Here is a 418,588-nt window from a genome sequence, read left to right as displayed (position 1 = left end):
AAGACTACCAAAGAGGCTGAATCAGTGGCTCCAGCAGGAAGGGCATTTATCATCTGGGATCATTCTCAGCAACCAAAGTATCATTGGCTTTTAGGAAAATTAGCAATATGAGGTGCAAGCAAACCTGAAGCTTCTGCTAAATGGCAATAAGAGTCTCAATTGTCCATTACAGTCACCATTTCCCTGTTTTAAGACACTCTTTTTGTGACAGCTCAAGAGAGTTACAACAACAGTAGAACAAATGACATATTTGTATTCAAGAAAAAATTACTGTCAACTAGAAATTCTGCACGACTGTTTAAACAGAATAATGAATGTTAAGAGAGGCCTTTAATGTTAATTTACAATTTATACACTGGAGATTTAAACTACTCAATATCACACAGTGTTTGACTGAATGTGCAAGTCACTCATGATAAATGTGAAGCTCTTCCTTCTATCTGACTTAATCTAATAGAACGCTGCTTGGAAAATGAAATGTAATATATATTGTAAAAAGTGCAGTGACTACACATTCAGAATGTAGGCAAAAATGTGGGGCAAGGTGGAAATCTGGAATACTGCTAAACCTTTCAGGTTTCAAAAATAATAACTGACATTTTTTACACAACTATGAAGAGCATTTTGCTAAGTTTGAAAGCAGTGAAACAAATCCTATACAGCAGAGCCAGTCCAAAAAGACTCTACTGAAAATATCAGCTCACTATGATAATTTCAGCAAGTGCAATATTTAGTAACCTCACTGAAAACAGGGGCCATTGGAAGCAAACACTTATGTTGCTGTGTTAAAAGTTTAAACTTTTCAATAGTAACAACATAAGGGCTATCTCCAAACTGATGAACCCTGTGTACAACTTCAGCCAAGAAACTAATTGCCTTGAAGCCCTGAGAGCAGTTCACACCCTTTTCACCTAGCAGCTTATTCAAGTGCCTTGCTGGGCTGGTCTCTTTCCTTTTTTCCTCTGCATTTTGCTATCAACCATCAAGGAATGTGAGCCCTGTAACACCCTGAGTGCTGTGTACATTTGGGTACAACATAAATGCAGCAATATTCAGATATGCATTTTAGATGCACATGAGCATTACACATCTGCTTTTGAAATTCTTTGTTTTCACAGAGATTGAGAATTCTTAGGATACAAATATTCATTATAAACTTCAGAGAACCAAGACAACATCCTGAAAGCCACTGCAGAGATTGGAAAATACTACTTCCAACTCAGCATATTTTGTGATTCTAAACCTCTAAAGACAAAATTGGTTTTTACTCCTACTTCCTTCTAGCAAAGGGGAAAATAGCCTTTATTGACATCTTAAAGCAAACCAGGTCTGAGCATATTAAATAACCTAATACAAGGAAGCTCATCTCTGGCAATATAATCCCAAAAGGCATGAGTTCTGCTTAGTGAACTGCAAAGGACTCATCAAAATTTTATTTTAGAAACTGTCTTTCAGAACTTAAATTCTTGAGTAGACCAAAATTTTCTAAGCAAATATTAATTTATCCCACAGCCTTGGTGCCAATATCTATCTGTTTTCAGATCATGAAACTCCATCCTTCCTTGGGCTCAGCAATCAGTTTTTGTGGTAGAGAGGAGAGCTAGACACAACATATTTCCTTGAATACTGGTTTATTGGTGTTCTGGAGTTTTACTCTTGGTAAATGATGATTTTTTTACATCATGATCACATCGTAGAATGCAGGTTTCTGACCACTACAAAAGAAAACTTTGCAAATATAGTAATTATCTCTCTTTATTCATGCATTTCAAATGATTAAAAGAATAAGACAGCCTGGTGCAGTGATGGGCATCAGCCAGGTGAATATCTCCTCCAACAGCCTTGTGGTGCAAGCCACACTTCCAATCTTAAAACTACCTGCTGAACATCCTGGCACATGTTTAAAACTGCAGACTAATTCTTCAAAATCCAAAACAATGTCAGCCCCACAGTGCCCATCTCTGGCCCAGGTTTGTCTTTCCTCTGCAAAAAAGGGATTTTCCTGTAGTTACCCCAAGGTGGGTCAAGTGTCCATCTCCAGCCTTGGCTCTGCTCCTTGGCACCACCAGCATGGGTCCACTACAGCTGCAGTGCTAGAAAAGCCACCAGCCAAGACCATCTCATACTTCCATGGAACTCCACAGAAAACCTCACTGGCTTCGTGTTTCCAATTAGGAAACTGGAATTCCAACTCTTCCAGCTTTCCCACTGTAAACAACCACACTGGTTTCCTCCCACACCAGCCCACCCTGGTCCTGGGCAGCCTTCCCTCCACACCAGGGAGGCAGTGAGGGCTGCACAACCTGCCACAGGAATGATTCTGCTTACAAATAAACCTTTATTTTCCCACCAGTGTCAGAGCAGAAGCTACATTTTCCCCAACTAATTCAGTGTAACTGGTCAACATTATTATCCTCCAAAAATCATATCTGAGGTGTGGAAGAACAAATATTGTTTCAGGCCTCAGAGGCTCCCAAATCTGAGCACATCAAATTAACATCATCCTTCTGAGGACCCAGCAGAGCTTGAAATTCTGGTGCAGGAAGCAGTAGAGAATATCCAGGAGTGTTTTCCAGATACTGTTCTACATCATTGTTTACCACAAGGCTGTCTGCTTCTGGTGTGCTACAGCAAAAGCAGATGGGCATTAAAGAAGTATGGGTACTTTATTGAATAAAGACTTGAGACTAGATGGAGCCTTACACCCAACAAGCTAAACACTGAAAGAAATTATATTTTGCATGATATCAGACATCATGCAAGTCTGGGACAAGTTATATATAAGTGAATTGAAACAGGAAGCATAATGAGATTTCTTATTCCAGAGGTAAAGTAACTGTAGAATGCATCCCTGACTAGAAATGAAAATATAAAAGAGAAAATGACACAAATAAATGAATGATGAAGGAAGGAAAGGGGAAAGCAAGGGTGAAAAGAATAAGTGTCAAGGAGATTCAAATTGAAAAAGATCAGAAAGATATTCATAGCAACTGCAGGCTAAAACCCAAATTAAGCAGTATGAGAAACTAAGGATTATCTCAAAGAACACTCCTAAAAACTTTAGTGAGCCATAGATAGCCCGATACAACTATATTGCAAACCTTAGGCATTCCACAGACTTAAAGACAGGAACAGCTACCAGCTGAAAATAGACGAAATTTAGAGAAAATTAAGAAAAAGGATCAAAGCTGAAAGGCTAATCTTCCAACAGCACTGTTGGAAAGCAATAAAAGCAACACAAGCCTTGTATTTGCAGAAGGGTGAAAAAATGACTGAAGATACAAATTATTCAGTCTTATTTCATCTCTTCCCTCCTTCACCAGCTGCTCATTTTCTTCACCCAGTTGTCCCTTACACCTTCTTTGGTTTACCTTTAAGATGAAAACTACTTTTCCCATCCCCTGAGCTAACAAAATTATCAAGTCCTATTCCCCCTCTGCATGATATCCACACCCAGCACAATTTTAAATAGCTCTTCAAAAAAAAATTAATATGAGGCAAGATTGCATGCACTACATAACTTCTACCCCAAGTGGTGATGGTGCTCAAAATCAGGGGGTCAAACACTTGGCAATATCCTTTAGCACTTCCCTATCACTACAGATCCTAAGAGCAAGAGCTCACATATTCTTAACTACAGGAACCAAGAGGAAGAAAAACCCTTAAGAAAAGCTGCAGAACCATTCTCAGCGAGGCTGCCAGGAAGTTTTCAGTGCCAGGCAGTAACATCACACGAGCCCTCTGTCTGCATGGTTGAATCTCACAGTGAGGATGGGAATGTCCCCTCCAAAGCTGGGGCACAAAGGATGGCACTGCTCCGGGGAGGGGCTGGCGCACAGGCAGGAGCACCGACACACCCTAAATCCAAACCCAAACGCAAACCCTCTCTGTTCACCCTTGGCACACATTCCCACAGCTTGGGGCAGCTCCAGGAGGGACAGCTCCCTGACCATGGGAGGGCTCACGTTTAACTGCAGCAAACCAAGCAGATGTTTCCAGCTGGCAGAGCAGGGAATGTGGTGCTGCTCTCCTGCTCTTTCGTGGTCCAGGCACGTTTTTCTGCTGGTACTCAGAAAGTACTGCTGCCACTGCTGATTAGAGAAGTGACTGGAGCACCTTTTCTGATGAAAGCTAATGTGAAGTGGACACTTGAGACAAGTACTCCAGTTTCTGCTGAATGAGCCATCAGGCCCACGCAAAAAAAAAAAAAAAAAAAAAAGAAAGAAAATGCTGCTCTATTTCTTAACTGGTTTATTTACTGCAAGAATCTGTCTACAACCACCAAGCCTATATTTGCAGGCCTAAACACCAGTAATGGAGATCTGTTAGGAACCCTCAAACTCCCTATATTTGGCTCAGAACAGCATCCTACCCCTCTGCATGAGCTCACTCATATGCCATCATCTGACAGGGTTTCACACTGACCTGGCTCACAGGAAAATTGAAATGGTCTATCCCTGAACTGAAATTTTCAAACACTGGAAGAAAATTTCTATAAAAAGTCAGGTGTATGGATGCAGATTCTCCAATTCTTAGTGTAGTTCAGGTGTTCTGGGAAGGTAACTGTAAACCACAATTGCCAAAAATTAAATTTCAACTAATAAACCCAAACATACCTGAGGAGCACTACTGGCACATGTTTGTAACCAAAGGCAGGCATTCCAGCTGAACTTGACAAGGAATAGAACTCTTATGACTATTTTATAGAAATCTCCACCTTCTGTACATACAACTATAAAAGTAATTTGTAATATTCCTTTCTGCTCATGCAATACCCTCAGTGAACAAGTAGTGACACACTTAGTGTGTACTATAAATATACAGTCAAAAACAAAGTTCGAATGCATTTGCATGAAGTAATAATAATAATGAAAAACTTATAAGCTTGGTTTATCTCCCAGCTTAATCAGGTCTGAGGAAATCTGGTTTATTCCACAGAGAGCTGAAACTATTCAGAGCCTGGTTAATGAGGTTTATTAGAGAAAAACAAAGATAGATTGCTACCCTTAAAAATAGCCAGAGCTCATCCTTTATTTAATGTGGCTCCTCAAAAGATTTAGAAGTGGTTGTATGATGAGTATTATCTGAATCACCTCTAGACTTCCACTAGGTGCTTTTGTTATTAAAAAGTGCTCAACACAGCATGCAATGGAAGTAAGGAAAACCACTATAGAAAAAAATTCTGCCTTTAGGACTTTCCAGATTATTTCTAGACCAGTCAGTGTCTTCTGATTACTTAAGAAGTTATTTCAATATCCCTGAATCTGCCTAACTAACCTGAGTGACCTGAGCCCTCAAAGAGCCCATGAAATCACACTTCTCCAGCCTTGAGGACTGGAGCAGGGAAGACACAGATGCTGTTTACAGAGTACAGCCTCCCCTTTGCCACTTCCCCCTTTATTTCTTCCAGAAACATGATCAAGGAAAGGTTGGAGCAGCATATAATAACCCCCCATCCATCTTCACTACTAATTCATTTTTACAAGCCCAAGGCTGTCCAAAGATTTGCTTCCTGTTAAACTGAGACACAATTGAAAGAGAGTCTAAACTTAAGCTCCTAAAATTCATGGGCTTCTTATTAAATAATCCAATTTTTGCAAGTGATGAACTCAAGAACTCACACTGAAGCCTATTACAGCCCTAAAGTCACACTGAAGTTAGCCCAAAGAAGTGCTAAAACAGACACTGCTCCCAGCAGAGCCTCCAAGACAAAAAATACAGCATAAAACACACATTATTTCAATTGGCACAATAAGCTCTCTATTCCAGGAATGAAACTGATTTTATCACAGGGTGACTCAGCTTCTGTGTAAGGAATAAATTAGCAACTGAAACAGGACTGACCCCCTTCAGGCCATTGGATTTGGTTTGGGGTTTTTTTATTTCCTTTTTCTTCTCTGAAGGCTACCTGGGGTGGACCAGGCTAAGCCTGAGGAGTGATGACCTCATCTTTTGTTCAGCCTCCCAGCCAAGGTGGTGTGGAACAGCCTGAGTTCTCAGCAGAGCCCAATCTGTGTGACAGCCCAGCGTGTTGCAGCTCATTTTCCCTTGGCTGTTCCTGCATGTGCCTCCTGTATGATTTGGCCTCGTGCTCGGGACAGCCTTATTGATGGGGATTTTTTCTGAAATTTCTATACAAAGAGGTATCACTTCAGGACACAACAGTGCAAGGCTGGAGAAGAGGTTGTTAATATTAACCAGTGTCTGAAGTTCCTGCGTTCTTTGTGGTTTTAACATCCAGGATTTACACATGGAGAGAGCTCTGGTTGGGACTCAGTTTATTTAGAAGAGCTTTCACCATCTGTTCTTCCAAATCCTGAAAACATTAAGAAAATACACTTCACAAGCAGCTACAAACACACATGAGCTCTGCAGTTTATACAGAAATATACTGCATTCAGGGAAAATAATTCATAACATCTCCGAGGTTTCTCCTTCTGGCATAAATTGAGGATTAAAGCTCTAATGTTTTCACTTCTTGCCACACTGAAAGAATTCTTTTGTTTACATGAATTCATCATCATACATCTTCATACTATGAAGTAGAGACCCAAACTCTTTGAAACTACGATGACTTAAAGGATTTTCTAATTAAACTGGTCAACTTCACTAATACATCACCTGTCATCACACAGTACTTACAGACATTTTTCTATTACCTAGAAATTAAAATCACTGCATAATTAACAAGCTAAGTTACAGCTACAACATTTTTGAACACCTTCAAACCACAGTCTGATGAAGAAAATCCATTAATATCTACTTTCCTTAAAGTACAGCTTCTAGCTCTCATCCCTGACTTTTCAACCTATTTCCACCTACTTGACAAATGATGCCTCAGCAAACTCTGTTCCACTTTTGCAGACATTATAGGTATCAGTTGCCTAACTGCTGGGGATAAGGCACTGGAGCTTCCCCAAGCAGATTTCTGTGAAGGACCCCTCCAAGGATGACCTGCTCCACAAGGAAGCAGGAGCCTGCCCACACCTGCATGGACAGCAGCCATTCCAGGCAGACCAGAAATACACCATTCCCACTCTCCTCCTGCAAGGACTCACATTCCCACACTTTACTCCCAGGTAAACTGGTTTGACAAGAAGCCACCACCCCTGAAGGCTGGAGAAGCAAATCCCTCATTCCCAGCACCTATCCCCAGCGACTGCTGTCAGTGTTCTGCTGATGCTTCCCTGAGGATGGCAAACTGTCCTTCACAGCCTGCTTCTCCTGCCTGCCACCTTTAGAAGTCACAGGTCTGCCTCAAGACCTGTGCAGAATGCAGTGCGTGTACCAAGGGGTATGAAGCCATAAACCCTCCTGCCCTCAGAATCTGTCGTGTCCTTTTTTATCCCCTTCTATAGAGAATATTCTTTCTTGTCTCAACAGTGCACAAAACTGGCAAAGTCAGTGCAAGAGGCAACAGGACGAAGTCAGAGAACCCTGGTCTTGGCATTCATTGATGGTTCATTTTCTGTAGTTACTTCTTGGACAATCACACCTTTGTTATTCCACCACAGTGCTGTCCATAGGTTATGGAATTCAGACTGACTCAGGCATAGTTAAATTATCTCTTGTTTTTGCAGGGCAGGTACTGTAGAAATGGCCAAAAATACCACTCAGATGTTTTGCCACAAAAAAACCCCTTTACATCAAAATCAAAGTCTGTACAGTACTGTGCTGATTTCATTAAAGGTTCCATGGAACAGAAGTTGAACATTAATAATTTTGATTGTTTTGGTTAAAATTAATAATAAAACTTATTATTAATTTTACGCATTACAATTTAATATAGGGTGATGTTATTTGCCCATATACTATATCCAAATTCACAAGCAAATCTTAAAATAATTCAGTTATGAAACAATAATGGTTAATGTCCTCGTAAGAAATTTCAGGCTTTTATTCTAGTACAGAAGGAGAGGAAATATTTCATACAGAAGAAATTTCTATCCCCCCTAGGATTAACCATCATAAAAACACCAACATGTCTCTTTGAACCTTAGCTAACAGTGTTTTTAGGCTGCTTCCAGCCCAACTACTGCAGCCCACAGCCCCCCTGGGGATGCAGGACATGCTCAGGGCCCCCCAGATAAGAAAGGAGAAGTATCTCTCTGCTCCAGCCAGTGACAGGGTAGTAAAGAATGTCATTTATCACATGAACTCCAGCACTCTCAAACCAGCTCACTTCCTCTCTTTCCTGGCTCCCTGTCGCTTTCACCCAAACAAGCTCCATCCCACAGCAATAATCTTTTTCCATGACAAGTCCTCAAAACCCCCAGAGGTTTAAATGGGAACATGATGACAAAGCCAGGAAACTCACACTAGTTAAAGGAAGGACAACTGTCTATTAATATGATCACAAGCAAAAGCATCTGTCAAATTCTTTTTTTAACATAATCTTAATTTCAGGCTTAACTCCCGTTTATGAATACATAAAGGAGAAATTTCTTGCATAAATTATTCACTACGAATTAAACACTCAACTGCACATAGCTGACAGATTTCTATTAAAAAATAAAATGATAAGTCATTTATATAAGCTATCCATTTGGCAAACATTCGTTTTATCCTCTTACAGGGAAAAAAGATATTTTCAAGTGTCACATCTCTTTATGTCAAAAGGAAACCTACAATAGGAATCATATATGTGGAAGAACTTGGCACGTTCCCTGGGTTTGCAAAGTTGAGGTTTAAGAGTTATTTTGGTTTGTTGTTTCATTTAAGAAGGGTTCTGTGGAAAAAAGAAAAACTTTTTTGAAGAGACAAAGTATATGAATCCTTTCCCCAGTAAAATCACTTCTGCAAGTATAAAATCAAGACTTCTATGTTTAGAATAAAACACTATAATTTTCTCCAAAATTTCTCTTGGACAAACTAAAAAAATCTTTTTCAAACCAAATAGCAGAAAAGTGTCTTTTTTTCCCTCCACCAAAACTAATTTGCTATTGCTCAAAAGAAAGCTGAGTGCACAAACGTAACTGAGAAGCATCAGTTTTCTTTTTGTTGCCTTGTTTTTTTCCCTATCTTTTTAAATGATTTAGTGCAATTAGGACAATTGGAGGGATTCAGAGGAGGTCACACTGACAATGCTGAGGCTCAGAGGAGAGCAAGCCCTGGGCACAGGGCTCCCACCAGCCCTGGCTGCTGGAGCACGAGCAGCAGCACCCACAGCCCTGCCCAGCACTGGGAGCCCTCCCAGCCCCCGAGCTGGCTCACCAGGCAGCTTCACATCTCCCACCTGCACTTCCAGTGCTGCTGGCACCCTGCACAGCAGCCCTGCCATACCTCAGCTCTGATCATCCTGCTCCTCACATGTAAGAGGCAGGTGTGGCTCACCTTAACAGAGGAGAAGGTTATGGGGATCCAGCGTGATCTTAATTTCAGATCTGCCTGCTGAAATATTAGTCTGTGCATTAGCCCAGCTTCAGGTTTATCAGTATGTGTAAAACACTTTATCCTGAGCAGGTAGAATTCTTGTGTGTTCTTGTGTTAACAAAGGGCCTGCCATACACAGTGGCCATTGCCATGTAAATGTTTCCCTTTCTGTGGTGCTGCTTTTTCCCATCTTGCATTCTAATACCTAAAGTAGGTTTTACAGCAGTCTGAAGAATGGAACGGTGCATACATCTGAACCGTGCAGCCAATTTCTCTAATGCACTGCCAATTGGTTTTTCTGAGAGAATATATCCTCCTGACTAGGAACCTGGTTTGCATTTTTATATTTCACAGGGTATTTTTTGAAGGAAGGGGATCAGTTCGACTTCAGAAATTTAAAAAACTCAGAAAGTAAACATCAAATAATTTCACTGAATTTTGAACTTAGAGGGGATAACACCAAAAATATCCTGTCTGCCTTTCACCCTAAAGCACCACCTTTCTTTGCACCTGGGGATCAGATGCATAAATGGAGCCTCCTCTTCAGTGTATTTTGGGGAATGTGGCTTAGAAAGTTCACCAGGACAGGCATGGCAGGCACGTGTCACTGTCACTGTGCATGTGTGTGGCCTCCTCTGCCAAGCGAGGCAGTCAGGGGGAAGGCAGTGCCTGCCCTCAGCTGAACTCAGACCTGCTGCAGTGCACGGAGGCAAAGCTGTGCAGGAGCATTTGGAATCATCTTGGCTGCTGAAGCAGAAGATGAACTCGAGGTCAGTGCTCCAAGGAGTAGGAGGGCAGGGGACTTGGGCACTGCTGTTACACAGCTGGGATGTTAGTGAGAGCAGTTAAAGGAGAACATTGCTGAGACTGGGTTTATTCACTGACGTTTTCTTGCTGGCTGAACCATTATTACAGAGGACATGCCATATAATGCATTCCTGCTCTGTTTCCAGGCCTTCAGAGGGGAGAGTGGTGGTTTTGGTTTTATGGGGCTTTTTAAATTTCCTCCCATCTCCATCCCACTCAAAATATTGAGGAAACTGACAATTGAAGTCCCCTAGTCTTCCTCAGCAAAGCAACAAATTGTGTTTGCTGGAAGCAATTCTGTGCAAATCAGCAACCATTAGATAACTGAGGGCTCCCATTTACTCCAACAAAAATCTGTTGCCTTGCCCCTGTTGTATGACAAGCTGCAGATGGGCTGGGGAATGTGTGTTGGGATGGATAGAATTATGGTGGGTTTACATTCAGAGCAGCAGAGAGCTGAGGCAGAACACCACAACTAAAAACTGACCCATCTGGTGGGAGCAGATTGCATCAGAGGCTGCTTCTTATTCCTCTTGTGAAAACTCTACACACTAGACAACAGTCACACTTAGAGAGGATCAAGCTTTGTGCCACCAGTTCTGGGAGTGGACAGACTCTAGCCAGAAACCAAGGCCTAAAAGATCTCTACCTCAAGTCTGAAAAGGCTGGAAATTACAGTTTGAGTCTCCTATTGCAACTCTGGTTTTGACTCTTTCCTTCTCCTCTGTCACCTTGTTTTTGCCAAAAGCCTGTGCTCGTGGTCACCAGTGCAAGCCTCCTGATCCCTAGGTACTTCAGTTTTCCAGTGCTAAAGGGGAATATAAAATGTATTTAATACATACTCATGTATTTAATGTATACCATATTGAAAATAAATTATTTCACAACTAGCTTTTCAGGCTGTTCCTTAGATCTGAAGCCATAGAAGCCTACACATGCCCACAGCTTGGAAAGCACTGCATCACTCCTGCCAGGGAGCATGGCAGTGACCCAAATCTCTGCCACACATGCCAGCACTCAGCACGAGGCACAAACAAAATTACAACCTCAGTCTCACTGAACATGCTGGTCTCAGACCATCATACCATCACCAGCTACTGCCAGGACCAGGGGATCAGTGTTTCACCTTTCCCAGTTTTAAAAGAACCAGTTGCTGGCATGGGCTGTCTCTTCCTCAGAATGTGCCAATGGCACATAGATTCCATTGAAAGACAATATTTCATTATATAAAGCCTAAATTTTTCTTCCCTTAATTTCAATCTGTTGCTCCCAGCATGTTTCTCATCATTATGGAAATGAAGTCTCTTTCTTGGCATTTACACCCTTCAGTAATTTGAAGACTTTAATGTTCTCACAGAAAATGAGTTTACTTTTTCTGTGTTTTTAAATGGCCAAAGTCAAGATCACCTCAGCTGGGAAAGAGCCTGGAGCATGAGCCAAGGAAAGCCTCTCTTCACTTCCACCTTTTAAACAGAAAATTTAAGCAGAGAAATGGTACTTTCAGCCCTTACATCTTTACAGGCTTGTGTAAAGCAATGGACAAAAATTTCATTTAGAACAACCTAATTTTTCTTGCTGAAGCAGCTGACTCTCCACATGAATACATCTCTTACATTTTCTCAGAAAGATGGACAGGCACTGTCTCTGTCAGAACTTACCAAGAGCTCATTATTAGTGCTGAGCTAAATGACAGATAGCAGTGTCCCCTGGCCTCCCGGTGCTATAGGACTGAGTCAGGAAAAATATTACCACTCCCTGAATCAACAGAATCATTTTACAGTCATTTTTTGGAAGGCTGTTTGTCTGGGGATGTCTAGCAGTGCTTCACTTTAGCTGTCGACAAAGAAGCCAGAGTTGAAAGCACTGTGAACCATAAATAAAACAGAGAATAGCAGTACCATGTGAGCTTTGCACTTGCTTTGCAGCAGCTTCCTTTTCCTGCCCCAGCAGAGATGTGCATAACCTGACTGAACAGATTCGTTTGTTCAGCAAGGCTGCTGGCTGTTCCCACCTCTCCAGACAAAGGGCTGATTATTTCCTCTCATGTTAATGACTACTCCTATAGGCAGGTAGGCTGCCATCTCTTTCTCATCACCACCTTTCCCTTTCACAAAAAGAAAGATCCCTCCCTATGGCACTGAGGAGAACACAGAGCCCTTTGCACTGTTTGCAGTACTTGCCTGGCAAAAAAAGGCCAAGGCTTTTACTGCTCTGAATACCCCCTCCTGAGACCCACTATATTGTCAATCCTTTTAACCAGCCTCAATAGCATCCCCTTTGTGAGGGCCTAAAAGACAAATCCAGCCTTGGTGTAACACTACTGCCCTCAGTAGAGTATAGTAGAGTTGAATTTGGACCAAGCTTCACTTTGATTTGCCTTAAAAGCTTCTTTGCCCATGTGTATAATTATTACAGGCAGATGCCTTATTTCCCCACACTAAACCTCGTCTCTCTATCTGCTATTTCATTTTAACACAGCCATCTGAGTTATAGACGTGCCTACATGAAGCAAATCAATAGATGCTCTCCCATCCCTGCCAGTAATAATTCTTTATCAGGTATGTCTTTGCCACTTGCCTTTTTAATGTTTTTGTGTAGGAGGTAAGGGGACTGGCAAGTATCTTTGTTAGTTGGGTGTCTTTGTTTACGATAGATGGAAAGCTTGCCAACAACACACCAAATGCTCTCTAATTAAAGTCACTTCAGTGGCTGTGATTAGATGAATTGTGACTGACTTCTAAACCCTTCACTTCTCAGCCATAAATCCCTCCTGCTCCCCAGTCACCTGCAGTGATGACTAATGCCAGGTTCCCCTGGATACACTGGAAAAGGGGGAGGTGTGTGGGGATTAGACGAAGTCTGCTGCATCCATCTTCTTTTCAGGCTTTCAGACACATGAAAAAAAAATTAAATATGTTGAAAAAAAGCCCTATTGACCATATTGCTCCTGTCTTTTTCATTCCTGGCTGTGTTAAGTGCTGTACACAGCTCATTTTATTTTCAGTTGATATTAACTGCCATTTTCTGACATGCTCCCCTCCATTCATTTCCTGATTCATTTGTCATTATCATTCACACATGCAGACTTCCAGTGCAGTAGCCAATATATCTATTTTTTTTAAAAATTAAAACTCCACAACAACAACACAACTTACATATCCATTCTTCTCTTTGTCACCCTAACCCTGTCAGCACAACTGTGGATTTTTACTCCTGACTTACATCAGCAAAAACCAACCAAAAGTTTCCCTCCTGTCCAATGCTGGGTATCCCCAGCTCTAAGGCATGAAAGTCAATAGCTCCCAAACACAGATCCTTGTTAGAGATAAAATTAGGTGGGCATGACAGACAGCTTCAGCCTTCCCCACATCTTCAAGTGCAGTTTACAAATAAGTAGCTGCAATACTAACAAGCTTATCTTTCATTCTAAACACAAAGCCCATTTCCATTATGAAGTAAAGGAATAATCATGCATCTTCATTTTACTTCCAGATCTAGGGGGAATTTCCACCTCATCCCCACATTTCCTCTGTAAATGGCTCCATGGCACAGGTAACTCATCATACACAACTGCTTTTCCTGAAGCTGGTGGCTTGAAAGAGCAAGTCTACAAAAATTAAGAAACTGCTCATGGAATTTACACAGCACATTTTTAATAGCAGTTTTCTCAGGGAATTCCCATTCCTATGATCCACCTCTCTGCTCTACTACCAGCACCTACAAGCAATTGCAGTCTTTCACCACGGCAGAGATAACAGCAAATTGTTTGCCTATGAAATATGTCAACAGTACTCAGTCTCAGCCAGAGAAATTCTCAGAAGCTAAGAACTCATTAAGCACTGAATATAATTAAGTCTTTGCACATTCTAAAGAGGGGCCCTTAACAGAAAATGTTCCTTAAGAAAGCACCAGGAGTAATCTCTTACCTAGAGAGGTTATTCTGAAAGAGTTGGGCTACTGACAGCCTTAAGTGTCTGATCACCACTAATGACAAAAGGCTTATTAGATTTCTCTGTTTTAATTAATCTGTATTCATTGTGAAAACAGGGTTAAGGACAATTTGCTCCTTACAGTTTTCTTTAAAGTTAAAATGGTCTTTCATACCAGACCTCAGAAGTTGGTTTGTCTTTTTGCATCTGGTCTATGACAGATTATTCTAATCATAAACTCCTCTCCATAAAGAAAAAGGAAAGACATCTCTGCAGTCTATATTTCAATTTTGTCCCCAGTACCAAGAATAGTGTCTCCTATAGGAGCCTCTAGCCAATATGATCTATTCTGGACATAAGCCACCATCCACACTGGCTCATCTGTGTCTCCATGTATTTCATCCTGGAGTGCTGTGATTCCCAGGCACACACAGCAGCTCTGCAGTGTGCCTGCCACGGACAGGACAGCTGTCCTGCAGTGGTTCAGGTGCCCAGGGCAGGCTGGGCTGGGGCCATTCCTGCCCAGCCCCAGCCCTGGCAGCACATCTGCCCCAGCTGTGCTGCTGGCGAATTTTGTCATGGCAAGAGTGTCAAACGCAGCTGCTGGCACCAAGCTGCTGTTGCTTTTGTTCCAACCCAAAAGCCAAACCACTGCCCATCCACACTGCTTAAAAATCCCCACCAGTTTTGGCAACCCTCAAACTACAGCAGGACCTCTCTATCCCCTATGAAGAAAGACATGCTGTGTAATGAGACAGATTATGTCAAATCAATAGCTAACATCACAATAGACATTTTTGCCATAAATAGTTTGTTCAGTGTTAGTTTGTGGTGCACTCCTGTTTTCTAAAATAAATTCAAAATTGTGTCTTCAGACAACAGTCCAATCACACTTTTTCATCATTTAAAAGCTGTAATGTTCAACAGGAGCCTTATAAAGGATTAAAAATAAAAAATAATCAAGAATAACCATACACACACCCCAAATGTTGAATTACACTTTTTGATAACACCACATAACATGGATTTGCTGCTCTCTTAGTGAGAGGAAAGGGAGGGAGAGTGTGGATAAGTGCAGAAGAATCCTATTCTGTCTTCAACACCTGCTGAAGAAAACTATTGGATCCAGCTGAGCACTTGATCAAGCTGAAATTTGTGGACAGATTGACAATCTGATTATTAATCTTCCTTGAAAATGCAGCAAGTAATCATTTGGGGGAGGGGAGAAAAGCAGGAGGAAGAAGTAAAACAAACACTGCAACCGTTTTAGTTCCTCACCCATGGTTTTCATCCTTTTAACTGCAAATTGTACCAAATGCCAAATCAATTGTTCCATGACCTTGCACTAAGTGAAAGGGCAAAACAAGAATCTCTTAAAATGATAAAGGTAGGCTATCACAGCTTGCAAAAATAGTAATCAATAAACCACTTCCCATTTAACAACCCTCCCTCTAACCAGATTGGGATTGAATGCACTGTGCCTACACTATTCATTTGGAAAAAGAAACAAAAAGAAAAAAAAAAGAAAAAAAAAAGAACAGAACAACCACACCACATCTGGGTGAAAAAAACAGACATCACATTTGGGCCAGATAACACATAAAGGACACCAAATAATTCTTTTATGATTCCAAATCATATAATTAACAATATACACCTTCTTAAACCACAAAAGTTACAGACTAAGAATACCTTTAAGATCACCTTTATTCTCACAGCAGGAGCAGCATAATCCAGTCTAATTCTGTGCCCCTTTCTCCTAAGGATCCCAAGTCTTATTTGCTTTTAATCTTCATCTGCACTGAAAGGTCAGGAAAGATCGTTCTCAGTTCTGCCTATATGCCTTTATTTCCTGTCTGTAACTAAGAACTAAAACTCTGTGAGCTTCATATATTTGATTTTTGCCATTTCACAGTTATTCTTCACTTCCCACCTATCTCCTCTTTTTTTAAGCTGTAATATATTGCTGTGACTCTCCTAACAGCTTTCTTACCGTGGTACATAAATACACTTAAACTGCACATGACTTATTTTAAAAGCTGTCTGGGCATTTCTGGTGTTTACAATATTTGGTATAACAAGATTCAGCCCCTGACTGGGGTATCTGGGCCTTCCTACACACAAATGATGGGCACATACCCACAACATTAGATTGACAATTGTTAGTGTCTTTATTTTACAAAGGGTAGAAACTTATGGCACAGAGGAACAGGATCATTTGTAGTAGAAGCAGCTCCCAGAAATGTACTTTTTGGTCCCAAGACATTTTCAGCCTCCAAATCCCTCTTGCCCACTATGTTTCACCATTCCAGTTTCCCCCTTTCCCTCTCCATGCTCCATTCCTCCCCTTTCAATCTAGAGTACATCAGAGTGGACATGAGCAGCCTTGCTGACTTTTCTCCCCTTTTTGGCTTGTGGGCACGTTTCCCATGGCACTCATCCAGAGTGCCTGTGATCCCTCATGTGCTGCCCTGCCTGCACATAGCCCAGGGCAGCTCCTCTGCCTACTGCCCAGAGCTCCTCTCTGCATCCAGGAGGGCACCAATGCAGCCACAGTCCCACGGGGTCTGTGATCCAGCCTCAAACCTCTCCCCAGCCTGCTCCATTTTGCTTCCTCAGTTGCTGACCTCCAGCTGCCCTGGTGCTTCAGGCAGGTCTCTCACAGTGCCAGTGCTACATGCTGAAGTTGTTCAGCCAGGCTGTTATTTGAATCAGCTCAGGATTTCTAAAATAACATTTTCTGTTACAGCTGTAGGCTTGGCCTTATGCACCACTGCACCCGATGCTTTGCTCCTCTTCCCCGAGCAGCTGCCATTCCCTCTGGAGTACTGGCAACTGCTTTCCTTAGAAAAACCATCAAATCTCCTGCTGCACTCACTGCCTCTCATCATCAGGAATGGGAAGCAGGACTTAATTCCCAACCAGTTTCCCTCAGTTGCTGCTCTCCTGGAGCAAACCACAGCAGTTTGTCCTCCCTGGGTGTTGGCCAGCCAGACAAAAAGCTTGAAGAGACAAGCAGGGCAGCACAAAATTCCCTGGTGCGTTATCCTTGCTTTAGTCCAGTATGCCGTTTGTTATCCAGAGTATTAAACTCATGTCCTGCTTCTCTGAAATCAAGAGAAATTTAGACTGTCAAGGTGGATCTTTTTTGGGGAGGAGTGCCAGGTCACTTGTTCTCCTGCTCTAATTTGTTAACACATATGTGCACACGTGGAGAAGACCAGGCTTGGCAGTAGCACTTTGCAGCTTATGACTTAGAGATGCAGAAGTGCTCTGAATAACAGCTCTGTTTGCAATATCAGCCAGGCTGCTTCTCCAGCTCTGGTGCTTCCAAACACCAGGAGCAGCTCCATGAAGCCCCACAGACCTCATGGACAAGGTCTGTTTAGTCCAAGGCCTGAGCTTGTCTTGTAACATGAAATAACAGAATACGCAAGCCTCTGCAACGTCCCCTCATAAACACTGGGCACGTGGAGAGCACCATTTGCTTCCAAAGCAAGTCATGAGAGAGCCTTTTCTCTCCATCCATTTCCAAACTCAAAGAAATGGAGTTCCAAGAGAACAAAAACTTTCACAACTCCATGTCAAATTCAGCACACGTTTAGAAAAAGTGTAGATGAGGATTCCTGAAGATGTTTAAATGTATCTATAATTTATATGTATATATAATTTTCAGGTGAGGTTCTCTTGAAAAATACAAATATATGTTCAAAATGAGTGTTCAACTAGATTGAAATTATATTTCTAAGAATTTTGTCAGAGAACGGGGGTTATGGTGGTGAAATAATCCAAAACCCTACTTTTTTCTAGGGGAAAAAAAGAATCAATTGACACCAAGGTATTTACTTTTTTCCCCGTTTTTTTTGAAAAGTACATACACAAAGTTTGATTATAAAAAGTGAATTGAAAGGCAAACCCAAAACTGTTTAAACAAACTCCAGCTTTTGATCAGCTTTTTCTAGCATCATTCTATAGGCTACTCTGCTCTCTTTGAATCCTACAAACTCTTCAATAACCACCAAACTCCTAGACAGGCAAGCATATTTTTGCAAAACCTGTGCCCCAAAAGAGCAGCAGATTAAACCTCTTCATGCTTGAATCATCTCAAAAATGTACAGATGTATCTGAGAAAACTATATTCACTGCTGGAATAGTGGGACAAAGTTGCATAGGACAGCTTGGGAGGCTACATAAAAATCTCACCACCTCCTGTGGACAAGCATTACCTCTCCAGTCTCTATTCCATGTAACCCAGCTTGGATAAAAATGTGATTGTTCCTCTGTCTTCAAATGCATACAGCAGTCAACTATTTCTTCCAGACTGATGAGGCCACTAGAGCATTTAAAAATGCAGTTCCATACCCAAGAAAATACTGTATATTTGAGTTTGGATAATGCCTCAGCAAACACAAAGGGCAGCAGGTGTGTTTCCAGAGGAAGAAGCCTTACATCTACACAGCTGGATGTGCCTATGGCACATCCCTTATAACAGCCAGCCCTGCTGCTCCTAGAGCTGCTTTTCACATACACTACAGCGTTAGATATATAGGATTTTGGGGGGGGTTTGTACTGTTTTGACAGTAGAATGCTTCATTCTGAAGCATTCTGTAAGTTTAAAGGGCTGTTTTGCAAATCAGTCAATTTGAAATCAGATCCAAGATCAACAAAGCCAAGTCCTTGAAGGCACATTTGTCCAGCTGACACACAAATACATCTCCTTTCCTTGGTCACTAATTACAGCCATGTTGAACTTTAAGTCTGGCTCTGCCATATGCTCACAGAAATTTCAAAAAAGCAGGTAAAGACACAAAATTATTCTCTCTGAACCTTTGGCTAAATTGCTCTTCCTCTCCCCCTTCCCCTTGGTTGTTGGGAGTGCACTTAGATCTTTTTGCTACAGATTACTGCATTTTTTGTGGCACTTTACATATCACTACTTTCACATACTTGAACACTTCATTGAAAATAAATAGAAATTGCAGTCATACGCTCAAGTAGTTAAAGAAGGCCACAGTAAAGGAATCCTGGTTTTAAATCTTAGAGTCAGTGACAGTTTGGGCATACACCACACTCTCCAATTTCCCCATGTTACCCGAGGTGACTGCAGTTCACCAGATGTTAACCACTGTGAGCATCACACACAAGGCATTGGTATCACAGGACACACACAAGGACAAGTCACAGACAGCTTCCTCAACTATTTTTGCTGTGCATCAGCACGTACCCATCTTTAAGATGGTGCAAGCTGATGTCAAAACTCTAAGATACCCTACTAAGCAGTTGGAAAACATTGTTGGTTTGTGTCAAATAAGGCACAGCTTTTCCCTGGAAATCAGCTTATTGCCATTGGAAGACTCCACACAGCAAGGATAATGCTGCACACAGTCTTTGCGTTTCTGTTTCAGGGTGAATAAATATGTACATACATAAATCAAGTTATATATACAGTTTATCTGCAATGCAGTCAAGAACTGTATCTGCAGTACATAAGAAAACACTCAAACTAGCTTTGGGCTAGACAGCTCTTATCCAGATCAGTAAGACTGCAGATCCCTGGGATCCACCAGGCCTGAACAAGCCCGTTCAGGATCCCAAGTTTGCTCTCAATAACTCAGACCATGCTTCAAAAGCACGGCTGCTTTCAGAGAGGAGCTTTACCAGAGCTGCTATCTGTGAGTCCTCACAAGGATCAGTTCTACCCTGGACTGAAGTAAAGGTATGCTCCTACTAACCCCTTAAAATCTGCACCTTGCTTTTCCTCAGACAAACTGACCCTGGACACGTTATCACAACTCCCAAATGATGCTAATGCCACAGCTGATCACTTGGACTGAAGAAACAGGAAACAGTTTAATAATTGTGCCTGAAAAATACTGGAAGACTTCTACATTCCTGTCCCTTATGAACATGTGCTCTAGCAAGATGATGTATATTGCTGCAGAACTGCTCCAAAAGCTCCCATACGTGCTGGTATTAGGGACAACACTACTGAAGAACCTCCCTGAAAGCACACTGCCTCATATGACTGGCTACTCACTGGGCAGAAATTCTTGAATAGTATGCATAATTGAAAGCTAGGCTTTGCAATTAAAAAGCAAAGAAAACAGGAGAATTTCTTTTGCCTAACTACTTTTTCTGAGACAACCTTAAGCAATTTCTGTATCGATGAATTTATCACAAAATACATTTACAAGCAGGCAGAAGAATTAACATACAGAAGTATTGTGAGACAGATTTTATTCAAGGAATCAGTGTAATAGATGGAAAATAAATTCTTTGCCATATTATACAGGAGGGAGACTATCTGCAGGATGGATAAGATATTCAGTGTATGGTCAACAGCCTTTTCATCAGATCATAATTCCAGAATCCTACACACTGCCCTACTGAGCAAGTAGCATCACTGCACAGACCAGAGATGACACTGCTCCTGTTTCCCAGGTCCTGGCACCAGGACTAAGATTTCAAGTCTAATAGCTTCAACATGATCCCTAAAGTGTTCCAGCTTCTCAGAGGATGCAGCAATTTACATTCAACCTTCTCAGAGACCATATAGCAAGCTCCATATAGAAAAGGTTATGATTTTAAAGAACACCATCAAAGCAATATACACCTTCTATAATTCTTTAGAAGCAAACCTCTCATTTCAATACTAGTTTCTACCAGTGATAGGAGTGTCACACTCTCAGTCACTCTCACTGTTCACTCCTTAATTCCCTGATTATTTTGACCTCCTAACTGTTTCTGATAATTCTCCTATCAAGATCAAAAACTTGAAACAGTCAAGCACATTTTGACAGAGCCTTTGAGCTGTGCTGAAGAAAGTGATTTGCAAAAACAAACCCAAAACTGCTTTCAGGGAAGTATTTTGTAAAGTAGCTTCATCATCATCTTTTGTTGTGTTCAGCTATTTCAGTAAATTTTTTTTTCATAAGTGTCTTTAAAAAGCTCTCAGTAAATCATACTAAATTGAACTTATAGCTAAGTTAATAAAGCTTTGAAATATTGGAAAGAGAAGATGATAATTGTGCATGTGACAACTTTAACTATGCTAAGACTTGGACAGTAACAGAAGTCTTGTCCATCAATGCTCTAATTAAAAATATTAAGACCACAACCAACAAGAAAACACTTGTAAGCAACATGTTCAGTTTCACCCAATTTGATGATGTCTTCTATGGGATGCAGAATTCATTTCTCTATTTAACCAACATATTTCACAAATAATGAAATTCCAGAGATCCATGAACACAGCCAAGGACCAGTTATGAGAAGTTCAATAACAGCAGGAGTTTCTACTCAGATTTACTGCTATAACCATTTCATTATCCTCAGTAATACTAAAAGTTGGAACTTTTAATAAAGGAAGAAAATGAGACTTCTCATTTTTCTGGCAAACCCAACAGCTACCTTACAGAATTATTCTGGCCTGAGATGGTGGTCAGACTTGCCATGAATAAAAGGATGCAGCTTACAACAGAGCACAATGCCCAGTGACAAAAAGCAATATGTGAAGAATAAGGTATCAAAAATTAGGGCCAAGCATCTTTAGGTGATTTCAAAACAAGAAGTATTTTTAATTTGAATTGGAATTATTTTAATATCACTGAATACAAAATCAGCCCTAGAAGATAAAAGGGCTTTGTTCAGGGCAACATTAATGCAGAGTATCTCCCTTCAAGGAAAGAAAACCTATATAGCTTTTTATAAATTATGCTGTCTGCTTCAGTTCTTGTGGATTTTCACAGCATACTTTAGTTTTTATGGGTTTTGGGCTTGTTGTCATTTCCCCCTTAACCATTTTCTCTTCCCTGGTGCATAATTAAGCATTTCCCTCAGACTATGTTGTAAATTAGGTTTTTTACTTGAGCCATTCTTAGCTATAAAACAGGAACGAATCTGGGATTGTACAAACAGCTTATTTACATTTTGCCATCTTCAGAAGAGACACAGCCTGGAGGAGGCCACTGCATTGCTCATAATGCTTTTCTCAGAGCTCATCTAAAGGGCTCAGAAAGCTGTGGCCTCCACAAAAGAATTCACAGGGATGCTGTGGTGTGGGTGGAGAAAAGCAGAAAATAAATCAGACAAACTTTTGATGATAAAGTAACAAATGGTGGGTGTGATAGAGCATGGGCTTGTGAACTACTTGTTTTACAGTAGAACTATAATAAGGACATTGAATTTTGTAAAAAACAGGGGACAAAAAGGCAAATTCTGAGAAACAAAGTCAGTTTTCCATGGCATATTTGATGTTTGGCAAGCAAACAGTTCCAAGACAGCCTCTACAAAACAATATCTGCTGCTGCATGTTTACTATAAGAAAAACATTTTTGTGGCCTGTTCTTCCCATAGTCCCAAAAGTTATCTGTTAGCAGGTCCAATTATTCTTTCAGGGAGAGGACAAGAAACAAAGCCACTTCCTCTGTTATGCATTACTAATTAGCTCCAACTCGGGGGGTGGGGGTTAGCATGGTTTGGCAATGCAGAAACCGTTCTGACAAAATATTCATTGAGGCAAGCTGTGCAAATGCTGCTGCCAGCCCACAGACAATGGCCCCATTGTTCTGCAGAGTGTTGATTTGGGAGCAATCTCAGAGGATCCAGCAAGGAATAAAAGGTAACATTTTTGCAAATTCAGCTCACTTTCTCTGCTTTAAGGGTGGCTTTTCTTTTTAGGAAAAGATGTTGAGCTGTGCTTAGTGCCCAGGCTCTGTTATTGTAGGCAATTGCTGCTTTGCCAATTTACTGTATGCTAATTTCAATCTAACGACCTAATTCAATTAGGTAAAGCAAAGAAACATGCCCTTGATCGTGTTTTAAAAGACTTGAATGAAGAATGAAGGTGAGGAACACGTGATGCTGAGTTGTGGCACTGAGTACTCAGACACGCCTTGTGAAAGCTCTGCCCCCTCCCCACTGCTGCCTTGAGCCCAGGGCTTCAACGCTGACCATGAGAGGCCAGGTCTGCTTGGAGGCACTGAAGAGTTCCTGCAGCACTGCAGTGAGGTAAGACAGGTAATGCAGGACTGACAGAGACCCCCCACTGCAGCACAGCACCAAGAGCCTGCTAGCAACCCAGAGGATGGGAATATTTCACAGCCATAGTCTTTGTTCTGACAAACCTGGAAGAACCGTGCCTTTTGGTATCATAAAGAAATAGTATTTGCAATTTCTGCCTTTCAGGTCCCAACTGGCAGAGAAAAATCCACATTATTTCTTTAGTTGCCTCTCATCAATAATTTATTGGTATAGTAAATCACACTATCCTTATTCTACTGAAAGGGAACAGTGTAGACTTAGAGTCTCAAAAATAGTAAAGTTAGACTTACAAATTCATCCAGAATAATGCAGGTTCATCTGCTCAACCCAGCAGCACAATAGCTACTTTTATGCAGGACCTTAAAGAGATCCACAAAGCCAACAATCAAACCTCAGCAAGGCCAGGAGCAGCATTCACTGGAGAGAAGGAAGAGAAAGGAAGGATATGGATGCACTGCAAACTACAGCAGTGTACATGCAGTCTGTACTTGTTCACAAGACTTTATGGTCAATCAACAAATTCCCTTCCAGCAAGACTGCAGCCCTCAGCCTCTCCCTTTGCTTCCAGTTTCATTCACTTAGACATCTTTTCTCCCCCTGCTCTTCCAGGCTGCCTCTCTCTTCTTTTACGCATTTGAACAAAGTAAAACACACAGATGCTAAACAGTTCAAATACATAGATTCCCCCAAGACACTTCACACTGGGTGAGTGACTTCTTGATAATTTTATGGCCTGGATCCCAGACCAGATGTATTGCCTGTCAGCTTCATGTTCCCAGGAGTTTCCAGCCACAGGGCTGCAGGAACAGGGAACCCTACCCAGGAGAATGTGCATTGTCTGACACAGCTACCAGAGGGAATTGTCCCGCACAGCTCCTGCAGGGGCTGCATCATCCTCCTGAAGTTTCTCAGGGGGGACTTCTCTGCTGTGATTCCTTGTGAGCACAGAACCACCTTCAGTCAGCTGAGCAATTTACACAATGTACAACAGGGTAGAAAATTATGTAAGGACAAAATCAGTTCCATGCACAGACACATCCCATGGGGTTAGGTTTGGACCAAAGAGTATTCTTCTGAAAGTGTCCTATCTATTGCATCCAGCATGAATCAGTGGTTTGCATTAATAATCATCACTCTAACTGGTGTCAAGCTGCTGAGTCTTATTGTTGTTATTTTTTAATCTGGGAACAGTATTCTAAAGTTTGAAAATAATGTATAGATGACACTGTTTAAATACTTTAACACATTTCTTCTCATGCTTTTATGTGGACTCACAGAGGAAACAGAACCTGGTACTGTTCTGACTTCAGTATTTGTCTTGCATAAATACATACGTAAAAGTGAGATTTTTTTTTTTTAATTTACTCCTAGCTCTAGTGCTACCAGTCTCCATGTTAGACTGCATTTAATTGCATTAAACATTTTTCCCTTCAGTGGTGGGGAAATAACTACAAAGGCAAAAGCCCCCAGTAATGAGTAGGTCCCCCAAGCACATGCTGAAACAAGTGATTTCTATCTCCAAATTCTCCTCTTGTGAGTGGGATTAAGAGCTCAGACCCCAAGTCTTATACTCACCATACATCCTATTTTACAACTAAATGCTTCCCCCTTTGGAATCAGCCCCATGTTCCAACAACTCCACAGTGTAGTTAATTGGAAAAAAAAAAATAGAAGAAAGTAACATTGACTATGACTGACAATTTAATGTGGGATTACAACTTGCAGTGCTTATTCTGCTGTTATTCACAGGCTCAGATTTGGCTGAAAAGCAATTTTCCCAGAAGGTCCAAACATAAGAGGTCTCTTGAAGGGTCCTTTGAGCCATGATAAATGAAACATGGACTATTTCAGCCAATCCTACTTTTGGCCAAAAAATTATTTTTGTTGAATCATCCCTAGAAGAAGTCTATCGTCCTGAAAAAAAAAAGCTGGAAATCCTTTGATATGAAGGGTTTTTTTCCCCAGCAATTATGCCTGCTTCTAAAATACATTCAGCCCTTCAAAGCAGTCACGTGAATTGTCTTCCAGAAAACAGCACTTTTACACACCTACAATTGCCTGTACATTTCCTTGAAATTATTCAGCTGATTAATACAGGGAGGTTACAGCAAGTGCAGCAGCTCTTCAGCTAATGTCCTTAGCTTGAAGTCTACACCAATTTTGTGAAGCCTAATGTGGAGACCTTGTGCCCAAATGCTTTCCAACTTTCTTCCAGCTGGATCAGATGTTCCAATAAATACATTATTTCAACCTATAAATTTTGTCCTTTATACCTAAATAAGTGCAGGATGCCAGACCTACCAGTATAAGGATTACCCAATCTATATTTTTAAATATGAAAACCAATACATTAAGGATGCCAGATCTGCAAGCCAGAAGCATCATTATTTCAAACTGGGAAAAGAAATAGTTTCTAAGATTGTGTTACCAGCCTTTTGACACCTTTGTGGCAAAGCGGCAGCTTGAAAATATTTAGCCTTAACAAACTATGAGGTACAGTTTATAAAAAAAAACCTGTGCTCCCATTTATATCTCAGGGGTTTGGTGTGGTTTTTTCTACCCTCAAACTCCTCTTTTGTTGCTCCACAAATCTGTCCCTCCAGAAGCAGAAATGCAAATGGATGCGAGATGTAGCAGGCACACTGTTTCAAGTGCCAGAAGAAAACTTTGGTGTGAATCATGTTGAGGGCATCTGGGTTATAACATAGTCTGGTAAGGTGTATTAAAGACATGGAAGAACTAACAGCTGCAAATCTCAAAATAGACCTGAACAGCCTATGGTACAAAAAAGCCCAGTCCTTGGGATCTGCTTGTCATCATAACTCCCATTATCCTTATCAGTAATTCACCAGTACAGCAACCTTAAAGATAAAAATTCCCCATCAAGCAATATTAAACACACTGTTCATTTTGTGGTATCTGCAGTGTCACTACACAAGTTGGTTTTAGTGTCCCCCTGTGAACTGAGCCAGCCTCAAGTCTGAGGTAACAGTTTTACCTACAGGTTACCAGTGTTCTAAAATTACCCCTCCAGCTTTCTGTCCTGCAACCAGATCAAAGAGGACTGAACTTTCACTGGAGACTGCCCTTACCTAAACACATGTCTCAAGACACAGGCAACAGCCTGACACGAGGTTGTTAATACAGTGTATGGTGCAATAATCCCATCATCTTCCCACTCCTCCACTGCCATGAAGCCTCTCAGTACAGAGGTAAGAAGATTCAAGTGGTGTAATATTGATAGGCCAAACTGGCAACATGGAAAAAATTATAATCCCTAATATCTAATAATAGTTTCCAAAAAGCACTCTGCAGCTTTTGGGATGAGAATGAAGAGAGAGAATAAACTAATGAAAAACAATTCGTTTTCATGACTAGAAGGCAGCCATTAGAACTCGAGACACTGAATGGGAGAAAACAATTGTTTTGCACTTTGCTAGGTTTAAGGTGAGGGTTAGGATTACTGTTAGGGTTGAGAGTGTCAAATATACTAAATCTCCAAGAACATCAGGTCTAGAAAAGGCATGCCAAAACAATCCCAACCAAGCATCAACATTGCTGCTCCTACAGATTTCTGATCTGGATCAGCCACGGTATTGGGTTTGGGGTAGGGCTGGGTTCAGGGTGAAGGCTGAGATTAGGGTTAGGATTTAGAGAGCTCAGTATCCTACAGGTCAGGGAGCACTGGTGCAGGAACTGGAACTCAGTGTTGCAGGTTGGAACCCACAAGCTCCAGAAACAGCCTCCTTTGATGGGCCTCCTGCAAGCTATCAGCACAATCTACAAAACTTTTGCATTTATGTTATCACTTTATTTTGCTTTCCCAACACCTTGCCATTTCACAAGAGCCTATTGGCTTCTCTCCCTTGGGCAGAGGGTGTGAACTCCAGCATATTAGGTGCAGTACTACTATTGTAAAAAACCCGTGAAGCCTTATTCAAGATGGTAAAAACCCACACAAAGAATGACCTTGGGGCAATGACCTAGGCATGCCTATTTCAGCACCAGTGTTCTTGGACATGCAGGCTCTTTGAATCTCTCAACCCTAACCATAACACTAACCCTGGCCCAGCCCCATACCCAAAGCCAACACCTTGGTTCAGATCAGAAAGAAGCAGGAGCAGCAACTTTGATGTCCTGCCAGAATCACCTTGGTGTGCCCTTTCCTGCCTCAGTGTTCTTGGAGCTGTGGAATATTTGACTCTCTCAATCCCAGCCCTAAGCCTGCCCTCACCATTACACCAGCCCTACCCCTAAACCCAAAATCGTGGCTGGTTCAGATCAGAAAGTTGTAGGAGCAGCAGTGTTGGGACCCTGCTGGGATCATTTTGACATGCCTGTTCTTGCCCCACCAATGAATTGCTGCAGGCACTGGGTGCCTTGGAAATGCCACTCCTTTTTGTGTAAGAAGTGTGTGTAAAAACTTTGAAGAGAAGCAGCAGGCAAAGCTGTTACCATACACACTTAATTCACAACAGTGACTGCACTACAACACCACAAACTAAGAGAAGCCAGCAGGAGAAACCCTAACACTGACATTTCCAGAAATGTTTTGAAAATTTTGGTTCTATATATTGCTTTGGACAATGTAGAGATGCTTAATTTTAATTACCATCAGGGCTCTGAGAGCACAGATGGATGCCTGTTAATTAAAGCTAGCAGAGTTCTGTGTAAATTCAAATAAAGCAAATAAAATATTAGCCTCACAAGAACATTCAAAGTAAAAGATGTTAATGAGTTTTGGAAGCAAGGAAGGAAACTGTTGTCAGTGGAAAACAGCCAACAAAGATAATAGACCCCTACCAGCAGCCGACCATCACTAACAACTCTGTCTTATCAGGAAGCAACTTGTCAGCCAAGTCTGCAGATCAGAGGGACACCCAAAAGCCAGGCAGATATAATACAGGTATAGATCAATTTAGTCAGATGTTGTCCAAAATCCAGTGGCAACAGAAGTAGTAGTGCAAGTTACCTCTTCTGAGGCAAGAACAAAAAATAAAAATACATTTTTAAAAATCTATTCAACAAGCATGAAACCAGAAAAAGTAACTGAAGATTCCCAAGAAAGATCACTGCTATTTTTTTCAGTAAAAGGCATAAAATGGGAAAGCAAGGACAATGAAACATGGACAGTTAGATCAGTCCCCACTACCAATAGTCTCTGCTAAATTTCAAAAACTGAGAGATCTGTATCCTTTTAAAGTTAGTTTAGGACTCTGGAAGTGAAAGGTTCATAGCCCCAAATACTTCAGCGTTTCAAAAATATGAAACAGGGAATATTAAAGTGAGACAACTTTTACAGACACTGCTGCATGATTTCTTTTTGACAGTGAAAACAAGGACATCAGTTCTAAGGATGGATTCTTGCTAGAGTCAGTATCTGCAGTCATCAGCACATCTCCTAAAAAAGGTCAGCAAATAGCCTGAGCCTGTAGTTATTTTCAATAAACACAAGCCTAAGATGAACCAAAATCATCACAACACCACACCTCCAACTTGGCAACAGACTCAAGATGTCACTCCACAAGCTGCTCAGGGACACAGTGTGACATCAGAGTCCCACAGCAGCCCCTCGGTTTTGCATCTTTTGGTAGATTTAGCAAGAAAGGATGGTGCTGTTCACAGTACAACCCAAAGCAAAACTCCCCCTTCAACACTGTCTTTTTCTGAGCACAGGTGTGACAACTGCAACTGAGCTGTGTTAGAGGATCTGCTTCTGAAGAGAAATAAGCCAAGGAAGACAAACTTAATATACAGAAATAGATGCATGAATGAAGCAAGCTTCCATAAAAAGCCAACAGCAACAGACCAGTCTTGACAGGAAGCATTAATCACTTCCTTAAAATACAAAACCTGGGTAAGTGGCAATACTTTGTATGGTATAGACAAGTGATTTTCCAGGTGAGCAATCCTAGTTGCAGGCGGCACAAGAAAAACAAGTAGAGTCACAAATAATACAGGAGATAATATGCATTACTCATAAAAATTAACTGTATATTTATATTATATACAATATATCTTTATATTATTTATAATATAAATGAATGTATAAATAATATTCATTAGTGTACAGATTCTAGCAAACTATTTAACAAGAAGGAAATGCCTTATCCTCTTCTAAAACATTTGTATGATTTTCTTCTCTACAAGAAGCCAGCTATGGTAGGACTGAAATGTAATATCCTGCCAGTGTCCTCAGAAGCATTAAAAAAAAAAACAAAATCTCAACTGCAGCATCTTGAAATCTTACCACGGAACAACTATGCAAAACCAAGCTCAAGTATGGCTATTTTAAGTACAGAAACTCTCGAGGTACAGAAGCAAGGCTGAGTAATCACATATAGAAATACCCTTAAGAAAAAAAAAATTGATACACAATGCAGTAATTTATTCCAGTAGCTCAAATATTATAGAGAGACTTTCAAGACCAGCATTCTTCGTACTGATATTACCCACAAGCATCCTTTTCAGCTTGTGTTAAAACTTGTCTACTGGAGAAAGAGAGGAAGATACCAGTAAAAGAAAGCATGAGACACTACAGATGGCAAAATTAATTTTAAAAAGAAATCAGACTACTCCAGTTCTGGAAAGAGCATAAACACATGACTGCAGCCTTCCCTTTATGCTAATAAACTCTGCTGAGAAGGAGGGCAGCTTGCAGAGCAGGGTGTGATGCAGTTCTGCTGTCCCTGGGCCCCTCCATGCTAAATGCTTCTGCACAACAGCCTTTACTGCTCTTACATGTCTCTCAACAGAGCTGAACTTCTCCTTTGCATTTTGACATCATATTTTTGAAATGTGAATGTAGGAAAGCAGCCACATAACTCACAAAAAGTCAAAAGCCAGGAAGATTGAAATCTACTACTTTCTCCAGCATTAAAGCACAATGTAAGAAATTTCTATAAGCAGAATTTGTAGATTGTTTTTTCTCAGCAGTTTTTAATGCATATACTGCTGTTATACAGTAAAGATTACTACCTCCATACATTATTTGCCAAATATGAATTATTCTCTTTTAAATGTGGTTCTTACAGAAATTATTTATAACTGCTTCATCCTGTGGCACTGCAGAGCTGTACAAGTCATCAGTTTCAGCTGCATCTTTGTCAAGTGATTTTGATTGTGATCACAAATCTCAGGACTAAATGCTCCAAATAAATGGTACTTAATGGTTCTCACCTTTAACTCAATCTGAAGCCCTGTTGAGGTTGACTTCCAAATTTCGATCATTAACACAGATAAAGTGTTTCATTAGCCTGCCTTGTCATTCTCCCGGCGACCTGTTAACCACTAACAAGTGGCAGAGCCCTGACAAACTCAGGGAGATGTTACAGATGCTGGGATAAGAACACCTTCAGGAAGTGCAACCTGCAAGATGTGGCTGCTTCACTCCTGGGGAGAGGATTACATTTTACTGAGTGCCTAACACACTCCTTGAAGCAGGAGCTAATGACCACTGCAATCTGAATGCTCTTATTAGGAGGCTATAAAGCCAAGGTCTTTCTTGCCCACCCTTTTCTGAGCCTCATCCCAGCAGTAAGAGCTGGAGATAGGCCATGACTTTACCCCTCCAAAGCCCACTTGCAATGACAGCAAGGAATATCTAGAGCCAAGAAAGGAATCAACCTGCATCTCCTCCATGGGCACTCCAACATCCTGGCCATCTCACTAAGTGCAGCCTGGGAACATCCCCAGCATCCCTGCCAGTAGAAATTGCCTCTGCACGATGTGCACCCCTGATGTGGCTCCCAGGAGAGGCAGGAGGCAAAGGCTCAGCTCTGCCCCACCATTTCCAGAGTGAGCAGTGGCACCTCCCTGTTGAGAATGCTGGAGCACCCTGTGTCCTGCCCTTCATGCCCATGGTGGAGCAGTTGGATATTTTCACATAGAACCTACATTTCAGGCCAGCCACCCTCACCTTCAGCTCTGCATCACATTCTTGGCCAGGGACCCAAACACAGCACTGTAGCAGCCCACACTTGAACGTGCAGCACCCTAACATGTCATTTTACAGTACACAGCTTCAGTATCAAGCTGGCTTGACAGGCTGCCAGCCCTGCCTGTGTGTCCCAGGCACTCAGCCCCCACACCTCTGAGGTGCACACCCCTGCCTGACAGCCAGCATGTGACCAGTGCTCACAAGACTGGTGACATAATCCAGGTTCAAAGCAGATTATTTTTAACTCAGCCCCCCACTCACTGATCTGATTTATAGCAGAATATTACAACAGTTGTATCAACACAGTTTGTGGGGCAGGGAGCCACAGCCAGGCACAGCACAGAAGAGCTGGAGGTGCAGGGAACAAGGTTACTGCAGAGGCCAAGAGCTGTGGCCTCAGAGGTGGCCAAAGGCCACGTCCTGTCCTTTTTCTCCCCGAGATACAGGACATTTTCTCATAATTAACCAGCAACCGGAAATTAAATTTACATATCTCTGCCTGTTTCTACTGAGTTCTTGTGCAAGTCAGCAATCCTCCTGAGTTAAAGTAATCCATTAATTCTAAGCTACTGCCTTTGAGTTTTTTGCCTTCTGATTGTTGACACATTCTTGCTACATTTTCTCACACTCTTTTCTGATAAACACAGAGTTGTTTGCATTCCTCTTCGGAGGAAGAAAGAATGAAGGGACATTGGAATTCCCCAATGGAGTCAGAGAAGTGTCTTTAGCATTGTCCAATCCATGATCACTGTAAGATGTCTTTATATGGACAAATCATGTAAATAAAGTAGTCTTTTCCTGCTCACCTAACCTGGTGTGAGGAGCCTCTCCTTTTCCCCTCTCATGTGGGTGTGACACAGTGCCTACACTAAGCCATGAATCCTCAAGGTCCAGAAACTGCTTCTAAGGACTTTAAAGGAAGAAACTAAGATCATGCATTTTTAGGTTTAGGAAAGAACTATAAATTCACTGGCCACAGGTCCCTATCTCCACTGAAATAAGGTTTGGGATCCACAAAGAGACAGGGTTTAGACCCACTATTTTAAAGTAAAAATACCCAAGATCTGTGCTAGCAATAAAAATAAGATGGATTGCAGATTTCCCTTATCTGCTGACATCTCTAGCTTTCTAACATCAATCTCTCTATTGCTTAAATGTTTAAGTAATTTTTCTCTCTACTATTCACACTACAGTTTCATTTTCTTCACACAGTTCTTATCCTAACTCTCTTGCTGATTCAGGGCTGCAGAGCTCAGTGTCCATGCTGCTCACAAACTGGATGGACATAAATACTGGGGATCACATCAGGGCTCCTGGCATCACTTGCAATTTAGCCATTTGATACATTTGACCAACCAAGCTAAAAGCAATGATTCAAAGAATTTGAGCTCCCCTGCACAACGCTGTCACAGAAGAGCAGTTTGGATTCTGGTCATTCATTGCTCTAAACCAAGCAGAGGTACCAATCTCCCTGCTGGCTAGAGACATTAATCAGGTTACCCAGCAGTCCCACACCTAACAGCATCTTCCTAAACTCCTTGAACACAGTAACACCACACCAAGGAAGATAGTGGCTTGAACTCTGCGACTTAGATCCCAAATGAGCCACAACAAAAGCTGATGGCCAATAGCTAACCTGCTTATTTCCCAGCTTCGTTCTCCTCCAGACCTTCAGTTCACGGCTACACCAAGCACTTGTCCACGCACACATTTTGAGAAGGAAGAAAAGACTACAGCCATTACATATTGCCAGAGCAGTGCTTGAGATGACATTAAGTGAGGTCAAGTTCAGATCAACTTCTTAAATAGCTCATCCCTAACCCATGGGGGCAATCCCTCTGCACAGCACATGAGCCAGGAGCACAGGTAGCTCTGCTGCTCTGCAGCTCTCCTCTCGCCAAGGACAAGTGAATCCAGAAGGCAGAACATCTGACAGAGTTTTCCCAAGAAAAGAAATGCTGCTTCAGTGAAAGAAAGGATCAAAAAAGGTAGATAACAGGCCAGAGGAAGGATAGTACCCAACCCTAATATGGATCAGCTGAAACCAGGTGCTGCAAGCTAGTACTCAATACTCAGAATTTCTGCCAAAATTTCTAATCTAGTGCTAATGATTTGAAAAAGGAGAGATGCTCATTGCTGTGTATCAGCCTGAGGACGCTGTTTGTACAAGCAGAAGTTTAGTCTCAAAAAATAAATATGAACAAAGAAATATTCCTGTCTAGCAATTAAAGGATGATTTATGTAACCACCACCTGTAGTCACTCCCCCCAACTAAAATGAATGAAGACACCTTTCCCTCTGTCCCTCTGTGCACAGTGAATGTGCCTTTAGTAGCTGTTGCCTTTATCTTGTTTTGAGTCTGATACGAATGATCTTTACTAAATTAGCCCTGAATATACCCTTAGATAAGACTTTTTTTTCCCAATTACATTCATTACTGTTAGTCAGCTGCTTCTTTCACTTTTTCTGGATCTTGTCATGTGCTCTTAACGTAAGTGGAGCTTTGCCATTGATTTCAGCAACAATAAAGTGGGAAAAAGCATTAGTCACAACACAGCATGACAGCAAAGAATCATAAGCCCAACACAAATGCTCCTTGCATCTAATTTATTTCTCATTACAGTGATGGCACCAGAAACTAAGGCCCTTCCTTCCTCCTCCCCAGTAGCTCTGTGCAATGAGAAACTAAACTCTGCATAAGGTCCATCACAAAAGTGCTAAAGGATTGTTCTGGGGGATATTGCAGAGGAGGCATTTCCTTTCAGAAAGCAGAACCACTCTCCAATACACCAGTGGCAGGCACTGGCAAAGCTTCCTGCTCCAGCTCTACTTGAACACTCTCATTTGCATTTCCCTCCTAAAGGGATTAATTCTTCTAAATTTTAGATTTTCAAATACCTAAAGTCAAAGTTCATATTTGCTGACTTCAGACCTCTTTTTTGAAATTGTAGCCAAAGGAGAGATTTGGCAAGGTACACACAAATTAAACAGTACTTAAACTACTGCTATATAATGCATAAGTTCATACATTGCACAGTACTTTTTGTGGGATTAACTGTTGCAAAAGGCATTGCCAAAAGTCAAGCCAGCTATGTAGTCAGTATTCTAAACTTCTAGACCAAAATTCAGTTGCACAAGTCCTATACAAATACCTACATATATATTGTTCTGTCCCAATCAAATGTAGATGACTACATGATTTCAGCAACTAAAAATACTTGGAACTTCTCAAGATACGAGTTCAACCCAGAAATTCTTTTCCTTCTGCAGATTTAAGAGTATTTCAGAATAAAAGACTTCACTATAGATCTGCTCGGAACAGATGTCAAGCATTTCATGGGCCCATTTGAAAGAAGTCAGATTGAGAGAGTAGTTGACAGAGTACCTAGTCCATTGCAAGTCAAATATCAATGAAACCTTTCCTTGAAGATTAAGTTTCACACTTGGCACATCAGATTTTTATCCAGATATCAGTGTTGAAAAAAGTTTCCTTGTTAAGGCAATTATTGATGAGTTCTGCAAAAATAACTCCAGTGTTGCCCCACTGAAATACCTTGGTAGTTCCAGATATTCTTGGAATGAAAAGTATTTCAATAATCATTATTCACATTGCTTTTTATCTACAAATATATATGTCATTAATAAGAGAAACAATATTCACAAAATACGTACAGACTCCTATTGAACAATCCCAATAAGAGTACAAAGAAGTCTTATTTCGTTGGGTTTTAAAAATGAAGTTCAAGTGACTTCATGCAAAAATACTGTGGTACAAAAAAGCAGCAGAATCAATCTCAAACCTCATACATAGAAAAAAAGATTAAATCTAGCGACAAAAACTTAATATTAGATTACTTGAAATACTGTTATACTAAACACTAAATTTAGAAAATAAAAACATATAAAATTTAAAGCATCCCTGCCCATGGCGGGGGGATTGGAACTAAGCGATCTCTAAGGTGTCTTACAACCCAACCCATTCTATGATAATTATATAATGAACTTAACATTGTTTCTCATGTTTTTCAGTATGCAAAAGAATTGTGATGTTCAGTATGTGTGCTATAAACTGTCTAAAAAATGCATTCCAATTTGATCTGCAGCCCAGATCAGAAATACATGTAAGATTTGCTATAGTGCACATTGACTGGATTACTGATGTGGTTTAATTCGTGTCATTTAAGAGTGGGAGAGCTTGCCAATAAGTAGAAAACAAATTGCACAAGTTTATTACACCCACCCTCCCACTTACACCAACAAGTGATTAGAATGAGAGTTATAATCATGGCAGATTTAAAGAGATGGACACACAAGGGCACTGCTGGTTCAGCATCCAGACCCACAACACACAGCCCACACAGCCATGAGGGTACAGGATGTGCAGACACAGCTGCATGTCAGCAGAGCATGGCACACAGCACACACAGCCCTGCCTGTGCACGTGGATACGTGGAATCATGCACATTCAAATCAATTTGGAAGATGTACTGCCCTTTCTGGGAAACATTCATGCCAGAAATCCAGAAGAATCCATAGGAGTCTGGTAATTATAAGAATCTGAAAATTATCCACAGAACCCATAACTTAGTCCTCCTCTAAGAAGGGAAATGATTAGGCAATATTTCAACTTCATTATCCACAGGAAAATTCTTGATTTAAAGATTTGCATGTGAGCACAACCTGGTTACATGACTTCTAAAAGGAGAGGAAACCAATGAAGACACATTAATGTAGCCTATTGATAGGTATCTATACCCTAAAGCATTCACTATTCTAAAGCTGCAACTTGAAGAACCTTGTATTGAAAAACTTCGGTATAGTATCTCTGAAATAGATTCCAGAGAGCAGAGATTTTGGAAATTGGCTAATCCCAAGACGTTTTTAAATTAGCTATTTAATTCATGTATTTTCCAAATGCACTCCAGTAACATATCTGATCCTCACTTTTGTACTAAAACAAAGTACCACACCTTAGGCTCCCAGCCAGCACATTGGGAGTTTTCTAGAAAATAAGGTTAATGCTTTTCAGAGAAAGAGTTCCAGCCAGCTAGTCTTGGATTTGGCATGGTTATGAATCTGACGAGCTTCATTCAGAAATATTCATCCTTCACTGAACAGGCTATTCATTTTTCAGCCCATCAAATAACCAGCTGATTTTGTTATATTACCTACTGAACATTTCTGCTTCCCATCAGAAGAGCTAAACTTGCCATTGAAATAGAGGTACTCAGTAAAAATCAGACACATTGTCTAATGAGTCTGTGCACAGCCCATTTCAGCTCATGCCCTGCCTACCATTTCACACACTGAAATGCAAGGCATTTTGTGCTGAATATATTTAAGAATATAATGCACAATCAAATCTCAATCCTGATCCAGGGCAATAATGACAGCATCCTTTTTAGTCATTTCATCCAATCAATCTGCATATTAAAGAATCATTTCAACATTTTAACAGTGAAAAAACCCAGGGTGAAGAGTCATGGCCTCTCGGGGTAGCACTTCAGAACACATATTCCAATACTGAAGCCCAAGCCTCTCTGTTCACATGTCAAAAATCAGGTATGTGCAGAGAAAAAAGGAGGATGGGGGGGTGAAAGAGTTGGGCTGCATCTGCCCTGTCTGAGATTGACTCCCTGGTTTTCCCTCAGGGACTCCAGAAGGAGTACTGCCTCTGTTGTATGAAGAGATTTTTCTATCACCAGAGCGAGCCTGAGCTGGTGCTGAGGTGACTGCCAAGGCCATCACTTAACTGGATGGGGCTGCAATGCATTACTGACACAAATATTGCAAGTGAACTTGATAGATCAGCTGTTTAGCTTGTTGCTTCCACTCCCCAAGCAGCTGCAGCTCTTCCCAAACTCACTGTATTGATCTTCTGACAACAAATGTCACTACAGTGAAATCACAATGAAACAGGAGATAAGAAAGCAAGAGTGCCAGATCAGCAACTCCAGTTTCCACAACACCTCAGAAATAATAGGAGTGCTCAGGAAGCCAACTGCTCTTATTATTAAAAAAAACCCAAACATTTTCTTTTTGGAAAATCTTGCCTTCCCTTTTATGTGAAGGACCCTAGTTTTAGTGCATGAGGTCATACCAAATTCCTGCTAGGACCAGAAATGTTCCTGTGACCCTAAAAGCTCCATAGCAGGAAGTTTGTAAACATTACCCTTGCTGCCAGAGCATGGATTGCTGTAAAACTGTATGTGAGAACAACTGTGAAACAATTGCCTGCCAGAAATGTTGCTAGGACGTGGCACAGCTCCAGCCTGGTGCAGGTCCTGGGGCACGTACTGCTCTGTGCTGGGCTGCAGAGCAAAGCCTGCAACTTACAGGGGCATCCAGGGCAAGATGAGGTGTCAGTGACTGGAGCAAGCCAAACCCCAGAACAAGGCAAGGCTAAAGCAAAATGCAACACACCTGGAAGCAATTATTAGATATTTCAATTCCATTTTGGAGTGGGGGAGAATTCACTTCAAACATTGCTCAGCTTAACAGAAGGGAAGGAACGTTGTTATAGTGCAATATGCTTTATTAAAACAAGATGATACATCTGTATAAAAAGTATATTTGCACCTCTTTTCCTAGCCTCTCCTGTAAATCCAAACTCTGTCATGCCATACCTCAGTTACCAGTCCTATTTTTCAGAAATTCATTTTGAGTCTTCTGCCTGATAAGCCCTTGCCATTAGGTGTAAAAATCAAACTTATCTCCATTTTCATTTTTCAGATGCTATGTCTTCAGCACCCTGCTCGTGCACCACTTGTTCCCTAAATTACACATTAGCATAGAAATGCTTCCTCTAAATTACCTTAGTTCCCTTTTTACTTAAGAGGAGTTTATGTGAAAATTAAATGTCTATGAGTTAAGACCATATTCCAGTCCTAATGCAATAACACTTTTTACTGAGCATAGGTTTTTAAATTAAGTCTATATTAATTCAATGAACTAAATTTACCTCTGTGTCTAACCATGTCCCCCAGCCACTGAGCAACCTCTTGTACCACTGGCCCTGCCCCTGCATGTGTTCATCACACAGACCAGGCCTGGAGAGTTAGAATGCAAATATATGTACAATTAGCAGCATTGCTGGACTATTTTAAAAACCTTCTGAAAACACATTCTTAAGTGATTCACTGTATTTTTATGGCTTTTTTCTCACAGCCATTGGCTCAAAAATCTTGCTTATTCTCAGGGGATCAGAGAAACCAAGAGCTCTTGGACACAGGCTCCCTATCAGGCACAGAGCTGTAGGCTGCTCATGGCTGTTTTGAGTCCCAATTGCCCTAATCTAGCATTGTCAGAAACCCCTACAACGGTCCAGGAGTAACATGACCTGTTCCACCCATCCTCACCACAACCTCTCTCTGCAGAGAAGCTTTACTTAGAAAGAAATGTCACACACGAGCTCTGAGCTGCCTCTCCCAGGCCACATTGCCACCAGAAGTGCTCAGATTTTAAGGCTAAGTACATGAACACTGAAGGAGAATAGATCTGCATCTGTGATGTATCCAGTGGTCTGAAAAAATAGAGTTCTGTACATACATAATGATGCCAGTGTGCTGCATTTTTGTCACTGGATTAGTAAATCCAGTAAATGCCAGAGATACATTGCTTTCACTGAAGTACCAGAAAGCCAAGTTAGAAACAGTAATAGCTTTGTATAATGAGGTATTTACTATTTGTATTGGAACAATCATATGTCAAACAAACTTTTTAGACAATAACACAATCTACTGTGCCAAACATGTTATCATCTCCTCACTGCCACACTTGTTCATCAATCCCCAGAGCACCCAGCACAGCCTTGTACCAAAGGATGCTCTCGCATTCTCTAATACCCAGTGTGGGTAGGGGAAGTTTATTCACCATCTGGATATCATGGGATACCCCCCTTCTCCCTCCAAGGCCACTCATGTAACACAGAAGCAGAATGCCCATCAGCAGCCTGCAAAGTGAGCCCTTTACACAAGTCAGAGAAGAAATAAGAAAAGTGGGCATCTTGATTAGCTTCAGTAACCTAATGCAGAAGAACTGCTGGGAGCACTTGAAATAATTGTCTTAATTATAGCACAGAAGTACTAACTAAATAGTTATGAAGGATTTTTAAAAACACAAACCATTTTAAATGCATCATCTGCCTGTGCATTCAGCTACCCTTTCTCTAAAATTATGTTTAGAGTTTTCATTTCTTCCATTTCACCTTCCCACAGGGATAAACTCAGCAGCTACCCGGAAGGCTGCTATATGATGCCTACATATCTAAGGCAAGAAAATCCAAGGCTTACATGTGAGAATGATTTATGTCTATTGTTTTAACCAGGGGTTACAGCATATAGGGACACACATTCATGGTGCTCAGAGCAGTGAGCAGGACCCCAGCTGTAAACCCACACACTTGCATCTTCTCAGCATCTCCTATACAGAGACTGAGAAGTGAAAATGAGGAGCCATTATGAGTTGCTGTACCAATAACTGAAGCCTGCAGTGAGGAAAAGTCCATTGATTTCTTGATATGATTTAAGGAATCTAAGTACAGTTTACAGGCTGTGCCACAGTCAAAGCCGCCAATTGTGAAATGTTAAACTTGCAAATAATTCTTCATTCAGATAGACATGACAAAGATAAATGGCTGGTTACCACTCAGAGCAAAGCAAATTATTACTACCCGAATTATTAATTATGAAAAGAGTAATTAAGCAACAGGGAGCCTGATCACTGTTCTGAATGAGACAGGAGCAAGACAAAAGCTCACCTGTGCAGGAAGGATGAGAGGTCGGGAGAGCCATGTCCATTTCAGAAAGCAGACAGACACATTCTGTAATTCAACTGCGACTGCAGACATGGGCAGGACCAGTAGATACACTAAAGAACTCCACACTGAAACCCAACAAGACAGAAAAATGGCGAGGAAATGCCATAAAAATTTTCTGTCAGCACATGTGTGCAAGAAACCATCAACTCTGAAGCCTCCCCTTATGTGTAGGAGATTTTCCCGAGCATTGCACATCCCTGAAGAGGTGGACACAGCAGGAGATGGGGTCCAGCAGTACCACACAGTGATGTGCCAGCACCCCACGGCACAGACAGGAGCCCAAAGCCCTTAGAGCAGCAGAGCACCCCCAGAGCCTGAGCCCCACACCCCAACAGCCCAGACAAACAACAGGCTCGCTTACAGCACCTCCCCAGACGAGTTTTCTGCAAGCTTCAGCCTCCCTCATCCCCAGCCCAGAAAAACGCTCCCATGACCCTGTTGGCACCAACAATGGATGCTGGTGCTCGTCCCCAGCACAGCTCAGCTCCCAGAACAGCCCCACCCTCACAGCCAAGCCTCGCTGAAGGGATGTCCCGGCATCACCGCCACCCTACAACCCAGCCCAGCCCAGCCCAGCACAGCACAGCTCAGCACAGCCTCCCGCCTGGGCTCACCTTCATCACCTCCATCGGCTCCCGCACGCTGCACAGCCTCCTGCGCCTCTCCTGAGTGGTATTCCTTGCTCCAGCGTTCTCCAGAGCCTCCTTAGTCCCAGCTGACACTCTTGCATATGTTTCACCAACTCTTTACACTGAAATGTACCTGAGCACACAGCCCCACCACCTCTCCCTGTTGGAAAATATTCCGATTTCCCTGCAGTTTCACCCGGGGCACAGCAGGGCTCAGCTCGGGCATCTTCCAGCAGGCTCCTAGGGGACCACAGGCACTCGGAGCCGGCAGCAGCCCTTCCTATCAAAGATGCTCCTGGCAAAGCCACACCGTCCCCAAGAGCAGCTCCCCTCCTGCATTGATCCTCCCTGGAGCAGGAGAGCTCCCCCTCAGCCAGCTGCCCCGGGAGGGCACAGCAGAGAGAACACTGCACACGGCAGAGCTCGACTTCCATCGCCTTCTGCCGACAAGCAGTGACCTGTGTGTGACGGGAAAGGCTGAGCAGCACAAGCCCCTGACAACTTTCAGGTGTTCCTTGTCTGTATCGGGCTCATTAACATTACTCATTAGCACCTGTGGGCACCGCCTCCCGAAAGGCAGCGGCTGCTTCAGGTGCAGCACCAGATACAGCAGTTCCTATTTTAAAGTAAAATAAAAGGAGCGAGGCTCGTGTGTGTGTGTTGTGTCCTGGGATGAGGGCTCCTGGGTTAAAAAAAAAAACAGGTATTCTCTGGGAAGTAGCCACAACACTTCACTTTTATACTGTATTTTTATAGTGTACACTTTTATAGTGTATTTTTTACCTCTGCTCAGAATGAAAGAACGTGTAATTAGGGACCAGATGTCAAACTCTTACAAAACCAGATTGTTATGGTCAGCACGGGCTGCTGTGTGCTCATTCCTGCAGAGAAGCACAAAGAACAGTGTTCCACCATACTCATAGCACTGCACCTCTTTGACCAGGTGTCCTTCAGCACCGACAGCCCTGGCGGCCCGTGTGGGGCTGCAGCTGAGAAACACACGAGCCCGAGGAGGTGAGCACAGCTCAGCCCAGATCTGCTCAGGCAGTCGGACCTGTCTCACTGCTCCATGAGCTGAGAGACCACCCCCATGTGGCACCGGCAGGGTCTGATGTACCCATCACATCAGAGAACCGTTCAGGTTCTAAACACCTTTGTGATGTCAAGTCCAACCATTAACCCAGCTCTAAGCCTGTCCCTAAGCACCACATCCACATAACTTTTCAATACCCCTGGAGCTGGGGAGTGGACCACTTCCCTGAGGAGCTGTTCCATTGCTTGACAAGCCTTTCAAAGTGATGACATTTTTCCAAAGATCCAATCTAAATCTTCATTGATGCAACTGGAGTTCATTTCCTATCACTTGTTACTTGGGAAAAGAGAGGTCAAGCAGATATAAGGGTGTTCTGAACAACAAAACAGGTCACCACTCGACCAACTAAGTTAGTACACCTAAAAAAAAACCCTGGCTGAGTGTGCAAGGTGTCTGATTCTAGTAAATTGACCAAATAATTGAGGTCTGAAGGGCTGATCCCAGACCAATACAGCAAGCATACATAGGAACCACCAGTGGCAAATAAGCAAGTAATGAAAGCTGCCAAGAGTGATTCTCAAAGTTGCATAAACACTAAATATGTCGCTTTTCCATTTTATGTCTCCCATGATAAACTGTTATGAGACATGCACATGGCTTGAAACAGATAATTGTTGATAACCCTGACTGGTGGGAGAAGGAACCATCTGGCAGATGGAAAACAAGAAGGTGCCAAGAATTTAGCAGACTAGGGGCCCTGCGAATTTATGCATAGAGGTCTGCAGAGAGGAATATTTAGACAAAAGTTCAGCAACTCTGTTTCTATCTATACACAAAGCAAATGAAACATCAAAACTATTCAAATAATTACGAAAAATAATCCTGTTTGAAATTCATCTTGAAACTGTGAGGAAAATCAGTGAATCTAAAACTGTGAATTTAGAAGTGAGGAATTCTTTCTGCATATCATGATTAATCACAAATGGTTACAGCACATAGCATCCCATTTCATCTTCTGTCCTTCAGGTTTCCATCCTCACCACTTTTAACATGCAAATGCCTTTATTCATCCTCTCCTGACCTTGCTGCATGGTATCATTTGTTTCTTTCTATTTTCCTTAACAGTATTTCTTTCTTCCTATAGCAGAGAAAGAGCAACTTCTGATAAGCCCTGCTTTGTATTCTTTTCCTTTCTTCTAAGTGAATTTCTTTTGCCTTTGCTCTCCTCTTTATCCCTCCTGGGTAGAACAAGGGATATTGCTGGATGAAGCGCTCTAATTGTGAATCCACATTTTTCCACTGAGATCACTACTCATTAGCCACTTTGCTGCTGTGACCCTTTGCAGCAGCTGAGCTGCAGCCAACATCTCTTGCAGTTAAAGGGAAGTGAGGACATGACCCATGTCAGTAGTCACAGGCAAAACACAATATTTAATAAATTTATTTAATATATTTAGTGATTTTTGGGGCTGGTTTTGCTGAAGCATCATGGATCACCACGAGGACCACAGAGCACTGAGGTTGCCCAGGGAGATTGTGCAGTCTCTGTCCTTACAAGAGCTCCTTAAAGAGCCACCAAGATAAAACCTGGAGCAACCTAGTTTGATCTCATAAGCTGACCCTGCTTTGAGCAATAGTTTGGACCAGAAACCCCCATAGACCCCCTCCAATACAAATTTATGAGGCCATGATTTCCAGAGGCCTCATGGCCTATTTCCTGAAATATAACTCCCATTGACTCCTGCATAATATTCAAATTCCAGTGAAAATGGCACATACAGATATTCTTGAAAAATCACACTTAAAGCTTACTAGAATCTTCAGATTTCTTAATATTGTATCTATAGAGCCCCTTCCAGTGAGCAACTTCCACTGATCCTTCCTCACTCAGGCTACTTCTCTAATAATACTTAATATGGGGAGTTCCTGCAACCACATTTTCATCTTGTTTTTCAGCATGAAAGCCCTCTTCCCATTCAATTCCCATCAGAATAATATTATATCCAGCCAGAAGTTTGCAATACCTCATACTAAAAGCCCTGCAGGCTGTGCTGGCTACTCACCGATTTTTCTGAGAGGAACAGAAAGATGGTAACCCACCACTCCACCTCAATTCCCTTCCCATCACCATGTTTATAACAAGCATATTCCTGGCTCAGAACTGCACACCAGAGAGCTCACCCACATCAACTGGTGTACATGTGTCTCTCATATACAGAATTTCCTTCTGTGAAGAAATACGCCACATATTTTTACACACATTTTAATGCTTTGTGTTTCACTGCAGAAGCAGATGATTCTTTAATCCCAGTTCTCCCATTCTCAAGGCCATTATATTATTTCTTTTTTCATAGCTTTCATGGTGTTGATCTGTGTGTTGAATTCCAGCTCTTCATGGATCAAGGGAAGACTTGACACCTTACCTTTTGCACTGATTCTCACTGAATTTGCATTGACCCAGACTCTGCACAGTCAGTAATGCAGACCCATTCTTGTGTTCCATTCATAATCTCATGATGCAGGAGCCCCAAGCTGCAATTTAACATGTCTAAATAACAGCTCTTTGCTGTCGTGATATCCATGATTTTTCATGTAAATTATCATTTCTGCAAAGAAAATGCATAGAATTGGTACAACACAGACTTTTTTATATTTGCAAATTGGAAAATTTGCTTGTATTTACTTCAACAGAACTCATTTGTTGCCAGGGAATCCGAATAAACCAGATAAACCTTATTTTTTACTTTAAATGTACGCAATATGAGTATTGTTGAAATGTTGTTCTGTGCATTCTTTAATTATAAAACATGCACATTTTTGTAAGATCTTGCTCAGGATTTCTGATACAAAATACAAACCCTATGAACTGTCTGCCAGGATAACTAGCAGAAAGCACTGACAGTGAAGTCAGATACATCAGTGGCAAGCAGTCTCACATTCACTTGGAGCCTCCAAACTGAATCAGCTTACCTTATTCATATGCATAATTCCAGCAGAGTAATATTTATACAACACCCTTACCTGAAATGGCAGTAGAAGAAGAAAATTTTTGATCCATTTGATGAAACAGCATAACAGGCAGCATTGCCCCATGTTCAGCCTGCTCAGGTAAAGCAGCCCCACACAACTGGGCACAGCTGGCATTCACTGCTCCAAAGGGACCCATGCCTGCATTTCTGGGATGCACAGGAGCAAAGCTGGAACACCAGCTCTTCGACCACCTGGGCAGTGTGCAAGGGCTCACATTAAACACCCTTCATTTTCAACACACTGCTAGCAATTAGAAATGAAGGGGGAAATAATCTCATTACTCTTCTCATGGCCCACAGGATGAGAAACACTTGTTTCAGGATTGCTTATAACCATCTGTATTTCACCTCTAAAATCCAAGTTCTAATCATAATGGAAATACAAGGTTTGGGGATTTAAATTATGTTCCTCTTCCCAGTCACAGCATGAAATTTAAGGTTTGACAAATTACAAAGTGATTGGAAAAATAAGGGACTTCCTCCTTTTGGTAAGAAGAAATGAAAGATACTTGATCTAACACTTTTTTCATTGTCAGCTCCGAGGCTGACAGCAGCAACTTGCACATTTTTACACTTCTTGTGGTTTAGTTGATTCAGTGGAAGACAGAGGGTTTTCCTGTTGACATGCACTGAATGATCATAGCAATTTACCACACCTGTTTGACGTTCTGGCTTTGTTCATGGCAGAAAGCAACACGTAGCTGCCCATTGGCCTTTCTCTTCCATCAAACCAACATGCCAAGCCTTCAGAACCATCTCCCTCCCCTGCAACTGAGTGCACCTTGTACCTTCTTTATGCTATTGATCATCAACACAAGCGTTAGCTTCAGCTGAAGAAGCACACTATAATTATTAAATCAGACAGAAAGCAAACCCAGGACTATTTTCAAGCTTAAAAGTCAAGTTTATTGGACCACAGCTAGCTGTTCCTCCTCACAAAACGAAAGCTGCTTTTGTAACCAGGTCCTTCATCTTTCTGATACCCTATTTCTTCCTGTAATTTTCCACATTTAGAACTTTTTTCAGCTCTATTTGGCTTGTTAAAGCTCCTCTAATTCTACTTCCTGAATATAAAAAAGGGCCAAAAATAATCTTTTAATTGCCAGTTGTTTGCATACATATTTAATAGAGCAGCATCAAACATAGGGCTTAGCCCACCAGCATTTTACACAAGCAGGATGCCATTCAGTTCTCCTGAAGCTTTACCTGAACAAACATGCAGTCCTTTATTTTTACAAAATGAACTATACATTATTTCTTCTGTTCACCAAAGCACACCAGGGTACAATTGTACAGTATGCTGGGTTATTCCTTGCTGCAATGTAGTAGGTGGAGCTCAAATTATGGACCAGATTCAGATGCTGTAACTCTACTGGCAGCATTTGTATCAAGAAAGTGAAGCAGATGCTTGCAATGCACCACTACTAGAAGAGCAGCAAGTGCTCTCTCAGAACGACAGGATGAGCTTTTTAACATAATTAGGAGCCAAAGGACATTTTTGGAAGCTAAGTCAATTGTTCTCATCTGTTTCACACTCCCAGAAGCAATCAATTCCTCCTCACTTTACTCATCCTGAAAACTTTTCCAAAAAAAAAGACCAAGGAATTCTGCATGCAGAAATGACCGTGCTTCAGCTCCCAGAATCAAAAGAGCTTTTTCTGTACCATGCTGCTATGAAAAGCCCCCAGGAGAGACCTAAGCCGAGCTCCTGCTGGCACAGCGGGACCGAGGCGGTGGCAGTGTCCCCGTCTGGGCTGGTGTCCCAGGGAGCTCCAGAGGGGCTCCCAGCTCCAGCCACCCACCCTGCCCACAGCAGGAGCACGGGCAGGCCAGGGGGAGCAGGCACCTTCAGAAAGCAGGCATGGAGAAAAAGCAAGCAACATGCTCTACAAGCAGGTCAGATTTTCAAGCACTGCCCCTGGACACAACCAAAGAAAATAAAAAAACCCCACTGGGTACAGCCCAAAGTCAAACACCCAAAATCCTCTCAGCACTGCACTGAACATGCACAGTGGTAACACAAAACACATCGTTCCACAACAACACAAGTACCTTAATCTGTATTTTAAATACCAAATTAACTATCCTTCCCATTTCTAGGACTGCTGTCTGGAATCTGGGAATACATCCTAACAGGCCAATTAAAAGATCTCCCATTGCTAGATTTTATGTTATTTCACTGATGGTGAAAATGTGCTGAGGGAACCAACATGTAATGCAGTCATTCAGCAAGTGTACAGGCAACCTTATGCAATAATCTTTTAACTAGTTTATTAAATGTTTTTCCTTTTCAGAATAAATTCAACATCTAATGCCAAAATTTCATCAAGAACTCAAAAATCTTAGTAGCCAGTTATCAGTTGTTTAACTTGAGTTACAAGAAATAGACATATTACACATCACTAAAATTTTCACACATACACCCACACATACACACACACTTATCAGCATCCTGTTTATATTAATTTATTTTCACGAATCAATCTCCTTTTTCCTACTCATACTCTTCACATTTTCTGAAGGCACAACACCCAAATAGGCAATGTAAAATGTACTTCCTGTAGAAAAGTCTGTAGTCTCCTAAGAGAATAGTTTGGCAAAATTACGTTTAAAAACTCAAGTTCCAAAATGAGCCTTCAAAGAGCAGCAGAGAACACCAAGATTAAAAACTACTTAGGGTGTCTGCACTTTTCATATGCAACATACCACTTAACCTTTAATAAATCAGGACTTTTTCCAAGAAATTACAAAAGCAAAAGTAGTAAAATCTTTTTTTTTTTTTTTTTTAATCATCAAGTTTTAACGATGGGACAGACTCTCGGCAGAGCTCCCAGAAAGAGCCAGACCACCATCTGGCTCCATCACAGAGCAATGACAATTCACAGGCAATGAGTCTCCAACCAGCGCTCTGAAATCAAATGCTGGGCTGGCTCCATAAAAGCTCTATTACAGCCATGAACACACAGCTGTACATTTCCTCCCTCTTCCTACATAAATATACCCTCGGACACAGACAAACAGGAAAAAATAAATCACTTTATGCATTTTTTTATGCTTCCCTGCTATGCCTGTTACCAATGAATGTCAAGAAATATCTTACAAATCTTGTGTTTTGTTAGCACTACAGAATATATATAATATATATAATTTTATTTTTGTTTTCACACATGCTAATGTTTCCAGTATGATAAATGTCTTTAAATCCTGCATTTCTGGTCACGCTGTAGATCCACTTCTACTTGACAGTGATTCCTGGACATACATGTCAAGACAAAAATAAATACTGCTGTGATAGCAAACGTTTTAAAACTCTTAGGACACTAATACAGTGGCACTTGAAAGACTTTTTAAATACAACGGAAAAGACAATAGTTAAATAGCAACCTGCTTTGACACAGCCATTAAACCTGCACTACACTTGCGAGATCTGTATTTGCTTCTGCAAGAGCAGCTCCTGATCTTTGAACACGTCAAATGTTGCGCTCCAGCCTCCACCCACACCCTTTAAGAAGTCCACGTTGTTATTTTTAAGCAAGCATCCCCCTCCAGCTGTACATAAGCAACACTGTATTTCCCAAACAATTGAGGTAATTATAAAATGAATATCATTTATTATTTTCTTTTATTACTATCATGTCTGAACATTTGCTTTCATACAAAAGTCTGATTTTCAGCACTATGTTTTCCAAGGGCATCCCCTCTGCACCAAGGGAAATAAAGATGTGTTAGGAATTGCGCAAGAGTTTTTGTTACCATCTTCAAACCTACAAGAACTTCATGAACACGATTTTGGTACAGAATAACTGCCTGGCGTTTTAGAGAAGGAGGAAAGGGCTTTACATATATTTTTAGTTCCACTTGATTTTTTTTTTTTTTTTATCGCGTCTAACCCAATTCAAGGGTGAGTAATAAAAAAAAATTTTAAAAAGGAAGAATGAAATCATCACATTACTCTGTTACCCTTCAGCAGTCTTTGGAGGAAATCGGAGACCAGGTTGCTTTTCCCGGCTCCCTCCCTCCCTCCCTCAAAGGCAGCCGGAGCGGCTCCTGTGCCGGGCTCCGCCAGCCCCGGGCGCCGCTGCCCCGTCACAGCCGCGGCTTCCTGAGCAACGTTCTGCTGAGGTCCTTCACCTCCTCGGGGCTGCCGACCCGCTCGTAGCCCAGCAGGGCCATGGGCTGCTGGCAGTACTCCTCCACCTGCTTGATCTGCTGGTAGCTGAGCGCAGTCCTCCAGGCACTCAGCGCCTGGGTGGCGTTCCTGGCCGACACCACGAACGGCTTGGAGGAGTAGCCGGGGCCACTGGTCATGTTGAGGGCGAACTTCTCCATGTCCGGGCTGACCGCCAGGTTCACAAAGCCGTACACCTGCCGCAGGGTCTTGATGGGCTCCACCACCAGGTCCTCGTAGCGCACGGCCATGTAGTTGCCCTGGAGCCAGTCGGGGGGGTGCAGAGCAGTCTGCAGGGTCTTGGCCATGCTGCTGCAGATGACCTCCATGGCACCCAGGGCATGGTAGTCCGAGCCGCCCCCCCCGTCCTTCTTCCCGCCCAGCTTGTGGCCAGCATCAAGGAAGGGCATGCGGTGGATGTGGGGGTCCCGGCTCCTCACCACCTGCAGGCTCTCCCGGATGAGGCCGTGCCGGGACTTGATGCGGGAGCTGGCCACGGCGCGGGGGTCCCGCACCAGATGGATGACTTTGAGGTCCAGGGTCGGGTCCCGCATGAGCGGGGCGAGAACCGCCAGGTCAAAGACACGTACGCCCTTGATGACCAGCGTGTGGTACTTGTAGCATTCCTCCTGGAAGCGGCTGAGGCGCTGCGGGGGACACTTTTTGCACACCCGGTCGTCCACCATGCCCACCACCTCCTTGCGATAGGCCGGGCAGAGGGGCGAGGAGCAGATGACCTTGTTGGTGGCCGCCCCGAAGATGCCGAGCGTGGTGAGGTTCTTGCCGGAGCCCGCCGTGCTGTAGAGCTGGAAGACGGAGAGGTCGCATCGGTACAGGGAGCTCAGCATGTCGCGGGCCGCCCCTTGCAGCGAGACGGCGTCACCGGGGTACAGCTTCTGCCAGACGTGCCACACCGGCTCGTACAGGAAAAACACCTCGGGGTTCTGGTTGAAGAGCTCCCCGAAGAAGGACGAGCCCGAGCGCCAGGTGGTGAAGACATAGACCAGCTGCCTGCGGGCGCCCGCCGGGCCACGGCTCCCGGCCGGCGGCGGCGGCGGCGGGGGATGGTGGCGGGGGGCGGCCGGGGGCTCCCCGCAGCGCCGCGGCTCCCGCCGCCACTTGTACTCCAGCAGGTTGAGCGCGGCGAGCAGCAGCAGCAGCGCGTAGCCCAGGCACAGCGCCAGCGCCTTCCGCCGGCACACTTTCATGCTGGGCGGCGGCGGGGCCAACTGTTGCTCAGCGCCCCGGCGCCCCGGGGCCCGCGGCGGGCAGCAGGGCGCGCCGCCCCCGGCGCCGTCTCCCGGCCGGCCCCCCGCGCCCGGCCCGCATAGCGCAGCCGCCGCGACGGCCCCGCCGCCGCCGCCCCCGCCCCTGCCCTACTTAGCAGCGGCACGGCCGCCCGCCCGCCCCGCGCTTCTCCCGCGCCGCCATCGCCGAGCGGCCGCGGGCGCCGCCGCAGCGCAGCTCACGGCGGCCGCCGGGCGAGGCGGAACCGCGCCGCGCTCCGCCCCGCCCCACAGCGAGGGGCGGCAGCGAGCGGCGGGCGGGGGTATCGCTTCCCCGCCCCGCCAGAGCGCATCCCGCCCCGCCCCGCCCAGCCGCGCCGGGAGAGCTCCGGTGCCGCCGCCGCCGCCACCGAGGGGCGGCCCCGGCTGGCGGTGCCCGCCCCGCGTTCGCCATTGGCGGCCCCGCCGCCCGGCCTCGGGCTGCAGCGCTCCTCTCGGAGAGCCCGGAGCGATCGGCACCGAGCCCGGCCGCGGCCCCGCACCGCCCGAGTGCAGCGGGCGCTTCCAGGAGCCCCTCTCTGCCGGGGCGCTTCCGTCTGCCCTGCCCGGCGGAGGCTCCGCACCGGGAACCCCTCGCACAGCGGAGCTGCGCCTGTAACGGGAGAAACATCAGAGGGGGGAAAAAAAACCGAAAGGCCTGAGAGGATTCCGGGCCCAGCCCCGCCGCCTTTATCTCGGTCTGTGCAGAAACTCGGAGTGCTCAAAGGTTCTCCAAAACATTCAAAAATAACCTTCACACTGGATCTTGCTGACAGAACTCAGGACAAACCCATCCGCCCGCAGTTCTTCACAGTGTTTTAGAGCCGGTGTCCGGTCACCGGGCGGCTCCTTCGGTCGTGGAGTGGCCGGAGCGCGGTGCTGCCCCCAGCACCCAGCCGGCAGCTGGCCGGCGGTGGGGCCCGAAACTCCCTCCCCCAGGTGGGAATCAAAACGGGCCCTGGAGACACAGCGCTGTGTGAAGGGCAGTACAAGCAGTGGTGCAGCTCCAGGCAGCACCGGTGCTTTAAAGACGAGCACATCCCAAAACGCGTCTGGAAAGGGCACGGAGCGGCGGGTCCCGCGGGGAGAGCGCACTTGTGGGACACGGGCTTCCGATGGGCTCCCGGCAATGCCCGGTGACTCTTCTGGAATTTCCTCAGCGGTTTCCTCCGCCCCCGACCGAGCTCGGAGCGCTCCGGGGCTGCTCACGAGTTTCAGAAGCATTTGGCGGCTCTCCCCTGTGCTTTCTCTCACTGGTGCAGCCTTTCCCACCAAGCACAGACATACACGGGCCCCCCGGGCAGCCGGCAGCCTGGAGCGGCTGGGCGGCTGCCCCTGGCTCGGACAAATCCCTCCACAACAGATGACACTGGTGAGATTTTGCTGGAATGTTTATTAACAGCACGGATCTGACACTGCAGCAAAAGCTTTTACACTCAGAAAGTAGATAAAGCACAAATTCACCCGGTGTGTGTCTTGCCTGGTAGGACACTGTTTAATAGAGGCAAGAAAACAGTACAAGAGGGTGAAGGAGCTAAATGTGTAAGTAATCTACATATCCCTTATTAAAAAAACTTAAATACTCCCCCCACATTTTTTGCAGGGATATTAACAGCCAAGCTCCCTTCCTGGAAAAGCTACTAAGCCCCTTCCAGCCTCAAAGTGAAGGGTAAGAGCTGTAGCAGGAGGGCTCCTCTCTTCCCTGCTGGCTCCTCCGAGCTTTGTCAGGGCAGGGCGGCAGCGGGATGGGAGCAGGGAGCTCCTCTGGTGTGCGACACCAGTGCCACCCTCGGCCGCTGTCCCGGCTGCGACACGGCCATCAAACTACACAGAACGACTCAGAACCGTCCACAGGCTGCCAGTGAGGCTGGTGGCAGTGTTTAAACGTCACTGTGACTTTTCATACAGAAGTAATTTGCTAATAGCCGACTTTAAATAACTATTAGATATTCAAGAAAAATTCTATTTCATCAAAAGTGAGGGGGAAGAGGAAGCTGCTTTTTTACCCTACAGTGCTTCAGAGGAAGTCTTTAAAGCCACATTCTGTACAAATTATTTTTATCTAGTTGGCAAAAGAAATGTGTAGTTTTAACCTGATGAGCTTAAAACGACTGACTTGTAACTCTTGAAAGACAGTAGATCATGAAAAATAATAAACCTCTGGAGCATCTTGTAGCATAAAATTCTTGCAGTTATTTTATTCTTTAGTTCTAATCCATGAGTTCTTCACATAAAAAAAAAGACTTCTGCTTTTTATTATATTTTTCTAAATGTTCACATCAAATATTTATTTGGCTTTCCATGCTCACTACAGATGAAGTGACCATCACCTAGCTAAACCAGAAATGTTCCTTTTTCATTCTGGAATGGTCTGTAGTAGCATCAATTAGCCTATATTAGATGATGAATGACAACAGCAATACTGAGACACTGGAGTTCATAAAGCAATATCTCCCACCACTATTGTTCTGCAGCACTAATGCAATAAGGACAGAGACTACAGGGAGCAAAACCAATTCATAGCAGTGAAAAATCATTACAATACCATGAAGTCCAAATTAATCCTTTCTTTCCATTTCACTCGGCTGAAGAGAGATACAAAATTTTCTGAAAAAACCTACAATGCCACCTCCAGTTCTTACAGCATTTAAAATTTAGCAAGTAACAAATAAAGATAAGCAAATATGAACTATGGGTATAACATTTGAAATGGTAAAACTAATCAGTAAACCCAAACATGCAAAGCTGTAATTGGATTCTGCACCTTCCCTGCTGTTACACAGTGGTTACATCTCTCTGAATCAGCCAGTGCAGAAGTACTGACAGCAGCTCTGCCTTCATCAAACTGCTCCAACTCATGGAGGACAACACGAGGCCCAGCAGCTCTTTAATCGACCCAGGTGCTGCTAAACACAATCTCACTTTTCAGAACTGGAGCCACGTAGGTATTTATGCTGTGCAGGTGGATCCAAGTACCCATGCACAACACAACTGCAATCAGTCAGGTTCAGTGCAGCTGCTTTATCTGATCTTCCCAGAAGTTTCAGGCCTGGTAGTCAAGTTAGCACTTTGAATAACTCAATATCAATGAATATTGAAGAAGTTTATATGGAAGAGATTTATACAGCCAACTTTCAATTCACAAGTTTGGAGCTTTGGTTGGTAGGTTTTTTTAAATGATTTATACATCTGTTGTAAAGCATTAGAAACATATATAGAAAAGAAACAAAAGTATAAAAATGGTAAGAAGCACAGAAAGTGTGTGAAAGAGGAACATTCTGCAGCTGAACAAATACAGCTCTTCACAAATATATTCAGGATGCAATGGGCACAAGCAGAAGTTTTTCCTGAAGTCAAACTTAAGCAAGGTTTTATCTTTTAAAAGAAATTGAAAGATGGAGAGTTATGCTGTTATATACCTAGTGTGAGACAAGTTCTGGGTGCTAATTAAATAGTCCTGTATCTAGCCTAATCTTTTCAGGATAAATAGAGATCTTGAATTCCTCAAACATTTCCCAAAAGTGAGATTCTTAAATCTAAAGCACAAATTATAGACCACAAAATGCAAACAAAATTTATCTAAAATTGGGTAGCTCTCAAAACTTGGGAAACCTATGAATTTATTTTAGACTGTATTTTAGTCTCACCACTGGAGATGGATGAGAAGAATCTGTAAAGTAGCATTTAGAATTGCAGGTGTTTATATTTTGCACCCTTCCTTTTAGTATTGTGCATGATGTCTTAACAGCATATTCAACATCTCATGCAGCAGTGGCAGCTGATTTCCCTCAAAAAACTTTTTTCCAGTGATGTTGACTCCTTCAGCAGTCATTCCATTAAGTGATGGCTGCCATGATCTGCCTCCTAAAGTATCCATTTTCTCTTGGATGTTCCTTCTGAACTGTGTGTGCAGAAGCAGCTGGCAGGGACTGAAATTAAAGCAGCCACTCCTAAACCAGAAATATAAAGCCAAGTGGACAAACTGTCTGTAACAAGCTGTTCCCTTCCACCCATGAAAGTTTCTCTTTCATGTTCACTTTCAGTTGCACAGGTGACACTTTCAAAAAACTTAATTTCAATAAATATTTATAATTTTTTGTTTTTGTAGCTGAAGGAATTCCAGTACTTTGCAAATGTCCTGGGGACACTGCAGTGTAGATTATTTGACTTTTATTAAAATTAGAATTTTTTTTTGGCTGTTGTGTAACTGGTTCAAGTTCTAAAGGAAATTAAGAAATTCTACTTTTATAACCACGTACATTTAAAACAATGGGCAATGCACTGTTTCACATGAAAAGCTTCTCAAACCTTCAGCAGGTCACACCTAAGAGCTACCTCAGCCCCACACATTCGGGCATCTCTAAACTCCCTCCAACTAAGTCCATGATTCTGGGTTAATGACTGTGCTGGCACCCTCCATCCCCGGGCTTGGGGTGCCCAGGAGCCCTCCAGCTGCTCAGGGCAGCCCTTTCCTGGATAACATCCCTGTGCCAGGGGCTGGGTAACATCCCTGTGCCAGGGGCTCTCCTGCAGCAGTGCCAGGCAGGCTCACCCCACAGCTCCTGCTGCACAGCCCCGGGGCCTCCCCCGCCTCTCCTCTCCCCAAGGGCAGCAGGCACACAACAATGTTCCCTTGGATCTAAGCTCTCAGGTGATAGAGCAAAATAACCAGTCTTCATTTGACATGAATTGGACAAATTTAATATCCCAAGGAAGAGAGCTGCCAATCCCTTTCTAAAAGTTCAAACGCAGAGCTTTGGGCAAAGGAGTGAGAATTCAGTTTCTCTTATAAGTGACATACAATGTGCTATAAATGACTGTCAAGGAAGGTTCTTGAAATTAATCCATTGCATCTCTTCAAAACTCAGAGTAACATAAATCATTCACTAATTACTCTTGAAAATCCCAAGGATTGGAGAAAAAGGGAGTGTCTATCTGTAGCATTTTCATATTTCTACTCCGTAGCACAGTGAAGACTTCATGCCGGCTGGCATGAAAGATGAGTTTTCCCCTGGTGAAATCAGGCTTTATTACAAACTTATCTTCTTTCTTTTTTTTTTTTCTTTTTTTTTTTTTTTAATTTATTTAGTATAATTAGTTAATTTATTTAGTACAAAAATAGAGGATGAGAATCTCCAGCCCCTTAGTTCACACAATGGTCAGAATTCAATCCCAGTCTCATGTCTAAAAGTTTATAGCCAATTCTTTTCCAGAATATGCCCAAGGCAAAACTCTCCATTGAGTTAATCAGCAGACTGTTCTTTTTCCTAGCACAGAGAAGATAACCTGAAATGCCAGGAAAGAAAATAAATTACCAGCAATCCAAGAGATGCAGATTTCCTGGTGAAAATGCCCAGTATAAGATGCAGTGCAAACCTCTATACCATAAGTTCAGAAGATTCATCTCTACCCTCCTGAGTTTCTGTTTGCAACAATGTGGTCAGTGATTGCTCCAGCAGGATCTAGCAGGTAAAAACATTTGGCCAAATCACTCCTGAAACACCAGAGCTGTACCTCTTCAGCATGGCTCAAAAAAGATGAAAACTGGCTTCTATTCCCAGTGATGGCTTTGGTGATGATTCTGACTGCTGGTAATGATCCTGGAAGTTCAATCCTGGGCCCAGGCTGCTCCATCTTCCACAAATCCAAATTGTCTGCATCAATGCCACCCTCCTCTTCCCACACCAGCTAAATTTTAAAACAAGAACAGTTTGTCATACAGAATTAAGAAATTCTGCCCGGTAAAACTTTTATGTGAGAGATTTCCGAGAGCTTTACACAGACCTTATGCTTACCTCTTCTCCTTGCTCATGTCTCTACAGGCAGAGTTACCATACAGAAACTCTAATCTCAGACCTAGGTCCAGCCTCAGGAGACCAAGAAAAATTCAGGAAACACATTCCACACTTGCTTGCAGGCAGCCTCTTAACAAGGTCTTGAAGAGTCGAACTGATGGTCTGTATTTAAGGCAAACAGCTACACCAAGTTCTCCAGTCCACACAAGAGTAAAAATAGAGTAAGGTCCGGGATATCAAAACATCTTGTGTTTAGGAACTCTGAGCTCTAAGTGAAGATTCTCAGTAACTGGGATTTGTAATCTATCCCAAAGGAATACTCTGGGCTCTAACATCAAGAGTTCATATCCCAGCCTTTCCTATCTTGTGGGGGCATCTGAGGTCTCTTTCCTCTTTTTCATCTTTCTCAGATCTTAGAGAACCTAAATTATCTTGGAGGCATTTACTCCTCTCAGGTTTGAGTGCTGTGTTCAAGTGTTCCTGGAGCAAAGGAGGGAAGGAGAGAGGCACAGCCTGTAACAGCTCATGACTGCTAAGGGATGGCCCCGGTTCTGCACATCCTTCCTGTCCTGCACCTCATCCCATGGGCCTGCCCACCCCGTGCCCACTCACCTTTCCACAAGGAAAGCTGTCAAACAAGGCAGCAGAAAGGACAGGAGAACAAGAGGCACAGGGAAGGCTGGAACAGGAGCAGCCCCCAAAGCAGCACCGAGCTGTGACACTGGCCCAGCCACTCAAGGTCCCACTACAGCACCACCCACCCTCCCTTGCCCTCCTGCAAACTGCTGCTGCTCTAACGAGCTGCTCGTCATCTCCCTGTCCCAGCAGCAGTCCCAAGGGGGAGTTTCCTTTGTTCAAGAGAGATTTATACAGACAGCTACGGAGTGAGCAGCCCATGGATCATTAAAGAGTTAGAGGAGCACAGAGGTGGCTGTTGACAGGAACAGCAGCAGCCATTAGGGTTGGACAACACAGGCAGAACAGCATCGAGCAGCAGAAGAGCTGGTGAGGCCAAGGAACTATTCATGCATAACAAACAAAAACATTGCTCTCTTCCAGATTAAAAATAAAACCATTTCTGGATATCAGCAAACTGACAATTTTATTGTTGCCATGTCAATTGGAAAATTTTCTGTATAAAATACAAACCAGAAGCACGTAAGACAAAAAAGTCCATGTGAAACTACCATTTCCTCTTTAAATAACCACAAACAGAAAACTTTCCAGCTTATAACAGAGTTACACTGTAGAACATCCCAGCACAAGATCAGACATCAGAAGTAACAAACGGCACAGGTTCACCCATGAAAGCCAACAGTGTACAGACAGAAGCAGGTGGAGGAAAAGACAGTATGCAATTGTTTAAGACTTTTGTGTCCTACAGGGGAAAGAGATTTGGACAAAATTAAATTAGCATTTTAGTTGTGATCCTTACAAGGTTGGCTTAAAAACTGAGGAGCAGCAGCTCCAGCAGCAGCAAGAACCACCAAAGAACTGGAAGTCTTGCAACAGCACAGGCAGCAATGAGAAAAAGAAATTTCAAAATACTACTATGAGCTGTTTTAATAAAATTACCTCAGCAACCTTATTCAGAAAACTGATAAAATTTTCAGACTGACAATATCAACTTGGTAATTTGATAAATATCAGTATACTGAGTAGCTTAATTGATGCTGAATAGTGCTTGATTTTAAGACAACTAAAATTCTAATCTAGGTTTTGCCACTGTTGCTGTCTTCTCCTCTAGAATATTCACCTTAAGTATTCAGGGTAGACCGAGAATAGCTGAGAACCCTCCCACCCTAAACTCCTCACACAGCTGTACAAGGTGTAGCAAGCTACTGATCCAAAACCCACCAAGTTCACACCTTAGTCCATCTGCAGCAATACAGCAATGCTTTCCATTTTTATTTATTCAAAGCATTAATTCCACTGAAGCACTGCAAGTGCCTGTGGAGGAAAGCCCCACAAGCAAGCTGCCTCAAGTGATTAGGGAGTCAGAACAGATTTGCCATTTGTGGCTGATCTTGCTTTTGTCATCCCAAGATTCTGGTTTTTTAGGTGTTACATGAACTCTTGGCTCTCGTGCCACCAGGACAGATGAACTCACATCAGTGATAGCTGTGGTTCACTTTGGGCAACATGTTTTTGTTACCCTTGTTCCTAAATAGTTGTTGAGCTTCACACTTCAAAATCTGCAAAGGGAGCTGGGGGGAGACCACATGCATGTGTACAGTGTCTGAATAATAACCTGACTCAGACATTCAGAAACCAACTCTTCCTCAAACAGTATTACAAAAAATACAGGCAGCTGCTGTGCAGGGAAGTCAAAGTTTAAAAAAGGCATTTCAGATACCAACACCTCTGTAACCCTGGAAGTTACAGAAGCCTCCTGTTGCAAGGAGGCTCGATGCACTATGGAGCTTTCTGCAGCGGCACTGGGCCCACAGGCCAGCAAGGAGCCTGACCAAGCCTTGTGGAGACACTGGCGGGGCCAGGACTGGCTCAGAGCAGAGGCACCTGCAGCTGTGTCCCTGAAGGCCTTGCCCAAGCATCGGGAGTGCAGGGTAGGCTGAACCACAGCTCATCAGAACAGCAGTGTCAGCACGGACTGGGAACACACCAGGGACATTCCCTTCCCAAGGTCACCCCGCTCTGTTCCAAGCTGCATGGGGGTTTCTCAGCCAGCCTAGAACCAGGCTGTACAAGCTACACTCTGTTTCTCTGCTGTGGACAAGCCTAAACCCTGAAGCATGAACACTTCCCTCTGGTTTCCCTAAGGCAGGGCAGGAGAGGAGCCCGTTACCCACTCGTGTCCCTACACGCTCCCAAAGTGAAGAGCTGGGTGCTCGCACACTGAGGGGTCTCAGAGGATAATGGGCTCCCTCTTCAACTACAGAAACCATTGGGAGCCACAGGACCACACCTCCTCAGCACTTTATTGCACAAGGATTCATCTGAATGTTCCTTCCTGAGTCCCAGATCAGTTATTTACATTATCCATTCAGCACTTCACCTCAAAAGGCTGCAGAAACACAAGTCACATAGTAATGGCACACAGCAACTGTGCCTTGCCACTGCAACGTGACCTAAAGAAAAATGAATTTCATAAGCACCCTAATTTTAAGTCTTCAATAATACTTTGCATCTTTTACAAAATATTTGTTACCAGATGCCACCCCCTTCCTGCTTTTCTTTGTGGGAAAGCCAAGCTATAAACAAAAGTACCAAGGCAGGAGGAAATTAAGACTAAGCACGATCAAAAGATACTCTTTTCTAAAGGGCAAAAAAGCCCAGGCAATCCAGTATAGGTTACAGATTCTTAATTGCTCTTAAGAGACTACTGGGTAAGAACCGCTGTTTTAGAGCCCAGGACACAAAGCAAAGAACAAGAGGTATGACAATTGTATTTAGAGAACAGACACTGAAAAAGGTATTGCATAACAGAGGAGTTACAAAATAAACCCTAATGGATGTGCTCCTTTAGCTCTCTTGCTGCTTGGCTTAAGCTTTCTATAATCACTGATGAGAATTTTATAAAAGCTGAAATGAAAATTAATTACTGAAAAGCACCTGAAATGCTAAGTGATTTTCTACCCTGAGGGTTTTTAGCTATTAAATGAAATATACAATTGATTCTGCAGATAAAATATTCCTGTGGCAAAGCTTCTTAGTCCCACTTGACCCAGAACACTGACATTTATCACTCCTCCATTTATAAACAGCTACAAGATAAAAGTAATGAAGAAGTTAATTAGATCTGAAGTGATCATCTTCCCACTGCACAGTTAGCATTCTCCCTATCCTCGATTGATTTTAGTACCTACTTTTCTCTCTAGAAAGCCTCATCTGGTCTGTGCCAGGTAAGAAAAAAAATAAATTGGCTTGTCATAGTTTAGCAACCAAAATCTCTGCTGAATCCAATCCTGAAACACCTTATGTTACAGGGAGGAAAAAAAACCAAAAAATAAACTGCATATTTCTAAAACAGATTCTTTATAATGTATTACAAACAGATAAAAGGTGTATTCTTTTTGCATTATCAATGCATCTATTGAATACTCATTCTAAGAAAGTCTTTACAGTATGCATGCATTCTTCATATTTTCAGTGTTCCAGATCATTTCAGAGTTCTCATTACCAAAGAGAATTCTCCCCTTAGTTCTCACATATGCAACAATTTACATAATCTTATAATAATGTCTCTCAGGAAAAAAAAAAAGATAAAATATGTATTTTTTTGGACCTTTTAGATCCTACTTCTGGAAGTGCACCCAGCGAGGCTATTTACATGTCCAACAGGTTTTTCCCAACACTTCCACAAAACTCTAACTGTGTGAAGCCTGTGGATACACCACTGCACCAGCAGTGTAACAGCAGGCCATCATCCAGCACTCTGTGCCTGCAGCTAAGCACAGCTTTGGCTTTTACAAACAGTTCACAAGAGGCCAGATCCCTTTTGATTTTATATTTTTATTACAATCTCCCCACACCTCCACGTATAAACACCGAACCCTCCCCCCCTCCCACTCACAGAAAGGTTGCATGGTAAGGTGATGCAATTCAAAGCCACATCAATGCCTAACACAGAACAGGTTTGGAGAAGTGAAAGCCTAACACGAAAATAAAAAGTTAAACAGCCTCTTGAATCAAAAATATTAATAAATATGTAATAAAATTTAATTTTTCTCATCTTGAAGAATTTTCACAACAGATGAATACATTCAATAAAATAATGTAAAAGCTGTCCTTTTGCAGTAAAAATCAGTTTTAGAAAACAAGAGTGTACTGAAGGCTGTAATTATTGTATCTATATGTAAGAAACCACAGAGCCTCAGGCTTGCTGTCCTTTAGTGTTCCCCATGTGTGCCACAAAGGTGGCTTGTTACTGAGAGACATCCCACATGTGCTCCACACAAACCCCCAGAGGATGTGTCTTTGCAGAGGCCCTTTTTTAAAAATGAACAAAAACATTACTGTGGTGTTACAAATATTCCCTGCGATTCAAATGGAGATATAGGAAGCAAAGATTTACCTGTAAAGCTTATCAGGGTAGGTACCAGACTGTTCAACTCTTCTCACAGTAAAATCTCACAGCAGGAAAGAAACCCCATCCACTGGATTCAGAAGGTGCCTTTATCTGGACAGTCAAAGCAGTGAACAGGAACAGAGCCACACTGCACTGAACCATCCAGCAGCACAGTCTGTCTGAAATACACAGTACTTCCAAACAAACTGCACTCCCTTAGGGATCTGATCACCAGTGCGGCAAGAAAACAACATCTTCATTTTCTGTTCAGATTTTATTTGAAATCTAATTCAAATTGTCAAAGCTACAAAAAGGGGAACATTTGGGTTATTTCTGCTATGTCACAACATTCTAAAAACAAAATATCACTACTGCCAGCAGATCAGTTACACACATTTCTGATGAAACTTCTAAACACAAAAATGTTTCTTTTGGGAAATAGTCACAATGAAGATATTTTGTACAATATAAAACAATGACAGGTCTACAGATGCTGATACTCATGAGAATACACGTGCATTCACAAAAAAAAAAATCAGGAATGCTTTTTTGTTTTTAAACAGACTGTTCAGGCACAAAAACAAAACTGCATTTCCAGTAAGTGACAGCATCATAAAAAATATTAACAATGTCAGTGTTTGCTTTTCTTTGATTTCTTGTGAGATCTGTGAGGAGAACGGGACTGAGACCTGGATTTTTTCCCTGACTTTTTAGGGGATCTGGATCGTGATCTTCTTGATCTTTTGGGTGTCCTGGAGCCAGATGGCGACCTGCAATAAAGAAAAAAAGGAAAAAAGGTTTTATGTGAAATACTAATAGATAAAAGCACCTTTTCCTGAAGCTACTTGTATTCATTTATTGAGACAAACGAGGTAGAAAGTATTTTTCCCTAATAAGGAAAGTAACAGGATGATATCTTGCTTTTGAGAACAAGGCCATTTTTGCATTACAAGGTTTTGAGAGTATTTTGGGCTTAGCTTCAGTACTTAGAACCCACATGAAAAATAACACACACTCATCAAATCCACATCAGGAATTCATAGGTCTTCACACAAGCCTCAACCAGCTTGGCTTTTGTATGAATTGCAGCCTATGTCCATTCAGAAATGAAAAACTTTGTTCAATTGTGTTACAGTGAAATATTTTACATACTCAAGCACATTCAGATTGTGATGCAACCCCATACAAAAAGAAGGGACACTGAATAAATTCACTGTCATCTAACCCACACCTAATATATTGATCTAATATAATGAAAACTGAATGAGCATCATACAACTCTAAAAAAAATAATTTCAACTACTTTTCTACTTTTATTTCTTATTCATATAAGCACAAGAATACTGTAGTTTTGTGCTATGATTTTTTTCAACACCATCCATGGAATCTTCCTCAGCCTGACAGAGGCATTTTATATCAGTAAGATATTCTATACCTCTAAAAGTGGAAGGTGAACTTTCAAGTTTCAAGTTACAGCAGCATTAGCAGAATAATAAAATTTCACTTCAAGTTTAACATTAACTAAAGGCAAATATTTGTGCCAGAGTGTAGGAAATACCTAGTTCAGAAACAAAACTCCATAAGCAGTATCTGGGTTTTTTTTCCCCTTTAAAAACAAACTATGAGAGTGAGGAGCTTCATGTAAGCTAATAATCAGTGAAAGGCTGCATGGTCACTGTAATTTGAGAGGTTCTATAGAAGGGCTACAGCAATTTCAGGAATACAGAAGACTTATCCTTTGAAAACAAAAAGCTAAGAAAGCAGCAAGTTGCTCTAGTTTAAAGCAGCATTTCTTAAAATCACCAGTAAACAGGTAAACCAAACCACAGCAGAGCAGTCTGGAGCTATCAGGGCAGGAGGCTGTGTGCACTTCCAACTTCAGTGCCCAAACATGTGCACTAGAGAGCATTGTGAAAGTATCAGAGTACCGGATGTGCTCTGCTGAAAACACTCCCCTCCAAACCCCAGCCAAACACAACCATCAGCTTCCTAAACCAGAGAAGATACCAGCTCACCTTTTGCCTTTTTTACTGACATCTCTGGGAGAATCTTTGTGTGAGGAGCGGGAGCGGGAGCTCTCCTTGTGGGAGCGCTCGGAGCGCTCGGATCGTTCCGATTTGGGCGAGGGCGACTTGGCTCGGCGGCTGCCGCTGCTGCGGGACGGGCTGGGGGAAGCGCTGTGCCGCCTTTTCCTGGCCACGGCAGCACACGGGAAGGGAAAACACACGGTCAGAACATCTGTGCCTGCTAGAGCACGCATTTGAACTAGCCAATGCCATGTCAGTTGCTTGTAAGTAATTAGGATATTGTAGGCTTTTTATTATTAAAACAAAAAATCAAGTTTAACGCGTGCAACAGATTTTCTCTGCTTGAAAAAAAATTATGGCCTGTGAGTCATTTTGTAGTGTAAAAACATTCTGTCACAGCTCCCTGAAAAGCAAGGCCTTTTACCACAGCTACACTTAGAACCATAGCAGAGTTTGGCTATGCAAGCATTAGAAGATCAGTGTCCAAGCAGTTAGCCCAAGCCCAGCTGTTGAAGGATCAGCACTATGAGATGAGTAACACTGAAACCACTGCGGATCATTTGTGGTCTGTCCTCAGGACAGTTTTCTGACTGAGGCACTGCAGGCAAGTCACTGCTACAAGACCGTTAACCCCGTTTGCAATTGAATCCCTTTACCATGTTTTCCCAGGGCATAAATGAGCCAAAGGGCAACTCTGCTCAAAGGGAAGTGGTACCTCACTTGAGGCAGGGTAAAAAAGAAAATTCCTTTAAAATTTGGAGCATGTGTTACTAGCCAAAGCATTGGTTTTGTTTGGCTTTTTCTTTTGTTGGGTGGTTTTGTGTTTATCTTTTAAAATCAGATGTATGATACAAGGTAATTTCAAGGCCGACATTGCCTGCAGAGACACTTGAGGGCTTTCCTCCCATCCGGTTTAGTCCAAGGAGGGCCATACCTCTCTTTTCGTGTTGGTGTACATTCCTCTTTTTCCTTCTTATCTTTGGACCGAGTCTCAGACTTTTCCTTGTCCTTTTTGTCTCTGTCCCGTTCTCTTTCCATTTCTTTTTCTTTTTCCTAGATTATTAGAAGCATCATGATTTCAGATAAGGTGTGAATAATTATTAGAGAAAATCAAGCTAATGACAAACAGCATAAAAGCAGTGAGCAGTGACAGAACACAGCACATGATCTGAATTAAAGCCCACACCCTCCCAGCTCTTCAGCCATTTGCTCCTGCTTGGGACACAGCATGAACACTTACTGTAACACAAACTAACAAAAACATGAGGGATAGTGAGAAAATCTGAGTATCTAACTGGAAATTAACAATCTTCAATGTTACAAATTTTAGGGAAATATTACAGCTGTAAATAGATTTTCTAAACTAAATTAAACATGGAAGAATACCAGGAACTTCTTTCTACTTTAAACATGTGTATTCATCCTCATTAATCCAGGCTGAAAATTTATACACTATCATAACTAGAAGCTATCGAAAGACAAAACAAAAATACAAACAAGATTCTGCAGTAACACTCTGTCAAAGACAAACAACTACAGTCCATTTCTAGGTATCAACAGGACCATTTTGAAAGAAAATATATACCCTGAGCACACTGAATCTGTTAAATAGAAAATTAACTATATAAGAATAAAACTCATCAGCAAGTCTGAACCCAGAGATACTGTGATCAAATACTGTGGTTTTTAGTACTGATCATTCATAAAAAAATAATTCAATTCCATGGCAAAAAATTAATAGATATTCCCTGCATACCCCATAAAGTAGATCAAGAAGGGGTGATTTAGCTAAACAGAAGAAAGGGGAGACGGTAGAAATAAAAAAAAAGAAGAAGAAAAAAAAAAAACAGTAGAGGAGGTAACATAAGTGCAGGAAATACCAGGACATTTATGCTCATCTAGTCTCATGTTCTTTTTACAGGGAAGACTTAGAATTAAAACCTGCAAGTGTCCCTTATCCTTACACTTATTCTAACAAACTGCTGGTAGGTATCTCTGAAATCATTGTACTCTCAACATCTGCCAGGTTTATTTGACAGCATAACTACATATTCCATCCTGATAAATAAAAATAATATATTTTATATAATATTTTAAAAGGCTCTAGAGTTCTAGTCTCTAAACAATATACAATGCTGTTGAGAAATTATTCTTGGAAAACTTACTTTAAGTTTGATTAAAAAAAACGACCAGCCACCAAGTTCATGGGAAATACAATGAGGATCAGTATTACATTATTGTTTCAAAAACTAATTTTATTATGGCATTAAAGCAAAAGATGAAGTTATTCCCTTAACAACAGAATTACTATTGTTTAAAAGAATGGTTATAAATATAATTAAATATTTCTTTCTTTCTTGAAAGAGAAAAAGACAATTTCTAAAATTCCAAAATATTGTGAGCTGGTCGAACTAATTCAACACAAGGCATCTAAAATTTTATCAAGACTGTTATTATCAATTTCTGTTTATTTAAGCTACTGCCTCTCTAAGTATTCTGTGCTTACTGTACAAATAATTTCTTTCACAGAAAACACCAAGAAAGCGGAAGGTTTTACAATACAACTACACTTAGAAAGAAAATTATAAACGCCTTATAAAGTCTTAACTGCAAACATCAACCTCCAATGTGTACATCTCCTTCAGGGATGTCTTCTAAAAATGGTCATGGTACAGAATTAGTCACGTTTGGGTGAATGGATGAGCTGGAATGATTCAGGAAACTTAAGACACTGGAGAATCAGAAACAGACACGCTGCTTAAAACTATTTCCTCCCTTCCTTGGGAAGCCTTTAGCACAACAGATCAATTACTAAAAGCAAAATGAGAAGTCTGATGAACATCTTCAACTGAGAGCTGTCCCTTTCCTGACCCACACCTAACAGTTTGCTTCATTCAGTAGATCCAAGAGTGGTCTCTAAGGTTTCTATACATGCTATGATACCCAGCTGCACAGTGGAAACATCACAGGATTTGGATTTTAAAAAGAAGTTGTATGTATTCTGCAGAAGGCAGACTTAAACAGGACTTGGACTTAGGCAGTTTGACATTACAGTAGTATTTTAACATGAACCATGTGATGCTATGCTAAAGCCACTTTACATTCAATAAACTCAATAAAAGCCTATCACAGAATCAGAGGCAAACATAAAGAGCAGTTCTTACCCTCTGGAGCAGCTTGTCTCTATAGTGTTCAACCTGTTCCTGAAAACTCTGGCCTGGCTTCTTGGGTCTTTTCCCAGACTCTAACTCATCCTGAAACTTCATCACCTTAAGCTGTGAAAATAATACTGACCATTAGATTATTTGATTTATTATTATTATCCAGTTAGGCAGGTGGCTGAAAATGAAATTTCCATTATATATAATGTGTTCTTCATTCCTTCTATACAAGCTTGTTCATAGAGATACTAAATTTTTTTTTAAACTGGATCAAAGTAACAAAACCACAAACTCATCTGCAGGCACCTGCAGTTGTTTACAGGTATGGTGAGAACTAAAAATAGAGGGAATTTTTTTCTGTTATTCTACTAAATACTGTTCCAATCATTAGTACACTTCAACCTTGTATTTCTTGGGTCATTATCTATTTTTTGACTTTCACAATGAAATAGTTTACTGCAGGTGTCAATATATTCTTTCAACTTCTCTTGTCGACTTCAAAGTTTCCTCTGGAAACAGTTGTGTTTTTTTCCATTTATCTCTGAGTGTTAAAATCAAATGACTGACATAATTAGGACATAAAACAATGCACCTCCTCTTCAGGGTTGTTTGCATAGAGTGGCTGATTTGAAAGAACTGATTTTTACTAACATAATACTTTTTCATGTGCTAACAAGCTTAGCAACCAATTTCAGTTCCCAAGTGCTGCTAAATGTAACACTAAATTTGCTGCAGTATCCCCGACAGAGTAACAAGTTAAGCAAATGCCAGAATTTCTCCATGTTTTCTTTTTTTTGTGGGGTTTATTTGGGGTTGTTTTTTATTTCGTTTTTTTTTGTCTAGATGAACTAAAACCTTCTCCAAGTTGATTCACATCATGAAACTTCACACTTATATCTCTTACCATTAGTCAATTCTTTATTACTAGTCACATGTCCTTGTAAAAACAACTGTTCAATTTTTTTTTTGAGAAGGTGTCTCTTTTTTGGGGAAGGAGAGAAGAGCCTGGTAATACTTCAGATTGTATTTATCAGCCCTCTTCCAAATGTTCATGTTCTGACCCTTCTGCACATCCTGTTCCAACACCAACATTCTATATATGAGTAGATTTTTTCAGTGTTCAAGCTTTTATTTTTAGCAAACTCAAAAAGTTGTTTTCTCTTTAAAATTATTTAATTCTTCCGCACTGAAAACACACAAAGGAAAAGACTTTGCAACTGTGTCCATTTTATCTGAAAGGATTCTTATTCTCCAGGTTCTCAATTCCCTAATATGAAGCAGTCACAAAACCAAACTCTACAGGTTTTTTCTTCCCTCTCAAAAATCCAGCAGACTGAATCTAATCAGCCCTTCCAATTACTGACAGAAAGGAAAGGTACCACAAAAATAAACTAATCACAAGTACGTTAAGAAACATAAAACACAAGCAAGAATAACACTATTTTGAACAAGATTCCCTTTCCTTTAGTTACAGAGCTTATACCAACACTGTATTTTTCATTTTAGTCTGAAATATAAGGGAACAACTTGGTTTTGGGGAAAAAGAAATAAAATTGTTTAAAAGCACTGTTATACCACAGTAAATTTCTGTCAGCTCTTCTGCTTTCCTCCCTCACTTACAGAGCCTGCTCTATGTGCAGTTGAGCATTTTTTCTGACAATTCAGCCAATGGAAAACTGTCATCCTCATTTGTCACATACCACCTTCTACAAACACGTTTTTCTTCCGCCACTTTAAAAGCAGAGTTTCAAAGGCAGAAATCCCTTTTGGAACCATATACTCAGTGTCATTGTGTACCACCTGTTCTGCTAAGAAGTCAGGATAGCATTCCCTACCATCACATAAATTCCAAGGTCAGCAGCTGCTCAGCACCTTCAGTACCAAAGAGAAGGAATACAGAGGAGGCTTAGCTGATCCAGGAAGTCTCTTGGGCTGTCATGGCATAAATATGCCCATAAGACTCTGTTTTCCCAACTAAGTAGCCCATATAATTTAAAAAACAAAACAAAAACAAAATGAAAGTCCACAAAAACCCTTTATCCTCATGTGTTCCTTTACATTTTTAGCCAACAAAGCTGTGACAGTCTATGGTCAAGCATACTTCGAAAGCAAGGAAGCCTAAATCCATAATCCAAAGTAACCCGAAATGAAAATAAACTAGGAATCCAAACAACAGGCTTCACCTGATTCTAAATGGATGCAAAAAAATGCTGACATGCATGGGATACAACCCACTGTTGGCATGAAGTTTAAAATGTCAAGAGGAATTATTTGCATGTAGCTTCTCCAGAAACTGTGGGTGGAGTGGGGGGCTGAAGGTGGTCATTAGCAGGTGCCTTAAGAGAGAAAAAGGAAAGGCTACATTATGGTAACATCTCACTCCCCAGACTCCAGGATCGTGGGGTATCCTGAGACAGCCGTGCTCTTTCACAGACCACCCATAGATGGATTTCTCCTCCACACAATTGCTGCATCTCCCTTTGAACCCATGCAAACTGACTCCTTTTAAAAGATGCTGTGGGCAGAGGAAATGAGTACACCCCCAGGAAAGGGGACTACATTTTACAAAGTGCTGAGATGGTATCTACTGAAAGATCAGGCTCTTCCATCCATCCACTCCTTCACTCCAAGCACAGGCTCACAGGATCAGGAAGTTTGAGCAGTTAATCAGGTCAGTTCATCCTACACCTTCATCTATAGAGGCTTTTGCTATTTGCTCTCATCTATCACCACTGTAATTGCGTTTTATAAGAAAGTTCCAAAGGTCATAAAAGAATTCTTTAAAAAATTTGACTACTCAGAATTACTATTTGAACTTAGATGCTTGGTTATGTCCCTTCACCATATGACTGCTCATTGTACACTGGCCATAGTGAACACTCTTCTCATGATCCCTCCACGCAGAGTATGGGATGCTCATATTCCTGTCACACAGTTCAAGATACTCCCAGGAGAAAAAGATCCTTAATACTTAGGTTTACATCTGCTTAAGCATCTAATTGATGAATTTTGTAAGCATATAATTTTGTAAACCTGCATTGAGAATGAACTAATATATCCTCATTGCATGGGTTATTCTTTACCCTTTCTTGTTACAAACAAGAACTAGTAACCCTGTATTTTATGGAACAAATACTTCAGTGTAAAAACACTTTTTCACAACAGGCTACTCCACAGTTACACAGCCTCTGAATTTAAAGTGGCCATGTTCAAACATAACTAATTTGAGATTAATTAACTGCATGCTACATAGAAGGATGAACTAAGAAGCAAATCACCACGGACTCAATGAAAGATAGGAATTTCTGCTTAGTAAGTAATGTAAGCACTCCAATGTAGACTGATTAGAGGACAGACATCCAAACAAATCAAAGTGTTTTGGTTTTCTTTGGAAGAGTCTTGGCCCAACAATGTCACAAGTCCTAGATTTTGCCAGAAGCAGAGCAAAATATTTCTTTGAAAGCTTGATTTTTCCAGCAAGTCTATGAGTAGTGGAATTTCTGCATCTACAACACTATCAACAACAGATGACAGAAACAATGATGTACACATGTGAAATATCTCTTCTGCCATGGCATGCTCCATCACACTCACAGGTTGCCAAGTGTCTTGGAGGTCAGCAATTCCTCGATTTTGGCTTTGTGTAAAACAGAAATAGAGTCAAAGATTTAAAATAGATCAGAATCTTCTGATTAGTCATCACCTTCAAAGAAACACCTGCTATAAATAGCGAAACTATTGGTTAAGCAAAAGCCATTGTGTCTCATCTGTTGTTATTATTAAGCCACAATCAGTAGGACATTTAATATCTTTATGCCATTTTGCAGAAGCCTCAAATGAACCAGCTACAGAAACCTCCACAGACTGCAAAAACCAAAGGGTTATATTTTGTTGTAGTGATGATTACAGACAGCTCATGTGACCTGACACACAAATACTCCAAAGCTGAGTATTCGGCACGCTAAGCACTGTAATCCAGAGTAAGAAGTAATGAAAACTGTATGGAACTTCTTGCCAAAGGTAACCTCTTGTCCTTTGTGAGATTCAGGGAAATCTCTTTGGCTCTTGGTAGAAAAATAAATTGGACTTTTAATACCATGAGGGGGCAGGGGGTGTTTGGTGGGGAGTATCTGTGCAGGGGGCAGGGAGGTACTGACAGAGCACAGCCACAGGATGGTGTAACAGGATCCAGCCCCGCTCCTCCTCCAGCTGCAGGTGTCAGCAGAAAGGCTCAGCAGGAACCCTCCACACCACTGGTCTCCCACCTCAGTCAAACTCTGCTTCGAGGTCTCAGGTGGCCAATACAAAGGTGAGTAAAAGCCAGCTACTAGAAAGGACTGAAATCATGTTTGACCCTTTTGGAAGCACCAATATGTCTGCATTTGTGATGAGCCTGCCTCCTGCTGCAGATGAAGCCTGTGCTGTGCTTTTTTGTTTGGAGTAGGATTATCAAAATTTGTGCAGCAAGGTGGAGGCAGAAGAAAGATACCCTAGAGAAAGGTCCAAAGAGGACTATGCTGCTTCATTTTGTCTGAGTTTAACTACACTCTAAGGGAACACACTTAATGAACAATTTAAATAATAAAATTCTCACCTTTCTACCACTTCATAGCATTAAGGTCTCTTACAAAGAGGAATATATGTGTTTTTTAGATGTCCCAGAGGGGAAGAAAGACACACAAAGCAACATAAAGACCACTCTGAAATTTGAAGTACAATATAAAGCAAAGTACCAGTCTTTCCACACTTAAAAAAACAGTTAAAAAATCACTGTTATTCAGTGTTATAGAAAAGGCTCTGCTCCTGCTAAGTTCTGGAAAGAATTCACACTTCAGAAGGATTAAGAGGGGCATGAGGGAAGCAAACAAAAGGTTACTAACTTGCCTCCTCTGATGGCATCAGTCTGATGGCTGAGGCCAAAGCTTGTTTCTTACTTCACTTTCTCCTTCCAGCTAACAGGCTTAATTTACTAACTGTGCCAAGAGAAAGAATTGTTGCTCCATTAATGAATTTCCAAAAAATGCATGAAAAAGTGTTTTTCAGCTTCCCTGGCAGCCACTGTGTAGACTATGTAGCCAGAGAATTAGACTTCACCAATTTTTTTGCCAACTATTTTACACAACATTTTTAACAGTGCATATTAGACAGCATAATTGTTAAAGCTGGTAATTGGTTGTTTTTTCCTTAGCTCCTTTCCTCAAATTTAATAATGGATGTGGGTTTTGGCAGGGATTGGGTACATACTAAGAAGAAACCACGAGTGTGAATGCTTTGAAATAGTACAAGGAGTACTTTCTTGTCAATGACAAACTTGAGGAAAATTTTAAGTACTCCTACATAATGTCTGAAATGTTCTCAAAAGAAAAAGTTTTTTCCCTCTTCTGACAATTCTGAAAGTCTGAAACCAAAATGGGAATTTACTTACCAAAAAGAATAAAATGCAAGCATGCATTTGAAAAATTCAAATATTTGCTACCTAAAACTTTTACTGACAGAATACATTGATTAAAGAACTTAAAACACTTGTGCAGTGTAAAACTGACAATGGGTAAAGCAAATCACTGCCTAATCTGCCTCCATAACTGCCAAGATAACGTCTGTGAAACAGATACTCAGTCTGAAAGAAGCTCTTTCCATAAGACCTACAATCAATATTAGAGCAATATGAAAATTAGTTTCACTTGTACTTTCATGAGTCTAACATCATATTTTCCACAAAAATACTGCCACCATGAGTCAGGTCAGACATAAATCCCATTTAGCTTCTCACATGCAGAATTTATTCACTTAATATGGCTGTATATCATGAACTTTCAAACTGCTGTGCAAAGCAAGAGATTTCTAAGTCCTTAGTGAGAGTCTATTAATTTCAATAAAATCTGAATAGTTAAAAGGAGGCAGATTTAAGAGAAACAACATGTGTGACATTTTAAAATCTACTGGCTGAACATCTTAGAAGAATATTACCAGGCTTTGCTAATGTCTGATTTTAGCTAACTAGCACAGTATAGCATGACCAGGTAAGCAGTCACACCTTCAAAACATTATCCACGTTATAACCTGTCATTTGGAGATGCTACAAGTGCAATAAGCATTTAGCAACTTCTTAATATCATTTTAATGCACTGAACAGAAACTACAAGAATTCTGATATTCAATGTCTCCCAGGTTTGAATACTGAATACAAGCCAGAAAGTCGTAATTTTAAATCTGATTTTACATGGCAGTGTATGTCAGAAAGGCTTTACTGCTACATAAAGTTCATGCTAAATTCCAGTTCTACTTACCTTCTCAGTCAAGCACAAGCTCAGAAGCCAGAACAAATCTCTAACAATCTCTGCTGATCAAGCTTAACAGCTACACTAACACCTGAGCTTGGAGAAAGGAGAGAAGAACCAGGGAACACTATGAACTGCACGTAGGGACTCAATTAAAATACCTCCAATTCCACGACTACATTGGTTAGCTGTATCTACTACTTTGTTTGATGGCTGAGACAGTGAAAAGAGACACTGTTAAATGCAATAAAATACAGACACTTCAAGGCAAGGAACAGAGAACACAAGATAGGTAGAGGACTAAGACCATGTCCAAAAGTTAATCTCGTACGTTAAGCTGCCAAGGGGAGAAAAGTGTAAGGGCACCTAAAGCTACAGTGGCACTGAACACTGAAAAGCAAGAGTCATTCTCAACATGCAATATGCCCTGACTTCATTTTTCATTTTTTTCCTCCAGTATTTTAAATGTCAAAACCAGGCAAAGAAAGGATGTGAACAAATAAACCTTTACAAAAATACACCAGTCTATAACAAAAACCCACTATGTAATAGGACTATATTTATTTCAGTAAAAATAAATCCCAATCAGAGCTCCCTGTAAAGCTCAGGGTGGGCTGAGGACTGGAAAGGTACAGAAGGGTGGCACAAAACACCCTGTGCTTACCTCTATCTCTCGGAGTTTGGCACGCTTTTCTTCACTCATTTCTGAATATTTGACTGATGACTTGGATTCAGGCATTTCCTCTTTAATAGGATTGGAATACATGTGTTGTTCTTCTGACTTAGAACTCTGTGTGTCTTCTTCATCTTCACTTTCTTCTTCTTGACTTTACAGAAAACATACAGAATTAACTAAGATGCCACCAATATCTTAAGTATATATGAAATGTACTATTTCTTTTCGTTTCTATAATTAGTTACTAGTTTTGAAATCTGTTAAGTCTGCAGCTGCAAGTTAGTCTCCACCTGTGAGACAGATCTTTCTCATTTAATTGTACTTAGTTTTTACTACTCACACAATTTACACTTTTTATAGAAACAGAGTGCAGAAGAATTAATGAAATTTACAGTCATCAGATACATATCTAGCTCAGCTACCAAAGGAAACCCACTCCCTCAGCACAACCACAAAGTGCTGTAGTGGTGCTTTTCAGGGATATTAGGTTTCACAGAAGAACAATATTCACTAATTTTGCTTTTGGGAGATAAACCTGAGAGATAGCAGATACCCAAAATTATATTCCCAGGCTGTCCACTAGAGCGCTGCAGGACTCCATGCAATGAAGGAAGTATTTACAGCATTAACTAACAGATGCTTTCAGCTGCCTGAAGAACAAAGTAAAAGACAACTCAAAACCAACATCTGCTGGCATGGAGCCTATCATCATCCAATGAAATACCTCAGAACATGACTCCCCGTGCTTGTCTCAGCAGCAGAAGGCTGCTTTACATTCATTCAGATATACCTGATAGCAAGGTTTCCATACTAGTACCTAAACACTTACTCTATTTGATGCTGAATTCTCAAATCAGCACAAATTCAAACATTATAGTTAACAACTCTACCAAAAGACGTAATTTATCATGCTAGAAAAAAAAATGGGGACTGAAAGCATGCTGCACTAAAATCCTGAGTTCTCTTCATTTTCCTACTTCCAAAATTTCTATTTTGTTCTACTCATGTAATAACATATCTATCTTATAAGGAGTTCCAAAGACACTCGACCTTAGATACATAAAAGAAGTATGTTTTCATTAGAATGAAAAAGTATTTACTTTTGAATTTCCTCTTCCTCAGATTCTTCATGTTGGTCAAAAAGCTCCCACTTAGAAGTAGTAACAGCTAGAAGAGACAGCAGGGTAATTTTAACAACAAAAAAAATTACCACTTAATCTGAAAATAAGCATTTGCAATATAATTATAGTAAGATATAGATAGTACATAGTAAGAATTACAATGTGGTAAAATTTACCAGCATCTAGCATTTAACACAGACCTTCTGTTTCACAGAAATATTCAAACCAGCCCATTATCAAATTATTTATTATTCTCAAAGCTATTTACTCATACCACACCACATTATGCATACCACATTGCAGTAAATCCTTCAAAAGCAGACAAGTATTTGTCAGTTTGTAAAATATTATCTTTCAAACCAAGATTTAAAAAGACTGCCAGCCACATATCCAGATTTTTTTTTTTTTTTTGTTTCAGTATTTATTCTTAATAAACTGGAAATTACTTTTAAAGGTTGATAGATTATTGAAGTAGAATAACCACAATGGAATAGACTCTTTTCCTTTTTGGTTAAAAATTCAGTGAACAAGTTACAACAGAAAATCCTACTATGTTTCAGTATGAATCCTACTAGCATTTTAGCACAGATCAGGTGAAAATAATAATTACATAAATGACAGTATGCTTTCAGTTTACTTTAGAAAAGATACTTTCAGAACTAACCTTGAGCTTCCAGTTCTGATTCATCCACTGCTTCCCACTTTGAAGGGGCAACTTTAAATATAGGCTCATTTTTTTTTGAGTCTTCAGCTGTATCCACTGGTGAAGAAAGAGACACAGAAAAATAACTTACAAAGCTCTTCAGAAGTTGAAACCAAAAAGTACTAAGATAAGAGTCAGAATTAAATAATGGAACAAATTATACAATCTTAGTATTTGCAAAGTAAAGAAACCAGGGTATAAATCCTGACGTGTAACATTAGAAGACACCTCCTGTGTTTCTAAAGCAATTAATATCTAAAGACAGTAGAGCATAAGGAAATTAATCAACATTTTACAAAGCTACATGCCAGATCAATTCTAGGCTGTATTTCTAAAAACTACACAGGAAGAAAAGATAAAAGACTGAAGATTCAATTTAAAAGTTGAAACATTTCGTACAAGGAACTCCATCAAGATCATCATCCAGAGATTTAATTGGGACTCCATCCAGATCATCAATAGGAGCAGCATCAATAGGAATTCCATCCACATCTTCTAGTGGAGCACCATCGAGCTCTTCCTCAATGGGAGCACCATCAAGATCATCCGGTACTTCCTGAAAGCAAATAATATGTCATTACTTCAAGCACAAATCTACATTGCTTTTCTTTACTTTTGATTATCAAATAATTTCTTTCTAAATAAGCACTTTTATAAATACCAAAACCTCCAAAAAATCTACTCCAACAATTTTTGCTAACAAGTATAGTTGCTTACTGTAGAGGAAATAACACAACAGTATCTTCCTATAAAAACCTATAGGGAAGAACTTGGAGTTTGTCCACAATGTGCTGGAAGCTTTCCAATACCTATATTCATAAGAAGACTATTAAGCTGAGGTTTAGCTCCAAATCAGTCAATTAGAGTCAAATAAATTATACTTCCTTGATATGAAAGTTTCCCCAAGACCATTAAAATGAACAACTGACAAAAATGGACTATTTAGCAGGAACACCGATTAAAGGAACACATAAATTATAAATACAGTTGCATAATCTAACTTGTTGGTACACACACTGTCCTTTATACATGTGTGTTAACCCTGCTCTTCCACCCCGAGAAATCAGCTTTAGATAAATTATACTGCACGTCTCCCTCCCACTGCTCTGAAAGGCATCTTTCCACACAGTTACAATGCCTGAAACTCCACTCAGAATTCAGAGACAGGTATTACAGAGTATTTCCAGCACAAAGGAAATGCCTATCATTCTGTACTAGTCTCTGCTCTAAAACACATTCACAATATAACTCCACCACAGCACCTAATCTACAAGCAAGAAACACATGAACAGAATAAACAGTATTTGCTTTTGAAAATGCATTACACCTCTATTTAGCAGCAAGGACTTGGAAGAAAGAAAGTTTATTCACCCTAAAAGAGAGAGCAAAATAATCTTTGCCAAACTTATTTTATATTAACACAGTTTTTCCCTGCCATCTGTGAGCATCATTCCTGAGGTCACTTACCTCTGTTTCCTTATCTTCCATGATATTTACAAGCCCCAAGAAAATATTCTGTAGTTTGATCAGAAATGGTTCTGGATAGATTGCCCAGTCTTCCCATGCTCGGAAGCATGTCATCACCCGTTGCTAGAAGCAAGAGAAAAAAATAAATGCTAAAATAGTTGTATTGAAAAATTTTATATGATGGGAAATAGACCACAGAGAACTACTATTGTAGACAACTATTCTTAAGTAGTTGCATACTGAAGTATATTACAATGATAGCAAGCTGGGCAAGACTATTAATTTTACAAAAATACAAACACAGGAACTACATTTTAAGATGTAGTTTGGGTCACTTGGGTAGTTTGTCACTTGGGTTTCATTTTCCCTTTGAATTCTTGTTACATTATACATTCTGGCTGTTGCCAGTTCTATCCTGATAGTAAATTTCATTCTGCCCCAACGCTTGAAGCAGGTGCCTTTACCAAATCTAAGAGAAAATATCTGTTTGCAAAATAAAATAACTAAAACTAACATGGGCTTATACATATTATTGAACTGAAATTGCATTCCTACTTTCCTTTTGTTCAGCCTGGAAAAGAGAAGGTTCTGAGACCTTAGAGCCTCTTCCAGCACCCAAAGAGGCTAAAAAAAAGCTGGAGAAGAAGTTCTTACAAGGGCAGGTAGTGACAGGACAAGAGTGGAATGGCTTTAAATAGAAAAAGGATTGGTTTAGATTAGAATTATCACGAAATTCTTCAGCGTGAAGGTGCTGAGGCAATGGCACAGGTTGCCCAGAGAAGCTGTGGCTGCCCCACCCCTGGAAGTGCTCAAGAGAAGGCTGGATGGAGTTCTGAGCAACCCAGTTTAGTGAAAGGGGTCTCTGCCCATGGCAGGGGGTTGGAACTGATGATCTTCCTTGTCCCTCCCAAACCAAATAATTTTATAATTTTTCTTTTTAAAAAGCATATTTGAAAAGGTGTGTTTCAGTTCAAGTTTGACACACTAAATGTAACTGAAGATGTAGATATATTTTAAAAATCTGCCTCTCTGTACCATATAATTTTTAAAAGTTTTAAAATAGCAGATAGCCAAAATTGATTCTCAATCTAGAGCAATTGAGAGCAGAAGGAGGACAGCCAGGATGAAGATCTTAATACAGACAGACAAACTATTCTGTAAGTTTTGTATTTAAAGCTTCTGACTGCAAAATAAAAAGAAAAAAGTGCAGAGGCATCACAGAAACAGAAGGAAAGGGGTCAAGCATGAGAAGCACAGAGCATTTGACCTCAAAAATCACCCTCAAGTACCCATGGTCAGACTGCTAATGAGAACTCTAAAATAAAGCCTGACATAAGGAAACATTTAGAAGCAACTTTTTGCTGTTCTGCCCAGGAGCTTCTTTCCCACATTGATCACTTCCACATAAGTTCACTTCTGAAACTGAAATACAGGTGGCCCAAGAACAGTAAGACAGCTAGAAGGCCTTGTTTGCAATTCAAGTAATAGATAGATATCCTCTCAACTCCAAAACTGCACAGCTGCTGGTACACTTTTGCTGGCAGATGCTCATTTCCTTCCTTATTTTCAAGGTTATCCTTGCAAAAGAGAAAACTTTAAAAAAGTTATTCTTTTTAAAGCCTAAATAGGGACCTTGATGTCTAAGCCACCTATCATAGTATGCAATCTTTTGTGCAGGAACATCTATTTATGTGACTTCTATGTCATGTAAATAACAACGAAATACATACCTTGAAATTTTCAGACTGTAAATGGCCTTGTATTGTACGGTAAGTAGCATTGAGATCAGAGAATATCTGACATAATTTTGTTTCAAAACTAGAATTAAACATATACATTTCTTTAGTTAAACTTTGTAATATATGTTTTCTGGACATACAAAATTCATGAAAATACCTGGGACACAGGACTCAAAAGCACAAGGTTCTGATCCTTACAGTAGCCATGAACTGAACTATAAAGCAAATATGATTACTATATATTAAATCACCTTGGACAACAACAGAACTGTGAAGGGACATCTTCACATCTGCTGCAGTCTCTTTATACACCCTGGAAAGATTGGAGGACGATAAAAGGAGTTTTACAACCTTAAACAGAATGAAAGAATTGTCTCAAAATTCCATCTGTATTTTAAAAAAATTCTTGGTTATACTCGTATTCTAATTTATTCAGTGAAGCCCTCAATGAAAGCACAGTGAGCAACAGCTGCCCAGCTTCCCTTGAGCTTCTCACAATGTGCAAAAAATAAACCAGCACAACACAGACACATTGCAACAAGAAACATCAATTGCAATCACTAGCTTTGTAACATGCTGAGTATTTCCCACCATGCTGCCCTAACATTAGAGAGACTCCAGGAACCAGACACAAACATTTAACATGACAAAGATACTGTCCCTTGGACATTTTTCCTAAATTCTGCTCAACATCTTAGAAATAAAGAATGTAATATCCCCTTATACCTTATCCAAAGTTTATGGAAAGTTACACCCCTCCATATTTAAAAAAAATAAAATTGTTTCAAAAATTTATTTCTTTGCTTGAACTATCTGCTATACTATATCTAGAATATTACCTACAGACTCTTTTTGTCAAGAGGCACATGAGTGCCTTTATGAAGTCCCATGCAAGTTCTTTGCATAGAGCATATACATTTTTTTGCATTACCAACATGCTACATCTTATACATTTTCATGCAAACAGCTACAAATACCATGAGTCTGGAATAGCAGTAGCACAGAAAAATCCGAATTTTCTACAACCACATTTATCCAGAAATGTACATACAGAGATGAATAAAAGAGGGTTTTTTTTAACTGCCAATCACCTAAAATATTATACTTACAATTTTCTATAGTAGGAAGCATTGGCAACTTTAGCTGAAGAGTTGTATAACACATCCGACACTAGATACAATCTCGCAATCTACAATAAAAACCAGCCAAATTAACATAACTCCAATTTAAATTCTCCTGAAAATAAAAGCATTTTCACAGAAAGAATACTAGACAGTTTAAACTATCTGGAAGTACCTAATTAGAATTAAGTGTAGCACAGCTATATTATTAATAAACATGTTAAGAGGCAATTAGTCCCGTTACACTGTAGGGTATTAACTACTGTAAGACATTACCACAGCATTACAAAGGAGAATCATGGCATTTTCATTTTACTTGCCTCATTTGAACAGATCATTTCATTGCTTTTAATTTCACAATAAGGCAGAATATTTACTTACAAGCAACTTCAGAAAGAATAAAAAATATGTAACAAAATTCCACAGGAAGAGATAATACTTAAATTCAAGTCCACATTTTAGCACAAAACTTCATCACTACCTGAAACTTATGAAATAATTTTTGTAAATTACATGCACGTGCTGCTAAATGAGCTCTTCCCCCAAAATACAAGATTATAGAAAATCTCCAAACCTTCTTAGGAAGAGGAGTCTTGAGGATGGACAGTGACTCTGTAATGCAGTCCACAATTTCCTCAGCAGCTTCTGCATTATTCAGACAGAAAACCATTGCATCACCAATGTCGTTCTTCCGAGGTGTTAATCCACGTAGAATTTCCTCTAGCTTGTCCCTCTGTCTGAAATACCAGGAACCGGGAATTTTAATACTTTCAACATGAAATGAAAAGTACTTTTGCAAATTTCCATTTAACAATGTTTTTTTGTTTTTCCATCTTCAGGAGAAAAGCAATTTTCAATATTTTTATATTCTTTTGCCTGAGTTCTTTCAGTGGTTCATGAATTTATGTCTCCATATTACCTAAAGTGCAAAAAATTCTCACTCAAGTCTCAATTACGTAGAAAAATCAAGGAAAAACAGCTGAGAAATACCTAAGTACAACAGTATCTCTAATAAAGTAATTATTCTGGATTTAGTTTAGGCCTAAACCAAATGATTTCGCATGCAAGTAATTTCTGCTACAGAATAAGAAACAGTAATAAATAGCTAGTAAAATAAACAAATAAATAATAAAGCTAGTAAACAAACAATTACTTCACATCTTCCCTGACCTCCATACACACAGAACTTTTTTAAAATAATCTCTTTTTGAGCCTTTCCAAAAGAAGGTATGAGAAACAAACTGTGTATTAAAACCTACAGAAGCATGACTGGTGTGGTAACTATGATGAGAAGAATAAAATAAGCAAAAAAATTCCACATGTTAGTAACACATTTGTAACAGTAGCAAAATTAGGAAAAGCAGGTCTCTATTTCCACTACGACAGCCATCCCCAGTACACTGACACTTCACAGCAAAGAACTCTGATCTCTCTCTTTCTGTTTATTAACAACTGCTCCCAATTTTAATTTCTGATGAACAGCATCAGTAAGTTAAGATTAAGCAGTGGTTAGTTCGTGAGGTCATAATGATGAGAGAGTTGCTACATATTCTCAGCTACAGACAGCAGCAGAAAAAAAAATGGGGAAAAACTTTCATCTTCCTAATCCTTTTCAAATTAAGGCTAATAACGATTGGAATGAAAGGTTCAGTGATGACAAATCTGACCAAATCATGATGACAAATCTAACCAAATCAAGAATGTATTTAGCAACAAGTATGATCAGAAGCACCGAGGTGAAGAGACCCTTACTCAGACACGTACATAATACTAAGACAAGTATGACAACTTAGGGGATGACACATTACAAGTACAAAAACACAACGGGCAAACCCAGGCAGAGCAGCTGCCAAGGCAGCACCCTCAATCAGTGGTGGTACATACTCTTCCTTGAGTGCACCCTTCTTGTTTGGTTCCTCCACAAACGCTTCTGTTTCTTGCTCTTCTGACATCCCATGCAAGTATGGATTCAATGGTGGTGGCCTCCAGAAGGATCCATTTTTGAACATACGGAAATCTTCTGTCCTCCACTTGGTTGGAGCATCCCCCTACGAGAAAAAACAGAAGTATTTTTACTTTGGTGTTATTTTACTTCACTATGCTTGAAGCTATAAATTATCACTAAAATTCTACTTGCCTGAAGAATTGAATAAAGCTTCCATCTATAATATACATGGGCTGGAGTCTGGTTTTCAAATAAAAACCTAAACCAAAGAACAAAGAAAAGACACAAAGCATATTACAAATCTTGAACTGACACAAATTTAAAGGAATCAATAAAAAAAGAACAATCAAACCCTGTTCAGAATCCCACCTCAGCTGCAGAGTGAACACAAGAAGCTAAAATCACGTACACCCACAGCATAGCCAGGCAGAACGTGTGTAACTGCTCCACACACTCATACACACACACATATGCAATCTGCAGAGAGGAGTTCCCCAAAGGCACAGCACTGCTCAAAACTCAAGAGCAGAACAAACAGGGTCAGAAAGAACAACTGTGCAACCTCACAGCAAAGCAGAAGAATCATCAGTGCAAAGAGTCATTACAGGAGCAACTGCCCAGCACAAATGATGCAGGAGTTTGCAGTTGCACAGCAAGGTGACTCATCAAATACTGAATGACTGGTTTTCCACCAGTAAATTTTCTGGCAGAACACTGGCATTTGAGGGAGCATGTGGGGGACAAGCAGCCCATTTTTAAAGGCCTGGATATTTTGACCTGCATATTTTCTCACTTTGCATCTAAAAATCATAATGAAGCACTTCAAACTTACTGCAAATAAAACAGTCAGAAGGTCATTTAGCACTTCCCTGAAAACCTTGTTTCAGAGACTGCATTTCACAAGAAATTTGGAAATTGGTCTTTTTATACTATTAATGACAAATGCTGGAAATTCTCAAAACTTCCCCTATGTCAGCTGGAGTTTAATTCTATTTTAATTGACATAGAAGTGAAAATTACTCCCAGCTCTTGCTAAAGGCTAGAAACTAGGCTCCAGGATGACTGCACTTCATACTGAGTTTTTTCTGTTTGGGGGAAGAGGGGGATTTTTTCTGTTTTTAAAATGTATGCTACTGCTTCCACTGATTGTGAATCTCTCAGAAGAGTATGTGTTAAATGGTATTTATTTAAATATATAGAAATGCATTACATTGTGTGGGTGTGTACTGTTTTATTACTTATATGTACACATTAGTAACAACTGGAGTAAGTGTGTGCTCTTCCTTACAAAAGGATAGTACAGTCATAGGTGCAATTTGTAAAGTTTACATCTGCACATAAAGGTATCTAGAGCAAAAGCCAGTCTTATTAGTATTTCAAGAATGCAGAATATTAACAACAATGAAAATAGTTTGTGTTATTTGCAAGTGAAGCAATGGAATAAGCACCTGAACATTGGGTTGTTGATTTCTCGGTTCATGATCATGGCTTCGAACATGGGCCCTTCCCGAACCACAAACTCTATCATTCGATGTATCAAAGCGAGCAAATTCCTACAACAACAACACAGTTAAAGAAAAATTGATTCAGACCTAACACTATATAAAACTACACTCCACCTAAGATACTACAACTGTGCAGGAGATTATTTTGCTGTATTGTTAAGAAATCTGCATAAAAGATAAGGCAACATGGAACATATTATAGCTTTGCATCACAGACACGGGCATTCTAAAAAAATCGAACCATGCCTAGCAGTGGTGGAGTTACGTGTTTAAGAGACCTCCTTCCTGAATTTCCATGGTGTAATCTACCACCATGCCTTGCCTAGCAGAAGCCTGATACACAAATATGGGCACCTGAACACCCAAGTACAATTAGCTATCAAAAACTAAAGCCCTCATCTACGTTATCTAGAAGTAAGAATGAAGTGTTAGCTGAAGCTCTACAGGGGAATAAGTGGCTGAATATTTTGCTCAAAATAAAACACACATATTTCTGAAAATTTAATAGAATATGACTTCAGCTTTCAAACTATTCAAGTATGAAAGGAAAAGCAAATAGCCTTCTTGAAGCCAAATAGGGCAATGTATTTATTAAATTTAGATCACGTCTTTTTGGTCCCGACTCAACTGCTGGCACAGATCAAAACTGTCCATCCTTTTGTGTCATATCATCCCAAGTTCCCTCCCTCATACACCCGAGAGAACTAAATCAAAATTTAAAAAAAATAAAAATCTGTATCACTTCATTAAGCACTACATCCTGAGACAGGCAAGAAGTGCATGTGAAGTGCACATTTTTCAATGCAGAGTTACTTCTAAGCATGCTAACAGCAGACAGTCATAAAAGCTTTATCAAAAATAGTGATAGCCAGTTTCCATCCCTGTGGGGTTTTATGGAAACAGAGTCCTGAATCTTTAAAATAGATTACCTACATATAGCAAAAGCTTCACAGCACGTGTCCTTTGAATGTGATGCAAGCCAAAAAAATACAGATTTTTACATTTTTTATTTATTTTCTTAGATGCAACATATGGATATTAGTTCTTTACATGTAATTCATTAGATTTCCGTATAGCACTTTTTTAATGACTGAAATTCCACAATTGCTACATTGTAAAGTTGCAGAATTTTCTATTACTTCTTAGCAATGAGGTGACTATTTTCTACCATGAGTATTCCAGGTTCTGCCACAGATATAATGCACTAGATCAAAAAAAAAACCAACTTAAAAACGTAGCAATAGAAACCTCTCCCTGCCATCTGCAAGTGTTCTTTTAAACCATCTAGCACTGAATCTACATTTGCCTCAAATGTTACACAAATAAAATCAAATCGTTATCAGTTCAATTTTCCTGTCCGCTTTTTATAATCCCAGAAACATTGCAAAGAGGACATAGTTTCAACAATTCTGCAGCCATTTTATTTACAGCAGTGTTCTGAAAGTTTAAACAGCCAGACTCTTCTTGTTATATGAACTGTATTTGAAAACATCAGCAAGAAAGAAAGCTACAATTAGCTTTCAAGCCTCTGAGCTATTACAGCATTCGTTTATTTTAAAGCAAACCCAGTGTGATCACTTCTGGCTTCCTGCAAATCATCATTGGTTTTCATCTAATTTTTCTTTCATCAAGTAAAATCAAGTTGTGTAAGAGCAGCCTATGCTTGAACATCTGCTCCATGAAGATCTCTGATGTATGAAAATAGATTCAGCTCATCCCACATCTGAAAAAGGTTGGTACAGGCATTTTGCTATGTAAGATGTGACTACTTGGAAATGAATTTCTCAGAAAAAAACGATTGTACATGCTCAAGGTCTGCTGTCTACTAAGAAGTAAGAGATGGCAAAAAAAGTATTGAAGATTTTTAATTAAAGAAGAATAATTAAATGTATTATCCCACTGAAGTAAGTCAAAATTTTTGCATGATGGAATGCACTGAATAATAAGTGGTCTTAGCAACTGTCATTGGCAACTTCCAAAATCATCAGGAAAATAATTATTAGAAGTGTTTTCAAATACAATTCATTTAACTCGAGTTCTTATTATCCAGGTTTTTAAAATGCTACAATAAATAAAATGGACATGAAAAAATATTTTTTTTCTGACAGCTACTCTGTGAGCACTGTACAGTTTTACAAGTACTTGTTCTATTACTCAATATGTTTCTCAAATCAAGACTCCTCCCAGTCGCCCCAATTATTCAAGTCTCTACCCAACAAAAATTGTACTGTCCTAAAATTCCATCAAAAATACAGTACATTAGAGCATGTACTGACAAGTTTGTTAATGCACTATAACCAGCTTCACAAATCTCCTTCTGCCCCCTCCCCCCATCCGAAAAAAAGAAAAAAGGGACTTTGTGACAATTAAGACAGTGTAGTAAAAAAACGATAGTGCATTATTTTAAAATGTCATTTAGCTTAAGTTGGCCAACAAAAAAAAGGTTTTTCAGTTATAATAAAACCACATTTATTGGAGCCGATCGTACCAATGTCTGGTCAAAAACTGTATACTTTCCCAATCCATCCCATGATGTTTTCCTGGTCCCCCGCTGCCGCAGACAGTTCAGCTGGTGTTGCTCACCAAGGCCAATGTCAAAGAGAATTTGGTAATCTTTTGTGCTTCTTTACTTTTAAAACAGTGTTGTGTTCCTAAGTTTGGGAAAAGGCTTTAGCTTAACTGAGCAAGAGTACACCTAGACTAGCGTGAAGGTAGGAATAGTGATGGGGACCAAAATGGAAAAATATCCTTGCAATAATACAAAAGTATCTTTTTCAGTGACAAAAATTATTAACTGCTGCATTAAAAAAAATAGCAGAAATCAAAAGTGATTTTCAACTGAACTGGTTATAAAATGTACAAGTCAAAAAAAAAAAAAAAAAAAAAAAAAAAAAAAAAAAAAAAAAAAAACCCAAAACAACAACAACAAAAAATAAAAACAAAACCCACAGCTGCACCCCAATACACAGAGGTTTATGTCAGGACTTAAACTGAATCTGTAAAACAGTATTTCACCCTAGTGTTCACTCACAAAATTACTCTGCCTCTATCTATAGTGCTCAAACTAAATGCAAAAGGTAATTACTTAAGCCTACCCTCACTTAAAAAAAAGAATTAATAAGACAAGAATAGTTAGACGGTAAACCACACACATTTCTTTTAAGTGTCATAAAATAACCATTGCTCAGTCAAGCTATTACCTTTTCCACAACATCACCATTTTTCTTTAAAATTCCGAAGGGGAAATTTTCTATATTTAGATCAGTAATAATAAAGAAAAACATGTACCTTTCTGTTGGGATAACCACTTTGACTATGGCTTGCGACAGAGTCTGTATATGAAGTCACATCAGATAATAAACATAGAATATGTGAGTATTGTTAACAAGTAACAAGCAAAAATATACATATGCAATGAAAATACTACACATCTATCACAAACTTTGCAGGCAATCACTGCTGTGAAGTTATAACTAAGCAATTACACAAAATTCAAATGGTTGTGTCAGTGAACCATGAAGGTTCACTAATTGCAAAGTATCAGAACATTCCTGTCAGAATGTACATTGAGGCACTGAATAGGAACTATGCTGAATATATAAGAAAGGAGTTCTTACGTTTATGAAAAGATTCTAAACTATTTGACTTGGATCATGTTGGTATTACTTTATCCCAAGTCTTACAAAAAACAGCCCTGATATTTAAGTGTCATAAAGAATCAATAAATTCTTACAAAAGTAAATCAAGCTGGTTTGTGATTTCAAGATACTTACCCTTTTATCAGCTAATATTCCACAAAAAGAAAAGTTTGCAAACTGACTCCATAAGTAGCATAAAATACTTACTCAATGTCCAGATTAATTACCTTCTACACAAAATACATCAACTCTTCTAGGGTAAAAATAATGCTACCCAAATTAAAATGTAGGATTTTCTATACGGAAAACAATTTAGATACTGCAATTTGGCAGCCAAGAAAAGGGGGGGACGTAGGAGAAAAAAATCCAGGGAGCCTGGAGGGGGAAAATGATAGCCAGATTTTAAGCAGCATTAAATTAACCAAGAGCCAATATACTGTACCCTAACACAGACATGAAAGGTCTTCAGGAATTAAGTAGGTTCCCTTGGGCTACAGCAGGGAGCCAGAGAATTTGCAGACTAAGGGCTGCCAAAGTCAGCCTGAACAATGCAAATCTATGAAGCCATTGAAATACTGTCATAGATGTAGTATTTAACAATGAGATACGGCCCAGGGTACTGTAAGTTACCTTCTCAAAATCTTCCTTGTTTTTTGGTGGTGGTAACATTGGAGCATTAGGATTCTTCAATCTCTCCCTAGGCTGGGCATTGAAAGGCAGTCCTGATGGGGGAGGTGGCAGGGTGTGTTCCATCATGGAAGGCGGAATGTAGATTGGATGTGGTGGTATAGGTACAGCTTTGCCCCAGCCCAGCTTCATTTCAAACGACATAATCATCTTGCCTGAAAAAGAAAAATAATAAAAACCTCCATTACCTGATGTTGCAAATTGGCTCTGCATCACTTGAGATTTCTCCCTGTTAAGTGCAATATTTAGGTTTGCCTGCCACCGTTTACCTTTTGCTTACATTGCTGATTACTGTTATTATATCTATCAGACTACTACATAGGCAAATGAAGGCCTTCTACACAAATTGTTTTACTAGTCTTCCCCCAATGTCCGTCTACAGGACGCTACAGTACACAATTACTATTGTTTAACAACATTCAGTTGCCAGCATAGTCAAGTAAACTAAAATCAATGCCAGCCTGGTGTCTACTAGAGTTACAGAATACATCTCACTTGTCAAATAAAACAACCTGAAAATGTGCTTACAGTCTGCAAAGATAATTACAGCCCTGAACTGAGAAATCCGTTTACCATTTAAATTCTTCAATGCTCTTTCAGCATCTCTCCTGTTCATAAAGGCAACAAAGCCACAGTTTCTTTCTCTTGCTCTTTCTTCATCAGTTCTTGGCCACATAATTTTAACACTCGCTAATGGTCCGAAGCGGCCAAATTCTTGACATAACATCTCTTCATTCATCTACATGAAAAAGAGGTAAATATTAACATTTTGCCACTGTATATCTGTGACAGTTGTTCATATCATTGTCCAAATGTCAAAATTTTGATTTTTTTAGTTTCTTGAAAAACACCACTTCATTGAGAGCCCCCCAATGCAACCTACTGCAGAAACAAGAATCTAAAAAACTGCACTTTTAACTGAGCACATCAAATTTTTAAAATATGATCCACCTTGCTTAGGGATATCAATGGAAAAAGAATTTTAACTGACTTAGAGATTGGTAGGCTAAACCTTAACTTTTCAGCATTATATACAGAGCATTTATCCCAATGAATATTGCAAAAAAATTCACCTGGGCCCAAACATGCCAACACTGCACTCCCCGTCTCCAAACTTACCTGAGGATTGATGTTTCCCAAATACAAATTTGTTGTGCTTGGATCTCCAACATCATGTGACCCTGGTGCATAATCATCCAGTACTAAAATAAAGGAAAAAAAACAAACAAAAAAAGAAGTCATAATCTCTGCTATGCATTTAAATGACAACATTAAATTGAGTAAGAAAAGAATCAGTATTACCACCAGACGATCTGTTTCTTCTTGAAGGAGCATCCACTGAATATAGAAAAGAAAAATATGTACAGTTTAGTCTACAAATCTTGTAGCCCAGACTAACATAAAAAATAACATCTACTTACTTGAACGCCGCTGCCCATCTGAATCAGACTGGGGTGGTTCAAAACGACTCAATCTACCTTTTGTTTTGTGCCTTTCATCACGCTCCTCTTGGATTCTACAAAGCAAGTTTAAAGTAAGCAACAACTTACAACCATTCTGAAGTTTTTATTCTAAAATTTTGAATTAACTTTAAAATTAGGAGAACTTTTAATATGAAACAATGTGTTTGTTAGAACTTCCAAACTGCCAGTATGTCTGAACTTCTGTATCTACCAGAATTATTCCAGCTGCAGGCTTCCTCATTCATACTATCAGGGTATTTCATTCTCAAATAAAACTAGAGATAAGAACTGTGCTATGAAAAAGTGACTCCAATTCCAATCCAACTGCCAGAGATCTGCAGACCACTCAGATGACTTTTCAAGTTGCACATAACTCCTTAGTGTCTATTTATCCTCCTAGCTTTTCTAAGCCTTACTCGCAGGCATACCCACATGACTATTACCAGAATAAACTAGATTTCATCTCCGTTTCTAACTCTGAGGATAGTACTCACAAGTAACTATTTGTTTCTCTGCAGTCTAAATTTAAATCCTGATATGAAGATACTGATTCCCAGGAATACAATGCTGTCAGTTCAACTCATTTACACTAACTAAAGAACATGCAGCAGTGAGGCTCAAGCACTCCTCACAGAAGCCACATATGGATTTAGACTGTTGTACCTACCGCTTTCTAATGCACAGAAATTCATCTGTTTTCCATCTCTAGCATCAGGATAAATATATGGAACTCAGCTGCACTTAAGATAAGTGCTGCTCTTTGCTGTATTACAACACATATGGAAGTGAAACAATCTGCTTTTTCAAGCATTATCTAGTTTGCTTTTAATAGTACATAAGTTGAAGTCTCTAGACTTGAATTACAACTCTTATTTCTGCATTATACAAAAGCTCAACCTCCTGCTACAAATTCTTCTGGATACAGGTTAGAAAAGCTGACAAAGCTCACTCTTTCCAAGAGTGACAGACATTTCATATTGTCACCTATCTCTCTGCTACACCCCTGCACTGGGTTTGCTGGGCAGGTTTTGGTAGTGGGGGGCTACAGGGGTGGCCCGTGCAAGAAGCTGCCAGAAGTTTCCCCCATGGCTGATGAAGCCAACACCAGCCAGCTCCAAGATGGACCCAACAATGGCCAAGGTCCAGCCCATGAGCAATGGCAGTAATTAAGCCTAACTAAGTTATTTTAAGCTAATTAGTTATATCATTTCACAAGCATCTGAGGGAGGAAAAGAAACTAAAAACCTCTGGGAAACAGCTTAGCAAGAATGACCTTAAATATACTGTCTGTAAAACAAGGCAAAAATCTTGGACTTTGTTTGTTTATAGTAAAAACTAGCAAACTTACTGTTTTAACTCTTCTTTAAAAAGTTCCAAATTACTCTTTTTCTTTTCCTTCTCTCCTTTCTTCAAAGGCTAAAATAAAGATATATAAAACAACATTTCAGAAGACAAAACGAACAGAATTAAAAATCATATAACAAAACTTTAGGTAATTTCCATGCATATTTTACCCACAGCTTTCAAGCCAAGTAACTACAGGAGGAAAAAACAACAACAAAAAAAAACCAAAAACAAAACAACAACCAAACAGACTTGAAACATTCAGACTGAGCGCTATCAAACACAAAGCTAGAAAATAAAAAATTAAGGATAGTTGAAAAACTTTGTAACTTCTCATTCTCACAATGCAGCACATGTGATCAAACACTCTTTACTACATACACGTTTAAAATAACTGTGAGGTATTTTGTCACTTTGTTGCATTTAGAAACTAGGATGCTGACTACACCCCTAGCAAACCATCATGCTTTAATGAATTTGATAGATGTGTGTACATATATATGTAAATTATTTTACATATATATATTCAACTATTTTATCCACAAACATTCTACTTGAAAAGAATTTCCTTCTCTTGCTTCCTTTTAAATGCAAATACAGTCTGAAAAAACATTTACTTTAAATAGTACAAGATCCTCAGGAAAAACTTGAATGATAAAGAATATGGATACTGCAATACTACTTTTTTTTTTTAACAGTAATATAAGTTCCTTAACTAACTCACGTGAAATATTATCTTCAACAACATTGTTTTTATATAATCAAATTTAAATGAAAACGTTTCCAATAGGCAGACATACAAAATATTTGTGTTACACACTACAGCTTCGGAAAAACTGGACTTCCTACTCACCCCAGGCAAAGTTGTTTGTTTGTTTTTGTTTTTGGGGAGGGTCTGCCAAATAAATAAAATCATTTTTACCTCATTATCTTCAATCACCATTGGGCATGGCAAGTGAGTAAACTGATGGCATTACTTCACAAGTATATATGAAAAATTTGAAAAGCAGTAATAGTCTTACAGTACAAACACTTGCATATGACAGAACAGAGCTCAGAAAAATAAAAAAATGCTACAATTCATTTCTGTATCTCTAGAGCTTTACATACAATGAAAATCAAAACTGCTATCCAGTAGTACCCCATCGGTCTAACACTGACATTTGTTGGAGGGAGGTTATGATGGAACTGCCCACAATTATCACATTACATTCATTTTCCACTTTAACAGGCAGCATCATACATGGTTCACTTAAGCTTTAAAACTGCAGTAAGCTCTGTTTAAAAGACTTCGAAGACATCCAAGACATTCATTACACATACACAATAGTAACAGTAATCATATGCAATTATCACTAGACTTGAAAACTGCTTGTTCATATTTCTAGTATTTTCATTACTTTTTACAATGCACCTTGGTTAAAAAAAAAAAACTAAAACAAAACAAAAAGCTCTCCATCAAACCATGCAGAAGTCAAAATAAATTAAATAAAAGGTGCTCAGCTTCAAAACTGTTCAAGTTCTGGAACTCAGGGACTTCTCAAATTTCACCCCCCCCCAAAAAAAAACCAAACCAAAACAAACAAACAAACAAACTCAAAGAACCCTACCAAGAAAAACTTGGATCAACACAAAGGTCAATTTACTTTTTTGTTTTAACAGAAAACCAAAAACAGATGGTAGCAATATGCATTGAGAAGAATTGCTTCTAAAACCAGAAATTCTCAGGACTGAAGAAGCTGTTACTTTGCAACAATCACTAAATCCATATCCATGAGAAGTCTGTCTACATTAGCAGGAACACAGTAAAAGGGCAGTGCAGCACCATCAAATGTATTGTGCCACATACAGGGCTCCTGGGCCCCTGCATTTCATCACCTTCACATGTGCTATGGGTTCAGGCAACTCCAAATGTCCATCTTCTCTCGTGCAGATAAAACTACTCGCAAGATCACATGGCCCTTTTTCTAAGCACTTCTAAATACATCAGGCTGCAGTTAAGATTCAAGCGAGAAACTTACAGGCTTTTTGGTTTCTATCATTAGGAGGGATGGAGGTTTCTCATTGGATGGCTGACTTGGTTGATTTTTTTGATCTGAGAATCGTGATGAAGGTTTATAGATTTTACCCCGTTTTTCATCTGTTTCATGCTCCTCTGAAATTAAAGACAAGTTGAAAGCAAATTTTATTAACTAATGCTGCACAACACTGTTCATTAGAAAGAATGTCGTTCTTTAGTCCTGATCATCCAATTCAACGTATTATTTCATTTTTAAAAAGTTGTTAATACGAATTTTACATAATTTAACATCTTGTAATATGAAGAAAAGGAACATAGATTAGGTAGTCTAAACAAAATCATTTTTTCTTCTTATGATTAAATACAAATCACACCACTGCCTACCTCAGTCAAAGCATAAAGCAGATTTTAGCATCCAGTTTTCTTTTCTGCTTCTAACGCAACATTTTAAAATGCAATTCAAAGCCAATCTTCATCTTTACTCAAAGCCAAATGACCCACCACCTCCAAAAAAAGATTAGTTATACCTTTAGATGCATTAACGATTCCTCCTCTTACAAATGTTTTCACTTTATTACCATCACCTCCTTCAAAGGCAGCAAGGAATTCTTCATAAATTTCTGCAGCAGCCTTCTCATCCTCCTACAGAGCAAATGTTAATCTATTTACTATCATAACAGAACAACCTTCACTAGACAGTTACTCTTAAATTAGCTATGTGACATTCCTTTTTATTTTCTAGAGTTCAAGCTACAAACTGCATCAAAGGAGTTTTAATTTTAGACAATTCAAATTTCTGAGAAATGTGGGCAGAACACAGCATAAAACACACAAAGCCAGTAAGGTTGTGTGATCCAATATGCTCCTTTCCAGGAGTTTACATGGCAATTTAACATTCAAAAGATGCCAAACAGAAAAGCTCGAATCAAAGGCTTATGAGCCTGGAGCTTTGTTGGCCTCAGCATGAGAGAACAGTTCCTATTCCATCTTAGCCTTTACCACCAACCCATGTGCCTGAAGGAGACCAACAAAAACCAGGACCACCTTCCTGTACTTCTCAGAGAACAAGCTAATTCAATGGATGAAGCTGAGACACTAGATCTAGCACTACCATGATCTTTAGGCCAGTATTTCCAATAACCAGCAGGAGATAAGCCACTGGAATACAGTATGAGTTGTGCGTATGAAGTTCAAACCCCAAAATTTTCAAAATTTCCAACTACCAGATACAGATATTTCCTAAAATTTGGACACTCCTGAGTAATCTAAAATGCAGTATCAAATTTTAAGGTTTGTATTAGTTTCCAATACAGTCATTAGACAAAAAAAAAGTTTTACAGAACTAGTAAGGATGCGTACTGAAACAGTTTCAAAAATGGCAGGCACTCTGTAATTACTGAAATCCAATGATAGAGAGCAATGGAAGAACAGAAAATTACATAAAGTGATGGCTGTCTCCATCCTGAGCAATACATCAATGGATTACTTTAATTCCCTATTTCAGGAAGCCAGAGAACTTGATTTCTCACAGAGAAGGAAAGAGTAGGCCTCTCTATATCATTAATGCCATGGATGCCAAAAATACATTATATATGTAAAATACAATAGAGAACTAAAACTATCAAAATTAAGATATTCAGTCTAAAAGCTGGCTGCAATCTAAAAGCAAACTTACTTGAGCTCTGCATACAAAGCAAAATTTTCATGGTATACCATTACCTTCTTTTTTAATTCCTCTTGCTCCTTCTTGCTCAGAGTCCGTTTGGCAGCACTCATTTTGCCAATACTGAATGCTTTAAGTTTACTTTCCATTAGAGGCTGCAAAAGGAGTAAGAAAACAGACATCAAACTGTTTGCAGAACAACTAAAATATTTATGTTACTTTTAACCTTGGTCTAGACCAGTAACTCAAATAAAACAAAGAAAAGCCTTCCTGTACTTAGCTCTAAAGTTGTCATTATCTAATACAACTAAACAAAAATTTTAATCTATGTGGGTTTTTTTAAACAAATCATCTTTGAAACCAAATGAGAAAGCTTTTAATACACCTTTCAAACACGGATGAAATCTGAAGGACACTTGCTGTAAGAACCTGTGCAGTGCTGAAGTTTCTAAACCTTCAGAAATACACTCTTGGCACTACAGTTGTTCCCCCTTCCCTCCCCATCCCCTCAAAAAAAGCTTTTCTGACTATTTTGGCCAGAATAATGTTTGTGCAAGGTTAAACAGGTAATGGAACAACCATACGGATGCTAAATTTCAGTTGTATTTCAAGGTAAAAATTAACAGCTTTGCTGGAACAACAAAATGCATTCTAGAGGTTTTCAGCTATCGGTTCAATGAAACAAAAAACCTCACTCAGCTCCTAGATTGTTTCAAATTTCTTTCCAAAACCCCGATGAAGGAAGCACTCCACATAACAGTAATTTCTGGAGAAATTTAATTCTTAAGGCTCTATTCTGGTAGTCAACAGGTAGTAAAGAACCAAAAGAAGAAAGACAACAGGATGGAGAGCATGTTCCAAAGACACGGGCAGTGGGAAGTTAAATGAGAGAAAAGATACTTCTCTGGAAACTCCTACCTTAACACAGTAATTTATGAAGAATCAGCACAACAAAAAAACCCCAGAAGCTGTAAGTCTTGTTTTTTAAATATTTGTGATGCTCTTACACAGAGCACACAGTGATGCTTACAACTATGATTTTTGCAATGACAGTTCTTAAAAAAAACTCAATAAAACACTAAGACAAATAAGGTGAACAACTTAAATGCCATGTTATGAAAAATACTCTGATACCAATTGGAAAGGGCGTCCTCTAGGAATAATCTTCTTTGTAAAGATTTTTATTTTTAGTATCAGCTTCCTATTAAAAAAAATTTCACAAAAAAAGCACCACAAAAAACAAAATGTTTGAAATATCTTCAATTTATAATCCTTGCTTAGCATCACAAACATCTCTCAGATCTGTGCCAAGCATAGTAGTTCATTCTTCTTTAAAAACGTTCCCTCTTCATCACTGAAAGTAAAGCTATCAGTGACAAACTTATGCAGTGCTGTCTGTGAAGTTATCTGGTTTATGACACCGTGTTTGTCAACGTGAGCTGCTGTGACAGGCTTATCAGGAGCTTTTAATTCATCTGTTTGTTTTTAAATTTAATAAAATCCCGTCTTCCAGTTGTCTGAAAAACAACTTCTATTTCAGTACGACAAACAATATATAACCCTGGCAAAACATGAGCACACAGCTACGGCACAGCAATGCAGGCACAACAAATACCACACTCCTACCCAAGGCTTATCCTTTCATCAGAAAATAATCTCTCACTGTAATATCACAGGATACCTGCAGATCAGCCACATGAATATTTGTTCCAGTGACATAAAGGAAGCAGCTGCAAGATAAACAGTTCTGGCACTAAGATGTACTCAGTTTAGAAAGGGTCTCAGGGAAAAAAACACCATCCAAATGGCAGGAGCAATATAAAGTTAAGAAGATTTAACTAATTTATGCCTGCTAGTTAGATTCCAGTGGGCAATTATAACATTATCATTAACCACATGCAGCTTCACAGAATTCCTAACAATAGAACTATACAAAACTTGAAGGTCTTCCTCCTTCAAAAAATGCAAAATACTGTGAAAAGGGTAAAGCAAATGATGGAAGCAAACAGAAAATTGCAGCTGAGTAATCAAATCTCTGTATGAAAGCAAGCTTCTGTTTAAACAGAACACTGCATTGACTGTAAGGTGGCACAAAGCACTCAAGTTCCAGTTCCATCAGCACAATATACTCAGAGGAGATTTAAGAGTAATTGTCCAAATTGTAACAAGAAATCAGTAAACAGGCTACTTCTTTATGAAAACTTTCAGCTATCACAACTTGAATAATGCTCTTACAAGCAATTTAACAGCTGGTAAATGACTTTTGCATGTACAAAATCAAATTGAAGTCCTGAAGAAAATCCAAGCCACAGAATGAATTGTCTGGTATTAAGTCCCTGTTCAGCTCTTGCTTCCTGTTTTCATTTGAGCTCAGAAACAGGTAGGTCTTCATGCAACACACCAACCACACAACCAGGCAAAGGTCTCCTCACTGAGGGGTTAAGGGATGGGGTGGCCAGCAGGACCAGGTTATTACTCCTACCTTTTCCTTTACCACATTCTATTAGAAAGAAAAAGAAAGGATGGAATTAGGGCCACACTGTCTCAGCTTTGAGAAGCCAACTGTATATGAAAAGGTAATTCAATATTCCATGACTCCTAGGATTGATCACCTTGTATTCTCAAGCATTCCTCAGAAGACACAAACCCATACAAGAGTCCTTGCAGCTTCTTTTTGTTCTAGTACCTATTATGGATGCAGTACCATGCAGCACAGCTTCCTACACTGGTGCTTGTTTTCAAAGTTCCAAGGAGTATTTTTAAACATGAAATAAATGGTTCATTTGCAAACACCTACAGGTTACATACCCAATGCACCAGACTCTGCCTGCAGCAAGTAGTTTTCTTTAAAAACAGGCCTATTTTGAGTCTGTGGGTTTGGTTGCAATTTTTTTGGTTTCTTAAGTGTTTTTGACTTACATGTGAATCAGCAGATCCAGTGGTATGTACTGCATCTGGACCTCTGACCTAAGGAGAGAATGATGAGGAGGTGAGGCAAACAACAAGAAACAGACAAACAACCTCTGGGGACTTTTTCCCAGTTCTTGGAATGTGATTTTTCACTTCAATTTTAACATCCAAATACACGAGAACAAAGATACATGTAATGTATTTTAATGATGTATCTGACCTAGGTCACCTCAGGAACAATGCCAATATAAGGCAAATAAGGAACAGATCTAAAGATAGACCATTAAAATAACTGAATTTCCACAGCTGGATTTTATAAATACATCACTAATGGCACCACTGGGAAAAAAAGTAAATTAGTAACATTGCATCTCCAAGAGTTGTCATTAAAGACTCTTAAAGATTACATTTGGCTTCCTATAAAATAATTTCCAAAACTGCTTTTACTATATTGTATATAGATGGAACCTGGCCACCCCAAAAACCTCAACTTGTGACTAGGTACTAATTGACATTGTTACTTTAAACCCTCACTGAGCTTTAACACCTAAACCAGCATATATACAAAATGAGGTTTTAAATGAACTTAAGTTATGGAGAACACACTTTTAAATTACGTAATGCCCAAATTCCAAAAAAACCTGACATAACATCTACTATTAAGATATTATAGCCTGATGCACAATTCATACCTTAATTGAAATTTAAGTCAAAGTAACACGTTCCTATTAGCTGAAATCTGCTCATTAGTTGCAGAACGTATTTCTCCTTATTACATGGAGTTTATAGTTTATAGCAGAAATAGTAATAGATGATGCTCATTTCCAGTCCTTCAATACCAACAAGCACCAAATGCTACTCTAGAAGATAATTTACTAGGCCTTGTTTTAATTGTGCATCCTGCTTTTTCATCAACTATGACAGAGACATTTTTCTTTCAACAAGTATATTCCTATGTTATAGTGTAAAATCAGTTTAGAAAAAAAATGGTCTTCAACAGAAAGCACTTCAGCAACCAGAATTAAGATGCACAAATGTAAAGAGCAACACAAAGATACAGCCCTTCCAAGGGGGAAGCAAAAGGCTCCTAGGAATACGTTCAGAGGTGTTTTTAAGAAAGAGAAATGGGGCAGGGAAAAATCAGGAAAAAAAATCATGTCTTACTCTCAAAGATCTCCCAAATCCCCTTCCTTGCAGCACTGTATATGACTCACAAGCACATCTCTGCACAGAAGCTAGTTACAAGTTGAGTTCACATCCAGCAGTAGCAATTCATTAGAATACACATGGAAGCAAATATTTCAAGCATCTTTTACTAATGCCATTTCCTGGAATCTTCTTCTCCTGCGTACTTGGTGCTGAATTTTTTTGTGATCCACAACTGCCTGTGGCACTCAGATCAGTAATCTGTTATGCACAGGTCGACATACTGCACAAATGTAGCCTAAGGAAAGCTGTCTTCCCCCCAAGAGTTTATGAATGTGTAGCCCAACACCACACAGATACAAGCTGTACACTGTGCAGAAGAATTCCAGAGCATGGAAACAGCATTCTTCCTGCTGCCAGCTGCCACCCTGCGGCAACCAACACAGCAGCTGCAATTCCAGCCTCCCAAAAAACAACTTGAGACCTGCAGTTAAAAAAAATCAGTCTCAAAGGTGGAGTGATACAGTGCTGTCTGCCTTAGTGTACTGACAGATCGAGCACTGCTCCAGGAAAGGAGCTTGTCTGGCAACAGCAGAAAGGAACGTCTACTTCCTGATTCTCCACATCTGTTTCATTTATGGAAGTTTTAGATAACAACACCTCTCAACAGGGTGGTGCTGAAGCTGCTTATAGGGAGGACAAAAACAAGGCATTACACTGTAACAAACAGTGGGAATGCTCAGTAAAATGACAGATTATCCCGAAAAAGAATATTAAAAAAAGACACTCAATCTGCTTCTCCATCAGCAGCGACACTCAATCTGCTTCTCCATCAGCAGCAAGAAGATGATACTGCTCAGAAAGGCGTCAGTGAGTGGCAGCACCCAGAAATTCTGTGGGATCCCAGTGGCACTCCTCAAAACACCAACAGGGACCATGGCACTCAACATTAGCTGAGCAGCAGAATTTCTATTAAGGTGCACTCAGAAAACGTCTAAAATAAATTTTAGCTTTCAGACCAACTTTACCCCATAGTAACTAACAGTTTGGAGAGCCACAAATTCAACAATTCTTATTTTTCAAGTCTTCTCTTCCTACGTATAAATTTAGTTCTACCTTTGATACTACTCCTGACCAACCAAGCAACTGTTCTGACCAAGTACAAGATGAAAAGGTCCTTGACAAAATTACACATTGCTATCTGCCAGTTTCTAAATGCTAGTTTTTAAAAAATCACAAATTCTCACAACACTGCACTTTGCATCCATCTGCACAGCTTTGACAAAAGGGGCCATTTTGTTTCCTTAAGAGTCAGACCAGCTGCACTGACTCAGCAGAATTGGTGTCTTTCCAACAGAGGGAAACATTTTAGAAGATGTTGCCCACCTGTGTTGAAATCTGGAGCAGGATTATTTTTTCTGTTCTCATCATGTCAGGTAGCTCAACTGAACTTAACTGCTGAAAGAAAGACACACAAAGCTCTCCCCTACACGTGATGAGATGTGAGGACAGCTCTCTCCTGTCCAAAATGCCTACAGAAAAAATGCAGTGAATCCAACTTTCAGTCACTGCCAGCATAAACAATTGACAAATGCTTTCTTATCCCCAATTCATTGCATCGCTGTCTGAAAACTATCTTTATTTATTATTTTTCCTCAACCAGACTATTTTACAGCTGGATCACTTTTTCCATCACTTTCACGCTGCACATTTCTCAAAGCTTGTGCCAGCACAGCTGAAGTGCCATTTCAGCAGCCTGCAATTGCTCCTGTAGTAAAATACAGCCCTGTCAAACCCCAGTCCTGGAGGTCAGGTCACCCAAAGCTTCACTAAGTCCAGCCAACTTCACTCAACCTCCAAGAGAAAAGCCAAAAACTTCAAAGGACCATACAAATGAGATTTATTACAAACTTCCATGAAAATGCCAAAGCAGAGTCATCTCTGAGATTCTGATCTTTACATTTTCTTCCAGTTTCATGGAAGCTTCCAAGGAAAACAGAGAAGAGAACAGCCCTTCAAAATCTTCCTTCCTGCTTACAGTTCACATGGCCACAAATTCAGCTCTTTACAGTTTCTCCAGACTTAAAAATCTCTAGGTAAAACTGGCATGATTTTGTTATTTCGCAAGTATTTAAAATATACTGTATACAGTAAGTATTTTTTAAAATTAATACTAATGTCATTTAGTGAAACAACAAAGAGCAACAAAAGCACAAAAGCTGCCAATAGAATCCAGGAGACCATCTGTGATCTTCTAAATGCTGAATGGTATTTTTACAACCGTAATGGCTACAACTTAAAACATAAATGAAAGCTCTGTACTTGAAAGAACCAATAGCTTCAGGGTGAAATGTTTAAAAGAAACTCTGATGAAAGCCACTCCTGCCCTGTTTCAACATCTTCAATTGATCCTGCCCCCATACTGGTCACACTGAACTACAGCACTGTTCCTGGTCTAGCTGATGACCCGTGAAAGGGAGAGATGAGGAGGTTCAGCCAAACCATTTCCCAAGTCACAGCAGCACCCCGCTGCCTAAAGCATTCCAAATCGACCAAAGAGAACGCTTGCTAGGGAAGTAGCTAAGGCTGGGACTCTGTGTCAGCACTGACAGCAAGGAAAAACAAATGGGAACACATCATAAATTAAGATGCCAAAAGTCAGCAAAAGGAGGTTTCCAGCTTTTCTTGCCTTATGTTTGTTATTCTTCCTTTCTCTTTAGAAAGTAAGTGCTTGAAAACACCTGCAAATTATTTTACGGCTAATGTACTTAGTCTTTACAATGACTGGAATAACACAGATTTGTATTGGCCCCTATCTGAGTCGCCATAACTCGCAGACACAAAAGCAAACGGACAGTGGCTTTCTCCAGAAGTATCTGTACAGAACGGTATTCCCTAAGAACCTTCAACTCAGGTAACAGGTCTGGCTTTGGGGATGAAAAAGGGGAAAGTACAGCTTGCTCCAAGTGAAGTATTTCTTCTGCATACGGTACCCAATAATAACAGCAGTCCATGTAAGAGCAGTGGCCATGCCAGTTACTATTCTCAGAAGATACAATAACAAAATGGAAGAGTCACTGAGCAGCTAAAATTTCATTACATAAAGATAATAACTGAACATCTGTACCTGTCATTTCAGAACCACGTCCTACACTGATGTCCTATGGAGTCCTTGGCAATCTCTATTTTCTATTCTTTAATTATCCTTCTTTCCTACTTGGATTTCTGGAAATCTCAAGCATGAATCTTGCTACACCAATCTCAAAGTGCAAAGGAATAGTTAATGCTTTTGCAACACATTTCACATGGGAGACTTTCAAAGTTATTTAGCAGCTGCCAGTATCACACAAAGCAGCTGCCACCACAGTGAGGCAGGCACTGGGGGCTGCCTGAACCTACACCACCTCCAGCAATGCTTTCCAATCAGTAAATGAAACAAATAATGCCTGGCTGAAAAGATGTGATTTTACACTATAAATATATATAACCAAAATAACTGGGTCAAATTCAGTACTTGGACACCAAGACTGAAGAACAAATACCAACCATTCTGAACAGAAGAAGTTATTTTATTTCAGGCACTAGGTCATAGCTCCTCACAGAGCACAGAAAATAAAAGGTCAGTGTCTTTCTAGCAGGTATATAGAAGCCAGAAAAGGCACACCTTGGAATTGCCACTGAAACATATCCTATGGAGTCTATGAGATACATAATTGTATTTGCAAAAGAAATATAACTTGCAAAAGAAGCCTACAACTTCGGTTTTAATCATGTAAGTAAATGAATCCTAAAATGATTAAAAATAATCAAAGTGTCTGATAAATAATTACTTCATAAAATTTAGCAAAATGGTTATTTGCTCAATTGTTAAACCATAAACATTTTTATATAGGCTCAACTAAAAATACACATTTTAATCCCTGTGTGAATAAACTAATTAAAACAAAAATAATATTACTAATTTCAACACCATTTCTTTCTGCAGACATTTGAAAAGTATCACAATGTATGTCATAAGCATTTATGGAATAATAAAACAAAGGTACTGAAGGGAACACACACTGTTCAGCCCCCCAAGATTTCCTTTTTGGGAAATAAATCCCAAGAGACAGGCATATCTTGTTTTATTTCACTTTTCAACAGAAACATTCTCATGGATCCAAATACGTACTATCCCTATTTTCTCTGAAAAGAAGAAACAAGCAAGATCTAGAACGTAAAGTATGGGGAAAATACTAGTGGAACATGGCATGGATGTCTGGAGGAATGGGGAACTGAGGAGGAAGTGCACAAAGGTGGCAAGACAGGTACAAGATGTCCTCAGCAGGCCCTGACAGATGAACAAACGTCTGACCTTACACTCCCTAGGCATCCTACTGACTTCCATGGGATGGAAGAGTTAACTCCCTGAACGTACCTCTGCATAACAGACATCTTGGATAGAAAACAATTCCTATAAATTAATTGTTACTGTATATTGAAAAATGAGTATCATCAGTACAGAAATAGCAACTGACAAAACAAAAATAGTCTATGATGTAACTGCGAAAAGAAAGGAATCACATCTGGGTTGGTTTTCTGTACCATGTTATCAGCTGCATTAATCAATAATTAATTATTCTATTTCCAATTATACTTGAAATCCCAAAATATCCTATTCCCTAAAAGCCACTGTCCACAAATTAAGACCTATTTTACTACTCAACTGTTCTGTCCAGCTCTTATTTGCTATTCCAAGCCAAAAGCAAGATAAAAAAATGTTTCTCGGCAATATTTGGAGCACATAATAAAAGGGAAACAAAAATAAAACTCCCCTAGTCTAATAACAACAGTCTAAACATGCAAAGACATTAAGTAACTACATTTCATCACCAACTGCATTAATTACTACAGTTTCCTAGGAGCAAAATAAAAGAAAAAAATTAAATCATCCTGGTTTTGCTTAATAAAAAGACGGACAAAAATTATACATTCATAGCACTGGAAATTCCTGAGCCATAACACGGCTTCCTCTTTGAATGATTTACACACTCACACACCAAAACCTGGAAAATTTATGTAGTTCTGACCTAAAGCCTAAAACGAAAGTGAATGAAAGGGAGTAATCCTCAAACCATCAGTCGCCAGTGCATGCCCCAAAATATCTTGCCCTCTACCCTCCCAGCAGGAGCGATGCTGCAAGCGCAGGCAGCTCTAGGCTGTGAGCACCCACTGGTTTCAGAGCACAGCTCTGGGCCAAGTTTTCGAGAACTGCGGCACTACCTGTGCTCCTGGGCTGGAAATCCACCCAGCAGGAACTACAGGAAGTAGAGCGGGCACAGTGAAAAGCGCGGGGAATGCCGCGGCAATTCTACGAAACTTCATCGCGCTTCAAAAGAACCGACTCCATTTCTATTCGTCGTTTTCGTTCACGCTCGCGAGTTGGAAACTAACCCTGCCCGGGCCTCAGCCCACGGAGGGAGAGCAATGAAATGAAACCCGTCGGTGGGCACGGCTGGGGCTCGGGCATTACGAACAGCCCGCACCCCCAACCCGGGGACGCGCGGGCCGGCACAGCGCCTCCACCGAGCCCCGCGTCTTCCTCCGCCTGAGCACGGGGACGCCACGGGGACAGAGACGTGCCCGGAGCGGTCTCGGGGAGCGGGGGTGCCCCGCAAGAGACCCGGGGCCCCGAGCCCCCTTCCCGCCTCCCACCCCGTCCCAGGGCCCGCGGTCACCCCGGGCTCAGAGCAGGCCGCGCCGCCCGCGCCTCGCCGCCCTGCCGCTACCGGGCCCCACCGCCCGGCCGTGGGCCGCGAGCCCTGCTCCCCGAGCGCAACGGAGAGTGCCACGCGCTGTGCCTCCCGAGCCGAACGGAGCGGGAGCGGGCGCGGGCCGTGCCCCGGGGCGGAGCGGCCTCACCTTCCCGGCGGGTTTCTGCGAGCCGCCGGGCGCCTTGTCCGCCATCTTGCCTCTCCCCTCGCCCAGCCCTGGCGGCGGCCGAGCGAGCGCCGATCCCACCGAGCCCGCGAGCGGAGGGCGCGAAGCCGATGGCCGAGCCGCCGATGGCCCCCACCCCCTGCGCGGCAGGGCCGCACCATCCGCAGGCAGCGCTCGCCCTGTACGTTTAACGATGGGAAATGGAACGGATACCGCTTGGAACAACCTGGAATGTTACATCTCACTGAGAAAAGCCCTTGAGTACTGAAAAGGCTAACACAGAAAATTCTTCGTTACTGAGTTTCATATCACACTGCAATTGCAACTTTATTGAGCTCTGTTTAACTGGGGATTATAACCAGCAGTCACATTTATCATGAGTCTTGAATCCCCGTGCTTTGATGGATTTTCAGAGTGGAATATGCAGGGGCTGAGATAATATTTAAGGAAAAGACAAGAAAATACACAGAAATTACCGGAAGCTTTAATCCACCACCTACCAGGAGGGAGCAGGGCCTGTGCTAACAATCACCTGGGGCAGCGGGGAATGAAGATTCCAGAAGGGAGAAAATAAAAAGCAAAAGGAGAGATTGAAGAGGGCAGAGGCAACTGCAGAAGGCTGGAAGTTTATAGAGGAGGGCAAAACTCTCAGGAAACCTCACCGGCTGCAGATGTGCGTCCAGCTGTGCAGGGACATGGTCTGGTGAGCGCTGCTGCTCTGCCCGCAGCTGTATCAGGGTGAGGGCTCAGCTGCGAGCTCTTCCATGGAAGCTGTCCCCGCGTGTCACCAGCACTGAGCAGGCCGGTCAGGGCGAGAACGGCACAGCGGCGCGGCAGCGAGCGCTCACGGCGGGCTGGAGAACAGCAGGGAAGTCTCCCCAAAAGGCGGAGGACGCGGGTCAATGTTCAAGAAGAGCAGGCCGGGCAGCAGGAAGAGCTACCAGGATTTCCTATTCCTGCAGCAGCGCGGGGCACGGCGGGACGCGCAGGCGCCGCCAGGGGGCAGGCACGGCCTGCGCCGCGCGCCCGCCTGAGGCGGCCCGTGCCACGTAACGTGACTCCGCCCGAAGTTACACAAAAAATGGCAAAATAAAAAATGAGGATCCCCATCGTTCCTTAGGTTCGAGCCGCTTTACGCCGCGGTTCAGTCTGCAGCGGGCCAGGCGGTGCTGCTGCGGCAAAGGCGAGGCAGGGAGAAAGGCCACGCAGCAACACGCGTTTCTGGGCTGTCGGAGCCTCCTGCTGCCCTCCGCAGCACACCGGAATGTTCTGGTAACGGCGTGGCAGCCGAGGCTCCGGAGAGACAGGATGCGTGTCTAACACACCTGGGCAATTCCTGCGATAAGCGCGGGCTGCTCCCACGGCTGGCACGGTGCTGGGCCGCACCTCCACTCCGGAGGAGCCTGCACGGCTCTCTTGGACACATTTGACGTGGAGTCACTGAGGCTTGGAAGGAAGGAGCGTGAAATAAAACCCCCACATTGACAGGCACAATTCCACCAGTCTTTCTAGGATTTTTTGCGCCCCAAACTTTCCCATAGAGGAGCCCTTCCTGGTCAAGAAGCATTACGGATGGATTAGGCAGGATTTACTGCTTCAGAATCCAAGTCAAGCCTTTCTCTTCCCTCATCTTTCTCCCTGTTTACTTGAGAACCATTTCACTGGCTTGCAGAGACACAGGATTAGTATCATTTGTGACCTGCTTTTCGGGTGGTTTTTAACATAGTAGTGCAAACAGGTGCAGCAATGAGTGGAAAGCAGACCAGCTGGAGAACTTGTACTGGCTAGAAAGAGCATTTAGAGCTATAGGAGAAGACACTAGATGATGCTCAACTCTCCTGGGACCGTATTAATAAACAGGGCATGAAAGATGACTTACGCTTCTAAGTACAAAACAGACATCTAATTGGAAAGAGGAACGTGCCTTGGATGATAGAGTTTTGGGGCCAATAATGTTTAGAAAATTCGTGCTCCATTTGGCCTCGATCTCTTTATTTTATCCACCTCATTAATCCATTTTAATTATCCACCTCATTGTTCAAATCCTCTGCTTACTGCTTAGCCTCGACACTCTTTTGTAATTAATAAACTGCCCCAAATTAAAAGCATCACAATCCAGTGCATGCTGTGAAAAACAGGAAGGACAGAGTTTCAAAGGTCATCTCTAAAGATAATTTTTCAGAATGAACCATAATTCTCAATCTATGTTATTCCTAACACATTGCAATAGTACAGTAGCACTTGTGTACAGTTAGTGAATGAGAACACATGTCACTGGTTTGGGCTTAATGGGAGAGCAAGGGCAGGAAGGAGAGCGGGAAGGAAAGGAAGCAGTGAGGTGCAGAAATCCATGGAGAATTAATGCAGGAAAGGGTAGGCTAATAATAATAACAACAATATTTAAAAGTAAATTGTAGGCATTTTTCATTATAATGCAGTAGGTCTGTTTGCTGCAGACCTGGGAATTGCTTATTAACTGTTGTTACAATGACAAGTATCATTAGGCAATATACTCGGGAAAATCATGAATTATCATAAATAATTAACACTAAGCTACATTAAGTAAACCACACTCTGCAGTGTGTTACATTTGTCTTTCTGTCTGCTTTATCCCCAACTTCCCATTGCTCTCGCTTCAGGCCAGGGCACAGAACTGCTGCAATTCTTTAGCAAATGTGGATGCGAGGGAATGGGAGAGGAAGGATTTAGGGTGCTGTGGAAATTCCCTGCCCTGTGGCAAAGGAAGCATGTTTGAGGACATAGGGCAGGCAGATTATGAGTAGGACGGAAGTGTAGCCGCTGGGTGTACAGGTTTGTAACTGTAACAGTTTCACACTTTCCTGTGTAGTTTTACAGAGTGGCTCACGGATCACCAAAGCCACCGGCTGCGTGTTCCCCAGCGCTTAGGCTGCAGTCTTCCAGCTTTTTCCCTCATTCGGCCCTCCACCTCCTCCCACCCCAGAGACTGAAAACCGCCAGCGAGGATTCTCAAAATCGGCAGCTGCAGCTCCCCCGTGCACTCGCGGGTTGCTAGGGAGCTCTGCGTGCGCAGCGCCGAGCCCAGAGGGAGAGGCGGGCGGCGCTCACAGCCGGAGCACACAGAGCCTGGGCTCAATTCAGATGCTTTAGCAGGGACCACCGGAATAATGAAAAAGAGCCAGAGGGGCTGCTGGGAGACGGCAATTTGCCTCTCAGGTTCCTAGCAGTCTGGACATGCTGCACTGCTCTATCTGCTCTCTGTCCCCCGGCTGGAGCCACCTCTGTGTTGCTCCATCTCTCAGTGCTGCTGCTTTATCTCCCCTCAGCTGTGAGTCCTGCTCTACTCCTGCCATTCAGCAGCTGTTTTCCCTTCCAGGACCCCACTGCTCTCTCCTGGGACATGTCTTATCAGGGAACCGAAGCTCTTTCTCCCCCTGGGATTCCTCAAGCAGTAAGGCAAATTACGCAAACCAGCGACAGGGACAACATCTGACTTGCGCTGTCTGGCTGAGAAGGGTCAGTCATTTGCAATGTAGTTTGCAGGCATTCGTGCAAATATCAAATGAAGGCTTAATTTCAAAAGTTCTCCTGCAGCTTCTTGCCAGAGAGAATTAGCCTACGTGGCTAGAATCCAGATGTGCACATCTATCAGTTGTTTGAAAGCACGGAAGTTCAAGATGAGTGCAATGCCAGTCATTCCTTTGCCATACTGCGAGTCCCTCCTGTCAGGTTACTGAGTAGCAATTTGTGCTCTGCAAAACACTCCCACTCAGCACATACAAACAAAACAATTTCTTAGTTATGCACTTTGTAAGTGAGGGTTCAGTCCTGCAACCCTTGCAAAGGACAAGTTGTACTTTGCTTTTACCATGAGTCCCTGGAATCTAGGACAGTGGTGGATTTTGACCATGGAAAACATGAAATATGCACCCGCCCAATATGTTATTCTTCATCACAGTGAAACTAATTTCACAGCAATACTTATGTACAGATTTGCTGCTGTGAAGAAAACGGCAAGTTTTACCTCAAATATTTCAAAACCAGGAACCCTAAGAAGACAACAGCCAAACTTCCAGAGAAATTTTCTTAAAATGTGAGGTATTTTACCCAGTTTGTTGTGTTTACTGTTTTTTCAGATGGGTTTCACTGCCGGTTTTTAAAGCATAAAGGATACAAACCTGAAGATATTCAAATGCAAGGTAAAAAGGGCAGAAAATTAGATACTCCTGATCACTGAGACATTAAAATTAACATTGCTGTATAACTATGATGATGTTAGCAGCTGTTATTCCCTTTTACATCTACCTTTTCTCCCTTCTAGATGAGGCTTTAAAATATAGGCATCACTCCCACTTTTCTTTATCTATCAAGGTATTGGCTTTATAAAGTATAATTGACCCTAATTAGTTACTCAAGAAGGAGAAAGTGATGCAAGGTTTCCTGTTTATCCAGTCTTATAGCGGAGTAGAAATTGCAAAGGCAAGTTAATTGCTTCAGTATTAGATCAAAGCACAGTGTCTACTCAATTATTACAAAGTATAGTAATCACTGCAGTAAAAAGTTACCCATCAAGCCATTATTTGCAAGAGATTGATACACATTCAAGAAAGGATTAAAAAAACCCCACAGAACAAAAGGACCATTTTTTTATGTGTGTGTATCTCTTCGGATGTTCTCCCAGAGAAACTGCAACCATGAGGTACAGCAAACAAAGTTAGATGAGGCTAAAGTCTTCCCTTTCTTTAATAGCTACAAATTCTACCCTCTCTCTTGTTCAGTGGAGTTCCATGGAAGATGTCACAACAGTGTCAGATTTACTAAAGAGATCTCAGTGCAGGAGAAAAATCCACAGGAAACAAAGAGGGTAAATGTTTTTTCTCAGACAAAATTTCTTACTGAGAAAGAAACCATCAAAATCTGTCTTAGAAGTGAAGATATAAAAATTAAAAAAAAAAATTATACAGGTGGAATTGTATGGTAGAGGACTAAGTCAAGCAAGTGCTACTAAGACTGCTATTTCCCAGTGTGAGTTGAATTGGGTGAGGCTAAAGGTTTATCTTCAAAAGCATCTTAAATCTTCCAAACACCATCACTACATATTCACATTAGGACTTTCTCTCTTTTTAAGTTTTTTTTTAATCAGTTTCTTTATTTATTCTAAAAAGTTATGTGTAATAGGACGGCTAAGTACCACCTCTTCCCTAGTGTGCTGAGTATGTTTGAGTGCAAAACATGCATTTAGCTTTTTTTTTTTTTTTTCATTTCCTAACCAAAAGGCATAATTTCACTGGGTAGGGTTGAAGTAATTTAGAATATTTTTTAGGGCTTTTGATATTTCAGACAAAATAACAACTCAGAAATTACTTCAACACCGAATAAAACAAAGGTATAATGCAGAAACAAATTCACACTCGATATTGTAGCACATCTTTTCCTTTGAGTCTTCCTACAGCACTGATTAACATTAGCTTCCATTACTTACCTCATTAGGCAGTACCTTCATCAGTGTTTTAAGAGTCTTCTAAAAGGTTATTTGGAGAGGAAAGCCTGCAGAAAATTCTACACATGCTAGGAGAAACTGTGGTATATGCTGACCATGCCCTTCTAAATATAAACCCTGGTTAGAGAAATGCAGAGCCTCTTCATGCACTAAATTACGTGGACTCAGCTCTGTGACCTCCAGATGTCCTGATTCTCCCTGGCTTGCCACATAATAGTCATGTAATACTAACCTTGATGGACTACATATGAATAAGAGGCTATTTTGAGGTTGTAAGTGCTTCAAATTGTAAGGTTCCCTGCACACTATCCCACAGCTGGCTTGGGAGGAGAATACTCAACTCAATGTAATATGTATGCAGTAGTCTTTATAAAAGCCCAGGCTGTCCTCAGAGATCATTCCCCCTGTGAGGAGTCTGCCTTGGAAATAAGCAAAAGACTTAGATCATTAGCAATGAGTTCCATAAATGTGGCTGCTAAAGCATTCGTGTGTACCTCCACCAACACCCAGACAGTCCAGTGTCCACCAGAACTGTCACTCTTGAATCACAAGCAAACCCCACCTGCTCTTCCCAGCCTGGGCTGCCCCAATGGGCCATAAACCCAGTGAGTGTGTCTCTCAGGCAGCCAGGCCATGCCCCAGAACTCCCTGAGGCACAAGGGCTGAAAGCCTCCCACATCCCTGAACGTCAGGAGGCTGCAGAAAAGTCAAAACGTGTCAAACGAGCCCTGCTGCCACTGCAAGGCCAGCAGTTCCCATTCAGCAGTGGATGCTGTCGTTCTTTAGACACCATCTGTTGCAACAGCTGCTGGTGACTTTCCAACAGCCTGTTTAGTGCAGGTCTAAAACCTGATTGCTCTCAGGCAACCACCCCTTCTTATCTAACCTTCATGAGAGAGACTGAAGATCATGGTCACTTTGGCCCTCTACCGTAGGGCATGCAGTGGCATTGACCACCACAAATGGCAGTGTCACCACCATAGGGGACTGGGAGACAGGATCACCAGAGCCCTACTGGGAATGCCTCCATGTGTGATGTGATGGGAGCAGGGCAGGGGCAGGTATTCTTAAGTGAACAGACTCCTCCCCACTGCCTGTATCTGCAGGGATGCAGCACCCAGTCCAACATCTGGCCTGTCTCTTCTTCACTGTGGCATTTCTAGTGAAGAGCAGCACCATGAGAAGCCTGACCTCTACCAGAGGCTGAGCAATTTCCAGTCATCCCCAAGAGCCTTTCCTCTCCCTAAATTCCACACTGCAGAGTCCATGAGGAGCAGAGCCCTGCTCACTCCTGAGGCTCCTTGCAGGCAGAGCCCTGTCATTTACTCCCCGAGGAGTGTCCACTTTCTGTGTCCCTGCACTCCAGCAGGCACCCCCTCTAAAACACATGGATATTGGACCATATTAGGCCTATCTGAAAAATGTCTTTTGTTTAATATTTTGCTCCTCATGTTGGCTCTTCAGCACTGTTCAGTTATGTTTATTTTCTTAGCAGGTCTCCTGTGTAATTTTTATAAAGATTATAAGCAGTGTCACCAGTCTGCCCTACTTCTGAAAGAAAAACGCATTGAAAATCACTTTCAGCAGCACACTTTTAAGACTTTTTTTCTGCTAAGGCAAAAAAACCCCTTATTTCTTATTTTTCATTGTCGTGATTCACTATCAATTGTTTTTATGAAAGTCTTCGGACAGAATGTCCTAATTACACTTGACCTCAGTTTATACCACGTGACCACGCACGTATCTGAATCTCACCATGTAAAACGCACTTTTGGCAACGGAGAGCTATTGGATGTTTAAGACCATCTGAAAACAAACAAAAAGGAAACAGGTTCAAGCAGCGGAGAACAATCCCTTAGTCTGGCTCCTACCTGCACCTGCATTAGTGACTTACCCTCTATTTCCTTCAGATGCCTTAAGGAACGGTAACACCCATACAGTGATTTCCCCCGTATTTTTATGTTCTGATTATGTAAGTGTGCTGCTTGCATAACCGCAACGACAATAAGTGTAGGATTTGTCTAAGGATCAACACGGAGCAGCTCCTGCCAGCCGTTCCCGAGTGTCCCTGCCAGCCGCCCCGCTCGGAGCGCGCCGATAAGGTGGGTGCCGTGTGTGTCAGTGACGCTCACCCCGTGCAGCCCGGCCGGGAATGTTTAGCCTGAAATAACGTTTGCATTCACTGCATGAGATAATGTCACCAAAGAAATCACGTCTCAGCGGCCTTATCAAAGCACACAGGACAGACCGCCAGCCAGCTGCCACCCGCCCCCTATCTGGGGGTACTTCCCCGGTCTATCTCGCCGCCGGGGATCCCCCAGCCCTGCGGGGCCATCTCCCTTTTCCCGGGGCTCCCGCCCGGCTCCTGCCGCACGCGCGGGCGCAGCCGCGCTCGGGGCCGGGCGGGCGCCCCGGTGTCCCCTTTGTGCTTTTTACACCACAACAGCCCCGCGGGCAAGGCCCCCTCCCCGAGCGGTGCCGGTGCCAGCTGACCCCGCGCCCGGGAAGGGGTGCCGCGGGTCGGGCCCGGCCGCACGCCTCGCTGCAGGGGCTCTCACGGACCCGCCCCCCCGCTGCGGCCGCATCAATCATTAACGGCGGCTCGGGTGTCCAGCGCCTCCCACCCTGGGAAACCCTACCCGGGGCGGCGGGGGCGTCTCTTCCCGCTCCTCGGGAGCGCTGGATGCGCCGCCGGTTTCCAGTTACCGCGATGCCGGGCGGCGGGGCGGGAGGAGCCGCGGCGGTGCTGCCACTGCCCCCGCTGCAATGAGTGATGCTGCCGGGGGCGGCGGCGGGGGCGGAGAGGCGCAGAGCTACCGCGGATCCTCCGCCGGCGGCTGCGGGCGCAGCGGCTCTGCCTCGCCCGGTCGGCGGCGAGGCGGCGGGCCCGGGGCCGGCCGGGGCAGCAGCAGCATGCCGGCGGGCGAGGGGGACAAGAAGGAGGCGGCGCCGCCGCCGCCTCGCCCTGCCGCCTTGCTGCGGTGGGACGAGGTGCCCGAGGACTTCGTGGAGTGCTTCATCCTCTCGGGCTACCGGCGGTTGCACTGCTCGGCGCAGGAGTGCCTGGCCTCGGTGCTGCAGCCCACCAACGAGACCCTCAACTTCTGGACCCACTTCATCCCACTGCTGCTCTTCCTCAGCCGCTTCGGGCGGTTGCTGCTGCTGCGGGGTGCCGGGGACGTGCCCTTCCATCACCCGGCCCTGCTGCCCCTCTGGTGCTACGCCTCGGGGGTGCTGCTCACCTTCGCCATGAGCTGCACGGCCCACCTCTTCAGCTGCCTCTCCCCGCGCCTCCGCGCCACCTTCTTCTACCTGGACTACGCCTCCATCAGCTACTATGGCTTCGCCAGCACCGTGGCCTACTCCTACTACCTGCTGCCAGGGCTGAGCCTGCTGGACGCCGGCGCCATGAGCCGCTACGTGCAGCAGCGGCTGGGCTGGCAGCTGGACTGCAGCCTGCCCATCGCGGCCTACCGCGTGCTCGTGCTGCCCGTGGCGCTGGCGCTGGCCGTGGGCTGCACGGCCGCCTGCTGCCGCAGCCGCGCCGCGTGCTGCGCCTACCCCTTCGCCGTGCGCACCTTCGTGTTCGCCATGCCGCTCAGCATGGCCTGCCCCATCATGCTGGAGAGCCTCCTCTTCGACCTCCGCGCACGCAACCCCACGCTCTTCGTCTACTTCTACCGCCGCTACTTCTGGCTGCTGGTGGCCGCCTTCTTCAACGTCAGCAAAATCCCCGAGCGGATCCAGCCGGGGCTCTTCGACATCGTGGGGCATAGCCATCAGCTTTTCCACATCTTTACCTTCCTCAGCATCTACGACCAGGTGCACTACGTGGAGGATGGGCTGGCGGAGTTTCTCAAGGCACCCCTGGCTGTCCCCACCTACCTAGGCACCGTGGGATATATGCTGCTCCTGACCGTCTGCCTTGCCGTGGTCGTCAGGAGGTTCCTCAATGTTGCAGAGCTCTGTAAGCAGGACTGACCAGGCTGGCGACCCTTGAGACAGCGACCACCATGCCAGTGACCCTTGGGCTGGAGACCCTTGGGCCGATGACCTTCGGACTGGTGACCCTCAGACCAGACCCACCATGTCTTGCAGAAGCTGTGAAACCTGGGGGAACCACACCTGTGGAAGAGCCAGGTCCCTTTCATGGAGGTTTGCTGGAGAAAATGACCATGGCAGAACTGCTCGTGCTCTTTAAACTACTAGGTTACCAGGGGAAGCAAGCAAATGCTTACTGGTATGTTGCTGCTTAGAGTATAAGCTGAAATAATTTAGCTCTGCTACTAGGAAGAATGCATGAATGATGAATGCCACTTACTAATTTAATAACAATTAGGTCTAAACTAGCTCTGTATATACATATATATTTATATATCTAGCTATATATTTATTAGCTACATATATGTGTATATATATGTATAGACCTGAAGACATTTGTGCAATGATTTCTCATAGACTTTTAATCAACTCCTATGTGAAATTTCCTAGCAGATAATGCACTGACATGTATCTTCCTCTCCGATATTGTAACAGGCCTTTGCAGCCACATACTGGATTTTAAATGCAAACAAATCGATAGCTATCTATAGTTTCTAAGGTCTTACAGCCTTTTCAGCCAGGGAACAATAGATTTAAGAGAGAAGAAAAACAGCTGTGAATTATTACAGAATTACCAGTTGATGGAGAGACTTTAATTAGACAGACAGTGAGTGGTTGGTGTAGCCGCTCGGAAACTAAAATAAAACAGAAGGATATGTAAAATAACCAAACAAGAAAGGGGTCAAACTGGTTTGGAACGGGGGCAGAGGAAGAAGGACACTGCATAATGGAATGGCTCTTCCCTTAGCATGTCAGGAACATCTGTTGTGCTAAGGGGCCCCTTTATCTTCCTGGGTAAATCACCTCCAAATCAGTCCTCTAGAGTCAAAGTCAGATGCCAGACTTTCTATAAACCCCTGCCAAGCTCGGTGGGAGTTCTGTGGATGTAAAGAGAGTAACTGATGCATGAGATCTCATTCTGGATCTTTAAAAAAACTACATGGAACTAGTTTTTACTGCTCTTTAATTAGAGCACTGTCAGATTTACCATCCTAAAATTAGCTGCAGAATAAGATACTGCTGAATCTGAGTTCAGCACCTAAAATCTGGTTCTACAAGTAGTGGATACTGGCACTTTTTCATCATTCCCCATTTTTTCCTATTCTCATTAGTTGTGGCTGCAGCTGGATGTGTTGAAGTCCTTTTTCAGAAGCGTGGGGGAGTTAAAGAATTAGGAGGTATTTTCCAAAGCAGTATCTTTTCAGAGCAACCCAGGTATTATGTCACACGACAAAGAGCTAAGTAGACATTGAATTTACTCTCTAGATACATTTTTGTAAACCATGTGCAGATTTTAAGCAAATGCATTTTGCTTTCATCAGACAGAACAAGTGCAATAATATTACACAAGGAGCATTTACAAATAGAAGTTCAGGTGAGAAGCTGCTTGTGTAACTCATTGTCAAAAGAAGGGTGGTACTTCCTTAGGAAACCCTTGTGTCAGACTTCATAATTGTGTACTAGCTGTTTTACTCAGCTCCTGTTGTAAAAGTGTATTCCTGCTTGGATCTTTCCCATTTTCATGGGCATGGCTTCTGAATCCCAAGACAATGTTTTGAGTCCAGTCCTAAGCTTCTGTGAGACAAAGTCCCCTTTGTTTAAAATCGGAATATAGGAAGGACTGTAGCCAGGGATTATGAAGTCAGATCCTTAACATGGGTTAGAGTCATCACAGACCCAATAGCTGATATGCCCTCTACCAATGTAGCAGTTTTATGAAAATTTCTCAATGGAAGTGCATAAGCTAAAAGAAAATTACACTCACTCAATTTAGCTTTTATCTCAATCCATTTTAAGTATAATGGTTTGAATATTTTAGATTCTTAGTGAAGGATGAAAATGGCCTAACAAAAATATATGTTCTTTGCCAGCTACAATTCTGCTGGTATGTCGTCTTTGGAAGGGTCAGATGTGGTCTTTTAAGGAGATTGACTAGAATTATATGAAGTAGCAGTTCCCAAACTGTGGCCTCTTGAATTATCATTGTTGGGCCATAAAAAACTGCATGGCACTGTGTGGGTGGCTGTGTTCAGTCTTCATTTGCCAACCTGCATTAAAAGAAAATAGAAACTACATGAAGTATTGTAAATGTTACCTATTTTCACTAATTTTTGTCATAAACGTAGCACTGCTTTCTTCAGCTGCAAACAAAGCAGAAAATTATCTGCACCACTGGGAGAGGAGGCTGGTTGACAACACTGTTATTCCTTGAAAAGTGCTTTAATATTAGTGAAAACCCTGAAAACTCACAATAGAAAGCCAGTGGATCAAGAACTGCAACGATATTATGCTGTGAATTTCCACAACTGCAAAAAGAGGCCAAAAATCTTTGAGATGAGCTGTATTCAAGTTAAAATAATAGAGGCATAGTAGGTAGAGCCCAATGACTCATCCAAACTAATTATGTAGAAAGGGTTTGCCTAGGAGATGCCACTAACACATCCAACCAGCAATTAAAAACTGAGAAATAAATAAAAAAATCCAGGGACAGCAAACCTCAGCACTGGAAGGCAGCTCAGAAACAAATAGTAAAAGCCAAATGTAAAAGACTGGGCTTTTAAAGCATGCTGTATAATGAATTATATTTGTGCTTGTCAGTCACAATGCAGAGGACATATCAAGAGGCAATGTCAAAAATGGCTGTTGCTAACTTGTAAAAATACATTTGATATTTGGAGTTAGGCCACACAGGGTCATCTATATATATCTCAACGACAGATAACAGTAAAAAGTTTGGATTGCAACCACCTGCAATTTTACTGGAATCTCACTGCTGTTACAAGAGTTGCCTGTGAGCCCCAGTCACACTGGAGATTGGGTACCTGGCTCTGATATTAAGAATATTGCTTCATTCAGAAGTTTCTGTTGGCAAATTGTTTAGGCACGTGTATGGGCCTGAGCACCTCATGGAATTACCTGTAAAAGCTGGTTGCAAGCACTGCTGTCTGAGCCACTGTAAGCAGGCCACTGAATCCAGAGTGAATGGCTACAGGGAGATGTGATTAGAATTTAAGAGCTCTAATTAATGGATTTTTGTTTGTCTGGTTTGTGTTTAAAAAAATGCGACTACAGATTAAAACGGTACAGTAAGTGTGGAAAATATCTAGGGAAATGTGACCTGAGTGTCTGTGTCTATTCAGTGGAGGACATGTATGTAGATAATTGTTCCGTTTGCTGTGTCCAATGGACAGAACAAATCTGAGATAAAAAGATTAAAATTGGAACAAGATACCTATAATTATAGTGCTTGAATTTGCTCACATAAAGTGAGTCAGCATTTGTGTGACTTGTAAGGTGCAGGATAACTTTCTGGTGTGAAAGCACATGATTGAAGAACATGTGTAAGCATGTCCAGAGCTCAGATAAGATGTCTAACCTGCAGACTAGATGCATAAGGAAATCCTAGAAAACTAACTTGCTTGCAGAAGTACTTGTCATAATGTTTTTATAACCTGCCATAAGGTCTACAATGTGGATTCCACAACTCATGTTTAAAACCAAAAAGGCTTTTCAGGCCTTTTGCAGTAGAATCTGTATGGGGATGGGAGCCAAGGTGGGGCCTGGAGCACAAGGCCTGTGGCCTGTAAATGCCTGGGTGTTTTTCAGTATTTGGCCAGCACTGACCTCCAGACTGACACACCTGTGCTGATGTGAAGTGACTGTTGCTGGGGCCACTTTCCAGGGTGTTGGTGGCATAGACTCCCCCCCTCTGCATTCAGCACGTGCCTAGAACTGCAATCTAGACTGGCACATATACAGTAAGCCTGGCTTCTGGGCACTTCTGGGTAGCCTGTGAGCTTCAAGCTCATTTTCATGTAAGATCAATAAGCCTGACCTATAATCATTACCCTGTTTTCTGTAGTGATACAGTATTTCTTCTGCAGTATATTAATTTGAATGTCACTATCCAGGATATCTGTGAAGTTCTGAGCAGCTTCATTAGCAAGACTGGAATCTACAGGCTGGAAACAAAGGGAAAGGTTTCATCCGCATGCTGCACTTGTAGAAATGTAGCAGTTAAAAGTAGAAGTATGTTAATTTTTTTTGTTAAAATGATAGTTCTGCTTAGTTGTCCAAGTGTTATGCTTATTATTTATTTGCTGAATCCAGCTACTTTGTCAGGTTTTTGACAACAGTGCACCTGCAGAAAATGACAGTATGGAAGTTCTTCTTCATGTTTAAGTAAACTCTCTGAGGCTGCACATTCATAGAGCATTATTGCACTAAACTCAGTTGATTACCATCCACATGCCTTACAGAAGCAAGTCATACCTGTAGTATTGCCCAGATCAAAATGTTTTTCATTGCCTATGAGAGTAAAAATGACCAAGTGGCCAGTAACAAGCTGAGGAGTCAGGCACTCCTGGGTTCTTATCCTTGCTTTGCCACTACCTGTTCTGTAATCTAGGGCAAGCTGTTTAAACTGTGTTAATTTTGAATGAATTTTAATTCATGTGAAACACTGGAATTGTACCAGGGTTGAATTTGACCCTTTGTGTCTCAGTTTCCACATCTGTAAGATGGGGAGAATATACCTTACCTACCTCGCAGGGCTGCTCTGAAGACTAGCAAATGTTTGTAAAGCACTTAAAAATGCAAAGACCCTCCCAGGTGCTAAGAAGAAATATTACTGAACTCCAGCAGAGAGAATGTTATATTTTTCCTCATGTCACAGGGAGAGGAACAGGAATGTTTCCAGATCGTGAACTCTTGGGACAAACCCATGTCAATGCCATACTCCTAGGATGTTCACATCCTGTGTCTTTTGGAGCTGATGGCAAAATTTCCACTGGCTTCAAGTGGGGGGCAATCAAGACCCAGGCAGTATTAAACAGGCTGACTAAATGCTTAAGGGTCAGGAGTAAAGAGAAAACATACGTGACTTACATACGCTTTTCTTCAGAAATTCTCCCTGGTAACTTGTACTGAGGAGCATTGTAACACCCACGAGGCCTCCTTGTTCATACAGCCATGGATTGTATTCCAGTTACTATGAAACAATGGAGCACGATTTCCCATCAGTGTCTGTAAGACTATGATTATGTCTCAGTTGCCATTGGGAATTTTGAACTACGTCAAACTGCTTCTTACTAGAGTAAAAAACCTGAAATAAATGAAGCTTTTAAGAAAAAAATGTAATCATTTGAGAATATAAAATTATATTGATCAAACAACTTTCTCTTTTTCCCTCCCGTTCTGCAAAACTATCAACATGGAGTTAATTCTATGGCTGAGTGAAATCTGAGTTTGCATCTTTTGACCACATATATGTATTCTGTCAAAGAGCCCTGAATAATCATCCTACTAACCCACTCTGCCCATCAACTGGAAGGGCTTATATAAAAAGCACCACTGAGAAGAGGACTATGTTTTTAAGAGCTTTTCTAACTGGCAGCAGTAGCTGAGGGGGAAAAAAAAAGAAGACATCAAAGGATTTGAGTGCTTTGTTAGTCAAGGCCTGTACCTTTAGAAATTGTCCCAATATACAAGTATATTCCTAGCTTCTGTTAGACACCTCTGACCAACACCCAAGTTACAGCTGAGACTTTACTCACTTCTCAGATGAGATGCAAGACTATAATGTCACATGCACTGAAAGACACAGGCCTCCATTCAAGACACTTGGTCTCTTGGAACTGGGTGTGGAATAAAGTGAAATCATTTTCACATCTTGCTTAGATAGATGCTGCTTCATTCCACTGAATTCAGTAATAAATTATTGACCAAGACAAAGGAAGCAGGCTTTTGCTTAAAGTTGCCTGGAAGGAAACACCACCAGCAGACTTCTGCTTTCAGGGCAATTGGTTCCTGGGCCATACTCAGAACATGGAGAATTCTGAAGTAGGGCTTTGCTATTTCATGGGAATGCCTTAGGATTTGTGTTTGTAGCTGGGGGTTAATAGTACAGAGAAACAGTTTATAGCAAGTCAATTCTGTCTGCTAGAGGTTCAAGCACGCTTTAGTAGGAGGTATCATGTTTAAGGGGCTGTGCATGCAATGAACAAAAAGTGTGAATTTTGTGTGGTTCTGTTGGGAGGGTTTGAAAATTTACTCTTTGTACACTTTTGGATGCTGACTACTGTATATGTAATAACTATGCATTTTTAGCAAAAAAAATGGGTGTGATCTATAAATAAAGTTGATTCTGAGTTCATTTTTGCAGAAATGCATTTATAAAGGTTTTTCTCATTTCTTCGTACAACTTAGTGTGACACCTGTACGGTCAGAAATGTGTTGAATGTAGTTATCTTCAAACACAGGTGATGTTAGCATCAGCATAAGAACATTCAGTTCTTGTATAGGGGTGTTGGTATTCCTGAAAACACTATACTAGCAGAAGTATCATGGCCATTTTGTTGTCTTTATATTTTAAAGCAATAAAGTAGCATTCTTTGCCAATTTAGTTCTCTGCTAACTAATTAATGACATCCCTGTTCCACTAAGATCATTCATATATATTAGAAGATTAGTGTTCAGCCTACAGTGCTCCCTGAAAAATCATGAAATTGGTAGCAATAACAGTGTCAAGAATCGCAGCAAAATATTGACTGCAAAATGAAGAGGTCTATTTGGCATCAAGTTTCCCATTTGGCAGAGTAGGATGGCAAAATACTGTTTTCAGTCCAAGTCAGGCACCAAAAAGCACGCAGTGAACTGCAATTACATAAAGTATCTGCCTTAAGGCTTTTCTGTCAAAATTCGGCAGGACAGGATGTATCCCAGCATAATTGCAGGCTCCCCCTGATACTGTGAAAAGACTGAACACAATGGAAAATTGTAGGATCTTCTAGTTGAGATCTGTAGAATTCCTTCAAAAGTTAAAAAAATCTTCAGATTCTTATTTGCAGACTTTGCACATCCTATTTCAAATGTGACAATCACTTTAAGGATTTGATCTTCTCAGCAAAAACATCCACTGCCCTCTTGGAAGCAGATGCTTCAAGAGACTACATCCTGCAAATAAACAAATGCTTCACAAGACTGCATCCTCCTGTTAGCACTTAAGGGTTTCCATAATGGTATCAGTGAGCTCTGGATCTGACTGCTGGACATGAACATGCTGGAGGAAAACCTCACAAAACCTATGAAGCCAGTGAAGATGGCAAAACACTGAGCAGAATGGTAGGTAACAAAAATTACTGCCTTCTAGGACAGGTAATTTATTGAGGTCAGTACCTCAGCCTTCAGCTGTGGTGGATCTATAGTTACTCTGATAATCTACTGGAAATCTGAAGGCAATCTATATTTTGTTACCATGACATCACTTCTCTGAAAAATAACCCTAAAAGTCAGGACTGTATTTGAGGAGGAACAAAGGAATATCTGACACATAGCAATTACCTTCAGATTTTATTCTCTCATCATGGGATCATGTGTGGTTAACAGGATCTGTGAGTGGAGATGAAACGCATTAAAAATTAAAAGCTGGTAAAAACGTAGAGCAAATCAGTATTAATGCTATGGTTAAATCTTAGCTACAGTTACAAGAGCCTTTGGGGCAGACACTACAGATGCACTTTCTGCATCAGAAACCCTCCACTACAAGGCAGATTTTTTTATCAGGAGTGGCAGTACACTTCTGTTAGTGGGGAGCTGGAAATATTTCTCTTGCCAGGGAGCACAGCCTTTGGGTACATGATGCATGCTTTACAGAAGCAAAACAACCATGTCACACCATCTTTTTGGAGAGTAAGCAATTTTATAGAGTTTTCAAATTTGAGTCTCTCCTGCCTCCAAGGTCTAATCCTTTCCTGTCCCTCCTGACTGATGAAATATGAAAATATAGTTTCCATTTTTGGTGTTAAGCATACTTTTCAATATTATACTCTGTTTGCTAGAAAATGTCTATTCTCTATTCTCTCTGACTCCCCTCTGCTGTCCTGAGAAACTGGGCAATGCCACATGTACAAGAAAAAAAATCCTTTTTTTTCCCCCCTTCTTTATATGCAGGGCTCTCCACATCAAGATTCCTGAGGCAATGGAATTCAATCACTGGCACTCACTAGTGTTCCAAAATCTCAGCTTTTCTTTTTTGCAGCACTTGGAAAGACAACTAGGAAATGTCAGTGGGATGGATAACAAGCAGCAGTACCTGTAGCCCTCAGAAATTATACAAATAATGAGCAAAAGGTAAACAGGTCCCTGGGGCAGCTTCTCTGATACCTTTGTGTGCACAGGCAGCATCTCTCATTATCCAAAATTTAGTGAAGCTCATAAGCACATGCTTTAATAGGACTGTATGTTTATCTTTGTTCTTTGGCAGGGTGAACTTTTCCTTGTGTTTAAGTGTGCTATAGAAGCAGAGCCCTAATGAGCAGATAGTGCCAGGGAAATGCTGCCAGCAAGAGTCTGGCACAGCAGATCCTGCCATCCAGCCCTAAGGCATCCTACACTTCAACACCCGAGACTCACATTCCCTCCTCAGCTCTAGCACTTTAAAGCACTCTCAGGTCATTGTCTGAAAAATTCTGTTACAAAACAAAGAGCAAAATATAAATGTATAGCTAGAAATGGACTAACTTAGTCATGAAATAAAGCTGCAGACTTTCAATTTGCCCCAGTTACATCAAAACTTTGTTTCTTGTAGTGTAGTAGAAAATCATAGCTTGAAGAGAAACAGTTTGGAACAGTAAGTAACCAGAATCAATTAGCACTAAAAAATATATTCATTAGCCAACATAGTTAAAAAGAATATTTATTTCTGTAGAATATAGACTCAAAACTTAGAAGCCAAATATTCTATAAAGAACACCTTTGTCTGTAGCAATAGAGCACATTCCTTCAAGCCATAACTATTCTGCCCCAAGAGAAGCATGCCATCTCTTTTATTCTAAATTTCAGATGTTCTGAACTGTATTCAGTAAAACACAGAGAACTGAGACTGTACAAGAGTGGGAAACCTGCTCAAAATACAATATTCAGGTTGTTAAATGAATATTATTTAAAGTCACAGCTATCTTAGCATTTGGCAGGCCTATCACCTCAGAGGGAATATACAGCCAGTGTTATCTTCAGATCTGCTTCTACTGAGATGACCATTATTCCAAAGAATATAGTGAATTGATATAATGAATGGCAAATAGTAGATACCTCCATTATAGTTAATCTGTGATGAGTATGTTCTTGTATTCAGACATAAGGCTGAGAATTGATTACAGGAAAAAGTTGGTGGTGTCCTACATACTTTAGCTGAGGTCTCTAGCTGTTACCAAAAAGACATTTTAGAAGTCTTCCTTATTAAAGGGAAAAAAAAAAAAAAGGTAAAATTAACCGCACAGAGTTTAAAAGATGTATTGATTTTGACTTTGCTGGCAGATTCTTACATAAGTTTGCACAAAACAAATGAACTGGTGGACTTACAAATATTACCAAGTGAAGTAATCACTGTGTTCTCTTCTGAAAGTCACAGTGACTTTCTCCAAGCAGGGTTACCGAAGACCCACATGAATCTGATCCTCTTCTCTTTACAGCAGCTGTGGCTTGGAGTGCAAGTCCTCTGTGGAAAGTATTAAATATTCCCCTAGAAATTTCCGACACACTTCATTGCTGCTTTTAAATAGGAATGTTATTCATTAGCCAAATATGCACATAGAGCTAACAAATTATTATGATTTTCAGACTCTAGAATTGTCATGATTTCTAGTTTAGTGTCAGGGCAACACTGTATCTCCTAGACATGAGTGACTTCCAATTTATTACTCAACACTCTTTGTTTCAAAAGCCATTTCAGTCCCCCACTAGCTCATGAATGAAACAATCTGCTACAAACAGGCTGGTAAATGAAGGCTCTAAGGTGACAACTTCCCTTGTGCACTATAATAGGTCAGCAGTTCCCTTCACAAGTGATTCCTGGGCTACATTCACAAACAAGCACCAGACTCAGTTCTCTTCCCTTGGCATTTTGCCCAGAAGGCTCAAACAGGCTGGAGAACAATTCTGACTTGTGAAAAGCTCTTTTCCCCTCCTATTCCCTAATCACATCCCTGTGTGCTGTACTGGCACAGAGGTTGCAGCAGGAGTGCAGTGTGGCACAGCACATCTCTGTGCTGCACCGGTCCATCCGTGGCACGGAGCCACATGATCCCACCAGGGCAGCTCCCACACACGAGTCAAAGCAGCCTGAGAACCAGGCAGTGACAGCCCTGCCTGCCTGCTGTGCCAAGTGAACCTCAGAGTAAAGAGATTCAGGCCTGCTGTTCAGAAGAAACTTTTGCAACATTAGTCTGTGCCCAACAGACCCGTGGAGGACACTGAGGTCAACCAGCAGGAGCTTCCTAGAAAAGATTTGGTCTTACTCAGTTTTAAGAAAACAAACCTTCCTTTTCTAACTCAGCCATCAATGATAAATGATATAGAAAATAGAAAATTTCCATTTCTCTGAAGTTGCTGGATAGAGCTTAAAGACTAAATGACCATAAAAAGGATAAATGGATGTAAAAATATGACCACTGGAGGATAAACGTGGCTGAAACCAGTGGACAAATAGATAAAAAGGACCACAGTGGTTTTTTGCAACTCATGTAACAAAGAAGTAACAGCACATGCCCCCCCCCCAAAGTTCAAAGGAAGGTCTCCTTTTATATCAGAGAATTCAGTGAATATAACCACCAGAGACCCCTTTTATGACTGTCTAGGACCAAAAAAGGACTTCCAGTGGGAGGTGGATACATATAAATTAGTTCTAGGAAAGGAATGTTTATGTATAGAATAAGAACCACATTTAATGAATATGTATGATTACGATGGATAAATACCTTGTTGTAAAGCCTCACAACACATACAGAATAAAAAAAAATCCTCTGTGTATCCTGCACAGATAAAGAAAGCCTGCTTTCTAATGCTTCAAATGTGTTAGAAAGTTTATTCCAGCTGATTTCAGTGTCTTCAGCGCTCTGCGGTCTGAGTTGGATCGAATCCTCTTTCACCAGCCTGAAATGAACAAGGCAAAACAAATTGTTCACATATATTGAAAAATATGGGGTAATTCAGATTGTTTTAATCTGCCCCAGCACATGCACACAGATGAACAGCAGCAGAGTGGTGTGTGCGGGGATGAAGTGCGGGGGTGAAGTTGCTGCAGGGGAGCTGTGGTGGCTCTGGGAACCACCGGCCAGCGGCGGGGCCGGGGCCGTGTGGCGGGGCCGGGGCCGTGTGGCGGGGCCGGGGCAGTGTGGCGGGGCCATGGCTGTGTGGCGGGGCCGGGGCCGTGTGGCGGGGCCGGGGCCGTGTGGCGGGGCCGGGGCCGTGTGGCGGGGCAGGGGCCGTGTGGCGGAGCCGGGGCCGTGTGGCGGGGCCGTGGCCGTGTGGCGGGGCCGGGGCCGTGTGGCGGGGCCGGGGCCGTGTGGCGGGGCCGGGGCCGTGTGGCGGAGCCGGGGCAGTGTGGCGGAGCCGGGGCAGTGTGGCGGGGCCATGGCTGTGTGGCGGGGCCGGGGCCGTGTGGCGGGGCCGGGGCAGTGTGGCGGGGCCATGGCTGTGTGGCGGGGCCGGGGCAGTGTGGCGGGGCCGGAGTCAAGCTCCGGGCCGCCAGGAGGAGCCGCAGGAGCGCTGCCAGCGCGGGCACGGCCGGGGCCAAGGCCGGAGAGCGGCTGGACGGCTCTCCAGCACGGACACGTTTTCTCCATGGGAGCTGGCGCTGCATTTCTCATTTGTAGAGTACAGGAGGGAGACCAGGAGACCCCGGCAGGTGCCTCCGCCCAGCCCTGGCACAGCTGGTGGAAGCGCTGCCCTTTGTGGCACCTCGGCTGGGCGCCGCTACTGTTCCCTGGGCTGATTTGGGAGCGATGCCCCATCCATTGAACACTCAGGCAGAAGCTAGCACAGAGAGCCTGGCCGTCTGGCAAAAATAATGCCTTAGAGGCAGCTGTTTGCTGATATAATCCAATAGGGGAAAAAAACCCCTGTTTTAAGGGGATGACGCCACCCTCTTAGACATTCCTGGAACTCAAACTGAACATAAGTCAGTCAAAGTGAGAATATGCATCTTGCCATGTTGACTTTTTATTTAAGCATATTGACTACAATAAGTTCATTTGATCTGTTTCCTTTATCACATGCATACCACAGCAGATGCAGATTAACATACCTATTAGATTTACATATTAGTTTAAAACCAGTGTGACAAGCAAACAAATAAACAAAACAGGCAAGAAGTAAAAAAAAAAAAATAAAAAATCTGAAAGTATCTTCCTATGCAGGATTTCACCTTTCAAAGCTGAGCAGTTGAAAATCATCTGTTCAGAAATGGCTCCTTCCTGGCCCAGAACAAGAGAGATGGACGAGCCCGGGTAAAGCCCAAGTTAGCCATGAGGCACACACCCGGCTGGCACAATGCCATGACCACCCTGCTACAGACACCATGTTACCTACTGGATGGGAACAATTCTTTCACTCTGTTGCTCAGGTTTCAGACTGACCTGTGTTCATAGAACCTGCCTACCACATTCCCAGCTGATGTCAAACAATGCACATATATTTCATATTACAGTTTTCAACACCTTAGGAATTAAAATGTACTTTCTGAAATACTGCAGTCTCCTTCTTGGCTCTAACATTGCAATGTTAACTGGTATATTGTAACAGTGTTAGGATTCAATCCCTGTGTGTTAGTTTACTGCAGGAGCTGTTGGACTGGCTGTGCTGTTTGTAGGGCAGAGCTGACACTCATCCTCTCAGTCACAGACACCAGCTCTTGGCTTGCCATGACCTTCAAGCTCTCCTGGGGAACTCCCATTCATTTTGGCCAGTGACACTTCACTCACAACGTATTTCCAAAGATCATATAGCACCCTCGAGACAGCTGTGCTTTCCTGTCCACTGTTCATCTTTCAAATAAGTCTCTTCTGGGTACAGCCACAATCCAGAGCTGCCCTGAGACTGTCAGATGATTTCCCCTTGTCAAAGTTCAGATACAAGGAAGCCCGGTCCACTCCTTTCTTATTTAACATCAACACATGGAAAAATTTTTCACAGTATTATGATTTCTTGTGCAAGGTACCCAGCGATCCCTACATCTTGTGTTGGCACAAGCTGTGAAAGTCAGCAGTCTCATTGAATGGATGCAGATGTAGCATCTCATCAAAGTGTTTCCAACGCTCTTTACTACTTTCTTCCTTTCATTTATTTCTTCCCACTTTCTGACCCAACTTCACTATCTGATCCATTTCCCTTTACAAATTTCAAGCCTGAAGCCAAATTTCTTCAGATCTGACTCCTCTTATGCAACCTGAGCACTGACAACTGCCTTGAATGTGGGTGGAAGCTCTCTGAGAGGAACCAAGGTGGAGCAGCCAGTAAGGCTGTCCATGCTCCCTGTGTCAGTGCCACAGTGCCCCGAATGAGGCTCGTGTAGCTTTGTGTAGCTGCATGTGCTGCTGTCACACAGGCAAGATGTACAAGTGACCTCCCTACCGCTCGTGGCCTTTCTGCAGTCTTCTCTTCCTGTCTTATACAGTTGGTTTTATTAGCACTAAAGAGTAAATAACTTTACATCCCAATTGAAATATGGTTGAAATGTGGCAATATGCAATTATTCTTGTATATTCAGTTAAACCCAGTAATAACATATTTTATTCTGACATGCCATTGAAAACTGAATGCATTTATTTCCTCACACAGCCCAGTTACAGGTAAAGCTTTTCTGGATATTTCAGACACATTATATAAACTAAGTCAACACACAACCTGTCTAGATACAAAATACTCTTTGAGAGTGAAATTCTGGTCTCTGAGGAATTTGCTCAGTCAATAGCAAGACTTATTGTTTTTGCCATTAGATTTTGTTCTTAGGATATCAGTCATCATTTCTTTGTCAAGAGATTTTGCATAATTCAACAAGACTGATTGACTTGCAAGTCCAGTCAATGAGAACTCAGAGGTTTCAGCATCTTTTCTGGTAACAGCTGCTGGGATTTACTCTCAGGAGTATAAGAAATGTTCTGCAGTATGAGCCCCATCTTTTTTGCTCAATGTCAAATGTAACGGGTTTCTAATAATAGAACCACCACAACCTGTCCAACAGTTCCAGTCCTGGATTTGCCACGGGACACATCTCATTAGGTTATAGCTAATACAGTAAACAGTGACCCTTCCAAGTGACATGGTAAAAATAGAAAGGCTTCACATGACAAGGAGTTTTTTCATCTACAACACTCTTTAGAAGGTTTTTGCAGGGCAAGTTTCAGTGATATGTTTACAATTTCTCTTACATAAATTACAACAGAACTCTGGGGGTTTCGTATGGCTTTTTATAGGTAGGAAGGACAACCATCTCCAGGGTACACAGATGCTAGATCTTTTGTTTCAGAGCTCACTTATAATTGTATATTCAAAGATTTTTATTTTATGATAAGAACATAATAGAAGAAATAGGAATGTAATGGAGGAAATAAAACTTTCCACATTATCCCTTAACTGAAAGAATTTTCTTGAAAATTCTCACATTCCCATAAATTACTTCCATGAAGAGATCAAGTTGCAAAAGTATCAGTTGCTTTGGGGCTAGCTGTCAACAAAACAAAATAACATAGTTGCAAGCTGTTCTCAGGTTTGACTACTGGGGGCAGTAATTCTCTGGTCCAGCTGGTGTTGCAGTGCAGTGTTCTCACCAATGCCCATTTAAGAGTTATCTTAAGCTTACAGAAAATTCATGTGACACCCACAGACAGGGAAGGACAAAAATGATGCAGAGGTGCCAGGCTTCAGGGGTCTCTAAGGTACGATGCAAAACCTTCATCAACCCATATCCTGCAGCTGCAGAGCCACAGCTCCCCAGGGATGTCAGCCTCATGCTTCCTGCTGTGCACTGCCACCATCCCAGCCTTACACCCTCGACCACCACCACAGCATGCCACAGCCACAGCCCACAGGCAGGAGCAGGGCAGGACAGACTTATGAAGTCACGACTGAAAACCCAGATCAGACATCCAAGGACAGGCAGCTATAAACTAAACTTGCAGAGAGCTTTACATCTGGTACTGCCTGCACATTGTGGGCCAGGAGAGCAGCTTGTTTCCTGTGAGCAGGTGGCCAGGGACAGCCTGCAGGACACCCCAGTCTGAAGGACACCTCAGCCTCAGTTAGACAGTGGCTCACTGCACTCATTTCCCAGGGCCAGGAGCACTCATGCCATTAACCCAAAGTCTGGTTCCTGGGATGGGCTGGGTTTTGTGGATGGTGCTGTGGTGAACACAGCAGAGCAGTGAGTGGAACAGAGAAATGCTGCTTCCTCCAAAAAACCACAAGTGCATCCATGGCACTTGCTCACAGTGTTTCTGTACATGTTGTAATGTCTGCATTTAGTTTTGTCCACATGCCAAATGCACACTATATTCAGAATATATATACACAATTGTGCCTCCCTTTCTTCCCTGTAACACTGGGTAAATTGTGTGTTCCTGCCTCAAGGAATTGAGTGGAGAGGCATTGGAGCATATTTGAAAGACACCAGTTAGAGTTGTATACCAGTTGCACACTGAATTTCAATAGGAATGTGGTGTTAGCATCCAGCTTTATTACCACTGCCACTGCCTCAGTGTCTCTTTGACAGAATTTTATTTCTTCCCAAAGAAAAAGGCCTGAAATGCTGACCTGCACCACATGGGAAAAATGCCAGCAGATTCAAAAACTCCTCATTTCCCTGCTATGGCTTTAGAAGTACTAAAACTTTTTAATTTGTTGTAATAATCTAAATTTTGTTAATCTTTGACTCTAAATCTGGATGGACATATTGCTGTTCTTTACAAGCATCAACTACTTAGATTTGATGCAACACTTGCTGCTTGGTCATTCTCTTTTCATCTGCCAGAGCCTGTGTAATATTTAACTCCTTAACTTTTGAGTACTCATCCCGATATCACTTGGTGGATTCTTACCTCTTGGTGACAGCTGCCTGTTCTTTACAGCTTTTACATAAGACGTGTAGATGCAGAAATCTGCTGTGTCCTATCCCTTTCTGAGTTTCAAGACTTCTCTGCTTTTGCAGCAGCTTTCATTCAAAATTTTCTTTAAAAATCATTCATCTGAAAATATGTTTCAAAGGTCATTTCTTGCTCTGCAGTCAATAATTTCTTTCCAGATATCAGAAATTATTGTGTTTTGATTATATACACTCTGATTTTTTTTTTTGTTTGTTTTATGAAAGTCATTTTATTGGCAAAATATATGACTAACAAAAGGGATATGACTCTATGCTTACCATAATATGAATTACTACAACACTGTTTACAGCTGAGCTCTAAAAACAATTTTCAGGCAGCTCTGGTTTTGATGACTAAAGCTTAAACCTCTTAGGGTTTCTGTACTAATATTTTAAAGCCAGAAGTGGTGAATTTCTAATTTCTGATGCCATTTTTGTCAAGCTGGGTGTCTGTAGGTCAGGCATATGCACTAGAACTATCTATGCTTTCTTGAGATCTCTAATGGAAACTCATACAAACTGTAAGATGTTAGAAAATTGTGACACACTGTCTAATTCACAAATTGAGATAAAGTGAGACCAGTTCTCCTCAGCCTGCACATAGCTTAATTCTTGTTTCTTCTGCCTTAGCCCTGAATGAGAATTTGTTGCCTGAAATATTGTGTCTTTTAGCTGGTCCAATGAAAACTCATTTGTGCTGAAGAACCGTGCCTCACATGATGCTTTCGGCAAGACTCTGCACAAACATTACTGCAGGAGCTCCATACAGCCGTGGCTATTCAACTGGCAGGCAGATCTCAAGAGTTCTTTATTCCTGTCATCCACAAACCATTATAGAGCAGCATTCTCCAAGAGACAGATCTGCTTGTGGGACATATAAATACTGGTTTTTCTTCCATTGATGTCAATAGGAGCAAGGATGGAGGTATGATGTTATGAGATGCTCAGTTCTTAAAATATGTTCTGAATGATTCCTATTTTTAAGAACTGTTTTGCTTTGCAGGATGAAAGGTCTGTTCACTTAATATGAGGAACAAGGTCTGTCTCAGAGATGTGGAAGAACATCCATTCATCCAAAAGCTTAGCTATTTCAGGAATAATCTGTAAATTATTTTTAGAGTTTGTTTAAACCGTTGTTAACTATACCTGGCAGATTTCTGGCAAATGCATTATTGTTTCTTTAGACTTCTTGATTCCTGCAAGGAAACTTTTTGGGAGACAGGACTTGTCACTTCTCCTGTTGACACTGTTCTACTTTGTATAAATAATTACACATTCACTGGGACTGGGACTAACACCTCCACCCTCCCCAGGAGGGTTACTGAACCATCAGACTGGAGCATTGTTTTTCTCTCACCAGCTGTCTCCATGAATATTTAAGTATTTTTTACAAAGTGGGACTGTTCCAGTGAAAGGGACTGATGGTCAGGTCACTGCTGTGAGGCAGAAACCTGAATTTGCAGAGGAGAGGAGAATTCCTCTCAAACACAGGTAGGAGTTAGACTCTGTGAGGCATGCACTGACTTCTTCAAGAGCATTAATGCTATCCTCACTTTCTCTGTGAGATTTACACATCAATTTGTGTCATTATTTTGACAACCACTTGTATTAAAAATACTTCTTTAGCATTAAGTAGAATAGTTTGCACCAAATTATATTGAATTTGGAAACTTAATTTTATTTAGAAATATGAAAAATCATACTCAGTTCCTGAGTACTGAGATTTTCTTTCTTGTTCAAGCATTCAGCCAAATATTCGCTCATACTAAATTAGAAAGTCCTCTAATAATATCTTGTTTACCAGGATAGGCTCCACAAATTCTATGCCTTTTATCCTAGTCTAATCAAAGGTCAGGTAGATAATTTCTGCTTTCTGCTTTAAAAACTGTTATTTTATGAAGCATACCTTGTTGTCATAGAGTGAAGGGTTTCTATGAAAGGCAAGGTAACTTGGAAATCGACAGCCTGGGAAAACTTCATTTTCCTTAACTGAAAAACATTCAGTTTAACAAATAGACTTATATTTTAAGGGTAGTTCAAATACCAAACTAAACCAAAATGGATAAATTGGGATTAGGAGTGGAATAGACTTCTAAACTACCCAAAACTGAATGACAGATTTAAGCCCCGATTCTTGTATTAATACAAAGTAGCTGAAGAATTTGGAAATTGAGTCAAAACTGTCACAATAATCTTTGAACACAAGGATGCAATAAAATCAAAAGTCCTGTTGTGTTTGGATCAGACCTCTGACCACTTTCTTACAGTTTACATTTGACTGGAAGGAAATGGATGCTGGAGTCTTCTGCATTACAGAAAATGTAAAAATGACACAACAGGTATAAATTCAGAAAACAACAATCCAAGGCAGATCAGAGACACAATGCACAGTACATTGAGTTCAGAATCTACTTCGTTGAATTAGATGTACTGGATTTTCACTTACATTAAAAGGAGATAATTGAATAAGGGTACTTAAGAGGTGGCTCTGATGTTAATAATGACAGAAAATTACTAAGGAATCCACAGAGTCACACTTTAACTGGGTAAAACCTGTAACCATGGGATGGATGATAACCAAGAGAGGCCAGCAAACATTTTAGGGTGGTGTCAAGGCAGAGAGAAGTGTCAGCAGTGTTAAAGTTCCTAAGAGCCCAGAGATTTGAACACTAAGCTGGAAAGCTGAATACAGAGATGTTGTACTAGATAGACAGTATAATAATCATGATCTATTGGTTGCACTTCGAACTCAGGCTCCATATGAACCAGTTCTTCTCATACCCTTTCAAGAATCTATATATCTCACATCACATATCTACATCTGCACCTATTTACAGCAGGAATTCCTTGCTATTTGACACTGCACAGGATAATTATTATCAGTGCACTGCAGTACATCTGGAAAGATGAAGGAATGCTGGCTCAGCATACTTCAGGCAAAGCACTGCACCTCTTAAAGAAGGATGGATTACATAAAACAGGAGCACAAGAGCTGCATCAGCCCTTCATACACACCAAAAACCAGGCATAATTGCTTTGAAGTGGAAGAGTTATAGCAGTACAGCTCTCCAACTGCAAAACAGGTAATAGAAATTTAAATACTCACCAATCCTTGAAAATTCTCTGATTCCCTATTCAAAGATGCTTCCTATCCACCAGAAAATATTATGTGGTAGAGGCAGGCATTCTTCATTCCTTTCCTGCTGGGATTAAAATGAAATTCGGCTGTTATCTCAAGAATGAGCCCAAAGACCAAGCTTAGATTCTGGAAAGATTTTTCTCATCTTGAAGTACCCTTTCAGAAAGTGAGTAGAAGGATTTAAACATAAAGGCTCTTTCAAAACAGTTACCTGTGCTCAAGTGTCCATGTCCAAACTGAACACTGAAATTAAATTACAATATTACTTATTCAGTCTGGCCTTTATTTTGTTTGGTGGATATGAGAAATTTCCTCAGAGACTCTTAAAAGAAAAATAGTCTGAGGCTCTTGAAAGGATTAAAACAAGTAACTCTTGGAATACAAAAAGCATCAACTACTTAATTCTGGCACTGCACTTTTGATTCCTAATGTACTAAAGGACTGTTGTTGAGTTAGAACTGAATACAAGTTTTAAGCATTTTTATACCAAGTATATATCTAATTTAGGCATATAATGCTGTTTCTATAATACTTTTCCAGTGTTTAGCTTACTTTTCTGATACATTTTGTAACTAAAATTACCACTATCTAGAAGTCTCATCCCAGCTCCTAAAATTTCCATTATGTTCCTTCAATTCTTTTATAACTTTTCCCCTTAATACTTTAACATTTTAATGACCTGTAATATTTTGCCCATAGGAAGAAGCACTTATCCTTGCAAAACCATGCTGAGACTGATATTGACAGTGACATTTCTTTACATATTAAATAACAATGATTCTGTGAAAATCATTACCCAGCAACATAATAGATCACAGATGTGTTTAAAAAACATAATATTAGGCTAAACTCTGAATTCTGGTCTGGAACGCATGTGTGCATCTCCCAGGACAGTAATTCAGCACTTAGAAAAAGTAAACTCACTATTGTAATGCACATGGCAAATAGCTGAGTTCCAGCCACCAGTGAAATAATTTGGCCCCAATTTTGCATTCCATGACCCCTGTACTCTGATGGGAAGTAGGCCATAGGGACTGACTGTAATTCCTGTAGTCAGAACTGCCCAGCCCTGGTACAATTTATTGTTGCACAGGAACATCAATGATGCAACACCCACGTTCTTGCCAGGGACTCTGCACTGAATAAAGACAACTGAGGATTTAGCACAAACAGCAGGAGGAACCCAGGAAGTCTTTCTGTACCATCAATATGATGCTGTGCCTGGCACAGAATGACTGTATCAAGATATTCCCCCGCAGTTACTTTGGCCTTCTTAGCTTGGCCTAATCTGCCTACTAAAGCAGGGGAATTCTCCCTGTTCTGAATTTTCATCTTTGAGGAAAGAAGTCCTTCCGATGTAGGCTCCCCCAGTTCATCATTCAGATGTAGCTGTTGAGCTGCTCAGTTAAGTTAGGGACTCCTTTTCAAGCCAAGAAAACAGGTGCAAGAGTTATTACAGCTGATGGAAATTTGATTGTATTCTCCCATCTCTTGTTGCACAGGCTGTCATATCATTTGCACATTTAGTAAAGTGCTTTTTCCTCATTGTCTCCTTTTTGGTAATTTGGAAGCAGATAGTGAATTTTCTTATCAGTAAAAGTAGGAAAATATCATTTTAGTTGGCTGAACAACACTTTTCTTCCTAAGCATTTGCAGTAAATAAATTAGATCCAACTGTTCTCCCTTTTATGTCTAACCCTAAAAAGAATAGTAGAGAGAAAATCAGGAAAAGAAACGAGAGCATTGGCAGGAAACAGTTTCTCGCAGGGCTTAGTTCTGATTTCAAATCTGTCTTGCCAGTAACAGCAAACTAATTACCTGTGAAACTGCACTGTGAGACTCAGGTCCCAGGTATCACCTGTGCAATAGAGGATGACAGCATAACACATTTGATTCTCCTTAGAAATATCTCTACCCTGCAACTACAGAATTCAGAAGATAGGAAAGAATAAAAATGGGGGGGAGGGAACTGAAGCTAGATGCCTTGATACATACCTACTTTTTTATAGACAATATAAAAGTCTTTCTTGAACACTAGAGAATTAAAGCTCCCACACAATAAATAGTTACCTCCTTTGCTGGAAGTTCCAGTTTTATTTTTGACAACATTCTTGCCGAAAGCACACTCTCATCCTGAAAGAGACTTCTCTGGAACACCCTTGATGCCTTTTGTAACATTTCTTTCCCTATTTCTGCACGAAGAGTACCTGACAGCCTCTCCCTGCACACACTCCTGAGTGCATTCCCGTGTGCCTTTACCCTGTGCCTCCTGTGTCACTGCAGCCAGCTCGAAGGGAAGGTGGCTGTGACCATCACCAGTTTCTTAGACCAGTTGTGTCAGTAACAGCACTGGCTCCACACCCTCTTCATTCAGATCAGGGCTGAGTTTAACAGTGTCTACTGGAGGTGTTGATTTTGGAGGAGAAAAGATGCCATTGTACAGTAGATTGTTCAAAGTATCAGCGCTTTTCATTACACAGTCTATAAACCAGACTCTGATCTAAGTCTCCAGAAATTTATTCATATGCAGACTTAAGTGAGTCTTATTATTAAATGAGAACAATGGCTCCAAGGATAATTTATATATATATATATATATATATATATATATATCCCTAATTAAATTAATTCTGTTTTGTACCAAGAAACAGAAAGTCTATTTTTTCCATTTTAGTGACACGGTTTTCTGGCGGCTCACCTATTTCCTTCCCAAGCACAACACAATTAATGGTATCAGGTTTCTTTCCCACATCCACCAAAGCTAAGGGAATCTGTTTTGTAATTTTGTTTCATAATATTATTCACTTGGAGATCTGCTGATTTAGATTAAATCAAGACTGGCTGGCTGATCTGTCTTAGCTTTTACAGCTCTCTAGATAAGAATAGCACCCTGTGACCCTTGATGGTGCTCTGCCCCGTGCTGGAGCATGGAAGTTGACCTGCAGAGACTGCGGTGCCTTGCTCCTCTCCTCTCTCTCTGTCTGCTGCTGGAAGATTTGGCCATGGAAGTGCCTGATTCACAGCTACCTGTTGGCAGTTCAGAGGCTCTGCCTTTTGTTATTTTGGGGCCTTCTACTCCATACTTCTACTCCATACTTTATGCTTTTACATATTGAATGTTTTCCTCTGACTATTGTATTTAAAATGCACTGTTAGGGACATAGCACTTGCTTAAAATGTTTTTTTTAGAATCCATTCTTCTGACTGGTACTTTAGCCATTTCTACACCTGCTGTGTGATATGGTCATTGTAAGTGTCTGCTCTTGGTCAATGGACTCTGGGATGCTTCATTGGAAATGTTAAAACAATCCTTTAGGAGGCTTGTACTAGGAAGGAGTATCTGTTCACAATATTATCAATGTTTCAAGCATTCTGCTTGATAGTGGGCCCTCTGGTTAATCATTATTAGATCTCTTTGATTACAGGAATGTTTGCAATTATAATTTTCATATTATGATGCAAAACTGTTCAAGTAATGATAAATCAGCACCGTTCTCCTTAATATTTTCTTATGCTGGCAAATAAGCAATTGACTTTGAACAATAGAAGGTAACATTTTTTAAAAATAATTATTGGATACCAGTTTGTATTCCTATAAAGAGAAGAGGCAAGTAGAAATTGATATTAGAATTATCCAAAGTGACAAATGGAAACACCAGAAGGTAATTTAGAAAAGCCGTACTGAAAAACTGTACTGCTTTTATGATTAATGCATCATGTCCATTCTCTGCTAAATGCTAAAATGAAATATGAAGTTTTGCAACTGTATTAAATATGACATTACTTGAAGTAAAACTAGCAAAGAGACCAAAAAACCCATAATTAAAGAATGTAAGCTTAATTCCTAATAAGTTCCTAAATTCCTAAGGCGTGGGAATACTGTCAATATTACATTTACATTTGGTATCTCAGTATCAGAAGAACCAGGGGAAGGAGGGTCTATGGATCATCACAGACACTTTTTATATAAAGCCAGAAACCATACTGTCATTTGATAAATGAGCCAAGAGCAAAGCTTGACAGACAAAAAGAGAGAAGAGTGAAAATTCCAGCCTGGGGAAGGGTGGAGGCTCTGCATGTTTTTCAGTGCCAATTCTTGTGTGGGTTTTTATTTCTATAAAGTAGCAGATTCAGTTGAAGGCATAACATGGATAGCTCTTTGTCTTACTGGTCTCAGCAAATCTGTGAATCCTAGGAACTGGCTGGGCATATCAGTTTGCAAGAGTCACTTTAAGTGCTTGGATTATCAAAAAAATAGGGATAAATCCTCTCTACTGCATGTTTTCCAACGCTATTATGAAAAGGGACAACTTGCAATTTCAGGAAATACCAAAGTTCTTTTGGAAGTGAAAATATCAAGATCTTGGCACTTAAGACTGCACTGAAAGACTTAAGAGTTGTTTAGCCTGGAGAACGCTCAAGAGCAGCCTTTATTGCAGCCTTTCAATAAGTGAAAGGGATTTACAAGAAAGATGGAGGGGAATCTTTTTTATAGTGCTTGTAGCAATAGGACAAGGAGTAATGGTTTTAAACTAAGAGAGTGTGAACTCAGATAAGATATGAGGAAGGAATTTCTTATTATGAGGGTGGCATCACCAAGAGAGGTGGTGGATGCCCTGTCCCTGGAAACATTCAAGGTCAGATTGGATGGGGCTCTGAACAACCTGATCTAGTCCCTGCTCATTTGCAGGGGATTAGATGACCTTTAAAGGTCCCTGCTAACTCAAACCATTCTATGATTAAAATGAAATATAGAGTGGTTGTTGATAGTATTTATGTAAATTTAAATTAATTTCACACTGTCAGCTGAACAGGACCTGTACAGAAACACCAAGAGAGTACTGAAAGCTTTTTTGCCATGGCACAAAACGCCAAGGTATTTTGTGCAGGTGACTCTGTACAGAGAAAAGAAGACTTGGTGAGAAGCCTGAAAGCTGGAGCATAAACTAAGCTTCATTTTCAGTCAGGTCATCAGGCCACTTTGGCCACTGCACAGCCACATCATGATTAACTTTGTCATTGGAAAGATGTCAGGGATACATGGAAGTTTGAACCAACATTTACAGAGTGTTTTCAAATAATATCTCAGGGACAGTCTGTCACACAAGGTTACATTTCAGGAAGAGGTTTCCACTTTCCACTTCAGTAGTTGCCTCATTTTCAGGCAGACAAGGTCCACTTGCCAGACATTCATTAGGAAATTTGTCTCTTGTCAGCTTTGTGTTCAAAATACCTTTCTTCAGTGACTGATAGGGAGAAGCCCTCACCCCTGGATCACCAGCATCACTAAGTGAGCCCAGGATTGCTGGCAGCAGCTGCTGGGTGAAGAGGGGTCACTCAGGCTGGCATTTCTGCCTGACTGCTGCAGGAGGCAATGACACCCTGGGACAGCAGGCATTTTTTATAATTACTATGGCACTAGCACTGTAGTTCATACGTTAAATGTCTGTCACTAAAGATTCATCATTCCAAGCCTGAAGATCTGTCACCTCAGGGACACATGACAGAAAATAGTTTTTGTTCTATCTTCAAAAAGAAACTACTGTAGAAAACTTTTCCTGCAATGTCAATTGTCAAAAGTTAGACATCTTTTGTCCAAATTAATAAAGACACTTTGCTTATGAAACTCCATACTATTTTTGTCACATAACCTATGCATCATTTATGCAAAGAATACATACACAAGGCAGCATAATTAAGATTGCATGAGACTGTAAATTTGACATCTCTTGGGTTTGAGCTTAAAACCCTTCTAGCTGAATTTATATCCACTACCTACAAACAATTCCTAACTGCATTCCATGGTTTTATCCCAAAAAGACAGGGACTCTACAGATGCTGATTGAGCAGCTTCCTGACTTCAAAAATGAACTACCATCAGTATATTAAAGGGTTTATTTTATTTTTTTCCCTGCAAGAGTAGAGGACTGGGCTTTGTGAAGAAAGGTCACTCCTGTTTCTGTGTTTCTAACACATCATAATTTAGCTGAAGATTAATGTCAATGCTAACACATTTATTTATGGCTAACTACTTACTGGCCTTTTATTTTCTGTTCCTTCTTCAGCCATTGATGGAAACCAGTCAGATCTCTGTGTTAGTTCGTGGGTGAATTGTCTCTAGCAACATAATTTACATTTGGTAAATGCAGTTTAATTTGAGAGCCTTGTTTCTAGTGTATCATTTACTACTTGTGGTATTCATAATCTATTTAACAGTGGGGCACTAAAGAAGTACTTGAGCACACGAGATTCAGGATGTTTAGGGAACACACATTGAGGGTGTGTTCCTGGATAGGCAGTGCCAGGGAGGGATGCTGCTATTTTCCTGATTGGCAAAGGTGCAGGAGCTTGGCTGCATGGGCTGTGCAGAGGCTGGGGGCTTTCCCAGTAGCCTGTTCATCACCTCGATTTGCTCAACAGGCCTGAATTGCCCTGTTGCTGCACAGATCTGTAGATAACGTTTGGGTGGCAATGCAGAACCTGTTAAGGTGTTAACTATTCACAAGTTTAAAACTACCTTTAGATGAGGCAAAATCTGCAGCGACCACGTGTAAAAGGAGTCCTTGAATATGCACTCCATGGGAACCAACAGCCTTTGTTAGTGGTTTGGCATGGAGCACAGCTCTTGGGTGGAGAGAAGGCCTGAAATATTCTTCTTATAGAATAGAGGGTCTTCTCTAGACTGGAAAATGTTGACACAAAGGAGCAGCAAGGAACTCATGTGTCTGTGCTGTGAGGATTACACAACATTCTGTCATACACATTGACTTCCAGATACAGCAACTTTTGTTATCATTATAATATACCTAACATAATATATGTATTATATAATACATATATAATAAGGTATAATATATATACCTTCATACTATAATAAGGTATAATATATAAGGTATAATATATACACCTTATATATATAAGGTATAATAAATATACCTTCATGACTACACCCAATATGCCAAGTGGTAGCAGTTAAAATTCGAGCTGCTAACCAGCATCTTATTGGTCATGGTGTATGCAAAACTTTCTTACTTCCCGTTTCTATCACTTAAAATCAGTTCAAAACTCAGCTGCAAACACAATCTCTGCTCTCACAATGTCATGATCTCTGTTTCCACAGCCCCCTTCTTGTGAGCTCCCTGCCCCAACCCTCCACCAAATCTCGCCTAGATGTGTCTTGCTCTTTCCTCCTGCTCCACCGGGGGGGATGTGGGGCACACTCTCCTCAGGGCTGCAGGCCAGGCCCTCTCACTTGGCTCTCAGTAAACCTGCACTCCTAAAAACCTGGGCCTTGCAAAACCCACACACCCTCCATCCTCTGCTGATTCCTGTCTTCCAGTGCCTCTGTGCCCAGGGGAACACTGTTGGCACCTCTTACTTGCCAGCCGTCTTGCAGGCTGCCTCCAAAGATCTGGGACATTCCAATAGCAGCTGCACCTCCTCTCCCACAAAATCCCTCTTGGAAACGTAGCAAGCATGGATCCAGGTTAGTCTACTGCCTCCTTCACCCAGCACTGCAGAAAGCAGAGTACCGGTATCATGACTGCAAAACTGCAGCATCCACTTTCTATTTAATCTTCAGAACATCCTCTCTAATCAACAGCACTTCTTTAAAGTTTTGGTAGTGGGACCACTCTTTGTATTTTGCAGCAATGGGAATGTTAAATGCTCAATATATGAGCTAAAAATAAGAGAATAGGCTTATATTGTGCCCTATATGCAGGAGAATTTCTGTTTAGTTCCTCTAGTCTTTGTTCAGTTGGCAGTGCCTGAACACTTGTACAGACTTACCTCCTTCTGCAAGAGGCACATATAGGAAGAAGTACTTAAAAACAGTAAGAGGAACAGGTCCTCTTTACAGCAGTACTCAGAACAGAAATTATCGCTTATCAATGTGATAATCTGTATGTCATTGTTCAATAGCACTAATAATGCTGGGTTTTTCAAATGCCACATTCAATAAGAATAATGACTTAATTTTTCATTTATTTTTTCAGTTAAACAGCTTTGGCCCAAATCCTGTAAAACATGCAAGTATTGAGTTCATCACTGTATGCTTTGTCACAGCCTTTTAAAGAGTATCCTTCACATCCAGAGCGAAAAGGCTACTAAATGGGTCAGGATTACCCACTGGTAAACAAAACGAAGCATTTCAAGTTTACTTTAGAATTTAAATAAAGAAGAAATTTCAAAGCAGCATTACTATTTTTCAAGCTTTGGCAGAGCTGCAGGCGATTGCACAGCCGGTAACACTGAGTTCATTCATGCTCGGGACAAACACCCGCACTGTGCCACCTGAGGACGGCAGCGCGGCGTCGCGGGGGGCTGCGGGCTCGGGGCGGGGCCGCGGACGGGGAGGGCGCAAAGTGCGCGGGGACGGGGATGTCCCGGGCCGAGCCCGCAGCCCCCGGGAGGCACCGGGGCGGGGCCGGGCACACCCGGGCCAGCGCCCGCGCCCTGCGTGGGGAGAGAGGGCGGCCCTGCCAGGGCCCCTGCCCTGCCCTGGGGGCGGAGGGCCGCGGGAGCCTTTGCCTCCTCCCCCGGCCCCGGCAGCCACAGGAGGAGCAGGCGGCAGTCGGAGTAGCGGCTCCGCGGCCTCAGCCCTGCCCCAGTCGTCGCTGCCGCCCTGAGATGCCGCCCGCCGTCCCGCTGCTGCTGCTGCTGCTGCTGCTACCGCCTCTGCTGCTGGCGGCGGCGCGTCCCGCCGCACCCCCGCACAGGTACCGCGCTCCCCTTTCCCCCCGCGCAGGTACCGTGCTCCCTGCACACGTCCCGCCCTCCAGCTGTCCTCGTACAGGTCCCGCTGTCCCCGCACCAGTCCCGCGCCCCCTCCCCTCGCGTTCCCACCGTGCTTCCGTGGGATGCCTGGGTGTGATTCAGTGCCCGTGACTGCATCAAGACAGGAGCGTTTCCCACGGAGCCCGGGGCCCTGCGAGAGCAGCCCGGTGCCGGGTCATCTCTAACCTCTCTAACATAACGGTGTAATACGGTGGGGCATCTCGAGCCTAAAGCTCGGCAGGGCATTCGCTCACCCTCGTGTGCTCAGCAGTAGCAGTGGTTCCACACAGGTTTTCCTCGCGTGTCCATGCGGCCTGTCCAAAGCCGGCATCAGCACCTGAGCTCACCTGAGCTCACCTGAGCTGAGCTCTGAGCACAGCAAAGCCACAGGGCTCAGCACCAGGAGCGGCCCTCAGCACAGGCTGGGTTGTGCTAGTGAGGTACAAAAAAGTACCAGACTCTTCCTTGGTTAAAATCTATAAACTCAAAGCATAGAAAGGAATGAGAAATAATTTTTATAACAGTCCTATTTTAATTATTATTATATGTACTATAAAAAGTCATTGCTAATGACTTTTAATAATTATTTTTTCCATTATGGTAGCAATTTGCAATGATGTATCACACTGGCACACCACACACTCTTAGGAAGTAAAAAAGGAGGGAGCGATAACAGTCTGTACCTACCCAGAATTAAGGCCCAAGTAGTTAATTTTTTCTACACCTAAGTTCACACATTAAATTGCACATTCTATGTCAATAGCGATTTTATGTAAATAACTAAATATGTTTCATGTTAGCAATGGTTTTAAGTACTAAAGCTGTTCAGACAGTTCTTTTCTTTTATACAAAGAATAAATAAAATACATGTATATTTTTTCTATTATTCTCAGGCCTACATTTACATGTGGAGGAGTTGTATCTGGAGAATCAGGGTTTATTGGGAGTGAAGGATTTCCTGGCGTCTATCCACCAAACAGCAAATGTACTTGGAAAATCACAGTAAGAATTTTTAATACCACAAAATCGGTGCCGAAGACAATTAACAGCTATTTGTTGTTAAACTGTATTTTACATGGGGTAACATGTGCAATAATGAACTCAGTAACTGAAAGTAGCCCAACTATCTGGAGCTTTTTAGGATTGATGTAATATGATAACAGCAGCTGAAACAGAACTGGCCTTGCCGCAGAAGCAAATTTTCATTGACTTCCCTGATGCACCTCTAATTGTTTTAAATTAACGCATTTACAAGCAAACATCTCCCCTTTTGTCGCTGTGGAAAGCAATAATGAGTTCTATGAATGAAAAGATTCAAGGTGGCGATTATGAAAAGCAAAATTTCTTGGCAAGAAGATATATAAAAGGTTTCAATCAAACCCAAAAAATTCAGGCAGGTTTGCTTGAAGTGTGCTGCTAACAGTATTCTGCCAGCCAGGACATCTGCAGTCTGTCATACAGCAGGCTGACAGCAGTAGGGAAGTGTTGTTACCTGTATAAATGATTATGTGAAATAGAACCATGTGGTACAATTGATATTTTAATGCTGAAATGAGACTGCAGGGCAGAGATATCATATTAATGAACAACAGATTCCATGAAACAACTAGGACTAAATATTCCTATTCTGGATGTCCTTATCCACAGACTCAGAGAGAGGGATGTGAGTACATGATCACTTTTCCTCACATCTGCAAAATTAAACCCTATCAAATTGCCCACCAAATTTCCTCTCTTTTTTAGGCACGGTTCACCAAGAACCCTTCTGACATTTGGGCCTACAGAAAAAATAAGAAGGCATAAAAAAATAACTTAGTCTGTGTGTTGACAGGACCACTAGAGACAACTTCAGCTGAAAGACTGTATCACAGGCGAGGTGTTGGCAGGAGAATAGGATGTCACAGTATAATTGTTTCCTGCTACTATAGAGATGCTGACGCAAAGGAGGAGACATTGATCTGTTTACAATGTTCAGTTTAAAACAACTCTCGTACTAAATTAGTGATGTGATTTGAATCGTTGTATCTGAAAGATCCCAGTGAAGCTGCAGAGTTGCTTTCTGCACCTTTCTTTTGTGTTATTATTGGGGCCTGGTTAGAGCTTACCTTTGATCCATGTCTGACCTCATCCAGAAGAGGATGTGAAACATGGTGTATGCCCAGAAACTTGCTTCCTTGCTGTCGAGGGGCTTAGGTGACAGCAATCAGCATGGCCCACCTTACAATCTGAAGAGCAGATGAAAATTGCATTTGGAATCATATGCACATGCCTTAAATAAAAGGGAAAAACATATGAAGTTAGTTTAACAGTATAACTCAGTCTTAGATGTTCAAAAGTTCAAAATTAAATCTGGAGGGAAATAATAATTTTGCTTGTAACAGCATGAAATGTTTACCTTTTAAAAACTTAGATAATAAATAGGGGCATCACTAAAGAAGTAATTACTGAATGATGCCATATATCTGCCCTTCATATATGGGGGGGTAGAGTGAGAAGAGAACAAATTATTGTACTTAGAAAGTCCATACAGAGTGGTTTCATTGCAGACTTTATGTGGCTGTTGCTAACAGGGTGGCAGCATCCAGGTGAGTCTGGGAATGGTAAGAAGCATTACTACAAAGCTGAAGCAGAGCTGTGTCTGCACTCGAGCTTTCTGACAATGGGCTTCTGTCATTTCATGATCACCCTGACTCCCAGTTTTCTGCTGTGCTGCCATTTGACTGCCTCCTGCTTGTCCTCTGTAGTTTGCTCAAAGCCAGAGAAGGGCTGCACAATGGGAGTAGTCCAGGCTTGCTTGTGCCCTCACCCCATTTAACCCCTGTTTTACTAAACAATAATGTTCACTAAGCCAAGCTGATTTCTTTTACCCCATCAATGGTCTACATCTTTTGGGTGTGCAGGAAGGATGTAGGGAAGGCAAGGACTAATAAAATTGCAAGACTAAGCCTGTACTCTTTAAAAAGACCATGGTTTACCGAACTGTGGCAAAGTCGTACACTTAAGGGTCTGGTTGGCCTGAATTTAAACAACAAAATCCTTTCACCAAATACTGCTGAGGCTCAGAATAGCTTGCAATAGCACCCAAGTAAGAAAGCCAGTTACACTGCCATGAAGAAATACTCTGTAGTTACCGTTAGTCTTCCTCATTTAGCATCTGGCCATAGAGTGACTAAGACATTTGCCTGTCTGTTTTAGCCAAGGGCTGTGAACACCTTCCTGAAAACACTGCTAATGCAGGATCTGACAAGTCTGCAAGACTGAAAGAGACATTGATTCGCTTTGTGTCTGGGTCACGAGAAGCATGAAGCTCTTGTTTTCTCAACTACAGGATCTCATCATCTGCACAAGAAATGCAAAGAGAGGCAGAATGAGAGCTAATTTGTTCTTTAGAGGAAAATAGGTTTAGTAAACATTACAGGTGATACAGATAAAGCAGTGTAGCGTTCAGATATCATCTAGAATCTTTCCAACTAGTTTGCTAAAGCTGGAAGAGTCTCTCTAATTCAATTATGGTTCTGTTATTTCAAGAGACTGGGACTTTTTCAGACAGCTAAAGAAAACAGCTTCTCTATTCTAAGAGCTCTAAGAAGTGTTCAGCACATGCTTGTGGTTCTATTACAACCTTGGCAGACTACCCAGCAGCTTTTCGCTGGCTTTGCTAAGAAGTAATTTGTACAGCTACTTCCTTTCCTATAGTAATGTATATAACTTTATCTAAAATGTCATTTACACTTACTTTTAATACTCTGTAATCCTTCTTGGCCATCACCTCACATAAATGTGTCACATAGTCCGAGCATCTGGACTGCTGTCCTGTGTTTTTCTGGCAGACTGCTTAGTTCCCATAAAACTCCAACAACTTTATGTGCAACAATAATACTGAAAACTGTCAGAGTTACGTAAGGTTATGTTTTTATAGGTTCAGGAGCTGCATTGCAGCAGGTTTGCTGACAATAAGAAAAGTTTGAAAAATTTTACTTATCAGGGCAGTTGGGAATCTGCCCTGAGGGAGCAGAATATTTGAAATTATTTTTTTTCTATGTTTTAAACGTTCATTTTCCTCTGTCCTTGTAAAACTGCCATTCCAGTAGAAAACAGGTCTATACACATTGGTTGTATTGCCAGAAAATAAAGAGATGAACAGCATCGAGTACGCTTGTCAGAAGAGCAAGCTAATACAAATTTTTAAAATTGGAGGCAGAGATAGAGAACAAGCAACTAGGCAGAAATCATGGATTCTTCCCAGGATGTAACTCCAAATAGCTTCCACGTTCATTCTCAGTAGAGAGAAATAATACATTTGGTTTGCAGGTAGCTAATATATTTTTCAACTCTACCTGGGACTGCTATAGCAAAACATACAATCAGCATTTTTGTATTAAACATATATCAAAACATATACAACCCAATACAGGTTTAAAAGTTAGGCAAAATATATTTATGGAAGTTGGCAATTAAGGGTTTCCTCCCCCAGAAAGATTAATTTCAAAGTAAATAGTCTAAACCTCATAATTTTGATGGAGAGGGCTTTGTATTCAGTCAGAACAACTACAGAAAAGCAGCTTCTAATTTAAAGATAACTGAACTTTGATTAACATTATATGAAATATCTGCAGTGAATGATAACCAAAAACAATCTCAGGACGTTATTTCAATACCTCATTTTGAGATGTGTTGTATATATGGAATAACCATGCCCTTTTGAAGAGGTTAGTAATCTACACAGATGATTTTAGAAAATTATGCTCTACAAAAATTCCCTCTAAAAATTTCATTAGCCTTCCATAGGAGTAAGGCATCCTGTGCATTAGTTTAGCATCATAATTTTTGAAACTAAAGATGTTCATAGGGTTAAAATGAAGGGAAGCTGAGAATGAGTATGGGTCAGTTGCCCTCTTTGTGACAAGAGAGGCAGAGGATGAAGTGACTCTGTTGTTGAAAGATACCAGCTGGACGGATAAAACAAAAATAAGGCACACCCTGCAGAGGAAGCATCACATCATTCTTCCTTTGACTCCTCCCTCTTTTTTTTTCTTTTCTTTTAAGAGCTGAATAATTCCTTCCAGTTCTTCCTCTGAGGTATCCCATTTTCTTACTGCATCAGGCTCAAATGTGGCTCAAAGTAAACAATACTGAGTCATGCTAGCCTTTGCTTGCTCCCCCGTGTTTCTCATGGAACAAAATTTTAAATGTCCTGGGATAATCATTGGCAGATTTTAGCACATTAGATCTCAACATTTAAAGAAGTGAAATGGTAGAAATCAAAGAAAAGTAGAGTTTTGCAAAGATGCCTGTTTTTAGCATGAGATTTCTTGGGAGTAGCTGCAAACTAGAATGTGGAAACTGTGCAAACTGCCAGAATGTGGAACCACCATCTTCTGCACTTCTGATTGTCATCTACTCAGACCACAAAATTTTAACTGATTTAACATACTGGAACAAATGTGTTATTTTTGTGAATTACAAATATTTTAATAAGCAAGTATATTTTTAAAATAAAAGTAATAGCAGTAAGTAGTGACTGTAATTAGGGGCCTGCCACATTTCTGTAAATGACTTATCTCCCCATATTCAGCTAAACATGAGCAAGAATTATTCAGACAACTAAAACCTGCAGCAGGCTCCTCGTTAAACGTTCATGCCCATGTGACTGAGTTTTTCCTACACCTTTTTTACAGACTGTCATGAAACAGAAGTCAGTACATCTATGGGGAACAGTCTTGACCAAGTTCAAATAGATTAAACTGACAAGCAGAGATTAAAGCTACAGTGAAATATAATTAGAAAGTGTAATTCTGTATAGTATAGTATAGTATAGTATAGTATAGTATAGTATAGTATAGTATAGCCAGTGGTGAAGAGATAAGAAGGAAACACAACACTGCACAGAATTACTGATACCACGAACCAGAAAATCTAAGACTTGAGTGAATGGCTGGCTGCAGTTTGGGGTTGGGCAGCTTTGCCAGTGTCTTCTCCCTCCTGAGCAGGGGTCTGTCCCACGCCCTGTTTCCCTCTGTCCCCATGGGGTGGCACAAGAGAGTGGAATGTCCAGGGACATAGCAAAAAGACCTTTTCTTACCCCAAAACCAGCCACGTCTGACATTTCCACTTCCTTTTTCAAACTCTGGGAGAGAGCAGCTATATTCAAAGAAGCAATTCAGGCTGAGAAAGCAGGGAAAAATCTAGTAAGGATTGATAAAATTGTTTAATCTAATATCCTACAGCAACTTCGGCTCAGCTTTCAAAAACAGGGGAAGGAAAAGGGGAAATGTCTTAAAGACAGGCAAGTTTTAGCCAAAGCTGCAAGATGCTGTTGTGGAATATGTTGGACAAACTTAACTGTAGGCATGGTAGTTTATTTAAAAACATGATAACCTTTAAAAGTCACCCCATTGGCTTCCTGTTGTACCAGTTGTACAGACTTGTGAAAATGACTGTTCCACCCCAAAAGAGCATATGCTATTTTACATACCTACTTCTGTCATCTAACTGCCTAAATTTGACTATATCGAGCTAATTTTACTGTCAGCATTTCTGAACTGACTTGTCCAGTCACACAGAGTTTGTAGTATAACTAAATAATATTCAGGTCTTCTGGCACGAATACCAAATTTGTTTTAGCTTATTTTCTGTTAAAATGACCAAGCCTTAATGCTCCTTAGTGATTCAGACCAGAAGACAAGTGAATGCAATAAGAGATTTAGATATGAGAGCAGTGATTCAAGGAACAAATTCAAGATTAGGTGAGTTGTGGTTTTGTAGTAATAGCAGTGATTTGTATCAGCACAGGGGCCCTGAATGCATTTTTGAGAGAACTTTGAACTTAAAAGGAAAATTCTCTGAAACCAGCAGCAGGAAGTGCAGTGGAGCTGGTCAGGCAGTGTGCACATGGGCCCTGGGCAGCTGGGAACAGCTCAAGCAGAATCAGTTGCTGCAGGATCAGTGTCAGCACTGGACATAAAAGCAGCCACACGAGTCAGTAACCTGAACACACCTACAACACATTTTTTGGTACATCCAGAGCTGCTGCCTCTATCAGTATCTTCTGTGGGTTAAAGCAATCACTTCCATTTCTAGCATTTCCATCTATACTTGACAAGCAATTTTTAACTGTTGAGACTCAATGTTAAAACAGTTTGACAATTTCATATAGGAACAGTTTAATTTTAGTTTATTTCAAACCAGTGTTTTAAAATGAGTCACTGTTAAGGAATGAAAGAAATTCATGAACTCTTAAATAACGTGGCTTAAATATGAACTTAATGCAGATATATTAAGTGTGTGTTTAAAGCAGAAAATTATAGTAGTGTCTCAGTAAAGCAGAACAGCTGCAATTATTTTAATAGCTAACCACTCTACCATGATATGGATTGAATGCAGATAATTACACTTGCCTGTCAAGGATCTCTCTATACTTTAAAATATTTCCTTCTTCAGTTCTGTTACACAGCACTAAGTGCTTTATTAGAATAGTTTTCAATTCTCAATATGCTGCTTTTTATCTTAAAAGCTTGTAACTGTATTCTAGGAAATGTTCTCCTCCTTGTCAACTATTATGTTGTCTTAATTTACATCCTTCTCTGTATTCTTGTCTCTTTTGCAATGTCCACAGATGCAGAGATGTAAGAAGATTTGCCTGTATGTTTCTTCAGATGTTTCAGAAAACAAAACTCTCTTTTATATTGAGGACACCCACTAGTGGTTCTTTTGAATTCTCTGTTTATAGTTTTACATTGTCTTTCTAAATATAATTCTTTCATTGCAGCCACTCCAGTAACTAAATATTCGGGTTGTACGGTGTTAGCTGTAAAGTTTCCAATTTTATTTATAAATGTAAGATAAAAAATAAGCTTCAAGCTATGAAACTTGGTAACACAAATAAGAAAGAGAGGCCATTTCCTTTGTTTAAAATGGTAAATTGCTTGTTCCATATTTTTTTCATATTAATCTCATCTTCCTCACCTTACTTGGTGACATGGAGATGCATGGCTGATTCTATACTTTCAGCAAAAAATAAAAGAAACATACCAAGCTCAACTGGTTTATAATTAACTGCATGAGCCTGACTAGAGGATACTCTGGATCAGAAATTAGATAATGGCAAGAGAACTTCGTGTTTAGGATTGGTCCAGGTTACTTTAAAAACTGCTTTTCCTGGAATATAGTTGACAAAAAGAGCTCATCTGACTGGAAGTGAAGGGTATGAAAACAGTCACACAAACAGTGAGATCCAGTAGATATGTGGTCACACTCCAGATGCATCTCTCCCTCCCTCCCTCCCTCTCTCTGCAGGTCCCAGAGGGAAAAGTAGTGGTTCTTTCTTTTCGACATTTAGACCTGGAAAGTGACAATCTGTGCCGGTATGATTTTGTGGACATTTACAGCGGCCACGCCAATGGACAGCGCATCGGCAGGTTCTGTGGTACTGTGAAACCAGGAGCCCTTGTGTCCAGCAGCAATAAAATGTTAGTGCAGATGACTTCAGATGCTAATACTGCTGGGAGTGGATTCATTGCAAAGTTTTCTGCAGCAGAGCCACATGAAAGAGGTAATTAACCATTTTATATGTGCTGAAGACAGATATAACTCAGCTCTATGCAGAGCCGCATTAATGCCTAAAAAGATGTGGTGCCAGAGATATTAAGGATTGTGCTATTCAATATATTTATTAATTACCTTGCTAAGCAAATAGTAAAATGTAACTGTTTAGCCATCTTACTTCATCAGGTTGTAAAGAGAAAGGCTGACATGTCTAAGAGTAGTGGAAGAACTGTACCTCGTAGTAAACTGGTAATAGCTAGTCATCACAAGGGCAGATGAAATTCAGTATAGGTAAATGTTGCAAATAAGGGGAAAATACCCTAACTTTGTGTACAGTACAGCAGGTTCTGAATTGACTGTTACTGTTTTGGAACAACATGTTAGGTTTAAAATAGATAATTTATGAAAATTAGTTGAGCATCAATCCAGTGCTTAATAGGTATCAGAAAAGAAACGGAAACGTAACGATTTTTAGAAAAGAAAATAAAGACCAAACAATAACAACAAAAAACTACACCCTTATAAATCCATAATGCATGTACATCTCAAATAAAGTGTCTCTTTCTGATGTTCCAATCTCAGAACTGAATATGATAAAATTATCAGAAGGAATCAGAGACAAGTATGATGGAGTTAGAAGAACATCACATACAGAGATCAACTGCACAGCATTAATTTCTTTATGCTAGAAAAGAGAAAGTCAAAGGGACTGTAGGAGAGGGCATTAAAGTCATGACTGGTGTGGAGAAAGTGACTGGGGACCACAGTCCTTCTCTTTCAATATAATAACCAGATGAGCAAGTGGCTGCAAAGGAAGGGAGAGGATGATTTTTCTCTGTGACCTGTGAAGCAGTAGAACACTATGCCAGAGGATACTGTACATTGTTTCTACCCTGGTTTAAAAACACTTACAAAAACATATCAAAGCAAAATTCATCAGGTGTTATTGAACATAAAAGCATTGCCTGGTTCTTGGGAGGAGTATGACCAGTGAGAGGCTGAGAGGTCACAGGGGTGGTATTGCCCTACTTAGTGACTCCTTTTCAAGGCTCTTGCTATTGGTGTGATACCAGAGACAGTGCAGGTGATGAGTAATTTATCAGGCCTTCCAGTTGTAACCTGTATCAATAACTTCTTGAAATATATATTACAATACTGTGACCAAGAACTGAAAAACTGAGAATTCTTATTAATTTATAATTAATTTAATAATTTAATAATATTGTAAATAAGGTTTACTTATCTGATGGAGTTTTTAATCTGGAACTGAAGGCAGGAGATACAGAAGAAAAAGACCTATGTCCATCAGGAACACTCCACAGGCTGCAGTTCCTCTGGCAATGTCCGACCCGGGGATGGCTCTGGCTCATCCAGTACCTGCGGCCTCCTCCCACTCTAGCCCCAGTGTTCGCAGGAATGCCTCTCTCTGTTGTGATGCTGTTTATTAGCTGTGTTTTACCAGAGGCGCCCCCAGCTGAGGGAGGGCTGGGCCATGGCTGTGGTGGGGCCGTGGCAGAGGTGGCCGGGCCCCTCAGCGTGGGCCTGCAGCGCCTTGGGGACAGCCTGCCGTGCCCAGGGCCCCGCTGTGCCCAGAGCCTCGCTGTGCCCAGGACCTCGCTGTACCCAGAGCCTCACTGTGCTGCCTTGCAGGGGATCAGTACTGCGGGGGACGGCTGGAGAAGCCATTGGGGTCCTTCCACACGCCCAACTGGCCAGAGCGGGACTACCCCGCGGGAGTCACCTGTTCCTGGCACATCGTGGCTCCGAAGAACCAGGTAAGGCGCTGCCATGACCCTGCTGGCACAGCTCAGCTTGCAGTGCCTGCGGGGGACTGGCACCTCAGAGCAGCCGGCTGCCCACGCTGCCCCAGCACCCTGCAATGGCCCCGGGCTGGCACAAGGCACTGGGCAGGGCAGCCAGCACAGGCACAGCCCCGCTCCGGCCAGCCCGCCTGCCGCTCCTGCATCACCCTGCTCACTCCTGTGCTCCCTGCACTGGTGCACTGCCCTAAACAAAACCCATTAAAGCATCCGTGACTGCTGAGGCTTTTATGCCAGAGAGGGTTTAAAAATTATTTTCTAAATCCAAAAAAGACCGTGCAAATTAAGTTAGGGCAGGTGATCATCTTATGACCAAACATGATGATGACCAATGCTGCATTTTTGGTGTTGCTGCAGTTTATTATTGAGGTACCCAGGTAGAGCTGATTGAATTTAATAAAAGCAGTTTGTTTTATTTCATATTTTGAGGGCTCCATCGCATAACATGCTTGCCTGATTAGCCAGATGCCATGAGAGCATATGTTATCACTTCTTTAAGAGCTGAGAAGATGTGACAGCAGACTGAGAGGGCTCTTGTGCCATGGCAAACACGAGGGTGTTCCCTTCACAGGGCAAATCTCAATCCTAGCTGCACATTTTCTGGTTGCTGCTGAGCCATCTGCTCTATATCTTAGCAGGAGGTCTACAGTGATTGAATGTTTTGGTTGACAAGCATGTTGGGTAGGTTGCTTTTCTTGCCACATCCAGCTTTTACAATTAATTTACATATGAAGATGACTTTCCTCTTCATCTTCCGCTTATGACTAATCCTTGAAATAAAAAAAGCTGCCCCAGATAAATGTATTCTTCTGATCTTTCCTACTTTTCCATTTACCAAGACAGTTCCTCCCTTGAACTGAAGCAGTATGTCAGCTTAGTCTTTCCTGTAGTCCTTTTTAATTCACATTCGTTGTTTGCTAGATACAGGTCATTTAATAATTCTATAGATAGGCAGTGATTTTTAAACCCTTATCTGTAAACTGCAGATTACTTTGGTTCTTTCCAAATGTCTCTAGATAAGCCTAAGAACTTTTCCTAAGCTCATAGAGAAGATTTGAGAAAGGCTATATCAGCATAAAAATAAGGGCATTATATCCTGTGTCTTTTGATGATTCTATTCCATAAATCTACCTGTTTCCAAATATGTATTATTCATGTACCACAACAGTGGTTGTTTGCATAGAAAAAAGTCAGAATTTTTACAGTGATGAAAGGCATTTTCCATGAAGTAGTGAATAGGCATCTCTGAGTACACAGAAAAACCTTCCCAGTCTTCATTTGCCAGAATTTAGGTGTCATTGTCCCTATTTCTCTTACATAAGAATGTGAGCAATAAAACAAAGCACTCTTGTTTTGTTGCTTCAAATACAAACCAGTAATTACTTAATTTATTACATTTATTATTTATGAAGGAGCTTCTGGTCATGAAGAGCTTCTATTCTATCATGAAATACTTACTAGTGCAAAGTGCACTTACTGAACAATAGTAAAGTAGATATTATGGCCTGCTATGGAAAAAATTAGCATTTCTGTTCCCAGTTGCATTACTTCTTTCTAGACCATCTTTTTTGATCACAAGCATGTTATTCAGATGGGTATTCCATTTAAAGTGCCCTTTTTCATCATGATACTGAGGGTTTTGGAACAAGCCTGTTAGTCATCTCTGAAATCAAGTCCCCCAAGATTACTCATACTCCATGGGAAACAAAATTATGTCTTAAAAATCTCAATAGTGCAAAACTATATCCAAGCAAAACTAAGACATCAGGTGATAACAGGCTATCATTACTATGAATGTAGAACAAGATAACTTTTACTGTGTCAGTAGTCAAATAAAGTACCTGCCATGTACAAATTACTTCTTTGTGTAGTTGTAGAGGATTTAATACCATCTTTGAGTCAGATCTCTATAAAGGTCGATCTACAATCAGCACAAATCAATCTTGTCATTCAAATCTTATTTGTGCTATTTATGGGACGGTGATTTAAATACTGTTGTGCTTTATGTAAAGAAGAAATGTAAATGCATATATTACTTCTGTTTCCATTCAGCAGTCAGGTTGTGTTTTCCTTCCTTGCCACACATGACCGACAGAGTCATTCTGCAGGACTTCATCTAAGAGTACTGGATTCCATTTCTGTTTTCTTGTACATTGGGTTTTTTTTTCCTTAAGTAGAAAATTCTATAAATAGAAGTTAGTGACAGTAGCATAAGTACTGGACATACCAGAATTATACTACTTCATATTTATAACTTGTAAAGCCTCAACAATTATGGAAATCTGACACGGAAACACTATTCTTTTAAGTACTTACTTTCTCTTGGGTTTAGTCTTACTATTTGCTAATTTTCTTTTTATCACCATTTGAATTTCTAATGTTTTTAATTCTGCATCAAGTATACACAGCATTGGCAACAACAGTGATTTTGGCCCTGCTGTTAATGAAGTCAGTGAAACACTTCGTATCAACTTTGCTTTTTCTTTAGAGTATCTTGAATGATGCAATGGCATTAAAAGCTCCTTTTCTGTTGCTGACACTTGCTGTAGTTATTTTAAGAGCATTGTAACACCTAACACCTACTAACATTCACTCATAAAAATAATTTTTCAGAAGTTACTTGCCTACATTGGAGAAGAAAATATTTCACAGACTATTAGTCATATGCTGAACTATTAGTTGGAGAGGTCATGTGGATTAAAATACTTTACAATTGAGTGGATTAAGGAATTTTCCTTTATCAAAAGAAAAAATAAATAGTACTTAATATGAAGATGTCACTTACTGCAAGAAGTATTAATAAATTCTGAATGTCAAAACCTTAATGAGTTCTTTCCATTTTCCCTTTAGCTAATAGAGTTAAAGTTTGAGAAGTTTGATGTGGAGAGAGACAACTACTGCAGATATGACTACGTTGCAGTGTTTAATGGTGGGGAAATCAATGATGCAAAAAGAATTGGGAAATACTGTGGAGACAGTCCCCCAGCGTAAGTAACCTCCTTTGGCTGTGAACTTCACATGTGTGTCATTTTGCTAAGTTCTGTCCAAGGCTTCTAAAAGATTTTAATTTTTAAACTAAACATGGTGTTTTCTACCTCCACCTAAACATGTAGAAATTGCTTAGTGCCTTGTCTCTAGGTTTTCTTTTTTTTCTCTCTCTCCATGACTAACTCTGGCTCCAACCTGTGTTCTCTCCTGTCCCACAAGCCTCATGAGACCACTGTGTAACACCAGTAGTGCCAATCCCAGTGCTACTGATACTGGTGTAGCACCAATAGTAATGGTAGCTGAACATTAAAGTAATATGGATGTTTTGATTATAGATACAAGTACAAGGATCCAAATGAGCTCTCTAGCCCCTTGGCTCATTCTTCACTTCATCTGACTCATTTTCCTCTGGGCTCTTTTTAAAAAGACAAGATACACAGCCTGGGTCAGATTTTTCACATTTGGCCTTGTAGTCCTGGTGTTCAGGAAGCAGAACAAAGCTCTTGGCAGCTGATAATCAGTGCCCTCCTATGTCCACAGGCTATATCAATACTGCAGCAAGGAAAGTCTAATCTGGGCAAACCCCCATGGCAGCTGTAAATCCAGAGAATTCCAGTTAACCAGCCCCTTACTTGTGATTATGTCAGACCTGGCCATCAGAGTAAACTGATTTCTGATTCTGCCAAAAAAATGAGAAGCAATGACAAGTTTTTACTTCAAAGACCTCATTAAGTATTCTGAAGAAGTCCTGGGTAATCAATATCCAATCATTGACAAAAAGTGAGTTCACAGAAATAACAACCCAAAACATTGTATTTTTGGTGGGTTTGTTGAAGAGCTGCAGAATCCAATACTTCATGAATTTTCATAGCCCTTCCAATTGTGCAATATTTTTTTCATTAAACAATACCAACATTTTAAAACTCCCATTTATTTACTTCCCTTATGTACTGAGGATTTATTCAATGTATTTTCCCACTTTGCTAATCAGACTCCTTCCATTTCATGGAAGTGAAGTCTGCAATGAAGTCACACAGAAGAATTTAACAATACTCATATTGACATAAACTTCAGGAATCAGAGTTTTAGGTGATTAATGGAAATGAGTTTCACCCTCAAAACACCAGTGTGTGACATGCCAGACAAAAACCATGTATTTTTCAGGATTAGTCTGGAGTTTTGGGTTTGTTTTTTTAAAGAATGTTATTAATGCTTTTTGGCTTTGACATGCAAAATAATGGAAATATTTTATTTTGGTTTTATATTTTAGGCCTATTCTGTCTGAGAAAAATGAGTTGCTCGTTCAGTTTTTATCTGATTTAAGCTTAACAGCTGATGGTTTTATTGGCCATTATAAATTTAGACCAAAAAAGTTACCCACAACTACAGCTCTGCCTGCAACCACAACAGTCCCTGCTACCTCAAGTAAGTCTTACTGGCTTTATTTCATTTCCTATAAAAATTATTCCAGGACAAGGAAAGAGTTACAGAAATACAAAATAGAAATATTAAAAATTCAAGTTTTATGGTTTGTTAGTATTTTAAGTGTTGAAGGAATTAATTAATATACTCAGGGGAGTACCAGAATATACTCAAAGGAGAATCCACTTAACATTATCAAAGGAAATCTCTCCAGGCAAGAGTTTAGTGTAAAAGTAACTTATTCCACCTGAGAGAATTTTCCTGTCTCTTTTCAATTTTAGACAGTTAAATAGCACATTCCGTAGAAGAATGGATTAAGTTACTTTCTTTTCAATAAAAAGTTCTGAATATTTCAGGAAGTAGTTTTATTTAAAGGAACTCTTTCTTCTATACAAGTTGCTATGTAAAAATCTTACTGTATTTTTCTTCATGTAGTTATTAAGATCAAGCAAAATTGGTATGGAAGCCACCTGAGCCTTCTTCAGGTGCTATCAACACCCTGTCAATATGACACTCTCCTAGAATAATTTTTATTTGAAAATATTCAGGGATTGGAACTTATAGAGAAATACATCTCACTAAAAATAAGTCTCCTTTTATATTTGAGACTAGACAGCATTTATGAAAGATCAGAGCTGGATTTCTCTGAAGGTGTTGCCAAAAATTCCTCATTACTGAGATCTTGAAGGGATAAATTCTTAGAATTGCTATAACCTGAATGTGAGGCATTTCAGATACAATTATAGCAGAAAACCAAATTATTTATGATGTTTTTGCAAGACATACCCTGATTTGTACTTTAAAACACATCAAAAATCGGGACAGCAGTCTGCAGGAAACCAAGAAGCTGTGGTGGTTTAGTACTGCTAATGAAGGTATTTAAAAGAGATGAAAATAAACATTAAAAAAATGAAATCATAGTGACCTGTAAATCATTCTGATATGACTCTAACAATAAATAATTCAGCTCTTCTTCACTGTAAAGCACTTGTTAATGACATTGTTGGTTCAAACACTTGGTCTCAAGTAACCCAGGCTGCCAATAACCCTGTTCAGGGTTTTACACAGGCAAGAAAGGTGAACTTTACCAATTAACTCTAAATCAATTTTCATGACAGCATCAGTGCTAGAAAATAAAAACATGCAGATTGATCTGAGAGAGGACAACAGAGGCAAAGTGTTCAAAAGGACTTGTCAAGCAGACAGAAATAAAAAGGTGTGATCAGTTTTGCACAGTGTAGGCATTTCTGATCTTCAAAACAAACCAAAACAAACCAAACCTCTACAGTTCAGTTACATTTCTGAGCATTCATTTGCATTCAGAAGTGTCCAGTTCAAAGAGACTCATCTTATTATCTTGCAAATCAGATCTGTTTAAACTTGCACAGAACTCCAGGCGTGAATAAAATATTAAACTTTAGTAGGCTCTTTCAAGAATTAACGTCAGTTTTTATGTAACATAAAAATATTAGTACCTGTAGAAATAAATAAATGTTACAAATACATTTGTAAAAGTAATGAAGATTAATCCAATACCTGTAGTGAGGTATTTGGCTTCCTTATATCATTGGATAAAGTCATGCATTTATCTGTCAGTGTGCCTACATGTAAAGTGGTAGGCAACTAAACTTTTCTTTCAGTTCTTCTCCAGTTCATGTTTTGCTAAAGTACCTTACAAACAATAGACAGCCTCTGCTCACAATTCATAGCAAAGTTGGTCACCAACCAAAATTTATTAAACTAAAAAAAAAAAAAAAAAAAAAAGAAGAAAGTGCCCTAAAAGAACCAGACAAGACTATTTTGTAACACATAATCCCAGTTTTAAATTCAGAAAAATCAGAGCTCCTCAGTAAATTTTTGGCAGCTCCCATGCTGGCATGCACCTGGGACTCATCTGTGTGCTGCATTTCCTAACCTCCTACTATGGGCACTAGCTTGAAACGCTCAAAGAACATTAAATTCTTAACTTTTGGTGTGCTGTGTGTAGCATTGAGATAGGAAGCACTCGCCAGACTTGTACCATTGACATAGTAACTTGTTCTTTAAAACACTTTTCCTTGTGAGAGGCATTTAACTTTCTGAAGACTCAAATACCAAGAGGACTGGAGGCAAAAAAGGGAACAAACCAGCCCAAATTAAATAAAAAACTGTGAAGCCTAACGTTTAAACTTTGGATTTGAAAGGCAAAACAATGAGCAGTGCAGATCTAACAGTCATGGCCATTGCACTAAAGACAAAGTATTTTAATATCATTTAGTTCATTCTTAGAAAATTAGGAAATTATTCAGTTAAAAAGAATGACAAGTATAAAAGCATAAATTACTGACTGAAAGTTAGTCAGAAGTTATTTTCAAAAAAATATAGGCCGAATAAAACTTTTGCAAAATGCTCCATTCTAAAGTAAAAACTGCAAAGATACTTGTCATAACTAAGATAGTTTTTCTTGGAAATTAATGCTATGTAGGGATCTGTAGGGTTTTTTAAAATCAGTCAGTGTCACCTCCATGTTTTCAATACCTATGTCACTGACTAATTCCAAACAAATCTGAAAGTGACATAAAAACCTTAAAGTACTGCATCCCAATATGTTACATGGAATGATGTACAGAGACTATGAACATCCACCCAAGTAGGAAAAAATGCCAAGTATATGCAGTTGTTCATAAACAAAACATTCAATTTCAGAAAAGAAATGTCAATCCCCAATGTTAAATACATACCTCAAACATTGTATTTCAAAATGTCATGAAGAAAAACTGCAACACTGCCTGATATGAAGGTATGTGAAAAATTTGGGAAAAAACGGTCAGGAGTCTGAACTCTGATCCCTTTCATCACAGTGCAGTAACTTCCAATAAAAGGGCACCCCCTCCCTCGGAAGTGTTACTGTAATATCATACTGTGGTACTTTAGGTGTTCTCCTAGGGCTGTATGGCAACAGCAGTCACAGATTTATGATGCCACACAAATCTTGAGTAACATCCCATTCTCTCAGGCCACTAGAACAGACACAGTTGAGACACCTGAAAAGACAATGACTGGAGGTGAGAGAGAAGGAATATTGTTACTGTGGTGCTCATCCCCTAAAATGCCAGGTCTAGTTCATGCATACATCAGGATTATTCATCTTTCTTGTCTTTTTTTGAGCATAGTGCTTTTAATTTGTATCAAATGCTTCATTTCAATTTCAATTTCCTTTTTGGTCTTCAAATAGTTGTGAAACCTACAGTTGCCCTGTGCCAGCAGAAGTGTAAAAGGAGTGGGACTCTGGAAAGCAATTATTGTTCAAGCAACTTCGGTAAGGAAGCAAAGTTTCTTTTTAATTATTCATTCTCTACTGTGTTTTTAGACTCAAGGAAATTTTCCCAGATATGGTTCTGAGTTACCATTAGGCTAAAATTTTATACCACCTTATGTATGTATCTGACATTAGTATCTGTGATTCACTCTGTACATTCTTGGAGATATTCTGAAATAGACACAGCACAGATATCTGAGACAAACATACCTTCTCAATCTGAGAAGCAAATGACAATGTAAAACAACTCCAGGATTCATCAGTTCAGTTACTGTATTGTCACCTCTGTATTCTGAAACCAGCCAATACATGTCACGCTGCACTTGCTGACTATTCCACAATACAGTGTACAGACTTCCAAAATGCTTTGGAAAGAAATTAGAAGGGATGGAAGCTTCCAAGCACTGCTATCTGTACACAGACATAAATGAATCAGGAAAAAGTGTCTGCTGTGTATTAGCATGGCATTGTCACTGCTGATCTATTCAGTTATGTGTCAGGATATTTTCCCATATTAATACTGCAATCTTTTTTTAATCCTCTATAACATGCCTGGCAATTTGATGGGAAAACTCTCTGCCACCACCCTTTTTTCATTTTAAGCTGACTTTCTCTTCCTGCATTGCTAATCCCATGATATTTGGGTAAATCTGAGGGATCTGAAGGCAGCTTTGCCTGATGGTGCCCATGGAGGGCTGTGGCTGTACCCTGAGGCAGGGTGGACACAGGGCAGCCCCTCCCACCCCTGACTTCTTTCAATGTGCTGCCACCACAGGCTGGTCCAACACAAAACACCAGGGAAAACTCCCAAACCATAAATGGTCTTCTCTTACTGACCACACCTCAGCTTTTGAGCCTCATGGTAAATGATACTATATAAAGCTTGTTTCTTTATCTCTAGCAGCACAGTAATAAATCACATACTTCTCTCCAATCTTCTGTAAAATACCTGACATTTTTCAGTCTTTTCCATCACAGGAGTGAGAGTAAAAATAGTTTATATGCTACTGTGAATGCAAGCATATAAGGTAAGGTAAGAATAGGAAGTCTGTTGTTAATAGAATATGATTTATTCTAATTTTATTTGCAGACTTTATAATTTTAGAAAACAACAACTATTTCTCTTTCATCATGCATTTTATTTTATTGTTTCTAGAAATATAGCTCCAATACCCAGACCTTTAACATCCACAGTTCTCTCTTGATTGAACTGGAACATTCCATTTAATTAAAATCTTAAAGGAAGATAATGTAAAAATTAACAAACTCCCAAAACGTGGATTATGCAGTTTTGTAAAATAAATCTGTCTGTACATACTTGATAATTGAAGATCGAATTTATCCTAGGGTAGAATATCTGATTTTAAAAGATGACCTGAGAAGAAACCAAATTGTTAATACCAATTACCATTTCTTTTTGATAAATAAAGATTAGTTTAGTTATTTTAGTCATCCTAGGGAAAAAATCTTGGTTTTCATACTGAGAGGTCTTTGGGAGATCCAATGGTCAAATCTGTAACTACATTCAGCTGAAATAAACAAGTTTGTATCAGGCCTCAGATCAAAATCTAGTTCTTAGGGCATTAACTATTCCCTGCTACTCACCTGGGAATGTCAGAGAGCTGGGAATTCAGATTTTGGCTAGAAAAATGGCTTTTCTCCATTATTTGAAAATGACTCATTAAATGTAATATCAAATTGTACTGTTTAATTGAAATCAGAGAACTGGGCTTGCACAAGACTGACACTTTGTAGAACAATTTCATATTTGGTGCCACCAAAATTTGACAGTAGCAAGTTAGTTACTAGCAGTGATACTCATATTTTTAGTAAGTGTTCCCAGAACTGCTTGTTTCTTTATTAGGAAACAATATACTTACTAAGTTTTTATGATGCCTCAAAATTTATGTCTTATAATAATAAAAATGTAACAAATATATCAAATGTCTTTTCTTCTAGTAATAACTGGAACTGTAATCACAGCAGTAACACGGGCTGGCAGTCTGCATGCAACAATATCCATCATTAATGTATATAAGGAGGGAAATTTAGCAATCCAACAAGCTGGCAAGAATATGAGTGCCAAGATTCTTGTTGTGTGTAAGCAGTGTCCTCTCATCAGGAGAGGTAAGTACACAGTAATAACTGCTTTATGTGTTTATAAAAGATAACCATTATAAAAACTACTATTTGAAATATGGACACAAAAATCAATAAAATTACCATGTTTTTTTCTATAATCAGCAGTTAGTATTGCAATCAGTTTAAAATAACCAGTAATCCAAAGTTTATTGCATTTTTCTGTTTTAATGGAAAAGGAATAGGCTCACGTCGATCACAGGAGTTTGAAAAACTTTTTTCTTTAGAAGTCACGTGATGCAAGATAAAATCTGATCTGAGTCTCTCAGATGAAGCTGAGATAGATTTTGTGTTGACATATATGTATTTTGGAGCTAGTTTTTGTACACAGTTGTTTAGAAGGGAAAGACAACAGCCTGCTAAACCTAGAAGAGGAGTATCTCACAGGAAATGGCAGAAATCAACACTTTCCACTGTTGTGTATCTCCTGAATGTATTTGCAGCTTTACAAAAATACAGTATTAGGCCCACTTTATATCTGCAAACAGCCAGTACTGCTAAAAGCTACCTTAAATAGTATTATACAGAGAACAACTAACATAAATTCCAATTAATTGGGTAAAGGTGTTAAAAGAAGTACTGGGAGTATTTTTAATTGAAGTAACTAAGTAAAAAATGAAATTGTTTTTAGTTCTGCTTCATCAGTAAACAAGGTAGAACATGAGAACATAAACAGAGCCATATCAGGAAACAGTCAAAATAATTTAATAAACATTAAAAAACCCCATGATATCATTGCAGATACTACCAGTGCTTAAGCATATTAACTCAAAGTGGGCAGTAACAAAGTGAAAAATCAGGATGGGAAATTAGCTTTTGCCTTTAGTCATCTGAAAACTACACAGTGAGAGACGTAATCATGTCCCTGGTGGAACAAACTGTCTCCTTGTAGGCAGACTTCTGGCTCCAAACCACACACTTCTGTTTCTCATCCTAAATCTCAATTAATTATTTAAAAGCCATTATTTAATATCTGAACTTTTCTGTTCATATCCCTGTGATACCATTCCTTCCAGCCCAAGACGTTGCAAGTCTCCAACCCTTCTAGGGCATAAAAATACACAGATCCAATTGAATTGTCCAAAGCCAGGTCTTACCTCTCATTAAGTCCACCTTGCCTGAATGCTTCTGTACATATCTAGAAAATATTTACATCTCTGGGGAGGGAAAGGGAATGAAAAGATTTAAGTGCATTACCACTTAAGGGCATTAATCTACTAGCTGAACAAATGTGAAAATATTCAAAAATAATGAGACATATTCCACTCTGGGTGACAGTGGTTAGGCTATCCAGCGTTGACAGGCACTTCTAGTGCCTCTCAGATTCACTTGACAGTCTACATTTAAAGACTATCCCCTATATATTCAATTATGTGGTAGACACTTAGCTGTGTATCTACTTGATTTTTACATAACTGTAGTTTTTTGTGTAACATGCATGGCAAAGCTGGGTAAGGGAGTAAATGTTGCAGGCAGGAAGGAAAAAATGTTGCAAGGCATTGGTAACAAACAATGAAATTAACGGAAACCACTGGTAAAGAACTGTACTTAACCAAATGATGTCCCAGATTTCTGTCTTGTAATCTCATTCTTTCCTTTCTAGGTTTAAACTACATCATCATGGGCCAGGTAGAAGAAGATGGTAGAGGCAAAATCTTTCCCAACAGCTTTGTCATGAGCTTTAAGACTAAGAACTCAAAGATCCTAAATGCCTTGAAAAACAAAACATGTCAAAATTGAACTCTGCAGCTGCATTCTATCATCTGTCTTGAGAAACCATTTTAACTTAGCATAAGTCATGGAAATGTAACTGACTGCCAGCAGCACGACCACGCTGACCCTTCCTTCCCTCCTGTCCACATCAGCACACTGGCACAAAGTGAAATCCTTTACTTGTACAAGATGAGAACAGATCCTCCTAAGGCTGAAAGCTGAAGATTTGCAGCACAGCTATCTGATCTCAAACATAGAAATTCCAATTACCTGGAAGATGTTAATTTATAACTGTCCAATTTTTAAAGGAGTTTTGTACGTAAAATAAGAATTCTAAGTGCAATATTTATAGCAACTCAGTTTAACTTAGCTTTTTCTCTAAAGTTGTTTTATTACATGGATTTCTGCATTATTATCAGTGCTTAATAAAATATTTTAAGATTAAATCATACACCAACTAGTTATTAATTATTTATAAAGTGAGACAGCTGAATATAGAAACTATTTTTTGATCATTTCATGCTTTTGATGGTTTGGGCAGTGCACATTGTAACTGACACTACACTTCCTTGCTGATTAAGGGTCTGATTTTCCTTGCATGGAAGTCAGTGAATCATTGATCTGAACAGCAACTCTTCAAAGAATTAAACTGCTGTAAAACAGCACCACACTTTTCTCCACTGATGGCTACCTACTTAGTACATGTCACTAATAAGTTCTGTAAGGTAATAAGGCAGAGGAAGGTAGGAATTAATTTAGTGGTGTTAAGTGTAAGGTGCATATAGAATCTATGATCACTTTAAGTATTTGTTTTCCTTGTATATAAATACCTGACTAGAGTTCATTGGATAATCTGTGACCATGGCAGGAAACCAATGAAATACACAGTCCCTGCTGGAAGTACCCATTGCTTATTCCAGCAGGGGAATGCAGATTGCCATTCTCTTCATTGATGAATTCTCACATGTAATGCCCAGAGGCACTGCCACAGTGCAGCTCAGCAGCACAGCAGCCTCTCTTCCAAAGACTTCATGGGCAGCTGGGCTGGGGACAAAAGGATCAAAGGGGGGCACAGAGATACAAAGAGGCTGTGATGGCAGCTCACATCCAACAGCTCCGTGCTGCAGCCACACTTCAAAGATTGCATTGCCTGACTGACCAAACATCATTTCTTTGTGGAACGAACAGCAACATTTGTTTGCAAAGCAGATGTAGTTTTGTAATTTTAAAACTTTTAAATCAGAATTTTAATTTTCCAGCATTAATTCCTATGCAGACTAAGGGATTTTATGTACAGTGCTCTCTGCATTTCTTGGCAGCAGCCTGGGGAAAAGCAATATGGAAATCATGCTCGGGGCTGTCTTGAACTACAACAATCTATTTTTATTTATGATGACATGCCCATCTGTCATGCAGCTTTTTTCAGTGAGGCAAGAAAGGTCTGGCAGCTTACTCATAGTCTGCCAAATGGAAGGTAGGGAGAGCTCCTGCCTGCTCTTCTCAACATTCCCTTTTACACCAGTTCCTTTCCCAAATGAATGCACTTGTAGCAGTAGGCCTGAAACAGGGAACAGGAACACGGAGCAGTGCTAGTTTTCTCAAGTAAGCGTTGATTACAAAACACAGGTAACAACTGTGACAAGTTTTAAAACTCAGTTCATAGTGACTGTAAACTCCAAATATTTGAAGTCCAACTTGCAACCAAACAACCAAAATTATCTAATCATGATTTCTGACATAATTTCTACGTAAATAACAAGACCATAGTTCAACAAGAACATAAAGTAAGCTGACTTTCAGTTATCAGTGATTTTTAACCTTCCTGTTCCAAATGCAGCTGTGAAAATTTTCATCTCCATTTTTCATTTATCAAGGCAAAGGTATAGCTCTAACAAAGCCAACATCAATATGAAATGGAAGAAAAATCTTTTCCAGTTATCTCAAAAACTCTACTTAGTCCTTTCATGACTAGCAGAACAATTTGTAAAAGGAAACTCTGGATTCTCTAGCCTAGTAAACTCCAGGTTCTCCAAAATATTTTTAATAAGTAAAATTTTATTTCTCTCTCTGCCTAGAACTACTCTGGGAGTGTGCAAAAGGGAAATCTTGGAACAGCCAGTATTAAACTGCTAAATGAGAAAGCAATAGCATGTTTAACACATGTGAACTAGAAAAATCTAAATGATGAGACAAAATTGAGTACAGAGCACTTAGTACTGATTAGTAGCCACATAGATCAGAAGAGCACAGCAGCTTTCAAATAAAACAAAGACGTATAGTGTCATAAAACTGAGGTGTGTCAGAGAAACTTGCTCTCTCATTCTGCAGGTTTGTATTTCAGTGACAAGTAAAAACTCTGGAACTCCCAATCCAAAACCCCCAAAGCCTTGAAGTGCAATAATTCTTCCTAAGGCCATCTAACTGTAGTAGAACACAGTGCCACAGGACACTGACCAAGGTAGCTCTGATGGACTCTGCTCAGAGTATGAAAAGCATTCAGAAATAGCTCCATTAGCTCCTTCATTCATACTGTCAACACCCCCAGGTTCCCAGAACTAACCACCCCAGTGCCAAACAACTGATGGTGCATCTAGGATCCAACCCAGCTGGGAACCAGCATCACTTCATGGCACTGCATGAAGCCATTTCAATGAACCCAACAGGCTGGGTGCAGAAAGAAAAAGGCAGGAACACATTGACACCAGCTACCTTCCTTAAACCTATTACCTCAACATGACAATGAAAGTACTTTCAGTATAACTGATCTACTGATAACTGTTCAGATAACTGATATAATGTGTTTGCAATATGACAAATATTAATACAACCATATTTTTCAAAGAGCTTTTATTTGCTTCCTTTCTGGAATATACACAACATATACAGCACATAGTTTCTATGTTGGTGCATTATTCAAACATGAGATCTCAGTCCAAATACAAAACTCAGTGATTCAATTTGCTTTGAACCAGGAGGTTAACTTCTATTCCCATGAAAGCCAACACTTACCAGAATCCCTCTATGCTCTAACATGTCTGGAAGCAGAGTATTAAAACCTAGTTCAGAAATACATAATTTCACAGTATGGAAAATATATTACCTTTACAACAAAGTGTTTTATAAGAATTCCTTCAAAAAATTAAACATTCATGTAAGCCCTCACTCTGTCAATCTCCCAAAATCAAGTGTAGTCCAAGACCACAATGGCTACCTGCGCCTTCCAGACACACAACCATTTCAGAAGAGCACCATCCTAACAGTCAAACTGTCAATCAATCCTTCAGCTGTCATAAATATACTTACTTTGTAATTAAAAATACAGGAATCTCACATTTCTCAGTTACAGTTTGTCAGCTTGAATTATATATAAGCATATAAAGCCATATAGGACCCTCTAGCACAGAAAATCCACAAAGCCCTTACTGTCCATTGTAAGCAAAGTCAGATAAACTATTTTCACAAAACACAGTATACCTGACGTTAAAAAAAAGTCTAGCTTGGAAACAACTCTGGTAAAAAACATGAGAAAAGAAAACCAAATTTAAAAGTAGGATTTGTAAAACCTGTGTCAAGCAGACCCTGCCAAGGTACATCTCTGCAATGACTAGACTCAATGACCTCACAGAAAGAAGAGTATAATGATGCACAGGAATTGTTCAGCACTGCAAACAATAGCACTCATGTGCTCCACCTCATTTTCATGAAATCACAGGTTTTAATAATCCAAATAATTTATCCAGATTTTTAAAACCCAAGATAATAAACATTAAATGTTCACAGATTAATTTTTAAATTCTGTTCCCAACCCTAACATGTATATTAAAATGTACTACTGAGGCACTGCTGAAAAATCCAAGCAGAGTTTGATTGTCTTACACATAACCATAAACATTCAGGAAATGGTTGGTCTATTTTGTGTTCAAAATGTCAATGTTACCACAAAAGTGAAAAGTCTTGATGATTTAAGTTGCTATATCCTATAAATGTTAGTTTACAGTCAGTGCTAACATACAAAACTAGAACTGCCTCTTTCAGAGCCATACAGTCTTCACATGCACTGTAACCTACAGTCATACATAATTTCCATCTGTGCTGGAAATTTTCTATTTATCTGACTCTTCTATTAAAAATAAACAGGCTGGATTTTCATTTTAAAAAGCCTATCTTCTCCCACAACTTGAAAAACAAGTATCAAAAAAGAACAAACAGCAAAAATAGAAGAAAGAAACACGTTGTGCTAGTTATGAAGCTCTGATACCTGACAGCCACAAACAGTCTGAGGAACATTTAAAAAACTCCTATATACAAATTTTATACACACACCAAGATTAAGAGGTTAAGAAAATTAGTGTATCTGTTTTTGCATTCATTTTGACCACTTGGGCACCAAGCTGCAACTCATGCAAACGTATTTTCAAATGTATTTTTGTGCAATAATTTTGTCTATATGATCTGGCAACAGAATTAGGTCAACACTTTCACCTATGGGTATCTAAAAGCACACACCTTTTGTTTAGAGGTTAGGCCTTAGTTTCTTGGATAAAACATAGCATATTTCGAAGTTCGAAAGCCAAGCAGGTCTCTCATTTCGTTGCGGAATTTTGACAAATCCTGCCGCAGTTCATTGAGGTTTTCCACAGTGGCCTGATCTGTACTTTGCATCTTCTGTCTCATGGAAGTCAAGTACCGGTGGACTAAACAACACATCACCTTTTGGTAATTCTCATCTCTCTTCTGCTTCAGATTTCTCCATTCCTTTAAACAAACATAACATATTTACCATGGAAGTGATTTTTGAGCCCTAAAGCCTGTATACAATTCTACAGAGAAGAAATGTGAACAAAATAACAAAGCTATTTTTAAATGCATCCTGATGTACACAAATATACAATGCATATAAATTGTTCACAAAATCCAAATTAAATTATCAGCTACTGTACCAGCAAAACAAAAAATTTTTATGTACCTGACTTGGTAATTGTTCTGTGAGCAATCAAGAGTTCCATAATCCTGAATGTCTCTCAGTGCAAATTCCATAAAGTGCTTAAATTTGTTTATTTAATGCTATTTTCGTCAGCAAGAAGATGCAAAAATAGTATGTCAAATTGAAGGGTAAAAAAATGTTTATAAAATAAACAAACAAAAAATCTCTTCCCTAACAATGAGAGGCTTCAGTGATCTTTTTTGGTTATTTATTCTGACACTTCTGTAATATGTTTAAAATCAATTACTTTCTCCAAAGAATATTCTAACCTCACCATTTCTGAGATTAGCACATACTTCCTTGAGGTTTCTGTGTGTTTTCATTCAATCAAAGCTTTTTTTTACAGACTATTTCTGGTGGAATTGGGGGTTGGAGGGAAGTGGGTTTAAATTCCCAAACCAGAAAGTTAATAAAACCTTACTTAAGTACAAATAAGTAACACTTATTTATCTTGGATGCAAGATAATTATTCACATTATTCTGTAGTTCCTATTTATCTTAGTAGCATTCACCTTCTGACAGGCAGCTTCATGCAGCAATCTGCATTTTCATTTCAGCAAGCAGCACCTTCCAGCTGCAGAGCCCAGAGCTTGCCCAACCATTCCTCACCTTGAGGCTGTTCTGACGTTTCACTTTGCCACTTGATGTATGAGAGCAGATCCATTTACTGAGACTGTTGAAAAGGTAACAAATAGTCTTGGGAGAGGGTATAACATTAAAAGGTGGAGGCAGCGTGCATTTATCATCAAAGTAGCTAAGCCAAAGCTTGGCACGAGCAAACTTCCACTCCTTATCTTCATGATTCTAAAACATCAGAAACATTAGCAGAGAAAAGAAGCAGAAATATTAATATGTCATTTTGTAAGTTTCATTTTCTCATACCTGAAAAACTGACCATTATTTAATTTTGGTTATATAGCATTTTAATAGGTTTGCTTGAATATTCTAATATTGAATACTTAAAACAAGTACATCTTTCTTCAATTCCCTACATACTCTAGGATAAAATTCAGAAGGGATAACGCCAGTTCAAATGCCAAAATGCCACACATATCAAAACCAGTATTTGAACAGCCATTGTATCAAGAAAGTCATCAGCTCCCAGTGGCTAAAGCCCTGCACATATTCAACATGGAAATTATATATATTTTTTAAATCAAAGTAAATAAGAAGTTCTTATTTGAAGGAAAAATATGAGCTCACAGACAGTGCTCCTTCATGAGGTCTAAGACCATGAGTTTACACATCATAGGAAGAAATTTGTGTAAAATCCAAAGGCACAGGTAATTGCTAATTAATCAGACACCACTTACTGCTATCAGCTGAAAACTTTTGTGAAGCATTGCCACAAGGAGTTTAGTTAATACTATCACAACCACCACGTTGTAGGTCCCAACAATAACTGCACCCACGAAAGACTGTAATTCTTCACCATAACTAAAACGTGTCACAAAGATTGCAACATGTGCCAGGGAGAATATGTACCAGAAGAGAGCAAAACATGTCCCAATAAACCTACAGAAACAAGGAAAAAATCTGGTTAGGTAAACCTAACACCACAAGTGTTTAACGTAAATTCCAAATCAGTGAAAAAATCTAGTTTTGTTTAATTACTAGGGATTCAAGGCTAAAACAATACAAGTTATTTTATAAATCTCAGACTCACGAATGGAATGTGTCATTGCTCTGTTGTTCACAGAAAATGCCTGCACAGTCCTTTTCTTCATTTTCAGAAAACCCTTTATCATAAAGTTGGGTCAATCCAATTGTGAATGAGAACAAGACAAGAAGAAACATTCCCAGAAATTTTCCGAAGTCTTGTAGCATCTGCCCCATTGAAATCTGTGAAATAGATTTATTTCTAATTTTAGTAAAACATGTAGTTGTTTTTGTTTTCATTATCTCCTTCAACCTTTGATCAACAAAACAATCTATTTACATTTTAAATATTTAAGTTAAACTTTGATATACTAAACAGATTTTAAGGTCAGGAGATAACCTTGTACCGTTTTTCAGAGAAAAATTCTGGATATTAAAAGGAATATGTAAGTAATTTTAACATCGCCTGGAAAACTAATATCCTCCAAATAACCATAAGCAATAGTATGCACACCTTGTTATTTATTTGTAATACCAATGGTAATAAGGAACTGACAGGTGAAGAGACAAAAGCAGTAAATGAAATGCATTTGAACATAAATGCCATCAGGAAAACACTTAGAAGAACACTGAATTAATCAAAACATTTGGAATCATTTATCACTAATTAAAAAAAAAGTAATATACAAAAGCCCATCTGCAGAATACAAAATTGGTTCATTGTAGATTTTATGTGTGATTTTAAATAAACACCTGTGTAGGCACATAGAAATTGAAGGATAAAGCATACAAGGTATGACAGTAAATTAGGACCATTAGTTTCCAATTCAAAATATCCTACAGAGAACTTTGCAATATTAGAAATACAGCATCTTTAAAAAAACCTAATAATATGCTTGTGATTTTTTTCAGCACAAAAAAGACCTTAATTTGCTTTTGACATAAGCATAAATTTTTACAAACTCGGCATAAACTGTTTCTATAATTTAATTAGTCTTCCTACAAACTTCTTCAGAATAGTGTACCATTATAAAGAACATAAATATATGTAATGTGGGATTGGGTGAATCTAATCTATATAAATCAGTGTGTGGAAAGCCCAGTCCTATATGAATCCAAATCTGTACCAAATCATAGTCCAGAATTGTAACACAATTGCCAGGTTTTGCAAGTCCAGCTTTACTGGGAGATAATTCCTGCTCTCTCCTTGGCTGCTGGAAACTCACCAAGTGCCTCCTGCAGCACAGAACACTGGGAGTCTGCACAGTTTGGTCATGGAGATTCTGTAGCAGTGACCAGAGCTCTGCACCAGCTCTGTGCACTTTTGGTCAGAGGATGACTGTACTCCCCATCAAACTGTTTCATCACATCCAACCCTTTAATGAAAAAAACCCAACCCAAATCCCAGTGACAAAACACTTTCCCTTTAACACACAGTTCCAGCCAAGAGAGAGACAGTAGATGAAGCAGGAACCCACAAAAAGTGCAAACTGCCCAAAACTATTTTGTTTGGAAGAAGAGTGTAATAACTCATCTTAAATACCAGTTGCTTTCTTCAGAGGTTCATGCTTTCCCCTCCCTAAGTATGTACAATTTCTAAGCCCTTGAAATCTAATTATCTCATCTAGGGAAGAACTGTTCTACCTTCTGTTAATAATAAAATCCACCACGCATAGCCAATCTACATTATAACAGGTTTTACTAGCCAATGAGTCAAGTAACTGAAGGCTTAAAAAGAACTCTAAGAGCCAAGAGAACATGGTAGCTGCCACCCCCCAACCCCCACTGCTGGGTTTCCATGCCATATTTGATTACCACCATCTGAACTTTGTGACCTACTTTCAGAAAATACTGTAAGAGTTGTTGCAGCAGCCCCACTGGCCAGCAGTAATAACGTAAGCTCCTGTGTGCCTCTGAATGGGGTGACTGTTGACTGTTTTTATTTACTTGGAAAATTTCATAACACAGCCTCCTAATAAAAAACTTGTGAAAGTTCTAGTACTTAAATAAATATGCACATTAAACAGTGAATCTCTTTAAAATGTGGAGAGACTTCAGTGTTCAATCAATTTGTACAACCCTAATGCTTAATGCAACATCAAAACTTTAGAATTTTTTTCAAAGTGTGCAAGTACATTTCCATTTAAAATGTGCAATAGAAAATTAGATCATTAAATTGTGGGAGGTTTTACTGTCATCATTACTGGAAGGCTCCAATAAATACCAAGTAAGAAGAAACCCATTCTCCCTTCTTATAAGTGCCAATAAATAGGTGAGTATTTCAATACTCTTGAGAGATTTCTAATTTCAAACAAAAGCAATTTGCACAACTCAAGGTGCAGCTTCAGTGAGATCACAGACATAAACAGAAAGGCTTTTGATTGCTCTTCCTTGCTACACACTTATTCATCTATCTCTTTAGAAATAAGAAGCTAAGGCAATTATTTGCATAAAACTCTACAGGAAGATCCTGATCCTTGTACTTCCCAAACTGTGAAAACTTAGGCAGTATGTTAAGCTTAAAACAGATGAAAACAAAAACACAGTATAGGAACAGCTATCATGGAAAAATACATTAACTGAACTACACAAGGTCTTTCACTCTTTTTCTTACCATTTCTCATCTGAATCAGTATGTTCTACACAAAATATTAATTTTAAAATATCAAACTTCAGTGCAGTATGACTTCTTTTTACTTTTCACTTTCTTAACATTTTTTTCAATTTTCATTAAGATTCTTGATAGTAAATTAGGTTTAATATTTTTTCAAACAGTAATGATACTCACCTGGAGTGGTCCCAGAATGGAGCTGGTGGTGTACATGAAGAAGAGTCGCAGGTAACTGAGAACATTGGCAAAGGCAAAAAGACCTTCTGCCACCAGGGTAGGATGGAATGCATCCCAGTCCTTCCTTTCAGCATAATCATGAAACTGCAACATAAAAAAGGACAAGATGAGATCACTAACATTATAAATACAGAAATGTACCCATACACTTCTCCATACTTCTATTTCCAAAACAGGCAAGAACATAAAAGAAATTAAGATATATCACTCCTAAGTGTCCTACCTCTTTCAGACAAAGGCATTTTAAAAGTCATTCCAGAGGGAGCCAGAAATCAGACAATTTAAATTAAACCCCTAACTCTGCCACTCACTTATTCCTCTGTTCTGCTTTCACTTCTCCTCTGTTTTGCACAGTCTATTGACACAGGGACCAGGGCACTTTATAAACGTGGGTATTGCCTTGTGTAATAGGCATTAGTCAAAAATAACACTGAGATGCTACAAAGAAAACCAACATACACGTGCAACTGCAATGTGGTGACAGCTGATCTCAACCAGTTTTGGAAAGACTTATGAGTTGGGGTTCCTTCAACAGATTTTATGAATGGCTACAGAGAATGAGAGTCACAAGTAAACTGTTGCTTGACATATTATCCTCTAAGTACTACTATTCAACTTATTCTGGGAATATCCACGGATTCCTACATTTGGTTTGGCTGAAAACATTCAGCATTTTTATTACCAGCTTCTGCTGTCTCAAAATGGACAATCAAAAAACAAGGAATTCCCAGCTGCTTTATAAGAACATCCAGAAGTCTGCTGCACAAAGATGGCAAGAAATAGGGGTAAGTATTTTGTTACACACTGCAATTGCACATGAAGAAATCCTTCTGCTACAGAGACTCTTCCTTTATTTCTTACAGCTTTGGGGCCTATAATGGACCTATGATGAAAACTGAACATTTTAATTTGGTTTTCTATGTGATTTATAAACTATAAATTTGGCCATATAAAAGGGGCAAACCCCCCATTATAGGCCTATTGTACAGGACAGGAGTCCTGCATCTTCAAAAAGGATACAATTTAAATTGGCAACAATAGGTCTTATCTCAGCAAAGGAGCTGGTACTAGAGCCATGCTGGTTGCAAAGCAAATGGCTGGGAAAGCAGCCCAATGTGGCATTCTCCCTCTAGTTTTTTTTTCAAGAAATGGAGCCTTCCTTTCCAAATGATTACCAGCCTCTGAATCAATGCTAGGATAGTGAATGAGCCAAACACCAAGCTGGGGAGAACTGAACCAGTTTATTTCCCTCCCAACTGCCAGACAGCTGTTAACTTGCAGTTTTCAAGACACAATTATGGTGCTACTACACTGGCTTGGATTTTGCTGTAATATTCACATTCAATTGGTCTGGAAGTTTGCCATGTGTTGTGTGGTTAACAACACATGCAACAGAATGGCAATTATAATTTTCAAAACTTGTATTTTCAATCAAATCCAGATGGCTTTTCATAGAGAAAAGACAAGGCTCCTCTATGGTCTCAGGGCTTTTATCCTTACTACCAAAGAAAACCCAAGCAAAAAAATCCCACCAAGCAAAAAACAATTAAAAATCTACCACTTAGGACATTCAAGTATATGTAATCAAAAGCTAAATAAAACTTTCTGTAACAAAAACGCATTAGGCAATCCAAACACAGAGAATACTATCAGCTTTCTACATAGTACTGAATGGAATCAGGCAAGCTCAAACGTCCAATCTGATGAGATGCAGTTCCCTAAAGAAAATTCAAGTCATTTGGAAGACCAGGTAGTCCGTACAAGGAAGACAGGAGCTCTGTTATGGTTTCCAAGTACTTGGACATGTCCTGATGTGTTTTCTAACTCCAATTTGCCTGATCAACTATGCTTTGAATACCAAGGTGCAACAAGACCTGAGGTCTTGACAACTCCACGGCCCATACCACACAGACTTTTAAGCCCAAAGTCTACACTGCACCACACAGGCAACATTACTGATGTTATACACTTAACCACAACACCCTGCTTCTAACACATCACGTGTAAAACATCTTCAGGTATTTTGCAGCAATGCACTAAAATCATACCTGCTCAGTCAGCCCCAGAGGAGCTTTGGATCTATGGAGATTAGTGCTCACCTTGTTATGGGCAACAACTTTGAGGGCAAAAGTTGCCAAATACAGGGAATTCATGACAAAACTGAGCTGATTGCGGGATTCTTCTAAAAAATCTTCTAAACCATCATACCACAGCCTCTTAACATCTGACCACACCATTCCTGCAGGAAAAAAATAAAACCCAGGGAAGTGAAGCCATTGCACTGAACAGGTATTATATGATCACTATGTATCTTACACTGAATTTGTTACAGAATCAGTAAAAAGAAATTGAGAAGATGATATTTACACACACAAGAACTGGAGTTCTGTTGCTTTAGCTTCCCATGGAAGACATTTCTATTCACGATTTTTAAAGTTTATCCAGAAAAACACAAAACTTGCTACTAACTGAAGTGTTAGAAATTCTGCTGTGGCCATTTTGAAAATGATTTTTAGGGAATATTTTAATGGTACTGCGGAATACAATAATGTGAATCCTTGTTACTTGATTCATTTCATTCCAGTTGATTTTGCAGAATATTTTCTAAATATGTTCTTTATCAACTTAGAATATTTTCATAAGTCATTACAAAATAAATATTTAAGCTATAAATGAAATTACTATTTAAAAACTTGAGATTCAATGATGTGAAAAATAACCCTATTTTAATGATTATGTTGCTTAGATATAATTTTTAAATCTTACCTGAAATCCACGTTAGAATATTACATGCAGAAAAAAATATATTTCTATAGCCTTTAATTAAAATTACCAAGACCACCTAATGACACACTTTGTCTACAGCAGACTTGATGGAACAAAATAATTTATAAAATTATAATACTTCATCTCAAAGCAAAGGAGGAATCTGACTTGTACTCAAAATTTGAAGTTTTCAAGTTTCTTTTAAGACCTGCCTGTGTTTGTGTGGGGGATACTACATATTTCCAAAATCTGCAAGAACTGCTCAACAGTTTTAATACAGTTCAACTGTGAAAGGAATCACCATTACACAAAAATTCCCCCACCTTAAAATATCAAATAAACCACCCTCAGAACTACTTAGATAAAAACTGTGTTGTTTTTTACTATATCACTGCTTTTTACAAGTCCAATGAAAAAAATTATACATATCTAATTACCTTACATTAAGAACGGTAAATTTTAATGTAAAACAATTGCACGCCAGACAACCAAAAACAAGGTAAAAGTTATGAACTTTGAACCAAAAGTTCTTGAGAGCTCAACAAAAATTAAACCTGTGCTCCCTCTGCTGCATCAACCAGAAGTGACATGCAGCCTTTCTGGTACAGTTATCATAATTGGTGACAATGACGTACAGAAATAGAAAACCATAACATGGGAAAATAATACCTGTGTTTTGAAACAAGCATGAGGTAAATGCACACCCCCAATCTCTTAGTCTAAGATGGAGCATGCATACAGAAACATATACAACATATACTTTTATCTTTAAACCACATACCAACTGTGCAGCAAGTCCAAATTTTGCTATTAACTACTTTTCCAATCAAGCATTACAGAACTGGTCATGAAAGACTGAGTTATTACTTATTGCTAATGTACCATTAAACTGGAAATTTTTAATATAAATTCACCAATCCACTCAAATCATACCTACCAATAAGCCATATTATCAGAAGATAATCTATTCTCTCAAGGGCTGGTCCCATTGTATTCTTCTTATTCTCATTGTAGACAAGGGAGTACAAATTAAGTAATAACAAAAATGTGAAATATGAAGCTCCATGAATTATAAACTTCATAAAAGGGGTGTGAATTATTCGACCTACTCGAGATTTAGGAGCTAACAAGTAACACAAGGACAGAACTGGCCAGAAAATGCCAACCATCAGAACAGTCAGGATCTTCTTGCAGGTGTGCTTGCGCCGATAGCCGGCCATCTGCCCGAACCACACCGTGTTCAGAAACTGCTGGCAGTTAGACTGGGCAACAAACTGGGGGCGAAGGAGAGGGACAAACAAACAAGGAATCACTCTCAGGTTTCTTAACACACATTATTAAGTTGCATCATTAAAATTAATTTTCGAACTATGTGTATACCACACAAAAAACTTGTTATTTTCCAGCCCTGTAGTAAAAGCAAGCTATGCTCAAACCCAGAGGAACACTGAAATACTTGAGTGTGCTTGATGAATGCAGGCCAGAAATGTGTAATGCTGGTTCTAGGGCATTCCAGAACTACAGCTTACAACTTTTAAATGCTATGTATTTCAACAGTTTCACAAACAGTTTAAGCCTAGACATGTAGAACAGACAGAATTATAGAATTCCTTTTGCAAATGCTAACTAAAAATCGATTTTGCATGAAAAGGAAATTCGCACTCTGTCCTTGGTCCTTGTACTAGAATCCCACAAATACCCATTTACCTTCCAGCACAGAAAACTAGTTATAATTTATGAAGGATTGAAAATGACAATAACGTACTGCATGGACGAAGTTTCTATTGATGACATAAAAAGTGCTGCTATTCTGGAACAGAAGGGCTATTCACTTATAACAGCACAGGTCCAACCTAATTACTGAACAGCACAGGCAAGGCCTGAGACAAAGCTGAACAGTTAATGACCAGTGAGAAGATGATAAATCATGTTTGACACCTAAGGATCCATGCCTCTCTAGGCAAGGATTTAATGAGGAACTGAATAAATAATTACCATTACCAGGGCTGTTCATAAAAAAGCAGTAGCCTGTACTCCAATACAGAAAATACTACATTCATCTCCATAGTAAACACTAAAGAATCACTCAGCATCTTGCAGCATCCCTGTTTCACACACTGACACCTGTGTATTACCATCTCTTCTGTAACTCCTGCAAATTTATTTCCACTTGTGTGTCCAGAGGCAGAACAACAAAGTAATTCATTACTAGCAAAATATGATATGGAAGGTTTATCAAGTTACTGCACAGACAAACCTCTTTTTGATTATACTTGATTGCAAGTTTTAAGCGGCTTAAGTTCATCCTCTCTTCCAACAATCCTCGCTTGTCCACGTGTTCATCACTGGAGGTGTGATTCAGAATCACTTCCAGCTCCCGGGAATTGCGTGCTTGTGCAAGTAAATCTTTAGCAAAGGTTTTGCACTGTTGAGCGAGCTCCTCATAATCATTTCTGAAACACACAGTAGCAATATGTACTATCACACTGGTCCTGTATTTCCCATTAAATCATGAACTAGCCATTTTTGGCTGGGATTGTATACTATGTTAAGACAAATTAAAAGAAACCACCCCAGAAGTTCCATATCAAGGTCCAAGCACTCGTAAGACAACTCTGTGTAGTTTTCACCATTTAACATTTCAATTCCTACCTGAACTCAACCTCAACAAGGCTTAATTCTTTCAAGTCTGCACTAAGTTCAAAAGCTCTTAGGATTGGATCCTCCTCTGTCAACATTATTAAGGCAGGACTGGCCAAACACCGATAAATGTCAAGACGAAATCTGTGACAAAAGAACAGCAAACAAAATGGAGATGTTTTATTTCATTAGCAGCTTCAAACCAGAACCTGTTCCAAAGGTTTGCCTGAAATGGCCAGCTGAAAGACAAAACAATTTAGTTTGTTAAAATCAGCTACTACACTTCCAGTATGTCCTGGAAGACACCTGACATATTTAGAACCCCTAAGTATCCAAAATCGGCCAAACTGGTTCCCTCTTCTTTTCCTCACTACTTCCACTGTTATCAGCACATCAGCAGAAGTTGTAGATTCAATGAAGAGCTGCTATTTCAAGTATTTCTACTGTTTGTCTGCTCTGGATACCTGACGTCTTTCCTCATACTGAAGTTAATGATATAGGGAATAGCATGGATACCAGAATGTGGTCTGTGGCAGCTCAATACCAAAAACTTAAATTCTCTTACTTCCCTTATTTTTTAATATTTATTGTGTATTGTAATTGCAGTACGTTTATGATCTTTGAACTCTGTGACTCTTCATCCAAATTCTCTCATATTAAATTTTATTCAACCCTCAAATATGTTCTCAGACTTAACCACATAAAATATTTACCAGATTGCTACGTCCTTCTCCTCATTTGAATCTTTATTAAAAAGCTTTCTACTTTCAAAAATACTGAAGAAGAAAAAAAGAAAAAAAAATTAAAAATTATCTTTAGCTTGCATTCATCAAGCCATGCCACATAAACAGTTTTAGAAACAGGATTCAAAATTACCCATTTCCTCATTTTGGCTCACAAACGCCCAAGTATTAACTAACTTGAGAAAAATTTTATTTGCATAGTCCCTATGGCCCCAAGATGGCTAGAATATTTGAGACATACCTGGTAAGAAGGGACATAGTGACTATGCACAGTGACTAAGACACAATCCATCCCCAAGAACTACCATCTCTCACAATAAGAAATACAATATATTAAAGGAATCCACTCACAAACTTCACCTTAAAAACAAAATAAAATATACTGAATCTGATCCAGGCAGAGAATTAAGAATATTTTATTTTGGCTTATGACTGCTAAGTCTTACCTGGAATGTCGCAGACTATCTTTTTTGTTCTTGGCAGTGCACAGTGTGCACTCACAGCCCACAGCATGAGGTTTGGGTAATGATATGTCTTGCTTCAACAGCATGGTGAGAATTTCATAGTTGTTACGATGAGCAGCTAAAATTACTGGTGCCACATCCATGGTCGTTGAGTATTCCGGGTTCTGAATGCGTTCCATTAATTTCTGGAATAAAATGTATGAAGTATCTAAATTTATTACCTACAGTTCTACTACATGTAAGAGGGTTTTTGACTGTTCAACCAAGAATTTCTCCTTCAAAATACTTTCCAATGTTTCATAACATGAACAGAAAGAAAAATATGAAACAACATTCAAACACTTGTCAGATAGATACTAAAAAAGAGTAACAGAAACAGATACTTTTCTGGTTAATTTACATAGAAATACTGCCTATTTTTCCAATACACACGAGATATTGGAAATTTTTATTTTGCTCTAGTTTATGAAAAAATTATTGTATTTACTACTGAAGTGCAGAAAAAATATCCTGAATGTGCTATACTCTGTCACACAACACCTTATTCCTTCTCCATCTCCACTTCCACTTTGAGCTTTCAAAAGTTCTTTGGTACTTAAGCATTGACAAGGTTAGTCTCAACTGCTTAATTTCAAGGTGAAGGTCTGATGTTTATAGATTTGCTCTGAAAATCTGTGAAGCTTCAATGCATGAATAAACACTTTATAAGTCAAGGCTGCTAACGACCTTGCGAAGAGATTACTAGAAAAGATTTATAACCACTAGGTTTTTTCTCTTCTAAACTAGGCATGTGTTTGGCAGGTATAAAGCCACTGGACTCCAAGGTGATAAAGTAAAAGAATGTATTTCATCTTTCAAGACAAAAAAAGGTTACAAAAATAATCCCTGGTGTCCAGATTCTATCACCTTACAGATGCAGAATTTAAAAACGTTGTTTCAATACTACAGATACCCAAAAATATCAATAGCCTTCACAGCCCCAACCAAAAAATCAAGCAGTAACAACACTTAACCACAATGGTTGGTCTGGAGGACCGTTTTGGTCGGTGATTAAGTAGAATGTCAACAGCTCCCACCACTTCTGAGTCAATAGCCACCAAAAGTGCATCTGAGGACTAAGTAAAGAAAACAAATCATATGTGAAAACAGCAGTAACTTAAACAGCACAAAGAGACAAACTCAAGCCAAACTGCATTTTTGATATATTTTAAAAAAATTAAGTTTTAAAGTACTAAAATGATGTGTATTATCACCAGGCATATGATCAGGATACAAATTCAGGTTGCCATTGCAGGAGTCCACATAGCATTAGTGACAATTTGCATCACTGCACCAACAGCAGAAGAATCAATTAAATAAATTACTTTCCAGCAAAGATGATGCAAAGACTTGGAAAAATCAAGTTTCAAGACCCAGTTTATCAGGTTATTAGTCAGACTAAAAGCAAGTGTTAGTGCAACACAGCTCAGGCACATGGAATACTTCAGCCCTGCATTTGTAATTCTGGGGTATGGCTAGGAAAATAAGCTTTTTCCTTCTCGGCCAGTAACCAACCACTTCTGCACCTCCTATTACACTGAGATAAGTAGCTTTTAATTTTTCCTACAGATGATATTATTCTTCTTGATTAATTTCCAGAAAATTCAGATTTTTACTTAAAAAAATAAAAGAAAATGACACAGCTTTTATTACTGCCACTAATTCAGACAGGGAAAAGCTTGTGGTTTTATTCATGCCCAATATCAAACAATGTAACAAAAGATGCTAATTTTCCCTGTCTTACATATTTCATCCATCATAGCTTCACCTCTCCCACCAGTAGCAGAGATGTTGCATACATTTAAGGAAGTGTTTTTGGCCATCAAGCACAGATGAAGTTTAACAAGAAAGCACCACAGAAATGCATGTTTGCCTTAACTTAAAATCAACTAATATAATGAGAATTTTTCAGTGTTACCATTTAAAAAATTAATATACTATACAGCCAAAGGGATTTTTGCAGTTTAATGAGATATTCATACCATGTACTTTTTTTCTTGAGGATAATGTATGCATTATACCAGCAGCAGGAGTAACATTTAAAATAAAACTCAAACTCGTTAATATCATAGAAAATGTTACTTATACATTAGTCATGCCAATAAAATTCCACTAGAAAAGTCAACTTGTGCAAAGAAAGCACTTTCACAATTACTTTTTGCAATTTACTGGAAAAAGAATTGAACTGTCTAAAAAGGCAGAATGCATTTATGTCCAAATTCTGAAAGATTAACAAAGATATATGACCACACTGAACATCTCTAAAAACGTGTGTTGGATACCTGGCAGCCATAATCCAAAAGCAGCTGTAGTATGTCCAAGTTTTCATTTTCAATGGTTATGGTAACAGCATTTCGTCCAAGCACATCCACACAATTTATGTTCATTTCACCAGAACTGTTTTCCTCTAAGAGTTTCTTAACCATGTAATAGTCACCTGCAGAAGTAAGGTAGGAATATCACTTCATATTATAAAACAATAAAACCATGTGATCATTTTAAGTACCAGCTGCCATCAAACAAGACACTATTCCATAGCTGACAACAGTAACAGTGTATCACACAAGTAAGAAGTCAAGGTAGATAAACACTCTCTCATCAGGGAGAAAACTAAAGATATTTCAGATCTCTCTTCAGGAAAGCACTAGACATGTACTTTAATCCATCCCTTTAGTTCCAGTCCTAAAAACAAACATACACAAAAGCACGGGGTGCTTTTCAAAACTGTCTCTAGGGTAACAAATTACTTTGCAACACAGAAGACAATTCTCAGTGCAGAACATTTACAGAAGTATATGTAGAATACAGTAAAATACATACCAAGAGTAGTGAACCAGCTGTTATACAGACAATCGGGTTTTGTTACTTTTTTTGTTATGCAGCCTTTTAGCTCTCTGAATCTCTGTTTATAGTTAAAGATAGAAAGCCATGGCTTCCTCTGATGTTCAGGACAGACTGCACCGGCTGCGCAGATGCAAGGCACCCCACCACCGAGAGTCCCAGAGCAAAACTGCAAAGCTCGCTGGCGAAAGCCACTGCAGCAATACCCCAGTGAGCTGACCCGAGCCTCTGCGTGCCAACACCTCAGCTCCTGCAGCCCTGCTCAGGCCCCAGTGCAGCACATCATTAAAAGCACACCTTGGAGTCCAACGTTTCAGACCTTTTAAGATCAGTTTGATATAAGGCCACGTTTCGACTCAAAAGTAACCAAATATAGGCTTAAAGCAAGCAGCATATTTTAGAAAGACATATCTCTTCCCATCCGCCACCAGTGGTGCAAATTGCAGGATACTGGTCTCGCTTATCCTGGGGATGTCTCGATAAGCCCCAATTTTACAGCAGCTCTCTACTCAGAGACTCTTTTAACAGCGAACACGTCCCAGGCTCCTCGGACACGAATCGAACGCGGGAGGAGCCGGCCCCGCGCTCAGGGGCCCGCGGGAGGCGGCGGGCCCGGACCCCGCGGTGCCGCAGGGACCCGCGGCCCGGGCGAGGGGCGGGCAGCGTAGGGCTGACCCCGGCCACGGCTCGGGCCCTCGGAGCGAGCGGCCGAGACCTCGAGGGAGGCCGGGCCGGGCCGGTACCTTTGTCGCAGGCCAGCAGGAAAAGCTTCTCGTCCAGCGTGGTCTCCTCCTTCACCTGCCGCACATCCTTCAGCGCCAGCAGCTTGTTGGGCGAGGCCGAAGCGGACGGGTCCGCGCTCTGGTACAGGGCGGCCATGGCTCCGCCAGGCCCATGCGGACCCGGGCGGGGCGGTACCGGCACCGCTGGCGAGCGGGACAGCGGCCCCGGCCGGGTAACCCCTGCCGGGCGGGTGGGCAGGGCAGGGCGGGGCCGGCAGGGCAGGGCAAGGCAGGGCCGGGCCGGGCCGGCGGCCGCTCCCCGCCGCAGTGCGCAGGCTCCGGCCCCGCCGCCGGGACAGCGCAGGCAGGCGGGCGGGCGGAGCGCCGGGGCCGCGGCCCGCAGGCTGCGAGCGCTCCGCACAGCCGGGCAGGGGCCCCAAGCTGCCGGGGAGGGAAGGGAGAGAGGGCGCTGGGGGACACGGAGCTGCTGGGCTTCCCCAGGGCTGCGTTTGCCCTTCAATCTGTTTCTCCCGGCTGCTACAGTAACTGCGGCCCTGCTCATCACAGCATCAGAGTGGTGCCCGTAAAAACTAATTTCAGTTTCCTCAAACCAACTTTGAAGTAATTCTGTACACTTACAGCAATAGTTTATAAAATAGGAAATACTGGCCTTTATGGAGTAAGGTACCAAGTGCCTAACAGGTAAATACTATTATATAATTTAATAAGAGATCATTTATTTTTACAGTGTAGATACTAAGTAAGCCACCATTTAGCCCCTCCTGAATGAGGACTTAGAATTCGAGTTCTGGAGAAAACTCAGTCCGTCTCAGACTCTGTCATCATCTTGGCCTGAGAATAGAAACCAAGTAAATCGAGTCTTGTCCTAGCACTGCAAACCAGTAATAGACAGAGCCAAATGGATTGAAATCCAAGCACTTACTTCCCTCCAGTCCCCATTATCCCATTATATAATGGAAACTGGAAGGATGCATCCCTTACTGTTGCTATATTGTGTGCAAGATAGTGAGGATGTAAAACTTAGTCCAGCTGCTCACTCATCAGGATTCTCAGGTTCTGCCACACTAGGACTGGCTTCAGGACCTGAGAGAAAGTAGAAGCTTACTACTTAAAACAAAATCATCTCTTTAATTTTGATTTAATCTTCTTAGTGATTGGCTTTTGTTAACAACTTTATTAAAAGTCCAGCTCCAGCATAAGTGAAAATTTACAGCTGATGAAAAAGGAATACAAATAGTTACTTTAAAATTACTAAGAAAAATACAGATTTCCTCTCATTCAGACAATGCACCGGTCTTTCTAGACAAAACCTCTGCACGCATAATACACACTTTAGAAAAATCAAAGGAATGATAGATAAGGAAATGCAGTACAGTAATGAGAAATTTCATAGTGGACTAGCCAGTTCTTTATTGTTTTCTTAATACAATATTTTATGAAAAGGTTAAAAAAACTCAACCAACAGCTTTTAGTCCAACTGCAAAACAGCATATATGCAGACCTAATAATGATAGGACATTTCTGCTTTCTATTGCTGGTTTGTTCATACAAAACTACTACATATATTTAAAGATGATTCCCACAAAAAAGTTCATCAGTTTAATCAATATTCATTAGCTACCAGACATTATCACAGGCCTTTACTTGCTCTCAAGTCAATGACAAGACTCTCATTGGCTCCAACAAGAGTTAGGCTCTCCAAGAATAAGGCAAGGATGATAATTTCTGTGCAGTTTGGAGTCCAATCTAGCAGGATTGGAATGCACCTTGATACTTGTATGACTACATGTAAATAACACCCACAAAAATCAAACAGTGTTTCATAATTGGTCGTGAAACAAGAGATGCAAAACAATGCAAGATCTTACAGTGCTATGGAAACTAATACAAATGAAGCTTGATTCATATGGGTTTTTCGAAGCAATACAAATCTATGATGTTAATTTGTTAATGAACATGTTCTGAAAACGTTATTAGCAATAAATAATTCATGTGTTCTGAAACTGAAGAAAATCAACTAATATAACCACATTATTAAAAGATAACTGATGAGTATATTTGTGCATACAATTTTTCTCATTCTGAGTTTCAGAACTGTAAACTGCGAGGCATTCATTGTGCTTAACATGGCAGAAAGTTAGATTACATGTCTGCATTATTTTATTCTGTTCAGTCCTCTTCCCATCAAACACGCAAACACTGTCATCACCATTTTTGGCTTCACTTCGACCAGATCATCTGGGAGAGCATAAATACGAGCACCGATTTTTCGAGCAACTGAAATGGCATACCTTGGAAAACAAGAGAAAACAAACACTATTATTTTTCTGATATCTACTAATATGTCAAAATTCACAACAACAAAACCAGATTTCAATAGCAGGATATGCTGGTTTAACAGTACTTAGGGTCTATTAGAAAGTGGACATTACTGTAAAGAAAGCATGTACTGGCAATTGTATTGACAGATGTTTTGCTACTGGTTATCAAAGCATTTATTTTGGTCAAAAACAGTATGAGGTATGGCAGACTATTAAGAAACCAATTACAGTGCAGTGGTGGTAGGCCATATCAGCTGTGAATTTGAGTTCATAGATACACTAAAAAAAAGTAATATTAGAATTGATACTCTATTCAAAAATCAATTAATATTAGTGTTATCTTTCTCTTAACAAATCAGTAAATCACGCATTACACCATGAATTCCTACATTTCCTACATTTTGGGAATGTATGAAGCATTCATTTAAAACTTACTTGGCATTATTCAATTTGTCTTGATAAGAAAGGTCTTCTCTCTTGACCATTTCTGGACGAACTGCTTTTGGTGCAATGGCATCTATTAAATCTAGGACAGGTAAGCTAGTGCTAATTGATTTGTCCTGAAAGAAAAAGATGCATAAGATTAGTTTAAGGAATCTGCTTTGATTACTCCATCTTCAAAATGCAAAAAACCCTACAGCACATCTTCCATGCATACTGAAAGACAGAAGCCTGTTTTCTTATTTCATAGTATGAAAGTTTTCCTCACCCTTTATGAGTTGTAATGTTCTTTTCTGCAATCAGTATTATAAAGTTCATTGTGCTGGTATCATTATTGCACAAATGGTTTAAATTATTTCATCAAACTTCCCTCCTTAAGCCCAAAGAAAGAGAAAGGAATTTTGATAGAAGTTCAAGGACCAGATTCTCAAGACAACAAAGAGATCCTTACAGGCCCCCATACATATATTTTCCTTGTTTCCTTGCCATGGAACTATTTTCTCCAATGGTTTGTGGCTCACTCTTTTTATAAGTTTTGGACTCAGATGGTATTCTGAGCTAGTGTGAGCAGTCTGTCTTACATATTTAATACACAGAGATTCTTAAAAGAGCAAGTCCTGTTGCTGCAGTCCTTCCATCCCAACTGTCTGGGCACAGAAGGAGCTGCTGATGCCAAAGCAAGCACAGCCAGTGCCAGTGAGGCTGGCTCAGGCCCTGCAGTGGCTGAGCACGAGCCACAGGGCACAGCTGCCTTTGTCACCAGGTCACAACTGTGCCTGCCAATTCAGGGAAGTCCCACAGAGCCATCATATTGATTATATGTCTAAAAATACTAATGTAGTTCTGCTTCAAGGCATTAAATGCATGGAGTATATCCCCAAGACCATAAGACACAGCTTTATCATTTTCACTGTTTGAACTAATGGCAATACAATAGAACTTGGCTTTCATAGCCCACAGTGAAATATAAGGCACTTCTGCATTGTCTATGGCCTGCTTGCCATAGTAATCCCCAAACCCAAACAGTCAAAGGCAATATTTATGTGAATGTTGTAAAAAAATCAGTAGTAAGAAAATGAATACTTTACATCAGTACCTCCTTATCTGTATTGGTGATCCGTCAGTTGAATTATCTTAAAAACGCATTTTGAATGACCTTAAAAACACAATCAATATCCCCCCAAAAACACAGGCATACCAAAGGCAAGATATTAGGACAGATTCTTGTCTTACTTTTAACTTATTTAATGCTTCCATTATAACAATTTACGTAGAAATAAAGAGAAGCGACAACATCTCATAAGAAAATTAAGAGGCCTGAGTTAACTTCGAGTGAAAATGAAATATTTTTACTCAATTTTTTGATTAATAACGCTTGCCTAATTAAAGTACATAACATAGTGAACTCTCAAATACTTAACTTGTTAGGTTCTCCTGTTTTGAACCACAGACATAACTGCTTCAGGTTATAAAATAAACCTGATCAAGAATGTTACATTTGTGTGCAATTTTTAATCAGCCATTTCTAGAGCAAGCGATTCACACAAAATAACACACCTGCCATACGCACGGCTTCTTTTGTTTTGAATACTTCTGTGGAAGGGAAGTTTCCTGTATCAATGTGCTCTTATTTGCTGAATGGGAACAGCTCCTGTTTTTGCTGTGATGCTGCACATCAGCAGTGCCAAGCACGACACAAGGTGTCGCTGGTCACCGCGGGCTCCCTGTCCCGGCTCTGTCACACGTGAGAACATCTTTTTAACCAGCTCCTAGAAGTGCTCATCTGCCCCCGCTTTCCAAAATCGTTTTTCTTGTACATCTTGTACAAGCATGAGAGTGCCTATATCCGAAAACTTGGAAAATATACGACATGCCAGGCCCAAACACTGGTAACTTCCGACAGAAGCCCCTTTGAAGGTCTAAACTTCTCTTTCTTTTCTTTGTGGTTGGGATTTGTGTTTAGTATCTTACTGCAGCTACTATCATTTATTTTATTATAGATTTGTAAAATACTTTTGAAGATTCAAAGACTGTCAGAAATATTTCCATAAACAATTTTGCTAGCTGATGGGAGAGTGGCTGTTAAAACCAAATTGTTAACAGATCAGGTTAAAAATCCCAGGTCTTATTATATGTGGAAAGAAAAGTAGATATAATTTATTACCTTGAAACTTGTAATTGAAGTTTTCTTATTTGCTTTTACAAGTGTCTGATTCACCCACTTAATAATAATTTCATCATTTACTTTTTCACCCTCTCCTAGGTCGGATAATACATTCAAAGTATACCTTCAATGAAGAGAACAAGAAACCAAGTTAAAATGAGTGGTAGTACTCAACATACAAAGCTATAAGCAAAGGTAAAATATTACTTCATCACAGTAACAATGCTAAGTACTCCTCTTCGTAAGGTACCCTTTGAGTTTTACAAATAATTAAATTATTCTCTACTTAGAAAGATACATGGAATCAACATGAGTTGAGCTCTTTTTTAACTGTTGCAGGATTTATAATTTTAGTCACAGTTTCTAGTTTATAAGGTTTTAATTGTCACTATAATGTGTGGTTTCAATCACTGCAGAGTATGTAAAATTACACAACACATATACAATTTTATCTTTGAGAACAGGGATATTTAGAAATTGCTCTCTACAATACCAGTTGGGTTATCTGAACACTCCCCTTAATTTGCCTTGATTTACAGACACACATGCACAGACACATGTACACACATCTATCACACACTGCTCCTAACTTACCTTCTCATCAGCTGCCATACCAAAGCCAAAGTCAGAGTTGGATTACCCTCATTTAGATCATGTCCAGCAATACCAACCAGTGAGAATTTGGCTTTTGTCTTCCCAAGTTCTACTGCATAATTGCAATTCTCAATCTGAAAATAAATTTTGTGTGCAAATAATGAAAACACCTTACTATTTCTGCAATACAGACCTATAATCTGTGTATTTTAAATTATTTTGACTTACTGTTACCTACAGTGTGATCTGAAGCTAGAAAAGATTTCCAGTCTACCTACACTGTGATTAAAATAACACAATTTTTACTACAAATGCAATTATGCAAGATTCCAATGATAATTTTTTTCCATATTTGAGAAAACCAAGTTTCCACTCAGGCAATGAATAAAATATATTTATATCAAAACAATACTTTGAGAGATATTGAAATGTGTTCTTCTTAAACAGGCAGTAATTTTAATCCTCTACATTTCAGGCTTCATAACAATCACAAAACTAAGTGAAAGCTTGGATTCTGCAAGTCTTGCCCAAATCCTCTGGGCAGCATATGAAAGTGCTCTGGGAAGAAATGTCTCAGTATAGGAACATCCAGCAACAACAGCCATGTCAGGCCTGAAGCTTTCACTTAGAGATCCAAATCGGCCATGAATTAAATATTGCCAAAAGGTGTCCACATTTAGAAACTAAAGTGATAAGTGCTATATCTGCTATTTGTTCTTTGGGATAATATCTGAAAAACAGATTTTCCTTTTTTATTTTTCCCCAGGACTGTCTCAGTAGCACAGAAATCTCGACAACACAGACTGGCATTAGCACAAGGGAGGCCGTGAAGCTGGGCTGCCTCCCAGAGCATCCACCCACCTTTTTCATGTTGCCACCCAGTAACGAGTACGGAGGTTTGTTCACGTGGCTCCAGTCAACCGGGACACGCGTCATGTCATACAGTTGGAAAATTATTAAAGCATCAGAGAGGTCACTAAACCAGAGGAAAACAATGGTTTTAAGCACAAAAGCACAGGTTGACATTGAAAGTAAGTACTTGAGACTTGTCACAGTGTAATTAAGTTGCTGAAAAATTCCAGTTTAAATAAATACTGGTGCCGTTCTCTAAAGAAACTGGCCTATATTCTATTGCTGCAATTGATATATATTGGTATATATTGATTCCTGCAATTATATACACTAAACTCTGCATTTAATTTCATTATTTTCACAAATCTTAGTGAAGCAAGCTCAGCCACTAGCTTCAATTAAGTAATTACTTTCATAGGGCAGGCATAGACAAAACAGCTGCTGAAAAGAGTTCTAATTTATTGATGTAATTTTAGTTCTCTGAGGACTTTCCCAAATGTTAAATACTCATGCTTTATCTGCAGATGCCTACAGATGTATTTTGCTAAAGAATAATCAAAACCAACAAACTTATCTTGCAAAGGAAGAATAGTAGGAAAACTATTATTTTCCCATTATATGTTGCATTACTGATAATACTCATCAGCTACTTCATAATTAAATTCTCCACGTTCAGCTACCTACAGATCACTTTACAGAGTTCAGAAAACAGAAATAATGAAACCAATTAGGAATGATACATACAAGCAGGTGTTCTCATTTGCTCCCTCAATCTCATCTTTTATTGACAGATTTCAATCAACTTCTAGCATAATTTGAAAGTGACCAGAAGCATCTAAAAAGCTTTTTATAAAGCCCTTAATCTGAGGAAATACTATGCTGCAGAGCTTCTTACAGTCTACTGAAAAAATAAAAATTATGCATCATAAAACACAGTTATCTCAACTTTTTAAAAGATGTAATTCAAACATACAACTGAGAGAGAGAGGAAGATTTAAACTTCCTTAGGTTTTCTAGTTTATCTAGATTGTGACTAGAATATTCAAGTCAGATACTGCTTAATGTGGTCCTACAGACCAGTTTTGAAGTGGAAACCTGGAAATCATTATTCTAGTAGAAATATAGCTTCCCTTCTTCTTTCCTTCTTTCTTCTCCTGTCACCCAAGGGAATTCAAATAATTCTTAAAAAAAAAAAAAAATCTTACCTGTATAAATGATTAACATATGGGCTTACACCCAGTGAATTCATCCAGTTTCTGAAAGTCCTTTCTTCCTTACTTTCTCCTATGGTGACAAATATAATTCTATATAAGTTATTGGAGTAAATACTTTATTAAGCAATGTTTAAATACTTCTCATATCCCTCATATCCCACCTCCCTCCCACCCCAAAATGAGTTTGTAATTTCCCAAACAGTAGTCTATACTACAATGCAGTCCTATCCAATTCAGACTGCCTCAGTTCTGGGCACAGGACAGGGACACTACAGGGAATAGTACTGTTATACTACATTTATCTGAGTAAATACAATTTGATAAAATACAGAAATAAATTTTATTATATTTCACATAATTAATATATCATGGAGATAATTTATAATAATTTCCTGAAACTAAAATGAGCAGAAACTGCATTCAACCATTAGGTCTGTTTGAAATGACATCTTTTTAATAAAAGTCAGTACTAACATATGAGGCACTACAACTCCACTCTCCCCTCACAGAAGTTGACACCATTAATTTGCAAAGGGGCTCCTCGAAGAAACAGATTTCATTTTTTTAGTTATTTGCACTGAAAATATGGAAAGGCAGTGTTGCATTGGTTAAATTTGTGAAGCTATTTATACTGCCAAGGGGGGCAGTTATCCTCACAATTTTAACCAGCAATTCTACTTACAAGAACTGCAGAAAATTCATGAGAAAGTAAATCCCAACCTTCACTTTCCTGACTTAGATTGCTTTTGTTATTGCAATCATGAGTCCTAACCTAGCTCTCTCTCTTTATAAAGTTACAGCTTGCAATAATTCATTAATTTTCTACATACAACACTACCTAAATTTCAACAATGTCACTGTGGCCATCTAATGTGAATCAGTGCTGCATAGGCTGTTTTCTCTTGCATCAAAGAGGAGCATTTGAGAAAATATTTAGCCTGAATATGTGAGCTTGGAATAACCTCATCACTTTGTTCCCCTGGGTTGACAGTCCACAGTTAAGAAAACAGGGATGACACTGAGGTGGGAGAAAACCTCTCCAGACTGAAGCACAAATATCTAAGCAAGATTTTTCTTTGCTGTTTTCGTTTGCTCCTTGGAGGGTAACAATACCACATTTGTCTGATGAGGTTTATATAGCATGAAAACTGTCTCATTTAGTACTGCAGTTCTAGGCTGACTACAGAATAATGAATGTTTTTGTAAAATGAAGCTACTGTGTAAACATCTAATCATGAGACTAGAAAGAAAATCTGTTTAACATTATTTTTCCATGCCTAGACCTATGCCATAACATTGATTTTTAGATAGATGTTACCATTTTAATCTAAGTCTCTTACCCTTTTATATAAAAAGCTCACGACTTCAGAAATTTCAGCTGTAGTTTACATTTTCTAACAGAATAAGTTTTACTTTAAAAGTTTCAGCCACCTTACCAGATTATTTCCTTTCTAATTATCATTAAATAGTTGATATTCATCTTACCGATACATTTCTAAATTATAATTTTTTTCATATGCAATTCAAATTAGTGTTTGTTTCAAATATTTACTTGTAAAAATAACCAAAGAGCCACTGATGGAAGAGAAGAAACAAAGAAAAATACTATTCTGCCAGGTCATCAGAGAGCTTTCCTGCCATATTAAAATTTAAAAGAAGAATCACACTTCGTTCCAGTAATTAAAAATATCAGTTTTTCTATTTAAAACTCAAGAATTATTTATAATTTAAGTTTATAAAGAGTATCTTTGAGATTACAGTGTTTTGAAGAAAGTGCCTTGTGCTTTTTTTTAAACGATTTTATGGTTACTGAGCTTTGAGTTGATTTGCAGTACCTAAAATACTGACAGCAAAGTGCTCTTAGGAACATTTGTCCATTACAAAGACAGTACCAATATTATTTAGTGAATTCTTACTAAACAGCATAGCCACAAAAACAGATACTCAACAACTGCACTCAGACTGAAGATTTTAAAATGCTTGCTTAACATTGTCAGGAGAATCCAAAGTAGCCAAGCAGGAGCAAGAGCATGCAAGCTGGGCAGGACCCTTTTGGAAAGTGGGAGTCCAGGAACTAAACCCAGCATAATATATTTAATATGCCACTCTAAATAAATCCCTTCATCATGCAATACATGAGTGTTAATAAGTTTTCCAGATGGCTGAGAACTGACCAATTTTTTCTCTCTATTCTTTTATTCAAAATATACCTTGTGATCCTATCAGGAGCATATCTTCTGCTGAGTGGTGCAGCAGATAGCCAAAATCATTGGAAAACTGCAGAAAGGGGGCAGAGCTACACAAAAGAGAGAGGAGCAAATTTGGTAGTATCCTTTATATTTATTGCCATCTCTTTCTTGAGATCATTACACTGTGGAACTGAGTGGAGAATAGCCATAGGGAAGGGATCAAGAATCCAAAGAGCTCCAAATATATCTAAGATCATCTCTGGAACACAACTGAGCTCACGATACAGTTGCACCCGAAGTTCAGCCAGCCTCAGTGGGAGTACTTAACCCTCTCATGGTGACAGCCATGAAGGCTGCCAGTAACCTAAGCGACAGCACAGGACATCTACACGGCAGGAAAAGTGGGTGGACATGAGTCCCTCCTCTTCCTCCCCACAAGAACTCAGCTTTCTGCATGATTTTGACTCCAAACTGCTGCTTTGCCCACAAGCCAGAGGCTCCTTGGATCAGCAGCAACAGGCAAAGGTGATGCAGTAACTGAGCTCAGGACTGCCCTCTCCACCCCCACACAATATCAAATGCTCATTTTGCTAGGTCAGCATTCCTGAGAGATATGCTCTCCATATTTCAGTGCACATTACCAGACGTATTACCAGGGCAGGTGTCAGTTTATGCACAGCATTAACTGTCTTAAACTGAAGAGGACAGCCACACCATACTGATCAGGTGGGACAGTCCCTGAAAATATGGAATTTATGCAGGAAAATGAAGACTTTCAGGAAGCTCTGCTCACCCACACATGCCTACAGCTTGACATCTTGGTTCATGGAAAGCCTTTACTTGCTAAACCCCCCCAAGATACCTGTATGGCATTTGACTTACTGTAACTCTTGCCCTCATTTTATATGCTGTGGGGTGTTTTTCCTTTTCTTTTACTTATGATGGCATATTAAAACAATAGAAAAATGTAAGAACAATGCAAAAAAAATCAACCAGAGAAGGACAGGGATGATTAAACAATAGGGAAAAAAAGAACGAAAAATTGCAGAATAAACACTTTTATGGAGTACAGAAAAGTACTAAATACAGTACCTACATTAGGAGGGGTCAAATCTGCATTTCATGAAGCAAAACAGGAAAGCATTATAAATTATGAGTCAGATTTCAACAGACAATCTATGATGAAACTATAAAGAAGTCAATGTCATATTTTAAATCACTACCTTGAGAAAACATCAGTATAAACACAGGACTTAATGGAAAACAAATAATACATTAACAGGAAAAAAAAACATTAACAACATTGTCTTTGGGGTGAAATAACTATTTTATGGTTTAGATCTACTTGACACCATGGGAGTTATTATTTGAGGGCAAAAAGGAGTCATCTACTTTTCTTTGAACAGATAAGATTGCCATGATTATCTATCTCTAAAATATATATATTGTAAATAGTAAGTTAAATTTGGCCGGTATTTATAACTACAAAATCATAGTCTAGCATTCAGCTGATTGTAACTTTTTTAACTGGTTTGGCTGATACTTTGAGCTCATCTAAATGTTTCAGGAAAGTCCAGAAACTAATTCAACTGTTTTTTCCCATGCCATTGAAAACTCTTCCAAATTTAACCAAGTTTTCAGTATTTCAAATCACACTAGCAATTTTATCTTCAAAGCAGAGAAGCTGAACTGAACGTATTCCACCTCCACACAACTCCTGTATGCATTTCCAAGAGCTGACATTTCTAACAAAACTGAAGCAGAGGAAGAGCAGACCTTTCCTTCAGTCATTTGTCCTGGCCAGCAGGGACTGCAGTGACTGGGGATATCCCAGCTGGAAAGGGAAGACAATGTCCTGTGCTCTATCATATCACAGCTGGCACCCAGCTGAAGCTAGAAGAGCAAGAAGCCTGAAACAGGAATGCTCTGAGGGGTACAAGATTTGTGACACAGGGATGCAGCAGCACAGACAAATTATGAAAAAACAGGCAAAGGAAGATGGACTCACCTAGATGGAAAGGAAATCTGATAGGAACAGTAAGAGGAAGGCACGAGAAGGCAGTGCAGAGGACTATGTGAACATTGCTGATGATTCTCCCGAGTGCAGCACCCCTGATTCTCACATTCCTTTGAGATCAGTGAACAACTGTGAAATACACTGGCAGGAGCCATTCCATTATCCTAGATTAGCTGGTCCACAGCAAGGGCAACAGCCAAAGATTGTTACCAATTATCCCTTTATCTCTGGCATTAGAGATCTGAACTGTGCAGTTGAAGGCCAAATTCCCTGATACGATAGCATCTATACAGGCTGTTGATGCAATAGATTAATACAGGCTGCTGATACAGAAGCCTTTTTTTTTTTCTAAATGTTTCCTACTTTAAAAGGCAACAAACTAATACACAGACATATATAAATGCACTATGTGAAAAATGCTTTTAAATACTATTACAGTTGCATAATATAGCACTGCAAAGAAAAGCTAGAATTTGTACATCAGCTAAAATATAAATAGCATGGAAGAAGCACGGGAAATTGAAAGGAAAGTAGGAGGACAGTTTTTGCTCCTGCAAATGAATGACAGAAGGTTATTCAGGAATAACCATTTGGTCAGGCTAACACAAATGAACAATATATACACTACTGGGGTTTTCTACTAAGGCTTATATTGGCTGCTAGTAAGTAAAAACAGCATACAGGGATCCTATATCACAACCTAGAAAGAGAAATCACTAATATTCTTATCTTCTGTATGGTTAGAAAGTTGAATACCTTCTAATAAATTGAGATCATAAGATGAATTGTCAGGCTTGTGCAGGGCTGGATATGTGTTAAAGAGATTTGCAACAAAAGCCAAATTGAGCTTAGGGTTGCCTGCAACAACATCAGCTGGAGTTACAAACTGTCTGCAGCCCAATTTATCTGCCTGTTGGAGCATGTATTCAGCCCTCCTCAAGTCATTTTTATCCTAAAAAGAAAAACAAACAAAAGTTAATTTACAGTTAAGTCTAGTACTAGATTTTACCGAATAGTCAGGTAGGGAAATCTTTAAACTACTCATGTCAGTTCCTCCTGCATTCTGCCAATGCCTGAGCTCACTCTTACAGCTCATGACAATTCCCCTCTGCATTCTACTGTCCTTCACTTCTGTGGCTGTCAGCACAGCATTCCTCATGAATCACAGCAACTGCAGCCAGGAGTGTAAGGATTACATTTCCTTTTCCAGGCTGTTGATTCCCATATTGCATATCCTGCTACATGTACCAAAGGCTGACCATCACTACTTTAAACCGATGTTCTCAAGCACAGTAATTCCAGATGATGCCCAAAACCATCAGCAAGAGTTTGAATCTTTCAAACTTGATGTCCTTTTAATATTTTTCTCTTCATCATCATAAGTTGGTAGCTTATGTGTTAATTGGCCTTTATTAGTAATATACTGGTTCATTACAAGACGTGATCATATGAACTGCAGGAAATTACATGGAAAAAATTAACCTCTACCCTTTCTCACTCTCAAAAAATCCAAAACAAGAGCAAACAAAGCAAACAAGGAATTTAAGAGAACTAAAGCATGTAAGCAAACTATCTTGCACATGGGTTTAATGATTATAATGAATAACGAGATTCTACTTTAGATTCTGATTGATTATAGGTATCTCAGGCATACAGTTCAACTTTGTATCAAAAGCACTCTCAGAATAATCCTTCCAACAGGTATTATGAAGCAGCTTACAGAAGTATTTTCACATCAATGTAGGCTGGTTTTAGACCCTCTGTCCCTTTACAACTTCAAGCTTGATGGATGCCATACTTTCCTGCTGGTTATTGGAAAGGCTCACATGTTATTTCTAAATGCTGTTTGGTTGGAGGAAGGAACAATGGTTCATTAAATCAATTCTTTTTCCATGTCTGAATTCCAGAAGAGAACTGAGTGGGATGTTCTAATATTCATGTTGGATGGCCCAAGTGAAAATCAATATACACTACTCCAAGTAAAACATAGCTCCAAACTTTAGACTGCAGGATGCATTATTCTGTTTCAGCAGCACTGTAGAACCTACTCAAGTTTCTGCTCGTTTAAGCTTTTGTAACACTGAGCAATCTGGCTGATTTTTTGCACGCATCAGGAAATAAAACAGGATTCAGGGACAAGCTGGTAACCCGGATGTTGGGTACATACACAGAGGTCTCAGATATTTCCAGTCTGAGATTACATTTCTGGATACTTACATGAAATCCTGTAAAGTCAATTTTAATGGGCAATTGTTCAAGGTCGTCTCCTTTGGGTGCAATCTGATTTAACAGATGGTAGTACGCTCTTGAATCCTAAATCAAACAGTGTAATATTAAAAAAAAAAAGATTAAAAAAAGTCAGCAAGTATGTAGCCTTTCCTACTAGTCCAATCCAAAAGCCATGAGTAAAAAATACAGCACCCTAATTTCAGTGATTCTGGATGAGGTCACACAGCTATTTTACTATCCTGTTTCACATGGAACTTACTTAGCCAGATGACAGAGAGAAGAAATATCTGCTAATTATTCTGGAAAATGCTAGGTAAATCTATTTTGCTGATAGCCAGACTGTGGTAATTAAGATATTCAAGGCAAATTTATGTGGTCACCCACAAAAAGAATCAATTTTGCAGTAACAAACTAGAAGAATAAATAAATCCCTACTAGTTCTAAAATATTTACTACTTCTCTTAAATACCATATAATGTTTTTACCATAGTAGCAGTTTTCATATAAAACCCTAGTCACAGTCTGCTTTAATAACAGCCTTCTTGGTAGCATTTGAAAATATGTAAACTGCAATTAAGGACATGGTTTTCTCCAATGAAAGGAGGTCCAACCACCTTAGGAAATCTTCCTCCTTTGCATTCAGTTTTAAAAAGTTGCTGTGTTCTCTTGTCAGCTGGGCTACTACAGTGCTCTGCATGCCTTTGCAGAATGACTGAACAGAGAATTATGCAGCCCTGCCACCTGCCCCAAGAAACCTTTCAGCCCCAGAGTCAGTCAGCTGACACACCAGCAAAGCAGTGACTAGCAGTTATTAGGCACCTAATAGAATGGTGCAAATTATCCTAAATAACTGTAATAGCCATCTTAAAACATTAAACCTTCCCTGACTATCAGCTTGTTGGAAATACTCACTTCACACTGTGATATGATAATACCGAGGATGAGCAACTAAATAGGAAAGAAGAGATCAAAAGAATGCTCTTTCAATTTTGAAAAATGCAGGATAAACCTACAGCCGAGAAGGCAGATTACTATTCTATTTAAATTCTTCTGATCTGACAATTTTTATCTATGCATTGTGTGTTTTAATACCACTGTGTTTGATTATGAGAGTAAATAACTACATACCTTAATGTCTTGGCTGAAGTTACTGATTTTCTGCCACCCTGCGTTGGCCAGATGGTAATTCACCCAGCGCAGCAAGAGGTCTTCTGGGGAAAGCTTCATTAACTGATCCAGCTCTTCCCCTTCATTTAGCAAGGCAATAAGAGCTAAAAGCAAGTTTGAAAGAGAGCTGAAATCACTGCTATTGTGGGCTGAGCTAATTCCAAGTGGCTGACATTGCTATACCTGGCATTACTCTTACCTTCATTTCTGGAGATCTCAATATCAGCAAAAAGGCCAACTTTAATGATCTGCCACAAGAGTCCTAACACCAAGTGTGGTTTTCCTTCTTGCAAATCTTGTGATCCAATATTGACAACTGTGCAGCCAATGGCAGATGCTGAGTTCAGAGCCAGGTTTAGGTTTTCCTATTTGGAATATCATCATTTAACAAACGTGTGAGATTGTTCATATTGAACTTTGGAAGAAATAATTCATTAGTTCAATGGTGTCCAATGGAAAACTGCACTCTGGAAGTTTTTTGTGAACTACCTTGTATCTTATCAAAATTTAATGAAACAATGATGGTGTTTGATATGGACCCACCAAAACAAATTGTGGACCACCTTCTGCAGCTGGGATTACTGAGGAATACTTGAATCAAAATACTTTTTGCAATTCCTAGGTATCAGCTACACAAATTAAACAATACTGCTCAAGATATCAGAGGCTTGATCCTGAAAAAGATGTTCATATGGAATTCCTGCATGCAGTCCTGTGCAGGATACTACTGACACCACTGTCATCCCGTTTTAAATCTTGCACATTTATTCAAGCAATTATTAAACCGTAATTGAATAAAGAGCATAAGAAAATCACAGCAATTCAAAACCCTGACACTCAAAGTAAAGCTAGTGATTATCAAAGATACTGACAAAGATTCCAAGAAAAAATAGCTGGCAGCTCTCATCAATGTTACTATTTTCTTGTGTCATATTTCACTATCTACAGAGGCAACATAAACACATGCAGTATCATCTTTGCTGGCAAATCTTAAATAATAGTACTTTAAATAAATAGCAATTACAAAACCCACTTGGAGGATTTAGAACATAGTGCAGTTTAACTTTAACACTGCCTAAAATGAAAAGTCTGCCTTTTAACTGAGGTTTTTCATCAGCAGTTTTTTCTCATTGGGCCTGTAACTTATGGATCTACTTCCCTTTCCAGATCTGTTTTCTTAAACCCAAACTAAGTTCTTAAAAATGGTTTCTCTCAAACTTTTCCATTATTTCTTAGACAACCAAAAAATAGAGCTCCTCATCTTCTGTCCAAGTTGCTCTCCCGGATTGAAAGTACATCATCCTATCATAAAGTATACAGCCATGCAGATACTTTCTGTATGGCTAAAAACAACCTGGCCATCCATTCAAACTCTACAATTATTTTCTTCAGGTACTCAGTAAGGCAAAACAAATTAGCTAATAGGGAAAGAATTAGGGAAAACAAGAAAAAAATAGTTTTTCTGTAAACCATCTAAGAAATAGGAGAATGCAGTAGAGTTTGCTAGAAAATATAATCTCATCCTTCAGGATTTTTTTATTACATATAATTTTTAATTTCTTTTCTCCACCAGGAGAACTGTCATTAAAACAAAAAAAAAATTTCTTTTTCATTTTGACAAGTTCCTATCCATGCAGTACTTACAGAAATAGTGAAAGGAGTGAGCTTTTTCTTATTAATAGCCCTTTCATCAATTGTATCTGGTTGTGAAAAGTTGATCATTTTGCTAAGGAAGAAAAGCCAAGAGTTTATTAAAATTTCCATTTCTCAGAAAATATATTATTTGATTATAAACTACTAACACTAAACTAGCTGCAAATATTTCTGACATTAAAAAGAAGAACATCCTCTAAATCTCCTCTCCCTCATTAAATAATTGCACATTCATTCAGAATGCCCCAGATATGTTGCATTTTCCTTTTACATATAACTGGCAAAGAAAGTTCTTGAGAAGATTAAATCTGTATACCAAAGTAACTTAAATGGTCTCTACCAAAAGACTGTAGCATAATCACTGGATTTCTGCACTGCATTTCTGTAGTACCTTGTATCTACACGGATCTCAAAGACTAATTCACATCCATACTAATAAGCTAATCCCTTGTTACCATGGTGTGTGATTAAGTACTAGTAATCCACTTTAACTAGAAAGTTACAGCAGACTAAAGTTAAGAGACCTACTATATGCTCTCTGTTTTGCCATGGATTTAATTCAGATTTGTGTTCCTGCTGTCTCATGGTTTAATGACTATAATTAGTAACTTTTAAAAATATTTAAAATAGTCAAGTTTTCTAATTATTTCAAGTAATGAATTTATGAACTCTTTAATTATCTCCTCTATAAACAGTCTGCAAATATTTGGCATACATAATTATGAGTCTGAAATGGAAAACCACTTCTATAACATATACAATAAGCTAAAAAACACATTTCTGTGGGCAAACACATTTTCCCCACCTTGCACCCGGATTGAAATATTTAAGAGTGGAGTCTTGATGTTAAAGTCTGTCTAAAATTTTCTAATTCATGTCACTGTGATCAGCATTTAACCTTTGAGATTAATTTCTTTTCTTTCTCATAGCCTTGGACTCACCAAAGAAGGATGCCATCTGCAAGGGATTTAAACAGACTGGCATCTGATGGGTTCATGGGTAGGAGGTGCTTACAGTCTGGGTCATCTTGTAGAGCTTTATTTATCCAATTAACAAAAGCAACTTTTTCTTCCTCTGAAAAGAAAGACAGCATTAAAATAAAAGATTAACATTTTTATGAACACACAATAGTAACAGCATATTTGGGTCAAATAGGTTCATCTGCAGTAAAACCCCTTAGTTTCACAGAGGTCAGTTATTAAAAAAATCAGACCAATGAGAAAGAACACAAAAAATAATACAGATTGACCTTTCTTGCACTGCACCCACTAAGTATCTGGTGATTTTGTGAAGGATAACATAAAAATCATAGGGACATCATAGGGAAAGTATCCTCATGGCTGACTTTAAACTCAGTTTCTCAGCAATTACAAACAAAGAAGAAGGGAAAATGTCTCATCTGAAATATGCAACATCTCACTCCATGCACTGTTTGTTTAAAACACAGTGCTTCATTCAGCCTTCTGCTGGTCTTCACAGACTGGCAGCTTTTTGGGACTGATCTGAACTGCTGAGCTGTCTTTAGCTTTGAGAAACTTCAAAAGTTTAATATCTCAGTTTTAAATCCTCTTTCCTATTCAGTGCATAATTTATTACTATATATCGAAGAAATATTATTTGGATAACAGTCAATCAAGTCTCAGTATCCAAATTCCCAAACAGTACAGGTGGTATTCACCTCACCTCAAGAAACACTTGACTCATTACACTTTCATTGTCAGTGGGAAACAATGTGAAATTCTAGAGCACATTTCACCTCATCATAAATGAGATGGCTGGTGAGGCCAGGCCAGGTAAATCATGCTCTAGTGGAGTTTCTTTCTCTCCACCAAAAAGAAAACTGCATCTAAAGAATCACCTCTGATGCCCTGCAGACACCCTTTGGGATGGAGCATATCCCCTGCTTTGAGGATGTACCAGGTATACCTGGTGCTGGAATCCTGCTGAAAGAGAGGATATTGCCACCTTTGGCTAATCAAAATAAATCTTCCTCATATATAGAACCTTATCACAATCTGGAACCATACAAATTCCAGACTTAAGTCAATCAGAAATTTGCAATATCAATGATTGCAATATGATCCTAGAAAGTGGTTCACACTCTGGCCAGGAACTGCAATGCAATTAGGCACAATTACCAACTTAAATTACATGCAGCAGGGGGAGGTAGAAAGAAACAGATCAAATATTAAAAGCAGCTTCTGCAGTGTGAGACAGTCTATGCAAAAACCATGTAGGAGTAAACAATTCTGTAATGGAGAAGACAGCTGAGGAGGCCAGTCCATCCAGAAAGGATATGTGGTTGTTCATTAGTAGGGTTTTAGTTCATGTTAGTTAACACTGTGGAAATTAAAATGAGGATTCATTTTTTATCTGAATATAGGAACAAGAGCCCATTAGCATATAATGAAGGCAAAAACTTGACTAGTTTTACCACAAGTATGCCAAAGGAGTAATTTCCCTCACTACAAGATGTCACTGCTTGCTTTTGTCTTTTGCTCTCACACAAAAACTCAACTTTCCTCTGAGTGCAACTAAGAGTGAAACTAAGCAACAACTGAGCAGAGTTAATAAACTTTCACCCACACTTACCTTGTCTGTCTCCACATACTTTTACTGTGCTAATTTGCTTTCATGGCCAAGTTTCCAGTTAGGCTCTGTTTTATCTGCAGTGCAAATTTAAAGAGTTTTCCTCCATGGAAAATTTGCCCATGTTTAATTACTTCTTACCTGAATAGGAGTGCTGTGTTCCCTCACTAGATATTGCTGATGTTCCTCCAATTGCTGTAATACCTTGCTTTTTGTTTATTGATTTTCGAAAAGATTTGCTAACATCTTTGCTTTTCAATTCCTGAATTATCTGAAATTTCAAAAATAGAAAGCACTTTGTGATTGACTGTACCTTCAAATAACTGTTAATTCATGTAAGTAGTCTAGAGTCAGTAACCTCACTTTCTTTGATATTTATATTGACTTCTTTCTAAAAAGAAATAAATCCTGTTTGGATATTTACATCTATACTGAATATCTAACATATTATTTCACAGTGAATACCTCTATTAAGCCATGCTATCTAAAAAAATAGACATACAAATATCTACACAATTTTTCACAGATATTTTGGTAAACTGAAGAACACAACTAAAGATACACACATTTTTGATGATGATAGTATATTTTTCCCACTTATTTCCCCACATGCTTTGCATGTAAAGGGTTATGACATGACAGTTAAACATGCCCTTCCTTTATTAAGCTAATACTATTTTCCACCTGTCTGCAATGTAAACCACATTGGATATATTAATATGGCCTAGGTTTGCCCAAATACTGCAGAGGTCTCAGGCTGACAATAAAGTATAAGATATAGTTAATATCTGGAAGCAAATATTTGCATGTTTAGAATCTCAGAAAAACTAATTCAACAAGCAACCTTCTGCAATTAGCAACAGTACTCTGACTTCAAAGCAAAACATGATCACCCCCAAACACCCACAAACCAGCAGCCTGGTAAGTTCTTGTTTCTTTTAAAACACACCACTGAGTGATTCTCATTTAGAAAAGCCTAAAGCTTTGAAATCTGCTCAGTGAAAGGGAAAACTTGTACCTCACTCCCAGTAATAAATAGCCTTTAGGATAGAGATTAAGCATAGTGAAGCACCACTAGAGCATTCAGAGGCTGGTACCTAATTGTCTGCTCTTTTGTCAGAGTGAGGGCTGACCCAACAATATGTAGTCCTTCCCCTTGCCTTGGAGGAAACAGAAAACATGACTGATTGCAACTACTGTTATTTCACATGCTGCTGAAATAAGAACTATCAAATTAAACAGGAGTGTGAAAGACAAAAATTAGAAAATAACTATATAGGATATTCTAGGTTGTCACAGAAAATTCAAAATAAGAGTTACATATAAAAATAGTTAGCTGTACTATTTAATTCTCAATAGATATCAGACAGTAGAGAAACATCCAAAGGGAAGCTCTTACAGAGACAAATTCTTCAAAGTTGATTTTCCCATCCTTGTTGCTATCTGTCACTAAAACGATTTTTTCTATGATCTCCCGGACTTTGTAACCAGGCAAGGGCAGGCTTGCTTCTTTAAACAGGTCTTGAAGCTCGTAATCACTGACATACCCACTGTTGTCAATATCTGCAGAATGAAAGCACAAGTTGTTATACTTAGGTAAACTTATTCATGTACTAAGGTATGGTAACTGTTAAGAATCAATGAAGTGTGATAAACACAGTTCTAGGAGATGTATTTCTGTCTCTGATACAGATAAGTATGAAGGAATGTTTCTGGATTAGAGGCACAACTGTCTAGGACTTGTGCCATCTTGTTACATGCTTTCTTAGGAACTATCTTATGATCCTAGAGCACAGATATAACTAGATAGCAAATTTGCAAATAGTCAAGTTCAAGATTTTCTCATTTTTTTAAGACTCCCAACAAAATTACCTATAAACCTTCAAGTCAAAGAGACATCAATTAATATATGCTTACTGCAATAGGAAACTATTTGCAATCAGTAAGATCAAATCTGATGCATGTTGTTATTAGAAGAGCACACTTCCACAAGAAAAAATACTTACAGAAGAACTCTGCCTAACTGCATTTTATTTCTTATCCTAGTATCTGATAAATATTTTCTGTTCTTTGAAACTTTTTATGTGGTTTGGCTTACCTGTGAAGAATAAGTCTGGGATGATCTGTATCTGTTTATTAAAGGTGACCTTCCTTAATCTAATAACTGGTTCTGTTGGGAGCAATCTGAGCTGCCACCTTCACTTACACTTGGCTCCCAAAACCACATGGCAGGAATGTTCATGTACAGCAAAGTGCCAGAATGCCTTTTTTTCAACAAGAGATTTGAAATTGTGGAAAGAAATTAATGGCTGTATCATATAAAAATAAATTGAGTATCATTTGTGTTATTCATGATGAATAATGCAGCAGCACAGAAACAATCAAAAAATACCCTTTGTACTTTCACCTTTGGCCAATCTCTTTGCAGAAAGCTGTCTTGAATTCATCCCAGTGCAATCAAGAATCATTTTACACACCCATGTTTTTATCCAAAGTAACACATAAATGAATCAACTGCATTACCTGTTCCTATTTTTTAAAACTATGCATATTTCCATATATATATATGTGTATATTCATATTTATACAAGCAGAATTTGATCACATCCAGTAAAATAGCCTTACCTATGTCTGGGCTACACAATGAAGAGAAGTACTTTTAAAAGCAAAAAATCTATAATTCATACACAGTATAAATGAAGTCAAATCAAATTCAAGTCCAAAAGAAATCATATCCTACCTAAGTAAGGCTGGATATAACGTCCATAGTTTGTATGTATTTAATGTTAATATTTTCCATGTTTGACAACAATTTTCAGTGACTTTCATGATCGTATTAAAGCTCCTGAAAAATGCTAGTTAATAGTATTTTCTCAGCTCAATGAATGATACATTTTTAAGAAATTTAAGAGAACATCACAATGAATCACAAATAGAAGCAGATGATATGGCCACTTTTCTGACTTGTCAAGGTGCTCCCACTGTTGGATTTTTTTTTCATTTACTACTTAAAAACATCTCTTCCTATTGTGTCTAGTATCAGAACTCAGCCAACAATACCAGAGGGGATGAGTGCCTCTCATTACAGAAGGGCAAGCAGAGAAATATGCTTTCATCCCCAGCCATAATTAATTGCTATACAGGATTTTTTTGTAATCTTATACTATGTATACACTATTTTTTTGTAATCCTACACTATGTAGCTTCTGTACAGCTTCATAAGGCAGCCACCTCTCACTGCAGACAAAAGGCTAAAACCACAGGGTAAAAAATAATTTTGTGGGTTTGATACTATCAAAAGTTCACAAATCAATACACAAACTTGATGTCTCCATATGCATTAATTCATCCACTGGCTTGCAGGCATGTAAGACCACACAGAATAACAGGGATGCTCGAACCAGCAGAGGACATGCTCAGGAGCTCACTCCGATTACCAGCTATTTTATTTCTCTAGGTTCATCTTTCACTGAGGGTCAGTTTCCATGATGACAAGCTGAGAGTTAAATAAATGCCTTCTCTCAGTTTACCAATGTAGCTGCCAGCACTTTATCCATAAAGACATAAGAAATGTGGAAAAAAAAACCCAAAAAGAATCCCTAATGATGCTTAATTTTTATGTTTTACAGAAAGCATAAGGAAAAAAATGCTTTTCAGTGAGTAGCAGCAGTGCAGACAATTCTTAAAGCAGAAATATGAAACCATGCAGGCAGGGAATGGAGAGAAAGAAGGAATACAGATGGTGAAAATCAAACTTAGAAAAGCTGTCAGACACCAGCAGTGAGTCTCTATGCTAACATCTCTCAGTAGACTGATACATGTATGTAGCAATCTTCTCCTTGGTCTGTCATTCCAGCACCTGCAGGATGTAAACTACCTGAGCTATAGATGTCCCAATAATTGTTTAACAGCAACTCATTAATTATCTCCCATGGAGGTATCTTACTCCCTTTAAAATTTCTACTCTTTGTTTGGTCTCAACAACATCCTGAGACAAGGGGTTCATAGTTCTATTATTTATCATGAAAGTAGTTCTTTTTATTTTAATCTTCCTGACTCTCTACCAGGCGTCATGTGAGACCTATATTGGCAGAACCTGAATAATTCCCTTTTCACTTCTCCATACTACTCATGGTCTTCCAATTCTCTAACATACAACTTCCTAATAGTTTCTTTACCAAGTAAAGACTCCTAATATTTAAGACCTCTTGCCTAAAATGACCCTGTTCCCTCCATCATGACTGATTACAAACATGGCTGTTTGATTTCCTGAGCTGCACGGTTACACAGCATCCCTGAGAACCGCAGTAAATAAGAAATAGAGCAGATATGAACATTCATAACAGCAGTGCAATCTGGAAAAAATGGTTAGTTGTTATATAATTTCTTATACTTTCTGTGTGCTCTGATTAATTTGTAAACATCCTGTCAAGCATACAAAACTGTACAGTTATTTATTAACACTGGCTAGTTACAAAAGTTCAAAAAATCTCCAAGTTTAGTTTACTTAAAACATGAAATCTGATTGAATAAATGAAATTATTAGTTCACCAAAGCATGCAAGTAAAGCAAAAACCAAGTGTCAGTAATCTAACATAAAAATATATAACACCTGAAGCTTAATAAAATGCTTTTCAGAATTAAGGAATTCAAAAAGCTGAATTTTGAGACCCATTATGTATCATATACAATAGCACAAAAAAATCTACTACCCCCACAAGCAAATGTATCTGTTTTCAGTGCTGAAGTTGAAAGAAATTAACACACGTAGTTTCAGTGAAAGGGGCTCTATGTAAACATTTTTTTTACTTTTTTTTTTAGATGTTACTGGCAGTACAGAGGGAAAACACAGCCCTATTAAAATCAAGTGATCCATAAAGATTTCTTCCATAAATCCTAAACAGTTCTGTAGTGTTAATGGAAATCATAAGGATTCCATTATTTAAAACATACCTATTTTGCCAAATGCTTCTCGTAGCTCTTCAAGCTCTTCACGAGATATAGTAGTTATGTTGTTCTCCATCTTCAGACAGCAGAACTGTTGTCCTCAATTGCTAATACCTAATAATAAACAGGTAAGATATAAGGCAGGCTGTAATTCCAGACACAAATAAGTTACTGATCTATTCAACACCAGGTACCAGACCTGAATGACATGTCCAGGCCTGACACACTTAAAACATAATAAACAACGCTTCAAAGTACATCAAATACCTAGCAATTCTTTTCACTGTAATAGTCAGTGAAAATTCACAATAGCAGCACCTGTTTCCATACATTTGATGTTTTCATTTGCATAGAATAAGCATTGGCCAGCAATCTACCTCCATTGCTTGAGTGGTTTTCCAGCATTAAAATCTCCTCAACTTCAACAAACAATTTTTGGAAACAGTAACTTCTAAGTGAGATGCAGCGTCATTGCCAGGCAGTGGTTAGTGCTGGGATCTAATCCTGCAAAGCACTGGGCACTCCAACATGTACACAACATAAATATCAGTGGAACACTCCCAAGTACCTGCCTACAATCCATCAATGAACACTGAGGAACCTTTCCACAACTGCTCCAGGAGGTACCACCTCCTCAACTCTACCACTCTTCTGACACCCTGTTGTCTCCTAACACTGTCAAAGAGCTGAATGAAGGCTTTCACTGAGCAAAGATTGGAGTCTCAGTGTGAATCTTTCTCTGCTGACCTCCTTAGAAAAGCTGAACAAAACTGCAGGCACCTTCACAAGGGTTGATAAACTTCCATGAAAGATTTTGCCCGTAATCAAAGCGTTACTACAACAGGATGATTCAGATTTATTGGTAGTAAGTGAGCTTTGTAAAGACGTCACATGCAGTTATCTCAACACACAAGTTTATATTTGCATTTGCCATTTCCCACTGTGCAGTGCCCCTGGCACACACAAGGCAAGCCCAGGGCAGCACAACCCTGCCTGCACTAAGCTCTGAGCAGCACCTGGCTGGAGAAAGAGAGTGAGCACAGGGTGCTACAGGTGGGGCTGTGCCTGTCCTCAACGTCCAAGTTTCATCTTTGCTTTCACTTTATAAGCCAAAAGTGGCAAAAATCCACCTCACATAAATATTTTCATCAAAGTTGTTCTAAATTTGCCTGTTTTTCTCCTGGTTTGGTGTTTTTGCTTTACAGCAAGAAAAAATATATTCCTGGAATGACCAAGCTCACAATAAATATATTCAGATCTGCTATATGTAGCTGCTTCTTCCCCAGAAATCAGGCATACTAACAGAACAGGAGTGATATCCACTGGACAAGACTCTAGAAGAGGAAACCTGACTTCAACAATTGGTTTTACCATAAATCATGCTGGATGCCCTTAGGAAAGACTGTACCTTTTTTTCCCAGCTTTTGTGGAAATTTTTTCTTCCAGGATGCTGTTTAAGCAGTGGGTTGTTTTAAATAGGTCTTGTCTACTTTACTTGGGTTAGTATTTTCTGTGTCTTCACTGGGACTGCTCCTGTGGGTCACTCAGGATATAGCCTTGAGTGTGGGTGGCAAGTTAAGTCTTTTTCCTTCATGTCACTAGATCTTATTTAAGTACTAAAATCCTTCTTACTCATTTTGCTAAGCTTACTAACAGCATGTAGCAGTCTCCATACTCAAAAGAAAAAAAAGATTAAAATATGTATTCAGAAAAAAATAACCCTTCACACAGGTGTTTCTGGAAGTGCAAATACTGATGTGGCAATTAAAGAAATAATGAACTGTGAAGAAATTGGTGAGAAAAAAACCCATTTAAATGCAAATTACCAAGGAAATGTAAAGAGCTCCAAATCTAAAAAAAAACCACCAAAAAAACCTCCAAAAAACCCAAACACAACCCAAAACAAAACCCAAAAAGCAAACAGATGATACTTCTCTGAAATACAGAAATGGCATGACAAAGCATAAACGAAATATTTAGCTAAGCAAGTATAAAAGACAACAGCATTTTTGCTGGCACCATTAATGTTTTTAACTATTTACCATTATCATGACTCAGATCTTATCAGTTTCTGCAAAGTTGCATGCAATTAGCTTAGCTGTTGCCCTTTTATGATTAATAATTCAGATTTTCCATCATATTCTATTCCATAAAACAGCAATCTTTGATTTCCAAAGATGTTGATTATTTCAGTTACATAGTAGAAACATCTGTTCTTGAATGAAACAGACAAATAAAGCTAATAACTGCTCCAAAGAGACAGCCTTAAATAGCCTATTATATCCCTATAGGGTAAATTATCTGGTCAATTAGATGGCAGAAGTGCTGCAATCATGGGTCAGGCATTCAGGAGAGACAGAGGTTGAACATTCAGAGACAACACCTTAACTAGTCAGACTTTCCAGACAATTCCAGTCCACAAACAGGGACCTTCTATCTAAGGTAATAAATACCTTGCACACCCAGGCTCATCACCATCCAAGATGACTCAGGGCACAGGCAATTTTGACAAGATTTAGCCTCCAGAGGTACCTGTGTCTTGGACTATGACTACCTGTTGAAAGGTATGTTCATTTACAGAGAACATTTCTCTACACTCTGAGGGTGTTCCTATGACATTTAAATTTTCTCTAGTCTCTGCCTATATTAAACCATTTCCTGTCACTCCAGGACAGGGGAGGCACAAACAGTTTTTGTGCTGATGAAGTACCCTTGATCCTGTTTTTAGTCCTTGAAAATATGCTTGATATGAACTGACAATATTTATGTAGTCCCAGCCTGCTTTCTATGCCTGGAAGGCCTTTTCAGTCTAAAGACAATTCACTGGACTCTGTCTTATGTTGGATGTGGATGATTTCCAGCAGACACAAACTACTGTTGGTACCATCATGACATTTCTTTGTGTGCAGAGGAGTATCTGTGGCTGAGCAACCAAAGGACGAAGTGAGTAGGTCAAAGAGCAGCTCTTGCCACATTTTTGACCTGTTGTCAAAGCTGTCAGAAAAAAATAGAGCAGTTAATTGGCAATCAGGCCCAATAGTTGTCTCCATCCATGCAGGCAAGTGGTAATTTCTTTTCTAGTTCTTCATTTCAAATTCTATTTGCCTCATTTCCACACGCAGCTGCTACTGCAGTGACAATGGAGTTCAGAATGCTGACTCGAGAGCTTATTTTCTTTTGTTGCTGTTCTTTTTGTCTGCATCAGGGACACACCTCCTCCATCCCTGCTGCAAATACTGCCTATTGCTGCATCATTCTTAAAGCTGTTGTCTCTAATTACAGCCAAGTGAGCACCATTTGCATATACAGGTTGTGCATTTATGTCAACAACCAGCTGGTTATTACCATGCACTATCTATAATTACAAAACATGAAAATTCTCCTTCTCTTATTTGGCTTTGAATCTACCATAGATTTTAATGGGAAAAAAAGAACTGAATCAATCCTTTAATAATGTCAAAGGACAAATTGTTTTAGGTGTTGCACTGGTGGTCTGTAATAAAACAGCAGTGGAGATTACTTTTTCTTAATACAGATTAAGTTTTTATCTTATTGTGATAAATTTCAATCTTTATAACAAAATGAATAATCATTAGAGTTCAGTGACTTTCTAATTTTATTATTATTGCTGTTTGTCCTGGTAAAGGATACAGAAAGATAGCTTATCTTTCCCATATCACTGGTAAGGCTGCAGGAAACATGATTAGGAAAGAAATGCACTGTATGGTATCCCAGGTGAAAGAAGCCTTGATTGTAGAACACAGTCATGGAATCACAGACTGCCAGGCTGGGAGGCATCACAAGAAACAGCCAGTCCAACCTTCCTTGGCAAAAGCACTCTCTAGATAACATGGGCCAGCAGCCTGCCCAGCCAAATCTTAGACGTGTCCAATGGTGGGGAATGCACCAGTACCCTGGGAAGATTATTCCAATAGACTGTTGCTCTTTGGGAAAATTGTCTTGTGACCAATTGGAATGTCCCGGGGAGCAACCTGTAGATATCACCCCTCCTCTTTTAAATGTGACTTCTTTTAAAAGGGAGTAACCACACTTTAAATACCGAAACATGGTGATAAGGTCTCCCCTAAACCTTCTTTTCTCAAGACCGAACAAACCCAGTTTTCTCAGTCTTTCCTCCTACGGCAGCTTCCAGTCCTCTGATAATCTTTGTGGCCCTTCTCTGGACCCCCTCCAGCCTGTCAGCAACTTTCTCTGTGGCAGGAATCAAGACTGGACACAGTATCCCAGGTGTGGCTCTCTAATTAGTTCAGAAATAACTAATCTAACACACTTGTAGACTGATGAGCACTGGGCTTTATAAAGATAAATAAATAGATCCACTCCAAATCTAGCAGCAAAGAGGGTGCTAGTCAATCATAAAAACAGGAGAGCACCAAAAGCTCAAAGTAATTAGCTATATACATATATCTGCATGTCTCTATATATAAAGGCATTGCAAGCACATGGCTAATTTTTGAAAGAAGAGACAGTGGATAATTATGGTATCAATTACAGTTATTTGCAGAGGATTATGAAAAGCACAGTTCTTCCAATATGATACAGCCAGTCTGAAGCTTCACAACCTGGAACACTCAGAGATTATGTTTCTCAGCCTGGCTTATAAACATGACTGAATATATTTATGATGATCAAAAGTATTTAATTACTAGAAGTTAGACAATAACAACGAAGAAATATATAAACCAATATTCAACATATAAATCAATAATCCATGGAATTTTCCTCAGTCTTTTATGAATGGCATTACATAGTGAACAAGGTACAATTTAAGAGGGAAAAGCAATATTTTTAACTTTGCCCAAAACTGTATGCACTGACCTTTGCTAAAGGAAGGCTATCAAAACAGCCACAGTGATAAATTTTGTGTCCACAAAATACATATCTCATGAAAGGAGGAGTAGATGTGCACTGAAATTAATTACTCCATAGGAATTTATTCAACATAGTACAGTAACTCTGGTCAGTAACAGAGTCAACATTTCCTCTATGCCTTTATGATAAACCTGGATGACTCATGAATAAGCAGTAAAACAAGCTGAGATATCTAATTATTAGAATGGTCATGAGCCTGCTCCGAGTTCACTTACTGTGGTATAAGTACAGAACAATTTCATAGGCTCAGGTCAGGATTAAGAGCAACTGTCTTATAAGGCACATAAAAGCTTACTTCATAAAGATACCTTTCCATCCAAACAAAATGCCTCCAGCTTCATTTGGCTGCTGAGTGTACAGAACAGCCATGCAAATTTATCAACAGTATCAGTTTCACGCAGTTTCCTTTGCATGCATCATTCAGGAGGATCTCAAACTGCCTGTGCTTTGTGTTGTTGCATTCAGCACTCCAAATAAAATATATCAACAGAAACCTTACCTATGCACTTGTAAGCAAGTAATTTTGAAAAAGGGCTGTTGCACACTGAGTTCATGGAAGAACCTTTCATGAAATGTTCTGCAAACCTAACCTGTTTACAGGCTAGCTACATCAACGTTTTGGGCTCAATTTACCCAAATGGATTATCTCAGATCACATGTGACCCATCCTGCTCTGGTTAATTAGGTTTTTTAAAGATTTCTACAAGCTTCACCTACTTCCAGCACAGAGCTGTGAGTACTGTCATCAAGAACAAATCTAAAACATTCTCTGTGAAACTGGGACATTGAGGTGACATTAAGTCAGTACTACCAGCCCTGCAGAGCTGTGCACACAAGTCACTACATTCTCATTATATTTTCTGAAGTTTATGAATACTGTCATTCTTAATACTAGTTATGGTTAGATCACTTCTGCAAGTAACAGAACAGCAAAGGAGATACATTTTTTATTTCTGTAATGCAACGTGTCCAGGACTCCCTACCTGATAGCAAACTATTTCCAGGCAAATACATAAACAAAGCTGTTTCCACACAACAAGCAGCTTTTCTTTAGGACTTGAAAATACCAGGAAAATCAGTATTAGAAAAACAGAAACAAGATTTTTCTTACAGATCTCTTGATAAGACACACTTCAGTTTTTCAGAACACAAGATGAGACTGTCTACAAAAACAATGTACGCCTTAATGTGAAACAAAATCATTCTACATTTGAGACGAGCTTTATGTTTTCCATGATGAAATGTCAAGATTCAGTATATCTTAACAATCTTCATATTTTATGTAATTTAAATATATTACCTTTCCAAGAAATTATGGAGTATAGGATCAAAGTATACAATACAAGAAGTGTGTGCCATAATACAACAGCAAATTAAGTGACACAAAAATAAAGTTTCCCTACAGAATTTTTAACATGGTTAGATTCAAAAAACACTGATCCAAAGTAAAAGTTTGATACAGTGAATCTGCTGAAGTGGCACTTGCTCTTACTTTTATTATGAACAGCCTTTAGCTTGCTGAAAGTTCAATAACAGCATGTAGATGGTATCCAAATTATGTCAGAAGTACTGACATAAGGAAAATGGAAGCGTAGGAAGAACCTGAATACACTCTAGCCATAAATCTTAATTACCTTTCATGCTATCTCAACATCTTTCATGGTTTTCATTCGTCAACAACACAAATATTTAATCAAGAATGCAAAAGGACTTAATTTTTAACATAAACATACCAATTATCCACTAATAAGACTGTTTGCACTAAAAAGTGTTTTCAGAATTCATTGTGAATAAAAGCAGCTTATGAAATAGAATAAATAAGAAGAGAGCTACTACATTCTATAGTAGAAAATTATGGTTCTGTTAGGGTTTTTTTAAAGATGTTTGAGCCTATGACTTGGTAGCCAGACAGCTTGGAAACACAAGTTTAAGTGCCTGGATGACATCAGAAGCTTGGAAGGTGTGCTGCCAACTTAAAGCAGTTCAACTCTGGAACATCCTATCAAGCCTTACAGCTGGCCTAAGGGAGATTAGTCACTTTGGCATTCAGGCACAGGACATCTTCCTTATTACCACAGCAAAGGTACCATGGTTATTAAGAACACGTTTTTCAATTGTATTCCAACAGCTTCAACTGGAGTCAGCTGAATTTGCTGATTTTCAGAATCTCTAATAATCATGCCATAAATAAAGTAATGAAAATCCTGGGAAACAAGTAAGTGTAATGCAATTGCACTCTCCTTCTAAGAGAGATAGAAGCAGTTCTTGTTTGGTGCTGCCATGGAAAAGAAACACAAGTGTTAGTATAAACACTCAAAGTCTCAGTACCATAGTTCATTACACAGAACGTCATAGACATTTTGATATTTTGATTTTCCAATAAGGAAGTATTGCATCCAGCAATAAAATCTACATGCTGTTAATCACACACAATTGCAACACAAAGACAGGAAACAATGGGCAAAAACAGTGTCAAAAGTGGGACTAAGAATTCCCTTGAGAGACAAGAACACACAGAAGACTTTCCATTTGTTGAGTAAATTCTATAACAGGTCTCTCCAAGCCTATTGGAAAAATGGACATTTGTAGAAACCACTAGGATTGTGATACATGTGACCTTTATGGGTGTGGTTTTAACCTTCCCAATGTAAATCATTTTAGTGTTGCTTTGCTTCCACCTTATTGTCCAGAGTCTAGAATATTTTTTACCTTTTACTGACACAGTTAAAACTAGTGCTTACAAAGGGAATTCACAAGTCCTGGTATAAAACTTGCTGCCCATTTCTGCTGTGTGGATTACATTTGAGAGATCCATTTTCATCTCAGTGTTTCTGGTATATTACTATATATAGTTACTATCGGGTCCACTTCTATTTGCCATTAAAGTGACATGTATTTCCAATGAAAAGCTTCATTCCCATTAGTCATTAACATGCTTTTCTTAGACAGCTCAAGAACACTACTTAAACAGCCCACTATACCCCACAAAAATAATGCTAACAGAAGTGAACCAACCTTACCACCTCATCTTTATATCCAAGAATCTGAAGCTGGAGTTTTGAACATAAATTAAACATTTAAAGGCACTATTCTGAAAGCAAAACTACGGCTTTTCCATTTCACACATGGCAATGTATTTAAGCAATCCATGACTGCAGAACTACATTCAAATTAATTAGCAAGGAAGTAACAGTTAGAATTAAGGTGAATTGGTAGAAGAAACTTCTTTACATGTGTAAACATCAAAATGTTTATACTGGTCCAGGAAGCATTTGACTGAGCCTTGAACAGAAAAAGTTCAATCAATATAATGTATTGTTTCATTTATCTGACATATTCTTATCTATTCTCACCATCAATATCATTTGCCTTCTGGATGGGTCATTTGATACTCTCCAAAAATCAGTTTATTATACTGAAACCTATGTCCCATGCTGACTCATCATTTGGTTTCCCTGTACACAAATGTGCTAGACCTTCCTTCCTGGAGAACTTCTTCAAGCTCCCACCAAGCACCTCTCCTGCTTTTCCTGTTCCAAAGGCTTCCCTTGCCTCACCGACCTTGTCCCCATGTGAGTATCTTTGCTTGTGCATCACTTCTGAATGAAGTGACCAGGAGAATGTCCTGTCTCTGGAGGGTCACAGTTGGCAAGGATCATGCTTTCCAATTAACACTGGAAGCTGCTGCCTCAGATGCTGAGACCAAAAGCAAGGAAAAAATACAGGCTAAACCAAAATTACAGCAGCCAAACACAGAAGTTGTGGCAAAATTAATTCCTACGAAGGTCAAAGGATCATAGCAGTTTTAGCATGCAAATATACATTAGAAGGAAAGAGTACCAATAATAGAGAAAATTTTATGAGAAACAAGGAAACAGTTTACTTCTAAAACCCCTTTAATTACCAGTAACTGCTCTGAAGAACAGAATTATTTTTTAAGTCCAAACTTGGTGTCTCTGTGACATTTCATTAGAGCAAACTACACTGAAATATAAATGGAAAGGCTACACTACTAAAAGCAAGTTCATTCAGGAACTCCATCCTCAAGTCACTCTTTTGTGCCTAGACTGACACTACCTATCAAGTTTACAACAGCAAAAGAGAGTTAAAAGACACACCAGCAAATGACATTTAATCTCTTTCTTTCTCTGTATAGGTTTAGGAACATGTAGCTTTTGTTAGCATGCAACTACAATGACAAATAGAAGCTGCATTATTTTTAAAGGACATTTCAGTTGGAAAACATTCTGCAATTCTTATTGAATTACCTGTATCAATAAAAAAACTCATATTCAGAGCTCATTATGCATTAACAGAACCTCATTTGACAGTAGGACTTTTTTGGGTACTTGCAAATAAAATTCATAGGTTGGAGTCTATGCTTTAATTATTCTTTTACTTCATTATTAAACGATAGCATTGCTAGTTAATTACTAAACAGAAAAGCTAATGAGAAGCAATAGTTTGGATTACAAAAATAACTTTTCCAAAAAAACCCACAAATCAGACTCTAAGCAACTAAAACCACTATGAAATATGGAATAACACCTGTCTTCTGTTTTCAAATACTTCCCATTATTACCAGATTAACTTTTTAAGCCCTGCTTTCCAGTAACTGGAAAGATTTGAAGTTTGTTTTAGAATTAAACAGATTCTTGTGTATTTTCTCAACCCCACAAACTGTGCCAAATTAGAATTTCACAAGTTATGAGCTTCACAGTTATTGAGACTTTGCAGGATTTTGCATTCTGTCTACTCCAATCAAAGCGTACTCACCTTCGACTGTTTAATCTGTTACAATGTCACTGATCTTTTGCAAGGCTGTCAGTACCAGTCCCAAGCCTCTGTTTCTTCCAGGTTCGGCGCCACTTGAGGGGAAGGACATACTGTACTCCCTATTCTTTGCTGAGGAATAGGCTTCAGCCTTCTATGGCATTCATAACTTCAGAAAAGCATGTTTTTCTTAAGCCAACTAGAACATTCTGAACCATTTTTCTCTCCTCTGAGCATGAAGATAACATTTAGTTAGCACGGAACTGAAAGAGCAGAACTATGAACAAAGCTCTCGGTGAATAAATAGCAGAAGAGGCAGAAGAGGAGGAAGGTGTTAAAACAGCACAACTGCAACACTCCACAAAACTGCCTTTATCCTGCCCTCTGCCTGTTCTTTGGTAGCTGAAGTAGGAAACCTCAGCTTGCTACAAATAGTAAAACTCCAGCAGAGACACACAGGCTAACTCTTACTAATGAACTTAGTTTTAAGGTCACCCTAGAAGTTAATCACGTGAATATCATTAAGAGTAACAATAGAAATGCATCCATTCTGCCCTCAGCAGTTGAATTTACAGCCACATATTCTTCAAACTCTGACTAATTGTAGTTATAAAATAGTACTGAATAGATGTGTGGTGCCAGAATATTTTGCATTTTCATTAATTATCAGATGGCAGTATGGCCCTCTGACACCCACTAATGCCTTCTTCAGCTCCACATGGTTCAAAAGATTATTAGATTAGACTGATCAGCTACTATACTGCAAGCAAGCCAGGATTTTCTGTCATGGAAAATTCATAGGTTATTTTTGGGTTTCTTTTTTCATTGGTCCAGCTAGAGGGAAAAGGAGGGTCCACACAGTACATGGCAAAAGCAACTGGCAACATTTCAAATCCAGTCTCTGCAGAGCCCACAGATGCCCAAGTGCCACCTGTTTGCCAGCTCATAGCTTTAAGGCCATGTTTGCCCAAGTGCTGAGGGTAAAAGGAGCACATTAGTAAATCGGAGTGACTAAAGCTAAATGGAGTATTGTTTGTACCTTCTAAACTAGAAGACTATCTGGGGCACACAGGAAGCTCATTTGCTGGTGCTGTAGTTCTTAATCATTAGGCCAGAATAAAGCATCTACAGTTATTATTGCCAACTGTCATTTTTAATCATATTTTGTAGATGAAAAAGAATAAAATTCCTGAGCAAATATTTTTGTAACTAAATTATTCAAAATCTCAGCCTTAGGATTCCTATGATTAGGAGATAACTTTATATTCTTTAATGAAAACTATTTATGATGCTTTGGTGAAAATTTTGCCATCTTTTTTGCAAACATCAGAAATCAAAATTTAAAAAAATAAACTTGTCAAAATCTTGGGCTTAAACAATTTATCTTTTTTGATAGTTTGAGCTCTCAACATGAGCAGACATCCCTAAGCATTTAAATCCTATATTACAATTATGCAACAAAGTCATAAATTAAAAAAAGAAGTCTAAACAAAAGATATATCCAGGCATTTCTACTAAAACAATGTAAATATAACATTTTATTCACCTGCTGGAAAACAATGCATAAAAGTGTTCATTATTTTTGTTAACTAGAATTTTTGTTTCCTTTGTATAAATATAATGAACAAATTAATCTTATAAAATAATGTTAGGTTAATAAAAACCTTTACAAAACAAAAAATTAGTTTTAAAAATTGTTTGTTGCTTTAAAATTAATTACCTAAAGTCGCCTCAGGTGAGAAAAATACAACTATACAGTTATCTAGCATGTACTAACTATAAGGAACAATACTTACAACACAGGAAATACTGTAAGCTGGATCACCTTTGTAATGAGCCTCTTTATTGAAACACTGAGTATTCGTAAATATAATCTATTTACATTTGTTTTGTGTTAGCCATTTTAAGATGTCTCACAATAAAGTGAAAATTGTTTGCTCACAGGAGTATGTGCTACAGCATTCCAAAGCTGCCCAATTACAGCCCAAAGCCTTTCCAAACTGTGACACTTTCAAAGCAAAACACGAATATTTCTTACATCACTCCTAAGTCATAACACTTGTTCAGACTTTGAGAGCAGATTTTCACATATTTGGCCAATGAAATACATAGCCAAAAAGTGACTCCTCGAGGATAAGATGATCAACTGTGATCAACAGATAAATCAGTTTGTTGGTAAATCAGCTCTTTGACAAGGACAAAATGTCTTTGGAGGAGATCATATAAAATAAGTATTTTATTTCACGTAGTATTTTAACTGATATGTTTTGGATTTTAAGGTAGCTACAAGTCTACACCAAAGGAATCATCGTGACCTTCACAAAAACTCAGTAACTCTCTCACATTGTTTACTGTCACTTCACAGTGATGATGAAAAATAACTCCTATTTCTAAGTCTCCAAAATTAATGCTCTTGACCATTAAACAATACCCTATATTTAAACCCCTGTTTTTAAGATTCTAAACACGACACAAATATTTATTGTGCTGTTACTGTCACTCAGCAAGTCAATACTGTGCTTACCTTCCCAAGCTTTCCCACTATTGCTGGTCTGTCTCCTGCTGGGCGAGGAGCCCAGTGGGAAGCAGCACAACTGAAGTGACATCTTATGAAGCACTTCTTAGGTAGCACACAGACTCGAGTCAATCACTTATCCAACAAATGCTTCTTTCATTGGAGAGGGCTGATATGGATTCATTCTATTGAGTTTAAATGCCTAGATCTTAATTTACTTAGTAAAAAACAAAATGGCAACTTAAAGAATAAACTATATGGCAGAAGAGTCTGTTCCAGAGTCTTTACCACGCCAAAAAAATTCAGAAGGAAAGCATAAAGAAATTTTAGAATGCAACAAAAATATGTGCTTCTATTATTATAGATAATTTCATAATTTCTACTTTCCCCAAGGCAGTCAGTCTATCAGACAGAAGTTCACTAAAAAGCCCAGTGTGGCTGCCCCAGTAGCTGTCTTTCACACAGCACAAGGGCTGCCATTTCAGAGTGCAAGCCACCTTATAAAAACAAACACAGCAAGAGTGCCAGAAGTGGGGATTTGCTCTGGCATGACAAAAACCAAGTCTTGTCTTCCTGCCAAGCTTCTCTTAGGAGCAGCTTTGGAAGGAGGTGACCAAACCACTTTGCCCATGGTAAAGAAGCCAGTTGGGAGGTTTGAGTTTCAAGCAGAATGGTCAAAGATTCTGGAAATTTTAAGGAGTGTACAAATTATTAGTTTTACTTATTTTTTTAATCTCTGGTAATAGCAGAATAATGAAATCTCCTGTTGAGAGAGCAAAGATTTATAAATGTCAATGATCAAGATGAACAATATACCAGCTTTTAGAATAATTTGTCCAATTGGTCTTGCACTAGTGAAGTAGTTACCTCTATATGCAACTCTAAGCAAGTAACAACTAACTTTTAAAAAAGAGGGAATTATTGATATGATTGGAATAACTCTCTTTTTATAAAAAAGAAATGGATAAAATCTAAATTTATGTGCTCTAATATTTTCTAATTTGGCATGTGAAAAATATTCTGTGCCATACAATTAATATTCAGCCACAATTAAGTGGCTGATAAGTAAAATGAAATATATCTTTATATTCAGTTTTTTCACATTGAGTATGTCATATTATCTGGAAAGTGAGGAAGAAATCCTTACCAGCTTCAATTAAACATATGTTGAGTCTATAAATCAAGCTTGGAAGGACTATAAACATTGCAGAAGTAAAATATTCAGCTCAATAGAAAATTATATCTTCATACTACCTTGCATTGCCTTACCTTTAAGCTATGAAAGAAAGAATTTCATTTCCCTTAGTCATGAGGTAGTAAATTAGTGCAAAGAGAAGCAGTAGGACATGTGCAAACACAATGAGAGAAGGGGAGATGTGGAGTTAGAAGAAGAGCCTGAAAAATCAGCAAGACAAAAAACATTCCAAACTATAAAAATTCCAGAAAAGAAAACCTATCAGAGAACACCTGGTTTGAAAGAAACAGCTAGGTCCTGAATCTTCTACAGAAACAAACTATTGAAATGGCATTCAAATAAATACATTCTTGCTGATAACATATGACTTAATATTTCAGCTTTTCTACATGTCAATGTTTTTAATCAGTCTATTATAGCACTGATTATTAACGAGATGAAAGGATGAATACACTAATTGAATGAAAGTGGGAAATACTGGATCCAGCTTTTTTTTTCCCCCTAGTGACTATTATTATTAAGGAAACATATGCCAAGAGAGGCCTGAAAATGGGTTGATAACCCTTTTCCTACCAAGATTACATTTAGAAGTCAAATATATTTTAGTGTCATATGTTTTCTTTTCCCACTTTTTTCCCCTCTTGTACCTGTTAGTTTTTGCTTAGTTGGATGTACATAATCTGCTTTCAGGTTTCTGGCTTGCCTGTTGTCCTTACCACCATTTACTGTTTCCATTTTTCACTTTTTTGTTTAATCATCAGACTAATATTCAGGGTGACACATAATTTTAACCTGTGCCACTTCATTCCAGCCCAGTTGACTAAGCAACAGAGGCAGAGATAGGAGCCATGGGTGCTGAAATCCACATTCTTGCAGTGCACAGGAGCAGTGCCCTGTGTCCAAAGGTCAGGCACTTGTAAGGCTGCACAGGGAAATGGAGCTTCGAGCACTCACAGCTCGGCTGTTACAGCAGCCCTGCAGATGAGGAGCCAGAAGTACACCCTGATACTGAGTGAAACTACTTAGTCCAGCTCACAGGACCCCCGTGCACCATCCCAGCTGCATTTCCCCTCACCACCGCTATCAGCCTGTAAGGTCACAGCTCACAGTTCCTGGAGGCACCAAGGAACACACACGAGCACTAACATGCACTCCTTTGGTCTGCCCGCAGGACAGCTGAGATTGAACTGCAGTCATGGTAACCTCCTGGGGAACAGCTCACAGACACCCACAGAGTACATGAGCCCCAAGAACAGTTATTATGCCTCAGAATTAAACAACAGAGGGAATAAAAGTACAATTAACTTGCTCTTGTGCTCTCAGACCTGCTGTTCCAATGCAAAGTCCCTCAGTGTCATAAGTACAATGACCTACATTGGTCAGAGGCATGTGGTAAAGAAACAATGAAAGCCAAGAAAGCGAGGAGCCTGAATGTAGAAGAATCATGCAACTATACAGTGACGGGACTGCTCAAGTAGGGAAGAGAGCAGAAACAAAAAAGTTTAAAAAGTAACAGCAGCTTTGGCAGAAATCTTGGTGGTGCTGTATACACTGAATCTGACACTTGGTTGTACCTGTCTGCATTAATTTCTTCCCCTGTCCCAAGTTCTGCAAGCTGGGCTCTGCTCATCTAAGATTCCTTTCACCAATATGAATCAACTGCATTGGAAGAGAAAGCAGAGAAAGGTCTCCAGGCGCACACACTATCTTCATTAGCAAGATAGTCACTCTCTTCAAATACATGATAATAGCCTGATTCTCCTCCTGGGGGCCAGGAGACATAAAAGTGCAACATAAGGAGATGAGAAAGAAACAAGGAGATGCTTATCCTGTGCTTAAGAAAAGCAAGAAGTGGAACGAGGTGTTTCAGGTGCTGTTTCCCTGGAGGGTCTATAAAACACTTGGTTGTGTGAGTGAGACTTCTTACATCGTCACAGCCCAATGAAGTTGTTACAGGCACTCTCGTGTGCAGTCGTCTGACACCATGGTAGCTGGGGAAATTTGATGGTACGATGAGAAGTCAGTAGACGGGGCTTTGCAACTAGGAAGTAAAATTCCCTGTGAAGAATGGGGAGCAGGAGATCTCTCTACCGAATTGTTACAAGTGTTTATTCCAAATAAGAAAAAAGCCCGAATTAAATGCTCAGTAAATGCTCACAGAAGCTGCACCACAAATTTATGTAGCATTCTACCTGTGACAAATGAAAGCATGTCTACAATACCTATATTAATATGATCTCACTGTCGACTCCGGAGACTTCCATGCAAAAGCACTTTTTATAATTCAGCACTTTATGTGCCACACCTATGCTTTATCAGCAAAACCAATCACCCTATGATTCAGTAAATTTAGCCTATTTCTTAGGATAATAGAGTCTTCTTGGACTTCCTAATATACCAACAGTATCCTCCTCTCTCTTGCATTCATCAGGGATGACATGGGAGTTTGACTTCTACATCAAATTGGCAAGCAGTACAGTTTACACCTTCCTTAGTGTGATTGTCATTTCAGTCTTGGAAATTTACAATCAGAATATTGTTTTCACAATAACAGATCAATGGTGTAGAAAATTTTGTGCTCAAAATAACACTGATAACAAACCACAGATGTACTTGGTCTTCCTGAACCATTAAAGTTCTACTTACCAAACCATATATAGCTACATGGTTCGTGGTTTATCTCTAGAAAGACTAACATTTTATAAAGACAGCTGGCAGAAAACATTGCAATATATGCTGAAAAACAAACTAAGAAAAAATCCAGTTACATTTTGTAAAGTTTCTTGAAGTATTTTAGGTCCTTGCCAAATCACCAGCCTTTAAAACGCCAGCAGAATTTTATTGAAATGACAAGGATGTATTTTGCAGGACAAAAATAACCATCTCTGAATGAAATATTAACAATAGGTTCCCTAAATCACTCATCTGAAATGGTTCAAGTAATTGAAACACACGTGGGCTATTTTACATGCAAGCAACACAGCCCTAGCACAGTGGAAACAGGCAACAGAATTATCCTCCGAGAGGATTTTATTTCAACCCCAAAACAATGCTAAGCGAAGTTCATAAACAAAAGGAGAAAGAGCCGGAGCTCTTTCAAAAACAAAGCTCCGAGTTCAGTGTCCCCTCGCGTACTCTCTCTGCGGTTCACACCGCCCACAACCCCTTGTTTTATCCGTTTTTCTCTGAACGCTCGGGACTCGCTGCCCAGGTGGGGCTACACGCCCCAGGCTCAGCGCCGGCACCGCCCGGCTCGCGTCCCTTCGGGGCTCTCATCGACACCTCCCGTACTCTACACATGGAAGCGTTCCGCAAAGGAAATATAACATAAAGCAACATGCGCTCAGAAAGTAATAATGACAACAAAAAGAAAAACTGTATCTTAGACACGCTGCTCACCGCTACCTGTGTGGAGGATTGCCGAGCCGCTCACCTGCCGAATGCGCCCTCTTGCCGGCTCCGCTCGCCCCCAGCCCAGCCCCGCTCCCGCCGGTCACGGCGCACGGCAGCACCGGAGAAGCGGCCCCCGCTCGCTGCCCACCTGCCCCGCGGCCGCGTCCCGCAGTGCCAGCGCCCCGCCGGCTCCCGCCGCCACCTGCTGCCGCGGGGCCGGCCCGGCGGGCGGGGCGATGGCGGGGGCGGGGGCGGGCGCTCGGGGTCGGTGTCAGCGGCCGGCGGGGCTGGCTCACACCTGACACCCAGGTGCGCCCTACCTGCGCGGGGAGTGCTGTCACCGCCAGCCCGGGGAGGCGGCTGGCGGGGAGGGAGATGCACCGAAGTTTCCTCCTTGGCGCCTCTCCCAGAGTGGACGCTCCCTCCTTTGCCACTCTCAATACTGTGACGCTTCCTTTCACCCATCCCCTGGAACCCCCGTCCGTACTCCGCCAGGTTCCCGCCGGGGCCGGGCGGTCGCTCAGTGCTGCTGCCGGACCGGCCGATGCTCGGCGGGGTGCGCTCGGCTCCCACCGGGTGTTACGTGTTTGTGCAGCGCTCCGAGCAGCAGAGCCCCGCTTAGGGCGGCGAGGAGCCCGCGGGAGCCATCAGGGACCGACCCGGAGCCGCCGGGGCCGCTCCGTGTGCAGGAACGAAGCGGTTAAAGCGGAGCAGCTCCGGGGGAGGAGGTTTGGGCCCTGCCGGCCGCCGTCCCGCCGTGCCCGCCCCGCGCCGCGCCGCCCGATTCAAAGCGGAACCATGGCGGAGCAGGGCCTGGGCATGGCTTCCATGATCCCCGCGCTGCGGGAACTCGCCGGGTAGGACGGGCCCGGCGGCCGCCGTGCAGGGCGTGTGTGTGCGGGGGCTGTGCTGCGCCGGGGGAAGCGCTCCCAGCATGTGTGGCGGGCAAGGGGAGAAGGAGATGTGCGAGGTGACCTGCGGCCGGGCCCGCGCCTTCACCTCAGCCGGTCCCTTCTCCCTCCACCTGCCGGGATCTGTCCCTCTGTCCCTCCTGGGTGGCTCTGGCAGATCGTGATGGGAGCGGTCTGGTGGCCTCGGAGCACCTGCGGCCCGGGGCTGCTGGTGTGTGTGCTGTGAGCGCTCACCGAGAGCCACACGAGCTGGAACATGCCGGGCTCTGGAGTTTTAATGGCAGCACGAGCACTGTAGCTTTGTTTTGCAGTAGGCAACGAGCTGACATGGAGGTACAGTTATGTTGAAGATGTCACCCTACAAGATCTGACTGCTGAGGGACAGGCCGGTCACTAAAACAAGAAAATGAAAAAAAACAGAACAAGGCCCCCCCCCGCCCAAAAGCTCTAACTTGTTGAGATAGACTTAAAATAATTATCTCGTACTTTAAAATTGGTAACATCAAAATATCATTCTTTTAATTTTAGTGCTAGTCCAGAGGAATACAACACAGTTGTGCAGAAACCAAGACAAATACTCTGCCAGTTCATTGACAGAATTCTTACAGATGTAGATGTTGGTAAGCATTACGTTTCTATCATCTAAAATTGTTTGCTCTAAACTTTTAAGTAATTTCTGCCAAAAATAAAAGTTAAAACTCTCATTTTAAGTAAGTGCTAGTTGAATACGATACCATTTAAGACTTTTAATAAAGTCCAGGATTAAGTATTTTCTGCTAGGATGTGAAGTTCCCTATGCAAGTCAACCATACACACACACACACCCCAAAGAAGGAGGGAGTGAATGCAGTGCAGGTTGTATGAATACAAATGCTCACAACATTGAAAAGCAGGAGTGTCATGTAATGTCACTGTTCACGAGTGACATAGCTTGCAATTCTTAATATTCACATGTGTCTTTCAGAATTGAAGTATTGTCTGAATCCCAGTTTCTTTCTTGTACTGACTAAGACTGGATGGGATCCCTGGGGGATCTGGATAAATCTGATATGATTCAGACACCTGTTTCAATGGAGCAGCATTAGATATGTTCAGTGCTTTGATAAACTTTCTGCTTCAGTAAGCTGAATTTACCATTTAAAACCTTATATATTCTGAAGGTTTGAAACAATTCTCAGCATTGTTTCTCTATCAAGACTGTAAACCTGGAGAAATGTTAAGTGTTTGCTGTTCTTCACTCAACACACTGATAGCATTTCAACTGAATATTAATGAATCTGGGGTTAATAATATTTAATGAGTAATTTATACTTTTCTTCATACAGTTTGGAGTCACATAGAGGGTTTACAATATGCATGAAATTATCTTAATGGATTAAAAAAATATACTCCAAATAAATAATTTGGAAGTTTTAACACCTTATCATAGTATTTTATATATATATTTTAAAAAATCTTTTTCATAAAGTGTGAACAAAAATTTTGAAGTGGTTTATTGCAATGCTGATTCAAATATTGTCTTCTTTTTTAAAGTTGCCTTGGAACTGATTAAGAAATCAGATTCACAGCTAAGTTCTGTGATGTTGCTTGATTTTATTCAACATATCATGAAGTCTTCCCCACTTATGTTTGTAAATGTGGATGGAAATCAGGAGGAAACTGAATGCAGTTGCATTGGTGAGTTTATTGAAAATGTATATTTTGAAGCTTGGCATTTTCATGATTTAAATTTGCAGACAGTGGGATCATCCAAACAAATATAAAGGGGGAAAAGGCAGATATGTAAATTCATCATTATAAATTTATAAGTGAATATGATGATAAACCTTGAATATTGTGAATGGAGTAGCACTTGTGATAATGGAAAATTCTCAGGACAGATTTTGACATTATTCATTACCACTGCATAGACATATTATTATATAGTGTTGATGAGATATGCTGCACATATACTTATTGCCTGAGGGTGTTTTTTTGACAGAGGAAAATGTCTGGAAATACCAGTGTAAAATGTGTGTCTTCCATTCCCAACTCCCATGTTCTGCCCCCTCTTTTCCTCTTTTTCAATGAATAAATGTCCCAGTGAAGATTCTGTTCACTGAGCCTACATACATTTACCTCAAGGAGTTTTGTTTTAATGATAAGCAATCTGCTTTTAGGGAGGTGCTCAATTGGAGATTTTAGTTTTTTTCCTAATAATAAAGATTTTCTTTTATTGTCCTAGAATTTAGTAACTGGATCATAACAAGGCTTCTTCGTATTGCTGCAGCTCCAAACTGCAACACATTGCACAAGAACATTTGTGATGTCATCTGCTCTTTATTTTTTCTGTTTAAAATGAAGAGTGGCTCCATTTTTGAAGCACTAACTAAAGACTTGCTACAGCTTTTTCAAGACTTAATCATCTTGCATGAAAGAGATGTGCAGAAGCATCTCTGGGGAGATGGACTGGTCTGGCCAGTGACTGTAAAGAGATTTTCCAGCAATATAAGTGACAATGTGGGATATTTAAGATTAGCACCATTACAGCTGATGGGTATGCCAAATATAGAATATTTGGAAGTTGTATTAATATCTATTCTGACAAATATTGTTGCAGATATGTTTTTTGTCAGACAAGATATTATTCTCTGGGGGATAGGCTGTTCCCTGTTAGAGTATGGCAGTCCAAAAGTTAAAACTTTGGCAATGAATTTTGTGGTGAAGTTAATTCATTTAGGAGGACCTCCAGAACAGCTGGCCAGTGTTTTCTTCACAGTCTTTTTTGAAATTCTACAGTCAGCACTTGAAATGGATACTGAGGAATCAGAACTCTTTGGAGAGCCACTTTTACTGTTGGTGAGGACATTGCTGCCTTTTGAAGCAGATTCTTACAAAAATATTGAACCTGTCTACTTGAATATGCTGCTAGAGAAGCTCTGCTCATTGTTTGAAGGGGATGTGTTTACATATCTTCAGTCTGAAAAGCTGAAAACTGCTTTTTGCCATATACTCCAGTATTTTCTGGAGTTTGTTCCAACTGGCTACGAATCTGCCTTACAAATAAGAAAAGCCCGTATCAGTACCATATGTAGATTTTTTGTGAATATGCTTGGAACTCAGGAAGAACAAGAGGTAGGTTTATTCTAAAAACTGAATTTATTGTGTGAATACATCATATACAAAAACCTATACCTATGCAAAGAAGAAAATCTAGGTAATGCTATTTTTATATGCGTGTTTAGGTTGATACTCCCTTTTTTCTCAACTGTTTCATGTGTTCGTACGGGTTAGGGTTCTTAAATCTGTCAGATGTAGCTGGATTCCTATGCTTTTCAGATGTATTAAACTGTCCATAAGCTATGCAGGCACAACTGTCTGTTCATAATCATAGTATAAGATGGGAGTAAGGCCCAGAGTATGCTCATTTGAGGGTAGCTTTGCAAGCAGTGTGCCTGTGCAGTAGTGTGAGATACTGACTTTCCAACTATATGCTCTTAGTCATGTTTGTTAAGGACAGGTAGACAGAAAAGTTTAAATTAGAGTCAGCAGTTTAGGTTGGCAGAGACTTTTAAATGCTATTTAGTCCAACTCCCTGCAATGAGCAAGGATAGCTTCAACTAGATCAGGGTTCAGAGCCCCACCCAACCTGACCTTGAGTGTTTGCAGGAATGGGGCATCCACCACCTCTCTGGGCAGCCTGTGCCAATGTGTCACCACCCTCCTAATAAAAAATTACTTCCTGATACTCAACCTGTATAAACCCTGTTTTAGTTAAAAACCATAACAAGGTGTTGATAATGAATTGTTGATATGCTGAGCGTCTCTATTCCATGCATTCATCTGTGTATCCTGTTTGCTAAACTCTGTGTGTCTGTGTGATGACTTTGGTAGCAAGGTATTGTGGCAGGAACTGGGAAACAGCTGAACTAGCTGCATCCTCTCTGGTAACAGCACAAGAAATTTCATTGCTCATACGAGCTTTCATCTTGTAATTAAGTTCTTTGAACAGAATAAAAACCTTAGTTTTTATAAACTTTTTTTACCATGATATCTTGCAATTTAATATTTTAAGTCAGAAGCAGTAATACCACATCTTTCAGTGAGGCAGAGCATGCATCATGATACCTTTGTTATTTGTCCATCCCAGTATCTGGTGAGTCCGCTTTATACAGCGTTAAAAACACAAACAGAAGAAATCTTTGAGGAGCTTCAGCAGAACCAACTGGAGAGCTCAGATACTGATGGGTGGAGCAGCAGCAGTGATGAAGTTCCAGAGAAAAGACAACGACTGAGCCTATCCACAAAACAACCAAAGAAATCACCTGCACCTTTGATGTATGACATTTACTTAATAACTACTTTTGTAGTAATTTGGCTATTGAATAATAAATGACAGCTTCTTGAGGCAGCTTCTTAACAGATTGAAAGAGCTTCTGGGGGGAAAAAAAATCTATATTTTGAGGGATCAAAATCTACTGGTGATTTTTAAGGTAAACTTTATTGAGACCATTTTGAATGTGTTCAATGAAAATTATTTTCATTTTTTCACACTGAAAACAAAGCTGAGAGTATCCATAGTGTGACAGAATTGTGTGGCTTTGCTTTTACACTGGATTAACTTAAAGCAGGTCTAGTTAAGTCAAGTTGAGCTCAGATGAACAAAACGAGTTCTCTCAGCCTCTGCTTGTGCTGTCCTCTCTGATCATCTTGGACTTGTGCCAGAAGCTGATCTCTTTCTTGCCTTTGGGAACTCAAAATTGGCTCAAGCATGATGTACTCCACGTGTGGGCTTGTGATCAGCATTCACTCTTTGAGTACAGCCCAGGTTGTAGTTGACCATCTTTGAAACCAGGTCGCACTGCTCTAATATTCCACTTTTCCACAAACCTGCCAGGTCATTTTCTCCAAAGCTGTTTGTTAAATAGTCAGCCCTCAGTCTGTTCTATTGCATCAGGGGTTTTTTTGCCAGTTGCAGGACTTGTCATACACCTTCATGAAGTTCTGGTCAGCTTAATTTTGTAGACAGCTGAAGTCTTGTGAAAAAGCAGCCCACTTTTCTCCACAGAGCTGCTTGTCTCATTGTAAAAAGGAATCGAGTGCATGATTTGCCTGTCATAAATAAATGCTGGCTGTTTCCTGTGACCTTCTTGTCCCTCATGCAGGTAGAAATGAGTTCAAGGAAGACTTTTTCCATAATCTTCCTAGAGAGTGAGATTAGGCTGATAGGTGTATAGTTCCTTTGATTCTCTTTCTTTTCCTTTCTCAAAGATGGGTGTAACATTTGCCTTTTTATTACCAGGTTACCAAGACTTTCCAAGGACCATAGAATTATATGTTTATAGCCTTTCAGATAAGTCTGATCTGAGCCATTCTAAAATTCAAAGTTAGGATCTTTTCCTTCAAAAGAACACATTTAAGCTAAAGCTTCTTTGCAGCTTTCCTAATCCTATATCAAATAGGCATGAGCTCTGGTTTTGCTGTGATTATTTATATACTTTTCTGAAATGACGTATGTATTGGAAAATAATTAATATGGTCAAATTGCAGACTTAGCCCTGTAAACATGAAACTGAAGAGTGCTCTGTGGAATGCCATCACTAAGAAAGCTGCATCCTTAATATCTCTCCTTGAGGAAGAAGTTTTGCCAGGGGATGTCCTTCAGACTGTGGAAGGGATTGCTGTAATTCTGCGATTGGCTGCTCTGTGTGTAGTTCATTGTTCTTCCCCAACAGATGCCACCAGGTAAAGGTACAAAGAGGAAACCGTGGGACCAAGAATTTCTTGTAACTCGTGTTATGATTTGTGTAATTACTTTAATGCTTGTGTGTGTATCAGGATCGATATTGGATGGGTTCTGTATGTTTTGAAGAAGTACATTTTCATAGTAACTTGGCTTACAAGCAGTTAATATTTAATGTTGTGTGTGCATTTGTTGCATTGATGTGATTTCTGTTTTAACAGTAAAGAGCACGGAGTGTCTCATCCATGTAACTCTGATGTGTGTAAGAATACTCCAAGCTCCTCAGATTCAATGGTGAATATACAGTTCAAGTGGATTTCCTCTGATTTTACCACAAGAGTAGTGAAAGTCTGCAGAAACCTGTTAGAGGCTACTACACAGATGGTTAATCTAGAGCAAGTGATTGACAGAATAGTAAAAATATTTGATGCTTTGCTATATGCACAAGGTAAGGAACCCTTTAAGATGTCTTGTATTTTGTAAATTAGGAATTCATCTGACTGTATTAAGTCTGTTTTGGTAGAGGTACTGAAATTATGAATCTTGTGCTAGCTCTTTTACAAAAAAGATTTCAAAAAGCACATTGTTTTCTGTTTTGAGGCCTTCATTTGCATTCCTTTTTGAACATCATTTACTTTTTTTGTCTGTACTTTTATTGATTTTTATCTGATCAAGAGAATACATGGGGATAGTAAAAATACATAAAAAGAGAGCAAACTTCAGCAGTTTTCTTTTAAAGACACACAGAGGCAGCATACTTTGCTATCTTTGTTCCACTCAACGATTTCAAAGCTTGTGACCAGCTTCAGCAAACATGGCATGTGTGGTACCAAAAATAATGAATATTTCCATGTTTTTTTTAAAAGTAACTATTAGGATGGAGGACAGACTCAGTTACCAAGACTAAAATGTTTCTGTGGGTTCAATTTACTGGACACCCTCAAGTCCACCTGAAAGTCTTTGCACAAATCCAGGGATACCAAAGTTACCTTCATTCTGCTGTTCATGTGTTACATTCTGTCATCAGTTTAATGAGATTTTTAGGTTAGTCTGATTTAGCACTATATGATTTACTATTACATGCCTAAAAATAGGATATCAACTTACTAATCTTTATTGATAGAAAAAGTAATATTTTGTAGCAAATTAAGAACATAACATCTTTTATAAACTCTATGGAGTGAAAAAGGATATTTTTGTTGTTGTTTTGCTGGTTTTTTTTCCCTAGTGAAAATCCCACTGAGTGATCAGGTTCTTGATGACTTATGTGGATTGCTGTCTCTGCCCTGGATTTACAGCCATCCTGATGATTGTTCTTTTAAGCCATCTGTTTGGGGGTTTGGTCCTCTAGTTTTGAGTCAAAAAACTGCACAGAGTTTCTGTAAGTATGTTAAAGTATATAAAGCCTAGTTCCACTTTGGATGGTATTAAAAGTTTAAATCGAGTAATTATTTGCTTTGTTTTTTCTCTTTAGCGCCCCAAACTCAGTCACAGTGTGTGTTCCTTCTGTCTCTCTTCCCAAAAAATATTCATCTGGATTGGAGAAAATCAGTTTATCATTGGGCATTACAAAGTCACCATGAAATAATTCGGGCTACTTGTGTTAAAGGATTCTCTCTCCTGCTTCATCCTGTGCAGGCTGGCAGTGTGATTCCCAGAGCTCTATTGTATGTATCAATGCAGCTTTTCTGTCTTTGTGCAAGAAGAAAAGTGGGAAAATAATAAATGGGGTATAAGCACAAAAATAATGTTTATTTCATATGAAATTTGCTAGATCTTAATATCAGAAATCATCAGATATCAGCAAGATATGTGTACGTGATGATGTCTGTGTGGCAGAACAGTGTTCCCTTACCATGTCAGTATACAAGTTCCTTTGCTAGCTGAAGACCCCAATTTAAATTAGGGAGGGGAAAGGAGATATCTTTGCCAGTGAAATCCATGTTGTATTTGTCCATATGTCTTTTAAAATCTTTGCAGCTTCTCTGCCTTTTTTATATGTCTTGGTGTCTTCTGACCTTTTGTTTTAGTCTTTAGTTTCTACTTTACAGCATGCCAGCTTCACCATGCCCAGTGCTACTTCAGACATTTAACAGAACATGAGAGTGATCTGAAAAGGACAAAGATGATTTAGTGAGACAGATCCTTAAGCTGTCCTGATAATAGTTAGAGAACTCAGACAATGTAGAAAAATTTCTATGTAAATGATCTATTAAAACTATTTCATTTTTCTTTCCATTTCAGAAATCAAATCAAAGATGAGTCTGAACTAGTCAAGGAGGCTTGTGCTGCTATAGTTGGGAAGTTATCTTGTTGTCTTTCTGGTCCATTCCATGTACGACCTTCCTTAGCAGACTCTGCTATTAAGGATCTTACTCATGATATTTTGTGTAGCAGCCTTACTGTGGCTTCTGCTCATAGCAAAACCTCATCTGTACAAGCCTGTGTTCTCAAGCCCTTTCTCATTCTCCTTGAGAGCAAAGCACCCCGTTCAGTAAAGCTAGGTAAGTGGTTTTACCTTTAGTAGCATTTTACGCTTCCATCTGACGTATGAGGTCACTATTCCTGTACCTTTCCCCATTCTTTTTATCTGTGCTGGGTTTTTAATAGTTTTATTGATGTTTGAAGTGTATTTCAGTTGATATCACTGCTGGTATTTAATGTTGTCAGTGATATTCTTTTTAAACTACTTTTTGGCTTAAATTTGGTCTATGGCTATATCTAAAACTGTAATACTTGGTAAAATCTGAATTTTAAATATCTTATAACTACTTATTCCTTTGGTTAAAAAATAAAGTGTGCTTTATGGTTTGTTTGCATCACTCTTTTGGGCACTTAAGTAGGTTTTGTAAAAGTGTTAAAAATACCTTTTTCTTTCCTCCTCCAATTATGCCACCCAGCATTTATAGAAAATATACCTCATCTTTGCAAACACCTGGATTTTAATACTGATGAGTCCAGTGTGAAGACTCTTGTTGGGTCTTTATTAAATCTAATGGAAGATCCAGACAAAGCTGTACGAGTGGCTTTCAGTAACTGCATAAAGAACATACTGGAATCCTTAGACTCTGAAGAAGGATTCATAAAAGAGGTGAATTCATGTTTATTTTTGGGTTTTGTTCCTAACTTAATATGTCTTTTTCACTAGTGTCAAACTAACATTAGTTTGTTTTTGTTTTCCTGTGTACCAGCTGTTTGTTTCAAGGATGAAAGAAGCCTACACAAATGCCAAAATATCAAGAAATAATGAGCTAAAAGATACCTTGATTCTCACAACAGGAGATATTGGAAGGTATTTTTGATAGTATCTTGAAAATTGCCAAGTTGTGTCAGTTTGTGATACAAAGTGCCCCTTCTTTAAGTATAAGATTAAATTACTTGGTTTGAAGTCATCCTTTCCCCGAGTCCATTGCATCTGTACAGAGCTGTTGATTCCTGTGGAACATTCCACGTTTTCTTCTGCCCTGTCACAGGAAGTACAGATAAGCATGCAAATGCAACCATTACTCATTTTGCATGATGGCGATTGCATGTCCTTAAGTCATTTTATTAATACAACAATTCAGTTCTCCTTTTTAATCCTTTTTTTTCTGCTACTTTGTAAGGGCATCCAAAGGAGAATTGGTACCATTTGCCCTCTTGCATTTGTTGCACTGTTTGTTGTCCAAGTCACCTTCGGTGGCCGGAGCAGCGTACACAGAAATCCGGGCCCTGGCAGCAGCCAAGGCTGTAAAACTCCAGGCTTTTTTCAGTCAGTACAAGAAGCCAATCTGTCAGGTAAAAAGAGTGTGTGGTTTAGAAAGTGCATGATTTTGGGTTCTTTGTGTGAAAATGGAATTTTGAAAATGGAAGTCAAGGTCAAAAATTGCAGTATCGCTCATGGTGAAATCTCGTAAGACAAGAAAGAAATTATTTTAAGGAAAAAACCTACAAACATTCAGGAAGGAATGGGGAATCTTTGACTTTGTTGTGATCTCCCCTCAATAGTGTTGCTTCTCTGTTTTATTCCCTAGATGCTTCATTCTGAAATAGAGGCTCTTACATTCTGTAGTACTATTACTGCAAGACACTATGGTTTAAAATTGGAATTGAAGTCATTATTTCACAGGCATAAGTCTGTCATGATTGATTTAGGTGTTTTTTTATATCCATTACTTAGCGACAAAAAATTATCTTTAAAGAAAATTGACAAAAGCAGACTTTTAAAATTTTGAATATTTTTTAATAGTGCAATATTTGAGCCCAGGGTTGCAAAACCGAATGTAATTGCTAAGTAGATGATAATCTAGTTCTGTTGCAGAGTAATAATCATAGTTTTATGTGCAATAAAGAGAGAAAACCAGATGCATAGAAAGAGCAGTGAAACTTTTGTGTTTAGTTTTAGGGAGTGAGCAAAGGGAAAATAGTACTAAATACCTATTTCTTTGTGCTTAGTTTCTAGTGGAATCCCTGCACTCCAGCCAGATGGTGGTGTTGAGTGCTCCATGCCAGGGCAATGAGCTGCAGAAAGAAACAGCTGCTCACCAGAGAGAAATGGCGCTGGACATGTTATCTGAGATTGCCAGTGTGTTTGATTTTCCAGATCTAAATCGCTTTCTCTCAGTAAGTTGGTCAGTCCTTTGGAAATTTTGTGTTTGCACTCGTGAATTTCAATTTTAATCCACACTTTCTTTTGGGAATGCTGCAACTGAGAGTGGAAATGCAGAGAAACAGATTTATCAAGGAGTTAGAGGGATGGCTACAGTGCCAAGTAGTAGCCAATTCAAATATGATGGATAAGGAGCTGAAGTTTAGAATGCTCATTAAGTATATCTATATTAATGACTTAGTGCACTTGCAGGCATCCTTTATAAGGTGTGATTTTTGCATGGTGTCAGCTTTCTTACTTCAAAAGAAGAAAGCCACCATTCTGTGGATACAGATCTTTTTGATCTGGTTAGATATCTGTTTTACTGGAATCCTAAGCAGCGTCAGAATCATGCTTGTGTTTTGCTTGTTGGTAGATGGGAAGTGCTAAACTGTTAAGTCAGCAGTGTTCTAGCTGAATCATAGGCTGGGTGAGTATTGTGTGTGGGCATGTTGGCTTTTTGGTTTCTTTTGGGTTTTTTTTAAGATTTCCTTTTGTGGAGAATCTGGATTGACACAAAAAATGCTAGCTTAATTTTGTTTGCATGTTGCTTAATATGGATTAGATGAAGCAGCTCCTGAAGTAATTAGTTCTATCTGCATTTTTAATAGGTATTTTCATCTTATTAAAGTTTTTTTTCAGTTCATACCTATGGTCATAATTATGACCAGACACGTGTGTTGTGGTACTGACACAAATGGAACTAAGTCTAACCCTGGGGTTTTGGAAGGTTTGTTTGCTTGTTTTTCCCATTAACTGTAGTTCTTAATTTACCAGCGGACTCTGCAAGTTTTGCTTCCCGACCTTGCAGCCAAGGCCAGTCCTGCAGCCTCCACACTTATCAGAACCATAGCAAAGCAATTGAACGTGAGCCGAAGAGAGATTTTAATCAATAACTTCAAATACATCTTCTCTCATTTGGTCTGTTCCTGCACCAAGGATGAGCTTGAGCGAGCACTGCATTACCTCAAGGTAAATTGGCATTTGCTCTGATACACCTGCGGATTAGGAGCAACAGTTGATGCATAGTGAGCTTTCTGCTTTATTTACATTAAGGTATTGCAAAGCAGAGGCTGAGAAATTGCATATGCAGAAGTTTTGTTCTTATTATTTATAATCACTTCCATTGGCTCTGAGGAATGTTTCTAAGATATTTTATGAACTTAGAAAATTCTAAAAGCTTGGTTTGTCTAACATTGAGTTGTTTGAAAGCTTTCTCTTTGATTTCTATAACAAAACAACCAGAGCCCAATGCCTCCTGTCTCTCAATGTGCTAATTACATTGTGATTAAATGAAGACTTTGTGTTTGATTGTAGAATGAGACTGAGATAGAGCTGGGCAGCTTGCTGAGACAGGACTACCAGGGCTTGCATAATGAATTATTGCTGCGGATCGGGGAGCACTACCAGCAAGTCTTCAATGGTTTGTCCATATTGGCTTCATTTTCCTCTCAGGATGATCCCTACCAGGGGCCTAGGGAAATAACCTCACCAGAACAAATGGTAAGGACATCCAAACAGTCATGCTCCGTTTTTTCAGTAATTTCTTTTTGGTCATTGTGAGAGTGAAGGCAGTTTGCCATTCTCTGAACATCACTTATTTCAGGCAAAAAGTGGAAGAAAAGCTGACATTTCCTATTAAATGTTTCTGTAACAGAGAGATCCATACCAATTATGCATAAAACCAAATCAAAACAAAAAGTGCCTGAACAAACCAACAGCACACATGTAAATCCTAACATCCTGCAAAACAGCAAAACCCACAACCTAATAGGGATGTCTGTCAATAACACTAGTATTTCTGAAGTAGCTATGTATTTGGGATTCTTCTCATATGCATTTCAGAATTAGAGTTTCGTATCTGTTTTTCTTAGGCTTTGGAATGTGTTAATTGTAAGATTATTTTGGGTTTTAACTTTTTTTTCCCTCTCCACAGGCCGATTATCTGCAACCGAAATTGCTTGGTATCTTGGCTTTTTTTAACATGCAGTTACTGAGCTCCAGTGTTGGCATTGAGGATAAAAAAATGGTGTGTAAACTTAATTTTGAATATTAAAACAAAAATAAGCAAGGATTGTTTTAATATTCCAGACTTACTTGTGTGTCATGCAACTGTCATGGAAGTCTCAAAAATAGTAGGGTCCCAAAATGATTCTTTAAAACTGATGGTCTCACTGTGGGTAGGACTTCTGTGTAAGCTCAAAAGTTCTTGATTTCTTTAATGGTCAGATAGCATATTACATATTTCAGTCAGACATGGTGTATGCCACGACTCAGTCACCCAGGAATTATAGGAGAGAAATCCAAGTGTATTTTTAGTGTGTGAAACACCATTTGGAGGTTGAGGGAATATGAGAGAAAACTAGAATTACTGCATAGGGTTATATAAGGACACCAAAGGGTAAAGGTAAAGATAAAATATGGAAATCCAAGAGAAACTGAACTTCATTAGTTTTGGTTCTCATAAAACAGCTTCTTTAAGCTTTGCAGTGGAGAGCATTTAGAGAAATGAGAGCTCACTGCTAGAGACAGTGAAAATTCTGCTGAGGCAGTGCTTCTGACCACAAGACTGACCTTTTAGCCTCCTCACAGAGGGAGTGTAGATAATTTCTGCAGGAAGTTTTCAATGCTAGAATGTACATAACCTTGGCATTGATAGACTGCATTTTCTCTGGTGTTTTTTTTGCTTTTCAGATATTCATGTTAAAATGATCTCATTTTCATAGCCCCCTTTCTTCATGCTTTCTGAATTTCTTAATTTGTATAGCATTTCTTTTGCTGCACCTGCTATTGTTTCTATCTTTTCTTCTGTTTTTTGTTCTTGGTGAGTTTCCCTTTGCATGACCTTTTCTGAAGCTCAGGTTTATTCCTGTGTTACTGATCTGTCATGTTGGACACTTTGCTGCCTTATTTGGTGTAATGTTACTGTGACTGAAATGTCTCCTGCATTTCAGTATTTCTCTTTTGTCTTTCATTGACAACTGAGCTATTGCCTGTTCCCTAATGCTTGCCAGTCACGTCTGTGAGCAGTTGTATGTCAACTGTTTTGGGGGTTTCTTGGTTTGCTTTTTCTTTTAAATGCAAGCTTGTTTATTTTCTCTGTATTTCCTAAGCCTTCTCTTTTCAGGTTGGGATAATAGTTATCATGTCTTATAATAGACATTTATTATCATTAACTCCTTTCGTGTCCACAGTTCTTCCCCCATCGATCTGTCAACAGCCTAAGTAATCTAGGGTTTTGTTACAATCTTGTCATTAGAGATTCCCTTTCACCCTTCTCTTTTTCCTAAACTCAAATTCTTTATTAAGATATCAAACTAATTGTGATGTCTTAGAGTATGATTTCTGAAGCAAGAGTAGCCTGATTTTAATCTGCAAAAAATGAAGATACGACTCCTACATGTTTTCCTGAGTATCTAATACACTAACATTACTTTCATCTGTCTAGGCTTTAAACAGCCTGAGATCTTTAATGACACTCATGGGTCCCAAACACGTCAGTTCAGTCAGAGTGAAGATGATGACCACGCTGAGAACAGCCCTGAGATACAAGGATGACTTCCCAGAACTGTGCTGCAGGTGAACTGATGGTGTACCCAAACAGCGATGTCCCTGCTATTTCTGTCCTTTCATATACTGTGTGGTTTTGTTCTGGACAGTAATCTAAACTACAGTGCTGAAATAGCTTAAAGTGCTTCTCATAACTCACTTGAAATATTTCCTGCAGAGAAAAATCATTGATTATATTGTTTGTTGCCTTTTCTTGTTTAGAGCCTGGGATTGCTTTGTTCGCAGTCTGGACCATTCCTATCTTGGCTCCTTGCTCAGCCATGTGATAGTGGTGTTATTGCCCCTCATACATATCCAACCCAAGGAAACCACAGCAATATTCCACTTCCTTATAGTGGAGAACAGGTACTGCACTAAATATTTTCAGTTGTATGGTTTAAATCCTGTGACAGGAATGGGGATAACCCTAAATTGGAGTCATTCAGCACTGAGATGAGAAAACTTCTTTATCTCCTGAATAGTTGTTTGTTCTATAAAATTCCCCTTCTCTAAATTGTGTTGAGATCTTGAAATGTAACAAGTGATAGCCTCATCTGAAAAGGGGTTTTTATATTGTCTTTATAAATATATGTGATGCTATGTCTGAGTTACAACCTATTCAGACACTGAACCCTGCCAGGTTTTCCTTGGTGTGTTTGTTGTGCTGATAGGGAAAATTACTTCCCTCTACAAATACTGATGATTGCTAACATTTGCTTTAAGCTAAAGAAAAGTGTACTGAATTGGAAATGGGGAGGAAATTAGTTCTTTGTTTTCCTCAATAATTAGAGGTATTATGAAGTGCACAGATTATATTTAGTAAGGTTTCATACATTCCCTTCAAATGGTCATGCCAACTGAAAATAAATTCAAAGTTTAATACAAAATAGTTTTAATTATCATGACAACCTTTTTAAAGATAAGATTGAGTCATAATTCTTTTTCATCTTATATTTTGTAGCTTAAAAGGGTTTTTTAGGAATGTTGATACTTAATATCTTGATTAGTTTTGTTGGGTTTTCATTTTTCTTTCATTGTATCATAGCAACACTTTCACAATAAAAGGTAGTAATAGAAATAATAAGGCTCTTGTAGAAGGCTGTAGTAGCAATATTGAAAGAGATTTCTTCATTGCTTTGTTTTGATGGGTTTTTAAGATTTTTCTGATTCAACTAATGTTTTCCATATTCTTTGCAATATTTTTTTGATAACTATTAGGGATGTCGTACGAGACTTTCTACATGAAATATATTTTCTACCTGACCTTCCTGAATTAAAAGAAGTTCAGGTTGTCCTTCAGGAATACAGAAAGGTAAAGCTTCTTTTATTTATTTGCTTGACTTTATTGCATCAAATGAATTCATGACAACTGAGGAAAACATGTCAAGTGTATTGTTAAGTGGAAATATATTTATCTGCCTCTACCACAGAATTGGTTTTGTGTATCACAGGCATAGTTTGAAGCGTGTTCTGATTCTTGTTTAGGAATGAAATACACTTATGTTCAACGTTCTTGTTTCTGTAGCATCTCCTGAACCCTGACTTTTCATCTCTTTTGTGACAGATTATAAGATGAGAAGTCAACAGTTTCAGCTATCAGCATATTCTCTTTACAGGGAGCAAAGTTGGTCACTTTTTAGGAGTACTCTATGGTCCATTTCATTTGCTTGCCCTCAGAATAATTAGATGATAGATGGGAAGTAGATAGTAGATGGGAAGTATTTTGTGGGAGTGATGCTACAAAAGTAGAAATTGATTTGATTTTAGACAGACTTTAAACCAAGCATTTTCTTCGAATTTTATAATTGTTTACACCATCATTATATTTACCCAGAAGTAAAATACAGCACCTTTTTGATTACAACATTTTTTAAAATAGGCAAGAAGACAATGGTATATGGATATAGGTGAGAATGTGGGCAAAAAGGCAGTTGTTTCTATGTGTTCTTTCTTGTGTTCTTTGAGATGCTGTTCAGTCATGTTCCTGTTACACTTAACTTGAACTTCTTCTGTCTTGTCCAGGAATCCTCCAAAAGCACAGACTTGCAGACAGCCCTGCAGCTGTCTATGAGAGCCATTCAGCACGAGAATGTGGATGTTCGCATTCATGCACTTACCAGCCTGAAAGAAACATTGTATAGAAACCAGGTATAGAAAACCTCCTTCAGCAGAACTAAAAATAAATCAAATTACCATCTGGACCAGGAGTCTAAAATTTATTATTGTCACAGGGTGTTCACTTGTACTGGGTTATTCTCCTCAGTTCACTAAGCTGGTTTTATATAATGGGGAAAATGGATTCTTTTTCATGACACCTCCATGTTAGGTGGACTTTCAAATCCTTCAATTTTTGTGATGCTGATTCAGCAAGGCTAGTGTACTTTGTTTTTCCCCCAACTCTGAGGAAAGCTGTATCTAAGAAGTCCATTTCAGCAATTTATTATGTGGGCTTATTGTCTGATTAGGGCATGTATGGTTTTGCATCAGAATCCTCATTCATAAAAGCAAGCGTGTGTGTGTGTGTGTGTGTGTAATATATGAAAGAATTAATTGTGTTTGACCACCTCACACCTTTTTTTTCCTCTTCCTTCTTTGTCTTCCACCTTGAAAGATTTGAATCCATTGATCATATTCAAATAAATTTTATAGCCATGTGCAAGCTAAAGACACTGCTTTGCAATTCTGTGTGGTTATTAGCCCAAAGAGTGTATGTGACCCATTAGAAAAAGTAATAAATTTGTACACTTAGTGTTTATAAGATGGTGGGACACTCTTTAGCCAGAAACTTAAAAAACAAAAGTCCAGCTAAAAGAACAAACAGTCATTGTGTGTACTCCCGGCCAGCCAGTAATTCTTGCAGCTCAGATCAGCAAAGTCCTCCCATGTCTTGTTGAGTTTGAGGTCTAGCAAAATAATTGAGGCAAATCAAACTTAATTAGTTCCACAGCTTGTGCAACTATTTGCTCTGTTATGTTGGCTGTGGTTTCAGTTTTCCTTAAGCATAACAATGACAAACATCTTGATTTTTTTCTGTATTTGGACTAAATGTGAAACTGAGGAATAAAAGCTGTGCCAAAACAACAACAAAAAAAGGACACCTAATTAAAATGATGGGCATTGATCAAAGGACTTGAAACCCTGGGCTTTTTAGGACTTGAGAGTAAAGAAATGTCCAACAAGTAGCAAATATAAAGAATAGAAATGGCAGCAGACCCAGAAGGTATGACAACAGTTGCATGAGAGAAATTGGGAGGAAATAAGACACATAAGAAGAGGGATAAATAAATGGAAAAGATAATATAGAAAAGAGGTACTTGGTAAGACAAAGAAAGAAAATGAAGTTAGTAGAGAGGTGCATGATAATGAAATACAGTATTGGCCCTGACAGCATTATTAACTGAGGCCCAAATCCCTCATGCATTTGTTTAGTCCTTCCTAGGGTGAGAAGCAGATCAGTGGAATTGGACTGTAGTTACAACCTGAAGTCATGGCTAAATGAAATCGGAAGTGAGTTTCAGGTTGAAGATTTCCGAGATTATTTACAAATACGGTTGTAGAATAACTCATCTTTATTATTCATCCTCCTAGGAAGAATTGATCAAGTATGTCACAGACAGTGAAACCGTGGAACCAGTCATCTCCCAGCTGGTAACAGTGCTTCTCATCGGCTGCCAGGATGCAAATTCCCAAGCTCGACTGCTCTGTGGAGAATGTTTAGGTGAACTGGGAGCCATAGATCCTGGCAGACTTGATTTTTCAACAAGTGAAACTCAAGGAAAGCACTTCACATTTGTGGTAAGAAGCATTGCAGTAGTGTTTTGTTTAGCATTACGGGTCTTCTAAAAGTCTTTGGAAGGAGGGGACCTCTTATCTTTAGACCCTTTGAAGACCTGGACTTGCTGTCTCACCTAAAACAGTTTGGAGTGATACTTCCAAGTGATTATTTAAAGATACAGCTGTTACTCTGTTTTAGTAAAACTGGCCTTCTGTTTGTGATTAAGGCCGGAGTGGAAGATCCAAATTTTGCCTATGGATTGTTAATGGAACTGACCAGAGCTTTCCTTGCTTATGCTGACAATGTTCATGCTCAGGATTCTGCAGCATATGCAATTCAGGTAAGATACGTGGTTAGATGCTACTTTTATTTCACATATTATTTTCTGTAACATTGAATTTAAAACTATGCAATACAAATTTTCATTTTGAAGTATATGTTTAAGTATTAGTAACTTCATCCTGTAACAGGTTTAAATTAGAAAGTACACTTAGTATTCTGGATAGTTCTCAAATAAGATAGAACTTTGCTTTTGTGTCACAATATTTTAGGAGACGTCTGATGTTTTAGAGGTAACTAGCAGTCCATACATAGGGATTAAGGAGTAATCCTGAGAGTGGTTTAAAATTAGTTCAGGTTGCACAGGCAGAAATGAAAAGCAGTTTTCCTAAGATGGTTTTACACTTTTAAGAAGCAACTGAAAGGGAACCTACCCTTATTTTCAGGCTCTAGTCTTTTGTGCTGGTTTTATTTAGCAGATGGGGGGTTTTTGGTTTCTTTTTAATTCTTGCTGGTTTTGACGTTTAATATCTTTGTGAAAGTTCTTTAGTCCAGGAGAAAATAGGTAGCCCTATGTATTTTATTAGCATTTGCACAAGATTATGCACTTCCTGCACGTGGAGGAATCAGACTAAATTCTAGTCTTGGTTTATTGGCATATGTGAAGAATACAAAATTATGTGGTCTTCAAGCATCAACTGGGGAATCAGTAGTTGAAATCAAAGCTGCCTGGTGACAGGGGATTAACAGTGTTGGATGACAGTTTTGCAGTTATGATTTCTGAATTAAACATTCCGTAACTTCTCTCTCATTACTTATCATAGAATCATTCAGGTTGAAAAGACCATATCATATACACAGGGTTTTGATCATATGCACAGGGTTTTGTACTGTGGTCATAAAAATTCTGAGTGCTGACTTGGTGGTGCAAACCTTGCCTTTTCAGGAGTTACTGTCCATCTATGACTGTAGAGAGACAAACACTGACTGCCCTGGCTCCAGGCTTTGGAGGAGGTTTCCTGAGCATGTGCAGGAGATCTTGGAACCTCACTTAAACACACGGTATATGACAGCTTAAAGAACAGCTTTTCATAACAGATCTGGATGGTTTTTTTTTCTCCAGGCTAGTAATAATCTCATATGGTTTTGTGACTGTCACTTTTCTGGGAAGAGTGATATGTATATATACAAAATTGAAGTAAGGTCTTTCTACTAAAAGCTGAATTAAGGCTTACTTGAATGTAATTCTCTGTAAATCAAACAAGCAGAACTCGGAGCTCATACTTTGTCCAGGTCTTCCTCTTTGTCCCTAGAGCAGTGACTTATATGATATTTTGAAGCTTTTGTTTGTTTTCTTTCCCCTCTACTCAAATCTATTAGCATTCTATAACTCCAACCTTCTATAGAAGTAGAAGGAGCTCATTGAGTTTTAATTTTACTTTTTCTTCACATTATTTTTATCATTAATTCAACAAACTGAAACTTCAAATTATGTTGGTGTTTCAGCTTGAAATAATCAATGTTTCTCTGCTATTTCCTCATGAAGACAGTCATGCTCACCTGTGATAAGCTTTACCTTTTTAGAAAACAGACTTTTTTGCCTTTCTCAGCTTTCATGTATGCTCTGGGTTTTTCCTGTCAAGAACATAGTACTCAAATATTGATCAAACTCCGTTTCTTAAAACTGATTATGAATAGCACTTTAAAATATACTTACAAAACAACCTAACAAGTTATGAGAATTTTTATTTCATATTTCATTTTAAAAAGCTCTAGAATAAAAGATGTTGACTACTGAAAGTGGGGGTTTTAATTCTATTTTTAAAGATTCAGAAGACAGAACTTAATATTGTTCCAGTGAGAGAATTTCATAACTAACATTGTGCTATTGTTTACTGTATTAAATGAAAAGTTAGTTTTATTAAATGAATATTTCAAAATTACAGATACAAGAGTTATCAGAAGGCTGTAAACTGGTCTAAGGTGAAGAAGCCAATTTACTTAAGCAAATTAGGTGATAATTTTGCAGAATGGTCAGCAACATGGGCAGGTTATCTTATAACAAAGGTAAGAAATCTTTCTGTAATGCTCTTTGCAAGACAGCAAGGCTCTTTGAACCTCATTTCAGTTTCTGCAGGTCAGGGATGGATGGGAGAATATGTCTGTTGGCTACAGGTGTCTTACAGGACTTTCCTGCTTCTTCAGCAGGGTCCTGCACTCCCCTTCCCCAGCACTGGTTCCTGGCGAGGTTTCACAGGCAGTGTCGAAGCTAAAAACCAAGGAAACTTGCATTGTTCTGACACTCTTTGTGAAACTGAGGGCACTAATAAATGCTTGTGAAAAGTGTCTGAAATGCTTCTGGATTTACCTTCTCAGTTTTGGAAAGATTTCCCTGTAGCTCCACAGTCCTAGGATATAAAAAGTACTTGTATCTTCTTTTTCTTTTCCCTTTCCAATATCTAAGTGACCCACCAAAAATGTCACTTCCAAATCAGCCACTGTAAGAAGTGAATTGACTTACGGTAGCTCAGTAACTACACTGTCCTCTTTGAGACAAAGAGTTGAATGTTGTCATAACATCCTACTTTCTGTAGCCTTTTAAGGGCAAAAGAGAGACTGAGTGTAGTGGTAGACTCTGAGCCTTAAGGTTTTTTCTATGGCCAATGCAAGTTCTCAATGGTGTAAAACATACAGAGAAGTGGAAATGTAAGCAGTGTTTACCTGTCTTTTTGTGCTGTTAGCTACATGTAATAGCAGCTGCCATCTGGTACCCCTGTTGCAGATTTAAGTCTGATGAACCTTCTGTAGGAGACAGGTATCTTAAAATTATTTGATGGACTAGATTTTGTGTTCATCAGCAAAAGGAAACCTATTGATTGTTCATGTATTTGCACTTCTGTAATAATGTTTTTCCTGGAAATAATATTGTTCTATAGGTGCGACATGATCTTGCCAGAAAAGTTTTTGATTGCTGCAGTATTATGATGAAAAATGACTATAAAGTGACAATTTATCTGCTTCCACACATCCTTGTCTATGTTTTGTTGGGATGCAGTCAAGAGGATCAACAAGAGGTGAGATGAAAAAAGGTAGTAGTGTTTTTCACAGGAATGGTCAGGAGCTGTTCTTCATTAGAGCTGTTCAGCTCTGTAGGCCTACATGAATAAATTGTTAATAAATTGTTCATGTGTTGAACTCCTTTTTGTGTATTAGTAATGTAAATAATAATATACATTTTCTGAAAGGGTTTTGAATATATTTGTACAAGTTTGTGTTGGAATGGTTTTTCTGCAGATTTCCATCAGTTTGGCCTAGGATGAGAGATTATGTAGTTAATTATGACTGCAGCAATATCAACAGCTGGAGTGGCACAAAGAGGAAGTGTGCAAGAAAAACAGCCAGTAAATTGAACTCTTACAATTCCAAGAATTCAGGCTCATAATTTTTTCCTCTCCTTTGCATACAATTACAGTTTCAGTAGATAAACTATTCAGCTGCCAGATTCACGTGGAGCAGGATTTGTAGATGTATTGTAGCAAAGCAGGACTGGGGGAGAAGTCATCCTGCTCTCCTTCCATTTACTTGAGCTGTCAGTGCATGTGCCAAAGTGCTGCCACTTTTACTGGGAGCAGCACATGCATGTACAGTGAGATGCAAGTTTGCAGGGACTCTCTGTAAGCATGTCCTGGGTGAAACAAAATATATCTGTGTTAAATATTGTGGGTGTGTAGAGGCGTTGTGATGATTTTTCTTCTGTGAGCAAGTACATCCACAGTAAGCATCTGTTACTTGTGTTAACTAATATTTTATGGACTAAAACAAACAGAAACAGATACTTTGTCATGACATTTATTTAAAGAGAAGCAAAAAAGGAGATCTGTAATCTCATAACCAGTAGATAACTGTATTCATACCAAATCTTGAAGTATTGTATTTGTAGAAGAGGTGCAGTAGCATTTGTGTGTCTTGAAACCTCAAGACTTTCTCCCTGTAGGGAATCCCTTGACAACAACTGCTGCTTGGTTTGCCATTTCTTCCTTTTGAGATTGTGGGACAACAAGATCATGAAAATAGTCTCCAAATTATTAAAATATACACTTAAAATATCTAGTGTTTTAGTTGGACTTTTGTTTTAATTGCTGTTTCCTACTATTTTGCTGTGGGTGTGACACTTGTCATTTTACCTCCGTGTAGGTTTACATGGAGATCATGGCTGTTCTGAAACACGATGACCAGTCCAGCAGGAGACTCGAGGACAGTGCATCTGATCTGAGCCAGCTGAGCACACAGACTGTGTTCTCCATGCTCGATCATCTCACCCAGTGGGCGAGACACAAGTTTCAAACACTCATTGCTGAGAAAAATGTTGGCAAGTCTAGCAAAGATAGAAGTGATCTAAAAAGTGAGGGATGCTTATTTTATTTAAAATTGCATTTATATTATTCAAAGAAGTATTTCTTTATGTTTGCAGCTTCACATTATGACCATTTGCAAATGCTGTATTAGTATAATATGTAATCTCTTTTATGATTTCCACACCTTCCACCCCAAATGGATTGTTCTGAATGCTTGTTGCAAGAAATACAGATATAAAATTTGAACAATGAAATGTTAATTTCCTGATAGTTTCCTAAACATTCAGTTTAAATGAATATTGTATTATATTACATGCATAATATTATATATAATATGTAGTATTCTATGCTGTCTTGCAAGATGTAGAAAGTTCACCAGAATAGTTTTAAATTAATTTTTGTTGACAGAAGAGAAAACCACGTTCTTTAATTTGTACAGTTATCTCACTAAATTGATAAATGAGTTAATTGAATTTTGATGCATAAGGTATTCTTAAAAATGAAACCTCAATTCACAAATTTTTTAATATGTCTTTTTTTCAACAGCATCAAGTGAGGACTATGGAGAATATCAAAATGTCACACGTTTTCTAGACCTCATTCCCCAGGATACACTGGCTGTGGCCTCCTTTCGTTCCAAGGCTTACACAAGGGCTGTGATGCACTTTGAATCATTTATAACAGAGAAGAAACAAAATATCCAGGAACATCTTGGATTTCTTCAGGTACTGAAGTTCTTTTTGGCTTTTGTTTTTTATTTTAAGATGAAAATGTGTATGATGAATAAAGCTTGGTTAAATTCTTTGTGATGGGAAGAAGAAAAGATTTATTTAGGCACTTGTTGAATGCAAATGTTTAGTCATCTGTCTTTCAACAATATTTAGTTCTTTCTCTTACTTGGCATGCTTTTTATATGAAAAGGAATTTATAGCTTTGCACTGTAAAATAAAAGACTGTAAATTCATGAAAAATAATTAAATGTTGGTAGTGTAATATTTATTGCTTTGAAGTTGGCTCTATGCTTTTTCCCAGAAAATACAGCCAACTATAATAACCAAACCAAACAAAACAACAACAAAAAACAAAAACAAAAAAACCCCCCACAAAACAAAAAAACAAAACAAAGCCAAAGCACATTTGAAGAAATTCCAAGTGACTTATTCTAAAGTAGAAAAAGAGCCAATGCTAAAGTTGTTGCAAGTTATAGTAATTATTTTCAATAAGTATTTTCACCTGTGGGATGATCCTGTTTGTGGTTCCCTATGGTTTATATTCCTCAGTGACATATGTGCAATTCTCTTTGAATATAGAAATTGTATGCTGCTATGCACGAGCCAGATGGAGTGGCTGGGGTGAGTGCCATTCGGAAAGCAGAGCCATCTCTCAAAGAACAAATCCTTGAACATGAAAGTATTGGCTTGTTAAGAGATGCAACAGCCTGCTATGATAGGGCTATCCAGCTGGAACCTGATCAGGTAAATAAAAAACTTTTTTTTTTCTTTTTTAATAAATACTATTATTTTTAATCTTAGCTCACAGACAACTAAGGACTAAGGCAAAAAACCGACTTCAGAATATTTAAATAAAATGGGAATTTTAAGTGTTTATTGTGCCAGCTGCTAAATAATTATTGCTGTTGGAAGTGGCTTATGAACTGAAACAAATCTCTTACTGGGTTTTTTGAATGATCATTTATTTTATGGTGCAATTATTTATGCCTTTTTTTATTCTAAAAAGCACACAAATGGGCATATTTCTGTCTTCAGATTGCCATGAATTTCATTAATGTGTATGTGGGGTTTTCATTTGTTGTTTTGGTTTTATTTCCTCTTTCTAGATTATTCACTATCATGGTGCAGTGAAGTCCATGTTAGGCCTTGGTCAGTTATCTGCTGTAATAACTCAGGTCAATGGAGTGCTTGCAAACAGGTACTGTAAGCATCTAATACACAGTTCATTTGAATAATGGTATAAATCTGTGTCTCAGTAGCCATTTCTGCTCATTATCAAACATTTGAGGCTTATTAAACATAATTGAATTAGCAATGTGAAGCTAGAAAACTTTGAGTGCTTTATCTCTAAATTATTTATTTCAAGAAGTCCAGAAATTTTCATAGTTCTTGTCTGCACTGTAAGCAGTGTTGGTATGTGCTTTAATTTCTTGGATAGAATTTTTGCATTGTTTCACGTCACTGATTCCATTGGTATTTTTAGTCTAATAGGTAGATAGATTAAAAGCTGGTAGTTTTTGATGTATACTGCAGAACTTAAATGCACTCTCTGGAGGTTGTGTTTGTGGGATCATGTTGTACAGCTCTTACTTGTTATCAGTGCATGTCCTTTGGTTTTACTGGCTATCTTTAGAAGCAAGCTTATCTTGCCTCTTTTCAAGTAAGAGAAATTTTATGTAAAGAACACTTGCTAATATAATGTAGGATTAACATACTGAGAGGAGACAGCACAAAATTGTATTGCCTTTGTTTTCTTTTAATAGGTCTGAATGGATTTCTGAATTGAACACTTACAGAGTGGAAGCAGCCTGGAAACTGTCACAATGGGATTTACTGGAAAATTATTTGGCTTCAGGTAAGTTTTCATTACATAAAAGTATTAATACTTCATTGAATTTCTGAACAAATGTATGTTTTAGTTTAATCATCTTGAATCAAGGGGCAGCTGTTGTCTGTTTAGGATTTTACTAACTGGAAGGTTGTTTCTGACTGTGTTCTGGATTTTGTAACTGTATTTGATTGTACACTCTTTGAGCAGAAGTTTCCAGTGCTTGTATCTTTTGAGTCTGTTTGGCTGGGTGGATTGTAGAGTTGAATTATACACTGTTACTAACATGCAATTACTTAGTTCTGAGAAAAAGTTATTTTTCCAGTGGTATGCTAAGACAAATAAGCATGTTTAGGTTAAGCTGCTTAAAGAAGCAGAGTCTTCTTTTTCTTCCCAAAGATGTGAAGTCCACTACTTGGAGTGTCAGACTGGGACATTTATTATTATCAGCCAAGAAGAAAAATGAAGCAGCTTTTTACGAGACGCTCAAGGTTGTTCGAGCAGAACAGATTGTGCCCCTTTCAGCAGCAAGCTTTGAAAGAGGATCCTATCAGCGAGGATATGAACACATTATCAGGTTTCTCATTTTCATATCACCATTTTTAAATTCAGAAATGATATAATCAAGTATGCAGCAGCAAGAACTTTGCATTTTTATAGTAAATGGTACATTTTTGTCACTTTTTTTTTTATATTCATCCAACTGAAAGCCTTTGATTAATTAAGAACTTATATTTATCCTCCATGGAAAACATTCATAATAAAACTATGTGATATAGTCTTTCCAAATCAGCTAGCAAGCAAATGTAAACATCAGGTAATAAAACCCAGCAATTTATTTCCATGCTTGAAGTAGTACAAATAGGCCAGTAACTCCATTAACTTAAGAGCATTGCTTTTCATCTGTATGGAGACAGAAAAGCACTCCCTTTTTTATCAAGCAAGAAGTAAACCCTAACCCATTTCTTTATTAATAAACTTTTAATTTGGCTGCAGTAAACTAAAAAGTGAGTAGCCTTTTTGAATAAAAAGACTTAATACTTCCTCTGCACTGTAAATGCATCCTTATGGCAAGATATTGGCTGAAGCCAGCTGAAGTGTGTGTTTTAGTTACATCTCCATTCTATTTTCAGCTGGTAGTTTCTGCAGTGTTGTTTGAGAAATGAAGTTTGGGTATTGAGAAAGAAGTGTTTCAAAGTTGTTTCCTTTAACGGCTGATCCAGGCTCCTTGGAAGCCTTTCAAGGATCACTTTTTCACTGTCAGATGTACCCACTCCTCTCTGCCAGTGAGAACTGGGACATTTGCAACCACTCAGCTTTCCATCTTTACAGTGATAGAAACAGGAATGGTATTTTAATGTAAATGGAATAACTTCACTTTAAGTAAAAGTATATTGCTTTTAAAATGGGATTTATTGAAAATGTCAGACTTTCTGAAGAATTGTTGCTGAAAATAATGGATAGAAATACTCTTTCTAAAGATTGAGTTCCTCTCTGATCTACATTGTCTCGCTGTTCAGCACTTTGGCAAAGGAATATTGATGAAAAAACTAATCAGTTTATAAATTCTTGATTTTGTGAGCTTGCTTTTGCTGCATTTTTGCTTTTTAGAATAAATCGTACTGTGTGACATTATTTACAGGGCCAGCTTTTAGAAAGAAAATTACAAAATTTTGTAAAATTTGCATGTATCTCAAACAGCAATCAATTTTCACCAGTTTTTTGCCTTTGTTTTGCTAACACAGGTTGCATATGCTGTGTGAGTTGGAACACAGTATTGGGCCAATGTTTCAGCAACCAGATGGTGACCACAGTAGAGATTCCCTGAACTGGTGTGCTCGTATTGAAATGACCCAAAACTCTTACAGAGCAAAAGAACCCATTTTAGCATTGAGAAGGGCTTTGCTTAGTCTCAGTAAAAGGTGAGGACATGACTGTTTCTTGTCTGTGTTGTATTTTCAGTAATACTCTGGGTTTCCATATGTGTATTACAAAAGGGAAGATAAAACTCTGGGAATTTGTTGTAGACAGAAGTAGTCCTCCAATATTATGTACCTTCAAAATAAGGAGGAGAAGTGATGTCTAAAGGAAAGAGAAGCAAGAAACAAGGAGAAAGTGTATTTTTTTTCTAGTTCTAAATGGAAGAAAAGGTGAAACAAATGTATTAAAATAGTTTTAAATTATCCTTATGTAGTATGTAACTTCTTGAGAAATTCAACTTGTGTTTCAATGCATTGTGATTTTTACTTCAGATTTTAAAGTAGCACTCAAAATAGAAATGTTTCATTTTCTGCAAAAATGTCCCTGCAGCCAGGATTACAGTGAGCTTGTTGGTCAGTGTTGGCTCCAGAGTGCCAGAGTTGCAAGGAAAGCTGGGCATCACCAGACTGCCTACAATGCTCTGCTGAACGCTGGGGAATCAACACTCTCAGAACTTTATGTAGAAAGAGCAAAGTGGCTCTGGTCCAAGGTAAGGAAAACAAAAATGGAATTTAATTTCCTACATGCAAGAAAATAATATTTTGAGGGTTTTTTTCAAGAAAAAGAAGACACGCAATCAGCATATGTAAAGCAAGATATGTCAGCTGGGACTATCAACACATTGCAGCTGATCATCCAGGTGCTGGTCAGCCCTGTTCTGTATCCACTGGCCTTCCTGACACCTTCGTATAAAACTAGTGGATTACCTGCCTCTGTCAACACAGCCCAGGCAAATTTAAATTATCTGAATAGCAGACCTCTTCTTTCCTTTTAACTAATAGCAGTAGGCAGCAAACATGAGAGAAATTGTTGTGGTACACCTAAAGGCTCAACAATGCTGAGATAATGAGGAAATACAAGAAGCATTTGCAGTCAGTAATATTCAGTTACCACAGCCAGAATGGCCTAGAACACATTGGGACACAGAGCTTTGCCTTAATAACAACTCTAAGAGGGAAGTTTTGCATCTCTCTTATTTGAAGTATATAAAATGTTTTCTGTCTTTCCCTTAGGGTGAAGTTCATGAAGCACTAATTGTTCTCCAGAAGGGGGTTGATTTATGCTTCCCTGAAAATAAAGCACCCAGCAATAGCAAAAATCAGCTTATCCATGGTCGGGCAATGCTGCTAGTGGGCAGATTTATGGAAGAAACTGCTAACTTTGAAAGCAATGCAGTCATGAAAAAGTATAAGGTAATCTGGAATACTACTGTTAACAAAGCAGGAGCTTTGAATAATAATGTATTCCTTAAGTAACTGTTGTTCTGCTCCTGATGATGTCAACCAAGAATAACATAAATGGGATTAAATAGTGCATCGATGTGTAGCAGCTCTTCTTGTAAAGATTTACCTGTCTTAGCCAGGTTTAATGTAACACATCAGTACAGGGAAGATTACAGTTCATATAATTCTTTTAAAACAAACGGGTTACAGAAGCATGGCTTTGTTCTCATGCTTGCATAGATTAGAATTCCTCACTAAAATGTGGAGTACTCCAAATACACAGAGCTGCCTTAGTGATCCATTGCACTACTCTTCAGTGTTATTTCTCTCTCTGGTAGTGACTTGTAATTGTGATTTAAATGTGCTTCCAGTCTCTGAAGAATTAGGACAAGGGACAACTGGTATGATCTTCTTAAACAGCACTGCATGCTTCATCTTGTAATGCCTGTGAAATACTTTTTGGCATTGATTAATATTGCCTCCTAAAGCAATAGGAGAGGTAGATGTTTGTGCTTCTTTAAAAGCTGCATGTCTCCTGTCCAAGTTTTGGCCTTTGATACAGTTAATAGTTACTACTGTCTTACTAAATAACATACTTCTGTAAAAGCTATTTAGAGAAAAATGTAAATGTATCAAATCAAATGAAGGTAGAAATAATGTAAACAAATGAAATTTCAGCAAATTCTATGAAAATAGTAACACTCAGTACTCTGCTAATATTGGCACAGGAAAGAAGCCAGTGTTACTAGAGAAGGGATGTGCCTCTCACCAATTATTTATTTTCTAATGCATGTCACACCATTTTCTGTTTTTCTTTTAAACATCATGATTTAGAAGGAAAACAGAAATGTGAAAAATATGGAATCATAGATTCATTAAGGGCAAAAAGATCATCGAGTCCAACTGTTAACATCGTGCTGTTTCACTCTTCAAAAAGCTCTAAGAAACTCAGTACTGTCAGGAACCTGATTTTAATGCATCAGGTTCGGGAATCTCATATCATTCTGTCTTAAACTGTCTGTCTCAAAAACCAACAGGTATTTTAAAAACAGACTTCTAGTTTGTAGAGGCAATTCTCTGGAGGCAAAATTAGAATTTTTGGAGTTACACGGTTAACAATTAACAATTTTTTTGCCTGTAGTCAGCACTATGTAACCAATACTAGATTCTTGTTTCTTGAGAATATTTTTTTAAATTTTTTTATTTGAAGTTAGCATCCTCTCAGAAGTAATTATCTCATTTTGATTTTGTTGCAGGATGTTACAGTTTTCTTGCCAGAATGGGAAGATGGACATTTTTATCTTGCCAAATACTATGATAAATTAATGCCAATGGTAACTGACAACAAGATGGAAAAACAAGGAGATCTGATCAGATACATAGTTCATCACTTTGGGAGGTTAGAGGGGAAATTTGCTTACTTTCTATAAAAGGATGATAATTATACTGGGAAAAACATTTTTCTAGGAATATATTGTCTTTCACCAATTCAGACTGACTCCAATTTTTATCCACTATTGTAAAACAAAATGCCACATGCTTCCTTTTTGTTTTCTTACATAATTAATTTTACTTCTGACTAAGCAATTGTGTCTTTTGTCAGACAGTTAATTATTTAATCTGTGGTTTTGAGTAATAAAAAAAACCCTTTGTATATTTTTTGGTTGTTGCAGATGCATTAAAATGCTGACATAAATTTCTAAAGTTAGAATGGAATATTAAACAAATGAGAATGTAAAATTTATATTACTTCTAATATACATTAACATACTTTGATTTAAACATGTAATCACAGGTCTCTACAGTATGGAAACCAATTCATCTATCAGTCAATGCCAAGAATGCTGTCTTTATGGCTGGATTTTGGAGCAAAAGCATATGAATGTGATAAAGGTAGAACTTTTATTCCCAGTACATAGTTCCCATGTCATTCTTTTGAATAGTTGATTGAAAGAGCAGTGAAGTATATTTACTGTTCTTTGTTTAGATTTATTGCCTGAGATTATATGGAAACAAGAAAGTACTACTATTCTTGTAAAATACAGGATGTTAATATGCAGGAGAGTGTTAATTATTTTAATTAATCCTCCATAATTTTTTCAAGTCTATAATGAGACAGCATTGTTCATTGGGGAACTGAAGTCATTAGATACAGGAAAAATCCTTGCATGCCCCTGATCACCACTTTTAAGGTGCCTCATGAGTGATGAGTAGTAGTTTTGTATGCACTTGCTACAGTAAAGTCTTAGACTTTGGGGCTTTTTTTTCAATTTGTTTTGGTTCCAGTCTTTTAAGGAATTTACTGAAAATTTCCGCCTCATTTTAATGAAATGAAGGGGTAAAAAATCTTGTAGGCAGCAGCATAAAGGCGTGTGAAACTAACACCATAGATATACTTTAGGTGGTAGATTTTGGTACAAATGAAAATTGCAAACATTGCTTGCAGGTCTGGAATGAAGCTTTACAGTAGGAGCTTTTTTGTTGCCTTCAATTTTTTTGGCTTATAAAACTGCCAACAAAATATAATTCTATAGCCTTGATTTAAATGACTTTTCATTTCCAGTGGGGAGAACCAAGAACATAGTCTTTTCATTTTTCAGCAGGTCGTTCAGAACGTGTTCAAATGAAAAATGATCTGGCTAAAATAAACAAGGTTATTACAGAGCACACAAATCACCTGGCACCTTACCAGTTCCTGACAGCCTTTTCTCAGCTCATCTCCCGAATCTGCCATTCTCATGATGAAGTCTTTGCAGTTCTGATGGTGATTGTTGCTAAAGTGTTTTTAGCCTATCCACAGCAAGCAATGTGGATGATGACTGCTGTGTCCAAGGTACCTTGATATGACAGCTACACCTGTATTTAGTTTGCAAAACTGTTTTTCTCAGGAATGTAATATAACCTATGTTACTCTAAGCTGATAAGAAGGATTTGAGAGTTTCATTTGTTGTGATTCAGTGTTGTAAAAGAGGATATCAATGCCATCATTGCAAATTATTTTATTGCAGTTTTAATTCAGATATTACAGTTTAAATGTTCCAAAATGGAATGCTAATATGCATCCAAACTTGTATGGTGTATTAGGAAAGGAAATTTGAATAACAAATAGCTGATGAATTGTGTCGTTATGGGCAACAGATTTTGTTGCATTTACTAATTGTGCTATAGTACTTACAGTCCTATAATTAAAGAATCAACTTAGATAGATGCACAATTAATTACTTGGCAGAAAGGTCATTCCAAAGCAGACTGGGAAACGTGCTGCATACTGTATCTTTAGGCTGATGAAATAACATTCAGCATACACTGACATATTCTTGAATATTGGCCTTTATGTTATGTTATGTTATGTTATGGGACTCCCGAAAATGGTTTCAGAAGTACCCCCCACACACTCACCAACAGTACCACTTCAGCTTTTCAATTGAAGCACATCCTTCTCCAGATATTTAATATGATAAGCAATAAATGGAGAAAGAATATTAATGACTGGGGGGAGATTCTTCAACTCATTGTTTGATAAATTTTAACTTTCCTTTTTGTTCCAGTCCTCTTACCCTATGCGTGTCAATAGATGTAAGGAAATTCTAAACAGAGCTATTCACATGAAGGAATCTTTAGGAAAATTTATTGGAGATGCCACACGCCTTACAGACAAGCTGTTAGAACTCTGCAACAAACCGGTACTTACAAAAATAAACAAATTAATGCATGTTGTAGGATTATTCAAGAATGTCATACAAAAGCTGCTTCTGGGTGCTTTCATTAGCTAATTTATATTAATTTTATTAATAATATTTTGTTCTATTAATAATTATCATATATCAATATTATATTATTATTAATTCATAATATTACTGCAGTTTCTGCTAAACTGCAGTAAATTGTAAAATAGCTCTAAATCAAGAACACCATAAAATATTTTAGCACGTAATGGCTTGTTTAACAGTGCATGGGCTTTACATTGTTTTGTACTTTCACATATCATTACTTTTCAGAGTTTTTTTTTTTTCATTATTCTGTATTTATATTCAAAGTGAAAAATAAATCTGTCATAACAGCCAGATATATTTACTTCCTGATTATTTAATTTGAAATGTAGCTTGCTGTTCTTCTTATTACAATCAGCATTTATTATTTTAATCTATTATTAGTTAATGTGAAAGGGCAGCGTTATTTTAAGTGTTAGTTAACTTTAAATGTTATTTCTAACTTTGATTTTTTTTTCCAAGGTTGATGGAAACAGCTCGACATTAAGCATGAATATCCATTTCAAAGCACTGAAAAGATTAGTAGAAGAGCACACATTCAGTGAAATTCTCATTCCCTTACAATCTGTAATGATACCAACTCTTCCTTCAATTCCTGGTACCCATGCTAACCATGACCCTTTTCCTGGCTGCTGGGCCTACATTGCAGGCTTTGATGATACGGTAAGGCTCTCGTTGGCACCTGCTGTTTCACTTCATATTAAACAAACATAGCTGCAAATACCTCTCTGTTCTCTAGAAGTGGGAGGAAGGAGTAGGAAATTCCATAATTACTTTTATGGAAGCTGAGTGGATTCTGTCACAGCAGCCTGTGGCAGGTGTGGCCTCTTGGCAGACAGACAAGTTTTGGTGTGAGGTTAATGTGCCGCAGCACCATGGAAGTGCTAACACAGTTGGTTGCAGTGGTTTATTACAATTACACGTTTTATCTTGGGTAATCTGATACAGATGTTAGTAAAGAATTTAATTTTTCTTTAGGTGGAAATTCTTGCCTCACTTCAAAAGCCAAAAAAGATCACCTTGAAAGGTTCAGATGGAAAATCTTACATTATGATGTGCAAGCCAAAAGATGATCTAAGAAAAGACTGTCGGCTCATGGAATTCAACTCCCTTATTAATAAGGTTTGATAAATGAGACAATCAGGTGCATTATATTTATTGACAGGGCAGAACACTGAGCTGTCTGACAAAAAAAAGCCAATTTAGCTTGAGATAAAACTCACTGGCAGAAAAGTAAACTGGTTCAAAATACCTTATTGCAGCAAAAACTAGTAGCAATTGGTACTGTATGACTTCTTACAGACTTGTGAAAATACTAAAAAATTTCAATATTCTGCCAAAACAATTGCTTATTCCAGCAAAAACAGATAGGATAGATTATTTATAATAAAAAATAAAACCTGCAGACTTTCTGCTGTCATGCTTAATATTTCTTATTTAGTAATTTCTAATATATTTTATAAAACATAAGTAAATTAATCTTTTCATACTAAGGTGTTGCCATACCTCTTATTTTAGTTCTATTTGCTTTTCAGAAATATGCTTAAGGTTAAGGTGCCATGTCTTCATTGTGAGGTTAAAGCAAATGACAGCATCTCTGAAACACTAAAACATTTATTTCAAATATTGCTTTTAAGGGATTTAAGCCATGTACAAGTTACACAATTTGAGTATTTTATTGCAAAATCCTCTTTTTAAAACTTACTTTGGAGAGCAGATGCACATTTTGCTTTAATTTTATCTGCTGCAGACTGTGAAGCTTAGATTTATAAATTCTAGATTGTGTGATTGAAAAGTAGTTATAGATAGAATGTAAATGCTATAGATCCATTATGATCCTATCTGTGTTATGTGTTAATCTCATTTTCCTTTTGTGAATAGTGCTTAAGAAAAGATGCAGAGTCCCGTAGGCGAGAGCTCCATATCCGCACCTACGCAGTGATTCCGTTAAATGATGAATGTGGCATAATTGAGTGGGTGAATAACACTGCTGGTCTTAGAAATATCCTGATAAAACTTTATAAGGAGAAAGGTAAAGAAATAGATTTGACTATAGTCAAAATTTTTAGATATTTTTAAAGGGCTTGTATCTTATTAAGTAAATGAAACAAATGGCAAGAGTCAGGGATTCTAGGAAGATGTAGTCACATATATTTTTATCTATCTGTAATATATTATTATTCATATGTGTGGTAGACTTTTGCTCTAAAATGGAAGAGGGTTGGTGCTTGGAATGAATAATTCCTTATGAGAACTGATACCACAGGCATCTTAATACTTCCCTACATACAGTGATGTAAATTGTTTCAGCAGCATGGGGATGTGTGTGCAGCACTGAATAATAAAAAATACTGCAAACTTTTTATTTAGATTTGATTTATTATTTTTCATTTCTGTTACATTTATGTGAGATAATTAAGATAATAAACAATTGAATCAAGGTTGAGAATACAGCAACTTTCCAGAGGAAAGATTAGATTTCTTTTGAATTTCTTGTTAACAAAGCAGCTTTCTGCTCAGTGCAAAAAAAAGTTTGGGGAAAAACTTTCCTGTATTACACAACCAACATGGTTTATGGATTATTTTTCATTTGATCACTTATTTCAACTTTATGGAGACATTTATTTTCATTAAGTTACCATATTGTAATAGTATATATAAGGTTTTGTGTTTGGGGATTTTTCTGCCTAACTGAGAAGTCTGTTGCAGGTATTTATATGACTGGGAAAGAACTGCGGCAGCACATGCTTCCAAAGTCAGCACCTTTGCCTGAAAAGCTGAAAATGTTCAAAGAGGTCCTTCTGCCTCGTCACCCTCCTCTCTTTCATGAATGGTTTCTTAGAACATTTCCTGATCCTACTTCATGGTGAGTGGCTGGGATTGGGTCAGCTCAAGAACATGTACTTAGTGTATTTCCCCAAGAATTGATGGGACTCCAGGATGAGGACAGCTAAGGCAGGCAGTGCCTCAGAGCTGCCTGTATCTCCACAGGTACAACAGCAGGTCAGCCTACTGCCGCTCCGTGGCCGTCATGTCCATGGTGGGATACATCCTGGGGCTGGGAGACCGCCACGGGGAGAACATCTTGTTTGATTCTTTCACTGGGGAGTGTGTGCATGTGGATTTCAACTGCCTTTTCAATAAGGTGAGAAATGCCACTTGCTGAATGTGCTCTCTATATTATATTAATATAAGTTATAAATTTCTACTGTCTTGGGTTTTTTCAAAGTTTTAACTTTTGCATATCCGTTGTGTTCTTTGCCTCACTTTGTCTTGTATTTATACCCCAAGAAAGCCTAGGATATGTAAAGAGGATGTAATCGTTCTGTGTGCTGCATTCAATGAAAACCAACTTTTTCATTTAGTCAGTATCAGATGACCTGATGTGGATACACTGAAACAGCCCAAATTTTAGACTCTTTGTATTTTGTGACTCTTCTCTTCACTAGCAGCCTCCAAACAAAACTATAATTTCTACATTCAGAATTCTGCTGCTGTGGAGAATTTCTCTGGCACAAAAATTCCAATGGTTCTGTAAAAAAACCAGCAGAAATTACGGCCAGATTGGGATTTGGAGTTTTAGTGTTTCATTTGAAAGATGCTTTTGGTGTGGGATGTGGCATTTCTAATTCAGATAAGTGAGGTAGAAATATTGTTAGGTTATTTCTTCTGGCTCTTTTTAGTAAGTCTAAATTGTCTTATATAATGTTTTTAAGCTGAATTGCATATTATAAAAGTTAGCATTTTGCAGTGAGACTACAGAGCTTAAATATGTATTTAAGAACAACATTTTATACATTTTATATGCATTAGTGTGTTAAAACAGGGAAAAAGAGGTTATTTGGACAAATTATTTACTCACTGTAATTTCCCCTTATCTGAGTAGGGCTGTGAGCTGAGCAAACATCTCTTGCCAGCTGGGAAACTGTCACTGACAAAGATGGAGGAAAAAACCTAAAGCCAATGCAAATATTGCTGTTTAATAATGCTTAAAACACTTGGGGCTTACCTTTTTTCTCAATGTAAAGGGAGAAACTTTTGAAGTTCCGGAAATCGTTCCTTTCCGCCTCACTCACAACATGGTTAATGGGATGGGTCCCATGGGAACAGAAGGTCTCTTCCGAAGAGCCTGTGAGGTCACCCTGAGGCTGATGCGTGATCAGAGGGAGCCTCTGATGAGGTAGGGCAACTGCTTTTGCTACAAACGCCTCAAAGCTGCCTGAACTCTACACGTGGGAAACGGTGACTGCTGGGGAATCTGGCACTTCCAGCATATGCCTATCCTGCAGCTCACTCTCACCATGACATGGAGCTAAATATAAAGCAGTATAAATATTCAGCACTAACTACAGGCTCCTGTCAGTGTTGTGTTTTGAAAATTAAATGTATTTTATGTATCATATCCTTTTCTAAATTTTTTATTTATTTAGTGTCTTGAAGACTTTTCTCCATGATCCTCTTGTGGAATGGAGTAAACCTGTTAAAGGGAATACAAAAGCCCAGGTGAATGAAACTGGAGAAGTTGTCAATGAAAAGGTGAGTTTAAAACAAACGCAACCTAAGGTATTCAAATGTCCATTATTGTTACGAATTACGTATTTCCTAACTGAAACTTTGTCTTTTTTTTTTCTTCCATTAAAAAATTTTCTGGTTGTTCTTTATTATCTCTCTGTTCATAATTTTGATATATAGAGTTTTTTAATACTGATAAAAAATGTTATTTATCTATTAAAGAATCAAACAAAAAAGTCTGTAATTCTCTTGTTAGTGTTACTAGATCAAAGACAACATCAGCAGAAGCAATGGATCTTGTTACCCCTCACTTGCACAGTTCTCCAGATTTACAGTGATGGTAACATCTGGAGTCCTTTCCATGTGTATTTTTGTGCTTTTCCTGAGTGAATGTTTTATTATTGAATAAATATGTGCCTTGGCACATATCAAGAATTAAGTGATTAAAATTAAGATTTCTTATGAGCTGCTGCTGAAGACTGTATTATTCATCCAAAGTATAGCTTATTTTTTATTATCTTTCCTCTGTGCAAAATTTCTGATTTGTCCCTTTCTAGTTTTACTTTTTTAAAGGACTATTTAATGAAAATAAATATGTAATAGCAGGTAATACTTAGGGAGCACTGAAAGCACAACAGCTAAGATAAGGAAAAATAAATCACTGAAGCTGTACCACAACAAAGAACTTACCTGGGCTATTTCAGTACAGAAAATCTCCTGGTCTTCAAACAGTTACTAACCAGGCTGTGTCTACATAATTTTCTTTTACAATACCACCCACATAGTTGTATATGTTAACTGCTTTTTCTGGAGAGGTGCCAAAGTTATGCTTGAGTTTTAAAAGAAAAAGTGTGAGTGTAATTGATATGAAATAACAACTCCAGTGGGCCTTGGAACAGCTCATTTTGAGACGCTCAGCACAACCTCTTTAATTCGACTTCTTCATTTTCAGTTGCTCATAATTTTGACTTAAATTTTATCCAGAATTCCAGAAACAGGCTAGGAAAATGTTGCATTTATTTGAAAGTAATTGTGTGAAATAAAGCTTTCTAAAAATTCTCAAATATATAGCTCTGTCAGTCTTCTCTGATAGCTTTTAACTGTAAGAATGTAAGGCAAAAGTTATAGCTTGACCAATAATATATCCATTCTAGAGAATTGTTTTTAGAAGTGAGTAGCCTTTGTTTTCAATGTAGCTGGTAGAGGCATCTGGATTTTGTATTAAATTTTAATATGATTTCAAACATATCCTAAGAAATACTGTTTTTATTTTGAGAAGTGGAAGTTCATGAATAATAAGATTTTTTTTTCCTTCTTTTCAGGCCAAAACCCATGTCCTTGATATAGAACAACGGCTGCAAGGTGTCATTAAGACTAGAAACAGAATCAAAGGATTACCTTTATCTATTGAAGGGCATGTTCATTATCTCATTCAAGAAGCAAGTGATGACAACCTTCTCTGCCAGATGTATATGGGCTGGGCTCCATATATGTGAAATTTGTTCCCTTTGGAATGATACCATCCACAAGTGCTGTAGCTATAATATCGTTGGGAAGGAATCAGTCAGTGGTACCTGGTTACTTCTGTTGATTTTTGGCTGCAAGCAGAAGAAAAGGCTTATGGTCTTCCAAAATCTGTGTAAAATGTACAGTGCCCTTGCAAGGATGCTATAAATACAGATGTGTAAGGTGTTAGGACTTATCTTTTGTACACACATAGAAGGCAGTTGATAAGAATTGCTTAAAAATTAAGACTATGTAAGGCTCTGCAAGTGTCTTACTCTGACTATATGAACAATTTTCATGATGTTGACAGATGCAATCTATAAAGTACTGTATATTTTTATAAATATGTTTCTTATTTGTCTTAGATTAGAAAATACAACAATGAAGTTTAATACTGATAGGATGTAAAGTAGTTATTTCAACTTTTGTACTCCTATTCAAAAGGGCTTTCTAAAAATTATTGTATTTTTTTCCAGCTGTAAATTTTTCTTCAACTTTCTTCCATGTAGCCTTGGCTATCTCTAGGAAAGCTTTTGGGATCTTAAATCTTAGCATGAGTAAACTGGTCAAGTGATATCTGTTCTGAACCTGTTTCTTTATCCCTTGAGTGCAGTGCTCTAAAAACCCTCCTGAAGGACACAGCACAAAGCTGGGAGTTGGAGGACCCTGGTTGCAATGCCAGGGCAGCAGGCAGGTGGTTGTAGCTGTGACTGTAACATCCAAGTAGGCTCCTGAGAGCCTTGCACAGCCCCTCTTCCTCTCCTGGAGAAAGCACGGCTCTAGGGAGTGTTTTTCAGACCCCATTTCAGAAAAGGTATTTTAACACAGACAAGAATAGACTAAAATATGGTTGAAAGGCAAATGCTAACTTACAGTAATGCTTGCTTTCTAGGCATCCAAATTATAGAGAAATGAGGGGTGGGGGAGATAGGGAAAAATTATACTCTTTTAACTTACAGTAGGCTATCATTAGAATTTTTGTACAGTGGTTTTGTTTCTGCTATTCTGAGAGACAAACAACACTGTTAGGTTTTCATCACAGGCTCACACTGTGGTGTTACACTCAAGTGTTTGTTCTGTTCAGTTGAAATTCAGATGTTTGGGAAAGTAAAATGATGGGTGTACAACTGCTTTTAGGGCGTTTGTTTCTCTGTCTAGAAGTGTTGCCACTGTCCCATAACCGTGACATGTTTTCCCAGTAAAACATTTGCAACGTACAATGGTCTTTTCCGCTGTTGTGTTTGAGTGCTGACGTTCTGCTGTTTTTCCCCGCCTTTATCAGTTTATCGGAGCGCAGAGAGCCGCCCGAGGAGCTTTTGCACCGGGCGTTGCCATCGCACGGGGAGCAAATCTGCCGCCGGAGCGGGGGACGAAGGGCCGGGGCGGGGAAGGGCAGGGCAGGGGGCAAGAGGGTCCCTGGTGCTCAGTGCCCTCCCAGGCCCTGCATGCCGGGGGCGGCGGTGAGGCGGCCCAGGGGCGGGGGCCGGCCCGGGCCCGCCCCACTCCTGCCCCGCTGCCGCCCCGCCCCGGCCGGGCCCGCCCCGCTCCGGCGCCGCTCTGTGCCCGCTCGCTCTCGGTGGTGCGGGCGCTCGGCCGCTGTCAGCGCGGCGCGCCGGAAGGAGGGCGGAGCGCGGCCCGCGGTGTTTGGTTCCGGCGGGGCTGTGAGGGTGGCAGGGAGCTGTGGCCATGGGGGTCCCCAAGTTCTACCGGTGGATCTCGGAGCGGTACCCCTGCCTGAGCCAGGTGCTGAAGGAGCATCAGGTGAGCTGAGAGCGGAGCGCTGGTGCCTGACACGGGCCCGCCCCAGGGGGGTCCCGACCGGCCCCTCGGCGGGACGAGGGAGGGGAAGAGCGCTCGGGCCTTCGCCCCGGCCGGCCCTGTGGGACCGAGTCCCAGCCAGGCCGGCTCGCCGGCAGCCGGGGCGGCGCGGGGAGGCGGCTGCGGCTCAGCGGGACCTGCCGTTCGGAGCGGCCGAAAGTGCTGGGACGGCGGTGGGCGATCGCTGGCGGGCAGCAGTGCTCGGAGCCCGCGGCTGGGGGCCAGCGATGTTTTCAGCAGTCCCGGACCCAGAGTGCGCTGTTTCCCCTGGGAACAGCCCGCCCGTGGCCGTGCCCGGCTCGCTCCCCTCGCTCTGGGTCCCCCTCGGCAGCTCCGCGGTGCTGCCTCGGCAGCCGGCGGCCTCGCACCCGCGGGGAGCCCGAGGTCCGAGTTTACTCCTTGTTGTGCTCAGAAAAGTTACAGCTGCTGACGGCCAATGGCACGGTGATGACGAGGGACAGGTTTTACAGCTCTGCTGCGTTTCCTTCTTGTCGCCTGCGTCGGACAGTTTTTGTTAGCAGCTAAACCGGGAAGTACGTTCAAGCCTGGAAAACGAAAGCTGTAAATGGTACTTCAAACAGTTGGACAAAGACGTCATCTTTTCAGAGATGTCATGTTTGGTACCTGTTGGATACAAGCTCATCTAATTACCGTTTTCAACTGGTGTCACAGATGTGATTTTATAGATTGAATGAGAATGTTCTGAGATAGGTGATAATTGAGAGTGTGTTTGAATACTAATACATTTTTCCTAAACAGCTGTGATTTTTAAAGATTAAGTAGCTGTTGTGTCACTGTAGCTGAGATGCCCAGCTCAAGTGATTCCCAGCATGGATGTTTGGCCTTTCCTGCTAGTTTCAAAGCAGTTTTTAAAGCTTAAGTCTTTGCTTATGATTTGTTGGGCTTCTCTGAAGTGTCTTGCTATCTGTGTAGCAAGGCAGCAACAGTTTATGCTGCCTTTCTGCTGTTTTCTTAGAAGCCTGGGCTGCTCACATATCTTTAAACGTGTGTTGAAGATCTGTGGCAGGCTGAGGAGGCAACAGTGTCTGCTCTAACCGCGAGGATGGCAGCATGGGAAGCTACCCTTGATGCCTTTTGAAAGAGGCAGTTAGAACTCTTAGGATAAACAATAAACACTTAACCCTTCCAGATCACTTGAATATACAGACTGACATATACTGGCATCTAGAGTGCATACTAAGAGAAAAAAAAACCCAAAGGCTAACCAACAAATTAAAAGGCCCATCTCTGTAAAACAAAGCCTTTTTGTTAAATCATATTATAGCTGTGCTTCTTGAAGAAAACATAGGACCTTTTACGTATGTTGCTTCCATATAAAAGCTTTAGTTTTTGTCTCTTTAGAATGCTGCCTGTGCACTGCCCTGCTCACTTACCTGAAAGCATTGAGAGCAGTTTGGTTACTGAGTTTACCATACTAAAGATCATGATGTGCAACAGAGGACTAATTACAGCAGTTGAGTAGAGATCATTCTTAATCCTGCCTCTGATTTCTTCTCTTCACCATTTCCTCTTTCTAAATCTGGAGAATAAGTACAAGCCCAACAAGGCACCTTTGAAGATGTGTCAGCAGCACTGCTATAGAAAATCGTAACAAGTTGGCAGTGCCTTTCCCTAGGTGTGATGCTAGGGGTATTTTTGTGAACAGTTTTACTGGGGGATTAAGGAATAGATTTGTATAATGCCGGTTGCTCTTGTGGTGCATTTTGGTAACACGGTGGTAGTACTGGCCCCTTTGCATCATACATTTGTCAGTGTTTGTTCTCTGTATGTTACTTGTGTACATTTAGAAAGGCTTTCTTTTTCCTTTAAAAGAATGTGTCTGGTACAGATAAGGCTGTTAGAAGAGCAGAGAGCCAGAAGGAGAAAGAAAGTCTGTTTGAAAAGTCTGGGCTAGAAATTGATGTTATTATTGCCAACTCTCTGCTTTTGGTGCTAATGGCCTCTCTCTAGACTCCAAGGTGCTCACAAGCATAGCTGAAGAGAGAGCACACAGTGGTTGGGGTAGGAGCTCCTGAACAGGGGGGGAACTCTAAAGCTTCTTAAGCCAGCTTTGCTTGGAAATATTGTTGGAAATTGCATACTCAAGTTTTGTAGTTTTTGATGTTTGTAGTGCAGCTATGAAAGATTGAATTGATTAAATGTGCAGGCTTATAAAAAAGAAAAAAATCTTCCTGAAAACAGTGGTTTTGGTTTGCTTTTCTATTTTACAATTTAGGAGATAGTCTGAGCGCAGGGACAAAAGTCCTGAGGTTCCAGAAACAGCCAGGATAAAGTAGAAATCTGTTCAACTGACTTGGCTCACTGAGTTAAATCATAGTAACAGATTGCATGTGCAGGCAAACCCATACCTAGTCCAGATATTCTTACTCTGCCTGTTGGTGTGCAGGAGGTTCCACAGAGATCTTCACACCTCACTCATTTCCAGAGTGCTCTCAGGTGTGCCTTGGGCAGTGCCTGCATTCACCAAGTAATACTAATTGTGGCATTTGTAGATTCCAGAATTTGACAACTTGTACCTGGACATGAATGGCATTATTCATCAGTGTTCACATCCAAATGATGACGATGTCCACTTCAGAATCTCAGAAGATAAGATTTTTGCAAATATTTTTCACTATTTGGAAGTACTGTTTCGCATTATTAAACCAAGAAAGGTTTTCTTCATGGCGGTTGATGGAGTAGCTCCAAGAGCAAAAATGAATCAGCAGCGTGGGAGACGTTTTAGGTAAGAAGATGAGCTCTGACTCTGTCTTAAGGATAGTAAACACTTGAAAGAACTCACTTACTGAAATGTATGCCATGAAAAGTAAGAGATTGTGTTTGTGCCCTTGACAATAGTTTTAATTGAATGAGGGTGACTATCTGTAAAATGTTAAAATCAGGATTTCAAAAGGAAAACTTGCTTGTTACATAAATTTTTCTCTGTGTATGTGGCACTTGGTGACAAGGGGAGCTTTTTCTTATGAAATTTTCTATGAAACAACTCTGCAGTGGAGCTCTTGCAGATGTTTTCAAATTCTTCATAACCTGTGAGAGTCTTTCATATTTGTGAATGCCTTTTCTAGATATGCCTATTTGGTAGATGTAGTGGAAGTCATAGAAAAAGTCAGGTTTCTAATGAAACTGATTTCCAATTGATACCAGTTACCAGGCTAGCTCGGATACAGAGCTACAGGTAGATGAAGAATTACAGTAATGTTTTGGGAGATTTGAAAGCTTTTTAAAGATCGCTATAAGGAAGAAAAGCCGGTGGTCACACAATACAGGGTGAGTGAAATGCAGCATAAACAAGCTGTGGGAAAGGAACAAGAGAAAACATTTTCAAGCAGCTGGATTTTTTTTGTGGTTTGGTTTTTGATGTAAGTTTTACTTTTAGGAATAAAGGAGATTGAGGGGAAGCAGAGGTTGAGAGTTCTAAATAGAAATTTGTAGCAGAAGTGAGAGCCAGACAAAAACCTTAGACTTCGATGGTTTCTCTGTTTCTGGTTCAGAAGTGTTTAGGAAATTCTCGGCCAAGAAAGTCTGGCATGATGTTTGTTAGTTTCTCTATTACTGGGCATGATTAAATTGTTAGTTCACTGGTGACTCCCTTGGAATTCCACACCTGCTGCTTTAACTATGTTACAGTTATTGTTCTGGGGTAGCATTTTCAGGTGTTGAGATTACAGATATTCCTGTTGTTTCAATGTTAATAGCTCTTCATTGTGATCAACCATTGTATGATCACCTTGGTAATCTAAATACTAACTGCATCTGAGTAGTGACAGATTGTCACATTTTTGTGAAAAAAGTGCTGTTTTTAAGCCACCTTAGTTGTATCAGAAATAAGTTCAAACTCTGTTCAGGAATTTAATTTCTCTCCTTTTTTTTTTTTAAGCATTCTAAAATATCAACTATATCTAATTTGTCAAAAAGCTGTACTTAGGATATTAACATTTGAATAAGATGATTTGTTCTCTACTCTCTCTCCAATGCTGTTTTGTTTTAGATCAGCAAAAGAGGCAGAGGAAAAAATAAAAAAGGCATTGGAAAAGGGAGAAACTCTCCCTACAGAAGCCAGATTTGACTCCAACTGTATTACACCAGGTAAGATAATTTGTCAGCTATTTGAATTTAAGTGGTTTTTAAGTGGAATTTAGGGTTTGTTTTCTGTATTTTGTTACTATTTTCCTATCTTAAGGCATGTTTTTTAAAAAATAGAAGACAAGATCAAAAAAGGCTTAAATAAGTTTGTGACAAAAGTTTTAGTAAAATTCCATAGGGTTGGAATACTGTCTCATTCTAAAAAATTTTTAGGTTACTATGGAAAAAGTGAAATGTCTTGGGAAAGAAATCAGTTGTTCCCTTCATCTCTGGCAGAAGTTTTATTTGTTGGCATTTTATAAATACTTCTGATATGTAAATGCAAACTAGTGAAAAACTAACCTAGGTTTCTATTTTCAGGAACTGAATTCATGGCCAGATTGAATGAGCATCTTAAATATTTTGTAAATATGAAGATTTCCACAGACAAATCCTGGCAAGGAATAACAGTCTACTTATCAGGCCACGAGGTCATAATATTTTCTCTACTATCTTATTTTATTTTTTTTTTTTAAACTGAATAATACTTACTGCTGATATTTTTGTTTTGTTTTGTTTGTGTCCAGACTCCAGGGGAAGGTGAGCATAAAATTATGGAGTTCATCAGATCAGAAAAAGCAAAGCCCCATCATGATCCAAACACAAGACACTGTCTCTATGGCTTAGATGCTGACTTGGTATGTGCAACTAAAATAATACAAACAACAGGGACTTGTCAAGTGTGTACATATTTCATATCTTCCTAAGCTCATTGGGTTCTAAAATGGTTTGAAACAAGCATGTGATTTTGTATTCCTGCAAACTTTTGAATTTGTAATGAAAACAAACACTGAAATTTCTTTCTACTGCTTGAACATGTAAAAAAATTTAGAAGTAAGATCTTTCTGGTGTTTCTTTGTAATAGATAATGCTGGGATTAACAAGTCACGAGGCACACTTTGCGCTCCTAAGAGAAGAAGTCAGATTTGGTGGTAAAAAGGCTCAAAGGTGAATTGATTTAACTTTGCTCTTATTCTATTTATAATGAAATTAAATCCAGAATATGCTGGGTGACTAATACAGGTGTGAGTTTGGTGATCTGAGTTTTCTTTTTAATTGATTGCATAGTAATTTAATGAAGTGTTAGTTTATTCTTTGGGTTAGAAAAGTAACGAAATTAGAGAACTCAATGTGCTGAATTGTGCCTTTGAATTGGTTTACATGAAAAAAAGTATGCTGTCAGAACAGCTGATAAAAAACTCTTAAAGCTTTGGTGTGTTTTACTTTTTTCTTCATGTTATAATGGAGCAACCTGGGCTATATTGACATTATTTCCATAACTGTGTTATACAGATACTGTCTTTCTAAAATGTGTATATATACATACATACATACATATATATATATATGAGGTTTTGTGCATGTAAGTAAGTTACTAGAAAAATTACTAAAATAAACTCTCTTAAAATGGCTGGGTAGATGCTCTTATTCAGGGTTTGCCCATTTGAATTAACTCGTGGTCTATAAGTGGTCAGAAGATGGTGACTTGTTCCAGGACGTGTACCTGGAGCTATTCTGAAGTAATAAAGGAATTAATTTATAACTGTTACTGTGTCTGGGTTCCTTAAGCATATATTGCTTATAAGGTAGAACATGGGAGAGCCAGAAATAAACATTGCTGACACTGATAGGATTTTGGATAACACAGGATAAGTCATAAATGTTTAGATAAATGTGTAATTTTTGCTAATAAAGGAATATTTTATTGCCAAGGATAATATGAAGAACATCAGAAATAAGCTTTCTTTTCAGCCTGTGCAGTCAGTGTTTCACTAATACTCATGGGTAGTGTTGGCAGGCAGCACTGCAATATTTTTTAAAGACCTTACATTAATCAAAGTGAAACCTTGGTTATACCTTTCTAAAAACTAAAATAATGTGAAAAAAGAGTGTGATTATTTTTTGAAAAATTAATTAGTGAAAGCATGAAATCAAAAGGCAAAGTGTTATTTGTTCCCCTCCCTCCCCAGCATTGTTCCATATTGTAATTTCTGAATAATTTTGCTCATTACAAGAATTTACTACTGTAAGTTACAGGAATTGCCTTCTGTCAATATTGTCAGTTTTATGGATACTTACAGTTGGAAATCTGAAAATCCTAAAAATACCTGCAAACTAATATCTCTCCACAATTTCTTTTATTGATAGGAATTGCTTGTTTTATCAGGATTTTCAGGTCCAGTGCAATGAAGATTAAGGGCAGAATGTCTCTACACTCTTATAGCATCAACCTGGACTGGCCAAAGTTTTTTAATACCAATATGAAAATTGTATTTTAAAAGTACCACAGTTGGTTCTGAAACCCAGTGTAGCTTAGAGTTTATCTTACATGAGTTTATCTGGAGGCTGCTGCATCTTCCTTATAGGATTATTTATAAAATTTCCTATTTATGTGTAAAGACACGAGTACTTATGCTCATTTGTCATTAGAGATGGTGTCAGCTAGTTACAGTATTGACAAGGTGAAATAGTCTTTTCCTAATTTAAAATACATAATTTAGCTCATTAATCTTTTGTTGAAGGTATTAACTGATTTAGGGCTAATGTTGACTTAGGGTTTTAATGAGTAGTTTTAGTCAAAAGAAAAAAGGAAAGCAGAATATGGGTTGACTATTCCATAAACAAACAGTAGGTTTGTTATTTTTTTAGTGCTGCATTGAAGCCACAAAGTAATACATGCAGAGCATATTTTCAAGTTGAGCATATTCATCTCTTACAACAAGCATTTCAAATGATGACAAATGTGACCCAGTTGGTTTAGATGTGAATCTGTGTACTCTGTTCTTATTCAGACTAATTGGAAAACACCTTAAAATAGTGAGGCTTTGTTCTGAGTTAGGCTAATTTGTCTCTTTTTTGGGCAATGGGATAAGGATTTAGGAAATAATTACTGCAGCATGAACACCACAAAGCTCTTCTCTGAGTTAAGTCTTCTCCATACAGTCACATCTGGTGTTTAGAAGATTCACCTGCAAAATTTTATAGACCAAACCAGAATAATCCTAAAATAGATTCAAGGAAATATTTATACATTATTTCTTCTGCAAAGATACAATCCTAATAAAATTTCTTGGGTGTAGCTAACCTTGGACTTACTAATATTAATGTTGAAAGTGTGTTTATAAATAATTAACTTGGTGGTTTGAATAATTTACAGAGTATGTGCACCAGAGGAAACCACGTTTCATTTACTGCACTTATCCCTGATGAGAGAATATATTGATTATGAATTTTCCCCAGTAAAAGTAAGTTCTAATGGAGCTGAGATGGAAAAAAATGTGTGAATGTGTGAAGTCTTTATACAAAAATGATAACAAAAATTATACTCCTATGTGTTTTTCTTTTTTCCTTTTTCCTCCAGGACAAGATTTCTTTTGACTATGATATTGAAAGGATAATAGATGATTGGATCTTAATGGGTTTCCTTGTAGGAAATGATTTTATTCCTCATCTACCTCATTTACACATTAATCATGATGCACTGCCACTACTTTATAGAACATACATGGCTATCTTGCCAGAACTAGGAGGTGAGAAAACTAAGTTCAGTTGTGAAAAGTAGCATTAACATTGCTGTATTTATATTTATTAATATTTTTAGCCACATTAGAATGTTTAGCATTTACTACACTTTCCTTAGGAGGCAACAAGATTGCGTTTTATTATCTGTGGGGCATTTAAATGCAAATTTTACAACTGTTGAATTGTTAGTTCAAAAGTATACTTAATTTTCTCAACAGGTTACATCAATGAAAATGGGCATCTGAATTTAGAACGTTTTGAGAAATATCTCACAAGATTGTCAGATGTAAGTAACTTTGAAATGTATAGAATGTTGAATTTGAACTCAGTATTGTACCCTGAAATACACCATACTTTAGTTTTAATGAACTGTTAAGTGGCTGTTTTACAGGTGGTTTAATCAGCTGTTTTAGCATTGAACAGATGGAATCCAATCAGTCTGATCTTATAAGAGGAAAAAGATTGAATCATTTGATCCGTGCTTTAGCCAGCACAGTGCTTTTAATACTGCAAGTCAAATGAGGATTCACCAGTAGAATCGTGGTCCTCACTTTGATTGAAGTGTGGCAGTATTGGGTAAAGCTGGTTAGAGCAGGTGCCAGTAGTGCCAGGGATGTGGGTTCTGTCTCTCTAGGGCCATTCACATAACAGGTGGACTCAGTGATCCTTGTGGGTCTCTTCCAGCTCAGAATTGTCTGTGATTTCCATGTATTCTTAAAGCTTGCAGCAGGCAGCTATGTTCTTTGTTTCTCCTGCTGGTAGTTTCCTGTGGGGTAAACTATGTCTGAAGGTCTTGGAGGGGAGAATTGTTGTCAAGTTTTTTACGAAGATCACTAGTAAAGATCAAGGAGCATCTCTGAGAGGCAGGCATCAGCGTTGTTCATGAACAAACTGGTGTACAGGAGGTAATCCTGTTAAGTGCTGGTGCAGTAATCCTAGAGATGAGGTAAGGTATAGGCCATATAGAAATGGAAAGGATTAAACCTTCTGCTGAACTTGGACAGAGGGAGATCATCTCTTGTCCCTGCTTCAGCCTTGTTTTCTGGTTCTTGGTTAGAGCTGTGAAAATGTTCGATCTGTGGCTCAAGGCTGCATTAGGCAGACCCTATATGTGTACTGCTTCTAGAGTTGATAGTGAAGTGTAGAAGTTACTTAATTCTTTGTTGTTTCACCTTGCTGCCTTACTGAAAGAAAATAAATATGGCTTGGCTGTATGTTACATATTGCTGAGAAACAAGATTTTTAGTATTAATCTATTTAGTTGTATCTCTAGGGCAAAATGTTTATGTACAGATGACTCTAGATGTAATCTAATGCACATACTAAGAAGACATTGTTAATCTGGCATTCTAAATGTGACATCCCTCAAATATTTGCAAACTTACTTTAATCTCACAGTTTGATCGTGAGCACTTCAGTGAAGTCTTTGTTGACCTAAAATGGTTTGAAAGTAAAGTGGGCAATAAATACCTCAACGAGGCAGCTGGGATTGCAGCAGAGGAAGCCAGAAAAAATAAACAAAAGAAACAAAAGGTCAGTGTTTTGTATTCACAATTTCGGAAATAAGAATGCTACTTTTTGCAAATCAGTAATTTGATTTTAGACAAATTAAGTCATAAACCTCTGTTTTGAGTTTTTCTTCAAACCAGAAAAGATAGTAAATTTAAACAGTTTGCATTCTGCCTGTATGCACTGCTGGTTGTAAGCGATGAATTGGTTCAGTCAGGGGCTCATGATTTTTAAGGTCTTGTAAACCTGTATTTATGCTTTGCCGTTCTTCAAAAGCAGCAGAACTTAACTTTTGTGTGAGTTTTGATCAAACCTGCTATGCTTCATAGTCTTAATTTTTAATGCATAGTCCACTGGAAGTTCCATATATTTCAGATACATGAATGTTCTATCAGTGTATGTCTTGGTGTTCGGTAACTGCTGGACAGCAAATAGGGAAAGAGCAATTTCATTGGTGAGCTATCTCAGATTAGTATTAAACTTGCAGTTCTAGATATAACCAATTAATGAGGAACAGCAGCTTGTATATTTGTGTGTAGTACTGCATAACAATATCTTATCTTTGCCCCAGTGTCAAGTTCCCCACCACCACTTCCACTGACTGCCCTTCACTATATGCTTCAGCAGGGTGTAGAGTAGCAGGTGAAAATTCCTTTGTATTTAATCTCTCTGTATATTGTTATCCTGTTCTTTGTGTACAGAGCAGTTTTGGAAAGAGTAGCATTTTGAAGCACAAATATTCAGGTATTTTTTTAGAAGTAGTTAATGTTTTGACACTGCTCCTTCTGTTTGATCTGTCCTTCTTGTCTGCTTAAATAATTTTCTTGAGCAATTCTAAGAGAAGGAAGTGGGGTTTATATTGTACAGTTAGACTGTAGCATTTTGAGGTGCAAGTTTTGAATGAGGTTCGTGCATATTAACCTGTATTTTTACATTATCTCAAATCTTAATTTAATAGGCTCAGGAAAATTCTATATCTTTGGCTGCTTTAGAAAAAAATGAAGGTGAAGTGACCCCTAAAAGTAAGTGCAAATAATTTTTCTATACACATATAACAAAAATGTGTGTATAGATTTCAAAGAACTGTAAGAATTGCGTGTCAGAGATGAGCTTCATCTGAATGCCAGACTTAGGTAGTCAGTTGCTGGGAAGTGGAACTGCTCTGCTGAGAGAGAGCGAGGCTAAAGCTTTAGAGGTGCTTCTTCCCTGCCCTTTATTTCTCTAATGGGTTAAAGGAATTAATGAACAAACTTTCAACAATATTATGGTTTTGGTAATTGGATGCATAGGTATTTTCTTAGATGGGGGGACAGGGGAACAGATTTTTGTATGGCTTTAGGATTTTTAATTGTTGTTTTTAAACTCATTCTACTTGTAGGAAATGTTTTTTGCTCGTGTTTTGAAATGAATTATCAAAAATGTTTGATAATTACTACATGATATTAGATGATGTTGCTGAACATAATTAAATTTTAAAACTCATTTTAATGTTTTCTCAGATTTTTTCTGATGGCTTATATTACCTTCTCTGTTCTTATAATTTGGGTAAAAAATGGGTTGCCTGTCTTAAAAATTGCAGAATTTCTCTGGGTAAAGATTTTGTTCGATTGTTTCATGTTACTTTCAGTGCAAGGAGGGTGTGAGCACCTATAGCTTTGAATTGAGGAGTAAAGTTAAGGCATTATGTCAGAAGTGAATGTTTTCAAATCTTATTGTACTAGAGAAGTGAATGTTAATCCTTTGTTTTCATGACTGATTTTCCAGCCACATTGGAAGATGAACCAGAAGATGATGATCTGTTTGAAACTGAGTTTAGGCAATACAAAAGAACTTACTACATGACTAAAATGGGTGTAGAAGTAGTGTCTGAGTAAGTATATACTTATTTTTTTATTCCTAAATGCTGAAGAAAAGTCTTTGTAGACATACATTTGCAAATGTGTATTAGAGACTATTTACAGGAGCGTGTAGTGACAGGACAAGGCACAATGGCTTCAAACTGAAAGGGAGTAGGTTTATGTTAGATAATAAGGAAGAAATTCTTTACTGTGAGGGTGGTGAGGCACTGGAGCAGGTTGCCCAGAGGAGTTGTGGATGTCCTGTCCCTCAAAGTGTTCAAGGCCAGGTTGGATGGGGCTTTGAGCAGTCTGGTCTATGGAGGGGTGTCCCTGCCCATGGCAGGGGGTTGGAACAAGATGAACTGTAAGGTCCCTTCCAATCCCCAACATTTTGTGCTTCTAATAAAAGACAGAATATTCATCCCGTGTCAAAAGCAGAGAGCACATGGCAGAATACTGCAGTGGTGATGATTTTGCTTAATGCGATAAGAACTGCAAATCAAGTTTTCTGTAGTAAGTATTTGAGGACCAGAGAGGAAATAAATCTAGAAAATCATGTTATTATTAGGTTCCCAAAATGTTCTATCTTCATCCCTATGTATAAGATGCTAAGTACTTTTTATATACCAGTGAAAATGAGGAAACTAACGAGTGTCTTTCCTTTTTCTTTTAAGTGCCTTCTTGGCTGATCAAGCTGAATGTTATGTCCAGGCAATACAATGGATTTTGCATTATTATTACCATGGAGTTCAATCATGGAGCTGGTAAGAAAAAACATCAAATGAGAAACTGCTGAAAGACACTGTGATATTTCACCTTGTATGCTGGGAACATTTAATGTAGTTTGGTTTGTTCCTGATCTGTGAACACTGCTGTGCTCTAAGTCAAATAACTTAGGGATTTTTTTTAACCTGCAGGTATTACCCTTATCATTATGCACCTTACCTGTCAGATATTCACAACATCAGTGATCTCAAAATCAAATTTGAACTTGGAAAACCTTTCATGCCATTTGAACAGCTTCTTGCTGTACTTCCAGCAGCTAGCAAAGATCTTCTACCTAAATGTTACCAGGTAAGATGTAGAATTAAACTGCATTATCTATCTACTGCTTACTTGTTGTCTGCCGTGCTTTATTTTACTTTATTCTTTGTGTTTTTACATGTCTTGTTAATTATGTTCTATCTCTACATTTTAAGTGTATGGTTATATATTCTACTTGTTACTAAATGTAGTGCTGTAAAGTTAGTAATAAATTCAAAATTTTACATTTGCTAAGCAATTTCCAGATGGACAGTTCAGTGTTTCATTCCTGTACAGGACTGAATTGGTTTTAATGCCAGCCTTCCTTTGTCTCTTCCTACAATTAGTGCTAAATTGCCTTTGATATCATCTCTATTGTATTTTCCTAGCACTTGATGACTAGTCAAGACTCTCCTATTATAGAATATTATCCACCTGATTTTAAAACTGACCTGAATGGTAAACAGCAGGAATGGGAAGCTGTAGTATTAATCCCGTTTATTGATGAGGTAAGTTCTTTCAGCATCTGCTGTCCATAAAAGCTGCATAACAAGACTGCTAAATTTCTTAATTAATCAACAGTTAGACATGCAATTAAGTGGAAGTTTAAGTTAACCCTGGATAAGACCACAAAAAATATAAATGTTTGCTGCTTGGGGAGTAAGTCTAGATTGAGTTACTACAAGCGAAGTTCATTTCAGGTGGCCGCAGTCCTAAGTAAGGGCTGTGGACTTGGTGTTGCCATTTTTTTTAATCAGCTATTTGAATATTGGGGATCAGTTTCTTTGAGAAAAATATTCTGTTCCTATGTCCATATAAAAATAGAGAACATCTCCAGGTAAAATAAAATTAGTACCTGAAAAAAAAGAAAGTAATTTTACAGGAAATCCCTTCACATAGGGAACCATTAATGGAGAGCAGTAAAATAGTACTTTACTTTTGTATATAGGATAGCAGTATTAGACAAGGCTACCCTTTGGAAACAGGCTTGCAGAAAGGTGATTATTTCCAAAGCCATTTCCTGGTAATTGTTCAGAGAGTATTTTTATCAGGGACATGAGAAAGGGTGAGGCTGCAACTGGGCAATGAGCACAGTGGGTATCTGGATTTCTTAGGTTACTTTCCCAGTGTGGTTTTTTCTAAGCTAGTTTTTGTTTCCAGTTTCACATGTGCTAATTCCTCTAAAATTTAGAAACGACTGCTGCAGGCCATGGAATCCTGTAATAAGGGCCTAAAAGAAGAGGAGAAACGAAGAAATACTCACAGTGCTTGCTTGATGTACTGGTATGACAAAGAGGCTGAGTTCCAGTACTTGTCACCATGGCCAGAGAAATTCCCTGCAATAGAACGATGTCACACGAGGTAATGCTGGAGTAACTATTTTAGAGCAGGCTGAAAGTAGTTAGACGACTTTTACTAACATTTTAACCAAACCTTGCATGTGCCAATATGTAAGCTGAGAAATGAAAAATACTGAATTAGGTGTTGCCTGCTTTGGATGGCATAGTAAAAGTATTTGTTCCTTCAGATGTTACTTTGCAAAACAGATGAACCAGTGCTAAGTCATCAACAACAATCTAGAGAATTACTAAACTTTGTATGACAGAGGATGAAAGACTGCTACAAATATCTGATCAATAGTGGTCATTTACTGGCGGGCTAAATCCAGAGTTTTTTTAAAAATGTGAACATTTGGATCCAGTGCAGAGAATTAAACACAAATTTGTTCTTCACCTTCTTCTCACTGAAAATAGCCAGCTTTATTTCACACAGACTCCATTTCATCTTCACAGTAATCAAAGCAGACGAGGAATGCCTGTTGCTGGATTACAGTCGGTAATGAATGGACAGTTGTGAAGATGAATGATACCACATAGAGCCGATAGTTAGTTAGAATTTACAATTTTTTAAAATAATGAGTTTGGCATATATCCTAAAGGTTTGTCTTTTTCGAAGGAATAGTCTCTTTGCAGCAATAGCATGGGTTTGTTATGGTCCTTTCTATATATTCCAAGTGACATAAATTAGATGCTGGAAAGCACAGGGTTTGTCAATTAATGAGTGAATGAATAATGAATTTTTCTAGAGCTTAAGGTCAATCTGCATGAGGAAATGTTGTGCAACTTCTTTTTTAGGTATAAAACAATACCTTTGGATGCTTGGCATGTAGAAATAATGCACAATAAGATAACTAAAATCAACAAGAATGCGTTATATTTTTGTGGATTTCCTACTTTAAAGCACATTAAACATAAGGTAAAAGATTTTTCCCTTCCAACATTTCAATTGTATTTAATAGATAGCTATGTAAGAGCTCAAGTTTTATTTGCTGTTTTGTTTTTATCCAGTTCTATCTTAAAAAAAGTGGTGTACAAGTGTTTCAGCAAAGCAGCCATGGAGAGAACATGATGTTAGAAATCACAGCTGATGAGAACTCAAAAGACCAAGTAAGTATTCATCTCCTAACAAAAGACCAAAAGCTAACAAAAAAAAACCCCACAGCTGGACAAACAATGTGTTAAGAAGTCCGAATTTGTTAAATAGTCAGATTTGAGGTGTTAAAATGCTAGATTTGTGTGGGAAACAGTCCAGAATTTTGGGTATCTGCAAAAAGGTTTAAATTTTTCCTGACTTCACAATATGAAATGCCAATTTCATTAGCTGAGTTCCTGGCCTTTCTCTGTGGAAGCATTTAGATGTTCCTAGGTAAGGAGCTGGTGGCTAGTGGATGGTACAAATGCAAGGGAGCAGTCTCCAGACCAGTGTTGTTTGTCTTTTGTGTAACTGAAGAAAAAGTGTTTCCTTTTAATCAACAAAGCAGATTTAACACCCTCCACTTTAAGGAGGCTGTTCGATAGAGAATTTAGAGGGAAGAGTCAAAGTAGCAAATGACAAGTGCAGAAAAGAAAAAATTTCAGAAATAAATGCAATAAGGGAGAGAGGAGGAAGACAATATAGTATGATATGATTTCATAGTAGAGAGATAGGTAGAGTACATATTTAAGATACATGGCAAGAAAAATCAAATAAGCCAAATCAATATGTTAAAAAATAGCAGAGACTCGTTAGAAAAAACCAACATAATGTGAGATTGAATTTACAGATGCCAGCAAGTTGAGAACATAAATGTTGTTCCTTTTTTTCAATGTGATAAATAAGTAAAATATATAATTCGAAATACTTCGGTAATATCAAATTGTCATTTTGTTTATTGTGTCCCAGAGACACAAATAGTTCTAAGTGATTTAACAAAAGAAAGACTTAGCAAACCTACATGAGACATACAGATTATCCCAGATCTTCCAAGTAACACATGCAGCATGCCAAGAACTATATTTTTAATCAGGGATTATGTAGTCTGTATCAAATATTTTTTAGTAAAACAAAATGAATTTTTTATTCTGCAAGAAAACCTATTCTTTAGCTACTGTAGTTTTTATTGCAAAACCAGCTCAAAAATACTGTAACAAAAATCTTTTAATATGTTAAACAATTGGTAATAAAACTGTGGTTTTTTCAGATGGTAGAAAACGTTGCCAGTTCAGTACTTGGAAAGCGAGTTTTTGTTAACTGGCCCCACCTTGAAGAAGCCAGAGTTGTTGCAGTGTCAGATGGAGAAACCAAGTAAGAGTTATCTGATACAGAGTTCTTTATTGTCCTTTTGCCTTTTTTTTCAAATTAATTTTGAAAATTTCAGTTTCCTTGGGTTGCACAGAAATTCTGGTTTTATTGTAAAACTAACCAAAAATTAGTCCAGTTATAACAAATGGTGCCTGGTGAAGAATGTTTAACATTGTTCTGAGGTTTGGTTGCCTCTGTAGCAGTCTAGTCTTTCACTGTTTTGTTATAGATGTTGAAGCTTGGGAGACCACCTTCTTTTGAGGGGAAAAATGTATGCACAGAAATCCACACACTGAACATTTCTGTGCAATCTTGCTTTATAAATAGCACATGTACTGGTGTTTTTTGTTAAAAACATGCTGTATGGCCCATTGTGGAAGGGAGAGAGAAAATAATGCTACAAGTCTTCCTCATCCTTAACAAGTAATTTCTAACTATTTTGAGTTTTGCTTACAATTGATTATGTCTAGGTTAATCTTATTTGGCTAAATTTCTTACCTGTCATAATATTCTCAAGGTTTTATTTGGAAGAACCACATGGCACACAGAAGCTTTACATGGGAAATGCAGTGCCCCCAACTAAAGTGGCTTATGTTGGAGATAAGGAGCAAAGCATGTGGGTAAAAGAAGTTCAAGGCATTTCTGAGCAGTAAGTAACTTCAAAAATTAAAGTGTAGCTTTGCATTTAATGTCTTGGCTGTGTTTTGTTCCTGTATTACAGACTTAAGTAGCACGAAAGAGCTGCTGTTTACTTGATGATAAAGATTAATCAAGTGTGCTTAAATTTAAAACAACAACATAAAAGAGCTTATGTTGAATTTTCAGAATATTTGGAGTCAGTTCTGAGGTAACTAAAGTTAGATGCTGTTAGAAAAGAGCTCTCAAATGAGTTTCAGTATTTATTCTCCCTCTCAATTTTCTGTTCAGGTGTTTGCAATCTTCAGTTGTAGGAAGTATGTAGAATAAAGTAGTACAGAATCAACTTGCAACTCAAATATCTTAGCTTTGTTAAATTGAATACAGCTCTTGTTTTTCTAGAGTGTGGGTGCTCTGTAGGCTATAAATAAGTTACAATAGTTTTGATGCCTTTTTGCTGTTCCTAAACTCGTGAGCCAGACACAGTCATGTGATAAAAAGGGGTTGCCTTTCTAAGGATCTTTAGGTGCACAGGAAAGTGCCTGAAGATGCACCTGTAACATAAAGCACATGCAGTTTTTATGTGTTTATCCAATTAGCATAACTGACAAGAATCCCCAGTTAGAGACATAAGTGATGTGGTAATTCCCCCTCGGTTCAACCCTTTCTACCCTTTCTGAATCACCCTCTCCTTAGACAGGAGCTAAACTTGGTTTATGAAAACGTGTGTTGGAGAGCTGGTTTCAACCTTGGCTTCCCAGAGAATCTAACCTTGGACCTCCAGCTTGGAGCTGCTGGGGAATTTATTTTGTCTTTCTGTCTAACAGAGTAGGTCAAATGCTAGCTACGAATACTGTGATAGGCTACAGATCTAAAAATGTATATGTAAAGAATATAGAGAATATATAAAAGCAAAAAGGCAAAAATCAGTTTGATTTGACTTCTTATTATCTGTCATTTGAGTTAACTGATTTATGTACCCCTAACCCTTCCTCTGTGAAGATTACATGTGCTTAAATTAATACTCTGAACTCTGTAGTGACAGCTATGCAACAGTGGGTAAGCAGCTGGTTAAGCCATTTATTCTGGTTATTTTTAGTAAAATAAGAAGAAAACTATTAGAATCCTTTTTTAAAGAAGGTGTTTTATTTTATTTAATTTTACTTCAATAAATTAATTCTACCCTCTTAATTCAGTTCTGTTTATTGTAATCAAGCTAAATGTTCTGCTTTGCATTCAGGTACCTGAGAAGGAAAGGAATAATTATCCATGAAACGTCAGTAGTTGTATATGCTCAGTTACTCACTGGGAATAGATATCAACTAAACCAAAATGGAGAAGTTTATTTGGAAAAGCAGTGGTCTAAACAAGTTCTTCCTTTTGTTTACCAAACAGTTGTCAAGGTAAATATACAAGTTCAGTACCTTCTCTGAATTATTTCAGATTTAGACCATGTTTTAAACTAAGTATCTATTTAGATACATTTTTTAATTATTTTGCTGGAACTGAATGATATGTAAGATTGTCACTGTTGTCTTTTTAATGTAGGATATCAAAGCCTTTGACTCTCGTTTTTCAAACATCAAAACGTTGGATGATTTGTTTCCTCCTGGAAGTACAGCCTTCATGCTGGGATCTCCTTACTACGGCTGCATGGGAGAAGTTAGTTCCAGTAATTTCATAATTTTTCCCTGTAGATTTTTTCTTTTTGCAAACCTAAAATAATCTAAGATGTTGTGTGACGGAAGTGGTCATTTGCTAGCGAAAATTTTTAATCTACGATTCTCTAGTGGTGGTTTAGTCTGAGAAAGAGAGGGATCTTCTGTGTTCCCTTGTTCTGCTTTTCCTTGTTGTTTATGTAAGAGGAAAAAGCAGAACTTGAATGCAGGATTATTTTTATTAGCTCTTTGGGATAATATATTAAGTTCCCTTTTGTGTTATTTTCAGTCATGAATTCCTTTGATTTAATGCTGACTGATTGGGTCTATGAGGAGGCAAGGTACAGGTCAAGGCAAGGTCATAAATCCCAAAGCATATCTGTGCATACTGCCGCAAAATTGTTGATGAAGTAGAACATGAAGTCTGTTATCCAAAGACTGCTGTTTTTAAATAGCACTTATTTATAGCATTTTTAACTTACTGTGTTTCTCTCCAAGGTTCAGGATTCACATGATGTGATCTCAGAAGGTAGAATCCGGGTAGTTTTTAATATTCCATGTGAACCCCAGCTTGATACTTTAATACAGAACCAGCATGTGAGTGCTTCTGCTTTTCTAGTAAAAGCTTAAACAATGTATCAAATAGATTTTGCAATGGTAAATGTCTTTAAGGGATGTTTCCATATCATTCATTTGCCTTTTGTATAAAAATCCTTATCCTTTAGGCATTGTCAATATGTTTTGTTTGTTTGTTTTAAAGAAATATTCTGTGAAATACAATCCTGCATATATTTTGGCCAGCCGTCTTGGAATAAGTGGATATCTTGTCTCCAGATTTACAGGGAGTATCTTTATTGGAAGAGGATCAAAGAAGAAGTAAGTACTTTATGTGAATTTTGACTGTAGAAAAGCTTCTAAATTCTGCTATAACTCTACAGCATTTTTGCTGTATTTAAGTGCTGTTTTTATCGAGTGTACACTCTTTTGTAATTTGAGGCTTTCTTTGAAGTGTATTTGCTGTAAACTAAGCTGATATGCAATGCTTCTTTTCTGTCAGAAGCATGTTTTAAATTTTTGTTTACTGGGCAGTTCTGTTTGCTTTCATATTGTATATAGACATACAATTGACTTTCCTGGTTAGCTATTTGCAAAATTGAATTAGGAGCTTAAACTGATTTTGCCATACTGAGAATAAAAAATGGAATCAGGATCTAATTTCATTGTACTTATTACTGCTACTATAAAGGGAGATTAATTGTACCTGTATCTTTTTTCAGAACTAGTTAAGACTGCTTAAAATATATAAGGGAGGCATGTAGTCCTATGAATGTTAAAATTGTGGTTCCTCTCTAAAGATATGGTTGATATCTTAGTATCTTCTCGTGATTCAATATGTACATTTCTTCCTGATGGATTGTTCAAGGACATCCTTCTTAATTTTGGTAAATGCCAGGTTGATTGTGGTTAATTAGATCTCAATTAAATAAGAAATGTAAAATATTTCCTACCCTCATTTGCAATTAAGTATAGGCACACAAGTAGACAGCTACCATAGCACAGCTTTTGGCCAGTGATATTTACAGCTGACACAATGTTAACAAAGAACAATACAACGAATGTAATTTTTCTGTGGTTAAGGCCAAGAATGTATGTTTATGAGGGGTTTTTTAATGTATGTAAACACACATACTATTGCAAGTTAATGAACTTTTTCTTATTTCCAGTCCTCATGGTGATCACAAAGCAAATGTGGGGCTAAACCTGAAGTTCAATAAGAAAAATGAAGAAGTTCCTGGCTATACTAAGAAAGTTGGAAACGAATGGATGTATTCTTCTGCAGTAGAACAACTACTTGCTGAGTATTTAGAAAGGTAAATTATTGGATATGAGCTTCATCCAAATTACCCACCTTTGTATTAATTGTTGGAATTTGTCCTCTGGTCACAGATCTTCCAAGAATGAAGAGTTCGTTTCTTTTATTCCAGTGTTCTGTTTTGGGATAGAGTAATTTTGTTAGCAGCTCGCTTTTGAAAAATTAGCAGTATGATACTAAATTAAGTAAAAAATAACCCATCTGGGCTTCACAACTTTTGAAGCCCACCAGACTTCATTTTGATGGGGTTTTTTTTTGGTCAATGCTGATGTGAAACTAAAGTTATCTTTCCTGTATTTGGGGGGTTTTAGGGTGCCTGAACTATTTAATTACGTAGCCAAGAACAGCCAAGAGGATATCTGCTACGAGGATGACATTTGGCCTGGAGAGGATGAGAATGGGTAAGCCGTGGTCCTTATCTCTTTTCTGCAAGAAGGAGAATAAAGACTAACAATTGTGAAATTGGTAATGAATGTGTGATGGCTGCTGTGTAACTGAAGCCTTGCTGTTCCTCCAGCAGCCTGATTTTTCAGTGATAGCTGAAAACATTATTTGAATGCTGGACTTTTCAGTTGTGGAGTCCAAGTTTCTGCCAGATTTCAACCTCAAGTCCAGTAAACGAGAAATACCGTTTTCAGTGGCTATTTCATGATTCTTGCTTTTAAAATAGCCTTCAGTAAACATTGCTATGGCTAGTCATAAATAAATTTTTTTAAAAATAAACAGTAACTGTGGTAATTGTCTAAAATCACTTGGAATTTGAAAAATATGTCCTGCAGAGTTGGAACTATTTTGCATGTTTTTAGTATATATTTACATGGGAGAAGAATAGCAGCCTTGGTTCCACACACGGTATGGTAACTTGGAACAGCTTTAGTTATTAGACAATAAACCAAATCCATGGGCTTCAGTCAGTAATCTGCAGTACTCTTTCCTGGTGAATCTTCCCCTGTGAAGTTCTTTCTTCCTGTGTTGTGAGAAACAGCTGGTCACAGAACCAGTAATGGCATCTGAATACAGTTTGTTGGTTGGATGCAAACTTAATTTACTGAATACTTTAATAATTTTTTTTTCCTGAAACAAAACTTCAGGTTATGGTTTTGAAACAGTATTGTATAATTCTGACTTTGCTTAAGTTATACAGAACCTTTCGATTCCATTACTTTATGAATATATACAATCAGTGTGCCTGTATGATAATACTTGACTGATTAAATTAGGGAACATAGTAAAATTCCTGGTTTATGCAGTTAAAAGCTTTCATTCATGCAATTTTTTATTCAGAGCTGAGAAAGTGCAAGAAATTGTTGCCTGGTTAAAAGCACATCCTGTGTCTGCTTTGTCTCGCTCATCTTGTGACTTGCAAATTTTGGATGCAGCCATTGTTGAGAAAATTGAAGAAGAAATAGAGAAATGCAAGGTACACAGCTTGGTGTCATTGTGAGCAGGGGCGAACCAAAAAGCAGTGCTCATTATTTTTGAAGTTCTGAAATTTGAATAAGACAATTGAAGATTACTTGCCATTCTGAAGAAAAAGGACACAGAATATAATATAAAAATCTGGATTTGTAATATGAATTATCCCAGGAATTCAGAAGAGCTCATTATTAATCTTTGTAAGAGATTCACTCTTTTAGGGGTGATTTATCAGCAGTGAGACATTCTCCGGGCTGTGCCTTTTGGTGGTTTTGTAAAGGAACAGGTATCAGTATATATTGAAAATTACTAAAGTGCTCTTTTTACATGCAATCCCAGCTGTTCTTCCCTTGCAGTTTCTCTTTGGTCTGCAGAAAATGAGAAAGTTATTTTCTGAAGGCCACAGATGAAAAAAGTGGAAGTAAAAGCTAAGGACAATAAGGACAAAAACCAAATGAAATAATGAGCTGATTTTTTTGAAATAACTTGCAAAGACATCTTAGAAAATTGGTGTGAAATCTGGAATTAGACAACTAATGGCTTGGTATGAAATCCAATATGTTTTAAAAACTAGGCTTACTGTAAAGACTTCATTAAAGCTTTATACCGTTATCTAAAAGAAACTAAAGAATTCTACATGATCTTTTCAGGAGTTTTGTTTTACCTATTCCAGTGCTTGTTCCTACATTGGTTTGTAAAGACCTTCTGTTCCTTTCCTTTAGCAAAGGAAGAGCAACAAGAAGGTGCGAGTAACTGTGAAACCCCATTTGCTGTACAGAGTAAGTGATGTGAATGGGTTGGGTGGGGAGGGTTTAAGTTGTCCAGATCATATTTATTTTACCTAAGCTTACCAACTTTAGGAGAATGGAATTTTATGACAGTATTGATGAAAAGAAAGATTTTAATGTGCCTTCTAGAAAATAATTTTGAAAACAGTAGTCTGTCTCTACCAGGAGAGAGAATTTCTTCTAACTACTGACTCTGATTTGTTGGGCACTGACTTTGTGGTTCTTTCTACCTTCTGTCCTTTATGCTTCTTCAGTTCTTACTGGCTCTATAATGTTGGCAAAAGAAAATGTGCTTTCTGCTGTCTCTTTTCCCGTATTTTACTTTTTATTCACTTCCTCACCTAGGACCAACTGCTCATCTTGCCCATTTTACTGATATAGGCAGGTTACACATGACCTTTTGGTTCTGTCTGAATTGATCCTCTTGATCAACTAGTGTACAACACATTTTCAGGCAGAAGCAGTGAGTGAGTTACAAGGGAGAAAAAAGAACATTTGCGTTGAACCTAGAGAGGGAAGGTTTTTATTTTTGGGGAGTGTTTCTTCTTTTTTTCCCCTCCAGAAAGTTTACTTTATAGTGTGTCTCAGATATTGTTATAAATGCATTTTCATTGTAATCCTTATTGTTTTGCATACATTAACACGGTCTTTTGTTAATTGTCAGCCTTTGGAACAGCAGAAGGGGGTTGTTCCAGATCGAGATGCAGAGTACAGGCTGTTTGACCGTGTTGTCAATGTCAGAGAGAACTTTTCTGTTCCTGTTGGTCTGCGAGGCACCATTATTGGAATTAAAGGAGGTAAATTTTCTTCATGATTATAGCTATAAAACAGCTCAGCTAGTAATATGAAAGCAGGATTTAGGATAGTATTTTGTGAAATGGTTGTGAATGCACGTATTGCTCACTATGAAGCATATGCAACTTGAAGCTGTTAATGACAGATCTACTGTTTTGAATCAAACCTACAAGTCTTCTGTTTTAATTTAATGTGTTACACAGCTGTTATTTGAATAAGAAATTACTTACCCTATGTTTCTTCCTATGTGAATTAGAAATTACTCTTCGTTCCTTAGTATGAAGAAGGCAGATCAGAAAAGGAACAAAATGAAGTTATGGGCAAAGTTAAGTGAAGTAGACATAAAACCAAGTATTAGCCTTAATATTTACATTGAACATAAAGCTTTATCAAGTATGATATCTTAAATACTTTACTTAGAATTTGTATTCTGTGATATTCCATTTCCATTAATTGGCATGGATTTATACCTTGTTTGACAAGAAGGTTACCAATAAATCTATTTCAAGAAGGATTTATTGAGTCCCACAGAGTGTAGCAGTTTGAGGTTGAGTATTACAAATGGGTTTTCTTACCTGCCATTTCAGTAGTTGCTTTCTCATTCAGTTTGCATCTAACAGAATCTCAAATAGATTAGACTTGGGTGCATTTTTTTAAAAAAATATTCTTTTCTCCATAATTCTTAGATACTACTATAATTTTAAAGGTGTATTAGTCTATCATTATTCAAGAAGGTAGTATTAAAGGTGTTAGTTTCTGACTTCCTGAATGTAGAAGTTGTTTGCAACTCTTTTCTGTCAGTTTCTGGCAGAAATTATTAATGCTAGAAATTTAGAGGTCTGTTGTTCATTTTTGGTGTTTTCATTATTTATTGTATAACTAGTATAGATAGATATTTACATAATAGAGATGGAAGTAACTGTATCGGATGATGTTTTACTTTCTTTTCTGTAGCTGCTAGAGAAACAGATGTGCTCTTTGAAGTTTTGTTTGATGAAGAATTCCTTGGAGGCCTCACTATAAGGTTTGTGTGGGAGAGTTCAGAGATGCTATTGGTATAGATGGCTTGAAATTGTTGGCTTTGGTTTGGTTTAGTATTTTTAATGCCTCTTCTTAAAACTTTGTTTCTTGGCAGTGTTTGTCAGTTTTTATTTCTTTTGGTTTCTTGATTCTCTTTGAGTACTGATAATCTTTGTGAAGCATGTTATATTGTGGAAATGCTCTTTAGGTTTTTTGATGTATAAACTTCTGACTTGAAGAAAGAAAATATGAACCAGCAGAAATAAAGCAGTAGATCCAGATGCCTTTCTAAACAAATATGTAGAAAATAGGTTATTATCTGTATATATTCAACATGTAGATTAAAAACCAACTAGAAGGCATCTGTTCCTCTGAAGAAGGGACTCTGAACTCAAGAGTTGATACTTAGACATTAAACTCCAACCAGTAAAAACCCAAACTGTTCTTCAGGAGGTGGAAGTGCTTTTGTTTTTAGAGGTGTGATAACTCTTCTGTATTGAAGTAAACACAAACTCCCTAAGTGCTCAGATATACCCAGCAGGCTTCATTTTAGTGTTCTGACCTAAAGTAAGGTTTTAATGATGGAAGTTAGAGGAGATTCTTCCCTACTGCCTGCATTCAGCAATCACAGCCCTTGCATGTCCTGTAACACAGATAATACTCAGTGTTCAGAAATGCTGCTTAACTTGAATTTGTATTTCTGCTACTGAACCTGAAACTTAGCTTTCATTTCTGAAAAATAAAAGAATATTGTTTTCTGGTTCTTTTACAGAAATATTTACTACAGAACTGTGCTATAACAATTCACTCATCTTAAAAATTTCTTTAAGCTCGGCACTGAAAGGTACAATATAAACTGAGAGTAGTGCTAATTACTGTTTGACAGCCAGAGGGCAAGGGGAGCCGTGGGTTTCAGGTTGTCTGCAATGCTACTAGATTTCAATATTGCATAGTTTTCAGCCTCTGTTCAAACTTGTCTTTTGGCAACAATTAAACTGCATGAAACAAGTGTGGAATTCACTTTTCTCAAGGTGCTCACCTGCCAGAGGTTATCGCCTGCCCTCAAGTGCCTTAATTAACCTGTCTCATGGTAGTCGGTCCGAAATGGGAAATCAAAAGCTCATGGCCATAGTAAAACCTCAGCCAGCAGTGAATAACTACAACTCACATGCATCTGATCTGTCATCTGTATGCTCACAAAAAATGCATCTGGGAGGCCTCAACCATTCTCCTCGCTCCCTTTTTGTTCCTACTCAAGTAAGATTTTCTCACATTTGTACAAAAATGTTTCTCTCTAGAATCTGAAATATTGACATGGTTATCTTCATTGATCCAAACAAAACTTAGTTTTTATGTCAATCTATTAGAAGCAGAATAATTCTAGTGCTGGAGAAATTAATTAATCTAGTAATGGAAAAGGACTAAAATTTCGTTATTGACAGTGGTTTTGCTCTGAGTAACTCCAGTTGCTTTTCTGAGAGACAGATACTTAGTTCGGAGCAGTGACACCATATTCAGTGTCAATAAATAGTGTGTTTGTACAGAGATGCAATTATTTCCTTAAAGCTTTGATCTAGTTAATGCTTCCTTGTAGGCTATTTGTCCATGCTCAGTTAGAAAGGGAAGACATTATTTCCCTTTCAGTTTGGCTTCTCAGTTATAATTTACTTTGGCACTACAATAAAGGAGGACAAAGTACAAGTGAATTGAGTTTCTTGGTGGCTTAATGACACTATTTTTTTAACAAGAGATTTCTTTAAAGAAACTTACCTTAATTAGTAACTTCATGTTGCTATAAGTGTGTTTGAAAACATTTGTCTCAATTTTTCAAGTCTGTACAAGAAAAAGTACTTTCCAAAAGAAAATGTATGACAATGAAACACTTGTGGATTTTTTTTTCCTCTCTCAATGATTTAGCAACTGAGTGGAAGACAGCATTACAATCTCAGGACTGAAAATCAGGGCAACTCTAACTCACCCCAGAAAGGATCATTTCTGAGTGGCAATCAGAAAAATAAAGTGAGTGTTTGGATTCATTTAGTATCAGACTCAAATGTCTCTGTTTTGGCCCTCTGTTCAGGGTGGCTGTCATTTTCTCATGATTAATAAATTGCTTTGCTGTAGTACATCAGATGTTTTAGTTCAGATACAGACTGGAGCAGAACTGCTCTCAGTTCTTGAATGAATATAATAACCTGTGTTATCCTTGTTTAGATATTGGGTTCTTTAAAGTGTTTTTTTGCATAGCTGGGCTTCAGTTCTGCGGTAACATACCTGTAATGTAATAAAGTAATTGAGCCTTGTTGGCAAGGATGTACAAAATAAATCATTAATAATAAAGTCTAACAATACTCCCAGAGTGAAAGCATGCTTTTGAAACCGTTCTGAGCTCTTATCTGAGTTTCATTATACTTAATCATCAAACTAAGCTCATTGCAGTTTAGTAGTGATTATTGGTAAGAATTATGGTTGCAATCCACTACAACAACTTGTTTCATAATTAATTAGCTGCAACTAGTATTAGTGTCAGTATGAAAATATCTGTCATCTGAAGACTGTTAAACTTGAACCTTATGATTTCCAGAATGTCTTGGTATATACTTAGTCGTTGAAAAGTTGAGTTTGTTAGGGGTCTTGTTTTTTTATTTTGTCAGGCACAGAGTAAGCAAGATGACGAATTCTGCAGCATATGGCAGTCATTGCAGAGTTCTGGGAAGTCTCATCACATACAACAAAACATACATGAGAAGGTTTGTATAGAAACTTTAAACAGATCTCTGCATTCAAAATATGAAGGTACTTAATTTCATACATCAGTTCATTGTATCAGAAAACTTCACATTACAAATAAATCCTCTGGATGAAAGAGTATGCTTAGCTCTGGAAAGAGGTATCATAGGGCTTTGCTATATAAATAACAGATACCCAGTTTTCTAGTTAAGTTTTGATGTTTGAAACCCTAGGGTGCAGTTCTACCTCAGGAAATCAAGCTGGGAACTGGCCATCAGTTTTATAAGCCAGGCTTCAATGATGGCAGCTTTAAAAGTCAGCAAAGAAAACAGGAGCCTTATAAAAAATGTAAGTACTATAATTAGAAACTTTATTTAGGGGAACTACTTGGTTTATCTGACCTTCATTGAAATGTCTGATGAGCTTTTTGGCTTTTTGTAGTTACTGACAGGAAATAGTTTGTTATAATTTTATAAACACTACATTGCACTTACTGTCAAATAATGTTCCTGGTGTGCATATTAGCTTGTTCCACACTTAATCCAGAATCTTCTAGGCAAGTTGTTCTGTTGACTTGCCACCCATCTAATATAAAAACCAAACAAAAAAACCACACTTGTCTTTGAAAATCTGCTTGTGATCATATTTGAAAATAGAAAATTAGATACATTATTGGATACACCTCACTTTATTTTATCCTAGAAGAAGAGCAGACACCAAATGATGTATGAAGTAAGAATTAAACATTTGATAAAACCATTCAAATTAATGCAACTCTGTGTATTTGTATAGCATTAGTTATTGTTTTGCGTCTTGAATGTTACAGTTTTTAAGAGCATTTCAAAAGAATGCATTCTTTTGTAGTTAAAGAAGATTCCAAAATTACAAGAGGTGAAAGTCAACCACATAATAAAATGTCAAACCAACAGGTAATTTTGTCTATACTGAGTAAATCTGTTATTTTCATTTTACTCTGATGTGATTTATCATTTTAAAGATTTGTCTTTAACTGGCATCTTAGTTGATTCTTTTAGTCAATAAATTTATTTTGGGGATTTTTTTTTATTAGAGCTTTATAGACAGAATATGAGAGAATGTGCATAAAATGTATGATGATACCAAACAACTTTGCTGTTCCTCTTAGACCCTAAAAGCTATGCTGTAAAGGGAAAACACAAATGCTAGGTGTTCAATAAGCTGAAATCCTCTAAGAATATTAGCATGTGAAAGCTTTTTGCAGATGCATTTCTAATGCAATTGTGTTGTAATGAGTAATAGAGTATTCAATAATAATTGTTGCAATTTATTTCAGAATTTTGCAGGTGCGAATAAGTACAATGTTAAACTTCTGAAGAGGAATGGAAGTCCCAACATGCCTGTAATTCAGAAGGCTGCAGTTGATGGTCCTTGCACAGGTGGAAAGGTAGGATCTAAGAAGCTGAATGTCTTGTGCTCTTTGAGCAACTTAGTTTTCCAGTTCATTTTGTTCCATTTTCTCGTTACTTGTGTGCAAATTCGTGTTTAAAAATACAACAAACTTGTGTAACTTTGTTATTTAAATCAATTCTCTCTTACTCAATACTTGCATGTTTTAGTATGCAGAACTTGATGCAATCTCTGTATATCTGTCCACACTCTGAACAGACATGACTGTGACTTGCCCAAACTAAGAGAAGAAAAATCTGAATGAGAATAAAATAAACCTCAAATTCATATACCCTTCCTCTTGCATCTGCTTGTAAATGCATTTAGTTGATGTACCTTTTTTCTTCTTTTATTTTAGAAGGACAATGAACTGGAAAGCCTTCTAGCTTCTTTGAAAATTTCCAAAGAAAATGAAGTGCAGACTTATTCCAAAGAAGCAAGAGCTACAAACGAGGAACATCTGTCACCACAGTCATTTGCTATGGTCTGTATACTGCAGGAATCTTTACATTGCACTTTATCTTCTATCTTACCATCAATGCTTCTATTTAAAGAATCTCCATGAAACCTTACACTGCTTTTTAGAATGTATTAATGGTTTTTTTAATTAGCTATTCTCAAAGAAAATTAGCAAACACTTTTATTTATGCTAAGATGCTGTCACCTTTGCTTTGGTAAACTATGACTGACTGGAAAATAAAAAGTCAGATTCTGTTACCAATTATGATAATCAATGTTAAAAAGGTTGTGTTATCTGAATGCCAGCATGTTCCTGAGTGGTTTATTTTATTTTTAAAGAAAGGAACACAGATGCTCAAAGAGATTTTGAAGATAGATGGCTCAGATCTCCAAAAAAGGAATGAAGTGAAATCACAAGTTAATGATGTTCCTGCTTCCTCCAGTAGACAGGATTGCCATGGAGCTGCTGTGCAATACAGACCAACAAAAAAAATGGGTATGTTTAACCATCAGCTCATAATTCAGAGCTTCACCTTGTAGTGACATTTTAGAACATAGTTTCAGTGGTGATAAACACTGTTTATCAAAATATAGTAAAAAAATTTCCATCTTCTTTTAGTTCTACTTCTATATTTGGATCTAAAACTCTTCAGGTATAGTCACTTGGGGTTTTTTTAACAATATGAAAATACCAGGAAAAAAATCAAATTAGTTTTTTTGGTGGTTTTTGTGTTGTTGGTTTTTTTTTCCTAATAACCAAGCTGCCATCCTTTTAGTGAAGGAAATAATTGTGATACAGCTTTTTTTGTTTCCCCCTTTTGTCAGCTGCTCATATGAACAAGCATAGCCCTGGAGGCCCCCAGAACACACCGGCCATAGAACCTTTCACTTGTCCACAGCCTGCACTGTCTACTGTATCTGAGCTTTCTCGTATTTGTTCTCTTCTTGGAATGTCACAACCAGATTTCTCTTTCCTAAAAACACCACAGGTAAAGTGTTTTTTTCTGCAAAAGTACAAGTTTGCAACTTTCTATCAACTGCTGTATATTAAATATTTGGACTGACCACTGAAATCTCTCTGAAAGTAAACCTTAGCTCTTTTGTTGCCTTTCATTAAAACTAACAAACAAATCTCTGTTTCTGTCTCAGTTTATTAGCAGTACAAATTCCCTCTAAAATCTTTTCTCTCTTTTTTCTAGACCATGACAGTTTGTCACATCAAGCTGTCAAATGGTTTATTGGTTCATGGACCGCAGTGTCATTCTGAAGCTGAAGCAAAGGAGAAAGCTGCGCTTTTTGCTTTACAGCGCCTGGTGAGGATGTAAAAAATCTCTTCAAATCTTTGTCTCTCTGCACTGCATCTCTTGGTTAAATTCTGTTTCCTTCTTCATAGGGTTCTATAGGAGTAAACTTTGCTTCGCCTCCCCCTCCACCAGTGTTTCCAAATTACCAGCCACTAGGAGTTCCTGTACCACCTGGATCAATTCCTCCAGTATTTGCACAGCCCCCTGGTAGGTGTTTGACTACTACATGTTTCAAATAATATCACAATATCCTCTAATTGTGGTGGTTCTTTAAATGAAAATGAATGCTTTCTAGAAAGCCCCATTTTTTGGTCTTCATGTCTGAAGACCATGTTTTTGATCTACTTCTATGTCTGAACAGTTTCGAAAACAGTTCGTGGCCCTCTTTGCATCAATGTGCAGATTAAGTCAGTATAAAGAATCATCTCTATTGATCATTTCTTTTTCTCAAGAATGTATTTATCCATTCAGTCTTAGGTGCTTTTTTTCCTTCAAAACAACAGTAATTATTTGAAAACGGATAATCCCAGTCCAGAATTTGTAAGAAACAGCTTCCTTGATTTTTTACATGGATTTTTCCCTCATCCCATATAGTTAATGTTTCTCCATGCAATACTGTTTTTATGTCTATAACCAACTTTCACTGAAGTGCTACATCACTTCTTGTATACTGCCAAACATGAGCATATGGTAAGTCACCCCCTAAAAATTGCTTAAAGTCCTGGTGCTGTTTCTGGCTCCCAGTTGTTTTGTATTCTACTGAAGTTCCCATTCACAGCTAGGAATTAATAAGTCAGCACTGTTGTAGCATTCTAGAAACTCATACAGCTGCTACATCTCTCTTCCATGGGGTTTCTCAGCTGTTGCTGTGTTCCAAAATGATGGCCTAAACTTGCAGTTTTCTGCTAATACAGTTGGCTCAGCTGAGAATGTGGAGATCCCACATTATATGCACTCTGGAATGCAGATGCCATGACTTTAGTGCACTTAATTGTGTTGTCATATAGGTGTAGTTCTGTTTGTTTGGGGGCTTTTGATGATAAAGATATGTTTAATTATTTTGAAATAAATATGAAGCATTTGAGGCTTTGCTGGAAAGATAAACAACACACAGACAGATGTAGTTGGGGTAGTCCTGGGCTCTTGGGGAGTTTGTATTTTTTTGAGAAAAGGCAGCTAAAAATTTCTTACTTTCATAGCTAATATGATGCCTCCATCATCCCACATGTTTGGTTCAGTGTCCTGGGGAACTCCAGTGCCTAAGCATTATTATCCTGGCTCCTATCCAGGAAATGTGTCTCTTGCAGGAACTATACCAGTTGGCTCTCACAACCAGTTTATACCTCTGCAGGTAAGAGCACATTTGTCTTTGTATTTTTGTAAAAAAAGTAACTACAAGATGAACACAACAACACCCCCATTGTGAAGTAGTATTAGTATTAGAAAATTATTGTTAAGATAAGTATGCATGTTTTCTGAAAGTGGAATATTTGCAGTTTTTTTTGAGAATGCATTCTGTTAAATAATATTTATTTAATTTAAAGGTAACTAAAAAAAGGGCTGCTAGCAAGAAAAACTTTGAACTCAAGGAGTTTCAGAGTTCCCCTCAAGCTGCACCACTAAAGAATGAACAGCCAGTGTCTTCTGACCACATTCAGCAAGATAGTTCTTCAGCTCCTTTAAAATCTCCTCAAGCTGCTCAATCCACTGTTTCATTTCAAGACAATGTGGCTACTCCAAGTGTTCCTCATAACAAATCAACACCAAACACTTCCAGCAAGAGAAAGCCAAGAAAACTGGCTGTCAATTTTGGCGCACCAAAATCTTCAGAATAAATCTGGTAGCTAGGTGTATTTTATCTTTAACTCTTTCCCCACTGTTATGTTCTATCATTTAAAAAAATCAGAAATCTCTATTAAAAAGACCAGCCACTTTAAGTATAATATAGAAGGAAATACATTTTATTTGCTGTGATTTTGAAGTTATAATTAAAACCATAAAATTATGTTAAAACTTTATTTTCACTTAAATCAGCAAAAGCCAGGAAATACTGAGTTAGGGTTGCCACGCCATCCCTTGTGCCTAGGTTTCTAAACAGTGGCTTACAGACAATATCGGGTAAGCAGCAATAACAGTGGCAACCTTAACTCAGGTTGGATGTGCTTTATGGGAGGGATGTGGAACAGTAATAAGTTGGGCATCTAACAGTGTTTAGCATGATATTTTGTACTCTAGCTTGATTTTTAAATAGTGTAATAAGACAGACAGTAAAAATTATTTAAATGCAGCTTTTATATTGGCACTCCAGGTCCTTCTGAGCTGAATCAGTGTAACTAAAAGTTGATTACAAAGAAACTGCCAAATCCACTCTAAGTATGAACTGCTGGGTTTTGCACTAGAGGGCAACAGCTTTACAGCTTCAGAACATAGGTGTTATTGTGTGTCTGGTATTGGAGTGGCAAAACCTGGTTGCTCTTCTGTTCCAGGAGATTAATTTATAGGATGTATTGAATACAAAAAAATTATATTTGCAAAGTAGAGACCCCTTTGTTAAAGTACATTTAACTTTTTTTAATAACAAAGTTACCTATTACAGATGTGCGTAGCCTCCTAAATGCTTGTGATATCCTGATTTTTTTTCTAAACTATAAAAATGGCCAGAGTTTAACAATGCCTCATTTTGCTGAATGGCCGTCAAAATTATGTTTACTTAGAGTCCATTTCTTCCTCTAATAGTCTGTGCCCTAAAACATTCTCTATAGTAGGTTATTTTTTTTTACTATTGACTTTTAATATATATATATTTTTAATTTTGTGAGAGAATTTCTGTGTTAAATTATCAGGAATTGTTGCTATTCGTTCCATAAGAATATTCAGACAAAAAGCTGACTTGAACTATTGGACAGAACTATGGGATTCTTTGTTCATATAGGAAAAAAAGAAGGCTGAAAGGTCCTTATACTGTTTTTAACCCACATGTACCATTCTTATGTTTATTAATATAAAATCTTCAGTCTAAGAAAAAATTTTAAACCTCTGTTGGTGCTGCTTACTAGCATTAATTAAATTTAATTTTTCATCTGTTCTAGAAAAATAAGTATTTTTCCTCTAAGGCCCAGGAACCAGAAATAAAGCAAACTTGAGTGATTTATTTTATTGCTTCTGAATAGGTTTTATTCTGGGTCTGCAAATCCTTAGACTTTCATTTGGTTTTTTGCCTCCATTTCTTGGTGTAGTATGAAGTTTCACATTAGTACTGTTTTATAATGTTTTTTAATTTTAGTTTCTCCAAAACAGTTGTTAGCTCAGCAGTATTTGTAGAATAGCAGCAAATCCTATAAAAAGGATCAGAAGTAAAAACAAGATTAAGAAATTTTATTTTATTTTACTTAATATCACAAAAGTTGTGGAATAATCTATATATAGTCCTAAATTACATAAATTTCTTCTTCTCTCTATTGTCATCTAGTCTCAAGAGGTTCAAAGCCATATTCTGTGAAGGCAAAGTTGAATTTTTTGGTTTTTTATTCTCATTTTTATCAGCAACATGAGACTGATATGATGCTGCCGTGCCAATATTTTAGAAGTGGTTATGTGACATTTAGTTATTCCACTGTATCTGAATGATCTGATCATAAGAGAAAATACCTATTTGAAAATTGCTATGGCAGAGATGAGGCTATGTTGGACTCTTGCATCACAGAACTTTGACATGTCTGTACAGCAAATTTATGCAGATTTTTTGAGAAACAAACTTATGGAGGATGCTATACTTGTATGTACCAGTGAACACAACAATTTTTGTTAATTATTCTACTTCAGATTAAGATTTTTGCTCTCTCTTCAAGTGGAATTGCTATGTGTAGTATATTTAGGTTGTTAAACCCTTTATAGCTGCTGCATATTGTATTAGTCCCTGATTTTTAGTTTTTCTATTCTATGAAGTGACTGCCTGGTGCCCAGTTAATTACAGTTTTACATGTCCTGGTAGATGTGACATCTGCATTGATCTTTGCCATGTCCCCTTTGATTTCATTTTTATATTTTAACAAGGTCATTATGTTTAACTCATACAGATATAAATTTAAGCATTTCTTTTTCTCATAGATAAAAAGTATTTTCTAAGCACTGGAGTTTTTCATTAGATCTTATACAGAGCAGTATTTTACTAAGAATCCAAAAGGGAAGACTTTTATGTGCGCATTTTTGTAGTTTCTGATTTTTTTAAAATAACTTTTCATTGTTTATCTGCCAAGTGAAATGTTTTAAATTTGCATATAAATGGATACAGAATGTATTTTTTGTGCTGTTTAGTGTTAAGTGTGCATTTGCAGATTTTTAGCATGTAGTTGCACAAAAACTGTGCAAAGATATTTTGGAATATGAATATATGCTACACTGAAGGAAAAACATTCATAAAACTTAAATGCTATATAGAACTCTAATGCAATAGAGTAATTTTATAAACTGTGTCTGTGTCTGCTTGGATTAAATATTGAAACAAGAAACATTACCTATTTTCACTGTTTTATTTCCAAATACTACATGGGAACTTGTGTATGCTCCAGCCCAGAAGTTTGCTCTATGAATTAAGTCTCATGAAACTCAGTTTCTGTGATTCTCAGAAGCAGGACCTGCTCTCCTGACTGTTTCTTGATGGCTTTCAGCTGTAACTGACATCAAAATACAGAGTTTTTTTCAGAAGGCTATTGGTCACCTTGCAATTAAAAGCATTTAACATGATACTGATCTTCCAAAATTTTTTTGGCCTTGTCACCAATTAGATTAAAAAAACCTCAACCCCGTATTTTCCAGTAAGCTCAGTCATAGGGATTGCTAACAAGGTGGAGAACCAGCTGGTGGCTGAGAAGCAGAATATTAATGTCTTTCTTACACATTTTAGTGTGTTTAAATTAGTTTGTTTAAAGCTAAAAGATATATAATAAAGAATGGAGTACACTCTTAGCATGACCAGCTGCTGCAACTTTGTGTAACTGTGTATGCAGCTTGCTGTTTCTGTATAGAACGAGTCAGATTGGTATAAACACTCAGGTCATATTGCTCAACCTAAAGGCACCAAGATAAAATCTTGCATTTCATAAACTATCTTCAAATGATTAGTCAATGAACTCTTAGCTTCTGTTACCCTGCATGGTGAGTTCTGCTATCTCAATGTATAGCGCTAAAGAAAATTCAAGCAAATTAAATCACTTGAAAATATATCAGTTATTGCAGATTAAGTCTTGCATGGACACTCCCATGTTCAATTTAATTGAGTTGATCGGAACTATTATATAGATGACCCCTGAGAGTGAGGAATCTCAAAGAAATAATTTTACTTACAGTAAGGATGTTTTTTAATTCTATTTGCAATGTGATCTCCTTATGTATTCCATAATCAGCCTTCCTTACTACTGAGACACAGTTATGTTCTTCTCTTTCTGTATCTGGAAAGGGGACAAAGTGACATCACAGGCATAAGGGCAGTCTGAATACACACTCTTGGCCAAAAGAATTCAAATTCAGGTGCATGAGGACCCTTGACTATTGAGACTGTAACTGATAAGTGTTTTGAAGAATCTGATATCATGAGGTAAGTGGCTGTTCTTTATTAAAAGAATCCTTGCTTCCAACAACAGTTCCTTATTGCTGTCAGTTTTTGAGTGGGTGTTTACTCTTATTTTTCTGTAATTTACAGATTTCCTGTTTCATTTCTGCTTTGAAATACAATACACATCAAAGGAATGGTCACAATGCTATGAAGTGCATAAAGTAAACCTAATTCCTATTATTTGAAAGGACAGAAAAAGCATTTTTCATTAAAACTTTTTTTTTATGGTAAAACCTCAGTGGACTGGCAGTACTTTATGAAAGCTGATAATCACAGTTAGTCCTCTATTTTGTGTAGTTGCAGTTACTTGTAATGGCTAGGTCTTACTGAAACAGTAGTTCTTAAGTGCTTTTTCATCCCTTTAGCTTCTAGTATATCCATTCTCTTGCTATAATTAAACCTCATTGATGGCCATTTTTCTGGCTTTTTTATATTTTTTGTTAATTTCTAGACTTGAAATAAATGTTCTTCTAAAGAGCTATTCAGCCCTGAATTTTCTAGGTACACGTGACCATTTATATATGTACACACATACATATACATATATATATATACAAGAACTCAATCACTCATTTTCTTAAAATTATTCATAGTTATGTCATTTTCAGTTCACAAAATAATTCCTTAAGAGACATCCAGAGGATGAGGGACACAATCTTATTAATACACATTGCTCTTCTCCAAATGTAGATAATTCCATAGGCTGAATAAAAATAATGGGCATATAATGAAACATTAACAGAGTAGGTACACCAGTTTTCACTTCACTTGCTTTGGCAGATAAATTCTTGGCTTACAACTTGATTGGCCTAAAGTCCACCTCATTTTCTGTCCAAGTTTACTTGTTTTGCAGAGCTGGCAGAAAGGAAGGACTGCTTGTGCCTCAAGCACAGTGCAGAATCTCATGCATGTGGGCACAGATTTAATGTGCAGTTCTCTAGTGATAATCCTGGATTAACCAGCCTCTTACTACTTGCTTTCTTTGGGTCTTACCAAACTGTGTTGCCACATTATGAAGCTTATCAAGGAATTAATCTGATTGGCAGTCACCCCTGTTATTTTTCATGATAGCTCATCATGGAGCCTCCATGTTCCTTAAGAACAGCTGAGTGGTACAGTTTGTAGTGTGTGGGTGGGATGGTTAGCAAGAAGGGAACTGCTTAAGAAACATCCTATGGCTGCCTAATTAATGCTCAAATTACCCACAAGCCTAACATGACTCATCAAGTGATGTCATTGCATGTGGTTCTGTCTCCTGACTTCGGGGAGAGTGGTAACTTCTGGCAGGAGTACAGGAGGAACTTATGAGAATGAGTTATTGGTCAATTATTGCAGCAACATTTGCATAAAGATCATTTTCATTTTGGTTTGTCTGTTAAGTTTTCAGGTGAGTCTTAAAGAATGATGGATGTGGGCTGCACCAGCCAATGGAGCAAAAGAAATTAGTGGGCTCTTTCTTGTTTATGTGCAAACTGACAAAGGGCCCCGGGTCAATGCTTTCATAATGTTAAAACTTGCTAGAAAGGTAGATCTAATTGGGTGACATGGTAACTCAGTTTGAGGAGGCAGTCGGAGGATAGATGCACCTTGACCAAAAAAACAGCTGAGGAAGAGAAGATAAAACCCCCATGCATTACAAATTTTGGGTCCTGCTCTGCAAGATTTCAGTATCTGGAATCCTGTTAGCAGTTCCAGTGGCAAGTTTGATTCATACTGGAAGCCTTGAGTGAATGAAGATGCTCCAATGTATCAGTCACACAACAAATGCACTTGAGAATACTTAATTTTTCAAAAAGCAAGTTAACTATTCAAAATACAGTTAATTTGGAAATTTTATTTAATAATCTGGTTCTAGAAAATATCAAGACTGTCAAGATAACGTTTTCTTTCTGGGAATTAGGTCTGCTGGGTCTGTAGCAGTTCCATCTCTCAAGGTCTCTTGCTTGGCATCATCCTATAAAATGTATTTCTTCCTTACTGAAACATGATGAGTGTGATGACATTGTTTAAAAACATTCAATATAAATTACTCATGGTAAGGGTTTTGCTGTCCCTGCTAGCAGTGTAGGATCTTCTTGAACCTGATGTTCTGCCATTTGATTGGTTTTACTTAATAACTCTTTTCTTTGCTACAACATTGTACAGGTCCCTGGAGTGCCTTCACTCCTTCATTTGGTTTGATAACCCTGTTAAAAAATAAGACCAGACACGTTTTCCAGAGAGCAAAGAAACTGAGGATTTCAGCAGAGAAGATGCAGAAGTAGAGGACATGGCTGCTGAGGTACTTGGTGTGGCCCAGGTGTGCCAGCTCCCTCTCTGAGCAGGCACCCACAGGCTCTCACCCAAACAGGACTCGGGGCTCGTATGGGTATGCAGGCTTGTTGCCAGGAAAGTGTCCCTACATTTTTACTTCAAATTGAATGTTTCTTGCCTGTGCTAAGATGAGCTTGGGGCTTTTGTGCATACTGACAATAAGATTTTTTCTCTGAGGGTGACAATAGGTTTCGTATAGACAAGGAGTGCCTGTGTGGGAGTGATTATTATGACAGAACAATATAAACTAATGCCAAGTAAGTCATGTATGGACACGCTTTGCACATACCAAAACAAATTGACTCTTTTATTGCATTACTTTTATGACATTACAAACAGAACAAAAATAAAAATACAAATTTGTATTTCATAAGCCTCTCATAAATTTAAGTGATTTTAGTATATGCTTTCTATGACTAAGATTATTATGCATTGACATTTTGCAAGTTGGTGCAGGTTATCTTTTTCTGTACATCTAAATTCTTCGTTAACATATTAAACACAATTTAAGATCTGCGAGAAGAAATTGATGTTACATGGTCACTTCCATGCAATCAAAAGGGTGTGTATTTGTTACATTAGGAGAAAGAAAAAAGTAACCTGCATCAATTTTCTTTTTAAAGTTTTGCTTAATCTTGTAGTGAGGCAGGCCGTCCTTGTATTGATACTTTAAGAACACAAAGGATGTCTAGATGCCTTTTTTCTTAAGGCTTCTTAATTTTTGAATGCTTGGAGAGGTTTTCGCTTTTTATACCAGTTACACATGTTGAATCTTATTGAGGGAGCTTTCATCAGAAGTTTTAAGTAATTATTTTTATTATGCTGTTAGTTTTGATAAATTAGTTTGAAGGAAAGTATTCTTTATCAGATGCTGAAGTACTTGGTACGTCTCTGACATACATCTATTAGCTATATGTCAAGAGACAGTTAAAGAGACTAAAATGTCAAAGAGATTGTGACTTTTTAATGTGTTGTTCCTTAGGGAGAGGTAAAGCAATCGTTTCTTGGCTTTCTCTTTCACTTCCCCGTGATCTGTACCTTTGTCCCAGTGACCTCTGCAACTGCCCATGTGAGGTGAGAAGCCTCTTCTTAAAACTTCCACTGTTAGTAGTATTCCTGGTTTAAAGATCCAGACTTACCTTAAGTAATAGTGTTTTGTTTTTCATGGTACAATTTTTTTCTAAGAGGGGCCAAACCAGAAAGGGGGGAATATTTTCAATGTATTTTTTTGTTTTTACTTTTTCTGCTCTAATTAAATGAGTTAAAACCAATTGACTAACTCTTCTGATTACATTTGGGTTAAATTCTACTAGTTTGGGGTTGAGCATTCTGAATTTTATTGGTTTACTGTGATTATTTCTGGTTGTTTCTGTTTCAAAATTACCACCCCATCTAAGGGCAGTACGGGAACATTTGTGTCACTAACTCTGTTTCGACAGTAATTCTGGATGCCGTCCCCTCTGTAAAGCAAACTGATGGCACCAGAGAATTGCTGCGGCTCCTGACGTTGTGCAACTATGTGTAATTTGTTCACTGATACTCAGTGACTTCAGTGACAAATCCCAGGAGCAGACATACTGTAAAGGAGATTACTGTAAGGAGAACTTGGGCTCAGGCACTCTGATCACGGGGTCAGCATGGCACCGTGAGCATCTCTCCCAGTGGGCTCGCTGAATTCAGCCTTTTAGAAAAGCCCTTAACATGTGGTATTTAACTAAAAGCCTTTCCTTAGTGCATGTGGTAGATTTATGTAGAGATTGCACAGGCGAAACGCGAGGCTTTGCTTTCGTGTTCTTGCTGTGTCCGTGGGATGCCGGGGCCGAGGGCCCGGCCCCACCTCCCCGGTGAGGGCGCGGCGGGCGGGGCCGCACCGCCCGCGCTGCTCCCAGGCCGCGGCCTGGCCCGGCCGCCCCCGGCGGGCGCCACCTGCCCGCGCGGCGGCCCCGCTGGCGGCCCCGCTCGCCGCCCCCGCCCGTAGGCCGCAGGAGCGCCCGCCCCCCGCGGGCTGTGGCGGGCGCGGTCGCTCGGCCGCCCTCACTCCGCGCTCCGCGCCGGGCCGCGCCGGGCGATGCCGTGCGAGCAGCCCGACGGCGGGGCCGCCCCGGAGCGGTACGTGCTGGGGGTAGACGTGGGCAGCACGATGGTGAAGTGCCACGTCTACGACCGGGCGGCCGTCGTCAGGGGTTCCAGCTACAGGAAGGTGAGTGCGGGCGGGTGCGGGGCGCTGTCCCGCTCCGGAGCCGGGCCGAGCACCTGTCTCGCGCCCGGGCGGGGCCGAACGTGCTCGCTCTGCTCCGAGCGGTTCCGACCTGCGGGCCCCCGAGAGGCTGCGGGGGTTTCCCGTCGGGGCTCGCCGTTCGGAGGAGCTCGCCCAGCTCGGCTGGTCCCGGTGCGCGGGCATCCCGTGAGCCAGGGCGGACAGGAGCGGCTCCCCCTCTCCAGGCGTGGAAGGAAACCCACAGCCCCCGACCCCCGCGAGACTGCCGTAGCGATCACCCCGTTACTCCCGCGCTCTCCCCCTCTCAGCTTTCCCGGTTACCTTACTTTCGGTCACTTATGGACTAATCTCTGTCTGAACAAAACCACTTTTGTTAGGAGGGCATAGCTCAGACTTGCGTAGGACTTGTGTTTACACGCATCCCATCATGTAACAGCGTCGTGTGAAAAAGTGTCAACTTTAGAACATGAATTTCAGGCTGCTTCTGGTTCGTACAACTCGTGATCTTGCTGTTATCTATTGCAATGAAAAGCTTGCAGCGAAGAGAAGTGTAAGAAATCTGGTGGATTTCGGGAATGGAAGGGGCTGCTCTCGGTGGAGCTGACCCTCCCTGTGGCTGGGATCTTATCTGACAGGTGGTCCCTGGCCTGCTGTGCTGCCATTGAGAAGCTCAGAGGTATCGTGGTCTGAATTAAGCAGTGAAGCAGACATGGCTTTCTGAGACACCTGCTTTCCTGTTTGCAGCTCTGAAAAGGGCTTTACCCGTTCCTTTATTCCAAGAGGTTTGGACTTAGGTATTTCAAGGGGTTTGAGCTTCCTTATTCCCCCTGAATAAAGGAGGTCTAGAGATCACACACACAGGTTGAACAATATTTTCAAAGTTACAGTGTTGTTTCTACTCTCACAGGAGATTCACAAAATGAAGAACAAAACAGAACAACCCAAACCCAAATGTATTTACTGGTTTCTGTGAACTAGGGATCATAATAATGTTACTTGTGTTTCCTGAACAGGTAGAATCCCTTTATCCTCGTCCTGGGTGGGTTGAATTAGATCCTGAAGTGCTATGGAGTCAATTTACTGGTGTAATAAAAGAGGCTGTACAAGGTAAGGGCTTAAACTTTGAGAAATTATTTATTTATCAAAATTAGTAAGGTTAGTTACTTGAGTAATAAAACTATTTTAGCTGGTATTGAAAATCATCACTGGGCACAGGTCTACAACATGCTTTAAGGCCTATTCAGTCCTTATATAAAATAGGGCACTTCAATTACCTTTTTCCTTTCACTGGGGCCAGATTAGGATTGAAGTAGAAGCAGAAGCAATGTGAATACTTGATTTACGCATCAGAGCCAGCACTTTGTTGCTCCAGCTTTTTGTATATACATCTTTCCCCAGTGTCTGTTCGTCCAGATGCCTCTGTGCAGGAACAGAGAGCAGACTTGTTCCCCTTCCAGTGCCCCATTGTTCTATGGCCACTCTGTATGTGTGTGTATGAGGGAATGAATGAAGGATGCTGCAGAGCTGTGCTCACTCGATTGCAACCTGATATTCCTACTTTTTCCATTCAAACTTTAAGTGGTTCTTACTGTCCTAGTCGTGTATTACTGTTCTTTTCTATCCGTACTTTAGCCTAAAAATTCCTGGTGCTCCACACACTAAATACATACAACTCTCTTTTCTGACAAACCTCTAGGTTTTTTCCCCTGCTTTTCTGGATGCTGCTCTAACCTAGTTCTTACTCTTTACAACTCCATAGCTTTCATATTAAATCCATCTCCACTGTTCTGCCATCCATCCTGGATCACCTTCTGTGCTGTGTTGATGTCAGATGGACCCCAGCTTGCCTTCCCACAGTGCCTCAGCCTCCTTGGCCTGTGTGTATTCATTGCACTCTTTCATTCAATTCATTCAGTTCCTCCTGTTCAGCCCCTCTTGCTTGGTCTCCAGTGTTGCTCTGCCTTCAAATATGGCTTATGGCACAACTGCTTGTCCCTTCCTTTGGAATGCTGCCTAAGGAACAGGGAAAGTAAATATCACCAGGTGTAAGCTGAAGCTGATTATTTTGGGCTCTTGTTTTGTCAGCAGCCATAACCGTTTGGTCACAAGAACAGCAATGCCACCTCAACCCCCGAAGACCTTACTGTCTTCCTTCATTTCCATTCTGTAGGACAAATCAGGAAGTAAGACTTTTCAGCTAGTTTTAAAAAGGGAAGATTTCCTTGTGGCCAAGCTGCACGCATTGTTGACAAGTCATTTTTCAGTGGGTGTGTAAGTAATCATAACTCACAGTGCTGTCAAAAGAAGCAGTGCCACCCCCTTTTTACAGTTGTTTCTGGTCTAGGGAAGTTTCCTGAGTCGAATCACTGTCCAGTTGTTTATGCCAGCAGAGCTTCACCAGTGTTTGTGCTGACGCAAGAGAGGGTGTGGTAGCAGGGGCAGGAATGACTGTCTGGAAGCAGAAGGAGCACGGTGATACTCGGGTTTGCAGGGCTTGTGGGGCTAAACGTGATTCCATGCACGTGGGGATGAGCTGCTGTAGTTCAGTACTACTGAAGGTGGAAACTTATGGCTGCACGGTCCCAACTCTGTCTCTAACTGTAGCACTCCATCCAAAGGACACCTTAACTGAAAAATATCCATGTTTGACTTTAGGTTTGTTTTTGTCTGTAATGGAAGTTAGCTCCACTTATGTGAGTGTCTGGAGAGCATGATAGCTGACACAGGGAAAGTGGTGGGACCGTGCAGACTGTGGAGATGGGAAGGAGTTAACACATACCAGTAGTTAGTGAGTTGTGGAAGTGCTTGTATGGCTTTTCCTGTAAAAGAAATAGTGCTGTTCTCAGGCCACCTGTTCCCAGGTCCTCCTCTTTGTACACTCCTGCTACCAGCAGCACTTGTGCAGGCAGCTGGAGCAGGTTGCCTTGCGAAAGCACTGGTTTAATTTTCAGCTGATTGAGGAATTGATAGTACTGATGGCAGGAATGCAAGGACCCAGTGTAAGGGGAAGTGCAGAAGCACACATAGAGTTGGGCAGCACAGGTTGGCCCTTTCTCTGTGAAATCCCTTCTGTAGTTGTCACTGAGAATGCTGAGTGTAGAGTCTGCAGGACATTCTCACACAAATGAACAACTTTGCACGTGAAAATTAACATGAGAACACGTATGAGCAAGACTTGCTTAACCTGTGATTTGTTCAAGGAGCTGGATTGAGAGCCCTTCAGGGTAACAGTACTTAGGACAGGGTGGGTAGTCTGTCATTTAAGTAGAAATTTTTTAATGCATATTTTCTTAATGTGTGTTCTTTTAATGTGTATTTTTTCTTCTGTAAATATGGCTGGAGGTAATTAGCAAGTTGACCAGAGTTGCTTTGAAAATAGCTGTGGACATATTTAATTATTTACACTTACATTAGAAGAAATGTTCTGTAGCAGTTATTTGAATTTAAGGTTTAACAGCAAAATTGGTGTATATCCAAATGTACAGTTTTGTACTTCTGACTTTAAAGTTTACTTTGTTGCATTCAGTGGTACCTGGTTTAAGCAAATTCATTATTAGGAATTTTGAAACGTTGCTTAAGAAATATTTAAAGTGAGACATGTCATTATGAAAGTGATGCAAAAAGTCATGGCATATTCACATTTATCTATTTACTGCCTGCAGGATCAATCTAGTTTTGTTTCTTTATAGAAATTCTTTCTGTAAGTCTGTAAAGGTACTTTCATTGGTGCTTTCATTCACATTCATCCATGTGAAATACACATTTTAATTGATTACATGGGCATATGTAATATACTTGCCTGTCTCTGGGATTGTTCATATTAAGTATCAACCAACAGACCTTTCAGAGGGTGGAAAGGGTCAGAGTGCAACAACTGCTTTTGGAAAATACATGGGTTTGTTTATCTGATTTGGAATCAATTATCTGACTCAGAGCTCTCTAATATTTCACTGCTCTAAACACTTTGTTGAACAATTTGTAGAGATTTATATTCTTATGAACTATTAGTTTCCTAAGTATTCCATAGGTTTTATAGTTATATTGAAGAAGTTACGTTTTTGTTTGCTTCTCCAACTAAATGCTTTTTTTGTGATTGTCATTTCTTTTTGGTTTTTAGCTGCAGGACTTCACATGAGGCAAATTGCTGGTCTTGGCATCTCCACCCAGAGAGGAACTTTCATTACATGGCACAAGTATGTATGTTGTTTGTCCTTTAAAATGAATTCTGTTCTTTAAAATGAATTTTGTATTCATTTGTATTCATAGACTGGATGGGAGTAGGCTGTAGAAGTGTTGAAGTCAAAAGTAAAAAACTGTCAAGTCACTCATGTTCTCTTGCGTTTGCACAGCCACACCCTAGAGCAGTTCAGAACAGACTGTGAGTGTGTGGCCTTTTTGTTCTTTGCACATTGGAAGAGACGAATACACATGCATTTTTAATTCTGGTGAGAAGTCTAACACTCCAGATGTCTATGTGCTGATTTGGTAATTCCTCAAATCCACCAGAAGGATATGCAGTTATTATAGAAACTGACCTAGTGTTTGTTTTCCTGATTGGAAATAGTGAATAATGTTGAATGTTTTGGGCAATTTGTGTTCTGTAGCTTTAAACATTCAAATACTGTTTTTCAGGAAGACAGGGAAACCCTTTCATAATTTTATAAGTTGGCAAGACCAAAGAAGTGCTGACCTTGTGAATTCCTGGAATAAGTCCCTTCTGCTGAAGGTAAAACCATATTTATGTAGATGCTGCTTGGATATATTAGAGCCATTTAACTTTTGAGACAAGTAAGGTCAATATATGGAATACTGCAAGTGTCCTGTTCACATGGTGATGTGATGTGCTGTGACCTAAAACATTTAACTGAGCAATATTAGCATGGAAGATGAAAGAAAAAAAAGGTTTAGTACTGGTAGCCTAAAGTAATTATTATGGAAAGAGATACCTGTAGGTCTAAGGCTCATTTTGTTATTTTTTTGTCTGTTATATTAAAACATTGCATGTTAACACCATTACAGCATAGATTTTGGATGTAGGTAGGTGTGCATTGGAAGTGGTTTGGGCTTTTGGTTTCCTGGCTAGTTTTTTTCATGTACCCTTGCTCAGATTATCTATAGGAGGTACATTTTATGCTGTTTGTGTCTTTCTCTTTAGAAGAGAAAGATTTGCTCTAAGTACAAAAACAGAAGTTACTTTTCCTCTAAGTGGAAACTAACCAGCACAGTCACAATAAGAAATTAAATTCTTGGGTTTGCCACTTACTTCTTTTGTGAAAACTTGATTAATGATTAAATTTTGGTAAATCTATTAAGTCATGATTGAGCCTGTCAACTGTAAGAGAACTTCCACTGGAATAACAGTGTGTAATGCTGTCAGCCACATCATGCATTTGTGCTCACAGGGGTGACCAGTGTTGGCAATGCAGAGCAGTGGCTGTCAGTGCTCCAGCAGAAAGTGCTAAAGCAGCCTTGCTTAAAGCAGCTGCTCTTTCCTGTGGTGTGTGTTGCAGGAAGGCTGGCTGTTGATATGAAGATCATTACATAATCCTACAGAAGGATCCTCTAAAGGAGATTTAGCTTTCTGAATCTAATCTCATGTCAGCAGCTTTCATCTGTGTTGTCTTCCTTAAAGGTAATTGATTAACCTTTAAAGGGCAGGATTAAAAATTAAGTAACTGTTTTCTTTTGAAACAGGTAATCCATGTTATTTTTACAGTGCTTCATTTCTTGACTGGGAGTGATCGATATTTGGTACCCAGTTTTCTTACTTTTTCAACACATCAGACTTCTATGAAGTTGTCATGGGTTTTTAAAAACATTCATGAGGTAAGCTGGAAAGGGAAAAACAAGAGGTTTCTTAGGCCATAATGGTGGCTTGTGACTTGGAGGTGTTCAGGACCAGGCTGGATGGGGTTTTGAGTGATCTGGTTTAGTGGAAGGTGTCCCTCCTCATGGCTATGGAGTTGGAATTCCTTTAAGGTCCCTTCCAGTCGAGGCCATTCCATGACTTTGTGATGTTGCCTGTAATTGCTTCAGTTTTGTCTTGCTCGTTCTTCTCAGAGGAACCAGAAATAATTTTTTCTGTTAATGTTCAAAGCCTGATTACCTACATAGTGACTTACATTCATACACATTTTTCCTCTCATTCTGGAAATGTGTAGTAGTAAAAAGCTTTCTTCATACATAAGCAACATAATAAAATCATCTTATTTCACTTGATAAATTTATACACCTAGTGATTGTACTTTGTTTTAAAGCTGTTTGCACTCTGATTTTGCATGATGGTTTTATTTTCAATGGGACATCTTACCTTTCCACTCTGCATTATTCCAGTGTTCCAGTGTTCTACAGTTTCACAAATACCATACTGCACAATTCATTTTTCAGTTCTGTGCATTGGAAAATGCACGTGGAATAAATTGTGCTCGATTAATCTAGTGCACTAATGAGCCCTGAGCTATTTGTTGCTATATTCACTGCTCTAATACTCACCATGCAGGACCTTGTTTTCTTTATCCAACACTCTTTCACCACTGTTATAATTGTGACTGTAAGTTTCTTTTTATAAGGCTGTGATGCCCCTACAGTCTAAGATTAATTGCTTTTCTTTTCTTAGGGACAGCTGTAAGAAAGTGTTCTTATTTTCTGTTATGAGCATGAGCTTGTAGGATAATATTAGTTAAATAGCCAACTCAGCCTATTTAGAAGAAAAGTTTACAATCAGACATTTTCTGAGGACATTCTGATTAATCATGAAGAAAATAATAAAAGAAACCAATAAATATGCTTCTTTTACTGTATCCAGTTGTAAATACTTTTATTTCCATGTATTTTTTTCTCCAGGCTGAAGAAGCTGCCAAAAAAAACAACTGCTGCTTTGGGACGGTTGACACGTGGTTACTGTATAGATTGACTAAAGGTGAATATTGCAGTTCCTCTTAAATATCAGTAAAACACACTGTAATCTAAGAAATTATGTTCATTACTTGTCATTTATATATCCTAGAATTCAGATACTTTTTTGCAATTTGTACTTCTGTATATTTGATAAAAATCAAAACATATTTACTGTTACAAAAAGAACTCCTGAATTAATTATTCATTGGGCCTGCCTGGAAGGGAAATATTTACTCAGTGTAATCAGCCTCTAAGAGTGTAGGATTTAAAGAGATTTAAAGAGGACCGACAGAGCTAATTGGTGTTGACTGAAGAAAAGTATCTGTGAAAGACCAAAGAATTGTTAGAAATGTGGAAGAATTACAAGTTTCTATCCTGAGGACTAACACCTGAGGAGTCAGATTATGATTTTGGTGCAGCTGATGTGCTGCTTTTGGCTGTTCTAGACAGGTTCATCAGGGGAAATAGGGTAATTAATGTGTGCACATTGTAGTGAGCAGCAGGTAAAATCTTTGTGCTCATTGTATCATTGCAATTTTTCTCATACACACTTGATTTATATTTCATGGGAGCCAATGAGATGTTTAAAGAAAGCTATTAAATATTTGGATATCTAAAAATCTTATTTTGTTCTATTTCTTTTCATGCTAGGTTCTGTGTATGCTACAGATTACTCAAATGCCAGTACTACAGCCATTTTTGAACCCTTTACGGTATGTGCAGTTCCCAAAGAATGGTGTTGCTGTTTATTGTGCTTCTCAGAGGATTGGTAATGTTTTTACATTTTCCATTCATTTCAGAAATGTTGGACTCCCACTTTGTGTAATCTACTTTCTATTCCCATGTCTATTTATCCACCGGTGAAAGACACAAGGTAACTATGAAGGCGTAATTAAAATAATATGATAACTGTTAAATTAATTGCTAAATTAATTATGATTAATTAAGAAATACTAAATATTCTGCATAGGCCAGATAATACACAGGTGCACAAATTTTTTTTTTATATGCAGTTATACCTTATATAAAAGTATATTAAGTCCAAAACTTTTTTACTGTGTTTCTTAAAGTGATAGTTTTAATATTTTCTTTAAAATAAATCAATAGCATTACCTTTTATGTGTGATTTAGACCCAGGCTGTATGTACCTAGATTTCAGTTTAACAAAAAGGTCATTTTAATGTGATTTGTTTTAAGCTTCAACTTTGGATCAACTGACTCTGAAATATTTGGAGTACCTATTCCAATAATGGCAATGGTAAGTGAAAATATTTTCTTAAATCTGTGTGTTTATACTCTACTCGTTTGTCTTTGATTTAGTACTTGCTTCTTTCATTAGTATTCTCTATTCCTTCTCTGTAACTTAACTACAATAAAATTGATTGTTAATTTTTTTCTCCAAAAACCCAGTCTACAACCTTAGGGGAAAGGAGGAGAAAGGAACAAGAAGGGATTTCTAGAGGCTTGAGGTCCATTAAGGTTGTGTGACCAAATGATTCAGTACTGAATGTAGGACTCCAAGCTCTAGTAATGTGTGTGTCTGGCTTAAAATCAGTTGTTCTGTATAAAGTTATGCAAGAGTCCATTCTGGCTTGACTTCAGTAAGACAGAACAACTGTAAGAGTATTTGTTAATAGATCTACTTGTGATACTTTTTATCCGTTTTTTATTTTTCACTAAAAAGAAGTTGCAAATAACATGTTCTTTCCTCAGTAGTTAGAATTTGGATAAGAAAACCTAAAGTGATGATTTGGAGCAAAATCTGCTTGAATTGAGATAAATTAAAAAACTGTCCCTTAGCTAACATGACTTGTTTTAAAGAACTGTGGAATAAATCTAGCTGTAAATTTACTGTTTCACCAAGGCAAAAACATAAGTAAAATACATTTAATAACCGTCCTCATTATGGAGAAATGGAACATTGAATAATTTGGTACAGGAGGGGTATCAAGGAGAAATACAGGCAAGACCTCAAAACTTCAACTTTATCTTTGGAGAAAGAGGAATTCAGGCCAAGCTGCTCTGTTCTGCTCCCTGGGATTGTAAATGTCCCATTTAACCTTGTTAATATTAAACCACAAAATACTTCTTTTGTTTCCATAATGTTTTTCAGTGTTGCAAGCAGTACTACAGACATTCACGTTGTGTCTAAACATGGTGTAATTAGATGCCAGTGCTAAGTCTGACTCTTGTAATGGCCTGCAAATATTTAAGAAATTGTAAAAGAGTCCTCTCTGAATGCTCAGTTCTTGAATGGTTACTTGTGTTCATAACTCCAAAGTGTTTACAGAGATATTTCCAAACCCAATATTGCAGGTTGGTAGCTAACTTGTCCCATTGTCTTTGTTGGATTGACAGGTAGGTGATCAGCAGTCAGCTATGTTTGGAGAATGCTGCTTTCACCCAGGAGATATTAAACTGACAATGGGAACAGGTGGTTTCTGGAATGTGAATACTGGAGAGCATCTCTTCGCATCACAAGGAAGTACGACAGTCAAGTTCTGGTTTTAGGGGATTTTATTCTTTCAGCTGTTCCTTGATAGCTGTTAATGATGAGGGTACACAAAAGAAGAAATAGCAATTTTTTAGGTTAACTTTGGTCTTACAATCTCTTGCTCAGTTCTTTTGTAATCCCATCACTAAAGTTTTAAACAACACATTTAACCTCTATCAGTGGCTTCTTCAGCTTGAATTCTTCAAAGGAATTGATATTTTTTAGATGGGTTTATTGTGAGGAATGTTTGTGTATGTTTTTCTGGAAACATTTAATTTAACTGAGTGTTTTGTTTCATGGAAAATAATTAAGGTCTTTATCCCCTGATCGGTTGGAAGATTGGGGAAGAACTTGTTTACTTAACTGAAGGCTCTATATCAGACCTCGGGACTGCCATAAAATGGGCTCAGGATATGGGTAAGTTCTTTAATTTTATAAAGGATGAAATATATAACTGCTTAAGAAACTGTTTCACGGGTTCATAATTATGTTACTGGATTTGATTTTATTATTCATAATTGAAGGAAGTAATCTACATGTTTTGGACAGCAGAAATGTGCAGTCTTTTTAGTAGGTACTCTGCTGAGGGTGCTTGCTGCAGGCAGTTTGGTTTGCACAGTCATCTCTTCAGTCTCTGCCTCAGACCGTCCTGCCTAACTAGGCTTTCATTTTCCTGAAACATTTTACTCCTCATCTGCTTTCCAGAGGTCTTGAGCTGTACATCTCATAACTAATAATAGGTTTGGTTTGTATGAAAGTAACATAAAGAACTTTGCAAGTAGCAATATGTTGCTTCATGTGGAAGTAATGTGCCTTTTGGTTGTTATTATTATTTTGTAATGAAAGGTTTCGCAGTCCAGTTTTGTGACAGATTAGAACTTTAAAATTTACTTGGCTTATTTAGAAATTTAGTACATTTTTACTAGGATGAGTAAAAAGTGATTAGTGTCTCAAACTTTGGACTGTCTGGGAAGGGTTTTCCTCAAGTGTAACTCACCACAGAATTCCACATTTCTTGAAGCTGTCAGCTTTAGGTGCATGTGTACATGTATGTGCTCTGGTGTGTGCCCCTAAGGGTTAAGTATGACTCAGATTGGTCCTCACGTCTTCATCCAACATTGACTAAGCCTAGAAAGTAACAGCCACGAGGCTTTGGAGGAAATGATTCAGTTCAATGCACAGTTCAGTGCTGCAGACTCAAGTGTCAGTGCTACTTCAGAATCCATTATTAAAATGGGTAATTATCCATATGGAACTTACCTGTACTTAAAATGGATATCATTGGTATATGCAAATAAAAGGACTTTTAGCTAGTCCATAGTAAAATGATTGTGACCTACAGTTGCTACCATAGAAGCATAGGTGGTTGACTTGACAGTAACAGCATGGGGGGAAGAATATGTTCTGTGAATCTAAGGTTTGAGCAGTCTAAGGGTGCCATTATCATTCTTAATTCCCATTATGTCTTGAGGATTAAAAGGCTACAGCATAGAAAATAGGAGAGGATCCTTTTGAATTTAGCCTTCATCTGAATAGTTTGGGATTATTGATGTGACTGATGGACATGAAAGAAAGGAGAAGAGATTGTTTCCCTTATAACATGTTGCTTAAAAATATTACAAAAAGAGTAGTCTGACTCTAGATTTTATCTCTTAGTGAGACAAAGTGAATAAATTGAAGGAAATTATAACATTATACAACCTATGTGTCTTTACAGAACTTTTCACCAATGTAGATGGAACAGCAGAAATGGCACAGAGTGTTTCTGATTCTGAAGGTGTTTGTTTTATTCCAGGTGTGCAGGTAAAAATATTAATAACAAAATCAATAATATATTTTAATAACCCAATTAAAATTAACTTTTACTTTTTAATCTTATCACGTATTTATTCTGTGCTATTGAGGTTCTTACTGCCTGTTGCTCATCACGATACATGAAGGCCATTGTCATATCAGAATGGTTAAATGCCATTCCTTCCCTTGAGAAAAACCCTGCCAAATAGGAAAATTAGTGATGGATAAATAAACTAAATTATTTGCCTCCAGTAACACAGGCAGTGCCTGCAGAGACACAGACCAGTGTCACAACTTTCATGCTATGAAGTGCAGAGCTTTGACTGAGGCAATACTTCTAATCACTGTTCTAAAATAATTAATTTTATTTTGCCATTTTTCAAGGTGTAGATTGTAATTCATCAGAATATTTAAAAGTATCTAAATATTAGCAAGATTGCAAGTCCTAGTGTTATGAAAAGCAAACATAATTCTTAAGCATGTCTCCTGGGAATGATCAAACTCATTATAATAGATTTCTCTCATAGAATTCTTAGTAACTGTTTGGCTTCAGTGATATGAGCTCATCTCTTGATGTGTTGCTAAAAGTTGGAGTTAATTGTACTCAGTTTGATTATTCCCAGGACTAGTCTTTTCTAATGAAGAAACTTAACATCTTTACCTTGCCTTTGTCTAAGTTCTGTATGCTAATGGAACAAAGCACAGAAGAATTTAATTTCTTCTCCAGATATCCCAGCTTCCTTCAGTGTCACTGGTAACAGACTGTATACATCAATATAAGTGTTATATTTCACTATACATCAATAAAAAGAGTTGTTGTCCTTCTCAGTATTACTTTTGAAAGTCAATTCATTTTTTTTTTCAGGAATTCAGGAGGGGGCATGTGTGAAATCTTGTTAGAGAGCAGCAATACCAGTAATATGAGTGTACACTGTCCTAGACACTTAGTGTGCACTTTAAATGCATTTTAAAGGGAAATTATGTGGATTAGTCTTCTTTAGTTTGTCTGATTTGGAAGAAGTCATTTAAACGTTTTGCTGTTGAAAGAAGCAATTTAAACTGTTCACTGAGTAGGCTAAAATAACACTATAAACCTCTTACATATTGTTTTCAATTTTCTTCTTTCACTATGCTGCCTGTAATTGTCGTAAGTTATTTTTTTCTTACCCTTTAACTTCTTTCACAAAAGCCTACAAATACAATTCACTGAACTCATGGTGACATCTTTTCTGCAGGTTTCTGGGGATGACCCATATTTATGTGCCTCTTTCATAGGGCTGAAACCTTCCACTAACAGAAACCATCTTGTTCGAGCCATATTGGAATCTGTAGCTTTCAGGTACTGCTTGCTAAATTATCTGGCTTATATTTTCTTATGTTTGCTTTTACTTAGATCAGCAGTGTTAAATGGATACATGGACTTCTGCAGTTTGTACAATGCACTACTGTTACACTGGACAGGAGTTTTAGCTGCTTCCTTTTTTTTTAACACTTTACAAATAAATTTGTGTATACTTGTTAGTTCAGTTTTTGCCATTAAGTAACCACATAGAGATTCTTAAATAATGTTGTTTTCTGCATATTTTAAAAGTGTTTTCTGTTTAAATTTTGTCCTTCCTCTCCTGACAGTGTTTTGTCAGAAGCTGTAGTCCTCTGCAGCTGTGTTTAAAGTAACCCTGAAGCTGGAAGCTTTATATTGGCTTTTGTTTAAAGTTTAAAATTTTGGTGTTGTATAAAACAAAGTAACAGGCCTCTTAAACGTCTTAAAAGTTGTGAATGGACAGCAGCTTCCAGATCTGTGAAAGCTAAAAATGTCACTGCTGGTCACTCCTATACCACATCAGTGTCTCACTGCTTTGCCAACCCCCAACATGCCTCAAACTGTAGCTGAGTATGGATTGAACATGGCTCACACTGCACTGTGGCCAGTTAGGGAGCATTGATGTGATTCCTTCCATGTAGTCAACAACTTTACTTTGGGCATAAAAATCTCCTGCAAAGAGCTCAGAAAAGATAACTAGACCAGGGCAGCATTCTGAATTGCTGCAGCTGGTTTCTAATGCATTTTCCTTCTGCCCTGTAAGCCTGAACATGAGATGAAATAATTTCTGAACTGACATGTGGGTGTCTTGAAGAGCATGTTAAGGGATATTAAGAATTCATCCATCTCATTCAAATACTGCATATAAATAACTAGAAAAAAGTAAAGATCCTTTGTGTTTAGATTTTCTCCTATTAAATGAAGTGATTTAAGAAAAAGTCAAACTTAAAAGCTTCAGATATTCCCCATACAGAATAGCTGGATGAACTCCAATTAGCACTGTTAGCCGACTTTCCTCACTCTAAGCCACTTGTTACATCAACAATTGCATCTCTAGAAATCTATCAGTAGGATAGTGGAAAAATGAACCTTCTACAGTGACCTGCTATAGAGTGGGCCACGATTTAGCCATCCTTGTGCCTTTGTAACAGTGACAAAGACCAAACACCAGTTTCAGTGGGTCTGGGTTTTTCATTTATGCATTCTAGAAACTTTTCAGCTACTGCAGCAGTTCTAAGAAAACTGAGGCTTTTCTTGCTTTGCGTTTATTTTCTGACTATGTAGATACTGAAAACACTTTATGGAATATAAAATGCTTAATTCAACAAAATATTTTTTTAAAGAAACAAACTGCTTTATGATATCATTGTGAAGAAGGTGCACATTCCTCTTCGAACTATTCGGTAAGTTCCCTGTAACTTTTAAATTTGATATATGAGAGTTTGATTTATTATGCATCTTATTTTACTGTAAAAATTCTTCTATTTAGAAGTAAATTATTTCCAAGTCAAATGTTAATGTAACTTAAGCAGCAGTAGACTCTACCCACAGCTATTGGTGATTGTTAATAGGGGAGTAATGTACTTCTCTAATTATTAAACAAATTTAAAAAGAAGGCATATCCATGTTTTCAGGTAGCACTAGAGTGTATATAGCAATGCCTACCACAAAGGCCATTCTATCCTTTGTCATCATTCTTTCACATTGACATTGACATTTTCTGTGCTGGGTCTTTCACAGACAAGTTTTTGAAGACATTAGTTAAAACTGGTTCTATTCGTGAGGGAAAGAGGGAGATTAGTTTTACAATTAATTATTAAGACACCGATTTTGCTTTAATCTTTGAAGAACTACGTCAAAATTAGTAAGGTAACTGTAATCCCTAGAATATGCTTGCCCAACATGTAGCTGAATTAAACATTGCTGGAAGACCACGTGTCACATTTTGGTAGGGACCTTTCTTGAGCACACCAGTTGCCAGAAGCTCCAGCCCTCTGAGGCTCAGAAAGCTCTGCAACAAAATTCCTCCTTCAGGCAGCCAGGGGTCAGCATGGCACTGCAGTCAGGAGCAAAGGCCAGCGTTCCATCCCTCCTGTTCCTCTGCAAAGGAAGAATAGATTGGCAGGCATGTAGACAGAAATCAAGACTCTCCATGGGAAAAAAGCCAGAGTACCGAAGTGGAAGGAGGTGAAGTTTCTCTTTTCCATCGCATATTGGGAGAGAGCAGGCAAAGGTGAAGTAACAGCCAGGGTTAGTGGTTTAATGAAAAGTACAAGAACTTTGATTACTTAGGAGGCTTTTTAACATAGAAAATTACATCCAGAATTTGAGAAGTCACATTAAAAGTGCAAATTCTTAAAAAACTCTTAAAATATATGAAGTGTGGAAATACAGGCTAGGGAGCATTAGAATTCTGATTCCATTTGCATTGCAATGTAAACTATAAATTGTATGATGATGGGTTTTTTTTATTCATGGATATAAAATTGCAGTTTTATATAGTGTCTGTATTACTTAACTAAAATCAGCTTGTAGCCATTCAGCTTGTGAATTAAATGTTAAAACATGAGACACGCTCAGTGGGGTTGTCAGTAGGGTTGCAAACTGCTCTGCCATCCTTACATCTACACATCTTTTGCATTTGTCAATCACCTTTGTTTTTCTGTTGTTTTTATCCCATAAATTAATTGATTCCTTTTTTAGCTGTTGTCTGGTATTCCTTGTTCCTTCCTGCTCTCTGGGCATTGTTTTCATTAGTCTTCTATAGATTCCTGTTACTTCTCTTTGCTTGTGTCAACACCATCGAGGAAAGCACAAAGAAAGAGCCCTCAGCCTTAGTCCACATGTCCTATAATTAATGGGTTTTATTACCCAACCCTTTCTGTAGCAATAAACACTAGATGTCTTCTCTGCACTACATTTGATAGAGCAACAGCTCCACACATGGCTGGTATTGGAGTACACGAGCATAATTAACCTATCTAGGACATTTGAATGATTGCTGTTTGTTATTTTGTTTGTAAGAGTAATTACTTTGAAATCTCAGATTATTAAATATCAGCACTGATAAGACATAGTTTTCTCCATTAAATTGGTCTCAAATTAATAAAATAGACAGATGGAAGCCTCATTCTGAACTTCCTCTTAAAAAGAAGCAGCTATGAAGGAATTTTATCTAACTAATACAAAGATTTGGTAGGAAGGACAAAGGTACTTTTTCAGATCTGAGAACACGTGAAAGGGTTTGTTTGGTGTAATGGATTTGACTGTTGTCATATCATGGTGGTAACTGTGGTTTTGTTAAAAACCCTAACATTTCAGCCAAGATGATGTTTAGTTTTAAAAGACAGAACTTTCAGAGCTTTTGATAGTGTTCTGTGTCCCTGTCTGTCTACCATTCCTCTCAGAGTTTATAAACTTTGTTTTCTTCTTCTTTTTTTGGCACCTTGTTCTGTCTTCTAAATTTACCCATAAAGTGAAAATGCGTTTATGCATGAGTGACAGGAAGATTTATGCATAAGTGTGAAATACCAAACGTTGTTTTCTGCAATGCTGGCAATAAGCACTTAACACATTTTTTTAACTACTTCTTCCCTTCTCCCTATAGAGCTGATGGAGGTGTCAGTAATAATAGTTTTGTCATGCAGATGACATCAGATTTAATTAATAGGAAAATAGAAAAACCTACAAATGCGGACATGTCTAGTCTTGGTGCAGCTTTTCTAGCAGGCCTTGCTTCAGGTATGTAGACATTAAAAAGACTTTTTTTTCCCTTTATAATGCATGTTATTAAGAGAAATTAAAAGTACAAGAAAGCTGAGACCCTTGACAGACAAGAATGAGTTAATAATGTAAATTAATAAGAATCTGTAACACCAGCTGTTTCTTGCCATTTATACAAATTTTTAAGACAGTAGGAGTAGGACAGCAGCTAAATCTTGGTTTCTGTGGCTCTTCTTCGTTGAGAAGAGCCTGCAACCAAAAGCACTTTGTGGATGAAACCTAAGGGAACTTCAGTGTACCAGAGCTGTTCCTTGGAAAGTGTCCCAGTTAAGCAGATGCGCTGTTGTCAGGATTCCAAACAAGTGGATCCTATTGGAAAGGATTTTCACAATATTAAAAATATGCTTCCCTCTGAGAAAATTGTTGGTAAAGAAAAGCTTTCGTTATTTCTTACTCTGTTTCTGCTTTGGATCTCTTGGAAATAGATTAAAACTACTAAAAAACAAGATATTTGCAGTTGAGCTGGAGAATGAATTTTCTGTTTATAGGATTTTGGACAGACAGAGAACAACTGAAGAAGCTAAGGCGAGTAGAAGCAGTGTTTGAGCCCCAAAAGGATTCGGAGGAATACAGACCCGCTATGGATGCATGGCTGCAAGCAATGAAACACTCACCACACTGGTAGAAATTGGCATTTTAATTTTAGAAGAATTAAGATGGTTTAATTCATGTTTTATAGCATCTTGACATTAACAGGACAGTAAAAAACCATTACTGAAATTTGTGATGGTGTATTATAAGTTGTGTGGTATTTCAGTTCCCGTCCTGCTGCTGGATTACTTACCATGCTGTAATGAACCTTCCCATCATCCTGTGGCAGCTGTGGTCCAGCTGCAGCATTTGTCCCTTCAGTGACCTCCTTTGGGTGGCCCAGCTGCTTAAGTCCTACCATGTACTGCACATGGGCTGTTTTCACTGTGGTGGGTTTTCTACTGAGCAACTCGCCTCCCTTTGGATCTTTAAAATCTTGGGTATGTTAATCATCAAGGAAGGGTAAAAGGCACATTTACTCCCCTAGGCATTGCTAAGAAACAAAATGATTGTTGGGGCTGGGTTGTGAGGAATTCAATTGCATACAAGGACATTGTTTTGATAGTAGCCTGTTACCACCTTTTGGCTGACACTAGGCACTGTGATCACATTATTTGTGCACTAGATCAAGATGAAATGCAACATGAAATACAAAAGCAAAGGCTTTCAACACTCCATTAAAAAAATCCAGGATTTTTATAGCTGATACTTTGTAGCTATCTTGTAGCTCAATTTTTAAAAATTTTGTAAAGATCAAAAGCTGTCTTATCTAGAGTGGCCAGCACAGATGCATTAAAACTAATTCCAGGTATGCTATCTAACTTGTAAAAATCTCTACTGTTAGTATCTTCAAGGCCATTTTTAAATCTTATCATTATTAGCTAAAAGGGAGTAAAAAGTCTATTTTTGAAGCTGTAAATTACTTTCGTATTTTTTAAACAAATAAAATATAATTAAAGAAATGTATACTTAATTATTCTTATATATTTGCTTATTTCTAATATTAAATTTTTGTAATTTTCTCAGGGTTTTGTGTAAATCAGCTTCCAAACTGTAAAATGATTAAACATTTTAATTTCAGAATAATATCAAGTTCAAGCTGTGGGTGATTTGTATTCCACAGACATTGGAGATAAGATATGTTTATAGATTTAACATCATTGAAAGAGGGCTGAAGAACTATAATTCGTTTTCTTGTGCTGTTACACAGAAGGTCAAATCATACACCATTTCCTCAGTTTCCTTCAATCATGTACCCTCAGCTGGAGCATCTCCTCTAGCTGTGTTCAGACTCCATCTCATTTACTAGTGAGCCCTAGCTTAATGTGCCATTTTTCTTGTTCTTCTGTTACATTCTGCCCTTCAACCTGTGCTACATCTTGGCAATTTTCTTTTCTCTGGGTATTTTTCCAATTCTCCTTAACCTTCTTTAATGTGAATCCTCAAATGAAATGCAGAAGCAAGTGTGGCTGCTGATTTCTAGTAACATGCCAGGCTGTAGTGCCAAGATTCCAATATAAAGCCCCTCGATGAGATCCCTGCCACTCCTCCTGCTGTAAGGTAAGATTCTGCAGTTACAGGATATGTGAAACAATTGCTGTGCTTTAACACCTGTATTCAGCTTGGGATTCTCCTCTGTCATCACAAAGTCACTGCTAAAGAAAATACTCATTAGCAAGAGGGTTCTCTCTCCAAGGCCAAGGAGAAAGGCTTTAAGTCTGGCACTCTGGGCAGAAGTTTGTGCCTCAGTCACTGGTGTTTTACACTTTGTTCTCACTGAGGGAGTTTAGTTTCATCAACATCTGCCTGGGTATAATGTCCACCTATTGCCCTTCTGTTGAAGGCTCCTTGACTTAGGTTGTCTTGCTAGCCTGGAGGTTTTGCTGGGCTGAACAAGGCACTGTTGCAGTGCTCCCAGACAGAGCTCAACGGGACTTGAACCTGATTTTCTTCAAATCACTCTGCTGAAGGCAACTCTGCATCATGTGCCTGATACTGCACCTTTATGTGGTGGTTTTCACCCTGGCAATGGCACAGCTAGAGAGAGAGAAGACACCCAAGACATTATATAGTCCTCTTGCTCCAGGTAGTGTCCTAGAGGACACACTCTGGATTACTGTCACTGTTTAATTTGAAGCGGAAATTTAAGCTGTTTTCCTTTTACTAGCCTCAAATCTACAGGAGAGAAACTTCACTACAAATCAAGGATGTGAAAAGGCCTTGGTATATTTTCCAGCTGAATCTTTCAAATGGCCCTGCAGAGTTGTGAGTTCTGTTGTGGAGAGGTTCAAAGTAGGAAGTAAGGCTCTGAAACAAAGAAGGGCATCTGAAAGTCCCCCAGGATGGAGCAACCTTCGGAGGTCGTGTGAAGTTGCCCAAAGACTGAGCAGACTAACTGACATTTTGAAGATACTTGGTTACTGATCAAAGCCTCTTTTGCTTATATTTTACAAGAAAAATTGATTTTATCTTCCTAGGAAATCTGTAATGTGATGATACCTAAAAGTGGTACCTCCTAATTGATAATGGATGTGAAATAAGCTTTAGATACATTTTTATAGGTGCTGTGCTGTCTCAATTTTTGCTACACAGAAGGGTATTAAAACCATTTTAGAACCTCACTCATACTAACTTCTATTTAAAATATAGCAGCTTTTACTGCTGTCTTTTTTTACTTTTATTTAATTTTTGTCTCAATGTTGTTTTCATCAGTTTGGAAAGTATATGCAATTTTACATTTTCTATCAGCTGAGTTTGATAGTAAAGATAACCGTACAAAATTACAAATACTAACTAGTTTGTAGCTTTGTCATTTTAAGAGACTCAGTTGAGATTTAATGTTTTACTTGGGATTAGACACTAATGCAGCTCATCAGCATATGAAGATTGGCAATTCAGTTGTGTTAATGATCTCTGGGCATTCTGCCTTCACAGATCACACAGTGCTGATAGTAGATAACATCATATCAGTTTGGCAGTTGTATCATTCATAACATATAGCCCTATCAAATGTGGGGACTGTGTGGCATGAAAAATAATGCCTCATAATAATCCCTCTATTGTTGGAGAAATCTTGCTACTATTGGATTAATTGTTGTATATCAAGAGAAAGAACAGATGAAAAAGTCTTCAGATAGTTGAAAATATTGAGTAGCTGTATGAATTTTGTTACATAGCTAAAAAAAAAGATCAAATCAGCTATGTTTAAAATCTTACTGTAAAATCTTACTGTAATGAATTTGCCCAAGCTTTTTGAGTACTGTTTTCTTTTAAGCAGTATTTTCTGTTCTACTCGAACAGCTAATTTTATGTGAAATTAATTCAGTTGCTCTTACTTGTTTTTAACAAGAGCATTTAGACTTGCTTTCTTGTCAGGAGAAAGTATAAAAAGCAAAATACTGAGTTGCTGAAAGCCTGCTACCTTCTACTGGCATAATCTCTGTAGCAAGATCTTTCAACTAGTCCCACTATTTCCAGGATAAGGGCACAACACAAGAAGCTCATCAGTTGAAGAGAAGTCTTGTGGAAAGAGGTAAAAACCATTTCCTGCTAGTCAGTGTTACTGGTCTGAGGCAAAGAGTACAAAGGTGTGAGCCCCTCTTGAAAGAAAGAGGTGTGACAGTCCTACAGGTGAGTCAGGGAGCACGGCAGTGCTCTGACCCAGAAGTTGGGCAGTGTGTTAGCTTAAGGCTTTATGGGGAGTCGGGGCAAGTTCAGCAGGAGAAAAGGGGGGCTGGTGGTGGAGGTGGAGCCTGATTTGGGTTAATGTTTGTGCAGGTTATCACAGCAAGGGCTGTGGGCTGGCAGGAAAGCAGTAAAACTAGCAAATACTGAAAGGTGATGTATTGTGAAAGGGAAAAGAGGGGGCATCTAGGAGGGATCTGACCGGGCAGGTGGAGCAAGGTGATGTTCCAAGGCTGGGACACCAGACGGGTTGTGGAGGGACACACAAGAGCTTCCTGCAGGGCGGGCATAGCTGCTCAACCCACACCTTAGCATGTCTAAAAAACCCAATTCTAGGGTTTTTTCAATGCAGCCTTCATTCTAGAGTGAAAGTTGGGATTTGTGAAAGTTCTGAAAGATTATGTATTGGTTTAGAATGATACATCAGTAGCATATTTACACTCATGCAAATTGGACATTGTTTCACCGCCTTCAAATTCAATTGTGTGTGTGTGTGTGTGTATATATATATATATATATATATATATAGTCTGCAATTTGCTGTTGAAAGCAAATGCAAACTACAGCAGTGACCTTCCTTTTTCTGTTTCTCTCCTTGGGGGTTAAAATGGCTATTTTTCATGCTCATAATCAGTTCCAGTATCTGACTTCAGCTCATCAGTGTTTTTTGCAAAAAAGTAAATAAACCAATGAACCAAAAAGAGATCTGTGAAGCCTAAATGTCTTTATTGAGGCTGGATTCAAGTATTTGTTTAGCTGTGGTAACTAATAATAGTGTAGTAAGCCAGCTAACCTGGTCACTTCTGGTTTGCTTCCTTTATTAAGGTGTGTGCGTTCTGCACTTGTCAGGGCATCGTGGTTGTGGTTGTACCTTTTAGAGGGGACTCCAAGAGAATACACAATACTTTGCATATTTCTACTCCTTTTGTGAATGTATCTTGCATAACACTGCCAATATTGATAAAAGATCTTGGTACATGCCATGGAAGTGTTTTATAAAGGATGAAAAGAAACTAAAACCGAAATCTGCAAATTCCTAGGCACATGCAAGATTTTCAGTTGTAAACTGCCCCATTGAAGTAAATAAAGGTTTTGTTTCCTAGTATATTCCTTACACTGACATTTAGGAACTCGATTTTATAGGCTGAACACCTGTTTTATTGATGTTCCTTCCATTTTTAATGGACAGGATCAAAAATACCTCTTTCTAGAGCATTTAATATTGTCTGTAATGCAAGAAAAACAAAGACGTTTACCATGTTTGATGTAGTATATATATGATCTGCAGAGATGTAAAGCTCATAAATAGTGTTTGTGTCCCCATAAACCTTGTTTTGCTCAGCTTGCTCAGTGGCATTAAGCTGAATTTTGTTAGAGAAATGTGCAAAATGGGTAACTGCATGCCTTGGATGTGTGCCTGGCTGCACTCGGGAAAGACTGAACAAATGTTGCATCGTTGCTTTGAATGGAACTAGTGCCGAATTTATTTTTTTTGCTCCCAGGAGTGCTTTCTATTTATATAGTCTCTGTAAGAATACAGAACTCTGAGTTGTTGAAACAGTTTTTTGAAGCGGTAAGGAAATGTTGAAATCAAACACTTCTTAGGGCTTTTCTAAGGCGCCGACCTGGGCCTGGGTTTTTGCGGCTGCGGGGGCTCCCGGGGCTCGCAGCCGCTTTGTTGGCCCGGGAGCCTTTGTTCGCAGGGGAACACGGAGCCGGGCCCGGGCACGGTGCAGAGGCGGCCCTGGGCTCGTTCTGCCGCCGGCCCCGCGCCGTGATCGGACGTTCCTGCAGCGCCCGCGGCGCCGGGCCAGCGGCGGGGCTGAACTTTGCATCCCGGGACGCAGCCCCGGCAGCGCCTGGCAGGTAAGCCGCACGGCCGGCGGCCGCAGCCAGCGCGGCGCCGCGCGCTGTGTGTAAATAGGCCTATATATATTTATATATTTGTGTACTCATACAGCCGTACCGCCCGCAGCACCTGGGCGCCGCTGGGACAGGTGCGGCCGCCTGGAGCGGTCGCGGGCATCGAACCCGCGGCCCCGAGCCCTGACAGCGGCCGGCGCGCGCCGCGAGGGAGGGGCGGGGGCCGCGGGTCCCGGCCGGCCACGCCCTTCCGCTCCGCCCCCCCGGCGCCGGCCCCGCGGATTGGCGGGCGGTGTGTGTACACACACGGGCCCGGGCCAATGGCGCGGGGAGGGCGCCTGACGTCACGCAGCGCGGCGGCCAATGGGCGCTCCCGGCCGGCAGACGCCGCCAAGCTTGTGCGGGGGAGCAGGACCGGGCAGCGCTCGGCGCGGGGCGGGCGCGGGGGGGCGGCGGGGCCGGGCCGGGGGCGCTGCTGCCGCCGCGTACCGGAGGCCGCCGGGGGGTCCCGGTTCCGCGGCCTCCTCGCCAGCGGCCAGTGCGCGGCGTCGGCCCGGCCGAGAGGCGTCGTCGGCGCGACGCGGCTCGATCGCTCCTTGCCGCGGCGGCTGCCAAGGGACCGTCGCCGTCTCGTCGCTTCGGCGCTGCTGTCTGGGCCCAGCCCGCGCCGCCGCCCGCCTTACCTTTCGTCCGTGGCCGTGCCTACGGGTGAGCGGGGAGCGGGGGGCGGGTGTGAGGGGCTGGCGGGGGGAAGGGCAGCGCCTTTCTTCAGCGATCAGCGGCCGCCCCCCCCGTGCCCCGGGCAGCGCGGTCCCGCCGACCCTGCCGCCCCCTCCCCGGTGCCGCCGGGCACCTCGCTCTCGCCCCACCTCGTCCCCCCGCAGTGTCTCACGCCGGGTGGGCGCCCCGGGAGGGCGGGAGCCGGTGCCCGACACCTGCGGGCGGGCCCGGGCGGCGGTGACAGCCGGGGCGCCTCCTCCATTGTGGGGAGCGCTGCGCGGCGGGGCTGGGCCGCGCCGGGGCTGTGCGGGCTGCGGAGCGAGCGGCGGCCCGGCCCGGCCCCGGCTCCGGCCTCGGAGCGGGAAGGCACCGGCCGAGCTCCCGGCCCTGCTCGGTGGTGCTTGAACTTCGTGTCGGGGCGGTTCTCACCCGCGGGTCTTATCTGGAGAGGGTCAGTCCGGCACAACAACAACAACAACAAAACTTCCCTGCCTGCCTCTTCCTGGGAGTTACAGGCCTGGCCGGGCTTCCAGCTGTAAAGGGCTCAGCGGCAGAGGTGAACGCAGTGTAAACACCGTCTGTTGGAGCTGAGAATACAAACAATGGGAGGAAAATACGGAATAAGCAAACTTCCTTGAAATGTGGAAGAAAACCGCAAATGAGAGCGTGCTCCCTCATTGAGTAAAGGGGAGATTTCGAGCTGTGTATCGCAGTTTGTGCTGTTCTCTGGAGAAAGGACTTGGGGTTTCATTTTCTCTGTAAATTCTTGATTTGACAGAGAAAATGAATAGTTTTAATTGATATGATATAGTATGCTGGGTAAAAATTTTTACAAATTTTTTCTTGGTCAGCTTTCATAATTCTGAAAGCAGTTCAATTATTTTTTTGACCCTTCATTAATATGGCTCAGTGACTTTTTTTCCAACTACTATCACTGATGTAGCTTAATTATGTTGACAGAAGATAATAAAATGTTGGAGGTTGTGTGGTACTGTAACAAATTCCAACTTGATACAATCTTTGATTCAAAAATAATGTTATGCTGGTGAAAATGGATTCTCTTAAAAATAAATTAATACGTTTTCTCTATCATTTTACCTTTCCCAAATTAACTTCCCTTCTTTTATTATATTATGTCCTATCATGCAGAAAAAGAGATCTGTATAAGTGGGGCAAAGACTGAGAGGGCCAGTGTTGCAGGGCAAATGCAGAACTGTATTTCACAGCCCATACTTATGCCAATGCTGTATACACTCACTGGTGTTTTTTACGCAGTGAAGTATTGAATTTCAGGAACTTCTGTTCAAAGTAACATGTAGAGTGTTAAATATAGCCCTTTGAAAAAAAACATGGAGGACTAAAGAGAAGTTTGCATTATAGAAAAGATTTGGCAGGAGAGGTGGTGAAGAGGAAAAAAAAGTCATGTTCTTCTTTGAAAGGTTTCTTACTGTGAAGCAAATCTAGTGCCTCTAGAAGAGGACAGAGTAACAGGTCAGATGATTTAGTTCTATACTAGAGGAAAAAATGAAAATTATTAAATATTAATAAGATTGTCTCATGGGTGAACTTAAGAGTGATCTTATATTACTGTCAAATTATTTGGCTTTCTTTTGACCAATTACTCTGAACAAAAATCACTACTACAGCATAGCAAAAAGAAATCATTTGACTTGCACTAACAATGTAAATAATTTTACAGAAAACACACCAGTGAGAGGAATGCTTTTAATTGCTGCAGAGGGCTCTGACTGGGGGCCTCACGTTACAAAGTGGGAAGGTACAGTTTTGAAAACAGCATCTTGGCAGCAGCTCTCCAGTGTAAAAGGCACAGGCCAAGCAATCCAGCTGGGCAGCAGCAGCGCTGTTTTGGAGGGGATTTCAGTACAGGAGTACAAGAGAATTCCTTATCTCTGTCTGCTCTTGTGTACGTTGGACAGCACTGTAGAGACCTCTGGTGCATCTGGACACACTTCCTTAACAGTTGTGAGCACCCTCCCAGTGAATATCTTTCAGTAGTTTTGGCTAAAATTGTTACAGGTTTAGTGAAGAAACAGGGACCAAAATTCCAGTGTTACATCCTCTTCAAGGGTGTATGATGTTACTTGGTTTAGATGTGCAGACCTTGTCAATGTGCCTTTGAAAGCAGAATGTGAATCTCTAAATGCAATATAAGAGTAGTGACTTGCATGGTATGGGGGGGAAGCTGCTGCAGCCCATCATATGTAGACAGAAATATTTAAATTTCTGCATCCTAATGTGAAGCCGAATGAGTTCTAGTTAAAGCCAGTCTAACTCAGTTATTGGAATAGCATTTCTTTTGGTGTGCTGCCTTAAAATAATGTTCTCAGGGCTGTCTCTAATAAGCGATTCCTTAAATTGTTTGCTTTTCGAGTGTAATGGTATAAGACTTTCTCTGCTACCCTTCCAATTACATTCACTGTACGTGACTCTTAATGAACCAACAGTGAATCTTAAAATAGGGAAAATCAGCTGTCTGGTCGGCTGCAAGGAAATACACTTGTGGGTTTTTTTGTGCATGAAGCCAAGAAACCACGGGAATCAGATGAGTTTATCACAAAACTTTAGGTATTAGGTGAAAAACAATACCAATGTCTTGGTGTGGTAATAGTGCACGTACCATGGTGGAATTGAGAGCACAAATGCCTGTGGCAGGATTTGAGAAACCAGAGATATGCAAGGAAATATTGTAAAAGGTGCAGGTGTGGTAGGGAGTGACAGTTTTGTAACAACTTTCTGGATTGATTCTTCATGTATGTTTTGTAACATCCAGTATTAGAATGAAACTAATTCTTTCCCCCCCCCCGGTTATTTGATTTGTAGACTGCCAGTCTTCTGCAAGAATCTGAGGCGGTCACAAATGATCTTGTTTTCATAGTTTTATTAAAAGAAATCCTGTCCTCCTTGGTCTGATGTCCTGTGTACAGTGATAGTTTCCAATAAAGGGCTTTACAAACTGTTCAACTTTACTTTCATGCTTTTCAATATTTATAGCATAAAAATCAATCTAAGCGAGTCAAACTGCAGGCCTACGATAGTTCAGTTTGCAAGACCATTATATATGTTAATATATTGTCATATGCATTAATGGAACTGTAACAAAAGCACAGCTTTTTAGAATATCATACTTCTAGTGAAATACAGAACAGTAATTAAATGAAAAGGGATGATGTTTGAAAATAATTCGAGGTCCAGCTAATTCACTTAGTACTGTTGAAGAAACTCTTTGCCTTTCAGAACACAGTTTGCAAAATCCACAGCCTACTGTGAAGCCATTTTTGAGGGTATTTGTCTTTACTGAAACCTGAACTAACTTCTAGTTTTTTGTAGCACTGTCTTGGTGAAAAATAATGCTTTAGGCAGCTCACATCCAGTACTGGCTGTCATGATGGAGCCTGGAAGCAAGCTGGGAAAAGATGAGTGGTTTTGTTGGTATGCTTGGTTGTGAACTGCCACAATTCAGGTGTTGGCATGGTTCTTTCTGACTTGATAATGTTTAAAGGAGAAGACAACTTGATTTTTGGCAACTTCCCAAATCATTTAAGCATGAATTCTAGAAGGGGTTTCTTTAAAGGTGTCTTTGAAGACATTACGCAGAATTGTCACAGCAGTGGGATCTTCCTGGTTTACAGTCTGTAGGATATTTGACTGACATGAACAGCCAGGTTTTTCACAAAACTTCTAAACTTGCTGTTAGTTAACATAACCTTCACGTGGAAATAATCTACTTTTATAAAGAGATGTTGTTTTGACTGGTTTTGTGTTATTTCAGTCAGTGGGATGTGCCCTGACCGCCAGGTTTTACACAAACAGTAGTCAGAGAAAGCACTGATGGTAGCTGAGGCTGGACTTCTGTTCCTCAATTCTTTGCTAACAGTGAATGGAGTACCTGTGTCCAAAATACAGATTTTTTTGTTGACCTCTGTAGACCAAAATCCATTTGTGAATGTAATTCTGGTCTTGCAGTGTAATTTATTTTTTCCTGTGGAGCTTAGAGTATGCTTCTCTGTTTGGCAAGGCAGGTTTCTCCTGTTCCATCAGGTTCCTGTTGCTGCCAGATTTGTGTTGGTTTGGTTGGGAATAGCAAATGATTCAGTTGTGGCTTACAACCTCTTTAGTACTTTTATTCAACAGAGTCCCTCACTGACTTTGTTGGGTGACTATAACATCTGGCTGGGTGTATGGGAAGGTTAATTTGATAGGAATTCATAATCCATCACGCATGGGTGGTGTAAGCAAATGTGTTCTGTGTGAATAAGAGACCATTTTCATTTATTGTTTTCTTACTGCAAATTTTAGGGGGAAAAAAGAAAAATAAGGTCAGAAAGAAATTAGCAGGTTGCAACAGGTATCCACTGTCTTTAAGGCTGTGAACTTTTAGTTGTATAGAGGAATTCTTCAACTTGGTAGCAGCTATTGTAGTGCTGTTTGTGAGAATTAAAGCCAGTATATCAGTAGTTGCTCATTAGGGCTTGTGAATGCCAATGCTGAAAGTCACTTGTGAGCTGTAATGGTCATCCAAGAATATATGGTGGTAACGTGACCAGTAATTATGGATGAGATTAGAAACTGCAAGTGAAAGTGAGCTTATGTCCTCAGAGTGAAATAAGAAACCTGTGTGTGCATGGTCTCTCTTTTTCTTGGAAGGAAGGAAGGAGTTAGGTAACTTCCTTTTGTTATAAACTTGACCTTGAGATTTGAGAAATGTGAGAAATATATTTCTGTTCTCCTAAAGGTGCAATCAGGTTATTGTCAATTTCAGTTTATTTAAAATTCAACTTACAATTGAAAATACATTCAATATTTTTTTAATCAATAATTTCATACATACAACTGATACGGTTTCAAGCTGTGTATTGATTTGGTATAACAGCAGGCTTCTGCTCTCTGTCAAAAGCAAATTATTCATTCTGTTTCTTTGGTGTATAAGAAATTCGGAAAGCTGTGGAGACAAAAATATCCCCCTTCCTAATGGATTTTTGCACACACCCCAGTGAACTCTTCAAAAGCAAGCAGTAATCTTCATCTGCACAAACCATATCCAATCTTTTGTCACGTTTCAATCCATAAGTAAATTTTGAGGGCTTTTTTTCAGAAATGAAATCGTGGTGTGGTTCTGGACACCAGAGTGAACTGGTTGGTCAGTGGTGAAATGTGAGGGTTGGTCCTGGGCACGGGCTGGGGTGGCCCTTGGAGCTGTCAGGGGTCACAGCATATGGAAAATTTTCTTCTACCCCATTTCAGCCCCACTGCTGAAATTCTGACAATATTAGAACTGAACTGGCTCACTGAGGGGATAAGGTGGGAATGGGAACTGTTGAGAATGTGCAGCATTGGGAGGGAGTGGAAAGTGGGACAAATGGCAGATGTGGAAGATCTCTTTTAGCAATCTTAGCAGGGGTGGAATCTCAGAGCAGTGCAATGTATTTCATGGAACTGTGCCCTTCAGGTAATTTTGTGTGATGTAATCAGTATTTGTGAGCTTGTGCATCACCAGAAAAATCCCTTTTTTGCCTTTTTACTAAAGTATAATTAGAGAAGTATGAAAATTTTTGAAACCTGTACCCTTTGGTGAAGGGATAATCTTCAACTCATGCAAGAGTAGAGTTAAATAATGGCTTTAAACTACTAGCAAACTATATAGGAAATGGAAGAAATAGCTACCAAGTCTTCATCATCAAGTTTTTTGCTGCGATATAACTTGATGATCTTTAATTAAATGCAAATGTAAAATTATCTTCAGTTCATTGGATGTTAAGATCCTTCCAGCTGTGAAGTGTAGCCAAAAGTATATCTCAAAAGTGTGGTTAGACTTTTCCATATATTTGTCAATACACTGATAATTCTGGAAATTTTTAAATCTCAAAATTAAAACTTACAAAACCAGATTAATATCTAGGGCATTCTTTGATGTATCAAACAGTGTATGAGCTGGTGTTAGCAAGAAGTTAGTGTGAAGTCTCAGTAGTCAAAAAGATGCTGTTTTCAGCTGAGCTTGACTGAAAAAGGAGCCAGTGTATTCTTGGCAATGCACAAAAACCATCTTACCAAGGTATTTTACAGTCATCACATAGATCACTAATTTTTTTTCAAATGTCAATCTATTGTGAGACTGAAATTTCTTAAGGCAAAAAATGTATTTGTGAAAATAGTGTGCTGTTTACTCTGAAAGAAAGTTGTGCCTGCCTCTTACCACTGAAGCAGCAGACTCCCCAATGCTGTGCCTGTATAGTAGTCAGCTATGGGCTACAGTGAGAGAACAAAAAATGAGCTTATAGAATAGATTGCCTGCTTAAAAAAACCTGCAGCTAAATTTCTGTTAATTCGAAATTTATCTTGGTAGTGATAAAAGTTGTCTTTAAAACTCAAAAAGACATGTTAGATGATGCTTTAAGTGCTGCATGAATTTTAGCCACTGTTCTGAAGTCAGGCCCTATGTACTCTATCATGAATGACAGCAAGCTGGTTTGGGGAATTAAAAGAGCCTTCAAAGGTTCAAGTGCTTGGGAATTATTCCACATGTTTAATGTAAAGTTCTCCTTACTTGGACGATAAGAGACATGTCTCACCTCATTGGTTTTGGAAGAAGCCATGAGTGCTGTCCCTGTTCTTAGACATGTAGTTTACTGCTGGTGCTGGCATTGAGCATGTCCCAGAACATGCCTGAGAAACCGAGTCCCTTAAGGGAACGAGCATCCAGTTCCAGGTTGCTGGAATTGGGGACTCAGCCCTGTCAGGACTGGATAAGCAGCAGAACCTGAGGGTCAGCAGTGCAGTTAAATGAATGGAGACTGAGCCCTTTCAGCTAGGAGAGAGTCTGAATCCAGCTTTGGATTTTCTTCCTGTCTTACACGTTCTTCTCACTCAGATCTGTCTTCATCCCTGAGATTCAGAATATTCAGTAGCCTCCATCAAATAGTGTTTTTTCTAGTCATGTATGTATGTACAGTCATACAATATGTACATTGGTAGTAATATAATAGGTGCAACAGTGAGTAAATATAGCAAATAGTAGGAGTAATTGGGATGTAGCATTTGGGATCAACTCTGAGAGTACTGAATGGGATTCAGTTCATTTGTTGCATCAGTATTTGCTATACAAAGTCCTTGAGGGGACGTTTGCTTTTAGCAAACTACACAGGTCGGTGGTTCTCCCTCCTGGAGCTGAGGTGCTACAGTTTATACTCATTGAACTTGCACAAATGCCTCATCTGTTTTTCCAGGTTCTTTGTGCTGTGTAAACTTGAGTCATAATTACTGCTGTTGCCAGGAGGTGTCAGTTCATTTTTTCTGATGATCCATTGGCATTTTGCTCGATCTTGATTAACTACACGATGAAATCTTCACTTTCAAATTAGATTCAGGTAGTTTTATCTTTCGTTTGCATCTTGATTTAAAGCAGTAATCCTCATTTCCTTTTTGTGTCGTGTAGTTGGGAGAACTTCTGTACTTTGTACTTCTTAGGCTGCAGCCTTTTGAGTCAAGTAAAGGTGATTAAACAATGACACTTTTGCACTGAATGCTCTTCTCAAATTATTTTATTTTGTTAAAAACTCGTAATATCATTCAGTGGTCAAGTCACTTGAATTTCTTTTGTTCAGTCTCTGTAATCACTTTGTTATCTATTGGAACTTTTTTGAAGGCAAAAAGTTGCTCACAGTAAAAGCTGGAAAAATAAGTTGTGACACCTGCCAGACCTTTATCATACATATCATGGTGGGAATTCCTTTCAAATGCTTCTTTAGAGCTTTTTTCTAACGTTATTTACAGTAGAAAAATTACTGTGTGACAGCTGAAGGTGGTGACTTATTTCTCATCCTGTGTATGTGACTTGTTGAATAAATACCTTGGTTGGCTTTTTTGAAGAGCTTCATTGAGTGATAAGCTGGATGGTTTATGGCATTCCTGTCTTGGTTTTTTTTCTTTAATCTATATTTCTTCAAAAAGGAGTTAGATATTGAAATGTTTATTAGGAACAAGCTGGAAGATAACACTTCCTGGAGCAGGTGCATTTCTGATGAGTACTTAATAATTCTGAAATTTTACTGCTCTGAAAACTGAGGCACACTGAAGCAGCATATGTGTAAAAGGTGGTTTAAGCCATGTAGATGCTGTGCATAAATTAGTTGTTTAAAACTAAGCCTGTACTGATTAATAAGGAGTCTTTTTGTTACTGCTGTCTTCTGAAATCAGTCTTGTAATAGTTGAAAGTTCGTACGATGGAGAGGAATATGAAGAATATAAATTACTTTCCTGTGGAAAGGCTGGTGTTATACAGGTTTCTTGGAACTCATCACACTTTCCTCTTAGCTGACCCAATTACCTGGAATAATTTTCACTTTGCAATACTGTTTATCAAGTAAAGGAAAAAAAGGACTCCTTAGTGGTGATAAAAATCATTCTAGTATACTAAAATATCTCTTTTATTTTTCATGTGTTCTGTAAGGACTTTTCATCATAACAATTTAGGTGATTGTCCAATGGTTGCCTTCATTTGTAGATGTTTAGTATTGATGTAATATTACATAAATGACATTTCCTGTTGGGAACTGGCCTCTGGCACTGAGGAGGATCTTTGCATGGTGCTGGTCTAGGTAAGGGTGTGACTTGAAGTACTGATAAAATCTTAGAAGAGAAACCAAGGTAAGTTTATAAAGCAGAGAACAGACTGTTATCTTGTCTTATAGGGGTAATTTAAAAATAAGGCTTTGGACAATAGATAGAAAATAAACATAAGAAGAAATGCAATGTTATTCTGCAGATATCTGTTTTCTGTTTTGCACTGTTTGTTGCACTGGGATTCAGCTTCAGAATCACCAAAACTTCAGTATAGATCTGGCTTTTAACTTGTAGTGAGAGTTGGTACAGATAAAACTCCTGTAGTGTTTTGCTGTAACTGGAGCTTGATTAACTGGGCTTCTGTAAATTTAATGCTCAAACTGGCTTTTTAATGCCAGTGGCATAAATGGTTAGAAGATGTGTTCTAGAAGAAGCTACAGCTCAGAGTTTACGAAGTCAGACAGTTTGGTTGGCTACTTGCACTGTACAATATATGACCAAACGGCAAATTTATGGGAGTGGTTTATAAACCAAGGCTTAGCTGATGAAGGGACAAACACAGTTCAAAAAAAAGCAGTCTTTGTGTTCTCATGTGCTCTAGACTCTGAACCTATCTTTATGCAGCTTCATTTCAGCAGAAACCAGCTAAAGAAGAAAAAAGGTTGAGTTTTATGTTTTTCTGTCTGTGTCGTGTAAACACATGCAGCAACTGGGGATGAAGAAAATCTCCATTTTGAGGCCATCTGTGTCGGTTCTTTTGTCTGAACCTGACAAGAGGTCATGGCAGATGGTGGGGTCACAAAGTCTAGCTTCTCGGGCTTGACAAAATGTGTTCATAAGGCTGGAAGAATACCAACTGTTCATACTGGCTGAAGAGCACTGTGGCAAAGGACTCTAATAGTTTATGGACAATACCTTCTGGATCATCAAGCTTGACAGAAAATAACTTGTCAAAGATGTACCTAGTTTGCTTATCTGTAAATGAGTTAAAACTGATCAGCAATTATGTTCTTAGCTGCATTTTATTTGAATTAATTACTTGTAAAGCCTCTTAAAGAAAGAGAGGGAGGTCAGACTGCAACATGAGTTTTGGCCAGAGCTCCAGTTGATCGATTTAGAGAGTTTGTCTGTAAGGGTGAGAAATACTGAAAAAGAATAGGCACAAAGATCATAATTTTCAGATGCATTGCAAGGATTCAGTATTTGCTCCTTGCCATGATCTCTGTAGCTTTATGGCTTCAGGTTTCAGGATTACTACCAAATCCAGTAGCTCCTTTCCCCAGGGTGGGAATAGATACCTCTTTGTAGTGCCTTCTCTGAAGGCAGAGAAGCATTTGTGTTGTTTTCTTGGATGTTTTGTGGTGAAACTAAAATATACAAGTTTTCAAAGGAGAATGTCTTAGTAGAATTGTTTGGTATTCACATGCTGGAGTAACTGCTTAATTATGGCTGCAATAAAGGGAGGCACTAAGGAAGATAAGTACAACTCAGTCAACAGGAAGTGGAGGACACCTCTAAGTTGAATAAAATGGTTTACCACTAACAGTTTAATTGATATGATGTCTGAATAAACCAAGAAATGTATAGAAACAGCTTAGGATTTAAAATTCTCCTGGGTTATCCAAAACTACTAAAGTAGTGATGGGATGTGATGGTAGAGTTCCTCATTAGTTACACACGCTACTGAGACAACCCCTGGCACTTCCCTGAAGGGAGGTGCAGACATTGTCAAGCCATTCTGAAACTTCTCATAGGTTAAAATACAGAGGAAATGGCATCAATTGCACCCTGCTTTTGTAGCTGGTGAGTTCTGCTGTTAATGGTCATGACTCTGATAAGTAGTTTAGGTATCTTCCTAATTTTACTCAGTTGATTGCACACTTCAAAGTGTGAACAGTTCTCTCTCTTTTTCATCCAAATGCAATTCAAATGTCTTTTGTAGTCTATTTTTTAACTGCAAGTAGTGCTTATAAAGTACTTTCAAGGTACCTAAACACTTTGTCAGGTTAATTCTGTCTTTAAAATGGTTTCTGCTCACTGCATTGGTTTGTAACTTCTCTTCTGTTTTCTCTAAGACTTCTGGAAGCTATCATTTGAAAAAATAAGTCACTTTAAACTATTTTTTGGTATACCAAAATTTTTGTCTTTTCCTGGAATTCTAATATTATCATTCTAACAACACAGGTTTCATAAACAAGCATGAAAACATTTAAAAGATGAGTTAAAGCTGAATATCTTTTTCTTGCATTTTTCCTTGAATGTTTTCTGTATATATACATTTCATTAAAAGCCTTCTCTGTTGTTGGTGGCTAAAGAGACAGTGGAGAGAAGTAATTCACTTCTATTTTTAAAGCCAATCTGCATTAACTGCAAAAGATTGCATGGTTTTAATTACAAAATTTTAGTAATGATATAACATGGTTTGCTAGCACATGAAAGTAGTCAGGCCTTTATGTAAGTTGGGCCTTTATATAAAGGATTTCATCTCTGCCTGTTCCAAGTAATGAACATTTTTAGTATCTCTGCACAACCTGACTATTGTGGTGATTATTTTATCCGAAGCTTGGGTTTCAGCTAAGACATTTCATTAATTGTCTTACAGGATGTTCATTTTAAAGATTCTGTGAAGATGAAAAGGGATATCTTATGGCTTTATGAAATATAAAGCAATACTGTCTGACATGACGGCAAAAAATGTAAGTATGACTGTTCAACGTGTTACTTTTCATATTGGCATTCTGCCAGCCACTTCTGACTCTCAGAATTGTTTGGACAAATATAAGAAATCAATCACAAAGACCTTCAATTTCAGAAATCTTCTCTGATTTTTGTATGCCACAAATATGTACCCCATCATCTTCTGCGGTATTTTGATAAATTTAAACTGGTTAGGAGCTCTTTAAGCATGTGGAATTTACTCAGCTGTGGATTAGGTTGATAACTGAGGCAATGCTTGATGCTGTTTTCATATTGATCCTTTCAGATCCATTCCAGCTTGAGATATTCTGTGAGTCTGTGATTCCTCTAACATTTCTTCAAACTTATGTGAAAGATGCACATCTTGTTGAACCTTCTCACCTTTGCACCTCTGTAAAATACTTCTACTGAGTCTGAGTCTCAAATCTCAAGAAAGAATAGAAAGACTGCATGTTATTTTGCTACTGTTGGTGCACTCTTGGTTTCCAGAAGACTGAAGGCCTTCTCATTTCTTTGCTTGCTCATTAATCAGCCTGTAGTGGTGTCCTGAGGCTCTATATTTGACTCTTCTATCCTGTGTTCTGAGGAAGCTTATGAAATGTCTTAACATCCTGACCTTAATTTTCTGCCTAATTAGCTGTGCTTCCTGAGGTACACAGCTTGTATAGAGCACAGTTCTGATTAATCCTGGTGATCAATGAATGGAGTATGACTTTGGGCCCTGAGCAATTTGCCTGTTGACTGTCTTTGACAGGGCATCCTGCATTCTGGTTAAATCTGAGTGGGTTTAGGAACCAACACCACCAAAGAAGTGCCCCACAGTGAAAGTGCAGGTAGCCTAGGATTGTGCTTTGTTCAGTAACTGCAAAAGCTTTTGTGCATATTGGGTAAGATTGGTGCCAATGACATCGTTTGATTAAATTAATTCTCAAGTGTTGGAAATTTGTTGGCTTTATTAATAGCTTCATTTGGTGTGTAGTTTCAGGCTTTGAGGTGTCTTGTATCTCACTTTTACCAAGACATGAAGTAAACTGATGTGTATATTCAAAGCTCTTTGCTTATTATTTCATAGGTCATATTCAGCTCTAGTACAAATAAGTAATTCTACTGATGTATGTGGGACAGCTGCACAAATCCAGGTCATTTGTGGCTTTGACCTTTTGTTCGATGCAGTCAAAGGATAAATACCAATCCCAATAAAATCCATGGAGTGTTGTGTAATAGTCATAGGGTGGCATGGGTTGGAAGGGATTTCAGGAGGCCATCTACTCTGGTGTTTTGTGTAAAGCTCTTTGACACTGGAACCCAGTTGCTTGGTGCTTTGTTCAGGGCTCCATTAGGGCTTTGGGTTTTGAAAAATCTCTTGAAGACAGACGTGACATTCAGTCTGGGTAACCTACTCTTGTGCTGAATATAGAAATACAATTTTGTTGTTTACTTCAGCACAATACTATGCTTACTTTAGGGAAGAAATATTTTATTGGTATTCATGATTAAAAATTTTGCATATCAAACTCATGCAAACCTTGTCAGATACCTAATATTTATGGGTTGGGTTTTTTTGTTCTTTTTTTTATTAATCAGCTACTGTGGTGCAGGTGAATGTAGGACTCAGTTTTCATGTTTACCTGTTCATATGGTGGTCATCTGCTTTTTGTCCTTATTGGTAGCACTTCTTAGGGTGTTCCCAACTGTGATTACTCAGAATTGCACACTCAGGGCAATAGTGTCAGCCCTGGTGTTTCCTGATGCTGTTAGAAGGCCATAATGCTTCTGAATTTGCAGAGTTACAGGGTTTAGATTCTGTGTATGCCTGGGGGTTTCTGCTGCTCAAAACCTGTTTCAAATGTTAGTATTTGTTACAGTGTCAGAAATGGTTTAGTTATTAGCAGAGTTGAGGAAGAGAGCTGCTTTATGAGAGTACTTCCATCATTCTCCTTTATGTTGAAACATCAAGGAAAGGAAGTTTTAAAGTACTGGAGTTGGGGCATCTTGCAGGAAACTCTAGAAGGGCACATGTCTTCTGTCAAATGTGCACAGTGGGAAGCTGCCACCTCTGCATTCTGTAAGCACTGCCCCTCAGCTGGGCATGTCTGTGCTCCTGCTGCATCACAGCCCTGTGCAGTGAGCTCTGTCTGGAATGGCTTTTCACCTTGCAGGGAGCTGTGTTGAGCAGCCTTCTGTCCAAGGCAGCTGGGGCTTCAAGCACGTGCCAGAATGCTCCTGTACATTGAATGTATATGCAAGATGAATAACCTTCCCCATCGCTGTTCTTCCTTCCTTACTCTGAGTGTATGGTGGGAGAATTATCCAGGCTGGCCTCACTGCTCATTTTCTTTAAATGCAGGACCTTTTCTGTTATCTGCTTGTGGAGTATTGTTTATGGGTAATTTGACCTTCCTTAGAAAACTAATCCACAACCAAAGAAGCTATGAATAATAAAATGTTAAATAAAAGTTACAGGTTCTCTTGGAAAAGAGATGTTTATGTGCCTACCATATACCTTGTACCCAGATGTAATTCAAATAATCCTGTCCAATTGGGTTATTTCATTCTTTACTTATATGAGAAAATGTGGTTTTTTTCTTGCCTGTTTTGTATCTCCTTTCCCATCGGTCTTTCAGGTAAAAAGACACCAAAACAGTATTAACAAATGGAGAAAAAAAAGAGCAAATACTCATGGTAAATTTATTTTTAGTTTCTCAAACAAATGAGTAATATAACTGAAGCAGGTTTTTTGAGTAAGACTCTTCATTTTGATTGTGAAGTTGTCAGTGCTTCTCAGAGGGTGGCTGTCTTGCCATAGATAAGGTGAGTCAAATGGCTGTGATACTCTTCTTTCACATGTCAGCATGGAAGAAAGTTGAACTGCTGAGGTTCACCATGGAGACTTGCCCAGCCAAGAAGTAGAGAAAGCTGGGCTACAAGGCAAGCTACAAGAGCTGCTCATGGCAGTTGGCCCCATCCAAGACTCTGGCTGCGACTCTTTATTTTCTTTCCCCTCACCCTGTTTGGAAACTTAGTCACCTAACAGGAAAGGCAAACAAAAACCTCAAAGATATTTAGTAGTATGCAAAGGCCTGCCAAGTCCTTTCTTCATCTTCCATCATGGCTGGATTCCTTGTGCTGCAGATGAACAGAAGCAGGAGTCCAGCTCCTGCCCTGCCCAGTAATCCAGACACTCTGGACCAGTGGTATAAAGTAGAAATATCACAGGAGCAGTACAAAAAGTAACCAGTTATACCAATTAAGCATTGGATTGTTTTCTGGCTTCAGCTTAGGAGTTGTCACGTTACAAGATTCCCAAAAGCAGCGTGTGGTCTGTCTCAGATAACAACGTGGTCTGCGACCTCTTGAACACCGAGATGGAATCGGATAAAGGTCCCGATGTGCAGCAGTATCATGGTGTTGCATCACACATTGCTTCTTCTGATGGCTTAGATAGGATCATTCTTCTGCAAGAGAAACACATTTATTTAGATCTGCCACATTTCTCACTTCAGTTCTCATGAAATTCAAGTTTGTTTTCAGGTTCTTCTAAACTTAGATACCAGGATTATGAAATTGAGAAAACTGCTGCTCTTTATAAATGTGCTACTAGGACCATTGTAATGAAAACAACATATTTCTGTGCAAACTGAAGTTCTATAATTTTGTATCATTTGGATTATTGAAGTACAACATACACACAAAAAGACCCTCTCAAGTACTTTGTTGCATTTCCTTCTAAATCTTTCAAAGAATTAAACGTAAAAGTTATAATTTCATTCTGACATTGTATATGTACGTCATCTTTAGTGTTTGATTAAAACACTGATCTGAATTAATAAGGAAATGTACAGTTGTAGCTCTAGAGCTGAATGTTCAGTTGAGAACAAATTTCAGTGCTGTCTTTGAAGATGTTCCTTGTAATTCCTTCTCTTGGAATGAGTTGAGGCCCATAATCTAACGTGATATGTATCCCTGTGGACCCCTATTCTTCCCCTGAATTTAAAATTTCTCCCAGTTGTGTTGTTCTAGTTGCCTCAGAGGCAGGCAGGGGTCCTGGGAGGAGCTGACACTGTTGTTTGTGTGAAGGCAGCAGAGGTGTGAACCAGCAGTGCAGCCTCTTCCCCTTGGCTGGATGCTGGAACACCTTGCAGTGCTTTACACTGTGCAGTTTCCAACGTGCCAACCTCTGGTTAAACATCTCCTCAGTGTAGGGAACCACAGTGGCCTCTGACCACACGGGCGTTCCTTGTGCCCAAGCACAAGAGCTCCTGGAGTGCTGCTCTTTTGCTTTGGCTCCGTCACCAAACCGTGCTGAGGAGACGCTTTGGGTTGTTTTTATTTCTTCCTCCCTTGCCCTACTCCAGTCTGGGCATTCCTGCTCGGCCCTCGGCAGCCCTGCTGCACCGCTGCCACCTGCTGGGAGACAGCCCTGGAATGGGAGCGAAAATGGGACACCCCTCTTTGGACACAGCCTCTGGGGACACCGCAGCAGCCCAAGCCTGAGAGGGTGGGAGGGTCGAGCTGGGTGTGCCAGGAAGGGCAGGAAAGAGCTGGTCCGGTACTGACAACGTCTGAGATAAACTGAGGAGCTGTACTGAGCATCTCCAAGGACTTGTTTAGACAAGCAGATAACTGAGCTCATCTGGGCAGTGTTTTACAATCAGAGTAGTGCAGAAACAGTTGATCTTATTTGTCTCCTGATGGGGAAAAAAATCTTAGTATTTTCAAGAGTCTGTCACAATGCTGTATGCAGATTTTCCCCTACAAAAATTATTTGCTGGATACCAGGTCTCTAATCAGAATTGAGAGTCTGAATGATTATAGTACTTATTCTTTTGTGTAGTTCTAGTTAAGTTGCTACTGTTTAATTTACCTAAAATTAAATTATACTCCAACATGAGTGTATTAAAATTTTTCAAGTGGCCCTAGCATGGATTCCATTATTGCTACATATATCTGTAAAATAAAGCAAAATGTTTGATCCTTCATCATCATGATTGCCTTCTTTTAACTTGACTAGTGGAACCCTTTGTCCCAATGATTTACGGAAGTACTCAAATTTTATAATATTTTAAAAAGAGGTTAGGATATGACAGATTTCCAGTCTCTTCCCTTCCTCATCCAGGAGCTGTGATCTTGTATTTTTCTGTACAAACTACACCTTCCTATCCTTTGTGTGCATGCCAAAGTCTGAGTTGCACTATTCTGTATAAGATTTAAGTTTTCCATGTTTCCGGCGTGCCCTCAGTAAATCAATGTATGTCTGAAGACTAGGGAATGTATTTAGAATATATCAATTGTCACATCTCAGACCTGTGCACTGTGCAGCTTAATACTGAGGCAACTGGACATGGGCAGATTTCTGCTGTGTTATTGGTGGCAGCTGCTCTCTTTGACTTGGAAGGGACAGTGCCTTATACCATAATAGCCAGAATGGGCTGCTTGGGTCATATATAGTACACAGCCAGAGTTTTCAGGGTGTTTTTTAGGTAACAACTTAGTTAAAAGTAGAGTTTGTCTTCACATGTACACAGTAAATGTCCTGGATACCTTGCTTTGAGTCTCATGCTCTTGTTAGACTCTACTGTCCATAGGATTATGATGTTTCATAATGCAGAAAGTTGCTTTCATAATATTGTTAGTTGCATATTAGATAAAATAGAAAGGTTTATCATATTTTAAGACTTCAAAAATGTTTTGTTCAGGTTGGTGTGACTTCCACAAATGGAGACTTGAAAGGATTTATAGATCAGAACCAGAGTCCAACAAAAGGTAAGAGAATTCTATTCAATACGTACATTAAGACTTAATTCACTGCATATGGTTGATTCACATCTGGGATACTCAGAATTTAAATGTCAAAAATATATTTCATACATCCCCTCTGGTTGTTGTATAATACCAACATGTAAGTGTCAGTTGCAAAGATGGGAAGGTCTTCAAAATTTCAGAGGGGGAAAGAAGGTGTAGTAAAAATAATAAGAGGATAAAGTAAGCCCTTTTTTTCATTCCTTGATGGTGAATAATATCCTGAATTTTTTTATTTCTACCCCACCCCTAAAGCTCCCTGATTCCGTTGTAGTCAAAATAACAAAGGCTAAGCATGATGTCATACTTCTAAATATTCTGCACAATTATATTTTGTCTTACCCTGTTTTATCTTAGCACTTCTAGATAAATCACTTTTAACTCAAAAACAATTCATGGTCATAACAGCTATGGTATTCCAGTAAAATAACCCCCTTATCTATATTAGAAAACTCAAGGATTTGTAGTTCAGGAAACATTCAATCAACCTTTGTCAGTAAATACTGGTTTGCTTTTATCTACTGCAATAAACCAATGTATATAGTAACAGGAAGGTGGATTTTTGACTCATGGCCATCAAACCTAAGTGATTGAAAAAAATGAGACAGTCAAAACAGAAAATGGCTGGAGCTACAGTATCTTCCTAGATTTCTAAACTTTGCAGAGCATGACAGACTGGTGGAGGCCTTTGAGAATTATTTATTGCACATTGGTGAGATAATTGCCCTTTGTTCTTCACTGTTTTGTGATTATTGTGTTGTGATGCTAGGGAAGAAGACTAAGTGCAGCATTTTCAAATAATTTCTGAAACAAGAAATGAATTTGTCCAAAAAATAACTGAATAACTTTGTAAAGTATGGATCATTACTGTTAGGAATATCCCAGTGACCTGTATCCCACTCTTTATCAGATTTTGCTTCTGGGATGATGGATGCATTATTACCTCCATTTTCGTATATTTTATAACATGTTATGATCTAATGATTTTTTTAATGTTGAGGTATAGTTAGAAATTGTTGCCATCTCTATTGAAATACAACATCTTGTTCTCAATGGATTGCTCCTCTTAGAGCATCAAATGTTCCATAAAAGCTGGGGAAACCTGTACAGATACAGCCAGTGTCTAAGCTGTCTCTTACTTTCAGTCTGAAGTATCCTTTACTTACTTCTTTTGGTGTATCTACTGTTGAACTCTGTAAATTAAGGAGGGGGGAAAAACTTCAAACAGGCATTCAGATCCACTGTCACTTAACAGGGCTTTGTGATCTTCCTAGTAAAGGCAGTTTGTTGGAGTTTTTTTAATATACATTATTTAAATTAAATAATTTGCTATAGTAAAAATAAAGGCAATTTATTGCTACATATCTGAGCCTATTTATAATGTGCTTTCATAGCATTCTTAGACTGAAGCATGATGGATTTATGATACGTTCAAGAACAAAGGAGAGAGGCCATTTGCTCTAATGAAGACCTTCTTGAAACCATCAGATCTCAAGGACTAAAAATTTTTGTTTAAAATAAAGTTACATTTTTCTTTTCTTTCTGGAGAGAAAATTGTGGTGTATATTTATTTGCCTGTAGCCCAAACAGTATTGCTTTAATGGAACATTTCAGATTCCGTGCTGAACCTTGAGCACACAGAAAATTATTTGCAAAATGTCTTCATTTTTATTAATGAACTCTGATCTTTTATTTTTCTATGAAATCTGTTGTGAAATTCTGGGTTTACGGGATCTAATTTTGAAAAATGCTGTTCTGCTCTACGTGAGCCACTGCCCTGTCCCTTTGCTCGGTGGCAGCAGCCTGGCTATTTGAGGGTGCTGTTTCAGACTGCATGAGCATGTCTTGAGACACCAAGTCAGCTGATGCTGTGTCTGTACTCACACAGATACTGCAGCCTCCCTCCACGGCTTTACCACCACGAGATAGAAAGTTTCCCCAACACAACCACTGTCTTTGTCTCACTAAAAATGCCTAATCAAAGTAGCTGATCACATGACCCTTGCACTTCAAAATGGATTTCTCTACTTTTCTTCCATTCACAGGCTTAGTTTTCAAAATCTCCTTTCTCCATGTTTTTCCCCTGAACCATCTGAGGGAGTTACTCTGTTGCTGCTGTTGCAGTCTTTGTTTGATCAGGCTCCGTTTGTCTTTCCCACCATTACCTTTAGTGTCCTTTACCTTCAGGGTCCATGCACAGCCTCTGGGTGTTTTCCTGCTGTATTTCACTACAGGAGAAGTTGATACAGACTGCTTAGGTATTGCAGTCTGATCTGTAATCTTAGACTACTGCTGTGTCACTTTTGCTGATTTTTAAATCTGAATTAATGTTACTACTAATGTAACTACTACTAACTAGTAACTAATGTTACTACTACTACTGAATTAATACTACTACTGAACTAGGCTGACGGGTTGGTTGGTTGATTTAGGAGTTCAGTTTTCTTATTATAGCTTGTTTCCTGTGTCTGTTAGTGAATATTGTCATCTTCTTGCTGCAGCTTTTTTTTCATTCAGGCTTTTTAGAATACTTTCAGCATTTATGTTTTTATCCCTTGTGTAGATGATGTCTAGGGGAAAAAAACATTTTGAATACCCAGTGTATCTAAATGCAATGCAAATTGACTAAGGAATTTGATGCTTTAAATGTGATGATTGCAGAATCAAAACATATGTATCCAAATGTGTAATCCTCATAAAAAGGCTAGCTGCCTAATTCTGAAGGGAGCCAGATTTTTTCCCTACATGTGCCTAGAAGAAATTTCACAGTGCTCAGCATAGCATTATCTCAAATGCTTTGTTTAGTGAACAGTTGTAGTTCAACAGACAATTCACTTCCCTACATGTGTTGCCTTTATCTCATAGGTAACAGGCTCTTTTGGCTGAAAGCCCCTCCGTTTGGAGCTTGTTCCTTCTGCTTGAAATGAATGCTCATTGGATCTTAGAGGGAATGCCACATGCAGATGGCTTTTGACTGATGGCCATGGTACTCACCTAAGGCCAGGGACTGCTTGTGCAAGGATCACCATTGGGTAAAACATTTCAGTAGCCCACGCAGCACAGTCAGGATATCTCCTTTCTGAAAGTCCTTTTCAGTTGGTTTTTGACATAGTAGATTCTTATTGTTGCAATCAAAAATGTTCAGCTGTGACAGGCTGGGCTGGCTGTACTTCATTTCCTTACCTGAAATTACTAGTGATTGAAATTATTCCTTTAGGAGACCTGCATTTTGATTTTTCCCAGACAGAAAAAATGGCTCTTATTCTCAGTGTTAATAAATTAATATTCTTGGGTTGCTGAATGGAAAAGAGATGCTTCCTCTCAAGTTTTGGAGAACATGGATGGGTGTTTGTAGCCTCGGGGATAGATCTGTATGTATGTGTCAGGTATTCTCCTAGTTTTCTATCATGGATTGTCCCTTTTGGGAGATACTCCTAGGAGGATTCATGCTAACAAGACTGGTGTGTTCCTGAGTGTCAACAGAACTTTGATGTCCAGTAAGGCTGATAGGAACTAAGAAACTGCATCCATCATTCAGGCAAAATCCTGGTTTAAGTGGCAAAATATGCTTGTGGAGTTGGCCCATTCTGTTAAAATGATTCAATAAAATAGTTCAAGTTGGTCCTTTAGCAGGTGTAGTTAGGTTTGTAAATGAGCTGGATAGTGGCAGCTCTGCTTCTGGTTTGGGGTAATTGCTGCAAGCTGTGATGAATTCAGCCTGTAGAGTTCATGATAAAAAGTTGCAGGTGAGGATTTAAAAGTTAATCTCTTTGGTAGATACTCCCAGTCACTAAGTTATGTGCTTGAAGTTTTGTAATCCTGTTCGCATCTCTTACAACAGTGGAAAATCAAACCGTTTTTCCGGTGATTCCAAGCAGAGGATGTGTCTGTGTCACCACTTGTCCCTGAGAGCCACCCCCTGCCCTGTGTTCATGTGCAGGGATGTGTGCAGCTGCCAGCGCTCCGTGCCAGCCTAGAGAGTCCCGAGGCTCCCTGGTCTGTTGGAGTCGCCTGGGTGTGAAACCCTGTGATAAAATCAAGATTTGCAATTGGGTATCACTTGAAAGCTCACGTTAGTGGTCGATGAGTCGCCATCAGCCCCTTCAGTTTGCAGGCACTGCCGTGCATAGAGTGGGACTGGGGCTGAAAGTGCCCAGGGAAATCCCGGGATACCGGCGTGCGTGCCCGGGGAGGACAGGCTGCCACGGGCGAGTGGGACTGGGCACTTCTGCTGCTGCTGGGGCCACAGGTACAGGATTCTTATCTTAAAACGTCTCATGTAGACTCACACAATGGTTTTGAGGAATCCTGCTGTCCTTTGTTACTGTATTCCCAGTTCCTATGAGTTTACTTGTTCTCTGTTTACTGCTGTGGAGGGAAAAGGGAGTCCAGCTCACAGAGCACCAATCCTGCAACAGGCTCCATGAGGGAGGAGCCATTAGTCATGTCATAGTTATAGAGAGCTTGTTTTGGGTGGGAATCTTCACTTCTAATACAACTCCACAATGAATTTCGTTTCAATGCATGTTTCTATTACACTGTACCTATCTTCTACTAAGTCCTGACAGGGCTGGTGTTCTAAAAACTTAATGCACAGGGCTGCTGTAATAGAAGTATTTCATTGTATGCTTGAAGAGATCTGCTAAAATGACCAAGACATCAGAAGCAATTATCCATAGGCCTGTGCCTGGTATTTTCTGATTCATACAGCTGTTAACTCCTGTAGATTTGTCTCAAATTGAAATTCAGTAAAAGACTGAAATTGTACGGTTCAGTGTAAGCCTGAAGTACGTTGAAAAGCTATCTGCCCCATTTTATTTTTTCTTTTCTACACATCTCTTTGATTTCATCTCTATGGAATTTTTAAAGTTAGGTTTGTAGCCCAGTAATTTTGTGCAATGCACAAATGAAGAAATGTACGAAGAAAATACTTGTGTACTAATAACATGATAACAATTCCATTTTTCTATATGCTTCTATAATACTGATCTTGGAGATAAGTAAATATCTTAGTGTAATAGAGGACCCTGAGGACACATCACATATGTTGTTGCAAAATGTCCTAATGGGCTGCTGATACCTCACAGCTCTGAGCTGGGGTTTTTGCCATCCATCTTCAAGCTGTAGGCTGTATTATTAAAAATGGCTGTTCATTGAGACACTTTTAAAGAGTGGGCATTTGTTTAGAGCTCTGAATATGAAATCCAAATTACCTGGTTTCTCTGGTGTTTTGTCTGAAAATTCAATGGCATTTTTTGTTGATGTATGCTTTGTGTATAGCTCCAGCTGGTTGGGCTGTGCTCCCCATCAGCCATGGTCTCCTTCAAACTGGCTGTGACAGATTCTATAGATTCTCCAGTTGACATTGTTTCTGGTTATCTTTGCAACTAAGCTGCAGATCTAACAGATTTAGTTATACAGGAAAAAAATCACTAAAATCTCTTTAGGTTTGTATTTGTATAGGAGTGCATGTTGTTTATGTGAAAGTAAGCTATTTAGGGTGACACATAATGATTTAAACTGAGTTTGGTGAGCTGCTTAGTGTGTGCATGTGAGCCAACATACATGTACATAAACATGAATAACTTTATCTGTGACTGCTTGAAGCTGAAGATCATTTAAACGGAATTTTTCTTTTTGTGCACCAGTAAAATTATTGTGCAAGTGCCAGGAAGAATAATAATTATGTAGTGATTATGTTTTTTTAAAATATGAAATTACATCAACACTACTTTCTCTCCCTGAGAAGCAACAATAGTGGTGACTGAAGGATGGAAAAAATGTATGTAGAAGCAAAGTGCTTTTGTTCTTAGAGAAACATACATATATCCACTGGCTCAGTCTGGGATGGCTTTCTGTGTATTGCAGTTAAAGCCTCCCTGTGAGAGTTTTAAGTGGGTTTCTTTCCCATGTGCTTGGTTTTCCATAGGTAAATGGGAATAATGACGCTGACCTCTTTTGTGCCTTGAAAGTACTGCTGAGAAACATTATATAAGAATTGAGTATTATCATACAAATCATTCCAGTTTGATCCATCTGTGCTGACCTTTTCCATCCATGCAGTGAGATTACCGTGACTCAAGGCTGATGGGTCTCATTGTGTTCAGCTTATCACTGTACTCACTGCTCTTGTGCCCCAGGACATAAATCAGTGTAATCTTTTTTGTCCCCAAATGATGGGTGTTATTAAGAGTTGGCATTTATTTAGAATTTGGTAATGTTTAAAGTCTTTGCAGTTGCTTTGTGATAGTATATATAGTTACTTTGATGATATTTCTGCTTGCAGTTGAATACAGAAATCTGTTGAATGTTTTGTTACATCTACTTCCTCCTAAATATAATAATATAATGATATAATAATAATATTTGAAGCAATTGAGGTTAATGAGCATCTGGACCATGATGCTGTTTGGAAAAAAAGAAAATGGTAGCGAGGAATATTTTATTTGTAATTGATGAAACTTTCTGTTTACTATTTCTTCAACTGCTGACAAACACCTCTTACTGTGAAAAATTTGTTTGTTCATTCTTTTTGGCCACTGTGGTTAAGAAGTACCTCACTCATAAAAACAAACTGGTTCTTTTTCATCCTATTTGTATTTAAAAATCTACACATTCATGTATTTATATTTGCCAGTAGTGAAAATTAAAAGTAAGAACAAGGGCAGGGAAACTTTTATTTGAAAACTTGGTCAACTCCTAAGATTGTTTTGACAATACTGCTGCCAAATGAGGGATTTGTGTGGGGATTAGAAGATGAAAATCTTTTTTATTGACAGTAACTCTAGCCAAAAAGGCATTTAAGCACACACCATGTGTAAGCAAATGCCTTTTTAAAATCAAGATCAAGTCATTTGAATGGCCCTTGTATTTGCTGAAGTTACCCCAATGGTGCCCATGTTCCTTTATCCAGGGAGCCTTGCAAATGAAGGCACAGGGCAGCAGTAGCTGCTGTTTAGTGGTTTATTAGTGGCTTTTCCAGGGCTGCTCAGTAATCTGCTCAGTAAATCTGGTGGATTTGTGTGGCTTTGGCCATGGGTCTGCTTGTGTGTGAGGGAAGTGCATCCACAGAAATGTTCCAAGCCATCACGGGTGGGTCCCGTGGATCCCAGTCTGAGTGGGCTGTGTGCCCCGTGCTGGATGCGCTGGGTGGCCGTGTGCTTTGGCTGTGCTGCTGTGCTCATTGTGCAGTGCTGGGGGCCCCACATGGCCACTGTGGCAGAGACAAACACGACAGCCCAGTGCCTCTTGCAGCCTGGGAAGGGCAGCTGGAGACAACTCTGTGGTGTAGCCCTGTGGTAAAAGAGCTGGGAGCCAAAACCGGCATTTCACAATTTTACTGCACTTGGCCATGTGACCTTAATGCTGTCAGCACCAGAGAAAGTCATTTATTTCTTTTCCCTGGTAAGAAAAGGGACAAGGAGAAATAGTATGAGAGCTGATCTTGGAGATAATGGGGTCAAAAGTTGCAACAGAAAAGAGGAAAACTTCAGCAGTACTGGGAAGTGACACATCATTGATGGCGACAGCCTGGAATAAGGGAGAGACTAGGTTTTGACGGAATATGCTGGCACAGCTTGGGAAATCCTAGGCAAAATCCTCTAGCAAAAGTAAAACTGTCAAATGAGAAAACTATTTTGAGCTCAGCATGGGAACATAGTGTATGTAAATCATGAATTACTGTCTTGTGCTCTCTGGCACTACCTCACAGAAGATGTTTCATAACAGAGCAAAGATTTACTGGGGGGGTGAGTTTACAAATGTGGGAGATTGATATTTGTTTTTCTAGGTGACTTACATGACCAAATAATTTATTAATTTTATTGAGCAGAGATGTAAGCTGCTTCTGAAGATGTTTTTACATACAGATTTGCGTTTTGGAAAATTAATATTAAGTAGTAGTATTACTCCAGATGCCAAAAGAATCTACACAGAACATTAGAGCATCCTAGTCTAAATTTGTTTTTATTTCTCATATATTTGTTGAATATTTCTTATGAAAGTGGGACTGCATAAATCTACATCTTTCCCACGTTAGTGCTGTAACTACAGAAGATCTTTTTTTCTCTCAGTTGTGTTGATTCTGCTTCCTGTTGCAGAGAAGTTATTTTGTTGAATTTATAATTTTTCAGTAACCTCACGGAAAACACAGATATACTAAAATAAAGTGTAAAGAAAGAGACCAAGTGAGAAAAGAAACTTGGGCAGTGAACAGCTGATGTGAGAAAAGACAGGGGAACAGGGATGAGTAACACCACTGAGTCAGCTTGGGCCATGTGGGCTAAGCCGAGTGTTGGCTGGCTCCTGGGGGAGGAGGGCTGGTGCTTGTGCTGCTCTGAAGGGACCTGTCACCTCAGATGCCTTCAGCTGCTGTCTGCAGTGCCAGAGAACATTAGTAGCTCTCCAGGAACCAATCCTTGTCCTCATGACCCCAGCTAGACCCAGGCTGACTCTGGACTGCCAGGCAGTGGCAGCTCTTCCTCATATTTGGTTGTGCCTCAGACCCATCGTTCCCCACGCTGGATCAGGCTGTGTAGGAACGTGGCCAGGGTTTGATCAGTTCCCAGCTCTCCTGCTTTGAAGCTGTCACAGAGAAAGGAGCTGCTGCCACCACAGTGTCTGTGGGTAAGCCAATGTGCTCAGGGCTCTGAGAGGCTTGTGCACAACAGCAGTGCTCCTGCAACAGTTTTGATTTAAACATTAATTCCAAATAATCGAGATACAAGATGCAATTTGGGATAGAGGAGGAGCAGCAGTATTTTGGGGCTGTCAGCACAGAGCTGCCCTTCTCTGTGGAAGACAGGATGACTTTGATCCATAAGCAATTTGGGATTACAAAGATGATAAACATCTTGGGATGAGAACATGCTGTGTTGGAGATGGCATGGGAGACTTTATTGTGACATCCAGCTGCCTGCTCTGTGACTTTAGGTGAATTGTAAAGGCATCACTTAGTCCATACAGTGGCAGGCTGTGGTTGGCTTACATCAGCAATGACTCTGAAACACTCTGGGACAGTCAGATGAGGAATGGTCAAGGCTTTGAAGGTTTATTTATGGATGCATATTTTGTACACATGATTATGATGATAAGTTGGATTTTGTATGTTGGCTTCTTTTAGAAGTATTCTCGTGAAGAAGTATTCTCATTCCTCTAATGCTGAGAAATGTCAGGCTATGTGCTCTTTGTCTAAAGCAAGAATAATTTTTCTCTGGAAATAAAATACATGCAGTTTTCAAAGTAAAAGAGTGAAGGTGGAGTTTTGTGAAGTGCCCTTGTGATTCCCAAGTGTTAGAGTGGTGTGAGAATTTGCGAAGTGTTTTTCACAGGTTACTAAGGAAGTAATTTCAAACTCTCCCACTCTTTTTAGGTAATATTTCAGTAATCGCATTGCCAGTTTCCAGCACCAACTCTCCGACTAAGATATTGCCAAAAACGTTGGGACCAATCAATGTGAATGTTGGACCCCAAATGGTAAGTTTTGCAACCCCAGTAATGCCGGCTTGTGTAACTGGCTGTGACTTCCTGGTGGTGTAAGAGAGGAACAGGCGAGGAACTTGCTGCCTCCTGCCTCAGCCACAAAGTGCCCCACCTGGATGGGAGGGTGGTGACCTGAGGGCACAGCAGGCCTGGCATGCCAGGACTGCCACTCCCAGCAACTTGGATGTGCCCTTAGGGGGTACCTAACTTCCTGGCTTTAAGTGGAAATTGAAACAGCTTTACCAGCTGACATTTCAACTATTACTCAAAAGTGTATTAAGAAAAATCCCTCATTTTTGATCCTCTTTGAATGTTTTACGTCATGTTCTCACCAGTAAATCTCCAGCATTGTCAGAGAGTGTCTTTGATGTGTTTGTAAAATTTCTAAACTTGTTGAAACTACTCTTCTTAAAACTCTCTTTTCCTGTCCATGACAACTGTATAAGTATATTGATGTTCCAGGGATTTTGGATGTAGTTTTGAGAAAAAATTTAGATTTTCTAGTGGCCAGAGAGCTAGATAGGCAATACTCCAAACGGTTCTAGTAACCTGGTACCTCCTTGCCAAGCACTTAGCCTGAGTACAGAACAATTTGATGTGTTTTATAAAAATGATGTTGGGCCTTTTTCACATGAGCAGTGTCTTTTGCTCTTCGGGGCGTTTGTCCCGCTGGGCAGAGGGGCACACACACCACAGCCACCCCCGTGGCCCTCCCTGCTCGCAGAGCTCTGCCCGCAGCCCTGGCCAGGGGCTGCCAGCTCAGCACTGCAGTGCCCATGTCTCGCTGCAGCCTGTGCCCTGTGCCCCTGCACTGGAACCGTTCTGACACCGAGGATGTGTCCTGGCAGTGCAATAAATAGCCCACAGCAGGGAGCGCACTCACTTCATGCGGGTCCTACTCCTGTGACTGGCTTCTCAAGCCCTGCTTTTGGTTTCAATGAGCCCTGCTTGCAGTTTAGCTTCTATAGCAGGTAGAAGTTGCAAAAGCTACTGTGTGATGTGAGACGCACAGTTTTTCTCTTTTTCTGTTTATTTTTTATTCTGCTGCTTTGCAAGGATAGAGCTATATCAGAAAACATTTTCTTAATAGATAGCCATTAACATAGGCTTTCTAAGACACCCAGCATACAGCTGTGTTGTGCCAGGCTGTTTAAAAGTGAATGCTCACGAGCTCTCAGTCGTAGCAATGTTAGCGCTCCCTCAGCATCTGTCTGTGTCAGCAACACCCTGCTTGATTAATTAATTAATTGAGGCCTTATTTACCCGCTGTGGGTTCCAGCCGCGGGGCTGTGCCGTGGGCCGGGGCCGTGGCTCCGTGTCTCGGTGCGGCTGCAGGAGCGGCCGGGTGCCGCTAGATGGCGGCGCGGGCCGGGCCGTCACTCGCCCCGGGCCATTGGCACCTGCCGGCCGCGGCCGCGCTCCTGTCACCGAGCTCCAAAACACAAATCAGCCCTTGACACCTTCCTGCCGCAGCCGGCAGGTGACAGAAGTGACACCTCTCCTTGTGCCTGCCCTCGATAGGTAAAGCCAGGCACCTTTGGTTCACCAGTGTCAACCAGGAAATAAATACACAACCTGTACCTGTGTTTTGGTTTCTCTAAAATTCTGTTTTCCCTTGGTTCTGTCAAGCTGTACATTTGCAAACAATAAGTGAGATAAATTTATGTCTTTAAGACAAAAAAGACATGTATATAGTCTTAATGTGGTGCCAGGGGAGATGTGAAGTAATGCTCAATGAGCTAAGGAAATGGGGAATTCTTCACATACCATTTTTCTACTTGTCGAAAAAGAATAATGATGGATTCCAAACGAGTGCTGTATACTTATCTGTAGTTTGTATGTATATGCATATATATATATACACTTGCAGTACCTATATATTTGCTGTATACTTACAGTATATATTTGCAACAGTTAGTTATCAGAGTACCTTGGGATGCTTACACAGGGGTCGGATAAGTTAAATAGTAAAGGAAACTACAAAGCTTAGTACAGTCACTACTCAAAATGTCATAAATGAATGGAGTAAGGTAAAACAAAGTTTTAAAAAATTACATAAGGTATAAGAGTAAAAAGCACTGTCCAGTAAGCTTTGATATGCATCTTACCATAATGAAATAAAAATAATTAAGTTTGTTTTATTTTAAAGATTAGCTAATCAATACTGTTTCATTTTAAAATATTATTTAAATTATTCTGGTGACCTACTTTGGAAAATTAACTTGGATGTGATTTAAAAGTCGAGACTGGGTGGGTTGGTGTTAACCAGTGTACCTACAATTTCACCAGGTTTGCGTAAATGTAAATTCTGTCTATACTGTAAAGACTTCACATTGAATTCTGTAGGTACAGTTAGTTGCCAGGGTGCCTTGAGATCTTGTGAATGCTAGAAACTACAGGGAATGCTTTGCCTGCAGCTCACATTGTCTTTTGTATAGACAATTACAAGAGACAAATCCACTGGAAAGAAAGAAGGCTGTATTGATTACATTGATCAAGAAGTTGGTTAGATATAGTCATGAAAAAACAATTGGACGTCTATAGGTGCAGATCCTATCTGCCATGGCTAGGAATTCCTTGGAATCATTTGTCTGGTTCTTGTCCATATGAATAATACAATAATATGGTACAATTAACAGGAAACTTAGCGGTGCTGTAATGGCTTTGCTGTATAAAGATCTTCTGATGCCATCTCTTGTATATATTATGACTGCTTCTGGTACAGAATTATTATTACTTTTCTTAGTGCAATGCTTAGTATGAATTTTGGGCTGTAGTAACCCCTGTTTTCTTAAGAGAGCTGTGTTTTTTATTGCTAAATTTTACAGATCATAAGCACACCACAAAGACTGACCAGTTCAGGGAGTGTTCTGATTGGGAGTCCATATAACCCAGCTCCAACGATGGTCACACAGACACACATAACAGAAGCTTCCGGCTGGGTCCCAGGGTAAGGCTTTTGTCTCATTTAAACATGTCTGAGCATCTGTTCTGATCTTTTCCATTATTTATACAGTTGGATCTATATGCTGACTTACAGATTCTAGTTCTTGCACAACTAAATGGAGTATGGCATGTGCTTTTCAGATTGGGAGGCACTTCTGATGTTTGGAGCATATGAACACAAATTACAAGCACCAGTCACTTCACTGTCTGCTTTAATTGTGGTTTCTGACAGTATCTGTGAAAATGGAGAGTCACAATGACTCCTGTTAAAAGAAGCCTTTGTTTTTTCCATAAGTTCATGGTATATTCATGTAGCACTGCTATTGAGCACAGCAGCAGGTGCCTACAGGGGGAGAGACTGTCAAAAATTCTTCAACAGGCGTTTAAGAATAAACTCTAATAGGAAACTTTGTATATAATCTCTGAGGTATTTTTATTACTATTCTATATTAACAGCAGGTTTCAAGGGTTCTGAGGTGCTCCAGCCAAACATGACTTTATCTCTTCTGAATTAATCTGGTCTTTACAGTGTTTCTTGGCATTTTGTTTTAATATCAGTACTGCTGAGCCTCTGAAAAAGTAATGTATTTCTGCATCTAGATTAATTTTTGCAATCAGTGATGAATGTCAGTATTACCTTTTCAACAACAGAGGTGGGAGATGGAGCATCTAGGAAAGAACAGAAATGAGAGTACAGCGTCTGTACCTTGACTTTCTCCATTTTACTCTGTAAGCAAGGTCTGTCATAAGTTGTACTTCCCAATTACTGTATTCCCCCCCAGAGAGTCAATAAACTGCAGACCCAGTTCTGATTTTATTGGAGAACGGAGTTGTCAAAGATTACTTTCATTCTGCAAATTTTGTGAAATGTGGAGGTAAGGCAGACATTCTTTCAGCACCCAGAAGAGGGGAAAACTCTACTGTGTGGTCACAGCTTGCTAAACCAAAGAATCAACACGCCTCGCTTTCCAAAGTGCCATCCAGTGGTGGGGATTCCCAGAGCAGCCTCGTGGCACTGCATCAACCACCACCACCAAGAAGCACCATCCTTCTGTTTGTGTGCTGTCCAAGTAGAGACACAGGATTTTCAATGAGTTTTATCTCTTGCTTCATCCATAAAAAGGCTCGAGATGACTCCAGACAGACTAGTCAATAGTGATCCGTGCACAAGTCCACACAATAGGCCATGCTTTCATTTGAGGAGCAGAGCTAAGGAAGGATCTTTGGTGTTCCTGAACTGAGGTAGTGAGCCCTTGCTGAAGACACTTCAGGATACTGCTTGCTTTACCCATTGTTTACTCCACAGACTCCAAATTCTTTCCAAACTGAGAGGAGCACGTTCACTGGGAGGGGTTGGCACAGGTCTGGCAGCCTGGTGTGCAGAGCAGGGCACAGCTCTCCCCCACTGTGGCTCCAGGCCCGTGCCCAGGGCAGCCCCCAGTCCTGGCTGCTCAGCCCCCAGGTAAGCACCATGGACAGAAATGCCCGTGGTGCTGCCCAGGGAGAGGCCTGGTTGTGCATTCTGGATCACATAACCAAAGTGTGCTGGCTTTCAAGCACAGATTTTCAAACCCATCATTTTTACTCACTTTCCTCCCCAGCAGTTGTGTAAGTCTGTGCTGGGAGCCCTGCTTTGGAAAGCACGGGGAGACATTTCCCAGCTCAGCACAGCTCTCGGCCACTGCCTGGGTCGCTGCAGCAGGAAAAGGCAGGTCTGGAAAGCAGCTCGTGCTTGCTGTGGGGAATAAACAGGATGATAAGGAATGGCCAGTGATTGCAGACTGCTGCTGCTGCTGTTCAAAATTCATGGCAGCTGCTTCTGCAGAATCTGTCTTCAGCTCTGTATGCATCAGCTCTAACAGGACCAGTGTTTTAGCTTGGGGTTTCATTTAAAGATTCCTGAATGTTCACTGGCTTGAAAATATAGGATATATCTTATGCACTGTTTAAAGACATTTTTCTTTCACGTGGAGGAATTTTAAATAGGCATTTTCAAAGGAGACCAGCTTCTCCTTTTTAGCCTTGCTGCTAGCTCACACCAGCACTTCCTGTAGTTCCAGGTGAAGTGACTTCCCTCAATTCCTATGGGCAAAACACGCTAAAATTGGGAATGGAATTTGTCTGGCACTGAGCTCCGACTACTTCCTCCTCAAGTCCTAACTACCTTCCCTCAAATTTTATCTAGCTCTGTGTGTTGTATTTTTCCCTTTCAGTAAACATGTAAGAGCAAACACTAGAACCAGCTAGGCCCCATATACAGTGATTTTAGTTGGTCTACAGATAAAATGTTATTTTCAACTTAAGTTTGAATTGTCTTGTCTTAGGGAGCGAAAACGGACTCAAGAAATTATAGAGTCAGATTTTTCAGAAAGGTGAGTGTTACTGAACGTGTATTTTATGTATAGAGTCATACCTGGTTTACTTCAGATTTGCCTTTCAGAAAGACAGCTGTCCAGTTCCTGCTTTCAGCAGTTTTCACTCCTTCACATCAAAGCTGTATTGGGTTTTTTTCAGTCTGCTGGTGTTCCTTTTTGTTTCTTTTACCTATATTTGTTTTGTTTTTAAGTACATTCACAATTTTGAAAACCATCCTTGTTTTCTTTAATAGTTTCTTTAGCTTTTTACTGCTGACGGGAGCCCTTTTTTTTGTAGAATAACAGCTCTCCCTAGAACACATTGTCAAATTAAACCATGAGACTAAGGAAAAAAAATAAAAAGAACAAAACCAACACAGCTGAACTTTTTAAAGGCTTCTATTGAATTACACATCCAGATCTAGTTTGTGTGATAAAAACAACTGCTCCTAGTTTTTTCTATTACCATTACCTAAACTCTTGCTTTTCTGGAAGAAGGGCAATGGGAAATGATCCTGACAGTTCGCCAGTTCTTAATTTGGCACCTTAAAACCCAATGAATATGTATTTACTCTACAAAAGAGATTCTTGTGTCTATTCTATGATGGACACATAGAATAGATGTATATATACATATACATGCTATGATGTATGTATATGGATATATTCTATGATGGACACACCTTAATTCCCCTAATGACCAAGTTTATTGGTCTTGCTGTATTTTAAATAGGGATGTCTGAGTCTTTCTGTTTTAGGCACACACATGAGAGGTCCCCATAAGCGTGGCTTCCAGACACATAAGCACCCTGAGAGATTTTCCTCTTTTTTTGGTTGTTATTTTGTGAGACTACGTGGAGACAAATTGCAAATCCATTTTAAGCATCTTCCTGGCAGCATGTGTTCAAATGCTGTCAATTGGGCATTTGAAGGAAGGGGAAGGGGCTTGCACTTTTTTGTCAACTTGTAAAAAACAAGAAACTGATGCAAAAGTTTAGATAGTCCAGATTTCTGTTGCAAAAGGTAGACCTTTTGCTGTGTGACAGTTACATTCAATGTATTAAAATAATACTTTTCTCTTTTCAGTAAGAGAAGCAAGAAAGGAGATAAAAATGGGAAGGGTCTGAGGCATTTTTCGATGAAAGTTTGTGAAAAAGTTCAACGTAAAGGAACAACTTCATACAACGAAGTCGCTGATGAGCTCGTATCAGAATTCACAAATTCCAACAGCCACCTAGCAACAGATTCAGTAAGCAAATAGGTGTTGAATTGTGTTATACCAATATACAAATTTGTCTGTTTTATCATAGAATTCTGTCCTGCTACAGTCCATACTCTCCTTCGCTTAACTAGTTCTCAAATAGAAAGACTTACCCTTTGAAATCTAAAAATAGAGAATTAAGATGAAAAATTGAATTCCCTCTGAATTATAAATAAAGTAGAGGAAACCACCAAAATAACTAAGTTTAAGAAAAGGCTACTCTTGTGTATGTGTTCTTGTCAGGCTTTTCAGCTGTGCCAGACTTACCATGATGGAATTCCCTGCAGAGATGCAGAGGAAGGCCTGAAGCTTCCATTTGCAACCAAGCATGCTCATGTGGTATCCAAGGATTGTGGTTTAACACTGCGCTGACCAGAACTGCCATTTTGGCATTTGGTCTTCTCCATGTCTATGGAGGATGTGTTCAATTGCTTTTCCTTTTTCAATTCAATTATTTTGTTTTAATTAGTGTTGTATTGTTTTCTTAGCAGGCTTATGATCAGAAAAATATTAGACGGAGAGTTTATGATGCCCTCAATGTCCTGATGGCAATGAACATCATTTCAAAGGAGAAGAAGGAAATTCGATGGATTGGCCTTCCTACAAACTCAGCTCAGGAATGTCAGAATCTAGAGGTAAAGGGAGGTACATGGGAAATTCCGTTTTGTTCACATGTTGTGATAATGGAGTTGCTCTTCTTTCTCAATTTGAAGCTGATTGGTTTTGACGCTTGTGCACTATGAAAATGCAAATTCTGATATTGGAGTAAACTGAAAAAATATGTTTGTGTGTGCTTACTTCAGTTTCATTTAGTATACATTACATTTATTTTTTTAAAAAAGCCAAGCTCAAAAATGGACATTGATTACATCAGGGATTATTTTTAATCTTAAAGTCTGTAGTACTTTGAATTAACTAGAAGAAAGTCAAAAGAATTTATAGTTCAGTTATGATCACAAAATAGTTTACATTTAAAATTAGATCAATTCTCTATTAATGTCTGTACTTGGAAATATAATTCAAAGGAAATTGAATTGAAAAATAATTCCTGCTGGAATGTCAAATACTAGTTATGAACTGCCAGAGAAAGCAAAAAGAAGTTTTATTTATCAGTTATTTCCATTATTTTTTCAGCAGATTTCCATTATATTTTCAGCAGGCTAAGAGTTACAGTGTTTTTGCAGGGATGCCAGAATTTATATGCACAAATGTTGCCTGTCCTTGAGGCCAAATGTGCTATAAATAAAAAGCACAAGTCACTGTATTTACTGCAGCGTGCTGTAATGGTCGTCTACAAATACATCTCAGTTTGTGACACTTGGGCATTAGGTATCTTAAAAGATGGGTGGATGCCTCTCCAGTACAGAACAGTTCTTGTGCAGGGTCATTGCAGCAACTTGAAAAATACATCCACGCAAGGAGAATGCATGTGTTCAATCATTATGCTCCAGGATGTTTTTTTAAATTCTGGATAAATCTACATTTTGCATGCATTAATGTGAATGCATTGTCTCCAGTATAGATTTATTGCTACAAATATGGAAATTTAATTTCATTGTCTCATTTTCAATGATGATATGCAATTCACTGTTTCAGGCTCTAATTACACATGCACAAAATGGAAGCCAGACATATTTTTCAAAAAATGTTGCTTCCTCTGACATAATAGAAAAGAATGCAAAACAAAGCTGCATTTTCATGGTGTGAAAATCAGAATTAATTTTGCTTTTAAAGCTGTATAAAGTGACAACTGTTCTTACAGCGTAAATCCCTAATAAGATTACCAATACAAAAATCAGTGCAAAGGAGCTTGTTATAAAGAAACCATGCCTGAATGATATCTGCACTGCTTACTGGTTTGAAGAGTCTCAGCATAGAAAGCCATTTAAAAAATGCATTTTAAACATTAGTGTGTGAGGAGGGAGCTGCCACAAAGCAGCTTTGTAAATAAGATAGAGGAGTTTGGGCCAGCTAAGTTTTAAAAGACCACATCATTTAGTTTCAGCACATGAATGAAAAGGTAATTGAAGAGTTTAGTATTTTGGGGAGCCAGAGATGCAGTGCTGGCACCAAGAGGATGATGAGCAAAAACCCCTTTCAGCCCCAATGATTGCTGTCCAGTTCTTCAGCATAGGCTGTACCTGCAGGGTCAGTGCTGCCCTGTCCCAGCTCTGCGTGTCCTGGGTACAGCAGCTTGGCCACATCAGTAACTAAACTGCTGCAAGAGCTGTGCTCCTGTAGGAAATGTTACCTCTTACCCCTTTTTGTTGCTGCAGTCCTGTCAGTTTAATCAGATCCCAAACAAAAAGTGGAGGTCACTGGTAGGACAGAGGTGATCATAAGCCCAGCCTCCATATATTTACGACTAGTAGCTTGCAGCTAGGAGAACAGTGGGACATGCACAATTCCAAAAGAGTGGAGGGCAGAATGGGAAAAAAAAACCCAAAACATCCCCTTGAGCAAGTGTTTGATTTGGTGCCAAATGTCACTCAGTGCAAGACAGAAGAGGCAGAATGGGGGGGGACATAATAGTCTCTTGTAATAATTAAATCCTTACTGGAGTTAAAATTGTTGACAAAGAAAGACATTCCAGTCTGCCAGACCTGTTTAACAGAGAAACTCTTATGCCGATGCAATTTGCCCCCATTTACGAAGAAAGCCAGTTGGGTTTGGCACAAAGGAATGGACAAGGTAACTGAGTATCTTCATGTATTTACATTTATCTTTTAAGATAGAAAAACAGAAGCGGATTGAAAGGATAAAACAGAAGAGAGCCCAACTGCAAGAACTTCTACTGCAGGTATATTTGATTTCAGTTTTTTTCCCCATAAATGAAAATATCAAGAGCAAATCCAGCATGTTAGACCTTCTGAAGTTCTTTCTTAATTTTAGATTTAGCTAACAGCTGTGACATACTGAGGAGAAAAGTTTGAGCCCTGTGACCTTTCTGGATTCTAGTAGGGGAACTTCTTGCCAACACTTTGTGGTTCAGTTTTGCCTGCTGTAAACCAGCACACTCCATCTGTGTGACACAAGCTTTCCTAAGTGTTCTGCTGAAGCTTTACCAACCTCAGTGGGAATGGGAACAACTCACAAGTCCCCTTTGTTGATTCTAAGTTCCCCCAGAGCTACCCTGAGTCATTCTTGAAATTTTCTCTTTGACCTAATCTATGAAGTTCACAACAAAACTTGTAGAAATATGTGCAGAATCGTTTTGGGGGATATAGACATTACTGGATCATAAGAGTGGAAGGCTGGCAAATCCAACACCTTTACTTTTTGTCACACACCTTTGAGATGACTTTTTGGCTTTAATTGCTGAAATACATTTCAAATGCATCTTGTTTATAAAGTAACATTTTATAAATATAGTTACGAGCATTCCTTAGCATTTTATTCTGTGCAGACTTCTAGTCATTTAAATGTAATCAAACAATTTTCTGAGATTACAGGCAATAAGGGTGTATTTGTTCCTGCTTCAACTACACTGATAAAATTTTCATGTACTTTATATTCACTGAAACTTTCAAATAGCTGATGCTTTGTCTCTGTTCATCACCAAAAGCTGTTTTCTCTACTTAGGGTACAATTGAGATTATCTGTGTCTGACCCAGTACATCAGCAGTTTCTCCAACAGTAACATAAAATTACACTGGTGAAAATAAGGCAACTCAGGCCTTCTTAGCTTTTAGTCGAAATATTGACAGAGTTGATTCTCTTACTGTCCACAACTGTCATTATTGCCCTGATTGTATGGATTGCCAAAGGGTTTACCAGTCCTTTGGAATTCTGGCTATCCATATTTTTCGCCTTAAATGGAATAAGCAATGCCTCAGGTGGGTAAGTACACTGACTTCCATCCCCTCAAATAACATATCCTAAACCCACACATTCTCATACATGTGTAGTCAGATATAAGAAACCCAGCACCTGCTTAATAACTTCCAGAGGAGAATTTCCAAACTAATTCTTTTGAGAGAGAGGTGATGGATGAGAAGGGCAAGAGAATAAAATACAGATATAGGAAGTAGTGGAATTTTTGTTTCAGTGTAACTATCTCCTACCCTGAGATAATTACACATAAAAAGGACTAGAGAAGACCTCTGACTCCAGAGCCTTTTCAAAGGGATTGGGGAAGCATTCTCCAGCAAGACTTACTGCTCCTTTCTTGTTTCTTCTGCAGGGAGTGCAAGGGGGGGACAGAGTCAATAGTATATGTGTGCAAAAATTGAGTTTAACTTCTGCTGGTGAACTTCACTAGTGCCAAGAGAAAGGCCACAACTAACTTTTTGACAAAAAATTACTAAAGGTATTGAGAGTTGGTAAATAAGACCTATGAGGTTTCATTTCCTGGAAACAATGATGTCTGCTCATTTATCGTCAGTGATCATTTTTTATTTCTTTTGTTTTACAGCAAATAGCATTTAAAAACTTGGTACAAAGAAATCAGCAAAATGAACAGCAAAATCAAGGCCCTCCATCGTTCACGTCCACAATACAGCTGCCTTTCTTAATAGTCAACACTAGCAAAAGAACAATTATAGACTGCAGCATATCAAGTGATAAGTGAGTCTTTATGGAATTAATTTTTATAATTTTATTTTATTTGTGGACTGTAACTTTTCCTCAAACAATTGAGGGAAATTTTTCTAGTTTACTAGAAGTAATTACTGTATTTACATTTGCAACTGTCGCTTCAGGGGGTTTCTAGCTTTTTGTTTAAATATTTAATGCAACTGTGGTAAATAATAATACCGCCTTACAATCTCTAGTTAAAACAGGCTGACTTTCACTGTTGTAAAAGGCACTTCAGGCTGACTGATTTCAAAGAGCATTCCCTGCACGGGAGAAATAATTGAATTAAACTATTTACTAGGACAGCTCTACCTTTTAAAGCAGCCATGTGAATTCTTACTCTTAGTATGCCATAAAAATGTACACAGTCAGAAACACAAGGTTATCCATGTGACACAAAAGTAGCATACTCCAAGTGATGATAACAGCTTTGAAAGTGTTTTATAATGCAAAAAGTTTTTTGAAGGAAAAGACAGAAATTTTTAATACTGTCTTCATGAGCAAACTGCTGCAGTTGCATTCACATTAATCTGAAAATCTTCCAGTTACATAATTGTGGATGCTTATGCTCTTCATCCTGTGAAAATATGGCTGAAGTTTGAGGTGCCGTTACATTAACTGGTAATCGGCTCACAATCAGTTTATTAGCTGAAAATAGCTGGCTTTGCTCTAATACTGTAGATTACAGATTTCACTCTGTGGTATGCAAATCCTGTACTGAACTTCAAGTCAGTCACACAGCAAAAACAGACAGGCTCTAGTAACCCATGCACCAGCATGCAAAACAGCAATACTATTAAAAAGTTGACTTTTTGTAGAAAATTAGACTGAAGTTCAATATCTTCTGTGGCAAAACTTGTGGAATTCTCTCATGAGCACTGCAGTTCAGTAAGTTGGGAATTTTAGGATTATTTTTGGTTTAGCATAATTATACCCTTATTCTGTACTCACACTGTAGAGGTCTTCCTGCTTTTTTAAACAGGACTCTACATTTAGATTTGAATTGTTAAAAAGTTGAACAATTTCATACTGCTTTGATTTGTCAGAAATTAATCTGGCATTTTGGGATCCAGAGCAGTGTATCATGCTTCTACACTCTCCAACAGTGTGACAACACTCCTACTAAAAATGAGCATGCCAAATTGAAGTTGTTGATACTTCAATTTATATAACTCAACTTTGGTGGTATGTCACCTGGAGGTCATTAAGTGTGCAACCCAAATTAAATCAGCTTTCCACTGTGGTTATTATTTGTGCAACAAATCAGTGGCAGCAGCAATAGGTAAACAGTGCCAGAAAGTGCTCTGTTTTAACCACTGTTACACTGATCTGATAAATAAGGCAGTTGGACTTGGTTTGGAGAATTCTCAGTCTGTAGTTTAGTGGAAGGTATTTGTGCTGCCTGACTACATCACTGGTCAGCTTGAGTGCTTGCTCTGCACTTGATTCCAGATTGAAAGCCACTTTTTAAAGCACTTCCATTTTCCTTTCTTTGCCAAGTAACATTTATACAAGGTACTGGTGTTAGTAAGTCTAATGAAGAGCTAAGCTCACAGCATTAGCTACTCAAAACTGTATTTACAGATGAACTTCTAAAGGAAAGTAATTGCTTGGAAATGTCGTACCTATAAGGGTGATTTAGCATTAGAAGGAAAATAGGTTTGTGTCCTCAGAGCTTTTTCCTGTCCAAGAACAGCCAAAACAGAGTGACATGTCTCACACATTTAAAAAAAAGAGAAGTTATTGGACAAATTCTGTTTAGAGTTTGAGAAGGTAGATTGGTGCCAAGCAGCATGCTGGGAATGGCATTTCTGAAGTTGGAGTAGGAAAAGCAAAGTCTTCAGGTGAAAAGGAAGTAATTAAGAACAAATTTTAAAGATGATGCACCTGAATAAGTAAGTCCCATTTAAACAGGAAAAATGTATTTAGTGTATATGGTACTTCTGTATAAATGCTGTTGGTCCTAGGAAAAAGAAAAAGTAACCAGAATACCTTGTTTTAAACAAGCATTCAGACACAATAGATGCATCAGAAACTTGGAAAAATCAGAACATCTCTAAGGGGAAATGCAGAAGATTTTGTACAGCACTGTAGATACAGAAAGCAGCAGAAAATCCAGATTAAAATCACTGTTGATCAAATTTGTACTTATCGTGGGAAAGGGACAGGAAGTGTACCCAAATTTTGTATACACAGTATTAATAGCCTCTGGACCTGGCTTGTAGTACTGAATAATAACATGGCAGCCCAATAGATCATTCTGAGAAAAGTTGATTTCTCAATAACAACTGAAATCGTACTGGGAATTACTAGAAAAAACAGTAAGGACTGCAGTGTAAAACTAGGTGCATATAGTGCTTTATATCTGGAATACTACAAACTCATATTCTTGGAAAAAGTATGGCTTAACTAGGAGAGACACAGGAGGGCAGCAACAAGGACTGAGGCTATGGAAAGGCTTTGACAGAAGAACAGATGGGCTCTGGCCTGGAAAGGAGAGGACAGTGGATTCCCAGGTGTCTCAAAAATCACCAGTGACACAGTGAGCATGCATAGAGAACAGCTGCACACAGGTGCTTATTAAATTGAGTGTCATTAACAGAAGATACCAGGTGATGACAAAAAGAATGTTTTTGTATCAGTCTATGCAAATTGTAATATTTGATTTTGTTCATGCCAAAAGTTTATGCAAGTTCAGAAGGGGGTTGTGTCAAGTGCCTGAAAGGAAATCCTCAAATAGCTGTTAATAGCAGTGTAGAAGTGTAGGGGTTTTCTGTCTCAGTGACTGCAGGCTGCTAGAAACTAAACTGGAGAAATACTGGACTGTAAATTTTTCAGTTTGGAAACTTGCTGGGAAAGGAAAATAAGTTACCTTCCTTTCTAACATGCAGTATTTGGCCACAGCACATGGGAGAAGAAATGCAGAGCTCTCAATAAATGCAACTTTTGATCCTGTGCCATAGATTGGAATTCAGTTATGAGTCAGTAATTACAGCTTGGTGGTAGTAGGTTGGTATGACACCAAGCTGTGCCAGTTTAGGCAGCAGCAATGTAATTGTACCGGTTAAAATTATAACAACACATCTTATTTTCCCTCTTAATGTGATTATGCTGAAATAAATAAAGGTGTATAAACAATAGGTTTTACAAGTAATGAGGTATGAGCCACAGAGGAAATGCTGCATATAACTGGCAATTACACCCAGCACAAAGCATTAGATTACCAATTGAAAATTCTATGTACAAACTCAAGACCTGTAGAGCTTCCAAGCTTCCTGGTTTAGGTATAAGAAAGTAAGTATTGGAAAACAACCTAACAAGAAAATTGGCATAAGCTTGGAGAGGTCATGGAAGACCCACCAGTGAGTTGTTTTTTAAAGACTGTATCTCATAGATGGGTTGCTTTTCCAAGGATAAAGATGTTGTCCTTGTAGTAGAAAGGGTTTTTAATACCTGTGATGACAGTGTAAGGCCAGCCTAAATGCCCCAGCATTTCCTAAATCTGTCTGAAGTTTATATCTCAATTTCCAATTTTATATGCAGTTAAAAACATTTTGAGAGTCTCAAAACATTTTGAGAAACGGTGGGTTGTGAACACACAGGACGATGAACAGACTGCTTTTCTAGCTGCATCCAAAAAAGCAAAATTATACCGAAGTAAATAGGTCAGTTCACAGGAGGAGTGTTTCACATTAGAACAGAAAGTGAAATATAAAAGCAGAAAAATAAAACAGTTATTTTGGTGACAGGGCTTCAGGTGACCTTATTGGCTTTAGTACAAGTGAAGGTTCATGTTTAATAAGGCCTCCGTCTTCGCTTTTGAATCTACTTAATGAAGTAGGAAACTTTAAACTTTGTTCCTGCACTGGTGAAGTTACTTTAATTGAGAATGTGCCATTTTAAAACTGTAGGCATGCCAGTCACAGAAAAGAGAAAACATTTCTTGCACTTCTTTTCCTTAAGGACCCTTTACAGAAAACCAAGACTCTAGACACTTACCTCAGTGCATACTAAAATCACCAGAGAAAGAATAGGCAATAAAAGCAAGCTGTGCTCTTTTCAGAATGATCTCACTTTTAATTTTTTACATGCAGATTTGAATATCTCTTTAATTTCGATAATACTTTTGAGATTCATGATGATAGCGAGGTGCTGAAGAGAATGGGAATGTCCTTTGGGCTTGAAGCAGGCAAATGCTCAGCTGAGGACCTAAGAACTGCAAAATCACTCGTGCCAAAAGCTTTAGAAGGCTACATCACAGGTAAGTTAAATATTGTTCCTGATCAAATCTATAACCTTACTAAACTGAAGCGAATTTAATTATATTAACTTACGTATGCAATATTTGAGGGTTTGTGGGACTTAGTAGGGTTGGTACATGAACCAGTTGTTTTACTGTTCATTTTAGAAGTTTTGTCTTAGTTGTCCTGTTGACTTAATGCACGCTGATTTATAACAGTGTGATATGTGAACTTCATTATCAAGGAATTATTTCTTAAATAACTGAGTTGACACCAAGAACTAATTGTCTTGTGTTAATATTAGGTTTGAGTAACTGAAAGTATCTAAGAGCAAACTGCACAAAGGCAGCTTTTCTCAAGCTGAGGAAAAGGAAAGTGTGTTCTTCTTGCTGTACCTGCAGCTTAAACTTAGCCCAGCATTTTCTCAAGTTTCTGGTGGGCTTCATCTGTAAAGGAAGTGTTACCCAATTAATTAACGAGTACAGACCTTTGTTTTTGAGGAAAGGGAACAAAGCTTTTGCCCTATCTTCTCTACTGCTATATATAAATTAGAATTCAGTTACATTCCATAAAAATAGTACATTTAAAATGGCTTAACATTTCAAACTACATCAAATGTGCTTATGTTTATTAACACTATTTGTGTTCTCCTGATCCGCTTGTCTTGTTGGTTTTAAAATTAAGATTTCATATTTTATTTTTGGTCAATTTTGAAATTACACCTGAAGTCTTTATAAGATGGCACTCACAACAAAAAGAGAAGTTGAAAGAAATCTTGATTTGTTCCTCACAGGTTCATTCAATTCGGTATTATTTACCACGTAATTTATCAGCAGTGTAAAAAGGGGAAAGGAGCAGAACCCATGTCTTTTAATAGTGTTGCAATGCTGAAGTTACTTAATTGCTCCCTTGTGTTGAGGATCAAACTGAAATTTATTTTTCATTTTAAGCCTGCATTAATTTACCTCTAGGGAACAGGATTTCCTTACATTTGCAAAACACCCTCTGTCATGACACTATTTACTGAGTACTTCCCTAGTAGCAAACCAGCAGCCTGGAACATATATAGAGTTTTAATCATAGGAAATGCATTGATTTTATTTTTTTACTCAAAAATCATTAAAGCAAGTAATGTACTCTTCATACATGGGATACATTCAGCTGTTTCAGCTTCTGTAAAAATTGGCTCAGAGGCATTCCTACTAGTATATGTATTTTAAAATATATATGTACTTTAATTTACATACCGGTACATGTATTAATTTTAAAGTTTTATTCTATCTGTTGCTTATTACTTAATTATGCTACACAAATCTACAGTTAAGAGTATGAATTGCTTAGTGATGGTTTCTAATTGCAGTAAGTGACCAATAAAGGAAACAGATTTAAATGTTTTGCACAATATTTGAAAAGCCAGCATTTGCCTGATTATATATTTTTGGTTATCTTCCCATTTTAACCTTGGAAGTTTTAGACATTTTCTTACACAGCAAGAGTAAAATAAATAGAAGGGCCATCACTGGTTTCTAGAATTCATCGTTACTTCTACTTTGTCATGATGGCTCTTTGAAGAACAATGGCTTCAGTTACTACTATACAGAAAAAATAGATTCAGGTTTCTTATTTATTCACTAAATAAATTTGCTGCAATCAAGATTAATTATGATCCCAGTAGCTGGCTCCATGGACAACTGCTCTAGAATCCAGTCCTGTTCTAGTATGTCCCAGTAGGTGAATTATTTCCTGTACAATGTTAGTTTGACCTTAGCCTGGTCATTTTTTTCAGATAATTCCTGACTTTCAGACACTAACAATAGTTTGTACTATAATGCTTACCACTACACTAGAGAACCAGTTGGAAGAATCTTAAGTCTACACCAGTTCAATTAAAGAAATTTTAACTTGACAAAAAATGTTGGACCTTCTGAGCTTTGAAAAGCAGTAACTTTCTATTTGCATTAAACAGCCACATGAATTGCTTGGAACTGCTGAACTGCTGATGTGCATATCAAAGCTTTATTGGTGGGTTTTCTTTTGAAGAGGATAGTGTGTTTTAGCCATTCTTCAAGTGCCCGAATTTGATAAAAGTTGTGTCTTCTAAGTTTGCTATTTTCACAATGTTTTAACAAATAAATGTATTTTTGTTATATGCATTTTAAATAATACAGTGGTGTGATCCCCAAGTATGACATGGTACTGAAATCAGCAGAAGCTAAGGCATATTGACCTCATAGAGAAAAAGATTCTGTGGATGTTAAATGGTTTTTGTAACACACTTTCCTGTTGTTTGAGTGTCATAACTGATGATGTCTAAAACATGACATTGCACCAGCTTAAGAGGACATCCCGAGGACACAGTCATAATGATACATTCCTGCCCATTTCTGCATTTTGACCCAGGTGCTTTTCTCTGTGCTCTCCCTGAGCTGGTTCCAGATACTAAACTGCAGGCTTTGTCTGGCAGAGGAGTTTGCAACAATTAAATAAAAACTATGTAGCAAAGGGCTCCAACCAGAACAACTCAAATGGAAAGGAGGGAGCCAGGTTGCTGCCTGAGCAGACATACTCCACCGTCTGGGACAAGCATGAACTCGTAGAACAGTAGCCAGAGTAACATCTCTGTCTTTTGGGCTGCACACATCCTACAGGCACTTAACACAAAACCAAGTCCCACCTTTGTTAGTTAAGTCCTGACTATTAGAAATGAGGCTGCAGATTTTAAAAAAAAGCAGGAAATAAAAATTCTGAGGCACTAACAGCTAGGTTAGCATTATCTCACCTTATGTATCCCACTAAGGCGGTGGGCAGACAAAGTGGTGCAGTTGGAACTTGTTTTTTTGCCTTCTGTGTGAAGAAGTGCTCTGCTGTTTACCTGAATAACTAGAAAATGGGCTGGAGTTGGAACTAAAGAGCTAAGAGCACCCATTGCCTGAGCAAGTTTGTTCAGATGCCAACAACACTCCCATGCAGCATTTGCACATTAACTGTTAAAGCTATTGAGAGTATTGCTTTAGAGCCTTCTCAAATAAAGTATAAATTTCTACCAAGTGTATCTGCTACAAGATATGCCTAGTACATAACAATGCCACTATTAGATTGGACTGCAGCACCTTGGGAAGGTTTATTCAATCTGCTTTCCCTGGTTTTAAGTGTAGCTATTCGTAATTGATTTACACTGCCAGAAGAAATAAGCATTTTCATTGTAGGCAGACTTCTATTTTGACAGACTTTTTCGTACTGGGAATGGCTTCAACTTCCCATTTTTCACAAACTTCTTATCCCTTGCTCCTAAGAGCCCACTGAAAATTGAATTTAGAAATATAAGGCAATGAAAATATGAAACAGGAATAGGCTTTTATGAACCACCTTTCTGCCATGCTTCTACCTTGCTCTTTAGAAAGAAAACTGATGAGCTATTATCCAGAAATGTTAATAAACCACAAGATTACTAGCAGTGTCTTGTTATTCTTCTGGAATATTAAACATGTACACACAGGTACACTCCTTTAAAATACCAGGGAACAAAACTGTGGTACACCTCTATTAATCTAAATACAATGCAGTCATTCCAAATGGTTTAGCATCCTCCTGCACAGACAGGAGGAAGCTGTCAGAACATGTTCTCTGTAATAGGAAACCTGCATTTAGGACAATCTTGATGAAAGACATCCAGCTCCATCCACATTTAACTGTTCTCATCTATTCGGTCCCCACAGATCACCCTAGAACTGCCACTTAGTAATGTTTGCTGTCAAATTCCAAGGACTCCTTGGTGCCAGGAGCACTACCCTTGCTAGTCTTGCTTTGTAACATGACAGTTAAATACCTTCCTGCAGCAGCTTTCCACAGCACAAACCAAGGCAGCCTGTGGATCCATCCCAGTGGATGGTGAGCCAGTTTACATAGCTGTATCAACCTGCTTAAAACAGTCCCTGTGCTAGGCACTGCCAAATGTAGAGGAACTAAAGCGTGACAAGAACACAGAAGAACAAATGAGAATGTATATGTAACAAACACAGTTATTCCTCTTACTTGTTGTAGAACAATCCTAGATAATTATGAGTAGTACAGTCCCAGTTACTGCCACTGTGCCATCTAAAACAGAGGCATAGAATTTAACAGTAAGGACTCTTAACTTCTGATTTAATGCATCTAGCTGGAGCACATGCAAGTACCATGCAAAAGAACTACACAGTCTTGATAACTTTGTTTTGATGTTAACTTTGTGTCAAGATGGAATTTGGGTAGGTGAATAGAACTGCCTTATCTAAGAAACAAAACACACACACAAAAAAAATCGTGTAAATGTATTGGGTCAGTGGACCCAATTGGCAGAAATGTGCGTAACTGGAAAACTGGAAACAACTGACAGGCATAACTTGGTAAGGAATTTGAAAACAAGTACTATGGGGGTTGTAAGTAACCTCTTCAGATCCCTCAGAGGGCTTTTAACAAACTACCTCAAGAAACTCGGCATCATTGCCAGTCCATTTTAATGGCCTTAACCCCCATGTCCTATCCCTAGGGAGGAGTGTGCCTTGCATTGCTGTATGCAGTGTACAACAGGTTCTCTCTTCTGTTCTTGGCACCAGCCCTTTGCCATGGTCTGTGCCTGTCCACAGCTGCTGCCTGGCTCTGGCTGGTGGCAGAATGGATGGGGAGGCCATGAGAACACCAGGCAGAAACTGCCTTTGGCCACCAGAACACACACAGCAACACAGAGACTGCCTGGGTCACTTCACTGCACTGTCTCAAACCCAAATAAATACAAATCCTTTTGTACCTTCATCACGTGGGGCAGCCAAGGCACTTGGAGCTGTCGGGGCATTTCACAGGGTCAGGCTGTGGCAGTAAGTTTCCATGAAGGACTCCAGAACTCTTCTTTCAGATACCTGTGATTGCATACAGCCACCAGCCAAGTGAATCTTCTTCAGACAGACTGAAAAGCTGAGTGCAAGGCTTAAGTGCATCCACAAACACACGATATAATTTCATCTTGATTAAACAGGACACATCTACAGTATAAAACTCAAGCTACTGGTACCTTCTAAACTAAATTAAGGGATCCTAACTGCAAAGAGAATTCAAAGTTTAAAGTTGCAAAAGGAAGAAAAAAATGTAAGTAACTATCATAAATAGTTATACTTTCTTCTAGATATGTCTGCGGGATTTTCATGGATAAACCAAGGGTTACTTTCAAGTTCAGCACAAGCAGTTTCCCATTTAGAGGCAGCTGGAGGCACTTATGATGCTAAATCAAGGTAAATCAAATAATTTTTTATTCAGGGATAGCTATACATGCTTGTAGTACTTTAGTAACTGTGCTATTTCATACCATTTGCATGCAGAAATTGAAATACTTTCCTATCATGGTTGATTTTGATTGTGAAAAAGTCTCTAACTCTGTCTTCCTTGAAGGCTAATTATATTTGAAAGGTCAAATCAACATGCTTTGAATGTTGAACATACCAGCTATTTTGTACCTGTGTTTCATAAGAATAGAATCCCTTTCAACCCCCTTTTCCTAATTAACCTTAAATTCCTGCCTGGGCATGGACTACAGATAGATAATTACATGCGGATAAAAGTTCAGTAATATTTCTGAAGAATGCATAAGAATGTCTGTTCCCTAAATGCCCTGTTTTAAGTTTAAGCTCTCATGAAAGAAATTTATCCACACAGCTTAATAAGAATTTAAAATTAAAAACCAACAACCAAAAGAAAACCGCCATGCACAAAACCCCAACGTAAAACATACCTCAGCAGTCAGACTTTGCTTGGAGGTTACCTGTACCATAAAAAAATGGAAATAGGGATTATTATAGGAATTAATATTTTGGAGCAGGCTCTTTCTCATAGCATTTAATAGCTTCTTTTTATGTTGCAAACATTTCTGTGTATTAATGAAACCGTGATGGATTTCCTTTTTTTTTCCTTCAGCTTAAGCAATTCTACTAGTTGTTTATGAAAGAGAAGTCACTCAATAATCTTTTTATGCAACTTTCCTATGTTTTATCAGCTCTCTTAACTAGTACATGTGTTTACTGTAACACTTTGAGATTATTTTCCTTGTTGGTAACATTTCTTCGACTAAAGGAAAAGCTGAGGCCAAAAAGAAAAAGCTTAAAACCTCATGAGAAACCCTCTAAACTTCACCCTTTCTGTTGTTTCGCTAGTGAGAACCCAGGGTTGTGTTTGGATGCTGAAGTGGCCTTAGCAACTGGGCAGCTGCTTGCCCCGAGCAGTCAGCAGTCCAGCAGTGCAGCATCCCGGGGGGAGACGCCCTGCTCCTTCAACGAGGAAGATGAAGAGGATGAAGATGAGGATTCTTCCTCCCCAGAATGAGGACAGTAGAAAGTGGAATATACAAAATGCTGCTCAAATATTCTTAATGGGAGTTCCTGTTTGGATTTGTATGGTTTCTTGCCTTGGTTTGCACTGTGTTCGGTGAACCAAAACAGAAGCTTCAAAACAAGTTTATCCATAGCTGAAATTGAAGAATTGTATAATTGAATACAGTGTGACATGCAGACACAGAGCAAAGTGGGTTTTATAAACTATAAATGAGGGAAAGAACAAAGTCCCTGGAGATTTGGCAAAGTAAACCTTAAGTTCATCTTCCCCATTTTGGAACTCAAGTCTCTGTTTTCCCCTTTTTCGGGTGGAGAAGAAAACAGTCAGTCAGTAAAAGCCAATTCTTGCATTGTCTTTTGGCTGTGCTGCCTTTAGAAAAAGGGGGAGAGAGCACACACAAATGTGCTAAAATCGTTATATAAAACTATCTTGTATGAAGGTGGTTATAGGGAGAAGGAGCTGTTAAAATGTTTGCTGTTTTTCTGTTCAACTTGCTGTATAGAAGATTCTTAAAGTAATATAAATTGCAAGTGATTAAATGAATCTTGAAATAGTTTCTATCCATTTTAGATACTCTAAAAGTAATATTAGTATGAAAGGTTCATATGTTCATTTATATTGCAGGCCTAAGTTATTGTGATTATTCTTAGCCATTATTAAAAAAGTCAGGAAAAAAACAGTATTCTCTGCACCAGCTTTTTTCAAGGAAAATAAGTTAAAATTGTATTTCTAGATTACAGCATATTCAGTGTAGCTTCTCCTTTACTGTTCTAACTTTATATAACCCCTTTGATGTTAGAGCATGTCTTGTTTTTAAAAAAGGCCTCCTACCATGTTAGACATCTCAGGCAGCATGTTTTCAAGGCAGTCTTTTCAAATTTGGAGTGGGCAGATCACATAACTTTTAAAGTCATAGGCTGAGGTTCTTAGGGAAAAAAAAATTAAATTTCAACAATACATCATTTCATGTTTTGTATTCTGGTCAGCTTGGATTCTGATAGACTTTTTTATCAGTAACTTCAGTTGCACTCCCCTTGATGCACCTTTGAAAGTTGTATCAAACCACTTAAAATAATTTGTGGCTCAAGTTACCCAACACATATCCCATGTGAACTGTTAAATTAGACTTACAGCAGGAGGCTGTGTTTTCCACTGCTAACATCACATCCAGTCATAAAGACCTTTAAAAAAAAACCAAACCACTTGAATATCAATGCAAAATACACTGTAGATGTACTCTTCCTGTGGTGTTCCAGTGTCCAGGACTTTGCCTAGCCTCTAAGTTAACTATTTTTCATGAGATAAATCTGTCCAGTTTTTCCACTGTCTGTAGGTGGTTGCCCTGTGTCTCAGCTGTCTGAGGCAGCTGTCCTGGCTCTGTTCCTGTAAGGGGGGATGAGGCAGCTTGTGCTTTTGGCTCACCTGAGCAAAGTTACCCCTGGGCTGCTGGCAGCATCCCTCTCACAGCCTGGGCTGTGTCCACATCATCTTTTTCAGCCAAACCTACACTCATTCCAGCCAGCAACATCCAAAAGCACCCAGCCTGAGCTACAGAGAGAAAAGGAGGCTCCAGCTCAAGAGCTGCCTGTGTGCAGGAGTTAGCACAGGGCTGGCTGCTTACAGGACAGGTAAAACTCTGAGGAGTAGACAAGCACCACCTGCATGTTTACATTACAAACTAAAGCATCCAGATAGAAACTTTCACAGCTACTTCAAACTCCTGCACTGAGGAGTACCATGAGGGAAGCACCAGTATGTAGGTATGGCTCTTGACCGAGCTGTTTTACACAAATGAATGGCAAATGCACAAACTAAAATGCCTACCAAGATATTCACCCTTGGGGCAAGACTGTTAAGACCCATTCTGGGCTCATGGCTGACAGGCAACAGCAGACTGAGGGCTTTACACCCCCTCACTTCCACCGAATCTGTGACACTACCTCCATACCAGAAAAGCTTTACAGATACTAAAGAATATTCTTGCTGAGAGTCAGTGCATTGAGCCAAGTGGCTCACTTTTGAAATGGGGGGAGAAGGGAATAGGTACTCCACGCGTATTACTGTGGAATTGTCAGCTTTTTGATTGACATTTTATTCTTAAGAAACCCATTGCTTTTTTCAAAAACTGCCTTGTCAGTCAGCTTTCATTGGAAAGGGCAGATCAAAGATAACTCACATATGCATGATCCTAAGGAATTCTTTAAGAGATTAAAGAATTAATCTTCCAAAGTAGTTACACCTCCATCCTCCCAACAATACACTAGGGCCACATTTAACTTCATACTTTCTTCACATTTCCCCTCACGATCTGTGTAAAAATCAAAACCAGCAAAACACAAAGCAGTTCCTAAAGAGCAGCACTTTGAACTATAAGAACCTGGCAAAAAGAGGCTTCCAGCCCAGAAATGGAATGTATTTTATTAGCAATCAGTGGGCTTTCTGCTTTACAGGAAGAAGATCTTCAGTCACACCTTTCCTCCATTGATGTCTGTGCCCTTCAAAGCTGCAGCCTGCGCAGCTGCTTGCTTTCTGGCAAACATCAAACTATCACATTTAAAGATAAAAAATATGGGAGCACATAACATTTATTTTGACAGTTGACCCAAGCCTTTAAAAGTAATTTTTCCTGGACTAGTTGAATACAAAGGACAAAACAAGTTAGAACATTTAGAAGAGACTTGAAAAGTAATTTTTTTCCTTGAGCTTCTTTGTGCCAAGTAGCAGCTGAGGATGAAGTTCAACTGAAGAACTGTGGTCTTGGGGCTACACTAAAGTCTGGGAACTAGGAGAATTTGGGGCCTTATCCAGCCACAGTCACTTGTTTATGATCTCAGGAAAACCTTTCAATAATTCCTGGTGATCTTAGCTGCCACATTTAAAAAAGAAACAAAAAACACACACAAAAACCACAAACCAAAACAGGTAAATGCAAGACCTCACTAAAGGCAGCTGCTGCAATTGTGAATAACACAGGGGTTGAGAAAATTAACAAACCACAGAGCTCTCACTAAGCTCACGGCAGTGCTTGTGCTCAGCTGCTTCAACACACAGGCCCTCTCTCCTGCTTAGAGCCAGCAAACACTTTCCACAATAAAATGGTCAGGACCAAGACTGGTTTTCCCATTTTCTATTTTTCTGAAGAATCCAACATTTAGGATATCTACCTAAACTGCAGGACACCCAAAATCCTTGCTCAGAACTGGGCAGAAGTAACATCTGAGATCTAACCATCCAAATCCCAAGGGAAAGCCTCCTGCTTAGGAACAATATGGAGCAAATAACCTAAGAAGAAAAGCAGACTGACCTGGATCAGGTCAGTATGTGTAACAGAGCCATGGTAATTCCAAGCAGATACAGGAACCTCCCAGTAGCCCAAACTTGCATCTCTTTTTAGTCTTCTGTATTGGGTAGAAAAGTGCAATCACTTAAATCTGATTTCTCTGTATGTCACTCTTACGTATTCAGCACTCTCCAGGCATGGTTACTTTGGATATATGGACACCGTAGGATAGCAAAGGATACAGCAAAGTCAGAGTTGGTTTTGGCCCATTCTCCTGTCCAGGCTGAGTGAAACTCCTCCCTTGCACTGCCTGGCTCCTGTGCTGCCCATGCTGCCCACCCACACAAGCCAGGCAGCCAGAGAGGGAAAAACATCTCCACAGCCCTTCCCACTGACATTTTTAGGTCACATACAACTACTCTGAATGGCCACAAAAATTAAAACTATCAGAAAAGGTGAAGTCCACAAAACCAGTCTCCAGGCTTTTTGATGGGTCTGTTAAATTGCTATTGTAACTTTAAACATTAGTAGGTTTGGCTGTGCTGATGTAGAGATTAAATGGATCTCCCAGAATTTCCCCAGGAAAACACCAGCTGAATTACAATCCATCATACAAGTTTCTGAAACATTCCCTGGTCTTAAAGGCCACACTGTATACATGGAAAATACTTTAGAGAAGTATATGCAAATGTTATGACACTGTATCTCACAAGCACCTACTGTAAAAAAATGAATCCTGCTTTGAACAAACCTGTAAGAACTAGGATGTGAGCCTGTCCTCCTTCCTCAGGCCCTGACTGCAAATCATGCCCTGGCACCAAGGCACAGCCTTTGTGCTTGCATATCCTGCACGGCATCAGGAGAAACGCCAGCAAGCACAGGCAGAGTTTTACACCAGGACTTTTTTTTTTTGGCACCTGGGGGATGATCTGGCAGCAGATGAGTCCTTGGCAAGGAGAACTGAGTGCTGAATTCTGGCTGATGTGCCACCAGCCCATGTTCTGAAGCTGCTGCAACAGGCAGCAAGGGGTAGAAAAGGCAGGTCTGGCCCTCCTTCCCCCCTTACCAGAAGCACTTTTTAATATCCACTATATTCTGCATGGAAATAATTGTAGAGACACTTCCTTTTTATATTTAAAATGCAGAAACCACTTGAAAGTCTATTAACGTTTTTAATTAAACTTTTTTTTTAAGAACAAGGCCAGTCATGGACAAAGCTATTTAATGACCTCCAACACTGAACTCAAAGCAGGGTTTTGTAAACATGGTGGGTGGGAAGAGACAAATCCAATTACAAGCATGCTAATTACATGGGATTTGAAGTTTTAATTAATTTTTTTAATCTACTCATCTTACTCTCCCAACATGTATTGGCACAAAGTGTCACACAATGGTGGAAATTTTTCTCCCTTTTCTTGTGCTGAGCTCTTATATCTTCAGGAAAGCCCAAGTTTCCTGTTCATCTTCATTTGCTGCATTTTTGTGAATTCTCCATAGATTTCTTTCTTTCCAAATACCTATAAATTATAAAGTTTTATTTTTGCAGAAAGTCTGCTATTAAGCTATGCTGATTTTTTTGTCCTGATCAAATAGTGTTAATTTCTACTACCACATTGTATGTGGCTAGAAGTGTAAAAAAGAATGTGGTAGTATTTTATGTGCTTTAAACACTGACAAAGATACAAAGAAAAGTGCATATACAAAGTTTTACTTTCCTAATAGGAACACTGGCATTAGCAAATAGTATATTTGATCCAATAGGAAATATTACTTTGTAGTAGCAAACACTTTGTAAATAAAAACTTGTTATTTTTTTAATGGAAATTTTATAGAAGCTTTTTCTGTATACTCAATTGATCCCATGTTTACTGAAAATGCTGCAAGTGGGAATTGTACATTGCAAATGGGGGTGGGGAGCAGACAGTCTGACTGAGGTGAAAGCTGTGTATGCTTTGGAGAAGAACATCCAGTTTTCTGTGAACTGAAATGTAAACCTTAACTGTAGAAGAACTGAATAAAAGAATTTAAAGGCAACAGGACCAAGCTTGTCTTTGAGAAGAACATTGCAGAGAAAAGGTTGTTCAAGGTTAACTCTGCCAGTCTGTGCACTTTGCTAGGAAAACAAGGAACTGCTCTGCTTCACATGGGAAATACTGCATCCTTTGGTTATTGAATATATCACAGTCTAGCAATGGCATCCTCCTTGGCTGGTCATTCAGAGTAACCTCCTATATCATTATCCAGGCAGAGATGCTGGACTTCTGAAATGGTTACATTTTGATAACACCACAAAATGTTTAGGGATATTATTGTCCCTATCCATTCAAGACACACACCTAATCTATACCTAAGAGAAGGCCCCAGGGCGTGTTCCCCTGGTTTCATGCTAGATCTATCCTGTTTAATACCCTTCAAACACCTCTAGACTCTAAACATATATCCTTCCAAACCTCTTCCTCCTATTTTGGTAGCAAGAATGCAAATGACAAGAATTTAGGTAGCATTAGATGCAGACCCTCTTCATTCTCTGTGTTGGTTTTCCAATTCTGCCAAATATGAAAACACCAAGTAATGTCATGGTGCTTGCTTTCCCCCACGTGTACAGAAGATCCACGACTCAGTATTTTTAATCTCAAATCAGCTAAAGTAAAGGTTAAAGACAGCAGTAAAAGACTTGCAAATCTGGGAGTTCATTCTTGTGCAATAAACAAAAAAAATCTACCACAAACTCCTTTCATGTAAAATGCAATGGCATATTTGGGAAGGCATTTTCACTAACAGATTTGGCAAATAACCACCTAAAAATCTTGCAATGTCGTCTTTATGGGTGAGAAACATGACTGCAGAAATGAGAGGATTGAGAGGGTATAGTCTTTATATCAGCAATAAAGATATTTAGGGCTCATTTATGCTTCTTTAAAAAAAAGTTTAAAAATCCTTACCTTCTTTTGTGTCAGTGCTCCATAAGTTGCTATCAGGATGATTCTGAAACATTAAGCTGATGGTGAACCTGGTTGGGAAAAATAGTCTCCTCTAAAGAATCCTTAGTTCTTTGTGCTATGTTTTCAGCTGGGGATCCCCTCCCCAAGAACCCAACAAAGAGCTGAGGAAATGAAAAAGCATAAAAGCCCATTTCATCTTTTCTAAGAAGTACTCAGCACAGATCTCTATGAAGTCTACAAATAATACTCTCTGAAATTACAAATACTTTTGGTTAGAGTTTCTCTGACTGTCCAACCAGGTACCATCATATAAACTAGTTTATGTTTTTCTTCATATAAGTAGTAAATCTGTATGATTCCTAGAAAAGGGAATCAAGCAATGGTAACTGCTGCAGGATTAAGATGCTCTGTGCTAATAATGGAAACATTAAGACAACAACAAATATTGTCCTTGGTTAAAAGTACTGGTATTTAAAACTATCTTGTTGAATTCCACACATTCTGTTAGAAAGCAAAAATATCTGAAAACATTCAGGAAAACCAGAAAACCCCCAAATTCGTGTAGGTTTATTATTCATTAAACTCTGTCTCAACCCCAAGTGTAGGATAGGAGATAAATGTGCACAATACTTCATTGTCCGAGTGCCGTGTCACGAGTGCTGCCCTGGGCCGTGTGATCCGTGTAGGTTGCTCCTGAAGAGGCTCAGCTGTGCTGCAGTGCCCGTCCTCGGCCGGCCGGGGAGGCTCTAGGGGCCCCACACCACACCGCATTCCTGTTCTGGTCCTGCAGCTGGACACCATCCAAAAGGCTGCAAAACCTAATGTCACTGCGACTCCTCCTTGCTGAACCACAGTTCAGGGGTAACAAACCAGAAGAAACTTCCTACATATTTAACAGAATTTCTCATCTGTCACAAAGGTTAAATCAAGTCTGTCAGATTGAAAGTCCCAAATTGTTGAAGACACTACTGCCCAATGGTTCTTACAGCTGCCCCCGGACAACTTATTGCAGGCTCGGTTTTGTAACATTTCAAGAATCCCTCACTGGCCACTCAGAAAACTCACAGAGCCATTAAAAAACTGAAAACCATTGTCCCAGGCAAAGCTGCACAGGAAGTGATAGAAAAGCCTGCAACAATGAGATGACATCAAAAGGCAGAAGTAAGCAAACAGAAGGGTTTGTGTTCTTCTGGCATAAGGCAGCAAACAGAGCTACAAAATGGCAAAATTATCTAAGCACCATTCTTGTACAATACATGAAACCACACAGCCAATACTCTCCCTTCGTTCAAATGACCTGTGCTAACCCAAGTTTTCATCATCCTGACACTAAAGTCCAGGTTATGCAGCAATGACAGTATTACATACAAATATTACATTCAATTAATCTGCCACCATTAACTGAACATCATTTTTCAAATATTAAATAACTAAAGTTACATTTAATGCCATGTTACATAAAAAGCAGCAAATTGCATTTTTACAGCAGCTGCTGGCATACGCAAGACAGTTATATTTAACAAACATGCACCACAAGGACATAAGTGTCTTGGCACGTTTAGAAGGTAAAAAACATTTCAAATGAGTAAACCCCACGAAAATATCCTAGCATTGACCTGTGTACAATTTAAGCCTCCGACTCTGCAGAGTAAAATTAAAACAGCAAGCAGAGTTCGCAGTAACAGGGCTGGGCTGAGGGCATGGAGAACAAGTTCCTGCAAGGAAAGGCGGGTGTGAAGGCACCGCAGACAGCCCACGGTGACTGCCCGCACCGCAGCCACGCTGCTCTGTGCCAAAGGTAAGAGATGCTTTTTAAGGGGGGTAGAAAAGAAACCCGTGGAGCTTCCACAGCTGCCAGCATGTTTTAAGACCTCACCTTAGTTAAGCATCAGAAAAAGAGGTGTTTGCATGTTCGTGTGTTTTGTTAAGAGGCGATTCTTGTGCTTTAAATCTACTGTTTTGGAATGACAGCTTTTGACCACAAAAGCCGTATTACTCTCCTTTCCAAGAAACTGCATCCTCGTCTTGAGGACCCGGCCTGTATTTGCCGAGTTCCCCCGTCTGCCCCTGTGTGTTCCAGCGCTGGGGGCACCAGCGCTCCCCGGCCCCTGGGCTCTCGGCGATGCCACAGCCCGTGCCGCTCCCCGCACTCCCTGCCCGGCCGTGCCACGGCCTGTGCCGCTTTCTGGAATCACTGCCCGGCCGTGGCACAGCCCGTGCCGCTCCCCGCACTCGCTGTCGCTGTCGCTGTCCCTGCCCGCAGCCGTCCCTGCGCTCCGCCCGCCGCTCCGGCCCCTGAGGGCCCGGGCTCGCCCCCGCCCTCACGGTAACGGCCGTGCGCGGCGGCGGGAACTGCTGCTAAGTCCACCTTTTTATAAATATTCCTCATTTCTGAAGAGCTGGAATTACCATCTTAACACTAAGATAACACTTCCACATTACCATAGCAAAGTCATTAAGTATTACTAAATTAACCAAATTGTAGAAAAAGCTGCTGTAACTGTTTCTAATACGATGTAGGTTAACACAGCTGCTGGCTCTGTGCAATCAGAATGGCCAGGCTGAGGTAAGCCCAGGGAAAGCCCAGGTTTTTATTGTTAATACTTTCAAACTGTCTCACCTTTTGATATTTTCTCATCATCTCATTAGCATGACTAAAGTCAAGTTCTGAACATTCTGTCTAGGCTTACAAGCTTCTACCTATTGTTTTCTGTCATCAGGCCATGTATTAAGGCTATTAAATAAAGATTGGATGTGATAGGGCTGCTCTGTCTAGAGGCCATTGCCAAATGACTGAGTTAACTTTATCAGAGTATTTATCACACCACTATTTGCTGGCCCTCGAGCAGCAAAATGAGGAGCAGAAGTTTTTGCAGTGGCAGAGACGTGCTGAGGTTTGTACATTAACTGCAGACCCTTCCATTGTGTGTGTTCCTGAGATGGTTGGTATTGACCCATCCATTTATCTGCAGGAAATGGGTGACTGGCATGATGACAAATGGGCACATACACCACCAGAGATGCAACAATTCCCGGAAATAAAGCAGTCCTGGATGGTGAAGTTTTTCAGAAATAACTGCAAATTCATTCATTTCATGGAGGAGCGCCCATATTTCAAACTTTTGGAAAATGTTTCACCAAGCAGTATAATTTCTGACTAATGAATCATTCATAGTTAAAAAATACACTGGACTAAAAGATAATTTAAAAACATAATGATAATTTTTAAAGATAATTGCAGCCAAATATACCCCACTGATTACTAATGGATATAATCCCCCCAACTGGGAGTTCTTTTTTTCTATTCAACTGGTTAAACTTGTGTTAGGAAAGATTATATGAAAGTATCAGTAGCAAAAAACCCTCAATAATACAGGAGACAGTCCTTTCCAGTGTTCAAATTCTTAAAAGATAAAAACACCTGCAAGTAAAATGCAGTGAAGTACAAGGGCATGGAAGAGTGGGCCAACAGACACTCCTAACCAAGTGGGTCTGGCTTCATGGGCACACGAGGCAAATAGAGCAGAACAAGCAGGCAACCTGAGCAGTGATGAAGATACTTCCAGAATTATTTTTTCCTCCTCCATTGGCACATTTTGGTAACTATATAGAGGGTAAAATACTGCATGAATTGGATATCCAGGAATGTGCTAAATCTCTGAAACAGTACTATGGAAGAGAGAAAATGCACATGCCATCCCCTGCTCAGTGTTCCCTGGGCTTGGTGGTGCCAAACTGAACAGGCGAAACTGCAGAGACTTGTGCACTCATCCCCACGCTCCCACTGGCCCTTACTGATCACCAGCAACCACTCAGTCAGTGGAAGAGCTACCACAGGTTCTTGCCTTTACATGACTGGCAGTGTACTGCGTGTTTGTTCTCAAGGAGCTTGGCAAGCAGGGGAACACAGAATGCGTGTTCTGTGGTGCAGAAGGAGTTAAGGAGCCATGTGCTGAGTTCCCTGCAGATAAGAACAATGTGAGCCCCCTGACAAGCCAGGCAGGCAGCTCTGGCTCAGCAGATAGCAGGAACATGAACTGAAGGGGCAAAGACATCTCACGATTCCAACAGCCATTCATATCCTGGGGAGATTTCAGAGAGCTCTCTTGTCATGTTTTAAACCATGGCTGCATTCCTCTTTGTCAGAGTGCATTTGCCAGTTGCACTGCTAACTTTTCATATGCAAGTCAGCCTACAGCAGTTTCCAGTAATGGCATCTTATGCAATTTCTGACCTACTTTAACACATTGGGGCATTTGGAAACATGAGATCCACTGCAGCAGCTTTCTGCTTGACAATGTGACACTGCAGCAGGAAGCACAAGTCTTCAGACAAACACATGGATCCACTAAAATACAGGTGACAAACAGACTTCAGTTTTCAAGGTATTTGTCAAGCCATTAGGCACATCCAGATCAATCATCATACGTACTAGTTTCAGCTAGAGACCGTGCACATTATTTCGGAAAGATCAAATGGTCAAGTCAAAAACTGTTACATAGGCACTGACCTGTGTGCTCTTTCTCCGCCCATCTAGGCTGCACTTTCCTGAAGAACACCTCAAATGAGAGCTTTTGTGTGTGACTGATGATAAACCATGACCTGGTTAGCAGTACAGGGATCTTCTCTCTTGTCCCGCTAGCCAACTGTGTTCAGAAGAAAGGTGTCTTCTATATATGCTCCCAAACTCCAGCAATAAATGGAAGATCTCTGAGAACTGAAAGTTTTATCAAAGAGGATCTTTGATACACTTTTAATAATTCCACTACCAAATGTGAACCTAACTACTAACAGAGACCTAACACTACTAAAGGAAAGAGAGCATATAGAATCATTCCTACCATTAATTGGAATTAAGCCTTAAATAAGGAGAAATTTGGATTAATATCCCTTCCTTCTACCCCATGAGAAACAGGACTCTAGACACATTTCACTGTGTGGAAATTTCAAATTTGTAATCTGATTAAGGTGTCTTCCCACAGTTCTCTGACCACAGAGTGAGCCAGCAGACCCTTGTCACTGCAAACTATATTGAAGTTCGAGATCTACAGAGCAGTGTAGATCTTCAGAACAAAGCTGTAAAGGTTTGGTTTTTTCCCTCCCCAAGTTCTGTTATTAAGGGAAGTTTTAAGCATGGTTGAAGCAAAGACCATACACACCATCATGACTTTTCCCATGCAGACAAAACCATTAAGGCCAAATAACATCCAGTATTATTCACCAACAGCTGCTTTAATAGACAATTATCACTCATGCCCTGCTATTTCAGTCCAATTTTTACCTTACTACTACAGTGCCTCAATGATCTTTCTTTCACTATTTTCCTGCAATGCCTCAGCTTTAGGTGAGGCTATTACTACTACTGAAAGCTACAAGCATTTTAGTATACTCTTGCTTTGGCATCAATCACATTCTGTGTCAAAGTAAAGAGGTTTTATGTAATGTTATTCACGGAATTCTTGTTTTGTGTCCTTTAAGACAACTAATAAAATAAACAGGCATTTCAGGCTTCACCTGTAGCTTAATACATCACCTTGAACCTCAGTGCAAACCCTTCTATGCTATCAGCTCCAAAAAAAAAAAAAAAAAGCTGCCTTATACCCAACAAAGAAGTTACAATGCAACTTAAAGGACAAAATAATGAGTAGCTCTCAAAAGAAGGGAGAGCCATTGCTACAACCTTTCTCAAGAGCATATTAAGATTTGTACTCTTATCTGTGGATTTGTTTTAAACTAGCATTTAAATCAATTGGTCTGAAATTTACAACCACTTGTAAGTAATGTTTAAACCAAGCCATTTCTCCACACAAATTTAGAGAGAATTGCACAATTACAGATGATATGCTAATTATATGCTAACTTCTCCTGAAAACTCAAAGGCAAAAGAAGCATTAAAAAGTTACATTAAAACTCACCCAAGCTCTGATGCATTATTTTTCACATTCACAAGAACAGTTAAAATGTAAGACAACTTGGTACTAAATAACAGACATTAAAATATTTATAGTGTTAAGTGCATCTGTCCCATGTGTAATTAGGAGTGAAGTGGCAGTTTCTGAAGTTAGAATCTCCAGCCCAGCAGGTTTAAGAGAGACCTTGTTAGGAACAATAAACCCTTGAGGAGTTATCACTGTAGGGGCTCTCTTGTATCAGAAAAATAGAAATAACATAATATGCTCACAAGTCACATAACATTTGGGTACTGGAAGGACATATTTTTATTCCATGCAACTGTAAAGCAAATTCAAAAGAAGATAATCCTTTCTAATACACAATATACACAGCTAAGTAAACTTTCTATACTTAAGTAACATTGATAACCATCAGCTTTTTACAGGAATTGTTGTCAAATCCAGATTAAACTCTTAACAATTCCCTTCAAGTAATGCAAAATCAAGATGAAGCACTGCTTCCACAGCTCCATGCAATACTTACCAATCAGACCACATAAAAAGATTTAAGTACATGCTAGTGAACAAAACTCTGAAATTCCCTTTACTGATTTCATTAGGTGCTTGCTTGAGATGTAAAGAAACAAAAAAAGTCTTACTTTTTGTCATTAATTATTAGAGCTATTTGAGCCAAACTACACAGTGACATTCAAGCTTCTAGTAACCCTCATGTTACTGATTTTCTGATAGCTCTGCTAATGATTTTATGGTTAAGAATCAGTCACCAAATTAACATACTGTTCAAACTGCAGCCAACTTGAATTTTTGACTTAGGTTTTCTCTGATTTTTTTCCCCTCCCATTAAGATGGGAAGAAAACCTGCAGAAAGTATCTTACAGAGGAACTCACTGTGATCTGCTATATTAAAATGCTTCTTCTAACAATACGATGGCAGTTTTACATGTTTTAACTGAAGGGCAACTTCTGTTGCAGGACTACTGTAAAATGAGGTCTCTATGATGGATGCTTTTTCTATAGCAATACTGACTATTCACAGTCAGGAAACTTTTAAGGTGAAAGAAGAATCCCATTTTTGGTGTGTAGCCAACATCTGTAACCAAACAAACATCAGGACATAGATTCACGATACCAAACAGCTGAGGATAAAAGTTACTCCAGTGATTATGCCCTCAGCACAGCTAATACAAGTGAAGCCTCCAATAGAGAAGTGATGTTCTTCAAAAGGAAGACCATGTGGTGTTACCTAAAAGAAAACAAATAAATACCAAACCAGAAAATCAATTCAGTACTGATGTAGGGGATGGGCTGAACTAAATGAAATAATTCTATTCCCCCAGTGTACATGGGTAGAACACGCAATCACCTCAGGCCATTTCCACATTTGCAACAGCCTGGAGCAAAGGGAGACCAGAGTTCTGCCCTGTAAGTGAAGCTTTTTCTATTCCCAACAGGTACAGAGCTAGACCTGACCTACAGGCAAAACTGAACAGTAGGTCCTGAACACTTTTATGCCTCACATACTCTGTTAATACAATTGGAAAAAAAATACCGAAATAGTCTGTCTAAATGAAATTTTTTCATGGTAAATGACATTAACAGAATGCTTTTTTCTGTAAGAAAAAAAGCACCAATTTCCAGGAATAATAACACAAACAGTAAATATAAATTCATTTAAAGGCTTCGGTATTTTGATGGTAGACTTGGTGTGACTGCTGACATGTTTTAACAAAGTGTCCAACTAGCAAGATGATGATTAGCATTTCCACTAACAGGGAAGTCAAAGCTCTGAGTAACTGCAAAAATCTTTAAGATTAAAGCTTAGAGCATTCTGAGGTATTGAAATTTATACTCAGAGCTGCCCACCCACTCTTAGCATCTAGGATTTTTCTAGAAAACCTTAAATGATGCAGTTCTCTCCATCACAGGAGACCCATCTCATTTTTAAGGAAGACCAGAGTGTACCCTCTGATGCAAAGTTCTTGTTCAGCTTCAAGCTCTACTTAACTCAATCTCTCCAAAAGTAATGATGAATAAGCTTCACAGAAAGGTAGACTTAAACAGAGCAAATCCAAGTTCAGTACCAAGTTCCTGAGAACACTGCATTTAAAAAAATTATATGAAATCATTCAGCAAGGCTTGGTGCTGAGAAATATATTTTTCCTTTCTAAATCTCCTACTGAGAAAGAGGCAGGGTGCAGAGGATTAAAAACACAAAAAACAATACCCACCCTCCTCACTCTTGTTTTTGTTTCCATACTGATTCACAACTCCTTTAGTCTACAACTCTTCCTTCTACTCTTCATTTGCATCCAGATTTTCTCTTTACTGCTGAGGAACTAGTACAGCAGACATTTCAGTACAAAAGGAGAGTTTTCTTTACTACTGTCCTACAAACAGCATCATCCCCAGCTGGAAATAATTGCCAGTCAGTGCTAAATGTCAGTTGGCCCCAAGGGATCATCTTATCTACTGCATGATGGATGTAAATAAAGCCTTAGAGCTCATTTTTCCTCTTGACAAGCTCCTCCTCAGCTTCCCCTGTATGTTTGTTCACGTGGGGATGGCACGGGGGAGTGGGGCATACCAAGAAGGCACCTCAGCTGATCTGGACACACACACTGGCAATTTTACAGTTTTGAAATTAAAAGTCCTTGTTCCAGATTTGAAGACACTAAAAGTAACCCAGTAAGAATACAGCAGTATAAAAGTTTAACATTTCAGGTTTCTGGTAATATGGTAGTAAATTTAGCTCTTTATTCATAATTTAAAATGAAGGCTAAGAAACCTTTACTCTAAACTTCATATGAAGGAAAACAGCAATTTTATCCTATCCTAATAGTCTGTACACTTGTTTACAGGTAATTGCTGTATCTTTACCTACTCAAGACACAAAAATAAAAATGAGAAATAATTCAGTTTAATAGTTTAACACTAGATTTACTACCCACATACATTTTACATGCTTATTTTGATAGCTGAACTCTTCCAAAAGTTGTGGTTTTTTCTTTCTCCGCCCCCACCCTCTCCCCTCAACTGATAATCTTTACATGTTTAAATTAAAGAAACAAACAACACTTGTACAGAATCTAGGGAGAACAGGAGTTTATTGAGTCTTATCTGTCTGAAAAGTGCTGGTGAAAAGTTGCCATTTCATGCTTTGTCTATAGACAAGGTAAGTCAAAAGAGAAATTGTTGCAAAAAACAAGCTCATTTGAAAATGGAGTGTTTCTCCAGAACTTATCATTCCTAAGTGAACACAAATGTGAGAAGTTTTTACATGAAGCTAGTCCTTTTCATTGTCAGATGCAACATCTACACTTAAGGTCCCTCACAACTATTAAAATACTTTCAGGCAGTATTAATACACAGAGAAGCAATTAGTCATATCTTCGAGAAGCCAGGTATCCCAGCTCTAAAAGTGCATAATTTAAAACATTAGTAATGGAATATTTTGAAAGAACATCTCATTCAGTATTAATGCATGCCATTATTACAAAAATATTCATTGCCTTTTGTAGGAACAACAACTTTCTTTTGTAGACAACAAAAAGCATGCTGAATGGTATCAGATCAATATAAATCTATTTTTAATGAGGTTTAAGACACTGTTCAAGTCCCATTAAGAGCAGCTTCCTCCAACCGTGCATCACTGCACAGCTGTTAAAAGTTTTTCACTAATGTGGCTTAGACTGGCCCCAAACTTAAAGCAGGGCATTAAGACTGGATCTTGAATTTTAGAAATCCTTCATTTGTTTAAATAAAATATTAAAAACCACTGTAATAATTAGGTATAAAAGTTGTTAAGTAACAAATTTGGGCATAACTAGCACAACATACAGGTATTTACACAAATGCAGATTTGCTGTGGTCTTTAATACTGGGAAGACATCAGAATGTGAACCATGTGCTCAAGCCCACCCTCCCCTAGACCAAAAGACACAAAAACCTTGGCGGAGTAACATAAATAAGCACGTCAGCTCAACTGCCCAAGTCAGCCCAACAGCATGGCTCAGCCTGCTTCAAAGTGAGCAGCAGTCACAAGTAAACCAGGCTGGTTGTAGTCATTTTAGCAGCTGCACTTTAAGTTACAATGCAAGTAATTAACCCCAAGTCAACAAGGTATTTGTATAAAGCAGTTGATGACATCAATTTTCTAAATAGATGATGATGAAATACACAGAAAGTCCAAGATGAAAGAGCAAATGAAGACATGAGATGTTAAAATGATGCGACAAAACATATATAAATTAAAGAAGAATGTTTAATCAAGACAATCCTTTTTCCTTTTTTTTTTTCATTAAACAGAGGTTCTTCCAGAAATTTTTAAACTGGAAAATCAAAGCCTATTCCCACAATAGTGAGGCTACTTCTTTCAAGCAGCTCTGTTGTACAACTGTTACCAGGATCCTGAACGATTTAAATTTTCTATTGATATTTCTGAACTAAAAAGTTTCAAAATAATGTATAGATTTTATTTGTGCTCCACATATTACAAGCAATTAACAACACAAAGAAAGGTTCAATTCCTCAGCTAGAACACCAAACTCTATACCAAGTATTACATGTACACAATACTTGCACAGTGACAAGCACAAGGAAGTACTAGTTGAGCTTACTTTCAGATATTCACACCAACTCTTCAAATCCACTTCAGTTGTCCCATGCCACCCAGGCTACAATTTAAGGCATCTCCACACAGCCATCCATCCACTGACCCACCCACTCCCATACACACGATTTATGTTGGAGGTGTTTACTCTTACAAAGAAATCACTATGTCAATCAGGTACCATTTATTATTTATCCCTCTAACTGTGTCAGCATTGAGATATGACAGTTAAACCAGTGTTAAATCAATACAATATTTACAGAGCACAGCACATTAAGCTTGAGACACTCACTTGGAGGATAAAACCACATTTTAGAGCAGGACAAAGGTCACCATTATTATGTGTTTGAAAACAGCTATTTACAGGTCCCTATGACATAACTATAGTCTGTACACTGTTCCAACGGGGCAGGCAAAAAGCAGGATAGGCATTTACTTTAAGGGAATTTAAACATACAATTTGGAAGCATATTATTATGCTACCCTGAACGCCATAAACCACCTTAACATTCTTCAAGGTGGATTCATATCCTAGAATGGCATGTCCAGCTGATACAAAACAGACAACACAACATTTACTTTGTGGAGAGTGCTTACTCCAGCTATTCAGACATCAGAACTTTGAAGGCAATTCGTCCCAGAAACTTGTCACGGTCATCTTGATTTTTTAAATTAGGTGAGCCCAGGATCTTACACTCAATTGCTATTTCTTCTTTGGTACCGTTGGGGCTAATTGCTAGTTGAACAGCCACTAGAGGCTGCAAATAGTGAGCCTAGAAAACAGAAAGATGGGGAAAATATTTCAGAGACCAGAAAAAGTTAGCATTAACATTTAATCCATCAGAGCAGTTAAGAAAAAAGCCAATTAGAAACCCAACTTTTCAAAGTCCAATCTGATTCAGGTAAGACACTTTATTTTCCCAGGTTAGAAACACAGTCTTCATTCTATTTCTTTACTAATATATTCAAAATAATTTGAGTCACAGACAGTATCTTCAAGAAGCATGTGACTTTACCCCTTTCTATTTTATTAGGTCCAATTCTTCTAGAAACCTTCAGTGAAAGAACCTCAGAAGTTAGTGTCTGCCAACCCTTGCTACTGACTCTTCTGCTTGTTTTGGGTTTGGTTTGGCAGGGTGTGTGTAATCTGCTACAGAATGCAACTTTTCTAGCAGGGTTTAATATGTTCTTTTTTCCAAAAGCCTGACTCAACAAATACTAATAAACCAGCTTCCCTTCTCCCCTATCCCATTTACTTTTTCAGCCATAAACCATTCTGAAAGGCACTGTCTGTTTAACAGCTTTACACAGAAACCCTTCCTCGAACACCCTGACAATATCCTTCCTGGTCGTCATAGTTGGTGGAACAATTACAACTGGTGACTACTACAAAAATTAAAATTTAAGAATGAATAAATTCCATTCTTTTGTCAACCAAATAAAGAACAATTTGCATTCTCTTGTAAAGTGCCTACGCACTAAATAGGAGCTTATCATACACTATTAAGGCAGCATTTTATGCAAAGTTCATGAAACATTTCCATAATTTATTAATATTTTAAGTCACTGCTGACTGATGATTAAGCAAAATTCTTTTCCAGGTAAAAATTCATTTAAGTCAGTGGACTAAATACAACATTACATTATCATGTAAGTATAAACCTTGAATTTTAATTGAACAAAATTTTGTGTTAAGATCTTTTCCCTCCTCATTAACTTAAACTCTTTAATACATTTCTGTTGGTTTTAGGCTATCTTCTCTACCAAAGAGCACACTACATACAGAATACTCCAAGTCTCATTTAAAAGGATGATGTAATGGAAATAGATGTGCAAAATATTTAATATGAAGTACTAGTAAAAAATATATTGAAGTAGCTGCTTTCATTGGATAATAGTTTTACTAGACCAGGAATTTTCCTGTGCTCCCATAAACTTCAGACTGGGAGGAAAGAAATGCACCTAGGCAAGGCTCCCTCAAAACTTTCCAGTTGTAAGGGTGATACCACACTTGAGAGTCTTCTAAAAATCAGAACTAATATTCCCATGTTTCCTCAGGGAGACAGGTCTTCTCACCATCATGGTTTTTCCAAAGGGATACACAAATTTCTATGATGTTTTGAAAAGAGATGATGCCAGAATGGACTTTTACTCAGTATAAAATTTGGAGGAGGAGGGAAAAGAGGCAGCATCCTCATTAACTACGTCAGATCATCTAAAAAAGGGAACATTCTCCAAGGTCAGAGTTGGGCTCATTGTACTAAACAGCAAAAGACAAAAACCATCCCAGACCACAAAATTGTAGATACTAGCACTTTTCTGGCTCCTACCTGAACAAGAGCAACAAGTTTATTCAAATCTTAACTCCTTTACAGAATAAAGTAATTTAACACTTCCACACTGATATAATATAAAAATTCTGTTGCATAGCCAATAAATCAATCCAGACTCTTGAGACCTAGTCAAACACACAAACTTCTCACAACTCTTCTTACTGCCTCTTCTTTTTCTCATTATGCAAATGTTAGGAGAATTACACCTCACATAAGCAAAAATCCCCAAAACGATGGCCCCTGTTCCACATAACAAAAAACATGAACGGACAATGAACCAAAAACTGGGGTGGGAAAAATAATAATAAAAAAAGTTTTTTTCTACATCACCTAATTCAAGCAAGGAATAGCACTGTGTTTTGCCTATCTTCATTAGTGTCTTTTTATAATCTTTCATTTTCCATCAATACAGCAGCAAGATGGAAATTTGTTAGTAAAGTTCTTCATCCCAACCTTGGTACAAACTGGATCTTGACATGTCAAGGTGCACAGATGCTGTATTTTGCATTTCTTAGGGGAGCACTGCTCTCCTTTTCTATTCTTTCATTCCAAGAATGGGATAGAGTCTGTACTGACTCCAGCTGTTGGAAACACGCAATCTCTCTTTAATTTGCATACCTAAATGAATGGATGGGGTACCAATTCATAACACGGCAACAAAATGGAAAACACAGAACTGCCCAGAAGTAACGTGAAAGCAAATGCTGAAGGAAAACAGGATCCTTCCTCATTAGTAAAAGCCATGGAAGGATAAAAAAGGTTATGGAACTGCTGCAAGTATAGAGTACACTGAAAAAATAACTGTCAAAGGAGTAATTTAATACAAAAATCCCTTTGGTGAAATTACAAGCACCCACCATGGTACTCTATGGATCTAATAGATTTATGTTTGAAAGAGTACTTTTATCTTCAATGGTGAACAGAATTATGTTTATTAGACTAAATAACGTGGTCATAAGAGGCATTATAATTTTCTATTTTATAGAAGGTACAGATTTTCTGCATATAGTGATCACAGATTAATGCGAGAAAATAAAAAATATTAAAGTTTAAAAAGAGTTTAACTAGAGTTTTAATTCTATGTATACTATGTTCATAAAATATACAGTGAGTTTGGAGTTTTTATGACAATTTTAGAAATAATTAAATAGGAACAATAATTTTTAAATAGAAACAATAATTTTAGAAAATCCCAACCTATCTGCTCCCTTGATGTCCTTCTTCATAAAACAGAAAACATGACATGCAGAGCCACAAGGAAATATAATCAACACCACCACAAGGAATTATATACTTAATATCCTATACAGAAATGCCAAAGATTAAGTACTAGAAAGTGTATTGTAAATGAAGACACAGTTTACTTCTCCTGCCTTTCCCTGCATTCAAAAAGACTCCAGAAGATTTCAATGAGCAAAAAAGAGCAGCCAGTCTCAAGACTGCTGGTGTACAGCCACTCCTCCATTAGGACAATGCCCAGTTTGTTCATGTCTGCCAAAGCACGTCTCCAGCCTCACTGAGTGCTGAGCAATGTCTGCATCTGCAATACTCCTCAGCAGTACCTCACTACAAAGTTCAGACTTCAGAATTAATCTGCTACTAGCAACTGTAAATGCACACAGAAACAAAACACTGAAAGTGAAGACCATCATTAAAGGATACTTACATGCAAGCTTTTCCCATAGTATGGGAAGTACATCAAGTCCATCACGCCATTAGGAGGAAAATAATTTATGTTAACCATGCCTTCTTCCTGTAATTGCAGACAGCAACAAAAGGAGAAGTTAACATTTGCTTGCATAAAAACAAACACAAAATTAAAATGATAACCCAATGATGAAGAGCAAGATACCTAAAAAAGGGCAACTGACTTACAAACACATAGATTAATTCGAACCAGATTTCTTTTGGCAAATAGTCACATGCTGCACACATCTGCTGCAGTAAGGATTAGCAGTACTACTTAAATTACCAATCAAGTCAAAAACAGCTTGCCTTCACACTTATGAGTCAAAGAAATGAGGAAGGGGGAAGATTATGTTCATTGTAATGAGTAATTTAACAACCCAACAACTCCCCCATATATAATTAAAATTCCAAGTATCCCCAAGCAAGCCTGTGTATTTTGGTGAACCATGTGCTGTTTAAAGCCAGGCTCTTAAGCCTCTCAAGCATGTAATGATAAAAGCCTTCACAGAGAACCACAGACACCTCTCTGCAACAGTGTCATTGCTAACATTAGGTGCCCTCTATCCTTCAAATACAGGCCAGATAAGAAGAAACCCAAATGGCTAAAATGGTGATGTCACTGGAGTTATATCATCACCTCAGAGGAAAAATATAGATACAGATGCAGGCCTTATCACTCAACTGGCCCCTGCAATCCCAAATCCTGGAATAAGAAGCAGCTACTTACAAAGCTACTGCCTAAATTCTAAGGAGTCACTCAATCCATAAAATACACAAAATATGTATGAATGACTGAGCTGTCCACACACAGGTTATCAGTATAGCAATACACAAACACCCCTCCCTATATACAACATTCTTCAAGACTGTGTATCCTGGCAGAATATCAAACTATTGCAAGTTCAAACCACTAGGAAATGCCCACATCTAATGTGACTTTCTGTAATAAATGGAATATATTACTATAGCCAAGAGAAATGTCATTAAAACAACTCCCCCAAAATGATAAAAGTAACCTCAGAACACCACTGCTTGTTCCATGTAATTCACAAGTTCCAAGTGTATTAGCAAGTTTCACTGTTGTTTCTCTATGACCATATACAACAGCTATAAATTGTTATTTAACAGATACCCTACAAAATTCAGAAGACAAGTGCAGTAAGATCAAAACATATTTAAGAACACAAGGTTACCTTCTTTTCACCTCCTCAAAAGAAAATACAATATTTTTTATGATACGGCCACATTCTCATTCCTTTACAGTCAAAATTACTGCAATCATTAATATATGTTTATTAAGTATTTTGGACCTTGAGCTTGCATATATAACTATTAAGCAGGAATATACTGATTTTTGCCATTATTCTTTATTTTATTTAAAGCTCATGCAGCTGAAAATACTAACTTTTCAAATATGTTGCTAAAATAATGGTTAAATAATCAGCATATGGAATAACATAGGCAAAGTAAATAGGAGTAGTGCTTTCTGGAGCAGCTAAATACAAGGCATGCATGCAGTCATCACTATACACTAAATATATGCATTAGGCTATCAGTGCAAGAGCAGGGAGGTTCTGGGACATGCAGCTGCCCTATCTAGTGCAACTGCTGGGGGTGGGTTCCAGATCTTCTTGAATAAACTACCCTAATTAATATCACTACACCATTAAATAAAAGCAAACCAAAAAACACCTAAACAAGCTGCATTTGCTGAAGAACTTCAAGAATCAGTCCATTAGTGGGTGTCACTTTTTCTGCTTATCATGTTGTTTTTACAAAGAGCTGCTGACAGTCAGCAAATCTAAAAATTAGACAACTTAGCTGGACAGATTTCCACCTCACTAACTGGGTCTTAATTAAGACTGTAGTTTAGAAAGAAGAATTTACCAGATGTTGAAATAATATCCTAAAATAATATAATAAACACCAAAGGAAAGAATTTGGGAAGGAATGGTCTACAATCACTTGAGAAGAAGAAATGGAGAAGATAAAGAGCAGCATTCATTACTAGAAACTGTAAAACAACAGATTCCTATCACAAAAAGCAAGTTAACTCAGATCTTGAGTATGCTGACAAAAGCAAGGCACATAGTGTCATTCTTCATTCTTGTCAACCAGAAAGTGGTACCCAACACAAAGTCAAGATGGTCAATAAGCAGCAGAAAAAGAAGCATTTTGGAATTAATGCTTCTTTTCTCTAGTTAAGAACAAAAAAAACCCATCAAATTTACCAGTTTTCAGTAAAGGTTGTTTTAACTTGAAAGAAATACTGCTGCAGAATGTTCTACCACTTGTGAAACCTCACAACTCGGGCCGCAAACTAAAGACCTAAAATGCTGATCTTCAAATTTCTTTGAGACAGAATCTTTTGTTGCCTTGTTCCTCTTTGTGGAGGTTCTTAACACTGCAGCAGATTAATTCCTAAAGGGTGCAGGAGGAAGAACCAGCTGTAATGAGTGTCTGACACTGCAAACTTCCCTCATCTATAGAAAGTACAGTGATGACAGCTTCAACTATGAAAGGACACAGGGGGAAGCATCCCCAGCTGTAAGTGTGCTGACTCTGAAATCACCCATCTATGTGAAATTCTTCCATTTACAAAAAATCCCATTAAAAAAAGTGCAGGGAGAATAAAGAAGATTCACCTCACAGAAGAATACCTGTGAGAACATAAATTCCACACTGAAAAACTTAGAACGTTTGAGGTGGCCAAGACTGGCAAGATGTGCAGACAGAAGCCATTAACCCAATTTTCTATTTGAGAGACTTGTAAAAGCAAAAATACCATTTAAAACTCATATAGTGTGCGAGGTCCAGGCAGACACTTCTCCAAATTGCTCTCAATATACATAGAATTGATGCACAAAAGTTCCATCTGAGCATGAGGAAGAACCTTTTTCATGTGCAGTGATCGGGCACTGGAACAGACTGCCCAGGGAGTGTGTGGTTTCCCTCACTGGAGATATTCCAGAACTGTCTGGACACAACCCTGTGCCACAGGCTCTAGGATGACCCTGCTTGAGCAGGGAGGTGGGACCAGATGACCAATGTAGTCCCATCCAACTTTATCCACTCTGAGACTCTTAATTGTAAGAAATATTTAAAAACAGAGATGAAAGGAAAATAAAAATCAGTGAACAGTAAATCTACAGGATGAATTCTAACTGGTACCTAAGCTCTCCTAAGCAAATAAATTATTATGAGCTAGGGTGAGAACAGGCTAGTAAAGATAAAATAGATGCATTCAAAGTAGCAAAGCCTAACATGTATTTCCCTAGAAGTCACTAAATAACTAATAAGATTAATAATTTTGAAATTCAAAACCATCACACTTTTGTAGAACACAATTTTAAGTGGATACAGTAGCAGAACTTGGTAGTTATAGAAAGAGGATGCAAGAAAACAAAAATCATTCCTATGTATCCTGAAGGGTAAAAAAAATAGCAAAAAACACCACCCTGATCAACTAAGCTATCAAGCTTACTGTTTTGTTAGTGAAACCAGTTAAGAGGGTAAGAAAACAGGGTATCATCTGCTTAGTATAGTTTTTATTATCGTCTCAGAGCATCCACAGAAGAAAGTTAGAAGAAATACAATCATAAAATAGGATTGCCATCGATATTTTATAAATCACTTGAACATTAGTTCCCAACACATCACAAGGCATTTCTGGTGATAATGAAGATGATTGCTCTGGATGCTATTCCAAGTTGCAATAAGGACTTGAGATGCAAACCCAAGTTCATTTATTGATGGCACTGAGCTAAACAGCGCAAAACTCTTCAGAGAACTCGATCCCTTTAAAATGATCACAAAAAATGACAGAGGAGGGGCCAAAAATAGCCCTATGAGATTCAAAGTTTTGAACTTCAAGAAATCACACCTACAAATACAGACTGGGAAATAACCAGAAGAATGATTTAAACAGTAAAACTATTAGAATAAAGACTAGTGTATTACAAACAGCAAAATCACCTTGCTTTCAATGTGATCACAAAGGGAGAAATGCTGTCATTAACAATACCTCAACTAGAGGCAAACTTCGGTCCAGTTAGGGATAATACATTGCAAAAAAAATTTATAAATTAGACAAGTCAAAGGAAAAAGAGTATAGAAGAAGCAGAAAGAGCTTAATCGCTTTATTCTATTCAAGAGAACAATGTGGGGTTTGTGAACAGAAGCAAAGAAATCAGTCTCAAGAGGAAGAACCACCTTTGATTGCTATGGACTGTCATGGAGAGATCAAAACTTTCAAAGACTCCACAAAAATCAACTACTGAAGTCTGTGCCTACTAGAGGTATCTAGGATGAAGGCAGAAACCCTTACAAGCGTTTTTCTCATTAACTGCTGATATTTCCCAGCCTACACTTTTATCAGTCAACAGAAGCTAAAAGCCAGGACTCTGCCCCTTGCTCAAGCTACAGACTTACCAAGGCTTTCACTGCTCCCCAAGCAGTCTAGAAAAACACCCATAAGTCAAAGTAATTATTATAATTGCAATAAAACACTCTGTGTAAATTCATTGGTACATAACAAATAAGCAAAGATTAGCTGTTACTGTAAGTAGTTTATACTTGATTTGAAGGCAACTTTTACTTGAGTGGGAACATTAGTTTTCACACACAGTTGTCTTACCCATCATTTATAAAATTGTCTAAGGTGCACTTGCAGCATGGAGAAAAAATAAAAATAGAGGTTATGAAATGGGAAAACAAAATAAAACTCACAATAAATAAATAAACAAGACCACACAAACACACGTCTGCATTTTCCTCAACTCTAAACCAAGTAGTTCAAACACATCTAAGGATGAAAGAACAACCAAAAAATGTTTCTATAAGTACACTGAAGAAATTAAAGACACTAAAACTAAATTAGACATACAGTAAGATGAAAAACACAAACCAAAGTACAAAATCTCTAAGAAGGGAAGAGTGAAATAAACTACTTCATTATTCATTGTAATCACAAGGAAAATAAATACACTTATTTCTTACATTCTGAACTGACCTTAGGCGTACACTCTATACGTGGCTCTCCTTCAGGCTTTAATCCAATTACCTAAAGGAGACAAAGTTAAAATATTTACAGACCTTGTCCCCCCTTTTCATTTTTATGGCTCACTAAATATAAGTTCATGCAGGGACCAAATCTATCCGGTGTCATTTTTAACTGAACACAATTTTAAAATAGGACTAAGATTTAAAGTACTGTTAAGTTAAATGTTTATTCAAGTTAACTCAAAATAGCACAGTAGTCACAGAAAGTACTGTTTTCTTATTTTACATTTAGCATGTAATTTTAATAGCTCAAATCAGTTAGCAATTCAAGTAACAGGTAACATCACTGAAAAGTCAAATACTTTGTAAAATTTTCCTCACCTTTCACAGTTTAAGAGTTACAGAATGCATTACATTCTAGTTAAGAGTTCTCGAACACAGACATGAAGTAAAACACTTTACTGTTCAAGAAATGCAAATATCTTGAGTAGCAAACTGAACACATTTCAGTCCTTTCCACAGTAATTTTTTCATATAGCAGTAGTTGGGAGCACTTGCACTAAGAGCTAAAAGATAAATAAGCACTTACTCTATTCATTTTCACAAGCACACAGGGAGTTCCTTTAGAATAGCCAAAATTTGCATCTTCCTTCCCAGAGCACTGTCCAAGCTGAGAGATGTTAAATTGACAAGCCTTTTTAACAGCAGCATCACTCTGATCAAAGATCTGTCCCGGGGTACACACTATGTTTTGGGACTGCTTTGAATCATTATATGCTATGAAACAAAAACAGGTTGTAAATCAATAGAATAAAACATACAAGTAGCCAAAACCTAACCAAGGAATATATAAATAATTATTGTTACTTCCCTAATAGTTTTCTCAAAGAACTATTTTCAGAGCACTCTCACATCCATCTTAAACACTTTTTTCAAAGCATATACATACAAGTAGCAGTGTACTGGAATGAAAAATAAAGAGTATTACAGAAGAAATAGTACTTTCCTGCTTTTTGAACTGTAACAATAATCACAACTTCATTAATTTCTGTACATTAAATAACGACATATTCTAAGCCAATAATGCATTAGAATACAATCAATCAAGTTTTCACCTGCAAACTCAACCAGTTTTCCCTTTGCACATGTAATAATTAATACTAGAGTGCCTCTACATTTACATCAGGTAGTATAATTTATGTTGTATTAACATCAAGTTGTTTCCCACTTTCTTGTGTTTCTCAAGTACACAGACCACACTGTCACAAATACTAAACTCCCATTTAAGGTACTTTGTGGATTCTTCTTCTCCCTTACACCCCAGCTCCCAGCTAATAAGGCAAAATGGAGAAAGGGAAAGCTCATCCTGGATGCAAGACCCACAGAACTGCAGGAGAGGCATGCAGTCATGAAATGCAGCACTCCTCCCAGCAACCCTTGCCAGAGCTTTGAAAGAAAAGCCTGCTACACAGAAGCTTTTAGTAGGTACCAAAACTATAAATATAGAGAGATTCAAATATAGCTGTAGCTAACAAAGCAACTCATGCACACAGGTGAGATTTTACAGCATCTTCGTCATTCTACAGCTTCTGAGGGGTTAAACTTATTGATATTTTCAATTGATTTCCATATTATTAGAATAAGTGTACATTGCAATTAATTTAATCTTTGTGTGCCTCATTTTCAAACATTCAAATTCTTCCGACTAAAGTATTTGCACACAGTTAACAAATCTTTAGATTAACTGACCAGATAAGTCTTGATAAACTTTGTCTCCAAATACAAGACCTATGTTATTTTAAATTGAATTATTTTGCAATGTGCAATTTCTACAGTATTTAAATAACCACATCACCTAAAACTCTCCATTATGTACTGCACTATTCCTCATGCTCAGACTCCCTGTCCAATACAGGCATTATACTCATCTTTTTCTGTAACATACACACTTTTATAACACACGTATCTACAGTACCCTGAACTTGCATTAGTCTACGTCAGCCATTAGTAACTACAAGCAAGAAATGAAAAAATGTTCTCAGGATTAAGACTCTTCAATTACTTTGACAATTAAGTAACTTACATTCAAGGAAGTTTTGAAGTGTAGTAACATATTCTGAATATGACTGGCTGTCACTCCTGTTAAAGTAAAATTCCAATGCAGTGTCTGGCTTTGGTGAAATCATAAGTCCTAAAAAAGAAAATGTTCAAGTTAGAAACTAAGCAACTCATCTTTCCTTCCCCACTCTAACCCCCATTCAAATATCCAAAAATTGGAAAATGTTTATCATCTGTAAAGAAACATTAATGTTACCCCTATATTCCACAGTACTGGAAGGTGCTTCATATTTCCAGTAATCAAAATCAGTATTTCATTAATTAACATTTAAATCCAACCCAGTGTGTAACTGCAGTCCACAAACCAAACCAAGTGATTAGGCAAAGCAAAATCAGGAGTTTAATCACTTTCAAGCAAAGATTTTTATTGATCCACTTTTCATAGTCAGCAAATTAAGCTTAAAAAATAATTGAAAAAATTCCCAAAAGCACACTCAGAAAATCTTCACTTCAAGCAATAGTTCAAAGCTTTAGGCAATACAGAGTGAAGCTATGATTGCATTATTCTCATAGAAACAGAGAAAAAAAAATGTAAAAATAAAGGTGGCTTGAAAGTTACCCCAGACAAAATAGACAAGCCAAGTAAGTTTTCCATTTTCTCCTCAAATAAAGTTCAGGTGCGAGCTGTTCCATGGGGAATCCAAGACACTTTACACAGCCACAGGGGCTGGGCTCAGCAGGCTGGGAACCGCGAATGCTCCGGAGCTGCGTCCCGGCCCCACGGCATCAGTGTCCCCTGGGGGAGCTGCAGCTCCTCTGGGCCGCTGGCTGGGGGCACCGGGGCACGAACCAGGCACGGCCAGGAGCCAGAGCTGCAGCAGCTACGAGGCCATGGATCACCAAATCCAGCCTCGGCTGAAGGACGGACAAGGCACACACGGAATAAAGCACGGGCCTCTCAAGAGCTGCCCCTGCTTCCCAGCATATGGCCCAGAAAGCTGCAGAGTTCAATCTTAGGGATTTCTCTGGAGCAGGTGGAAGCAAAAGGCACACTGATACCCCCAGCCTGTGCCACCAGGATCTGTCACTTACACAGGTACCTGATGCTTCTATAGCCATCACAGCTTCAGTAGCAGATGAAATAGCACTGCACCACCTGATACTGCAGCAGAGATTAAAATCGTTTGATCAAAGTCAAATTTGACAAAAACAAAGAAGCTGCAATTACATGGCAACTGATTGTATCATCTTAGGATGCAATGTAGTTTTCCTGTCCTCTGGCAAAACCAATTAAAACTAGATTAATTAAATTTAAGGCAGAAAACAAAAATCTCACCAAAAAAATTAAAACCAGGCCTTCTTTATAAAAAATATACATTTAAGAAACTAAGACTGCAGTGGGAAGATAAAATTAGATTACCGTAGTTAACCATCACAGTAAGGTTTCGTAAAGCATATCAAGAACGTAGCTCAGTAGCCCAAGTCTATTAAGGATTTACCTACAGAAATGGCTAAGCTTCTCATCCAAAGGCAGAAATTATTTACAAATACTTGCAACTTGCAAATAATAAACATCTATACTAGAAATTCACCACCAACAAATGCCCTTCAGCTTTTAAAAAGCCTGCATACAATTTAAAGTTTTTTATTCTAGGTCTTTTATAGGATTCCAAATAAATCGTAAATCCTCTTTTTTTTCAGTAACAGCAGTTGAATTATTTCCACGGAAGCCACCAGTAAAGGCCTTAATGACTGACACTCTGTATAAAACTACAAACACTATTTTGGCTGCAGATTACTTTGCACCATTACAATAATTTTCTGGCCTTCACACTGAACTGGGATTCAGCAAAATAAAAGGCTATTAGTAGCATAGCTGAAAAATCACTGAAGAGGTTTTTACACATTAGGAGCTTTTAGGGGATAAGAGACTTATGTACAGAACTATAATGTAAACAAAGGACTTAAATTGTATTTTTCAAAGGGAATATGACAAAGTAACTAAACTAGACGTCAATGAATGAAAAAATAATTTGAAGAGATTTACTGCTTCAGGGGAATGTCAGAAACATCCTATGAAGAGGGGACTGCTCCACTTCCAGTGGATTATATTCTGCCTAAAAGCCATGGTGTAAATTCTACAGAAAAAGCTATTTGAAGGACTGATGCATAGACTGTGAGAGATGCAGGATTTGAGCTCTTTTAGAGGAACAGAATTAACAGCCTCAGCATAGGATCAATCTAGGATTGTAAGAGAGATTACATTATTTTACAATTCCAGGAGGGATTTAACAAAAAAGGTTTTAAAATCATCTGGACATGATTTATACTATTATACCCCAGTGTACAAAGCAAGTCAGATATCAATTATAAAACAAATCATCTGTGAGATTTCCAAGTACGTTTAACGTAAGAGCAGAACCTTTGACCTACGGCATCCAGGTTTTGTGTGTAGATTTTAGGTTTTTTTAAAGAATTTAAGTTTACAGCCAGGAACATTACATGTGTCACTGCAAATGAAAAACGACAGAGTTAAGGAGAAACATTAAAACAGAAACAAGCAATTTGATTATCTTTAATGTATGACTTACTAAAGACATCGTTAATAAAGAGATTTAATTCAGAAATGTTACAGGAATTCTTCAATTAAAAACTAATTGTGGCATACGTACTTTTAAAAACAAACATCCCTTATGACTTATTTCAAAGCCAAGGAAAATAAATACTCTGAACTACATGAGAGAAGAAATGTCACTCAAGCCCAGCATTAAGCAACGGCTATCCACAGCTCCATCCACTGTGATGCTTCTGACTTCCACAACAGACACTTAGGAAATTGGGAGAAATGGTCAACTAAGCCACGGTTTTTCCCCTCATTTATTTTACTTTTTTTTAATTACTCTTTTCAGCATCTAGCCCATTCTTAGCTTGAAAAAAACCAGCAAAAACAGCACAAATCCTCAAAATCCTCTACAATATGACTTGTTAGAGAAGGCAGAACACTACACCAAAAACAAATTCTGTTCAGAATCCAAGAGATATTTATCACACTGGCCCAACTGCCTCACACAAAGATCACTATACCATCTTAAGCGTGGATACAGCTGCAAAATGATGTTCAATTTTAAGAGCTTTGCATTCAACAAAAGAAAAAAGTATCAAAAAAACTAATGTTGTCTCACTTCCACCAATATATTATTATACTGGGGAAGACAACCACCTTATTACTCATTCTTATTTGTACAGGGTTGTTTTTTCTAACATACAGCTCCTTGAAGCAGCCAGCAGTGAGACAGGTGCACAGTACTCAAAGGAAGTAAGGCACCACTTTCAGTGGCAGCTATGTGTTACACTGACTTAGCTTCACCATTAAACAGGACCCTTTCTCTAGTGGATCCCAACATAACAGGTCTACAATCCCTGAAATCCACAGATATTCCATGTCAGCTGGAAACTATCTAATACTGTAATAAAAACTGCAAAGCCCTCTGTCCCAACAGTCCTCACGTGCTCTTGAGCAGGTCACAGCTATCCTGTACCTTCTGCAAAGTATCAAAACACTAAACAAGGTGGCATTCCATCTGATCCAAGAGAGCTGGTTTAAAGTATCTTTACAGCAATCTGGTTAAATTATAAACCTACTTCTACATCAGCATGCTGCGTGGATCTGCAGGCTAAATTGTGGTCTACACAACAAATTCAACTGACAGGAGCTTAGAGGAAAAAAACCAGTAAAAGTTAGTACATACACACAAAAAGCTTCTGCCTGAATTTATGCTATAAACATATATAACTTGCCACATACCAAGTTTTACTTCTGCAACCTGCAAGTAACTGAATAATGACTATGATCTCCCATAAGTAGTTCATACTTCAAAAAAAGCTCTCAAATGAAACTCAGTTGTTAAACCAGGCAGAGGTTTATGAAAAAATAAATACAGTGTTACCTGGACTAGAAATCCGGTCACGGTATTTCGGTATATCACTGCTCAGTGTCTGAAGCATAACCCACATTGTGAATGTGAAGAGTGCTGCTAGGAAGCCATAGAATACCAGATAGAATAGCAAGATCAATCCTGTAAAGAAAAGGCCAAAATTAGTATTTTTGTTTAATCTAATTCCATTACCTCTTCTGAAAATCAAAAATAAGAAATTAGCAATGCAATGTTTGCAGTCATAAACACGCCTCTAGCATCGATATGTAACGCACAGTGCACAACAATGCATACAAAGAGGTTTTCTGAATACTTTCTGATTCTTAAAGCTTATAGAGCATTTTGGCATCTCTATTTTTTAAGAGAGAAGCATAAAAAACCACTCTCTGGGCTATATAGAAAAGCTGGCAAAAATTACTAAGCAGTGCACTAGGAAAAAAATAAACTGTCACATGTTTACTGGAATTTTAGCTTTGTATTTGGTTGTTGGGAAGATGAAAGAACTGAGGAAAAAGATAAAATTATTACACTGGATCCAGCCCAGGGAAGAAGCAACTGGTGCTTTAATAACAGTTGATATTTGAGAGAACTCCACACAGAGTAGTCCTTCACACATGTCCTGTTACAAGATACTTCTCAAGGTGAAAATACTTTCTGCCACGTTTTTGAAAAAAAAAAACCCAAGCCTTCTCTTCAGATTTATCCAGCCTAACATACACATCTGCTTTACCAATCTACCCTGGGGATCCAGCAACCCCACCAAATACACAGATATTACCAGCTTCAATTTGTTTCATTAACTGAGCACTCAATATCAACCTAAAAAAAATGTGTGGGATTCTGTTTTAAGACTGAGCACCTGAGACTTAAGGACACATGCAGAGACTTTGTCAAAAAGAACGGGAGCTATTAAAAGTACTGAGTGGACTGGATGCTTGGACCCAGCACCATCTTTAAAACCCTTCTAATTCAAAAACATAACCAAATGTTGACACAAATTCAATTTTTATTGGATATACTAGCTGTAAGGGTGCATTCAGAAGCCAGAGATGTAAGTTGGGTACGAAGAAAAGCAGTTCAAAACCATTATGCAACATCCTACCACTGATACTTGATTACATGAGAGAATCAAGTGCAGAACTTTTTAACCTTTCACAGAAAGAGCAAAAGCAAACACAACTGTACCCCAGTGCTATGTACTGTCCACTAGAAGATGACAGAGGGAAGCCTAAGTCCTGGCCCCTATCCCAGAAACTGTGCTTACATTTTGCACTGAAATAGTCTCTAGTGCAGTATGGTCCCCAGAAACCCATGACTGCTAAAAACCCAAGCGCCCGTTTTACTTCTCCCAAAAGAATTCTGTGTACATCTATTAAAATAATGACGTGGTTTCCAAATTCTTTACTGTAAGTAAAGTTCTCAACAGTAACCAGCTGAATGCCAGTGGATTTTCAGTTTGGTTTTAGTTTTCAGTCTCACATGTCGCAGAAGTTACCTACCAATATGCAATACCCTGAAAATGATCAGCTATTTAAAATACACTTGAAACCACCAAGATATAAGATTCTATGCAGCAACTAAAACTAGCAAAGTATGCAAATACAAAAACAAGATTTCTCTATAATGAACAAGACAGCTGGACATCTATTGTGAATGATTGCTAAGGTTATTTAGAAGCTATTTAGCTGCTAAAATCAAAAAATAAAACCAAATAGTAGAAATTCTGGTCAACAAAAGTTGCATCTGTATTTGGCACAGCAGCAATTTGTTTTACCGATAAGCTTATAATTGCTTTAACTGGATTCAAAACAGAACAACGATCTTCTGATTAATATCCAATGTGTTCTGTGTATTACAAAATCAACCAAAAAAAAAAAAGCGCCCTTACAAAACCTCTGGTCAGCTCTCATTTTGATCCATACAAGTTAATCAGCTACTGGATACTTTAATCAAACTGTCTAGAAAGTACACTTTCCATCAAGGGACCAAGACATTCATCGAACAGTCCCAATGGAACAGAAGAATTTGACATGTAAGAGAAGACAAGCAGTTACCATAGCAAGTAGAGTAAAAGCAAGAAAAGCACGGAAATTATTTCAGAATACACCCGTATTTTAATTTCTAAAACAATATCCAAACTTCATTGAAGAGAAAAACCAAAACCGATGAGCATAACATGGCTAATCAGAGGACCATGGTGTGCAGTTCTAAGCAGACACGGCCCTAAGAACAGTCCTGGTTTGGGCCAACACTCTCACATCCCTGCATTCCTGCCAGAGCTGACCCTGAAGAGCAGGTGCCAGGACGGGCAGCTCTCCCCACGGGATCACTGGTGCCCCATCCACCGGCACAGCCCCACACTCCAGTGGGGCGGCAGGGCTGGGTCCCCTTCCCCACCAAGGACAGCAGAGCTGGGACCCCTCAGAGCCTGAAGGGAGCACCAGTACAGGGGCAACAGTGATCCCCACTCCGTGATGGAGACTGCAGTGACAACAGCGCCTTCCCCAGCCCCTCTCCCTCCCAGCAGCAGCCCAACCACCGCGGATATGCAGCAGGAACGGCTGCTTCTATTCACAGCCCTGAAGCTCCATTAGCCTCCCCCAGCCCAGCAAAGCACATACCTGCTCACACACAGATTATTTTTAATCTTTATTTTAATATAGCTTGTATTAAAACTACAGAAGCACTACAGAACGCTGACCACTAAAGTGACCCATTTATACCATGCCACATTCAAAGGAGGGAAAAAACAAACAACAAAAATCCCCTCTGCAACTTCCAACAGCCCCAAACTGAGTAAGCTGCTCTTTGTGAGCCTATTAGTACTAATTATCCTTAGCTAATCACAGTGAGCAAGCCATAACCTGTCAAGAAATTCTGCCAAAATAACTTCACATAACACTGGATTTCTTGTCGGGAAACAAGATGTACCCAACTAACAGTGAAAAGCTATCTTCTCTATTTCCTCCAAACAAAGTACAGCTTCCACATCTAACATGCAACCCAACTTAATTGTTGTACACCAAAACAGTAACACAAACTCAAAAACAAAATTCTGCATTACAATTTACCTAGTTGTTTTGGTTTGCTTTTCTTTTTGCAGGGCATCACAGTACCAAAAACACTTCTTCATATCCTAACCACATCGACAAGCAAGTAAAATCTGGAAAAATTCAATTTCTGAACCAACATGTTGGTACTGCCATTAGCTGGATTTCATTTGCAGGAATCAAAACACTTCTCCACTGTGAAAATTACAATTTCTGACTGTGGTGAATGGAAGATATCATATACGTGGCCATAATTTCCATGGAATACAAGCTTTCCAAATTTTACATGGCAAAAGCAAAGAAAAGCATCTTACTCTGGCATGAACTAGACTGGCAAATCTACCTGCATGTAATGCACAGTTAGATATATACAGGTATCAATAGAAACGTTCCCTCAAACAGGCTAGCAACTATTCAACATTACCTGCAAAAAAAAAAATTAAATTCTGGTTTTATGGTTTGTTGGATTCCATGCTGCACTAATCCTATCACGTGCATGATTGTCCTTCAGCATCTTTAACAAGTGGGATTTAAACACACAAGTGATGTTCCTACTGACTACTACCAGTACCAGGAACATCGAAGAGTTTTAGTCCACCTGCAGATGACTTCCTTCCTTTAACCTAACATAACTATACACATGAAATAAATCACTAATCATGTCTCAATCTTGTTTCTTGGACACTCAAGAATTACTGTTTTCCGGAGTTGGGCGACAGCAGCAGGAAGAAGAGAAAGACTTGGAAGAAATATAACCTCCGTCCATGTTATATTCTATGTCACAATAAGCCAGGGCTCCACACAGAATACGGCTACACCTCAAGAGACAGTAAAAACTGTCAAGTGCAACACTTGTGAAGAATCAAAAAAGCCAGGGTCTGATGCCATGATTAAGCATTTAGAACATCCCCCCACCACAAAATACACTTACTGCACTACTAGAACATAGTGAATGATATCTGCAACAAGACAAAGCAAGATGCCTTTTTTCAGAGTTATCTGAGTCAAGGAAAATAAAATATTCTACTGCAATGGCAGACAGTGACGCCAGAATGTTTAATATTACACTACTCACGAAGAAAGCTAAATGACAATAAATCTCTGCTCAAAACACCAATAAAAAAGACAAAATAACCATGTCAGAAAAGCAGTAAAAATCTGACAGCACTTTTTTTTGTCTTCACTGAATTCCAACCAGGAATTCAGTGAAGACAAAAAAAGAAGAACAGCTGGATCCTTTGTTATGGCAGCCAACAAGAGTGTATTTCCATTGACACGATGGAAAGCTTTCCTAAAAACAAGGTGTTGGGGTTTGTTGGTGGGGCTTTTGTAATTACAAACACATATCTGTGCACTAAAGAACGTAGCTAAGCATTCTAAAGAAAATTCAGTAGGTCTGAATGTCTATGTACTTCAAGGCAATGCCACCTCTACCTCGAACACCCCTACACAACCAGTCTTACAGAAAGACTTAAATACACTTGACATGACATCTAGTGCGACCAGAGATGAAGTATTGCTACACTCTATATTGTCCTTCTCTTTTGGCACAAATTATTTTCCTGTAACCTTATCCAAAAAAAATTAACTACCTTGTAAGACAGTGCACACATCTGAGTATGCAGCGAGCATCGCATTACAAGACGTTTATGATGATGTCACTCCATTCTCGCTAACTCTAGGCAGACACAGCCACCTCGCCATTAGAGGCGGAGATAGATGCTGACCTTCCTTTTACTTTCAGGAAGGCCCCACCCTGCAGTCTGCCCAATCTTCCTTTCTCCCATTAAACTCCAGGTGTACCCCAGACCACCCTCATTCCCATCACCTCTTCGAGGACTATCAGCACCCCTCATTCCTTGCTGCTGAGAAGAGCACAGCCTCAAGTCAGCAGCTTTTCCCAGTATTTTCTGTCTCTTTTAATACAACAAATGACTATGCCGAATAACTAAAAATAGAAGAGTTTGGGGAGGAGTGTGTGTAGGTTTGAATATCAACTTGTGAAAGATTCAAGCTGAAGTACCCCTCAAGTCTGCAACAAAATAAGGTGAAAGTCCCCATTTTTTTTCCACAGGAAGAGACATTAGTTTTCACCAAGCTGTAAAAAGCAACTCTTTGCCAAACTCTAAAATGCAACCTCTGTTACATGACAAATGAGTACAGGAACCACTTGTGTTTGATCTTTTCACAAATCACGACATGGAAATGGCAGAGGAATTATGCCATAGAATTGGGATTCACAGAGAATCACTGCCTTGCAGTTACCATTTACATAAGCCCCCCCAACTATGTCAGACTAGGGCAAAACATGCACATACTGTGAATAATTACTTAACAGTTTCTCTACTGCTCCTGTCTTACTTCTATGAGGAAGCTGTCTTGAGACAAGAGAAATATGCACAGAAGAACCAGAGCCAGCTGAATTCTCATCGTGCTGCCCCTGGAGACATAACAACCCAGTAGACTGGCAACCAGAGCTTCTCTCCTCTGTGTCTTTGCCTTTCAGCCCAGAGACCAGCAACAGAAAAGGAACTGTAGTCGGTGAGAGAGCTCTAAGCTCACATCTCAATGGTAAGAGCAGAAGGAGACCAAACCCTGCAAATTCCCCTGTGCCAACAGAGCCACCCAATTAGTGTCCTGTCATTAGAAAGTAAAACCAAACAGAAAGCCACACACCACATCCCAAAACAGTCAGACTATAATTAAATTAAAGAAGCACAGTATGTTCATCATGGAATGCCAAAACAAACAAATATTGATGAAAAAATACACTGAAAATACGGTGTTACTGAACATTCACTTCCTAATGTCTAGGCTGAGGAAGTGGTATATAGTAGTAACTACATGCCAATCACCTAAACTACTAAATAAAACTTCTTAATGAAGTGAAATTATTTGACTTGCCTACACAAAGTAAAATTATTCAAACTGTCAATAGATACTTTCTCAAGTAACTCTAGAAACTCAGTTACCAACTAAATCATCTCAACTTCAAATGCTATCCTACTGGCCTTGGTCTAACATGGACTAATAACATCCTAAGCGACATTCTACTAGATAGGTTTAAACAGAGAAGATGGTTTCATCTTTACCTTTTTTAAAAAACAAAACAGGCTTGCAAGCTATTTCTAACATATCTACAGTCTGTGCTGCTCAGACTCATGACACAGCCAGACTTCTGCAATCCACACACCCAACCCACGCACTTGAGGAAACCTGCCTGTACAGAAAGATCACTAGACAACAGCATAGTGGAAATTTCCTATCCTTTGCTATTCAACTGGCAGAGTAGCTGCAAGCTCTTATTTCCATTTGAATGGAGGGGAACTCCTGTCAGAGCTCGGGCCCTCTCCTGACAGACAGGAGACACTGGCACGGCAGAGAAAGCACACCCCATACACGGTGCGCTTAAAGCTCCTCCTCGCTGTTTCAACATCAGAATTCATTGAGATCGTGTCAAGGCCAAGGATGTATTGGCCTGTTCCTTAACACCACGCTGAGAGTCTTGTTGGTTTTGTAAGCACAACTATTAAGTATCCCAACTACATCCAAGTTTTGGGAGGAGACGCAGCATTTTCTGAAGTCAGTAAATATGTCCCATGAGGGCTGAAGAAACATTCTAATATTAAGCATTTGTACAACTGTTTAATATAAGAAAACACACTCGGAAAAGACAAATATTTTTATTGGAAGCAACTAGATTACGATAACATGCTTTCCAGCTCAGAAGAAAGCAATAGGATGACTACCTGAAAATAGGAAAACAAACACTGCCTTCACAGGCTTTACTGGAGAGCCTTCATTTAAAGCTTTAAGAAAATAAAAGGCCCAGAAGCCCTACGCTGGAACAAATTTAGCACGATGACGCACAACCACACACAACGATCACTTTCTGGAATTGGGGCTCATGAACTTTTGGGGAGGGGGGTTGGGGATTTTCCTTTACTCTCTCTTCCCGAGCTGCAGCTCCAAGTACAAAGGCGATTCGCGCCCATTCATTCTGGATTCCGTGCGCCGCTGGAGCGCGGGGGGGCGGCGGGCACGGCTGGAGCGGGGGAGCTGCCCCGGCACGCGCAGGCTGCGGGCGGCGCGGGCGATGCCGCGGGCGGAGCCGCCCCGCACCTCGCGGCGGAAACCCGTCACGGCCGCACCGCGGCGGCCCCCGGGGCGCCCCCCGCAGAGCAGGCGGCAGAGGAGCCCACGGGCCCGCACCGGTTGCGGGGCGGGCGCTGAGTCATGTCGGGACGTGCCGCGGGAATTGCCCCTTCCCCCCGACCCCGCTATCACGGACGGAGCTATTTTTAGACCAGCGGTTGTAACGGACACCGGGGCGCGTGCGCCACCGCAGCCGCGCGGGCCGCCTCACCTGGCGCGTGCCACCCCCCGCATCCCCGCGGGGACCCTCCCGCATCCCCTCCCCTCATCCTCGCGGGGGACCCTCCCGCATCCCCTCCCCTCATCCTCGCGGGGGACCCTCCCGCATCCCTTCCCCTCATGCCCGCGGGGAGCCGTCCCGCATCCCCTCCCCTCATCCTCGCGGGGGACCCTTCCACATCCCGCCCACTCATCCCCGCGGGGGACCCTCCAGCCCGCCTCTCATCCTCGCGGGGGGCCCTCCCGCATCCCGCCCCCGCGCCCCCCCACCTCCCGCACTCGGCCCCGCTCCTCGCCGCCCCTCGACTTCGCCGGCGCCTCGCCCCGCCCTTGTCCCCCGCGGCAGCCCTTACCCCAGCTCTTCGCCGTGCGCCCCAGGAACTCGCCGCTGTTGGGGTTGTAGATGAACTGCCGCCACTCGGCCATGCTCTGGCGGAAGGGCTTCTTCGTTTCCTTAGACATGGCGAGGCGAGGGGCGGCTGCGTCGCACACTCCAGCGGCAGAACCTCCCCGGCAAAGAAAGCCGCAACCAGCGCCCGCTCCCAACCGCTAAGTAACTGCGGCCGCGGCGCCCGGCGGGAGAGCGGGCGGGGGCCGGGCACGCCGGGACCTTCCCCAATCCCGCCCTCCTTCCCTCTTCGCGCCCCCGCGCCGGGCGGGCCCCGCCGCGCTCCGCCCACACCCGATCCCTGCTCGCCGCGCGCGCCCCCTGCCGGCCAGCGGCGCCCTGCTGCGGGGGCAGCGCGCGGGGCACGGGGCACGCGGCCCGGCCTGGCGGAGCGGGCAGCGCCGAGCGCGGGCAGGGCCCGGGGCCCGCACGGTCACAGCGGCCACAACGGCCCGGCCGCCGCTCCCCCACCCTGCCGGTCCCCTCGCAGGCCGGCTCTCGTGCCTCCCGCGATCTCGCCATGTGCCCGGCCGGTGCAGCGCCGGGGATGCTGCGCTGCAGGGCGGGTCCTGATGCACAACCATCTTAGAGAAGTGCCAGGGAACAGAAGGGCCGGAAGGGTAACCCCCGTCTCGGCACTCCCCGTGATCCGCAGCACCCTGAAACACGAATGTGTCAAGGTGCCGCAGAAGGGCTGTTGGTAAGGTGACTCCTGGAGCATAAGGGCTCCAAATCTCCCTTGCTGTGTCGCTCCTGAAGGGCCGAGTAAAACAGCACACAGCCCCCTTGCCCATCCCACGGCTGGCAGCACAGCAGCAGCCTCCATCTACTCTGGCACGGATCAGGAGCTGGGATTCTCTTTCCCCAATACGAAGCGGAGCAGCGGCAGCCCCCGCGCACCCCCAGCCCCGGGGTCAGCTCCAGTGTGTTCCCCCTCACACAGGGCGGAACAGCCAGTGCCAATAATAGCGTTAACTGCGGACTTTGCAAAGCTCAAGTATGACAGGAGAGCTCTTACATCAAAGCAGTTTTTAAAAATCGTAAGAGACCAAAACCAAGTGAAAAAGCTATGCCAAACTACATCTTAACAATCCAAGTGGAACAATTTAAGAGATTGGAAATCTCTTATGAGGAAATACATATTTATCAGCGTGGTTAGTTTAAATCTTTACAATGATTGCAGTATTGCCAGAAAGCAGTATATGCAATGTATAAATAGAATAAACCTATTTTCCTCTCAAACATCTGATTCCAGTAGTCTCTACTGTTACAGTACATCATTTAAATCATTCTATTTGCTGTAGAACAACAGCAGAAAATAACATATCACTCACTAATTACTCTGTGTCATACTGCTCAGCCAATAGATTCCATTTCAGTCCAAAAAGAAGCCGTCTCCATTTTTACTTTTTCTTCTAAATGTCACCAAGCAAAAGACTGACTGGCATTTCAGTTTAACATCTGCTTTGCTGAATTACTTTTCCCAGTTTATTCAAGTAGGTATCCTACACCATTAGGGAATTGTCAGCAAAATGTACCTATATCAATCTTTTTGGACTGGGTACCATATCGATTCAATAACATTAAAGTTTACTAGATGCAAAGAACTCTGGAAAATAATAAAGGTTTAAAAAATCAGATTGTCTCCAAGGAACGACCAAGCCCTACATTATGCTATGAAATGTCAGTAGCTAAATATATTAATTTTTTTAATTAAAGAAATTGTAAATTAAGTATTAGAGGAACTGGTATTATCCAGCATCACTGAAACTCTTTGGTCTGCACAATTTAAAACATAGGAATCTTTTTGTACTCTGCTCCAGTGAGTTTCAGAGGCTCAGTTTTACTCTAATAACTATTATGTTCATTTTTAAAATCACTAATCTCTTGCAGCCCAGCCTGACTTTGATGGAACAGTGGATCCTCACCCCCATTGAAAATCAAACTGTTTCCGAGATGGAGGAGGGTCAATATCCTGATTCATGGACACGTAAACCCATGAGCTCACACTGATGCCAGGTAAAATAATGGAAGGGTCCCCCCATCCTCCAGTGAATACAAAGTGCTGAATGAGGACAGCCTGATGTGCCACCCGGTTCCTGTGAGAGTCCAGGCCTGGACATCAGAGTCGGGGGTCGGATGAGCAGGGCCCTGGCCTGGCTCAGAGACCAGCACAGCCCTGGCAGTGCTGCATCACAGCAGCTGGAAAAGGACTAATGCAATCTAAAGGGCATAGAAACTTGTCTTCTAGAAAGCAGACATCTGCACACATTGGTGAAGAAATGGTACAAAAACACCTGCAGCCACTTCTGATATTTACAATAGAAGGGAAATATTAGTGATACTTCAAAGAGGACTGAAAAATTATCCAGGGAGAAGAAAACAAGCTAAAGTAGAATATGATGCTTCCACATTTCAGCTTATTTAGTTTCTGAAAGAAAAAAACCTGACAAGAGACTGGATTACTTTGAAAAGGTACTTAAATATAGGAAGAGATCTCGATAGTATGACCTTTTCAACCTGGCTAACAAAGGCAATGGTATCCATTTGCTGGAAACTAGAGCAAGACAAACCTAATGTTGACATTTCCTGACTGTGGGGGCAATTAAACATTTAAATAGTTTATATCAGCAGAGATAGTGGGTATACCTTTGCTTGGGTTTTAAACATGAGATTAGATATACCTTTTAAAGACAGGTTTTAACTCAAGTTTGTAAGAAATCCAGTCATGTGTGTCAGGAAGTTATTGGAATACTTGAGCTGATTCCATAGAGAGAAATGAGGGAATGGCACTGGTGGTTCTGAACATGGGTGTCTGAACATTGTCAAGTATAGGCTCATCTCACAGACCATTCAACACTAAGAGTGCTCCTCACTTTACAATTCCGTGTTTCTCTGGAGAGGCAACTTTATCTGTATGGCTGATCTTTGTAATGGTGTCATCAGTAATACTTATTTCCCAGAGCACAACAGGAAGAAAACCATCTTGAAAATAAGGTATGATGATGATAATAAAACTGTAATTCATGTAACACAAAAAATTCCAAACTTCAAAAATATTGCCTAATCATACCTACTAAGTTCTTTATAGAAATTGTCATGCAGAACTCTGGGGAAAAAAATAAAATATGATAGGAGGCAAGATTGTAATTATTAGCAATACAGAAACTCTGTAGAGGGCAGTTCTTCAGCACAAGGGATTTTTTTTTTGGTGTGTGTGTGTTGCTAAAGGGAATTTCACTTTGGCCCATTGGAGAATTCCTGAAAAGTAAAAGCCATCCCCTTCTTTTCTAGTTTGAGTCTAGGGTGGACCACAGCATGACACAACTTTGGCATTGCTTGGATAGCTCCCTGGGGCTGCTGGAACTTCCAGAGGGGCCTGCCCAGTCTCGTTTCAAAGCAGCTTTTGAATTGCAGGAGACGTACACATCAGGCTCAGATCTGCTTCTTTATCTTCAGCTAAGTTTAAACTGGAATTAGAAGATACACAATAAACTCAGGAAAGAACAACTTCAAAAATATTGTGACTGAAGAATACTTTCTACGTCACTGTACAAAATACCATGACACACGTTTCCATGAGAAAAATACATACAAAAGACTTCCCACCAAAAATGAAAAAG

At 39.3% G+C, this 418,588-nt stretch overlaps 11 protein-coding genes and 3 long non-coding RNA genes across 52 annotated transcripts; 8 read left to right on the top strand and 6 right to left on the bottom strand.

The window, feature by feature from the left end:
- The first annotated feature begins 9,957 nt into the window (after nucleotides 1-9,957).
- On the top strand, nucleotides 9,958-21,423 carry LOC148222644 (uncharacterized). Its single transcript, XR_015805610.1, has 4 exons — nucleotides 9,958-10,142; nucleotides 12,658-12,737; nucleotides 13,672-13,731; nucleotides 19,872-21,423. It is a non-coding gene; the product is annotated as an uncharacterized LOC148222644 (long non-coding RNA).
- A 24,056-nt stretch (nucleotides 21,424-45,479) lies between these two features.
- CHST2 (carbohydrate sulfotransferase 2) lies at nucleotides 45,480-50,031 on the bottom strand. Its single transcript, XM_014877852.2, has one exon. The coding sequence runs from the start codon at nucleotides 49,972-49,974 to the stop codon at nucleotides 48,685-48,687; it is 1,290 nt and encodes a 429-aa protein (XP_014733338.1). The 5' UTR covers nucleotides 49,975-50,031; the 3' UTR covers nucleotides 45,480-48,684.
- An 11,079-nt stretch (nucleotides 50,032-61,110) lies between these two features.
- U2SURP (U2 snRNP associated SURP domain containing) lies at nucleotides 61,111-104,380 on the bottom strand. Of its 12 annotated transcripts, none has more exons than XM_088170794.1 (28): nucleotides 104,051-104,380; nucleotides 96,333-96,380; nucleotides 93,470-93,568; nucleotides 92,278-92,392; nucleotides 91,752-91,885; nucleotides 90,584-90,625; nucleotides 89,735-89,802; nucleotides 88,345-88,439; nucleotides 88,226-88,261; nucleotides 88,043-88,125; nucleotides 87,497-87,662; nucleotides 86,867-87,078; nucleotides 85,887-85,930; nucleotides 82,542-82,646; nucleotides 81,286-81,352; nucleotides 81,033-81,196; nucleotides 79,723-79,885; nucleotides 79,137-79,216; nucleotides 78,019-78,106; nucleotides 76,289-76,411; nucleotides 75,221-75,377; nucleotides 74,783-74,878; nucleotides 74,098-74,164; nucleotides 72,986-73,148; nucleotides 66,047-66,157; nucleotides 63,817-63,935; nucleotides 62,871-63,047; nucleotides 61,111-61,625 (listed from the first exon to the last, which is right to left on the bottom strand). In XM_088170794.1, exons 3-28 carry the CDS (start codon nucleotides 93,560-93,562, stop codon nucleotides 61,487-61,489), a joined length of 2,907 nt encoding a protein of 968 aa, XP_088026920.1. In that variant the 5' UTR covers nucleotides 93,563-93,568; nucleotides 96,333-96,380; nucleotides 104,051-104,380; the 3' UTR covers nucleotides 61,111-61,486. The 12 variants fall into 12 exon arrangements, with proteins under 12 accessions (XP_088026920.1, XP_088026917.1, XP_088026918.1 ...); XM_088170791.1 differs by lacking the exon at nucleotides 104,051-104,380 and adding an exon at nucleotides 103,371-103,495; XM_088170792.1 differs by lacking the exon at nucleotides 104,051-104,380 and adding an exon at nucleotides 103,371-103,495 and having other exon boundaries at nucleotides 88,229-88,261.
- A 6,275-nt stretch (nucleotides 104,381-110,655) lies between these two features.
- On the top strand, nucleotides 110,656-163,173 carry PCOLCE2 (procollagen C-endopeptidase enhancer 2). Of its 4 annotated transcripts, XM_088170802.1 has the most exons (12): nucleotides 110,656-110,969; nucleotides 129,554-129,806; nucleotides 139,360-139,506; nucleotides 140,018-140,153; nucleotides 141,692-141,800; nucleotides 149,094-149,349; nucleotides 150,993-151,117; nucleotides 154,013-154,149; nucleotides 155,421-155,575; nucleotides 158,787-158,870; nucleotides 160,830-160,997; nucleotides 162,613-163,173. In XM_088170802.1, exons 4-12 carry the CDS (start codon nucleotides 140,074-140,076, stop codon nucleotides 162,747-162,749), a joined length of 1,251 nt encoding a protein of 416 aa, XP_088026928.1. In that variant the 5' UTR covers nucleotides 110,656-110,969; nucleotides 129,554-129,806; nucleotides 139,360-139,506; nucleotides 140,018-140,073; the 3' UTR covers nucleotides 162,750-163,173. The 4 variants fall into 4 exon arrangements, with proteins under 4 accessions (XP_088026928.1, XP_088026929.1, XP_088026927.1 ...); XM_088170803.1 differs by lacking the exons at nucleotides 139,360-139,506; nucleotides 140,018-140,153; nucleotides 141,692-141,800 and having other exon boundaries at nucleotides 110,660-110,969; XM_088170801.1 differs by lacking the exons at nucleotides 110,656-110,969; nucleotides 129,554-129,806 and having other exon boundaries at nucleotides 138,926-140,153.
- PAQR9 (progestin and adipoQ receptor family member 9) lies at nucleotides 111,477-119,367 on the top strand. Its single transcript, XM_014877936.2, has one exon. It carries the CDS (start codon nucleotides 111,634-111,636, stop codon nucleotides 112,846-112,848), a length of 1,215 nt encoding a protein of 404 aa, XP_014733422.2. The 5' UTR covers nucleotides 111,477-111,633; the 3' UTR covers nucleotides 112,849-119,367.
- LOC148222643 (uncharacterized) lies at nucleotides 120,387-149,122 on the bottom strand. 9 transcript variants are annotated; one of them, XR_015805697.1, is made up of 5 exons: nucleotides 146,881-149,118; nucleotides 142,904-143,067; nucleotides 141,053-141,274; nucleotides 131,988-133,878; nucleotides 120,387-123,897 (listed from the first exon to the last, which is right to left on the bottom strand). It is a non-coding gene; the product is annotated as an uncharacterized LOC148222643 (long non-coding RNA). The 9 variants fall into 9 exon arrangements; XR_015805700.1 differs by having other exon boundaries at nucleotides 131,988-132,084; nucleotides 133,839-133,878; nucleotides 142,904-149,110; XR_015805699.1 differs by having other exon boundaries at nucleotides 131,988-132,081; nucleotides 133,839-133,878; nucleotides 142,904-149,108.
- A 2,379-nt stretch (nucleotides 163,174-165,552) lies between the features above and the next one.
- On the bottom strand, nucleotides 165,553-182,692 carry TRPC1 (transient receptor potential cation channel subfamily C member 1). 2 transcript variants are annotated; one of them, XM_014877938.2, is made up of 13 exons: nucleotides 182,390-182,692; nucleotides 181,088-181,242; nucleotides 179,780-179,881; nucleotides 178,749-178,951; nucleotides 177,572-177,703; nucleotides 177,177-177,372; nucleotides 175,857-176,193; nucleotides 174,253-174,392; nucleotides 172,094-172,237; nucleotides 169,373-169,548; nucleotides 169,020-169,221; nucleotides 168,316-168,510; nucleotides 165,553-167,477 (listed from the first exon to the last, which is right to left on the bottom strand). In XM_014877938.2, the coding sequence occupies exons 1-13, from the start codon at nucleotides 182,523-182,525 to the stop codon at nucleotides 167,250-167,252; spliced, it is 2,346 nt and encodes a 781-aa protein (XP_014733424.1). In that variant the 5' UTR covers nucleotides 182,526-182,692; the 3' UTR covers nucleotides 165,553-167,249. The 2 variants fall into 2 exon arrangements, with proteins under 2 accessions (XP_014733424.1, XP_088026926.1); XM_088170800.1 differs by lacking the exon at nucleotides 182,390-182,692 and adding an exon at nucleotides 181,626-182,292.
- Nucleotides 182,693-183,774: 1,082 nt separating this feature from the next.
- Nucleotides 183,775-223,625, bottom strand: PLS1 (plastin 1). Of its 5 annotated transcripts, none has more exons than XM_088170779.1 (16): nucleotides 223,576-223,625; nucleotides 206,773-206,880; nucleotides 203,219-203,382; nucleotides 201,961-202,090; nucleotides 200,172-200,304; nucleotides 199,222-199,303; nucleotides 197,777-197,942; nucleotides 197,539-197,681; nucleotides 196,399-196,494; nucleotides 194,938-195,133; nucleotides 189,967-190,045; nucleotides 188,771-188,885; nucleotides 187,910-188,043; nucleotides 187,316-187,439; nucleotides 185,146-185,270; nucleotides 183,775-184,680 (listed from the first exon to the last, which is right to left on the bottom strand). In XM_088170779.1, exons 2-16 carry the CDS (start codon nucleotides 206,840-206,842, stop codon nucleotides 184,545-184,547), a joined length of 1,893 nt encoding a protein of 630 aa, XP_088026905.1. In that variant the 5' UTR covers nucleotides 206,843-206,880; nucleotides 223,576-223,625; the 3' UTR covers nucleotides 183,775-184,544. The 5 variants fall into 5 exon arrangements, with proteins under 5 accessions (XP_088026905.1, XP_088026907.1, XP_014733408.2 ...); XM_088170781.1 differs by having other exon boundaries at nucleotides 223,548-223,606; XM_014877922.2 differs by lacking the exon at nucleotides 223,576-223,625 and adding an exon at nucleotides 223,542-223,575.
- On the top strand, nucleotides 184,632-204,677 carry LOC148222642 (uncharacterized). The gene is made up of 2 exons (XR_015805692.1): nucleotides 184,632-187,510; nucleotides 188,385-204,677. It is a non-coding gene; the product is annotated as an uncharacterized LOC148222642 (long non-coding RNA).
- Nucleotides 223,626-224,322: 697 nt separating the features above from the next.
- ATR (ATR checkpoint kinase) lies at nucleotides 224,323-263,523 on the top strand. 2 transcript variants are annotated; one of them, XM_014877919.2, is made up of 47 exons: nucleotides 224,323-224,392; nucleotides 224,975-225,066; nucleotides 225,980-226,123; nucleotides 226,671-227,560; nucleotides 228,576-228,763; nucleotides 229,976-230,170; nucleotides 230,390-230,616; nucleotides 231,397-231,549; nucleotides 231,643-231,835; nucleotides 232,413-232,672; nucleotides 233,069-233,259; nucleotides 233,360-233,460; nucleotides 233,774-233,945; nucleotides 234,603-234,770; nucleotides 235,573-235,767; nucleotides 236,113-236,298; nucleotides 236,732-236,824; nucleotides 238,244-238,374; nucleotides 238,567-238,710; nucleotides 239,563-239,656; nucleotides 240,367-240,492; nucleotides 241,933-242,139; nucleotides 242,346-242,459; nucleotides 243,345-243,460; nucleotides 244,345-244,465; nucleotides 245,335-245,472; nucleotides 246,593-246,800; nucleotides 247,300-247,478; nucleotides 248,064-248,228; nucleotides 248,591-248,682; nucleotides 249,248-249,339; nucleotides 249,712-249,889; nucleotides 251,058-251,234; nucleotides 251,623-251,782; nucleotides 252,306-252,485; nucleotides 253,772-253,914; nucleotides 254,311-254,408; nucleotides 255,119-255,348; nucleotides 256,064-256,198; nucleotides 256,748-256,948; nucleotides 257,264-257,407; nucleotides 258,167-258,317; nucleotides 258,995-259,151; nucleotides 259,277-259,430; nucleotides 260,314-260,465; nucleotides 260,716-260,821; nucleotides 262,120-263,523. In XM_014877919.2, exons 1-47 carry the CDS (start codon nucleotides 224,334-224,336, stop codon nucleotides 262,291-262,293), a joined length of 7,974 nt encoding a protein of 2,657 aa, XP_014733405.2. In that variant the 5' UTR covers nucleotides 224,323-224,333; the 3' UTR covers nucleotides 262,294-263,523. The 2 variants fall into 2 exon arrangements, with proteins under 2 accessions (XP_014733405.2, XP_014733404.2); XM_014877918.2 differs by having other exon boundaries at nucleotides 255,116-255,348.
- A 386-nt stretch (nucleotides 263,524-263,909) lies between these two features.
- Nucleotides 263,910-303,076, top strand: XRN1 (5'-3' exoribonuclease 1). 5 transcript variants are annotated; one of them, XR_015805694.1, is made up of 45 exons: nucleotides 263,910-264,064; nucleotides 266,635-266,867; nucleotides 268,131-268,228; nucleotides 268,586-268,695; nucleotides 268,792-268,902; nucleotides 269,130-269,212; nucleotides 271,422-271,509; nucleotides 271,626-271,794; nucleotides 272,005-272,072; nucleotides 273,185-273,319; nucleotides 274,254-274,317; nucleotides 275,060-275,165; nucleotides 275,808-275,897; nucleotides 276,051-276,207; nucleotides 276,546-276,665; nucleotides 277,349-277,518; nucleotides 278,292-278,412; nucleotides 278,505-278,603; nucleotides 279,677-279,780; nucleotides 280,295-280,426; nucleotides 281,654-281,816; nucleotides 281,962-282,075; nucleotides 282,570-282,668; nucleotides 282,832-282,947; nucleotides 283,796-283,942; nucleotides 284,256-284,345; nucleotides 285,229-285,364; nucleotides 286,083-286,139; nucleotides 286,813-286,945; nucleotides 287,898-287,967; nucleotides 288,995-289,220; nucleotides 289,881-289,982; nucleotides 290,618-290,713; nucleotides 290,927-291,041; nucleotides 291,558-291,622; nucleotides 292,006-292,116; nucleotides 292,477-292,602; nucleotides 292,917-293,073; nucleotides 293,403-293,566; nucleotides 293,777-293,890; nucleotides 293,971-294,088; nucleotides 295,081-295,232; nucleotides 299,307-299,474; nucleotides 301,638-301,773; nucleotides 302,788-303,076. XR_015805694.1 is itself a non-coding variant. In XM_088170785.1 (43 exons), exons 1-43 carry the CDS (start codon nucleotides 263,990-263,992, stop codon nucleotides 299,346-299,348), a joined length of 5,046 nt encoding a protein of 1,681 aa, XP_088026911.1. In that variant the 5' UTR covers nucleotides 263,910-263,989; the 3' UTR covers nucleotides 299,349-303,076. The 5 variants fall into 5 exon arrangements, 2 of the variants coding, with proteins under 2 accessions (XP_088026911.1, XP_088026910.1); XR_015805695.1 differs by having other exon boundaries at nucleotides 299,337-299,474; nucleotides 301,638-303,076; XR_015805693.1 differs by having other exon boundaries at nucleotides 301,638-303,076.
- Nucleotides 303,077-303,823: 747 nt separating this feature from the next.
- GK5 (glycerol kinase 5) lies at nucleotides 303,824-321,032 on the top strand. Of its 3 annotated transcripts, none has more exons than XM_088170787.1 (16): nucleotides 303,824-304,005; nucleotides 305,037-305,130; nucleotides 308,141-308,216; nucleotides 308,656-308,749; nucleotides 309,718-309,849; nucleotides 310,867-310,942; nucleotides 311,572-311,633; nucleotides 311,721-311,794; nucleotides 312,118-312,178; nucleotides 313,279-313,405; nucleotides 313,727-313,831; nucleotides 315,132-315,209; nucleotides 316,484-316,547; nucleotides 317,873-317,932; nucleotides 320,137-320,270; nucleotides 320,801-321,032. In XM_088170787.1, exons 1-16 carry the CDS (start codon nucleotides 303,874-303,876, stop codon nucleotides 320,935-320,937), a joined length of 1,506 nt encoding a protein of 501 aa, XP_088026913.1. In that variant the 5' UTR covers nucleotides 303,824-303,873; the 3' UTR covers nucleotides 320,938-321,032. The 3 variants fall into 3 exon arrangements, with proteins under 3 accessions (XP_088026913.1, XP_014733383.2, XP_088026914.1); XM_014877897.2 differs by having other exon boundaries at nucleotides 315,132-315,217; nucleotides 316,444-316,547; XM_088170788.1 differs by lacking the exons at nucleotides 303,824-304,005; nucleotides 305,037-305,130 and adding an exon at nucleotides 306,209-306,294 and having other exon boundaries at nucleotides 315,132-315,217; nucleotides 316,444-316,547.
- A 926-nt stretch (nucleotides 321,033-321,958) lies between these two features.
- Nucleotides 321,959-380,708, top strand: TFDP2 (transcription factor Dp-2). 5 transcript variants are annotated; one of them, XM_088170789.1, is made up of 13 exons: nucleotides 321,959-322,403; nucleotides 338,290-338,383; nucleotides 344,081-344,147; nucleotides 353,554-353,657; nucleotides 356,492-356,613; nucleotides 358,934-358,981; nucleotides 360,050-360,212; nucleotides 360,713-360,859; nucleotides 362,956-363,024; nucleotides 364,639-364,790; nucleotides 368,894-369,060; nucleotides 374,196-374,301; nucleotides 375,217-380,708. In XM_088170789.1, the coding sequence occupies exons 2-13, from the start codon at nucleotides 338,342-338,344 to the stop codon at nucleotides 375,383-375,385; spliced, it is 1,356 nt and encodes a 451-aa protein (XP_088026915.1). In that variant the 5' UTR covers nucleotides 321,959-322,403; nucleotides 338,290-338,341; the 3' UTR covers nucleotides 375,386-380,708. The 5 variants fall into 5 exon arrangements, with proteins under 5 accessions (XP_088026915.1, XP_014733379.1, XP_014733378.1 ...); XM_014877893.2 differs by lacking the exon at nucleotides 321,959-322,403 and adding an exon at nucleotides 326,945-327,098 and having other exon boundaries at nucleotides 360,716-360,859; XM_014877892.2 differs by lacking the exon at nucleotides 321,959-322,403 and adding an exon at nucleotides 326,947-327,098.
- Nucleotides 380,709-390,615: 9,907 nt separating this feature from the next.
- ATP1B3 (ATPase Na+/K+ transporting subunit beta 3) lies at nucleotides 390,616-415,132 on the bottom strand. The gene is made up of 7 exons (XM_014877896.2): nucleotides 414,931-415,132; nucleotides 407,166-407,294; nucleotides 403,244-403,351; nucleotides 401,750-401,937; nucleotides 401,171-401,221; nucleotides 396,137-396,223; nucleotides 390,616-392,910 (listed from the first exon to the last, which is right to left on the bottom strand). Exons 1-7 carry the CDS (start codon nucleotides 415,037-415,039, stop codon nucleotides 392,740-392,742), a joined length of 843 nt encoding a protein of 280 aa, XP_014733382.1. The 5' UTR covers nucleotides 415,040-415,132; the 3' UTR covers nucleotides 390,616-392,739.
- Nucleotides 415,133-418,588: the final 3,456 nt, after the last annotated feature.

Source organism: Sturnus vulgaris, chromosome 10 (genome assembly GCF_052056855.1).
Source record: "Sturnus vulgaris isolate bStuVul1 chromosome 10, bStuVul1.hap1, whole genome shotgun sequence".
Taxonomy (NCBI): Eukaryota; Metazoa; Chordata; class Aves; order Passeriformes; family Sturnidae; genus Sturnus; species Sturnus vulgaris.
Note: the sequence above shows the minus strand (reverse complement) of the source record. Positions and strands in the feature narration are given on the sequence as shown.

Excerpts from the sequence above, each read along its gene's own strand:
- CHST2 (XM_014877852.2), bottom strand. The coding sequence starts at position 49,974 with ATGAAAGTGTGCCGGCGGAAGGCGCTGGCGCTGTGCCTGGGCTACGCG.
- U2SURP (XM_088170791.1), bottom strand. The coding sequence starts at position 103,415 with ATGGCGGACAAGGCGCCCGGCGGCTCGCAGAAACCCGCCGGGAAG. Across the intron at positions 90,626-91,751 it reads TGATAGAAACCAAAAAGCCT|ACCCTCCCCAAAAACAAAAA; the intron begins GTAAGTTTCTCG and ends TTTATTTGGCAG. Across the intron at positions 79,217-79,722 it reads AGACTCCTCTTCCTAAGAAG|ATTGCGAGATTGTATCTAGT; the intron begins GTTTGGAGATTT and ends TTTTTATTGTAG.
- PAQR9 (XM_014877936.2), top strand. The coding sequence starts at position 111,634 with ATGAGTGATGCTGCCGGGGGCGGCGGCGGGGGCGGAGAGGCGCAGAGC.
- PCOLCE2 (XM_014877941.2), top strand. The coding sequence starts at position 140,652 with ATGCCGCCCGCCGTCCCGCTGCTGCTGCTGCTGCTGCTGCTACCGCCT. Across the intron at positions 141,801-149,093 it reads AATGTACTTGGAAAATCACA|GTCCCAGAGGGAAAAGTAGT; the intron begins GTAAGAATTTTT and ends CTCTCTCTGCAG. Across the intron at positions 155,576-158,786 it reads AACAGTCCCTGCTACCTCAA|TTGTGAAACCTACAGTTGCC; the intron begins GTAAGTCTTACT and ends GTCTTCAAATAG.
- TRPC1 (XM_014877938.2), bottom strand. The coding sequence starts at position 182,525 with ATGGCCGCCCTGTACCAGAGCGCGGACCCGTCCGCTTCGGCCTCGCCC. Across the intron at positions 177,704-178,748 it reads GATAGTCTGCGACATTCCAG|ATTTCGTCTTGACATTTATC; the intron begins GTAAGACTTAGC and ends CTTTTGTCACAG. Across the intron at positions 177,373-177,571 it reads CTTGTTGAGGTTGAGTTCAG|AAATGATTATGAGGAGCTCG; the intron begins GTAGGAATTGAA and ends TGTGTGTTTCAG.
- PLS1 (XM_088170779.1), bottom strand. The coding sequence starts at position 206,842 with ATGGAGAACAACATAACTACTATATCTCGTGAAGAGCTTGAAGAGCTA. Across the intron at positions 197,943-199,221 it reads TCACTCCTTTCACTATTTCT|GAAAACCTAAACCTGGCTCT; the intron begins GTAAGTACTGCA and ends TATTCCAAATAG. Across the intron at positions 197,682-197,776 it reads TGAGATCTCCAGAAATGAAG|CTCTTATTGCCTTGCTAAAT; the intron begins GTAAGAGTAATG and ends ACTTGCTTTTAG.
- ATR (XM_014877918.2), top strand. The coding sequence starts at position 224,334 with ATGGCGGAGCAGGGCCTGGGCATGGCTTCCATGATCCCCGCGCTGCGG. Across the intron at positions 238,711-239,562 it reads TTCCTTATAGTGGAGAACAG|GGATGTCGTACGAGACTTTC; the intron begins GTACTGCACTAA and ends GATAACTATTAG. Across the intron at positions 259,152-259,276 it reads TTTCCTGATCCTACTTCATG|GTACAACAGCAGGTCAGCCT; the intron begins GTGAGTGGCTGG and ends GTATCTCCACAG.
- XRN1 (XM_088170784.1), top strand. The coding sequence starts at position 263,990 with ATGGGGGTCCCCAAGTTCTACCGGTGGATCTCGGAGCGGTACCCCTGC. Across the intron at positions 266,868-268,130 it reads CAGCGTGGGAGACGTTTTAG|ATCAGCAAAAGAGGCAGAGG; the intron begins GTAAGAAGATGA and ends GTTTTGTTTTAG. Across the intron at positions 291,623-292,005 it reads ATAAAATGTCAAACCAACAG|AATTTTGCAGGTGCGAATAA; the intron begins GTAATTTTGTCT and ends AATTTATTTCAG.
- GK5 (XM_014877897.2), top strand. The coding sequence starts at position 303,874 with ATGCCGTGCGAGCAGCCCGACGGCGGGGCCGCCCCGGAGCGGTACGTG. Across the intron at positions 311,795-312,117 it reads CCACCGGTGAAAGACACAAG|CTTCAACTTTGGATCAACTG; the intron begins GTAACTATGAAG and ends ATTTGTTTTAAG. Across the intron at positions 317,933-320,136 it reads ATTCCTCTTCGAACTATTCG|AGCTGATGGAGGTGTCAGTA; the intron begins GTAAGTTCCCTG and ends TTCTCCCTATAG.
- TFDP2 (XM_088170789.1), top strand. The coding sequence starts at position 338,342 with ATGAAATATAAAGCAATACTGTCTGACATGACGGCAAAAAAT. Across the intron at positions 364,791-368,893 it reads TGCAGCATATCAAGTGATAA|ATTTGAATATCTCTTTAATT; the intron begins GTGAGTCTTTAT and ends TTTTACATGCAG. Across the intron at positions 369,061-374,195 it reads TTTAGAAGGCTACATCACAG|ATATGTCTGCGGGATTTTCA; the intron begins GTAAGTTAAATA and ends ACTTTCTTCTAG.
- ATP1B3 (XM_014877896.2), bottom strand. The coding sequence starts at position 415,039 with ATGTCTAAGGAAACGAAGAAGCCCTTCCGCCAGAGCATGGCCGAGTGG. Across the intron at positions 403,352-407,165 it reads TGACCGGATTTCTAGTCCAG|GACTTATGATTTCACCAAAG; the intron begins GTAACACTGTAT and ends TTTCTTTTTTAG. Across the intron at positions 392,911-396,136 it reads ACTATGGGAAAAGCTTGCAT|GCTCACTATTTGCAGCCTCT; the intron begins GTAAGTATCCTT and ends TCTGTTTTCTAG.